This window comes from Accipiter gentilis, chromosome 6, assembly GCF_929443795.1.
Source record: "Accipiter gentilis chromosome 6, bAccGen1.1, whole genome shotgun sequence".
NCBI lineage: Eukaryota > Metazoa > Chordata > Aves > Accipitriformes > Accipitridae > Astur > Astur gentilis.
The window spans coordinates 9,769,854-10,346,569 of NC_064885.1; the positions used below are offsets into that span (position 1 = coordinate 9,769,854).

Consider the following 576,716-nt stretch of genomic DNA (forward strand, 5'->3'; position numbering starts at 1 on the left):
ACTCAGTGAGTGAGGTCATTTGCAGCATCTTGCTACTCTGCAGTCACAAGGAATATTATTTCTGTGTAACAAAATAATCTCCTGTTTATAAAGACATCACACTGATTCTTTAAACCTTTTAATGTCATACTGAAAAATGACAGCTGGGATCAGTGGATCGTTGAATGGGTTGATGGTGGAAACATACTATGGTGGGAAAACTGGAATTCTAACATACTGTAGATAGTTCCTCTGTACCAGAATAGCATGCTTCTGTTGCAGATGGGCATTCCTATGGAAGGAGAACAAAATGCAGTTTAATTATCATCCAGCACTCTCCTGGAGACACAATAGCAGCCCATGCCCCTGCATCAATGCTTAAACAAGATGTGCTTTGAGTTTTGAGCTATATACTTATGCTATGCTCATTACTGTGGTATTTAAGTTAGGCCGGTCAGGGTCTTTGGTTGAAACCTCTCCTTAATTAAAAACATACATATGTTTGCAGAAAGTAGAGGGCTGCTAGCTGTACTGTCAATGGCCTCCTACCTTTTCTGTTCTTCTGCCTTACACGAGAAAATTGCTAATATTCCACACCTCAGTATGGAGCCAGCACAGCTCTAGCAGAGCTCATTAATGTAGGCTTACTTCTCACCCAGTATGCAAAGCTGGCTGGGAACAACTAGCTTATCGGCTACTTTAATGACTGGAAATTAGTGGACTATAGGTGATCCTGCATGGGACCGTAAGTCATGTAAACCTCTTTATGCTTCAATTTTCTCATGTGCGAATTGCTACAAAGATTGTTTCTTGTGTGCTTTGGGATATTCTGGGAAAGAGTGCCCTGTGTTAAATTAGAATGTCGGTGCCTTTTGGGGGATAGCCTTGCTTTTCTGGAGAATTAAAGGCTAAGAAACTGAAGTGGCAGGACTGGATGTTTCAGTGGTCAGTGCCTATGGTCAGGCCAGCTGTCCAAACCACCTACATGCATTGCCTGCTGAAGATGTTTTAAAAGTCTGGCTTTTCTCTAAGTGTCAAAATTGGAATTCGTTTCCCTCCTCTTCCCCAATAAACACAGCTTCAGTTGTAGGTACTGAAATCTTTTTTCAAGGTCTAGGCACAGATAGGAAACTTTTTCATCCTGGCTCCTGCCCCTCATCTTTGATGTTCTAACACAACTCCAGTTCATGCAAAGGAAACAGGACTCTCTTGTGTCTCACAGGTGCTGCTCATTCTGTAGCTCTGGTAGAAAACATCTGGTGCTTCTATTTGGTCTGAAATAGTATTTGTGTCAGGGCCCAGACAACAGGGAAATAAACTGCTTTTTTTTTTTTTTTTTTTTTTTTCCATAAAGTACAGGTTGGCTCCAATTTGTTACAGACCCTATTGGACCAGGTCAGAGAAAATAATAAATCTTCACACTCCTCGCAACAGTGAGAAAGGTCTGGTGGCACATACTTGGAGCAGCAGCAGAAGAGGGGAATAATTTTTCAACATACAATGAAAAATAGTAAGTGAGCCGGAAGGAATTTTGATTTGCAACGCTCAGAGATGGAGCTTGGATGGTTTGCAGACGACTGGTGCTGGTATACATATGATGCTTTGGCAACTGGAAAAATGCAGAGTTGCCCCATTATGAGTGATCTTTGTCTACTGTGTTTTCCTGAGGATACACTGAGCTACACGAAGGTATACAGAGAATTACCAGATGCTTTATAAAATAGACTGCAGCTTTATCTAATGAATAGAGTATCAGACACCAAGCTGGGAACTCTAAGGCTGGCTTTCTACTCTAACTTGAACATATATAAAAAGAAATGCATGAACTGAGTGAAGTACAACATGATAATGCCCAGAGTCTGGCCACCTAGGTTCTGCACCCAGCTGTGTTAGAATGGGCCTTGGGAAGATGATAAACTAATCCCTCCCAGTTTCAGTTCCCAAGTCTACAAAATATAGGTGATGTTTACTCACCTTTGAGGTCAGTAGGCATAAAGGTCCCTTTGTTTGTGCAAGCCTGGCTAAATGCACCTGTCAGTTGTCCTGATCTTTAAAAAAATGGACTAAGCAAAGGACAGCCTGATCTTTAGTCTCAATTCAGACAAGCAACAAGCTTTAGGGCAAAGCAAAGAAAATGAAAATAAATAAGTGGTATTGTGCTGGGATGGGAGGGCTGCCTAGAATGGCTTAGCCACTACTTAACCTCTGTTTTTTTGCTGTGTTGTTCCCTGCCCATGAATAAAATGTTACACTTATTAGTGCCAAATCTCCCTTCAGTCTCTCCATGCTTTGATCCTCCTGTATTACTTTCTTTTGGTCACGCTTAGCTATAGATGTTCAACACTGAAATGTAGATGTCGACCAACATATTTCTGTTTCAGCTGGATGATCACAGATGTTATTTTTTTCTTTCCATGACTCATTTACTTCATCTGTAAAAAGTAGCTTCATATTCAGATGAAAGATTGGCAATAATCTACTGACTTTAAAAAAAGAGCTATTCCAAGTTCTCCACTGCCAGTGTGATCTTGTGTTGGTCACTTGGACAAACATGGTATCAGCAGACAGAATTTCAGAAACCCTCCACTTAATGGATGGTGAATTTCTCTGAAAATCCACTTGCCTTTGGGCTCATGGATAGGAAACAGTCTTTGTGATGAAAATGACACTATTTCTTTGATCATGCAGTGTGGTCCATTTTATTGTTTTGCATTTGTGTGGAGTGCTGTCCCACATTCCTCAGAATAATTGCTACTGCAGCAAGGTAGTTTACTTTAGAAATGTAGAACAACAGGAACCAGACTGTGCTAATGATTAAATTATACTGATGGTTGAAGTTTAAGTAACAGTTAATGCACTAATTTCAATATAGGAAATACACTCAAAAAGCAGTAAGGGTTCCTCTTGATCTTCATAATTAATGAGAACTGCCATGATCTTTCAACATATTTCCACCCACACTTGCTTTTATGTTAGCAACTGTGTAGGAAAGCACAGCAGTCAGCCTAGCAGAAAGCCTTCTTTCAGAGCACTTTCCATCACACTGTACAAGCCATGTGCATTCCCCTAAGGGTCCTGGAGCCTGATCTTGCCCATGTTGAATCCTGGCCAACAGCCTAATTTCTTTCTATGAAACAGAACAAAGTCAGGCCTTCAGACAAGAACGCACCTAACACACGTCTGATCTACATGCACCGAAATAAGCATCATCAGCTGTGCTGAGCATTTCTGGAAAAAAGATGGGTGGAATTCATATCACTTAACTTTAAACATCTCATTTGGGCTAATTCTCGACTACCCCTATAATTCATGAATGGAAGTGAGCATTGTTAGAGAGCAATTAATCCATTTTAGATGTCTGCAATATGATGAGGGGAATTGCACCCAAGCGCCTGTTTCTCTGCACTCGTTACATAGTAAGTCTAGACAGTTGGCTCAGATATAGATGTCTGAAGATAGATCAGAGGTTTCTTTCACCTAACGAGATGATAGAGCAGAATCTGCTGGGTATTAGAGGCTCTGCAGTGGTGCTCAGTTGGATAACAAATGCCTGAAAACATGGCACCACTTGGCTGAATCGTTGCAACTGTGGAAGATCTTAATTTAACAGCTTAATTTAAAACATGAAGTTTCTGAACTTTAGTCTTGGCCTAGAATGGGTAAGGCCTAAAGCAGTCACTGATCCTCAAGATAAGAAGTTCTTTCAGCAGCTCTGTAATCAAAGGGAAAAAACAGCTTGTCTTTAGATCACTGCTTTAATCTTGTTTCTCCCACCACTGCTGGAATTTTGTGCTCTGCCACCAAATGCAGCAGGGTATTTATAGTGTCAGCTTGAATGAATAGTAAGAACTTACGCTCTTGTTGTGGCTGCATCTTTGAGGTGATGGAAGTCACATAACTGCAAGTTGATGGTAATGACGTTGCACAATATTTTCAAATATAGTTGTTTCTGCCACCACTCAGTTCCCACAGTACATTGGCAGGGCAAAGGGATATATTTGGCAGGGATTTCTAGGCATGTGGTAGGGAAAAGACTGAAAGGATTCAACTCTGAAGCTTTTGTTGACTTCTGGGGTCCTGATGTCACCACTTCATGTGGCCTATGGAGGCTCTCTGTGGCCTTCAAATGTAGCTGCCTTTGGGGAACAAGTGCAGGATCAGGGCTTTAGGAAGCGTAACCTATTGGTATGTCACAAATCAAGTGTCTCATCAGCTCTTTGCAGAGAGGTGCTTCATCTCCTGCTGCTGGGTAGTAAAGTAGAAAGATAATTGAACGCTTTGGCCATTTCTTATCTGCTGTTCTTATACAAACGATATAGATAATAGCAAAACACAAGATATTTGTTTTCCTGGATGTGTAAGTATTCCCTTGTTTTTTACATTACTTTGTGTAATGCTTCAGTTTGTCAGGATAATTTAAAAGAAAACAGCTATGAAGCTCTTTAGTGATCCCAACAGCTAATGCAAATACTTACCAAACCAGAATAATAGATCAGTCAAGTGGAGATGGTTTTGACTATCTGTGAGAAGCAACCTTTCACAACAAAATATACATCATATTCATGAAATAGGAGGGTTGTATATAGCAAGAGGTTTATCAGGCAAATGTGATAGTTGAGAAATGTCAGAGATTGCATACCAGCTTTGTACACTTAATGGTTTAATTGAAAGTCATGGCTCTGCTCACCTGTGTAAAATTAACAAGTCCTCATATTATTCATAGGCTGAAACTTAAGTGTCTGCTGTGCTTCTCCGTGCTTGGGATCATCAGTGCAGGGCTGTTTGCCTGCACGCAGGCCCTGTGAGTAAATCAATGGTTACTGGGAAATAGTAGTGCCATTCTGCAGAATGATGGGATTGCAATGCTTATTTTCACCCTGAAGCTTTGCTTGTGAAAAGCAGGTACAATAAAAGCTGAGGGACAGCTTTGTGGAAGAGGACTTGATGCCAAAGACACAAATTCAAGTCTACAGGTACTTCAGCCACATCACCACGAGTGCTCCGGCCCCGGATGATCTTTCCTTCTCTCCCTGGAAATACCCCTGAGAAAGTTTAGTCAGAGAGGCGCATTTGTCAAAATGATTCAAAGAAATTACTTAAGAGCTGTGAAATTTTTCTAGCTTCATCTTACTGAAGCTGGTGGGCTCGATTCTCCTCTTGGTTTTGCATCAGCGTTGCAGAATGCATGAGCATGAGGGACACCTGACTCCATGGCGTGCAGGTCTGCCTCTTCTTCAGGCAGCGTGCAGTGCCTGGCACAATGGCCTCGCATCGCAGGACGCCGTGAGTCACTACTAGAACATAAAATATAACCGTCATTACAACATATGACTATTTGCACACGGAGCCCTTGGGACAACAGAGTTCTAACAAAGAAAACAAAAGCGCTCATAAAATTCAAGGCTTCTGCCACTGAAATGGAGAAGCAACGAGAAACGTGCCAGCTTGCAACGTAGCGCGTCAGTCCTGGGCCTCTGTCCTGCAACAATTTGAGGCTGAAGACAGGAAACTGCACTGAGCTGTTGCGCGTACCACAGACTATTGGCAGGCGAAATATAACCCCAGACTTGCTGACCTTCTTTGTCGTAATGTAGGTATAGGGCTGTAAATGGAACATTTATATGGAAGGATTTTTTAATAAGAACAAATTAGCATATATAAGATACAGCATAAAATTACGCAATTGATCAAAAATGAGAAGGTTTAACTTCTGAGCAATACATAATTTGAAATCCTACCCTGAAGCATCTGAAAACATTAAAGAGGATTTTTTTTTTTTTTTTCCCAAAACTGCTTTAAATATACACTCCTCCTTCTTAAAAAAATGCATGGCTACATGTAACACTTCTCGTTAGTCTCTCTGGAGCTCACAGAGGGAGGTCACCATCATCGCTCCCACTTTGATAAGGAAAGAAACTCGGACCTAAAGATGCAGACTAGCAGAGCTGGCAAGCCAGGGGTGAAGCTGGATGGAGAAATGAGACCTGTTGGAGTCCAGAGCCTGATTCAATAGGCACCTTCTCATGTAGCTCTTCTCCTGGTGACATACTGTCTCCCTAGGCAACTACAGATTAGAGAGGAGACAAAAAATCTTGTATCCAGAACCACAAAGCAACAACTTGAGCTTGGATGTAGGGAAAATATCAGGGAAAGGCAGTGAACTAACAGTTGAAGCAGAGGCGTTGGAGTCAGGTGCTTCAGGTTCTATTTTTGACTCGGACCAGCTATTTCAATTCTCTTCGCTTTGGCTTCCCTTCTGCAAGATGGAAAATGAGGATGCCTGCGGCTGCCTCGTGGGGCTGGATCGTCTTTGCTGAGGCCAGGGCTGTCAGATCTCGTACTCTGGATCATGCTCAGCTGACCTCAGCTTCGTTCCTCTCTGCTTCGCTGCCTGCATCTCCTTCAGTTGCACCCCCGCTGTGCTTTCCCAGGCCCATGCAGGGTGTACGGAGCAGAGTCACAGCACCCAATGTCGGGGCTGTCGCCAGGTGGGACTCCCCTCTGTACCGCGTGGCCTGGGCCTTCCACCGTAGCGTCTGACGTGCAAAATCTCACGCGCTGTGCAAAGTCTCCCCTTGGGATACGCGGGCCATCTGTAGAACTAGTAAAGCGCGATGGCTACAGTTGTGGCCCTCGTACGAAGCACTCCCGCTCCTGTCTGAATTAAAGATGCTATCTCGGGGCACGGGCGCTAGATACGACCCTGCGCCGTTACATCTCCATCTAATGTCGGCCCGGTTACATCTCTGGGAGCTATCAGATCATCAGCTCAGCCTGCCCTTCCTGTCTTTGAATGAACGAGTTTGCAAGGCTGCAGGAGCTTTCTCTTTGCTGCATTCCCCAGAAAATCCCTGGTAATTAGGGCTCTCTCCTTTTTTTCCAGGGAGCACTGCCGACTCCTCCTGCCCTTCTCGCATCGACCCAACTCGCTGCCACGTGAATTCAGGTGTGGTTGGAGAGCTCCTCCTTTCCAGAGACCAGACCCGGAGCTGCGAGGAAGGGAGGCCGCATCTCAGCCGAGCAGAAGGTGAACTTCACGATTATTTCTTTTTTTTTTTTTTTTTGACGGAACGAGCGCTAAGGGCTGCGGGCAACCAGGAGGAGCGTCGGCGCTGCCTTTCCACCCTCCCACCCGGCTTCCGGCGGCGGCGGGGTCCGCCAACCAGGAGGATTTCGGCGCGGGGCGGCCCCGGGCCGCCCCCTTTGTTCGCGCGGGCCGCAGGGCCCGGCCGTGCCCCCGCAGCACCCGCAGGCGGCGGCGGCGGCCGGGAGGAGGGAGGGGGCCGCGCTGCCGGCCCCATCCTCCTCCTCCTCCTCCTCCTCCAGCATCCTCCTCCGCCAACCCGGGCCGCCCGCCCAGCTCCCTCCTTCCCGGCTGGGCTCCGCCGCGGCCGCCCAGGGAGTGGCACGGCGGCCGCCTGCCAGGGGCTGCAGCCTGCGGCGGCTCCGGTTCCGCTCCCCGGCGGGCTGCGAGGGGGTAAGGGGGGACGGCGGGGAGGGCGGCGGGGGGAAGCGCCTCCGCCAGCCCGCGCCGCGCCGCGCCGGCAACAAAGGAGGGGATGAGGGGAGCGGGCTCCGCGGAGCTGTCAGCGCTCCTCGGCGGCGGCTCGGCCGCGGTAAAGCGTCGCCCTTGGTCGGGGGAGGGAAGGCAGCGTCCTTGTCGCGGGCCGCGTTTCGTGTGAGGAGGGGTGCCGCTCCCGCCGCCCCCCCCCCCCCGTTGCCTTCGCGGGCAGGAGCGGGGCACCCACCGGCCGGTGGGGAGGGGGCTCGGGTGGGAGTGCGCGGCCGTGGGGTCCGCCCGGCCCGGTGCACACCCACCTGCACGCTCACACCCACCCGGGCGCCCAGACAGGGCTACAGCCCGGCCCCGCACCTCCGCGGGTGGGGGTGGGTTTGGTGGGAGACGCAGCCGGTGGGTCACAGACCAACGGCTCTGGGTGGGAGCAGCCGGCGAAGCGGGGGTCTGATGCTGGGAAGATGGAGATGCGAGCGGGTGTTGGCATCGGTGGCTCAGTGCGGAGCGAGTTTCTGTTTTGAAGCGGGAGGAAAATTTTCTTTTGTCTCCGGGAAGCTGGACCGCTCGCTGGGCTCGGTCTCCTCTCTGGATTTTTGTTCTTTAATGATCCACGTATCGACGTTAACTACATACTGCGGGATTTGATGGTTTTTTTTTTTTTTTGTCTGTAGCGAGGAGGTGCGTTTCGGAGGCAGGCCCGACTGGGTCGGGCTGCTGGCATTCAGGTTGCGGGTGGCAGGACAGACCGAGCAGGTCTCTGCCCCTTGCATCTCCCGATAGAAAACAGCAAATGGTCTCCATCCAGGGATGGAGGCAGAGGCACGCGTTGTTATCTCCAGGGCATCCAGGCAGGCTGCAACGGCGTTTGGGAAGTGCTGGGAGACAAAGCACTGTGTCAGCACCGACTGTTATTTGCTGCTCTGTTGAGCGTCAGTCTCATAGGCCTGCAAACCTTGCCTCAGGAACTCATCCTGCTGGAATGGATGTCGAGTTTCACCAGCCCATCGGTTACTGTTGGCTAGAAGTGTTTCCTAAAGGGTGACTTGCAATTTGAGTAGAATTGGTCTGTGTGTGGACAGAGATACATTTGGAATGCTGTGTTCTCACGAAAAGGTGTCACTGTGCCTGCCAGAAATCACTGAGGCTACAGGACTTCAAAGGCTCAGCTCTGAGACAAGCCACAAGTTAAAATATTAGCACCAGCCATTACGGGCATGTCAGGGAGAAGCTGTGCTGGAACCAGTCTATCATCTCAGGAGCGCTCATGTGTGGGGCCTGACTTCAATTAAGGGAAAACCTGTGTGTTTCAGGAGATGCTTTTAGGATAAGTATGGACTGGATTATCTACTGAGGCCAAGGGTTGGTATGTGCTCCTCTTCTGCTTGGCTTCCTGCCACCTCCAGCCTTGGAGGCTGCCATAATTTACTCCAGCATGTAGCAGTTACTGGTGCGTTTCCTCTTTCTCCCTCCTTGTGCTTTTGCTCTGGCAGAAGAAACGATGAAGAACCCAAAGGGGGATTTTCCAGTGTCAAGGGATGCAGTTATGCAAGAGTATGCATGGTAGTTCTTCTTCTCTTGTGTTACTGGGTGGTTAAAATGGGTAAGGGCACGGATTCCACCTCCTGACTAAGGTTGCTGTTTTTATTTATCAAAATGCCTCCTCTATCCATGAAACTCAGGGAAATGAATAATTTTTTTTTTTTTTGGGGGGGGGGGGAAGGTGTCATAATTTTGGTGACGACGAGAATAATATATAAAGTAAGTTGCATCCCCCAGATACATGGTATTGGTACCACTTTGCAGAGTGTATACAATGCATGGCAAGGTTTATATACTGACTTTTAAAGCTCTGGGAAAGCCCGGGTACAGGTAGCTAGACCTGAACATGAGTTCTTGCTAACCTATGTTAAGACACTGCTATGGTCTTATTTATAGAGGGATCTATAGGTATTTATAGAGATACTTACAGAAGATGTTTATGAAAAATAGGTATCTTGTGACCTGTTTCTCCCTCCATCTCCCAAGGGGTCTGAGCACAAGAATGACCAAGGCAATTGCTGACATGGGGCGAGAAAGCATTTGTTTTAATGCTGCTCTATTGCTGAGTTAAAGACAGCCAACAATCTCTGCCTGTTGTTCTTTTATCACTGTTCTCATGATATTTACGGTAGAATTTCAGGTCCTGTTTGCTTGGCAGGGCACCTTGGCTGATAGTACTGGTGATGTCAGATGGCAGCAAGACTGGGGCTTTGTTTTACTGGTCAGTTTTCTAAAACAACCAAATTAGGTAAGTTGCTGAATAAAGATAACGTACTGTCCAAGGTCACTCCAGAAGCCTAGGTTGGAGAGAGGAATTGGACTTAGTCTTCCTGAGTCCTGTTTTAGTCCTGCCTTTTCCATGCGGCCATCCTTCTGTCCTGCGTGAAATCTCTCATCTCTCTGGCAGATGCTGACAGAGAATCACAGAAGTCTGTTAGGGCATTGATGCACAAAGTCTCTTTCTGCAGTACCACCGTACTCTAAGAGCATTTCCCCCTGCTCTGCTCAGAGGACCCTGTGTGCTGTGTTTGTCTTTTGTACTTTGTCCTGTTAGGCACTGCAGTTCAACAAATCAAATTCACTTTTCTTGTAGCTGGATTTAATTTCTTGCTCTTACATTATTGTGCAGTAGCTCTTGCTGTAGCTACCAGTGGAAAAATGACTTCATTGCATGTGACTGAGTCTGGCACCTTAAACTGATACTTACTGCTATTCCTGAAAAAGAAAAAAAACAAAACCCACCCTCCAAAAAACCAAAACCACAAAAACCCAACCCCCCCCTCCTCCCCCCCCCAATCCAAAGAAACCCCATTAAAAAAACCTCAAACCCACAATATTTCTGCATCAGACTTTTTGGAAATCATTCCCATGCAGTGGCAATGGTTTTGTTATCTCCTTCTAAGTGAGTGAAACTGCGTCTATCAAATAGCCATGGTTGTTTCAGATGCAGCATAAGCAAAGAAAGATGTGTGAAGAAATAAACCCAAGCATTGTCATATTTCGTTGTCACAGTTTAAATTTTTTTCCTTCAGTATGATAGAATAAAATACGATGCTGACTTGAATTGGCATGAAAATTAGGTGCTACTTTTCTTTCAGTGATTTATTTTTATTATCTAGTGTTTACCCACCTGGATAGTTGTAGAGAAATGTGGCACAGACTAGTGAAACGCCCTGCTGTGGGTTCTGAGTCAGCAATGAAGTCCCCATCTCTTCATCCCTGTCTGTGCTGAAGCACAAAGGGAATCTGAATTTTGTTTGGTTTATTTTAAGAGTTAATGCTCTGAAGTCTGATGTTGACTCCCTTGATAACTCCATTTGTGCCTGGGAAAGCTAAATGATTATTTTTGAAAAGTATTTATACTCTGTATCTATAACAAACACTTCCGAAAGACTTCCAAGTCCTTTGATGTGTTGGATATTCAGAGAGATAGTGATGCCTAATAGTAAGGCAACTATTCTCTAGCACTGTTTTTTGAGTAGTCTTGGAAAAAATCTTTTGCTTCTGTTTCTCTCGGGTACAAAATGGGTGATGCAGTTCTGACCTCCTTTGAGGTCTGTGAATGAAATGCTATGTGGATGTTGGATATTTGGATCTCGGAACTCTAATTACTTTTTGGTGCTTTTTAATCCCTCTCCTGTGTTCCCTCACGCTGTTCCTTTAAAAAAAAAAAAAGCAAATAAAATTGTATTGCTTGTGCCAGAGCTCTTGGTCAAAATTAATCCTGTTTTATTTTGGTGAATAACTTGCGTTGTGTAGTAAAGGCTACATGGATGCTGATTACATGGAAAGGACTTCCTGAAACTTTGGGGTGGCAGAAACTTCAAGAGGTCATCTGATCCATCTGTCTGCTCCAGATTAGGTCTGTCTTCATCTGCGTTGTTCAAGGCAGAGGTTTGAAGATTGATATTTTTATTTTAGTTTAGTTTTTTAAAGAATAGCGTGGGCAATGAGGGAGTTTCTGCAGCCTCTCTGGACAGTCTAGCTCAGTTTGAATTGATGTTGTAGTTAGAACTGCATAGTATGTCTTCCCCTTTGTATTTGTTGTCATTGTCACTTTGTGTGTCTGCCTGTTACTGTAGAAAGGACAAGTACAAAGGTGTTTCATTGACAAAACCAGCACAATTTCTTTTGCAGTATGAACTTCTTATGGAGGGGCAGAGGAAGGCTTCCAAACCAAGGCACCAACTTCTGGCATAGTCACTAACAAAGGCTTTCTCAGGCTGGTCTGTTCTTTTTCCTCCTTTGACATATTCCTCCCCCCTTTATTTGTTGCATCATGCTCTGAAAAATTCTGTGTCCACCAATTAGTGCTGGAAACTTTTCAGTAATCCTGACAGGCGCAAAAAGCAGCTGCCTGTTGAAACAAACAGCACTTTCCCATCTCTTGCAAATACTCCCATTCATGACCTGCAAGTACATCCCCTGGATGCAGAGGCTATCCTGGCTGGGGAACAAACCTCCCTGGAAAATGAGGCCTCTCCTGGAAGATGTGGAGATGCACTTATGTCATGAGATGTATTTAATAGACTTTTTAGCCTCATATTTAGCTGTCATAGATTGTGTGCTATACTGCCTCAGTGGCTTCTGTCAGCCCTCCATGTGAAGCCTGTCCTGGTGATTAAAGTCTGCTCCTTAGCTATATTTGGCATATAGTTACTTGTTTTATAACTGAGATTCTTACCATGCAAACTAGAGTAGGTCGGTCTGCATCCTTGAATGAGTGCTTTTTTTTCCTCTGGACTTCTGTTTCCCAGCTGGTAAGTTTAGGACGTTCTAGCCGATGACCAATCTGCCAGCCATTCCTAATGGCTATTTAATGATGGGCAATATGGCACAAAAAGGCAGGCTTGTGAGGAATATGCTGCTGAGGCAGAGGAAGCTGTTTTGCCTTACCCAGTTCATATTTTACGTGTCAATTTATGTAGGCTTTTACTGGGATCTATGAAATAGCTTTTTGAACTTGCTGAATCTCTTCCACAGGAAAAATTTAAGTTTATATGTGTATTTATACATATTTCTAGTAAATGATACTGGCAATAAGCAATGCCTCCTGTGAGCTTAATCTTGGTGTCTCCAAAGCATCTACAGGCACTTTTTTTGTTTTTATCTCTGAATTCCCCCTTGAAGCATATTGGCTAGATGGTAGGAAGGTGCGGGAGCACTTCCAGCACACTAACATGGAAATGTCAAAGTCAAATGGTGCTTTTGGGTCATCATATGGGTCAGGTTTGTGGAGTGCTTTATATACTCTGCCTTAGGGTGCTGGAAACATTGATTGCCTTTGTTAGGAGAGTGACAATTTGGTTTTTGCTCTTTCTTTTTGGTTGAAATGGGACCAGTCTGTGTTAGAGATGTCATGCCAGCGCTCTGCGTTATAATGTACTCGGGCTGCTGCTTGTAACTGCTTTATACTTGCTTGGCTAGATGAGATTATGTCTTGATGTCTGTACAAAATCACGATTGTGGTCTTGCCTGCATTGGAGGAGATATTAATGACACTTGCAGTATAGACACAACCTGTTTCTGTAAGGAGTGAAGGAGCAGCTAGGGACATGTGGTGGCTCTAAAGCTCTGACTAGAACATGTAGTGCTGCGGTACTCCAGGAGTGTGGTGGGATGATCCATCTGTCCTGCCTACCTGCATGCAGGCTGGGTTCATCCCATCAGCATCACTCTTTATCTCCAGAGATCTGAAACGTTAAATCCCATTTTTTTGCACTGATCCATCTAGCCAGACCTGTTCCTTTTGGCTGCTGGGATCTACACCTCAAGCAGCGCTGTATGAGTGCTTCCCAATGGCACGGTTGCGTATAGGTGGAGGTGCTGGTTAGAGCTAGGCTGTGGAGCAGCACAGCTCTTGTAAGGTCTCTGTTGCTGCTGGAGGAGGCTGGGATTGACAGCCTTTCCCAGATGCGCACAGCCTGTGTTGTGACAGGCTCTCTTGTCCTAGCCAGCTCGACAGGTCCTGCTGGAGCATGGGCAGCACACCGAGCATGTTCAGTCTCCACGCCTGCTTTGCAATTTGACTGTGTAGGATGGTGTTTTCTTTTTTTACCCTCTAGAAACTGTGTTCTCTAACTTCCTCTGATATGACATACAAGGTAGCCATCCTATGGTGCTGTTGTGGCTTAGTGTGTTGCTTAGTGTCTAGAGGCTTTGAGCTGGCATCTGCTTCTCTACACGTGGTGCAACCCAAAGTAAATGACGGCCTCTGCAAGGCAGATGGTAAGGTGTGGGTGAACGGAACCATGAGGCAGGAAGGGATAATGTAATGATGTTGACATATAAGATCCAGTTTGATATAACTTGCCAAAATTTTTATGGTTTGGTCATTGATAGGGATGTAATTTGAATAAGAGACGTATTCCTTCTTGTACTGGCTTTTCTGAGCATCTTTGTATTGGGGTTACAGGTGATAAAGTAGGAAACTCCATGATTAATGCGTACTGGCTGAAAGCAAACTTTCTAGATTACTGGCCTCCCCATCTCCCCCACTGGTTATGGTGGGAGCTATGTAGATGTGTTGGTGTCAGCTGAGGTCTGGCAAAATCACAGTATTTGTAGAGAGGCTCAGGAGAAAGCAGCAATTAACGTACGTAGCCCAGAGGTCAGCTTCTTAAGTGGGAGGCTGAGTGCAGGCTGGTGAATCGGCAGGGAGAAGGGTGCTCCAGGGAACAACTGTGGCCAACATTGCTCTGCTGCTGCCAGCACAGCGATGGGAAGGAGGATGAGCGTGGGTAGAGGGGATGGGGGTTACACAGTGCCTTGGTGCTCCAGAGAGAGTGGGTTTGCTCTTCCCTGCCTTCTTTAGTTTGGTGATCTTGGATCATTCAATAGGTACCAGTGGTGTAACTCTCCAGGTCTTCCACCCCTCTGCTTGCAAGCTTGGTACCATTATCATCCCTCTTCATGTGGCAAGGAGATTACCGACCACTGTGGAAGAAGAAAGCAGGAGTCCTGACTGTCGGTGCTGCATTTCAACTGTGAGATAGTGGTCTGGATTTCCTTTTCAGCTTACCTCCTGTTGTATCTCAGCTTACTCTTAACAGTCAGAGTGCGAAGGTAGGTTGGTTATTCTTTCAGCTTTTGGGAACAGTGCTTTGTTTCAAGGAATGAGATGATGTTAGCTCATAGTATTTGGCATAGAGTTTGTCCAAGGCCTGGTGAGACATTGCCTGGGAGGCAGCATGTGTTTTGGGTTGCCTGTGTCCAAAACAGACTGAATTCAAGTGGTGGAGGTTTAGAGAAGGTCTCCTAAGATGAACCAGGAAATGGTGAGTCTCTATCTCGGGACCTCTCAAAGGAGAGCATTGCTTGTTCAAAATGATATAGTGAAGGCAGAGAAAGGGCAAAGCTGTCTTGTGGGGGTTGGACACAATGGGAGAGTGTCAGACTTGTGCAAAGGGCAGAGTAGGTATGTGGGCAGAAGGGTGGCTTGAATAAATCTGGACTGGCAACTGGTGGGGGTGGTTTCCAGCCAGCAGAGGCTGAAACTAGCACTGCTGAAAGTGTAGGAATGAAAAATCTTGCAAGGTGGTTTTGCAGCTAAATGAAAGGGGTTGCATCAGGTGCAGGGTAGGCCCTTCCTATCCTGCATCCCTGCCTGAAGTTTCAGCAGCTTGTGAAGAGGCAGGATCAATTTTCCCTTCATGTGACATTGTTTGCATCAGGGTTCTTTGGAGTGGGTTTCTGTACTAGATGTTACACCTACGGTACCAATGGCCCGGAGCAAGGGTTTGCTCTTGTTCCTGCTATAATGATCAGGTCTCCACTGCATACCAGATTGCATTAAATGTCTGATTGTATTAACATGGTGTCTTTTCCTAGTGCACTTGAGGGTGTGTGTAGATACTGGGCAGCATTAGTGGGGCTTCAGTGGCAAGCCCAATGTGTCCCAAGGTATTTTCTATTACACCAGAAACATGTTGCATTCCACTCTTGTTTTCTCTGCTTTTAACCAAATCATTTGCAAGTTTAAACTGGTACAGCTGAACTACAATCAGACAGGCTGTCATAACACTGCACTGCAAATGAAAACAAAATTCCTAGTTTCAAAAAACTTAAATGTGTGAAGAGGGAGAGAAGAAACTTGCAAGAGCAGTTGTTTCCAATTTGCAGCTCTTTGTTGCTCCAGCCTTTCAGTTACAGTCTACAAACCAAGGCTGGCCTGTGAAGAAGCCTTCATTGCAGGTGCAGGTTGTTAAAAAAAAAAAGGTGGTGGGGGGGAAGAAATCAGGGCAGGAGGGACCTGGGTCCTGTTTTTGTTTCATAATCAAAGTCCAGGGCAGAGGTTAGATTACAGAAGTGCACAAATCAAGATCTATATGTTAGCCTGAGCTCCAGTGAATAACAGATTAAGTGCCAGGGTGAACATTAATGCTACACTAAATCAAGCAGTCAAAAGCCAGGAAATTCCAAAACTTCAGATCCTTCTGCAGCTCTGCACAGGGTGCGTAGCACGGCTGAGTTATTGTATAGCTCATATTTAATTGAAGAATTTGTTTCTCCAATAGTAAAATATCAAGCCATTATAACGGAATATGTTTATCATGTATCATTGTCTTTCCTGCACTCTGCCTGCCCTCCTCATGTTTCTTTTCCAGATAGTGCTTGTGACAAATAACACTTTCTGTGAATAGGAAACTTGGATTGTATCAAAGCCCCTTGAATTGTAGAGAAACCTTCCATGGAACTGAGTAGTCATTGGATCAAGCCTGAATTTCCTGGAGGACAGCAATTCTGAAATCTCTGCATATTCTGTTCCCTTCCCATGTGAGCTGTGCAATTTTGGTGTCCTGCCCCTATATATTTCTGTAGGGGCACTATCCCCTGCCCCAGGGCTTAACTCCAGGGAGCAGAAACTCATGTAGATCGAAGACCATCCCCAGGATGTTTCCCACAAATTAGAGCTAGTTTTGCTCTGCAATTAGTGCAGAATTGTTGCTATCTACTGTGTCAGTCTTCAGTAGGCGTTTTGCCAGCATGGGGAGTGTGAGCTCATCAGCAAGCCCATAATTACTCCCCAGTTTGTATATGATGACTTCCTTGAATGTCCTTTGTTTTTTTTTCTCCCCCACTTTGCCTCAGGTTTTGCATTGTGGTTTTTAGTTAGAGTGCAATGGGATGTTTTTGCACATTCTTCCTTTAGTAAGCATTGTTTATAACTAAATCACAAGGTGATTAGTCTGTCATAGTGGTTAGCATTAGCTTAAAAAAAAAAAAAATCTAAGTTTTTAAATAAAAGGCCTCTAGGCTTTCCCTTTGCATTCTGCGCTAATTATTACAAAATTTGAGTGAGAAGACTAAACACAGGCTTTTTTAGAGATTAACATTTCAGACACATAAGGGTCACTACATGGTAACAACAGAGCTTTATGGTTGAAGAAGAACCTGTGTGAATTCTTCAACTGCAAGGGAGAAAAAGCCTTATGGCTGACAGAGGATACTGGGATCCCCTGGTTTTCGCTGTGTGTAACTGAAGGCAATACGCTCCTTTCTTTCATTCCTGTAGTACTTTACCTCCTCCATTCCCTCTATGGGAGAAGGAAAGGTTTTCTTGGGAGAGGAGTCTGACCTTAATTAAGAATGAGCGCCTCTTATTTCCCCTATACTTCAATTAAGTGAAAGGATTTAGTCCTAATACGCCTTGTGCTTCAGAAATGGGTTTCTGATTGCTTGTTGGAAAGAGTAACTAATCGGAGAAGTGAGAAGGCGATGGTATGATTACCTTGGATTGGATGGAACATCTTAAGGAATTAAAAGATAAAATTGCCCTTTCTTGTCAGCATAATCTCTGTCTCTATTAGCAAAGCTGCAGTTTGGCTTTATCAGATCCTGTCTCTATGTTGATCGGATTCATTTCCTGTCCCTTTCGCAGAAGACTGAGTGGTTTGAATATGGCCTTCGCATTTGATTTCAAGGCAAAATTCTGTTCATAAAATCCCTGGCCTGTCTTTGCAGTATGGCTGATGTTGTGGGGTTGTGTGCCCGGGACACCAAATCTTTACCTGTCCTTGCCTCTGGCATGCGGTCAGTTGGGCAGTAATGTATCCTAGAGTAGCTACTCTAGGAGATGGAGCTTTATTGTGTGAAGATATCATTTTCCTGGGCATTGGAAAGGTGCAGAAAAGCTTGGAAATCTGAAGTGGATGCAACCAAATGCTCAGAAATAAGAAATGAAATAATTTTACATAACTTAAAAAAAAATAATCAGTATCTTTAGGCCAGTAAAGGTTTTGTATAAGGCCTAATAAATGAATACCAGACACTGAACGCTTTTTGCCTTTATTCTGTATGCTTATTGTGGAAGTGAGTGAAGAGCTCCTCCAGCGTTCGGTGGATGAAGTTCTTCAGTAGCAATTTGTTTTCAGGGAGATGTTGGGCTTCAGGTATTATTTTCAACATTTACGGTGCCTGATGCTGGAGTCTTCTGCAAGCAGTAATGCTGTTTTCTGTGGGAGATTTTGCATGGGGAGTGTGACACGTGCAAGAATGAATTGCTGCAACAGGCAGTTGTAGGTCTCGTGGGGAGCAGGGGTTGTTCTTGGGCTGTGCTAAGTTCAATCTGTGCCTGGAGTCCCAGAGGTTCTTGAATGACAGAGGCTAGGGGACCAAACCCAGAAACCTCTTCGAGGCCCTGTACTCTTTCTGAAATACAAACCCAGAACTTGGGTAGAAAATTAAGTTCCTGCTTTTATGTTAACTCTCCTGAATGTGCATGCAAAGGATGTGTCGAAACCAAGGTGCTGTTGGACCATCCCCAGCTATACATTGTGTGGCAGCACGTGGGATTGTTTCTCTTTCCTGTAGAGGATGGGGCTTTACCTTGCAGGCGTAAAAGGCACTTTCTATTACTCCATATGAAGTCACTGTTATTACATTGTCAGAGCAGCTGCAGACAGAATTCCTGGTCTTTCTAGGCTGTGTCTTTATTACTAATGCAAGAGTCTTTGTGCAGATTCAGGCACACCACCGCATCTTATGATGCTCTGAAAATGGCTGAAACTCTGCTTGCAGATGTGCTGCCGTAGGGCTGCATCCCAAGCCCTGGTGTTCCTCATCCTTAGTATGAACATGAGGGAAGCTGGCATAGTGTTTTAAATAGTGGCACAAACAATTGCTTCTCAAAAGATTATCTTAGATGGGAGTAGAGAAAAACAGACTTTATTGTGCAAACTATCCAAATAGTTGTCTTTGAAGTAAAGGATTATTTGCATGAGTCAAATTTGTTAAAAAAAAAAAAAAAAAAAAGTGTTTTACTGCTGCTCTGCATTGTCTTTGTTTATCATTAACCTTCCGTATAACATGATAACCTTGATTTCCTTCAGTCTGATAACTACATACTGTTCTTTACCTTTTTTATGGGCCCCTTGCCCTGAAAAGGTGTGCACACAACTGACTGCAAACTTCAAATTTAATTTCTTATGTGTGGATTTCCAAATTCAAAAAAATTAGAAACCTAAATTTTGGTACTCACTTTTTTAGCTATATATTTAATTTTAAGAAATAAGGAGATGTTTCCCCACAAAGTATTGTATATACCTAGCTGTTACAGCAGCGTTCAGATACAGCTGATCTAAATTCCACTTGGGTCTGTATTCAGAACGAAATCCCTGTGCCTTGCCTAGGGTTTCATGTTGGGTAAACTCTTCTTGCATCTAGATCCATCCAGAAGGAAGCACCAGGCACAGGATGGGATTCAGGCCAACTCAGTCTGGTATCTGGAAACCTGTTCCAGTGTCTTGCAGTTGTTTCACTCAATATGTCGAGGTGAACAGAGCCGTAGATTGGTGTCTGCCCCATGAGAGCTTTCTTCTGGGGAGTGTGCTGAATCTGGGAGTCTGCTTTGTTGCTTATGTCCGTCTTGAATGGGATGGTATTTCATGTGGCAAGCAAGTACTAATGTGCCTTATTGAGGGTAGGAGGGATGGATGAAGCAGAGAAACTTACAGATAAGCTGTATTGCCAAGACTGACAAAGGCTTTTGCTACCAACCCTTGTTTTGTGTTGTTCCTCTACCACATTTGAGAAATAACTGAAGTCTAATCACCTCCAATTGTTTCTCTGTTTTTAACGTGTGCTGTTCTGATGCCTGGCCAACTTTGTGGATACTTGCATATCCAGATATGTTGCTCCTGGTGAAAGGTATTTTTTGGATGTACATCTGTACTCGGTTTAGAACTGTTCCCCTTTTTGAATCTAAGCCTAGGTGACTCAGATCCAGCTGTCCCCTTTTCTGATGGAAGAATGGAGAACAGAATATTTTGGTCATTTGCAGCAGGCTTTCATATTGTGCATTCCTGGGATGCTTTCCTTGATTGTGGGAACAGACAGAACCATTCATCCCAGTGTGAAAAAACTGCAGGAAGAATCTAGCGGAGATCTAGAAAATCCTTGTAATCTGTGTCATCTTGGAAAAGGAAGAAAAACAAAATAAGCAGAGCTGGTGGCCCTGGAGTATCCACAGGGGCAGATGGGGGTTTTTTTACAGTGTGTCTGGAAAAAAATCACATTTCCATAAAGTTATACAGGAAGGCAAAGCTTTCAGCTTGAGCAGGTAATATAGGGAGTAGGAAAGAGAAAATGGCTCATGTGTTTCTTACACCACATATAGCATCATATTTGCCTGTGTTCAGCATTTACTGCTGGAAACAGACTTTTCAGAAGGTTTCTGTTAATAGAGCCTGTTGGGATGCTGAGGGTACAATTTCTTAGCAGGGCAAGTTGTTATCTCTAATGGAGAAGGGCAGTGCCCTGTGGAGATACTGGCCTATGTCCCAGGCCAAGGATATTTCTGCAGCACAGAAGCTGCATCACTTGGGAGCTAATGTGGGACTTGGATGGCTTAGGGCAGCATTGCTCTGGGTGGTGAAGATGACCTAATAGTGTAATTCAGATGAGCTCCATGCTTGGCTTTCAGAGCTTCCTAAAAATCTGCTCATATATTTTTATGTAGAAGTAGGGGAGAAACTAGTGACAGAGAAGGAGTGTCTGTCCCTAGCAGCAGGCATAGGCTTCTTTAAAAATGTCCCAGGCACCTATTTTTATCTATGTATTTCTAACAAGCTGCATTTACAGTAAAATTTAGATCAAGTTCATCCTCATTTCCCTGTGTGATAATGAGTGTGTGGGTGCACGCTAAGGCAGTCACCCCTGTTTCCTGGCTTTGGTCAGTCTGCAGCTCATGGAGATGAGAATGACACTTCAGATATGTGAGTTAGCCCCCATCAGACTTCCCTGTGAACTGACATGTGGTGAGCATAGCTGGGCAAGGGGTGTCTGGCTGTGATGCAGGGTGATGTTTTGGAAGTTTTTGATGTGGCATGTGGCATGGAGACCCCAGTGAGTGTGGCTGTGAACTAATTGTGGTGATTGTATTTCAGGGTAAAAGAAGCTATCTGTTCGGAGGGTGGCTTAATTAGCAGCCTGTGGAGTTCATTTGTTTTTCAGCATTAGTATGTTGAAAGCAAATGTGTTTGCATAAAGGTTTCTGGCAGAAATCTTCATGCAGTGGGAATGCACTTCCTCTTATTTCTCTCCCCCTGCATAAAAATAAAATCCAGTCATCCTGGGAAGGAGCAGAATATCACAATATCCTGTGACTTGTGTGGCCAGCTATCTTCACGGATAATGAGTAGTGGAGGGAGAACGAACTGAAGTTCCCTGTATCCTCATAGATAAGCAGCAAAATAGAGGAACGGACTAAATTCACTGTCTCCCTAAAGCTTATGTGGTTCTCACTGCAAAGTTAGGGATCTAGAGAATCCCTCTAACAGAGGCCTAAAAAACTGTAAAATATTTTTATTCTTCTGGCGTCCTTTCCTGCTTAAATTCTTTTATCCTTCCCCCATCTATATTCCTGATTGTGGACTCAACCAGCCATCATGTTTTATCTGGAAGAAATAGCATCCCCAGCTTGTTTAATCTCAAGTACAGCATCAAACCTTGTAACCAAATGGTAGGACTGGGCGATGAGATGTGTAAATCTAGGAGTAAGGGTATATTGTAGAGAGCAAACCTTCAGGTTGAAGGTGATAGAGATGGGGTGACATCTCTTTGTAGAGCACATCACCTGCCAGCAGAAGTGCTAGAAATCCAGTTGCTCTGTAAAATCAAAGCTAGCCTGGGGCGAAATATGTCGTATGAGATGGAGTGGGTGGAAGGGAGATGTCTGATGGCTTGACAGATAGGAGGAACCAGGCTGATCAATGTTTCTCACTTCCAGATTCTGTTACTTGTCTCCTTGTTTTATGCTAAACAGAGCTGGAAACCGCAGCCTCCTGTCCAGCTCTGTGACAGCATCTGGTCCTCGCTGGCTCTGTCGCAGGAAGGCTGTTTTCTCTCTTGCTTAACAAGAACTGCTTGCTCTTGTCCATTGTTCCTGCTACTGGTGATGTGATCCGAGCATCCTGCTTCTCATAAATAGCCCTGACTTCTGTGTAAGCTAAATAGTCCCAGTTGGTGCTGTCTGCAGGTATCTGAAGCCACCCCAGGTGTTGAACATCCTTTGTGTGGGGGACGTGGGGAAGAGACAGGGCTTGATCCCTTGGGTTTTCACTCAGGCTCCCTCCCCAGGCTCTCTCTGCTGATCCCTCCTTTCTTTGTCTCTCTAAGCCAGTGTGGGATGACTGACTCTTACTGCTGAAACGCTCTTTGGTGTCTCAGATATTTGTGAGCCCTCAGGAATACAGTTTTGGAATTCTCCTTGCGGTTTTTCCTCCTCCTGTGTCTGCTTGCAGCTTTCCCTGGAGCCCTGCCAACCCTCCCCTCGCTCTGACCCAGCCTGTGTTGAAATCCTTACTCATGCCTTAATCACTTCCCGTCCCAGCTATTGCAATTCCCCCCTTGCAGCATCTGTAAATCTTTGCTACATTAATTCTCCAGAGCGCTGCCTGCAGCAGGCTACCTCCTTCCTTGGCTCAGGAAGGAGGTCTGGCTGTCCCCTGGCTTCTGGCTGGTCCTTGGTTTGCTCTCCTTGCAATTCCCTTTGCTGTTATGTTGGCGTTGTCCCTGGCTCGCTCTGCCACCACCTTCTTCCCTCTGCATCCCAGCCTGCTCAGTCAGCCTGCCTTAGCTTCCTTTTAGCTGATAGTCTCAATTTTTTAATTGTTTTTCTTTATCCATTAGGAATGTTTTTGCATTTTTTTTAAAGCAACTTAGTCATTTCCTTTATTTTTCTTTTCTTGTCATAAAACTTTTTGCTTGAGGAGTTGTGTGCTTGTTAATGCAACATCCTTGCAAGGACTTTGGAGGTTTTATTCCGTTTGCCTACTGGGAAGGGAATGACACAGGGAAGGATTATGTGACTTCACTAATGAGTAGTTGGTACAGTCATGCTTAGGTTTCAGAAAGGTTTGGGGTTGGTTTGTTGGGGTTTTTTTCAGTCTTACTGCAAATCTATGGGGTCAGATGCCCTTTTTCTGTAACAAAGTTTTGGATTTGTCCTTAAGGAAAAGAGCCGAAAGCCCCATCTCAGACACTGGCCTCTTCCTTCCTCCTTCTGTCAATTTGGAGATGCTGCCCTGAAGTCTGGTGAGAGTGGGGCCATGCACCAAAGGTCTAGTGCTGAGGTTTGGTAGTGTGCCTTTCGTAAGGGCTCTGACAGCAGAACCAGGTCTTGGCTGATGCATGAACTGAGACTTTAGAAGTTCAAACCAGTCAGCAATTTCAGTTGCTCAAATCCCAAACTGAATTTAAATTCTTGTTTGGTGGTTCTAGGAGGTTTCAGCTTTGGCCCAGGACTCCAGGGTTAAGGTGAGACTGTGAGATTGGGGGAAAGAACATTAAGATGGGAGATGAAGAAAATGATCAGCCTTGTTTTACATGAGAAGAAATGAAAGATCCTGACTCTCCTAGGACTGTGAGGAGGGAGCTGGGCACTGCTTTCTGACAGCCTGTTTGGTGCTCTCTGTCTGATTTCTTTGTGTTCTGTTCTCCCAGGTCTGTGACAATGGAAGAAGAGGTCCATCATCGAGAAGCCTGAATGGTGATACCAGGACAGCTCTTTGAGACATTTGCAATACAAGCCTGAGATACATGAGACAGCAAACATGCTGAAGCCAAGTGGACTTAAAATCCCTGGCAGGGCTGGGAAGCACTCCAGCCCGGTGGGACGGGCATCGGGGACCACCGCAGCTGCCGTCACCACTGGTTCAAAAGAAGGTAAGGACTTGATTTGGCAGGGGCATAAGCTGACCCAGGTGATTACCTGGCTTAAAGGCAAAGGCCTTATGGTGCCAATGTTCAGTAAGACCTAAAATTCCCTTGTCTGTACATGTTTTGATGCATGCTCACAATCTAACTGTAATGGGGTGAGTAAACGGCCTATCTCTCCCAGCTAATGCATAAACTAGGCAGGTTGTGGAGTGGGTGGGAGACAGATGGATCCTTTCGTGTTTAGGGCTGACAGAGAGAGGTGCTGCCTCCTGTCTTGCTTGTTTGCGTATGCATACCTGTACAGACACTGACATTTGAAGAGCTGGTAATAATTAGGCAGATAGGAACCTCGCCCATGACCTTCTTAAACACTGTCCTATAGCCATTGCTTCTGGCCTGTGATAATGCAAGAGTAGGAATCAGGCACTTAAGGTGATTTGTTCTCTGCTGATTACCTCAAATTAGCACCTTTGTTTGCACAGAATCATTTGAAGCACTGGGTTTTGAATAACGATTTACCTAGACATACGTACACATGCTTTACTGTCTGTTGGTCTATAGCCAGTGTATACATAAGCTATACAGACTGCCATTAGGCAGTATAATTAACACTTCAAAAACATTTGAGATGTGTTTTGCTTAGGACTCATTTTTCTGGCTGCTTTGACTGCTGGGTTGTTTTTCTTTTTTTATTAGATATTTTATTGCTGGCTGGGGTTAAACCATGACAGATATAATTTAGCAAATATTCAAGGTGCAAGTTTTTTATGTAATGTTTTTTGTTTCACTTTGTTAAAAAAGGCTTTCTTTTTGGTTCTGGGGAAAAGCATCAGGATGATCTATATCCTATCAATCACTTGTATGTTCAGTATATTACACTTTCATTTGAGAATGTTGCTCGTTGCTTGTTGAGGTCTGTCAGCCTCTTGTCCCATAATAATTCAGGCCACTGCCCATGTGCCTGGCTACCTTTCTGTATGTTTCAGTCCAAAAATACGTAGTGTTTGGGAGAAGCAGGAAAGCCTTGTACCTGTCAGACAACATTTTTAGTATAGGGGATAATATTGGACAAAATTTGCTTTAGCATACTATGACAAATTAGCCTGTGATAATGATACTGCAAAAATGAGGGTCACCACAGAATGTTATCTCTTGTCAGAGTAATGCAGAAGTGTCAGTTATTTAAACAAAACAAACAAAAAGCCCCATCTCTGAGTTTCTCTTGTGCTGGGGCATGTGTCATTGTCCCATGAACACCCTCCACTGAGAGGGTGCTTCAGGCACAACCTCTGCACAGGACTTCCATGCGAAGACCCTGCTTGCTGCTGAGAGACCCTGGCTCTGCTCCATTGTTACACATCAGGAGCTCTGCTTTGCTCATGTATTTCTTCAGCTGAGCTTTCTCTTCTTTCAGTGATTGATGGTGTATGTATCATCTCTCCCACTCTGTAAATTCTTTCCTTGAACAGTATTGTAAAAGCCATAGTTTTAACTTGGCTTTTTGCACATGTGCAAGGTCTTGTTTGAGGGGCCCGTCGCTGCATGAGATCATGGGCTGAGTTCCAGATCCTTTGGTGTAATACAGCATTGTAGGGAATGGAGCAACACTGCTCTTCTTTGGCTGAGGACTTGGCCCTAGATGTACAGATAAACCTTTGAATTGCACTTTTCTGTGTTTGAGTGGGTTTTGATATTAGAAAGACTTAATTTCTTAATTTAGTATCCAAATCAAAGATACTGCAGTCTCCTTTATATTTATTTGCTAGAGGCAAGCACAAATTGACAAAGGGAATTCTTAGTATAAGGTTTATAGGTTAGGCTGTTTATTTTGAAGTTATCCCCCAGAGCTGTTTCTGTATTTCCCCCTAGTTTCTCCTAGCACAGAGAAATGAGCTTGAAGGACTCTAGTGAAGTGACTGTTTAGCTACCAGCTGTGAATCTCTCAAGGTGCTTCATGCTGGATTTATAATTGCAGTGCAGTGTAGAGTTATTTTCAGTTGATTTTTATCACTTAAATAAATCAAAACCCAAAACGAGGGAGAAGATCCGAGGCCTGTCTTCCCCTTGGAGGCTTTGCACAGAGGCGTCTCAGCAAACACAGTCGTTGCGTGTGTTGCAGTATGAAAGAGTTAGTCAGCACTGATAGTAAGCACGGGGGTCCGATGCAGCCTTTCGGCTGAATGCAGCACTTGTTTGCTGGAGCTTCTTTGTGCCTTGTTGAGCTATAGCCATCTGTCACTGTGATAGATGTGCAGCAAAGCCAGCTGAGCGTGGGCAGAATCTGCACCAAACTGAGTTTTACCTTTGCCTGAGAAATTCTAAAATGAGTTTTGTTCCTGGAAAAATGTGTGTATGGAGATGGGGACAAGTCTTGGGATGGTGGGTTGGTACCGTGCAATCACTGTGCTATGAGCTGTGCTGCTGCTCCTCTGCCTCTCAGGATGGCGCAGGGGGCTTTCAGGATTTGCAAAGCTGCTGGAGCAATGACAGCACTGAGCTATTCCTACCTGGAAGGTGAGAACAGAGCACAACGGGGCTGTTTACCCAGTGTGTGCTAGGTGGATAGCTGCGATAGGGCTTGTAGCATCATCTTTGACATCATTCCTAGCATCATGATCTTGCTTCGTATCCTGCACAAGAGCTACTGCTGTGTCTGTGTGTGGCCTGACCTGCTCTTCTTCCTGCAAAGGCCTGGCCAGCCCCTCGCTGCCTCCAGCTCCTCTCCTTTCCAATGATAATCTGAATTGGTGAGCAAAGCGTGCATCCCAAAATCCTGTTGACTTGCCTATGTGCCCCTTTCTGAGAGTGGCAGCATCTGTGCTGGCTGTGGGGCCCAGCCACAGCACAGACAAGCATGGGATTCAGCCTTTGGCAAGGAAAAACTCCAAGAGAAAATATTCTTTTTATTGTCAAAGTGGTTTAATTCTATTTCAGAGCCAAGTGTCCACATCATTAAAATCCTAACCACAGCAGGCACTGATGTAAACTTTGAGGATGCCTGCTGCCAGAGGATCTGGTGGTAGATGGCCATGGAGATTGGATTTCATTACCTTTCCTGGGATTAATCAGGTCTGGGCTACTGGAGGGTGATGGAGCTTTGCCCCATCCTCACCGTTCTGTCTTGCTAACCTGCATCACTCAACCTCTGGTGTCTAAGTGCATCACTGCTGTTAATTCACAGCAGTACTGATAACCCAACTTTATCAAGAGGAGGTAACTATATGCCAGCCTGAGGGCTGTTAGATCTGGTAGTGTGCAGTCGGCACTGAGTGCTTTCCCCAGTGTCATGGCATTGGAGCCTTTCTAATGTACAGAGGGACAATGGGAGAGATGAAGGGGCTGAAAACAATTTTCTTTTGTGTATTTAATGTCAATACTGCAAAGGGCTTTTTCTGCTTTTCTTTCTTTCCTCTTCTGTCACTGTCCAGGAAAGTGCTTTCATGTGATGTATCGGGTGTCTGCTGGGATGGAAAGCTCCTCTAAAGATACCAAGCTTTACATCAGGTCTTAAAAACTCACATGAAGGAGGCTGCATGCGAGGCATTAGAGAAGCCCTGCAGAAACCATGAGCTCTGCTCTGTGCTGTCGTTAAATGTTTCCATGAGCTCTGTGAACCATGTCTGTGCAATGAGAGTCTTTCCTGGGAGACTGTCAGGGTTTGCCTGACTCCAGGGGGATCTGAGTGCACTGGATTTTTTCTGAACTCATGTGTTGCCTCCACACTTAACCTGTCTCTTGCCAGAAATGCCAAAAGAGATTTCTCCATTTTCTTAGGCGTTTGGTGAACCACCTGAGCCCTGCAGCTTGATGGAAGAAAACCAGTGTGGTTTGGATGACAAAATACAGAGCTGCAACATTGATCTCTATGAATTTGCTACTTTGGGGGAAGACAGAAATCTCAAAAGCTTGAAATATAGTTGCAGAAGAAAACCATAATCTAATGAAGCACAGAATTAAACTGCAACAATGTACAGTCTGTTGGCTCTGAGCTGTCTCTTGGCTCTGGTAGCCTGGGGCTGGCTCAGAAAGACCCCACATTGAGGTTATATCTTCCAGACTGGGTGTCAAAAGAAGGTTCTCATTCTCCAGTTGTACCTGAGAGTTGTCAGAGAGCCATTAGATACAAATGAATTTTGAAAAGCTTCACACTTTCTTCCTCCTACCTTCCCATAAGCTCATCAGTCTTGTCTGCAAAAGTGTAAGTAGATGTACTTTCCTTTATTCTTAGTCTGGAATACACAAAGGTGCTTTGATTTCTACTTTCTCTTTTCCCCAGCGCTCTGTTCATATTCTTTTGTAGAAAGTCAAGTGTCTCTCATCCATCTCTCATCTCTCTTCCTTTCCTAGGCAGTGGAGTTGTACCCTGTTAAACATTTCCATGTAATCTTGACAGCTCACATCTTATGTAACAGGACAGAGGCTTGATGCAGATGTAAGATGCTGTGTGTGCCTGTATATATAATTTCACAATTCATGGCTGTAGGTTTCTATAGAGACCAAATATGATGTAGTCATAGCATGTGTGTCAAGCTGGCTCAGAATATCAGAGTTATTTTCCCTGAAAACTTATTCAGAGCCCCTGTTTCCTACCAGCTCTTGGAGTGTCCTCTTTGAACTTTCCTAGAGTGGAGAGTTATTGTGTCTCCTACCCGAGCTGATGCAAAGACCCATGAGGTATAAGGGCTTTTTGTGGTGATATTCTGGGTTAGGTGCATTGGCTTCTTGTGGGTGGGGTTTGTTTTGTTTGTTGGTTTTTGGTTTGGGGGTTGGTTTTTTTTGAGAGCTGAAGTGGTCACTTCCACTGAAAGTCGGTGGGGGACTGGTGAATTCTTGGAAAACATTAGCTTTGAGTGATGACCATGATGACCATCCCTCTCCCTTCTCTCCCATAAAGCTGCAACAATGGAAAAAATAAGTTTTGCTGCTTTGTGGTAACTATTTTCCTTAAAACCAGACTGAAAATTCATCTCTAGCTGTCTCAGGAGAGAATTTCCCACAAATGCGTTGGCTTATTTCCCATGCTTCAAGTAAAGAAAGTTACTGCTCTCAACCCCAGAGGGTTCTGTGCAAAAGGTGTGGGTCACTGGTAAAGGGCTCAATGTAATGTTTGGATTTCTTGTTACTTGCAAAGCTAATATGTCTTAGTTTCTCTCCCACCCTCCTCCTGGAAAAGCCTGCTTTTGCCTGGAGTTGCAAGATGGAGAGAATGGAAGCTATGATGAATGGGTCCACACAGCCCTCCCAGCTGGTGGAACAGGTGAAAGCCTCTGGGAGGGGAAATGTTCACATTTCAGAGTGGTTTTTGTCTGCTCAGAGCAGCATTAGAGTAACTTGGTTAGAGGAGAAAGTCTTGCCTTTCATACTGCATTTTGCTGTCAGCTGGCTCTGGCGTTCATTTACAGTGCTTTTTATGGTTCTTAAATCTCTTCTTCAATTAAAGATTTCTGGCAAAAGGGGGAGGAAAAAAAGGAAAATTAGTATTTGCAGATGGAGCTGGGCAATGCTGGGACTTCAGCTCTGGAGGCAAAAAAGCCCAGACCTGTTATATTTTCTGAGACTTAAATGCATCCAGTCTGAATACAGCCTAGATCTTGAATTTTACAGATGGATCCTCTCTTTCTGAATGGGCAGGTGCAAGCATCTGACCTGAGTATCATATTTAGGCACGGCTATGAGTATCAAAACTGTTTTTCAGCAGGTGCCCAGTTTTGTTGCCAAAAAGTATACTTTGATAGCTAAGCTATACAGCATTGCCAGGAGCCTGGGAATGCCTTCTCATTTTCATATAAGTGTATGTACATTATTTTTGATGAAAAATAAGGGCACAGAACTATTAATATTTGCTGGCGTAATATCTGCCTTTGCAAACACTGTATGACACTTTTGTTCACTAAAAATAAAAGCAAAGTAGACTGGAGTGCTCACAGGGCCATTAAAGAGCACTAGATGACTGGCTCCACAGGATAATTAAACTAAGTATGTTGTAATGAGGGTTTTATAAGCCTGAGCTGTGGTAGTTATTGGGGTAGGTAGTTGTGCTTGGTTTCTGGTTGCTAATCGGCTGAGGCTGGTTACGTCCTGGGGGATAGTTATTGCTGTGCTGAGGGGGTGAGCTTCATGTTGTTCAGGCAGCAGCTGGGACGGGGTTTGCTGGGTGCAGTCACTGAGTTTGTGTTAGGGGGCATGCGTGATCAGAGCTGTCACTCCAGCCTGGATGTGATCAATCACTCCTAGCATAGGAGAATAAGAAGAGGCCAACAGAGGGTTGGGCAGACTGGACTCCATGGGTTACATCCCAGGTTCCTCTTCAAAATTAAAGGAGGTTTCCTTTGAAAATTGTGTGGCATAATGTTTTTATCAGGTTGAATTTGGGTTTGAGTCTCCTGGGAGGGAGTCAAATTTATTTTCTGATTTGTATTGTAGAAATGCAGTTATCTTCTGAGGACTGCTTCTAGTTTCAGAGACTCAGCAATTCTATATGGATAAGTCTCTTTGTACATCTAGGCCCCATCATTAATGAGCTATACCTGTATGAATTCTTCTGGAGGGGTCTAAATCTCACCACTGCCTTTGCTCCTCTGTAGGATTAGTGCCTTGCTCTTACCTTCCTCCATGGGAAATCTTTGTTCCTTTTTATTTATCCGCAACAGGGTTAACAGCAACATCTTGGTAAATTAACTTGGAAATCAGTTGTTCACCCCTCAATTTTCTCAGGATTTTGTTAGAATAAATTGGCTGGATGTATAGCAAGGAGAAGTAATTTCTGTTGCCTCCAGGATTATTTTGCAGTAAAACAGAGGGAGGGAGGGTGTCCTTGATGAGGAATTCATGCCTCGGTAATAAGAGAGAGCTTGGGTTACTCTCAGGTAATCATTGATGGTTTGGCAGTTTCTTAACACAGGCTTTTTTATAAAGCTGCAGGAAAGAGTGTTGAGGCTGCCTGGTTTTGTATCAATCTATTAATTCTCATTCCCAAATAAATATGAAAGACACTAAACTACTGTTTTGTCTGAAACAAAAGAAATGGGATTGTAGTGTCCTGAGCAGCTGATTGACTGGCACAGACATAGGGAGCTAATTCTTGTCTATTCAAAGGCTTTGTGGCTCTTGATTAATATTAACTTGGGGTGTTGTGCACTGGCGAATTGAGAGAAAAGACCCCACGTTGTGGGGCCAGAGGCTGCTATTATTTCTAGCAAACGTCTGGTTTTGCTGTTTTGCTTCAGCCCTCACGGAGCGATAGGTATTGTCAGCTGCCATCTGAGTGCTGTCCTCAATTAAATCCATGCTGCAAGTGTGAATGGATATTCCTTGAGTCAGATTAGTTGCTGGAAATGCGTCATCAGTGTCTGTGAAGTTTGATTAGGTCTTGCTTTATCTTAATGGGTCTGTGTACACAGCATGTTCTGTTCCTAGGGGAATTGGGAGGACAAGGTGCCAACGAGTGTGTGTTAATCAAATGCCTCTGACTACTACAGTATCAGCAGATTATCTATCAATTAGTGGTAAGAGCTACAGTATCCACGTACACACAGACAGTCATCTGTTCAAGAAGTTATCAGATATCTGGAAGAAAACAAGAGTATGTTTTCAAGGGCTGTACAGGAAAAAACTGCAAATGAGAGTTGCTGGTTTGCTGATTTAGAATTGATGTACAGCTCAAGAGAAGAAGGGAGGCTGGGAGCAGAACCATGGTGGCTGACGGTCAGTGCAGCTGAGGCGCAGGAACTGTGACAACCACTTGAGCAGCTTTGCTGAGTGATTGTTAGAGCTTGAGTTCATCGCTGCTGTGGGGTGACTGAAGTGCCCTGCATGTAGGTCACATCACTGTACAAATCCACTTGCTTGTGGATGCTGATGTTCTTGTGAGACCCTGCAGATTTGCTTCTAATCCCCACTGCATATCCAGAAGCCAAATGTTTTCTGGCGTGGTTGTGGACCAACCGTTTGACTATTTGCATAGGGCTTGTATTCAGCTCACACATCCCTTTCATGAGCCACTCTGTCTGCCATCCTGCAGTTTGAAATACATTTTGTACTGAGGTTTCTAGGCAGGGGTGTTGGAGGTGGTGGTTCTCCCCTTGAAGAGGGAAAGGACCTTTGGCAGCATTCATCTCCCAAGGAGAAGTGGTTTGATGCATTCTAAGCAATATAAAAGGGCATTGAATCAATCTTGATTTAATCAGCTTTACAGGTGACATCTAGAGACAACTGGGAGTCTGATTTTAATTGTCTTAATCATTAGATGCTCTTAGAAGGATTTGATATAGTTAATCCTTAATATTCAGTGCACTCATTGTAGAATGAGATGCAAGCACACACTGAAGGCATATGGAGGTCAGACGCCCTCCTGCTCGCTCTGTCTGTAGCTCCTCACAGAACAGCAGGGAAAGAAAATCTGCTTCCCACAGATGTTCAGTTTATGGTGGTTTGACTATAATGAACCAAATCCTATTCAGCTGGGCTGGTGTAAGTCTGCAGTAATATCAGAATGCTTGTGGTTACACCCATCAGAGTAAGGGTGCAGCTTTGGGGCAGAATCTGCTCCCACGTGTTCTGCCTCGAACAATTCATCTGATCCTGCAAAAGCAGATTAATCATTAGCAGCCTGAGCCAATATTCATTGAAATCAAAGGAGAGATTCCCTTTGGCATAGATGGATTTAGGTTGAGAATCCGTAGGATTACAGTGACATCAGACTGTTGCTACATAGTATTGGCTATTGATTGGATCTGACCATTGCACACTGACCCTACATGTGAGCATCCTCCTTGCAAGCAGTTAAATAGGTGAATTGGTCTCCACAAAAGCCTTAAAATATTTAGAATACAGATATTTTTCTCTATATATTTACTTTTTTTTATACAGATGCTAGAAAGTAATATCCCCTTAAAAGAGAGAAATTGTTTTTTATGTGGTAGTGAGGTCTGCAAGATAAACGGCATGTATCACAATGCTCACTATAAAATAATAAAAGTTGTCAAAATTGGGCTGAGACTTCAGCAACTCCATTTAGAACACAGTTGATGGTCTCTACTGCAAAATGTGACTGTTTCGGCAATGCTGTTTCCAGCACAGTAAATGTGTGTCCTGTGTGCTGTGTTCGGGTCATGGATGGCCCGGAGGATGCAGCAGAGCACTTTACTCGCATGGTCTTCCCTACAGAATTCTTTGTGAGAAAGGAAATATTTGTGCATGGAGATTTTAAATGGTTGCAGATTAAGGCAGTGATGAACTTTGCCACGAGTACCTCTTAAAAACTGAACATGCACTGAAAATTCAGGAATTAATTTGTGTAATCTAGCATACTAGTGCTTTAATTTGCAGGGCAGTGTTATGCAGGAGTTAACTGCTGCTACAAGAGTGTTCCCAAGCTGCTTTATGAATTCCTACCAAGCGCAAGCTGTAAGTCATTCTCGCTTTCTGTAATTATAAACCTTCTATGCACATATGAAACCTCTCTGTTTAGACACTCCAAATGCTTCACCACCACCTGTGAAGCCTGGGGCTGTGAGGTAGGTCAGTATTATCTGTGTTTTACACACCAGACAATTTAAGAGAACTAGGTCTTGCTGCATGTCATCCTGTGAGTCAGAGGTGAAAGCGGAACAGTTATCCTGGCCAGCAGGTTTTTCTGGCCTTTTGCCCTCCCGGTCCTGGCACCAGAAGCAGCAGTTTCCCTCTCTGACGCTGCTTCCCGTAGTCCTTTTCATTGACTAAAGTCCTGTGTCTGTAAACATTAGTGCATTTGTAATTCGGCTGAGGGCACACGCTCATTGAGCATATAGGGTGTCTCAGTCCTGCACTTGGGGCATGCTTGTCTTATTTCAGACTTAAACCTGTACATTTTTTTAGGATTCACATCCCTGAAGATGATGGGAGCCTTATGTATTGTTTGTCGCAGAAAGAATATTATATTTGGCAGTATTTGCTCAAAAAAACCTGCCAGAAATTAAAGGGCTTGATGCAGACTTTGAACAACAAATTCCAGATAAGGATGGCATGATGTTGAGAAAATCCTAACCCCTAAAAAGGGCTTGGGGACATCATCCTCACTTGATTGACTGTTATCCTGGCCAGGTGTGTTTGGAGGATAAAAGCACAAAACTGATTATCTGATAAACTTTTGAAGAAGTGGCATAAGAGAGAGGGATAGTTCATATCTGAGTCTTTCAAACCAGTAAGATGTGCTGGGATTGGGAGTATACTGTGTGCTCAAGAGTAGTCAGGGTGCCTGGTGGGACCGTGTGCTGAGATTTTTGTACAGCTCAACTAGTCAGCTCCCACAGCTTTGTCCATGATCTCTCACTTCACATTATGGATTTCACTACCACCACCGCTTCTCACTTCACCCACCATCCTTCCTGGAAGGGTGTAATGTATCATTGCTGGTGATCGCTGAGAAATAGCTGTTGGGTTTGAGATACCTGCTGTGAGTTTCTATGTTCATATCATAGCTCAGATATCTTTTAGGGTCAGATCTGGATCATGGTCATGTTTTTTTCTCAAAAAAAATAATGAGACATCCACTGCAAATAGGTGATTTGGATTTTCTGCAAACAGTGCCTCTTCGTGTACAGCTCATTGCCTTTTGAATTGGATACTTAGCTGTTTAAGCCAGATATTTGGAATAAAGTAGATGACTCAGTGTTAATCTGCTCTTAAATATCCTTTTTATTAGATTAGGCAAAACAAAAACAGCCCAACAAACTGTGCATTCTGCATAGCGTGGATCTGTGTACAATCAGTCTATTGTGTGACTTTCATGGGAGATGTATAGTCTGCGCAATCTGCACATGGATGTATGGCTGCAAAAATAAATGGCCAATGAAGTAATGAATCAAAGCTGCGTTTCAGCACAGTGCAGCCCTAGGGTTGGGCACAAGTTCTTTGGCAGTTAAGAGATGTTGGTCTTTACCTGTCCTACAGTTCCCCTGGGATCCTGGGGATGCTGCAGATGGCCCCTAAAGTGTCCCTCTTTCAGGCAAGTTGGATGGATGATTCAAAGGGATGATATAAGTGTATTGCTGTTGTGCTTCTACTGAGAAGGGAAAAAAACCTATGTACAAGACAGAAAGCATGGTGCATGCCTTTCTGCTGATACCATCCCAGTGGTTCGATTAACAGTGGCTTAACTCTCTGCTGTCTTCCACGGTAACTGGTTACACTGAAAATAAGCTTCTCCTAGCATGCTGATAAGGAGCTAACCAAGCATCCTCCCTTGTTATTGCATGTCAGGTGTTAAATCTTTGTACTTTTCCCCTCAAGATTAGCTGCAGACAGGGCATGAGAAAGTAACTTTCACGGCTGCAGGCTGTGAGCTCTTGCAAAGAGCAATCACTGTGAAGATTAGCCCAACTCCTGCCAGAGGGAAGCAGAGCAAAGTAATATCCAAAACTCAGAGAAAAGCTTGTGCTTGTACCTAGGAAATGTTTCTGAGGGTCAGCAGGTGGAAATAAGAAGGTGGTATCAGTGAAGAGAGAAAGAGTAGGGAAGATCTTACTGATGTGGTCTATTGCTACATGTCTAGCCCTTCACATGGGAAAGACCTTCCAGGTGCCATCAGATCACTTGCCTGAGCTTGTAACTTCCAGCTGCTCAAATACACCCCTGGCTTGAATTAAAGGATGCTTTAAGCTTGAGCTGGAGGCATGTAGGCCTCTGAAGTGCTGCTGGTCCTGAGCTGATAGTGCAGCAGGAGCATTGGTATGAGCGGCGTGGCTCATTAGCTGTCATGCCAGGCAAAATGCTGTGCTACAGTAGAGCTGACCTGACTTGAACAGAGTAACCAGATCATCTGAGCGCTGTAAGGATGTAAGAGAGTTATGATGCTTGTTACACAGCTGGAGTAAGTACTATGCCCAAAGGTAGTCTATGCCAAAGTCAGAGTCAAACTAGGCTCCCTCCTGGTCATCTAACCTTCCTTTCCCCGGGTTGTTAGAGGTACGGCCAGTCTGCTTGTGCATGGCTGCACAGGTTGTGTCCTGTGAGTAGATACCGAGTTATGCACACACAGCAACTTTTCCTGCATCACATTCCCTGTACAGACTGTTGTTCTTGGAGCTGCTGATCCCCTGGTCTGGCTCCAGTCTGATCATAAAGTAATAATTACTCTCTTGAATGGACCAAGCCAGGCTATTTTTTGGTATCTTCTACATTTTATTGGTAGTGAGCTACTTCCATCATTTCTGAGTGAATAAGTCAATGGCCTTTCTGTGTGCACCTGCTTGAGCAATGCACTGCTTGGCTGGTCATCTCTTTCAGTTAGTGCTGTAGCTGGCACCAGAGTCCATCTGAGTGCGTTTCATGTGGGAATGATGCCTGAGCAAAAATCCTACACTTAAAAAGGCTGTGAATTGATTGCTTTTCTGGTGGAGAGAAAGCACTATGCTTTGCTTGGCTGCTCTTTACAATGTTTGGTACTCAAGATAAATTTCTCCAGTTCAGAAGGTGTCCTGAGACTGCTCTTCTCTCTGTGCTAGTGCCAGTGCTTTGCCTGGGAAATCGTTTATAAATGTCTCATTAAAGACCTGTGTCTGCCTCCTTTTCTTTCTTTTTGTCATCGGATCAGCTCACTGAGAGCAGCTGTCTTCACTTCCGTAAGAGCAGCCCTGAAACCACGCTTGTGCGTTACAAATTCCCACAGCCTAAGAAACCGCGGACAACTGTGCACGTATGTATGTGCTGGGGTTTGCAGACATGGCGGGTTTAGACTGAGCTCGTTCCCAAGCTTTTCCATGCTTCTTTGAAAAGAAAAGACTCTAAGAAGTTAGCTTTGTGCTAGATTTATAAAGCAGCTGAACATATGGTGTGACTTCAGCTATGCAACCGGAGAGCTGGAGATGCATGTGAGGGTGTACTGGTGATTCGAGGGAGGTTGTGTTACGCAGTGCATCGCTTGGGCTGCTGGAAAGAAGCTCACCGTGTGGGGTAGGAGCCATCCCTGTAAGTGTATCTTCCCCAGTTGGTGTTCTCGCTCTCGGGGCTGTCTCATGAGTTACCACCATACTGGGCTATCCCGGGCTGCTTTCTAATGCTCCTTTCTGTCCTTAAGTCTTTTAGTAGTTGCAATGGTCTGGGCAAGGTAACAGTTTGGATATGGGGCTGGGGGGACAGGACTTATTGAATCTTTACAGCGAAGGGCTTGTTTAAACAGAAAACTATATCCTCTAGTTAGAATAAGCTATGGTGAATAAAGTGAATAATGCTTCCAAGTGGAATATTCTCTAGTTGCAGTGATTTTATTATTTCTTTATGGAAGAATGAAGCCTGTATTACTCCATAATACACCAAGGGTTACTTTAAATACATCAGGGGTTACTTTAGCATCAACTTGGTTTTTCAAATGTGTCTGTGACTTATTTTTAGAGGCAGGGGGTGGCACAAGCTGGGGAGGAAAGCATGCGTGCTCTGTTCTTTTTGTCAAGCCTAAAACACCCTTAAAATTGTGCTATTTTTGTTTTCATTATTTTCTGGGAAATCAGGGTGCTGCGCCAGAGGTGTGGTAGATGGACCCTGTTTTCGAACCGGAAAATGTTGAATAGTGTATTGAAACATGAATGTTGAAAGAATATACTTGCGGTTTTAAAAATAATAATTATGTAAAAATTAAGACTGTAATCTTGACATTAATAGATCCATCCATATGCTGCAAGTTAATTACCCCTTGGTGAAAGAAACCTTGTGCATTTTCTACTAGTCACTTGCCTCCCTAGTGCCCTGTGCTGCTGAAACATATCTGCTCTGCATGTTTTGTTGAATACCATTGTTTATTTGAAAAACTTCAAATCCTCACACATGGCAAATGCATATCTTTGCTGTTAATTTTTTTTTTAAGAATTACACTGGATCCGCTATAGCATAACGGGTAAACCCCAGGGTCCTCTATCCCTCCTGTCTCCAGCGGGCACCAAGAATGCACGTTTTGCCTGTGGCAGAGCAGATTTCGTACCAGTCAGCCTCTTGAATGAGACCTTTATAAGAAAGCCTTTGTTCAGTATGTCTGAGGTTCAGTGCCCTTCCCAGCTGCCCTTGTGAAGACAAATATCTGCCTCAATGGGCATCTCCTTGCATTCGGTACAAAGCAACTTTGCAGTGGTTCTCATTCGATTTTGCTTCCTCATTCATAATTCTCGTTCACTTTTTTTATTGCCCTCTTTTCCTTTCTCCTCATCGCAGGTTTCTTTCTAGGTATGTCTCCTCTCTTCAAAGGAGCTAGAGCCAGTGATGCTGAAGTTGTATCAGATCTTGATATCTATGCCGTGGGTGTTATTCCATGGGGACAGCAGGGGCAATAGATTTCCAGGGTGCCAGATGCAGAGCTCGTCTATGTGCCAGATTACAGCCCCAACTTTTCAGCTTTGAACTTGCAGAGCTTTCAGTTGTTGTTTCCAAGTCAGCCATAAATCCCTAGGGCTGCCTCCTCCCACAGTGTGCTGCCAGGCATTTGGCTATTGCCTGAAAAGCATTGCTTTCTCTCGCAGTCACCTCTTCCCTCTATTTCTGCCTTACTCTGCAGTTTGAAAGGGCTGTGATAAATCTTGCAGAAAACAGCTGCTTCGTTGTTGTGCTCAATAATTTGAATTTGGGTATGGCGGAGTGGGCTGGCTTTCACTTGATTGCCAACAACGTCATGTTTATGTAATCCAAGCCGCTTTGAGAAGCTCCAATCCCTGTGTGGGAACCTAGAAATTACATGTGGTGAAGCCTCACCATTGCTGAGCGCTGCGAAGGCAGCAGGCAGCCAGCCCTTCTCCCGTGGGAGACCCCGTCAGCCTGCGTGGCTGCTGCTGCTGAGGCTGCCAAGTGAAGCCCCGTCTCCCTGCCTGCGCAGGTGGCAGCTTCCAGAGCTGCAGCAGGCTGTGCCTCCTTGGCTCTTGCCTGGTAGACCAGCTACTGTAGTCAATAGGGACGAAGGCTTGAGTCTTTGACAACGGATGCTCTGGACTGTCCTTCTTCGTTCCCTTCTCTGTAAGGGAAGCTCTAATCAGCTCTGCTCTCCATTGGTTAGTGAATTTCTGTAGTGTTATGCTTGGAGACGAAATGGCATTGCAGAGCCGGAGAGGCTTAGAGTAGTTGTGATATAAAAGCAATGAGTAAAAAACACAGAGCCAGGAGCTGATAGGTACTTGGTTGTGAAGACAACGCGCTGCTATTCTACACCTCCGGCTTGTAGTGGAGGGTGGTGGTCTGTTGAATGGGAAGGAATCATCCACCACAAATGTTTGGTGCCCCGAGTACAGGCTGCAGCTTGAACGGGGGCAGTGTCTGGTGTCCCAGCTGAGACCACATCCCCATGTCATCACCTGAGCATTGAGCCAGGCTGCTCTAATGCCTCTTAGGCTCTTACCTAATCCTTGTGTCAGTAAAAACATACATTATTCCTTTTAGCTGGCACCCCTGTGGCCAGCAGTGGGATTTTCCAGCTGACAAAATCTGTCTTGGCTTCCACTGGGCTTTATGTTCCCATGGTCGTGGGACTGTCCTGAAGCCCTGCCCAGGCTTGGTGGGAGCAGAGCTGGTACCAAAGTTTTTCTGACTAGTAATTTTGGTTGCAAGGCTGCACATTGAGAGATGCTCATGAGCTGCAAGGCATGCTGCCCTCTCACAGGTTAGTGACATCTATAGCATGGGCCAGTGAGATGGGGATGTAGTGTCTTCAGGTTTTGTGACAGTGACGCTTCTGTTGGGCTGGTACAGCTTTTCTTGCTGGGTAGCGGATGAGAAGCTTATTGATTGCCATGGAGAGGGAACACAGCCCAGGAGTGGACAGGCAATTCTGTGCTGCATGTCAGGCTGTCTTGTGATGTGGTGGAATCTGAGGGTAACAACCCCTGAAAATTAAAATGGAGAAGGAAAAAGATCTCTCCTAGGGGCATTTTAAAGCTCTTTTGTAAATATCATGTGTTTTCTCACTTCTCAGTCCCTTTCTGGCATGAGATAACACTCTGGTACCTCTCCCCACCCCACCCCCCCCCCCCCTTTTAAATCTAATGCCTCCATTTTATCAATTAACTGCCTGTCTCCTTATTTCCATGGCAACACAACAGGCTGTTGCATTTCTGATTCCTTTGGCAGTTGGGGTGCCTGGCATGTGTCTCGGGAGCAGTAAGATTACAAAAGGGTTCTGCAGGGAATAGGAAATACGTGGGCAACACTCATTATGCACCACTTCTCATGCTAAACTATTTTTCTCTTCCTCTCCCCCCTCCCCTTTAGAAACAAGTTTCCTTTCCCTTTTGTTTCAATTGCCTGGTGTTAAGAAATGAGCAACTGAAGTACTGTGGGAGGTCGAAAGACGTGGAGGGAGCAAGGGAATGCATGGGTTTGCTGGATGTGGATGGCACTTAAACATATCACGAGGCTGAGCATCTCACTGGGGATCCGACAAAGGAGGTTATTCCTGCTGATGCTGCAGAGCAAGTGCTCTGTTCCTCCTGCTTCAGCTTTCAGAGCTTACTTGAAGGGGTGTTTTTTGATCCTGTACTGCACGAAGCTGTCTCTTCACACCTTCCCACAGCAGATGTTTCCAAGAGCTGGAAGAGTCCATCCGCTGTTTGCAGAAGTCCTTGCGCTTCCGGGGATTTTGGACACATGGCTTTCATTGGCATGGTAACAAGAGCCATGTGAACAGGCTGAAGCTTCAGTTAAAACCTTTAACCTCTCCAGCTCTTGGCTGACAGGAATTTATTTGGCTCCTGAAGTATCGGTGCCCTGTCAGCGTGGGGTACCCTGTCACCATGGACCCCTAAAACTGATGCGATGAGTTTGCAAAAAGGGCCCCAAGCACTAGGTCTGCTGTGGTTATTGTGTAATGTGTGGGCTATATGAAAGCTAAAGGGAAAACAGAGATTTAGTGTTGGATAAGATGTGCATTTAGCGGATGCTGTGTATGACTTTGATTTATAAGTTGTTGTTCAGCCCTGAAACCTACAGGAAGGCCATTTAAGCCAAAAAGAATGAGCCTGCTAATGAACACAATAGGGTTGTAAAAGTTGGAAAGCCCCAGTGGAAGAGATCCTGCTTACTGCTTGTTGTGTCTTGGAGTCTGGTCCCAGTGAGAGGGAGGGAGGGAGGAGCTGCTGTTGCAGTCCCATCTAGCAAGCGAGGTTTGTGTTGCACAGAGCAGCAAAGGGGGATTCTCCTGGACCAAGGAGGAAAGAGCTTTCCCCATCACTGGCTTCCAGGTGAGCTGCTTAGATGCCTAATAGTGACATTGAAAGAGTTCCTGTGGCTTCTTGATTGGCATCACCAGGTAACAGCAGGGTTGGAGTAGAAAATACTCGGTCTACATTTTGTTGGGTCTGTTTATCTTGTGTAACTCTGTTCTCAACTTTGTACTTGAGATCTGTACCCTCACTTTGCTGTTGGCTTATTTCTTGGAACTTGGTGTTTAACTGGGGGGTCTGACTAGAACAAGAAGATTTTTCTTCTCCAGGAACAGCAAATCCAAGCGTTACAGCCATAGACCAGCTCTTTAGGTGCCTGTAGGCTGGAGAAAGCTCAGGAATCCTGGGCTTTGGGGTTGCTTTTGCCTATGCTGTTAAGACCTGCTTGGAGAACGGGTAACTCTAGGTGTCAGAAGAGCAGTGCTGTCAGCTGATGTCTGTTTTGGGCTATCCTAAGGTACTCATGGGCTTGAAGACAAGTTGCTCATCACGACCTTTTGCCTTCTGAAGGGCTGGTGATGAAATACCTACCTGGGAGGATTAGAACTTAGTCTATTCAGACTACTCTGGATGTTGTCTGGCCATCTAGTTAATGGGTCCATCAGACCTGAAGCCAAGAAGAATGAGTTTAGCTTGATCATAGTGACTCTTCGCTTCTCTGAAAACCTGGTGCACAGAAAGCCTGTTAGCTGCATGATAAGAAAATTGGTGGCTTAGTTATTATTTTATATGTGGGTAAATGAAGGTCATGTAAAATACCAAGTTTCTACAACATGGCCATAATGAGGATGATGAACCTTCTGGCAGTTCCTCACTGAAATCCTATCTTTTTTAATAACTAATCTTATGCTAAAGCATAATAATGCTTCTGACTATACTGCTCTGCTGGGAGCCTGTAATTAGATTGTTTCCCTAAGATGTTATAATTACTGGAGTTTGGCAGCCCTACCTGTCAGACAGGCACCTAAAACAGACAGGGTGTATAAAGTCCCACTAAAATATTGGCTTTTTGGGGAACACAATGTTGCACCAAGAGTCCAATGAACTGTTCTCTTCCCCCCGCCCCAGTCCAAGTAAGTTTTTGAAGGTGTTTGCTCTTGCAGTGGAATATGGTGAGTCTAGATGTGGTTTTAAATCCTGCTGCGTTGTTTGTTCAGCTTTGGGCAGCCTTCCTGCCTTTCTTTGCTTGAGCTTTGCTGCTGAAAAATTTGCTTATCCCAGCCATGTTGCAGAGGTGTTTGTGAGAGCTAATCTAACCTATATCTTGATCATTAACTAACAGCCATAATAAAGACTGCTAGTGTACTGAAACCCAGGCTCCAGTAGGACTAGAAAAACAGCTTTGATATTCTGTGAATACAGATGCAGAGCCCCCCCCAAATTTCTGTGCTTATAGTTCCCATACAGTAGAGTTGAATTCGGCTGTTCTGCTCGGCACGTTGCATATGTGTGTTGCAAACATGTCAGAGGCATGAGATCTGTGTGTTAACGGCACTCTGCTGAGCATGAAACCACGATGTAAGTTGTGTTTCTAATTTAATTTATTTTCATACCCATGAAAGGAGAGAGATGCATATCTCAGACGTTGTTGGTGATAAACCCCTGTAGCCATCTCTGGTTATTAAACTAAGTCTTTTTTTAAAATCTAACTTGCTGGTTCCTAATCTGGCTGCTTTACTATCTTGTGCTATTAAGAATTGAAATGAAAACGGTGGCCTTATTTTCTGCTTATGATTGTTTTTATGGTTCACATGGATGGAGCCCTGTTTCCTTCCTACCTCTTTTTATTTAAAGTCTTTCATAAAGATCAAAAGCTCTAAGCATCCTTATAGTGTTTGTTTTTCAGTTTTTAAGGTGAAACTGGTTCTTGGATGTAATGCTATCCCTCTAATGGAGCTCATTTTGACATACTGTCTTTTACAAGATTAAGAGTAACACAAGCTTGAATGTCAGACATTTGCCCAAAAAAAAAAAAAAAAAAGTTAATGAACATGTGAGGTTGAGGAAACTTTCAGAGCAGGGTCCAAAGGCCAAGAGAAGGTTTCTTCCAGGGAGCTGGCTGAGCTCTTCCAGGAGCACTATAGTCTTGGTTGCCACTAACCTTTTCAGTTGGGAACAGTATTTATGCTACTGCTCTTTCTGTGCCAGTCACGGGAAGGGCCTCTTGAGCATGCCCCATTTGGCTAATTTTCTCAAGAGTTGTTCCAGCTCCAGCCCACCAAGCCTAGTGAGCAGGTTGGAGGTGATTCTGTTTGTAAGAGGAGTTTGTGTGATCATGCCTTAACTGCTGCTCTCTCCTGGGTCAGTTCAGCCAGAGGTACTGCTGACTTCCAGAAGCCACAAACTGGCGAGGTTGCCATAGATTTGTCAAGAGTGTTGACTCTGGAGTCTAATGAGAACCAAAGTGTCAATATTAGTCCCTCTTAATGCAGCTGGTTTAGCAGAAACTGTAAGTTATTTATGCTAGCGCTGAAGCACTGCTGCTCTTTTCTTTCCCCTGATGTTAGACCTTTAGTAAAGCTTTGAAGTTATCTTGGTTTGAGAGCTTTTATGTTTTTCAAGCTTTCTAGGAGCTGAGTCTGATCTGTCAGGCCCATTACTTCTGAAAGAGCTGTAGAAATGGTGCAGGCTGAGCCATAGTGATGGCTGAGGCTGAACAAGTTTCACGGTTCGTTTCAGATAAGCACTCAAGTTTGGTTTGTCTCTGCAGCTACTTAAGCTTACTGTCAGCCTTCTCTGGTAGCAAATAAAAATTTCTTCCTGTGCTTTAGGCTTTTCTGGTTGGTGACACCCAGCAATTTCGGCTTAAAGTTTGGCTGAAGAGTCCAGTTAGCTTTCATTGAGCACAGGATGTGTGGGACCAAGTCTCATGCGCACCCTCCCTACACCAGCTGTGGGGGAGAAGCACACTTGGGACCTCAGTGCTACCAAGAACTGAGGATGACTGAAGGTCCATGGTCTAAGAATTTCTGGATCTTATTTTGCAGCTTACTTCCTCAATCTCTTGTGTGGTTTCTTTTAGGGCTTTACTTAACTTTCCCCTTTAACCTTTGGAGGGTTTTAATGAAGTCCATGTGTCCTTGTCTTTCGTTCCCCTGGGGCCTAGGCTGAAAGCCCAAAGTTTGTGATAGGAGAGTTTGACACTGGGGTCAGCAAGAGTGGGGTCACTGCTAACTTATTTGCTTGGGTTGTCTTTGTTCCCCTTCAGATGCCAGTCACGTATTTAAGGACCTCCTTGTGTGTTACGAGAGTTTGGATGGTGAAGGGTGTGCTGGAGAGTGTGAGCAGGACAGTGAATTTCCAGTTTTCCTTCTCCCAGTGCAGTGAAGCATTGCTGGAGGTCTGGCTTTGGCTTGACAGGCTGATGCTGGAATAACAGTGTTCTTTATTGCAGGTTTTATTGAGTTCAGTACACGGCGTTTGAGCCCTGGGAAGGCTGTGCATGCAGGGGTTTGTAGATGCTTCCTGTTTATAGATATGCTGTTTATATTGAATGTACCCCAGGTGTCTGCTCACTGCTGGGTTCTGCTCCAGCAAAGGGCATAGCAGCAGCTGGGAAAACTGAGTAATTTGCAAAGGCAGCTGCGTGGTCCCACAGGAGCTATTGGTGCCCTTGGTGGGACTCTCAATGCTTGGACTAACTGCCTGTATCCAAACACATGGCGTTCTCATGGTGCCAGGTACTAAACCATCAGTGCCTCACTCTTTCATTTTCTTCCCCCCCCCTTTTTTTTTTCTTTTTTTTTTTAATTTTTGGATGAAAGGATGACTTTGGCATCTTTCTTCAAAGCAGCACTTTTGATCCTTAAGCACTTACCACCGCTCCTGTCCTTTTGAGCTTATTCACACTAGTGCTGCAACGCAAAGTACCTTTGGTGCTGTGACGGGACTGGGGGTAAGTGGGCATTGTAAAGGAGGATGAAGACATGGGGTCGGTTCTTTGTTGTGTGTGAGACCTGCAGAAACTGAGCAGCAGATGGAGATTTCTGTGCAGATTGCTTTCCTGCTAAGGAAGATGTCTAAGTAATGGGGTCGCTCAGGTTTTAACCTTCACCTGGTATAAACCTGCAACCTAAGTTTTTGTCCCAGATGTTTCCTTTTTGTAAATGCCCTTTCCTGGTGTTTTGGCTGCCTTTTAGGATTTGTCCTCATACCAAAACCTCTTTTCCCTTGATTCACAGGCTCACCTTTACACAAGCAGGGTACCACCTCCACCGCCAGCGCTGAGAAGTCAGGTTCAAAGGTTGCCGAGGTGGGCGATGATTTCCTGGGAGACTTTGTGGTGGGCGAACGTGTCTGGGTAAATGGAGTGAAGCCAGGTGTGATCCAGTATCTTGGGGAGACGCAATTTGCTCCAGGCCAGTGGGCAGGGGTCGTTCTGGATGACCCGGTGGGTAAGAATGACGGCTCTGTCGGTGGAGTACGTTACTTTGAATGCCAGCCGCTGCAGGGGATTTTTACACGACCCTCCAAGCTGACGCGGCAGCCGGTGGCCGAGGGCTCGGGGAGCGACGCCCCCTCCGTGGACTCCTTGACGGCTCAGAACTTGTCACTGCACTCGGGGACGGCCACACCACCTCTGTCCACTCGTGTCATCCCCCTGCGGGAGAGCGTCCTGAACAGCGCCATGAAGACGGGCAACGAGTCTGGATCTAACCTCTCGGACAGTGGGTCTGTGAAAAAAGGGGAGAAGGACTTACGGCTTGGAGATCGTGTGCTGGTGAGTTGAATTGTGGGGTCCCCCGAGAAAGGCAAAGGACAAGGGTCCTCTCCCTAAGTGTTCCCGGTCAGGCTCAGGACAAGACAAAAGGAGGATGGAGTTGGTGGTGAGGTGTGGGACAGAACGTGGTCTTGGAAGGGGATGCCTGGACCATGCAGGCATTGAATGTCTGCATTTACTGTTATTTGGAACGCTGTGTCTTCTGGACATGTCTCTCTCTTTTTCACATTGATGCAAGAGAATATATTCCGGAGGGTTTCTTGTGTTCGACAAATCCTAAGCAGTAGAATGAGGTCAGAGAGCAACTCAAACATGAGAGGGAAATAGAAGAAAAATCACTGATTATTATTTTCTAATCCAGTGATACTCCCCGTTATGGGGAGTATCGGGGCTTTTGAGGCATTGGCAAGAGTGTCTTGTTGCATGTAGTTGTACATACTCCGCAAGTATTTGCAAGAATCAATCCTAGCTGGTCACTCCCCTTTTGGTGCTTCAGTTTTTACATGTTGGATATGACACTAACTCCTTTCCTGTACAGAAAGGAACTTGCAATTATTTTTATAAAAGGGCAGGACTTTGGGAGAGATCACTGTACTGATGGGTGGTTTCTCCACATTTGAATTCTGTTGTTGTTTTCATTATCTAGAATAGAGTACCTGATGACTTTAAGCCAAAATGCCACACTTGTGCTAAGAATGGCTTGCTGGAAGTTTGCCATCAAGCTTGTCACCATTTGTGTCCTAGCAAAGGAATAGTGCTTTCAGTGGAGGTTTAGAAGGAAAAAAACCATCGAAACATGGAAAAACTGAGTTTAGTTTTGCAGTTTGGTAAAATAGAGTTTAGTTTAGTGTATATGATACATACTGTGATATCAGATATTGGAAGAGCTAAGCATTTGAGTACAGATCTTTTGTGACTGTATCCTCAGTAATATCCTTGGATCTAAAAGATAAAGGTGACTCTGACTAACAGCAGTGACAGGTTGCAGAGGGTTAGTCTTTGCGCATCCTGTGCAGTCTGGCTCCCGTTTAAAGTTAGCTATGTAGTGTTCCCTTTTGGGGGCACCTGGTTTCAATACCAATAGTGGTAGTAGGGAAGTGTAGACAGACTTGCCATCTTGTTAATAATAGGGGTTTGTTAGAACTTGGCTCCACAGCTGATGTGAATCAGGAGGAGTGTGTGCCTGCAAGTGTCAGAGGCAGTCTCAAATGTCCTTTGTGGTCTTGGAGAGCAGGTTTTTCTGTTGGCGATAGCAGCAACCCTGGGCAGGCTGTGGCTCAAGCTGATGGAGTTCATTCCTTTGCTTTTTGAAGCCCCATGGGGACCGTGAGTGGCTGGACCATGTTAGAGCAGCCCTAGGTGGCTGAAGAGCACCGAGTGGCTGTGACAGACCACACGTGTCTTCTGAGTCAAAACTTCACGTGGCACAATCTGAGGATTTCAGGATCTGTTGTGTCCAAATGTCAGGCATCTCTGGCATTACAAATACACTTTTGAAGCTAGCAATGCACTTGCATGCCAAAACACTGTTGGATTGTCCAATAGCTTTCATTTTATTTAAATGAAATTTAAAACAATTTAAAGTTTGTTCATTTTCAGAGGAAAAAACCTGAAGATGGGTTCTGCTCGTGCCCACTGGATGTGACACTTAAATCTAGTGTGAACATGTGGGCTTGTAGACCCAGCTGTAGAGGTGAGACAGTTCTATATTCTCAGATTTTCCCCAAAATGTGCATTGCATTCTGTATCACAGCAGGAGCTGACAGCTGCTCAAGGGTTTGTCGCTTGTCTGTCTGCTTCCTGACTTCACCAGAGTCTGCTTCTTTTCCCTCCCCCATCCTTACTGTCAGCAAAGCTGCTGCTGTCCCTGCTAGTCCCAGGGGCAGGAGCGGGCAGGGAAAGGTGGCAGAGACGTTCTCTGTTTACGCATGCACTGATGCTTCATGTTGGTGTGTTAAAGCAGCCACACATGGGCAAAAATGAACCTGGGGGATCTGTCCTCCTTTGGCTGGTTTAGATTTTTTGCTCCCATTTTCTCCTTTACCTGTTACAGGGAGCGGGGAGAGTGCTCAGGTGAGAACTTCCCATTTTAGGAGCAGCAGTCATAGAAGGTAAACTGGAAAATATAAAATCTACAGTAAACTTGGCTCTGTTCTTTCTGAAGGCAATGAAATAGTGTTCTCCATACTTCATTGTTTGACCCTTCTCTTCTGACTGTAAGCTCACTGGGGCAGGGTCTGTCTGCTTAGTACTCCGCTTACCTCAGCAGGGCCCATGCAGACTGAGATTTCAGCATACCCATGCAATACAAACTGTTAGCATCTCTCCACTTGGCTTCTGTTGAGTTGTTTTTTGGGGTTTTGGGGGTAGTTTTGATTGGTTAGTTGTTTTTAATGAAGGTGCATCCTTAAAAGCCCTTCTTCCCTGCCTGCTAATTTATCCATCCCAGATGTTGTAAGATAAAATTTGTCCATGATTTGTTAGTGTAATAAACAGCTCCAAAAGAGAGGATCTGGAATGAGCTCAGCATCTCACTGGCTCTAGCAGGAATGCTTAACTTACAGAAACATCAGAAATTGTTTGCATGCTGTAGTAGAGGTCCAGGAAAAGAACAGATAATGACAAGAAGAAGAAATAATTTGTTGTTACAGTTCAGTAACACGTGCTTGGTTTGGCAGATGGCTTTTTTTAGTAATGGAGATGTCAGGTAATCATGTTTGGTGTTTGAATACAGAAACAATAATTCTGGGTTAACCTGAGTTGCCTCAAATTCCCTGAGTAAATCTTTGCTCTTGTCCTTTATGGATTGGTACAGTTTTACTTGTCTTTATTACTCTTAGACCATGCTTTTCTGAAAGATTATCTTTTTAGTCAAGAATGACTTCTAGGCAGATGGGATCCACCAAAGGCTTTTCAAGTGAGGGAGGACATGTGTCTTCTGTAATTGCTCAGCGGATGGAGCACAAGGTTGCAGGGGTTCCTTCCAGGTCTGTAAGACTGACCCCTGGACAATCTGCATTCTGGCCATTTCCTGCTAGTGGTTTTCTTGAACTTCATTAAAGTCCACTATAGCTTGAAGACATTTTTGCTTTTCAATGACTTTGTTCTTAGACCCTTTCTGACTCTCTAGCAGTTGCGAAAAGTGACTTTTAGCTTTCCATTAGAAGCTTTGCATTAGAAGAATTAGATAATATTTGCCTTTGGCACTTTCTAACTCTGACTTTTTCCCAGAGAAGCAAAAATTGCATTAAAAAGATGAAAACCCCAACCTAATATTGTAGAACTCCTCTCTTGAAGTCTGGCAAATGAATGTGGAGCAATTAACCTTTGCTTTAGTAAGAATGGAGCTTCCCGAAGTATGCTAATTGCTGGAATGCTGCTGTTAATATGAGGCTGGCTTGTTGCCTTTCTCCAGGGAGAGAAGGGATGGAAAAAGAGCAATGGAGCATTTGAGCATTTTCTGCTTGGGAGGAATCTCTGCTGTGGTTTTCACACAAGAAAATGTATTTTACATGCTCTGGGGGGAGGCTTTCTCAGCAGCTGAACTCATTCCACCCTAGATGTGCTTGCTTTCTTAGGAAGGATGGGAAGGAGGTGGCTGTTTTCTATATGTCAGTTAAATAAAAAAAAACTAAGAAAAAATAGAGAGTTCCTCTTAATAGAGGTATTCTGCTCTTCAGCAATCCTTCTGTCTCCTAACTGGGATTGCACTCTTCAGTACTGAAATGTAATAAAGACTGTTTAAGGGCCAGGTGCTATCCCAGTGGCTGATTGACTCTATAGCTGTGGGGTGTTGCCCCAGATACCCTTTGGATGGATTCTGGGTTTGTGATTTTGCTAGAACTTCTGGGTGGCCAAAACCAGAATAGATGCCGGAATAGCAGAAGCAGCACAAGCAAGGAGATTCTGATGGAGCGGCACCTTGGCTGACGGATGGGCAGGACTGCCACGGCAGGCTGGCTAGGCTGGTGGAAATAGATTCTGGGCTCCCCCCTGAGCATGTGATTTTAATAATTTTCTTCTCTCTATGCTGCAAAGTGTTTTTGCCTGCAGTGTGCTGCAACCTCTGGCTCCTGGCAAATGACAGAAAATTCTCATGAATAAACTACTCCTGTCCTTTTCTTTAGCATCCCCCCTGCCTGTCCCCCACCCCAACCCTGCTCTGCCAGCCTGAAGCTGCAGGAATCCTTTAACCACTAGAGTGAAAAATAATTTCCAGTAGAAGCTTCCCGGCAAGAATTGCAGCCTAAGCCCTTCTCCTTGGGCAGAGACAACTACTTGCTCTGCTGCTGCCAGCTTGCTTTGAGCTATTTCAGTGCCTGAGACTGAAGCCTTGCTGCTGTGAAGACACGTGAGGTGTTACGAAGGAAGGATTTGTGCTCTTTATTTTTCTGGTTAACTGTCAGACCTCTGCCAGCTTGCTGGGGTCTTAGAGGTGCAGCAGTGCTCCTGTATGGGCTTTACAGACAAACAATCACAAAACTTATTTCCTTATTGCAAACCAGGCAGTAAAAAAAAAAAGCAGGATTCTATTCTGTAGTTCTACCAAGGCAGTGTTTTCAGGGAAGATGTTTTTAGTATTTAATGTTTTTAGCCTGCTTTCAGCTCAGTCCATAAGGAGACGAGCAATTGCTGTGTCATGACTGGAGAGCATAGCAGTACAGCAGAGCCCAAGACCTTGTACGGGGGCGTGGGAACGATGGATCTCTATCCCTGTGGAGGTTCTATGATGGGCAGTGGGAAGTGCAGTCTTCCAGTTGTTTGCAGAATTCAAGAGACAGGAAAACATCTAGGTCTCCTAGTCCAAGCTCTTTTCTCACCATGTAAGATTTTTTCCCTTGTGTGATGTGGAGTACAGTGTGACTGCTGTTGTCACAGGAGCAAGTGTTCCCTGTCACTGCAATGAAACTAAGAGGAAATAGATAGCCCAAAGCAACCGCCCTGCCCTGCTGCCACATGAACCCTTTCAGGCTTTTTGTGCATGCACACACACTCCTAACCATTCATTTAGGCTGATGCATTGGCCAGTGCTTGTCTTCTGTTTGCAATATCTGTCATTAAACAGGAGTTGTAAGTGGCCTGTGGTGGAGCAAACTGTATTATTAACGTGGGCGGACTTTGTATCAGAGACAGCCTCAGGAGGGGATGCTGTAATTCTAGGCTTACCTCTTACACCACATCCCTAGGACATTATTTTCTCACTGGTGCCCGAAAGATAAATGTGCACAAATGTCTTGCATCAGCAGTGCTGTCAGACTCATCCCTGTGCATTGCTGACTTGTGCTGTGGGGCTGGGAAGGTACAAAGATAAGTGGTTGGATTAAAAGAAAATATAAAAATTCTTGTAACTTCACATAGGGAGGACTAACCTGTAATTCCTGGCTGTCTATTTCTCCCCTTACCCTAAAAGCCGGGTCTGGCATTCACAGATGACATAGTATCTGGTCAGATGCCACCTGGAGTAAGTTGTTATTTACAGACAAACCGGACCACAAGCCAGATCTCCACTTTACTACCATCAGCTTGCTGAACGCTGTCCCTGGCTGCCAGCTGGGACACAGCCCCGGTAAGTGATGGCATGCATTTCCCATAGGTATGTATGTTTACCCTCTTGTACTTACAGATCATTATTTCATGTGATCTGTAATGGCTGGACCCACACCCCCATGCTGCTGCAAAAAACACCCTCTGTAAATCAAGTCTTGTACAATGATCTTCTGCCATCAGTGCTTGGAAGAGCTAAATTATGTGTCATGGGAAAACACAGCTTCTACCTCTCTCAGCTTGGCTGGAAATAGGTTCCTTGTCTGGGTGGATGAGTGTAGGGGGCAAAAGAACCCTTTTTTCCCCAAGGGAAAGGATGGCTGTTTCAGTTTATGCACTGGATACAGCCTGCAGCTACAGCTCAAACCGGAGCAAGCAGCACTTGTCCAATAAAGGTGAGCTCCAAATTCTTGTTAGTATCATCCAATAACAGTGTAGACTAAGCTTATGTGCTGCACATTAAAAGTAGTTGAAGGTCCTCAGAGTAAAGAAAGTGTCCTATGTCTGCCCTTTCCCCACTGTGCCCTTCCTTTCTCTTCCCACAGGCGAGCAGTAGGAGAGTTTCACAGCTCTGCCAGGAACCAGCATGAGACACAGGACCCTGCAGAGGAGGCATGTCAGTGTGCTGTACTTGGGCATTTACTGTTCCCACCTTGATCCTCTGGTCAGCAGCACTGTCTTGTGGAAATGCTTTGGAAAGCAGCTGAGAAAATAAATTTAGATGGGTAAATCAGAATTTTAAGCAGAGAGCACAGCATCATCTCTGTGGCTTCTGCCTGGGGATATGCTGAAGCAGGTGTCTACAGCCATTACTGACCCCTGAACCATGCATGACATGGTGGCGAACAGTCCCTGTTGGCCCGAATGACACAATTTTAGTTTTCTTTTCTCTCTGAGCAGTTGTGGTGGGTTGACCCTGGATGGATGCCAGATGCCCACCTGTCCTGGTTTTGGCTGGGATAGAGTTAATTTTCTTTCTGGTAGCTGGTATAGTGTTATGTTTTGGATTTAGTGTGAGAAGAATGTTGATAATACACTGATGTTTTCAGTTGTTGCTAAGTGGTGTTTTTACTAAGTCAAGGATTTTTCAGCTTCTCATGTCCAGCCAAAAAGAAGGCTGGAGGGGCACAAGAGGTTGGGAGGGGACACAGCCAGGACAGCTGACCCGAACTGTCCAAAGGGGTATTCCATACCATGGAACATCATGCCCAGTATAGATATAAACTGGGGGCAGTTGGCCAGGGGGGCGGGTTGCTACTTGAGAACTAACTGAGCATTGGTCAGCGAGTGGTGAGCAATTGCATCGTGCATCACTTGCTTTGTATATTCCAATCCTTTTTTTATTATTATTGTTATCACTATTATTATTATTATCATTATTATATTTTCTTCTTTTCTATCCTATTAAATTGTCCTTATCTCAACCCATGAGTCTTAATTTTTTTTTAATTCTCTTCCCCATCCCCCTGGGTGGGGGGGAGTGAGCAAGCAGCTGTGTGGTGCTTAGTTGCTGACTGGGGTTAAACCATGACACCACACAGCCACTCTGTCACTCCCCTCCTCAGCTGGACAGGGGAGAGAAGATATAACAAAAGGCTCGTGGGTTGAGATAAGGACAGGGAGAGATCATTCACCAATTACCATCACAGGCAAAACAGACTTGATTTGGGGAGATTAATTTATTACCAATCAAATCAGAGTAGGATAATGAGAAATAAACCCAAATCTTAAAACACCTTCCTGCCACCCCTCCCTCCTTCCCGGGCTCAACTCCACTCCTGCTTTTCTCTCCCTTTGCCCCCCGAGCAGCACAGGGGCATGGGGAATGGGGTTGGGGTCAGTTCATCGCATGTTGTCTCTGCTGCTTCTTCCTCCTCAGGGGCAGGACTCCTCACTCTTCCCCTGCTCCAGCGTGGGGTCCCTCCCACGAGAGACAGTTCTCCATGAATTTCTCCAATGTGGGTCCTTCCCACGGGCTGCAGTCCTTCACAAACTGCTCCAGTGTGGGTCCCTTCCACAGGCTGCAGTCCTTCAGGCACAGACTGCTCCAGCATGGGTCCCTTGTGGCACCACAAGTCCTGCCAGAAAACCTGCTCCAGCGTGGGCTCCTCTTTCCATGGGGCCACAGGTCCTGCCAGGAGCCTGCTCCAGCGCAGGCTTCCCACGGGGTCACAGCCTCCTTCAGCTATCTACCTGCTCTGGCGTGGGCTCCTCCCTGGGCTGCAGGTGGAGATCTGCTCCACTGTGGACCTCCCTGGGCTGCAGGGGGACAGCCTGCCTCACCAGGGTCTTCATCACCACGGGCTGCAGGGGAATCTCTGCTCCGGCGCCTGGAGCATCTCCTCCCCGTCCTTCACTGAGCTGGGGGTCTGGAGGGTTGTTGCTTTCACATGTTCTCACTCCTCTCTCCAGCTGCAATTGTGGAGGTTTTTTCCTCCCCTTCTTAAATCTGTTATCCCAGAGGTGCTGCCACCGTCGCTGATGGGCTCAGCCTTGGCCAGTGGTGGGTCTGTCTTGGAGCCGGCTGGCATTGGGCCTGTCGGACATGGGAGAAGCTTCTAGCATCTTCTTACAGAAGCCTGTGGCTCCCCTGCTACCAAAACCTTGCCATGCAAACCCAATACATCAGTATTGGAGTGTATTGCAAGCAATGTGTTGCCTACAGGCCCTGGGTTGTGGATGGCTGTTAAGAGGTTCTTGCTGAGAGCAAGAAACTGCTGGGGGGCGAGCAGGGAGTATATAAGGGGAAAAGAGCAAATGCAGGCTGGAAGGGAGCCTGGCTTGCAGCAGCCAGATTGAGATATGGCCTGGTGCTAATTTGGTAAATTGTTTAAATGATATATTAGAAGCTCTGATGAAGACAGCGTCTGGAAGGATTAGCATCATTGTCTTTTCAGCCCTGGGATACTGGTCTGGATCCAATTTTGTCATTTTGATGAGAAAACCATAGTAAAACATGATGTCAGTGATACTACACTTAGCAGGGAAGGTGTGTGGATGTCCTTCTGTGAGTGCATGTTGCTTTTCTGACTTACCAGTTAGGACACAGACCTGTTAAATATTCCCAACATCATTTTGTTGTGAAGGTCAAGCCCAAGACTGTCTCTCGAGACTATTGGAGATATTTTGTTGAGAAAGGGCCAGGTCAGGAAGGTGGTCTTTAGTCAAAGGCATGAAAAAGGCATCAGAGCTGAGGCAGAGAACGTTAGTCTGGAGCTGAACTTTCCAAGAGATCAGATGTGTGGCTTTGAGGCTGCTTGAATCCAGCTGGAGAGGGTGGCCCACCATGAGCTTGTTTAAACTGAATCGTAAGTGGTTTTACCTGAAGCAGGGAAACTTAGAATTTTGATGCTGGTCAAAATACACTCCAAAACAAAAAATCCTATATTGCTATGTCAATATTGTTTCTGGTCTTTGGAGCTTCGGGAAAGCTATTTTTAGATGCTGTTTGTTTTTTTGTTTTTCGTTTTGTTTTTTTTTTTTCCAAAACCAACTATAACTAAAACCAATAACACTTTACATTTGGTAAAGTCCTATTCTCTTGGACATGAATAATCTCAGTAATAGCTTTAGTAAGGTAACTATTAAAGGCTTCTCAGAAAAGCCTTGGGAGTTTTGTTCATTTTTGAATGAAACTTGTCAACTATAAAAGCCATGGCATGTCTGAACTGCTGGGGTGTAGCTGAGCCTGCTGGCAGCCTTGTGAATTCTGTGCTCTATCATGCTTTAGCAAAGAGATGTGTTGCCCTGTCCAGTTTGTCTTTGCTTAACTCTGGACGCTTGGCAAGTTGAAGGTGTGATTGTGGCTCTGATTAATGTGCCAGGCTGAGAGGCGCAGATGAGATTTCCATAGAGAAACTCATGACTCGGGGTGGCACTGATGCTAATGGCAGGCTGAGATGTTCATGGGATGGAAATTCTCTGGTCTCCAATGTGATGATGGTAGTCGTGTTAGTGCAGTAGGAGCCATCCATGCTAGGCTGTCTTTCATGCCTGGGCTGTGAAGCATAGTATCAAAGGTAGGCATGGGCAGAAGGGGCAGCTATGAGCTACCATGAATTTTGCTGTGCAGTTGCTACCTTCCCTGACTTTCAGAAGCTGCCTTTTATTCTCTTTCCAAGGTGATACCTTTCATTTATTGAAGGGTCTGATAGAAACCAACACTTCCATTTGGTGAGGCTGTTCCGTGTGCCGATACGACCTGCCAACTGGCTTTTTCCAAACCACATTATTTATTTTAGCATCATTAGCAGATTATCAGGTGAATACATCTACATGTCTGAGTTGGATGAATTTTCTAGGCACTACATGCATAAGAGTTTCCGTGTGCCTGCCAAAAGATGGGAAGTTCAAAAAGTGGGTTGAGTGCTGGCATGTGAGTGTGACAGCCTGATACTGGCTTCTGACTGTATTGTCAGCCCCGTTGGGATGTGGGGAGCCCAGGCTGTCAGAGGACAGACGTGTCCATTCTGGCTTGGGGAAGAAGATAATGCTGTATGGTGAGGGTATATTTTGTAGAAAAGATGGCAGAATAATTAATGCTTGAAAGAGAAAATAAAATACATCGCTTTGGAAGCAGAGAATCACTTTTGAGGGGAGTGTTAGACCTGATCTGTGCTTTCTGTCTTCATCAATGTATGGCTTTCAGGCAGGAATGTGATCTGCTCTCTTACTGTGCAGTTTTGGTATTGGCATAATTAGATAATGTATGAACTAAGTCAATAGGGCTAGTTACTTTCTCTCCTGTTTGGAAACAGCTTTCTCAAAATAAGTAATATATATATTGAGAAGTAATTGAGTGGCCCTATTGTTCATGTGGACAGAGGAGTATAGCCCTCTAGTAGATGCCCTGGAATAGTGTGGCAAGAGTCACGCTGATGGAGGGAAGCTCATCAGGTTTTTAAGGTGTTTACATGAGGGTCTGTGGGGTTGGGATCATGTGGCTTGGTAAAGGAAATGTGTCTCAATATCTGTAATTAAAACTCAATTAAAATAAAATTGAGGGAGCCTACCAACGATGGTAAGTTGCTATAAATGACACTAAGATGAATTACACCTATATTGAGTTCAAGTTGCAGCTAAAGAAATGTATTAGAATGGCATTAAATCATTGCATTAATATTAAGAGGCTCAATCTGTATAAACTCAAATAAATCAAAAAGGGGGCTGCTGTTTGACTATGAGTGATAGGTAAAGAATTTTTCTGCAGCTGTTCAAATCTGTAACTTGCCAAGTACCTAAGACTGAAATTGAATCATCTTTTTACTCCTGGATGCAGCGTACAGAAGGCTTTCTTGTGATACTTTTCCTGCTGGCAAATATTTTCTTCCTTCCTATAGCAAAGAGAACAACATCAACAAAGGTTTTTCCATAAGCAGCACTTTGAATTCCTAGTGAGAGAAATTACAGAAGACTAACTCAAGCTGCGTGCTGCAGCGCAGCTTCCCAGGACTTGAGGTAGGACCCAGACTTCAGAGCTGTGTTCTCCAGTCCATTCAGGTGCAGTTATTTTTAGGCTGGGAAAACTCTTTCTCCTTTGCATAAGCAATTTTCAGAATTTTTAGGGATTCAGAATTGGTAAATCTGTAACATCCCTACCCTGGAATACAGAATCTGGAGATTTCTTTATTTGACTATCACTGTTTCCTGTAGGAGAATATTACTCTGTTGATACTTGTTTATGTACAATTTAATATTAATCAAATTAATAACCACTAGTCATTCAAGATAAAGCTGCAAATTTAATTTTAAACATTTTTAAGCTTTCTTCCTTGAACCTAGGCTTTAGCAGAGATAGGCTAAAAAAGGCTTAAATCATATGCTGATTCCTTGAAGTACAAATCTTTAGAAGAACCCTCTCACTTTTCTGTCTGTCTTTTCTCAGCACAAGTATCTCAGCAAACCTATAGGGGCTTCCAGTGCAAAGGCAGAGGCAGCTGCTGCTCAGTGTTCTCATAGCAGTGATCAAACAGCTTCATACATTCCTGACTTATGTTCTCCTAGACTCTACTCAGCACACTGAAAGCTTTAAGTGTATACATGGGAGCAAATGGTGTGATTTATTCTTATTTCTCTGTGGAGGGAAAAAATCTGTGCTAGTGGAAGCCTAGCAGTAAGATGAGACCCTTTCCCATGCAGCACGCTAGTGCTGTGAATTGATATAGAATGTGTAGATAAAAGCAGAGGGTTTTTTCCTGTACAAAACACCTCTATTTTGAGAGGTTTGCTGGGAGGGCTGTTTACTATGTCCAAGCAAACCCGGCATGGGGACAAGCTGAAGAGTGATGAGTGCCTTCCTGGCTCAGCTTGTCCCTTTGATGTCCTGTCCCAATATTGCTGAGAACTGCCAGCTAAAACTGCACAGTGTTAAAACCTTGTTAGTGCAGATCTTGATTCTTTACAGAAGGTAGGTGTAAGTGTGCTTAGAGGGCTTAAACTCTTTCATGGCCTCACAAGTAACTCTGTGCAATTAGTCAACACCTTGAAATACGTTTTCATTATATTTGTTCTGACATTTTCCAGGCAGCCAGGTCCAAAAGTCAACTCACTTGTAGTTATTGGAGAGACACCTTTAGTGCTAGGAAAACTTGGTATGAAAACTATCTGTTCTGGTTTCGTTAGATCTGAAACAGAAAATACTCATATCTTCCCCCTGCCTGCCCCCATAACTGTTCCAGCTTCAGTCCTCTGGTTGCAGCGCCAGTGCTGCTGTCTCTAACCCTCAGCATCTTATCTCCAACAGGTTGGTGGGACAAAGACAGGAGTCGTGCGCTACGTGGGAGAGACGGATTTTGCCAAAGGAGAATGGTGTGGTGTGGAGCTGGATGAACCCCTGGGGAAGAACGATGGGGCGGTTGCTGGTACAAGGTACTGTGTGTTCTCAAACCCATCCCTGGGGCGTGTAGGGTCCTACACACCTCCTAAGGTGGCTGGGGGCCAAATGCCATTTGGACCTGGGAGGAAGAGTTAGGGCTGTGTTTGTTTGGACATTGTGGGTTGGAAGGAAGAGTCCAGTTTTGAGTCTTTTAGACTTTGGGATAGCTTTGTAGGGAAATCAATAGAAACCTCATCACTGGAGCATTTTAAAGCAGGATCAGATAACATCTGTGAAGAAGCAACCTGAGGGGCTTCAAGAAACAAGAGAGAGTAGGGAGAGAAGATAACTTATAGCAGGATTTAGTTTTTGCAAGAAATTGATTCTGTGATTTTATTAGCTCTGCTTTCTACCGCACGTTCCCTTCATAAACTTTCTTCCTGTGCTATATCTATAATTCACCCTGTCAGAACTATAGAAGATAAAGATTTGACTCAATTTTTTCCTCGGCTTAATGTTATTTGTTCTGTTCTTTCTGGGGACAAATTTCCAGAGATCTAAAAGAACAATTGGTGGTCGTTGTCTGTCCTTGTACTAATTCTGTAGTGTGACGGTTTGCTGATTGATCTTACTACCTCTGACTCCGTAGTCACCTCCACTATTTTTTTCTTCTTCAAAAAAAGCCCTCATTAGTATCTATAAAACTAGGCAAGGACATCTTGCAGGCAAGCTGTTTCTGTTCATGTGGAAGTTAGGTAAGGGAAGGACCCCCAGCCTCAGATCTTGAGCTTGGGGATGTTCAAATTTGAGTAATACAGCAGCACTTTGACCCTGCTTCAAATACAGGTGGAACTGACTCCTTGTCCTTCACAAGTTCTTTTAGTGGGAAATACTGTTGATTTCTTGGAGGTTCTTAAGGGAATCTTGTGTCAGAGGTGAGATTTAACTTTGAAACTGAGGAGCTGAGAGTTCCTCCCTTGTTAGATCTCAGATTCTGTAATAAAGGTTTCTTTTGTTGGGTCAGCCTAATTTTGTCTAGCAGCCTTATGTTTTCAGTTAAAATAAGAGAAACGCTGCCTTGTTCAATGTCAGGACAAGAAAGCAGTAAATGATTGGCAGCAGGTAGCTGTGTTCCAGCCTATTCTCAAAAGAAAGGAACTGGGATGGTAGAGAATAAGTCACAGAGTGAATCCAAGTCTCTGCTTTCTTTATCATACACCGCAAATTCTCTCTAAGCTTTATCTTCAGGATGCTCAGAAATTATTTGTTGTCTCTGTGCACGTGGAAGGTGCGGAAGGCAGATGTAAGGGTGCCCTCTCTGTCTCTCGTCCTCACACCTCTGTTGCTGTGTTTTGAAAATGCAACTTTTGAAAGTCATCTGTCTTCTGAAACTGCTACATCTTAGCTGAGGTTGTTACGGTATGTGCCCTGTCTGCAAGGCTTCTCCTTTGTTTCACGCTTTATCAAAAGCAGGAACAAATGAGCTCCATAGCCGGGGTCGAGGAGCAAGAGTGAATTAAGAGGTTTGGATTAAACAGGGGAGATTGAGGGAAGTCTGAAAGGCATCCCTGCCTCTTGCGTCCAGGCTGATTTTGCAGATCTTCTAGCAATAACGGATACTAGCCTATAAAGCGGTGGTACACTCCAGCTGGACCCTCTAGCTGAAGGGTGCTCTGTCCACCAAGGATCTGGCTGCAGGTTTGCAGCATTGTGCCTGTTTGTCCTTTGAGCCTTCATCCAACCTTCTGATTTTCTTATAGCATGTGCTGATTTCAACAGCAGTGTTTTGGAGGAGGAGCCAACATAGTAAAAATTACTCCCTTGGTGCATGGAGGCACCCCTCAGACAGTCTTCCCCATGTTTGCCATGGCCACATGGGATTCCTGATACTGCCCTGAGCTTGTCCTGGCAGAATCGGTCCTGTCCAGGACTCTGGAGTTTCTCTGCTTTGGTAGTTATTGCCATCTAGTGAGCATCCGTGGCCTGGCTGCCCAAGACCAGCACTTGCTGCCGCAGTAGCACTCTGCCACAAAAGGAGAGTTGAGTCCAAAGAGCTGACTCTGAGACAGTGGAGGCTGGTGGGAGTAGGAGAGGCAACATGTGGGCAAAGGAGCAAGCAAAGGAGCAACCATCTTTGCTGCCATGGGCAACTCCAGTTGAGTCGGTGGTGAGTTGGCTGAAATTTGGGGAGGGTCACTCAGATTTTCCTGCAGGTTCAGGAAGGGGCTCCAGGTCTGGATGTGCATCAAGGGAAGGTTGAAAGGCCAGGGTTTCCCGAGCAGCTTTTGGCTCTCTGGTGGAGGCTGCCTGCAGGTTGTTGTTCAGTAGCAGTGCCCGAGAGGATAGGATATCACTGTGGTGAGCCCCACTCCGTACATCAGATGGGTGCTGCTGAGACACTGAGGTTTGCTGCATCTGCTTTCCTGTCTGCACAGGAGGCTCAAGAAGTGCTGATGTGGTTTTTTTAGTTTCTTATCCACAAAGCCAAGTAAGTTCTACGTATTCGTCTCTAGTATATTAACCTTTACCTGCTTATTTTACTGTTCTTCCTTCTCTGCCTCTATGCCCACTAAACTGCTCATGCTTTTGCATAGTCTGAAACATGTCAGCCTTGGACACTGAAGTGTTTTTTTTATCTGTTTCAAAATTTCCTGTGCTGTTTCCCACCTGCAGTTTGCATTGCCATCACAACACCATTTTTCTTCCCTGTTTCTTTTCTGTAATGTGAGTATAGAGCTCCTTAGCACTCAGTGAGAGCAGCTCTTGGATTGCAAGCAGATTTTTTTTTTTTCTGCCAAGTGTTCTGGACCCAGTTGCTGCTTCTGAACTATAAAAGTTAATTGCAACCACTTCCAGTCTGGACTAAAAGAAAATGAGCAGACATAGTGATGCAAGTTTGGACTTGCTAAGAGCTGTCAGGGGGGCTTTGGAGTGACTTAGCCTTTGGCATTGTTGCAGACCCACAAGTACCAGTCTACGCTTAGACCAGTGGAAGGGGCTGTGCCATGCTGTTGGTGCGCCTGTGCCTATGGCAGTTTGAGAATATGATGCTGGGCAGGGCTTTGGCGGGTTTGCAAGAGGTCAGACTGATTTTCTTCCTTGAGTCCCTGCTCTGCAGCAAGGTCAGCCTGCGGTATGGCTGGTTTTCCAAACCCAAGGGCCTGTGTTGGCAGCAAGTAGAGGGGGCTAAGTGATTTTGGGTTTTAGAAGGTTTATTTTAAAGATTGTTACAAAAAAAAATTAGGCTTGAGCAGATGTTTGAAAATGAATGACTTTCTCAGCTGGCTGGAGATCAGGCTGTTCTCTGGCCTCCCAAGCACACAGAGGTCTGCCTGTGACACAGCCGTGTGGCTGCCAGCATGTAAAAATAAAAGGAAATTGGGGAAGCAGCTGTTCACATCTGGAGAGAGGGGACTTGTGCTAGCAAAGTTGGATTTCTGTTATTTATTCATTAGGACCTGTTTTTTATGTTAACATAGGACAGACTATTGTATGGCCCAGTAGTTAGTCCTAGCCTTGCTACAAAGCCTGTGAGAAAGAACTCTTAAAGGAGACAGTTTTCTGTGTTGGCTACTCCCTTGAAACAAGGGGATGCAACGCCTGGAGGTGATTTGGTTTTACTTGCTGCAGTGCAGCTGGCCAGCAACAGATAAACCCTGGCTTGAGCTGGTCAGCCCAAGTTCTGAAGGGGTTTCCAATGTTTGACACTGGGTTTTGACTCATTTGTATTCTGAAAGAGGGCTCCAGAGAGACATAATCATCGGCCTCACTGCAATTGTGGAAGAGAGCTTGCACTGTAATTATCTGATCCTCCCTTTTTTATGCTTGTTTCTAAGTTTGTTTGCATGGGAACCAGGTTCTCTTTCTCTGCCACCCAGAGGAGATGGCACACACTGGAGTTTGCTGTGATGGTATTTTTAGCATCAAAGTTAGAAGCTGCCGTTTCCCCTTTTGTTTTGGGAGGAAAGATTTTTACCCTATAGAACACTTATACAGAACTGTGTGATTCAGATCTTTTTATTTGACATGCTTTGCTACATGACTTTCTTGCAAAGCAGGGTAGAGAACACATGCAGGTTTTGGGAAGGTTGGTTTATATAAGGAAGGAGTGCGTGTGCTTTCTCTGTGTTTATGAACTGGGATCTTTGTGCTATCCAGGCTACCAGATGGGTCTTTCCTGGCTTCTCATTGGAGTGCAATAATGTGGCAATTATCTCGGGTTTCCCTGTGTAAGCACTGCAAGTGAAAACATGAAGATTGCTACTACTCTAAGTGGCAGGAAAGGAGCATAATCCAACTGCTTGCATACAGGAAACAACGTCACAGCAAAGCACCAAGAGATGAGCTGAGGGCCAGGGTTGCATATTGCTTAGCAGTGCCATTCTAAGAGGCTTGGGTGAGATGGATGCTCTACTGCTTCTGACTTGGTGCATCTCCTGTATTACAGGTATTTTCAGTGTCCTCCCAAATTTGGCCTCTTTGCTCCCATCCACAAGGTGATCCGGATTGGGTTCCCATCAACCAGCCCCGCCAAGGCAAAGAAGAGCAAACGAATGGCCATGGGAGTGTCTGCCTTAACCCACAGCCCCAGCAGCTCCTCCATCAGCTCCGTCAGCTCGGTGGCATCGTCTGTTGGGGGCAGGCCAAGCCGCAGTGGGCTGGTAAGTGGCTCTTTCTACAGACCATGCAGCCTTGATCTACTTCTTCTGTGACCCAGCTCTACAAAGTGGGAGGGTTGGGGTTTTGTTTCAGCAGATGCACTGCGGCAGCTGCTCCTTCACCATCAATGAGATGAGGGGAGTGGAGTGTGGGATACTGTTAACCAGCTTACAAATAGGATTCCCTCCATGGACACGAGAGTCATAACAGACACAGAGCAATTGTGACCATTAAAGAGCCTGAACTGCTATTTGCAATGGGATGAATCTCAGCTCCGCTGTCAAGAGCAGGTTTTATATGGGATCCCTGCAGAAAAATGCCATTGCTTCTTGTCCCGTGTGGTCATGTAGCAGTGCGCTGCTGTATTGAACAGCTTTGCAAAGGCTTCTACAATGACTGCGTTCTGCTGTGGAGGGCTGACACTGTCCTGGATTACATGCCTTATGCTTTGGCAGGTACTCAAGAAGGCAGACACCAGAGCAGGCAGCAATATTGTTAAAAGCTCTGACTCTGCCGTAGTGTGTGCTGCATCCTGGCTGGGGACGAGAGTGCAGTATCCGTTACTGGGAGTGGATCCAAGTAGCCCATACCAGTCTTCAGTTGAGATCAGTCCTCCCAGCTGAGTTCACTGTTTGGGACTGCACCAGTGCAGGTCATCAATAAAATACATTTAAGGCGGCAGATTATACAACACATGATAATCTTTCCTGACCCAGTTCCCACCCTGTGTCCTGTCCTTTGGGAAATGGTCCTTTCATTGCAGTGTAGAAGAGCTATTGAGCTTGTGAGCAGTGTTCAGATGTCTTGCAGACTTGTTAACTCCACTGTAGGGTCCAGAACTGGAACTGCAGCTCTGTACAGCCTAATAAATGATCAGTAGGTGAGCTGCATTCCAGATTTAACAGGAGACTTCAAGCTATTCTAGACTGAGAAGGACATAGCTTTAACCCTTTCTCTTTTTAACTCTTCTTCCAGCTGACAGAGACCTCTTCTCGATATGCCCGAAAAATCTCTGGCACCACAGCTCTCCAGGAGGCACTGAAGGAGAAGCAGCAGCACATCGAGCAGCTACTGGCAGAGCGTGACCTGGAGCGGGCTGAGGTTGCCAAAGCCACCAGCCACATCTGTGAGGTGGAGAAAGAAATTGCCATCATGAAGGCCCAGCATGAGCAGGTAGGAGTTGATGTGGCTTTATCACCAGCACTCAAATATCTGGCATCCTCTGAAAGTTTCAGATCATAACATTACCCCTCTGTAGCTTCCTGATGTGAAACCTGGGCTCTGAATTTCTGCTTCTTATGTGGATACAGCTTCCTGCATGGTGGGTTAAACTGAGGCTCTTTCTCCAATCCTGCCAGTGTCACGTATGCTCTCTCTGCCTCAAGCCAGGAGCAGAAAAAGGGCTGTGTCAGAAAAAAGACAGTAGATAGTGTGTGTGTGTGTGTGTGTGTGTGATCAATACATTTGAATGCTGAAATGCAAGTGGAGGGCAAACTTGTTCCCCTTAGTCACCCAATCTGGCTTTGGCTGAGACTGCATTGCAGTGGTTTTTTGATGCTATCAGACACTGCTGAGAACATCAGCTCAGTTCATATGTCACTGCTTTCCTGCCAGAGGATGTTTTTATCACATTAAGTCAAGAGATCTGTAAGGAAAACGGGGTGATCATAGTAGCTTTTTTTTTTTTTTGCACAAGCATTTGTACAAATGATATTTTATGCACTTGAATGCTTAAAGAGAGGAGTTGTGTTTGTGCTGCTCGTCAATGTGTGGTTCTTCATGACTGCTGTTGTCCCAAATTCTTTGCTCATATTGAGAAACCCCAGTCAGCTACTAGGGAGCAGGGTTGGCACTGCATACCTTTGTGTGGTGGGCCACACCTGCCTATCAGAAATGCAGGAGAAATTGGCAAATCAACTGGAAGCTGCCCTCTTCCTTGTGTATAGTATTTTCCAGTCATTACCAGTAACAAATAAATTAACACAAGCCTGAACTGTCTCATGCTTCTTGACCAGGGCTGGATTGGGCCTGGTAACCTCAGACCAGGTTTTCAAAACTGTTCAGGCTTCAAGTTCTTAACTCTTAATCAGAGCTGGGTTGTCCAAAGGGTTCAAGTCAGAGAGGCAGTGAAGCATGGATCAAATTTACAGCTGCTGGAGATTGAGCATTTTTTTTTTTCTTTTTGATGCCTACATACTGGGGTCTTTAGAAAATCTACCTTCTCACCATAGCATCCTCTGAAACAGATCATCAAAGACTTCTGTTCCGTTTTTCTGATCCTTTTTTAAACTCTGTACTGCAAACTTTGTTAACTTTCATGGCTCGGGCTCTTTTTTTGCTGCAGTACGTCACGGAGGCAGAAGGAAACCTCCAGCGAGCACGAGCTCTGGTAGATGGGATGCAGAAGGAGAAGATTGAGCTGTTGAACCAGCTGGAAGAGGAGAAGAGGTAAAGCAGGAGTGGTTGGGTGTGGAGGAGGTGAAGTCATGGGGGAGATGAGGATCTTACCAAAGAACATTGTTCATTGGACCTGAGAAGAAAGTGACCGGGAAAGTAATCTTTGGATGTCTTCCAGTACCTCAAATATGCTGTATTTCACTCTCCTGGCCACAGTGGTGTGCCTGCATGTAGGGAAGAGGCGTGCTGCTTCAGGTAATGGGAAGTTTAGAACAATTTTGCTGCAGTTGCACATCTGATGTGACTCTTGTCTAGGGTTGGGCATCCAGCACTGTGACTGGCCCCGTTTGCTGACAAACTGCTGCTAATCACAACTGAAAGTGAAGTATTTCCAATTAGTCTTGTACGTTCCTGTCTTATGGCTCTTAGAGGAGACTCGATGCTATATTGTTCGGTGCGGTTGCAATGAGCTAGTTGATGTGACGTGAGCAATCTCAGGTTTTTTTGAATATGCTCAGCTGAACCTGCCCTGCTGTTGCAATGCAATTGAGAGGCAGAAGACAAACAGCCAGCCAGGGCACCTCGTACTTGGGATAGGGGCAGCTCTGTTTTGTTGCCAAAAGGAGTTTCATGATTTGACACTGTTTCTTGCCAAATGCGTGTAGCACTTCATAAGAAAAAAAGACACCATCAGCGTTCATTCCTGCTGGCATTTCTGTCATGACCCTGATAAGTATTTGGCAGGCTGCTTGCATGTCCAAGAGCACTTGACCATGGCAAATGTTGCACTGACGATACAATGGTGGCCAACAGTTGATCTACCACTGCCAGTAGAAGGCCAAATAGTCTTGGTGTTCTTCTGAGCAGGAAAGTTATTGAGGGTTTTCAGCCCTCTTCCTTGTTGTTCTATTCCTGACACAAAGCACAGACAAGCAGCATTATTTTCCTGAAGGAATGAAAGGCACCGGTAATATCAGTTGCTCTGAGATTTGATACTGTGACCAAACTCAGCCGTGTCACTGTGTAAAATGGAGTTACTCAGTAAAGGTGGGATTAACTGATGGCAAGGGTGTGGATAGTGACAAAGCCTTGCCTTCAGATGTTCTTGGCTAAGGATACAGTATATCCTTATATAGGATACAGTACAGTCTGGATAATAAACAGAACTGTGAAGGTTGGGCCATCCCAGACCCCTAACCTTTCTGTACAACCTGGCTTTGCTAAAGACCACTTTCTTCCCCTCTATTTGTGATGTGCCGATCTTCAGGTCATTCCTTCTGAGGAAGGGAAGTCAAACTGGAGTACAGCCTTACTGTAGTGAGATTCATCATCTCCCCACATCCCAGAGGCCCCATCCATGTATATATGGTGATACATACATTTCCTCTCTGGGTAAGAGTGAAGATCTGCTTGTCATTCTTGGAGTCCAGTTGCTCCATATATATAATTAAACTCTTCAGTGGGAATAGAAAGACATTTCTATGTATTAAGTAACTGAAAACAGCGTTGATTTCAACTGAGTTATGCCCCTCCTGAGGACAAATTGTTCTTTCGTGCACAAGTCTCCCCGTTGTCCTGGTAGGCAGCTCACTTTCCCAGCTCCAGGAGGCCCTTTAACCCAAGACAGCCGAGTTCTTTCCTAAATATCAACAGATGCCTCCTCTAATTAGAGGACGTTTAGGCAAGGAAGCTTGTTTATGAAGTTAGATACGTACACTCATGGCTATTTTTATCTGTAACAGAATCAGAGGCCTTACATCTGGCTACCAGCTCAACATCCTCATTATTGTCTTTTTTTTTTTTTTTAAAAATCAGTAAAGAGAACAAAGAGGACTGAGTTTAGCAGAAAATTGAATTATTTTGTATTGTTACTGGATTTTCTCTTCAGACTTTGTAAAAGAGTCCTAGGCATGTCTCTGTGTGTGCATGTGGTTTTATGTGCATCTATGCATGACTGGCCTATACAATCTCTGGTAAAGGCTTTTCTGCCAGAGCAGCGCACCGTTTCCATGTTGTGGAAACATCAAGCATTGCCCACCGTCTGCCAAGGAGGCAGATGCTCTGGTTCCCTTGGAATATTTTGTATGGAACCTACGTGTTTGGTACAGGAATTGCCCCGTGCTTGGCTGCAGGATAACAAGGTCTAAGTAAACCAGTGAAACCTGGTTGTGGTTTTCATGTTTTCAGGATCCCAGTGTCAGTGAACAGTAGTTGTGCTTGCTGAGCGGTGGTACAGTAGAAACAGCATGTCTGTGAGTGTATCTTGCAAGGAGGTAAACGTTTGCTGTGTGGAAAGCTTGCTTATTAACTGTCTTGTTCCATGGGTCTTGCTGTTTAGCTTCCGCTGACCTGTTTGTATACAAAGATTGTCTGTATCTGTCTCCTCTCAGACTTTGGTTGTGCAGACGAGGCCCATGTGCAATGGCTGCTTAGAAATGGGATGCTGATCTGGGTGTTACCGATTGCTCTTTGTGTCTTTTCCCCTCCCCAGGAAAGTGGAAGATTTGCAGTTCCGTGTGGAGGAAGAATCGATTACGAAGGGGGATCTGGAGGTAATTCCTAACACCCTTAACAACTGCATGTGGGGCCTCACTTGAGTAATTTCTGCCACCTTTTGCTCAACTCTAAACAATACTTAATCTTTATTGATGGCTTTGGACCTGCTGCGAACACTGTGGTATAAACTGTGAATGTTGTTCTTTGGTATGTTGCCCAATGACTAATAATGCTAGGAGCTGCCTAGAATTAATCACATGCAGCCAGCCTGGCTTTAAATGTCACCATGAGTTGCCAAGCCATGTTAAAATCTGACTGTATCTGAATGCATTTCAACATATGTTTTTCCACTGTAGAAATGAATTGACTGTTCAGTCACTGTCCCTGCAGTGTCCTGCTATTAGCAGCTAATGGGCATGCACAATCTCCCAGTCAGATGCTACTCTATTCCAGCCAAAATGCCGTGTATTGTTTGACCTGCAGTGTCCTCGTGTGGAGTCCTCTGCCTACAAGTGTGGGGTTTGACACTAGGATAGCCTTTCATTTGGAAGGGCTGTTGCTCAGAGCAGTGCTGTTGCAGTGAGCGTTGTGCAAACTGGAAGTAGTGTTAGGAGCTTGCCCTTGAGTAGGAGGCTTTTCTGTGGGGGGAAAAAAAGGAAATGAAAATATTTCTGTGAAAGCAAGGCTCTGTTCTACACGTGGAAATCAAGGGACTTTCCCTTATCTTTAGCTAGGGTGCTAGGTTAGTAACAGCCAGAAGTGTCAAGGGACCTGCTCCTGTGCTTCACTGTCAGTAATATCAATAAAAGCCCTGGAGAACGAGAAAACTAGGTGATGAGTATGTTGCTATGGCTTTGACCCTCTTGGCATAAACCTCTCCTCTTTATCCAGAAGCTGAAGCAGAGTAATGCATTTGACAGGGTATAAATCAGCAATGCGCTGATAGCAGACCTTTGCTAAAGGACAGCAAGTGCAGTTTCTGCATAGTGTGTGGGTGCAAAATCAGGTTTCTATTGATTCCTGAGCTTATGTGACATGTTTCCCCCAGTGCTTTAGAGAAGGGTGATTGATCCATCCATCATTCCTTTTGAGAGCAGCAAATTGCCCCTTTGTAAGCTTTAAGTGTTTAAACCTGGCTGTGTAATAATGGTAATGGGCTAGCTAGCAGGTATCTTTAGATATATTTAAAAAAAAAAGCCACCACATTTTAGCAAGATGGTAAGCTGCTGTGACGTAAGTGCTCCTATGACTGCAGGTCCCAAACTGAGGATAGATCTGATTTTCATTTGGGCTGGGAAGGAGTTGCTTTGCAATGGGGATGTGGCCAAGCTTCTTGCAGGCTGCCAGAGTCCTGTCCTCACTTCCATGTTTGTACTGAAGAACAAATAACTTCTTAGGAAAGAGTCATGGAGCAGCTTGGTTTCCTGCGATCCAGAGAACTGGGATGTCCCCTGTGAGTCCAACACCAGTGACAGCACAGGCATTGACAGAGGGCTTGGCTGTGGTCAGTTTTTACATCCTCTCCTGTCTAATTTGGATGCTCAGACTGAATGATTGACACACTGGAGTTAATTCTCACCTTCCTGCTTTGTTGTGGAGACAGTTAATTTCCAGCAGCAAGTAATTAACTTACATTTCATATTGGAAATCAAGGGGGGGATAAGTGCTCCTTCATGTTGTGTGTGTTTCCTGGGAAGTGATAGTTCCTGATATTCTTCATGTAAAATCACAACAAAGTCAACCAGTGGCTGCTAGCACAGCCCCTTGCATCCCTAGCTAGAGCTGAACTAACCCCCCAAATACCACAAGCAAAACCCAGTGACAGTTGTCTCCTCTCCTTTGGTCTTGTAGTCCTCTTACGCCAGCAGCCCTCTTCCGAGTACTCAGAGGAGAATGTTTATCTTGTACTTAAGAGCCGGTAACAGACACAATGGTAAGAAGAGATTATCTCCTCTGTGGTCCCTGGATCTAGGGTTTCTGCTGAAGGCTAGGTTAAATCCCGTGGTATTTTTCACAATACCATGTAGGTTTTGAACAATCCAGGACTCTTAGGTGTTGAGCACAGCAGGCAACATCCCTAGAAGCTCTTTGAGCAAAGAAATCAATGTGTCTGAAGCCTGGAGATATATATCAAGTTTTTGTACCTCTGATAAAGAAGGACCTGCAGATTTAGCCTTTAAATGTAGTTATGCATTCAACCCATTTTTGATCCTGGTTGGCAATGCCAATGCTACAGTACTTTAGAAGGTGAAAAGCAATTGCAGGAAAACAAAACCTTTTAAGAAAAGCTTTTTATGGTGGCAAGACCATGTTTTATAGGAAATATTAACCTCTTCGAGGAACTATCTCATGCTTATCTCCTGGAACCTGCGTCATGCCTTGAACACCAATGGGAAGTCAGTTTGTAATTTGTGAATAGTAATTTAAGGCTAATAGCTAGAAGTCAGTCTAAAATTCAGATCTGAACTTCCTCAAGGAAGTGCAGGAAAACTTTGGATTTGAGGCTCTGAGTCATACTGGCTAGCCAAACCAATTTGCATAAAGTGAGAAATAACACAGGACTGGATGCAAATCTAAAATTTAAGGACTGTAAAACAGTTGATCTAACTTTCTTCCCTGATTATTTTTCTCCTCTATTTTCATATGTTTTTCCAGACTTGGAAAGTAGCAGGATTGGTGGATACTGAGCAAGAGTATCAGGTGGAACTGAGATAGCTTGGCTGGGAACTTGAGTGTCAACCTCAGGAGTCTTGAGAGAGTCTCTTTGGGAGATTCAGAGATTAGTTTTGTAATAGGTCAGCATCTTCAGGTAGCCAATATCTGACGTGCTGCCACCAGTTAAGGTAATTTCAAAAGTTTGTGTTGCTGAAGTTTCACTTGGGGATTTTGAGCTAGTGTAAATTGAGGAAAATTCTTTGGTATCAATGGAATAATTATCCCTGTAAATAAAATCAAACCTGGAGCTCCATCTTGAGATGTAGATCTTTGAGCTTTGCAGAGAGCGGGAGAAGTCACTCAGTAAAAAATTAAGTTTTTCTTATTAAGATGCATTCAGCCAACTTTTGCACTTAAGTGATTTTATTTGGGGGTTTTGATAATGTTTGGGTTCTTGAGACCCAAATCTTTTTTTTTTTTTTTTTTTTTTTTCCTCATTCAGGGGTCAAATAGACCACATAAAATATGGAGTAGTCTGAATATATCTGGCAGTTGTGATCTTGACCATCTGTGAATACATGTACAATGATACCTTTCAAGCCATAAGAGAAAACATGGATTTTTACAAATTTCAGTTTTCATTGTTTGTACGCAACTAACCAAAACTTGCTTTATTGTAGGAAAGGGCAGAAAATCCTTAAAACTGCTTCCAATAGAAAGAGGGGGAAGCAAATAATTATATGGAAAATGAAGGGCAGAAAATGGCAGTAAAAAAAAAAAAAAAGGTTCTGATCAGGTTTGTTTGCTTTTTGGTAGGTCCAGTTTAATTCAAAAGAAAATGTTGGTTTCATAAGCTAAAAAAATGTGAAGGCCAGAGTCTGCATGCATTTTCCCATGTCTCCTCTCGTCTTTTATTTATGGGAGATTTTACATGTTATTACAGTGGTTGTTGCGGAGTCCTGAGGTTTGCCACCAAGTGCAGCTGTATGGTACTTCTGCTTTAAAAGTAAAGGGCACTGAAGCAATGCCCTGAGTCAATGCTCCTGGATTTGGGCAGGTTACATAAACTTCTTGTGCTTAGTTTAATCATCTGTCTAAAAAACCAAAAACAAAACAAAACAATAGTTCTGTTTTCTTGTGTACAAGGCTATTAGAGTTTTAGCGTGCAAAAATTACTTTGAAATTCGTAGCAGCCCTATTCAAACCTAAAGCACTGATTTATATAACAGTTTGGTATCTAAATTTCTCTGATTTCCTTTCAGTGCAGTGTATTTTTGATTTTAGCAATGTGCTATGTAGAGTATGACCTGCTTTTTTTTCCACTTAGTGCAGGGTTCAAGCTGTCTTCGGAGCAAAAAGAGGATGGGAACTTCCAACTCTTTTCAGTCTACCTTGTGATTCTTCTTGAGGAGAGATGCAGAGAATCATTACAAGGTCTTTGCATTCTCTTATGTGGTGCAAGGGTCTTGTACTGGCGGTCTGCAGTGGTGGGAGCTTTGCTTTTTAGGAAGTGTGTTCAGTATAGTCTTGATGCAGGAAAATGCTGAAGCAGCTCTCTAATGCAGAGGGATGTTTTTCCCATCACAGATTCCATTTTCTTTTGAATAGCCACTACGAGTACCATGTAAAATCCCGTAGTGACCATCTTCTGTTTGGTTGGAATTTTTCCTGCTTGTTTGGATCTTTATTCTCCTCCTGTTGTGAACTGCCTTTCCTTGTCTTGTACACTGAAGATGATGTTGCAGCCTTCTCTTTCCCTCTCTTTCTCTCTCTCTCTCTCTCTCCCTTCCCCTTTTCCCATCTCCACTGTTCTTTTTTCCCTATGTGTGACCAGACTCAGACGCAGTTGGAGCATGCCCGAATACGGGAGCTCGAGCAGAGCCTGCTGTTTGAGAAGGCACAGGCTGAAAAACTCCTCAGAGAATTAGAGGACACCAGGGTAATCGACCCCCACTTGCCCTGCCTGCAGAACAGCGCGCTTGCCCCCTGCGTTGATGCTCATGATGCCTTGCTTTGGGTTTCTTTCTTTTGGTTTTTGTGGGGTTGATTGGTTTTGGCTTGAATTTAGACTTCCCTGATTTTTTGTTTGGTTTTTATTTGCTCTCTCTCCTGGAAATAGTAGTATGGTATAATTTCTAGCTTTGCTTCTTGTGTGGGGACTTGTTTCTCAAATTGAGTTTGCTTCTCTGCCCCATGCCACCATTTGACACGAGCTCTTCACGATTCATCTTTCAGTTAACATGCCCAAATAATATCCGCACCCTGCACAATTCATTCTGCCTTGAGGGTCCCCCAGGCTGTAATAGGAAAGAACATTGCAGTCAGCATTCCCTTTGTCCACCCTCCAGTTGTGGGAGCTGCCATGTGAAATGGAAGATACTGGTGAGTGCAGGTGGACTAGCTCTGATCCTTGGCCATGCCTGCAACAGGACAGGCTGCCCAGATGAACAGTGCACACGATCCTAAAAGCAGCCAGATGTGGAAAGGGCTTTTTCATGCTGGTGTGGTGTGAGAAGTGGCAAACTTGCTACAGTGAGCTTGCTTCTCACCAATGGGTTTTAGAGCTGTAGAAAACACAAACATGAGGTTCTCCAAAAGGGTTTAACTGGTTTGAAAACCCCTCTGCCCATCTAAAATAAAACCACCCAGCCTCCTGGGCTTATGGTTAGTGGGGAAAATGGCAATTGAAATGAAATGGAATTGATCACTTGTGTTTTGGCTTGGTTTCCTTGTTTCTTCTGCCTTTTTCTAATATTTCATCTAGTCAAATCTCTTCTCCATCCATAGCTGCAGCACCCTGAACTCCCTGTGACTAGCAGGTAGTTCAGCCCTGTTAGGTTACATTCAGATCGTAATACATTGATCCATAGCCCTTATGCTCAATGTTAACCATAGTCAGATTTATTGCCTTGCATCCTCTAGCCTTCTATGTTATTTTTACTTTGCTAATAAACTCTAACAAGTACTCGTGTAAAAATCCCTTTTCCTTTTTACACCAGGGTAAACAAATTACAATGCAGAAGAGAGGTCTGTAGGCTGAGGATTGCTGAGCAATAAAGGAAACATGATATGCTTGACGCTGGTTTCAATGCTTGTGATATTCCTGCACGTGCAGTCACATTTCCTCTGTGCATCGTCTGGCAAGATGCCTAGTCTGGAAATATAATGCCCTTTCAGGACATTATTTTTCATAAATCACTGTTGATCTCTAGCGAATTTCAAGGGTTGTTTCAAAGATGCATGTTTTTCTGTGGAAAACGAAAGGTTCATATTAGGAAAAAACAAATTGCAATTGGCATAAAGACATAACTGTTAGAGTTATCGGTGATGGTTACCCTGGTGCAAAACTGTACTCAGATTGGAGGGTGCTGGGTATTCTTTTCTTGTTTATTTGAACTTTGACTAATGTACTTTGAATTTACTTCCACTGGAGCACACTTACTAAAAGGAAGGATGCAGCGATGAGAGGTGGGGACTGACTTTGTCTTCTGTTGTGTTGCAGTTAACCACGGTAGCAGAGAAGTCCAGAATCCTGCAGCTGGAGGAGGAGTTGAGCCTGAGGCGCAGCGAGGTGGATGAGCTTCGGCAGTGCCTCAGGAGCTCTCACCAAGCAGAGACCCCTGAGCATAACCTTGGCTTGCAGTCAGAGGCTCTTCGTCTACGAGATCAGCTGCTGTCTGCCAACAAGGAGCATCAGAAGGAGAGCAGCCAGCTAAAGGAGAAGTATGAGAAGACATTAAAGAAGTACCAGCAGGAGATGGAGAAGCTGAAAGCTGTCAATGAGAAGTACTCACAGGAAATCGTTGACCTAAAGCATAAAGTTCAGCAAGCCACTAATGAGAACATGGGGCTCATGGACAACTGGAAGTCCAAGTTGGACACGTTAGCTTCTGACCACCAGAAGTCTCTGGAGGACCTGAAAGCCACACTGAGCACAGGCCCCGACACCCAGCATAAGGAGATTGTGGAACTGAAGGCAGTGGTGGAGAGTATAAAGATGGAGCACCAGCTTGAGCTGGAGAACCTGAAAGCAAAGCATGACATTGAGACGGCTGTTCATATAAAGGAGAAAGAGAGTCTCAAACTGAAGTTGCAGGAGGCTGTGGATGAAGTGGAAAAAAGCAACAGCAACTGGAAAATGCAACTGGAAACCAAAAGCAATCAGCACCTTCTTGAGCTCCAAGATGTGAAGGACAAGTGTCGAGATGCTGAGCTGCGGGTGCATGAACTGGAGAAACTTCATGATGAGTATAAAGATCAGACACAAGCGATAGCTTTCTTGAAAGAGCAGATTTCTTTGGCTGAGAAGAAGATGTTGGACTATGAAACATTACAGAAAACAGAAGCCCAGAGCAAACAGGAGATCCACAGATTGCAGGAAAAAGTGCTTGTCTTAGAGAACAAGCTGCAGTCCATGGAGGCCCTGCATCCTTCTCAGCATGCAAATGTATGACTTCTGGGTCATTGTGCTTGTTTATCATCACTGCTAGTAACCCTTCCTAGGAGTAGCCCTCAGCTGCTGCCTTGTGCAGTTTTCTGAGGCTTTTATGCCTCAAAGTATCTGGATGTTGTTACCTTCTATTGATTAGTGCTTTTTCTGCACTACATCTCCATGCTGAAGGTGTCTTCCCGCTCTTGAAAGCCAGTACAGTGGCACAATTAGAAGAAATAAGAGTCAAAGAGAAGTGTGCCACATCTGGGCTTGAAGACACGAGTCCTGTGGCAGCAGTATAGGGCTATCGTGGTTTGTCAGGGTGGGCTCTTACCCTGAGCAAGCAGCATTATTAGCTGGAAAAGCGTCATTTCTACAATACAGCTGTTGTCCTCCAAGGAGCTGCAGCGGTCTTAGTGTATTATTGAGCAAGGCCCTTTAGGGGTAGGTGGAGGACAGGGTGGAAGAAGAGTCATTGCCCATGCTGAGATAGCGCACGTAGCTTGTCCAGCATGTGGATCATGGTTCGAGAGCCTCTGTTGGGGGCTGAGCTGATGGGGTTGGGTGGGAGGTGTGTGCCAGCAATGCAGCAGAGGCAGTGGGAAGGCTTCGCAGCATGTACAGGAGACACAGGAAAACGTTGACTTTGAGGATTATAGTGGAAGAGCTGCTAGCAAGAGTCAGGATGGCACCAGGGTGGGGAAGTAAAATGCCTGATTGAATACAAGTCCTGAGCCTCCCAGGGAATAAAAGCAGTAATAATATGAAGAGGTCAATTTTCTGCGGCCTTTGTGTCTTTTTAAGTCATCCTCATTTTTTTTACTATTTGCCAAAGGATGCCATCCTGCCTTTGTGCATGGCACAGGTACACGTGGCTGGCTTTGCACTAGAGTGGGGGAGATTGCTACTTATGGTTCTAGGCTGGACCCCTATTTGTGTTTGGATTTTGCATGAGAAGTGAGCAAAAACCCAACTTACAACTTCTCCCTGTGGGGATGCAGTAAATTAAAATAAGCCATGAAATGTGCACGTTTTGAGAATAATCATTTGAAATCTACTGCTGGTGATGTAGTCACTGTTCCAGACTGAGGTGCCAATGAAGTGAATACAATGCCAATGTTTAATTTGCCAACGTGAACAGCCCCATTGAAATCCGTTGCACCTCTGGGCAGCGAAGTGAAGCCCATGAATTACTGTTGACCAAGTCAGAGCTTCATGCCTGCAAAAAGGCACACTGGACTAGACAGGAAAGGCAAAAGCCCAAGGAGGAATCTACAGCATTAATGGTGTTTCAAGGGTTGCTCAACATGCTTCATCTAGTAAAGATAGTTGTGAACAATAAGTACAGCCAGGGCCCTGTGAGAAGTGGATGTTATTACAACATGTCACATATTACAGCCAATATTCAAACAGGAATGAATGTAAAAGAAGAAGCTGGAGGCTTGTTCCAGAGCCCTTTAGATAAATGTGGAGGGCTCTGGGGGATATTGATATTGGATTAGAACCAGGGAGTCTCAAAATAATTATTTTAACTATGTATTGATTAAAATCAGGAAAATGTGGTAAGAAATGCATGGGTGAAAGCCTTTGAGTATCACAGGGCAAATTCTATTTTTAAATGTCTTGGCTAATTTAATGTGACTGCAGTATTAACTACCCAAATATTTTAAACAAACAAATGTGTTCTGTGACCGTCTTTCCTAGACCTTCAAGCGAGACCCACAACTGCACTTCCAAAGAGCAGTTAAAATAGTTTTTCCATACCAAAAGTACATCAGGTATTTCCCCTTTTAGTGTATTCCTGCTTCTGCTAGATGTATCCCGCAGCCCACTCAGGCTCTCGGGGACTGACCTTGGGCCTTTCAGTGGTGGTGGCCACAGCAACTGCTTGATCTGGGGTATGTGCTGAGGTCCCACTGAAGGCTGCTGGATGTGAAAAGGCTTGAAGGGCGGCATTGTGGACTCTGCAATGGAAAGACCAGCTGTGAGCTCTGCTGTTTCTGGCTTTTCATTCCAGTATAGACAAAAGAGGGTGGGGAAAAGGCAGAATCCCCTAAATGGACTAGCATTTGCTTTTTATTATTTTTATTAATGTATTCATTCTCTAATAATTATTGTTTTAATCAATGTTTTATTACTGTTTTTATAACTTTGGGCACAGTTAGATTCTTCAGAAGTTGAGGAACTTGTTGTCTGATAGGTCTCAAGCTGAATGCTAATGAGCATTTGCACCTGAATATTTGCCATAATAAACCACAGGAGACTGGTCCAACGGAGAGCAGCTCTTCCATTGCTCTGCACAAACTCTGAGCTTGTGAAAGCTGGGACCAGAGCTTGTGGGGAAAGCCTGATCACTTTTTCCCTCCCTGGTGAATCTCACTGTTGTGCTCAGCTGCCTGATGTGTGTGGGCACTCTCAGATGGTACCAGTTAGCCTTCAGTAGTACCCAGCTGTAGAAGTGACTCCTCAAAAGCTTTTTTTTTTTTTTTCCCCCCTCTCAGAAAGGGTGTAAAAAATTGTAACTTGGGTACTAGATACACTTCTGCTTTGGATGGGGCTTTCTGGTTGTTAACTTTGCTTTGAATCTTTGGGTAAGGGGCTGTTATACATCTCATATTTTACATTTATTTCAGATGATTGAAACTAACGATATTTCAGAAGAAAAGATAAATATGAAGCAGACTATGGAAGGTATGAAATTTTATTGGTTTTTTTGGAACACCCTGTTCTAGCAAATCGTGTGCCTTCCCTTCCTCCAACTTTCTGCTCTTGCAGGGACGGCTGTGTGGAAGGGGCTTAGGAAGCCATTTCATCTCTCAGATTTTGCTGGATGGCATTTGTTGTCTGCCTTTTTTTTTTTTTCCTTCTAATCCGGCTAAGCATATGCAGGGGTGGATGTTTTTTATTTGCATTAGACATTCACCATGCAGATGGTGGAGGCTGGAGACAGGTCTGGGGAAATGGGCGCACTTCCATCCCATCACTGATTTTTACAGTGGGTAAAATCCAGACATTAAATGTAATTTGTTCATAGGAGAGGACTGCTAATGGTAGATATTAATGTGACAGGCTTAAAATAACGGGGGTTACTTTTTTTTATGAAGCTTACTATGAATCAAATCTATCCTTTTAACAAAACATAGAATGGATGCACTCAGAAAATTTGTGTAAAGTAGCTTTGAAACTGAATTGCGCTCAGCCTCCCTCACAAAGAGGGTAAGCTGTAACCCTTAGTCTGAGCAACAGCAGACCTGGCAAGACCTGGCTGGATGGCCCAGATGGTCCCTGTTAGGAGCGATGTCCTACCACATTGCTGTAGATGACATACATTTTTTGGGTGTCTGAATGATTCAGGGCTGTTCCAAGACACGTAAGGTGCTTCCAGATCATGTCTTTCCTTGCTCATTCCCAGCAGACTCGTATTTCTTCATTCTTCCTTAGGGTTGGTTTTTATGTAGCAGAAAACTTTATCAGTCTAGATCACAAAGGTGATCTGTAAAGGACTAACTTGTCATTTTTCTTTTCACATGGCATTTGGCTTACGGTAGCATAGCTTTTTCTCCATTACTCACCTCTAAGGTGTCTGTTCTCTGCAAAGCCCTTGTTAAAGTCCTGCTCAGGATGGAGCAACCTAAATGGAGGTTACTGGGGACTTTTACTGGCTTAAACTTCACCTAACAGAAACTTTGTTTAGTTTGAGTGTCCCTCCAGCTGTTTCTGGATTCAGACAGAGGTGTTCTGCCCTATTTCCATCTGCCCTTAATGCTAGCTAAGCATTGACAGTTGGCTCATGACTGTCTTTGCAGGTACAAGATTACATATATGCTGTACCAAATTATATGATTGACAGGTAATTCCTGCCTAGTGAAGGCAAAGCATAACTAGGTCCAGCAGCCACTGCTCTTAAAATGGCCACTCAGTCTGTGTGCATGTTGTTTCCACACTGAATAAGCCATATATAGATGTACTAAGAACAACCAGTTCAGACTTGAGCCACAAAAGCATCATACTTCAAATCTACAGTTCTGTTTGAGTATGGAAATGCATCGGTTCCAGAAAACATGTCTTTGCCTTCTGGTGTAGGAGGTAACACAAAGAAATGTGCAGAAAGTTCCTTTCTGTGATTTTGATTAATGTTTTATTCCCTTTTTCTTTTCCCACCTTGTGGTTGCTTTCTTAAACCTGTCTTATATGGCTTCCCAGCTGTGTATCCTACCTCCTAATGCCTGGATGGTGGTGAGTGCAGTGAGAAACACTCATTATTTGTCTCCTGCTGCTTCTCTGCCGATGAAGGGTACCACCACCACGCCCCTGTCACATCCCAACCCATGCCTTACACTTCATACCTTCCTGATTTGCACAAAGCATTTTCCAAGCTTCTAATCTTTGTCTTTTCTTTTCATCCTCCCACAGACCTCCAAGACAAGCTGAGTAAAAGAGACAAAGAGGTGTCATCACTGGTGTCCCAAACTGAAACTCTAAGGGCCCAAGTAAGTGGTAAGTTTCCCTAATCCAGTGCTGGTGGGAACTAGGTGTTTCCTTGCTCGTCCTCTGTACTGGTGTTGAACAAGGGCCCACGTGCTGAAATGGCTGGTGTTAAAACTGCCTGTCTTCTAATGGATGTTGTTGGTAAAAATTTGTTCAGGAGTTTCAGTCTCTTTTCAGGAGTTGAACACAAATACTGCAGAAGATATTTGTTTCCTGTGAGGGAGGGTTTGGGCTCATTGAATGTCAGAAGCTGAAAGAGGCAGAAGTAAATGGAGCCGGGTGTGTTGTTTCTGAGATCTGCCCTTAAATAGGGCTAGATCCAGAGTTAACCAGGTCTATGCTGCTAGGAGTGGGAGTTGGGAAAAGGCAAAAAGCAGGAATGTAAGTAAAGAGCTAAGTGACCTTTCTTTCCCCTGTATCCTGTGCTTCTTGTAGCTTTGGAAAATAAATGGAAAACAGCAGAAAAGAAGGCTGATTCGTTGTTAAAAGAAAAGAAGAGGCTGGAAGGTGAACTGGAAGCCTTGACCAAGAAAACACATGATGCTTCAGGGCAACTGGTCCTGATTAGCCAGGAGCTACTCAAGAAGGAAAGGTCAGTCTGCAGGTCTGAAGGATGGAGCTGGAGGCGGAGCTCTCTGTGTTCAGGGTGCTTTAATTTACTACCAAAAGAAATCTAGAGGTTGAACTGTTGAAGTTCAGCCCCCAGCTTTCCTGTTCTTTGGACATGCTCATGTGCAAATTTGGTTAAAATCAGGGGCTGTGAATTATCAAATGGACTGCCCTTTCACTGCTTGCCAGGAGCTGCAAGACAGCTCAATACCCATGTAGATGCCGAATGAAGTCATCTACAAGCCAGCTAAGCTGGCTGCTGCCCCACTCTGAAATGTGGTGCCTTGTGCAGGTCCCAGTCTCTTTAAAGCTGACATAGTGGGGAGGAGAGGAAATCTGAAGCCCCCGAAGCGGTAGAAGTTGGGTCAGGTTTGCTCACTGGCCTTCCTTTGGGTCCGTAGCAAAGGTAGGAGGGAGCGCAGCAGGACTCCAGTGGTGTGTGGGCTCTGGAACGTCTTCACCTTTTCATGCTGCTTCTTCCAGGAGTCTGAATGAGCTGAGAGTGTTGTTACTGGAGGCGAACAGGCACTCGCCTGGGCCAGAGCGGGACCTAAGCCGGGAAGTGCACAAAGCAGAGTGGCGGCTGAAGGAACAGAAGCTCAAAGATGACATCAAGGGTCTGCGAGAGAAACTGGTTGTGCTGGTGAGGGCACCAAAACCCCTCCTGGCCTTGGCCTGGGGCTGGAGGGCTCTGCTGCTCAGGGAGGGTCCTAGCCCTTCATCCTTGCTCCAAGTCGTCTTCATGCGTTCTTTTGTGCTACTGAGCATCTGATGGGAACTTTCTTGACGGCACCCGTGAGCTGTGGCCTGGCTTAGTGGCACCTCATTAAGCAGCAAAAATGTCCATATGGCCTTCTCCAGTGTTTTGCTGTTCCCACGGGTTTTTTAGATCCATGGCTAAATAGGGCTAAAATTTGTGGGAGAAACTGAAGGTCGGTCGGCTACCCCACATTGTTTTATACATTCTCTGATCTAGGAATAAGCAATGTCCTCCGATTCCTGTGTACTTCAGTGTCCTCCAGTGGTTGAAATGTGAATAATTTATTTGAACTCTGCTGGAAACAAACTGGAGCTGCTGCTGGTCGCACTTGATAAAATTGCCTTCAGGGTTGTGCTTTGACCCCATCTACTGTTGAAATCAAAACACAGTTGTATGAGTTACTGTGGATTTCGACTTTGCTTAGTCTCTGTAGTTACTGGTTTTAATCTAACATGCTCCTATTTTCCCTTTGCTCTATAAGGACAAGGAAAAATCAGTAACGGATCAGCGGCGATACTCCCTGATTGACCCCTCGTCAGAGTCAGAAGTGATCCGGCTGCAGCACCGGCTTGTCAGCACCGAGGATGTGCTGCGCAATGCGCTGGAGCAGGGCCACCAGATGGAGAAGCTCATGGAAGCGATGAGGCTCTCTTCCGAGAAAACACAGGTAGAGCATTGGCAATCGTTTCTCAGGTCTCTCAGCCCTCACCAGTCATCAGTCTTGAGCAATCTTCTGGGATCTTGCCCTGTGCTGTGGGGGGTAATGCAGTCAGCTGGGTCCCTTTCTCTCTGCTGGAAACAGCCTGTCAAGACTTTGTTCTGTCAGAGGTAGCTTAAAACTAAGAAAAGCCTTGCTAGTTGGTAATTACAGATCCTTTTGTGCTCTGCAAGAATGGTTGCTAAATGTGGTATTTTGGGGAATGTTGCGGTGTGAGTAACTGTTCTTTATATGTACAATGACGTGTGGCTGCACATCCTTGCGGTACAGGCACTTTATGATATGGAAGTTGAGGGTTTCTGCCATCCCTGTTCTTTGAGAGGCTTATTTCCATGCAGTCCATAAGCAGAAACTTTGGAGGTGACTCTGGGAAAATATTTTCCATTTCTCTTACCAGCTCCTGGAGGCACCTCTGATTCTGATCTGGGTTTGCTGATGGACCAGGAATGTTCTCATTCCAGTTACTGTCTTCTCTTCCCAACTTCCTCTGGTCTCCCTTTGTTTCTTCTGACAAAAGCAAAACTGCTTCTGTTTGTCTTGCATCCTTCTTTATGAAATTGAAGGCTGCAAATAACTTGACTCTCCACATTTGGCTTTTTCCGTCTCGTACCTGTGGTGTTCAAGCCCTGACTGATTCCTCCTGCGAAGTGATGTGCCCCTTGTGCCAAGCTTTGTGCTTCATGTCCTTTATTGCTCTTCTAGCTGTATTGTCTCTTGTGTCTGCAACCAGGTCATGGCTTTCAGAGCCCAGATGCACCAGTGCTCCTCTTGTACTTGCTTATTTAAATTCTTAGCTGAAAAATGTCTTTCTCTTGCAGTAATGAGCTACAATTCGCATTCAAGCAGGCACCTTAGGATAGTACAGGACAAGTCTCTAGACACAAAAAATGGGCAGAGAGCTTGTTTTCCCAGATGCAAGTGCAGATATGTTGTGGTAGGTAATCTGAGGGGTATCAAGTCTTCTCCTCCCATGACACTGTCTTCTGCGCAGTTTGCAGATACACCAAATGGCTGTTTGCATTGCAGTAGTACTTGCAGGGAGTCAGTCAGGAGGAGGGTGCACGGTAAAAATTGCAGCCCTGAAAGCTCTGCTGGCTCAGCTGAGCATCTGTGTGTTGCAGACAAGTCTCTATATCCCGCAGTGCAGCGGCAGCAGCCGTCTGCCAGCACCAGACAGGACAGCTGTAGTTGTGATGACAAGTTTGTGGCAGTCCAAGACGTACTGTAATCCTGTCGGTACCTCCAGAGTGACTTTAGCTTCTGCTGTAATTGCTATGTGTCAGATGAAAATGCATCATGACAACCTCATCTGTTGGAAGCTATGGGAGGGGTGGGGAAAGTTATTCTCTGTTTGCTCTAATACTAAGTCCCTTGAAAAAAGTAAATCCTCCCTTTTGCATTCCTGTCTCCAAAGGTGGTGCAGGTGGTAATTATTTCTTCCCCAACTGTAGAAAATAACTAATCTTACATAAAGGGAGTCGGAATGGACCTTATGAGGTCAGCTAATCTATCCCTGGTATTACTTTGATACTTTCATGCTTAAGAAATCTTAGAGATACAACAAGATAGTATTATGCCTTCAGCTACAAACCATGGTACTAAGAGACAGACAGAGGATTATTGCGGGAAGCTAGGCTTCAAACTTCTGTTGATGTCAGGTTTTTAAAGCGCCTAGTTACAAGGAAGTCTGGATCAAAGCTCCTAGTTTCGGTATGATATCTGTTCATCCTTCCCCTTATGAAGGGGAGTTGTTAACCAGGGGCTTTCAGGCTGAGCCTGAGGATGTTGCTGGCCTAAAGAGATCCTGGTGCAATAGTTAGGGGATTCGTGGTTCTTCCCCAGAAGCCACGTTTCCGCTGTAACCCATCCTGCACTAACTTCTGACCTCCCATCTCCTCTCTGACAGCAGCAGCTGTTGCCCAGGCTCTGCCTTGGCATTGCTCTCCCTTTGTCTGTAAAGCCTTCACTTCGTAGCGCGCTCAAGAAGGAAATCTCTAATTACCACAAGCTGCTGCTGCTCTCCCTTTGCAGGCTTCGTCAGCCGCCGCACTCTGCCGTCCTTGATGCGCATGGCTGGCCTTGCTGTTAGACAAGGAGGTGCAGGAGCTGGGGGAGCATAATGGCACTGTGTCTTCGTCTCATTGTCAAGTAATTGCTGCCTTGCTGTTTCCACGCCTGCAGCTGCAAAGTATTTGTCCTGTAATAGAGGAAGAGGATCTTTGCCTTCTCTGTGTCTTGGGAGACCCTCAGCTTGGGAGACCCTTGGGACCTCACAGCTTTGCAGGAAATGACAAGGATTTGGCATTCAGGCCTTTTGTTGGAGGTTTTGCAGTGATTGCTGTGGGAGCTTTTTTATTTAATTTCAAGTGAATTGCACCACTTTGTTCATTATCGTGACCATGTATTGAGACCAAATTTCAAACCTAATTCCTGGTATCTGATATATGCTTAGTGCAGAGATGGGGTGTGCTGGCAGCCAGGATAGCATATGTTGCCTTGTGCAAGGCCTGAATCCCCTGTGGCAGTGGGTGCAGACCCCAAGGCTGAGTGACTACAGCAGCACTGTTCTTGCCATCCATCCAGGTAGGATTCACTGCCCAGCAAACAGTTCAGGCTCTCAAAGCAGAGCTCGGTTTGAATCTCTGCCAGTTTTTCCTGCCCAAACTAAACCTCTTGTCCTGTAGGGTTGGTTGTGCACCTTCATGATCACAGTAAGAATGGAAGCTGGGTAGCTGGGGCTCCTCTAATGATGGGTTTTAAACCTTGCAGTCTTGTCTGCCCATAATGTCTGGTCTTGCTGCCGTCAGCAGTTCACCGACAACTGTGAATCTGATTACCAAGACCCAAGACCTGACATCTGGCATGCTGTGACTTCAGGCTGCAGCTTTCTTCTCATTTGTGCCAGTTGTACTGTCATTCTGAAGCTGAAGGGCTCCATACTATCCCTGCTAAAGAAACATTATAAATGTTTAAAAGTTCTTGTGCTTTCTAAAGATAGAACAGCCTGCCCTGGCTGCAGACTCGTCCCCAGAGATGGGAAATGGGGAATGGCAAATGTCCTTTTCACTGCTGGGATGTTCACTGTGCTGTGTTTTGCAGCTAATGCTGCCCCTGGCTGAGGGTTTTTTTATTGGGATTTAAGAGTCAGAAGTGAAGAGCAGGTCTGTGTCCATAAGGAACTTGGGGGATGTTTTGTAGCTGGGAAGGATGCAATCTGGCATGTGGGGATTGGGCCAGGGTGCAGAGGGCAGGAAGCTTCTTGCCAAAAGTGGGGTGGGATTTTTGCATTCTCCTTTCCTTGTGTGGAGCAGGCTGCTAATGAAGGAGATGGCAGTCTTGCCAGATTTCAGCGCTTGTAGGCAACACCACTAGGCTCTGTGTCCCTCTTCAGTAAGTATTGTACATTTTCCCTTGCAGACTGTTGGAAATTCTGGGTCTGCTAACGGAATTCACCAGCAGGATAAATCCCACAAGCAAGAGGTAAGTTATAAGCAGAATGTTGTTTAAAACAGTGACTGCTTAATGTGACTTCTTGCCTGCTGTGCTGGGGACAGCTCTTGGATGGAGGCAGTTCTGCCAGCAAAGCTTGACTGTGTCATTCCCACAGTGAAAGCAAGGGGCTTTGCACAACTCCAGTTCCCAAGCATGGTGGGAACATCACCTTACCATTAAAACCACTTGAAGCCATCAGGAAGGTGCTAGTGAGATGCACACTGAGGTGCCGTGGGTGCTTGCTCTGGGAGGAGCAGTGAGAAGGGAGTTTCACCTCAGTCTCCTGGGTCAGTGTCTGTATGAATCTTTTCCTGGCAGCCGCAGCTAGAACCTGCTCGGTCCCAGATCTCTGCCGTCCCCTTTACATGGGTGGCATTTGTGGGACCCATGTCCTAGTCTCCCATGGTTTTCATGATGTAGGGCAAGACCTGTAGCCTCAGACTTCATCTCCTCACAGGCAGGTTGGCCAGCCTGAGGAACAGACAATGTGACTTACTGGGCAGAGCCGCTGGTCAGGACATGGCAGGCCTAGTGGCATTCCACTCCATGCCTCAGTTTCCTCTTCTGTAAAAAGACCTCTGCTTGCTCTCCTTTTGCCTAACAAGGTCTCTTTTCTTCCAGGAGAAGCTCTGATAGAGAAGAGGTGAAAGAGGATCATTGCACACCAGTATCGGCTCCTGTGCACAGTCAGGAAAAACAATACGACATCTGGCTTTAGCACCTCCAAAAGACGAGACACAGTATTTTCACTTTAAAGCAGGACAATGTTTATAATATACTAACTGATGTAATCAGGACAATCCTGGAGCCCAGTTTTCCAAGGCAGCCATTGTTCCAGGAGGGAGCAGAAAGATCTCTCTGGGTTTGGTTTCTTTCTTGTATTGGTTTTGACTGTGGAATTTGTATTGCTTGAGTTGCCCTTGTCCCACCAGCTGACCTGGTCTGGATGACAGCTGTCCCGAACGGTGGTTGAAGTGTCAGCAAGTCCCAGTAAGCCCACAGGAGCTGCAAAGGTATTTGCTTGTGGTGTTCAACTCTAAAGCGTGTGCCCAGAGGCTGCACACTTCCCATATCGCCTGTCCCTTCCCTTCTACCCCCGTCGGTGTCTTGAAGACCTGCACAAGCAAGTGAAACCTGCTGGGCTGACTGTTCATGCTGGCACGTGTAGGCTGAGGAAGACGGGGTGTGGGGATGCGTTTCCCTTCTTGCCTTCTAGAAGGCATCGCTGTTCTAGAGCACGGAGGCTGCACCTAGTACTTGTATCATAGCATGTTGTGGGAGATAATCTGATTTCAGAGGGTTATTTATTTTGTTTCTCACCCACTGCTGTTTGGGGAAGGAGCTGTGGTGGCTCTGAGTTTGGGGACAGGCACACCTCACTCAGGTGTGGTTGGCCTTTCTTCCTGCAGAGAGATTGCTGGGCTGGCCTGCCAATGCCCTGAGCCACAGCCAGGCTGCGCAGCCTGGTCCCCCTCAGTCATATGTGCTTTATTGGGTCTTTTTTGAGCACAGGACTCCACAGACAACTGGATCTCTGCATCGCCAGCCTGAGAGCTCCATGCTGGCTATAGTCAGTGTGGGACCGATGCCCTGAGAAATGGTTCCTCCTTGCCTATTTAATTTAACAGCTAATGGGGGATTGCCTGGCAATTCTCCAGAGCTATCCTTGGCTCTTCAGTATGATGCCCATCCCTTAATACCAGGAATGGAGGAGGCTAAAGTGCTGCTGTGAGCATTCATGCAGTAGTGGCTGTCTGTATTTGACGGGTACAGCAATCCTCTGTGCATGACCTGAGTATGAGTATTTGGAGCAGAAAGAATCCAAGACAAGCCCACACAGCTCTTGTGTCTGTACACAGCAGTGGAGGCCCAGGCAAGGGTCTTATTGCTTCTTCTGAAGGCTTTACTCTTCTCTTTAACTTTGCACCACAGCTCCCAAGGGACATTAGGGTGGAGGAAGGGGATAATATGCTCTTAAATCTGTGAGAGAGTCCAGTTCAGATTCATTGTTCAGTGCCACAAGAAAGAGTCACAGCAATATTTTACCAGGCTTCTCCTAGTTAGTGCCTGACTCTTCCAGTGTTCAGAAGCTCTTGTGTTATGATGGGGCATCTGTGAAAGAGGCCAGAACAGAAGAGACCACTGAGAGAGGAGATCTGAGCCAGATGACAGGCAGATGAACATCACAGCATGTCAGCTTCATTGCTTTTTGCCCTGATTTTCTACGAAGTTGTGTTACTTCTTCCATAGTGGGTTGCCAGACGCCTACTCCCTTGAAGGATGGCCGGGCAGAAGCAACCTGGGAAAGACTTGGGCTTCATGGCTGCAATTCTGCCATGAGGAGGACGTTGCTGAATCTGGGCTACGACACAATACTGGACCCTGCTCACTCGGTGCAGCATTGGTGATGTCACTTCATTCAAAGGGAGGATGAAAGAGGAAGGTGACTTGAGGGGAGTAAAGCAGGTCAGAAAACAGTTTACATCTGGCGCACAGCAGGGGGAGGCAGAGCTTGGGATCTAATTGGCTGGAAGTAATTCAAGTGGGATCCCATCCTGCCTTGTAGAAGGGTTTCATCAGCTCTTCCTAGTCACCAGGAAGACTGCCACATCCCTGCCTAGCTCTGGGAGTTTCCCAAGGGATCATAGGTGTGGTCTCCAAAATCCTCCTGGTTGGTGTATTCATCTCCTGAGTGGTTTAGGCAAATCCCAGGGGGAGTGTTCATTGTTACAGCCCACAACAGTGTGTACCTCACTGGGAGCTTCTGTTTTTAAGAATTTAGGGCTGGTGTTTCCCAGAGTGCTCCTGTTGGCTGGATGGTCTCTGAAGTCACGTCTGCAGCTTCCACTGGGTTGAGTGGAGCTAACGGAGTGCTTCTTGCAGTGCCGCTTGTCTCCAAGGCAGGGCTTCCCGGGCACCTGCAGGTGGGAGAGCCTATTCTGGTTTATAACTTAATTTCCCTGATAGGTCTTCTAGTGACTTGTGATCAGCTGCCTTCATCTACAGAGGAAGGATACGTGCATTTTCCACCTCCCTTGATGCACCTTTGGCTCTGCGCAGGGCAGGATCCCCCAGGAGTGGTTATGGAGACCATGTATTTGGTTCCATTAATCGGATCCAGAGTTGTCAGGGTGGCAGTCGTTCTGGCTGGAGGAGTCTCTGGCTCCTACCTCCTCGCAGGGACCATCCCCTGTGAGCAGCTCAGACCCGTGGCTCTTCGTCACCCGAGCTGACTGGGCAGAACAGCAGCAGATGGGTCAGAGAAGGCTTAGAGTTAGTGCTGATGGTCTCTGGCTGTAAATAGCTGTGCTGGTCCCTAAAGATCAGCCAGGAGCTGATGGCACTTCTTGGCTTTCTGTGGAGGCTGTGTGGTCTTTGTGTTGCAGGGCTGTACCAAAATGTGTCCCCACCCGCCTTGGGGTGCAGGTCCATGGGAGTTACTCCCCAAACAGGACCAACTACAGCGTCAACAGGACGTGCTATCACACGCGTCATCTGGGTTTCAGCTCAACCCTGTATAAAGTGGCCAGGAGGGGGTTTGGACACCAGCCATGTCCTCCCTCCAAAATTGGCACAGGTTTCCCAAGGGCACCTGCCTCTGGCTGCCCTTCTGAGGTTGTAAGAGACCAAACTAGGGACAAACTTGGAAAGGACAAGGAGGAGATTCCCCAGCCCCTCTATTTATTTGTAAGTTTAAGTGCTATTTTTGCCTATGTGATGGTGTATAAAGTACTTCACGATATTTGGTCTTACTGGCTTGGTTCTTTGGGGGAGATTTTCAAAGGCATTGGAGCACTGTTGCACCCATCTCCTGTTGTTGGTCAGGGGCTGATTCCTGTTTGTGCCTTCACTCCCCCTTTGGCTTCAGCCTTGCTCTTATCTCGATCCCCAAGAGCTGGAACAGGGGGGCTGTGTTCTCCCCAGCCCCTCTCCCAGCTTGTGTGTGCCATGCTGGTTTTGCATCTGGAGCTGAGTCCTGAGCATCATGCCTCAGAGCACCAGTGCAGGGCGGGGAGCAGGAGGTAGCGCGCTGCTGGAGCCCTCAGCACCGAGGGAAGGACCAGCACCCCGGTTGTGAGACCAGCCCTCATGGCCAGCTGTGTTACCCCAACGGTTAGTGATGCTTTTCTGCTGAAAGCTAAGACATTACCCAGTGAAAAAAGTCTTTGAAACGGAGACTGCTCCATGTTTAGTGATTTATTCTCTAACCCTCTAGACCAAAGGGAAAAGAATCAGTCTTGGTTGGTGATTTCAGCTTTATTCCTCCTTACAGCATCTAGAGAGCTGGAGGAAGGGGCAGCACCGTGCCAGTGCCGTACTGAATGACGGGTGCAAAGTTGCCAGCCAAGGCTTTACAGTTCTTGCCTACCCCTATCCACCAGTGGTTCCTCTGGCTTACAGTAGAGATGCATGAGGGTTTCATTAAAACAAAATGATGCAAATGACACTGTAAAAGTCTTAACAAAAATTCCAGTACTCTGTTGTTCGGCAGCTTTAGCAGCTCAACACTATCTTGTAGGGAGTTATTAATACACTAAGATCCTATAGGCCTCATGTAAGTTACCAGAATAAAGATGATACTAGATGTATAAATGGATGATAACCTTTTACCCATACAGTATGTATTACAATTTTGTAGCTTAGTCATTTTTTGGCTATCAGATTTTGTTAGTATGATATAAAAAAAAGAAAAAAAGAAAAAAAAAAGGTTTGACTGCTAATGTCTATTTTGTTATTTGATTCATTTTATTTCTTCCTCTGTACAAAAGCTGTACAAATCTTAGTTTGTGTAACTACTACAGATATGTATTCATGTACCATCCACCCCCTGTCCTGGCTTGCTGGTGTGGTGAGCTCGTTAACAATAAAATCTGTGGCTGAAGTCAGGCACCCCGGGGCTGCTGGGGGTGTGTTAAGGGTGTTTTGCAGTGCACAAGCCATGGGGAGATGGAAATGGTTGGGGAGCAAGGGGGGGCTTTCCCTTTGCAGCTCAAATGTGGGGCTTTGGCAAGCCCCTCTTGCCCTGAGACCAAGTGGTGACCTGGAGCCATCAGCGTTGGGGCTCTGCTGAGAGCAGGGTTTGCAAGCGGCCGAGAGGTTGCAGACCTGCCCTGGGGGATGAGATGCACCAGGAGCCGGCACGCGGCGTTTGCTCTTCTGCACCCTGTGCTGGAGGTGAGGACAACCAGACCAAACATCGGCTCCTTCCCAGAGCGGCTCTCCTGGCCCGCTGCTGTCGGGTATCTCCCGAGCCGCAGGGTGATGGTGCTATTTATTAATCCATGATTATTTCTCTGTTAATCTCCCCAGTCCCTCTCTGACGCACCCACAACACCCCAAGGTGAGGAGTGTCACAGTGTGCTGCGCTAGACCTACCTCCCCTCACCTTGAGGCTGGTACCTATTCCTTTGAGCGGTACCACCTTGATTTTGCAGGGGCAGAGATGGTGGTTGGGTTGTCCTTATCCCTTCCAGCTCGCTTACTGCAGACCTTTAGAGCACAGGGAAACAGATTGCCGTGGATCGGTCCGGGGAGGGGGGGGGGGGGGGGGGGGGGGCTGCGGTTGCTGCCAGGGTGAGTGTCAGCCTGCAGCCCCATGTGTGGGTCCAGGTAAGCCACGCTGCTCCCCAGCCCAGCCTCCTGCCCCTCTTCCCCTGTGTTCCCACCGCATGCCCGTAGTGATGCTCTGAGCATCATGGGGTTATGCTGTCCCCCATGGGGCACGACTCGGGGAATTTACTCCAGGGCTTGGTGCTTTTTTCATGGTACGGCATCTCTTAGTTGGGAAGTTCCCTGACTTCCCATGGCCTGTGCCCCAGCTCAGCAGCACCCCATACAGCAATGAAACAGCTATCTCTCCTTCTGCCGTGTTTTCCTGCACCCATGAGCTGTAGATTCTCTGCAGAAAGGCAGGGGTTTCCCAGTATTGCCAGCTGTCTTAAGATACAGGAAAAAAATTGGGATGCTTTTTTCCTTGCTTCCTAGCTTCTTTTCTTGGACTTAAAACAAATTTCTCCACTACCAGGATTATCTGAAAGTTTTAAACTCTTTTGGAATAGCTGGTGAGGTTTGCAGGTGATGGATTGATTCCAGAGTGAGGCCCCAAGAAAATCACAGCTGACTGACAATAACACCGTGAAAACTGGCCATGTAGCCTTATTCCAGAGCTGTAACATGGTCCGCACAGTAGGCTGTGATATCCTGCTGTTGTATTTTTTCTAGGTGTGTAAGAGTTGCTGTCAAAAACAAATAACTTGAGACTTTCTGTTTCTTCCCCAGCTACTGGCCCTGTGCATGGCAGGGTCTCAGGATCTCCTAAAATAGCTGGGCAAGAACAGCGGGTCCCTGGGTCACAGCGTTGCTTATTTCTAGAGCGGGTGCTGATGGCATCCGCTGCTGCCGTGTGCTTCGCTGTCCTCCAGCGGCTGGAAGGAGAATAATTTATATGAACTTTGCTTGGAAGAAATTTCCCAACACAGGAAGGTCCATCTACTCTCAGCCCAGCATCGGTGCTGGGCAGGGAGCTGATGAAGTTGTTATTTTCCCTGGCCTTTGCTTGCAAAGGCTGCTGCTGCTCACTCACATCAGGTCCTAAGATGCTGCAGCTGGGCAGCGCTGGTGGATGGGATCCTCTCCCAGCCCAGCAGCTCCGGTGTAGGGAGCCGGGCGGTGGCTCCCATGTGTGATCCCACTGTCACGGCTCAGCCCTGGCCCCCAGTAGCTGCTTCAAGGAGGTTTGCGACCCGCTGCTCCTTCAGTCCCGTCTTCGCTGCCGAGGCTGCCAGCGAGGGGGAGGACCGCTCTAGCGGCGGCTGTCGAGCTGTCCCCATGCTGGCTGCGAGGTCACCAAGCACGTTCCCGTTTTGCAGCCATCGCTCCTGGGAGGAGATGTACCTGGGAAAAGACAGGTTTTGGGGACAGGAGGCTTTATCCAGTACAGAAGCTGGCAGAAAACAGAGAGTTTTCCATCAAACCAGCCCTTCCCTGGGCTCTGGGCAGGGTCTGGGCTGCCCAGCACAGGAGGAAAAGGCCATGAGCACCATGTCCCTGGTCAGGGCAGGTGACTCCAGCTCCATCTTTTATGTAGTTCCACTATATAATTCATTAACATGCATATTTACAATCAAGTGCCCAAGCCCCTGTATCTCATAGAGATAACACTGTAGCGCATGCCTTTGTTTGCAGACATCACATTTCAGTGCTGTTAATCGTATGGTGAGGATTAATAAAACATGAAGTTTAAAGATGCCTAAATCACAGTGGGGGAGCTGGTAATCTCTGCCAACAATAATATTTGCACTTTATTTTCATCCTAGCATCCAGCCAAGGAGCAGAACCTGGGCTGGGGAGCAGTAATGCAAATGAAGGGGTGAGGATGGCACGGGGATCCTGACCTGCTTCTTGGGCATCACGGGTGTCTCAGAAGAGGCAATGAGTGGGATGGTCTTCCTCATCCATGTTAGGGACTCATCCCCCTGGGATGCTGTGCTCATGCCTGGAGCTGGACGGGTGCTTCAGGGGTGGGTTTAATCCTGGGGTAAGGTAGGGATGAGACACGAAGTGGCCTCTCTGCATGGGGACACATGCAGAGGAGAAATCTCTGCGTGGATGCGGCCGCCCTGCTCTAACCGCGCACCCTGCGGGCACCCGTGGTCCGAGCTCCCCCAGGAACTGGCAGCCAAGGGCATGTCTCTGGACCGTCCCCTCTGGAGGGGGCAGAGGTACCAGATGTCACAACCCGGACTGGACAGAGCAGGGAGTCCTGTTGAATTCGGAATTCCCTTGGGCTAAATGAAGGTGAAACGACACCAAACAATCAGTTAAACATTTTATTCGTGGCAGAAACAAACTGAACTTGGGAGGCATAACAATAGGTGGCGGGGTTTCTCACACCAGGAATTGGCATGGAACTACGTCAGTAAACCAGGTAACCTGTGGTAACCATGTACATTCAAGGAATAAGGAGATCCCTCCCGTTGGGTCAGGAGGTTCAGAGTGGACCCCCTTGCTTTCTAGACTCCTCAGAGAAAGGCCCCAGGGTGGCTGGATCCACTCTTAGTCCCAGACTTGGGCAGTGGTTTTATGTCTTAAAGGGATGAGGCGTAGGGATTATGGAAAAGGAAAGAAAGAAAAAGGAAAAGAGAGAGATTTCACCGGTCCTGGGTCCAGCATTGGTCCAGTCAGCTGAGGGGTCCCCGTTCCGGTGGGCTTGCGCCCCTGGGGCTTCAGTTTGTGCCCTTTTATCATCCTTGCCCCTCCTTCAGGTGGGCACTCGGACTCATTAAGTTAATTAGGTGTCATGAGTGGTTTGTGAGCCTTTGGGACTTAGGAGTTGGTTGGGGAGTAACTTCCCCTTCTCTGCAGACTTGATCTTTGGCCATGCACGGTGAGCTGTCCTGCTCAGCACATCAGAACAGGTTCCTGCCCACCCTCCGACACGCCCTCCCTGTCCCGTTGCTGATGGGTGCCCATCAGCTGCTTTTCAGCTGGGGTTCCTTGCTATGCGGGGTTCCTTGTTACGTAGAGTTTGTCATTAAGCAGAACTTGCCCCACCACAATGTTTGAGACATTGGCGTCGCCATCCCTGGAGGTGTTCAAAAAACATGTAGACGTGGCACTTCAGGACATGGTTTAGTGGGCATGGTGGTGTTGGGTTGACATTAGACTTGATGATCTTAGAGGTCTTTTCCAAACTTAATGATTCTATTCTATTAACTCTTTCAGTCTCTCACACCAGGTCTCTGCTTGGTGCTGGGAGACCTGTGGGCCACCGACGGTGCAATTCTGCTTTTGCAGGGGCTGCCCGTGTCCCCTCCCTGCTGCAGCCCCAAAACCAGTGAGCCCGGCTTGAAGGGGCACGGCAGCCTGGCAGCCCCAGTGCCAAAATGGGCACCAAGAACATGCTGCTTCCCTGGCGAGGCTGCTTCCTCCCCATCTCTTTGCCGCCTAACAAGCATCCTTGTCAAAATAGCTAATTTCCTTTCAGAACAAAAAGTCACCTGAATACATTTGGAAGCTGTATTGCACTATCAGGGTAATCAGAATTTAATTTGATGCAGTCAAGGCTCTAAAAAGATGTTATCAAGGGGAACATCAAAGCTGGATTCCTGCGCTTGGAAATGCAACTGGAATGCTTAGTCCAGATTTCTCATTTTATCGGAGACTTTCAAAATATCAGTCTAAATAACAAAAAATGAATATTAAGAGTATTTGCAAATTAATGTCTTTTGTAGCTGAACAAAGGCCTACTTCTTTTGCATGTCTGGGACAGTCTCTTATTAAATCCTACTAATTATACAATTTGGTTGTGTCTAATCATTTCTGCACTTGCAGGAATTAAAACTGAAGCTCGTTTCCTCATTTGTTGCATGACACTGCCCTTCAGGGTCCCGATCCTGCAAAGTGAGGCAGCTCCCACTCGAGCCAGGGAGACCCCGTGGGTACCGAGACGGGGAAGGTGGGATGGGGACCTGGGCTTGTTCTTTCTCTCCTGTGTCTGTGTTATATCCTTGGGGCTTTGCATCGTTCCTGGCTCTTGGGATAGCTGAGCAAAACCTCCAGCTCTTACTAGTGAATGTAATTGCGTGACAATTTCAGTTATTTTTAAAGCACAATGTCAGAAGGAAGAAAGGTGTCTCTGGGCCTTTTGGGTGCCGTGAATGTTGAAAATGTGACCAAAATGTGACCCTGGAGACAAGGTGCTCCTTTTTTGGGGAGGTTTTGTTCAACCCGCGGGGCCACAACTGTGGTGTAGCAGTGGCTGATGCTGGGGCAGGGGACAGCAGAGCAGTGGCCTTGTCCATATTCGCTTCAAATGCCACGACTTCTGTGCCAAGCTCCGGCTTTTTTGCTGCCTTGTGTGTGCCAAGCTGGCTGGGGTGGTGGGTGATGGCACGGCAGCCCCTGCCCAGCGCTGCAGGCATCGACCCCCTCTCTTCCCTTAGCTCCCATTTCTACAGAGCCCGATGCCAAACGCCATCATCCCCCAGTGCAGGGGACACGGGGGATGGACCCGTCCCTGGCTTTAGCCCTCAGAAACGTGGCGGGGGAGCTTTGGGGGAAAGGAGGTTCAGTCAACTTCGTTAGGGAAATAGCATGGATCTTGTGTTCAAACCTTTGAAGTGTTAATTAAAAAGAATTATGCAAAGGAGCGAGGATTTGAAACATTCATTTGAATCTCAATAAGGCATCTGTATTAAAAATAGCAGCGGGATCAACGAAAGATACAGCAGTTTTGGAGCGAAATGGTCCCGGTGTCCCCAGTGCTGTCGGGCAGTGGGTTTCTGTCCGCTCCCTGCCCTGAACGGGTGCTGCGGAGCATGGCACAGCAAGAGCCTGGGAAAACACTTCTTCTTGCCTAATATTTAAAGATCTTAAAAGCACCTTGTTTAAAAAAAAGACCCTGTGGGGTCTGACGTGGCACTTAGCTGCAGTGCATGGGGACAGAGAGCGGGGTGCATGGGCTGGTGAGGTGGGTGCAGGGCTGCGACCACCCCAGGGGCACCCAACATGGGCCACAAGGCACCCCACACAGACTGCAGCCCCCTGGACCCCAAACCACCCCCCAGCCTCGCCCCCTGCCCAGCCCCTTCCAGGAGAAACTGGGGGGATGCGTGTCTCCGGCATGGCCCTTCATTAAAACCCCCGGCATGTCCCGGCCCTCGCTCATTCCAATAAAAAGCATCCAGGGTATTAATTACCAGATCGGTGGATAACGTCGTTAAGTTTACTTTTGCACTGCGCGGATCCAACGGGAATGTCAATGCCTCCTGCCCTTGGCGTTGGCGCTGCAAGGGCGCGAGCGAGTGGGGACCCTGACCGGCACCGGGTGGGCTGTGCCGGGCCGGCAGCACCGTGGGGGCACCGGCACCGAGACCCCATGCCTGCAGAGAACCGATGCTTTCGGTTCATTCCCGGTGCGGGAGTGGGTGGGCTGCAAGGGCGTGGGTCCTCCGGTGAGGATGGCTTTGCTGGGCACCAAGTCGGGGGGTTGCAATTGGGGGCCAAAAGCAGCCTGGGCAGGGAATGGCGGGTGAGGAGCTTTGTTGGGGCCACAGCCCCGCAGGGAAGGTGCTGATGGGCAAAGCCAGAGCCTCGCCACGAAATTAGGCGGTGATTTCAAAGGCTGGGGCTGTAACTTCAGCTGCACGTTTGATTAAAAATGTATGAATATCAGCCCGACCTTGGGCAGGGGTCGGGGCTGACGCTCCCCCGGCAGCCCCTCATCCCTCGCCGGCAGGAGGAGGTGATGCTCTCGGCCAAAAGGCGGCACGGGGATAACCCCAATGCCTGCCTTCCTGCGCCAGGGAGTGGGATTTCCACGGATGGGGCCTCTCCGGTCCCGTTTGGATGCCTGAAGTCTGCAGAGGGGACCCCGGGACCAAGGGTTGGGCTGTCAGATCCCCCCTCTGCCCAGGGATGCTGGCAGTACCCGCGGCAGCCCTCCCGCCTGCGCCGAGGTGTGAAGTATTCCCCATCCCTTGCACCGATGAGCCAAAACCAACCCTGGTGACAACATCAGCTTAGGAAAGGACCTTTCCTCCTGCCAGGTGATGTGGAGCTGGGAAGGATGGGGGGGGTGTGTGTGTCAGAAAATGGAAATCTCCCTGCTCTGCTCCCCAGGAGGCTGTGCAGAGGCTCCAGTTTTGGAGCACCTTGCCGGGCTCTCATTAACATGGAAATAATTCAAGGGACACGAGCAAGACAGCTAGAAAAGCATTTTATCTGTTGCGCCGGAGCAAACTCTTTTTGCAGCGCAGCGTTCAAAGGACGGCACGACTGCAGGCAGCTGGCACCGCAGATAGATATGTTAAATGCAGATAGGCAGAGTAAATATTCACTAGAAGCCATTGCTATGCCCCAGCAGGCAGGGAATGGGAGGGGGGGGGGGGGGGTTTTTTGATCTTTCTACAAATGTGTTTGGGACCAATAGATACCAGCTCTGGTTTTGCAGGGAATCCTTGCCAATTTTACTCAATAGCATATATCTTGCAAAATAATTAATAATATTTTTGGCCGCCTCGGTGCACAGCTCTCCCTGTAGGAGCTGTTTTCGGCGCAGGACGGACTCGCTGCAAATACAGTCCAAAACCCAGCGGTTAATTTGCTGCATGCAAAGTCTTGTTCCCCCAAGTGTGAGCGATGGCTTGAAAAGCTCTTTTTTCCTTGCTAACCCTCAGAGCTTCCCACCCAGAGCCGCAGACCCCAGTACGTTCCCCTCTAGGCTTTTCCTCACGGGGTTTTTGTGTCTCCCAGCCCTGCTGCGGGTGATGCCAGCTCCCCGCATCCGCACCGCTCACGCGAGACATGCCTGGCGGGAATGGGTGGCGGGGGGCTTCCAGAAATGTCCCGCTCTTTGATCTATAATTTAAAAACCATTTTGTTTTGCCTTGGTCGTTTTAACCAGCAATTTGCTATAGCAAAAGAACACAATACCCCTTTAGGAAAGAAGAAATAAACTCATTCTTTCAATTAAATTTCTCCTGACCTTACTAAAACTTTTTCCCCGTTCCCTCTTCTAAAGAAGCAGCTTTTCTTTTTTTATTTTTGTGATCTCCAATTCCACCGAGAGACAGAAGAAATCAGCATATCAGAGAAAACAACGATTCTTGTGATGCCCAGCAGTCACTAATTAACAAATTAAAAAAAAAAAAAAAAAAAGAAATCTTTCTGCAGATAGGATTGTTTTCTGGCAATGTTGCCTTTTCTTTTGTCAGCGCTGTGACAAGGAACTTCTTTATTGCTGCAGATAGAGCAGATTAAACCATCCCTCTCACGCCGTTCGCCTAGTTGGATGGGTTTGTGTGGCTCATTATTTTGGCCCCCAAAGAAAATGCCTCACCCCCACTTTTATCCTATCGTGGGGGATCCTGCAGAGATGTGCCTAGCTGTGAAAATTGCAAGAGAGTGTTCAAGCCATGGCATCTGTCCCCCGGCTGGACCAGGCGTCCTTTTAATAAGCACGAGCATCCCTAGAGGATGGGGGCTCAGGGGCGCCGAGTTCACCTGTGGACTCGGTTCCAGTGGAACATCTGGAGAACACCTGGGGTCCCACCAGACGGGCCACCTCCCCCCTCAAGTCCACAGCCCCCAGCTGGCAGCAGCCCCAGGAGACCTCCCCAAGGGGCCGAGCTGCAGCTCAGCCCGTCCCTCCCAACGCTAGTGCGGTGCAGCCGGCAGCCTGCCCTCCTCCACACCGTCTTCCCAGGCTCCTTCTCCAAATTTCAGGATCATTTTGGCCTCTCCCCTTTTCCAGCGCTCATAGCCCTTGGGCACCCAAAGCAGAGGCTCTGTTGGGACCTGCTGCCGGCCGTGGGGGGCTGAGCTCTCTGTTCACACACCGGTGCCCGAAGGTGGCACCCGTGGGGTCTCCAACCTTACTTTGGGTCACGATCTCCAACGGCGAGGAGCAAGACAGGCCCCCAAAGCCAGCTGGCACAGAGCCGTGCCCCAGGGCTCGGCGCTGGAGTCCCTCACGACCAGCTCTCGGGGTCTCTGCTGGAGGGGGGCAGAAGGGCAGGACAGTTTCCTGCGTTTTTGGAGCGAGCCAGCTGCTGGGCTTCGGCTAAAGGACCTCGGAAACCCTCTTTGCCGAGGTCCCCTCCGAGGGCCGGCATCCTTCGGAGGGCTCCAACGAGTGTCACCCTGCAGCAGCGATGAGTCGAACGCGTGCGGGAGAGACGCTTGATTCCCCAAACGCCAACACCATCGTGTTTCTCTGACCGCTCCTCAATGTTCCCTTGGGGCTGCTGGCACCCCCCGGGTGCCCCGTGGGGCCGGGAGCGCGGGGCCGGCCCCAGGGAGGGCAGATTTTGGGAGCAACAACAAGCGCAAGCCTGACCCGAGCGCGGTCGCAGGCAGGACCCCGGCGCTGCCCAAAACCTGCGCCCGCTGCGACGGGCACCGTGGGGCCACAGCCCTCGCGGGGTGCGGAGCAGGGGGACGTGCGCAGCCCCGGACGGTGCGTCAAAAGACACTTTTTTTCTCCCCTTTTTTTGAGTGGCATAAGCTTCCCTGGTCAGGGGCCGTGGGTTTTGGCGGGCAGCGTGCTGGGGAGGTGATGGAGAGCCACGGGGAGAGCGGGGCAGCGGAGCCCTGCACAGAAACCTGCCCATCCTTTGCAGGCAGCTCCCCCTTGTTCAGCTCCTGCGCTCAGATGACCTAATTAAATTAATTTTGGTGGATTTTTTTTTTTTTTCTTGAGTCTGGCTTAAAGATAATTAGCCAAAAGATGCCCTGATTTCTTTCTTTGGAGTAAGATCTTCCATTTAATTATTCAGCGAGTGTGTTTTCACTCACCATTTACGCTCCCAGGGCCAGCCGATGTCGGGTGCCAATCGAGGACCAGCTCTGGCCGCCCCGGTGGGACGCATCCTGCCCAGAGGAGACCCGTCCCATCAAACCCTTCATCCCTATTGGGGTTTCGCTGGGAACCCCACACAGCCCCCAGCCTGCCGCTACCAGCGCGATGAGTTTGCCAGGCCTGAGGACACGGGGAGGGACGCGGCGGGTGCCGGGTGCCTGTGTGGGGCTCGGCAGAGCCAAGAAGTCCCTTCTCCGCTCCTCCAGAAACTGGAAAAAGTGTTTTCTCTTAAAATGTTTTCTTCTCCCCGTGGCCCTGGAGCGGTAATAAATCATCACTTATTTAAAACAAAATCCAGCTAATGGAGCAGCTGCATAATGTGTGCTTCAAAGGGAAAAAAAATGTCAGCAGTTTCCAAACTTTCGAGGTTAAAATGCTGTCAAGTTATTTTTAATAGTTTTTCATTTGTTTTAATTTGCCATTCCTTAATATGCAGCGAGGAACTTGGAAAATAATCATTTCCTCCTCGCGAGTCGTCTGCCCTGCTGGCAAACACAGCCTCGGCCTCTGTGCCAGCGGGCAGCGGTGGCCGGGTACAGCGGCAGCGCCGATGGGGCGGCCGGGACCTCCCGGCACCGCGGCGCCTGGCTCTGCTGAATGGGGTGCTCCAACGGGCATGCCGGGCTGTGCCGGGCTGTGCCGGGCCAAGCTGGGCTGTGCCAAGCTGTGCCACGCTGTGCCGGGCTGTGCCGTGTCAAGCCGTGCCCTAATGGGCCACGTCAAGGCAGGCCACGCTGCGCCGAGCAGGGCTCTGCGGTGCCAGGCTGTGCCAAACCGTGCTGTGCTGTGCGGTGCCAGGCCATGCTAAGTTGTGCCATGCTGAGCTGAACTATGTGGGGCAAGACTGTGCCAAGCCATGCTGTGCCGTGCCAAGCTGTGCAAGGCTAGGCCATGCCAAGCCAAGGTGTGCCGACCTGAGCTGTGTAGGGCCAGGCTGTACCAAGCTGTGCTATGCCATGCCGAGCCATGCAGTGCCAGGCCATGCCGTGCTGAGCCAAGCCAAGCCGTGTGGGGCAAGGCTGTGCTGAGCCGTGCTATGCCACGCTGAGCCGTTCCATGGCAAGCCACGCCATGCCAAGCCAAGCTGTGCAGAGCCAGGCCATGCCAAGCCATGCCGTGCTGAGCCAAGCTGAGCCACGCGGGGCAAGGCTGTGCTGAGCTGAGCTGTGCTATGCCCTGCTGAGCCGTGCAGTGCCGTGGCACGCTGGGCCAAGCCAAGCTGCAATGGGGTCAGGCTATGCCGACCCATGTTGCGCCACGCCGAGCCGTGCAGAGCCAGGCCATGCCAAGCCGTGCCACGCTGAGCCGAGCCGAGCCACGTGGCACAAGGCTGTGCCGAACCGTGCTCTGCCGTGCCGAGCCGTGCACCACCCCGCCGAGCCGAACCTATACGACCTATACAGGCCAAGGCTGTGCCACGCCAATCCATACCGTACCACGCCAAACCGAGCCAAACCACCCAAGGCCCACACTATACCAAGCCATACCATGCCAAACCGTGCCAAGCCCAGCCACGCCAACACCAACAGATGGCGACAGGTCCCCATTGCACCCCCATAACCCACCTCCCCCCCTCTTCCAGCAGCCGCCGGGGCCACCGCGCCGGGGCCGTGCCGAGCCGCGCCGAGCCGCGCCGAGCCGGAACGGCTCGGCGCGGCTCGGCGCGGCTCGGCACGGCCCCGGCGCGGCATAAAAGGATTTAACACAGCTCGTCTCGGCTCTCCCCCCTCCCCGTCCGGTTATCGGGCTGGTTAATCCCGTATGTAAATGGCAGCCAATGGATGGTGCCGTTGAGCGGGGTTGGGATTAGCGGCGGGGCGAATGGCTGGCACTTTTACTGGGATTACAGAACAAAGAGCTGCTCTCCTTTCCCAGCCTGGGGGGGGGGGGGGGGGGGGGGGTTGGTTTGTTTTTTTTTTTTTTTTCTCCCCCCCCCGTCTTTCCTCCCCCCCCCCCCCCCCCCCTTTCCCTCCCTCCCTCCCCCTCCCACCTCCTCCTTCTTCCTCCTCCTCCTCCTCCTTCTTCTTTCCTTTAAGCCCCCACCGGGTAGTACCGGCTCCGCCCGGGGAGGAGGGAAGCGGCGGGAGGCGGCGGGAGGCGGCTCCATCCCGGCCCCCGCCCGCCCGCCCCCGCCGCTCCCGCGCAGCCTCGCCGGGGGAGGCAGGAGCGCCGCGCCCGAGACGCCCGCGGTAAGGAAAAGTTTTGCCCCCCCCCTTACTCCCCCCCCACTCCTCATGGGTCTCCCCTCCTTCCCCCCCACCCCCCCACCCCTTCTCCGTCTCGGTCCCAGCCCTGGGGGTGACGGTGGGGAGAGCCCGGGGGGGGGGGGGGGGGGATGCTAGGTGCGATGGGGCTGGGGGGTGCGGAGGGGTGGTAGGGGGGCGTTAGGGCTGCGGGGGTGCAGAGGGGGTATCAAGGTTTGGGGGGCAATAGGGCTAGGGGAGATGCTGGGCTCGTTGGGGTTGGGGGGGTGCAGGGGGGTATTAGGGCTTGAAGGATGCCGGGGGGGGGGGCGGTGGTAGGACTGGGGGGATGCTGGGGGGGGCAGTAGGGCTGGCGGGGGGAATGCTGGGCTTATCAGGGCTGGGAGAGGGCAGGGGGGGCAATAGGGATACTGGGAGGGATGGCGCTGGGGGGATGCAGGGGGGGGGCGTTAGGGCTGGGGGATGCTGGGGAGCGATAGGGCTGAGAGGTGTGGGGGGGGCAATAGGGCTGGGAGATGCTGCAGGGCAATAGGGCTGCAGGGGTGTTGGGGGGCTATAGGGGTGGGAGGGATGTTGGGGGGCTATAGGGCTTGAGGGAGATGCTGGGGGATATTAGGGCTGGGGGGGGATGTTGAGCTCATTGGGGCTGGGGGGGGGGGGGAATGCTGGGGGTGATGCTGGGGCTTGGGATCCATCAGGGCTGGGGGGGGAATGCCAGGAGGCAATGAGGCTGGGGGAGGGGGCATAGGGGTTGGGGGTGATAGTGCTGCAGGGGTGCTCGGGGTGGTGAGGCAGGGGGGCGCAGGGAGCAGTAGGGCTGAGGGGGGGGCGACAGCGCTGAGGGAGTGCTGGGGCAGCTGGGCAGGGGATGTCCGGCTGGCCCTTGGTGCCCACCACCGCAACGGTGTTCCCTATCCCTAAGGCAGCTCCAGGGCCGCCACCTGCCCCGGCTGCGTCTCGTGGTGCCGGGCAGGAGGGGAAGCTGCAAGCCGGGCTCTGCCGGGGCTCGTCTCCCTCTCCGCCGGCGCAGGGAAAGGCGGCAGCGCAGCTGAAAATAGAAACGCAGGGTTGAGCTGACGAAGCGCTCCGGGGTTCGGCTGGGCTGGTGACCCGGCCTCGGCACCGCGGCCCGTGGGGTGCAGGGACGGACGGATGGACATCCTCTGCGGTTTCCCCAGTGCAGGCGGGGGCGAGCGGAGGTTTCTCGGTGCGTGGGGATGACCGTGACGGGGAGAAAGTTGCTCCCCGGGGAGCCGGTGCCCTTGTCCTTCCAGCGCGTGGGGCTGGCGGTGGGTTTATCTGGGATAAGCTGTAAATCAGAGAGATCCTATTAATGCATCTTGTGCCGGCGTGAGCCTCGGACCCGTCGGCGCTGTGCAGGTAATCCCGGGTGTTCGCGGCAGGCGCCAGGCACGCCTGGGCGAGAGCGCTTCGGGAGGCTTTGGTGCCGCCGAGCATCACTGCAGAGCCATGGGGCTGGGTGTTGTGGGCACTTTGGGGTCGGTCGCTCGGCCTCCTGCTGCATCCGTCGCCCGTTGATGTGCGGGCTCCGGACATTGGAACTGCCTGGGGATGTCAGCACGGACCCTCACATGACGGGAGCCCCTGGCTTTGGGGGGGTCTGTTCCCCACGCTGCTCCCACTTGCAGGAGCTGCTGGAAGTGCTGCAGCTGGGGAATAATCCCACAGATGCGAGCGTCTTTGATTCCACAGGGTCCCGGGTCCCTGGTCCCCGCCGGCACAGCCAGACCCGCTACGTCGGCTGTTGCCCATCCGAGCCCGTGGAATTTTCTACTCCGGTGGAAAGTGCTTGCTCAGAAATAAGAAAGCAGTGCGGCAGCTGCCAGCATCAGACCCGACGCCGCTGGCGGCTGAGGGGCTGGGATGCTAAAGGCCACGGCTCGCCGCCTCTGCCGCTGCCCGTGGGCCCCTGCCGCCGGAGCAGCGAGCCCTGGCACAGCGGTGTGTGCCGCCGTCGGGGCGATAGCAAGCAGCCCGTCGGGTCTCAGGGTCGCCTTTGAGCTGCAGCAGCGCGGCGCGGCTCTGTGGCCGCCCGCGGGTTCCCCGCTCCTCTCCCTTGGCTCCCAGTGACCGCCGGGGGACGGGGTGCCCCAGTTCGGGGCTGTGCCACTGGTTTTGCCACGCGCCGCTGCTCTGCGAGTTGGTGTTGGCTCTCAAGGCCGCGTTTTTGGGGTGAACCCTGCCCAGCATGTGTCACCGCTGGGTGCGGGGAGGGGAAGGGGTTGGGCAGCTGCCCTCGTGGGGGGTGCTCACGGGAGCCGGTGGGTGACGAAGGGGACACGTGCTGGCGGTGGCCACCGCCGCCTCCCTCCGCTGTCCCTCCCGGGAGCGCTTTCACGTCTGGGCGAAGGAGCTGCTGGTGCTGCTGCTGCGGGTCGCTGCTCTTTCAGGTTTGCTAATGAGAAGCTGGGAGAGGAGGGAAAGAACCTGCTCAGGGACGTATTTAGCAACCTGCCCTACCAGCCGGGGCGAGAGATGCGGTGCCCTCGCTGGCAGGCCAGCGCTGTCCCAGCAGCCTGGTGCAGTGCCGGCAGGCATCTGGTGGGACCTTGTTTGGGGCAGGAGCTGACAAGGAGGGTGGGCTTTGGGGCCAGCACGGAGGGGACAGGTCTGGCTGTCCCGCGTGACGTGCGTCACATGTGACTTGAGCGATGCTCTGCTAAAAGAAAGGAGAAAATCCCCAAAACCCCCAAATCCCAGGCCCAAAACAAGTGACCTCTCAGTGTTGGAGCTAATGGGGGAATTCCCATCTGCTGTTCCCGCAGGAAATAGCTCAGATTTTTTTGGGCAATTATCGATGCCCTGTGCTTCCTTTGGGAATTTTTCGGCTGCACCCCGGCAGCCAGGCTGGAGGAATGCAGAGGGACTCCAGTCGCCAGCCAGTCCCATCCCCGTCCCATCGCCCGCTGCGGGGCTGACCCCTGGGGTGGGCACAGGGCTCGGCGCCGGCCGTCCCCGGCTTGGTGCCCTGCCCTGCCCATTGGGCGACGGGCACGGTTATTCCTTGTGCCACCAGCGTCCGTTTGCAGATGCCTGTGGCAGGTGGACGTGGTGGTGGTTCATCCTGGAAGAAGAGGTGTGGATGGGGACTGCTTCTCCTGGGATGGCTGGGCTTGGGTGTCGGTGGTGGGTGATGGTTTGGGGAAGGGGATGAGCGGGCGAGGGGCTGTGTTGGTGTCGACGCTCTGCTCCTGGCCTTCTGGCCACGTCTGCCTGTGTCGCAGCTTGTCGGCAATGACAAACCTCCTCCGGGGCTTTGGGGGGAGCAGAGGCAGGTGGCAAACCCACCCCAGGTGCCTTCAGCACCACCAGAAGCCTTGCCCTGAGGGCAGGGAGGAGGAGAGGAAAGGACCTACTGGGAGCTCCTTCTGATTACGGAGGTATCCTTCCAGGAGCTAAAAATGTATTTATTGATTCATTTATTGGGAAGAGCCCAGCTGGAAGCTGTAAGGAAGGGCCTCTGGTGTCCATCTGGATGCTGGCCTGAGCAGCGGGGCTGGGGGCAGAGAGCAGCCCCGGCCGGAGGTTTGCCATGGAGGTGGCAGGTCTTTTGCAGACTGCAGCAAGGTTTCCCAGGACCTTGCTCTGCCCCGTTGCAGCCTGTCCCTTCACGGGACATGTTTTATTTACATCTCTTGAAGCATTGTCTTTAAAAAGAGGTCAGGAGCCCTCAGGCTGGTCAGAAGCTGCAGAAGGCTCGGGGCTGTGCGGTGGCCAGGGCCTGGGTGGACTTTATGGATTGAGGGTTTGGGGTTTTTTTGCTCACGGGTTCAATGCTTTGTTTCTTAGTGCACCCCCGTTCGTTGAATTTGCTTCAAGTCCAAGAGAAAAATGTCAAGTGAGTCCAGGTGGGCTCTCAGCCCTGCTGCGTGGTGCCCCCGCGGTGGTGGAGCAATGGGCTGGGATGGGGAGCTGCTGCTGGAGAAATCCCCTAAAGCCGCTGGGGTGTTGCTGTTGTGGGAATACTCCCCTGTCTGGTCCTGGTTCGGGAGCTGCTGCCGAACGCCACCTTACAAACACTTTAGTGGTGATTTCCGAGGGACTTGCCTATGGCAGCAGCGAGGCTTTCCCATAGGTAGGATGTTATGAAGAAAAGCACTTGGTACACGAATCCCCTCCTCGAGAGCAGGCTGTACGAGGTGGGATTTACATTCCTGCACTCAAGCAGCTTCTGTTTGAGTTTTCTGGCTTCCCATTGCCTTGTCTCTGCTCTGTGCTGGTCTGCCTGGTTTAAGAAGAGAATTAACCTCAGCAGGACGAGCAGGGGACCAGTGAGGAGCATCGCTCTGCTGTTGCATGTCCGCACGGATGTCATCGTCCTTTCTTTACCAGGGTTTCCCCGCTCAGAGCTGATCTCCACTTCTCACGTGAGGGATGAGGTGTCTGTCTTCATTTTCTTTTAAGTCTGCAACATCAAAAGGAGCAAACGCTGGTGGAGTGGTCAGTGTGGACGCGGGAGGGGTCCTGGAAATGTGTCACCCAGTGCCTGCCTGCGTGCCTGGGACCTCTGTCCCAAAAGATTAAAGGGGACAGACCCAGATGTCCCCTGCCCGTGGGTGACATCCCCTGTGGGGTGTGCCAGGGTCTGGCTGCACCCCTGAGCCATCCAAGTAGGTGCGAGCAGGTGGGTGCAAAGGCTCGTGGTGGGCACCATAGACCCACTGCTGATCCGCTCCTGGAGCCCCATGGGCAGAGTAAAACCTGGGAGCTTGGAGGGTGCTTTGGGGCTTAGATCCCTCTGGAGATGGCTGGGAGGAAAACTGGTGGGCAGGATGTTTTGTAACCTTTTTTGGGTTTTGGAGCATTTCTTGCACTTTTTGGTGATGTGTGTGAGTGCTGGTCGCTGCCAGGGGTTGTGTGTCCTGCTTAGCTGGGATGTTCCTGAAGGAGAGACCTCCCCCTGTAAGGGGTGGATGGAGGTTGGAGGGATGTGCGTGCTTCTGAGAGAAACGTGTGATGCCCAGGCTCTGACAAGCAGCAGCTTTATGGGGTAGTTTGAAGTGGGGCTGAAAAATCCGTTTATATGAGAAGGGGCATTTGGTAGAGAGGTTGGAGCCTGTCCCTGGCTGAGGCAGGGGAGGGACGCGTGGGATACCAGCCACAGGTTGTGCTAGTGGCGAGGCCATCAAGGAGCCCCGGGCTTCCTTCTCCCTTGCTTAAAAAAAACAAACAAACAAACAAAAAAAAAAACCAAAAAAACGCAAAAAACTCTCAAAGCTTTCCCTCTGGTAACTGCTGGTTAGAAGAACATAGAGGTGGTCAGTCTGGCTTAGGGAAAAACTCATGGTGAGTGGGGAAGGAGTCCTCCAGAGCAAGGTAACACTGGAGAAATGAAACCATTGCAGTGGGTGAAGATGACCTCCTTGGTTTTATCCGGTCACTGTGTGAGAAGATGCTTTGCCCGTCTTTAAAGTGTGGCGTGAGGGGATGAGTGCATCTCCACGCCCAGGTTTTGGCAGAGCTCGAGTCTTCCCTTTACCTCCAGCTGCGTTTGTGTGGACGTGTCTCCTACCTGGGAAACCACCCACTCCTTTGTGCCTGTGTGAGGTGACCTTGCCTTGGGACTCTGGCCACCGGGTTGCTCATCTGCTGCTGGAGCTCCAGCCTGGTGGCACTAAAGGGTTGGCCCTGGGCGGTGGGGATGGCTCTGGCCATCACGCCGGGGACGGAGGTGGCTCCCTGGGGGTGGACAGGGCCCCTCTGCAGCAACATGCACAGATGAAAGAGGCAAACCCAGCCCTGCTTCTAATTAGCAGCAATCCTCGCGCCTGAAATTAAGCCCGGCCGCTTTATGAGGGCTCGGCACCGGGGAGCACGTGTGGCATGTTGGATCGGTGACGGCACCGGGGAACAGTGCCGGTAAGGCAGGCGCTGCCCTTCCTTGCCAGCCATTGAGGAGAGCCTCCGGGATGCCGAAAGGTTTAGGACGAGGCTTGAGATGAGCTGCTGGGCTGTACCCTGCTGCAGGGCAGAGACCCCAGAGGGACGTGTGTGGCAAGGGTAGGGTTTTCCCTGGATGGATGCTGCTGCTCAGACCTTCCCAAAAGGGACCCTAAAGGATGGTTTGAATTTGGGGCTGGACTGACGCCGAGCCCCGCGGGATGGGTATTGTGGCATATCTCCCCCGGCACCGGTAGGATGGGGCTGTGCCCACTGCAGTCGGGCTTTGCGACCTATTTGAGGCTCCCATCAAAGTCACGCTCTTCCCCGTCAGGTCAGTTTTCTGCTTGTTTCATTGCAGGGTAGGAGACAGGGATGGAGAAACCTGTAGGAAAGACAGGATTATGTCTCCCTAATTAGCAGGGGCCTGATTATCATTTCTACCCAGAGCTCTGGTAATGATTAAATATGTGGGAATTGTCTTTATTATTTGTATTGCATTAGTATTTAGGAGGCTAGGACCCCATTTGCTGTGCAAACAGTGAATGATAGTCCTTGCCCAGAGGAACGCCGTCTCTGGCACGCTGGTCGCGTGTCCTGGGCCGGGTAGATTGGGGTTTGAGCCCTGCGTGCCTGTGGCATCGCCCAAATTGCTACTGCAGCTCCGCTCCCCGGCATTTAGAAGGATTTACAGCATTGAATTGTTTGTCTTTTTTGTTGCATACGAGTCACATGTGTTTTAGTGTGTGTGTGTGTGTGGGGGGGAAATCAGTGCATTAACATGACCTCTGAAATCGTGATTTATATATAGATTTAAAATACATGTATATTTTTGGCACCTGGGTTGTCAAAGCCCAGGAGTTGCCCGCCGCCTTTAGATGCTCTTGCTTTATTGTTGGAAGGCTACAATAAAGCAATCTTGTTAGGTAAATATAACGATGTTATGATCCTCCATCTGCTAAAGTGCTGCTGCGCGGCGCTGGCAGAACGGTGGGAGCTGCCTGCCGTGCTGCCTCTCCCCTGCTCCTTCTTGCCGGTGTCTGCCGTGGGTCTTGCATGTCCTAGGAGAAACAGGAGTGCTTGGTATGGATGGAGAAACCCTTCTTATGGTTTCCTCCCTTTTAACCAGCCGGGGGGATGAGCTGTTAAACCCTTCCAGCTGGTGAGGACCGATTCCCGTTGGAGTGCAGTGGGGCTGGTGGGATGGTGCTGGGGTCATCGGCAAGTCCCCCAAAAACTGGGTCATCACATTGCCAACCTGTGGAGACCCCGATGTGTGGGGATGCTCTGGTCTGTAGGGACGCCCTGCAATGCCGCCAGGTCCCACAGCATCATCCTTGCTCCCATCCGAGCGGTGGGATAACGCGGTCCCGGTGGCAGCAGGGAACCCCCGCACACCCCCCGGGTGCTGGAAGCCCTTTTGCAATCGCCGGCAGGAAGGATCGTGCTCAGTCGGCAAAATATGTGAGGAACTCTGCTTGTTTAAAGTGCCTTTGGGGTTTTGGGCCTTAAATAAACATCCTGGTTGGGGTTTGGGTTGGAGGTTTTCATCCTGGGAAAGGCAGGCGGGGGGAAGGGAGCCGCGCCGGTGCCCCAAGTCTGCATGCGCCTTCTGACAAGGTTATAAATTAGCTTCATTAGAGGAGGATCACTGAAAATAAATTGCTCTGCACCCTTTAGGGGCATCGCCGGGCTGTAATTTCATCTCGTCTTTCTGGGGACGAATGCCTAGAAACCCCCGAAGTGAAATTACAGCATTTTACCCTACGTTAGAGCTCGATGCTTTTGCCCTCAAAAATACAAATACCCCCGTGCCCTCCGATGAAGCTCGGCCGGGGGCTTGCATCCAAAGCAGGGGGGTCAGTTGGGGTTTGCTGCAGGTTTCTGGCATGCGCCGGCCCCCCGCCACCACTGCCCCATGGTGTCCTTGGGGGACGCGTGGCTGGGGAGAGGAGCGTGCCGGGCATCGGAACCCCGATGAAACAGCGCGGTTCAAACCGAGTGGCCCGTGTGCCGCTAATACAGATCTGCGGCGGGAGCGGGCAGCAGGCGACCTTTAACAGGACATTAAACATTTATTAAAACCGTTAGAATTAGTGTCAGGTTGTATTTATTTTATTTAAAAAGAGAGGGGAGAAAAAAAGACCTCTAAGAGAGGCGAGCGTGACCTGAGAGTCCCGTGAGCGGATTGACCCAGTGTGGTGCAACCCCAGCCCTCCCCGTGCAAGCTCCCGGAGCAAAGAGCCGGCTCCAGGATGGATCCAGCATCCACCCGTGCCCTTCCCACAGCTTCTTGCCGGATCTCGCTGCAGGGAAGAGCAGGCAGCAGCGGTACATTCCAGCATCCAATCCCACCTTCATCCTGGGCCCTTCAAACACTTATTGTTTAGGTGGGTTAATTTTTTTTCTTTTCCCTCACCTGCCCAAAGGTTTATTCCTTTACAGGGGACGGGAGAGCACGAGATTAGCCCCGCATCTCCACCACATCATCTTCCCGCAGCCGCCCGCTGGCTTTCCCCGAGCCGCCCCTCCGAGGATTACGCGCTCTCTTGAAAACCTCTTTGTTTCCCCATGTTTGCTGTTGTAATTTATGTACGATGCTGCCGCTTGTTGAAAAACAAGGTCTTTATCTCCGTGGGAATTACACCTGCAGAAATCCAGCCCTATCGCTGCCTGTGTGCGAGGCTCTCCATGATAAAAGCCGGCTCCAGTGCTGCCACAGAGATGCAAAAGTTTCCTCTACTTTAGCTGCTGGCGAGAGCGATGCTTGCCTCCCCTCTGCACCTTGTAGTGCACAAATCTCCTCATCTTTAAATGCTCTCTGAAAGCAGGCTGCTTGGGTTGTGGCTTCATCCCCAATAAATTCTCTTCCTCTTGATTTATTTCTTTCTCCCCTAGCAGCATAGGTATCATTGAATATATTTTATTTTTTTTTTAGCTTCTGGTTGATTTATTTTATTTTTTTTCTACATGTAAGATGCATATTTCCACACTCGCTGACCTTCTGGTGTGCTGTGGACCCGACACAGTGATGCCAACGGACAGAGCGGAGAGCACCCATCCCATGGGGCCAAGGGTGCCTGTGGGTGGCTGGCAGCCGTGCTCCTGGAAAGGGCTATTTTTAACATCTGGGCTTGTGCTGGGTTGCCATCGATGCACTGGAGCACGTAGGCATCCTTTATTATTTTAAACCCAATAATTAAAAATAACGCAGAGTTGTCTCTGCTGTGGGTAGCTGCTGCTGAGGATGCTCCGGGATGCCAGATTTCCCATGGTGCGGGGGTCCCATCCCCAGACTGGTGGGTGGGCTTTGCCACGGCACGTGTCCGGCTCCCCGCTGGTTGCTATCCCCACTGGGGCAGGGACGCCAATGCCTGTCGGCAGCTGGAGCCGGCCCTTGGGAGGTGCAAGACCAGAAGAGCAGGAAGGGAAATGGTTCCCGTCGGGGCCGTGGGCGAGGAGAGCGGTGGGAGGGTGGCTCTCCTCCCGGCACCGGCTGTCCTCGTGTGCCCCTTCCCCGTGGCTCCGCACCCCCTAAAAGCAAAATGGCAGCAGCTGGGGTGCATGCCAGCATCACCCGCGTGGGAGCCAGGACGCAGTGCCAGGGTCTCCCTCCTCTTCCTCCTCCTTTTCCTCCTCCCCGTAACTCTTCGGATCAGGCTCAGGGGATGCTGGGCTGGGTCTGCACCACCCCCCCCCCCGCCCCACCGTGTGCTTCCCGCCTAGAAACCATCAGTGATGCCTAGGAAAAACCTTGGAGCAAATGCCATTTCTCTTAAACCTATGTGCCGTGGGGTGTGCCGAGGGTTTTTCTCTCCTTTCCCCCCCCTCCCCCTTCACTAACCTGCTTTTCACCAGCGATGCTACGAAAGGCGTTTAAGCCCAGAACCTTCCTTCTTGGTATTGATTTTGCTTTCTGCTTGAGTCTCGTTTTATTGCCCTTGGTATTTTGAGTAGCTGGAAGGATGCTGGGGAGAGCCAGGCTGCCTCTCTGGAGGGGCTTTGTGTCCCCAGCAGCGAGGTGATGGGCACAGGGGCTGTGGGACGTGTTTGTGGGGATGGAGCGGTACCCCTCCTTGGAGGTACTGATATCCCAGGGATTCGGGTTTCAGGCTGCAAGAAGCGCTCCTTGAAGATGCTGGAGAGATGCAGGATCACGCTCGGCACCTGGGGAAAGCCTCTTGTAGGGCAGCTGGGGTGGTTTCTCTTCCCAGTCCTAGATCACTGGCCTCAGGGAGAGGTTAAGGTGCTTCCTCCCACCTTGGGGGAAAACAGCATTTTACTTTTAATCAGGTTTTGGGCTCCACTCGGATCAGCACCTTTGTAGAGGATGAGGCACGGCGGCTGAGCGGCCAAAATAAACCCACCTATTTAAATACTTACTTGCCCATTATAAAGTAGCTCTGCGTTTACCTGCTCTGGCTGCGTGCAAGTGCGAAGAGCCGTGCTGAGAGCTCACCGGCTCCCCTGGGCTTGGCACCCGGGCAGCGGGCACCCCTTGCCTAATTGCTTGCCACCCATTTAAGGGGAACTGATCAAGAAATAAATTCACAATCTCAAGCTCCGTGGGCCCACATGTGAATGCTTTGATCACTGTGGAGCAGGGACGGATGCGGGCGAGCGCACTGCTTCCCATCTGCCTGGCTGAAGGAAGAGGTAATTAAGGAGCTTTTGGTGTTGGGGTGATTTGGTATTTGAAAATTCTCTTTTTTTTTTTTTTAATCAGTTTCTACAAGTTTTGTGCTGTATGAGGCTGTGTCGGTCTTAGTGGGGTTTGGGGTACAGGTCTGTGCTTGGCGGCATCCTGACTTGGGGTGGTGGAGAGCCTGAGCTGGTCCTCAGCGGTGCAGCCCCTTGTTTCCCATCTCATGGATGAAGACATCAGAGGGTTTCCATTTTTCAACCTGACAAGCGCATGTGAAAAAAATAAGCTGCGAGCCAAAAAAAAGCTGCCTGCCCTCTGCCTTCCCTGTGACAAGGTGCTCTCCCTTTGCACAGCTCCAGAAATCTCTTTTTTTTTTGGAGGGGCTGGTCCCAACCCCTGTTATCACCTCTCCTGGAAGCATCAGGAGCTAAATGAGCATCCAGCCACCTCCCAAGCCCAAACCACAATGCACATGTATTTATTTTCTGCTATTTATGGGGCGTCTGAGCTGGGCTCTTGCTTTCCCCAGTGGCGAGGAACTGGGGTATCTCACAGCTGCCTTGGCACCCCCCGAAGCTGCCCCAGGCACCCCAAGAGGTGGCGGGTGCTGGACGTCGGGTGCCTATTCCCTGCCCTCGCACCTAAAGCAGGCTGTGAATTTGCGACGCCGCTTCTCTTGGCGCTTCGTTGGGCGCCGGAGCTGCCGATTAAGGGAAATGTGCCACGAGGCAGGTTTGCTTTGCAGGATTAAAAGCAAATAAATATTTATGCACTATGCAAAGCAGGCCCGATAAGATATGCGTATCATTGGGAATTTGAAGCGGTTTCGGTTTGGGCCCAAGATGAAGGGGTGTGCGTGTTGGTGCGTTATGTGGGTTTAAAGGGATGTTTTTTCTCCTGCTGCACAAAAATAAAAATAGAGAGGGAAAAACAAGGGTTTTTTGCTTCTTGGGCTGCTCTGGTCTTGGGTTTCACCATCTCCCTCCATCCCCGTGTCTTTAACTGCAGGGATGGAGAAGAGCCAGGGAGAGAGGGCAGTGCAGGCAGCATTTCCTATGCAAATATAATGCTGGCCCCGTTCCTAATATTCGCTGTGTTTACACGTAAATGCAAACAACTGTTGACTTAGTTTCAACAGATAATGTGTTTCATAACACAATGGAAATGAGAATTAAGCTGGAATTTAGCAGGGGGGAACATGTGTTTCTGCGAGACCTCAGGCTCCGCCAGCCCCGTGCCCATGCGCCGTGTTGTGGTCGTGGTAGTGCCGGCACCGTGGGGGCTCGGGGCTGGGGCTCGGTGTCCTTGGGGGGCCCCTTCTTGCTGGGGACACCTCTGCTGACTGATTTTTCCTTGCTAAACCGCCCTGAAATGGGGCGAGCGAGACAAGAGGGCAGGGCGGGTTGGCCGCAGGATCAATGGAGTCGAGGTTGCCCACCGGCGAGGCTCAGAGGGGGCCGGCATCCCCCGGAGGTTTTAGGGACTGGGGCTGATCCCAGGCCAGTTTTCCCCTGGGAAAGAAGGGGCTCATGTGCTTTGGGGGGGTCAAGGTATCAGAGGAGGGGAAACGCTGGCCCAGGCCATCGTGTTGGAGCCGGATCGCCGGCGCGTCCCCAGAGGGAGGAGGTGGCAGCGGCCAGGTTACCTTGTCCCGGAGTGACTCTGAGCAGAAGCATGTGGGAGGGGCCCTGGCTGTATTTTAGGGCCGGATCCTGTCCAGCCTGGGGCTGTCCTCTCGGGGCTCCCCGGGGCCAGCCCCGATGCCAGCCCGGGCGGCCTTTGAGTCACGGCTCAGATCGCCGACTTATCAGGGCCGCTCCCGTCGCCTCCGCCCCACGCCTGCCGCCCTCCCCACCCCACCGCACCCCAAATCCCGCTGGGGGGAAGAGGCGGGACCCCGGCACCACCGGGGACACCCCCGGCACACGGCGTTGTCCTTCCCAGGCGAAGGCAATGATGCGCATGGGCCGCTCCCCACAGCCCCGAGGAGCGGAGGCATCGCCGGGGAATCGGCAATTTGGGACCCATGGGGGTGTAATCACCATCTCCGGGCGTGGGGTTGTTCCCGTCCGTCTGTCTGCCTGTCCCTTGCCTGCTGGCTGGCTGCCACCCAGCACGGGAGGGCTCATGGGGCTCAGGGCACGGCGTTAAAAAAAGCCGAGCCCCTGTGAATACGGTGGGGGGAAATTTAAGTGATGTGCCCCCAGGCTCTATTAGACGCTGGTGGATTTCCCCACGAGAGCTGTAGGGACAGTCACACCGGTGGGGACACCTCAGCTGCAGGTGCGTGGCTCTACCAGCCGCTGGGGAGCCCGACCACGGGCTGGGGTCCCCCAGGGACCCCCTCAGCCGCAGAGCTGCTGCTCCTGGGATGCAGGAGCAGCATGGCAGGAGCCGGCGTCGCAGCCCCAGCCATGATGCCAGGGCTCGGGGAAGGCAGAGCCATCCTCGGCCAGACCCGGTGGCTCCTGGCGTGTCTTCTCACCGTGGAGGGTGATGTCTCTGCCTGGGGTGGGTGGGGGCCGTGTGGCACCCGCGGCTGTTTGTGTCTGGCAGCCGGCGGTGATGCCGAGCCCTGATAGCGCTGCGGTAATGGCGGGGTTTGCATGAGAAACAGCAGGTTTCGGAGCTGGTGCCACCACCAGAGGCTGCCTGGGAAGGAAATGGGGATCCCGGCTGGCCAAGGTGGGCAGCCGCCGGCAGCCTCCCTCCTCCCCGGCGGCACTGCTGCTCTGCCTGTCTCCCTTGAAGGGTCACACCGGGGTGGGCGACGCTCGGCTTCACCGAAGACTCAGTGGAGCGTCATCTGCCCGCACGGGAGACCCGATTCTGGGCAGGCATCGAGGCCGCAGGTGACAAGGTGCAGCCGGCACCGGCTCTTGGCACGCGTGCTCCCCGCCGTGGGACCGGAGTAGAGGGCAAACACCGGGGTGACCCTGGCCCTGCTCTCGCCTCTCTGACTTGTCCTGTAAAGTAAAATAAGGGAGAAGGCAGCGGGGAGTTTGGGAGGTGGGATGCTCCTGTCTCTGAGCCTCCTTTCATCCCCGTAGAAGCCATTTTATTTTTTTATTGAGCTTATTTATGTGGCAGAGAGCCAGGCCTGGGATTAGCAAATAGCCCATCCTGTAACACAGGGAATACGCGATACTGAGACACCAGTAACCAGAGAGAAATATTAGAGATAAAATTAAACCATAATGAGATTAGGTAACGGCTCTCTAGGAGAGACCTCCTTACACAGAGGTAATTACCTGGGCAGAGCAGAAAGTGGGTGATGAGCACTGGTGGCTGGGAGCTGGAGTCGGTGGCGGGGGACAGGGCCACCCCAGCCCTGCCTGGGAGCTGGGGGGTTGGTGCCATCAACAGCAGCTTTGCAAAAGAAAAAAGCATCCGGGCTGAGTGCTGAGGAGCAAGACGAGGTGCCCGCCAGCATCTACACCCACAGCGAGGACGGGGGTGGACCATACTCCGCTGAGCCCTTGCAAACTTGTTGCCCCTAGCCTGGGCACAGTGTCTTTGTATATTTGCAGTTTGGAGATTTTTTTGCTAGCTAGTTCAGAATATCATCGTCATCATCATCTGGAGCAGCACCCAGTTAGATGGATGCAAGGTGGGCATGCAAACTGGGGTGACAGCCAGGACGGGGCATCGGATGCCGTTCAGAGAAAGCAAACCTTGTACCTGGATATGGGGCCAGTGCTGCAGCACCTGTGGGCGTCGTGCACATGGGATTTTTCTTTAATTTAGAGGGGGAAAAAATGGCAGGAGGCGGGGGGGAAGCAAAAAACCATGTGCCTGTGTAATATAAAATTCAAGTTAGGCTCTCAGTGACTGAACGGAAAACAACAGGCTTTTTATGTTGGCTCTTGGGGTAGGAGGAGAGCAGGCTAGAATAAAGATTTACAGTGTTTGGGAGATTAAAGGCCCTTGGTACATTGTTCAAATACCACGAGATTAGTTTCCAAGGAGACGGATACCAGTTGCCATAGGCACCGGGGGGCCAGGAATTAGGATTGCGATTTTTTATCCTGATCACGCAACCAGTAGCTGAACGCTGCTAAAACTCGGGCTTTAAATAACCCCAGCGTTAGCTTACACACCGCTGAACCAGAGGCTGGAAACTGTATCTCCCTTCCTTTCCCCTGCCCCAGCACCCATTGCGGTGTGCAGAGTTGGACCTCAGTATCAATAGAGGGGTGCGAGGGGATACAGGGCTGCGGACCGAGGTCGGCGCACCCCCAGGATCTACCTTGCAGGTCATCCTGCAGCTTCTGGGCTTGTTTCATCTCATTTTTTCTCTAGGCAAGGGATTGCAGGCATCTTCCTGCGATAGTCAGGACACGCAGTTCCCCATCGGCGGCAGTGCAGGGGCAGGGGATGTACTGAGGGGCAGAATTAGTCGCCTGCTAATTTTGGCTTCCCCCGCTCACCCGCTTCTGGGAAGTGCAACCTGAGCCCTGGCGCGTGGGATGCCGGATCCGTACCCTTGCTGCCCGCCTCTCCTTCTAGGAACTGCAAAGTGCCGGGTTTTGTCCAGGCTGCCCCAGTGCCGGCACGGGAAAGGGTGCTGAGCTGCCTGCCGTGGTTCTGTGGGATGGGTTTTGGGGCTGGATGTCCCCCTGGGGAGGGAGGCTCAACCCTGGGAGCCACGCAGATCCTCATGGCTGAGCATCTTTGCTCACCCATCGGGCACCATGAAGCCCATCTGCAGCTTCGTCACCCCCAGCCACCCACGCAGGGCCGCCGGGGCAGGATCCAGCTCAGCCGCGGCCAGTTTCCACGCACGATGCTCACAGCATCCCTCCCCTGCAAGAGTGGGAACGCTCCGATTAACACTTCCTTTTTTTTCCCCCTCCCTCTTTTTCCCTCTTTTCTTTAATAAATGAAGAGGCAGTAGCTTGAAGCGAGAGCTTCTGCGCCTGCCTGCCGTGCGATTGCAGCGTGTAAACTTGTCTAGAGCTGAAAGCTGTGCTGCTCGAGCTTCACGGGCAGAGCGATTCCCCCCAGCAGCCACCGTGACATGAAAGTGTTTATCCTGGGGGAGATGAGACGCAGCTTCTGAAGGGCACTTGATCCTGATCCGTCTCTCTTTGCGCTATACAGAAGCCTACTATAATTTTACTATATTATGTCTGTGTGGGCACCTAGGCCAGGCTTAAGAAAAACAAGGCAGCAGCAGAAGGCAATGCCCTGGTTGGGGGGGGGGAGCTAAATTCCTGCAGCGGACATGTCCCCCCACGGGAGCCCCCAGTTGGCTCTTTGCATCTTTTATAAGTGGGACTAAACCGTGGCAGGCGACGGGTTATCCGGGAAAGCAGAGCTGTGGTGGCGATGCTGGTGGATGTTGTGGTGCTGGCGAGTATGTGAGGAGCTTTTCTAGCAGGCGCCCTGGGTTTTGTCGGTAAAATAAAACAGGGCATGAGGTGTCTGGTGGTGGAAGCTTGTTCTGCCCGGTACTACCCAGCTGGAAGGAGTGGAGGAAAAATAGAGGGTTTGGGGGAGCCGGCAGAGCTGGCGAGGTAAGGGCTGCTGGCACAGTGGGGATGCGGGCACAAGCGGTCGGGTGCCCCAGACTGTGCCAGAGGCTGTTTGTCCCCCCCTCTGCTGCTTTCAGACTTTTGCAAAAAGGTACCAGCTTGAAACGTAGAAAAAAAAAGGGGGAAATTTATGGATGTGCGGAGAGATGTGGCAGCAGTTATGGGGCAGCAGTTGGACCAGGTTATGGGGCTGAGGGTGCACCAGCACCCACCTCTGGGGGATGCAGATGTGTCTTCAGCAGATGCTTTTTCACAGCGGGTGCATCAGCAGGGCAGCACCTGGGGTGCAGGGCCCCCGCCTGCCCCGGGAGGGCTGTGCCACAGGGACACCCATGCATGGGGCAGAGATTAGAAATTTGGGGGCTCTTTGGGGTGTTTAGACACTTGAGGGTATTGCTGGGCGTTTTGTGAGTGCCCTGGACCCCACTTATCTGCTATACCACTGGCATCAGTGCCGACCGTGCAGCTCACCGACCGCCTGCTAACGAAGCATCATTAGTGAAGCAATAAACCGCCCCGGCATGAGTTGCACGGCTTCGCCCCATGCCAGCTCGGGATGGAGAGGATGCGGCCATGGGGGCCGGAGGCTGGCGCTGAATTAGGCGTAAGGGATTAGGGCTTAGCCAGGCGGCACGGGTGGGTTAAAGCCATCGTGCCGTGAGCAAGTTGCCCGCCCGGAGCAGAAATCTCCACCGCTGCGGCAAAAACCCCAAGGCCGGTCATTCGGCAAGTGCAGGGCAGTGCCATGGTGCTCCTGTACCGGAGATGGCTTTGGCCGCATCCACCAGCTCCGCTGATACCGGTGTTTGCTTAAGTGATTAGAAAAAAACCGCAAGATGAAATTCAAGCCTGGTCCCTACCCCTAGCTTTTGCCTTGCTGCGGTTTATGTGGTTTCCAGGGCTTTTTGCTCAAGCGGCTCCAGCTCACCGGGCACCTCGCTGCTAACAACTGCCTGCCAAAAAGGGAACCTCAAAAGTCCCTGAGATGGAGGGGAACAGCGAAATACCTTCCGGGTCAGTGCCCCTTCCTCGCTGGTGAGATAACCCTTAGTGTGGGTCCTGTCCCAAAAACAAAGCGATGTCCCCAGCAGGGACAAGGGGACGGGCCCCTTGCTTGGAGGGGGGACGCTGTCCCAGCACTAGCAAAGGACATTATTTGTCCCTCTGGACAGCTCCTGATGGATTTTAAAGTGTGTTTGATGATAGCCAGGGCTAATTGCTTAAACGTCCTCCAGGGCCGGTGCAATTTTTAAAAATCCCCTTTAAATGTGCCCTCCCAGAGTAGAAGGCAATTGCAAATAAAATCACGGTCATCTTATCGTTTCGTGCAGGTCATCATTACATCCACGTGCTGGGTGCAGTGTCACATCCTCCCTCCTGCCAGACGGGCTGCGGGTACCGGTCCTGCTCCCTCGGTCCTGGGGGGGGATGGAGGTGGCCGAATGCGGCACCTGATGTCCCGTGGCTCATCGAGCATTTTGGGTGGCCAAGAAGCCCAAATGCCACTTTCAAAAGTCGTTTTTGTGCCTGGTAGCTTAACTGCCTCCCACCCAGCAGTGCCTTCCCCTGCTCTAGTGCACCCCCAGGCTGCCTCTCTTCTCCCTGGGAGGGGAAATGGCCTGTATGCCCATTTTAAGACCTACCTCTAATATATATATATACAAAATAGATATATCAGAATACATATATTTGAATATCTATATTCAATATATATTGATATTTTTTAAACTTTTTTAATATCTTGCTGGAATTGGGGCTGGCTCACTTGGGCTTCCTGTGGTCTCACCAGCACCACTGAAGCAAGAGGCAGAATCTTCCTAGAAAAATGAGTAAGCAGATAATTTCCAGCCACTCTTGTGTGGAGATGCAGGCAGGACTGGTGTGATGGTAATTTTTTTTCCCCTCTTTTTTTTCCTCTTTTTTCCCCTTTTTTCCCCCTCTTTTTTCTCTTCTTTTTTCTCTTCTTTTTTCTCTTCTTTTTTCTCTTCTTTTTTCCTTCTTTTTTTCTTCTTTTTTCCTTCTTTTTTCTTTTTCTTCCTTTTTTCTTCCTTTCTTCTTCCTTTTTCTTTTTCCTTTTTCTTCTTCCTTTTTCTTCTTCCTTTTTCTTCTTCCTTTTTCTTCTTCCTTTTTCTTCTTCCTTTTTCTTCTTCCTTTTTCTTCTTCCTTTTTCTTTTTTCTCCTTTTTTCTCCTTTTTTCTTCCTTTTTTCTTCTTTTTTCTTCTTCTTTTTTCTTCATTTTTCTTCTCTTTTTTCTTCTTTTTTCTTCTTTTTTTCTTCTTTTTTTTCTTCTTTTTTCCTCTTTTTTCTTCTTTTTTTTCTTCTTTTTTCTTCTTTTTTTTCTTCTTTTTTCTTCTTTTTTCTTCTTTTTTCTCTTTTTTTCTTTTTTTTCTTCTTTTTTTCCTTCTTTTTTTCTCTTCTCCCCCTGCCCCCCAAAGTGCTGAACAGTCAAAGCTGTCATTAATTTAAATTCCCATTTGGCTCCTTGAACTGGGAGCCAGCCCACGCGGTCGGAGGCTTTATAAACATCCCGGGCGGGGGGATTTCCGTGGTGATGCTGCAGACTAGTAGCGTCTGTTTGGGGTTCGCCATGTTGCTCCCCTGCTTTTCGCGTCTCCCTTCCTGCCATCAGACCCTGACACGCTCCATGCTGGTGGTTTCCTTGGTCCTGCGGCTGAGCCGGTGTCCTCTGGCTTGTCGCCCTTGGATGCAGTTGGTGGTTTAAGGGCTGAACTGGAAGATATGGCCATTGCACCCACCCAGCGCTCATGGGTTTGGGTCGAGGCACTGGCCATCGGATGCTTTGCCCTGCAATGGTTTTGAGTGGTCTGATGTCCTCATTAAAGGAGATGTTTCATGCATTGAAAATCACCAGGGTTACATTTTTAAGATACAGTAGAGCTGCAGGAAAAAAAGAAATAAATCACTCAATTCAGTTTAAAACCAGTATTGGTAGAAAGCAATATAAGAAGCAGCAGATACAGGATGTCCTCGGTCCCTCCTGGGCATTTGGTTGTTCCCATCTCACGGTGTCTCCCACTCTGCACTGGGTTTGGCCTCGGGTAATTCCCCAAAAAGGGGGGTTTGCCTTTTTTTTTTTTTTTTTCTGATGGCAAGGGTGGCCCGAAGGAGCGGCAGGCATGGGGAATGCCAGCAACAAGTTCAGCCTAGTTTTGTAAGTCCCAGGCGAGTGCATGGCTCCCTTTGGGAAACTGGATTTGGGGGTTTATGCTAAATAAGTGTTTCGTACCCGGCAAGGTGAAAGCAGTGGGGAGGATGGCTGTGGACCTCCTTCTTCAAGCTCCGCCATGGCAATGTGGAAATACCAGCTCAACTTAATAAATAATATACTGTTGCTTCTGGTTGTGGCACGGGGCTGGCAATTGCTGTAAGACTGGAAAAGATGAGCAAGAAGGGGGACAAAAGTCAACATGAGGAGCTTACAGCACCCATCTTTGCCATGAACTGAGCCCCAGCCCAGCAGGCAATGCTGGGGCTGCACCATGTGAACTGCTGGCTCGCATAAAGTCCCCTCGGTTTCTCCTAATTGAACCTGTTTATAATTTAAGGGATGTAATAAGTTTTCTGCTTGGAAATTTCCTTTGGGGGTTGTTGTTGGCTTGGGGTTTTTTGGTTGTTTTTTTTTTCTGTTTTGATTGCTCCAAACACTTTGGAAATGGTGACGCAGTGTGCAAGACTGGAGGATGTTTATTCTGGGGAGAAATGCTGCCCCGCAGCAGCGGTCAGCGGTGGGGGGGGGATGCAGAGGGGATGCTCCTGCTGCGGGTGCTGGCTTGGGGAGACCACTGCCATTTCTGCAGGGGTTCAGGAACCTCCCCATGCACCTGGTTTTTCCTTTGCTGCAGCTCAGGTGATTCACGAGTGAAACTCCCCTGGGGCCAAATTTATAATCTTTCCCAGGATTATAAAGGGAGGTGAGGAAGGAGGTGTCGTAAGAGCTGAGCAGGTGATGGCCCACGCGGGCTGTCTGCCCGCATCCGATGCCGGCTGTAGCACGGCACCCTCATCCCCGTGCTGCTCGTCCCGTCCCTGGAAGACTCATGCAGGGGAGAAATAATTAAATAATAATAAAATTAAATAATAAATTTTTTTAATAATTAAAAAACCCCCTGATCCGCAAATGTTTGCTTTGGCCCCGTGACAGCGGCGTGACGGTCCCTGAGTCACCCTGCACCCCTGGGGACAGGACTCGGCATGCAGAGACGGAATGGGGCTGGAGCTGAGCCCCTGCTGTGGGCCAGGAGGGGGGAAACCAACCCCTTGGTGGGGGCCCTGGGGTGGGATTTCAGCAGGACAGGTGTGTGGAGCCCTGGGAAAGGGGGTAGGATGCTCTGCACCCATCCTACCCACCTCGCTCCCTGCCACCGGCCCGAACTGCCATAAGAATGGTTTACCCCAGTTTTCCTAAAGATTACTTTCCCTTTGATTAGACAAACAACTTCAAGCCCTATGTCTTAATTTGATTTGAATAAGCCTAGCGCTTGCCGTGAAGTTCTTTTCCTCCCTTTTATTCCCCCCTTTTCTAAATCCGCTGTCACTGCTCTTCGTGACCACAAATGATTAAAAGCTCTACAGCAATATTGTTCCCCCCATCCCTTAAAGTCCTGTTGTATTACTTGGGTCATATTTTTATTATGATTTTTTTTCTTGTTGAGTGATGTTCCCTTTTCTTTATTAAATGATCAGCCAGGTGAAGGGGATTATTTTTGTCCCGGTCTCCTGCAGAGCAGGTAGTGGGTGTGGAGGGGGTGCAGGGACCCTGCCCCACTTCCCACTGACGCTATTCCAGGCTTTCTCTTCGGTTCTCCCTCTGGGACGGGATCCAGCTTGTGATTTTGCTTTTTGCAGCTGAGGGAGGAGCATTTCTTCCCCGTAAGTGCCGCTTCCCATGGGAGGCCGTGGCCGAGCTGGTTGGTGCAGCTTGAGCTCTCTGAGGGGCCGCGACCAGCCCCACCAAGGCAGGGACCGGCTCTCCAAAACACTGCCAGAAGGCAACAAGAACATCCATGTCATAGCCATAATATTTAATAATAGTTAGGACACTCAGAAATATGTACGGGCAACAAAATAAGGCTGTTTTCCAAGTGAGTGCTTTTGGGGGGGTTAAGAAGGGAGTGATGCTCCCTGGACCGAGTCCTTTCCCCACGGCAGCCCCCAGGCGATGCCTGGGCCCTAGCCCAGCATTTCAGCTGCCCAGTGTCCTGCGGGCTGGGAGAGCGGCTCAGGGCTGGCATCAGTATCAGGCCAGCATCGGCACCGCCGTCGCCTCACTGCTCCCTGCCAGTTGCAACAAGGCATGTCTTAATAACACAGCATCAATTAAAAGAAGGAATCTTGAGTTCCCTGCATCCGCACGGCTGTGTGCAGGGAGCTGCTCGGGAGCTGGCATGTGAAATGGTCCCTCGTCCGTCTGTCCGTCCTTCCATCCATCCATGCACAAACCACAGGGCTGGAGCAAGGCGGACCATTTCGTGGCATTGCTGCAATCCTTCGTGATGGTAAAGCTGGAGGTGCCTGGCAGAGCCCTGTCCCCAGGGTGGGATGTCCAGGGGGCTGTGCCAGAGGGTGGTAGTGCCCAGGCTGCAGGACCATGTCTTTGGTTTCCTGCTTTATTTTCCAAGCTGATGCCTAGTTTTGGGTTCCACCGCCCCCCCCCCCAAGATCGTCCTGGGGGAGAAGAGTAGTCCGTCAGCTTTGTTAAGAAGTGTCAGCTGGGCGTAAGAGGATTTTCCTGGGTGGCTCTCAGCATGGTGCAGCAGAAGTCCTGGCGCGGCTGCGGCTATGGCTCTGCCCTCCAAAAGCACCGATGAGACCTCGGCACTGCTTGCCTGCTCTCACCGGCTGACGACACAGGGGAAGCCAGCCTGGAGGACTCCTCAAGAGCAATTTCTGAAATTCAGTCATTATTGTTTAATGGAGAATTGTCTCTACCCTCGTTAGCTTGTTGCATGGCCACATAACGGTGAGGTTTTGCAGGGCTGAGGGCATGTTTGTCAGCCCCCTGCCCTCTGCGTGCTGAGGCACCTGCAGAGATGCCAGCATGGGGGGACTTTTTATTTTGGGCCAAAATCCACCATTTCCCTGGTTGCGTGGGGCAGCACGGCCCTGCTTTGCATGCAGATTCCTTCTGCTTGGACATGGGTGTGAACCGGGGCAGGAAGGTGAATTTGGGTTTTTGCTGTTGACTTTTAACCCTTGTTTTCAGCAGGGCCAAGCGGCCGTGGTTATCGGCTGAGCCGCAAATCGAGTTACACGCAGGCAGCTTCATTCATATTCCCCGGCTCCTGCCCGTCTCGCCTTGTTAGAAATTCTCTGGCCTCTTTTATCCGCTTGCGGCTTCAAGCGCATGATTTACGATCCAGTTCGAGTGGCTCCTGAGCGTTGCCGGCTAATTTGCCACCCTTTATCCGCAGGATTAAAGCCGGGCGGTGCGACGCTGCCCTGCGGATGGAGGGGTGATAGCTGGGAGGGACTGTGTTGGGTGCTGGGGGGTGATGCTGTTTCAGGTGTGGGAGCCCCAGTGTCGGGGTGGGGTGATTTATGTAGGGCAAGCCCCTGCCTCAGTTTCCCCTGCAGCATCGGCATCGCCATGGGTCATGGTGAGACATGTGCACCGGGGCACAGAGACCTGGCGCAGTTGCTGCACGTGTGGCTGGGCCCCGGCATTTTTCCCCCTTTTTTCCCCCATTTTGCAGTGAGGGACGGAGCTTCCAGGGCTAAGCCCCTTCTCGGATGCAGGGTCCCTGCATGCCGTCCGGTCCCGCTCCCACCGGCACGGTCCCCCAGGAGCTACAGGGTGGGATGATTCAATGACAGAGCCCCTCGCCATGAGCTGCCTCTCTCCCTTGGGATGAAGGCAGAGCACCCTGTGGCTGTGGCCCGTTTCAGGGACACCTTTGGGTTCCAGGCTCTCCTCTTGCCCAGGGTATAGGAAGCGAGGCGCGGGGACAGCTGGCACGGTGTCCTCGCAGGGACACGTGTCGCCCCTTGCTCACTGCTGCCTGCAGAGCTCGGTCACGGGAGCGTTCCACATCGGCTTCGGCACTGCGTCCTTCGGCTTGGCACGGCCGCAGCCTGCTCATCCGGGGTGTCCCACCACACGGTCGGTCTGGTGCGCCCTGCACCGTGGTGGCATCAACCTGGGGGTGAGTCCCAAGGGCAGAGGTGACCTGGCCACTGCTGGGACACGCAGCATTGGCCCCAGGGTTTTGTTATGGCTCAGCAGCATCCGCAATTATCTGCCTTTAGCAGAGGAGACGTGGGGAATATGGGGCTCAGGCTGGCCCTGGCTTCAATCTGTGCCTCAGTTTCCCCCATGTATCCATGCCGGTGTTGCGCCATAGCCCATGGTATATGCTGGCGTTGGGCTGCACTGGCGATGCTCAGCGCCAGCTCTGTCAGTAGCAACAATGGCTATACCTTTTTTTTTTTCTGTTTCTAGGTGAATATGGCCCTGGCAGGGAAGCCTTTGGACGTGACTCTCAACACCTCCAGAGCTGACCAGTGGAATATGGTTTTTCCCCAGAAAGACGAAATCATCACCAGCTTAGTGTCTGCCTTAGACTCCATGGTAAGAAGCTGGTGGCATCCCTGTCCCCCCTCCCTCCTTTCACCTCCCTTTAATGGGGCTGGCTGGGAGCAGGGCTGAAGCAGGAGGGCTGTCGAGCTCGTCCTGCTCCCCTCCGCTGCCGGAAAGCCCAGGGAGCTGCTGGAGCTGGGAAATAAAAATCCTCTACCGCCCTGACAGCCATAAGGATCATAAAGTCAGCCCAAGTTAATCTCAGATGTGTATTGTTTTCCCATTAATATTTATGTTGGTATCAACTGAATGTAGGGTGGTTGGTTTTTTTTTTTTCTTGATGTTTTACCAATGTTACCGTGAGCTTTTACACAACAGGAGAACAATGGCTTTTATCTCCGAGAACAAAGAAAATAACTTTCATATCTTTTGACGTAGAATTCCCGATGGAAACCTTGCCTAAGTCAGCCGTGCTTACATAAACAAGATAACTGTCTGGATTAAGTCTCGTGGACCAGAGCTAATCTTATTTTTAACTGCGAATGTGATCAAGAAGGGAAAGCGGATGTGTAGTAACAAATATCTAATGCAATGCAATGTGCTAAATAGCCCTCCCTTTTTACAGCCAAGTCATATTTAATGTATTTATCTTGGATGCGTCTTCTCTACGCAGGTAGGGGGTTTTTTTCACTAATACTAATTTCCTTCTTTTTAACCATCACCTCTCCACTAAGGAGCAGGTTCTCTGCAGCTGACGCACCCCAAGTGGCTTTGATGATTTATATACGTGCCATCCCGTACAGCAAATCGTGTTATCATAGTTTGGCTTCTTAATGAATATACATTATTCTGCAGTCCTCGTTACGTGCTGACACCAGGGCCAGGAGGCCAGGCTGCTCCTGAAATTCAGTCTTTATCCCAGCGCTTCACCAGGGCTGGGCTCCGCACCCACTGAAGCCTGGCTGCCTGCGTGCGTGCTAAATAAACCACAGGGCCGCGTGCACGTCGTCAAGCAGGCTTAGGGTTTGGATTTGGTCTGCCTCCAAATCTCACATCCCCAAGATTTTGTATTTATTTTTTGAGCATTGGGCTTTTTGAGCAAAATACTTCCATTGGCTGCTGGGTTTTTGAAAGGAGGTTTCTTAAAAATATCTATTTTTGGGGATATGATTCAATACCTCCTTCTCAAAGAAGGTGAGCAGGAGGTAAAGTGACCCAGTATAAAGACTGGTTTAAGCCCACGCAAATCAAACTTGCTGTAAATGCATGTGGGGAGCTGAAGATAGTTCGGGGGGGGTGGTCCATGGGTAGCTGTTGTCCTGCTCTCTCCCTGGCTGGCAGCATCCTCTGGCCCCTCCGCAGTGCCAGGGGCAGGTGATGTGTCTACCTGGGTCTGCCGATGGGAAAATCCCCCTGTTTTACCCATTTAAATCGTCACCTGGGGATAGTGTCTTCATAGTGTCGGTGCTGTAGCTATGGGAATATGACTCAGGCTTCCAGCACTGCGTAACTATTATAATATAAAAAATAATAATAAAACCACATATACATGTGTATTATGTAGAGCAGGAAGCGCACGTTACATAAAATGGATTAATGGAGGAAGTCTTTTCCATCTCTTTAATGTTTTGCATAACTGTACAAGAAGAATCATTCGACTAATCCAGACTTTGACCATATTAGCGTTCTGCAGCTGAAATAAGATTCCCGTGCTCCTTATTTCATTAGAGCTGGTGGAAAAATACGAATTGTTGTTGTTGTTTTGGGTTTTTTTTTACAGGCATGTTTTCTTTTAAAGAAATACTATAAATGTTTACTTTTAGGATAGGAAAAAGTGAAGCGAAATGATGGGTAAATAGTTCTTGTTTTCCAGCAAAGCATAGTCCAGCTGGATACCTTTCTGGAGCTGTAAAGTCACTAAAGTGTTCAGGGGATGTCATAAAACCCATGAAATTCTGACCCAAATCAGAGCATTGCTTTTGATGGGAGAATCTTTTGATGGGAAGAAAAAAATCCCACTGGAAAATGGCAGGGGTGCCAAGCGGGGATGCTCCTGCAGCTGCTCTGACCTGGTGCCTCCCTGCAGTGCTCGGCGCTCTCCAAGCTGAACGCAGAGGTGGCCTGCATCGCCGTCCACGAGGAGAGTGCCTTCGTGGTGGGCACCGAGAAGGGACGGGTCTTCCTCAGCGCCCGCAAGGAGCTGCAAGCTGATTTCCAGAAGTTTTGCAGTGAGTATCCCTGCCGGCGCGGTCTTCCCCTGCGCCGAGCTTGCTTGTGCCAGCTGGGACTCTCACCGTCCACAGAGGGGCTGTGATTTGGAGGGCGCCGCAGCGTGGTTCGTCCGTGGAGCTGAGCGGTGTTTAGAGCGATGGAGAAAGCGGGTAGGAACTGCAGCTGGGTGCAGGCAGAGCCTCTCCTCTTCCATGGAGGGCACTGCATGTCCCAGCTCTCCTCTCCGAAAGCATCCCTGGGGTGGCTTGGGGCTGGACTGCTGCTTTGCTCCCCCAGCGCTGTCGGCCTGCAGCAATGCTGCCAGTGTGCTGGAGTGGCTTTTGAGGACTTAGCAGAAATAGTTTGTCCTAGTGATCCCCCAGGAGCAGAGGGGCTTTCTTGGGCCAAGGCTTTTTTCCTGGTTTTGGAAAAACAAGGATGAATTGGGGAGCTGGGGGTGTTGGTTGTGGAGTTGCTTGGTTTTTTAAGGGGCTAACAGTGGTGAAAGGATGCCTTGAGCAAGAGCTGTGGTCCCCTCCATCTCAGATCAGAGTCACTAGGTATTGCAGGGACATGCGTGACTAGCGGCAGCCCTGCATGTGGTGAGGCCGGCACCCAACCTTCCATGCCAGCTCTGTGCCTCTGCTGGCTCCCCAAAAACAGCCTGGGAGCTGAGGGGAAGGTGGGAGCCATGCTGTGAATGGCGACCTGCATTTCTTGGATGGCATCATTCCTGGAGTGGCAATTGCTGCTTTCCCCACTCCGTGCAGAAGCTGGAATGGGATCTGGCTTTGGTGGTGCGGGGGACCCCGGAACTGGAGGGACCCCAGACCCGATCTGCTTCCACACGCTGCCCATGGTGGGGTGTCGGTGGAGAGAAATGACCCGGCTATGTGTGCACACGCATGGTGCTGATGGAAACCATATCGGTGCTTAATCCGTTGGAGAGATGGCTCAGGAAGGGTTCACTCTAGTGAAAATATTAGCGCTGTAAAGCTGCCAGGGTCGCTGTCTGCTCGGGTTATTTGCTGCACATGTGCGGGGTGAGCCGGCACGGCTTTGCAGGAGCGGCTGTCTGCCAAGGCTCCGCTCTGCCCCTCCGTCCTGCCCGCCGTGGGCAGCTGCCTGCCACCTCCACCACACCACTCGCACCCGGGAGAGCTGTCGTTAGTTATCCTCTGCTTTGGTGCATTGTGTTTTGCAGGACAGGTGGCATTCAGGGACATTTTAGGCGACTGCCTCCCCTTCCCACCACTCACAAGAGGCAGGGAGGTACCCGAGTGGTGAATGGCAGCAGGGTGGCCAACAGGAGGGAGCACCCTCTTATATATTAAATGCCAACAATGTGGCTCCCTAGAGCTCACAGCATTGATGACCATCTGCAAATCTCACTTTTAGAAATATATATACATATATCCTGGCTGGTGACCTACCGCTGTGCTGGGGCAAGGCACCCGACATTAGATCCTGATTCCCCTCTCCTTTGGTTTCATTTACACCTTTATCAAAATGAAATGGTCACGTCTGGTTGAAAGCACAAAATCTTGATGATGGGGTTCAGGCAAAGCGGCTGATGCTGGAGACAGGGTGAAATGTGATAACTCTGTCTTGAATTATAAATGGCCCAGGCTCAACTCCGCTCCATAAAGCTCTTACAACTGGCACGCAGTGGAAAGCATCCCTGGAAGTGCCTCTGATTTATGGTCTAGCTGCCCCCTTAGAAAGGATCTGAAATAATCTAAAGCAGACATCGCTGGGAGATGTAAGAAGCCTCTTATCTCTCTGGGCGCGCAGACCCTGCTTGAACGCCCTCCTTTATCTGAACCTCTGGCTTAGCCTTTCCCAGTGTACGGGGGGACTTGACAGTGATCAGGATTAATGTCAACAGAGGAGAGTTAGCACCCAGCCGGGAGGGACAGTCAGTTGTAGGAGGGTGTGGATGCAGATGCATTTCACCACCTTGGTAAAACACACCAAAAAAGTTTTCCAGGGCCCGTTTCCCTGTGCCATGGGAGACAAGTGGAGCTTGCCAGGGGTTGTGTGGTGTTGGGTGGCTGTCCCCTTTCTTATGTGTAGTTCTGTGGGTACCCTGGGCTGCTCTTGCCCCCACTCCACTGATGTCCCAGCCATCAGCTCTTTCCATGGGAGGGATCCACAAGCTCCTCCTTGAGCACCCAGGCAGCATCCAGGGCTGATCACCGGCAAGAGCCTGTCGAGGAAGATGAAGGAATTAGTCCTTCGCCAAGGAAAATCCCTTGCGAATCGCTTTGGATAGAACGGCAATAATGCACTTGTAGTGTTTAATTTTTTGTGCATTTAGAGATGCAAGGAAGTCATTGCCGAAGATATGCTTTATTTGAGGTTTAATGGGGGAAATTAGCAGGAAATAGCTGGTATTACTGAGCTACGTGACGCTGAAGGGTAAAAAAGCCTCCAAGAAAGGCGGATTTTCTTTTCCTGAGAGATTGAAGGCTAAGCAGATTGAAACCAGAGAAAAGAAATGCGCTGCCCAATTAATCACAACAGTTTCAGTGCAGCTGAGTGGGTAAAACCAGGGAAGGGAGGGCACAAACAGGATGACCAACCCCACTCCCAGCTGTGCCGCTGGCACTGCTGCCCATGCCAGCACGTTCCCCTGCATGTTGGGGGCATCCGAGCTGGGGGGAGCTTGGGTGGGTGGGAGACCTGGGGCACCCTCCTGCCCAGCCAGAGGACTTTGCTGATGCTGTTGGGGCGGCAAAGGGCCCGCTGCCCACGGGACCCCGTCTTGCCTGGGGTTTGGTGGCCAGGGATGCATTCAGCCCTGGCTGAAGTTGGTGTAACCTGGCCTGCGGGTTCAATCACTCCGTAGCCACTCAAAATCGCCTGCGAACCCTCTTCTCACCGCAGCGTCTCCTGTTTTCTCCTCTCCCCCCCTGCAGGAGTCCAGCAGAGGAAGGAGCAGGACGCGGAGGCGCAGAAGAAGGCCAAGGAGTGTGGGCGAAGCGTGCTCAGGGTCTCCCCGGACCAGGGATCAGACGTGTACCTCCTCAGGAAGATGGTAGAGGAAGTGTTTGATGTGCTTTATAGTAAGAACCTTCACGCTTCCATTTGGGGATTTGGATTGCCCCCGGGGCTCGCTGAGCTGCCCGGCGCCACCGCCGGATGCGGCTTTCGGCCCCAGCCCAGCTCCCCAGCGAGGGAGTAGGCGCCTGGCAGGGCAGCGTGGTGGGACGCGCTCCTGCGTAGGGTTAGCGTTGCCTCGAGATGGGATCTGGCCACTGTTTCACCACTTCCCAGTGCCCCAAACTGGGCAAAAAAAAAATTCCCCATGCTGGGGGGAGCATCCTCCGTCCCCTCAGCCAGGGAAGTCTGCCATGCCCTGAGTGCGATTTTCAAGCACACCTTTATCCTTGACACCGTGTCTATAGCACCTCTTTCACAAGTACTGTGTCGGAGCTCTGCAGAGACTCACCCCTTTCCCTGGCAAGTCTATTTAAAAGGAAAAAAGATGATTTTTCTAGCAGGCGGCCCCGCAGCCCCAGCTCCAAGAGACGAGCTGGTGCTGTTCCAGCACATGCATCATCCCCGGCAATAAAGCTTCTGCAATTAAAATGTAGATGACCATATGGCTGTTGATATGTAACCCAGTGGGTTGCAGAACTCCCTCCGGGCCCAAGCTGCGGAGACTCGAGCAGTGGCAGTGCCTGCTTCTCACTCAGGAGATGCCCGCTGGAGCCCCCGTGGAGTGGCTGGAAGTAGCAGCCGTGATCCCGGCTCGTCCCCTGGCAGCACCTCTAGGGCCGTGCTGGCCCAGGTAGGAACAGCGAGGTTGGGTTAGGAAAATGGGGCAGTGAGCCCCAATATTCCCCTGTGCTGCTCAGCGGGTTGCATTAACCCAGTGTGATGCTTTTAGGGGAGTTCAGACTGTGTGGCTGGACCAGCTGCAGAACCAGGTGTTTTGTTTTCATGGGCGCAGCTCCCCGTCACCATTTGGGATTTGGGGTGTGCTACTGAGCCCTGCCGGAGCTGTGCAGGTCTCCCTGAGGCCTGAAGCGCAGGCATTGCCCCCGTTTGTGTGCTGGGTTTGGGAATGGGCACTCCTGCATGATGGGAGGGGGATAATGGGTGCTCCCCCCCAGCCACCCTGGGCTCACGCTCAGGATTTGCTGCTGCTGGCTGTTGTTCAGTGCTTGCCTCCCCAGCACCTGCCACGGGCTTCACAGACAGAAAAGGGAGATGGCATCCCTTCCCCCCAGGGTTGGACAGTCTCTGAGGTTTTCTGAAACCACTTAAAGGACTTGAAGGCAATATTCCCATGAATGGGGGTAATCATTCTCTCGCTGGCTTCAAAAGGTTGGGCCCAAGTGGGAAGGAGGGGGCAATGCAGAAGAGCCAAGGGAACGGGGTGTGGAGGGCGTTTCAGCGCTGGCTTGGTCCCCACTCTGAGCTGCAGCTCTCATTGTCCTGCTGCTGGGAGAGCGCCAGGCTTTGCAGGCATCCTGGGAATATGGGAATTATTCATATATGACATACCATAAATATGTAATTGCATAAAAAAGCTCGATCAGGGTGCATCTGCGTGGGCTGTATGAACGAGGCAACCCATCCGTTGGGATGAGTTCACGATGCTCTTTACCTTGTCGAGGTGTGCGGATGTGCGCGGGGACAAGCTGGCTGGGTCCCCAACCCAGGGCGGCTGGCATTGCCGTGGCAGGAGGAGGTTGGGCATCCCTGGGCCAATGGTTTTGGCCCTGGCATTGGGTGTAGTTCTGGCTTTGGGTGTAGTTCTGCCTTTGCTGCTGTTTCAGTAGGCTCAGCTGTTTCCATCCTTGAGCCGCTCTATGGCAAAACCCGCCGGGCAGATGCTCCCCTCTCGGCATGCCCACAGGGAAGAACCTCTCCTGGCTGAGTGGGGAGAAATACTGCAGGAGATAGTAGGTGCCCCGGGGGTGATTCTGTTTCCAACACAGAGAGGACTGTCAGAAATTAACAGTTATCTTTCATATGTGGGGTTTTTTTCTCCATCCTTTCAGTCGCCTCCCATCAACAGGGATTGGAAACAAAAAATCTTAGAAAAAGCTCAGTCAAAAAGATCGCGTATTCCCTCTAGAGCCTGGTAATCTCCGCACCAACAGGATGACTGATTACCGCCGGCTTCTATTAAACAGGCATTAATGATGATTATTGTCTCTCTTTAGCTAAACCGTGAGCCTCTGCACCGCAGCGCGAGGCTTGGTGAAGGTCACTTTGACAGTAACGCATTCCCCATAAAAATATGTTCGGTGAGTTGTTGAGTGTCGGGTTGATAAGGAGCCGCTGTGGGCATCAGGAGCTTCTCCCCGTCACAAAGAGAGGTGGTGGAGGGAGGTGGAAAGCCGCTAGAGCTGATGCATTGGGGCAGGGAAACCGTCAGCTTGCAGAAAGTGTACTCATGGTGTTGTGGTTCAAAGGTTCATTTTGAAACTTCTGTTATTGGCTTAATTAAAACATTATCCATCCCGCCTATAAGGAACCTTGATGGCTCATGCAAGCCGCACGTTGTTAGTTATCACGCATTCCTTCAAAGAACATGTTGAAGAAATCACTTTTAATAAGGACTTGCTGACAGTGTCACAAGATTTCCAGGGTTTCTGTAAGATCTTTTGGTAGTGGGGGTTTTTTTAAAGAAGAGATTAAAAGAAAAGATTTTAAAGAAAATCAACAATATAAAATCCCACAGCTATTTAAAGATCCCATAATCTTCTCTGGCTGCCCCTCAGCCTGGAGACAAAGGCGCAGACACCTTGCCATGCAGCCAGATGTTCTGCATCTGGACGTTGCTTTGCCAGACAGGTCGCATTCCTGCATGGCTGTTTCTTCTGCTTCATGCTTTCAGCACCACGTTTATTGGTCGCAGTGACTTGGGTTGGTTTCCAAAGTAATTTTTCCACAGACAGCAGCTCAAGGATTTTGGCCATTCCTTGAAACCCTTCAGAGAGGTCTGGTTTTCTAATGGTGTCTTGCCTGGAGAGCACCATAAGCATCCCTGGTTTGGGCATGTGGGCTCTTTAGCTGAGTTAGAAAATCTCTGTATAGCTGTGATGCTTGCTGGTTGTCTTCTGCTGCTGAGGAAGGGAAAGCAGTTTGCTCCCGACTCTTTGGGGCGATATTGGTGTCAGAGGTACAACGGAGCCAGCTCTGTGTGGTGGGGACACAGGGGGACTCTGTGGCCATTGTCAAGGGGAGTGGGTGAGATTTCTCGTCTGCTGGAGGTGATCATGCAGTCAAATGTATTGACGTTCATGCTGCCTGCAAATGGTGGGATGGAGGGAGACTGTTGGGGTTTTTTTCTTGTCTTTCAAAGTGCATCGAGGCTGCCTGACAGCACTAGCAATCACAGTACTTTCCATTCTTCCAGGAGGTAAAATAAGAAAACTGACTGAAAATAAGGTTCCCAGAATATCTCAGTAAACATGAGATAAAAATCAGCGTGAGCCCTTCAGCCTCCTTTGTCAGCTCTTGGCTCCCTCCCGGCTTGCCGGCGGCCACATCCCTCGCTGGCACACGTCTGGGCACTCCCGGGGGGGGTGAGCTTGTGCCAAGTGACCCCAACCAAGGATTTTACTGTGCAACCCAAAAGATGAGACATCTGCTTATTGGCTTTTTGTGAGCTTTTTATTAATTAGCGCTTAGAAAGAGCTTGCTGGTCCTTGTGTGCTAAGTGCAGAGGTAGGAAGCGGTTTTCTTCTCATAACGTTTCCATTGGGATCTCTTGCTCTTGCTTTTGCTCCTCCAGCCTGGCTCAGCCACAGTCGGGGGTGCGGGGTGTCCCTCGGTGTGTAACTCTGCCCCCTCCCCAGGTGAAGCTGTGGGGAAGAGCAGCGTGGTCCCTTTGCCCTACGAGAGGTTCCTGAAAGAGCCAGGCTCGCTGGCGGTGGCCGGCTTGCCTGAGGGGATCAGCTTTAAGAAGCCCATGGAGTACGACGTGAAATCCCTGATGGCCATCCTAGAGCACAGCCACAGCATCCGCTTCAGGCTAAAACGGTAATTTGGGGGATTCCCAAGGGGCGGGATGGCAGTGAGCCCTCGGGATGTCGGCTTTTATAACACCAGCGGACGGCAGAGAATTTGTGTGGAGAAGGTGGGAGCGAGGGTCCCTTCCATGTCCCATCTCCTTCACCAGACCCAGAAACCTGGGTCCAGTTGTGCCAAACCCCAGCCTGGCACAGAAGTTCATCAGTGTTGGGTGACTCGGGACCATTCTGGACTCGTTCCTATAAGTGCGTGTAAACGTGCACATTGACCGCATTGCTTTACATATCTCCGCCAAAATTTCCGCTGCGGTAAGATAAGTGCTTTTCTGTCTCCAGAGGGATTTCCAGAATAAATGCTGCAAGCTTCTTTCCAGGCTGAAATGGGGTTTTTAATGCCAGACGAGGAGGGAGGTGGGGGACTGTGACGGGGTGAACTCCCCATTTTGGCCATGTTTTCACAAGGAGCTCGGTGGTTTTGGGTGCGTTTCCTCTGCGTTTGCCTGGCTGGCGGCACCTCGGATCCATTCAGAGAAATGCTGAGTGCTACCAAATACCTCCTCTGAAGGCTCGGCACTTCTGGAAAATCAGGCTGAGACAGCTAAAAGTAGGACACGCAGAATTCGAGCCGTCTGTGAGCTTGCGGCCGCCTGTCTCATGTGAAGCACGTGGGTTTCCTCGGTCTGAAGCTCATCCCTGAGGTGCCCATTGAATGTGTCATGGGTCCTGGGGGCTGGGGCAGGCAATGGAGTCAAGTGGTTATGGTCACACAAATTGTTTTACTCCTGAAACGCACTGGGCCGTGGAGCTAGGCAGCTTTGCCCTAGCTATTATAAATGCTTTGAACCACCGTAAGACCAACCTGCTCCACTTAAAGAAGACAAAAACGGTCCGGGTGCCTGAAGAAGCTGGAAGAGGTTGGGTGATGGCTGTAATTTCTGAAACAAAGAGCCCGGCAGCCGGCAGTGCAGCATGTCCCGCCCTCCTGGGCACGGCTCTCCTTCCCTCTCCACATCCTTGCTTGTCCCAGCTTAGCAGTGCCACAGACCCAAAGGAACCTGTTTTTTCCTCCTCTTCTCCCTTCCCTTCCCCTCAGGCCGGCGGACGAGCCCAGCCGAGAGCCGAACCCCAGCGTCGAGTTGACTTGTACCTCCCTCGCCTCCAAGGGTGGCCGAGACTCTAGTGCCAACGGCCCCATGGCCAAACCCGCCGGCCAGGACACCCCCTCCGCCGTCGCCGTCACCAATTTCTTATATGGCGTCTCGCTGCCGACCCAGATCGCCGTCGACCTAAAGCAAGAGGTGTCCTCCGGCCTGCCCGGGCCGAACGCGGCCGGCGAGGTGCTGCTGCCCAGGCCCGCGGGAGAGCTGAAGGTGCCTTCCTCACAGGAGTACAGCGACTGCTGTGGTAATAGCCTGGAGTTTGCTCTCAGACGAGGGCCTGGTGTGAAGCCCACCCCCCCCCGGCGCTGACAGGGGACAGGCCCGGGTGTTTTGGTGGTCCTCGGATGAAAATCGGTGCAAAGCTTGGCCCGCGTGGAGATGAGCGGACGCCCCCGCCGTGCCGCGCCACCCCGGCCCTTCTCTGGGTGCCTCCGAGGTGCCGACGGGGCGCACCTCCGTTTCTGCCCTGAAACGCGGGGTGCTGCGCCGCAAGGCTGGAGGGGCAGCCGGGGCAGGGGGACGGTGGGGGCTTGGTCTGGCCAGGACCCCGCCGGGTCGTCACGGGCCAGGGTGCATGGAGGAGAGCCGGCAGGGTTGGGTCCGCATCACCGGTGGGGGACAGCACCCGGGGGCTTGTTCGGCTGCCCGGAGCGCCGGTCAGGCTCTCATCAGACCTTTCTCCTTGTCTGCCCTCTTGTCCAGGACAGAAATCGTCGGTCTCCGGAGGTCCCCTCATCCAGAACGTGCACTCGTCCAAGCGCATCCTCTTCTCCATTGTCCACGACAAGACAGGTCTGTGTCCTGCTCCGGCATTTAGGGCAGCCAGCAGCTAGCTCTTAGGGAAAGGTTTTCCCCTGGCCTCGTCTCCCCAGCGGTCTCCCAGCCGTCCCCATGCTCTGTGGGGACCTGGCAGTGCTGGAGATGCTGCAGTGAGGGATTTTGTCCCTTTACTTGCTGCAACGTCTCAGCACAGCAGTCAAGACCTTCATCCCTGCTCGGGTCCATCCCTGCCATCCTCACAATGCTTGGTCCTCAAGCGCTGCCGTCCAGCTGGAAAATCCCATCTCTGCTTCATGCACAGGGAACCGAGGCATGGCTTTGGGTGAGGCCGTTTGCCCGAGCTGCAAACAGCAAATACCTGACAAAAGTTTGGCGTTATTTCAAAATAACTGAAACCCACTAACCCCGGCGTGATTCTGCAGTGGTGCCCGGGGGGATCAGCAGTGGGGAGGAGACTCTTCCATTTCCCCACCTTCACCCCACCCAAGGAAATGCAACCTAAAAATGCTGATGTGTTTACATCAAAACCCTCTCCTGCCTGCATTAAAAAGAAGAAAAATAGGTGGGAAAGTTGGGAAAGAGAAGGAGATTAAAAAGCTCCTCTGTGAAATGGCCGTGCCTTTCAAAGGTTCGTTTTAGGTTGAGTTTGTTCTGTCCCGGAGGGTCTTTCATTTCAGGGTTGAGAAGTTTTATGGGGTCATTTCTTAGGAATCTGCTTTGCACATGCATGGCTGCAGAGGAGGTTGCTTGGGGCTGGGGCTGGGGAAGCCCGGACCTTATCTGCCAGCCTGGCAAAATCCGCTCAGGAAGAGGGAAATCATTATTTTTAAAGCAGCAAAGTCTTGTTCCTGCTTCCCAGCGCTTTGTGCGAGAAAAGTGCATCTGCTGTGTACGAACCATATGGAAGTTCCTTATTTCTTATATTTTGTTTTGATAGATAAGTGGGACAGTTTTATAAAAGAAACTGAAGATATCAACACCCTTAGGGAGTGCGTGCAAATTCTGTTTAACAGCAGATATGGTGAGTAGGAGTTAATATCCCATTATGCATCTGCAGCGCTTGTGGTTTGCATATCATTATATAGCAATCATTTTTGTTCCCTAACACAGCAGCAGAAGCCATATGCTAGAGCTCCCTTCTCTTCCTAACACATTTAGCCCAGCAGTTCCCAGTCTCTGGGTGTCTGCTGAAGGTTATGTCAATATTTCCATTTGGAGCTCCCCCCACTGTCGAGGAATTTATAACTGGGCTGTAAAACAGCCCTAGTTTGAAGCGTGGCACACCGGGTCACAGCGCCCGGGCACTGCCGGCGTTTGCAGGCGACGGGGAGCAGTGGCATGCTGCTGTTTTAAATTAACGTGGTAGGGGAAAAAAGAATATTGTCCTTATGGCAGCTGTGTTTTTCCACCTGCATGGCTTATGGTGTCGTTGGCACTTCCCTTGCCATGGGCAGTGCTTTTGGGTTAGTTTCTGGGCGTTTGGGCAGCTGTAAGCTCAGGAAATTGCTTGGGAATGGGTTGATGGGCTGGAGGTTGTCACCTGTACCATCCTCATCAGGCTGTGTAATTCATGAGTTATAGACGGGCTATAAATATGTGCTGTGTAACTCAAGAGTTATTTATGGCCTATAGATGAACTCTGTAACTTATAAACTGTGTATGTGCTATGCAACTCATGAGTTGTATAGCTCAGCGACCTGCTGTGGTCACGCGGAAGTTGGGGATGGCACATGGGCCAGCTCGCCCCTGGTTTGAGCAACACTGGGTACGTTTGGGGGTTTTGGAGGACACCGTTACCTGTGTTTGCTGCTGCATTTTCTCGCTGTTGTCCCATCTCCCATGGGTGAGCTGCTCCCGGGGCTCACCTTCTGGGACAAGCAAAGGAGAAGAGGGCAGGAGGCACTTGCTGCGCTTGAGTTCAAGCTATTACACCTTCATTTTATCATCTGTAAAAGGAATAGCCCGTATTTAAGTGAAAACCATGCATTCACCTTTCAGCTGAAGCCTTGGGGTTAGACCACATGGTCCCCGTCCCATACCGGAAGATTGCCTGCGACCCCGAGGCGGTGGAAATCATTGGCATCCCAGACAAAATACCCTTCAAAAGACCTTGCACCTATGGCGTCCCCAAACTCAAGCGGATACTGGAGGAGAGGCACAACATCCATTTTGTCATCAAAAGGTGGGTGGCAAGGAAGGCAAGGGAGAGTGCATGGCCTCGAGCGGGCTCAGGGATTTAAGCCGTGTTCCCTCCGTGCTCACAGGGTTTGTTTGGACACCCAAACCCCATTTTACCCTTTTTTATGGAAAATAGCTAAACAGCTCTTTTTTCCCCCAAACCTCTGTTTTCCATCGCTCTCTCCCTTTTTGCGAGGATGTGGCAGGGCTGGCTGTATCACTGTCACCTCTGAGCCCCACTACCCTGTTGTAAGTCCATGCAGACGTTGCCAGTGCCACCCTAAGCATTTTGGGTAGTAACGGGACCCTCCAATTGTGGCATGACTCTCTCCAATGGCGTTTGGCAGATGGGAGTGGCGCCTCCAGGCGGGAGGAGGAACATCCGTATTCATGACACACCTCCACCTTGTTTTGTGGTGATGACTTATGGACATCCTAGATATACAATGATGAGGACGTATCACCTACAGGCAGGGCGTTGTGTCTTGGTGTCTGCATTTGCACTGGAGTAGGAGGAGTGGACGCTTTCCCAGTTATCTCTGCACCGCGCAACCCCTCTTTGCTTCTCTGTCAGGAAAATCTGCTTTATAATATATTTATTTATTAAGTCCCTGCCTGTGCAGCACTGATGTTGTTCCCCTGCTAGAGGTGTGAAACTACGGCACAGAAACCCCCCAGCAAAGGCTCCCAAGGGAGCTAAAATCACCGACATCGACAGGACTTAGGCATCCTGGAATGAATTAGCTTTCCAGATGTCAGCCAGTGGAGGAGCCACTTTGTCCCACACAGCTTGGGCTGCGTCAGGCTCGATCAGGCCCTGGCACGTGGCCCTGAACACACTTTGCTTCTATGAGCAAAGTTGTGGGTGGCACCAAAATACAATATTCAGGAGACAGGTGACATCTGGTCAATGGTCTACACGGTGAAGTGAAGGTTCAGCAATAGCTACTTCGGTCCCACTGTTTCTGTTGGTAAAGCCAGCCTATAGCAGCTTCATTTAATAAGTTAATTAAATTAAGAGAATGACTTGTAAGCAGATTTAAAGGTGCTTTACTTAAAAAGCATATGCTGTAATATTGCTTGGTTGCACAACAGGCTAAAAGGCTTTTTTTAATTTTTTTTTTTTTTTTTGCTGAAAAATTTATTCCTTTTTTTAGAGAATGAATAAAATGACTTTTGATTTGGCTTAATGCTGTTCATTAATAAAACCTAAAATTCAGTCATTAGAAGCACCTATTTCTAATCCCTTTTTTTTCCCTTTCCTCCTAGGATGTTTGACGAGAGAATTTTTACAGGTACGTTCTCCACATCCTTTGATTTATTGCCCACAAAACTGAAAGATTATCCAGAGAAGCAGAGTTGAAATAATGTCACCTGTAACCAGCAAAAGTGCAGGACACGTGCAGTTATGATCAGTGAGGAGAAGCATACCCGGGCATGCTGAGATTGCCTTTGCCTGGGATCGGTGCAAGCACTGTGCGCCCTTAAATAGTGTTTTGAAGATTTAAGCGAGAAATCCCTGGTGCGTGACGCTGGGATGGCTCCCTGCTTGGCAGTGTTAGGTTTACAGTTGGACTCAATGATCTTCAGGGTCTTTTCCAACCTAAATGATTCTATGATTCTACAGGCAGCACATTGCATGCTTCTGTGCTTTCAGGAGGAAGAAAAATCACTGCTGGGTTCCTCACTGGTAAATTATTCTCTTTTTGGCTGGGAAGTGCTAGCATCATCCAGCCACTGACTGTTTTTAAAAAAACCAAAAATCCATTTTTGCAGTGACAAAACCCTGGACAGGGGTTTTCTTCAGCTTTTTTTGCCCCATGTTTTTACTCCTTTTGCCTTGAGAAGGAGAAGCCAGGCTAAGTGCTTCTTGTCAAATAAAAGGAGACAGGCACTGGTGCAGTCCAACCTGACCCTCACTCCAGCGGCTGCCCCCATTCCATCGCCCTTATACCCACCTGAAATATGGCACTGCACCCAAATTTATCACCACCCAGCCCCACTCCCGGATTGCCTGGGCTTGGCTCGCAAGTAAAGACATGTTTTGGGGTTGTTGGGTTGTTTTTTTGTCCCCAAGCTGCCAACCCCAGGTGCTGGCTTTCCAGACACCACCTTCTCCTTGGATATCTCCGCCAGCCAAATTAACCCTTGTGGCCGTGGGACAGCCCCAGCCCCAAGGGTGCTCCCCGGGGATGATGACACCAGAGCCACCTAAAGGGGACCTCCAGCAGAGCCTGGAGAGGGTCCCACCTCCGTGGGGGGTTTTCTTTGTCTCCAGCCCCATTAATGACTTTGTTTCTCAAGAAAAGGATTTTTTAAGCTTTAACCCACCCCCAAGGGATGGAGCACTGAACTGTGTCTTGGGATGCTTGGCTTTTCCTTGCAAATCCATCATGGTTGTGCAATATCTGTGGGAGGCATTGCATACATCTGTACCTCAGCTCAAGAGCTGCTGGTGGAAAGCACCGTGCTATGAGCTCAGGGGTTACATGGCAGGGAGGTGCAAGTGGAAATTAGGAGATGAGGAAGCAAACCCAGCAGGGCTGGGGCGGATGGCAGTTCCCCCTCCCCTGCCTGGTCCCTGCAGGGCTACCAGAAGCAAAACACATTAAACCTGGCTTTTTGTGATTCGCGTCAGCACATCTGACTGTGCAAAAAAAAAAAAAGCATCTGCTGAGTCAGGAGGTGCCATTTTTGCAAAGACACTATTTTCCGAGCGGAGCTGTATTTTAAATTGCCAATTGCAAAGTATCCCAAAGCTTCCCCGTACAGTTTTGCTCACCCTTTAATTAAAATACCCACCACTGCTAGGAAACCTATTTTTGCTACTCCCCTGGGTAGCAGCTTCAGGCAGGCTTTGCTGCTGCAAGAACAAGATTTGGTCCATAGAAAGCACAAATTAAAAGGAGCCTTTTGGACTGTCAGTAGATAAATAGTGTCTTTAAGGCTCTATATTGCTGCTGGTCCCATTGCCAGAGCCCTGCCCTTCCTTGCAGGCTGGAGCCAAAAGGAAAAAGGCTTCATGTTCCCACGGACGGGATATGATTTGGAAGGGTGGGGATGTCGCGATGGCACTTTGAGACCAGCGAAGGGCCTTTGGCAGCAGCTATTTAACAAGACACCTACGTGGTTTCTGCAGCCTCATGGTGTAATTTCATTCCCTCCTTCCCCCAGCACTAATCCTTCAGCTCTTTGCTCACCGTCCCTGCCCGATTTTCATTTCCTACCCTGCCTTCAGATCACTCTTTTCATCTCCAAGGTCACTGCTGAGGCTTCGTTTCAGCTCCTTTCAGGTTGCTGAGGAACAGGGAAGGGAGAGAGGAGGTTTTTCATGGTGACAGGATGCTTTTGTCCCCCTCCGCATTGCTGCAGCAGAGATTTCTCCCGCTGCGTGCAGGGCTCGGAGCTGTGGGATGGGGCTCGCTGTGGCACTGCTGCTCTGGGCTTTGCCAACCTCCCATCCCCTCCCTTGGGACAGGGCTCTCTCCACTTTGGGGCTTGCTCCTGCAGCACTGGTCCATGGCCCTGGCCACGCCTGGGTTTCCCGACCCCAGTCCCCACCTCTTGGCACCCTGTCGTGGCATCCAGCCCTTTCCGGAGATGCTCCATCCCTGGCAGGACTTCCCAGCGCACACTTAGTTATGCAGAGGTTTAAGCAAAGTTTTGCTATTATTTTATTGTGTAAACCTGATTAAATCTGTACCCTTCTCTTTGCAAGCAAGTGACGCTTGATAACCTGTCCCCCACCCTGACCTCAGCTCTGGGACTGGAGGGGGGAAAAATGGAGGTGGAAAAGCTGCATCATTGGTATCTCTGGTTGCTAATTCTGGTTTTGCTTTTCCTTCCAAACCTGCCCTGCGCACCCGGCACCAGGAAGCAAATTTACCAAAGATCCAACCAAGCTGGAGCCCTCCAGCCCCCCCGGGGAGATCTCCCCCGAGCCACACCGCGGGGCCGTGCTGGACCTGGCAGGGACCTCTCAGGCCAACAGCAGGTAAGTGCAACTCCTGTCCCCTGGCTGCTGCAGTGACATCCCTCAGAGAGTTATTTTGGAGGTGTTAACGTGCACAGCACGTCATCGCTGTGCTGTGGGCTCGCACATTGGCTGGGAAGGACGGGCACAGGAGGGTGCAACGGGTGCAATTCAGTAAGATGCAGCATCGGGGAGATGTTGTAGGTAACATGGTGGGAAGGCGAGCAGCTCTAAAGGCGTTGCTTTCCTGTCTCCCTAAAAACCCACTGAGATGGTACAACTAGCTGGTACAGGAGGAGTCAGAGCAGCCTCATCCTTTTGCGAGCCAAAATAGCAAAGTTTGGAATCATTGATTTTGTACAAAACTGATGAAATCGGGGCTGTGCCCGGGCAGGCTGGGATTATCTGCAGGAGCACTCTCCAGTCTTAAAGCATGGCCTAAGGATTCACCCTCAGTCGGCACCATAACACAACATCCTGCTAATTAAGCATTACTTGTTTATAAAGCTCACAGGGAGACTAATAGCAGATTAGCAGATGTTTTAATAAAGGTGGGGTTATAGAGTTCAGCAGGGCAGGAGGCTTTTTATGAGAGTACCTGCTTCTGGTATAACCATGCCACAAGCTAGACTGGTCTGTAACGTGCTGGCAGGGCCTATGGAGTGTATAGTGCTTCTTTCCAACCTGTGCTGGGAGATCCAGAAGGTATTTTCCTCTGCGTAACCTCAGTGTCCTTCACTTTTGTTTCAGCTGGTCAGAAGCAAGGTAATATTTAGCCCCAACATTTCTCTTTAAAATCACTTTAAATAAGAGAAGCAGGGCAGCAGTTCATAGCAGTATAACTGGTGCTCACGGGCAAGGCTGCGCTGCAGGGAAAGGAGCCTTTTCCCAGCCTTGCCCCGCACAGACGGCTCGGTCATGGATGGATTTACAAGCAGCAAAATGAACTTTGCTGGGATGTCTGTTTGCACACCCGTGCTGGAGGCCACCGCCTGTAGGGAGGCTCAGGACCACGGGTGTAGGAGCGAGTGCTCCTCAGCCTCTCTGGCACAAAGTCTTGCTGCCCGGTGCTGACACCTCCGCCAGCTGCAGCTGCAGACCGTGCTATGGGGTTGGTAACTTCTGCAAGCCAGGATGGGGAGATGGGGTAACTTGCGCCTGTCTCCTCCATGGCATGTGTGGGGTTCCCCTCTCTCCTTGGCTCCTTGTTGACATGAAACCGCAACAGGTTAGAGACTCCTTCTGGTTCTCCCCAGTGCTGTTTCAGGTTTGTCACCTTGGATGTGGCTGCTGTGTGCCTCTAAAGACCTGCTCGCACTGGGTGGGGGAATGTGCCACATCGGCAGCGTTAGAGCAGGCAGTGAGCGAGCCTGGAGGTACACCAAGCACTGAAATCTCACAGCTTCAGAGGGCAGAGACCTCTTGAGCTGCCCAGTCTGTGGGGCTGGCAGTCATCACCCAGCCCTCTAGGTATCTTCAGCTTCAAAGGAGGGTTTGCGGGTGGTTTTACCCCATGGGGTTGGGATGGCTCTTGCACAACGTTGCTGCCCCACTGCTGCGGGACACCACCGCGTCCCCTCCCAGACTTTGTTTGAGCCAAATTCTTCTCATCCTCTCCTCCACCAGGGATGGAGTGCTGGGAGCACCCATGGGTGTCACTCATGCCCCATGCTATGCCACGGTGATGTTTCCTGCACTTTGCAGAGGCTGGCCCCACTTCCTTATGCCGTTGGCTGCGAGTGCGATATAAGCCGTGCCACACTGGAGCTCCGATGCAAGGCAGAGTCAACCATGGGCATGGGAAGGGGGTTAAGATGAGCGCATGGTTGGGTTGGCTTGCTTGGACCAGGTCCCTGTGGGTGATGTTGGTTTGCTCTGTGCATTAATATTGTATGCGGGTTGAAATGGTCGGTGCTCAGCGTGCAGGTGCCACCCCTAAAGGACAGCACCCTCAAATGCTGTGCTGGTGAAGCAGAGTCGTGGCAGCACGGCCACTCACCCGCTCTGCTGGAGAGAGGCTGGCGGCAGCTGCCTTTGGGTGTCCATGCCGGAGCGGGGCTGGCTGTGCCACTCCAGAACCTTTCAGCAGCAGCGAGCTCAGTGCACTGGGTGAGTCAGCCCTTTCCAACCATTTAAAATGCGTTGGAGGAATCACACCCCACAAGTGCCTGTTTCTCTTCCTGATGATGAAGGGAGTCCGGATGAGAGCCTCAGCCAGAGAGGTCTGCAATGGGAACTTGTCTGTGCTGGGTCCCGGCCTAAGGCGCTTCACTGGTGTTACAGGGAATTAAACTCAAATCTCCAGGATCCTCAGCTAGGGCTTAGCTGCAAAACCATTCTTCAGCCATTTTTTGCTTTCTGCACCTTGCTGAATTGCTCCATGTCTGAAGGCATTTAGACTCAGGGACCAGCAGAGCATCTGCTGCGCACTGGATGTCCGGGAAATGGTGATGCTTCCAATACCGCTGGCCTCTAAGCACGCTGCAGGGCTGAAACCTGGCCTGATGCTTCTCGTTTTCCCATTCATTTGTTAACATTTGCAATTAGGACCCTTTTAATTTTTGTAACAGAAGATCCCACTGTGAAGTTAAATTGGTGTGACTGGAAACAAGAATGTGGAAGGACAGAATATTAGGGATGTCAAGCTGGTTTCTGCAAAGCAGTGGCTAGATAACCAGCCACCATGTGTCTGTGGGAGCGTGCCAGTGGGGTGGGAGCTGAGGTTTGCCACTGCAGAGCTCCGAGGGCGGCTGGAGGCTCATGGTCCCTGTATAGCCCTCACTGACGCTGCACCATCCCCATCTCGCCTGCTGCACTCCAGCTGTGGGCCAGGTAGGGGTTGCACAGAGCAGTAAAACTACTTTAGAACACCCTATGGGGGAAAAGTAGGGGTTTTAGGGGTGGTTTGTACCCAGCCAGATTCAGATCACCCTCCCCATGGTGGTGCTGTGATGTGGACTGCACTGGGCTGGGCTGACCACCTTCCGCTGGTGTAAATCTGGCACAACCTTAAGATCACGCTGGGGTCCCTTTCGAATTTTTCCTAGCTGTGTCTATACATGCCTTCTTCCTGATTTACACTGTGTGTGTGCACATTGAATCGAGCCACGGACCCCGAGGTTCATATGTACCTCTGGTTAAAAAGGGTATAATGAATTGCAGTGATGGTGCGCAGCTTGCTTTGCCTGCCACAGGGGTAAACTTAAATCTCCCCATAATCTCCCAATGCATTGATAACACCTATCTGCAGGAAAATATAGGTGGATATTCAAATCCCACTTTGTTCTTCCTGCAAATGAGGAACCTCTGTTCCCTGGTAGGAGCAAAGCATCTCCATAGCAGTGGTCCACCCAGGTCAAAGTCGAGTTCCAGGGAAGGGGCAGTGCCATATCCAGGGAGAAGGGCCAGATACTGCAAGGGCCAACGCTTTCCCTGGGGAAGCTCTCCTCCCAAATTTCCCTAGTGAAAGGTTGACTTTGGCCCAAAGTGGGAGAGTTTAAAACCCTTCCCAAGGCTCCTCGGTAATATATACAGTACTTTCTAGACCAGAGATCCTTTTTGCCCATTCCACATTTAGGAAGAACATTTCAAGAGCGCTCCTGGCTTCCTTTGCATTGCCTGTAGTTTGTTCTGCTGACGCTGCTGAGTGGATTCAGGCAAGCGAGCAAGTGCTTTTGAATATCCCCCTGAGCCAACAGGGATGTGGTGCTGGCTCAGAAGGGCTTTCCTTCCCCCTGAAGGACCAGCGTCATGGAGGAGCGTGTTTTCCAGTGCCGTTCCTTGGCTCCCTTACTGCCAAAGAGCCGTGGTTGTTCTTGTTTAAGAAAGAGAGAGGCAGAAAGCAAATGCGTCCTGAGAATGCAAAGTAATCTCATTTGGATGCTGAACACCTTGTGTAAATTCCTGAGCATGCAAAGTTAACTGTAGACACGGGTTTGGGATACTGCCCAGTTTTCGGGGGAGAAAAGCTTTGAGCAGAATAAATATTTACCAAATCAGTTGACTTTTTTCCTTTCTCCCTATTTGCTTAACTCCATGAGTAACCACATTGTAATGATGCTTTATGCACTGCTCTCTGCCACAAAGGGATGAAGTCAACCAGGTTTCAGGCTTAAAACCCTCTTGCTTTCAGGAGCTCTCTGCTGCGGTTACATCCATTGGTGTCTAGAGGCAGGGCTGCGATCAGCGGTGGTGCAGGACCGGGGTGGGGTTGGGAGCAGGGCCTATTTGCAGAGAAACCTGCAGCCCCTGGCTTTCCCTGGCAGCCATGGATGCCGTGCCGCTGCTGGGACCGTGGGTGCAGTGTCCCCGGGGACCCATCTGCAGCCCTTGTCTGCCATCACAGGAGGCTGCAGTGTTTCTCCCTCCTGCCAGGATCAGTCCTATGCACACCACTGGGTTTTAAGCTCTCTCTTTGCTTGCTTCATGACCACCTCTTTTGTCTGCCTTTCCCTTTCAGGTCTGAGAAGTGTAGTGCTTCTGAAAGCTGTGAACCAGGTGAGGAATAATTGATTTTCTCTTGCAAAATAGTGATATTGGGGGGGCACTAGAGGAAGCTGCCTGCAGAGTAACGTGGACGTGTGGTACCAGTTACCTGGTTGCTCCACGGTGCAGTTCTCTAAGGGCTTTATCCCCATTCGATAGATGCAGAGATGAAGGGTCTTATCCTGTGACCCTCCAGCTGGGTCCAAAAAGTGTGTAAATTGAAATAATGAGACTTAAGCATGTGCTTAAATGTGAAGCTAAGGGAACTCTTCAGTCTGAGTTCCCTTCTTAAAAGCCACCACAGCTGGGTCACAGAGCAGTCAGCGGTGTCAGTGTTCTGAGCCCTGAAAACGAGAAGGAAATGCTTTTTCCCACATGTAGGGGCTTGGACCCATTGAAATGCCACACGGAGCCTCGCTGTCCTACCCACCCAAGCTGCAAGCTGTGACTCAGCCCCTTGCAATGAATCAGTCCCACCCTAAGGGAGGAAATTTACCTGGAGATAAGAGGCAGCTGGGCTGACTGAGCACCATGGGCAGCATCCTCCCAGGGCAGTTTCTGTGAGCCGGCTGGTCCAGCACAGGCTCCCATCTGTCAGGGTTCAAATCACTCTGTATTTTGCTGGGGTTCAGCTGGTTGCATCCTGGCATGATGTGCCTGCGGTCGGCCCCCCGGAGCATGGGTATGCAGCAGGGCATGTCCCAGTCATGAGTTTGGGAGCATTAAAAATGCCAGGAGCACCCACTGGAGACAGCTCCTCCTGTGTCCCCACCAATGCTTGTTGGCGACCCGGTTAGTTTTAAGTGAGGAAGGCCAGGAAATGAGCACCTAATGAGAGCCAGCAGCCAGTTTGAGGGCACCAACAGCTCCTACCAGCTGAGGTGTTTGCAGAGGCCATGCCCACAGGTGCCCTTCGGGTACCTCCGTGCCATGGGCTTGATGCTGCTGGACCACTTGGCTGAAGCCTTGTTGCTGTGGGATGCTCAGCTGGCACTGAAGTCATGGCCAGGCATGGTTTCCCTGCCTGTGTTGGGGGGCAGACATGGCATTGCTGGTTCCTGTTGGCGGTTGCCTTTTGTTGCCTTTCCCTGGTAGGTACCTCAGGAGAACTGGGTGGGATCAGGCAGATCAAAATCGAGCCGGATGAGCTGGACATCATCCAGATCACTGTGCCAGGTAAGCAATGGGGTACTGGTTGTGTGCAGTGGCCTCTGTGCGAGCAGGGCTGCTGCATCGTGTCTCGGCATTTTGCTTTGAGAAGAGATGTTTGCAGGGTATCTCCCAGCATGGGAGGTCCCCCTGTGCCCATGCACTGGTCTTTCTTCCCTGAAAGTCATTTTAAGGGGCATATTGGGAATGAGCTGGTTGCCTGGGGGCAGTGGAGGGTCTCTCTGTTGTTTCTCCCTCTCCTTTATTTTTTTTCTGTCTCGCCTTTCCCCTGGAGCAAGCGAGCCCGGTTTGCTGCTTTCCTTCATGTGTGGGCTTGAAGGATCCCAGGTATCAGGTGCGGGATGCTTTGTATGAGGTCCTTAATTTAGAAAAACAGCCTGGTTATGAAGAGTTTGTAAGAACAGGTTTAATATTAAGCACATGCTGAAAATGTGTTGGAATTGGTGGCACTGATGCGTTTCCCCACGTTTCTGCCTGGAGAGGTCGGTGGTGATGGGTAGTGATGGAGGTGAGCATCTGGGTGCTTGAGAGACAGCTGGGAGAGTTGTTTTCCACTTAGCTGACCTGGACAGTGGAGCAAATGGTAGGATGATCCTCAGAGTTTAATGAGTGGATAGTTAGCACTTTGCATTTTCAGTGTGCTTTACAAACATTAATTAATAATCTCACCAGAATGAGGGCAGCAACAGGACTCGCAGCATGCCTGAGGGCGAGCGATGCTGGGGACAGCAGCGACACCCGGCCCTGCTGCACCTGTGTGATCTCTGTTGCACTCGAATTGTAGCAGTCCCCTTCATAAAGTGATACTCGGGGAGTCACTCCAGATTATCACAGAAGGGACTTAACATACAGTTAATATAGGGGAAGGAGAAGGAACGAGGTATAGCGGTAGATCAAACATTTTCATTTTCAACTTGGCAGCTAATGGCAGAGAAGAAAGCTAATACGTGGCGAGCTGGCAGCGTGTGTGAGGAGGAGGAGGTGTTATCACTCCCCCAGTGCTGGGTAGATCATACTTCAAGTCCAGAGTCCACCTTTTCTTACCTTATTTGAAGATCAAGTTCAATCAGAGGGAGTACAGCTGAGGGCAGGGAGGAGGATTAATAGAAAAGAGGTGTTCACCTACAGGGAGAAATCGGTGAAATTTGGATTATTTATCCTGCAAGGTGATGATTAAGAACTGACCTTAGTGAAGTATTTAAACTAGCTGAAGGTTTATTTAAAGCTAAATTTGGATAGCTCTTTGAGGATGTTGGAGAGCACAGCATTAGGGGAGACAGGTTAAAATGAAGAGGGCGTACAGATTACGTAAGGGAAACAAAAGAAGGTGTGATTTTGGGGAGGAAGGCAGCATGAGTGGAATGGTTTTCCCACAGAGGAGTGGCTAAGTCAAGCAGCATTAACTTTTTAAGCCAAAATTGAGTGTCTAGATGGAATTAAGCCAAGTAAATAATTTTCAATTATTTTTGCTCTTCACCTTCTACGGAGGTTAGGAAGAAACTTTTGCTCCTTTCCCTTGGGCTGAAAGGGCAGGTGTGTTTCAGGGATGAAGTCCGGGTGGTCCCGGGAAGGAAGAAGGCAGATGCACCCCTGGAGCAGCTCCTGGTGTGGGGCTGTGGTGTGGGGGACCCTTTGCTCAGCCCTTGCTGATGGGCCAGGACCCTCTGAACCCTGTTTTGGGGATGATGCCCCTCAGCATTGAAACAAAAGCTGCCCGTGGGGTTTTGTCCACAGACCAATCACCCGGTTCAGATGAGATGCACGACCCGGTGCCCACACACATGGCCTCGGAGGAGACGAACTACATCCTAGAAACGGTAGCAGGTACCAGAAATGAAGCATGCAAGAGACTGCGTGGGGCACAGGAGTTTGTGCGTGTGTCAGAAATCAGTAAATACCATTTATGAGCCAAAGTGATGGAGTCGGGACCTACTTTCAGAGTTGTGGCCTCAATCAGGCCAGCTGGGAGCTGGTAGACAAACAGGTGGCTTTTCTGGCACCACTGCTCCTTCCCAGCCCCTTTCCAGTCCCAGCGTGCTGCAAACCCCGTTCCTCAGCCTGGCTTATTACTGGGATTTACCTGGGGGATTTGTGCTGGCACTGCGGCCAAAGGGTGGACAGACCTCTTGGATGTAGGCGATGGGTTTATTCTGCTTATGCAGCTCCTGGCATGATGCTGCCAGTCCGAGCCTGTGCTGGGATGCGTGCTTAGAGCTTAGTGAGGGGAAGGGGCAGCTGGGTGATTGTGGGGGACCCAGAGAACTCCTGCTCGTGTCTGGTCTGGTTTTGCTGGTGCCAGCCGCCGCTAACCCTCCTCTTCCTCAGCAGGGACGGAGAAGGGGCCCAGCGAGGAGTCACGACATGAAGAAAAGCAGATGGAGGGATCAGGTGAGTGTACGCTGAACTCTGAGCATCACCCATCATTGCAAGTTTTTGGAAGGATGGATGAACACAGATGTATTTTGGGTTGGGTTTCGTGGGCTTCCTACATTATCAGCAAAGCATTCAGCCTCCATAAAGCTCAGCACAGAAGGGCACTACCATGTTCCTGGGCTCTGTCTTCCCCTCTCTTGCCCGGATCTACTTTTTCCCCTATTTTTTTTCCTCCTTGCTGCTAGCAGAGTTCTGTGGCAGGTACATCGCTGCCCTTCCTCGCTCAGGGATGAGCTTGGAGGCAGCTGCCGGAGGACTGGCACTGCTCTGGGGAGGCATGAAGAGCACGTGTCTGGCCCTGCCAGGGGTCAGGGGCTGCTCGCCTGGGCTGTGTGTTGCTTGCCCCAGAGACAGCTGGTTTCTCAAAGCATTTCTCTCTCTTTCTTTTTTTTTTTTTTGCAGATGGTATAGGGGATGTTTTAAGTCATTTGAGGAAACAAGTTGAAATTTTGTTCAACACGAGATATGGTAAGATGGTCATTAACACATGTTCATCATGCCGAGTGCCGGCCTCTGCTGCAGGGAGCTCCTAATTGCTCAGAAATGTCACCTACCATTTCCAAAACAGCAGCTGAGTAAAGGTGCAATCTAATTTGTTCATTTGCTGTCTGCTGGGCTTACAAATGCATTTGAAATCTCCCTGGGCCTTGTTATTGCAGCTTTTCCCCTTGGTTTCCTCGATGCCTTTTCACTGGCTGCAGCCCAGGAATTGCTGCCGTGACCTTCAGCCTTCCTCCTGCGGAGGGAAGGACCAAAGTGGTTCCCTCATCACTTGTTTGAAATATCCAAGAGGGTTTTCCATCCGAGGTGGTCACGGCATGGCTCTGGAAGGCTGGTGGGACCCCAGCGCTGGGGGCTGGCACTCAGCATGCTCTGCTCACCCCTTTTTAGAAAGGTTATTTAACCCAGAAAAAATACAAGTGAGGTCATATGTGCATTTTGAGAGCTGGCAGAAAGTTTTTGCCACTGGCAGGACCAGGAGATATGGGGGTCTGCCTGGTGGTCCCCAAAAGCTGGGGAGAGCTGAGCTGCAGCCCCTGGGCTGGGAGAGCCCGTTGTGACCAGGCAAAAGGAGAGGGGCCGGGATGCTCTCAGGCAGGGTTGGGCACTGGGGATGAAGCTGGAATGGCCAGCAGAGCAATGGCCCTTGATGTACCCCACGTTTTAGTAACAGACTAGGAATCCTCACCCACGCTTGTGGGATTTTGTTGGGTTTTCACCTCTGGCCAAACTGCACTGCTTGGCGCTGGCTGTTCAGTTGGTTTTTGGCAATGTTTAGCAGAGCAAGGGGAGCCTTTGCCATGCCGGGCTGCACAGGCTGGCAGGGCACCCTTGGGCACATTGCCTGTCCCCTCGTCTAGCAGAGGGACATCCACGGAGATCTGGATGTGGGGTCCCATTGCCTTGTGGAGAGATGCTTGCAACCTTTATAGGAAGCTCCTTTGATGTGTGCCACCAAAAGGTAGGCTGTGTTAACACAGCAAATGCAAAAGCCAGCTCTGGGTGTCTGCCTGGCTCTATCCCTGACCTTGTGTCCACCAGTATCAGGGACATCCCCACCAGGCACAGAGTGACAACAAACTCCAAACCTACCCCCCACTCCCTGCCAACATATCGTGTTGCTGCTGCTTTGACCCGACGTGGAGGTCCAGCAAACTAATGAGATTTGGTCCCTGTGCAGCGAAAGCCATAGGAATATCAGAGCCGGTTAAAGTTCCCTACTCCAAGTTCCTGATGTACCCTGAGGATCTGTTCGTTGTGGGCTTGCCAGAGGGCATCCTCCTGCGGCGCCCCAACTGCTTTGGGATTGCGAAGCTGAAGAAGATCCTGCAAGCGAGCAACAACATCCAGTTTGTCATTAAAAGGTAAGGCAGGTGGTGGACTGGCCGTCCCTTGGGGAGGATGTTCCTGCTTGGAGCTCCTGCTGCTGTGCTGTATCCTGGGGGACATCCATCACTTGGTCACCTTCAATAAATTTGCTTGATTAGAAGCAGCCAAGGCTTGTTGCCTTGTTGGAATCATCCCTTAGAGGCAGCGGTGGTGGTGTCACCTCTCCTTTGATGTCTTTTGGGGTTTTAACGCACTTTTGCAAAGGTTTGGCCACAGGAGGAGGGAGCACCCAAGGGTGGGTGAAGGAGCCAGAGTCTTTAACCTTCAGGGTCCACATCTGTGCCTCAGGAGGATGCTGCAGGCATTAAGGAAGATGCTGTCCTTGCGCTGGGGAACAGGGGCTGTCACAGGAGATGGGGATACTGTGAGAAGCCACGACCAACATACAACAACTTTGCCCTGAAAGAGGGAACGGATCCAGCAGAGATGGATTTAAAAATGTCTTGAAGTATTTTGGGAGGTTTCTCACCCGAATGCTGACTCAACCTCCCTTGCAGAGGAAAGAGCTGATGCGAACAATGCGTTGGGTGGCTGAAACAGAAAATAAATGTTGGAAGCACAGGGATTTTGTGGTGTCAGACCAGCAGCTCCCAGGGCAGCCCAGCCACACTTTGAGGTTTCTCCCACCCCCATCCCAGACCCATTTCTCTGTGAGGCAGCTTCAGCGCGGCTCGTAACAAGCCCTGCTATCGCCTCGCTGTGTGGTTTTAGCATTAGATACCCAAGTGACAATTTTGGGGGCCAATTGAATGTTGAAAGGAGCCATGCACGGCTTCTCCCACCTCTGAGAAACATGCAGGACCATGTCTCCTAAAAGTCTGTAACCACTGATTTAAGCTGCTCAGCCATCGCCAGCTTAATCTTATCCCAGGGAGCGTTGCATCGGCTCAGTAAAGAGTCTGTCAGCATGAAAATTACTTCCAAAGTTCCTCGGCTGCATTGCAGGAGCTTTAAAATTGTTAACCAGAGATAGTTAGTGGTTAGTGGCTGTAGGAGCGTTGTCTGAGGGGATGCTGGAGCAGCGGGCTGTTGCTGGCCGGGGAGCTCACTTGCGTGCCCTCTGCTTCTTGCTGTTTTCCAGACCGGAGCTGCTGGCGGAGGGCATAAAGGAGCCGGCGTCGGACAGCCCGGCAGCCAAAGGTAGGCTGCGAGACGCCCGGCAGCCGGGCCTTTAAGGACTAGGTAGGAGAGGAGTGAGAGCGTTTTCCTACAGTGCGTCTCTTGCCTTCCCTCCCCACCTCGTTTCTTGGCTAGAAACCCCCTCCTCTGCGTCCCCCTTGGTAGCACCACGAATCCTAATTCCTTTTATGTCCCCTGTCCCAGCTGCTGGCGAGAGGGACTCGAATGAGGTGCTGCTGGAGGACACTGTGAAGAGACAGGGCTTTCAAGGTGAGGGCCTGGAGGCATCTGGGGGGGGGGGGCGGTGAGGCAGAGCCCCCGGCCCATCATAGGGGCTGCGTAGAGCAAACAGATATGGGAAAGGAGCAGCCGCAGGGCATCAGGGCTCAGTGGGTTGGCAGAGGAGCAAGGCGAGGCAAGGATGGGAAGGAGGACAGGGAGAAGAGGAGGAGGTGGGGTGAGAGGATGGGAAGGACAGGCAACCAGAAGACATGATGCACAGCTGGGGTGGGCAGTCCCGTAGGTCCAAGGAAGAGGCTCGAAGTGCTGTGGATAGTGCCCTAATTAACCAGCTTTGCTTATCTCGCCATCTGACCTTGTGAGATGCATAATTAAGTCTTCCAAGCCTCGGGGTTTGCCTTTTCTAGGGCTTTTTCCACCTGGGTGATGTTTGTCTAAACACAGCTCCTATCCCGCAGCCGGCATGGTGGCTCTGTTGGGGAAAGGAGTGACAGTGAGAAGCCCGTGGGCTGTGGGGGCAAGTGCTGCCCTGCTCGAGCATCCCTTTTCGTTGGGCCATGGGGGCCTGCGAGGGTTTGCAGAGAGGGACGGGAGGCTTCAAAGGCTTTGGCTTTTCAGAGAAGCTTTGGAGTGCATTTTATTTTTAACGCCGGTAATTATCGCAACTGAATCTTCGATTTCATGCAGCTTTTATTCTTGGCAAACAGGCGGGGGGAAAAAAAAATCATATTTCTGTTTAGATTATTTTTAAGGACTTTGAATAGCCCACTCCAGAGATTAGCTAATTGCAAGATAAGGACTTTCCTATAATTAGAAAATGGCATTACTTAAAAGTCACAGAGTGCCTTTTAATTTACCAGCAGAAGTCCATAATTGTTTCTTTATTTTACAGAAAATTATGATGCCAGGCTTTCTAGAATAGACGTTGCTAACACGCTGCGGGAACAAGTCCAGGACCTGTTCAATAAGAAATACGGTGAGAAACCAAGGGGGCAGTTGGTTTTGTTCCCCCCTTATCCCCTCCTAATTTTTTGCTCCCTATCCCTCCCCTCTCTTCCTGATTCCTCCTCGCCAAGTGCTTTCTCTCACCTCCCCCTGGAGCGGCTGGCACCTCAGAGGGCCAGGGAGGGAACGGTGGGTCTGGGAATTGGTGCTCTTTGCTGTAGGTGCTTGCTGCCTAGGCAGCTCCCACACAGCATGGGGGAGCCCGTGATGGAGAGCATGCCGCTACCCTTCCCACTGCCTGCCCTTCCTGCTGCCTGCCCTTCCCAGCCACATTTTGGTGGGTTTTTTCTTTTAACCTCCGCCTCCATGAAGAGCAGTGATGGTAAATTCATTAGCAGAGAATTGCGGAGCTGTGGGAGTGCAGGGTGCGGCAGGAGGTTGGGAAGGGAATAAGGAGGGGCCGTAGCGAGCACTCGCAGGAGTGTTGAGGAATAAGTAGATGCCGCTCCTCCTGTCCCCAGGGCACCTACCCAGGCTCTGCAGGGTACTCCCGTGGCCTGCCTGCCCCAGCATCTGTTCTTTATCAAGCAAGGCAGGGAAATGCTGTTATCCCCATTTTCTAGGCAGGGGTAAGACTTGTGCAGGTTCCCAGGTACCCGCAAGAGCAATTACTTGCAAGGAAATGCGTAGCCTCGGTCCTGCAGCCAGACCTCAGAGAGGGAACATGCCTATGGAGTTATCTCCAAATAATGTTCCAAAGCAAAAAGCAGCGGATTTCCATCCCTCCCACTGCACTGCGTGGGCATCATCGTACAGGACGGTGCCTCTCCTTGGCCCCACCAGCTCTGCTGCGCGCACGCGGCTGCCTCGGGACCCCTCCGCTCCCATCGTGGAGGCGGCCTGAAAATGTTGGTCCTTGATCTAACGCTTGACATGGTGCCTCAAGCAGCCTGCTCATGCCACGCCGTGCTTTGGCAGGGTGGAGTCAGAGCCGCGGCAGAAATGGCATTCCTGGCATCCCACGTGCTTACTGCTCGCTTACCGCTCGCTTCTCTCCCAGGTGAGGCCTTGGGGATTAAATACCCCGTGCAAGTGCCATACAAGCGGATCAAGAGCAATCCGGGGTCAGTGATTATAGAGGGGCTGCCCCCCGGGATCCCCTTCAGGAAGCCATGCACCTTCGGCTCGCAGAACCTGGAGAGGATATTGGCTGTTGCTGATAAAATCAAGTTCACCGTGACGAGGTATGTGGCAAGAGGTGTCAGCCAGCCTGCCGAGCTTGAGGGAGAGAGGAGGGAGCTGACCTAAATGCACCCCCTGCTCTGCCAGCCCCATTGGGGCAGGGTTGTAAATACTGTACATGCTTCCAGCCCCCAAGACAGCAATTAAGTCAGCAGCTAACAGTTCGACGGAAAGGAGGGGACCATAAAAGAGAGATTCCTGCTCTTTCCTCCTGTCCACTGCCTGGGGAGTTGGTGGGGAAGGCACTGGCAGGAGAAAATGGTGCTCACTGTGATGGATGCACAGGCAGAGAAATCCCAGCCCGTTTTCCAGGAGGCTTGAGATAGGTAAAACGTTGCTTGGTTTTTTGCTGGTGCAAGGCAGTGCTTAGGGTCCCGCAGTGCTTGGAGAGGCACCGGGCACTGGCCGTTTGTGGCAGGGTCCTGTGGGTTTTGCAGCCAAAGGGGATGGACACAAGTGGGAGGGGAAAAGCACTTTATGAATGTATCACTGTAAGGTGAGACAGGGGAAAAAATGATTTTTTTAAGAGTGGCTCCATCACTTTCTTGCTGGGCCATGTCTGTCCTCTTACCGACAGGGCACATGCTGCCCTGAGCAGGACTACAAGGACCCCATCCCTGCAGAGCTCCTGCCGGTCCCGCAGGAGTCGTCGTGCAGCATGTGAAAGACAGGCTGATCCCTAACCTTCCCTGGGCCATGGGATGATGCTTGGTCCAGACGTGTTGACTTCCCAGTGGTATTTAATTTTAAATCTCCTTTTTTCCTTATTTTTCACAGGCCTTTTCAAGGACTCATCCCCAAACCCGGTAAGAGATGACACATTTTTGCCTAAGCAATGCGTTGGCCCAGTGTTCAGCGGTGGTCAGGGAGTTGTAAGCTGTGGATGGCAAGCAATAATTTTATCAGCTGGAGGAAGGTTGCCCCTGACCTCACTTTCCTGGGCTTCCCACTTTGATTTTGTTGTTTGGTACATTTGCTGAAGTTTCCCTGAGCGAGACAGCTGGTCTCAGCATCACCCATTGGTACTGCTGCTGTTGCCTTGAAATGATGGCATTTTTAAGAGCTAAGCTAAGGCAGGGATCTGTGTTCTGTATTTAAGAAAGCACATGCTTTCTTAAGGTTTTTTTGGTTTGTTTTTTTTTTTTGATAAATAAGTGTTGCAATGAGCTGGCAGGTTTGGTAGCGAGGGAGGGTCGTGGGAAGGGGATGATCAACCACAGGGTCTGCATCAGGCTGCAGCAGCGTGGTAGTGAAATCCCTCTCCGGCTCGTGGGTATCCCGTGTGTGGATACACTGGGGGAGATGTGGGAGAGGGGAGGATGGAGTGTTGGGAGTGTGCTCTGTACCCACCTGCAGAAATCACCGTCCCAGAGCTGTGTCCTTCCCCATGCATCCGCTGTGGTAGCTCTGCCTCTCGCTTCTAGGCTGCCCAGAAAAGATTGCTGCCAGCAGAAACATGGGTAAAAACCTGTCTTGGTTTTAAATGTCTGTAATTACAACTGTTCGAAGAGCACAGATGGGTGCAAAAAACGTTATCATCTTTATTGATGGCTTCCCATTTCCTTGGCCAGCCTCCATGGGGATGGCACACTTTAGGGAAGACAAATATGACAGAGGAAAACATTTATATGCCCTTATTGGGAACAGCAAAAAGGTGTTAGATGCCTGAGAGGCCTCTAACAAAAGGTGAGCTGTCTGAGAAATTCAGTCCAGTCCATGTGTCGACCCTCTGCATCCCTGTGTATGGCCCAGCCCAGACGATGGGGATGTCCCCGAGACCTCGAGGGACCTTGGCCTTAGACTTCCTATCTTTTTTGGTGCTAAGCAGCAGGTGCTGGCTCGCATCGGCTGGACCTTGAACGAGCCCTCGGTGAAATGCAAGTTTTGCAGAACTCTGGTTTTCCACAGAATTGCATGGCTATAATGCTGGAGTAAGCCGAGGATGTATCCACTCCTCCAGCCACATCTTGTCTTCCCCTTCCTCTGCCGTAATCGGTATAATTACGTTAAGAGACGCTGATCTGACACAAATCACATTAACAAAGGAGCACATCAGAAGGCAAATACTTCAACCTGCCAGCTGGCTGGGAAACGCAGCCTGATAAATAGAGATGTAGAGGAAATTGATTTTCTTTTCGATGCACAACATTTTTTTTTCCCCTCCTTCTCCAGCTGAATGCTCCCACCATGGGCTGGCCCATGCTAGCACAAACCCAAAGACATATTTTATTCTGTGTATTGTGGTACCCGAGTGGGCTTGGGAGGAGGTCACAGCATCCCTGCCAGGCTTGGGGCTTTGCTCCCTCTCCTCCCACAGGAATTTTAAATAAGAGCAGTCGCAGGCGAGGGGGTTTTCTTACTTGACATCTCAATTTGTTGTAGACTATTTTATATATTTGCTAAATCTTCGGAGACAATTCCAGGACTTATAATTATTTTCCAGTAGTTAGACTACCACCAGAATGTCTCCTCGAGAAAAAAGCTGTTTGTATTTTGCCCCCAAAAAATCCCCGTTGACAGCAATTAACCTCTCGTCTGCTTTTCCACCCCATTACACTGAAGTGGATGGTGGCAACACAGTGGTACATTCACTGTCTTGGCTTTGATCACTTTTCATCTGCCTTAACAAAATTAATGATTTCCAACTAGCCATAGATCATTAAAAATTTAAATTTAAGAGTGTTCTTTTTACCTCAATCTTGTGTAGTAAAGTTCTGCCATGTAAAATGAAGAGCAGCAGCAGAAGTGTGTGCTTGGCGTTAAAACAAAATCAATGAAAATCACTTTTATTTCGCAGAGGAGCATTAAAATGACAGCAATAGTTACTCCCAAGCAGGATGGCATTGCAAAGGTCTCTAAAAGCTGGAAAGCCCAGGAGATGACTCTATAAATATAAGGGAAGTCATGGGTTTTGTGGATCATTTTGACCAAAAATTACATGAAAAGTACGCATTTTAAGGGATATTTAATTTTTTTAAAAATCATTTTGGGGTGATTTTCGTTGCTTTTAGGTTAAATTACAGGGTTTACTTTGCTTTAAACAAGTCGTGCACCTCCTGCATTGCAAAGAACATCCCACATAACTGCAGGACTGTGGACAACCAGCCTCCTTATCTCTCTCTTTTGGGGACACCCATTTTTTAAGTGAGACTGAAACAGATAAAAGGATTTCAATATAGTCTGAGCGCCTCGTGCGCTTTTTTCTCAAGATAATCTGTAATTTCTCTGCTGAGATGATATCTCCCCTCTAATGGGTCGCAGTGTGTGTGTGGGGGGGTGAGGCTGCCGGCGTAGAGGCGGCTGGGGGTGTGTGCCTGCAGGGATGCTGTTTGCAGAAGGTGTTTATTTGGGGGGAATGAGGCTGGTTTTTTGGAAAAATAAAGCCAGTGGTGCTCCCCAGCGCCTTGAGGAGGTCAGTGGCTGCAGCCCTCTTCTGCAGTGCGGATTTGCAGCCTTTCAAAGGTGGGACGATGGCCCCAAGGTCGCCCGTGCCTCTGCCAGCACTTTACCCATATGGCTTCCTGGGGGCTTTAACCTGGGAGCACAACCCTCCTGGCAGCCAGAGATTTTCCTTTTGATTTCCTGTTTCTTTTCTCCCCACTGCTGGTCTCTGCTCTGTGGAAAAAGACCTTCAAAACCCCTTTTTGAAAGCAGAGTGATCTTTTGGCATTAGAACAGAAGTGAGCGAGCAGGGGTGAAGCTCCAGCACTAGAAACACAGCGCTTCTCCTTTCTTTTCTTCTTTCCTGAGGCACAGAGATACAAAACAGGCTTAATTTGAGCCTTTGAAAAAAAAATATCAAGCATAAGTAATCTAGCACACAAAAAAAAATCTTTCTGTATGTTAATTTTTATGTGCTTTGATTGAAAATGTACACCAGCTCCATCTGTCCTATTCCCCAAACTCCCTACCACCCTGATAGATTATTTCCCATACTCCAATTAATAAAGTAGGGCAGGCAGTGTTCTTTAATTAAAAAACCCACACATGCAGGCATCCTTTTTATATATTTTTTTTTTTTTTTTTAATCACAAGAGCACAATCCTCCTCAAGACTTTGATGAGATGTGCCTCGTGTTGGAAACTCCTAGCAAGAAAAAAAAAGAAAAGAGGAAAGTGCTTGATGGGGCGGTGATGGGAGCTGAATGCATCTTGCTCCATCACCAGGTTGCTTTTCGAGATCCATGCCCCTCTCCCTTCACCCTGCAGCCCCGATGTTTAACCCCCGCGGGAGCAGCCGGGTTATTTTTCCTTCTGACCTGCCTTCCTGTTATCTGGGGTAAATTATTTTTTTTAGTGTTGAGCTGGTCAGTGTTTCTAGTCTGATGGTGAAAATTCAAGCAGGTAGCGTGAATAGCTGTGGAGCTTCAAAGTCTCTTCATAAGCATCTCCATGATTCCAGTCACCTTTTTCTTTGCCTATTCTTTGTCTCCTTTCCCCTGTGCATGTGGCATCCTCGCACCAACGAGAAGGCAGCACCATCATCCAGCTCATCCCAGCCCTCGCGTTTGCTCTTGCCTTCCCCCTGCTCCCCACCAGCCTCATACCCTGCCATGTCCTTCAGAGACCCCAGACCCTCTGTTTTTCACTGTGCTCATTGCATGGCGAGATGGGTGCTGCTCCATCCCGACTGTGGTCTGGCACTTTGGAATGCACTCCATACCTCCTAGCACAGAGGCTGTGAGCCTGGTGGGATGCCTCCTCTGGTTAAGGTTGAGCAGCGCATGTGGGTTACCAGGACAAGAAGTTTAATTATCTTTCTCAATCAGCATGATTTCATAACGGCACCTTGAAATCTTCATCTGAAACACTGCAAATGCCTTTGAGATGCCGCCAACCAAATGAAATGCTATGCTGCCCTTCCAAGCCTGTTTCTGATTCATATTGGAAAGATGCTGCTGTATGCTTCTCTTCCTCGCTGCCTGCCCGCACTCCTGCCTGCAGTCTGCCTGCGCTCCTCCCCGTGCTCCTGCTTGCATTCCTCCTTGACAGCAGCTATGCCAGGACTGCGTTCCCTCCTAGCTTGGACTCTAGCTTGGCTTTCCGAGCACCTGCATGACCCATCTACATCTCTTCCCCTTTGCATTGCGTTATTTGCCTAAACATTTTGCGCGGTGGGTGCTGCCCACAGGGTGTCCACACAGGCAGGGTGTCACCCAGGGGACCAGGCGATGGGCAGCATCACTCATTTTCCAGCTGGGTCCTGCTGAATGGCAGCAAGCAGTGGTGCTCCAGTTGCTTATGGCAGGATTTGGCCGCCTGCAGCCCCAGGCAGTGCAGGGTCCGGCTCAGTGCCCTAGCTCACTGTGGTCTGCACTGAAACACCGGCACCTCCAGCTGCCCTGCGCAAAACCCACGATTTCTGTTCTTTTGGTGTCGCTGAACCGAAGCATTCTCCCCATGCAACCAGTCAGACTGGAGGCATCGGCAGAGCTCTTGTGCCCTGTGTGCTGCAATACCTGCTCTCCTGAGCCTGCTTGAAATGTTTGATGCATATTTTGAGCTACTTCAGATTGCTTGTATCTCTGCTCAGCAAATTTGGACGCGCACCCCTGTTCTCTTCCTCCCCATCCCCTCCAGTTTGTCAGTGCCCACGTGCTGCAATTTGGCAGCAAGGGCCTCCCTGGTGCCGTGACCCACAGCCCCTGTCCCCTTCACCGGCTCTCCCCACGGCCGCTGGCTTTGGCATGATGAGCCGCTTCATTTCCACCTTTTGCCCATCATGCAAATCCTAGCCCTAGCCCTGTCACTGCTGCTTTTCCCCAGGAAATTAATTTCTTTTTGATATCACTCGTCACTTAAGTGTTGGTGGCGAGCACCAGCCTCTCCTTAGGGATCCCTTTTTCTCCCCTGTTACTGCAGAACTGACACAGTTTCCCTGTTCGCTTTTCATCTGCTTTAACCTCAGATATATTTTTTTCTCCTCCGGCACAGCCACGCAGCACAACCGCTGCTGCTTTGGCACGTGCTGCAAACGCTGCAATTCGGCCACACGTCCCTGGGCACATGTGGACCTTGAGCTGCTCAGGAGTGCGGCTTAGCTCAAGGGATGCTCACAGGCTCAAGCACATCCCAAAACAGGTCCCTGGTACACTGTGGAGAGCCCAGCCTGCCCGCCCAGTTCACCAGGCAGTTATTTAGCTATCAAAAGAATCTCTGTGCCAAGGGGCCTCAGAACCAGAGGACCAGAGGAATTTTAAGCTGCTAGGGACAGTGTCATCCTGGGTTTTGCTTTTATTTGTGACCAAGAAACCAAGCTGCAGCACTCATGGCTCTCTTTTTCTTTCTCTCTCTTTTTTTTTTGTCTTCTTTTAACTTGCACTGTAGCCCCTAGACGGATAACATCATTGGAAAAAGCCTATGCTGCCTTGAATGGTATGTAGCTCAGTTGATGCATCGTAGATGGTAGCAGACAAGAAATGCACTTGCATTTTAATATGGGAATGAAAATGTCTTAAACCCCCAAATTTCAGGTATTTTTTTTTTCCTCTCTGCTCTGTTTCCCTGTGATACCAAGAACTGAATGATGCAGGATGTGTTTAACGGTGTTTTATTGTTGTTGTTATTAATCCTCTCTGCATTTCTAAGCACTGTTGCTGCAGTCCCTGGGCATCGGTGCCAGTTCTGCTCCAGACAAAGCAACCTGCCACGTTATCCTCAGCTCATCCATGTGTCCAAGCAATTAATTTGTTAAAAAATCCACTTGCCGTTCACAAGGAGAGCTTGCACAGATTTGGATTGGGTTTTTTTTTTTGCTTTGCTTTAACACATACTCTGGGCCAGGGTTGGTGTGTAGCCATGTAGGCTCTGGGGATTTAATATCTATACTGATTTACAGGAGTAAAGTGCCTGTATCTGTGGCAGGACACAGCGTATCTCTGGCAGATCTAGCCTTAGTCCCATCAGCTGGGATTCTGGCTGCATGTCTAGATGTTAATTGCTTGCTCCCTCAAGTTTATAGCTCCGCTTTGAAAACATGCATATGTTGAGCTAATTCTAATTGTATTTAAACCTGAGTTACTGTGGAATAGCCTCAGTAAAGTCAGCGGGTTTATTCTGCATTTACACAGGGGTGTAATTGAATTGCACCCATTCAAGCTGGAAGGGGGGAAGAGGCATGTGTTTACCCTCTTAAGATTCAGGGCCAGATCCCGACTGCTGTAAGCAGCCTACCCTGGCTGGCTGTTTCTTTGACACATCTGGGATTGCCTGAAGAAGGGACCTGAGCCGCTTTCCTGGTGGGATGTGTTGGGCAGTGGCTGTTTCCCTGATGAAATGGGCTTCGCACCAGGTGTTTGGGTAACGGGACATTGTCACTCTGAGCGTGGTGGCCACGTGGAGGACGTGCATCGCCTGGAGCAGCACCCTGGGATGCTGGCGGTGGCATGGGGAGGAGAAAGGCTCTGCTGGGTACCCTACCTGGCTGTGCCGCGGCTTCACCGCCGAGATCAGGGCTCTGCACGTGGCATCGCAAACCCAGACAGAACCATTTTTTATCTGTGGGATACCTCGCATTTGTTTTTTTGTGGTTTTCTAAAGTCACCAGAGGAATAGGCAGTGTTTCGGATCCTGTTGTCCAACAGCAGACACCTAAACCCCATTTTCGCTAACTACTAAATATGACTTGGTGTTTCTAAAAGAAACGTCGAGCTCTGACAAGTCCTATTGGAAGAGAGCAAATGATGCTTTAAAAATGTGACCACTTTTATGTAAGTGCCTATGGAGTGCAGGGGTCCTTGCTTCAGGCAAGCAGGATTGGGAAAAAAATAATCAACTAGCTACTTTTTTTAATTAAAAAAAAAAAAAAAGAGATAACATAGAACTGAAGCCAGCAGCATGCATAAACCTGCTTTATGGGAAGGACTCAGCACATCCCAGGGATGCCAGTGGCTTCCCTGAGTTGATTATTTCCCAAACCCAAATGGATAAAGCCAAAGGTAGATGGAGACCCCTCTTGCCCGGAGCTGCCTGGGGATGGAGGGGCAGGTCCCTGGGAAGTGGTGCCACTGGCCGGAGCCTCCTCTCTGGCTTCTCTGTTCTGCATGCTCAGTTCCAGGTTTTTCATGGCATATCTTTGTGTCCTTGGATGGGAATTTGGGAGTCCTGCCCACTGCAAGGCAGAAACACCCCCCCTTGGGATCTTGTTTCTTGCACTCCGGTTGCTCAGGGCACGAGCGGAAAGGAAAGAGCTGCTGCGTTTTTCAGTCCCAGAAAATTAAACAAGTGAGAACACTTAATTTTGGTGTTTCTTTGTCTGCTACCATCTACACATCCATACGGGTGTGTGTATACAGCCCAGAAACTGAGCATCAATGACAAGGAAGTCACAGAGGGAGCCCACAGGGTTTGCCCCTGCTGGCCGGCCGCAGCCTCGGGAGCGGCACCACAAGGCAAGGTTCTTTAAAATCAGAGCTCCTTGGCAAGAGTTATTTGATTTTCTTCTATTTTATTTGGTTTTTTGCTCCATCCCTTTCAAGCTGCCTTGCTGCCATTTCTGGATTTGAAGCACTACTTGGCTCTGAGGTTCCTTCGCGGAAACGTCTCCCCCCTTTTTTTTTTTTCTAGTTATATCCAGGCAAAACTATTGTTTTCCAGGTGGAAAAGAGGCTTTTTTTTGTGCCGTACCCTGCAGTAGCAGGGTGCAGAGATTTAAGGGTGCCAGCTTCTCTCCAGGACCCGCAGTAGCAGGGTGGAGAGATTTAAGGGTGCCAGCTTCTCTCCAGGACCCGCAGTAGCAGGGTGCAGAGATTTAAGGGTGCCAGCTTCTCTCCAGGACCCTCAGCAGCAGGGTGGCTGAGGCGTGTGGTTTCTGCACTGAGCTCTGGGCTCTGGGGCCCTGTGCAGGGAGGCAGGGACTGACGTCAGGTTTTCAGCTTGCGTTTAAAACCTGCAATCCATGTGGTTGCTTAAAACCAAAATCTAAATCATGTGATTGCTCAAAATCAGAATCAAAACCATGTGATTGCTCAAAACCAAATTAAATAGCTGTAGACCCAGAGCAGAGCATGCTCAGGTCCCTGATACTGGGGTTTGCAGTGCTCACCTTGATGTTTTAAATAACCATCTGGATTTCCATGCCGTGGTGTGCCAGCCCGGGTGAAAATATCTGCCTTGGGTGCGGTGAGGCTCATGGTGGTGATGCCTCCTCTCACCGAGCTGGCCCCGCTCTGCGCACCCTGGCTGGCTCAGGGCTGGAGGGGTGGCCCTGCGAGAGGCCGATAAGGTTCATTCAGGTGCTTTATACTTGCAGGGTGAAAAAGCATCAAAGGGGGCCGGTACTCACCCCAGTTGTTTTTCCTCGAGCCCCCTGAGGATGCCGAATAGCTGGGGGAAAAATCTACTGACATAGGCACGTCGTCTGAAATGAGAGAACGGAGGAGAAACTGTTCGGCATGATGAGGATAATTAAAAAAGCTAGTAAAGCCAAGCTGATTATATGGCATATTATAAAACAATACTGTACTTAGGAGCCCAGCTATAAAAGTGCTATCTCATTCCTTGATATCACTTGTGGGAGCATTCATGGCACTGAGGGCCTGAGTCTCCGTTGCTTTGCATATTTTGCAGTCATTTACAGCACCGCAAAGTGGATGTAAAATGCTCTCAGCCGTGGCAGTGCGTGGCAAATGCAGATTTGGCAGCATTTTATAGCTACTTTGCACGGCTCTAAAAGGCGACGAGAGGTGCAAGAGTGGAGCAGCTGCCTCTGAGGTGTTCCCACACAGCGCCGGGGCAGAGGGACAGAGACACGGTTGTGCGTTGTGACAGTGGGATGGCTTTTCCAGGGGCTCAGAAAGAAATGGGGTATGTTATTCCCTGTCCTTTTTTGCTTTGCAGATGAGGACGATGCCAACAGGCTCGGGGAGAAGGTGATTCTCCGAGAGCAAGTGAAAGAGCTTTTCAATGAAAAATACGGTGAGTCTCCCATCTGCACGCATCGCCAAGCGAGTTTGTTTTTGCTGACAGCAGCCATAGTTGAAATTAATTCGACTGAAGGCCTCTATTTATAGGCCAAGTGCGCGGCAGCCTGCTGCAGCACAGGTTTCATCCCACTGCTTCACGTTACAGCCTGTCCCTGGGGATGTTCCCGTGTCTCGCTCCCGGCAGGTGGGACCGTGACCTTCTTGTTGACAGCTCATCCTTGGCGAGGGGAGGGAGGATGGAAAAACGCAGCCAAAGAGCAGGATTTGTTCAGTCTGGTGTCAGCCTTTGATGCGTTTTTAACGTGTCCTGAGCCGGCGTGAGCCACGGTGTGTGTGCTGAGCGTGCCTGCCCTGCCCCAGCCTGCTGGCAGGCAGCCCCTGCCTGCTCTGCCTGCCAGGCAGGGAGCAAGGCTGCGGCCGCAGACCGACGTGGGGCACAGCTGGGGAGAAGCTTGCTGGAGCCGCAGTGAACAAGGAGGTCAGGAGATTGAAGAAGATTTGAGAATGCTGTTTGCAGGCTCCTTGTGCTGCCTCGCAAACCCCTCCTCTCACCTGTCGTATGGAAAAGGTGCAGTAGGAATAGCAGCAGGGCAGGGGGAGTGTAGGAGCCAGCCGCAGGATGCACGGCCCCGAGCAGCGTCACCGTCCCAGCCCCACAGGTACGGGCTGCCACTGCTTGTGGCTGTCCCCTCGCCGCCGTTGGGGCACAGCCTGTGTAAGTGCTGAGCTGTTATTTCTCAACCTGTGACTCCCCAGGGCTGTGCAGCTGGGCCGTGGCAGCTTGGTGGCACCCCACCACTTCAGTGTGGTGTCTTGCCTCGTTCCCCAAAATAATTGCCTGAAGAAGGAAAATACCAAAATAATAGCAAAGCGGTGGGGAATGTCATTCCCCTCTTTTCTCGAGTTTCCCATTGTCAAGGCTGCTCGCTCTTCCCGCAAACCCTGTTTATTTTGGGGTGCTGCTTGCAGCATGGGCTGTGTGCTGCTTTGGGGGTGGATTTGCCGCACTGGAGGTGCCAGTGTATGGGTGCAGCTCCCCAGGGAGGCTGGTGCCCAGGCTCTGAGCATCCCCATCCACCGCAGCTCAGCAGCACTCACCCCGTGTGGGGGCTGAGCCCACAGCAGGTCCCTGCATTCCCATGGTCCTGGCACCATTCATGGAGCACAAGATGCCAGGTAGGCTCCAGGGACAAACTCCGTGCAAGGAAAGCCAGAAATATGGCTGAGGGGCATCTCACACCTTCAGGTTTGAGGGCTGCAGAGATGTGAGGCAAGAGCAGGCTTTTACAATCAGGACCAGCACAGGAGGGAGGGGTGTTCGCTGCTCCTCACCGTACGGGAAATAAAGGGGTACCCAGAGAGGTGGGCAGCAGATTTAAATCACACAGAAGGAAGTACTTTTAAGGCAGCAAGGAATTAAACTGTGGTATTTCACTTCTATAGGATATTGTGGTGGTTCAAAAAATGTGCAGGAGTGATATGATGTGATGTGATGTGATGATGAGCGATGGATGTGATCTCCACCCCAGTGACGCCCAAACCTGCTGACAGCCAGAGGCAAGAGGAGATGGGCAGATCTCTCCCATTTACCCTCTCTCTTGGGCTGTCTCCCATGCTGCTGCTGCTGGCCCAGCTGTGGGCTGGTGCAAGCATGGTGATGGGTGTGCTCTGCAAGGAGAGGTGGGTGTGCAAGTGCTGGTGCTGTAAAACAGCCCTCACCTGAGCCTCCTGGCAGCATCCTAAATGGAGACTAAGTAGGCAATAAACTGGGCAGGCAGATATGAAATGGCTGATTGGGATGTGGCTGCAGCATAGGTTGGGCATCATGGCAGCTGTGGCTTCTCAAAGTCCTCCCAGGGTTCTTGGTCCTTCAGCTGGTTGGATCCGGAGCCCTGTGGGGTAAAGCAGGTGCAATGACCTCTGCTCTGCCATTACAGGAGAGGCTCTGGGCTTGAACCGGCCCGTCATGGTGCCCTATAAACTCATCAGGGACAGTCCTGATGCTGTGGAGGTTACTGGGTTGCCGGACGATATCCCTTTCAGAAACCCCAATACCTACGACATCCATCGGCTGGAGAAGATCCTGAAGGCACGGGAGAGCATCCGGATGGTGATTATAAACCAGCTTCAGTAAGTTCCCCCAGCTCTGCGACTGGGGAATGTTTCTATTTGTTAAGCATTACCCTTGCTTCTCCAGTTGCGAGTGGGGTAAGTCACCATGGGGCTACTGGAGTGGGGCCACACCACCACGTACCCGTGGAGGACCCGCTCCATCCCCAGCATCCGCTGTCCTGCACCGCAGGGATATGCTCGGCCACGGGTGGGCACAGCGAAACGTTAGCAGGGAAGGTTCATCCCCTCTTTTTGCACATTTTGAGATGACGATGCTGGGAAGGACCATGGCGCAGGGGCAGATAACGGGACAGCTCAGAGCCCCAGCTGAGTTATTTCGGGTTGATTCCTCCAGGGAGTGGTGGGGAGGCTCTATGTCCCATGCCCGCACAGGGCAGTGTCGGAGGAGCAAGCTCAGGGTTGGGGTCGGGCTGTGGGCTGCATCCCAGCGCGGGCAGGTGCGCAGCGGAGAAACCACGGCGTCCACCTGCTCTCACCCTCTTGTCTCTTATACAGGCCATTTGCCGAAATCTGCACTGAGGCCAAACAAACAGGTAAGCAGAAGGAATATACAGGCAAAATGGATGGGGGTTGTGGGCAGGTGTGTGAACCTTCCGCATCCCCAAGGGAGGCTGAGGAGAAGATCCTACCCAGAAAAAGTAGTCAGGCTCAGCATCTGTTCAGGAGCAAACCATCCTCTTAGATGACTGCACTTCTGTGAGCTGGGGACAGACTGGGCTGTTGGACTCAAACTTTCAGCGTATTCTGGAGGATTTGATTATCCCTTTCCCATTAGCAATTTACTCACCATGAGAAATTTATTCACTGGTTAAAGCCCTTAATTTGAGCCATCGTTTAGCAGCTGAGCATCTAAGGAAACAAGGTTTCTGTGATAACTGCGAATGCGGTGCTCTCTCTGTCCCATCCTCCCCAATAAATCTCAGCCAGTTTTAATCGAATGTGACAGAATTAGCAACCCCAGAGATAATTAGGATCCTATTAGTTTTACGAAAATAGATGGCTAGGTAGAAAAGGGAGATCTGGCAAGGAAGAGCATGCCCGCAACCTGATGTAAAAAGAGGTGCAAGAGAAACTTTATATATGCAGATATATATGGGTATATCATATATGCAGAGATATATATATATATATATGGGCATATTGTCATCACAGCTGGCACCTTCACAGCCCCAAAGCATCCAGCATGGACAGAAGTCTGTGGGATATCAAGCTCTGTAAGTGCTGGAGTTTGGGATTCACTAATTTGGGGAATTTTCTTTGCCGGTGCCTGAGGAAAGCTGGCAGCTCCGTGCCGGGTTGTTGAGGCCAAGCCCATGTCACCAGTGGTGGCACAGCAGATCACCGTGGGGGGATGCTCAGCAGGAGGCGAGGTCGGAGCAGCGGGATGGATCCCCGCATTTAGGGACCACTCGCAGGGCTTGGACACCTCATGCCTTCCCTCTTTCCCTGCAGAGAAAGACAGCAGCGTTCCCAAACGGAAGCGGAAGAGGATCTCCGAAGGGAACTCGGTATCTTCCTCTTCCTCATCTTCCTCTTCCTCCTCTTCCAATATGGAGTCTACATCATCAACAAATCAGATCTCACTTGTGGTAAAGCCTTCCAAATATTAGGGGGGTTACTGCCTACCTATCTTTCTGCTTCAGGATGCTGCTCTCTGCTCTCCTCGAACCGTCACCACCTCCCTCCGCCTCACAAACACTATGCAGTGTGACATAAAATGGCACAAGCAGGTTTGGCAAAGGAGAGGACGCAGCTTTGGGGCTGCCTTTTCCTGCCAGGTTTCGGAGGGGGAGGGGGGTCAGCGGAGCAAAGCACCCACCGCCCATCGGGGCTCTCCTGCATCAATCCTGCCAAGTTCTTCAGGGGGATGCGCAGCATTAGCGGGAGCCGCACATGAGACAGGCTCAAGCAAATCCCCCAACCCCACCAAGCTAAAACACAGGCGCTGGCGGCAGTGCCTCGGCCCCGTGGCACCTCTTGGCAGGACCCGGCGGTTCCCCCGTGGTCTGAGCTGCACCGGGCGCGCTGCTCCGGCTCAGTCCTGGGAGCAATGCAGAGCTCCGGCGTGTAGTGAAACTGCAAAAATAGGAAACGAAATCAGGGAGGTGCATCCAACTGCTCTCCCTCAGGGCTTTGCTTCCGTTGTGGATAATACCAAATGCTTTTAAAAAATAATTTTAAAAAAAGGCACAAGAGAAATATAAACTTAGAATGTTTTTTTTTGTCAGGTTTGCCAGTGGTGTTTTGGTTTGGGGTTGGTTCTTTTCTCTTATTTGGAAAGTGGGAGCAACAGCCCATGTCAGAACATGTCAGAGATTTGATGTGTGCATGGTTTTGTGTTGTGTCCTAACAGAGACTTTTGCCTTCTTTTTCTCTCCTTCTCTTTCAGCAATGGCCCATGAACATGTACATGTTAGACTATGGTGGTCTAAACGTCCAGATCCCAGGACCTATTAACTATTAGACCTCAATACCGAATAAGAACCTCAAATGAAAGAATAAATAAATAAATGTAATTTATGTAAAAAGTGTATATTCCAATATGTATCAATGCCTTTTAGTTTTTCCAATGATTTTTACACTATATTCCTGCCATCAAGGCCTTTTTAAATAAAAATAAAAAGTGTTGCCTTGCTCTTAAAAGTACTTATTTTATTACATATATTATTGATAAACAGCATTTACAGGTAAGAGTAAGTGCAGGAGGGCACCCCCAGACAGACCTTGTCATGCTTTGGCTGCTCAGTAAAATCCTTAGTGTCACCAGTGCTTGAAACCAAGAGGTTTGACACGTTTTAATGCTTCATTTAATTTAGATCAAAGGTGTGAAAATTTGCGTACAGAGCTGCAGGAGGAGCAGTACCAAACGGCAGCGGTGACAGACGAGGGAACCAGCCCTTAAGAGCATCAGAGACCTGCACCCACGAGTCCTGTTGGCTCTGGAGCGGAAGCGGGTTTGGATTAAGCAGGAAGGTTTCAGGCTCCCCAAGGAGCAAGATGCCCCCCCTCAAGCCCTCTCGTGTCTGGCCTCCTGCCGCGCCAGACATGGAAAGGCACAGAAGCAATTTCGGTTGTATGTATTTAACCAGCTTCTGAACCAGGAAAAGGTTTTCATTTGGCAAAGTTTGTCACTGTTTATGATTTTCTAAGAGGCTTCGATGCCTTATGGGGGGGGAAGCTCCCGCAGTAAGTACAGGCTGATCCCGCTGATCCTCCATGGGTTCCATAAAACAGGACCAAGAGCTGCAAGTGGCATTGCTGAGAGCATCCAGGGATGCTCCTGGGTATCTCCGTGTGCCCTGAGCCACTTCGCTCCATATAAGAAGCAGTCTGGTAAATTGAGGGCTATTATTTGAAATTCCTGCAATTTTACTTCCATTCCACTCCTGGAGTTTGGCAGCAGAAGCTAATGGCGCCGACCACTGTTACTAACCACTGCACATATTTAACTTGTGTTTTGTGTCTGCTGAGAGCTGTGCACGGGCGAGACACAGCAGGAGCTAATGCTGGCGTGAGGGTGGCGTCAGAAGCAACATCCCAGCTTGTGTGTAGGTAAATGCAGCCCAGCAGGAACCACCAGTGAAGCGAGTTGCCCTGGGGCTTATAGCTTTGGTGTGGTCCCAAGCAGCAACACCTGTGTCACTGTGGGGTGACCATTGCTGAGCGTCCCTCCAGGCTGCAGGATGGGTCCCAGCCTTTTCATGGAGCAAACCTGCCCTGAAAGTGGCGGCTGTGGTCTGCTGGAGGGTGGATGGATCAGTCACTCCTGACAGCTTTTCTGAGTGCAATGCACTGCTTTATTTGTTTTACATGTTTTTGGTCTGCTCGAGTCCCCGTCTTTTCAGGCCACAGGAGGGTTTTGATGGTGGGTAGAAGTGTTTCAAGGCAGCTGCAGTTTTATTTCCTGGCTCTGGACTTGAATTTGCTGTGGAGTTAGATGCAAATGATCACATGAGATAATAAAAGCCCAAACAAATGTAGAGGACAGCACAAAGGCAACAGCAGAAAGAAGGGCAAAGATCTGTATCAGTGACCCCAATTAGAAATACAGTTTGACATCTGAGCGGTTGGCATCAAAATCTGAAGTCTTTCATGTTTCTGCCTGATGCTCAAACCTGTGGCATCTCCAATTAGGAAACAAAGAAACATGATTCAGAGGTAAAAATACGATTTTCTCTTCCCAAATGTCTGAAAGGACCTTATTCACAGATCAAACCCCAGCGAGTAGCTGTCTGCTAAGAGGGCACACTGATTATATTTTGACTTTTCTTTTTTTTTTGCCATTAAAAAATTAAAGGTCTGATGCCATAGCACCGAAGGCAGCGGCGCGGTTTGGTAATGAGTGGAGATGTTTGAGGCTGCCCCAGGTCTGCTGCCGGTCCCGACGTCCCACAAACGGACCAGTGGCGGGGGGAGGCTGCTCGCAGGGCATGGGTCTGGAGCACTGCGCCCTGCACGGGTCCTAATTACTGCTGCTGAAAAGGCAGGGGTGAGTGCAGGCAGTGGAGTTAAATTAGGGCATGGGAGCTATGCTGGGGACTAATGATTTAGTTCAGAAAGCCGAACGCAAGCGTAAAGGCCGTAAATGGGAAGGGGATGTGTGTGGAAGCCGAGCAAGGAGGCAGCGTAGGGCTGTTTCCCTGCTCTGCCTCTTCCCTCTCCCCCCGCCAGCATCCCCGGCTCAGAGCCTGGTTAGCAAGATGGGGCAGGGGAAGGCTGGCTGTGCCGCTACGGCACGGGCTGAGCCCAAGCTCCAGGCTCAGGTTTTCTTCCCTAAGTTTCTTGATCCATTAACTGGAGCTCTGCGTGCCTCCAACCCCGCTCACCGGAGGGCAGCTCCTGCCCTGCCCCGTCTGCTCGGTCGGGTAGCTCTGCGACTGCCTGGCGCCTCCAGCAACCCCAGGTTGGGTTTTGAGGGTGCTGAGTTCTGGTAACAGATATATTTTTGGGAGTGAATAGCAGTAATTCCCGCTGTAATTTCGGGGAGTTTCATGGCCACAGCACCCACTTTTCATTTCCCATGGCTGGGGTGGGAAGCTCCTGCCCTCAGTGCATGGGTTTGCTTGTGACCCAGGAGCACTGACCTTTCCCACTTCAGAAAAATGACAGATAGTGCTTTATTACTGTTTTCCCTCAGCTGTAATTCTCGCAGCTTCCCTAATCTTGATCCCTCAGTTGCAGGGTATTTTTATACCCAGTTTTTGTGTATAACGTGATTATCTGCTGAATGGGATCTGCTCCATTACAGTTAGACAAGTGAAGATGCAGATCTTAACACTTGAGCCACGTTTCTCATTTATTACTTTTCAAAGACTTCGGTGGGTTGTGGGTTTTTTTGTTTATGTGTTTACAAATCCAATAACAATCCTCATTAAGAGTTGCAAAACATGAAGCCATTTTGATCCCAGGCAGATGGCAGCTAAATGAAGTTTAATTAAAGAATGAGAGCTTTGATTCAAATCATTTTTAAAAAACATAGTGCACCGAGATGCTAGAGAACAGCATAAACAGCATCTGTGCTTTTATTCAGAAGCCCGAATGCATTTGCAAGGAAACACTTTGCAAACCCTTTTGGAGCAATCAGGGGTTGTGGGCTGCAGCTCGATGGGCCGGCACAGCCAGCTGGGTGCCTGCAGAAACCTCCCTCCCCTGATGCCACGGCAAGGCCAGGAAACTAATAATGCAGCCAAGCGCAAGGTCTCACTTCCTTCTTTGGGTGTTTAGTTTAAGTTTTACTTTTGAAGAGTTCAGCTGATGGCAAAATAAGACTTGATTTGAGATACAATCAAGTTTCAGGCTATTTTCCAGCAGTCGTTACACCCCCACACACACCCCTCCCCACAGTAACTAGCCCCTTCCAGCAGCACGCGAAGCAGTATGGCTAGCATATACCTTACGTGTAGTCCTTTGTAGCCTATACAGCTTAAAGCGTGTTGCTTATCAAAGGCTAAAGCTAAATGAAATGGAGGCTGAGGTGGCGTGGGAGGCTCTGTCCCAGTGGTGCCAAGGCTTGACTGCCCCAGGAACCCCCCCCCAGGCGGCTCCAGCCGGGGCTCAGAGTCATAGAACCATTTAGGTTGGAAAAGACCTTCAAGATCACCGAGTCCAACCATCAACCATGCCCGCTAAGCCATGTCCTGGAGTACCCTGTCCACTCGCTTTTTGAATACCTCCAGGGATGGCGACTCAACCACTTCCCTGGGCAGCCTGTTCCAATGTCTGACAACCCTCTCAGTAGTGAAATTTTTCCTAATATCCACTCTAAACCTCCCTTGACGCAACTTGAGGCCATTTCCTCTCGTCCTATCACCAGTCACCTGACAGAAGAGACCAGCACCCACCTCACTACAACTACCTGAAGGGTAGTTGTAGAGAGTGATAAGGTCTCCCCTCAGCCTCCTTTTCTCCAGACTGAACAGCCCCAGTTCCTTCAGCCGCTCCTCGTAAGACCTGTGCTCTAGACACTTCACCAGCTTTGTTGCCCTTCTCTGGACATGTTCCAGCACCTCAATGTCTTTCTTGTAGTGAGGGGCCCAAAACTGAACACAGGACTCATGGTGCAGCCTCACCAGTGCCGAGTACAGGGGAACAACCACCTCCCTGCTCCTGCTGGCCACACTATTTCTGATACAGGCCAGGATGCCGTTGGCCTTCTTGGCGACCTGGGCACACTGCTGGCTCATATTCTGCCGGCTGTCAACCAGCACCCCCAGGTCCTTTTCTGCCAGGCAGCTTTCCAGCTACTCTTCCCCAAGCTTGTAGCTGCACGGGGTTGCCATGACCAAAGTGCAGGACCCAGCACTTGGCCTTGTTGAAACTCGTACAATTGGCCTCGGCCCATTGATCCAGCCTGTCCAGATCTCTCTGTAGAGCCTTCCTGCCCTCGAGCAGATCGACCCTGCCTCCCAGTTTGGTGTCATCTGCAAACTTGCTGAGGGTGCACTCGATCCCCTCATCCAAATCATTGATAAAGATATTAAACAGAACAGGGCCCAACACCGAGCCCTGGGGAACACCACTTGTGACCTGCTACCAACTGGATTTCACCCCATTCACCACAACCCTCTGGGCTCGTCCATCCAGCCAGTTTTCCACCCAGCGAAGAGTACACTTGTATTCTCAGCACTTTCCCCATGTGCCCACCCAGCTATAGCAGAGTTTAAGGCCCACTGTGTGCCCCTGTGCAGGAGGGTGCAAGGGGGAGGACAGCCCAGCAGATGCTTTTCCATACCAAAATTTTCTGTGGTCCCAGTGAGAAGCAGGCACAGGTTGCTGTGCAGGCTCTTTCTCCGGCAGAGCGGACACCTGAAGTCTTTCCAGGAGTGGCAGCTACTCAACAGAACAATGGCTTTTATTTAGTTCATGTGTCTGCAAGTTGTATGACCTTCGGCCACAGCTTTCCTTCCCCTGGCACTGGCGGAAGACCACGCCGTGCTCAAACCACACAGGGTGTTCGGTGCTTTCCATCCCCCACATAACTTATATGTAACATACAACTTGTGTTTTGCCACCTCTTGGATTATTTTCTCTGGTTAATGGCTCAAACACTGTTCAGGTTAAGTGGGTAGTCCTATTGATTAGGATTACCTAATCCAGAGAAAGACCCCCCACTGATGTGCTGGTGCTGCTGGATGGGAGAGCTGGTGGGCAGCAGTGACGCTGGAGGCTCCGGGGTCAATCGGGGGGATGGAGCTGTGGTGCTGTAATTCACGAGGACGCTGCCAGCGGAGTATCTAAGTCTTTTGTTAAATGAATGTATTAAACAGCTGTCTCAGACTCAGATTAACAGGTCCATGGGGTATAAAGGCAGATTGATGTAGCTGAACTGAACTGGCGTGCTCTCATGCGGAGATTAACGTCTTTTCATGAGTGGGGTTTTTTGAGGGGTGATGTTTAAGTGGAATGAATCTCTGTGAGCCATCATTAAAGTTATTTATTAATTTTTTCCCCAGTAAGATTATGAAATGGGCACTTCTGGAAGGGACAGGCCGAATCCCCAGCAAGACCATTTGTCTTACTAAAATGGCTTCACAATCCTCATGGCAGGGGCTGGGATTTCATCACTGCCTGCGGGATTTGGAGACGCAGGGCTGCGGCACATCCGCTGCCATCGGCAGGCTCAGGGAGGAGGGAGCTCTGCTTTGCCCTGTTCTGCTAATGGCAAATGGTGGCAGAGAAGACTGCTGGAGGTCTCCCCCGGTAGCAGCTGTGTGGTCACAGGAGGGTAACGAGGCTCCTCGTTAACCTGCACATTAATAACTCTCTGAGAAGGGCCTGGGCAGCAGGTTTTTAAGGGAAAAGGGAGAAAAAGAAGGGTGCTGGGAATGGTTCATCAAGAATCAGGGAGGCATCTGTGCAACTCTCTGCCAAAGGATGCCATGGAAAGTTTGTGTGGGCTTAAGGGGAGGCTGGAGAAGTAACTTGGAAGCAAGACCTGTTGAAGGCTACCAAGCTGGCAAACCACATTGGGTGTGGGAACTTCCCCAAAATACCTGGGATCTGGGTAAGTACTTGGGGAAAGCATTGCCTGTGCTTGTCCTGTTCCTTTCTAGGGCCACCTCTGCACAACCACAGTAGTGTCCACCTGCGCCGTGACCCAGCCCCGCAGCCTGAGCTGTGTAACAGGCCCTGCCTGTGTAACCCAGGGCTCGCTCTGGGGAAGTGCTTGGGGTAGGCAGGCATGTTTCTTGGAGACTTCCTGCTCTTCTTCTTGGTCCTCTGGACACACAGCTGTAAAGGTTTGTGCAGACCTGCCCTGCAGTTCTCTTCCTGGGGTTTGGAAGAGCTGGGAGGGTCACAGGTGACCTGTGCTGGGGAAAGCAATGAGGACTCCTTCGGTTATGTCCCAGCTCTGCTTTGGCGTTGGTCCCGCTGAACCCAAGCTGAGATGTCCGAGCTGGTTTGGACCCACTGGGCTTGTTCTCTTGGGTCTTATGTTGTGTGAACACCAAGGAATTGCTTCTGGCACCTGCATGGGGGTGTGCCCGGGTGCAATCCAGCATCACCCACCAGCGAGGTGCTGCTGCGCCCAGGGCATGGACCACCCTGGGAAAGCCCCGAGAAGCAGCTGCTGTTGAGTGGCCTGTGATGATGGTCTCTCCTCCCATCCCACTTCAGAGCTTTCTCTGAACCACTTTCCCCATTTCTCTGACTAAATCAACACAACTGATTTCCAAACAGATGAGGCGAACTAAGAAAACAACCACCACTGCCTCATGTAGCATCATCACTGCTTTGCTATGTGGTGGCACAGGATTTCTTCTCTGTTATACAGATACCACATTGGCTTGCCAGCTTGGAAACCTCCAGCTTTAGGGTAGACCCTGGCAGTGCTGGTGTCAGTCTACGGAGAGCTGGCTGCAGGCTCAGGGTCTTATAAAGGATTATAAAATCCTCAGGAAAGAGGTGCATCTGACTTGTCTACAGCAGCAAGCTTCCTCGCAGTTGCTCTACTGATATGAATGGCTCATTTTAAGCTGCTGGTTATGTTGCTGATGCCTGCATGAGTAAATCTGTCTTCTGTTGCAACCAGGACAAAAAACAGACCCTCTTCTTCACACCCAAATGTCGATAGACCTGAGCGCAGAATAATTGGAGATAAGGATGCAATAGGCTGAATGCGTTTAGAAGCACTAATAGATCTGCAGGCATATAAGTGATAGTGACAGCTGACTGTGTTCAGCCAAAAACAAATAAGATGGCCCTGTGTTTGCCTCAGGAAGCCTCTGCAGAGGATGGCATTGATGTGCAAGAAAGCTCCTCCATGGAGTGCTGACGTGCTGCTCATGCTGGCGCTGCCAGGCACCTCTCTGGGAAGGACAGTGATGGATGCGGGCAAACACGCTCTCCCTCGGTGAGGAATGCTGAATGGCTAGTTTGCACAAAAAAATACCCAGCTTTACATCTGAGGAAAACTGCATCTGGCTTTGACTTCTCGCCACCGAGATGATCAGGGCAGAGTGCTCCCATGTGCCGGGCTCCCTGCTGGGAACACTGGGCTGCTCCTTGCTGCTCAGTTTTAAACTCCTTCACCATCACTTTCAGGTGGCTTTTGGCCCCTTGGGAGAAGTTGTTGCTGTGCCCGGGGGAGGTGAGTGGATCCAGGTGCCAGTCATGGTTAGAACAGACCTGCTGAAGAGCTCCTAACCCTAGCAGGTGATCCCCATCACAGCCAGCCTGCTGCCACCTCCTCCCTGCCATGGTCCCTGGCCACCCCCCGCACAGCTTGTGCAGGCAGGAGTACGTAAGGGGAAGGGATGGACAGTGTCAAGGAAGATCAGACTGGAACCATAACCTGAATACAGGCAATCCCCTAAAATGTTTATTGGGTTTGTTGAAATTTTTTTACTTTCATATAAACACATTTTTTTACAGTTTAGCTGCCAATGAAATTGTTCTATAATGTAAAGCAAAAACGCTCCCGAACTCCTTTCTTTTAGAAACATGGGTCAAGTAGAAATGTCTGTCGTCTTTTATTGCAAACAAGTACAAGAATCCCTTTTCAGCCTTCGGTAGTGTGGGTATTCATATCAAAAACATAGGTGCCCAAACTGCTGGTCTATTTGTCAACGGCTTCATCTAGGCTCCATAATTACACTGGCAAGGATTTCTTAGTGAGGACCATGAAGGGGGAAGAAAAACCCAACCCAAACCAAACAAAACTGAAAACCGTCTCTTGGATGACAAAGCATCGCTGGCAAACTCCCGATCTAATTGCTTCCCAATAGCAAAAAAATAATTTAAGTTTATTTGAGGGATTGGCTGAACATACGAGGCACAAGCACTGCTGGCTTCTGTGTCGCTTGAAGATCTTTGTTATACAGCTGAAATAATTTGCAGTGCGCCTGCAGTAGATGTGAACGATTGCGTTTCGTGTTTGCTCACTTTGTCCTTTCTGCTGCCCGGGACTCTTTGCAGTGCCGGCCCAAGCCTGGCGCTGGGCTGGAGCCGGCCCAGGAGCGCATGGCGGGATGCTGGCACATCTCCCACTCTGCCATCTTGTGCACAACCGTCTCGGCTTTCATTTTAGAAACACTCGGTCCCTGGCTGGTATGGCTGGGAGGAAAATTTGGGAAGCACAAGCTGATGCAGCAATGTCTGTACGAGCTTGCAAGTGCAGCGACCATTTTGAGACGTGAATAATTACTCAGCAGCCGCAGATACTTTTAATGTCCCCATTAACTACTGTGCTCATCGGAGCATCTTACTGCACAGATTTGCCGGGTATTTTCAAAGTGGCAACTTCTTTTGTGCTATAAGTAGATGCATATAGGGCTCCCCATGACCTATTGCTAGCATCTGCAATTTTGGGTAGCGTGTCAAGTTGTTGGTTGTTTTTTTTATTCCTGATCTTTGGAAAAATGCATACTTACAGTCACTGTAACCCTCTGTCACAGAAGGTGAATTATTCTTAAATGCTTCCTTCTTCTTTTGAAGAGTTACAGTACAGAATTCTGCCTGCTCTATAGACGTTATATTGTCATTAAAAATGATGGTAATAGAAGGAACTTGATTTAAGATCATCACTCTGGGAGGACGTGGAGGAGAGAGCCAAGGCATTCTAGTACCTCCTCCCTTGCTAAACTTCCCAGGACATCCTTAACTGAGGGCAGAGGAGTAAATGATAGGAGAAAATGGTGCCTGTGCTTTTACTAGCCAAATATTTGTACTGCCCATGTGTTCACCAGCCTTATCACGTGCACCATGTTCAAAGGAAAAATACAGGATGTCCTTATTTACTATCTCATGGAGAAAAAGCTTAGTGAAAGAAAACTGCAGAGGAATCTAGGCAACTGGAGCAAAGAAAAATTGGTAAAGGAGCATGAAATAAGCTTATCTGGAGCCGTGTGCTGGAAAAATGTGGATCACTATAGTCTTGTTCTGGTCTGTCATCACTACTGTTCTCTGATACAAAGAGCACGTTGCTGCTCCTGGGCTGTAGTGGAGCTATAGTGGTTTGGGAGTTGCAATTAAAAAAATAAATTGGGAGAAGGAAAGGGATTCTATTTACATATAAAAGAAACTGTCACAGTGAGGAACTACGAACCCCGTGCTCTGAGGGTCTGACAGATTTGCACATAGCTTCCAGACACTGCAGTCTGACTTCTGCACAGAATACAATATAATTCCGCGCTGTTTTTTTCTGAAAGGTTAGGGCTTCCTCCTTCCTTTCCCTCTGCACTTGCCCTCTGTTCAGAGGTTATACGTGTGAATCCTGGAACTAAGGCACTTTGGGAAAGAGATGGCAAGACACCAAGTAAAGGCTGGTAAACTGAGGCACATATCCTGTGCTGGACAAAGATAAGGCAGTACTGGGCGGAAGAACTGAGATTGGATCTGAACCCTCCGCGCGTGAAGTTTTTGCAGGGGTTTCGAAGTTTTCCTGCCTGGAAAAGCAGGTCTGTGGTGATTAGTGTAAGACTGGTTTCTCCTTGCCCTCACCCTTTCACAAATTTTTGAGGACTCCAATAGTTTCAACAGGCATACATCAAGGTTTTCAGACTCTCAGATGTTAGATGGAAGTTGTCAAGGATATTTAGATTTACCCATAGAAACTTCAAGGGCGAGTTGACTGAAATCCCCTATGCTACACTTAGCTTGAGGTTAAATTTGTAACTTCTTGCATGTAGTGAAACAAAGCCTTCTGATAAAGACAGCCTCGCTCTTGTGAGTGCTAAAGAGAATAGTACAAGTTTCTGGGGATGAAACGGAATAATTCCCCAAACTAATGAGTAGGTAAAAAAGATAAACTGTATGTATTGGTCTCAATTTCTTTTCAGAAGGCAGCTATGAGCTTGAAATAGAATTTCTCTTTTTTTAAAAAATGGTGATAAAAATAACTGAATTCAGCTCTTCCAGCGTTTTTGGTTTCACAGTCTGGCTCCCTTGTTTACAAAAAATGTTTTGCTTGCCTTGTACTCGTGTGAAAATCTTTTTCAATCTGTAGCTGAAGCCCAGCTGGTTAACTAGTAGAGGGAAATGCAAAGCGATACAAAATACTTTAAACCAAGGAATTTAGATCAAAGTATTTTCTGCCGGAAGACCTGACCTTGAATTTTAAACTTAGAAAGAGTATCAAGATTAACTGGTCAGATGTTATATATAACAGCCAGTTCAGGAATCTGCTGGTAAAAATCCATGGAGACTGTGTGTTAAGCTGGATGTCTTTTCTAGAAGGAAGCTGCTTGAATTTCCAGGCTCTGCACTGATGGAGAAATTCCCGTGGTCTATGATAATATGTTACAGTTGTTAATTACTCTAGCTACGAAAAACATACAAGTTATTTCTAGTCTGAGCATTGATTTACAACACCCAGTGAATGTCTCTGATGGATTTAGAAGCCTTAAGGAACTAATTTTTCAGTTAGTCATCTCGTAACCGCAATGGGTAAACATTATTCCACATAAAGCGTGACTTAAGTTAACTCTCTGACTTCCATTAACTCCTAAACTTTATTCAGGTCCATAGCTCATGTGGCTGGATCAGGTGGTAGACAGGGATAAAGAAGAGTGGGAAGAATCTTCTCCCGGAGAAATACCGAACTTCCACTCTTCTGAGGACCCACATGGTAGCAAACGAGCCACGGCAACAATGGTCTTACCAGCGGGAAGCAGCTGCCACGTACAACTCTCAAAATAAATCATGACATGATGCTGTGTAACCAAAAGGGCATCTTCTCTGCGACCAGGAGCAGTCCATACCTGCAGGACAAGGGTCCAGATGCAGCCCCTGAACGATGTCCTGGCAATGAGCTTCCATTTCTTAGGCAGGTAAAACTCCTCCTGTCTTCCGGGAGGATTTGCTTGAGTAAATTTTGAACAGGGCTTACTTAGAACATCTAAATGTGTATGAAATGGCCAGTATGGGCTCTGTGTGCAGTAAGGTACAGCTGGAAGGTGACAGCATGCTGCTACCGTGGAGCGATGCCTTCCACTAAAAATGCCATCTAAACCCCAGAGAGCTGACATACTGATTTAGAAAACAGTTGTGGCTGCTTAGAAAGATTTGGCGTCCCTCGTGCTAAAGTCCTTCACCAGAGGTTATGCCTTTCCCTCCACAGGATCCACAAAAAGGAACCACCCAAATGCCACAGGGTGAAATCTTTTGGTTCAGGTTAAGCTGCTGATGAAAGTGGGTGGTGGCTTTTTTTTGTCTGTTGGGTGTTTTGGGGAATTTTGCAGGGGGAGGGGTTGCTGGGTTTTTGGGGGTTTTTTTTTGCTAGGCCACTGCAGGATGCTTGCTTCTGTCTCCTTTCCCACAATGTAAATGATGAGAACAGTTACGTCCAGCTCAACATTGGCAAGGAACCACTGAGAGCCACAACATCTTGAATCACTCGGACCGTTTGGTCAGGGGATGCTGGTCAGCGTTTGCAGACGGATGTTTTTTGCACAAAGTCCATAGCCTCAACGGTGATGGTGTGGGGACGTCCAAAGCGTCTCCTGCAGGGTCCTTTCCCAGCAGGCAGCTTCTGAGCTTTATTCCCCCGTTTGATTTATAGCTATTTATTGCACCTAGGAGGAAGCTGGATGCTTTCAACTAAGCACACTTCCGTTTCCTTTAGAAATTAGATTTACTTGCGCTCGTAGTGTTCGGTGGTTACTCTTGACCAACCTTAAACACGCCGTTAAGGTTTCAGAAATACCATTAAGAGTTTTATAGGCATCGTAACAGCCCTATACACCCTACAAACAAAATCTCGGTATTTACAAAAACGAAAGTTTGATTTAAAAACTAGCTCGTTTTAACAGCAGTTCTTTTGATTTGGAACCAATTTTGAAGCGCAATGTTTGCCTTTGAATGGAAAGCTTCCTATCCCCATCTCCCACACGGAACCTAGATTCAAAGGAAAAGAGTAGCGACGCCGGCTGAAAGGTTTGCCCGGTTATGCCCAGGCGAACAGGTCTCATAGACAGCATCAATTCCGCTGAGCACCTTTCTAAAAGTAATAACCTCACCGGCAGCAACAGGGGCAATAATTGTTTTGCTATGAAGTTCTCAATTAAACCGAAAGCGGGCTTTCTGCTTGCGGGAGGCTGTTGCCCCCGGTGTTGGTTCTGCGGCACCCGGGAGCGGCTCCGGGGTGTTAAACCCGGCCGGTTTTTGCGGGAAGGGAGGGAACGCCGCGGGGCTGCCGAGCCGAGGCCTCTGCCAGGGCCGGCCGGGCAGCACCGCGCACCGGAGCCGCCGGCTCCGACATGTGGGAGGCGTTTTCGGGGCTCGCCGCCGCTCACCCGAGCAGCGCCACGGCCCCTCGGTCACGAAAGGGGCGACCTGACACGGTGAGGCCCCGCGGGGCAGCCGGCGGCTCCCCTCGCTCCCCCGGGCCAGGCCGCGGGGAAGGAGGACGGGGGACGGCCCGCCGGCGGCGGAGCCCTCCCGGGGGGGGAGGAGGGCGGCGACTGCCTGAGGGCGCGGGGCGAAGGGAGGCGGCCTCCCCGCCCCGCGCTCGGCCATCTTCCGCCCGAGCCCCCTCGCCCGCACCCGCCCGAGCGGCCAGCGCCGCGCCGGCCCCGCTCCCCCTCTGGGCGCGGGGCTCCGTCCGCCCGCCTCCCCGCGCGGGGCACGGCGGGAGCCGCAGTCCGCCGCCCTCCCCTCGGCCCGGCCCGGCCGCCGGCAGTGGACTACAGCTCCCGGCGGCCCCCGCGAGGGGCGCGCCTGCGCGGCCGGGGCTCCGGGAACAAAAAGACCTGCCCCCCTCCCCTTATCCCCTCCCCTGCCCTCCCCTCCCCCGGAGCGGCGCTGGGCTCAGCCCGTAAGACCGTGAGGGGAAAAGCGGGGCCGCGCGGCGGCCGGGCCCATCGCCGCGCCCGCTGGGCCCGCCAGCCGCCGAGAGGTCGCGGGGGGTAAACCGGCCCCTGCCAGCGGGGCTGCGCCGCCGCTCCTCTCACCCCCCTCGCCCCCGGGCCTCCTCCCGCAGCCCGGCGGCGCCTCCTCGCCTCCAGATAGCGGGACCGGGCTGCCCGCGCCCGGCGGCGGGTGAGTGGGAGGGCGGGATCGGGCCTCCTCGGTACGAGGCGGGGCGGGGGACGGGACTGTCACCCCGCGGGGGTCTGAGGGCAGACACCCCACCCCACCCCCTCCCCCGCCCCGGCCCGGAGCGCGGGGGAGGGAGGGAGGGGGGGGCGGGCGCCGCATCCCCCGGGGGGGCGGGGGCAGCTCGTGCCGCCGCTCGGCGGGCTGCGGGAGGGACCGGGGGCCCGGCGGGGCGGCTGTCCGCGCGCTGTCCGCGCGGTCCTGCCGGGGGCGGGGGGGGAGGGACTGCCTGCCCCCCTCCTCAGCGACCCGCGCGCGGTGGGGGGTGGGGGGGCGGGGCTCCGCGCCCTTCACCGCCCCCCCCCCCCCCTTCCCTCCCCTCCCTCGGGACCCCCGGCCGCTGGGAGGAGGGGGCGCTGCCGCCGTGCCGCCGCCTCCCATTGGCTGGCGGGGCGGTGCGCACGTGCCGGAGGCCTGCGCGGGGCGGCGGCGATTGGGCGCGGGCGGGAAGGGGCGGGGCGGGGTAGGCGAAGGAGCTGCGGTGGGACCCGCCGCCCCCGAAGGGCCGTGGCGGGACCCTGCCCGGGGGGGCGGCGGAGGCTCCTTCCGCCATGGCGGGGATGGGGGGGAGGGTGCGCGTTTGGGGTTGTGGGCGCGGGGTGAGGGCCGAGCCCCTGCCCTGGGACAGCGCAGACCGGTGTAGGCCGGTGCCCGGGCGCCGGGGAGGAAGTGCACAGGCAGCTCAGGTGAGGCGTGCGTGGAGTTAACGTCTAGTAAGCAGAATGACACTTTTTTTAAATTTTATTTTCGTAAAATCTAGAGGCGTTTAGTCCTCCCCCTTTTTTTTTTCCTTCTTCCATTTACCAGGCGACTTAACTGTGAATTCAGTCTAGCGCTTCGGTGTCTCCCTGTGCTCTACTCCGCTGTCAAGGGGAGCAGATTGCCTGGGGGAGAGCGTTAGGGCAGGAGGGCTCGGCAGAGAGACCCGCTTCTGCAGAGGGGGTGCTGGGGGCCGGCTTCCAGCAAAGGTGGGGTGATGTGCAGCAGCATGGCCGGCAGCAGAGGACTTCCCTACCCGGCGGGAAAGAATTGTTACAGAAGTCCGTCGACCTGATGTTTAAGTGAGGTCGACGTAAAATCGTACACCTGTGTGGATGTGTAACATTACCAGCCTCTCTTGGATTCGTGGCAATGTTTTTAATCGTCACAGTGTTTTGGGTATCACCTCTCGTGTTTCCAACTCTTTATTTGAAGGCTTCTTTTGCGAACAGTTTGGTGTGTAAGTTGCTTGAGAGAAACATCCGTGTGGTGACTGTTTAATGAGTGCAGCCATCCTCTTGTAAGCTAATGATGTAGCTGAGTTGTTGTCAGCATGTACAAATCTTTTGGTTAATATCTCACAACAAGGAGGAACTTTTAGACTATGTTTTTAAGTATACCTAATATTTGTTTCTGCTTGTCTAACTTTAACTCTGCAATTAAAATAACAAAACCTTATGAAACGTATTTAACCCCCACCCCCACCCCCCCCCCCCCCCCCCCAAAAAAAAAAAAACCAAACCAAAACCCAACAAAAAAAACCCAAAAGAAAGGCTTGTATATCCATTAGGTAAATTAGATGGCGTAAAAGTTTGTCCCCTGTACGGCCTGGTAAGAGGCTACTGATAGCCCTTTGTCTTATCTATCAGGATATGAAACCTTTTCATAGAAGTTTGATTGAAACTCACGTTCCTCTGGAAAGACTGTGGATTTGTAATTTTCTGACAAAAAGTTACTGACGCATTCCCAAACTCTTGCTTATTGACTTCTACTTCTGGTCTCGGATCCTGGGCGGAGAGAGACTTCTCATAGGATTGACCTAAATGCTTTAATTCAAGGAAGAACACGTGTAATTGATTCCATGGAAATTGGTGTTCTGGTTTGTTTGGTTAAATACAGCAATAGAGCAAGGGAGAGAGATGCAGAGGGAATTAAGTGACCAAACGGAGGGGACCGATTACTGCTGAAGAGTGACGGGGGCGATTAGTTTCACAGGCTTCCCAGAGTGCCCCGATGCATGCCGTGATGGGCAGCAGCACACTGGTGCGGACACAGGGCAGTTCACTGCATGAAGCTACTGTGCCAGGGTGTGCACTTCAGGTACTGGCTATATACTGATAGGATGATTTTTTTTTTTCAAGGTGTTAGAACACAAATGCATGTTTAGTGTTGGTGTACCTCTTTGTGGGAACCCCAGAGGAATTAAAGGTATTTTGTTTGCCCTTAAATCACTTTGAGCCTTTTGTTTCCTGTGGCTGTTGCAGTATGACATAGCTATCCAAAGGACCAGCTCACGCTAGCGAGGACAATTTCTCACCCTGGAAAAAGTGCCAGCACCAATTCTGTTATAATTAAATAAATACTAATAGAGTTTAGACTAATTCACTTCTCAAATATTATGTGTAAGTGTTGATGGACACATAGAACTAAAGTAATTGTTATTCAACATGGTTATCATGTTGACTAAGTAAATATAATTATACTGGTAAAGACAGAAATTGTCAGATGGTCAGGACTGCTGTGATTAATATTTCATTTTGTTTACATGGTTTCACTGTAATTCACAAATGCCTAGGTGCTGCAGTAGGACACTGTGTACTTAAAAACTAAAAAAAACCTAAGTGAATTGTTCCCTGAGTCTGTCCGGCTTTAATGTAGAAATGGAGTTTCATGCTAATGGTTTCTTAACTACTCCAAACTGGGCAGTAAGTTCACTTTTATATGGCTGCCTTGTGATGTATTTAGTTACACACTGCATTTTCATTTTATCTAAAATTTCAAGATTATATGCTGGTCTGGATTGGAATCTTTAGAAATAGTGAAAAGCAAATTTAAATATCTCTTTGCAAACATGCAGGCTTATGAATGAGAGAAATCAGAGTTGCTTTTAGAATAACAGTTGCTGGAATCGTGTTTTACTTTTTTAACGGTTCTTAGAGTAGCAGAGGTAGTTGCGTCTAGGCTAACTAAAAAGTCATCATGTGGTGCTGAGAATCATAAAAGTACCTAGAAAAATGGGAATTAATTATTACTGTTTTTTTTTTTTGGGGGGGGGGGGATGTCTCACAGCTGCGTAATGAACTGTGCCCCCCTACCCCCAGCGAAATGCTGCTGGTTTCGTGTGACTTTGTACTGTCTTGGTGCTATCGGTGTGCTGAGCACCAGGTGTTTCCCCTCAGAGCTTTGTTTGCTAGGGGCCCTTGTTCTCTTTCCTGACTGCCTTTGGTTGCTGACCTTCTGTTCGGCTGCCCTCGGAGGGAAAAAACGAAAGCTTAAATCAGTGAGCACTACAGTAGGGATTTGGGGCAGTGTGTTGGTTTCCAGTGAGATTTTATTTAAGTGGCACGATTCTGCGAATCTTTTCATTAATTAGAGTGGGATGTGGTGCTGTAAGTAGCACTGCTGGTGTGTACGCTCAGTGCTCCGTCTTGTTGATTCTGCCGCTGCGAGTTAAATCCCTGCAGTGGGAGTTGGATGAAATGGCGACAGCAAACGTCCCAGCTGCCGTGTTTAATGGGTCACTCACTATTGCTGCGCTTGTAATGGTGTCGGGTGTGAATGGCAAAAGGGTGCTTACCAGGGAACCTGCTCCTCGGGTGAAACCGGTGAGTGCCATGTCTGTATTCGTTGTGTCTCGGACTAGAAAGCGATATAGCTTACGGTTAGGGAGATAAACACACTTAATTTTTAGTGAGCAAAGGAGGAAGAAGGTTGACTTTAACCATGATGTGCACTTTTCCTAAATCAGCTGCTCTGCTGCTCCAGATAAGAGGCTGGAAAAAAAGGCAACAGAGATACTTCAGGGAGTATGCGTGGAAGGGAGATGGGCAGAGCCTCCCTGGCATGTTAAGGCCTCTTCAGGGCTACTTTGCTGTCCTTGAGGGTTGTTTTTATTCATTTGGGGGGGGTGGTTAGCAGCCTGGGCTCAGTCTTAGCTAAGAGCTGACCATGCATATGTACATGATGCTGCTCCGTAGCCAATGAGTCCAGGTTTGTACCTCCAAGGGAGCCAACTTCTGCCTGGAAGAGCTGGCAGTAAGCCAAAAGAGAGAAACCCAGATGGGTTTGAGTTGACTAAATGCCCTCTGGTATCTCCATATTGTCTCTCCTTCCTGTTCCTGATGTCAGGAAGCTTCACCCTTTTTTTTTGGTGTAGGCTGTAAGCAGAGCTAAACTCTGCCAGACCTGCCTCTGCCTCTTTGCTTTGGGTTGAGCTGGCTCTGAACATCTGGAGCTGTTTTTGCTTGGTGTGGTCCAGCAGTGTTTGTGTTTCAGAACAGGCTGGGCCTCCACAGAGGTAACATGGATGTTGCTCATCTGAATTGATTCATAGTCCACATGCACCAGATGCAGATGGTGAAGAACTGGCAATGTTTTTGTGAAGGAACTCCCAGATCCTTTGCTTCTATTTCTCTTAGGCTGTGGCTGGTGAAAATATTTCCTTTCAAAAAATAATTGTGTGTATCTGAAGGTAGGAGTGTCACACAGTCTTGAGCACCCTTGCTTTTAAGCTTGTTGTATTTCTGCTACATGTGAGCAGTCTAGTGGTTGAAAGGAGCTGAAAATTGTTGCTTATAGAGTATATGTATGATTTTAAAATGATCAATGACATCATAACAAGGAAAATAGATCATCCTAATGGGATTGCGTAGGTCAGCTATGAACAGATGCTGGAGGGTGAAGGTGAGAATCTCCTAACCCTGTGTGCACTGCAGCTACGGTGGATATGTTACAGAAAATCAGAAAAAATGGTGGTGATAGGTTTGGATCCCAACAGTTTCTATGCTAGGTTAACTAAGAACTGTCAGACTTAACTTCATCTGAAACACAGGATCTGAACCAAATTGTAGGAAAAATAACAGAGATTTTTAGCCAAGATCTGTTTAAAAAGATGCATTTGCTCTTAACAGATTGTGAGTATTAATCTGTACACTTTGGAAAGAATCAATTCTGTCCTTTGTCAGAAGGCCAATATTTGGGCAGAGCTAAATATGCTGAAATTGTGCCTTGGCCCAGAAGGCAAAGAAGCCAAGGGGTGAAAGCTGCAACAGCCAAGAAGCAGTCTAGCTTTGTTAGATTTTTTGTTATGTTTCTTCTTGTTCTAGCTTTGTAATGAAATGTGTGCTTTTGTACTCTGCTAGAATAACTCCCCCTCCCCAAGTATCAGAAGTGGCCCATGGGAGTCTAACAGGAGCTGGACTTCTTTCCCCTAGGGAGCAGCAAATCTTCAGTGGTGTGTAAGGATGAGCTCACACAAACTCGCATCCAGCTGTATTTTGGGGTTCATGGGAGTTATGCTCTTTTCCACCAGTGTGGCAGGATTTGTTTTAGTGTTTGTAATGCTAGGTGAGGGGTTAATGGAGAGATGTATGCTTTGGCACTCACAGCTGCTTTTCTGGAGAGCAGCAGACAATGGATAGATGTATCATTTTGGGAATACCTGCTTGCATTGCATCTAGTGAAGGGTAAAACCATGTTGCTATTGCTTATTAAGACTTTTCTCTAAGAAACACATATTCCATCTCCCCCACCCCCCCCCTTTTTCCATATGTATTCTTTATATGCTTAAATAACAGTTTTTCTTCATAAAGCTTAATTATTTTTTTGGTTTTGCTTTTTGTGTGTCTGACAAGCAACTACTAGAGAGAGTATCCTTTACTAGTGGGTTTATCAAGATTAGCATGTCTGCCCCTGCATGAGTACAGGGAAGATGGAAAGTAACTGTGTCTTGTGGTTTTGTTCTCTCTTACCTTGACTATTTCTATTTTTTGGTTCTTAAGAGTAGAAGCTAGCAAGAAACGTGTTGAGTGAGATACACATTGGTTTCATTTGGCTTCCTGAAAAGCTTTGGTCTTTGTTTTTCTTCTTATAAAAGGAAAACCGAGAGTGTTTTTTAGCTCTATATCATGTGACCTTCTCATCAGGCAGCACAGCATGCTGGTTTTGGCTGGGATAGAGTTGATTTTCTTCATAGTAGCTAGTACGTGGCTATGTTGGGTTTGTGCTGAAAACAGTGCTGATAACACAGGGATGTTTTTGTTATTGCTGAGCAGTGCTTACACAAAGTCAAGGTCTTTTCTGCTCCTCACCCTACCCGCCCACTGAGTACGCTGGGAGGGGCACAAGAATTTGGAAGGGGACACAGCTGGGACAGCTGACCCCAACTAACCAAAGGGATATCCCAGACCATATGGTGTCATGCTCAGCATATAAAGCTGGGGGAAGAAGGAGGAAGGGGGGGACGTTTGGACTGATGGTGTTTTGTCTTCCTGAGTCACCATTACACGTGATGGAGCCCTGCTTTCCTGGAGATGGCTGAACACCTGCCTGCTGATGGGAAGTGGTGAATGAATTCCTTGTTTGCTTTGCCTGAGCGTGCAGCTTTTGCTTTACCTGTTAAACTGTCTTTATCTTAACCCACGAGTTTTCTCACTTTTGCCCTTCTGATTCTCGCCTCCATCCTGATGGGGAGGAGAGAGTGAGTGGCTGTGTGGTCCTTAGTTGCCGACTGGGGTTAAACCACAGGCAGGAATGGCTAAATGCTACAATCTCGGTACTCGACCAGTATATTTTGCAAGGCTTTGTTCACTGTTACAAGTCTTTACTTGGGCAAAGGCTCATCTTGGCACAGTTAAACTGAAGGATTTATAGGTAATTATAACTAATATTAACTGATCTGGAAGTTCTTTTTTAGCAATATGTGATTAAGATTAATAGATATATCATAAGTGGTACTCTGGCAGCCAGCTTATAATTGTTCAAAGGATGGTTTTTAAATTGGCCTTTTTGTGTAGCACAGTGGTAATGGGTAAGGTGTTACACTTTTTTCAAGGCTTTGCACTGGGGATTTATGTTGGGCAATGATGTTGTCACACTCTTTCTAAGGGCTGGATCTTGGAAAGGCAGCCAGGTTCATTAGATGTACTGAACCATAGCCTACTCTTTCTAATAATAAACACTGTCCCAGTGGTATAACTAAGGATAGTGGAAAAAACTGTTGTTTGAAGGGGAGAAACTAATGAAATGTTGGGGGGGGGGGGGAGGATCTTTCACATGTGACTTGCTGTCAAGTGGGTAGGAAGAAATATTCTTGTGCTGTCATGGTGCAACAGGATGTCTTTTGAATCTACATTAAACACTGATCTGGCACTGTCGTGGTTTAACCCCAGCCAGCAACTAAACACCATGCAGCTGCTCACTCACTTCCTGCCCCCCCCCCCAGTGGGATGGAGGGAGGTAAAACTCATGGGTTTAGATAAAAACAGTTTAATAGGACAGAAAGGAAGAAAATAATAATAATGATAATAACGATAATAATAATAAAAGGATTGGAATATACAAAACAAGTGATGTGTGATGTAATTGCTCACCACTTGCTGACTGATGCCCAGTTAGTTCTTGAGCAGCAATCCCTACCCCCCCAGCCAACACCCCCTGGTTTATATATATACCAGGCATGACATCCCATGGTATGGAATACTCCTTTGGACAGTTTGGGTCAGCTGTCCTGGCTGTGTCCCCTCTCAACTTCTTGTGCTCCTCCAGCCTTCTTGCTGGCTGGGTGTGAGAAGCTGAAAAATCCTTGACTTAGTCTAAACACTAATTAGCAACAACTGGAAACATCAGTGTGTTATCAACATTATTCTCACACTAAATCCAAAACATAACACTATACCAGCTACTAGAAAGAAAATTAACTCTATCCCAGCCAAAACCAGGACAGGCACCATGCAAACTGGTTAAAGAATGGGTATCCTAAAAAGACAAGGCACTATGACTTTATACTTTGGAAAGACTCTTCCAAATGTTATTAGCAGAGTAGTCCAATGATAACCTAACCCAACTCCTGATCCAATTGCGATTCTGAGATACTGAGGCTGTGGCCTCACATGCAGCAGCAAGGTAGCTTAGGATATGCTGTCCTCTCTGTTGAGCCAGGATGGCTGTTTGTGGGGCTGTGCAGTAAATCAAACTGGGAGCCAGTCCAGTGGAGTGCTTCTCCCATTCCCTGGCAAGCTCCCCAACTTGATTCACTGTGTGCCTATGGATCAGAAACCACCTTCCAGGGATGGGAGCAATTCTGCATGGGGGAGGAAGCCTGAGCTGGCACTTCTCTGATGTGCTTGTGCATTAACAGCCTTCAAATGATCGCTAGAATTTCCTTGGTCTATTTTCTGGAAAAGGTACCTCCGCAAAATAGTGTCACGACCCAGGCTGGACAGACCAGGGAGTTCTGTTGAATTTGGAATTCCCTTGGGCTAAATGAAGGTGAAACAACACCAAATGATCAGTTAAACATTTTATTCATGGCAGAAACAAACTGAACTTGGGAGACATAACAATAGGTGGCGGGGTTTCTCACAACAGGAATTGGCATGAAACTAGCTCAGTGACCTGTGTAACCTGTGGTAACCATGTACATCAATTCAGGGAATAAGGAGATCCCTCCTGTTGGGTCTTGAGGTTCAGAGTGGACCCCCTTGCTTTCTAGACTCCTCAGAGAAGAGCCTAAGGGTGGCTAGATCCACTCTTAGTCCCAGACTTGGTCAGCAGTTTTATGTCTTAAAGGGATGAGGTGTAGGGATTATAGAAAAGGAAGGACAAAGAGAGAAAAAGGGAGGGAAAAAGGAAAAGAGAGAGATTTTACAGGTCCTGTGTCCAGTGTTGGTCTAAAGGTCCAGTTCCTGTGGCTGTGTGTGTGTGAGGCTTCAGTTTGTGTCCTTTTATCATCCTTGCCCCTCCTTTGGGTGGGCACTTGAACTCATTGGGCTAATTAAGTGCCAGGTGTGGTTTGTGCTTTCAGAACCTTTGGGAAATGGGTCGGTGGGCTTGGGGGTCATTTGGGGAGTAACTTCTTCCCTGCAGACATGACCGTTGTTTGACCTTTGGCCATGCACAGTGAGCTGCCCTGTTAGCACATCAGAACAGGTTGCTGCTCACCCTTGGGCATGTCCTCCCTGTCCCGTTGCTGATGCGTGCTGATCGGTAGCTTCTCAGCTGGGGTTCCTTGCTATGCAGATTTTGTTGTTATGCAGAACTTGCCCTACCACAATGTTTGAGACATTCACTCTTTCAGTCTGTCACAAATGGAAAATAAGTTTACTCTTGTTTTTACAGTGTGATTTTTCACCTAGACTGGAGCAGGTACGTATGTTAGTGCCACTGCTAGTTTGGGAGGTGTTGAACTGATGCAGAACAACTGTGTAGTTATGTTCTGTTTAATCTTTAATATTGGATTGTTAAGATATAATTTTGAAAAGTCTAAAAGCTATCATGTTTAAAATCACTGTCAGCATCCTAACCTTAGATGAGTTCCAAAGATGAGCTTGAGAACTCTATTAGGTACCAAAAAATCATAGCTCAGTGAAGACTGATTTGTCTATGTTGCATCATAATCTCCCTTTTCCCTCTGATATTCCGCAAGCAGTAAGAAAGATGCCTCTCTTCCTCTGGAAGAGAACCCCATCAGCTTCTGTCTCCCCATCCCCAGCTGACCCATTCTTAGGTCACTGAAGCAACCAACATCATTCAACAGTTTATTCCTTTATATTCACTCTTGAGGTTTTGTTCCTTTTCCAGACCTGGACCTGTTTGCCTACTCCTCAGTGTAGCTGGTGCCGGCGTTCAGACCTCTCATTACCTGCATCCTCAAACAGCTGCTGACTCTGCCACTGCTAGTTTATCTGTAGCGCAGTTTTAAAGCTGTTTAAACCTTGCCGGCCTGTGTCTGGAGAGCCAGAAGGCTGCTGGATGGCTGTTGTGAGCTTGCAGTGTTGCTAGCCTTGCATGCTCTGCCCCCCCCCCCGCCCCAATTTGTGCCATTTTTTTCCAATGTAAGCATGTATTATTGTTGTCCCCAAAATGGGGTTGTTTACCCAGTGGTATCACCACTGAATCGCCAATATACGCACAGAGCAGAGGTGTTTTATTCCAATTCATGTTTGTGCAAAGATGGGGGCTAGGTGGTAATTCGCAAAGCTAGCACACCTCATGCCTAAACGGGCAAGCAATTTATACAGTTTAGTTTTACGTATTTAGTGTCCAGTGTTCTTCCCCAAAGCTAATCGGTAGTTGCTTATCCACCACAGTTTCTATTGGGCTGAAGTTTTCCCCAATTCGAATTAAAGGTAGTGTTCTCTTATTCTACAGCGCATGTTCAAGGAGGGTGGGGAGGTAAGTCTTTTTGGTCTTGAATTAAGTCGGTGGTCGTGATGTCCCCCTGTCACCTTTACTTTTCCTCCAGTTATTGAAGATCTTTGCTGACTTCATGCCTATTAGCAATTATTCAACTTTGGGCGCCTCCTGCGGTAGGATGTTCCCTTCTTATCAGTCTTTTAGTTCTTCAGGGGCACACAGTTGTTAGCAAGGCATGCATTGTTTGTACAAAGGGCATCCTGTTTCACTAGACCTTTGTGGCCTTTTTAAGGTGGCTTAAGTACATCATTATCACATGCAATGGTTATTTGTGCTGCCCTGACTTGTCTGCACATCTAATAGGATACAGGTCACCTTTGAAAACTTGAGCCATGTCCTGTGTCCAGGTTCTGCAGGAGCAGCAAGCTGTCTCACCAAACTGTTGTGAAATGTCTCATTTATCTGAGCTATGTTGACTTTTGAGGTGATTTTTTTCAAGACTTGTGCATGGAGTTGTAACAGCTAAATCTCTACCAATTCTCTCCTCCTCCAGGCATGTCAAATTATTGTTTTAGATACGCATAAACACAACAGGTTGCACCACTCCAATAGAAAAATGTGCTCTTAACAGCTGCTGAAACTTCGTTCTCAATATATTCATTCTTGTATAGACAGTTCTGCCAGCAGAAGCAAAACAAGTTCTGATTATTACTTATTTCTTAAATAAGTTTAAAGTCTCCTGAATGACATACAGAGAATAGGTTTAAATCTCTTTTTTTGTGTCACTGCTGAAATTAAGTTTTTAATTTTAACACCTTAATTGGGACTACTTAGCTTTGGTGTTAACCCTACAACTGAAGAATATGCAAATAAAAATGTCATGTTCTGTTTACTGATACTGTTTTCTGAGGCCGTGATTTTGGGGCAGGGTGGTGGTGGTTTGTTTTGAGCTAGGCCATGATAATTACAGGAAGGATTGTTCTAATACTTCTGTCGTAACTATGATTTGCCATTTCTTTTCTGTACATTAATGCCAGTGGTTTTTGCTGTGTTTATCTAGACTGCTGGAGTTGCAAACACTCTTAGAAAGAAAAATCAATGTAAATTCAGCTAATCAATTAATATGTATCTTTCTAGGCACAAAGGGTTTGTGGTCTAGTCATGGCACAACGTTTTAACTTTTGAATGTTTAGCTCCAGCAGTAAGCATGAAAGAATAGAAGAGTGAGCACTTCTTCCTGTTAATTTACCTGTATATTTGCTTGTTTGTGTGTGGTGGGGTGTATTCTGGGGGTTTGAGTTTTGGTTTTTTGTTTTCTTTGCTTGCGTAAGAGAGATTTTAGTTTTCTTGCACTGTTGTGTGTATCTGAACAGGGTTTTTTTTATTATTTCATCTTATAGGAGGAAAATGGCCCAAGCTACTGCACCAGCAACATCCATCCATGATGAAGACTCCTCTGAAAGCAGAATGGTGGTTACATTCCTCATGTCAGCACTTGAGTCAATGGTTAGTAGAGAAGCAGCTGTGTCATAACTGTCTTGGCATGTGCAGGATTACACCAATATATTGCCTCCTGCTGAGGAGCAGGAAAGGTGTAATGTTATATCTTTACCTTATTGCATGCTGTTCAGCCAGCTGTAACTGTTATCTCCTTGGTTGTGGAAAATCATGCTAATGGTCATCTTAACAGTCATCTTGTTTCTTGTTGTGGTGTGGTTGTTTCAAAAATTATTTTGTCAAATAAATAAATGGGAAATATTTCTTGATTGCTCAGGTAGAGTGTGGTTGAAAGGCAAGAGTATGTTCTAGTCTTTGTTATCTGTAATATAGAGTGAATAAATGGTCTTGAGGTTAATGCCTTGTCCTCAGCTGCTGTACCAATTCAACAAAACTTGTTCAGAAAATACTGCTGGTTTTTTTTTTTAAATTGGCATATAACCTGTTTTGTAGAAGTTATTTTATCATTGTGTGGTGGGGTTTAAGGTTGGCCAGGGCTGTGAGTGGAAATGTCTGACCTGTTTCCTTGAAGTTGAGGCACTGTCAAAGATTTGGTTCTTTAAAATTGTTGTCTTAAATTATAAGCAAGAACAAAAATTTTCTTTTGAGCAATGAAACTTTGAATGGGATGGTTATAGATAATGGATTGCAAGCCTCTTTTCCCAATGGGTATATTCAGTTCCTAAAAGCTTTGTGTTGCTTTTTCCTCTCATGCTGCAGTAGTTGGTGTCTTTATAGGTTGCAGCAAACTTTGATCTGAGTTCCTAGGAGAAATTGACTTTTTGTGATCACTTCTTGACGGTCTTACTAATTTTCTTAGGATCTTTGCTCTTTCCTTGCTCCGCAGGCTTCCTGCCTTACTACTTTGCCAGAAATTTCTCCTAGCAGAACACATGTAGGTGTTCACAGGGAAGGTGCAATCCTTCTCAGGAGGAATTCACCTGAGCCTGAGCACAGCAGGCAGGCCAAGGCAGACTGCAGGCAGCCTTCCTGCTTGCAACCACACCTTTCTGAATGAACATGATGAGTGATAAGTGTGCTGTGAATGAACAAAGCTCCTGTACGTTCTGTTGAAAGTTGGAGTTGGAGTAAGACACTCAATATGATTATCTAACAGGGAAGTGATAATTTCACATGGATTGATGTCATAAATCATTTTAATTAAAAACAGTGCAATCTCTGAGTCTAGACAAGGCCTTAATTTCACTAATGCATCAACAATACTTTTAAGATTCCTGATGAAAAGCACTCCAGATGTATAAATTGTCCTTTGCTAATGGCTGATGTTGTTACTTGCAGTACCTTCTGAAGGGTGGATGCTGGCAGCAGAACTAATAACTGTTTTACATGATACCACATACATTTCTATTAACTGTACTCTTAACTATGGTAATAAAAGCTTTTTGTTTTTCTTTTCGTAGTGTAAAGAACTTGCCAAGTCCAAGGCAGAAGTTGCCTGTGTTGCTGTATATGAAACAGATGTGTTTGTAGTTGGAACTGAGAGAGGAAGAGCCTTTGTCAATTCTAGGAAAGATTTTCAGAAGGATTTTGTTAAATACTGTAAGTTTCAATGTTGTGTTTTTTGTATTTCACAAGCTGCTTAATGTGTATTGCATAATACTAAGAACTTTGGGGAGCAAAGTTCTGTATATCATGGCTACATGCTATAATTATGCTGGCTATGGCAAAATCATCTGTTTAAGAACGTAAAAATGATCAATAACAGTGGTCTTGTTCGGAGTGTTACTTCAACTGTGGCTGGAAGTGTTAATTTTTTCTTGGATAATGTGACAAACTAGTACAATAAGAAGTATTAGACTGTCCACCCTCACAACACATTCTGCATTTCCACATGTATGTTAATTTTTCTTTGTATCCTTTCCTCCAAGTCTTTTTTCCACTCATGAAGGCCTAGGCAGGACATTGAACAGGTAGTGGACTACTTCTGTCAGCTCAGATGGTCCTGGTTCTTCAGATCACTCTATGCCTTGTTGAAGCAGATACACATTTTTGACAAGATACTATATTTTATGTAGCTTTATTTATATCACTTTTATTTAGTAGACAGAAATACACACCTATACCATAATGACTTAAAATTACATCTGCATTACTTTTGTACTCCTTTACATCTAGGGTGTGATTTTTTTAAATTTCATTTTTTTAGTAAAACAGTGGAACTTTTGTGTTCATAAAACACAGTCCATTGGTACAGGACAGTATTTTGAGGAGCTGGGTTTGGAAGATTCAGTGGCTCTTTGAGGAAGCATTGATATGCTCATTTAGGACAGTGTTGTAGATGGATACTGCTTTATCAATAAAGAAATGTATGTTTACCTGCCTAGGGAAAGGGAGAGATGCAGGTCAAGAGCAGGCTGTGAGAGAAGAATCAGTCGGGGGGCTGTGGGGGGTGGGAGGCGGGAGGGGTGGGATGGGGTGGGGAGTTCAAAAGCAACAGCTGTAAAATGTTCTGGCTTGACTAATTAAATGCTGCTTGGAAAGCGACTGTGTTTGATCTGTAACAGAAACATTTGCTCCTAAAAATGCTTTTGCTGCTAGCTAAAATTCTCCTGGAGGTTCTGTCTTGAGGTCATTAGTTTGTGGTGGGGCTCTGGATTTTTTCCACTGTCCTACTTGCTTGGACAGTGACTTTCCCTGCGCATAAGTATATTTACTATAAGGAAAGTCAAGACAATGTTGCATTGTACGAGATAACTGATACCAAAATGCAGAATTATGACCTCACTGAAGAATCAAGTATAGGATGAATCAATTCCTTTTTTATTTTTTACAGGGGCAGTCTTCTGATACTGGTATTTATGGAAACTCTTAGCTGAATAATGGAGGAGAGTTCAGTTTTTCACCTGATTTCTTTTTGTTGTTGTTGTTGTTCCTCAAAGGGCTTCCCAGAGGTCCTGGATACTTTGTTTTATTGCCAGTACATTGGTATCATGGGCCTTGATGTCCAGGAGACTTTGTATACTGGGCACATCTATTGGTAGGGAGTCTGAAATAACCGGGATTTGGTGTTTGATCTCCCTGGCTAGATCTGTATTTCTGCTTCTGTACCATGGGAAGAACTGGCTTCTCATCCATGCTTGTGTTTGACTGTATCAGGTGTGGTTTCTATAGATACGTGCATGTGTTGAAATCTTACATTAGTTGTGATAATTCTGATCCTTTGCTTTATTCCAGTTACAAGATGCTCGTTCTTGGGCAATGTTTTGTACTGTCAGGCCAACGAGATTAAATAATATCCACTTTGAAAACAGTGTTTTCATTATGCTTCTTGCAGAACATTGTGGTGTAGATCTGTGTGAATAAAGCCAACTAATCTCAGTCATTGCTTTCATGGTTTCACCAAGTGCATATCCCCCATGCTTTCTGGAGTTTTGATGCTGCAGGTAGTTTTCTCCTGTTGCTGAGAAAGATGTTGCAAATTCCAGAAAACTTGACTTCAGAACACCAATTATTAGGAATAATAGCATTATGTATTCCTGGCGACACTGATTCCATCACTGCCTTTGACAACTTTGAAGTCTTGATGAAGTTTATAGTGTAATATATTTTGATCTAAAACTTATAACTGTGGAGGCCACAGTTCCTTTCCCATTGCACCTTGTTTCTTCAGTTAAATATGAAAGCTAGCAATAGACAATGTTAGCTGCAATTTTAGTAGGTGTTTTGGAAAAGTCCAGGAAGGCCACACTTCTGTGCATTTTTAGTAAGTTAGAGTTGGGCCCTTCTTGTTCCCTTTATGATTAATAAAGGCTTCCATGAGATTCTTACATTGCTGTTAGAATTAAATCTTTAAAAATTCAGCTGTGATGTCAGTCCCTGGAACACATGGTGCTGACAGTATTGAGAATTAGCTCTCCACTTGTATAGGTCTCTTCCTTTTTCTTTAAGTATGGAAACAGAAGTGTAGTTACTAAGCATTCCTCTGGTTATGTCTGACTGCTGTGACAAGCCAGCATGTGTCTCCCATCTTTACCTCCACTTTTCCCACAGCTCCTTTGTATAGTTTGAGTAAATATGAAGAGTTTTCAGAATTTGGAGGCCTCAGGCTTCAAACCCACTGCTTACTTTTAGTAATGAGTATAATTTAGTGGGCTAAATTGATGAAGTGTATATATGAGTTTTATGAAGGAAGTAGCATGTACACTTTCTAGCAGTATAGGACTGATAAAAATAACAGCGGTTCAGTGAAAGCAGCATTGGAGTTTGGTTTCCTGTGGCTTTCATTCATAACAACTTTCACCCACGTGGGTTCCCTAACGCCTAGCTGCAGGGGAAGGAGGAGTCCTGTGCATACCTCCTGTACTTTGTTACCTTAAGAAAATCCATTAGAAACAAATTATAGCAACGCTTTTTTTAACATTAGTATGGGTTGTGTAGTGAGTGTTGAAGAACCAGTCAACAGGCATTAGTTATTTAAAGTTGGGTCAGGTGATATATTCTTCTGAACTGTTCTTAATTAAGATGGCTAAGCCCTATGTTACAGTGAAATGGTATGTTTCAATCAAGTAGAACTTCATGTGCTTGTACACGTAACATGTAACTTAGGTAACCTGCGGTGTCAGTTATTCTAAGCCTTTGTAAGTTTGTATTGTACATAAATGAGTATATTCTTTGAGTACCTGCTCATATTCAGAATGTGAACAAGCATGGATACTTGTGTACTGTAAGCAGTCAAGATCATACACGTCTTGCCCTACCAGTACCTCTTTGTTTTAGTTGCTGTTCCCTGCTGAAGTGTATTGTGTGGTCCTCAGTTCCTCTTGGATGGCCTCAGCAAGATGAATGCCTCCTTGCTCTCTGGATTGTTGTGGAGTTCTGGGTTATCAGCCATCCTGAATGGGAGACTTATTCCTGGGGTGCTTCAAGAATGTTGTTCCCTTCATGTATTCATCTTTGTCATCTTGGCAGTTTCCCTTGAGGTTTTGTCAAGGTTTGGTATCAGCTCTGTGGAATTCATTCTCATTTGAATGGAGCTCCAGATGGTTTATAAAACAAACAAAAAAACCAGAAGAGGTCTCATCATCCGCAGGCTGTATTTGCCTGTCAGAAGTGACCTTTCAGAAGAGCTTCGTGACTCAGAAACACCTTTTTGGTCATCTGCTCTGGACTTTGAAAGAGATTTACCCAGCACTGTGTGTTTCATCCTATCTGCCAAGGAGCTGATTGTTATCCAAGAATCTTGGTTGCCTCTGCTAGCATTTCCACTGGTACTGGCTGTTGCATCATCGGTATGTAGGTCGCACGGAAGCATAATCCTGCTAGTTCTCTAGCTTTCTGTCAGCTCTCCCAGTCATGCTGCTTTTTTTCCTTCTTTGGTGCCAGGGCTCTGGGCTCGCTTGCCTGAGGTGGGGCCATCTTGCATCTGTAGATGGTTCATCTTGGATGATGTGTCCTTTATTTTTAGGAGCCTTTGTTTTCCTTCTGGTGGCCTCAGGTTTCCACACTGATTTTAACAGTGCATCTGGTATGGGCCAGAATTTGGCTTCAAGTACTGCTAGAGACTTTTGCCCAGCACCTTTCACTCTTCTTACCTGTACCTCCATGTCCATCCAGCCACAGGTTGCAAGAACTCCTTGTAGCTACAAGAATGCTCAGAATCCCAGTGGTTTTAGTGGGCACAGCTGTTCCTCCTGCTCATGATGAATGAATGGCACACGATGCTCCAAAGACCTTTTGGGAAAGATTGCTCAGCTTTGGCTCCTCAATATCTTGTGTATGTGGATTACTGTTCCCTTTTGGATATCCTCCATTATCTGCAGGCAAGTAAAATGACTCTTCCTATAAACTAGGCTACTGCGGGCCTGCTTGAAGATCTGCGGCTAGGCTTCTGTCTCGTTGAATCCTGGCCTTTGAGAAAATAGAAGTATCAGGTTTTCTGGGGAATTCTTCCTCTGACATTGTGCTCCCTTATCTCTTTGACTCTGTAACTAATGTAATGCTTCAGCAGTTTAGAGGGGGGCAGAAAAAGCAAATAAAAATGGAAACCTGAAAGGCTAGATCTTACTGGTTTAAAAAACAAACTCAAAACTGGCAAGTCTCTGACTGGATTGGCAATTGTTGGACTGCTTTGGCGTACTGTAATTTCCATCGGAATACCTGAAATTGGCATTTCTGGGCTTGTAGTAGCTTGTCCCTACAGTCTAGAGAGAATTAAGCATCTCTGGCTGAAGTTATACCGTGTCTAGAGTCTTGCTGTGGTAGATGCAGGCTTCCTACTCCATAGCTGTAATTGTAGGTATGTAGTGACTGTCCTCATTTCAGGTTTTGACTTCCACAGAAGCTGCTGTACACTGTGCAGGATGTCTGTGGGGAATGAGCTTTTTAGCTTAATCTCTAAGAAAGTTTCAAATGCATAAAAAGACTAGAGTGATCCTTTGGTCTTTAAGGATGTGCAAATGGGATTCTGAGTAGTCAGTCTGTGCATCACAACTACACTAGAGAGTGTCAGTCTACTTCATGTCTAGCTGTTCATCCCCATAGTCTGGAGGATGCCTGTGTGGGATTAAAGCAAATCTGTTACTGCCTAGGCCTTGTTTTCTAGGCAGCATCTTCCCAGCTATGGCAAGGAGGTATAACTCGCTTCTGTCTTTGCTTTCTGTGTTTCCTTCAGTGGCAGAATTTTGATCTGTTTCTAGGGATTCTCCTCATGAAATCTTACTCTTGCTGTTCTCTGAATGACAGAAATAGTTTCTCCTTACGTTAAATGTTAATGTTTGAACTATGACTGCACAGGACAAACCTACTCACATGTTCTAAGAGGCTGTTTTGCAGCTCTGGCTGTGATACTGCAGCACAGCAAAAGTGCTGTTGGTGAACATAGTGCGCTCCATCTGGGATTGGGGCTGTTTGATGGTATCACATACACCATACTGAGATCCTGGGCACCTGGAAGGCAACCTGAACGCTCTGGATGTGCTTTGATCAGAATTGATGGCTTTGCTCACTTCAAGAGATCTCATGAGCAGTGAATATGAGCTCTATGGTTGCTGCCTGCATGAGGACTTTCCTACAGAGGAATTTGGGGTGGTGGCTGGAGTCATCTCCTATGGAAAAGTGCATATGGACACTACAGCCCTAAAGTCCAACTGTTTGAAGGCAGCAGATTCCTTTGCCTGTCATTATCTGTCTTACGCTGTTTCTTACTGACAAGAGGTACATGCACTCCAAATTGCCTAACAGGTTTTTCAAACTAGAAATATTTTGTGAAGTAAAATAGTTAATACTTCTTTTGCGATTAAGGTTTAAAAAATGTTAGTATTCTCCATTGCACCACCACAGGTGCAATTAGTTCTAATACTGGCAATAATTAAAGCAACGCTAGCAACAAGGCCAGATCTACAAAGCAACTTAGGTACCTAAAAAGCTAGAGGAAAATTTCTGAAAGTCTTCTTGTCATTTAAATAGCTCATAAATCAGTATTTTTGTCTTGAACTATGTTCCTATTGTAGGTGACAATATCCAAAAAGCATGGTGTAAAAATACATTACTTCAATATTTTTTAACTAAAGCTCAGTAAAGCGGATAGCATATTGATGTAAATATAAATTTTAACATGCTGAAGCTCTGACTGGCATGTCTTGCTGCTTTCTTTCATTTTTCTAATGCATGAAGCTATTTATGTGTTTCATCTCATCTGTGTATTGTCTATGCACTTTTACTATAAGCAATGCTGAACAGACTGTGATATTGCAGGCCTGAGAGCATCATGCACAGATCTTGTGTTTAGAAGATGATAGGTGGGAGTCAAGCTATAGTAGTGTGAATATTTTTATTAACTCGGTAGCTCTGGGTTAATTTTAGACTTGTGCTTAAAAATGTCTTTGACTAAATCTGCTGAGATCGCCCCTGACACTGCAGCTTGCTAGTTAGTGTGTGTGTGTACTGTACTGCTAGTCTGGATGTAGTCCTTTTATGGTACTTTATCTGGATGCTCTGGTAATGATGTAAGTAAAGTATTAATACAGTTGGTTTGCTTCTTCCTTACTGTTGTGATTACCTCTGATTATATTCTGTATATCTTGCTTGTCATGCCTGTAGTAATTCAGAAGCAGTATCTAAATGGGGTGTTTAGCTTTTCAGCTCTAAAGCGGAATGTCTCAGACGTGAGTACAGACTGAATCCCCTGACCTGTATGGAAGCAGCCTAATACCTTTTCAGTATTACTCTAATAACAGAGGTTATTAGTGGGTCTAACTGCTATTGATTGTGTGTGTTTGTCCTTGTTATAGCATCTAAAGGACAATCTTCATCATCACCATCTTTGTCTCTGATTATATGCTGTGGTATTATAGTGAAAATACCATTCTGTAACTAGCTGACACCTTTTTATGTTGTTCAGAGGCTAATCCCTTGACACTAATGGAGCTAGTTTAAAAATACCAGTTCTTTTTGATGATTATGTGCCAGTGTGGAAAACTGGTTTCCCACAGTCGTTTTCTTTGGCCTTAAACTGTTCTGTGGCCAGCTGAGATTTCTGTGGCTTTTGCTGCTCCTGAAACTACAAAATATTTTGGAAGAGGAAGGAGTCATTAAATTGTAGACATAAATAGTAAATTAAAGAAAAATAGTAAGAGCCAGGTGGAGGATTAATCCTGACAAAACACTCATGGAGTTGTGCGTATGACATCACTAATCTGTTACCTACTTTAATTGCAAATGGGGGGCTGTATCTGTGATCCTTGCTTTAGCTTTGGTCTTCCAGTGCACTTCAAAATGGGTACATTTTACAGAATGCGTAGCAGGAAAAAAGGATGTTGGAATAGTTGCTTTTTAAAGCTGTGACTGCCAGGATGCTTTCCTATTGCCATGCCAGAGCTGTTTTACACTTCTGTAACTCTCTACCTCTTTTTTCATGCCAGATTTCCTTCTAGCTATTTGGGAGCGGCCTCTTTAAAACAACCTTTGCTGAATGCTTATTCTGTTTGCGTATCTGCTGAAACAGGCTCTTCCCAGTCACTTTTAATAGGAACTTACTCAGCTGTGGCTCTCAGTTGTGTTCATGAGTTTTCAACTCCCTTTTTGCAGGAGATGACTTGGAATTACTTGCACTTCTCCAAATTGCAAGACCAGAAGAGATAGATGGCTGCTCCTGGCAACACTGACTGTAGCCCATCACTATTTCCCAGCCTAATTGTGCTGGCAAACATGATATATATACTCCTATGGTGTCTGCCACTTGGGAGTTAAGACCTTGCATCTCTGCTAGTGGAAGGGATCACGTGAGCGTTCCCTTGTCCGTTTTACATTACGTGAGCCAGGTTGCATCATGCCTGCTCAGTGATGTGAATGCTAACCTGGCTGGCTCTGCCTGGGGTTAACTAGGGAACAGTTTCATAATCCTTTTTGCTTGGGAGAGTTGTGGGCATGGTAGCTGCTGGCTTCCTCTTGTGTGTCTGCAGCTCTCTGTGCAAGATGGTCTTCTGCATTTGTGCCCAGACCTCTGTGTGACTGTAAAACCTTCGCACTGTGATTTAGTTCTGGGGGTCCCCATCTTCCTAGGGTGCTACAAAGATGTCTGGAGTGCCCTGATTGCTAAAACTTATGGGACATCTTTATTTAATAAAAAGCATGAAGCTTCAGATATTCCTGCTGGAAAGCTAAGACACCTTGCTATATACATTGTGACTGCCTCTAGCCCTCTGGGCTTCTGCTTTCCCAGTCTCTTAAAGTATTTACACTGTACTCTTTATTGGAAGCATTAGCTCATATTTTGCATCTGTTTCTGCCCCACCCCTAGTTTTTGGGGGAGTTTTTCTGTTGTGGTTGTAAGTGCTTGATAAATTAACTGAACTGTGTTCATTCTTGGAGAGCTTTTTTGATTTAAGATTTAAGTTTCAAATCACTTTCTGTTTTGTATTTGCAGAATGTAGCTATGAGTTAAAGCATCTACCCTTAAAGACTTGATCAGTATATTCCTAATAAATCACATACTTAGGAATTAGTTTAAAGACAACATTCCTAGCGCTCATCACACAGTTGCAAGTAATAAAAATAAAATCCAAAGCAATCATCCCCATCTTTCTTAGAGTAAGAGCTGCTCTTTTTTGCCATTTCTGTCTCCATTTGAGCTCACTTAAACGGTTCAGCTTACAGTCCCCTTCTGCCTAACCTTTTGAAATGCAAATAATGTAGTTTTTGAGCTGTCCTGTGCTCCATATTTCTCATATTAATATGTGTTCATTAGCTGAACTCTGTGTTAATAGCCTAGATCTTAATGAAAGACATGGAAATAATTCTCCTATCTTTTAGCTTTACTTTGTGGCCTGCCATACTCTTTCTACTACTGTTCTCCTTCTCTTCTTTTTTCCCCCAACTTCCCAGACTAGTAGAAGGGCTTTACCTGAAGTGGGTGATGGCCAGCCCTGGCTAGCCATGCATTTTCGATGGTCTCCTTTGCAAGCCCTCTCTTATGGTATTAGGGGTGAATTAATCTGTTGTTCTTAAGTTTTACATTACTGGCAGTTTCCCTTGTTTTACAAGTCTGTTTACCCCTTTTCACAAGTTCTCAAAATTAAAAGAAAAATGCATTTTCAAAACTTGTTTCATACTTAGACACAAGTTATTTTTGAAGAGTTTTATAAGATCACTTTCTGCCTCCCTTCCTCAGGGGTGCTTCCTTTGCTTTCATCATCTGCCTCTCTGGCTCCATGTGTCAGGAACAGAGACTCTTGCAGGTTGAGTGCCAGTCCAGATGCCTTTTCTTTCCAGCACCTTTAGTTTTAGCCATGCCCTGCCAAGCTCAGAGCTCTGTGCTATTTTTCTGTGTTTATTTCAGATTTGGGTAAGTGGCTTCTTTTACAGTCCTATTAGAGCTCAGTTGCTTGGCTTGATTATCAGAAACCTTTCACGTTCTGTCTCTGCCTAGCTAGTTAAGGGGTATGAAGCTAACAGCTAGTTTAAAAAACTTGCTAAGAAAGTTCAGTCACAATTCAGTGGAGACCACACATCTCATTCTCTTGAGTTGCAAACAAACAGAAAATTACTGTAGATGGGTGAACTTTTTGAAATTTCCTGGCTCCTAAATTCTGCCTCAGGTGATCTGCTTTTCTTGTGGTTTAAGTGATCCTTTGATAATCATAAAATTATTTTTCTTTAATTTGAGGTTATTGCCCAATTTCCTGAAGTGTAGAACTGGATGGCCTTAAAAAGCTCACAGATTAACTGGGTGGATGCTTTATAAAACAAAGCAAAATGCTTTTAGCCACACACACGTTTACTTTCCCTCTTTCATTGCTTATAGTTATTTTCAGAGAGTAATTTTCCTTAAGCACAAATGATAAAATATACGTACCTGAATGTTGGCACAAAATAGTTGTTGCCCTTAAGTTGCCTCTCAGAGTGTCTACACAGGGGTGACATTCATACCCGTATAATCACTTCTTTACTTTCTCTACCTGGGGGATTAAAAAAATCACCTGATTAAAAACCTTCCGATGTTGTAAGATGCCTTATGTACCATGGGACTGACAGCCCTTTTGCTAGAGGAGTGTTGAGCTCCATCAGCTTCAGATACTGAATCCTACCAGCTTTTCTCTGTTGTTTGTGTAGCATGTCATCTTCAGGTCACATTTTTGAGGAAATTTCAGTTACGTAAATTGTTTCTCTGCTAAAGCTTGATTTTTGTTTCTTATTCTTTGGTGAGATGCAGACCGTGCTGGTTTTGTCACTTGTCTGCAGCACGACCCAGTGGGGCGTGCTCTGCTCTGCAGGAGAAATGCAGCCTGCCTTCTCCAAACAGCAGCTTTCCCCTTAGCCCTGAGTCAGGTGCTTTGAAGACAGACGTGGTTTATGGCCTATTTTAGTCTGCTGCACTCAAACTATGCTTTAGTGGACCTTCAGAATAAGTGTAGTATAACACTGCTGAGCTGTAACTCTCTTCATCAATTTATAAGCATGACAGCATCTATTTAAGGCAGGAGGCTATAGCATCTGTCCATACAGAGGTCAGGGTGTAGCTATCTAATTGCTGCCATGCAACAAGAAAAAATTGCCAAATTAAAACTTGATCGTTTCAAGTATTCCATTATTTGTTCTGTCATAAGATTTTTTTGTAAGAGGGCTTTTTTTACTTTAAAGCAGCCTATTCATTTTATAAGAATGGTGACATCTGGGAGATTCCTTTTCCAGCCAAGTGGTAGGCTAGGCTGTCAAACCCAGTCTGCCGCTGATCAGGACAGGTAAGAGGGAAGGGTGTCCTGAATAACCGAAACATCTGGATAGTACAAGAAGATAAGAGACACTCCACCATATGTGGGCTCTCAGTGCAAAATGAGGATTGTTAGGAGTAGGGTCATTGCCATCCTTCTGAATCCAGAATAGCTTTTGCAGAGTAACTGGACTAATCCTGCAGTATACTCCCAACTGTGCAGAATGCAATTTTTTTACCATATAACCATTCCTCACCCTTCCTGAGCCATTTACCCTGTAAATACAGCCCCCTATCCCTCTTCCCTGCCAGGTCGTGTTGCACATATCCCAGGCATCCCCTCCCAAATGTAGCCTGAATCCTGCTGGGTGCTCTAGTAATTGTAGTGAGGACTTCGACAGAGCCTGTAAGGTGTGTAACCTCCTCCATCAAGTGGAGATGTGTCCATCAGTACTGCCAGAAGGAGATGAATGGCTGCTAGGTTTGATCAGTTGTGCAAATGTCTTATAAATCTTACTGTGTTTGAGACTTGATCTTGTTTGTCAGACTTAATTGAAATTGGCCAACAAATGTGGGAGAGATCAGGGAGACAGATGCATAATGTGAGCTTCAGCAAATGGATAAAAATCCTGTAATAAAAAACTATATGGGTTTCTCTTCTAGTTAAGAAGGAAAATGTCTATCTTTTTGTCTGCTTTTCATTTTAATGGGAAGTAAGCAGTGTTGGCATCTTATTTTTTGTTTTGCTTATTATTTTTAGAAAGTGTGGGTACACTTTTGAGAAGCTACTGGTAATAAAGGCATTTTCAGTGAATCAGTCTCTTATGTGGAAAAAAACCCACCCAAAAAGCGACATTGCAGGTAGCTATAAATGAAACTGATGTCTCTTATCCCTGAGTCAGCAGGCAAACTTTATAAGCTGTCATTAGTTAAGCACCTGTGTTGTGGAATATTACTATATACCTATATTCGCATTATTTTTTTATTATGTGTCATATTGCAGAGAAAGCAAAAGTTCCAGGCCTGAAGAGCTGGAGAGCTATATGTTGCATGGAGGTGGGTTTCCAGGGCACAAAGCAGATGTGTGATCTGTAGAGGAGGAGATTCTCTTTTAAATGAAGATACAAGTTTTTAAGATTATAAATGTGTTTTTACTAAAAGCATTGCTGCTTCACCTCATTTCACAACCCATTTGTAATCAGTTGTTCAGACTGATGTTTGTTTTCTTGTATTAGCGTAGAATTATGATGCCAGCAGTACTGGTAATGTAAATCACAGTGTTTTCAGGCTTACCACTGTGCTTGCTCATGGTGAAATCATGGCACAACTTCAGCGCTTCTCTTGCACACAGGAACACAGATCTCCCTTGCTTTTTCTTTCATGTGCAGAATATGTCTGATGTTTTCCCCTATTTTTTGCTGGGTGATTCTGAGTAAATCTTTGCAAGGACTGAACAATAAGAAAGGAAGGCTGCCACCTGAAACAGTCACTTCCGTTTGCTTTTTAATATTGGAGTGTTGTTATTACCTCACTCCTTTTGCAATGACTTTTGCTCAGAGACTAGGACAAGGTGTAGGGCTGAAATCTTCTGTTCTGCATGATGATGCCTTGTTTGCAACTCCTCCTATTCGTCAACAAGAGATGTGTACTTAAAATGTCTTTTGAAAGATACAGGAGCTGTTGTGGCAAAAATCAGATCCCTTCCATAAAAAGTGTCCTGAGATTAATAGTGTTAAAAGAAGCCTGCTTGGATGTGTCTCTTAATTCATCATTCTTACACCTCAGAGGGTGATATTTGCAAAGGTTGTAAGGAAGATATAATATTTTTGGTGTAAATTTAAATTTACTCATTGCTTATGTACATAGATAAGTGCATTTGCTTCTACGGCAAATAAGTTCTTACGATTTTCCGGCAGGAATCCTTCCTTCCTGAGTGTCTGTAGCCTAACTGGAGGGACTAGGTACTGGGAGTTTTAATAACTTACTATTTTATTTTTGTCTTATTTTTATAACTATTTGCCAGGTGTTACAGAAGAGGAGAGGGCTGCAGAACTGCAGAAAACAAAAAGTATACCACCTGTAAACAGACTGACAGTGGATATTGTGGAACTGGAAGCTCTCAGAAAGTCTGTGGAGGACTTCTTCTGCTTTTGCTATGGTGGGTGATTTGAAGTCTTCTAAATAGGTGTTCTGGATTTCTATATTTTTATTCCAGTTGGGAGGAAAGTACTGCATGATCTTAGCCTTCCAACTATACCGCTGTTAAGGTGGTGAGTTTAACTTTTAGTAGCTGATTCTAAAACATACACATATATTGGATAGTTTTCTTCTTGATGTGTTTTGTGGGATATGGTTTGACATTATTGCACAGCACAGCCAATTTAGTTTTCTTTCAAGAAAGCTGCTGTATCTTAGTGGGTTCCAGTGCACATTAATGCAAGCACTACTTGGTTTCCTGTAGAGATTTGCATCTGCACCTTACTTTCGCTCCAGTCCTCTCCAAAGTAAAAAGTTTTATAAGGGGCTCGTCCTCAAAGCGATCTCTTTTTTATTTTTATTTTCCTAGGTAAAGCTTTAGGAAAGTCAACAGTGGTGCCTGTGCCATATGAGAAGATTCAGAGGGACCAGTCTGCTGTGGTAGTGCAGGGCCTGCCCGAAGGACTTGCATTTAAACATCCAGCAAATTACGATGTTTCAACCCTGAAGTGGATTTTGGAAAACAAGTCAGGGATCTCATTTACCATCAAAAGGTTATTTGCTCTGTCTTGTGCTGGTCTGTCCACTTTGGTTTTGTACTTAAATTAAGTCCAATTAATTTTAATTTTTAATTAAATACATTGCAGCCTGTTTTTCTTAAACAGGACTGCTCTCTCTTTAGTGTTACACTACCAAGTAGGTCATGATGTCTTTGCTAAAGCTATGGGTTTTTCTTTCCGTATTTCCACACAGGCCTTTCCTAGAGCCAAAGAAACACCTAGGTAAGTTACTACTTACTCAGACTAAACAGAAACAGATAAGAATTTTAGTTTAGATGGCAATATAGATACAAGATTTGGTCATGTGGATAAAGTGGCAAACTGCAGAAATTCCTAGACTGCGAGTTGCCTTACTTATGGAACTATAACCTTTTCCTTTACGTGTTCTGCCTTGAGCAACTAATTAGAGATAAAATTTGTTCTATTGCATCCTCCTCCTTTTACTGAATTTAAATTTAATGTGAATTGGATAGTATCCTAGGGAAAGGAGAAGTGAACTGATGAAGGACTGCATTGCATTTTTAGAAGATGCTAAGACTTTCCAGTGCTCTGTGTTCCAATACGTAGCTGATTTGGGCATTTATATCTCATTTTAAAAATTGATTTAATCTTCTGAAGTGGCTAGGTGTTCCTATGAAAGCTTCTATGTATTAAAAAATTCTGAGCTAGAGTGAGTTTTAAAAAATTCCACAAAGATTCACTTCTAGCTTAGAAAAAATCCTTTCTCCTGTTCCTTTCTTCGGATCATGTTGCTTTACTTGAAAATTCATATATGTGAGGATTTGTTTTATGAAGAGGATGAAGCAATCTCTATAGGAATGTAGACAAAAAAGAAAAGTTTCACTTTCTCAGGTCAAACAGCCAGAAGTCGATGCTGGATTGATAAAATTAGAAATGTGTTGCCTGTGCCTAGTAAGAAGACTAGAGAGTGGGAAATTACAGAGATTCTGGTAATAATATATTTGTATTGAAAATGCAAGGCAGGTTTTCAGTGTGGTAAATGACATTCTAGAAACATAATTTATTTATTTCTAGCTGTAATTTAGGACTAAGCTGAATCTCTGTAAAACTATCCATTTTCTTTTAGCAGAGTTTAGGCGAAAGACTTGTTTACCTTTGTTTTCCAAGATTTTCACTTAACATCATGGAAGAGACCAGTGAAAAGCATGGTGAAATGCACATTTGAAGTAATTTTATATTCATGTTGCTTTATAGATTAATGAAGCAGTTTAATAAGATCTGTCCCTCATATCTGTGAATATAGAAATTATGCACATATGCTTGTGAAATGTGAACAGGTTTTTGCTTCATGAAATCAATGTTACATTTTCAATTTGTATTTAAGGTAAAAGGAGTACGGGAAATTCAAAGATTGTCTTTTAACTTTCAGGAGCTCATATGACAGATCCTTCACATTCAATTATACCTCCAGGTGGAAGGTGAATTTAAAATAATGTCATTTTTTGTATCAACTATGTATTTTCATATAGTTTATCTTTCTCTTAATGTGCTTTTTCTGTCCAGCTGACCTTTGGATAACTTTTGCTTGCCTGGGATTATAAAAAGCATGAAGCTGAATTTTCTCTTTCTTTTGACTATTATTTGTGGGGAAGCTGTTATGAATTAAACAGATGGCAAAGTTTCCCCTCAGTTTAATTAGCCCAATGAGTGTTCTTAATTCATAGTCTGTCAGTCAGGGATAAGTTTGTCATGTTTTATGATACGGCAGCAATGGGGAACAGATGTAATGTTGCTTCCTTCCCCCTCCTCGATTAAAAAAAACTAAAATAAATTGTTTTGTTAGTAAATGAAGAGATTATATCTGGAATAAATTAAAAAATTGGTTAATGTGAAAACAGGGATCAGTTTTCTGTGCTTCTGAGTTTGCTTCTCATTAAATGGTAAAAAAGCTTTGAATATTGTATATGTCCTGAAAATGTAGGGATAGGAGATTCCTGGCAATTCCCTTGAGATAAATCAGATAAGCCAAGATGCGGGGCTTTTTACTTTTATGTTCCTAGTTGGAAAAAAGTACTGGGAGATTGATTTTACTTGACAGCCTGTAAAGCTTGAGGAACTTTCAAAAAATGTGATGATTGTTTTTTATAATGTCAATGTGCTTGATTTGTTTCTTTTTGTAGTTGTCCTCCTATTCAAGTGAAAACGGAACCAAACGAGGATTCTGGTATGTTCAAAATTTTGCCCTTATTTGCAAAAAAATGGTCCGTTTCTGTTCAGAAGGCTGAGTTTAAAAGAAGATAGGAAGCTCCACGAAAAAAAGCAGCAAAAAGCCATCTTTTTTGAGAAGAAAATCTTTTTCTTTCCTTAAAATTGTCCACTTTTCAATTGGATTTTTTATCAAGTATTGAATCTTAGCCAAATGTTTCCATTTCTAGAAGGAGGAGATTTGTAAAATTTTGTACACTGAAGTAATTTATGTTTGTAAATATTTTAGTTTTAAGTGCAGAAGATCCTTCTTTGGTTTTTATTTTGTTCCAATTAAAGATCACTTTGTCACTAATGGGGAACGAAAACCACTTTTTTTGTTAATATTACTAAAATATTAAAATGACAGAATGTCAATTTTCTAGCTAAAATGGAAATAAATAAATAATAAATAGCAAAAGGCATTATTTGTTGTTTAAAAAAAAACGCCCAAGCATTCCTAAGTTCCCCTGCAGGTAGGACATGATCCTGCAAGGCACTGTGATCTGCAGCAGAGCAATGCTTAAGTGTATGCTTTGAGGTAAAGGCATGAATAATCCCATTAAAGCCAATGAGATGACAGGTGTGCTTAGAGATAAGCTGGTGATTTTCCCTTTTGTTGGGTTGGGCTACACTGCTCAGCATTTTGTATAAGAATTAAGTTTTTATATTTAGTCCTGTTTTTTGCTCTAGTTCTTTGTGCTTCGCAACTTTAAACTTGTGGCTTGGGAACCTTGCATAGTTAACATTTAGCTTAATGTGTGTGAAGAGTTGAGCTTTGCATCAAGTCAGTCCCAGACTCTTTCCAGTGCTGCTTTCTAGGCATTTTAAGTAAGTCTCCTTTTGTCGACATGGTTTGAAAACATTTTAGGGAATGCTGTGAAGGCTTATGGAGGGGATATTTCACTTGAAGGAAGCCAAGAGCAGTTGAGGACCTGTGGTGTTGCTCCATCAGCAGCACAGTTTGATGTAGACTGTATCTGAATTTGGCTGTACAGAGGAGTGAGTAGGAGTAGGTCTAGAAGTACTTTCAGCACAATGAGTGATAAAATAATTTTCTTCTTTCCTTTTTTTTTTTTTTTTTTTTTTTTTTTGGCTGTGGTAATGGGCAAAAAGGAAGGAGACCATTTTTTTTAAGTTCTTAGGATCCAAGGTATCATTTTCAAGGATGTCTAGTTTGTAGGGAAGCATTTAATCCTGAATCCCTTCTGGTGGTGACCAAATTGAAACATAAGAAATGAGCAGGTTGTTTTAATTCAACAGTTGCTTAGTGTCTCAGCACCTGAAAATCCTTCTTTTTTTCTTTTTTTGAATAGAGTCCAGTTAGGATCTTGGTGGGTGTTTTGTTTGGGTTTGGGTTTTTTTTGTTGTTGTTTGTTTTGGTTTTTTAAGAATCTGGTTATTGGTTTCTATTTTTGATTCCTTTGTTGCTTCTACAGGAGTTGCTTTGGAAATGGCAACAGTAACAGTGAAGGAGGAATCAGATGATCCTGACTATTATCAATACAACATTCCAGGTAATGATACTAACTTTCATATGTGTTTACCTCATGAAAGGGTTGATTGCTTAAGTGTTGCTCTCTCTGTGCCTCTCCTTTTACTTATTCTTGGTCATTAAATGTGCAATTATTTAGCTCTGATACAGTATCTCCATGGTGGCTATCATTTATTCTGAAGAACACCAAAAGAGCAAAAGTATAACTTCAGCATACCCATATGTGTGTGTTTGGGCTGAAGGAGAAATTCCAGGAGTCTTGAACTGCTTGGGTTTTATTCTGAGGGTCTGTTATTCCACTCTAATTCCAGTGACCTCTTTAAACAGGAAATAAACCATAATAACAATGCTGTCTAGAGCACATCTTTTCTTTAGTTTAAAGTTTCAGTAACTTTTATAGTGTATCAATCACTTTTCCTGTGTGGAATGACCAATATGTGTCAAAACTGTATTGAAAGTTTATTTATATAGACAAAGCGTAACAAGATTACTGAGGTCCATGACTCCGGCTCTGTGTATGTTTTAAGGTATCTCTCAGTTGGTTCGCCTCATCTCTACGTATCCAGTTAATACTGCAAGTTAACCTCAACTTGGAGTGGAAGAAAATAAATCATTATTTCTGTAGGTTGAAATGTACAGTAATTAAGAAGTTATGTTTATAAATGGCAATATAAAATAACTAGAACCCTAAATTTATTATTTCAGCCTGTTTGCATTTGTTGTTAGGTTAATTGAGCAATACAGAGGAGCACAGGCAAGCTGCCACATATCTCTGAAGGATAGCTGCATGTTCAACAATGAAGTGCAGAACAGCACATCCTTTCATTTTGTAATATTATATATTATTGAGATAACATTTTTGTGCATGTTTAGACACAAAGATTCTTGAGATTATTTTCTAATGTGCTTTAATAACTAACTACAGGATTGTAGAATCAATATTCTCGTACTGGCATGTCTCAAGTAGTGTACAAGCACTGTTCAGAGAGATCTTAACTGTGCAGCATAGCAAAATGTCACTACTCAAGTTCAGAATTGGAAAGGTGAATTCTCTGGTATTAGGATTATCTTTTCTTCATATTTGTACATTGCCTAGCCTCAGGGGATGGGGGTGGTTACAGGCATGATATAGTGTAGTAAAAATAGATACGTTTTTAGAGACAACCTAATCATTGTTCCTTCCAAAGCCAGGTCCTGTCATCTTTTTGCTTTTCAGCCTCTTGTGGCTTTCCATTTCATGCATAAAAACAATGTCAGAATTTGGCCAATAGCCCAAAGTGTAATCCAATGCCGTTTGAAGAGAGTCTGTACTGAAATCACTTCCTTACAAAATAGTAACCCATTGTACTGCAGCATGTTTGTCTGAGCTAAAAAATCCCATTTATACAATATGTTTCCATAGTGAAGTCTAAGCAGTGTGGGTTTGGGGGAAGGAATTTCTGCTGTCTTTTACAGAACCCTAAATTTAAATCTTCTGATTGGTGAAGAGCACTATATATCTCTTTCAGATAAAATGGTGCTCAATTAATAACTCCCCGTTTCTCCCCTCCCAGTGCAGTCCTCCAAACTTGCATTTGAAACCAGACAAAACCGAGTGTGTTGGTAGAAGCGATGGGGTGCTGTGAGCTGAAAGGGATGTTACCACGTCTGGTCGTGCTGCTTTCCCCAGAGTAAAGCAGCTTCCCCTTCATTTCTTCGAGTTGCTACCACTCAGATTCAAGCCAAAGGTTGTACAAAGTGCAGAGAGCTATAAATTCAAGAGGAATATAGGGGGTTGTGTGTGCATGATGTTGCTGTGCAGAGAAGTGAACCTTAAAAAAGTGCAGTTATCCTGAGGTGTGTTCCTGAGGAATGACGCAAGTCTGCCCAAGCATTGCCTTTGTTAGAGACGTGCTACAAAATAAAGAAAATGGCTAGGGTCATAGTTCTTACTAAAAATACCCTACAGCAAAAGCTGGGCTTATCGATTTATGAGAAGAAACAACTTAACTGTTAGAGAACAGCAATGTGCCTGGGGCTTCCTGGAGAAAATGATTTACTGGTGAAATTTCATGGTTATTGTTTTTCTCTGAGTGTTTGCTTCCTCTCACAAATCTGTAATGCTGACCAAAGTGCTGTGTGCAAAATTCTCCTGTTAATCAAACAGGGGAAAAATTATACCTGTAGGTGGACGTTCTTTTCATCTCTTGTTATCGCATAGAATGTTGCAGTGTTTGGATGTTGCCATGAGTTAATACTGTATTACTAAATGTAGAAATGTTTTGAGAGTACACAGTGAGAAGACTGGGAAATAGGGACTTTAGCCATCAAAAACTTCATGTGGGTGTTTTGACAGAGTATTAGAGGCAATTTTCCATCAGTGGGCACTAGCAGTATGGCAGTGTGGGGTTTTTTTTCCAGTATCCTGGACAAACGTGAAGGTCACTGCAGTGTTAAATGCTTTGGGTGATATCAAAGACAACCTTTTTCTGGAAGAAAGGTCCAGATTTTGACTATTGACTAAATGAGGAAGAGGACTGAGCAGAGACCTGCAGGACTAAATAATGCATACTGGAGCATTCCAGCTATCATAGTTGATATTCCTGCATATACCTTACCTATAAGTACCAGTTATTAAGGCTCTTATGAAAAGAAATGTTAGTTAAAATGCTGTTTCTTAGTTTAGTAGTTGAAATGTGGTTTAGTCCTTGAACTGTGGTTTGTACTTTTAGATTAAGCATATTAATATGCTGTGGGAGTCTTTCCATGGCTGTTGCAGAGAGTCCGGCATTCATTTCTGCCAGACCTCCAGACCAGCTGAGTATGTGCAAGGCCTGATCCTAAAGCCAAGTAGCAGGGCATGTGTTCTGTACTGTGTTGATGCAAATACATCTTTGTGCCTGTAAATCCTCCTAGCTTCTATACCAGTTTCCTTGCAGGTGAGGGACTGTTAAGCTGATGCATAAACGTATTGGACAGTAACACATAGGTATCTTGGCTTCTTAATAGAAGGCTGTCCACAAGACCCAGGCTATCTTGATGGCTTTTGATGGAAAAAATGAGATCAAAATATCAGGGCCAGAGTGAGAACAGCTCTGAATGAATTAACAGAATAGAATTAAGAGTTATGCTTTTTTTTTTTTTTTTTAATTTACAAAGAAGCAGGAGTACATGGAGAAAATTTATTGAGGGTATGTACCACCTCCAATCCTCTTCATCAGCACACAGTAAAGCCAGCTTTTTTGAGACATAGCTCGTGCAGAACCGAGTAATTTGCTGACTAAGGATCAAACATTTCCTGAAAGAGGCATGTTATCTTGTCAATTTTGTGGATGCAAGTCTTCAGTTACCACTGATGCCTTGAAGTTAAAACCAAGAGAACGGAAAGCAGAAGGAAAAAGCTGTAAGCAGTGCATCCTGTGAATTGGCTGGTTCAGCTTACAAACTGTTGTCTAATGAACTGACTGGTTTAGCTTATAAACCACTCAGAAGTGAGTAAAAACTGCCTAACGTCTTTTCTCTGTAAAACACCATGTGGTTGAACAGTGCTATCAGTTTTGGAATTTCTGGAAATGTTAGCGAGGCAGTTAAAATACAGGACATTTATCCAAAACCAAATGAGATTGAAAATATTTTCTGCTGGAAAAAAAGCCCCAAATGGGAATGTAAACTGTGTTTTTATTCTCACTCTGGAACACTGAAAATCATTAATGTCTTTTAGTATGTCTCTAACAACAAAATATTTGTCCTTTGGCGATCTCCCAGAATACTAGAAGTAATGTCCATTTTAATGGGGCTAAAACTGTAAAGCTAGGCTGGCAGAACTCTAACCGCCATAATGTAAGAGTCAGTGTGTAGATACTATCTCAAACCAAGAAATTGCAGAGAATATATTGAGAAAAAAAGAAAGCACAATGTTGTGCTTCCTAAAGGCATTCTGATATTACCCTGGTAATTACATATTGTTCACGTTGCTACCATCTGTGTAGAGAAAAAAAAGACCAGAAAAGTGAGCATTGCTGACGATGCTCATCCATGACATGATAAATCCGTTGCTTCTGCCAAGTGGCACAGGTTTGTCTGTGTAGTGTTAGGACATAATCCATTAGAAACTGAGGCTGAGAAATTTGATCTCAGTGTAAATAAATGGTTTGCTGGTGGGTAAGCAGAAGGAATAGCTGTGACTGTTGAGGGAATGACGTCTACTCTTGTTTTTAAAGGAATTGTTAGAATGTGAAAAATTACATATTTGTAACGGGCATTACAGAATTTTATGATTTATGGCAACAGCCATCTTTAACAAAGGTTTCACTTCAATGCAGAACCCCAGCCCAAGTACACGATTTAGGTGCAGTGGTCTGTTAGGTATTTATCTGCTCATGAAAGACCAAATTTTAGTCTGAGTGTTACATAATTTCTAAGTGTCTTTGTTGCATAGCAGAGTTGGCTCTTAGCTGAAGAGCATACTTGGTCCTTTTTCTGATACAAGGTGATATTGCTTAGCTCTGCCTACAAATCTCAAGTTCAGACTCCAAGACTTAATCATACTGCAAGATTTTACTTCTAATGTGTCCTGTGGTTTTAGTAATTAAATCTCCCACCTTTGTGTCCATCCTTCCTCCTGTATCCTACCTGCTGCAGTGGAATTAAGTTCTTCTATCTTCAGTTTTCTTCTTTTTTTCTTTTTTGTGATTTCCTCATACTTTTATTCCTAGATGAAACTTCTTTTGATCTGGTTACTACTGTACTTGTTTTTTGCTCTTAGTTATGTGATGTGTGTGTATCTGCCTGTTTTGTGCATGAATGCAGTAAAGTGGAATTGTGTGTGCTTTTGTTAATATCTCCTGGTGGCAGAACTTTCAGATTTCTTTGAAATTTAATTTTCTAGTCTTTACTAAATTAAGCTAGCAGAGTATATTGTTTTACACTTTTTAATTCCTGAAACAATTTTTTCATCCTGTTTTTTCTTCTGTCAACACTTCATAATATGAAAAAAAAAAAGCTTCAGGTTTCATAAAATAATCTGTGTGGGTCACTTTTAAAAAGTCTGATGGATTTACTACATGTATATGTAGTTTTTTATTGACATTAACAATGAAGGAATTGAATTCTCTGTGCTTAATCCCAAGGGCTATAAGCCTAGTAGGTGTATCTTTTTAACTAGAGAAATCTTTCTTCAAGTTTGAATGTGTCAAAGACTCCTATTTTTCCTTTTTTATTGTGTGACAGCATGTATTTGGCATGAAGATAATGCAATATAGAGACTGCTGCAGAGTATGTAGGTAAAACAATCCTGTCAGGATTTCTGAATTAAGGAGTAAACACAAAAATATGTGCTTATAATGGGATGCATGATTCTGTGTGTCGGTGCGTTATGAATTATAATAATTGCATGTTCTGAAGAGTTCTTAGGAAATGACACTCCCGTTTGGTTGCGTACACTGAATATGCTGGTTTAAATAAAAGCAAATTTAGTCCACAGAGTTGTTTCCCAGCACAGCCAGGGAGGCTGCGTTCTATTCCCACTTGCCCATAACAGTTGCAAATCACACTATTTGGATGAGAAATTCTTCTCGTGTGGCCTAGAGCTCCACTGATGTCTCGGGCTTCTGCCTTGCTTCTTTGCCTCCCCTTGCTTTTTCCCATCTTTGGAATATGGTCTTGACTGTGCCAGTACCACTTTCTAGAGCCGTGTTTTGAACCAAGTCAGGGAGCTCCTCTGAGTTAGAGACAAATAGAAAAAAAAACCAAACACACTCCGGGAAAGAAAAAGTGGCAGGAGCAGGTTAAAACAGCACTTATTGAAAGAAATGCATGTAAAACAAAGAACCTTGTATAGGTTCCTCACTTGAAATCCTGTTAATTTAAAATCCCTTTGAAAATCTGAGCAATCAAACTAGGCAGAACTGTCTAAACCAAACATTGTAACCACCTAATAGTTATGTTTTTCTTTTTAAAATTTAATCCCTAAATAGTAATTTTCTTTAATAACTCACAGTATTTGATGCTGTACATGTATTTTCAGTTGACTGAAATACTCAAAAGTCTGATTGTGACAACATTCTTTTCTATCTTTTCTTACCGTGCGTATGAAATAATGAGTTTGAAATATTTCACTTGCCTTATTAGTTAACAGTAGATTTTTCTGTTGTGAAGCTATTAGTATATGTTGTTGATACACTTTTAAACATACCCCTAAACGGTAATAATTTATTTTGGGGTGGGGGTAGGGGGGTGGTATATGATCTTCTGCAGATTACTTTTGCAAATGAACACAGCAATGATTTGATTTACACAGAACAATTAGTCCAAATCCTTCAGTTCCACTGAGTCCTATACATTCCTGTATGCCACAAATAGACTAGTTTTATATACCTATCTCTGTGGTGTAGAACGATCTCTTGGTCAGCGTGAAGCCATTTGTGCTGCAAGCAGTTCACTCCTTTCAGTATAACTGCAGGAGTGCCAAAGTGTTAAGCAGTAGGATTTTAGGGGTGTTAATTTAATCTTTTAAGTGTCATTTGTGTGCTGCTTTCTGCAGCAGCCTTTTTAAAGCAGTCCATATACAGCCATCAAAAGAGCTGTTGTGATGAAAAGCAAACAACCTTGAAGTGTTGTAAATTATTTTAATCTTTCTGAATTTGTCTATTTAATGTAGGTAGAAATTTTGAAGTCAAAAAGGACTCCCTAGGAATACAAATTTTAACAAACAGGAAGATTTAGCTGATTAAAAATTCATTGGAAAAAGGCAGAACCATCAACATTTCATGTTTTAAAATTAGTTTATTAACACCAAAAAAATTGAAAACCTGCTGTTCTGCATGAGTCTCTGACTGTTCAGTAGTCCAAGAAATGCACACCCCTGCCATTAGCCCCTCAACTTTTTTATTCTGTTGAACTGGATGAGTAAGGATTTATGTATTCTTAATAGTTCACATGGTCTTTCCTAAGTTCAACATTACAGAAAGTATGAAATTCTATATGATATATGAAGTTAAGAGTTATTTGGCAGATTCCTCCGTGGACTGGGAAAATGTGTTTGTTGTGAGACACAATTTAAAAGCCATTCTCTTTGTTTCCAAGCAGGCCCTTCTGAAACATCAGAGATGGATGAAAAAATTGCTCTTGCAAAAAGTTACACAGGTAAATCTTTTAGTTGTATTTTTCTCACATCTGCTTTGGGAATTGAATGTGTGAGTTGTACTTCTCAAGGCTCTGCTTCCTTGATTTGAAGTAAGAGTTAGGGTATTGGAATTTAAACTTCAACAGAAGCAAAAATTTCAGTTGCCTTGATTTTCAGGTGTCCAAGTAGAGAGACATACAGAAGGGAATCTCATTTCTTTCTTTCCTAAATTCAAAAAGGAACATCAGGTTGATCACTAAAGGAACATCAGGTTGATCATGAAATTCAGTCTGTTTCATAACTGATTATAAAGTTTAGTAAACTTCTGCTTATGTATTATGAGTACAACTTGATCATTTTCTTTCAGCTGTGTGTGAGGTAAATGGCTACATACAGAACAAAATATATGGTAAGTGTGTTTAGTGGAAGGAGTTCCTTACTCCTCATATACTTACTATATATGAACAATATCTGAAATAAATTTACTCAAAAATTGTACATTTCTTTTCAGCTTCTTACAGTCTGTATTAAAAATACTGGTTTGTCCATTTGCAAACACTGGATAATACTGATCTGCATTTCAACCTGTGAATTTCTTTATAATGTCAAGAGTGCTCACACTGTCATGAATTTAAGATTTAGAAATTGAGCCTTCTGTATGTTGTTCATGTGAACGTTATAGTTCTGGAATTTTCCCTTACAAAAAATCTTTGCTTTGAATAGTCGATGTTAAAAGTTCCTTTTGTGTTTTTATTACGGTATGTTTTTTACTTTATATTTGTCTAAAGGAAGCCACCAGGGTTCCGACTGCAGTGAAGGAACAGATGTGGAAATACCAGTACAAAGTCAGAGATATGAAATGTTTTTCATGAGAATAATTTAACATGATTGGAAATTATTTTACAGAAATATTTGAAAAGATGGCACCTTAATTAACGTTGCACATCTTCTCCAACCATTCTCTTTCCACATTTCCACAAGGTTGGCTTCTGGGGTTTTTGTTTTGTTTTGCTTTTAATCTCCCAAATCATGCCATTCTGTGGCTTACTACAAGCAAGTTGTGATGGGAGTCATCATTCTTTTAAATCATAAATTGCATTTGTAAGGTGCTTGTCACCCAAAATTTAATGCTTTGACATGATGTTAAAAGTACTGCAGCTAGTTCATTCTAGGCACCTGACTCACAAACCTGAGTTATGAGTATTTTTTGGATTTTAAGGCCAAGTTAAGCTAGCAGCAATACTCATTCTTGCAAATCTCATTACTTTTGCTTTGAAGGTAAATATCACCATAGTTAAGGGTACCATTATATGAAATTTAAAAGCATTTCTCTTGATAAAGGTGAATATAGTTCTTTGCTCTTGCTGACTGTACTGTTAACTCTACTTATTTGAGAAGAAATAATCTAGGTACTCTATTTTCCTAAGCATAATGCCTTACCATGAAGAGAGAGCCTGAGGAAAGGGATGTGTGATATGAAACGACCAAGACTCTGACTCTGCGTTGTTTTTGACTATGTAGAATTTTATAGCTACAGATGCTGAGTGTGGCCCTTTGTGTCAGAATATGGTGTTGTTACACACCCTTTTATTAAAGCTGATCTCCTTTACAAGTTTCTGTAAGAGATAAGCTGAAAGTTGCACCCTGATTTTGCTGAATAGAATAAACCTGTTGTTCATGAAGGTTAGTATTTATGAAAAGGTCTATAGGTAGTGATTTCATTTGTTGTTTAAATAGGCATACAGCATAGGCAGTCTTGTCTGGATTCTGTAAAATAAAATTATTTCTTGCTAATCCTCACAAAAATGAGTAAGAAAGAAAAATTGATGGTAGTGTTTGGATTTTATGAAGCCTTTGGAGTTTATCCTAACTATTATTAAAGAAATACATATAATAGGCATCTAAAGTTCTTCCAAAAGTTTGTCTGAAAGCTACAGCCTGTGATGCAGATTTGCAGAAATGATTGTTTTCTGCAAAGAAAAAACATTAGAGGGATGTACAAACTTATCTGTTGGTGTATATCACTGGGGGTTTTCACTGTTTTTCCCCTCCAGTAACCTTGACAAGATGGTGAAAAAGGAAGTGGCAAAATTAACGTGTGCCTGGAATCTCCAAGATTAGCTGTAGCTGATAAAGGTGTCTGAGGTCTTAGTGATATTGGATGAGTAGGGAGCATGGTGTGATTGAAATTCAGCAATCAGAAAGTTAAGGTTATGTGCATCAAAATAAATTGTTTTAAACTGAATGAAATCACATTTGAGAAACTGGAGACAGTGCCAGTGAATGACAACATTTAGAACTGAAGAAGGCTGCTGCTTAGGAGCTGAGATCAAAAAATACCTAGTGATGATAATACTTTGTTTAAAAAAACTTACTTTAGAGTTTAAACCAGTTGGTTTAATATGACTTAGGAAGAAACGTCCTATCTGGGAGTTTTCTTCCAGAACTTTGTTACCATCTGCTTTGACATTTTTGCATGTTTCTCTTAATTATGACAATTTCTCAGGAATTTGGTACTGGACTAGATGGACCATTTGCCAGTCTTTGTGGCTGTTCTTAAATTTCCAAAAATTGTTTTGTTTTGTTTTGTTTTTTTAAACTTCTCCGATGCTCTCAAAAAAGGCTCTAAGAGATCAGTTGATGTGGTAGTTATTTTTATGACCATACTTTATGTTCACATCTACTGAATGACCATTACCTCCTAATTCTTTCCTTTTGTTGTGCTTTCCATTTGCTAGTTACCTACCCAGCACTCACTCTGAATTAGATCAAAACTTCTTACTATGCTTTCCATGAACTAGATGATATATTTGACATAGTTTGAATAGACTCCAGTTAAGGTGTCTCAGTAGATACTGCTGAATCTCTACTCCACATGACATCATGTGAAGAGCCTTTGAAACAGAGATTCCTTCAGACTTGCTCCCAAAGTGATATCATGCTTCCAGCTTACAGAGATCTGAAAGAAGATACTCTTCAAAATGCACAAGCGCAGCATTACTGTGCCAGAATAATTAAAATATATTCCTTCATACATTGCTACTTAGTTTTGAAATAGTTTCCAATACAATTAGCTTCACTTTTTTAAACTTTACTGCAGTTAAATGCAAATTGCTCTTTCTCCCACTGAGTATTGATAAGCCTAATCCTATTTATTATGTTGGTGTGAACTGCCTCAACAAAAGCATTGTGTTTATGAATTTCCTTCTCGTTTTTCACTGCTGGCCTTGCAGCCTGTTATGGAAATCATTATAGTGCAACAACTGTGAGTCTGTATAAATGGTAAAGACATATATCTTCTGTAGGGGCACACAGCCTTTGTTTATATTTTCAGTAATCCTTGATAACAAAGGGAAAATATTTATGATTGTATTAATCCTATTAAGCCAAGAATAAGGAATTTCCCACTGTCATTAACACCAACTCTTCACTGCTGTACACACAATTTAGCAAGTATAATCCCCACCTCCTTACCCTTGTCTAGAATTCCTTAAAGGCTTATGGTAAAATATCTTTGGTTCTGTTTTTGTTGCACACTGTGCAAAACATTTCAGTAAGCCAGGGGGCTTCTTTGACAAGTGTTAGTTTAAATACAGAATCACAGAGTGTTTGCTTAAAAATCTTTTCTGTGACCATCATTCAGCAGTCCTGTTTTTTCCACTTCAGATTCTTCTCAGCATGCCCCTTCAGAAGCAAGTGAGGATCCCGAGGTCGAGGTCACCATCGAAGGTTAGTTCTCCAGTGCATTGCTTTCAGTCCGTTGGGCATTTTTATGTCCAAACAATGTTTTACAATGCCTGCATTACTTGGTACTAAATAAATAGAATTATGTACCAGTGTTGACTGCTGTTTGGATCGTGCACTACTTGGTAAACATAACTAGTCCAGAAGTTTTATAAAACCACAATATACGGAAACATATTTGACTGACTGGGCTGGCTTTGAAATGATGCGTGACAGAGATTTGCATCTTTCACATATTTTTCAAGCATTGGTAATGAAAGATACTCATTATTTAGCAGCCATTAATTTAGATTTTAAAAAGATTTTACAACATTCATTCTGAAGAACACGTTTTATAAGCACACTGTAGTTATATAAAATATCTATTTAACAGTAGGTTCTGGGAAGAATTGTACCAAACAGAAATGATGTGTTACAGGTGTTGTAAGTGAAGCTTCAATTTATTTGTCTAATATCAATAAATATGAGATGGAAACCTTTATACTTACTTCCTCCCTTTCTCATCTGAATGGCACTAAAGCCACTAACCAGTGTCCCTGTTGTTTTCATGCTAGGATGCTGGTTGGAAGTCAGCTGTATTTCTTGTATTTTTGAATTACATGTCCTATAACTGCTTTAAAAAAGTTCTGAGATTGGCTTTTGTAATGCTTGCTTCTGGAATGGGTAACATTAAGACCACCAAATTAGCTATTTAGAAATTAGGTAGTACATTTTAGGACAAAGTTGACACTTCTAGCGTTACATTCACCTTTTTATAACCCAGCAGTAAAATAATTCTTACGTTACCTCAATAGAAAAGGTAATAAGAGAATTGTCATTAAGTTCTGTGTATATGTAAAGGCCTTTACCACAAAAGTAAAAATGCTCTGAAAAGGTTTTCTCTAACAGAATATAATACAACTGCATAGGTGCAAGAGATGTCAATGTATAATACTATTCTTCCTACATAAACTGGGTAGATGCTATTCTGTATGTGAAATTAATTTTCTTTGTCTACTTTAACCATTTCTTTTCTCTAAGGTTGCAGATATTGGTAATTGGACAATCTTAAAAACTCATTAACTGATAGGGAAGATAGTGTTTTGGATTGGGAAGTGACTTGCTAAGTAGCAGCTCACTGAAAAATTACCTAGGGTTTGCAGTTTTCCCCCTCTGTTTGTGTGTGTTTGAGGTAGGACTGACCTGTTCAATGAATTTCAGTTACGTCCATCAGTTTTTCATAGGTTTGAAACCAGTTTTAGCACCTTTGAGCTCTTCAAGATAAAACTTAGGTACTGTTTCAAGACTTATTAGTGGAAGGATACTTCCAATTAGATAAAAAGTGTAGTCTGTGTCTGCACAATTTATTTCCTGAATTCTTTTGCTGTTGTGTGGTCATTTTGTGATCATGATATGTACAGTCATGTTTCAGAGCACAATATTGCTTTCCTTAGGAGGTACATAAGAAGCTTTGGTTTTTGCCATCTTACGCCTTGTGCTGGCTCTCTTATGCAAATTGTTCCTACACAGGTCAGTAGCTTTCTAAAGTTACTCAGATAAGTAATTCGTTGCAAAATGTGATGCTCTGATAAAGCACAGTTCATTACTTGCATTAGAGCTTTGAAATTCAAAGCAGTTCCAATGTTGCACATGAGTTCTCTGGATTTTAAAATAGTGATATATTTATGTTTCTTTAAGATGATGATGACTACTTGCCCCCTAACAAGAGACCGAAGAATACTGAGTCAGCTAATGAAGCTGCCAATACTGGGAGAAGAAAAGTGAGAGAGTTCAATTTTGGTAAGATAAAAATTAGAGATTGTTTTGTCTCTCTGTTTTGTTTTATAAAAAGGTATTAGGCAATTTCACACTGCAGGAGTGAGACACACCAGTGTGCATATTCATTTAAGAGTGTAGGGCTCTTTGTAGATGTATTGCAGCAGTGTATTCATCATCATAGGCTACCTCTGTTGTTTCTCATTATTCAAGTGACCATCTGAACAGACACTGCAAGTAATTTAATAAAATAAAAAATAAGTCTAGATTTTTGTCAGCTGATTTCTTGGACAAGAAAATAGACTGAATTTACTAGTGTACTGAATTATGGCAAACTAGAGGTCAGGAGCCGGTCAAGCTGGTCTTTATTGATATGTGCTGTGAGCAACGAAGATGTGCTGAGGGCAGCCACATTTGGGAAGGTAACCAAATGACTGTTATGCCGAGTAGCCTGCCTTGATCCCTGTGGACACGCAAAAAGTTGGGGTCTTTTTGGTAGTGTTCTTTCATGATGCCTTATGTAGAGTTCTCGCTGCAGAAACGCATCCACACACTGTAGTTATTGTGGTTAAAAATACTTCCCATGTGATTTGTTTCAGCCCCATACCTCTCCTTTATTTCTTGTTTTGGTTTGGTGTCTGGGCAGATATCCTGTGAATCTGTGTACTTCTGTAAGGTTCTGAGCCATCAGGAATATGTCCTTTGGCACAATGTTTGAGATGTTTATTAGGAACACTGGGATTTGAGGTCAATTGAAAAATCCCCATGGAACCTCTTCAGAAATCTGTTTTGCATGAAACATGTTATTTCATGCTAATTTCATCAAAAATGAATAAAACATTGTTGAGAGCTCTATTCTCAAAAGATCATTAATACTAATAGGCAGTTCCACATGTAGCATTAGTTATGTTTTGCTTGGGTCAGGAGAACATAATGGCAACATTAGTAGAGGAGAAGATTGAGCAGTTAATACTACAGAAGTGTTTCCTAGAATATAGTCCCTTAGTCGAAAATGGCACCTAAGCTTGGCAGGCCAGCAGTGTTTCAAGGGAATAAACAGTGAGGTTGATTAGACATGGAGAGCAAAGGTAATAAAATATTAGCACGATAAAAGTTTGAGTTGAGCTTGATATGTTGAAACACCAGTCAAAGAACATCTCACAGCTTACCTGCTCACTGTTGCTTCTGAAATGACTTGGTAGATTAACCCTCTGGGCTGTTCTCAAGAAAACTTTGCTCTTAACCACATGCCATGCAGTTAGATTACAGTGTTTTGCAGCTCATGGGTTCAGTATTCAGAGATCTTTATTCCTGGGCTTCCTAAATTGTATTGGGGTTATTGCCCCTCATACTCGCTTTTGGGGTTCACCTACAGAAAGTGCTATTTCTCTACAATGTTACAAGATCTGGTTAAAACACAAAATGAGTGTGAGAGGTTTTGGAGAAATAGACTTCATTTGCTGTAATGAAAAAAAAAAGAGCAACTGTTGGTAGTTGCAGTGCTGCTGTTTGGACATTTCAGAAGACTTTGCACCTTTGACTAATGAAGTCTAATATTAGATAATTGGACAGGAGAAAGGAGGTATTTAATTCTATCATGAGTAGCTGCAGAGTGACAAAGGCACATACACTCAGAAGACTGGAAAGGAGGTATAGATGCTTGAGAGAGAAATCTGTCTCATCTGATAAGGACTTTCAGTATTTTACATAACATTGATGAGATCCAGATGTTTGATAGCTGTGAGTTGGAGAGACTTCCTGTATGTCTTGATTGAGTCGGAGATCAGGTACCCCAAGTGGCCTGAGAAGCAGGGTCAGTAATGTGCTGTGCTCTTAGTTTCATGAAAACAGGAAAACAAAGTGGAAAACAAAATAATTGTAACCAGGGGGAGTAATGAAGAGTGTCTGGTAAAATGCTTGATAGAAATTGATAAACTTTGGGAAGAGAGGTTGCATTTCAAAAATATTTCTGAAGCAACTATTTCAGGTTAAAAATATCTTTGCTGAAAGGAACTGACATTGTCAGTAAAAATCTCTTCTCACAACATTTTTTTGCTTTCTTAGAGATTTTATCAGACTCTCAGAAGCTTCAAGTTGTGTCTTGCAGTTGTGTCATACCATTTTAGGGGGGAAAAAACAGTCCCCTTAGTTGTGGTCTTACTATGACAGTGATGGAAAGTATGATACTTTTTTCCCCATTTTGACATGCTGTTGAACACAGGTTTTGCCAGCCTGTAGCATGCTTAGAGTTGCTGTGTGTTTTCCATTTTATTTCCCCACAGAGTACTGTGTGGCATGTTGATGGGAATAGGGATGTGCTTAGTACCTGAACATCTGTATTGGGTTTGTGTAGCAAGGTTTTGGTAGCAGGGGGGCTACAGGGGTGGCTTCTGTGAGAAGCTGCTACAAGCTTCTGCCATGTTGACAGAGCCAATGCCAGCCAGCTCCAAGACAGACCCGCCGCTGGCCAACGCTGAGCCCATCAGCAATGGTGGTAGCGCCTCTGGGATAACAGATTTAAGAGGGAAAAAATCCCTCTGCAATTGCAGCTGGAGAGAGGAGTGAGAATATGTGAGAGAAACCACTCTGCAGACCCCAAGGTTAGTGAAGAAGGAAAGGGAGGAGGTGCTCCAGGTGCTGGAGCAGAGATTCCCCTGCAGCCCGTGGTGAAGACCATGGTGAGGCAGGTTGTCACCCTGCAGCCCAGGGAGGTCCACAGTGGAGCAGATCTCCACCTGCAGCCTGGGGAGGAGCCCGTGCTAGAGCAGGTGGATGTCCAAAGGAGGCTGTGACCCCATGGGAAGCCCACGCTAGAGCAGGTTTTCTGGCAGGACTTGTGACCCCGTGGGGGACCCACCCTGGAGCAGTGTGCTCCTGAAGCACTGCAGCCCATGGAAGGGACCCACGCTGGAGCAGTTTGTGAAGAACTGCATCCCATGGGAAGGACCCACCTTGGAGAAGTTCATGGAGAACTGTCTCCCATGGGAGGGACCCCATGCTGGATTTGGGGAAGAGTGAGGAGTCCTGCCCCTGAGGAGGAAGGAGCGGCAGAGACAACATGTGATGAACTGACCCCAACCGCCATTCCCTGTCCCCCTGTGCTGCTGGGGAGGAGGGTGGGTAGGCAGAGAATTCGGGAGTGAAGCTGTGCCTGGGAAGAAGGGAGGGGTGGCGGGAAGGTGTTTTAAGATGTGGTTTTACTTCTCATTACCCTACTCTGGTTTGATTGGTAATAAGTTAATTTTCCCCAAGTCAAGTCTGTTTTGCCTGTGATGGTAGTTGGTTGTTGAGTGATCTCTCCCTGTCCTTATCTCGACCCACGAGTCTTTTGTTATATTTTCTCTCCCCTGCCCAGCTGAGGAGAGGGGAGTGATAGAGCGGCTGCGTGGTGCTTAGTAGCTGGCTGCGGTTAAACCACAACAGCATCATTTTGTGTGCACTGTGCAGATCGCCTCTACTATAGTGGATGTTATTTGGAGCATGTCCCGAAGGAGCAGAGAATGGGGTAAACTGAAGACACTGTGGACAGACTGGAGAAGTTTTCAGAATTGTTATTTAATTGGGATGGTGTTTCCCATGTGTCAGAAGGTGTATATATAGGAATAGAAGGTAACCACCACTTATCTTTGTGCTTACAGGAAAACTAAACTGCTTTGCAGAGAGTGATTACCAAAACCAGAGTATCAGCTTAGCTTTGTGGTAGTTCTTCAACATTGCTACGTAGGCATGAAATGTGTGACAAAAGAATGTTTTTACAGTAATTGAATCCAAGGAGTAATAATGCTGACAATCTGATTAAAAATCATGCCGGTTACCTGATAACCCCTCTGAATTTTGAAATATCTCTGTAGCCTGACATGACAATTTGCTCATAAAATACAAAAGTAGCTAAAAAAACCAGTGTGCTGATCAAAATGTGAGCCAGTTCATGATATTTTTTTTTAATTGCCTATTCTCTGTGTATCCACCATTCCAAATAAACATTCCTGTATTGTGGTGTATTTGATTATTAATCCTGTAGTGTTTCCATTGGAGGAAGAGGGGCACAGAAGTAGTTGCTTGAAAAGATCTGCATGGAGTTTTTGGCCAGCAGTTGTGGGGTTTGGTAACTGAGAAACATGAAGCCTTGACAACTTAATGGCTCATATAGAAACACTCTTGTGAGCATGCTAACAAGCACAGGGAGACCAGGCTGGGTGGGAGCAGCTTCTCCTAAAATTGTAGCAACAACCAATATCAGAACAGTATTACTTATATACTTCTATATGGTTGCTTTGTAATATGGTATGACATTCTTTCCGGCTGTTCTCTCTCTGACATAAACCAGCCTGAGTTGTAGAGGAGATCTTTGCTGAGTCTGCTTCAAAGCTTGATGAACTGAAGGGATCTCAACTCTGTTACAGTTTCCTCTGGGTTACAATCTGGAGTCACACAGGTGCCTTTCAAAACCCTTGTCCCAGGACTGTCCATGTGTGTTCACCAGCTCTGTTGAGTAAAGCAGGGTTTCCCCTTTAGGCCAGTAAATTCTAACGTGTATTTTCCTGACTTATTGGTAACGCTGCTGTTAATCCGTTGCTCTGTATGTACATCAACAAAAAATGCAGTCGCTGTTCGTGCTGGAATTCAAAAGAGCTTCATCTGGCTATACACCTGAAGTTAAAGGGAGAAATATTACAAGGTTGAAGTGACACAGGAGTAGAAAATGTTGAGTTCAAGACATGTTTATCAGCTAAGAAGCTGTGTACTACGGGATAGCAGTAAAACGGTGGCAGAAACAACAATATAGATTATCCACAACGATGTTATTTCAAAATAGAAACAGGTTAATTGATGTAGGTGATATGCCAGGTAACTTGAATGAAGAGTTTATGTGTAGATGCAAGGCAGCATGCCAAAACGCCCTTTCCCCTCTAAACAAGGTCTTATTCTTGCCCACATCTGAAGCATGTTGTCCTACTGATATCCATGAAATTACATTAAAAAAATATAAGCTTAAACATGGCCACCAAAGTTGTGTACATTGGTCTGAGAATGCATATTTAAAGCCCTTTCGATACAGACTCAAAATTCAATCCTCTGTCTTGTCTGATAAAAGAATTTTTTGACAACTGAAAATGTAATAGCTTGAATGGCCTCATTTTTCGACCTCCATAGTTACTAGATTCAAGTCTTTGGTGTAAGAAATAAGCTGCAAGTATACTTGCTTATTAACTTGTTCTTAAAAGGCCAGCTAGCATCTGGTACCATCTACAAAAGAGTTGTGGCATTTTCCTAGAAGTATTGAGATAGTACAAAAAGCTGTGAAAACATGTGCTCTCTGTCACAGACAGAAAATTAGATGTTAAAATTCTGCCGTTTAATCCAGCTCTCCATGGAACACGATTGGATTTGGATAACTTCAGTCTTGCAGCCTGTATCTTCCTTCAGAAATAGGATTTATGGGGATGTTTTGCAGCATCAGGACTTGGGAGAAGTACTGGATGAAGGTAGAGGATGGCATGATGCCTCCTGACCCAGATATTTGTACAGATTTGTGCCAAAACAACTTCATGTACTTGCTGTAAGCTTGATCAAGCTTCACTAATTAAGCTTCTCAGTGCCCAGATTTAGGTAACTATCAACAGCAGTTGCAAACTGGCTTTACCCCTGATGGTAGCGAGAGCTGCCGACTGAGCTGTCAAAGAGAAACCATTTTTTTGAAGTTACATTAGCCTGGTTTATGGTGTGTTGTTGTTTTTTTGGTTTTTTTTAAACGATTTAACATCTGCACAAATTTTGGAGGTAATCTTAAACATTTTATTCTACCTTTTTTCTTTCTGTATGTATCGATATATTTTTAAGGTATAGCCTGTACTGTACTCCACAGGCACCTGTATGCAAGTGAGCAGTAAAAGCCCACTGCATATTTCATTTAGTGGTAACATAGATTTTAGAAGAGATTCTCTGTTTCATTTGTAGTCTGACATGTCCTCCTCTTTTCTTTGCAGAGAAATGGAATGCACGAATTACAGACTTGAGAAAGCAAGTTGAAGAGCTGTTTGAAAAAAAATACGGTATGTTACACTCCTTTCCAAACAATTGCCTCTACTCCTTTGACACTGTAAATCACAGCTCTTTGCCATGCATCTTGTTGTTGGCTCAGGAGCACACCAGTACTGACAGCACCAAAGGGCTAAATATTATTAGAAGACCTAAAACTGGGGAAAGTAGCTTTTTTGATGAGCAGAGTAATTTCAATATGGGGTGCCTGTGTTTGGCACCTAAGTGCAAAACTTGATTTTATTTTTCAGTTGTGCTCAGTTTCCTGGGGCTCCAGTGTGCTCATGTCTGGAGCCACCCACATTTGAGAGAGCTGGCCTTTTTTCCTGTAATTACACTGAGTCCTTCAGTGAGATGATCTTTTAAAATGGCTCTGGGGAGAGGCTACCACTGACTGATTGTTGCTTTCTGATTATGATTGACTTGCAGTGAAGCAACAATTATATGTTAATGGTTCTTGGAGAGAAAAAGAAGCACATGTGTTAGACTTTGGAATTTGTCTCCAGATGTTGCACCTAGACATATTTTGTGTCCACATATCGCAGACTAAAACAGCATCAGCAAAATTTCACAATAAATGGTAGTGCTCCTCTGCCATGAAAAGTGGAAGTGCTTTCAGAATGGACCTTGTGATGTTGGAGTTACTACGTGTTTCGGGTGTAACTATCATCTGACATTTAAACAGCCCACTGAAAGGAACTCACACCAAGTAAAAAAACAGTTTAGACTCTGATTCACAGTGTTTTAATTGCTCTAGAAAGGAGCATCATTCTTAGTGAATTGCTTTAATTTTCGTTTTGGTGTTTGCACATAGCCAGCCTAAAAATCTCCTGTTGAGTCTGTTGAATACAGAACTATTCAACTTTCCATAGCAAGCCAGATGGTATTAATTATCCCCTTTTTCCCTGTGGATGACAACATTTCATTGATTCACAAACCTATTCTCCATTTCAGATTCCATTTTTTTCTATCAGTATGGGCACACAATTTCCCATTTACTGATGTGAGTTATAGAGGTCCAGAATTCCCAGAATGCACCTCAGATTTGTTGGCTTCTGGAGCTCCAAAGTGTTTTAGCAATGTCTGTCATTGTCATCCGTGACAACTGACATGTCTGAAAATATATTTATTTTTGTGTCTAGATGTAAACTAAATGGAATTACTTTTTATAGTGGTAAATACAGGGTAGTGGCTCACAAATACAGACTCATTTATAAAAATGAAACCTATATTCAATAGGATTTCTATGCAAAACCATATAAGCTTCCAAATCTGAGAAGCCTCACTGCAGACTGTGATGCTGATTGTGTTCTTTGGCTGTCTGAAGAGTATTTGCTAAAACATTTGCTGATTTAAGAGAAATACTCTCACTTGTAAAAACTTACCTGTTGTTAGTTACTTGCTTAAAGAAACGGGATTTTTGTTATTCTGAAGCTGTTCTTACTTGATGCTGTGTAGTGATCTAGATTTTAGTGATGTTCCTGATCTTTTTTCTGGCGGCTAACTGTGGTTCACAAACGCTCATTTCCATCTGAGGCTCATCTGCTGGATTTGTTAACGCTTTTCACCACTTGCCACAACAGCCTCCAGGGCTGAGAATAACTTTTTTAATTTCTTGGAAGAGGTATATGACTGCAATAAAAATCTACTTTAATGAAGGACTGCTGTGATACACAACAGCTCTTTTGGTGATTGTCCTGCAGCTCCTTTGACACAGGTTTGAATAGGGTTTCTTTAGTCTATTTGCTAAGAGTCATCTTCAGGTTCATGTCTCTCTGTATGTATCTATTCTCTGTCTCTAGTTTTGGCTATCTTTTATTTGGCAGTTGAAACCAAGTCTAGTTGAAACACAGTTCTCACAGTTTTCTAAAATTTTGATATTCGGTTCTCATCAGAATATAAGACTAAGATACATACAGTATTTTTAAAGCTTCTCTGTTTTGTGATAAACATACCTAGAACTGTTCTACTTCCAAGTGGTTGAAAGAGTATGTTACCCAAATCCCTTTAAAACCTAAATTGTTTTATTGCTTTTAAGAATTTGTGAGTTAATGTAAGCATTTGGTATACACTGATGTCTGAACCACTGGCTGCTTTCACGTTAGGTTAAGTTGCTTGAAAAGGTGCCCTTGAGTAGTTTTGCTTTCAGAAACCCTGCCACAAAATCACTGTACTCTAATTTGGCCTTAGCTTGGCCTTTCTCTCCTCAAGTAATTTTTTTGCATCTAATTTCCATAGCAAAACAACAGAATATACCAAAGTATTTGCAGGCCAGTCAGATGGTAATAGAGAATTCTTGTTGCATGGCCTACAAAATTAACATACCCTTGTGAGTATAAAGCAATTAGCCCCCTTGGCATTTGCAAACCATCATGCCATTCTCCAGTATTTGCCAGCCTGATAGGTGTATTGACATGATTATGGTCCTCATAGCTTAAAGAAATACATTGAGGTTATTTTCCAGCAGTGAGTGAATCTGTTATTTGCTTTTCATTTGCTTCAAAGATTTCATTAGTAGGGCCGTGGTTTTTTCGGCGGTGTTAGAAGTGTATTATTTATTTCATTAGTGATTCCTTGGATTTTTAAAATACAATGAAGATTTAGGAATTCACTCAAAAGAAGGGATGTGTGCCCCTTCTCCAAGGCATTAATGACTCTTGTAACCCAATAATAGTAACAAATAATAATCAGAGCTAATGAACTGAGACATGCTTGGTTTATAATTAAGTCTAGATAATTTCATCTTTCAAAATGTGCTATTAAACAAACCCAAAATACTGTGAAACTTCACCGTAACAGGTGCAGTCTCTGTTATTAAAAGTTTACAGAGTAAAGGGAAAAGAGGAGAATCTGCATATGTATGCATTTCTGCAGCTTGTTTACTGTGAATTAGAGTGATTTTGCTATAAAACAAAAACAACCCCCCACAAATATGAATGCTTGCATGTTTAAATGTGCTGAGGGGGTTACTGCCTGTCTGCTAATTTTAATGTTTTTCAGAGTGATATCAAACAGATAATTTGTGTAGAGCCACAAGCTAGTCTCATTTTTTTATTCTCCTTTTTTCTTAAAGCTCAAGCTATAAAAGCAAAAGGTCCAGTGTCTATCCCATACCCACTCTTCCAGTCACATGTGGAAGACTTATATGTGGAAGGGCTGCCAGAAGGAATTCCCTTCAGGCGGCCATCCACATATGGCATTCCCCGTCTTGAGAGGATACTTCTAGCAAAGGAGCGGATCCGGTTTGTGATTAAAAAGTAAGGAATTTTGCGGTTTTGTTCCTTTATTACTCATTGTTTTCTGCTGGCTCCACTCTGCTTTATTTTATCTTCAAGAACTTCCAAACTGATTTCTACCAATGTATTCTTTTGCAGTACAGATGAGTAATATTTAGTTGATGTTCACTCTCATAAATTCAGCTTATCAGATCACCAGAGCACCATACTGGGTGGCTGAGATCTGGACAGATCTCTTCGATATTATGGACTTCTTGTCATGGGCAGATCTCTTTGTACTATTTTAAACTCTGCGGTTATAATACATGTTGAAAGCCATTGACTTGGGGGTATTTTATGCTATCTGAGGATCTCAGCCTAAATTTCTGCTTGTGCTTTTATATTTTTCTTGCTGGAATGCTGTATCAAGGTGTCTACAGCTGTATCTGTGTATAGCATCTCCCAGGGCAGGCTTGAGGCCAAAATAGCTACTAGTTCCTCTGATATAGTTGGATGTGTGTCCTTGGTGTGTCTGGAGGTAGATCAGATAGTATACATGACAGGAAACCTTAGATGTACATAGAAAACTTGAGGGCTCAGTTGCCTGCTGTAGCTAGCCTGACAGGGTATCATCTGCCTTTAAAGTGAGGACATGAGACTCATGAGATGTTCTGGAGTCCTTTCTTTCTCTTTTTCTCCTTTCTTGTCTTGGTGTCTTTCCTAGAACCCTGACATTATTTTCTGCAAAGACAGGTAGGATTGGAAGGGAGCCTGAATTCAGGATATGCAGGGAGAGATGCCAGCATCTGTGGATGCCGAGTGCTGGATCTCAGAGCTGCAGAGCATTTCGAGATCCAGTACTGTGGGTATGACTGTGACAGGCTGATATGCAACTTTGGTAGTGGGTGGATATTTACCTTTTATAATTTGGTGCTTCACTTTAGACAGATGTGATGTGATGTTTCACACCACAGATGGGCATTTACAGTTTAAATGAAGCTTCTGTGAGTAACTGCTAATGTTTCACTATTGTTCGGCGGTGTAGGACCTAATCCAAGAGTTTCTGAAGTGAATAGGAATCTGCTGATTGCAGTGGTTAGGCTCAGAATTGGTGGTAGTGACAGCACATGCCTCTGTGCGTGCTGCCTTTAGTACAGATGCTAGTTTCTCAAATCTGAGAGGTAGATATTCAGTTTCTGACATCTGAACACTTGCAGATAACCAGAAAAGAGGAAGAAGTGTACATCTACCTTTTGCCTCACTTAAAATCAGGCACTGTGCATAGATTTTAATATTTATGCAATGCTGGCACCTGCTCTTGCCAAATTTGTCTTAGTTGTTAACAGTAATTAATTTATGCTGTTCATCGGGTTTGGAACATGTGGTAAGTAGAGCAGCTCAAAAACCAGTTCTGCTCCGTGAGAAATGTCAGAATTTTAAATTTTTTTATTGTTCTAATATGGATAAAACTAGATGTGTTTGAGAAACAGAAATGTCTGCTTTGAGGTTTTAATTTTTAAAGGTTAAATTTTTGATTTGGATCTTTGTTTCTGATGGAGTGTGTCTTAGACCTCAGCGATAATTTTAATGTAATCTGTATGTTACCATGAAATGTTATGACTCAGGTGGGTACGGGTATCAGGCATGGAAAATGTTTTTGTCAGTAGGGTTCCAACCAGCTCTCATAATACTTCGGTGTTAATTGGAATTTAATGTTGGGGATTGTGATGTCTCCTGTTATTTTTTTTTTCCTGATCCTTCAGTGGTAATTTGAGGCTGTAACTGTCGGCTGTAACTTCTGGTTTATCAAAGTGTATGTCACACATGTATCTTAAATCTTTTAGGCATGAGCTTTTGAATTCAACACGAGAAGATGTGCCACTGGACAAACCAGTTGCAGGAGGTGGGTCTTCGAATGAGTGGGTTGTAGAAGTACAGTATGATTTCCTATTTGTCAGTCTTAGTGGTGGCTACCATTTGGTTTTACTAATAACACATTGCAAATAATTCCTCTTGGCTTGAATTTTCTTTAGCTACAAAGTGACAGCAATTTTCCACTGGCTATCCAAGCCACTGCTACTAATACACTTACCAACTGATATGATTCAGCTGGCCAGAAGGAAAAATAACGAGCTAAGTGTTAGTCTGTTGAGATACAGAGAAGAGGCAGTAGTTTCCATAGTTGATAGAGTTTACTGGGTAGGGAACTGTCTGTATCATGGAATAATTTCTTATATATGGAGTTTGCCAAAATTAGATTAACTGAAATGCAGTAATGAATATACTGTTTATAGTGGCAATTATTGTTGTAGAATCTGACTTGCTCAGATGATGGGACTCCATTTTCACATAGTAGTACAAAGAGAATGCATTCTAACCACTTTTGCCATGAGGAATACTTTTCAGCAGATGCATGTTCTTACATGTTTTGTCTCCATTGAGCAGTCATCTAAAGGTAAAAAAATGACCACGTAAAAACAAGACTACAAGAACAGACCTTCTTTACAATTGCACCCGTGAACTCATTTCCCCTCAGGTTGGGAGAAAAACATTTAGTGTGGAAAAAAATCAAGTTTTGAAAGAATTGAGCCTTTGCATGGGCACTAGTTGGTAAATTACTTTCCTGGACTTGTTTTTCTTTTCAGTTGCATTCTACTGTCTTTTGGGCTTCAGGGCAATTTTTTTTAATTGTCCAGTTAAGGCAAGCATTGAAAGCTTGTATGCCTGAACCAATGGTAGCAAACAAATTGCTCCCAACCCCAAAATGCTAACTGGCAAACTCGGCCTGGTTGAACTGTGAAGTTTAAGTAATGCCAGAGAAATTCTTAGTTCAGGCAGTGACACAAGCATATAAATGGTAGTATCTGCACTACTGCAGCACCATTATGTTGTATTATATACTCATAGTCTTCTGTTGTAAAAAGTATATCAAAGACTGTACTTACGTGAACATTAAGGATCTAAATTAAGCGAAGAAATTATGTCATAAGGATGTCACTTTAACATGTGTGTAGGAATTAAACTTTTCCTGCGGTATAAGTTAACCTAGTGTCTTGAGTCTTAATAACCTACTGTTCCTTCGAGCACCAAATTTGCCTACAAAAATAGTAGGTAGGCTAATGACTGAGTCTTAAACTTAACTGTACTCTTATGTGGGTTTTTAAATTAGTCCTTTTCTCTGTTGTTTTTGTCATATTTAATATGGTTATACTGATTATGAAGACAAAGCAGGTACATTGCATATCCCATAAAACCCCCGTAGCTAAAAAAACTAGTGGTAATCCATTTTTATGGCACAGTGTTAGGAACAGTCACTTGTCTTCACTAACTCGTAATGATGGTATATTCATGTGTGACCTCAGCATTATTTCTGAGAGAAGAGAAGGTCTGTGAAAGCTGTTGATAACTTCTCAGGGAACACAGATCAGAAGACAGCAGCTGTCTGAGCCTCCTTTCCCTCAGTTTTCTTTCTCCCTGTTTGGATTCCCTCTTTCCCAGTAGCTAATCATCTCCTCTGCTGCTCCATGTCTGCTGCTGTCTCAGGAGAGAGAGCTATGTAGTGCCAGCCTCTGCTCTCAGCTCCTTGTGGCTCCATGTCCAACGTCCTGCTCTGTCCATAGCCCCTGCTAGCTTGTGTCTGCAGCAGGAGAGGAATGGGATGAGTACAGAAGTTGTATTTTGACTGGCGGAAGAAAGACCGTTTGCATTTGCATTCTTGTAGGAGATAGGCTGGTCAGGAAGGTTTTATGAAATGGCCTCAGCCCTGAAGCCCTGAAAAGGCTGGTATTTTCAGCAAGACAAACCAGTCAGGCAGTGATGGTTTGGCTCAGGAAATGGCTGGAGAAGTGCGATCAGGTTCCTATGAAGATAGCCCAACCTGGTGCGATGCAGTTATGGAGCAGAAGTTGTTGCTTGCACATGTTGACTAAACAGCATGGCAGCTGTCTGGTATCTTGTTCAAGACTGATGAGCTTCCACTTATTGGTCACACAGACATATTCAGAAGAAAAAAAGTGATTTGTATGATATGTGCTTTGATCCCTGCCACCCGACGCTGAGGGGACAGACAGGTTCTTTTGGGGATCCTTGGCAGAATGATGACAGCACTAAATCATAGTTACAATTAAAGCTTTATTTTTTTAACAGGATATTATAATTTATATTATAGTGTAGCATAGAATTTATTATTAGAATGGCACAGGATTTCTAGAAGCAGAATCAATGTGGCACAATTTATAAGTAGTATAATATAGAATTTATAATACAACTTAATCTGTGCTTTCTAATCACCTAGACCCCCTGCAGGTCAGGTCAGATCTTAATACATGGCTTGCTGTATCAATACAATAATCATAATCTAGACTCAAAAATGATAATATATGTTCTCACTCAATCCTCAGAGGAAGCTGAGGATGGTGGAGGAGTCCCTGGCCACTGGAGGGTCACAGGTCTCTCTGTCCAGCAGCAGCTCCTGTCCAAGTTCCCCCCTTAGGACTTGTAACTGTGTGATTTTATGGACAGTGCTCCGTGTGCTGTTGTTACATTCCCTTGTTCCATGCTGGGGGCATCACCACCACTGGGCTGGCCAGGCACCTGGGACCTTCAAGGCTGTTGAGGAAGGGAGTCATCAGCCTGGCACCCAGGAGTCTTGAGGCTAGTAGGGAGAGGAAGAAGGTATCTGTTTGTCTCCTTGGTTCACAGGACCTTCAGGGCCTGAGAATGAAGGGAAAGGGAAAGAATGCATGACTTGGTCACAGAGAATGGCTGCTTACCTTACAAAATGACATTAGTTATGCTAACCACATTACCAGGGGTTGGGAGCAGGGGGTACCGGTCACAATCCCAAATAACGAGCACACATGACAAAACGGAAACAAAAGCTCTTACCATTCCAGCTACCAAATAGGACAGCACTAATGTCATCGTTGTGCTGTTGTTCTGCTGGAGGAACAGAACTCGCACTTATGACTATCTTCAGGTACAAAACTTTGTCTCACAAACACCAAAGTTGTCTGTATATCAGCCAATAAGCAAAGATGTTCAAGTGATAAAATGATGGAAAAATTGTATTTAATCTTGTCCTATTGACCAGGAAATGCTAGTCTACATAGCTGCCATATGTTGGGTTCTGTGTCTCAGTTATAACTTAAATCATATCTTTGGTAGTGTCAAGGAGACATTTTGGGGAGTTGGAACTAAACTGCTTGTCATCTCAAGAAGAATGACAAAATCCCTATAGTCATTTGATGTAGCTATTAATCACCATTTTAAAAGTATTGTCCATGAACAGTGGGAGAAATGGGTACTGCAAGTTCAACATCAGTATACTGCTGTGTGCACCCATTGTAAAGGCTTGCTTTGGGGTTGTTAGTGCTTAGTGAAAATTCCTTGAAAGCAAGTTTTCATCCCATATGCACACCAAATTCTGCACTGAATATCAAGATAATTTTTTAGAAAACAAAACTGGCAAAAAACTAATCCCATCTCCAAATGGGATCTACAGATTGGAGGCTGATGATGAAAGCATTGCAGTTCTTCATGCCAATACAGGTGTGGGGTTTTTGTAGCAAGTGCAGTGTCACTGGTTCAGTGGTTTTTTTGTACAGTTTTTAATATTCTGTCATTTTTTATAATTAATTTTCCTAGTTCCAAGTTGAATCCATAGTTCTGCATGGTATTTTCTGGGTTACCTGAAAATGCAGGATGGTTATACATGCTATAAACTGAATGACTGAAAATATAACCAAAATAATTAGGGAATGTTGGTTTTGTTCTGTGTCATTCTCAAACACAGTGAAAGAGGAGTGGTATGCCAGAATCACCAAACTGAGGAAGATGGTAGATCAACTCTTCTGTAAAAAGTTTGGTGAGTACAGGTTTGGTTTTTTTTTTTTTTTCTTTTATGGCTTTGTATTTCTTGAAGGTTGCTTTCATTATTTCCTTTGAACATCCACATGAATGAGACCTTTGATCGTTTTTTTCAAATATTTAAAATCCTGGCAGTTGAGCAAGAAAGAACGTATTACTCTACTGCTTATATGACAAGGAAAATTCATAGTTAAAAAAAAAGTGTAAGTCTTGTATGTATAGCTCATCTAATTTCTCTCAGTTCCTTCCTATTTGGATTTTTTTTCCTTTGGTGAATAAAACAACCATTTACTTATTTATATCCATTGCAGTATCATTAAAATTAGTAGTAGAACGTTTCTGGGTGAATTGTTACGTTCTCTCCAATATAAAAAACAGTCAACTTCATAAGAGCTAGAATAAAATGTTTCATGATGCTCTATAATAGGTTAAAAACTTTGGATGAAACCACTGTATTATGCCCCAGTGAGGAACCCAGTAATCTTCAGTCTAGCATTGTGACTGCCCAAAAGCAACATGATACAATATGGTAAATTTTTATGGTTTTGATGTACTGAGACTTGGACTCTGTTGAGTTTAGATATCCTGCATTGTCCCAGGTTCAAAGATCATGATTGCAACAGCCTGAGGAATTGGTAGCTTAGCTAGCTTTTAGTAAAGGTTGATGGCCCAAGAGTCCAGTTACTGGATGTATTTTGTTCTAACAGCTGAGGCCTTGGGGAGCACTGAACCAAAAGCTGTTCCATACCAGAAATTTGAGGCCCATCCTACTGACCTCTATGTTGAAGGGCTGCCAGAGAACATCCCTTTTAGGAGTCCTTCCTGGTACGGAATCCCGCGCCTTGAAAAAATAATTCAAGTGGGCAACAGAATAAAATTTGTGATCAGAAGGTAAGAGTTTGTTTTAATGCCTAAACATGTGGGTTTTTTTAAAGAAAGAGGCTAAACAAACACCCTTTGTGTAATCAAGCACTTGGTTTCATTAAGTCATGAAACACTCGGTCTCTAGTTACCAAATAGGTAGATTAAATATTCTGCATTATAAAGTGGGTATTTGCAATCCAGACAAGACTTCCAAAATATCTTTGTAGCATGTTCACAAGTTTGAAATACATAATAGAAAAATTCAAACTTTCCAATTCATGTCACTACTACTAAGTATTAGTATTTAATGTATATCAAGAATGGGCACATTATTTGTTTTCTGGTTGCAGGCCAGAGCTGCTAACTCTCACTTCAACTGAAGTTATTCAGCCCAGGTCGAACACCCCAGGTAAGACAGCTGCTGTCTCCAAGTGGGAATGGAAGGGTTTGGTGGGGAAACACATTTGGATCAATGCAACATTTTTCAAGAAGTAACCCTTTTGTGATGAGTGTGCTGACATGCTCTTCATGAGGTCTGAAAAGAATAAATTGATAATTATGAATATGGGTGGCTTTCTGGATTGTGGTGCAGTCCAGCTGTCTTTGAATAACTAGAATGGGTGACCTTCACAGCCCGGGAGAACTGGAGTTACTATCCTGGCCTGAATCAAAGCTCTGGAGCCTGTTAGCATTTCACAGCTGACTCTGTTGGCCTTTTTTCAGGCCTCTGTTGGTAAGGAATTGTAATGACTTCTTGAAAGCATGAAGTGCCTTTAGCACAGGCAAGAATCAGACTGGGTTTTATTTCTGAATGCTCTGAAGTGGAGTGTGTTGGCACTTCCTTGCTACAGAAGTGCATGTTCCAGACCTTGTTAGGTTTTTTTAGGTGCATGAATCTGCTTGCAGGAATAACACAAACCGCAGCTTTAGGAATTGTAGAGCTCACTGCAGGGGGGGGGGGAAAAAGGGAAAGAATATGATTTAATAATCATGTAATCAGTAGTTGTCTTATGTCATCACAATGTATTGTGGATTTTGTTTGGATTTTAGGAAAAGGCTCATATACAGCAAGAGAGTAGCTCATTAGAAAAGACTGTGTTAAATGTGAAGCAGAAGGAAAAGGCAGCATCGTGTTTATTTTTTTTCTTTGTTTTTTCTTTTATTGCCAAAACTCTGATTGTCATCAGATTTGACAATACAACTGGCAATTTGACAATGAAGTAATAAGAGGAGCTGCCAATGATAGCAGTAAAAAACCTGCTAATAAAATCCTCTTTCTGAAAGAACTAACATGCAGCGGTCATGATTCTTAAAACTTAGACTGTTTGAGTGTTCAGAATAACATTTCTTTTTTTACTAGTTATTTTGCTGTATTTTTCACTAACTTGTAGGTGAGTCTGGTATTACGAGTGCCTACAAAGCTTACCAGGGTCCAGGATTTGATGTCAGACAGGCAAACACAGCAAATGTTCTCTTGGGGTTAGAGCGTATTGAAAAGCATTTTCCCAGGCAAAGGCCGAGGATCTTCTTACTGTAGATGCAAACTTTATGTTGCTAAGAATATTAGACCTTTTTTAAAGCAAAATACTATTCTGTTGCAAAGTAGTAATCCTGTGCCCTCAACAGTCTGCATTTTAATTTTTTAAAGTAAATTAGTCACTCTAATTCCTTCGCCAGTAACACTACAACACGTGATTAAGTATAAACACAGGTGCAGGTGTTAAATATCTGCGAAATCTATCAAATAAGTAGCCCAGACTGCAAAAAATATTAATGCATCTTGCCTTGAAAATATAAGAAGCTAGAAATAAACAAGGTCAGGTAATTTGTTAGTCAAAAATATGTTTCGGAAACAAAAAAATTCTGTATAGCTTCTTTCATGTATGCTTTCCACAACTCTGAATGGGTTTAGCTTAGTAGCAGTTAATTGTTATTTGTGGGTTGTGATGAAAAGTGATGAATTAGGATGCTGTTTGTCAGAAAAGAAGTGCTTTTTATTGCTGCTAGTGTCCTTTGCTTTCTTCTCTACCTAAGCTACAAATTGTCTGCTCTGGCTAGCACTCCTGTAATTGGCTTTTATTTACAATAGAGAACAGGACTGAAGATTATTTTTTTTTTTTTTATGCTAATCAAAATGTTTAGCAAAGCACTCTTTAAATCCTCATCTTCTGTTCTAAAGAGTGTTATTCTTATGCACTCTGATTAATTAATTCCAACTTTGTAAGAGCCACTAGAATAATTGCTTCCTGCATCTAAAGGCTCTGAAGAACAAGTTCTCCTACTTGGGCCAATGTTTGAAATTTGTAACTACATTTAAACAGATTTTCCGTTATGTAGATGGAATTATGTGTATCATTTAAGCTGCCATTAATAATCATTACTCATTGTGTGTCCTTGTCTACTCAGATGTGATTGTGTTGAAAGAAATCTGTTCAATGTACCTCTTTATCTAGGACTGGGTGATACTCTGACATATATCCATTTCTGGTTTTCAGTGAAAGAAGATTGGAACGTCAGGATCACAAAGCTAAGAAAGCAAGTAGAAGAGATATTTAATATGAAGTTTGGTAAGTTAAATGTTAAATGAACTGTTTTATAATGCTGCTGCATTTTAAAACTCATCTGTAAAAAGAGTTTTAAATTTTACTGTACTTATTTAAACATCAGAAATGTACTAGGACAGATATGGAAATCTTGTCTCCTCTTACCTACTTTTTACTGACTCTTCCTGATAACTGACATAAATGACTTTATAAAAACATCCTAGGCCATAGTTTTTCCAGTTGTGTGACAACTGGAGATGTTGATGTGTGCACAAAAAGCTTTTGGATGAAAACAGTTCTCAGAAGAACATAGTAGGGCACTGCAGGCTTAGATGTTATCTGTAACAAGATGGACCAAGTCCCCATTTGCAGTTATTCTACAGAAAATAATAGAAAATCTATTTAAATATTTCTCTTGGGTTTTTTAATTATCTCTTGAGTAGCAGAGCTTCTGTAGCCAAGCTTCTTAAAATCACTTGAGATAAAATACCACCCATTTGAGTATGTAAGTTATCATTAAATCTTTATTTTCAGCCCAAGCTCTGGGGCTTTCAGAGGCAGTGAAAGTTCCATATCCTGTATTTGAATCAAACCCTGAGTACCTGTACGTCGAAGGCTTGCCAGAAGGAATCCCCTTCCGGAGTCCCACGTGGTTTGGAATTCCACGCCTTGAAAGAATTGTCCGTGGGAGTGGCAAAATCAAATTTGTTGTTAAAAAGTATGTTTGTAATTCCGTTACTTTTACTCCTGATTTTGAAGTTATTTGATTTTCTTCCCAGCAACTCTAGGCTTTAAATGCTACCTAATTCTGTTTGCATGAAATGGAAAGAACATTTTACATGTATGTTTTATCTCATAAAAGGATATACCTTCCTTATTAAATTTATATAGATGTATAAATTGTGTGTTTCATGCATCAAGGATCTAGGGGAAAAAAGTGGCCTTGTACTTGGAAGCTTTTTTCCTTCTTTTTTTTTTTTCCCTTCTTTTTCTTCTTTTTTTTTTGCTTGAAATAAACCCAGAAGAAAATTGCAGAGTAGAAAATGCAGCTTATGTTTTCTAACTTGTTGTGGTTATAGTAGATGGAGAGTCATCTATGCTTCTCGAAGAATTTTATTATAGAGAGCTGATGATATGTAAATTGGAACTCAAATGAATTCCAAGAAATTTGTAACATTTTGCTGTATTATTTTTCTTGCTTGTGTAATTGATTGGATTGTGTTCTGTTCAACTTCTAGGCCTGAGCTTGTTACTTCCTATTTGCCTCCAGCACTGGCTAGTAAAATAAACACTAAAGGTAAACAATTAAGTATTAATTGCTTCCATCAATTCATAAATACTTACTGCTCCCTAGAGCAGACAGACATCTTTGTGGTTGAAAAATATGGGTGTTGCAAACAAAAGGTATTATTTAAGATGGTCTAGCATAGTAGCCTCTAAATCTGCTATTATTTGAAAAAGTTACTCAAAACAAATTTATCAACTTTTATTTTACTTAAGACTATTCTGATACAGAAAATGGAATTTACCCAATTTTGACAACTTTTATTTTGCTATTAATGGCCTAAACCATATTTAACTTATAGCTGTGAACTGAAGTAAATAACAATGAAGTTTTGTAAGAAAAGAATAAAAAAGCAAGTCTTTTAAGTTTGTCTATAAAAAAATCAGATGTTAATATTTTTTGCTGTTTAGATAATAAAAAGCACCAAAGCTGTCCCTCACACTTAGAAACAATGAAGTCTTCTGTTCTGAATTAGTGGAGTGAAAATTTAGGTGTGATACCTGCCTTTTTCAAGAGTACCAAATCTACTTTTTAAGGGTGTGAGTGTCACTGTATTGTTCAGATTTTACAATGCAGTCTGTACTTAGTACAGACACAAGTGATTCTTCAGTCTGTTGGAATTTTCAGAATACAGCTGTTTTTTCATTAACTGTGCAGGATATACATTATAGAGGTTTTGTGCATTATACCTTGTATTATATTGACTTCCAGCAATGAGTCCAAAGAGTTCAAAAAGGTCACGAAGTCCTGCAGGCAATTCAAAGGTCCCAGAAATTGAAGTTACTGTTGAAGAAGGTATGGAAGAAATATCATTGAATGTTCTTCTAATGTTCTTCTATTCTTCTGAAGTCTTCTGTTCTTCTCAGTTTTCATAGCCCATAATTAACTTACACATGCACCTCATATAGCAATCTCAGTTTCATTTCAGGGCTTCAAATACACTTTGATATAGAAATGGGTTTATTTTTTGTTTCTGAATAGTACTGGATTCTGTGCAGATGATGGTTATGTAAAATGCTGGAGTTTCACAACTTGCTTGGGCCTTTTATTCCAAGCAGAGATCTGGGAACCGATGTAGTCCTGAGCAGAAGAATGACAGATGTGATCAGTAGTATCAAATGCTTAAATATAACCCTAGAACTTCTTATCAGTTTTTTTTATTCTACTTTTGATTCAGTAGTTAAGTTTTCTCTAGTCATCAAGTTTGATGTGTTGTTCTCTTCATATGATGGCTTGCTTCTGCTCTCTGTATGTATATATGTAATGTCTTTTTACAGGTCCTAATAAACCACAAACAACAGATGTTCGAACTAATTCTCAAACCAATGGGTCCAATATGAGTTTCAAGCCACGAGGAAGAGAGTTTTCTTTTGGTAAATGTTGTGGGAATTAGCACACATGCATTCTATTAACGTTGGTATTGAAAATTCTGGTGATTACATATCAGAGATATTTTGAATTTGTGTTTTATTCTACAGTCGGTGAATGACTGAAGTTCTTGTTTTCGTGTACATTCAGTTCATCATGTAGAATAATCTGCATCGGATGAATCCTGGGTGGTGTATGGAGAATGCTTTACAAATGCAGCACAGGTCCATTAGATCTTATTAACTTGGGTTCAGCATCAGTCCCTTTAGACTTTTGCTGCTCTGTTATTTCACAGTGCTGCAGACCCTTGAAGGACTTGTCCGGTGCACAGTACCACCAGAGTGCATAAACCCAGCTGAGATGTGATATTGTGCATAAGCTTAATAAGCGTTCCACAAACTTAGAATATTGAGCATCACTGTGCAGAGATAGCCAAGTGGTATGTAGGAGCTAGGAAGTATTTGAACTAACATTAGTAAGCCATGATCTATCAGAGCTGATTTTGCAAGATAGCCATTATAGACCTCTCCAGTTCTGGAAAATCAGTAAAGGAAAAGGCAGACAGGACTGGAAGACATGTAGTTGTGTTCATGAGCATTGGGCCGGAGCTTCTTAGCCATGGAGGACCAGGCCTGTCTGTGCAGTCCTCTAGCACAGAAATCTTTGCATTGAAAGCAGGGTCAATTTGCAACCCAGATAAATTCCTCGTAGTCAAGTGAGATGAATTACTGTATTCAGAGTAACTATAAGCAGTTCCCAAGTCTCATGAAACCTTTGTTTAGCATCCTTATGTTCTGAGTTTATTTGGTTTATTGTATTTGTCACCCATGCTTTCTTTTTAGCCATATGGTCATAAAACATGAAACAAAGTAATCCTCTACTCCTACTGAGCCAGTTTTGAATGAATATAAGATACTGATTTGGTATGACTGCTCCTTTTGGCATGGGCAGTATTCGTATTCAGAGTTGTGTACAGTCTTCTTGGCCTTGCTTGTTATTGTTAGACCTAGGCTTTTTTAAAAAAAAAGTCTGCAACTTTTTTAAACTTTCAGTAGAGTTTTTAATTTTGTAGACCAGCTTCGGACCACTTAACTGCAGCCACAAGTAAACCAGTTTAGGAATTGCTGCTGATTGCTGTCAGAAACAAAATGCCTAGCTAGATGGACATTTAATCTTACTCACTGAAGTTGAAACTGTGGTAGAGTTTATAGTTCTCAAGAGAGAGACATGTGTTCTGGGGCTATGTCACTAAACATGTTAAGAACTTTCTGTCACTGTTTTGGGTGCTGGTTCAGATGAGTAAATTTTATGCTGCCTGATACTGTAAATTTGGATCACTCAGGTTAATTTCAATTTTAATCACCTCTGCTTTATCTAGTAGCAGTATTTTTCAAAGCTTTAGGGAAATGAGGGTTGATGTGGATATAGGTTTAGACTGTGGCAGAATGTTTCAGTGGCATTTGCAGAATGAAAACCATTTTGCACAATTTACTGTCATAGTAAATCGGTTATCAAGCATAATAATTATTAAGCATTTATTAAAATATTCTTCAAGGACTGATTCATTCTGTGAGTGTTGATTTAATTCTTCCAATTTCCTCCTGGCAGAGGCATGGAATGCCAAAATTACTGACTTAAAGCAGAAAGTCGAAAATCTTTTTAATGAAAAATGTGGTAAGTTTATTGATCCTTTTTTGCTGAGCTGTCTTTCTTACAAACATGCAGTTAGATGTATGAGAGATACATTCACATGTTTATTCCAAAGGTTCTGCAGTCCTTATGTACTCCAGGCAACTTCTCATTTGAGTTCATTCTCATGTAGGTTGCTTGCAATTCTGTGTTGCATTTCCACTAGTTATTTTATTTGGGTTTGGAAATGGAGAAGTTGTGGTTGGATTACTACTTCTCTAATGACCCAGAGACATAGTGACTCCACATCCTGGCACATCTTTTTAAGCTTTCTATGCTGCTTATGAATGGGACTTTGTAAGACTTAAGCCTCCACATGATTCAATACGTTATGGATGGTATCTGGAAAGATGTGCTCCATCATGTCCCAGCACTTCTTCTAGTGCTGTTTGGAAGCTAATGACTTTTGGAAGTAATAACTTCTCATTAGTCTTCTGAGTGCAGTTTTTGGAACAAGAGCACTAATCTCACCTGCCCTTAGTGCTATTCTATAGCAGAGACAGAGACAGAATGCATTGCCTGTAACAAAGTGGAGTACAAACGGGATAGTCTTGCATGCAGACCAAACCAGTGGCCTGAGCTGACTGCAAATTATTAAATTTCAACTGCAAATTATGATCAGATTTGTTGCAACAGAATGACTGATCTTTGAGACTGTTAATTTTCTTCCTGCCTACTCATAGCTGTCACCAAAAAAGGCAAAGCCTGCTGGTTTCACCTAATCTAGTATGTATTTGCCAACTATTATATACCGATTATACCTGAGGGTTTCTGTTTTATATACACGTCAGTTATCTAGCTGGTAGCTTATTTGCTCTGTTGCATTTCAGGGGAAGCGCTGGGGCTGACTGAACCAGTGAAGGTGCCGTTTGCATTGTTTGAATCCTTCCCGGAGGTTTTCTATGTGGAAGGACTACCTGAGGGAGTGCCATTCCGCCGACCTTCTACTTTTGGAATTCCAAGACTAGAGAAGATCCTGAGAAACAAATCTAAGATAAAATTCATTATTAAAAAGTAAGGCTCCCGTATGTCTTTGATAATCTATTCTATGAAAATTGAAATGTAGCCCAAAAAAATGAAATTGTGTTGCTGAGTTGCTAAATTAGTCTGTAAAATACACAGTGGAATATTTTTAGTACATGAGGAAATGGTCAGAAAGCTATTCTAGAGGTGGAGCAAGACAGAGTAATCTCTTTGTTCTGAAAGACACTCACAACCTGGTTTAGGAGGAACAGAAAGTCCAGATTTCTTAGCCCTTTTCAGTTACCACATCACTGGTTTAGTTCCTACTGTATGGAGTGCTTACGGGTTACTCTTAGAACTTGCTGACAGTGTACTAAGAGCTGAGAAGTGGAGATTCATATATTGGGGGTTGTAAGAATTTATTTTTCTTGTCTAGAATAGGTTTAGATACCCATGTGCCAGTGTAGAAACAGTGGCAAGAGAAGTTGCGGAGCCTCTCGGCCATTGCATTCTTGACTGTCTGTCTGGCTGAGAGGATATCGCTTAATTTCTGTCTTTAATATATTAATACTAGAAAATTGCATTTTCTTTAATGTTGATAAATGTAGTTTTATTATTGTACATGAAATGTTCAATCTGTTTGCAGGCCCGAGATGTTTGAAGCAGCTGTTAAGGAAAATTCTGCTAGAAGCCCCCAAAGTGAGTTTTGCAACTGCTTAACGTTCTAGATAACAGTCTCTTTCAAGGATTAAATACAATTCAGGAGAGCTGCATGATGTTAATGAATTCCTGTAAGATACATTTTGCATTGTGGTTGGTTGGTTTGTTTGCTTGTATGTTTTTAAGATGGGAAAAGCACTTACCAGTTACAGTTTAAATATAGTGTTAGCAAGGGAGTATTAAATTTTTTAAGTTATTGGCAATAATCATGCCTCTAATATATTCTTTACTACCTTTTATCAAAATGTGACAAGTAATGTGTGATTCACAGAAGTAATTCAGGTCTAGAGATAAATTATTTGCTCCTAATATGTACATCATCTAAATCACAAGTGCTTCACAGATAGGAGTGCAGATAGCCAGTAGAAAATTGTGTCAGGCAGGTCACGGATTAAATGTTTTGAGTCGTATTATTATCTGTAACTGTGGGTTGGCAAAACTCTGCTGACTTACTTGAACTATGCTATTTTGTGCCACTGGACAGTGTGACTCACAAATATAGCTGTAAGGGATTCTTTTGTGAATGCACACAGTGAACCCATGGATCAGTAGGTGTTACTGAATTAACTCCAAGGGCTATGGTTTTTCTGCTAATAAAAATACCAAGATACATGCTCCATATACTTTTTTTCTTAATAATCTTTTTAGAAAACGAACTAGTAAAGATTAACCTTATCTTTATTCTAGCTCTTTCTCCTCTTGGGTTGGAAAGACAGTGGTGTGTACCTTCAATAAGTATGTCTCGTTGGCAGCTGCTCCCATTTTGAAAATGGAACTGGATCTGCTTTGAAAACTTTGCATATATCTGTTATTTTGCAATATTTTCTCTATATATGACATTCAAGATGTTGAGCTTTCTACAAAAGTTTTTAAAATTAATTCTCTTACTTTTAGGAAAAAATAATTCATCTAATATAGCCAATACAGCAAGCACCACAACAAACACGCTGGTGAACACAGCTGCAGGTGTTGAAGATCTTAACATCATTCAAGTAACTATACCAGGTGTGTATACTGTCTGGTTTCACATCATACTTTTTGTGCTTATATTCTTCATGACATTTGTTTAGTCTGATGAAGTTTTTTCCTACAGTCCAGCTGGTTCACTGAAATACAAGTACAGTCAACAAAGAGCATAATTTAGCATTCTCTTTTTGCTGAGACGTTAAATATTTTCTAACACTCATGAATATCTATTCAGTGAAATCTCTAGAATATTCTTGGTCCAGTTCCTAGTTAAGGAGTATCCACATTTCTCCCTTTTTTCTCATGTAATAAATTAAATATTGATTTGCAATTTTCTTGGCAACTTCAAGAGGTCAGTACTCAGACTGAATTGAATAACCATATACACTGAACTGCTTTGTATTAACACTGATTACTATTTTCTCAGGCATGTATTACATTCATTAGAAACCGTGAGGAACATTGCATGCTGTGGCCATCTATTGAATGGTCACTTTGCTTTTACTTTTCCCCACCATTGTATGTACTGTAAGAAAATAAAATATAATTTGTGGTTTTAGATTAAGTTTACAAATTCATCTCTAGACAGTAGATCTAATGTTGGTTATATAAATATTCTGAAGCTACTCACAGGGGTTTTTTTAACAATCATCTATTTTTGTGTATTTCTACAATTCTGTGTTACTGCTAAAACTAGGAACAATGACAGTGCCTGTTTTGAAGCGCTTAGGTATACCTGCTTTGAGTAAACGTGCAATGGCAAACAAGCTTCAGGGGGGAAAAAAAAATATCTGTGTAATTCTAATGCTATTCTAACAATTTCTTCCAGATGATGAAAGTGAGCGCCTGTCAAAAGTAGAGAAGGCCAGACAATTGAGAGAGCAAGTAAATGATCTTTTTAGCCGGAAATTTGGTAATTGCTTCTTACTGCCCATTTTTACATAGGTGTGAATGCAATTAATGTTGTTGAAGGGTCATTGTTTTAACCCCAGCCCGAGCTGCTCACTCACTCCTCCCACACCCAGTGGGATGGGAGAGAGAATCAAAAAAAAGTAACACTCATGGGTTGAGATAAAGACAGTTTAGTACGACAGAAAAGAAATATAATAATAATAATGGTAATAATAATAATAGAATGACAATAATAATAATAAAAGGATTGGAATATACAAAACAAGTAATGCATGATGCAATTGCTCACCACCTTCTAACCAGTGCCCAATGAGTTCCTGAGCCACCTCTGGCCCCTCCAGGCCAACTCCCCCCAGTTTATATACTGGGCAGGACATCATATGGTATGGAATACCCCTTTGGCCAGTTTGGGTCAGCTGTCCTGGCTGTGTCCCCTCCCATCTTCTTGTGCCCCTCCAGCCTTCTTGCTGGCTGGGCATGAGAAGCTGAAAAATCCTTGACTTAGTCTAAACACTACTTGGCAACAACTGAAAACATCAGTGTGTTATCAACATTCTTCTCATATTGAACCCAAAACATAACACTATACCAGCTACTAGAAAGAAAATTAAATCTATCCCAGCTGAAACCAGGACATGAAGTTACTGAATCATCACAGTGGATGATATATATGATCATTAAAATAATCAAATTTGAGAATTGTATATGAATGCTGTGCTTTGACTTCAAAAAGAATCTTTTATAAGTGATGTAGGTTGTTTGGCATTTTAAATAAAAAATCCTAAGAGTATAAATTGCTTTATGTTCCCCCGTCCTTCCTGTTTCTCTCTGTGTAAACATGGATGAAATATTTATTTTGCTGGCAATCCATGATTCTTCTTAGGGCTTCATAATCCTGACTTCTTAATACCTGGGACTACAGTAATTTTAAAAATGCAACTTAACCTTTTTGCTGTGTGTGGTTTCTTTTTTTTTTACTTTGTATTTGCATTGCACAGCAAAAATGACCCGAGTTTCTTTATCTAAAATTCCTTCTCTAGTGCTGTGTTGAATTGCTTTTTGTGCTATTGCAGGAAACACTTTGTTTTCTTTCATGTAGCTATTTCCTTGGATATCCTGCTCTATACCTTTTTTTAGTAAAAACAGAATCTGTGTTCTTTATATGGTGAGCTGTCAGGGTTGGAGTTGTAACTAACCCTCTCATAGTAACGTTCATGAGTGTAATCCAAAACATCTATTTCTAACACTGTAATGGTTTCATTGTCAAGTGAATTTTCATAGTTTCAGGTCTGATAGAAAGCTTGGGTTTACATTTACCTTCTTAATCGTCTGAGGACTTTTTTCTTCAATGTAATCATAAACATGTAGACTTGAAAATAAACATGATCTCTCTCACCTAGGTGAAGCCATTGGTATGAATTTTCCAGTGAAAGTCCCATACAGAAAAATCACTATCAACCCTGGCTGTGTGGTGGTGGATGGGATGCCTCCTGGTGTGGCATTTAAAGCTCCCAGTTATCTGGAAATCAGCTCAATGAGGAAGATTTTGGAATCAGCAGAGTTTATCAAATTTACTGTCATTCGGTATGTAGTTACCATTGATTAGATTGTACAGATGTTGCAAGGACAGCCCTGTAACTTGTATAAATTGAGATTTGAAAGAATAGAAGTTGCGGTACACCTTTAAGTAGTGGAAGATGTTGGCTCTTTTGGATACAATGTATCAGGTCAAATGAAGGCCAGATGTTCATAGCATGAATGAAGATGGTAACTCTGGGGGACACGACCAATTTAGTATGACAAAGGGCATATTATCAATACTGCATATTACAGCAAGCTGTCTTTTGAGTTGAAATCTGTTCATATTATATAAGAGTCTTAATGTCTTGTGAGCCTTGCTCTCCCATTTATAAGATGAAGTTTTGAGACCAGTCCAGAGCTTGTTGGCTCTTAACAGTAAATAGTATGTTTGTAGTAGTATTACTATTAATATTTTTTAAATATTTGACTTGTGTTAAGAACACTGAGTTAAGGTAAGCTCTTTGATAAAAAAATTTTTCCCTAAAAATGAGTTTATCTACAATATTTGAAAATATAATATTGTCTAATTACAATATAAGTGAATTTAATTTGTATGTGTATATTTCCATAGACATATATATACACACATGTATATACAAAGTATATTTGTATGCATGAAGCAGGATAGATGAAACTTAGGACTCATACTAAGGAGTTCAGGAATTGAAAATGTATAAGTTTATGTAACTTCTCAAATCGTAGACTGCTCCACAGGAGTCTAAAAGCTTCAGTTTATCTTTAGAGAGAGAGAAGTTTCTTAAATGTATTTTACTAAGGGGTCAGAATTCTCAACCCTTAATGACTGAAAGGACTCCTGCTTGATACATTTTGTTAACTGAGCTCTGAAGAAGAGGTGACTGTGTTGTTAATTAGTGGTGACTGAGGGAAGGATTTAGATCTTTCTGTGTATGTTACTTTTCAAAATGCTAGTGAACAAAATGCGGTGCCAAAGAGCTGCTATGATGGTTGCTTCAGTTTTGTTCGACTTTCTGTTCATTTTTTAGCATGACCTCTTTTACAAAAGGTTAGGTGAGGTTGCCTTGGGAGGGAGACCCTGTGCAGTATATTTTAGAATCGGTAATTTTTTTTTTTTCCAGACCATTTCCAGGACTTGTGATTAACAATCGTAAGTATTTTTGAGATACTGATGGCAAATGTATTTTTGTAACTTACCAAGATCTGTTTTCTATGTATTGGCTTAGTGGCAGAGGCTCCACAGTGGTTAAGTTCCATGTATAACTCTTGTATGTGTCTGTCTTACGAAGATTTCCTGACTAAACATGCATGTGCAATTAACTTGAGAGCAGTGTGATAAATTTACAGTACAGTATAAGATTAGCATTAACTTTGATATGAAAATGCAAGATACTGATTTTGTATTTTTCAGCTGCAGAGTCCCAAAGAGATTTAGGACCCTGACTGAGCAACAGACTTACATGGGAGTGCCTACATTTTAGGTTCGGATCTATCGCAGTAGCAGTTAATAAGCAAGAACTTTTTCCAGTAGCTGCACAATCATATTCCAGTGAAAAATTCTGCATTCTGCTGAAACTATAACAGTTTAGAGAGGCAGAGTGTAATTACCTGTAGTTCCATGACCAATTTGGCCGTGTTAATGAAATCGTTTGGGGAGGGGAAAAAAAAAGTCTCTTAGTATTTTCAGCTGCCTAAAATAATTGTGACCTGCTTTTTAGATCTTATTTAAGAAAAACCAAACTGCAAAACTCTGTCGTTACAGTGTCCCTTGTGGCATGGTCTTTCTGAGCCAATGTCAGATTAGAAATTCAGAGGCCAAATAACCTACTGTCATTAATTTGGCCTTACCGAGTCTGAGCCTGAGTGACCCAGTGTTTGTTCATTTGCATCCAGCCACCAGTATGTTCCAGTTAACATGCCGAGGTCTATGAACTGCAAGTATGAAGTGTTCTCAGGAATATATTATAGCTAGTAACTCACACTGACCCGCTCACCAGGCCTAGGCACACCTTCTTAGGTGGGAAAGAGATCCCTTTGTAAGAGGGAACCTTCCAGGCAGATAAGTGTGTAATAGCATTTCCAGAGAACTGAATTAGAAATTAAAGATTCTATTAAACTGTTATCTATTCAGCATAGCGGTCAGCATGTGTTGGGACTGAGGCTAGCTAACATGCCGAGTAAGAACAACACAGATATCCGATCATCTTCCATCACTGGAGGAGCAGATTGCTCATTGAACATGTGGGGTTTGTGCATTATCCATGTCCATTAATTATGATCAAAATTATCTGATATTGATAGATATCAGGGTGAATGACTGAAAGGCTCTGAGCCTACTGCTTATACGTATGATGCTTTATTCTTCTTATGAAGAATATGTGGGAACTTAAAAGGAAATTTTTGGTGCTTGCAGGCAAGATAAGGAATGGTTTTTCTGTAACAAAAAATATTGAACTACAGCTCAATCACAAGTGTTAGTAACCTGTTTATGCGACAAGTTTCAGGATTTGCAGATTCAAGAAGTAAGATTGCCCTTGTGTTACATGTGGACCATTTTCATTGTGAAGTTAAACAGTGTTCATGTCTAATCTTAGAGCTGATGGAAAAAGCTGAAGCAGAAGCACCACCAACAGCACCAGCAGCAGCACCAGTACTACCAGGTGATGCAGAGCGTGATGCATGTCCTTGCAGGAGGGGTAGGGTATGGAGTTCCTAATCTTATTGGCAGATGATATTAGTAGTCATGTCCTGGGTACATGCTGCTCATGATGAGCCATTTTATTTTGACAGATGGTGTGCAACAGTGACTTTTATAGCTATTAAATATTAATAAATTAATAGAAAGAGCCATTGCTTCCTTCAAGCTGTGTCATTGGCGTGTTCCTTGATTTGATTTTTGCAGATGATGAGTGAGCTGAAAAGAAGGATTAGTAGGGGCAATATATAAAGCTAATTCAGTATCCATTTACTGATGCCTGCTTAACTCAAAGTACGTGGGTGTCTGTACCAGATGAATGTTCAGCCAAGTGAAATTTTCCTGTGTAACATGTAAGAACCTAGAATGGGGTCTTGATGGAATTTTGCCCACTGCACAGTTCTGTAAGCCCTGCTAGACTGTGTCTAGACTGCACACACATCATCACCTATCTTAGTCTGAATGGAGAACTTAGCTTTATGCTATACATAAGTAAAGTAAATGTAGTTGAGCAACTTCCTTTTGACCCAGTGTAGTTTCTAAATGTTTGCAGACCTTTAAAAATGTGTATCCCAAGTTGATGTAGTGCGGGAAAGACTTTTGCAATTGACTGAATAAACTGTTACTCAAAGAAACTGGGAAATTAAGAGAAGACATTCAATAAACTTTTTAAGAGTAAGGGACACTTGTATGGTGGAAGTAATTATAAAGGAAACTACTGGCTCCTTTGTTTACATTTTGAGGTGGTGGGAGGGAGGAAGGAAAACAGGTGCTGATGGGCAGTGAACTTGCTGTAGTCTATCTGTCCTTAACTCACCCGCAGTGTTAAAAAGGTTAAATGGCTTTCCTAGCACCTGTCCATCTATAATCCATCAACACAGATAATAGAAAAATCATCATGGAATTAAAACATACTTTTTGCCCTCTATTCTGCACCTTCGCACTCTCCCCCAAAATACACATATTTTCCACTGAAGACAATACTATCCAGAAGTGATGGCTTTTTTTTTTAATAAAGTTTTATATTTAACCAGTTTGAGTAAAGCTGTTCCAAACTTGGTATGTTCTGTGCAAGTCCATATTATGTTCTGTTACGACTTGGTGATATATCTGCCGCAGTGAACCATACTTGGAAGAGAAAGTGTTAGGTAGTGTAATGTAATAAATGTTTGGGTATTTTTTATATTTTGCTGCAGACTCTATAGAAAGTTACACACGTTTATCTCAAAGATATTTGAGTGTGATCGTAAGAGAAAAAATTGAGGTGCTTTTTTTCAGGGAAAACTTAATTTCCTTAATTTTTCTAAGATACTCACCTGATTCATATTGTTGAAACTATATTCATATTCATTTGACTATATTTTTTTCATTTAAGAGTCAGCTGAACCAAGCAAAATAGAAGTATCTGTAGGAGGTAAGCATTTGTCTTCAGTTATTACCAACAAGTATTTTTAAATAATTTTGAACAAAGTTGCATCTTTTTTTTTAAAGGAGACAGGTTAATAAAAAAAAGGACTTTTATTGGTTCCCAGGACATTTTTTCATCTGTACTAATATAATGCTGCATCATGTGAAAAATACTCTGCAGCAAAAGCTATTATTCAAATAACTCTACAAAGGAGTTCTATGAATTGTTGTTCTTGGTTGGTGAGTCATGACTATATATAGGCTTTGAGTGATTGCTCATATCCTGAGCAATGCATCTAGTTATTCAGCGCAGTAGTTTCCACAATTTATGCAAGTGAATGATTGCCGTCATCAGGAAATTTGAATGCCATATTGGCCTGAATGTACTGTGTTGGGGAGGGGGAGTGTTGTTGTTCTTCCAGAACTTAAGCCCTGAAAAACATCCAACTTTCCTATTGTCCAAGAGTATACCTGAATTGTATCTTTTTCAGATGTTGATATATGTGAGACCAAGGAGGCTGTAGGTCTTCTACACTCCCTGTGCTTTTGCATATGGTCTTGGAGCATTAGGAATAATGAATTGACCTGTGAATCGGGATGCTGGTGTCTGCTGTGTGCTCTGATGCTGTAAATGCTGCCTCTGCTATAGCCCCAGCTTGTCAGCATGGCCCTGGACGGCTGTGGCTGCCTCTGGCGTGGCTGGCATAGGGGATCCAAGGTGCTGTGACAGTTTGATGGGGCTCTGTCTTCGTGCCAGGTAGTCCTCAAAGGGGCTCTCCGGTGTGTCAGTAGCAGCTTGACAGCAACGGAGCCAACAGCGCTGGCATGGAGGCTGCTGTGCATCAGCACTTGTCATCTTAAAACTCTCGAGTTCATTCCTTAATCCTGCTTAGGTTCCCCCAAAAGAGAAAGCGGCAAATCTCAGCATTCCCGTTCTTCTGTATCCTTTGCCATGGAAATGCCCTTTGCAGTCAGTCTCCATTGCTTCAGGTTCCCTGTCATGTCACTGAACTCTGAGACAAGCCAACGTGCTCAACCAGAACTACTGTTACAAGCTCAGTGACAGGTTCACTCCCAGTGTTATGAGTAGGTTTTTCTCGGAGCGTAGATCAATCCTGTTGCAGCAATCAAGACAAAAAAAAGGCAAGTGTTAGAGTCACAGAAGAGCTGAGATGCAGATTTTAAGCTCACAGTTATTGAAAGCTGGACCATCAGATGTCTTTATAATGCCAAACCTATGTGGGATCACTGGAATTGTTAAATGGTGAAGGGGAGAGACAGTTGTTCCTGAATACCTTCATGTGGAGGAAATCTAGCTATGAGCCTTCAAAGTGATGGTTTTGAAGAAATAGACAAGTGTGTTTTTGAATTTGATGTCCAAAACTGGATTCAGACCCAGTAACCAGAGGAATGATCTTGAGGAAAGGCATGCAATTGCTAAAGAACTCAAAATCGCTTCAGAACTACGCTGGAAGGTACAAAAATGATCATGTGGTGAAATGGCTTGGCTTTATAGTGATGAATTACCCTAGCCGCAAACCTTCCAAACAACTTCAGTGAAAAAACAGTTTCCTTCCAACATCATATTCTCTGTTTACAAAAAGAACAAAATCAGGCTCTGGGTCATATAGGCAGTGCTATACAGGCACGAGATTTCTTTGATTTACCTCCAAGCATCCCTGCGAACAAGAAAAAGCAAAGATTTTGTAATGAAGTTTCCTGGAAATGAAAAAAGTTGTATCAAAAGATGATGAATGCTTTAGCCAACAAGATAAGATTTCTTTCTCTCTTTATTTTAAGCATATCATAGTGCCTTCTTATGTGATACTGTGCATTGAAGAAGAAGAATTAGCTAGATTGAAATACAATAATGCAGAAGTCTGTATCTAGTTGAAAAGAGATGGGGAAAAAATCTGAAAAATTGTCAGTGCTGTGAAAACAAGAGTTTGTGCAGTGAATATTAATTTAATAACTAACCCAGAAGGCATGACTTGAGCACAAGTAGGTTCAGATGTTGTTAGCTAGCTTTGGAAAACAGCATCTTAAAAATTGTGGTCATGCCTGATGTATTTGAAGTCATGAGCTACAGACTTAGCTATGAGTGAAAAGCTTCACCCAGCATCGCGTATCCAATGAGATAGATGGTTGAAGGAAGGAATGGTGCTGAGGATTAACAAAGAGGAGGGAGGAGGACTGAAGAGCAGGATGCAGACCAAAACAGTAATATATCGTGACATTTTTTCACTGATTATGTGTTGTTTCCTTTTTGGATTAAGTACCTTTCCGGCCCAGTGAGTATTTCAGCCACATAGAAAGCATTTTTCAGTTTCATACACTTCTAATACCAATTTTTATTTCTGTTCTTTAAAACACAGAGTTCTCTAAGATCCCAGGCTGCTTTACATTGAAGTGAATATGGTAATTTCCACAGAATCAGATTGTGAATATGTTTTTATTTGCCATTAATAGTTTAAAAGGATAAATTAATGCTTTTCATATTTTTGTAATTCTTTTCTTATTAAATACAACAATAACAACAAAATTGTTTGGGAAGTTCCCTTTTCTCTTAATTCATTACTGCTTTTTTCAACAGATATTACAGAAAAAGAAGAAAATTCTCAAATAAAGCAAGAACCAGACCCAACGTGGTAGACCTCTTCAATACTGGGTAAAAGAATTTAGCGTTTCCTGAAGTCAACACCTGTCAAGGAATAATATTTTTATATTTTTGGGTGGCGAGAAGAGGGTTGAGATATAAGACTGAATGCCAGAAGGTGCCAGTCCTTGTGAATTATTTTGTCTCATTTCTCACCTATAAAATGTAGGATGTTTTCAATACCTTATCCAAATACAATGTAAAGCACATTGTGTTCAAATATGTGAGGCAGTCAGTCCTAGGAAAATGTGGCCTATAAATAAAAATGGGTGATGATAATTACATACCTCAGAGACAGAGTAACTGAAAGCTTAGGGAATTAGTGTTTATGAAGAGCTCTGACATGGTTGTGTGAAAGAGCATTATTATTCTTGGTAAAGCCTATAGAGTTCCAAATTGTAATTGAGCAGGAAAGCACTTCAATATGATTGCAATATTGTCTAAGCTTGGGACACTTGGTAAAGCTGTTAGCTGTGATGACAAACGAACTTTCTTTAAAAGTTTTTTTTATTTTCTGTTAAGTTTTATGAAAAGCTTAGTTTAGTTTACAATGCAAAACATTTTAGTGCAGGTAGAGAACAGTGCTAACGTTGCTATCACGTCTCTAAATGTAAAAGGCTGACCCATACAGTTGTGAGTCTTTATGCTTCATTCAGAGAAAATGGCAATTTTAAGCTATCGCAGCTCTGTAGTACTTTTTCCTGTTTCATTTTTTTTTTATAATACTCTAAACCAAATATTTTCTTCATTGTGTAGTGTTTGCTACTTTAGAGATTTGATTGATGTAATGTTGGATGCATTTATTTAGTATACTTGAGCTGTAACCTGTCTAGCTTTAGTAAGAAAATGACATGGTATTCAGCTCAGAGAAGAAGTCTGTGTACTATTCCCGTTCTGAGGGCACAGACAGGCAATCGGCAAAACCAAGCTCTGGTTCTTCATTTCTGCTGGCCTGAGCGGCTGAGAGGGATAATACCATTTGACCCTCACATGAAGCAGCGGCTGGAGGAGCCTGGAGCCTGCGGGTTTCACTCCTGGCACCATCCAGCTTTTTGGAGAGAAGGACAGGCTTGGCCATAGCCCTCCATCCGTGCCGCATAAACGCAGCCTGGTACATGTCAGGCTGCTGTTGGCATTGGGATGAGGGACTGAAGGGCCAAATGCAGAAATGATTTGGTAGAAACTGGCAGAGACTGACATACCAGCATACCAACTGTCTGTGCCCTAAGAATTTTAAGTACAGCAGTAGTCTTCCTAATAAATTGGTGAAGGCTGCTTTGGAAATATTTGTCGTAAAACTGAACATGGCAGGAGAAAATATAGTAAATAAAACATTTTGATTTGTTGTGGGAAGCACTTTGCCCAGTGGAGATATAAAAAGCCATCTCACTTGTCCATTAAAGGTCACGGAAATTTTGCCTGAGCAATGGAGCAATGGCCACACAACTTGGTGCTGCAGTGGTTCAGATTTTTGGATGCTATAGGCCATCCACTGAATTTATACTAAAGCAAATACTTGATCTAAATTCTTACAGAGACCACTCAAGCACAGGTTTAATGTAATATTTATTGAGAGCAATATTCGGCTTCTGCATGCTCTCTGAATCTAGGCCTAAAGAACATGAAAAGGCAACGCAAACTACTCATATTTGTAATAAAATACAGAGGTGCAATGAAACTAACTCACTTTTGTAATTTTTATTCTCTAGTCAGAAGCATCCAGTTCTGAGAAGAGCCTGCTGGGACTGTCTTGAGCTGTGTAATATAACTGTATAAGAGAAGTACCTTCTATACAAACCCTTTTTGTACTTTTAGATAGAAATGTCTACTTTTTCAGCAGTTCTGTGAATTGACTTAAAGCAAAGAATGACTGTAGATTTGGAATGGCTGGTTTTACTTTGGAATATATTATAAGGACTAAAATTTGATGCAGCAGTGCTGGGGAGATGACAGGGATTAAAATCAACAGGGACTTAACAGAGGCTGTCTACGTTTCCCAATGAAGCTGAATTTCACCGTACCTGAATGCATCTCAGCTTTTGTAATGAAGAACAATTCCTGCAAGTAGTTCAGTTTGTTAGTTTTACTTTGGGGGAGAAAAAAAAAACACAAAAAACCATTGCTTTTTGGTTCTTACTCCTTTAATGGCTGATTGGACAATAGTATCTGTATATTTGAACTAATTTTTCCTATGATATCTATCACAATTCATATGTTTTTCATAAATAAAAGATAAACTGTTTCACTTGACCGTTAGTACGCATTAATGAGATGGACTGTGAAATGGTCAGTATTTCAGTGTGTGGATTAGGAACCAATTTAAATTAAACCCTGTTAAAGATTGTTCCATTAATTCAAAGTAGTAAGTGCATGCTTTATCAGAATATCACATGTTTTATGTATGATGGGTCTGGCCTTGCAGTCCTAACGTAGGCAAAACTCGCATGGACCTGAGTGAGAGCTTTTCTCCTGAAGGCTGTGGGAGATGCCCTTCTGTTCATCTAGAACTAGTTATGGAAACATATGCTACAAGCTGCTGTAAGTCCTACTATGTCAAAAGTTAAGTCCCCTATAGTCCTGGTTATGCCCCACATTGTGTAAGAGACTCATGTGCACATTTTTTTTTTTAAGTTTCACAAACCATAAGAGATGTAAAGTTCTGGGTATATGATAATCTCTATAGAGAAGATGCAGATTATTGTAAAGGTTTCTCTTTTATTGGCATGGGTTTGGGATGACTGCATTATGCACAAATGGTAAACCTCCTTATTCCCTGATTAAGAAATAAAGACCTTCTGATGGTTTTCATGACTGTCCATGCAGTATACGTTTACATATTTTACAACAAATCAAGTTACAGCAGTAATTCTGTAGGCAGGTTGAACATGCTGTAGCTTAGTTACTCATTCCAGCAAAGGAAGTAAGCTCCAGTCATGCCTTTCAGACAGAAATCCAGCTCTGGGTGGGTGAGGTTGTTGTATCTTCAAGGAAAATTTTGAAGCCTTAAATTCAGTTAGGTACAGTGTCCGTTCCCTGGGACCAACCTGAAATTCAGCAGATTAATTCAGAGCAGCACACGCTCTGTCATTCTGGAGGCAAGGGAGAGCTGTAGGATGTGTGCTTAACGTTTTCACAATTGCTCCGTGCAGATCTAGGTGCTCCCACTTAAATACTCAGACCTTGTGCTGTTGATGTCAGTAGGAGCAGGGCTAGGCCCATGCTGAGTCATTTTGAAAATGCTCGTCCCCATTGTACTTTCCAGCTCTCCAGATGGGAACTGGTGGTGACCAATGCAGTGCTGCCTTCCTGTCTCGGCAAACAGCCGCTATCTCACTCCCATGGGAGTGAGCCCCTTGACTTAATTTACCTGTTGACTCTCAGCCGTATGGGTGCTATCCCAAATCATAACCACTGATGTATTTCACTGCTGATTGCTTTAATAGACATGCTCAGTTAATGTACCTCCATAAACAGGTTGTTATCAGGGCAACGGCCAGTTCCGCGATTGCTGCTACAAATGTTTAGAATGAGGAAATGAGTTAATGCAGCTTTCCCTGGGTTTTCAGCTGGCTCTCAACTTCCCCTTTTGAAAAAGCGGAAGGACGGTCCATCCCTTCTTCTCTCGAAGCTATCTTTAGGAGGCACTTACTGCACAGCTGCCTGCCCAGCAAGGCTATATATTGCTGATGGAATTGTTAGTGCTCCCTCCAAATGAGGGCAAGGCATCATAGCAAAGGAACTGTGAAAATAAGTAATTCCAGCTTACTGCCTTGTCAAGTATATAACAGCAGAGTGTGGACATCCTGCAACTTGATGTGCAGGAGCTGGAAAAAAAAAAAAAAGTGAAAACTGATGCAGTGGTTCTTACTGGAAGGACTGGAGTCCTTACGTGATGCTGGGAGTCAGGGGGGTGGTGTGCCTTGGTTCCATCCCACTGCTGGGCTTGCGGTAATGCTGCTGCGTGCATCGGCATTCAACACTGAAGTGTCTTTTTGGTCCCAGACATTTTGAGTTATATCCAGTAGAGAGATATTAGACTGACAAAATACTGCACCAATATTTATACCTTCCCAATATCCATTTTATATTAAAGAAGTATCTATCTCTCTATATACGACAGTCCTAACAGGTAGCAGACTTTTAAGGTGTTGACCATGTGTGAAAATCTCACTCGTTTCCAAGCTAATACTACATGAGGTGTGTCACTCTTTGGTTATTGAGTGATAATGCCCTAAAAAACCTTGGCTGTACTAATAAACAAGTAAATAAATAAAATTGCAACAACTTACCAGAGCTCTGAATATTTTTTGTTCCAGCAGAGAAGTTTTGTGGTGATGAAGTAGCAGACAAGTATTTATTCCCCATGTTTTACTGAGACAAGTATTTATTCCCCATGTTTTACTGAACTTTAAAAGCCCATCCTGTGCCTTGGGCTGGCTCCTGTCTCTAAAATAGGGATTTTTGGATCCAGGTAGTGTAGGATCCAGGGTGTCCGTCGTGGAGCCTGGTGTTCCTCGGGTGCAGCACCCCAGCTTTTCCTGCAGCTGTAACCACTAGATGTCAGATGAGGTCCAGCACCTGCATGGTGCAGCTGCTGGCCGGTGGTTTTCCCTTGGGATTTGAAGTTTTCCACATACAAAACTTGAAGCCTTTCTCTTTTGTTTCTTTTCGTATCTGTCCTATCAGCAACAGACTGCAAAGAAAGATGCCAGACTTTCATTTTTGTGACTTTGCAACAGTTGTTAGAGCACATGGTACTGTTCACACACAGCAGTTTGCCATCAGTGACACAAGCAGGGCCTCCCTTGGCTCTGGATTGAATTAAATTTAAACTAAAAAAAAATTTTTAAAAATCAAAGATTACATTTTGAACAGAATTAGGGTGGCATTCCTTTCTTCAGCTTTTAATTTCTAGGAGGCTTTGGTACTAGTTTTGGCTGGAGCGCTACAGAAAAGAGAATAGTCCATTTGCCTAGGAAACTCAACCTCCAGTGCTTTCTCGTCAATAACCCTGATTGGAATCTGTCACCTTAAGTCCCGTGTCTGCTGTTCCTACTCCAAAGCAGTGGTGCCTTGCTGCAAAGCACTGCTACCAACTTGGTCTGGAGGCCAGTGGGAGTTCTCCATCTCTCTCAAAGATCAGGTCCTGCATTCAGATGCCAGCCTTGTTTCCCAAAGCATGAATCAGCTCATGAACTCCATAAATGCAGCTTGTTTGTCAGGTGGGTCATTACTTCTCCAAGAATTTTATTCTAAAATTATGCTTGTTGACACCTAGTAACTATGGGGCAGTTGGTAGAAACACTAAGCTGTGTATATACTGAGTTACAGGTTGCATCTCTCTCTGAACTAACCTATCGCCAGCAGTGAGATCTACAAGGTCCATTTCATTTCTCACATCACAAGATGTGAAGTGAGGAAACAGGAAGAAAGTGGGTTCCAGTAATGTACTGTCTGTAAAGCAGTTTTAAACTTGGTACAAACAATTGTAATTATGAAATCAGCTTTCATGACGAATTTTGTGGTGATTCTGCACAAGAAGCAGCAATCTGGCTATTAACAGAGCAGAATCCAGACAGTCCTGGAGGTATCATTTTTAGTATTAGTGGTTGTATAATTTTGCTTTGCGTACAGGGAAGTCCCCATGTTAAAATAGTATGAAACCAAATTTAAATGACCGTGTTTCTGATCTCAACATCTGCAAAGTACCATACTTGAGATTCAGGGGAAAGCTAAGCTTAGTATTTGATTTTTTTAATGCAGCCAGAGCAAGCTTTTGTCTTTACAGCTAATAAAGGCATCAGGGGCTTTCCCTGTGCCACGGTTTGCTGATGATGATCAGTGGGGAGAGCCCGTGTTAGCTCCACTCATGGTTTGGGGCTACTGCCTGCCAGCAACAGGGACACGGGTGCTGCCTCGTTGACCAAGACATCTCCACTCCCGGTTGAGCGTGGGTCTGGGCTTGCTTTGACGACCAGCTTGCGGTAAGGGGTTGGCCTGCCGGGGACACGAGCTGCATCCGAGCACGGGCTGCCAGAGGAGAGGTAGCGGAGGGAGTCAGGGATGGGGCCGAGGGCTCGCGTCCGGGCGGCCGGCTGGAGCTGGGGTCCTGCCGAGCATCCCGTGGAGAGCGGTCCCGGCTCCGTCGGGACAGCCCAGCACTGGCACCCGTTGTAATCAAGGGTGCCCTTGCTGGGGACAAAAGTACTCTGGGGTGCACCTTTGCCTGCGAGCAGTGAGGTTGATAACCTGCAGCCTTTGTGTCCCTCCAGGCCTTTCTGCTCGGAGCTGGGGGCGGAGGAGGAGGAGGATGCTGGTGCGCTGCCATTTCAGAGGGGCTTTGCAAGGGACCCTCGCGCTCTCCCAGTGGGAGGCAGAGGTCCATCTCCAGCCCACCCTGGGGTTTCCCCATGCCTGAGGTCCCCCGTGGCTGATGCTTCCACACAGCCCTGTGCCTGGGTAAGGCAGCGAGCGGAGCTGTGGTGCTGGGGCTGGCTCAGGTCCTCGGGGGCTGCTCAAGGGAGCCTTTTGGTGGCAGATTTTGGGGAAGCCACAGGTGACTGTCAGGAAATGACGATGCAAGGGCAGGACCTCTTGTGTGCGCAGCCTGTGGCTGCCCCATCCTGCCTGTGCTGTGCCCCCAGCTTCCCTGCCTGCCCTGGGAGCACAGGACAGTCTCCCAGCCATACAGACGACGGTGCTGCTGCCCCCGGGCTCAGGGAGCACATTACATACTTCATTCAGCCCATCCAGCTCTGCTCAAGAGGGCGAAGACTCCTCTGGTTGCCATTGCCAAGGCACTTGTCCGTCCTCGACCCTCTGCGAAACGGGTGCTGCAGCACCCTGTGCCATCACAGGGCTGTGCCAGCAGTCAGAGGGGCCACTTGGCTAACGGGGCAGCTGCCCTGGCCCTGGCCCTTCACTGTCCTCTGATTTGAGAGGTGCCTCCAGGGCACCCCCCGGGGCCTCCCTGCTGCCCTCCTCCTTCCCAGCCCTGGAGCCGCTGGAGGGGCTGGGCTGGAGACTCCCCACGGGAAACACCGACTCAATACAAACCACAGCGGGTGAACGATTACGGGTGTGATTGCAGCAGGACTTCTGCTTTCCCGGCGACTTTAACAGCGGAGCAGAGCTGTGCGAAGGCAGAGGAGGGGGGAGGACGCCGAGACGCCTGGAGAGGCAGGAGCAGGGGCTGGAGTGGGACACCGTGGCTAGGAGCAGCTATGGGGGATGTCTTCATCCGGCACATCGAGCTGCTGGGCTACGAGAAAAGGTTTTTCCCCAGCCAGCACTATGTGAGTATGCAGCGACCTTCCAACAAGCTGAGTAGCGAAGACTGGCCAGGGTAAAAACCTGGCCAGCAAATTTTTTTAGACAAATGTGACCGAGGGACTAAGAGCATCCTTTTTTGGGGGGGGGGGGGGGTGGGGTGGTGGCTGATGGCATGAGCTGGAGGCAGCCAGAGGCTAAAATGTCCTGAACGCACAATATTTTGGGCACCTCCTTTGCAAGCCATCAGTTACTTTGCAGGCTTGGAAAGGGCTTTTCCCTCTTTGATTCCCACCTGTCTGCATGTTTCTGTCCCCACTCCATCCCTGCCAAGCTGCCCTAGCGCCCAGCTCGCTCGCTGCCTGGGCAGAGCTACTCGCTTTGGGGTGGTGGAAGGAAAACACGCAGTGTATCTAAAACTGAAACACCTGCGGGGCTCCCTGGGGCCTTCGGTCACAGCAGGGTGCGGGTTCCCGCTCACCCACAGAGCTGCAGTGCCTTTGCTTTGTCCCTCAGGTCTACATGTTCCTGGTAAAATGGAACGACCTCTCCGAAAAGGTCGTCTACCGCCGGTTTACCGAGATATACGAGTTCCACGTGAGTCACCCTGGGGCAAGAACTGGCCTCCAGCCCAGCAGAACAGGGGGCTGGGTGGGGAAAAATAAGAGGGCAAATACCAGGTGAAATTGCCCCAAAACAAACCTGGCTCAAAAGAGGCTCCTGGGTCCCAATGCTTCAATCTCCTTCACCCCTTGAAACGGGGAGCCATCGGCTCTGTGCTCCCCTGGCAGATTTCTCCCAGTGCCGAGGCACAGGGTCCAGCCAGCACATGCCAGTGGCAGTGGGGCGAGTGCTGGGAAGTGGGGCAGGCTGCAGGCAGGGGTGCGGGTGCTACAGGGGCATATCCCGGTGCCATCCTCACGGCTTGTGCCTGGCTCTGCTCCGCAGAAAGCGCTGAAGGAGATGTTTCCCATTGAATCTGGGGACATCAACGTGGAGAACCGGATCATCCCACACTTGCCAGGTGAGCAGCAGGTGCTGGGCCTGGGGAGTGAAATAGAAATTGCAGCTTGTTGGGAAATTCCCCAGCGGGCCGAGCTCTGCAGGCTGCCTCCTGCGCAGGTGCTTGGTGCGTTTCTGTTCCCCACTGGGTTTGAAATCAAAACCCCAGAATGTTCTGAGCAGCGGTGGTGGTTTCTCCCAATACTCACCAGCCCCACAGACCCCGTCCTTCCTCCCTGAAGTCTGGGCACCCCGGAGACATGTCCTGCAGCATTGGCTGCAACCCTCAGCTGGTGCAAAGGGTCTGGCTTTGGGGAGGCTGAGCCCTCCTTTGGTGACACCATCACTGGGATTGGTTTTAGTGACATTATGGCAACACAGATATTTTGTAAGAGGAAGTGATGCAATGTGTATTCAATGACAGGGAATGAATTCCTGATCCAAAGAGCTGATGGTTTGTCCCCAAGCAAGGTGCAGGTCAGCAATATTCCCCCTTTTATTTAATTTCCTGCTTTAGAGGAAGCAGGAAGGAGTATGAGAAATAGCTGCGGGTTGTGGTCGACACCTCTTGAGGAGGAATAAACCTGCACCACAGAGCATTGTGGGTGCCATGTCTTGGGGGGGCTCCCCTTGGGGGCTAACACAGCTGTGCTGGGACCCTTCCCACATGCTGCCGCTGCCATGCTGGGACTCTTCAGAGTGTCCTTGTCCCGTTTGGGGAACTGAAAGCACTGGAGGATGAGGCAGGCGTCAGACTGCTGGGGGGGGGTGTATGTCATGGGCTGCACACATGCAGCCTGACATGGGGTTCAACACTGCTGTGGGTCAGGGCTGCCAGCAGCATTTTGGAGCCCTGGGGTCAAGACCGGCTGCTGCAGGACATGCACCATGGCCAGTGGGACAGAGGGATGTGTGCGTCTCCCCCAGCCGCAGGCTGGTCCTGAGCCCCTCCTTGGGCCCCAGTGTAGCTGCTGTATTTGTAGCCCAGTGGCTGGGCTTAGTCTGAGCACGGATGTGGGAGTTGTCCTGTAAGTGAAATGGGGTCAAACGGGGTCTTTTCTGGGCTTGCACGAGCTGTGTAAGGGTGCATGGGCTGCAGGGGATGAGTCCAGCTGCACAGAGCTGTGCTCTGTGGCACCTGGGCTGCACGCTGCACTGTGCTCACCTCTCAAGCTGCACTGCCAAAATGAGGAACCCACAGCTGTAGCTCTTCTGCAAAGCAGCCGTGGCCCTGCAGTGAGCTTCTCCCCAGTTTTTTCAGCACCGTGCATCGCCCTCCGTGTGCATGCCAGGGCCAAAGCAGCACAGGAGACGGGGCCATGCTCTCGCAGAACTTCACCTTATGGGCACCATGCAGCCATGCAGCGCCCTGGGGCCAAATCCACTTGTTTTCAGGGCAAAATTAATGATTCAGAGCAGCCTGCTTGGGAAAGTTGTAAAAACAGGGCACTCTGCTTTTTCTGAGTGCTTTCCCCTCTCCCCCAGCACCGAAGTGGTTTGACGGGCAGCGCTCAACGCAGAACAGGCAGGGCACGCTGACTGAGTACTGCTACATGCTGGTCAACCTGCCCCACAAGATCTCCCGATGCCTGCATGTGATCAACTTCTTCAAGGTCCGTCACGACGACATGAACCCTGTCACAGACAGCCAGTGAGTCCAGCTGCCTGCCATTTTGGGGGAAATCCTGCATCCCCAGCCCCGGGTGCTGGCAGCAGCCCGCAGGGAGGGCACCACTGCCAGCGGTGAGGGGTGGCTGGTATTGAGCTGCCTTTGCTCTGACCTGCCTAGAACCAAGAAGCCCGAGGTCTTCCTCCTGCCAAAGGATGCCAAGAAAAACCCCACCGGTAAGAGGCCTCAGAGGAGTGCAAGCAGCTGCCTTGGCAGCAGCAAAGCCTGGCAGGGAGAGGGGCAGCCATCCCATGGCAGATGCCGTGACTGAGAGCACGGTCTGTGTGCCAGAGCTGCAGCTGGGAGGAAACCACAGCCTTTGGAGGAATGAGTCCTTGTCCTGGGATCTAGCTGGTTTGGGACCAGAAGAGGCTGGGAGAGTACTTTGGGCTGTCCTGGGGCTGCTTTCGGCTTGCCTGAAATAGGGTATTTCTGTGCTGGGGACTGGGAGAGGGAACGTTTCTCACTTTTCCCACGCAGACATCACGGGCCCCATTGTCCTGCAAACATACCGAGCCATCGCCGACTATGAGAAGAGCTCCACATCTGAGATGGCTCTAAAAGCTGGGGACATGGTAGATGTTGTGGAGAAGAGCGAAAGCGGTATGTGTCCATCTCTCCGAAGAGCCCCTGAGGGCCAGCCCCCTCCTAGCTACCATTTCAGCAGGGACAGGGACTGTCCTTGCATCTCATGTCCAAACGCAGCATGCGAGTTAGTTACGCCAGTGCATGGGTTAAAGGGTAGGCGGTTATTTCAGGGTCTCCTGATGGAGAGGAGAGGCTCAGAGCACATGCAACTGGCAGGACCGAACCTCTTGGTGCTTCCTGCCCTCTTGGGACATGTTTCACATTCACATGGAGCCACATGACAGTTGGTTTTGTCTGGGGAGGTTGTGGGGCAATCCTAGAAAACCGTGCAACTTCTTTGCGTGCCTCAGCCTATGAGGTTTCCTGCCCAGGAGGAAACAGGATGAACTGGCCAAGCTCCCTGGTTCCACCATGTAAACAGAGACTGGTCCCGGTGCCATCCCCTCCATCCAGGCCATGTGGATGCCCGCGCCTGCCCTGGCCAGGGACAGACCCGGTGCTGGTGCCCCCACAGTGTCCCCGCAAGACCCTCTGCTCTTGCCCACGGCTGCTTTCCTTGCAGGATGGTGGTTTTGCCAGGTGAAGAATAAACGGGGCTGGGTGCCAGCTGCCTATCTGGAACCAATGGATGGTCCTGATGAGTCTGAAGAGCAGGAGCCCAACTACGCAGGTAAAATGTTGGGGTAACTGGGGTGTGCACCAGAGCACCAGTGTGCCGCACCTCCCTGCTGGGATGGTTCATTGCAAGGCCCCAGTCGTGCAGTCCGCACTGAGCAGGACCGCTGGGCAGGAAGATGTTGCTGTAGGAGCTGCCAGGAGGGATAAATCTCATGGTTAGGTACCTCAGTGTCAACCTCAGGAGCTTCCCATGACTTGCAGCTCAGCAGTACATGCTTGTTTTGGCTGATCACACAGGCACATCTTCATCCAGTGGCCATCCTGAGCTAGCTGGGTGAACGCCAAGTTGCTGGGTTAGCAAAGGAGTGTGGTGCAGCATCCGAACCGAGACACAGGCTTTCCCTAGCGCTTGGCTTCCGTGCTGTCCTTATCAGCCCTCCGCATCGCCCCACTGTGACAGTGGGGCCTTATCGCACAGGAGCAGAGGGAGGATCCTGCAGACTCATGCTGATTGCTCTCCAGGCTTCATCTGTGTGGTTTTTGAAACACTGCAACAGACTATTAGCACAACACTTCTTCCTCATTTAATCGTCTGAATTATAAACATGGTCTTCAGCAGAGATAGGTGTGCTTCCACTGCTTGCATTCGCCAGCTTTCTCCTGGAGAGGTGCTGGAGGGGCTGGGATGAGCCACAGGCACTAACAAGGCTGAGGAAAGTCTGAATTCAAACTTGGAGACCTGAAGCACCCTGAGATTTGCCTAAAATGTAGGGAAGATGCCCTGGTGCCTCCTCTCCTCAGTGGCTGGAGAGGCTGAGCCCCATCCCTGGGGTGGTAGCACACAAACCACTGTCCTGATTTTGTGCACAGGTGAGCAGTACATTGTCCAGAAAAGCTATACAGCCGTGGAGGAGGACGAGCTGACCCTCAAGGAGGGTGATACCATTGAAGTCATCCACAAGCTGCTTGATGGCTGGTGGGTCATCAGGTGAGAGATGCCAAGAACAAATCAGGCAAGCGGGATTTGGGCGGAGGGAAGGGATGACCCGGCCGTTCTGCACGTTGGGGCTGTGAAAGCCACTGACCGTTTTGTGCTGCTGCCCAGCACTTCCTTTTTGCAGGGCTGGTTCTTGTAGCCTGTGGCTTTGCCAAATGTTAAATGTTGCAGCTGGGGCTTCCTCTGCTGGGGGCTTCAGAAACATCCAAGAAGGAGGCAGATGAAAAAAAAAAAAGTATCTGATATTTTGCCTTTAAGTATTCTGACACATTGTGCTTCGCGAAACCTCAGCTTTCATCCCAGCCCTGGCCTGCCCTGCAAACTTGGGCTTTCCCAAGGGGAACCCCAGCTGCATCTGTGTTCTGGAGAGTCACAGATTGCGCATTCACAGCAGGACACGGCATGGCTGCAAACCATGGGGAACCTCCTGCCGCAGCCTGTGCCCAGGCGAGTGGCACCAGGAGGATCTCCTGGTGTTTGCAGGTGTGCTGGGCTGGAGGGGGGAGACGGGCCAGGGACCAGGGAGTGTTCTTGAGCACACAGCGGCAGGGTGTCTGGCAGGAGGCTCTGAGCAATGCTTCAGGAGCCCAGTGAAACCCCGAGGGGAGATAATATGAGCTGGTAAGACCCTGAAAGCTGTGAGCCATTGCTCTCTCTGCTACTTACTTGCTTTTGGGACTCAAGCCACACTTTCAGTGAGAGCCACAGGCACACAGGGTGGGAGGACAGTCAAAGCCCCCCTCACTGCAAAGGACATGAGAAATAACCCAGCCAGCACCAGCTGGGGTCAGGCATGAGGAGCTGGTGGTTCCAGAGCCACGGCTGCAAGCGATGTTGCTTTGTGTTGCACTGCAGGAAGGATGAAACCACAGGTTATTACCCCTCCATGTACCTGCAGAAAGCTGGGGAGGCGAACACCTCCGTGAAGAGTGAGCTGAGGAACCGGATTGCTCCTCCACGGAGGTAGGAGAAGCCCTGGGTGGGGGCGAGGAGGACTAAAGCTCTTCTTCGAGGGGGTGAAATGAAACCAGACAGTGATTTGTGGTGTCCCTTGCTCACCCTGGCAATGAGGAACTTCCCAGGAGAGACGTGAGCAGGGCAAAGACAGAACAGGAGGCAGATCCTGCAGGGCTGCAGCAAAAATAGCTCAGTGCTCCCCGACTTCCAAGGGTGGAGAGGCACCCCAGCATTTCTGATGCAGGGCTGCATGATCCTTGCTCTAGCAGGTCCTTTAGCCAGGCGTATTTCTCCTTGTCCTTCTGCAAAGTTTCTTTTCTGGGCTAATCTTGTTTAATTTTCAAATTGGCCTTTTTTTCTTATTTCCTAAGTGCACCCACTGAATCTTTGAGAAGCGAGGAGAGATTTGACTAATCAGAGTTGCCAAATGGCCTAATCTGATGGGAGGATTTGAGCTAATGGAAAGGATTTTATTTTGATTAAAAAGATAAAAAGCAATAATAACTCCTTAATTCCGATGCAAAGAAAACTGCTAGGAAGGGCAGAGCTTGCCTCTATCTTTTCTTCCCTACAAGAAAACACGGCAGCCTTGCTATAAAATCTCTCAAAATCCAGCTCTGCTGGAGCACGTATTGAGCGTGAGACAGTGTAAAATGGCCCAAATCCACCTATTTGAGCACAGGGATGCTAACTGATACCCTTGGAGGAGGTGAGGTGGCCTGTTTCAAGGACAGTGACTTGCCCCCCATGGTGAATGCTGTCCCTGTGGTGCTGGCTGGTGATGGCAGCCAGGTTGAGCCTTGTTGCAAAGGTGGAGACCTGCCTTTGTGGGCAAGAGCTTTGCTATGAAATGGGGTGCTCAGAGCAGGGAGGGGCTGAAGGTAGATGGGCATGTTGCCTTGAGCAGAGCAATAGGACGATGCCATGGGGTGGACATCAGGAGCCACTTTGCTTATGCCCTGGTAGTGAATACAAAGCGGTGGCTTCCATCTGCTTGCCTGGGGACAGTCCCCAACGCTGGGGGTTCCCCTATGGCAACATGCTGCCGCACAACCCCAGGCTGCTCAGCCTTTCACTTCTCTCAGTAGTTTCTCTGCTGTGGGTTCAACACTGCACATACAGGTGCACGCTGACACGTACCCCACACTCTGTTCCCCTGGCCCAAGGACTGAGCCTTGGGCGTTGGGGAGCCATGCCAAACCCCACACTAGCATCTTAGTGTTGCAGCCAGTATAGATGCCATATGTGTATGTCCATCCATCCAAAAGCAAAGCTATAGATCATTTCCAGGGCTTTCTCGAGCTCTGGGGAAAACCTCACGCCCATCTCATCTGATCTACCTTGCCATCCCCATCATTACTTTCCAGGCTTGTGCTCGGGCTTTACCATTCAGTATTTGCTTCCAAAGCACCACTCCAGCTGCCTCCTAACATGCTGTACATCATGTCTCACCTATGCTTTCCCTCGAGGGCTGCTTTCCACCAGGTGAAACCAAAAAGCAGATATTGGGGTTTGGGTGAGGCAGAAGAGGAAGCACGGGGGGGAAATCCTCAGTGAGAAAGTGCATGATGTGAGAGCTGCCGGCATGGAAACTGAAAGTTTTGTTTCCCACTCACTGCAGATCCACCATCCGAAATGCGAAGAGCATCCACAAGCAGAGCCGGAAGCTGATCAGCCAGGAGACCTACAGAAGGAACAGCAAGAAGTACATCCAGAGCCAGAGGAACATGAAGGAAAACTTGCAGAACAAGGCCAAAGTCCTCAGTAAGTCTCAATAGGGCTTTTGCCCTGGATGTGGGCTGAAGTCCTGCAGGCACAGCTCATGCCCTCCAATGCCTGTTGCTGGAGCTGTGGGCACGAGCAAACAAGCCTGGGAATCCCTGTGCCACGCTGAAAGATCTGGGTGGGGAGGAGGAAATGAGTCTTCTTTTCTCCAAACCCTCTGCACTTCATGCCCTAATGTTGGGCTGTCCCTACAGGGCAGCACGGCCTCTGGCTCTGCCCCATCACAGGTGGGAGGTGATGCAGTAGGACAACACATGTAAGTCACACGTTGCCTGTCCACCCTTCTCATGTGGGGGAAGCATGTGCAGGGAGGTGTTTCTTTTCAGTGAGGTTTCTTACCTCTGGTCTGACAGAGAAGGAGCAGCTCATGGTGACATTTCTGCCCTCAGTAGGTCCTGGTAAAAGTAAGCCCACATTTAGGACCTGTGCTTTCCTCTGTGCACCTAACCTCACCTGTGCTGCTCTTACCATTACCATTATCATGTATGTTAGCTGTCAGCAAAGCACATAGAGGGAGGTGGTGCATAAAGAAGGAGGCTGCTGTTGAGGTAGACGCTTTAGATCTGGTAATCCCTGTGCAGGGTCCATGACCTTCCCAAGGGAGAGCAGCTCGTTGCACAGACCTAGAGCTGGGCTCCTGCCCAAGCACAGCTCCCAACCAGGAACCGATGGGCTCATCCCACCACCCTGACCTCCAGGGAAGACCATCACACACAGCTGAGACAGGAGGAGAGGCAGGAACTTTGGTGACCATTACATGAACGTTCACATGAAGGTGCGGGATGGTGGAGAGCTCTGACCCATCTGTATGTCCACTTTACCTGCAGTTGAGAAAAATGAGCAAGAGGAGAACAAGCCCAAGGCTCAGCCTGCTGTTCCTCCCCGTCCCAGCAAAGACCTCATACTGAACCGCTGTACCGAGAGCACCCGGAGAAAGATCCTGTGAGCCCTCAAGCCCCCCACACCAGCCAGCCGATGCTTTATCTCTGCTAGCTCCTGTGCAGCCGGGGCTTAGAGCCAGAGTGGGGGCTCCAGGTGGCTCTGGCAGCTGCCGCAGGCCCCAGGTTGCTGCCGGCCAGATCGGCGCAGCCCAGTGCCCATTTTCATCCACTGGTACAGCAAGCCCAAAATGTCCTAATGACACTGTGAGGAGAGCTCCAGCCCCACTCCACTGGCTCCTGGAGAGCTGAGGCCATTGGGGACCCCTTGCCACTAGACCCCCTTTTTTTGTCTATTTGTATTTTGAATGATTTTGCATCTTTCACCAATAAAGGAGAGACACTTTATAGATGTATTTCAATGTCTGGGGAGCAGCCTGGTGGCCGGCAGCAGGAAAGGCATTTCTCCCTGGCATGTCCGGTGGGGTATTGGGCAAGGGAATCTTGCGAAAGATGCTGGCAGGAAGGAAATTTGGTGGAGGGGGCAAAAGGACAGCAGCTTCCTCCTGGAAGGCAGCTGCTTCACTCCCTCTAATAGAAAGCGAAGGCTGGGGTGTGGGTATATGGTGTTCGCTGGGGTGGGGTAGGAGCCATGAGGCAAGGTGGCCACGTCGAATGGCAGCAAGGTGTGAGGGCTGTGCAGGGCAGGTGGCCCAGGGCCCGTGGGGCTGCCAGGGCGTGAGGGGCGAGCGACTTCCCAAGGCTGTGGACCCTGGTCCCTCCTGCCACCTCATGGAGGGCCGCCATGTTGGGAGGCCAGCAGCCATCACAGCATGGCCAGCGCCTCGGGGACAGGGCTGTTTTGCAACAGGGAGAGTGGTGCGAGATGCCACCACAGCCAGCCCTGCCACCGCCACAACGGGCGGGTTTGGGTTTTGACTGGGTCTGGGTTTGGGTCTAGGAGTAGGCTGGGTCTGTGTCTGAGCCCAGGTTAGGGTCATCTGGGTTTGGATTTGGGTTTGGGTCTGGGTCTGGGTTTGGGATGGAGTCTGGGTCTGGGTCTAGGCGTAGGCTTGGGTCTGGGTTTGGGTGTGGGTTCCAGTCTGGGTCTGAGTCCGGGTCCACGTTAGGGTCTGGGTTTGGTGCTGGGACTAGGTTTGAGATGGGTGCGGCGTAGGGTCTGGGTTTGGGTCTAGTTCCGGGTCTGGGACGAGGTTTGGGTCTGGGTTTGGACTTTGGTGTGGGTGTAGGTCTGGGTCTAGGTTTAGATTTAGATCTAGATCTAGGTCTGGGTCACTGTCAGGGTCTGCGTAGGGTTGGGGCCACCCGCTGCAAAGGGCGGCATAGCCCCTTTAAGACAAGACCTTCGCGCGCCTCAGCCCCCTCTCCCCCCGTCCCCCCCTCCGCCTCCCGGGCCGCACGTGACCGCGGCGGCGCGGCCGGGCGCATGCGCGCAGGGGGTGTTGAGCCGGCGCGCACCGCCCGCCTGCGCGGAGGTCGCGGGTGAGAGGTCGGCAAGATGGCGGCGGCGGCCTGAGGGGCGCGGGGAGGCGGCGGCGATGTGGTGGGCGCTGAGGGGAGTGCGGCGGCCGCCCCCGGCCCTCCGCAGGGGCCTGGCCAAACCGGCGGGCCCGCGGAGCGTCCGCCAGCTGAGGGAGGCCGAGGAGGCCGCCCCGATCTTCCAGTACGCGGGGAAGGCGGCCAAGCGGAAGGACCGCGTCTTCGTGTGGGGCTTCTGCTACTCGGGCGCCCTGGGCGTCCCCAGCTTCGTGAAGCCGGACGTGGGCTGGAAGAAGCCGCGGCGGATCCAACCCACGCCCTACCGGCTGGAGACAGAGGAGAAGGTGGGCTCGGGTCGCGGGTGGCGGCTCTGTTAGGTCGCGACAGGGCGGCGTTAGCATTGCTTCTTGGAACAGCGGTGCACCGTCTCTGTCCGTGCCAGTTAATCTGGGCAGGTTTCTTTTCTCGGCTTTGAAAAGCATTAAGTAATTTGAGTTAAAGACTTCGGCGTAATTCTTTTGTTGTTGGTTGTTTGTTTTTTGTTGGTTTTGGTTTTTTTTTTACTGACGTAGTGGTATTAGGGTGGGGTTTGGTATAAGTAGAGTAGCATGCGGTTTGGGAAATATATATTCGTTTGTCAGAGGCGTAAGAGAGCAAGAGTGTGAACAACATCTGTCAAAGAAAATGGGGCTCGTTTTCAGCGGCTTTAGTGGCTACTCTCACCTTTACGAAATTGGAACCTTGTGTTGAAAATCATATTATTCTTTTGTCTGTGTGTTTCAGGCATCATTCTCTGCTGTCCAGTTCAAAGAAGGTCCGAGCTTTTATACTGGTTTTTTTTGGCAAAAGGAGTAGAACAGGGGAATGTTATTCTCTTAATGTCTCCTTGTGTTTGTTTTTTTATTGTCTATTGCTGATACAGGTCAGCAAATAGGTCTTCCTGTTGTGTTTGAATGGGTCCAAAATAATGCAAAAATAAAGATGTATGCACGCAATAACACAACTCTAGGGCAGTCGCGTTGGACTTGAGTTCATATCATTGTGCTTATCGGTGAAGAGTATTTCTGATCATTTTTGCAAAGACCATACATACTGTAAATTTGGGCTGTATTTGGATATAGTTGTCATGGTTTAACCCCAGCCAGCAACTAAGCACCATGCAGCCGATCGCTCACTTTGCCCCCACCCAGTGTGATGGGGGAGAGAATCAAAAAAATGTAAGATTTATGGGTTGACATAAAGACAGGTTAATAGGATAGAAAAGAAAGAAAATAATAATAATGGTAATAATAATAATAAAAGGATTGGGATGTACAAAACAAGTGATGCACAATGCAATTGCTCACCACTCGGTGACCCATGCCCAGTTAGTTCTTGAGCAGCAATCCCCACTCCCCCCAGCCAACTCTGCCCCAGTTTATATATACATACTGGGCATGACGTCCCATGGTATGGAATACCTCTTTGGCCAGTTTGGGTCAGCTGTCCTGGCTGTGTCTCCTCCCAACTTCTTGTGTCCCTCCAACCTTCTTGCTGGCTGGGCATGAGAAGCTGAAAAATTCTCGATTTAGTATATAAACACTACTTAACAACAACTGAAAACATCAGTGTGTTGTCAACATTTGTCTCATATTAAATCGAAAACATAACACTATACCAACTACTAGAAAGAAAATTAACTCTATCCCAGCCAAAACTGGGACAATAGCTTAATGAAGGATGAATGCTGGTGAACAAATAACATGAGGTGAAACTTGTTTTTCTAAGCCATAGTTTATAACTGAGTGTTGTGGTTTTGTTTGTCTTCAAAGATATCCTCTGCTGCCTGCGGTTATGGATTCACACTGCTGTCATCTAAGACTGCAGACATCACCAAAGTGTGGGGCATGGGGCTGAACAAGGATTCCCAGCTTGGATTCCAGAGAAGCATAAGAGATCGAAGTGAGGATTGAAGTGTGTTAAAGACTTGTAGGGTGGCACTACAGGATACATGTGATGTGGGAAACTCCGTGTTAGAAGGCATGAAGAATATCCAGGAGGCTTTGATACAGAGTGTTAGGCTATACTTTTTTTTTTTTCTCTTTAAAGGGGTCTTTTTTTGGAACTTAGCTGTGTGTTTGTGTGGTTTGTAATTGGTCACGGTATGGATCTGTTCTGTGCACGGCACTTGCATTCTTACCTGGATGTAACTAAAGCCTAAGTAACTACTTATTCTGCAGAAGGGTGTGTGTGTGTTAAGGTGTTGCTTTGAATCTCTATAGTTTGATGGTAGACAATGTAGTGGACTAGTTAATAAAGCGATTTTGGCAAGGTGGTTCTCTCACTTCTGTTGCCTTTGCACCTATAAACTAACCTCCTTTCCCACAGAGATTTTTTTTTTATCCAGTCAGTTAAGTTTTTTGTGAAGCTGTAAGGGTTTTTTATTTTAATACCGAATTGCATTTTGAAAGAAAAACATGTTATTCCGTAATTCTGCCTTATACCGGGCTCTCAAACACGTTTAAGATGATGATTTCTGTGCAGAACATTGCCACCTTCCACCGAAGAGAGATATGAAAACACAAACTTAATTCCTTTATAGCATGGCTGTCTCTAACTGTTTGAAAACATTCCTTCATAAACAATTGGGGAAAACAATGTTAAAAGCAATTTTTCTCTTTGTAGTGTATAGAGCATAATCCATTGAGGTATCGTGCATCTGATATGGGCAAAAGATTAAACTTGGTGGAGAAGCAGAACAAAATTGCAGCTACTGTGCAGAATGCTGAAGTTTACAGTGGTGCTGCTGTTGTGCATTGCTGCTAGCACACTTTGCATGCAGCAAGTGTGCTTAAACAGCAGCTGCAAAATGAAGGGTCCACAGAAACCCAGTTCACTCACTTCTGCTTTTAAAGGTTTCAGCTCTTACGCTGTCTTGGTTCAGTACATGCTGATGGCTCAGGAGTGTCTTGTCATTTTCTTGTTTTTCATCTGACCTGCAGATTATTTTGGCCAGAGAACCCAGAAATAGGTTAAATAGTTTTGCAGTTAGAGCCCCCTCCTAAGTGAGAGAGTGTTCAGTGTTTGGTAGGATCTGTTGAAGGTGACATGCAGATCAGTGGGGTTGCTACTGCTCTATGTTTAACTTCCTACAATGACAAGCTTCCTGTTGGATGTGCTGCTCGTTACTCGGTTTTACAAACTTATTTTGGTACCTGCTAGTCCCAACACTGTGTCCCTGTAGATGCTTCATTTCCAGGGGAATTTTCAGCCTTCTGACTTTTAGATGGTTGTATTTCATGCTCTTAACTTCAGCTGTTTCTAAGCTAAACTACTAATACTTCACTCTCCCCCTCCTCTTCCTTAGCCACCTCATTGCCTCTTTTCTCCAAAATCTCTCAGATATCAGTGATGATTACCACAGATCCCAGTAGCTTGTGTCACTCTGCTGGAAGGAACAGAGAGAAGAAAAGGTTTTTTGCTTTGTGACTTCCACATCCCTTTAGGCAGATACAAACTTTGCTGCCTTTCAGTTCGTGCTGTATTGCATGGCAGGCTCCCACCATTTGCAAACAGCCAGTTGTGATGCCTGTCCTCTCATCAAGTAGTGCCTTACTGTTAAAAGCGTATGTGTAGTTTTTCTGGGTTTTTTGATCTGAAGTCAGTGAGAACTAGTTAAAGCACTGTTACATGTGAGCAGAATACTGCTTTGGGTCCTCTGGGATTTGATTTCACTTGTTACAGTGGCTTTCTTTGATATCAAAGCTTTTTATCTCCCCTTAACCTTTTCCCTAGTACCGATTTATGTTTTTCTGTTCTTTCCCCCCCCCCCCCCCTTTTTTTTTTCCCCAGTTGGCTGTAACTGATTACATATTCTTCAAATTACTAAATCTTCTTTTTCTAGTACAGCCTGTCATTTTCTTTCATAAACATTAGATCTCTTATCCCCTATGGAGCCAGGCCAGCTAATGTTTCTTGCATTCCTTTTTTCTGAAGGGGCCTTTAATCTACTGTTCTTTAAATATGAAGCCCTAAGATATTTTTTTTTATTCACCTTTCAGGCTGTCTTTTTGTGACTGCTGCTGTTGTACCTTGTTTGCAATATCTCCAGTTGCACAGAGTACTTAGTTTGTGCTTGGTGTTAAGCTCTCTGGTAAACCAGCCTTATTCACCAAAGTGGTTGAGCATATGGCCGAAAGCCTCAGTTTCTCAATTCTGGCCACCTGAAGCCTTAATAACATTCAGCCTCTGGATATGGTGGATTTTTGATTAGGCAGTGATTATTGGCTTCAACCATCCCTATGGCTTTTAACTTCTTCCCTCCCTCAATGAATCCCAGTCAGCTTTTTACTTTGGTTAGTATCTTGGCTTTCTAAAATACATCTGCTTTTGTAACAAAATACAAGTAAGTGTGTGTATGTACAATAGGATCGGCAAATATATGATGAATTTGCTTTGTGGAAGCTACTGACTTTAAATTTCTCTCTCTTCCTTAAGCTAAGGGCTATGAATATGTCTTGGAACCATCGCCAATTCCATTACCACTGGAGAAGCCACAAGAGACTCGAGTCTTGCAGGTGTCCTGTGGGAGAGCCCATTCCCTGATCCTGACAGACAGCGAAGGAGGTACAGTATCACTTTTGCTGGTGACAAGGGATGCCTGACTATGCTTTTATTAAAAGCTCCAAAAAAGATTGTCTTCTGTCCTTTAGCACTAGACCCCAGATGGGCTGTCTGCACTCTAAATGTGATGCAGGTAGCTGTTGGCCTTTTTGGGATTGCTCCCAGGAGGGAGAGCCCTGGGCTGATAACCATGCATTGAGCTCTGCTTGGCTCAAGCTGTAAATGTGTTAGAAGCTTTTTCACAAATGTTGCAAAATATGGTTTGTTTATCTAGCCCCAGGCCTCGTTTAAGCGTAGCCTATTTGTCTTGTTCCGTCAGACATGTTTTTGAATTCAGTTTTGGATGGCTATGCCAATACTACTGTGTTACTTTCCCATTGAAGCCCCAGAGTGCTACATTAATAAAAGTGATTAATTAATAGGCCTTTATACAGAAGATCCTGTTCATGAATTGACTTTCTAGGTCTCTGGGAATTCTCTGGTGCAGTGGCTTCAGTGCTGCGCTGAACGATCCAGTGCTACTTATCAGTGGGTGAGCTGGTTGGTTGGTTGATTTAACGCTCCTGTGGGAGCACTGATCTATTTCTGAGTCTCCTTGGCAACGGCAGGATGAACTAGGCAATTACTGAAAAACAGCCAATGGGCTCCAGGTACTGCTACTGTGCTTGCAACAGTATCGCTGGGTTATTGTTGACGAAAATGGATTCAGTCACTTGAATTTAAGTGGACTTGGTTTGAAGAAAGCTTATGCCAATTTTTACAGTACTGTGTTCCACCTTTCATACTGAGGACTACATGAAAATATTTTGTGTACCTGAAAAGAGGCTTTCAGGGGATTGGACAGTAATAAAACTAGTGTATTTTATCATTGTTTTTCAGTTTTCACAATGGGGAACAATTCTTATGGGCAGTGTGGCCGGAAGGTTGTTGAAGATGAAACTTACAGGTGAGAATCCAAAGATTCTGAACTTCCTTAATGTTAAAAACATAATTGCATGAAAACAGCACTACAGAAAAGCCTGGAGGTGGGAAAAATCTGGTAGTGTAAGGATGCCATTTAAGATTAAGGAGTTGGAGAACAGGCTTTTATGCTGCAGGCGTCTTATAAATGGCCTGGCTTTAAACCCAGGCTGGGCGCTAGCACTGTTCTGACCACATTCACAAAAGACAGAGAGATGTCAGCATTTGACAGTTTTCACAGTGCATAGTGAGAAAACCCAACCTTCATAAATTGCTTGAGGTAATTGGTGTTAGTAGTCAGTCTTTCTCCCTTTAGCCTCTCAGAGTGCAGGTGCCATTTCTGAGGGTGTTAGAAATGGATTTAATGATGAAAGAGGCATCCTTTTGTTGAATCTCTTTGCTGTAACTGCCTTTGAATCTGCAGTGCTTTTCCTTTACATGGTTTTTGTGGGCCACACCAAAGCATATTCTCAAAATGCTCTGTAAGATAGTAGTGATATAAGTGGATAGTGGGAATATGTTGAAAGTTACTGATTCCCTGGCAGGCCCTAGAAGAGATCTTGCTCATTGCTCTCTATGATCCAGAAGACTTGGCCTGTAGAGTTTAAGAAAATAGCTGTAACTTAGCTAGCTTTTTTTTGCCTTGATACTGGAAGTTAGTCATTAGATTGTTCAGAATTCCTGGTTTTGTGAAAGAATGACATGGATGTTAACATTACGCTGTGCTCTGCGGTATCTGGTTAATCTCTAGTTAAGTGAAGTGTTTATATAGGTGCTGCAATATTATCTAGTGTCTGTGCTCATTCTAGACTAGGGAACGTGTTTGAGGATTGCTCCCACACCTGATTCCCATGAGAGGTTATATTTAAAAAGTGACAATTCTTGACTTCTTAAATAAGAGTATGCAAAATTACTTTCCTTCTTTGTGCAGTAATTTTACAGTGGAATCATGCTCTTTGAACATACAAGAGAACATGTGAAAGACGCTCTCTTCTTCTAATTAGCCAAGTGGCTTTCAGTAAAGGCAGGTCTACCTTCACGTTTTTCAGTTGCAGTCCTCTGAAATTCTGTGTGTTGCCTTTTCTATTCTCGGTGGTTGGTTGGTGGTGTCCAGTGAAAGCCATCTAATTCATCAGCTGAAGGAGTTTGACAGCAGAGTTGTCCAGGTAAGAGGATCATCTGAACTGAATTCTGAAGGTGGACTGCAAACTGGCTGAACAGCTGAGCTCAGAGGGTGGTAATCATTGGCACGGAGACTAGATGAATGCCAGTAACTAGTGCTGTATGCCAGGGGTCAATACTGAGTCTGATCCTGTTTAACATTTTCATTAATGATCTGGATGATGGGACAGTGTACCCTCAGCAAGTTTGCAGATGACATAAAACTGGGAGGAGTGGCTGATCCACCAGAGGGTGGTGCTGCCATCCAGAGGCTGGAGAAATGGGCTGACCTGAACTTCATGAAGTTGAGCAAGGGGTAGGGCAAAGTCCTGCACCTGGGGAGGAACAGCTCCAGACACCACTATATGCTGGGGACTGATGGGCTGGCAAGCAGCTCTGCAGAAAAAGCGCTGGGGGTCCTGGTGGACCCCAAGGTGACCATGAGCCAGCAGCATGCCCTTGCTGTAGAGGAAGCAAATGGAATCCTGGGCTGCATTAGGAGGAGAGTTGCCCGCACGTCAAGGGAGATGGTCCTTCCCTTCTATTCAGCACTAGTGAGGCTGCGCTCAGAGTACTGTGTCCATTTCTAGGCTCCCCAGTACAAGAGAGACATGGACATACTAGAGAGAGTCCAACGAAGGGCCATTAAGGTGATGAAGGGACTGGAGCATCTCTCCTGTGAGGAAATGCTGAGTGAGCTGGGACTGTTTAGCCTGGAAAAGAGAAGACTGGGGGGGTGCGACTTGGCAATGTGTATAAATACCTGAAGGGAGGGTGCAAAGAGGACGGAGCCAGGCTCTTTTCAGTAGTATCCAATGACAGGACAAGAGGCAGTAGGCACAAACTGAGACACAGGATGTTCCCTCTGAACATCAGGAAACACTTTTTTACTGTGGCTGAGCACTGACACAAGTTGCCCAGAGAGGTTGTGAAGCCTCCCTCCTTGGAGATAGTCAGAAGCCATCTGGACATGGTCCTGGACAACCAGCTGCAGGTGGCCCTACTTGAGCAGGGGGGTTGGACCAGATGACTTTCAGAGTAATTTTCCAAACTCAGCCAGTCTGTAATAATTCTGTAATGACAAAAAACCCCCAAAACCCAGTATGCAAATCATTCAGTTGAAGCTCTTTGAAATGATGAGGTGATCTACTATATGGTTGCTTATAAAAAGCACAAGGTGGCATTTTGTTCCATGCCTCTGCGAAGCAGTTCGAACTGGCAATGCAGGGTCTGAACTTACTGAGGAATTTGATGGGAATACCAATGCAGCATTTGTTTGCTCAACTTGTAGATAACACCTGCATGGCAGGGAGGTTGTTCTGATGCCTCATCTCTTCCTGTCCTGATTTCTTGCTCTTGTTCCCCTTTGTCACTTTTATATCACTTGGGAACTGTTTTATTTTGAGTTTTGTCTTCCCCATTTCAAAAGCGAGCTGTGAGACTGTCCACCTAGACTAGCCAGCATTTCCGTAGGGCAAGTTTCTAGGAGAGCAAGGGACTGCAGAGCAGCATAAATGCCACTGAGTCTGTACATGGCTGCAATATTTCCAGGCACAAGAGCCATTTGCTAGTATGTCTATGCCGCTGTAGCAGTACTCGGCGAGCAAACATTGCTCATTTCCGTGCAGCATCCTAGAAAGCAAGGGTCATTCATTTAGATCCACGTGATGAGAGTGTGCCATGGTACATCCTAATGATGTTTTGAACTAGGCTTGTAAAGTTCTGTTTGGATTTTTCATTATTTTATTTTTTTCAAGGTGGTTGAATAATTGGTACCTCTTTGTACTTTGATGACAGCAGTTATGTGCTTAATATTCTTGGTAGTCACTCTCTTAACTTGTGTATTAAATCCCTTTAATCTTTGGCTAATTTTTAATGTCTGCTTTTGAAGATCTTGGCTTTAATTCATTGCAAGCCTGTGGCAGACATGATTGCTAGTTCAACATAAATGTTATTTTGAGAACAGATGTGTTCCTAGAGCGCTTACATGGCAAAGAATCAATAGCAGTTTGTAGCTGCCGTTGAGAGCCATGTGGTAGCGCTCTGGGAAGGGAGATCTCTTATCTACTCTTTGCTGTTTTATTATGTTGTACTGCTGAATTGAGTTTTCTGTTAACTAGGCCTTGTTTTGGATCTCAGAACAAACCAACTGCAGCATCACTTTCCACAAAGAAACTTCTGCTGTTTTCTTGTGCTGTATCATGCTATTCTTAGCCTTGCCTGTCTGTAGAGCTGTTTGATCAGGAGAAAAAGGTCAAAATCTGAGCTGATGGGCATTGTAGAGGTTCATTGCTCAGTTTGTCTGCCAGTAATGCTTTGTTAAATCGATTCTGAACACATGACTTTTCCTGACCAGCTCTGACTTTTTGTTTGTGTGCAGGTTGTCTGTGGGCAGGACCACAGTCTGTTTAGAACCAAGAAAGGTGGGGTCTATGCATGTGGATGGGGAGCTGATGGACAAACAGGTAGGAGCTCAGCTCAGCTTTCATTTCAGTTGTTAATGGATGCACGCATAACCAAATCCAACAGGTGTTAAAACTCAGATTTATTCTTCAGTAAAAAGTTAGTTAGAAGTCCAGTAACAGTTTATAAAACCACAGGCTCAATGATGTAAAGAGACTTAATACTACACGGCCAATTTAAGAATCCCCAAGATTTAAAGTGATGGCTCCAAAACGAGTGTATCACTCACCTAAAAGCTGAGGGCTCTCTCCCTCGAGGAGTTACCTCAGGCGGTGCCCCAACCCGAGGGGGAGTCCCTGACTGCAGACCTGCTGCTCCCAGGAGGACTGATTCCAACATCCTCTGGTGGGACCCCGTTTATACCCCTGTCGAATCTGACCTGTGGTCATTTAATCCTGTTGGCCAGGAGGGTCACCTCAGTGTACCTGGTGCATCTTGATTGGCCAGTTCAAATTTCAACCTGCAGCCTCCAGGGTGTCCTTCTGCTTCTCCCTGCCTGGAGAAGTTTTGTTGCCTGCTGACGGAATGCGGGGCAGGGGGAATGTACTGCCACATCAGTGAATCGATGAATATAGCAAGCTGTCCTAATCCAGAGCTTGTGATGTATATTTGTCGTGCATGTGTGGACAGAAAGGGGGTAGTATGTTTCCAGCTGTGTGCAGATGTTCTCAATACTCCTGTGTAACCAAACTGAGACAAGCGAGTTCATTTTTAGAGGAGCTTTAGGATGCCACGCTGGCAATCCAAGCTTGCAGTCTGAGGAGAACATGTCTATTGTTTAAAGCTTGTGAGGGGATGTGGAAATGGCATGGGAAGGTTAGCTCCCTGGTTCTGTGCAGGCTTTGCCTTCCCGATTCTCATTTCAAGGTCTGTTTTGCTTCTTGTTCCTTTTGAACTGGCAGAGACCTTTGGCAGCTACTGCTGTCTTAGCATGAGATCTTTGGCCAGGCCCTTCTTCTGGTGGCTTCTGCTGTCAAAGAACTTCCTCACAATCCTTCCTACTGTTTAGTCCTTCTGCTCCTGAAGCTGGGTTCTTCCCGTGGTTCTTTTGTGCGGACCTACTTAGCCCATCTTGTTTCTCTCATCTACATTCTGGCCTCTTTTCCAGGCAGCTCTTTGTCATGTAAAGTCTTTACTTCCCAGCCTCTTTTGTCACTTCACCTGCTGTTGGCTAAACTGATTGCAGTGTGCTGTCACTCATGGCTCTCCTTGCAGAAGACAGGATGCAGCCTGTTTGTGAAACTTCACCTCTGTTGGGATATCTGCCTGGCTTGCTTACTGATCTCTCAAACACTTTGGTCCATGCAGACAAGAGGGATGAGTGTTTTCCAGGTGTGATTGTATAAAGTTGTTTTGTACTCTAGAGAGGTAGCTTTGGCTAGTAGAACTGGTGTTTGTGGCTGCTTGTCCATTGAAGCTGGTAGTTAAGAGATATGGACAGAAAGATTTCTTTTGGAAGAAGGGCGACTGGGTTAGAACATGACAAAATGGTCCTATGTAGGTGTTAAAAGTATGTCTGGAAAAAAATTCTTTATCATCTCTTTACTTTTTTCCTTTCAGGTCTTGGACATTACAACATCACCAGTGTTCCTACTAAGCTACATGGTGACATTGCTGGAGTAAACATTATCCAGGTCTCTTCCTATGGGGACTGTTGTCTGGCTGTTTCAGATGAAGGAGACATCTTTGGTTGGGGGAATTCAGAATACTTGCAGTTGGCGTCTGTCACAGAAACCACACAGGTCAGTTGGCCTGGGGGTGTGTTTTTACATGTTTCAGTTCAGCTGCTGTGCACAGAGTTAAAAATTACACAATTCTCCCTGCTCTGGGTTCTTTTGACAGCAGTATAAATCAATATAAACTAACACCACTAGCAGGCCTGTTTTACCTATGCTTACAAAAACAATCTGTCTGAAATGTTTGTATAGCTTTAGGGCACTGTGTTTCCCAGCTATTGATAGGCAAAGGCTTGTGTCATCTCACCCCAGTTTGTTAGTCTGTTATAAAGGAAGAGTTCACCCCATGTTCTTCTTTCCCCATTCCATGGACTTTGCACCAAATTGAGATCCAGCTCAAGTGCTTCTGCTGGTTTCAGGACAGAAATTAGTCTTTTGGCTGGCTAATCTAGAATTTTGAGCGGTCCTGCTTTGAGCATGGTGCTGGTGCAGATGACCCTCGGAAGTCCCTTCCAATCAATGTGTGCGTTGGTGAATTTTTCATGAACAACCTTAGTAGGTTTATAGCTGAGTCCTAAACAAATCCCAGTGTCTCACAGATAAAAGTTTTTTTGAACAAACTTATGTGGGGCAAAATTATAGTGCTGACTTGACACTAAGCATTGTAGTACTGAGGTAATTAGGCAGATGGTCTCCTCTTACACTTAGTGTAGGAAGTGGAGTCAGGGAATTAATTAATGCTGAAGCTATTCTTGGCAGAAGGCTAAGAGCAGACAGTTTCATTAGAGTGGCTTCAGTAAAATATGTACCTTTGTTTCCCATGCCTCTCCTGATGTATCCTTAATGTATGTAGTTCTAATTACTGAGACCTGTAAGGCCTGAATACAATGACCAGGCTAAGTAACGTAGTAGTTTCCTGGCTGGGTGCTTGATGGAGGTCAGAGGGGTTTGAAATGGATGAATGGCATGTTTGCCAAAGCAGGAGTTTTAGGTACAATGTAGATAGAGTCCAAACTGCGGAATAGCAGAGCTGGATATTATTTGTGAAATCAGAGGCCACTGTTTACATGTTTACATGTTTACGTGTGTCAAGCTGTGCAGGTTACTGTTGTGTTGAACTGTACCAAATAAGAGTGATTTTTCCCTAGTATGTTGAAAAATGCCACTGCAGACCAAATTTTAATGATCTTGTCCATTGTGAAAACTTGCAAATGTGCTTACCTATTGACTTTTCCATTGTGTCTGACTTGGGGGGGCAAGGGGTATAAGCAGACATTAAGCATTCCCAGGTTTATTGCCATGCACGTAAGCTTTCCAGTGGGTAACTTCTTCCACTATGTCCATATTCTCAGCCTTAATGAATTTTGTGTTGTTTTTTTAATCTTGGGAACTGCATTCATTCTGTTATTCAGGCAATAAAGGTTGTCTATATTAGGAATTCAGTGTGTGTAAGCTATAACCAGAGCTAGAGAACAAGTTAAAAATGTGTGTCTAGTTTGCAGTTTACTGTCTCTAACAGCTAATTCTCTTGCAACCTCACACAGGTGAACGTTCCCAGACATTTGCCATTCAAGATTGGAAAGATAAAGGAGGCTGCATGTGGAGGGACTGGCAATATTGTGCTAACGGGTGAGTTTGCTTTTATAATCATCCTCTTCAGTGCAAGGCCATGCAGTAGGTGGATTGTAACATCGTGGAGCAAGCATCTTGTTTACTGGAAACAGGAAAGTACTGTCTGTTACGAGGAAAGCTGGGAGTCTGAGAAACCTGTGATTTAAGAATGTACTAGGGAAGTTGTTTTCACTAGCTGCAGAGCATTGCTTCCAGTATGTGCTGTTGTGAGCACTTACGCAAACTAGAACAAGGGCATGGTTGCTGCTTGCGGTTCTGATCTCGTTTGCTGATCACACAGGCCATGTGTGGCCTATAATGAAGATGGATATAGGGAGGAAGTAAGGCAACACTTGAGAGAAAGAAGAGCCCTTCAGACTCAATATAAATCTGACATGTAAATAAATCTTGATAAACTAGGCCGGAAAGTAGAGAGTTCTGAGAGCAGTGAAACTCCGCAGCAGGCTTCTTCGCAAATGCTGCTTTGGATTGCCAGTGGCCAGGGGAGCACAGTTTGAAAGTCACTGAGTAAAGGGATGAGGGAGGGGATTGTACTACTTTTTATGAAGGATCATCTCAGGGAAGACGTTCATATATATGTGATGTGGTTGTTGTGATGACAAGACCTTTGAGCTTCTAGTGTGAAGGGAGCGGAGCTAGCAGACGCAGCAACTTACTCTGTCTTATGCTGTTCAACTGCTGCCTTTCCCAGGCACCTAGTTTAAGGCAGAATGCCAGGCCGAGTGACTAGCCTACTGCGGGTTTGGCCATGCCTCAAAGGAAAAAGCGGTGATAATAAAACACTCAAGCTCTGTCCCATCAGTCAGTAAGCTGAGGTATTTTATCCAGCCCACACTGTGTTGGCGTTATTTCCCCATGAAAGTTTTGCCTGTGAAGCTTGATCTGCTTCCACAGCTTAGGAAAAAATTAAGGCATTTGGATGGGAACGCATTGTTTGCAAATTTTAAATAATCAAAAGGTGCTAGACTGCTCTGGGAGAAAGGAAAATATCCCTTTGGATCTGATTAACTCTTGGACATGGCATGAATTTCACAAGCGCAGACTTTCTTACAGAATGTATTCTTATTGTAATACAGAAGAAGGAAATGTTTTCGTCTGGGGATATGGGATTCTTGGGAAAGGACCAAACCTAATAGAGACAGCAGTGCCAGAGATGATCCCACCCAGTCTTTTTGGCTGGTCAGACTTCAATCCGGACATCCGTGTTGCTCACGTTCGCTGTGGACTCAGCCAGTTTGCGGCACTTACAAGTAAGTTTCTAGTCCTACTGTTGTGGAGAGGTCACATTGCTGTATTATTGGCAAGCAGAATCAAAAAAAAGTCCCCATCTCTCTTTAAACTTAGAGCACACTGGAAAGCAACAGGAGGGCTGGGCAGCACGTTTACAAGTGTCAGCATGTCTAACATAGGTACTGCGCTAACTTATGCTTTAATTAAGAAAGTGTTATTCTTCTAAAAAAACCAAAAAATTTCTCTCAAACAGGAAACCTGGGTAGGTTTCTTCATTTCCTTGTACAGAATAAGTCAGGCAGTTGCACTTTAGAAGCAGCAGGAATTTGTGTGATAAATGAACAAACTAAAACTGAGTCTAAATTGGAGCTCGATGTCAGGGCTCCTTGGCTCTTCTGACCAACTGAGTTAGCAATCTGAGGTGGGAAGACCTACACATTTACACTGGTATGTAGACCCTGTGCTTGATACCAGCCTTTAAAGGAAGTTTTGAATTTCAAAGTCATTTAAAAATGGGCAGCAGAGGGCAGCAGCACAGAAAACCCGTGTACTTGAATAGCTAAAATAATAGTTTACTAATGAAAAGTGCCAGGTGTCAACATGCTTGGCCCTTCTTGGGGAAGTGGTATGCGTGACGCTACTGGCCTGGTTACAGGGTGCTTGTAACTGGTTTCCCCCTGGCATTCAGGAAGTGTTAGAAGCTGCATTCTGATTAGTTGTACTTACGTTATAGATTGTGTTTTGATTGTCTCTGCTGTGGGGCTGATCTGAACACTTCTGAAATCTACATGTTTTGCTGAGGAGTTTAAAACTCTCCAATTCTGTTGAACACAAGTTTTTTCTTTTCCCCAGTTGTCATTAGAAGGTCACTTCTGTCAGGCAGCTGAATAACCAGTCCCCAGGTGATGGCCTGGGACAGATTTTAACTGCATTGCTTACCCGATTTGCTGTGGTGATAGCTGATTGGGTCAGCTGTAATTGTCTAACTTCCAGCAGAAGTGATTCACTTCACCACAAATGATTCCCTGGAATCTCTTCTGCTGCACTCTTTCTTCAAATAAAATTCCAAAGCAAGAGCTGCAAGAGGGGGAAGCAAAGACTTGTGCCCAGAACTTGCTGCTTGTCCTGCTCATTAGGCATCATTTTCCCCAAGCACAAGTACATTTATTGTACTTGGAACTAAACTCGATGGCTTTCATACTGCATGTATAACCCTTTATACTCCCAGAAGCACTGTAGCCACACTTGCCAGCATGATAAATAGAATTCTTCCTTTTTAATGACTCTGCCCTCTTTTATTCCTTTTATTCTTTTTTTTCCCTGTACAGACAGAGGAGAACTGTTTGTATGGGGCAAGAATCTAAGAGGGTGCCTGGGAACTGGAAGAATGGAAGACCAGTATTTCCCATGGAGGGTAAGGATGGTAGTATTAAGGCCAAGACTATATTCTTTAGCTAGGCTTTGTTATCCTGAGGGCAAGAAACATCATTTGCTCTGTAGTTTTGTTGAGTAATTTTGAAAGAAGTGGAAGCCTAATAGCACTGTGGAACTGCTTTGTTTTCCAGAGGTCCTTGCGTAGCCTGCTTAGCGATGGAGGTATTCAGTAAAACTTTTAGTCTGCTATTTCAGTATCGATTTCAGATCCCAAAGCAACATCTGGTGCTGTGCCATCACATCTGAACAGTTCTTACCTCGCTCCTGTCCACAGTCTTCTACCTGCTACCCCTTGCTGCCTCTTCCCTCACCTTCTAACCTGCACTTGCTTTTGCACGTGCTGCAAAGAAAACCACCGGTACTGGTCATCTGAGCCGGAAGACTTGTGTTACACATCTAAATTAGGTGAACATTTTGGTCATGGTGGTCAGACTATAGTGGCAGCAGGTCTACATAGGAGTGGGCTTCCTGCCCCTGCTCCTCTTCCAAGTCAAGCAGCTATGGTGGTGGGTCACTGGACTGACTGTGTAGTTACAGTAGGAGATCCTTAGCCACTGAACTGTTTTCATAGCTGTTTCGCAATGCTTACAGTTCCACTCCCTTCTCTCACACGGCTCTGAGAGCCAGACTCTGTGGGTGTAGAAGAGTCTTTGGCTCTGGAGTTCAGCACTCAGCCTAACAGATGTTCCCAGTCTCCATGAAGGCCAAGTAGGAGAGGAGGGAGGCAGTCAGTTGGACCACCCTGGAGTCCCTTTCCAAGTGTCTGAACTTGCAGTTAATGTGTTTGCCTAAAATCACACTGCTGCGGCTGAGTGGAATTTCTGATTTCACCAAGCATGGCACGTCCTGGTTTCCCTAAGTGTGGTCATTGAGGGTTGTGCTCTCTCAGATAGCCAGCTCCTGCCTGACACTACTATGGCAATGTACCAAAGCAAGGGCACTTACCAGGATACTTGTCTGTGACCTCCTGCCCTAGAACTAGCCATCTCTCCTCTCCTGTAGCTCTAAGGAAAAACTTGCGTTTGTAGACTCTGCTTTCCTTGAGTTTCAAGTCAGCTTTAAGTGAAAGAGCTATAACTACACTAGTCAGTGAGCTGGGTCTGCTTAGCATCAAAGCAAAAACTGCCTTAGGCTGAGTTGAGCTTTTGCCTCATTCCAGTCCTTGCTGATGAGAGAAGAGGCAAATCCTTGTGGTGCTTGGGCAGATCCTCTTCCCGCTGTCTGGATTATGCACTGTTTGGTCATGCTGTTTCTGCTGCTGAACAGATGGGCTGAGGCTACAGTCTCCTCACTGTCTGCTAGTGAGCCCTTTCTTTCTGTCCTTCCAAAGGTTTATGTGCTTCTGTGAAGGGAGAAGGGGAATATTTCACAGCTCAATGCACAAGCATGTCTGGTGCTGAATCTTGCTTTCTCTGCATTTTCAAGATGGTACTTTCATTGGTACAAGTCCCCGTGAAGCCAAGTGGCGTGTTAAAGCAGAAGGAGGATGAGAAATAGGAAGTATCAGCTGCAAAGTACCAGCTTGAGAAATAATCCACTCTTGTGTGTCTGATCCAGGTGACTGTACCCGGCGAGGTGGTGGATGTTGCGTGTGGAGTTGATCATATGGTAAGCATGGTTAAGTCTTTTACCTAGTAATATTGCTGGGCCTCAGCGCTGTGCTAAGAAGATGGGGGACTTGGTGATGAGCTTCTTGGAAAGGAAGACTCATTCCATGGAGCTAAGCAAGAAGTGACTGCGAGCAGAGCCAGCCACAGCAGTGCCTAGGTGCGTTGTCATCTCTGCATCATTGAAACGGTCCAGCCTGGCTGCAGGAAGGAAGTACGTTCCCCGAGGAGAGTGGAAGTGCAAGGAGTGCTCTGGCTACTTCATGATGAGCTCCCAAAGAGTCTGAGGCCCAGCCCACAGCTGGTGAGTCCCTCTGTGCCTAAGGATGAAGAGCATCTCCGTCAAGGAAGACTGTCATGACATGAAATCTGTAGCACAGGACAGTCATTTATGGACACTTTCCCTGTCACCAGCTCTGGGGTGTCAGCGTTAGGCTGAGCCAAACTATTTCTCAAGGGAAAGGGGTTCTTTTTATAACTTTTTCATGTGGGAGAGAAGTCATGCTGGCTGTTGGAGTCCAGCACAGCTGTCCTCAGTGTTCACCACCAGCTGCACTCTGCCCAGGCTGCTGTTCCGTGCAGAAGCTGGATGCACAGCCAGTGGCCTGGAGGCAGCGGTGTGCTCCTAAACCCCGGCTGTTGCAGGCTTTCCGCGTGGACTCTAAAGACTGAACACCCAAGGAACACCTTCGTTAAACCGGAAGAGTGAGAACTTGTTTGCAGGGGGAAAGTACTGTTAAATAAGACAGCATGGAAAGATGAATCATAGGCTGTCTATGCTGCTGTTGCTGTGGAAGGACAGATTTATAGTGCCAGTAGCAACCTAGCCTATTTATGGAGGTAGGCTGGAAACAAAGCTCCCTCTTGGCTACGTGCAGGGTTGGTGCTTAGGCAGTGGACATGAGCAGTGCTCCCTGCTTATCGAGTACTTTTGTCTTCATGTGCTGATCACGAACCACTGCCTTTGATTTTGTGGGGAGTCCCTGCACTCTTTCTGTCTTCAGGGGTATGGTGGCTCTCAGTTGCAAAGAGCCCTTTTAAATTAGGCAGGCTTTTCTGTAGTGCCTGGCAGGGGAAGGAGTCTTAATGGGCAAGAAGCAGAGCCTTGTTTCTTGGTACCTTAGCAGAGTAGTTGTGGTGAGTGTGTTTAGGACCCAGTAAGCTGATGGAGAGGGGGTGCAACAGCTGTATGTACCCATAGCAGGCGCTTATCAAATCTCACACTGAAGTGTGGGAAACTGTCTCCTGTGAAATACTCTAAACATGAGGCAGAGTTGTATCATTTCTCTCTGTGTGGGATACTTATACTGTGTAAATTATTTTGGCAAAATCTAACCTGATATGTTTTTAATAAAGTGATTATAAAGTCTTTATCAGTAGTAATGGGAATATTCTTGAGCTTGACTTCACACGTGAGCTGCTCTGTCTTGCACTCTGCATTTAAACTTAAGCATTTTGGTTCACACTGATCTGACGGGAAACCTCTTCTGCCAGCTGAGACACCTCTGCACCTGCAGGGATGATACTGTTGTGAGCTAGGCACTGTATCCACGGACCCAGGGGACACGGCATACTCACATTTTGGCTCCATTAGCTGAAATTCTGTATCAAATCTGTTTTGTAATTACCAAAACTCGGGGGGTAAACTCTACCTTTGATGAAATAAGGCTTGAAGGGCTTTGCTTAAAATATAGGAAAGGTGAAACAAAGTACACAGAAATAGAGACAGGTATATGAGTTGTTATTAATGTTGCTGTGTAACTGGTATTGCTGTGATGGGTTAAGGCAGAACAAGCAGAAGGCTACCATTAAATTGTGGCAGACCACTGCTGTGAATTCCCATTAAGTTAGCTTTAATTTATACCTTATTCTACATGTGACTTGGGCAACTTGAGCTGCCTAAACACATCTTGTTGGCTTCGTGAGTAGCTATGCCCTTTTAACATGAGGAAGCTTATTAAAGCATTGAAAACAAATATAAAATCTATGGTAGGAAAGGTGTTACAAACAATTCCCTTCGTGGATGTTGCTGTTTGAGGAGGGCTGCACGGGATGGCTGGTTAGTGCTGGGGAGCGCTGCAGGCTTTTAGCTGCTTGTGTTCAGAACTGTTTCCTGATGCCACTTGGGGCTGGGCCTTTTGGAGAGCTGGGATGAGAATTAATGCTGTGTTGTACGCAGTTGTGTTGCAGTCTTGCTGTGCAATAAATTGCAAAATCTGTGTGTTAATTAGATGCCAGCAAGGTCTTTAGCTGTAAATAGAAGTATTGTATGGCTTAATGCAGTGGGAGTGTTTGCACTTTGATTACAGTGGCTGTGGGCATTCTCGAGCACGCTGCTTGATGGGAGCAAGGTTAGTGGCAGAGAGCCTATGGTCCGGCAAACACCAGCACTGACCCATGTTTTGGTTAAGGTGGTGTGGGGGGCTTGACCTTGGCCAGGTGCCCACCAAGCTGCTCTGTCACTCCCCCTCTGTTGACAGGACAGGGGGAGAAAATATGATGGAAAGCTTGTGGGTTGAGATAAGGACAGGGAGATCACTTACTGGTTACCATTATGGGCAAAACAGACTCAACTTGGGGAAATTAATTTATTTCCAATGAAACAGCGGGATAATGAGGAATAAGAACAAATCTAAAAACACCTTCCCCCCCCTTCCCTTCTTCCCTGTTTCAACCTTTCAACTTGGTGTTTGCATGGTTGTTTCTTTCTTCCAGCTGCTGTTGCACAGTAACTTTTCCCCCTTCTTAAATACATTATCCCAGAGAAGCTACCTCCATCGCTTATGGGCTCGGCCTTGGCCAGTGGAGGGTCTGTTGTGGAGCCGGCTGGCATTGGCTCTGTTGGACGCAGGGGAAGCTTCTCACAGAAGTCACCTCTGTAGCCCCCCCGCTAACCAAAACCTTGCCACCCAATACAAGCAGGCATTGCTGAAATGATTTGATCCACAAGATCAGACTAGAGCGCGTCCAGAGCCATTAGCGAGGCCATGGCAGCAGTCATTTCATTATTCAGTGTCTTGCCCTACTTACTTAAAAAGTTAGGTATGGCCTGAGACCCCCAGGCCCAACACCAACTCCCAGTGTATTTGCGTTTGCTCAACAGTTATGTACAGAGGGGTCAGCGTGTGAAGTGGACAGCAAGAGCTTCCAGGGTGGTGACAAATGTAGTAGGACACTGTGCTGCCTGTCCTTGGGTGGGCAGAGACCTGCCTCCGGCAGGCTGCTGGGTGGGTGGCACAGATTGTCCTACCTGTGGGGTGGCTGTGTGGGTAGGATGGGCCAGCAAAAGCCTGAACAGGCAGCAGAGGCCAGAGTTGGATGTCAAATATATTATCTTTAACTTTTTTTTTTTAATCAGCCTAAACATAGGGCCTGATGAGGAAAACTTCTGGGACTGGATGTTTTTGTCCCCTCCATCCCTTCTGGGGCAGAGCTGAGGCCAGACTGTGCAGAAACCCAATGCAGCAGACCCTGTCTAATGAAAAGTGCTCTCCATAACCCTTATTCCCAACCATTGCTACCTCCTTTACTGTCAAAACCCAACCCTATGTTCCCCATCTATCAGCTGTTTGTAGTCTCCTTGGGTAAGAAACAGGCTCTACTTTTTCTTCCTACATAGCCCAAACCAACCCCATTTGTCCTGGACCACAAGCAGGGACTACCCGTGCACTTGTCGTGGAGCTATAGTCTGTGGCCGAAGTAGCAATGATGCGACCTGTGGGTGGGTTTGCTGCTCTCCTGCCCTGCCTCCGGCAAGTCTTGTGTTGCAGCTGAAGCACTGGTGGGATGCGCTGAGCTTGTGGTTACCTGGGCTGGAGCTGTAGTTCCCAGCTCTGCTTTTGCACCGGCAGGATCCTGGAAGCTGTGCTGGCTAAAGTTGAGCCCACTTTCCTCTGGTTGCTGGGGAAGAAGTCTGAGTGGCAGAAGGTTCCTCGGAGTGCTAACAGAGGGAAGAATGTCTGTAACGCCATGTTTTCTAATTGCCAGCATCATGCTGCAAATGTTGACATGCAGGTGGAAAAAGGTGGACATTCGTAGGCCCAGCTGCCCTCTGCATGATTGAGAAGTTGTGTGCGGGCTGTGCAACATCAGTGACAACGAACGGGAGATAGAGAGGAGCACCTCTGAGATGCAGCATCTTGGAGAGTCCCCAGCTGCGGTAGAGAAGCAGGCAGTGTTTTCCAGGTGAGTGCAACCTCTGAAGCAGGTGAAGGCTGGACACTGGTGACTTCTGGCACTCAGAGGAAGGCTCCTACCCTGCCTAAAGTCTTACAATTACAAAATAGGTTCACTGGCCTCAAAGTTGAAGAGGAGCCAGATGTGCCTTCAACCAAAGGCTCTGGTCCACATGACCACCAGGAGGAAAACACACTGAAAAAAGAGCAGAGTTTATTTTTAATTTCCTATCCTAGATCCCTTGGCCTTGTCAGCTGTCCTTGGGGGCTGTGCTACTCTGGTTTGTGTGCTGAGAGCAGCTCAGCCTATTTTATCCCCATGTTTTGAAGGGAGTCGCCCCCCCACCCCCACCACTGCAGACCCTTCCAACCCCACTGAGCAGCCCCTGGTGCTCCCTCTGGGTCCATCCCAGGTCCAGATGGTCTCCAACAGCAGGTTGCAAATTCGGGAACACAGAGACAGAGATGAGCTGGATCCAAATGTATTTGGAGATTGGTGGTGGGGCTTTTGGCTGTAAGAAAATCTGAGACTGTGGATGAAAATGTCCATGCCAGATCCTAATGAACAGCATTCCTGTAGCAGTGCCCTCCCCTGTACTGCTAGGAAATAACTAAGGCAAATGTTTTATTTAAGAAAAAAAAAAAAGGCTCAGTAAAATAGAAACATAAATACACTCTTCCCCCTCTGCCCTGCCACCCCTTAACGTATCAAAGGCAACCAAAACCTGAGCTTTTTATGCTGCCACCCCCATGACCACTGGGCCAAGACTATGCTGTGGTGTAATGACCTCAGGTCATTACAGGTATGCACTGTAAGGCAACTTTGTATTATTTTGTCCTTCAAAGTATGGCAAATTAGCCAGCCCAAAATATACCTGCATCCGTAAATATACCTGCAGCGAGGGGGATGGGTACAGGCCAGGGATGCACACAGGGAGCAGCTTAAATTAGAACTAAAATAACCTACTTGATTTCGCATTGATTAGCAAGCGTAATTTGCCCTCCAAACATCACTGCGGTGTCAGGTTTGGCTTAAAATAGCCTGAAAGCACTTCGGGACAAGACAATTGCATAGAGCTGTGTACATGTGCAGCTCCAAGCATGTTGGTGGTGGAGCAGGGCTGCCACACGTATTAGCGGCTTGGGGGGGGGGGTGGGTGCAGGAGGGAAAGGGTGAAAGATTCCTGCCCAAATGCTGGCAAGGGGCTGCTGGCAATTCCCTGTAGGAGAGCTGGCCCTGACATGGCTCCCGCAGTCCCTCGGCTGCCCCATGAGCCCCCCCATGGCAAGGCTGGGCTTCTCTATCAGCAAACTGCTTAACTGGGAATAAAACACATGAAAGCCCATAAGACAAAGATTATTTTAGGCACCTGCTACATTACAGCAAACTTTTTCTCTACAGCATCCTTCAAAAACAAGTGACTCAGAGAACTAATAATTAGCCTGAACCATTCAAAATACGCCTGAAATAATATTACTTTGTCATGACTCATCAGAATCTATTTTTGTAGCACTTTTTTGCAAGGGGCTGGACCCCCCCCCGATCCCCCCTGCTGAGCCTGGCCAGGTAAAGAAAAAATACTAAAAAACTTAGTGTGTGCAGTGTCTTAGGGGGGGGGTCTAGGTGCCAGTTAGCCTAAATCCTGCATATTAACCCCAAGACGCTAGTTGCTTTTGCAGGTAGCTGCAGGCAGTGCTGAGTTTGTATGGCAGTGCACGTGTTGATTTTAATTTTTTTAACCTCTTGAGGGAACACTCTGCATTAAGGCTGCATTCCAGATTAGCAATCCTACACTAAATTCTTACGTGCATGCTCTTACAGTTGACCAGAAGAGTAAAAAATGGCTTATGCTAAAAAGAAGATACTTTTCTTGACCACAGTTTATGTAGCTGAGCTGCGTCCCTTTAAACATCCAGTATAAATTGTTATAACTGTGACAGGTTGATGATACATCTAATTTCACTGGGGATTTTTTCTTGCACATTTCAGCCAGGTTCTTCAGCTCCTCCTTGCCGAGAAGTGTGTGGCAATGGCATTGCGCAGCTGTGTTGCTTAACAAGGCTCAGACAGCACCCAGCAGCACCTGCCCTAGAACAGTCTGCGAGGGGACGACGTTTCTCCCCTGCCCCTGTTGGGGTGCAGGGCTTGGGTGATGCCCCACCAGGGTCTCTGCTGGGGCCCTCCAGGCTCCCAGGCGTCTCATACTCTTCCCGTGAGCAGGTAAAAATTAAGTCTTGCAAACACACCAGCAGTATCCCACTGACTTCTTATTTTAAGGGAAGAGGATGGGGCAGGTTGGGCGGCTCCCAGAGCACAGCTGCAGGAAGAAAAAGATAGTGGCAGGTACCATCCCCGGGGGTAAAATACACCCGGTGGCAGGTCCAGGACACCAGAGAACCCTGGGGACATCTGCTGACCTTCTGAAATGGGTGTATGTAGGCAAAGGGCACTGGTGGGAGTAAGGCCCAGCATTGCCATAGGTTGACAAAAAAAAGCAAGCTACATCTTATAGACAATGCCAAGCTCTGCTTTATTTTCATCAGTTTGATCAGTACAAAAGCAGACAGCGTATGTTTCACTTTTTATTCTTTTTCATTTTAATTAACACTTTACAAAGTACAAAATATACTGTCATTTATTTTGGAACATTAGGATTTTTTTCTTTTTTTCTGTTTTGTTTTTTTTTTTTTTTTTTTTTTTTTTCCCATACAGTACATAAATCTCAGCTTTTCAGCGTAAGACCAGCAAAGAAAAGAAGCGTGTGCACTCGCTGGGAAAGCAAAGCGTCCACTTCTCAGCTCCACACTTCGTGCCCAGAGCACGAGCCTCAGCTGCCGCCACCACTCCCTCTGCCCCATGGCACAATATTCCCCCTTGCGCAGAGGCCGGCACGAGGGCAGCTGATGTTTTCGGTCTCCTTTATGCCTTGGGCTCCTGAGCTCTCAGGAGCCGCTGCCTGGCCCCACCGAGCGTAGCCAGCATTGCCCGCACGGCCAGCCGGCACGAGCAGCCTTCCCACGACAGCAGCTCGGAGCAGGGGGTACAGCACAGGCCCCTGCACAGGGTGAACCCCCCTCCCCCCGTCAGTTTGCATTAGTTTGGTAATTAAGGGGAAAAAATACACTTTTTTTTTGCATCCCCCCAAGGAAAGGCTCCTGTGGGGTTTCTGAGAGAGGTGAGCAGGGAGGAGGGGCTGCAGGAGGTTGGGGTGCCCAGGGCTGCCCGTGTCCCCAGCCCGACTTCAGCCAGTTTGGTGGGTGTCTGAGGCCAGAAGTGGTATTTTACTTACAGAGAAAATGATACATAAATAACTTTTTTTAAGAAGGTCCTAAAGATTTGTGTTTCCTCCCCGGGCTGCCCAGCATGGCCATTCCAGGCAACCAGGGAGCAGAGGGGCAGACCCTGCTCTGAGCTGGGCAGCCGCTGCACCAGGAGCCTTTCTGCTCTCTTGGCAGTTCTAGAAATTCGGTTAATGCTTGGCCATCCTGGGCATCTGGGGAAAGGCTGGGCTCCTTCTTAAGTCCAAGAAAAGGGGAGAAAGAGAGAAATGCTTAGTCTTGTTCAAGCCAGTTTGAGACACTAATAAAATGGCGATGCACTTACAGTCATGGAAGGGCTGACCCCCACACCCCCAGCTCTGAGCGTGCCCAACGCAATGGAATTACACAGTAAACCTGCACCGTGACCCCACAGGGCAAGAGCTCGCTACATTTTAGCCCAGAGGAACCAAACTAAAAATCTGTCCCTAAGCACTGATGAGGACAACGAGGCTCCCTCCAAATGAACCCTCCCAGGTGCCTTACGGTGCCCAAAGAACAGGAGACAAGGGCCGTGAGCCAGCGCCGTGCCATGGGGCTGCAGCTGGACACATTTGTGAGGGAGAGCTGCAGATCCAGAGTGAGTTCCCTGGGCACTGTGGCATTGAGGAGACCCCCAAATCCCAGCACCACCAGGACTTGCTGGCATGGCTCAGTGGTGGGAGCAGGTGAGTGTGTTCACCAAACTGAGGTCATCATCCCCCCCTAATTTTAGTGAAAACAAGGGGACAGCAGGCTACCTGAGGAGTTCATGGAGAGGGAGGGAGACAGGCTCTTCCAAAGGCTGAATCGGAGCATCCAAAGCCGGATCCTGCCGTGAGTCACTGCCCGGCAGCCTCCTTCTCCCCTGCCTGTCCCAAGAGCCATGGCCTTCCAACTGCTTGGGTGGGCAGGATGAACGTCCCCTTGCCGTCACTGCTGTCCCCGGCTGCCGCAGAAGCAGCGCAGAGGAGGAGGAGGATGGCTGCCAAGGTGCTCAAACAAATGGCCCACACCTCAACTTTGTGTCTCACAAACCCCAAATTCAAGCCTGCAGCCCACGCACAGGGGAGGGACAGGAGGAGTGACCCAGCCACAGGCAGCGGGGACAGGGGACGGGACCACGCTGGCTGTGACACTGAGCACAGCCCCGGGCTGGCGAGGGGCTGGCGAGTGCCACCACCCTCTGCATTGCCAGGCCCCTCATCCCGGCACTAACGGCACTCACAGTTCCCGCACCCCTACTATCAACGGCCATCGGATTAGCATGATTATTTTTAGCAGCAGTAGAAGCGACGTTGTCGGGTGAGAGGCAAGTGCAGCCCTGGCTCCAGCACAACTAGAAACACTGGGAAAAGACTTTTCCAGTGCCTCTGAGGAGCTGCAAAAGAACCCCTGCCCCAGGAACATGATGCGCTCCTCCGTTTCCCCAGGCTATCGGAGCAGTTCACAAATACAGAGCAAATAAAAACCTGGAGGAAGGAAGAACTGAGACAGTGTGGCTTGGGCCACGCGGGGCTGGGAGAGGGGACCCTGGCAGGCAGGGTTTGGAAGAGAGTGAGGGCACGATTCATGTTTTATTTCTACCATAAAACTAAAACAAGGCCAAGGTCACTGAGCTGGAGCAGACAGCGCCTGTTCCCAACGGTTAAAGGAAAAAACTGTGTGCTCCTATTGCAGCGCCGTCCTTTTCGTACACTGATCCTCCCAGCCCCAGCACTGACCCCCGCTAAACAGCACCAACCCACAACACACCGCGAGGGAAAACAGACGTGTGCTCCCAGAAAGGAGGCGTTCAAAATTCAGTGATTTCTTCAAGAACAGGACTAGTTAAATAGCCCGCCTACGCGAATGGCATGGCTGGCTGGGAGAACCCTGAACACCCGTGCCTCGGGGCTGAGCTGCGGTGGGAAGGGTCCCTGCACCCCCCCCCTGGAGGCAATGCCACCCTAGGAAGGTTTGCAGTTCCCACAGTTGTAGCAGCAGAGCCAGCTCTTTAGGTAATTTCAGTGACCTCAAAAATTCAAAAGAAATCACAAGGCTGGCCTTAAAAATAATTATAAGAAACAAATGCAACAAAAGGTTGAGTTTTTGTTTTTGTTTTTTTTTTCTCCTTTGCCCTGTGCGTACAACCCCCTTGCCCCTTACTTCAGCTTCCCACATAGCAAATGCTCCTTCGCTCTTCCCACCGACCACAAACCCAAACAGGAGACCACTGGTTTTCTTCAGCAAAAGGGAAATTCCCTTCACATCTCCTTCCAGCCGATGGGAACGACTCTGTGCGGGCAGTGAGGACACAGGGCGAAGCGGCTCCGTTTGCCAGGGCTGTATCTCCCGTGGGACCTGTTCCCCAGAGCAGCCTCCCGCCAGCCTGAGCCTGGTGGCTGCTTCCAGCGTGTTTTAGCAGGCAAAGGGGGCTGAACTCCTCTTTTAGAGCCTGAAGGAGCATTAATGCTCACAGCAGCCATCCCGGCAAGTGGGATGCTTCCAGCGGCATTCCCACAAGGGAATCAGGTACCTGGAAAACTAGGTTTTTCAAGTTACAAATGAGCTGGTAGGAATCCTTTGGAAAAAAGAAAAAGCTTACTACTATAATTGCAGAAAGCTGGTTTCAAATCCTCAAGATGCTGAGATAGCAGCAGAAAGGTGGGCAGAGCAGGGGGACCCCAAACTACAGCCAGCTTCTGACAGCATCTTCCCAAATGCGCCATGCAAGAGAGACACTGCCTCTGACACATCCACACAGGGAGAAAAAAGCAACCAGCCCCCCCAAAACAAAGGATGAAAGGAGCCCTTTTTCTGGCATCATCTTCTAGGGATGGGATGAGATTGGTAAAACCACTGGGTCTGCCTAGAGAGGGATACTCGGGAGCTGATGAGCTCTCCCATGCTACAGGCAGAGGACAGAGCCAAGACATAGGGCAGCAAAGTGCTCCCGCTCTGTGCTCGCAGACTTCTCAAAACTTCAATCCTGCCAGATTCCTGCTGGGCAACTCTGTTCGTCTCCGATCCAAAATCCACCCACAATTCATTTACAAAATTCTGCAGAAAGCTAAAAAAGGATGAAAACAAAAAACCCAAGGGAGCCCAGGGATTTAAGCAGCTGGTTTGCAACCACACCACCACTCGCGCAGCCCGTGGCGGTGCTGAGCTGGCCACGGCCACGCTTGAGCCACGCAGCCGGGGCAGGAGATGTGCGGCTGCCATCCCTCCGCTGCTGCCTGCGCCTCGGCTGCAAAACCTGGGGGCTTTCAGCTGGGATGAGCTGTCTGGGGTTTGTGTTTCCTCGTGGTCGGGCCCTCACCAAACCCGGGGCAGACAGCGGCGCAGGTAAGCTCCGCAGGGGAATTACAGAGCAGGGAGAAGCTATTACATGTAATCTGCAATTACAAGGTAACATTCAGTCTTAGGCTTCGGTATACAAATTATCTTCCCAACCTGACGGAGAAATGGCTGGTGCTGTCTAGAGAGACCAAGAAAGGGACATCTTGGCTAGATATGTTCCAAAGAGGTATGTTTCTTGCACGCTCACACCCTAAAATTAGAATATACTTTGATACATACTTCATTTATTTCCCCTGCTTAAAACAGGGCTTGTGCATTGCTCCACGCTTACCAGAGCTTCTGCAGGGGCTGTTGCTGCTGCAGCCAGGCTTTGCCGATCAGCCTCCAGTACACATCCCCTGTTCTTCCCCTGCGCTAACTGGAGCTCGTATTTCAACCGAGCTGTGCTTCATGAAGATTAAATAAAGAAGGCGGCTGAGGGATGGAAAACAGGGACTGAAGACAGCAGAATAACTCAAGATTCACAGTCAAGCATTTCCCTCCCAGGTGCCCTTGGAAGATCCCACAGCCCTCGCTGGGGATGTGCATGGAGCATTTCTGTACCGTCTCAGTGCTGCCAGGATGCCTGAGGGATATTGCTGGCCCCTGACACATACGGCCCACGCAGGGTACAGACAGACAGACAGACAGACAGATGCACTCCTGGGGAGAAGGTATCTAAATCTGGAGGCAGATCTGCAGATCTCGGCCAATGTAAACACACCCCAGCACATGCTATAAAATGTAAATACTATTTGGCAAAGGATTACTGGGTTTTACTCTCTAGCAGGTAATAAAAGTTTAATCCAATCCAGCGTTTGCAGGCAGGACTGGAACAGGTAAGCGAGATGCCTTAAGCTGCTTACTGGAGATGTCCACAATAGTCATAGTAACAGAGAGAAAAGAAATCCTCATCAGAGAATGATTTCTTGTCCATCACCAAATACTGCTGTGAGACACCTTCACTTGGGAGCTAGCAGCCGACGCTCAGGCTTGGGCTGAACGAAGAATTTCTCCCTTGTCATTGTCAGAAAATACCAATTATCCAGTGCCAAGACAGGAACATTTGCTCTTATTGAGCACTGACTGCGCCAACGCAGGACCCAGCACCTTCTACTCAAGTCACTGACCTCTATACTAGGGAGTTTGAATGCCCTGGTGCTCTCAAACAGTCCGTGTGGGTACATGGATGGGAAAAACCACAAGGACGTGACTAAGCCCTCTGGCCACAGTGCCCGACACCACCGCTACCTCAAAACACATAGTGATGCTTGGAGGCTTTCCCCCAAGGCGAGGCTGAGCATCGGAAGATCTTCTGACTGCTGGGGTTTTGGGAGGGCTCGTGCCACCCTTGCTGGGATGGTGCTACTGCGACAAATGCATCCCCAGGGGGTCACTGGGCGGAGTGGGGAAGCTGGGCAGGGAGAGGAGGCCTCTTTGATTCAAAGAGGAAAAAGAAGAATGAAAATGCTTTTTTTTTGTGTTCACAACAACAACAACGAGCAAAATCACGTACATTCATATTTGCACAACTACAAAAGAAAAAAATCATTCCTTTGCATCACTTGGTACTCCAGCTATCCCCGCCTTTCCACGCCTGTCCACTAACAGGGGCCTCCGCAGACCCCTTACTGCCATACCACGGGAAACAGCCGAGACAGAAAGAGGGATGCTCACAGGAATAGAGAAGCTGGGGCCGACACCACAGCTGCTGCAAGTCAGCACGGACTGAAGCCACGGCCCTTCTGCAGCCGGGGCCGTAACGGCTGCATTAGCTTCCACCAGGGAGGTTGCCCCCTTTGTAACAGAAGCAAATTCAAGCATTGTACAGCAAAGCTAAGAAAGACGGGAAAGGGCTTCTTTCGGAGCCAGACTCTGATCAAGCATACGTGCTTTAGGCTTTAACGTCCCAAACAGCTTCCCTACCTTCACGGGATGTCAGAGTCACGCTCTTAAACCCTCGTCCCAGGGATACACTGTGAGAGAACAGGTCCCCACGCAGGGCAGCTGGTGGGGGAATGTGTTGGGAGCTCACGCCTGGGGATGGCAACTCCAGCCCCTGCAAGTGCATCGCACACATCACTGTAGTCTCTGAGCAGAGCTGCTTTCTGCCTTGCGTCTCTCAGGTGTTTGCACGCTGCTGAGAGCATCAAGAGCATCAGGAAAACAACTGAGTGCTCACCGAGCAACCTCCTCTGCTACATGGCCCCTGCATTGCACTGCCTTGTTTCCCTCCCAGCACCTGCAGGACAAAACGTCATGCTTCAGAAAAATTAAACCTGATAAACTTCTGTCGGATGCTTTTCTTGGCTAAAGCAATCATGACCTTCCAGTAACATTTTCCTTCAAGTGTCAGTCCTGAAAATCCCCACGCCTGCTCTGCATGGCATGGCTTAAAAGAGTAGATCGCTGCTCGGTGCCATTTGCAACCCCACAAGCAGGGTCTGACACCACCAAGCTTTTTCTTAAGAGACGAGGGTTGACTCATCTCTGACCAACAGCATTCCCTACCTGTGCCCCTGGGAATGGTAACACTGAGCTTGGAGTTAAAAATCCATTTCGAAGCAGCATGCATGATGTTTATATGATGAATGCTCTTTATAAATGGCACTGCCATTAAGTAAGTCTTAACACGAATGTCACCCACTGCAGGTGCCACGATCTCTGTGCTCCAGCAAACCCAAATACTTCCATTAAGGCCTCCCTACGCAAGACAGATTAATACATGTCACTTAAAGCACAGTATTTCAGAAACTCCATCAACTGCAAATCAAACTGACTTCAGCATCTGAAAAGAAACGGAAAGCTGCACAAACCTGTGCCAGGAGGCATTTATGGGCCAGACTGAAAATCAGCAACCTGAAAGTGCTGAAAGGTCAGCTGCAAGGCAGCACCCCCGCTGCATTTGGTGAAGCGTAACCAAACTATCAAAACAGAGGATGATTTGGGTAAGAGCCTTTCCCCACCTGGACCCTAACAGCATTGCTGGTCAGCAGGAAACTGATGACGAGATGCAAAGACCACACACTTCCAATGACCGGGTTCAAACAGCCTCTCCTACTTTTAACAGGAAAAGACACTCCAACACGTCCGTCTCTTTAAAAATAACCCCCCAATTTAAGCTCCTCACAGACCAACAGATGCGAGTTTCCCAATAAATACCAGAGCTCTGCGTTAGCCGTGGGTTGCCTTCTGGCCGCTGAGCCCCCAGCAGACGCATCTACTGTGAAATCAGGCAGCCGCAGCAAGCGCCCACAGCCTCGTGCGGAGATGCTGGGCAAGACCACCACGAACCGGCTCTGGAAGAAATGCAGTGACATGCCCAGGCCACCTCGAAGACCTCAGAGGCAGGAGGTTCAGGAGATGCTCCCCGCGGCCGGTGCCCAGAGCCAGCCTCGGGCTGGGGAAAGGCGGGTGGCACGGGCACCGGCTCGGTGCTTGCGGCAACTGGAAGCCCCATTGCAAACCCCCCAGGCAGGCTCTGGGCAGGCACTTTGCAAATGAACCCTCACTACTTACAGGCTGAAGCAATTCAGAGCAGCAACTAAAATATATATAAAGAAAAAGAAACAACTTCCCTACAGTCTCTGTGCTGGAGGCACCAAACTGAAGAGGAATAGGGTGTTCCTGAAGCAGGCAGGAAAACCCGATGCTGTGAATCAGCGTGGGTCTCTGCCTACTCGCAGCAAGCAGAGGAGCCACAGCTTTGCTCCAGGTCAGCTTCACTGCCGCTCTTCGCTAAAAATGGGTAGAGAAATCCCAAGAGCGTAACTAAGTATTCATATTGCCTATATACTTGAATTAAAAATATATGGTGAATAAATGTGTGTATATAGCACTTACTACATATAGATACACACACAGAGTGTGTGCCTAGAGTATACACACATGTACTCACACAGTATATATTAACCTATATTGCTCAAGTATATATGCTATGTACAGTATATAGCCATACAAACGTAAAACACAGGTATTTATATCTGTGTACAATAGAGACATACTAAGTCTTTCTATGTAAACACTATACAATTATATGAACATATGCACACACTTGCACAGTAGAAGGGAATTTGTAGCCAAAATCTAATTGGGATGGGGGAAAAAAGACAAAAACCTACGTAGTAACGCACACAACATGAGAAAGGTTGAAATTCCTAAGAAAACAAAGGCCTCAGAGAAACAAGGCGGGGGTGGGAGGGCTATGTTCTCCTTCCCTGCCCACCCCTCCTTGCAGGGCTGGAAACGCTTTTTGCATTTCGCCGTTTGGTGAATTTTTGTGCAACGAGAGGAACCGAGAGGGCACGGGGAGGGTCCCGCAGCGTTAAGGTGATCCCTGATCGGCAGCAGCCACGACCAGGTGAAACTCTCCAGCCCGCCGAGCAGGGATGGATGCTCGGGGCAGCGCAGGTGGCTGACAGGTAACCCGGGCTTTCAGTGATGCAGATGCCCAGCTGAAGGGCATCCCACTAAGACATGCTCCTCCTTTTATACACACAGTGTTAAACAGCACAATGCCAGGGATGCTCAGAGACATTATTATCATAAGGCATTTAAAAAAAATAATAAAAGACCCTTCAATTTTTCCCCACCGCAAAGGCCAGGTGCCAGAAGAGTGGGGGCTGTTTAGCAGCTTTAAGAGCCACTGCTTTGGGCTCATTAAGCGCTGTGGTGTTATATCATTATTATTACTATTAATTTTTTTTAACAAAGCCCCTACAGACCCCTTCCTGCCTTATCCAGTGAATGTCTCACAAGCAACACCACTGTGCAAGTTTGCACTGATCCCGACCGCATGCTGGAGTGCCCTTCCCCACGGCTTGGGTTCAAGGTTCAACCAATTCTGGCTAAATTCAGAGTATCTCAGTTCCCACCAGCAAAGCGATGCAGGGAACACTAAAGGGAAAGCATCAAACTACCCCAAGTTGTCTGAAACAATGTTCTTGGTTCTCAGGGCAAAATGAGAGAGGAAATAGAAAGGTGAAGCTGAGGATGACGGCAGAGACAGAGAGTCCCTCAATGGCATTTTACACCTCGTGAATTTTTCAGGCTAACTTTCTCATGCCAGGACATCAACCTGCTTTGTGAAGTTTTGAAACACCCTAAAGACTTCTACAGATTTCAGAAATTTAAGGCTGACTCCCTTGGGGAAAAAACTGAAAAATTTAAATTAAAAAATCAGCCTCTAAAATAGCCTGAGTGCAAAGTTAAAAAAAAAAATATAATTAAAACCTGTTTTTTTCACTTTCTCTTAAGGCTCAGTAAAGTTGCTGCTTGTTTCAAGTAATTCCTCACTGTACATATCGCGGTCCTTAGAAAGCAGCACTAGCACACATGGAGAGCAATGCACGTTGCTCTCTGATGCGGAAAGTGGCTAAATAATAAATTTCCAATGGCTGACAAAACCCAGGAGCACAAAGAAGACCCTGTCCACGCACACAGGGAAAGCTCAGGCTCAACTCAGCCGACCAGAAAGCCTGGCTGGCAACTCGGTAGCTGTACACCAACAAATGTGCTGGTATCCCTCTCCAAAACAATCCTGCACAGTCCTACAAACACCCCAATCTGCCATCCCAAGGAGAAACCCTTCAACAATTTACGTGGTAAAACGCTACTGACCACCCTGCTGCCTCCCTCAGCTCAGCTCACTGCCAATGACGTTGTGCAGATTCACATAGAACATCTCCGAGTGCTTTTAAATACTGCACCACACAGCCTGTGCTTGCATCCTTACGGCATGTGGCAGGAGACCAAAGCATCTTTCCAAACAAACATCCAGAGACGCATGGTGCCGCACCTGGAATAAACCTTCACTCCAGAAATCTGGAGCAAATATAACATATCATGGGGCAATTCTGAAAACCCATGTAAAGGAACAGCAAAACATACTGTTTGGTAAAGTATTCAACATGTGCCTAAGTGTTTCTCAGCAGGGATGCTTTAACTCAAGTTAGGTCCTGCAAAGGAAAGTTACCCATGTTTTTTCCTGTGGATGGTCTGATTCCCTGTCTAGCTGCCATACAACATCCCACTGATGAAAAATCAGAAAGATTTGAATCTCAGTGTCTGGGTCCAGCAGCACCAGAAACCACAAATGTTAAGCTCAGCCATCTAGCACCGTAAATGGAGAACTAAACAGCGAGCTGTAAGTCAGTGCGTGTGTTTGCGTGTCCTACCCACCAGTATAAACCATGCCTGTGGCATGATCCCAGGTGCTTGCTTACTGTCTCCAGATTAATGCAAAACCCTGGCTTAAACCTGCAAGACACAGCCTCAGGAAAATCATGCTAGAGGCCGTCTCTTAAGCAAAGCTGGAAAGCCCTCATGAAAACTGCAAGACCTGTAATTTCTTCATGTCAAAAACGAAATGGGAAGAAGTCTACAAATGCAAGATATACTTGGGCTGCTAACTGTAAAAGCAGAGTCCCCTGCAGACGGCTTCTCCTTTTCACCACCCCTCACTGCACGGTCACAGCACGGTGCAGAACTGCTGGTACCTACATCTTGGGTGATGCCTGCTCTCCCAGCACCAGTCCCCGCCATCCTCCACGGTGCTGGGAGCAGCCGCGGGCGCGATTCGGAGGCAGGTGCCACCACGGGCCCCGACGCAGGGTTCCCGCTGGCCTGCAGCTTTGGTGCAAGCCAGGAGCGAACACCCTCCTGCTGCCCCACGGGAAGAGCCCACATCACCTTCCCGCAACAGGACCAGAAGGAAACACCTCCAGTTTTATGCATTTTCAGCAGCCTTCTGCTTTCAAAAGGGCTGCCCGCTGAACCCAATGGAAAGCCCCTGGGAGTCAAGACCCCAGCCGGCAACGATTTCCACCCTGGTGACGAAGGAGCTGTTGAAAAACTGCAGGAGGGTCCCAGCAGGGCTTGGGCACCTCCTGGCCCTGGTGGGGACAACCCCCAGCGGCTCCTGACCAAGGTGGCCCAGGATGCGCAGGAGCAGCTACCCAGGGACCCCGGGCAATCCTTTGCGTCCCCGTGAATGTGTATGAAGCGGATGGGACAAAGCCCGAGGGGACAGGAGGAAAGATGCCTCCCTCCTCTTGCTGGCCCGGGATGAAAAGGGCTTGGGGATGGCTCTGGAGTGGGGGTGAGGGGACAGCAGCTGCCTGGAGCTGGGGACATGGCAGGAGGACACTGGGGGCAGTGGGAGGCTGACTGGAGAAAACTGAGCTAAACCGGCCAAGTTTCAATGCAGACAGAAGTCTTGGTGACGCCGCCTGCCAGAAGGTGGGCCAGAGCAATGCTCCCTCTGCCCAGGCTTTCTTGGAGCAGCCAGGCTTTGACTGCAGGGAGAAAGGGAAAAGGGGAAAATTCAAACAACTGGATATTTGCCCCTTTTCCAACGCCAAACAGTTTTGTCAGGGGAAACAGAACCCAATTCTCATCCTATCTCAACATAGGCAATGACGGACAGTCCTCAGAAAGTCTGATGTGAGGAGAAAAGCCAGCACTACGCGACGTCTTTTCTGTTTAATTCCACGTTTCATTTTGTTTACGGTTTTCAGGGTTCTCTCTGAGCAAGCGGCCCATCCATCCCAGCCGCGCTGCAAAGATCTCGGCAGAGCGCCCGTGCATGTGGCCATACACGCCGCCGCGCTTTGGGGAGAGACGGGTGTCCCCCGGCAGCTCCTTCCACACTGAGAACGCGGGCAGGTTACACTTCACCTTGGGAGCTGAACGTTAGGAAACCACCTGAATTCCCTTTCCTCCTGCCCCTCATTCATAAATTTAATAAAATAACAATAATAATAATAATTAAAACAAAGGCTTATTGGAGCTGTTTCTGCTCAACTTTCCACAGTCTCTTTTCATGTCACTCTCTGGAATCAGATTTTTCAAGAAATACTGTGAGAAAAAAAGAATAATAATAATAATAATTATAATAATAATAATAATAATTATAATAATAAAAAGCATCTGGAACCAGCTCAGAAGATTTCTAATGCTTTTCAGCTTGACTGACTTGGAGTGCATTGACCACACCGTTAATATTTTCTTCAGGTACCTGCAAAAAAAACCAAAAAGAAAGGTCATGCTCTAGCAAAAGCCAGGCAGGGACGACGAGGAAAGGAGAGGCAGGAGACGAAGCCAGAACAGTCCCAAGCAGCCAGGTACTTTGCTGTTGGACACCCGAACTCCACTGAGAAAGGACTCCATCTACATGAGACACCCTCCGGTTCAAAAGCGTTAACCCACAGCAGAAGCAAACACTGTAAGTGAGATCTGGCTGGTTTGCTGTCTGTATGGTGGGTGCTGCTGGGGAGGCAACTGTTTGGGGTTTTTTCTTTCCTTCTCCTCTTCCTCTCCCTTCCTCTCCCTTCCCTTTGTTGGTGAAGCATTTGTACGCCAGGAGCTCGCTCATGCAAGCTGCCTGTGCTGATGGATTTATGTGGCTGCCTAAGGGCTCCACAAGGCTCTCCAGTTTAGGACCCATAAGTGTGGGTGGGGAGACCACGTCAGCTGACAGGGGAACATGTCCATCAAAAGAAGAAGAGAATTGCCAGTCTGCTTGTGATGGAGGGTCCCAGATGGTGCAGCGTAGCACCTGAGCTTTCTTATCAAGTCTTGTGATGAAACTTAACCATAGAAGTCCATATACAAAATTATTGGTGGGTGTCTTTTCACACTTACTGCAAGAAAAAACCCTTGTAACAGAAGATGCAAAAGATCTCAGAGCGACTGCCATTGGTGGAAAAGAATATCACAAGTCAAGTTACATCAGACAGAAAAGAGGCATCTGACCGTTACATAAACTCAAAGACAACACGCAGGGGACAGGCAGCTAACAGCTCTTGCAAAGTGGAGAGGGGACTGAAGGAAAAATAAATTATCTGTGAGCTGCTGCAAGAAGCCAAGTTAATTCACGTTAAGTAAGTTGAAGAAGGGACTGTCTCCTCTGCGAGGTATTTGAGTCCTTGGCCAGAAGTACAATACCTGGATTCACTGGACACCCTCCAGAGCTCAGACAGTGGAAATACAACTGGACTGTGATTTCCTGCAAGGCTTTTAACAAAACTGAGGAAAAAACCCACGAGTAATAGCAAGAAAAACGTTCAATTTTCCAATGGGAAGATGGAATAGGAGCAGCTAACTCTGATGATGTGTGAACAAAAGTCAGCTGGGAAAGGAAGAAAATAATTTTAAAACAACCACACAGCAAATTCTTCTGGGTTAGGAAGAAAACCCCAGCAAACCTCCACTGCAGGGAATAGGACTTTGAGACAGGACTCTCCACTGCCTCCACTCCATCATTTTTCCCAGAACACTGAACACTGCAGTGGAGGAAGCTATATGACTCTTTACCTCTCCAGAAGATAATGGGAAAAGACATAGGAATCAATTTTGCAAAATACATTTTCTTTCCTGGCCCCAGCGGATGATCAGGGGGTCTCTCCATATGCTCCTTCAGTGCAGTACAGAAGCAGGAGGAAGCAGAACCAGGCGGTTCTGGCCAACTGGCTTTGACCTCCACAGACCCACCTCCTCCTCGCTTCAACACAACGGGCTGATCCTTCATTCTCCGCAAAATGCTTGACCTCCTTCATGTCAGGGAAATGGTATCAATCATACCACAAACGTTTGGGCCAGATTTTCTCCAGGACAGATGTGCGAACAGTTTTGCTTTGTAGGACACATCCTAGTTGACCACCAGTGAAGAAGCCCTAACCTTCTCTGCCCCTTAGAGAAGATCCCTATCCCAGGGCAGCTGGTGCAACATGTTCACTTGCCAGCTAGAGGGTAGATCAAAGCATCTACCATGAAGGGAAAAGTAAAGCTTCCAACTACATCCCAGCCATAGCTTCGGCCTCCCTAGATGCAAAATGCTGGTGAAGAAGAGCAAGATATCTAAGCATGAGGCAGCAAGAGCAAAGCACCTGGAAAAGGGACTCTTCTCACTTGTTTTCTCTAGAGGGAGCTGGAAACCGTAGCTCTCTCCAGCCCGACCTTATGTCACCCAGGGGACACAGCAGAGACCTGGAGGTTCCCATCTCAGCATTGCCTCCCAAAGGGATTTCTTCTCAAGCACGGGTCCTGATTTCTAGGCAAAACTTCTACAGCTACAGCGTTGCAGGAAGACCTGACTATTAACACCCAGGTCAAACAAAAATTTAAGCAACAAAAAGATGCAGAGGAGAAAAAAGATCAGGTCAAAGGGAACAACAAGCTTTTATAAAGCACTCTAATTTGTTCACAACAAGTACTGAACAACCTTAAAAAAAGGGAGGCTGTAGAGAATGGATTCAAGATGCACTTAGACCTTGAGAAATGTCACTAGAAGTGAAGGTGTCTGGGTAGCCCAGTTAGGGAAAACATAACAAAATCTAGGTCAGGGTCTTGACCAAAAAAACCAACCTAGAGCCACCAAGCACACAGCCCAGCCTCCACAGCCAGAGCAAAGGAGGGCTTGAAATGCACCTTCCACACGGTGGAAGGATTTGACAGCTAGAATAGCGTGGTCCAGATGAAAAGGCTTTTAAAACCATACAAAAAGAGAACAACAAGTAGCAAGGAAAATGCTAAAATACTGATTTGAGTAAGGAGGATCTGCAGACCTTAGCGCATGGCCCAAATAATACCGTGCCAGCTGCGTGGAGGCAGGGATCTGCTGGGCTCAGATGCAGCAGGATGAGACACTTTTAAAAGGCGGAGCTGCCTGCAGAGTCATCACAATTGTATGGCGCAATTTTTAAGTGAAATATCTATTTTACCTGTCAGGGCTTAGCTGTCCAGAAATTGCTTGACAACTAGAAGCACTCTGCACCTCGTGCTCTGCACAGAAAGCATGCACCTGGGGCTACAACAACAGGTAGGATTGTGAGGCAAAGCTAACAGTATTGATTTTAAAATGGTGTTTTATTAGCTTATCTTATCAGCACAGTTAATATTCAAGAAAATAAGACAAACATATATAACACTTTGACCTTTGCTATCTGGAATAATATTTACTTTTACTCTTTACACACATGACCTATAGGCTGCAAATGGTTCATACCAACTGTGAAAAACCAAAGTAATTAGCTGAAAAAAGCCTGCCTTGAACTCACTGGAGCTTTTACAGGTTAAAAGTAGGGCCTGTGCAGTGAATTTACAGTGATGAAAGGAGAAGTATAATGCAGTAAAGGGCACATTTAAGAAAAAAAACCCCAAAGCACAAAGCAGCTGAGTTTTATTAGCACATGGGCTACTGACTCCCTCCCTGAGGACTTGGGGAATGGGCTCCGAGTCAAATGCCATCCTGTGTGTGGCTACAGGCATAGCAATTTTCCCTTTTCAGGGAAATTCCTCATTTTTGAGGGTGTCCTATAAAGCCAAAGGAAGAGCAGAGGTAGGCCTAGAAAGTAAAATACCTGCCGGTATAAAAGAGAAGAGAACGCTGCAAGAATGGCAAGACCCTCATGCTGATGACTGTGCTGCATCTGCGTATGGGCACTCACAGGAACGAACATGGCAACAGCCTTCTCTGCTTCAAAATCACCTTCCCTTGCTGTGCTGCCAATTCATGCTATTTTATCAAAGGCCTACACCATGAGAAGGATGACGCAGGGACAGCAGAGCCGATCAGGACTCACAGATGGGTCTCAAAACGCAAAGGTTAGGGCCCTGCAGGTACCAAGAGATGAAGGCAGGGGTCTGCTATTGGGAGACTCTCCAAAAAGTTCTCCCCACACAAAGGCACCCTCATGTAAGTCTGGAGCCTCCGACTATGTCTGCAGGATAACAGAGAGGGTTTGTGGCCATTTCTAATAAAAGGTAGTGACGCGGTGGAAGAGACTGCCCGGGGAGGTCATGCAGCCTCCATCGCTGCAGGTCGGTAAGGACTGAGACCAGCCTTTTGCAAGAATGACGCTCCCTAACATGGCTTTGCCGTGGCGTAGGCTTGGGCTTGGTTCAGGAGCCGCTGACCCAGGGCAGTGACAGCCAGGAGGCTGGCGAGAGGTATCTGCTGGGCTATGTCAGAGCAAAGGCACTCCAACAAGCTCTCCAGATGGGAAATGATGCTCTCATCATGAGTTTTGTCCCAGGGAAAGATCTCCCCTATTCCAAAGAAGCTGTCTTGATACTCACCAATGCGTGATCAAACTTAAAAGTACTGATGTAGTAGGCTGGGATGTCGGCTGCAGCCAAAGGCTCAGAAATCTGAGCGACAATTCCACATTCATCTGTGGGGAAGATAAAAATTCAGTTATTGTCTGAACGGCATCTCTCAGTCTCACAAAACTCCTGAGTCTTGCCAGCTCCATGCCTCACAGAATCGGGCTCCTTGGGCCACCACAATGGACTGCACATTTGATTGTACTGCATTCTGTTTGTAACAGAGAATATAAATCCCCCAAAGGCATAAAACATCAGAACTGGAATGATTTTCAGAGGTCTAAAGAAAGGCAATTAATGACCTTCAGGAAGGAAGCACCAAAAAAGGTCTCATGTACCCTTAACCTCCATTTTCTCTTTAGTTTTTGCTGTTAAACACTTTGCCCTGCATCTCTGAGAGAGGAGATGCTGACTCGCTGGTTGGCCTGGACACACGGTTCCTAGACCACAGACCACCACAGCCCCTGAGACAGGATTTCACACCAATTTAAATGGTTCATCTGTCCTGTTCATCGCAGATCAATGGTACATTGTTTCCAGGTGAAATCTGAGTTTCACTGATCCAAATTGAACATTTCAAATTGATTATAAGCTAACATATTCAAACATCACATATTCAGGGGACTCGCAGGTATCCTGATGTCCGATCAATAACATATACCAGGCCATTTCTACATATTTTGTGTCTAAGATGCATCAAGAGAAGGTGTGTGAAAATTTCCTTCTTGCTACTTTTGGTTGTCCGGTGTAGAAGTTGCAATTAAATATAAAAATTGGCCAAATATTTTTCAGCAATGTTCTTGAAGCCTGTATTTTGTAACCATTCCAGAGACCATGGGAAGGAGCCCCAGTGTCTTCTGAAGATCAGGCCTTTGTTGCAGTATTCAGATCAGATGCCTTAAAATTACAGGGGACATAAAAATAACAAGTACACTTTGGCAGACATGAAGCACTTGCTCCAATATTCTTTTGAGTAGAGAAAACGTTTGCAGGACTGGATGTGAAACAGGTCTATGAACAGGACTCCCACTTGGACTGCTATAAATCCATACTAAATCGACTAAAGCCACAGAGTTGCCCGAGGACTGCACTGGAGTGTGACAATGCCTTCTCACCACTAATTTCGGTAATCTACAACGCACTCCCATGCCATCTTTTTGTCCACTTTCTCTCTTTGAACAGAGACCCAGCTGTAGCTACCTCCAAAGTCCAGCAGATGACTGCAATTTAGATGGAGCTGTCAAGCATGTAGCACTTTCAAAAGTATATTTAGAAGTCTGACTTACTAGGTAGGAGTCAGACTCCTCCTGTTTGAAAATCTCAGCTTGCAAAGTCATGTTAAGCTGCTGGCTCTTAAAAAGCCTCAGCCTCAGATGGATTTTTCCATCATCCTTGAAGGCCCTGAGGCAACTGACTACCTGCGCACCAACTGATCCCCCAAATGTTTACCTACCGAAGCCAAGAGGCTGCCCACCAATCCGCACCATCTTCCAGAGTTCGCCAGATGCACTTGTAAACAACAAATTATTAGGAAATCTGTAAAAGAAAAGGAACACCAAACACGGCAATTAAAACACAGCAGTGTGTCAGATTCTGCCTGCGGGGATGCTGCTGTTCCTGTACCCCTGTGCTGCTTGAAGCCAACAATAGCAGCAGCAGCAGCTCGGTGAAACTGAGAAAACTCAAGGCAAGCGGGACAGCTGCCCCTGCCTGCCTCTCCAGGTGTCCTACGGTAAATCAGCATCTGATGCTGGAAGTGTGCATAGGCACCCAGAGAGGCACAGAAAAAGATTTCTAAGAAACAGGCCATGCCCCAGCTTTATAATGTCGAGACTGTTAATCTGAAGGCTTGATTTGAGCTGCATTTAGAAACACCTAGGGACAGAGTATGTTTTCACACCTACGCTCTTAGAAATGTGAACGGTGACCACCGGTTTTGTGCCTGAGCATCTCCAGTACTTCCTTCCATACCAACCCTGGGAGGTCCCTGGGATTCCTGCAGAGATCCCCATTTCTTAGCAGGGGAAAGAAGACCAGCGGCTGAGAGACTTGCCCAAGGTCAAGCAGGCAATCTGTGACAGAGGAGGAATTGGCTGCCCAGGTTCCCCAAGTACCAGGCTGCCATGCCAACCCTCTAGCCTCTCCTGAAGGCAGACAGAGGTTTACTGCAATTAAGGTCGAAGAAACTTCCAAGAGGGCAATTAATAGTTTGCAAAACAAATCCCTAGCGCAGGCAAGAATCAAAACCAAACACTGCACTGTGTGTCAAAAGCAAATCTATGCACTGCATCTCAGCGCAGCATCCAGCCTACCCTCCAGACCTCAGAGACATCTGTGATGTGAAGCTGCAGAAGTACACATACACACACACAAACAGGCTGATGTTTGCTCCCTAGCTAACTTTCTCCTTGCCAGACAAACGAGTCATGGGCTCCCACTGCACAGGGATGACTCAATACGTTATCATCACCAGGAGACTCCTGCACCAAGCCCAGCCATGTGTAAAAGCAAAGCAGGAGGACAGCATCGCTGGAGTCCCCACCCTACTTTTGGCCTTTAGCAGTAAAACTTCAACCACATACACCAAATCGTACACCAGATTTTTGGGGGGTTTTGCTCTTAAAAGCACAACTAATGAACAATGGAATAAAAATGTCAAAATCACTTTGCTCCGGTGTTCCTCTTTCAAAAGTGAGACAACCTCACATGACATTGGCTTGCGATTTCACTGCGGGCTTGGACAGATGAGCCCAAAATTCAGGAGCTGGAACTAACATGCCAGACTTCACTCAGAAAAGTGACAGGGTGTACAGGCACACGACACCCATGCAATGAGGCTCCCAAGAATTAACATGGAGGAGCTTAAGCTGCTTCCTGCTCCTTTGAGAACATCCCAGGTGCTTTTTGGGGGTTCAGGAGACCCTAAGACCAAAGCTCACCTCTGCTGTGTCTGGACATCCATGACCAAGGAGATGTAACCCTCAATGAGAGAAAAGGAGAAAAAGCGAATATGTCCCGAGTCTTCGTTGCCCACCACCGAGTCTTTTACTCTGAGGAAACAGAAGAGAACAGCGTTGACTGTGGCTAGAAGAGCAAAGGAGGGCTTTTAAAGCAGATACAGCCAGTGAAACCAGAAATGTTCATACACTGACTTAGGGAAGTGACATTGAGTCCTGTCACATTATACTGCTTTTCATTTTTTTTTGATTTTGCAGGGCAAAAAAATGCCAGGCCCCACAATCGAGAAAACTCTCCCATCCCTGCCCCAAAGGTGCTCTCGCAGGAGGCTGTGGGCCAGAAGCCACAGGCACCAAGGGTAGCAGCACAGCCAGCTGTACGTCCTCCGGTCATACGTGGAAACCCAGCACATTGATCACATTGCTACTCTTGGCTTAAATCTGAAAAGGCTCAGCTTTCCACAGCCAGGGAATGTCTTTGGACACCCTCAATCTTCTCTTTGGCTTCCAGCTGTCAGGACGACCCCCTTGAGCCTGTGAAACCTCCCTCCCTGCGTGCAGAGCACCTCAGCAGCATAAGGCCACAGCAGATCCCTGGCATCCTGGAGAAGCAACGTGCACGTGTGCCTCCAGACGCCGGGCACTCCTCCCCCAGGAGCTCGTCTCCCTGCCGGGACCTACCCATTGGAGTAAAACATGACATCCATTAGGAGCGTAGCAACAGTGGGAAGGGTATCTGGATCCAGGCTGGTGACGCAGAACATATTACTCGGACTGGAAAGGGGATGAATGACAGGCCTCTGAACTGAAAGAGACACAGAGACACACACAACTATGAAGCCACGTCTGCAGCAGGTTCACGTCCCACCAGACGTGTTATCCGTGCACCGGCAGCGGCCACAGAGAAAACCGGGAGTGTTTGGGAAGGAAGCTCCTCATTGCTGAAGCCCTGCTGGCTCTCAGACAGGGACCAAGGAGCCTGACGACAACCTGCTCTTGCCGTGTTCTCCCTGGGGTACAGGGTGAGATCACCCCGAGAACCCTGCCCTGCGCGGGGGCACAGGTCAGCTCTCTGCTCGTAGGGGCTCTCAGGCCATTGCATGCATCCACATGAGACAAGGGGCAAGCTAAAGGAGGTGCCAACGCAAACTGAAAAGTAGAAATAAATTCAGGCTTCCACCATTTAAAAGGCAGGGCTACGGAAGGCATTTCTCCAGCTGTGGTTGCTGGCAGTGTACGCTCTTTTCCCTCCTTTCTGGGGGCCTATTTTGCCGTAATATCCACAAAAATTAAAAACCAGCTGCCATGCAGCAGCTTGGCAAACATGGTGCAGCCAGTGGCTGTGAAGCAGCCAGTATTTAGGCATTCAACTATTAAACAGAGCAACGCAGCAAATTGCATACCTGTGCATAAACAACGAGCGTTTCACTGTGCCCTCCTTTATGCTTTTTGTTTAAGGCTCGTTTTCTTAAACGAGATTATATATAGCTATTCAAGTGACGAGGCTGAGTGGCACTTCATAATACTGATCCCTGCTTTGTTTGGTTAAGGGCAGAAAATTTACACACAGGTGTGTAGGTAAACATATGTATTTAAGCAGTTCCTTTTCCTGATTGTGCTCTTTGCTTGACGCTTGTTTCTCTAGACTGGAAACATCCTAAGGTTCTGTACAGCCCTGGGCTCACTGTGGTCTTGATCCTGACTGGTAGTGAAGTGTGAAAGTTGAATAACACTATTCTCTGTGCATCAATCACTGCAATACTTAAACAAGCTTTTATATAAGCCATTTTCCTTTGAAATGTTGAAACATGGAAATACGGGCTGCAGACAATGTTATTTTTGCAACTGAAATGAATTGTACTTTAACCTTCCGTCCTACAAACAGGCATGTCTCCTCTGGAGATGTGAAACTAGCATTAAAAGGCTCAAATTCAGCAAAGCTCATCAGCACTGCTCAGAAAATTAAGCACTTACTCAAATTCTTGCTTGAACTGGGATAGACTCAGGTGTGTGTTAAGATAAGTTTATTATTTTACAACAGGATAACCATTCACCAAAATGTTGAAGGAAGGTGGGAGGCAGACACCCCCATGTGTCATGGAGACCAGCTCCCTGGCAAGCCGAGCCCATGCTGGTCCTTACCTAGTTTTGGTTTGACAAATCCATTTGTTATCCCAAGGTCGTCGGCAGCCACTGTCTCCCCATTCACTACTCTGAGGATGGTGAACTCAGCAGCCAGCGTGTGCATCACAAAGGGCAGGTCTCGTTCACGTACCTGAAGTTGACAACAGGATTAGCTCGTGATGGTATGCACCAGAAGTCAGAATACACTGCAGTGGAGGTTATGTATTCCCAGGGCACAGAAAAGTGGATGCATCACTCCTGCTTGAGCCAGCAGGTGTGTAAGGATAATTACCATCTGCATGTGCATCTAGAGAAGCATATTTGGTGATACAACTGCAAATATCAGTAGGATTAAGCACCACAGTGCTTTTAAGACTGTGGAAAGAGTGTGGAGACTTCTAAAAGGGAGACATTTCACCTCTTTTCCAGCATCCCTTCAAGAACTCAGCACGGCTTGTTCTTCAGCCTCGTTTCCTAAGGAAATAAAGCTTATGTGGTCGTGCCCTGTGTGCATGCACACGTGTGTGTGTGAGACAGAAAGACAGTCTGTCTGTCTATCCCCAAAACAACTTTGGAGCCTCTTGCTCATCATCAGCCAATCTGACAGCAGACACAATCTTCCTCTAACTCTCAGAAAACCAACGTCTGAGTGATGGTGGGAAATGCTGCCAGTGCCTCCATTAAGGGAGAGATTGCAGTGTGGGCTCAGCACTCGCATTAGACACCAGATAGCCCATACCAACAAATGCCTCATCCCATGGGAAAAGCTCCTGAGATGTCAGAGAGCCTAACTACAAGGCACAGAGCTCTGGGGAAAGCAGACTTTGGCACTTCTGCTGTTCCTCAAACAACTTGTTCCCAGAAATGTCATTAAAACTGTTCAAATGAACTTTCATTTGGTGGCAGGTAACTCTGCCTGGACCTCTCATGTCCTCTTACCAGGATGAAGTCCGTCTGATAGGTGGAGAGCATGAACACTGAGATGTTTTGGTCAGCTAGTGGTGCTATTACTGACTTGGCAATTTTGGTCACTCCGATGGGCTGGGAACCAGAAAAGCCACCTCCACCAGACACCACATTGAGGGCAAGCCATGTTGCATCGGCCACGCTCAAGTGTTCCGAGGAAGGGAGCTCTGCAAAGAGACAGAGAAGGAGGACAGAGGTTTGTTTTAGAGGCAGAGAGAGCCAGGTCCACCATCTGGTCCATATGTGGTTAGCAGAGACCTCAGTGCAAGGAAGGACATGAGCCCACGCATCCAGCAAACCTCCCGGGCTTCCCGTGCTGCTTCACAGGTTGGTACTGTGCCGCTTTTCAGATACACTGATTGCATCAACTTCCACTGCAGGATTCATACAGATTTTCAAGGACAACACAGGGAACTACATGAGCCTCAGCGATTCGCTCGGATGCCAGTGACCAGCACTGCTGACTTCCCCATGTGGAAACAGCCTGAGGTCGTTGACTTAACTCGAATCTCTTCTATCGCACAATTTCTCCAAATACTTTACTCAAGCTTTTCTGGTCTCTTTTGTTTCCATTTTCCTGCTGTAAAACCAAATTTTGTTCTTCTGGACTTGAGATGGAGTTTGACAAAGCAGCCTGGGCACTGGCCCAAGACTTAGGAGATGCAGAGCAGGTACCCTATGCATCTGCAGGCTGCTGCCTCTCTCTCTAAAGCAGAAGACAAGAGCCGCACAGCTCTGTGAGGGATGGATGGTATAACATATACACTAGAGATTACAAGGTGATCACATACTAAGATAATGGAAATACTTTTAAGAATAAGCTGGTTCCATTCCATTTGCTTCTAGTCTATTATCACTCAGTAGTTAAAAATCTACAGCTAAACCATTTAATACAAATTACTGTTTTAAGGAAACCTTAATATATTAACAGCCCAGACGCGGACCCTGCAATGAAGGCATGAACTTCTCTAAGATCCTCTGGACTTTGGACTTTGGTTTGGCAAATTATAGAAACAAACAGTTCAGATCCAGACTTACAAATGCATAATCCCGGTTAAATCTACTTGGCGTAAGGAACCTGAGCTCAGATGCAGATCCAGCCAGCAAAGACACAGCGGAGGTCCCAACGGAAACCTACACACTTTGCTTAGAGGTTAGATGCGGCCCAGCAGTCCGAAAGCATAAATCCCAGTATTGCTGCTCTTGCAGTCAGTGCCCTGGCACCACAGGCAAGCCGCTTCATGTCTCCATACCCACATTTCCTACTCTGTCCACCCACTCCTGGCTCCTCCATACAGTATCCTTTCCTTCTCCTTCAGCGAGACCTTTGGGAGCTGTTTCTGTACAGCTCCAGACACCATGTAATAAATTCATAACCTCACACCCCCCGAATCCCCAGGCACCACTGCTGTGAGACAACGACAGCGCTGAAAACCCAAAATGAACTGAATAACAAATACTGTTCATTTTGCTCTCCTCAATAACCTCAATTGTGTGTGGCATGAAAATAACCCTGAGCAAACACACTGCAAACAGTGGGGACACTGAGGGTTCTGCTTCTGCATTTTGATGTTTAGCTTCATAGGCCAATGTTTCTTTTTTACTGAATAATCAGAGCTTACACAGAATGAAAACTAGACACCGGGGAGAGGGGGTAAGTTTGTGCATTAATCAACAGCATGTTACCTCAGAGAGACCACTGCAAGTTGCTTGCAGAAAATTATTGCAGCAAAATACCATTTTCTGATCAGACGGCCCTTTGCATGAGAAAAGCACCCCCAAAACAAAGCTTACTACATCAATTGGCATGGAGAAGCTAGGGCTCAAAACAACTGCTGCTGATCTAATAAGCAGCTGACGTCTTTTTTTCCTTTATTCCCACCTCTGCTCCTTGCCTGTGAAATAAATAAGAAGGAGGCCCAAAAAAAAAAAAAAAAAAAAAAAAAAAAAAAAAAAGACGTGTTCCTTCTTTGGACATGTATTTGCTCCCTGGCAGCACGGAGCAGGCAGGCGCAGGCGAGGCCACCTGCACGTCATCGGTATTTACACTTCCATTTCCCACATCCCAAAGCCATTAAAGCAGCCAGGCAACTGAATCACAGAAAGGTCAAGTGACACCTTTCCTCTCCGCAAACTCGTCCCCAAAAGCCTCCGGCAGCGCGGCTGCCCCAGTAACGGCGCCAGCTGCACAGGATGCACGGGCAGCTCCGCGGGCTCCGGGGTCCCGTGCTCGTTGGCCTGGCCCACCCGTTTGCCCAAGTCTGCTAATGACTCATTACCAGCAGTGAGAAGAGATCACAACTCATTTCCCTCTCTATAAATGGAGTAGATGATATTCCTGCTTTGTATGGGTGACGTGGGCCTGGCTGCAGGTCGTTAAATAGCAGTTTAAAAACTATTTTGGGTCAGGGATGTGATGGAAGATGAGGTATTTCACAGTGAAGGGAGGCATCATCACATTTCACTCCAGCAACAGCGGTGCTGGAGGAGCTGCCCCAAGAAGACCTCGTCAACCTCTTACTCAGGGGGCAGGAAGGCTGATTTGCCCGTTGCATTTGTAATTACTGGAAAGCGTTAATCGCGTTTGGGTTTTATGTGTTTAACAGGCCCTATGAAGTGTGACAGGGGCCATTGCATTTGCTTAAGTAACCTGCTTCTCATAATTCAATTAACTTTGCGAAAAATATATAGAAAGTGACTGAAATACCAATTTTGGACACTGTTTCCACTAGACAGCCAGATGGAAAAGCACAGCCCAAATTTTAATGAAACAAGCCCAGGCTAGAGGCTCAACAAATTCATCTAAATAGCATCAAATAAGCCACGTGGGAAGGTGCTTTGCCCAGGAAGCTGTCAAATGCAGTAAACCCAAGGAGAGCTGAGAACACCAGACGTAACATTAACGCAGACTCAGTGAGGCAGAATAAGGTAATAAATAAAGAGCAAAAGGAGGAATCGCCCCTGTTTCAGCACCAACCTGCCAAAGCTCCACCACTTCTCCCACAGAGAGCAGAGCTCCTGACACCCCACAGCTTCAGCACCGCAGCGTTCCCTGTCCTCGCACTGCGAGATCAGCGCCGAAATCTCTCGACTGGGCTCTCAAGATCCTCTTGCAACTAGTTTATCGGAGTGCAGGTCACTCCCGCTTCTGATCACAGGGGGCATGTCACCTCTGGCTGAGAAGGATCTCTAAGAAGTCGGAGACTTGGGCATTGTTGATTATAATCAGGGTCTCTGTTTTGAATTTGCATTGGGGTGAAGCCTTTAGACTTTTGTGTTTTTGCTGTGCAACACTTTGCAGACCTGCTGCCAGGAGCTGGCACCCAGGAGCAGTTCAGCTGCCCGCAGGCTCCGTTAACCATCGTTTGGCGCCCATCATCACACAGCACTCGTCTTGCCTATGATTTTGCCTGTCAGCGTAACGCTAGGTACCAATCGCTGGTGGCCTCCAGTAGCCCATGGTATGGCTCTCTCTGTTGGCACAGCAGTCTTCTCTCATCCAAAATTCTCCCCACTGCATGAAATTTGCAGTGCCACCAAGCAGACAGACAGGTGCCATGTGGGACACGGCACGGGACACAGCACCCACCGAAGGAGATATCAAACAAATGCCAATCCCCGCTCAAACCAAACCCAACAACCACATGTCAAATAAGGTTTAGGGCATAAGTTAAACTGCTTATTTGCACCATGGGTGATTTAAAAGGTCAGAGGTCTGTCCAGAGCCTCGCTGGCCCATTTGGCAGGTACAACTGAAGCAAAGCAGCCTCCATGCACATGTCATCCTGGGACACGAGGTGGTGAATATCATATCAACCATAATTGGCTCCTGAACTCAAATAATCAATACCATTTCCAGTGAGGACAACAAACGTTGGCCGAAACCCAAATAAGGATTGGATTGCTGCCGCTGGAGCACTACGAAATACTGTAAGTACTGTGAGCTGGTGCTCCACACGGCAGTCTTAAAATACCTTTGGGAGGATGCCGGCCAGATGATGAGCTTCCAGCTCATGGGCCTTTGCAAGCAGCCAAGGTGGTCACACAAAGCAGGGGAGGAAAATCTCCTGGTTTACAGCTCTGACCAAAGAGTCAGCCCGATGGCGGGGGTGTGTAGAATGGTGGGAAAACAGCAACAATTTTCTGCCTCTGTTTTCCACCCTGGGGACCCCTCAGTCTCATGCACCCTGTACAGCAGGAGGCAAAGCACTGGGAGAGAGTCCTCCCTCTCCGGAAGGGCATTGGAAAACGTGCAAAATGCTCTAACAAAGTGCAACACCACCAGAACTTCTTTTCCCCTTTCTGCACCTAATTTAAATGGGTTAAAATTTCTCATAAAAGGGTTATACTTAAGGGGGGAATAACTGGAAAATGCACAGCTGCATAGCAGAAACGCATCTCACCTACCCACATTGATATCTGGATCAGTGCTGTGGAAAGCACTGCCAACCAGGGACTTATTCCTTTCTTCCAAAAGGATACCCTCTGAGTTGTTTTCTGTGGACCTTGTTCCAACTTAATGGTAATCATATACCCACCAGAGGACACCTATTAGCTTTCAAGTGAAACTGTAGATATATGATGGATTTATTGTAGTGCTTGGAGAGAAATGAAGGTGCCTTCCATTTCTCTTCACCTGGTTTGTTTCTTTGGTGTAGTATGTTGGATTACCTCCTAAGTGCTTATCTTCACTCAGTACACAAATTTTTGCATTATAGCAAAGTACTCTGGGTGATGTGCTACTCCTTGATTTGTTCTGGTACTCTGAATGAACCAATTGCTCATTCTATTCATCATTATATGACTTATGTTTGCAGCCACGGCTAACTCCAAATGTTAAAAAATAATGAAATTAAGAAATACTGTGCATTTTTTGACCAGCCTTCTGGCTTTAGATCCCTTACGCTGTAGTTATTTCACCTTTTATAGCCTTCCTCTGCAAAAATGACAGCTAGACTCTTGCTTGTATTAAAAAGATAGAGAAAAAAGCTCCTGCAATAGCAGGACTCCAATGGTCAGGCATTAAAAATAAAAGCGCTGCCAACTGCAAAATTCATGATAAATTGGGAGAGCTGTTGCCAGTGCCTCTGTGTGGCAGCACAGTTTATGTATATATATTTTTAATAGGATTTTTATGTTTATTCCCACTGCCCAGTGGAAGTTTTTCATTGCTCTGCAGTTTTAAAATCCCCTCTTATAATGAAGTGAGGGATTATCTCAGGTCATAAAGCCTGATCCAAAACTTGGGCGTCTTTCTGACTTCTCTGTCAGCTTTATCACACAGCCACTGAGGAGGGGCTGGAGAGGCCACCGGGTGCTGCAGCTGGGTGCTGCCGAGAAGAGGGTGCGATGGCCCAAGCATCAACGGGCCCATGGGGAGCTGGCATGCCCAAGGCAGGTTTCCAGCACCCACTGGTGTGGTTTCCCTGACATCCACTAAAGCGCATGTGTTTGAACTGGATGTCCCTGCTCAGAAAACGTTTTAGGAACTTTTTATCCTTGAGGGCACTGTGGAAACTGGCCACATGAGCTCAAAATCTTGAGGGGAGAGTGGGAGGAAGATAACCACCTGAGCCTCATTTCTTTTGAGAAATTAGGCTAAGTAAACATTCCTTTAATGGTAGGAAATGGAGTACTCTGCTTCTCTCACTTCCAGAAAGCCATGCAAAAGGGGATAAAGCAGGGTAAAGATGCCATTTATCAGTTTCTGTATGTGCTACAATCCAGAAAGAGCTCTGAAGCTGGTCCAATGCCCAGCTTTGCGTGCCCCAGTCCTCACTATGCACTACGCACGAGGGTTATTCCTGCAGGATGCCCTGTTTCTTGCTTTGCTCTGCCGCAAGGACAAGCCAAAGTGATCCAGTGCTGTGCTTCCCCCACAGGGACCCCACCAGGACAGCAAAAATGTCTTGAGGATGTTACAATGCAAATCATAACCTTTCAGAGGATGCAAATACCCTTTCTTTTCGCCTCAAAACACATACGCTGCCAGCTTCACACTTAATAACTGGGAGCAAAGACTTGCTGCCACACAAATTCTAAACAAGCCCCACAGGCAGTTTGCAGCATGGTGTGAGATGGCTGCCAGGCAGAAAGTCCTTGGTGTCGGTTTGATTCGAGTGCCACAGAGCACTCCCACACCAAGGGACTTATCTAAGCACAATAGCCAGGCAAGATGAAAGCACACGACTTGGCTGTGCATTGGGAAACATGATGATTAGGTCCAAAAAGTTAATGCTTTTATGCACAAGAGAAGGAAGAAAATCCCACAGCTCTGATTCAGCTGAAATCATCTCGCATGCCAACAAGCTTCAGCTCGTCCTGGGAAGAGGGCGGTGCGCTCACAACCAAGCAGCTTTTGCAATTTTTTTCCATTTATGCTAGCGGTTTGGTCAGCTGCCACCCTCTTTAGAGGGCAATACCAGAGGTGATCACAGAATAGTTTGGGTTGGAAGGGACCTTTACAGGTCATCTAGTCCAAACCCCGGCAATGAGCAGGGACATCTTCAACCAGATGAGGTTGCTCAGGGCGCCGTCCAACCTGACTTTGAATGTTTCCAGGGATGGGGCATCTACCACCTCTCTGGGCAACCTGTGCCAGTGATGGGTGCCAGAGGCAGGCACAGAAGACAGCCCTGCGAGCACGAGTCACGACACGAGGAGTGCAATGCCTCCAGCATTGCATCTCTGCCCTGCAGCATGCACTCTGGCTCAGTCTCAGAGGCATGAGCCGGCAGCAAGACATCTCATCCAGGGGCACATCAGGAATTTTTAAAGTGCTGATAGCTCCAAATATTCATTAGATACTAAGCGCTACCAGCAAATAGGATGGCAGGTTTCTCCAGGATCACAGTGGACCATCAAACTTCAGTATTTGTGTCTTTTATTGCTTTTCTTTGTGCATCCCAAATTTGCTCCTGATGGGATGCCCAGGCACCTCTGCAGGGCTGGATCCACAGCCGAGGAACCTCGCCATCTCTAACCATGTGCCTCTGTTTTTGACATTTTCTCCTAACAGAGCATCCAAAACTGAGGTTTTTTTACTCCAAACTCCCTCAACAGGGAAGCTGTGAAACCTGTCATCTCATTTTCCTATTTAGGTATTATCCCACTCACAAAACTGTCAAAAGAACATTGTTAGGTTCATAAACTCAAACACTCTGCAGTGAAGCAATGACAGCTTGACATTTTATATATTTAACGTCAACGTTTCTGTGCCTCAGTTTCCTATCTATAAAGTGGGTACAAACCCCCCTATTTCTTCTAAATCTTGCCCTCAAGAAACAGCTGACCTCAACAAGGGACGCTCCTCAGGGGCTGGTATTGGGACCGGCGCTGTTTCACATCTTTGTTGGCGACATGGGCAGCAGGATTGAGTGCACCCTCAGCAAGTTTGCCAACGACACCAAGCTGTGTGGTGCGGTCGATGTGCTGGAGGGAAGGGATGCCGTCCAGAGGGACCTTGACAGGCTTGAGAGAGGGGCCTGTGCAAACCTCATCAAGTTCAACAGGGCCAAGTGCAAGGTCCTGCACATGGGTCAGGGCAATCCCAAGAACAAATACAGGTTGGGTAAAGAATGGATTGGGAGCAGCCCTGAGGAGAAGGACTTGTGGGTGTTGGTTGACAAGAAGCTCAACATTTAAGAAATAGAAATAGAATAATTACATTTGGAAAAGACCTCTAAGATCATCAAGTCAAACCATCAACCCAACACCACCATGCCCACTAAACCACGTCCTGAAACATGACTCAGCAATGTGCACCAACCGTATCCTCGGCTGCACCACAAGAAGTGTGGCCAGCAGACTGAGGGAGGTGATTCTCCCTCTCTGCTCCACTCTGGTGAGACCCTACCTGGAGTCCTGCGTCCAGCTCTGGTGCCCCCAGCGTAGGACAGACACGGACCCGCTCGAGCGTGTCCAGAGGAGGGCCACCAAGATGATCAGAGGGCTGCAGCATCTCTCCTATGAAGACAGGCTGAGAGAGTTGGGGTGGTTCAGCTTGGAGAAGAGGCAGCTCCAGGGACACCTCAGAACAGCCTTCCAGTACCTAAAGGGTGCCTACAGGAAACTTGGAGGAGGACTTTTTCCAAAGGCATGTAGTGATAGGACAAGGGGTAATGGCTTTAAACTGAAAGAGGGCAGAATTAGGTTAGATATGAGGGTGCTGAGGCATGGAAACAAGTTGCCCAGAGAAGTTGTGGATGCCCCATCCCTGGAAGTGTTCAAGGCCAGGTTGGATGGGGCTTTGAGCAACCTGGTCTAGTGGAAGGTGTCCCTGCCCATGGCGGGGGGGTTGGAACAAGATGGTCTTTAAAGTCCCCTCCAACCCAAACCATTCTACGATTGTATGTCAGGAGAGAAGGCTGAAGAATGGTGAAAATTCTTAAATATCTGTGATTTAGCTGAGGTTTACATACATCTCAAAATTGAAGGATTTCACAGTTAACGCAAAAATCAGCACTAGGCAGACAAGGAGCATGGAAAATTTCTGCCCAAAGAGGGAGTGTGGCAAAGATTTAAGTGTTTGAAAACAGGGTGGGAATGGAAGGAACTGGAAAGTTTTGCTCTGGCCTCTTTGACCATCCTTCCTGCACCATTGAGGGAGGAAGCTGTTGGTGGTAATGCTATTCTAGGGATATTAAGGTAGGTTTGAAAGGCAAAGGTCTCTCACTTTCCACTATCAAGACCATAAAAGACAGACAGATAAGACAGAGGGAAAGAAAGAAAAGGAAAACAAGAAGGAAGCAAACAAGAAAGGACTCTAGGGAAAAACAAGCACCCGGAGCCTGTTAAAGTCTCATTCGTGAGCAGCTGGTGCCTGTAGAACACCCAGCATGGATCAGCTTTCCCCAAATCCACACCTCCTAGGAGCGCTCCCAAAGTGACGTTGAGCGATGCAGCCATCTTCCCTCATTTGTCACGTGAAATTTATCCTATACTGGTCCTCGTCTGCTGTTACAGATTTTCCTTCAATTACAGATTAACTAAATCTAAAGGTTCTTTATGGGTTTACATTAGAATGGGCGAACATACCCGGTGCAATTTTCTCATGTTTTCCCAACAATTCAATTCAAACTCTACCCAGTGTAATAACCAGTTTGAATTTCAAACTACTAATGTGAATAAGACAAATTATATACACAGGGAATTACACACGGTGACCCCAGGTTCCATGTCCATCTGACGGAAACTACTATTATTACTCGCAAGCAAGGGAGTTCTCCAAGCCCTTTACTGAAGGGAAATTATAAACACATTCATCCCACCTTTATTTTAATAAAAATTAGGAGACTCGAAAACCTGCTTCCAAGAGCGCTGAGGTCACCTGGGACATTTCTTCAGGCCCTGTTCTCAAGGAGAGACAAAGAGCTCCTAACCAGAGGCATCAAGTGATTTAATACTGAGTGTATTTCCAGTCACCTCGGGAGATACCAGAGAGACTGTGTCAGCTCAGCCATCTCCACCAAAGCTTCACTGGCCCCATAAACAATTTGCAGGGTCATGTGAGTATTCTGAATTTTTAAAACAGTTGGGAAGTTTTTACATAAAGTATCTACTTTTTCTAACCAGCCCCATCCACTATCCCATGCAACACAACCATTTCTGCAGGCGCTACAATCAAGCAGCTCTCTAGCAAGGCCTTTATAAAACGTTTGTAGTGAAGGGAAGGTACAGTGCTGTGCAGCTTCTCCACTGTCATATGTCTGCCCACGTATCTGCACGAAGTAGGAAAGTCTTTCTGACAGCGCTGGAGATGTCATACTCAAAGATGGAGAAGTCAGTGTATTTTTATCCTTGACGGTACAGTTACACAAAGACATCCCAGGCACAATGTCCATGCCCCGGGACAATAGAGGAGGACAGTTTGTTGCTGCTTCTCTTTGCCTGTCCAGAAACACATGGATCCCTTTCTCAGCAGATGCCAAAGGGATCCTCACCTCTGCTGACACGGACACAGCCTACACGGATTTTGAGGAATGAGGTAGATGCTGAGGAGTGGCCCCTTCCTGGAAAGTTTACTACCTAGTCCATTAAAATCAGCAGAAGTGGCAATGTATTTACACAAGTTCCAGAGCTTGGGAAGGAGTACGTGCTAATTAAAATTATTCTTTCTGCTCAGCACGTCCTCAACTGCATTTGTACAGAGCAGAGATGACGCCATGCGGCTGACTGATCTATTTACACCTCTGGAGTCCCCTGCTCATCCCCATCCCTGTTTCCCAATTAAGGGTGCAGACAGGAATTTGGGCTAGTTCCAGCAATCAAATGCGCCTGGCACACCACTGGGACTGAAGAGACAAACCAGTGACTTTTACCCAACATAAGCTGTTCAGGATCTCTCTGCTGCCTGAAAACAGGCAAGCAGAGGGACCTGAAAACCCCATTCCCAGGGAAGAGCTAAAATAAAGTGAGTATTATTGCTGGAGCCCGTTGTGAGTGCAAAAAGCCAGCAAAAGCTAGGTTAAAACTGTCTGCTGCTTTTTCTAACTCTAAGAAGCAAAGGCAAGAAGCATGCTGCGTTCAGAAATGCAGCCATTCCTGTGTAGTCTCTGGGCCTCTGGCCTGGGCATGTTACGTGTTCCTGGAAGCAACAGGATGGACAGCCCACGACACACGTGCACCTGAGCACACATCAGGTCCAATCCAGCACTGCTGCTTAATTCCGGCTTGGCCAGAACACAACCCGGCAACGCTCACCAGCTCCGCACAGCCCCAGCCAGCTGCGAGCCCATGTCCCCCCACCATAATGATGGTACCATTATATTTGCAAAGATGTCTCCTGTACCTGTTAAAAGAGAAGGCATGGCTGAGAGCCATGAGTGGTCTAACTCAAAGATAATCATGGCACTGCAGACAAGGGAAAGAAAGCTTCTAAAAGATGCGCCTTTGCTGTCACCACCTTGGGGCTTTTGCTGGCTCCCCAGCTGGTCCTGGTCACTGAAACACCAGTGGCTGCAAGAGTGATTTTAACACTTTGCTCTTTTCTTGCAGGGATCGGGCTGCGTCTCTACACCCCAGGCCTCTGCCAGCATGGGCTACATTTCTGCCACGTGCTTGGCATACAGATCTAGAAAAAAGAGCCAGAATTAAAGAGCAGCTGACCTTTGAGGTGGTGAAGAAGCAGCGCAGGGGATGAAGCTCTGCTGCTGCACCCTGCCTTGCTGGTTTTGACCTAAAAGACCTAGATGTTGACAGATGCCCTTCCACGTTGGAGATGTGGGTCCCCTTCCTCCCTGCAGCGCTCCAGGCCTGTGGACGAGGTGTTTGCACTCAGTCACAGCTGGAGCTGCCTACAGCAGGGGTCCCTCCCGCAGAACACAGCTCGCTTGTACAACCGTGCTCCTGGATTTGGTGACTATCCAAATTGCCACTGAACAGCAAGCAAATATTTGCACAAGTTCACGGAAGCTTTTCATGGAAGAAAGGAGCAATGATATTTAAAAGACGAATACAGTATGCTGCAGGTAAGAAGATTTTTGTAATGGAAAATACGTGCTGAGGAGCCCACATAATGCTAGCTTTCATCAATATTCAGAAAAATAAGTGAAATATGTTCCTTCCTATTCCCACTGCTTATTTCTCTTTTAAATATGGGGCAATTAGAGTACATACCAATTACATGTTGGAAAACATGAAACTGTTTGCTGATCTCCCACAGCATTTTAGCACTGGTGTTTCCTGGAGCAGCTAGTTCTCAAGATGAATACTCTTCTGGCTGCAGCAACAGCATCTCTCTTTCTTCCAGACTTTTTTATACTCCTTGCCCAGCTGGCTGCTGGCTTAGGGGTAAGTAGAGCTGCAAGCTCTTTCACAGGTGCCCCGTCCCTGCCAGACAGAGACAGACTGCATGCAGGGATGTTGGGACCGTGGCAAGGGTTGCAGCGTTGCAGATGGATGCTGTGAGTCCATCACAGTGGTCTGGCCCCAGCGGCCATGGCCAACCTGCCTTACCCTGCCACTAGCTTGTGAGGTGACCTTGAGCACATCATGTCCTCTCCCTTACCTGCGTTTCCCTTCCACAGTAAGTATTTGGTTGTTAAGGTCCTCCTCTCTTCCAATACATATGTAAAATATTGCCACAACAGAGCACTGTCGTTCCTGGTGTTACAGGAATAGCACCAAAACTAAGCTCAGGAGAAGGGACTTAGCCACCCATCCTGGTGCACTTACAGGAAGCAGCTCCCCTTTATTTGTCTCCTGATGTTTTCATTTCATGCACTTTTCCCAAAGCCACCTCTGTCTGCAGTGCCGTTGCACTCGGAGCCGTCCCCAGCAGTGCCTGTGCCACTAAGGTGAGGGGTCTCCATGCCTCCTCTTTCCCTCTGAAGTAGGAAAACCAGCAACAGCTGCAGAAATCCAAGCAGCTGCTTTTTTCTCCCTCCATTAGGCTCCAACCTACAACCAAAACAAGTGAATCCTTTGGTCTGCATCTGGAGAGCAGCTGGATCCCCTTGCATTAATGAAAGGCCAGGATCTCCCAGGGGGAAAAGAATGTGTTTGCAATGCAAGTTCCTTTTGCAGGAGAGAGATCTTCAGCCATGTGAAGCACAATATATTTCCTTTAAAATCAGCAAATATCCCTCCCGGTCTCAGTTTCCCCATTTTCAAGCAAAGAATTAGCATCCCTGGGTTGACTTGACAGACAGCTGAACTCAACAACTGCTAAGTGCTGTACTGCTGGCAGAGGCCAGCAGTACTACCTGGAGCCTCTGCTTGTCCCACACTAACCACATAGCCAAGCAGTGACATGTTCTGCTGCACATCTACCAGACCTGCTGCAGCCCAAGCTGCTTCACCAGAGGCACCCAGCACAAATCTCTGAAGCCCCACGTGAGCTCATGTGCCCGTCCTTCTCCCTTCCCTGCCTCAGTCTTTAGTACCTGAGGAGCATACGCCCTGGGCTTTGCAGGGATTTTGCTGCTACAATCATTTTTCCCTGGCCTTGCGGAAGTCCCCGGACTGACTGTGGTCCTCCACCTGAGCCTGAAATAAGGTTGTGGCAAGAAGAAGAGCCTGGTGAAGCTGTGCCCACAGTGGGTACATGAGATCACTGTTTCTGGAAGTGCTGCTGTGGTCCCGTGTTCTGCCACAGCAAGAGTCTTGTGTGCATCCTGGGTCATGTCCAGAGCCACAGACATGGCTAAGGCGGTGGAATGAACAAGAAAAGCCGTTTTTAACATTCAAGTGCATCTCTGATGTACAGCGCTAGAACGGGGCTCTGCAAGGCAAATACCTTTACGTGAAAATGTCAAGCTCTCCAACTTCTGAAGTTGTTTTTCTAAATGCCCCCCTCCCCTTGTTCCAGTTAAAAGATATGGAGGAGAAGACATCTCTCTGGGAGATGTTCTGGATACACACCAATGACCACACTGAGTCAGACCAGAGGCAGTTTCAATAATGCCCAATGACGGATGAACACACAGGTCCGTTTTGGGTGTTCCCATCACACTCTGAGACTACAGAATGGCTCTAAAGCACCACCCCCAAAACTACATCAGTTTAAAAGGACCTTTTTTAGGGCAGTGGAGATGTATCTGCATGTCTGCAGGCAAGCCAGAGAGAAACCTGGGAGCGCTGGCTACCCAACCCATCATCGTGATACCCGTTTGCTGCTTGTCATCTGAGCCCATCATCAAAAAAACCAAAGACCCTTCCTGGCTGCCAGCCACGCAGACCAGCTGAGCTCTGCTCCATCCCCTTCTCCTGCCAGTGCCAGGCAGACAGGTGATACAGGGTGCTGCTGGGAAAAGGATTCACAGCAGCTCAGTTTCCAGTTTGTGAGATGTTTCTTTCTTTCTACCTCCCCTTTCCTACTCTATCTGTGAACTTGTGGATAGGCAGAGGGGATATTTCAGTACTTTGTTTGAACTGGGAAAATCTTTCCTTGGCTGGGAGGTGCTGAATTATTCCAGAGATGTCATCAGTCTTTGCCATTTCTGGAAAGTCAAGCATGCAGGTGCCAGGGCTGCACACACTCACTCAGGCAGATCCTTTTGAATCAGCAGCAGAAGAAATGCTACCTTTTCTATAGATGAAGTCCTTAAAGCTGTGGCTTAGTGCGCACGAGACAGCATCCCTCCAAAGGCACGGTGTGAGGTACCAGTGGGGAGCAAACCTTCCCCTCCTGCCAAAGTGACAGATCTGCCTGGAACAAGGCTGGGACTGTAAATGGTGCGAACGTGTCCCCCCCTCCTACCTGGTTACTGCACACCTTAGGGCTGTCCTCCACCTCTGACCCAGCCAGGCTGCAGCATTTCAAAAACCGAGGTCTGAGCCACGGGCACCTTACCTGACCCTGCAGAGAAGGGGCTGTTTTCTGGAGGGAGATAGGTGTTTATTTCACTTTTCAAAATCTGCTTATGATTCGGGGCTAGACAACTGCTACTCGTTTCCACTTACACGCGCACACACAGCACCCGGAGACAAGACTGCTCCCAGAAATGGGACGCAAAGCTCCTTCTGTGCTTTCTTCACCGGAGGGGTGCAGGTCCCTGCATTCACAGGGCTGTGTGCCCCCTTTTGCCCCCCCCTGCCCCGCGCCACCGCACCGACCTTGCCCTCTTCCCCAGGGAGCAAAACCGCCGCTGATTTTAGCTACAAGGTACGCGAGCGAGTCCTCCAGGTAAACCCAACCTGCGCATGCAAGCCGGGGAGAGAAAAACGAATGCAGATGAGTTTATTTTCGCACAGCCTCCCACTCCCCGAGCGCGGGGAGTTGCTCCCATTACATCACCCGCACACCCCCGCCCCTCGACACATCCAACCCTGCAAAGGCACAACGCTTCTGCTGACGGCTGCGGGAAGCAAGAGCCACAGGAAAATTAACTCGTGGCTGTGCAGGACGCCTGCAGCACTCTCCGGCGAGCGGGAGTTAGCCAGCGCTTGGGGGGGTTTGTGGTTAGCTCTTACAGAAAGGGATGTCTGAATCCTCGGAGATGAGCGACCCCAGCAACCTCTGCCTCCAGGTATTCATCTAAGAGAGCAGGTATTTTTCTAACAGGACAAAGAGGCTGGGTTGCTCCCAGTCTGTCCCAAATGAGGGACTAGAGACGGGCAAGAGAAGCCACCTGATACCTCAAGGAACAGCCCAACGGTTTTGACAGAGGGACGTGACTGAGCAGGACTTTGGATTCCCACCCGCAGACTTCAATTATACAAGAAACGGGTATTGTTAGCGCCGATTTTCCTTGAGACCCACGTGGCCTGACGGAGCAGCCGCCGGCTGAGACAGAGGCACAGGCATCTTGTCGAGAGCAACACAAAAGCTTTTCTTTGCAGGAAATTAAAAACAAGGAAACAAACACCAGCACTTGCGTAAGCCCCAGACTGGCTCAGACAGAAAATTACCTCGAGACTGTTTGTGTTCCAGATCAATGGATCAGCTGCAGTGCCGGGCAATTAGCACCTTGAAATTATTCAGCAAGCTGAGGGGTGGGAATTTTAGGAGAGGGTGGTGAGGGAAGGGTGAGAGCAAGCAGGAATAACAACAGATCTTTCGGGATACAAAAGTCAACGCTTGGCTCTGGCTGAGCCCAAGCTAAGATACGAACGTGGCTGTCGGATGCTTTTGCAACCAGGCAAAAGGGGGACAGGAGGGAGCTGGAGGGGCTGCTGACACTGCATCCTGGGAATGAGTACATGGTATGAACGTGGAAAGCAGAGCAAATTTTTTTCTGGCTGAGACTAAAGGTATCTGCCCAGTTATACCACAAGGCTGGTTTTCACTGTACCTAGCACTCCAAGCAAGGCAAAACTACTCTGTAAACAGATCTTAGCTGTGCTAGATAAGTAGATGGCATGAGGTGCAAGCTGGGCACAAGGCAAATGCTTCAAGTAGGCAGGTGACAGCTCAGTTAGGGCTCTGCCCAGGTCTGCGATGAGGGTCAGGACCAGCCCCTTTGAGAGGAGTGAGCACCCTCAGAGGGGCTGGGTGGCCCTTTCCACCCACACTCCTCAGCAGCACGCACACCAAAACCCTTCATTGTTCTGGATGCTATGAAGACATTGGTCTGATTATCCCTGCCACTATTAGGAACAGGAAAACCTCATGATTTCATATATGCTAATGTAATGCTTACATATATGTAACACGCTTTACTGTTAACATCAGAGAAGGAGGAGGGAGGGAAGACGGGACGACTGTGGCCGGCTCCAGTGTAACCTCCTTCATGGCCTTTGTTTAAACAATCCAATCTCCAAACTCACCCAGGAGAAAAGAGACATTTGCTCAGATGGGCCTTGTTGCCCAGCCCGCTGGAACCAAGAGGAATCATTCCCCTTCCCTCTGACCCCGGGAAGCACACGTGGCCTTGGCTGTGGGCCGTGGGGGCTTTCTCCACCATTCCTCAACACCGACGCACAAAAAAGCCAGATATCAAAGACATAACAAGGATTAAAGCAACTACATGAGAAAGCCTTGCTCCTTTCTAACAGGTCTCCATGTTTCTATTATTAATCTAGTATGAAAAGAAAACCGCCCCTGTCCAAACAGTTTCCTATTATCACGAATGTGTTTGCAGCTAATCTGAACACAGGGAGGCCAAGGCAAGCCGAGTGCAAAACTCTTTCAGGCACTGATGCTCTTAACACTTTGAAATCATGCTAATCTGATAAGGCACTGAGGGAATCGTACAAGTAAACAAAGCTGGGCCCTGACAAGGAGTATTAGAGATAGGGCACACCACATATTTAGCGCTCGGAGGGAGGGAGGCAGCGATGGCTAGCATAGCCCCGCGCGGGGAAGCCATGGCAGGGCCCGCGCAGTGCCAGCCTGCCCCAGCCACTGATTGCTGTAGCCCATGACAAGGAAAGTTAAACAGCAGGATGCGAGCGCTGCTGCTCACAGCTAGATTTTCCTGAGCATTCACATTTGATCACAGCACTTCCTTCGGCAGGATACGGAGAAATGCAGGAGGAGGACAAGCTAGAAACCGCGAATAAAAATGGGACAGGATCTAAGGGTTAGCTGCAAACGAAGCAAATGGGAGACAGCAGGATTTTCTCCTTGCCTCTGCATGGTTGGTTGGTGTTTGGCAAAAGCCGAGTCCTCTCTGCATTCCAGGTTGCTGGTTAACACTTTGGCTTCGTGCTTTGTGAAAATGATGCAGGAAGGCTGCACACTGTTGCCTGCCCTCCTGCCATGCTGGCTTCGCTGGGAACTCGCCTCCTGTCTCCCTGCAGCGTCCTCCACAAAAACAAGCCTCACAGCTGGAGGAAAGCAGTCGAAGTCCTAACTCCTAAATCAACTTTCTAATTGAAAGGGGCAATGCTTCAAAAGCCTCTCCCCACCCTGGGACGCGCAGAGCCTGACTTTGCGCAAGTGCTGCTCTCAGCCCGGTGGCACTGGCACTGCTCTGGGACTCAGCACCTCGGAAATATCAGGCTGCAAACCAAACCCCCAAAACAGACCCACCCCAGAGCAGAAGACACTTCCTATGAAGTTTTGTTACTACCTTCTTTGTCTCACTTTCCTTATTTATATAATGGGGATACGAACCCTGTCGTTTCAGGAATGCTGCTGAGTGATTAATAGCTGCAAAGCATTTGGAAGGTTACATGGTCTGGGTAATTATTATCCTGAGCGACCAAGAACAAGACAGTTCAAGAGTACACGCTGATAGATTACAACATCATGCTACAAGGGAGCACCCAAAATCTCCCAGCAATTCCTGCTCAAGGGACCAGGTCCAATACTGTACATTGTGAGAGATGCTATGGCATTTTCACCTCTTCATCATTTGATTCTATTATTATTATGGTAATTGCCAGTGTGAAAAAAGAGATTAATGGGGTGAGAAGGGGAAGACAGGCTCCAGGAGGTGCTCACACTGACGGGATGAGGCAGGAACAGCCGCTCTCCCACCGTTGGCTCCCCGTTCCTTGGCATCTGCTGTCTGGAGCATGATGCAATGGGAGCAAAGCACGTGAGGAAGCCTGGTCCCCTTGATGCATAATATGGGACCTTTCCCCTGGAGCAGGAAAGGGTGAACAGGGACACAAATACCTTCCCCACTTCCCACTCATCCATTTGCACAATTAATTTCAAGAATCCGAGATCCTTGAGAGCTTTTCCTCTGCCTCCAGCAAATTTGGTTGAAACCAGCCAAGCAGAAAGACTCATTCTCTGCACGTGTGCAAATCTCACTTTCCTATGAAGAACATTGGTGTTCCAGAGACAGCCAGGCTTTCGGGTAATCCAGTGCTAAGTGCCACCAAAACAGCAGCATTAGTGGTAATTAAAAATGAGATGCTTTCCACACCAGGCTGTATACTTTGGAGGCAGCCAGTTCACCCAAACAGGATTACAATAGCTCAGGATTTTACTTCTTTATTTCCACCCCCTTAACCATGAGATCAACGCAGCCAGCCTCAGAAGAAATAGGCACAAAATTCACTTATGCCGAGATGGGTCTGAAGTTAAAATGTATTTTTCCTCTATTTCTCCAGAACATTCAAGACAAATACAAATATGGAACAGGACTGACACTGGAAAGCAAATAGCATTTAGTCACCCACACAGACCTCTAACAAGCACTTTACTGCATAAGTGAAAATCCCCTGCAAAAGCAGTTTAGTTCAGGGGAAGGAAACCTTTAGGAGAGTGGTAGGAGAACTCCCTGACTGCTCATTTGTGGGAAATTAGAGGTAAAAACAAAACATACGAGGGAAACCAGAATGGTTTAAGTGGGAAACCTCCAAACTGAGGAAGCAGTTGGGCTGTGGTGGCCTGCTAGCACATAAACATATAATGTGCTTGTGTGTGTCTATATACATGCTCCTATATATAACACATAAGCACGCCAGCTTCTGTACACACAGCAATGCCCTCCCCTCCCGACCAGCCCCATTTTCAGTGAGTGGCAGGCTTGTAGGACAGGCAATTTGTCTTCACGCCACACATGTGAGCTGGCATCAGGAGCATTTGGCCCCTTTTTGACCCCAGCGTGTTGGTTCATTCTATTTATGTATTTTTGATCCGTAACCCACGACAGAGGTTTTTGGCACTGTTGCTGGAAGGTCAGGGAAGGACCACAGAAGAGCAAGTCCCAGGCACGGAGCCCTTGCAGAGCATGATCCATCAGCTGCCTCCGCCAGGAATTTGCTGTGTTTTGAATTCAAAGAATCTCTTTCAAAAACAAAAAACCCACTCAGGCCTCCACGCCAAGGTGGTAAGCTGGCGGCCCAGAGCTGGTGGAATAGCACAGGGAGCATCCCCTGTTCAGACAGGGTAGCTAACCCCACAGAGATGCTCGGCCACGAGATCTGCAAGAAGGTCCTGGGGAGAGGGAGGGGATGGGGTGAGATGGAAAAGGCAGATTCATGCAGGAATAGAAACACTCTCTCAGAACAGGCTCTACTCCTGCCCAGCACTAAGCATGCTGTTGGGCAGCCGGTTTATCAGCATTGCCTAGGGCAGGAGAAAGTGTCTGCAAAGCCGAATGGGAAGCTAAGAACCACTCCCTGGACTTCCTTCTCCCTCCAAGGCCTACAAAAGACATTTCATAACTTAGACCCTACTTCCATTGGGTGCCACTGAACGTCCCCTGATGATTTCTGGCACTGTCTTGTTAAAGGATTCAGTAAGAAAGTCCAGGACATGTGCCAGGAGGTTCAGCCAGGAGAATGACTTTGGTCCTGAGCCCCTGTGAAACAGTCAGGTGAGGCTGAGGAACAGGAGACAACTACACGAGAGCGAGCCATATATATCAACAGGGTGGGGAAAAACACACCAGCGTGAGGCTACCAAATAGACGTTCTCTTCGTGAGTTCCCAAGCAAACTCATGTGTATACATGTTAGATGTCCTAGGTGAAGACATCGGGGCGGGGGAAGCTATGGGGCTGGGTTTTCAAATGATAGAAGAGCACAAATCTTGAAGGGATGGCACTTCGGAGTTTCCAGCAGTCCTATTTCTAAAGCCCTATTTCCCACACGTCTGAAGAAGGTCTAGAAAAGAAGATGAATACAGGGGCCAGGAACTTCCCCTTGCACAAGGCAGGCATATATTTAAAGAAGCAACAGCAGAGAAGGGTTGGGTTGTATATTCCCTGCTGGAGATAAACCACAGCATCCTGTTTTTCAGTGCTCAGGTTTATAAAAATCCTCCAAACTTGACAGTTCATGCCCATTGATCTTACAAAGACAGGACCAGGGGATTTTATCGTTACAATGGCTTCATCACAGGATCACCCCTCCTGCAGCTTCACATCCCACGGTGGGGAGAGCTCTTCCTGGGAAGGGACAATCCCCACAGGATTAGAGCATTTTGTGGACTAAGCACACGCTCCCACTGCCTCCCTACCTTCTCAAAACACACTATTTATTGAACAGGCGTAAGTGACGATACAAGAAATATATACGATGGTGAATTTCCTTGCACAGATAATAGCATCTGCTCTCCTCCGGAGGCCCACCTCCGGGCTGCGTTGGGTATCAGGAACCAGGCACTTCCCTGGCCACGGCGGGTGCATTGTCGCCATTCACCCACTCACGTTCCGGCACGTGAATTTTCTGTTTAATAAACTTTCCTGCAGTTTGTGTTTCTCGGTAACCCTGCGGTAGTAGTCATGGTGACAAAACTGGGGTCCTTGGCAACACACCAATGATGCTGCAAATCTACGATGACTAATCCTAAAAGCCTAATTTGTAGAACTAATTTAAATGCTTAAAGATACGCAGGTCACCGCAGGGGTCGATTTAATGGCTATGGCATATCTGGTAGTGAAGCAGTTGTTACAGGAGGAGCAGCCAGGGCATCTTCTGGTCATAAAATTAAGTGGATTTTTAATGCAAGAGGTAGACTAAAGAGATTAAAAGGAAAGCACAATTTAAACATAGGCACAATAACAAACCCAGCTGATTTCCAGTCAAAGAGCTGGTCAAAGCTTCCAGATGAAATGCTGTTTTAAATAACAATCCCACACAACAATATCGCTGATACAGTATTGCCTGGTTTATTTGTGCCTATTCAGATCATAATGAATGCTCTTCTCAACACATCTCGCCCATGAGCGTGCAAAACCACAGTGCAGCACAGCCAATTCCCCAAACTGGCCCAATTAAAGGCACACAGAGGATGCAGACTGAGGACCTTCCAGTGCAATGGTTTCCAGCTTCACCAGGATGGCTGATGGGCTGAGCGTCTGCCCCACGCCACCTGCCCCTGTAAATGTCCCACGGGGGAGCTCGCGCAGGACAGCAGCTTTCATTACCTATTCAACGTTTCAGACTTTCAGCTCTTTGCTGGCTCTAAAAAATTCATGGCTACATCTTCAGTTAATATGCTGATGACGTCACTGAGGGAAGAGCGCCAAAGTAAGTATATTGCTATAACTGTGCTTGGCTGGACCAACAAGGCAGCGTTAAAGCCATTGGCTCTTCTTCCCCAAGCTTTTGCATTTCTCCTCTCCAACTGTCTGCCACCTGGCATTTAACATGCATAGGCACAAGGAAACAGAGAGCGGCTTCTGCTAACACACATCAGCAAAACCCCCTTTGCATAGGCTCTCTCTCTCTCCCTCTTTATACAAATAAAGCAATGAGCGCTGTAGACAGTATCTTACCCCACAGAAAGCAAATCACGCTGGCCTGAGGCTGTAGAGTCCTAAATCTTTATCCGATAGTGCTAAACAATTATCGCGCACCTAATTAGTTGTGGTTTTGAGTAAGCATTCAACATCACTTTACTCAGCAACTACCAGCGATAAGCATCAACACACAACCAGGTTAAGCCGTTTGATCACACAGTGATATGATTTCCATGTCCTGATCCACTGCCTTAACCCACTGCCCTTCCTACACAGGCATCTTCCAGGAGAAAGACTTCTTTCATCTGACCAGGAGCTAGGACATGAAGCACATTCATGTGGCAGAAAGTAGGCAGCTTTAGTTAAAAACAAGCAGACAAAAAATACTTGTTTGGTAAAATCCTAGTTCTACTTACTTATCAGGATTTCCCCCTCTTTAAAACTGGATGCAACATAACTACACTTGGCATTGTGGCTGACACAGAACCAACTCGAGTGCAAAGCACCGCTGGTTCCCTTCATTAGTTTGTCAACTGTTCCTGCAGAGGAAATTGAGTTTAACCAGGAATTATCTGCACTCATACTTCATTATATTGCTGTAATAAAGCAATAGCAACAACAATAATTACTATGGGTACTAATGACTTCTACTGCACCTTCAAGAGCAAAATGCGCCACACGATGTATGTAATGTTTGCTTGGATGCAATCAAGATGCTTCTTGGGTAAATTCATGCAAAACAAAGGCTTTGCAACTCTTGAAGATAGACTCAACCTTTGCTTTTTTGAAAAACAAAACCCCTTGGCGATCCCACTGGGGACCGAAGCAGTGATCCTGGAGGGCCTGGACAGTTAGAAACAATCTCTGGTCACCTAACACAGCACCTGAGACTCCTGCAATGGAAGCATTAGTCTTCTTGCCCACAGAGATGTCAAGCTCATTAACAGGATGCATCTACTATAGTAAGAAACCTGAATATAGATTTATACCATTGATGTTGACATTCTGGTCTTAGCGCTTGGGTATAGAACAGCACAATGATTCTTTTCAATGATTAGGAACAGAAATGGCAATGCCATACACCAGTTACAGCAAAAGATGGGAGTCCAAACCCCACTTTCTGAATCTCGACGTGTGAATATGTGATCCAACTGAAGTTTCTTCAACCGTGGCTCAGTTTCACCACTGGTGATAATAGGTCTAGTTACGTGCTCTCGGTACTACTGTGAGGCTTTAATGAAAGCATTCATTTAATTCTGTGATACATAGTGTTATTTACAGTGTTGTAAGTTGCTGTGAGGACTGAAATCCTGGATATGCGGATGTAAGGAAGTTTTTGCTCATGGCTTTTTCAGCCAGAACTATTTGAGCTTTTCGTGTCAAAATAATAAACCTCGCAGGGTCCCCATCAGTGGTGCAGCTCACTCCTGCTGCCTGTGTCACCTCCCTGCAGCTCCTCCGTGGGTCACCTCCAGCAGCCTGTCACGTCCGTCCCCTTGTCCCCCTACCCTGCCCAGGGGACCACAGCTGATGTTCTCTCCCCTGCCCCAGAGAGGCTGTCACTGCCCTCAAGCGCCAGCCAAGGCACTTCGTCTCGCGGCACTGCTCCGCCTGGGCTGCCCGCCCTGCCTCTGGGAACAGTGCTCCAGGCCCCGCACAGCCAACATCAACATTTTGCTACAGAAAATAAGGGCAAAACATGGTCCGCATCGCACCTCTCCAATGCTGCGTAAGAGCGCCTTGGGGGTTTACTCCATTTTTGCAGTTGCAGCTGGGCTGAGCATTTGGGCATGGATGTCAGGTCCTGCTGGCGGTTCAAGGAGGGGCTTAAGGATAGAAAAGGCAACATACTTTTAGCTGCAGCTCAGTTACAGGAGAAGAGCTCCCTATAAAACACTGCCTATGAAGCTGTCGAGTTTTTGATGGCTGGTGCATGAGCAATTGCAAAATCTATGCCCTGCTATGCTTCACACTCATCTCCTCCTGAAAATCCAGTGTCTACCATGGACATTTAAGGCTCAGCTGAACAAAGCAATAGAAAAGGGGCCGCGTGGACCAGGTCAGTGGGGTGTGCAAAGAGGCGACCTAAAGAGGCATTTACCATTTCTAAAACTCCAGGCAGAAAAGAAAAACAACATCGGAGAAAAAGAGGGGTAAGAGACAGAACAGGTTGCTGTGTGGGCTAGGGGACTTGTAAGCTCTTCTCAACATCTGCAGAAAGGTTTAAATCCAGAACCAGAAACCCTGGGACGACGCTAGTTAAATGCTTCAATGAATTGGAAGTTATCTTCCAGTATATTTTTAGTTGGCACCAACAGTCATTACATAATGGCTATTATATAACAGCACTACAGCTACAAATACACTCTTTTGGGCTTTTTGTTTGGTTTTTCTTTCTCTCTCTCTCTCTCTCTTTTCCCCCCCAAAATCTTCTCCTTAGTGGGGGATTGATCAATAATTGCACTTCCCATCAAATGAGGGAGGCAAATCCTTAGGAGAAAAATCAAACGGAGTAAAAATATTGTTACTAAGCCTGTGAGCGCTTCTCTCTTGCCCAACCTCAAACAGAATTAACTATTCCCAGAATAGAAATTCCACTAAGGCTTATCTGTAGTTTAAAGGGACAGGCTGTGATTCTATGCAGACACTGAATTTCTCAATACTGGAGGGGTTTTTATCTCATAGTGATGATAGCTCAGAAGACAAAAAAGAAAGGGGGGGGGGGGGGAGCACTATGTAAGCGATGCTGAGGAAAAACTGAAGGAGATTTTCTTTATCTGCCAGCAAGATCATTGCCCGTTAGTGCTCCTTTAAAATCCTCCCCTGGCATATTTTTTATCTTTTCTTCCTAACAGCCATACTGGCAGAACAACTGAGACTCTTGCTTCCAAACTAGGTGCTACATGAAAAAAAGAAGAAAGTTTCCAAAAGCTAGAAATATTTCCTTTCCTTTATTTCGTATCTCTGAACCTAAAGAGAAGCAAAGCAGGCGCTCTGCCTCTGAATGCAAAAATAAAAATCGGTTCAGTGGCACACCACAAGCTCCCACATCAAGCCGCCCTACGGACTTAGGCAAGGGCTCGCTTTGCTTTTGTTATCCCAGCACAGAGTCTCTCTGACAAACACAGCACTCTCAGTAATTCTGCCTTTTTCGGGCTGGTCCTCTAAAACAAATGAGCCGATTCCAGAAAGAGCAAAAGACCTCATCTGACAAATAATCACTTCTTTGCTAGCAAGCTGCTCCCTACCTCCCCAAACCCAGTAAATGCCACTGATGCTCTACTGACTCGCGCTACTTTTATAAATAAACCAAACCCTGGGCTACCTAGATGGGAAGGCATCGGATTGAGTGCATTGCTGGGTGTCACACACTGGAACGAAAACAACCCTGAGAGAGCAGAGGAGGAAAAAATACAAATGCAGCTGCTTGGAGAGCACTAAGTCAATTCAGAAAGAGGCTTTTCGGCTTTAAAAGTTGTCGTGGCACATGGCAGACCCCACTACTGATAACAGCTCTGAAGGCAGCGATTGCAGCCCAGTGGAGAAGGACAGCCTGGCAGGGCTGGTCATGTGAACATGAGCAAAACACCTAAAAAACCAGGACAAAGCAGGAGCAGAAGGAATAAAAACGAGTTAGCTGGCATGACAGTGCTAGGTTTGGGCTAAAGTAGTGCAGTTGCAGGGAGAAGGAATAGCATACAAAAACTTATCAAATGTACTAAGGTATATTATTACATGGGGAATACTGCCTTGCTCTGTTTTGTGGGCTTCTGACACCTAGCTATTATGATCTTCAATAATTAACTTGAGAAAAAAGTAAGTTGCTGGAAAAGCTGGCTTGAGAAGTTGTTCGAGCTGTGAAGATGCGAACGCATGAGACTCCTGCTCCACTGTGCTCTGCAAGTGGTCCATGCTAACCAGAAAGAATACAGCCATTTGTCATTCAGGACTGAAAATATTAGAGAAACAAGTGTCAAAACAAGCAAAAGCAGTAAGTTTACTTGCATTTGTCATGGTTTTCTCCTCTATACAAGCCATTAAGGGATTTTACAATAACTGATCACTTGCAGCACTGGGAAATAGCAAAAACAAGCTTAACTAAGACAAACGTTCATGGTTCTCAGGAGAAATGCTCCTAATTCATTTCAAAGCTACTCTGCCCTGCTGAGCCTCCAGCCCCAGGTGCTCGGATAAAGGCATTTGATACGGCTTCGGACGCAGTGCTGTTTCTGATGTTGAGTGCCCTTCTCAAGATCAAAGCTCTGCAGGCAAACACAGCACAACTGCTAAATCCCTTGTTAATGAACCCTTCTACATGGCTGTACACATATACTGGTAGCTTGTTCATGCATGTATGCAAATGGGGGTGGGGGGTGGGAAGACATCCTCAGGAATCAACAGCTAAACATACGGTCAGGCACTATTTATCAAACAGACGATTGCAGTTGCTGTTGCAGCACTTCTGTTGGAGTCGGCAGCAAACAGCCTGTCCGCAAACAGCGCGGCCACAATGGGAGCGCGCTTGGGGGTCTTCCTGCCGGGGGGAAAGAAAAGGATGTTTAATTTAAAAGGAAGGGAGCAGCGTACAGACTGTGTGAACTTTTAAAAATCAGGTTTCACTCTGACATACTCCAGGTTTGGCCAAAGAAAACCAGCTGAACTCTATGAGGACAGAACAGCATAGCCCTTCTCCATCAGGAGCTTCCTTTGTCCAGCTCTCCATTAGTCCCAGCCAGCAGGGAGGCAGAAGAGCTGCTAAAAGGGTCTCCGCCGTATGCACCTCCTGTGCTCAAGGACCAGGCTGGGGCGCAAAGCCCAAAGTGGCCCTTCTGTGATGTGCTTGGGACACTGCAAACGGCCTGGCAGGAGGGAGAGTAGCATATGCTGCAGAAGGGACCCCTGGATTTTACCCCTGCTCTGCCACTGGTGTGTGCTCACATCTGAGCCCAAACCACTTACCCTACCCGACCAGTGCCCAGGAGGTGACCCAGGCGAGTAGCTCACTCCTTCTCCTGTCCCACTTCATCTCCACATCTCAGTGGACCCAAACGTGCATTCCCATTCCCACTCCCACCCAGCCTTTCTGCACATGCCTTTGCAACAGCCTGACGTTATCAGACCTCTCTCCTGTGAAAGCAGCACAGTTATCCCTCATAACCCTGAGGCGCAATGCACTGAGGTTCAGTTCGATGGTGTTTCAGAGCTCCTTGGTTTCTCACTTTTACAAGACTTCTGGGGAAGTGCATGCAACAGGACTGCGAAGAATCCTAACCAACCAGCTGCATGTCCAAGGGTGAGCATCTGCAAATATGCTGCTGCTGGGTAAAAAAAAAAGCCACCTTCGCTGTACGGATTCTTCCACTGTATTTAAGATGGAATTAAACCATAATTAACTTGTATAAGTGATATGTAATAAATTTAAGAATAAAATAAAAAGCCTCAGATCTGCAAAATATGAACCATTAATCAAACAGACACTCTGAAAGACTTCACTGTGAAATCTCTAGTGATTAGCTATGGGCACTCAGCCAAAGAGGCCTGCAAGCTCTGTTTCACTGACATGTATTTTTAAACTAGCTCCAGCAAAGAGGAGGCCATTTGGAGCACAGGATACCAACTTTGGGGGCTGGGACCAGTCCCCGCCACAGATTGTCTTGCAGATACAGAGAGTATCTCAGTTCTCCATCTCTAAGACTGGGATAATATGCCCTGCTCCTAATTCCTGCCTAGTTTTTACAACTAAATCTGCAGGACATAGACCACCTCTTCCTACATTAATGTAGTATGCAATGCAACTTCTGTCCCTGTTTGGTGATGACAGCTGTGTACATCTGTGCACAATATACACCATGGAGACAATAAAAAAAAAACAGGGTTGAAACATCTTCGGGCATAACACAGCCAGTCTATGGCAGGGCCAGTTAGCCCTAGATCATTCCCAATTCTATTTAATGCATTATTTGAAACCACCCAGCAATAGAGAGCCTGCTGCCTCTTTAATAGCCTATTGATTAAATGTATTGCCACAGCCGGTTGACACAAACTACTAGAAGCATCTCTCAGACTGCATTAACATCCCCTGCAACTCCAGGTATGCCAAAACTTGCCTGAGCTGGGTCAGGAGAGCTGACGTTTTGTCAAGCTAGTGGCCCCTGCCGACTTGTGCTGAGCAAAATATCTATTAACTTCTCTCAGTTTGCAAATCGCCCAGAATGCTACAGAGGCAAGAGGTTACACTGGTAACAAACACAGAATTAAGCTGACGGTTTAAAAGATTAGTAAAGTGTTGCTTTCCATTCAAATTAGGGGGAAAAAAAAAAAAAGATTACTTACAAAAAAAAGAACTTCACCCACAGAGTGTTTATTCTCCCGAGATGCAGCAAGAGATATTTCAAATCCTCATCAACAGAAAAGCAAATGTTTAAAAAGAGAGAGAAAAACGTAAAGAGTTTGGAAAATAATGCCAGTTAAAAGGTTTTCAGATTGGTCTGCAAGAAAGAAAACGGGTAAGCAGTACTCATCTAAACTCTGCCAAAGCAATAACTATTTAAAGGGTGCGAAAGACCCGCAGAGCGGTGGTCAGCACAGAGGTCCTGGTCAAGCAGGCTGCCCAGCGTTAGTCCCACCGTCGTATCTGACTCCAGCTGTAGCACAGCGAACCACCGCTCGGCTGGAAGCAGTGAGCAGGTTCACCCGTCTGTTCTGGTCAGAGCCACCGCTTCCCTCTCTGAAAGCGATGGTGGGGGTTCAAACTCACAGTCACTTTCGTAGCTTCTGAAGATCCTCAAGCAAAACAAGGTACAGACCCAACGGGTGGCTATGAGGGCAGAGTCCTGAGCAGGCAGCACCACTGCGGCTTGGCTTCTACCTGCTAACCCTGCAGGACACAACAGCTGGGGGAAAGGGAAACCCTGCCTAGGAAGGTGAGGTGCTAATTAAAAAAAGAGAACAGAGCAAGCATAAAAGCAGACATCAGTACCTTCAGTGTGCTTCACCAGCTGGGACTGATTTGATTTAACATGCAGTTTGGTTTTAAATGCTTGTACCACGCAAGTTTTTAATATAAGTTTTTACTGATCACTTCACTTGCAACAAACAGATCAGAGAGAGCAGTACTCCGAAGGGCCCTGCACTTGTTTCAAAAAGATGTTTCTTGCCCCCATGAGTTTACATTTCAACCTAATACAGAGAGACAACAGGCGTAAGCAAAAATGCATTCTGGCTGCTTTCACAGCATGAGAAACTTTAGGAGAGTAAAGAAGGTAAGTAGAGACAAGAATAGTTTAAATTCATTTCTGCCAACATAATCCGAGAGGTGCGAAGTGGAACTTCTCTGTGCATTGCTGGGAATCAAAAGCAAAAGAAAGTCCCATGACAGGGCTTAGCAGAAGCTCAGCACAAGCTCTTGAGCAAAGAAATAAACCAGACATCTTCATATAAACACAAGTTCTGAAAGAACTGATTGAGAGAGATGATGGATGACCCAGAGAAAGAGTCATACAAAGTGATGCAGACTAAAACACTGCTCCACAGCTTTACCGTCTCCTCCTGAGCTGGTCCGTCTGTGGGGAGACGGGCACACAAACCTACCAGCAACCTCACTGCTCAGCATGCTCTTTGGCTTAGCCTCTTGCCTTCAGGTGATCCTCCCCAACTCTATTTCCAAAGTGCTACCCTGACACAGCTAAACTCTAATTTCTAAGAATTAGAATTGGACCTACCCATCTCGGGTCCTAAGAAGATAAATAAAAGGACAGCTAACTTTTTCAGCTCTACTGTACCCTGTTGTTGTTGTGAAACGCCATGGGACAGCATGGTATGAAAGAAAGCATAGAAGCGAAGCATCCTACAGAACAAAGCCGTTGTGTCTGTGTTGGACTCGCATGACCTCTTCCTTAGGGTAAACAAATCTGGACGACTCCTGAACCAGACACAGTCGGAGATGACTCTCCACTCCCAGGACTCACAGCTGATCCTGAAGATGAAAGAGCGCAAGAAAACCCTAAACACTGGGTTGTTGCAGCCCCATCTGTCCCATGTGTAGCATGGATGACCCTTCAAACTGGTAAAAGCAATCTCCTGACCTGCCGGACTCAAGTTAATTGTCGATTAACTACTTATTTATCATTTATCTTTTAAAACTTCCCTGTACACATGCCCTTAATGAAAAGGGTGATCCTTCTTCTCAATATAGCTGGACATTATCTGCAGAGTTTCTTCACAGGAACAATTGACTCCATGACGGCCTGGAATTTGGGGGCTGTTACCTATGCTTGGAAAGCAATAAATTCATCAAAGGTCAGGGATCATGCTCCACAGCACCAGTCAGTCCCCAGTGGGACAGTTCATCCTGCAACAATGCTGCAAATCAAGTAAAGCGCTAATGCACGTGCCCAAGTCCCAGTGATCTCAGTGGAGGTTAAACACCCATTTAGCATATGGAGCTGGAAACAGTGGCTCCTTGCAGACAACTTCTCACAAACCATCATCCTGGACCCTGCTTTACACCAACCCCTCCAGCACAGTTACTGAGTATTTATCTTACCCATAAAAATGTTGTTTAAAGTGGCGCAATACTGAGTGGTCTGAAGGCAGGAGGCTGCCAGACTGAGGTTGTCACAGACAGGGAGACAATCCTATTTACTGTGAAACCAATCTTTCTTTTCCTGCCATTTGCTTTATTTAGTCTCCAGCTTCCAGCAGGGGGAAGGATGCAGCTGTCTGCAGCCCCCAGCTGCATTCACCACCCGAGCCAGATGCTACCCCAGTGCAGGAGCTTTGGGCACTCAGGTAATGATTCTCAAAGCAGTAGCCTGTAATGATGCAACTGAATGCCTGCATCGCGAAGCAGACACAAGAGGAGGTAAATTATCACAGGCAAACTGAGTTTTGGCATCAGCCTTTCTAATAACCCCAAGCACTTTTAGTAATAGTTGAAACAAAATGCTCAGAAACAGAACCAGTACAGCTACCAGGTTGGGCGCTGAAAACTGCTGAAAAACTGCAATTGCGTCAGAGCTTCATCATGTTCTGCACACGCTCCTCTTTTAGAGCCAACCCATTCAGACCTGCTGCTGTATGCACTGCAATTGTAGCTGGCCTTTTCCACTGCCCAGAGCTGGTGTGGAATGCAAGACACCCTTTGCTGGTGAGCAGGACGGGTACCTTCTGCCATGGGTGTCCTGGTGGGCAGTGGGAGGAGAGAGTGCTCTGGGTAGCCAGTTTCTGCTCATCCACAAACCCAACACCCACCAACCTGTTTGTTGTTCGTCTCTTCCCTCCTCCCACCTCCCCACCCCAGTCACTCTCACCAACAGCACTCCGTCCTCATCGGCTCCTCCCATTCTCCTTCTTCATTCATCCAGCTTTACTCTTTTTTGTCTCCTTTTGTCCTCCCCACTGGTCCTGTGCCCTATCTTCCCCACAATGCCTTCCCCTTGACGCTAGGTCCACCCCCACCAGCCTGTCCTCAGCTCCATCACTGCTGCTCTCACTCAAAGACTTCTCCCATCCGACCTCAGACTCATTATTTATACCTTTATTCTGTTTCTTCCTCTGCATTATGTTGGTAACAGCAGGGCCAGAAACCTCCCTTGCTCCTGCACACCCCTGAGGGTCCCTGCTCAGCACCGCAGCACTGAGGCAGTTGTTACAAAGCTGGTTTTCCTCATGCCTTACCTGCAATCTGGGGGAACAGCATGCTCTGCCAGCATGAGCTGTGCTACGGACTGCAAAGAACCACACCAGACTCGATGTCACTTCTGACACTTGGGCAGAAAAACTCCAGGGTGCAACAAACCTACACCTGGGCTGAATGGTTTTAATAAGGCAAAGGTACCTTCTCATGCAAAGACGCCTCTCCTGCCAAAGCATGAGAGGACTAGAGCTCTTCAAAGCTGTCAATGTTTTGCAGTATTTCTTTCCAAGGTGCTCCTGAGAACGGCTTAAATAAAATAAGGAAAAAAAAATTGAAAAAGGCAGGTCCCCAGGCATAGAGAATCTCAGGCTAGGTTACCAGATCTAGGAAAGAATCAGGCAAAGGCCTAGGGCATTTTAATGGGAAACACTGGGCAAAGTTAACAGAAGGCTGTACTATGAGCCCCACCTATAACAAGTTTTAAACTTCTGCTGACACAGTTCATTATCTTACAAAACAAATTGCTCCAAGTGAACTGTGACATTAGTGTGTGTGATTCTCCAGTTGCTCAGGCTATTAATGTTTAAGATGTAATTAGAAGTAAGGGTAGAAAATAGCCTTTGCAGAATATTTTTCAGACCATTAGTTGAAAGAATTTTCCACACAATTTCTCTCTGGCATTTCTGAGTATAAGGGCCTTCTCTTTATCAAGTGCTCCCCACCCTGCTAAGCACCATGCATTTTCGGTAGTCACGCCAGCCACCCACCCAACGTGCATCAGCGACTCCAGCTCTTATTCCACTACTTCACCAAACCGGAGAAGATCAGGTCAAATTAGACTTGTATTGACAGGGGGCTGCCTTGTTTCACTCGTCTCAATGGAAAAAGGCCAAATCAATCTTACTCTCTAATCCATGAGTCCCTCTTGGTAGCCAAATTGTTAAAGAATTGAAGAAAGAAGCTGGGAGAAAAACAAGAATAGATTATTGCACATCTCCACACTGTAGAAATTATATGTATTGTCACCATCCAGCAACAGACACCGTCCATTTACTAATACACAGTTCATTAAGGCAGCCATTTTCTATATGGGAAATTGTTCACATTAAGCCTCTTTGCCTTCTGTTCACCTCGGAAATAAGTACCTTCTGTGCTTTATTTAAAACCTTTCTTGCCACCTAGAACCTTCTAACTGCAATGGAAAAAAGTAGTTGCCAAACACACAAGAGTCTCTGTTTTTTGCTTCCTGGACCACATTACTATTATTATTTATGCTGTAGCAGAGGCTAGGAGATCTGGTCATAAACCAGAGCCCAGCTGCCTCCAGCTCACTGGAGGAGGGTGGGGGGGTTAGGGATCAGAAAAATTCAAAAGCATGAAAAGTAGTAGATGACAAGTAGTACCTAATTCTTTTCCTTTTCCCAATTTTCCACTGAGTGCTTTTCGAGCATCATCTTTTCATTTTCAAACAAGGAAGCAGGCTGCACGCTACGTCAGTAGCCCAACTAATCAAAACCGACAACAAAAGTGTCCCCACCTAGAACAACCCCATCAAAAACATACCAAACTCAACCACAGGAATCTCTGTAGAATAGGCTCTTTTTTGATACTAAATTTCCCTCCAGAAACTCTTCAACTGGAGAGAATTTTTAAAGCAGCTGGGGAAGGACTGACAATCAGCGACAAACACAATCTGAAATATTGCGGTGCCCATTAGAGCTGCCCTGCAGCAAGCACTCCAGCATGCGCCTTGTCTGCTGTACTAAAGAGCCCTGCTCAAAATCCAATGTTTTGCACTGCCAACAGACCATCAACTCCCCTTGTCACATAACCCAAGTCAGTTATATCCACATAACGAGGCTTTTATGCCAGTAAAACCTCTGCTGATGCCCTCCTCCTTCCCACTGTAAAGAGCTGGGCTCCCTCCAACTGCCTTGCCTTCCCCTGCTTCTTCTACGGGGCGGTACGTGAAGGGGTCCTGATCTTTCGGATATTTAAGCCATGTTCAGCACGCGAGTGGCTCTCTAAGCCCCAGCTTAATATGCTTAAAATCAGGCAGGTGCATACACCTTAAAGGTGCAGCCATTGCTCCACAAAGAGCATTGCTATTAAACCTCCTGTTCTCAAGAGTGTTTTTCTTTGGAGTTGGCGAAGTGTACTCTGCAGTCCCTTTGAACTTCATGTTTACGAGACACAGGTTGTACTTTTGAAAGCAAACCGGTTTCAGTTTGTGGTTTCCTTTCATACAACTGGGACGCAATCTGAGAAGCTGGCATGGATTGTCCTTGATTCTTGGACACATAAATACATTTCCTTGTAAAGGTACACAGAAGCCACTAAACCCAGGCACATTGTGTCATGTTGGAGTATTCACCTATGTCAAGAATTTGTTTATACAAATTCTACAAATGAATCTGGGGTGAAAATGATCTCTTCTCTGTTTAGAGCATGAAGAGACATGGTAAACATCCATCAGAGCAGGCACTCCTGTCTGCTGCAAACAGCAGAGAGCTTGTTCAAGACACTTTTATTTTTTGTTCACTGGTTGAATTGCCAAAACAGACATCCACCAGAGGCTCATCCACATGATGACCCACAAAAATCCTCATCCCACATCTCCAAAGGCTCAATTCTAACTGTTTTCTTAAAAAAAACCCAACAAACTAATTCACCAAACCTAAAACCTGGTATCGCTGAGGATTTCAGCTCTATGGCAGCAGTGCTCAAGAGATCAGGACACAACCTGCCATCTAGCTCCTGAGGATACCCTCCTCTGTTAGACCAGCCCTCAGTTATGGATGTTTTGTGTTGGTGCATGAGCTGCCGAGTTAATTCACCAACTAAGGAAAAACTTGGTTTGGTCCTGGACCGCTGAGTCCTGGCAGATGGTCTTGCCAGATATATTAAAGCTTGAAAATCCAATATACTTTTCAGTTTTAAGCTTGAGTTTAAGGACAAGTTTCTGAAAAAGAACAGCTAAATATGCTTTCACTTAATCCCCTTCTACATCTCTGAATAAATACATACACATACAAATATAGGTATATACACATACGTGCACACAGGCATTATATATATATATAAATTGGCAACTCTTAATTACGCAAGTTCAGCTACAAGTGTTTCAGTAAATAAACATCTTACCCAAGCCCAGGGAAGCAGAAGAGAAAAACAACTGTGAAATAAATACCTCACAGACACAGTTACTTCAGCAGGACTCCAGAGATTACCATTTATTTAGTGCTTACAATCTGCTCAGCAATGTGCAAGACACAAAGAAAAAGAAACCAGGCTGTTTGGGACCCTCCAAGGGCATGCCAGCCACAAGTCCAGTGCTACTGACACCTCCAGCCCTTGAGAAGTCGCCTCTCACATTTTATGAAACTCTTCAATTTCATGTACTCCAAAACCAACTGAAACAATAAATGCAGACTGTGACTGCGGAGATAGGGTTTATTCCAACTTCAGAAATTCAATAAATGTGGAAGTAGGGAAGTTGGAACTGAAGAGGGATCAGTAAGTCTTGTAAAATAAACATGAGACTATTTCGGTAGAACATGGTGATGGAAATCCCAGAAAGAGCAAACCTGAAAGAAAAGGGACAAACCTCACACAAAGCAAAACTGGGGAGGTGTTTACCACTTTTTGCCTAGATGGTATGCAGAAAGCTTGGACAGGGATTATGGAAGAAAATAAACTTGAGGTTTTATGATACTCTGAAGGAAGTTAACCACTGTAAATCCTATCTTACGCCTAAACTAGGTTCCTAGAGTCAGGATTTAGGATTAAAAAATTAGGTGATTCAAACTGGTATGTATATTTGGCAGGGGGGAGGGGGAGAGAGGGAGGTATGAACCCAAATATATTGTCATTTTTTCCATTTGTCTTCTGGGGATTAAATGTTCATATTTTAGAATGTTATTCTTCTCTATCATGAGAAAATCAACTGGATTTTTTCTGTTAAAAAAAAAAAAAGTACTATGGCTATAATATAGTTCTCAGAGATAGGATTTTAAGGGACGATATATTGTGAAACAGCTTCTGAAAAGGCAGAATTTGTCTTATAAACTTTCTCAATACTTCCCTAGTAGAATGGAATGAAAGCGAAGATCCTCTGATGGACTTTTAAGAAAAAGAGCAATAAACAGTCAGTTCTCAAAAGAGGGACTTCTGCAGCATAAACCACTCGGGGCCCCTGGCAGGACCTATGTTATTTTACATTTTTATTAAGGCTCTTCCTAAGAGTCTTGGAGACACTGGATAGTTCTTTGAGAAACATCAAGTCAGTGTTCAAAGATCTTTAAGAACTGTCGGGAGGAGAACTGCGAGTAAGACAATAGGCAACGTTAGGCTTAAATGCAAACAAACAATACCTGAAACCCGATGAAATTATCCAGGAGCAGGTTTTGAGGATCTGAAGTACAAATCCATACAGTGCACACACTGCTGTACATGCTGACAGAGGATGTCATGGAGACTGAAAGAATGAAGAAGCTTCAAAAGAATTTGAGACAACTTTGAGGTGGATTGGTATACTGATAGCTATTAAATATGGTCATGTGGATCCAACCTGTAATTTAGGAATCATTTGGTTGTTACCTGGTGGGGAACCGTAGTGGGGAAGGAAGGATACAAACTTTCTTGCTCACCTCCTATCCTTGCAAATCTTACACAGAGGACAAGCCATGGGCATTGCTCATGTAGCCACAAGCCAATCTGAGCTGACATCCCCAGTTTTTTCAAACAGATCAGCATCTCAACAGAACTGGGTAAGTCCAGATTAGTGCAGACAATAAGTTTACACTGTTAACTATACACTGCAATTGATGCAATAATCTCTCCTTCATCGTATTAACCGTCTCTGAGCAGGATATCAGTCACCTAAAAGCAAATGCAGAATCCATACCAGAAACCTTCGAAAGAGCCCTCTGGTCTGTGGTACAGGACGTGCATATAAAGACTGCTCAATTGAAAGGCAGTGGTAAACTCTGACTGCAGACTAGCAAACATCTAATTAAGGTTGCAAGACTTTTAAGTAGGCATCCGATATATCAGAACTGCGACTTTGCATCATGCTTATATAAACAGGAACTTAAAGAAAGAGCTTAAAGCTCTGCAATAATGAGGACTTGGTATAGGAACTGTCAGAATCGTGAACTCTGGGAAGGCATTAAAATAGGGAGTAAAACAGTAAAAGAAGAAAAAATAATCTATTTTCTTTTAGATTTAAGACTTCAAGGGAAGTCTAAGAATTAAAGGAGGGGAAGGACTCCCGAACAACCACTTCCTGCTATCGCAGGAGGGAATTCAGAAATCGTCAGTTTGTACAGCCCGATGCATAAAGCTTCCATAAGCACAAATCATGAGTCAGGATCTAATTAACATAACCTGATGCTAACACTCTTTCCAAATTGAATAAATGATTTGGATGAATAGTTGACTTGCATGTTTATTTCTATCACTGCCTGACTGTGTACTAAATGCATGAGCCATAAAGCCAACATATGGGCAACTCCACAGTGTAATATAAGCCCCAAGAAGCTACAATCCTGAACTACAGGTAAATCTCACGTGCCTTCTTGTTGCCTCTCAAATGCTCTGCAGCCTCAGCTGTGCAAAGCCTGTTAGTCTTGCTGTGGTGATAAAACATATTTCTGGAAGGTGGTTACAGCTGAAAGACAGATTTACTGATGACACAGTCCAAAAAGATGAGAAGCGTTTTAACCACAGGGGCAGAAGAGCGGGCATGCCTTTAGCATTATGCACGAAGTATCACAAGATAGACACATCTCTGCCAAGGGAAGCTGGAAATGCAACTCACTCGACTTTCTCATCTGTAAGCTGCATAGAAAATATTAGTGCCATGGTCAAATAAAACATTCTACCATTTTAGGCACATTGCCTAATTAGAGGCCATTGTTATCTGAGAACACTGTTTTTGCAGCTGTCAGGAAATTAAATAACCCAAGGGTAACTTGGAATTAAATGAAGCTGTACAAACACATAGCCCAGCTCTGAAATCCTGACTCTGACAAGTAGCTCCTCTGCTTTCCAAGGGACTAAACACCTAACTAGGGCACACAACTATCCTTTTCAATCAAGCTATAGGATAACACAATACTGGTCCTTCTGGGGCGGCTGATGTGGTAGTCCTTTAGAGACTGGGAACTTGCAAATCCGTATGTATGCACAGGCACTGGCTTCTCTCCACTTAAATAATCAGCACCTCCTGAGAAAAGACCTTCGGTACACGTGTCCGCTAAGAGAGCAATCAAGGACTGATAAAAGGAAATGCTTATCCAGAAACCCCTGCTTTTGTCTCAGTTTCAATCAATTACTTCTCTTGCTATCCTTGTAACTTTAAACTTTGACAGCCATCTAAAAACTAAGCTGGTTATATTTTTACAGTGACTTTTAAAAAATTAAACAAAAAGGAGGAGTGCATTTCCAATGAGATTGGCGCAGTCATATGAAATGCACAAAAATGTCCATTTAGAAAATATATTTATGGTGGCCTCCTTTCTTAGCTTCCTACTTGTGATTTCTGCTGTGAGAAACAAAACTCAGACTAATAGCAATAGTCTGAGTCTTAAGAGCAAAGAGGCGAGTTCTTGCCAGGCCAGACACTCATATAGCAATAAATGGCATTGCACAAGAAAGTCAAGTCATAATGTAGAGGTTGTTATAATGCGATAGCACACTTCCCACCTGGCTATGAGCACAGGGGGATAAGTGACTCACTACAGACTATTGGAAGGATCACTAGAAAACTGGTTTTACAGTAGTGTCTTATAACAGATATTCAAGTCTTTGGAATACAGTGGTAAATAAGTCTGATTTTGAAGTGCAGACAAGTAGATGGCAATTTGGGATTGTAGTTAAGGCAAAACCTGATCCGTCCCGCAAAGCGTGTATGTGACTTGAAACAAGTCATTCCGTCTCCTTTTTATCAGTTTCCTCATATGTGGGAGAAAAAAATTCTTACCTCACAGGGGTATCATAAAACAGGAAGTATGAATACACTCCAAAAACAAAGCATCATTATTATGTTTGGCTAAAAATGTGGAACATGGTAAGGTGGATTCCAAAAATAATCATTATGTCCACTCTCACTGGAGAACCGTGTTAGGAAGACAAATCCAGGTTAGGCTCCAGTCTGCTCTCAGGAAATCAGGCTGCTCTCTTCCTTCCTCTTCATGGGATAATGCGCCACTAATAACGAGCAAACCTAGAAAATCAAAACCAGATCCAAGCTCCAAAAGCTGGTGTTTGCTCACGAGAAGGAAGAAGGGTGCAGAAATTGGCTTTTTTTTTTTTTTTTTTTTTTTAAGTGATAAGCAATGAAGATTAAAAGTTTGGCTCAAGTTGTGTTCAGAGCATGGATATGGGCGTATCTGCCCTGCACAGGATTGCCTCCTGAGTGCAATGACTTTGATGTCCTCTCTGTGCCATGATCAAGAGCTGAGTCCTTCCCAACTTCTGAACCACAGCTTTTTGCTCCCAGCCAGGAAAGCATTATTGCTCACGGCCAGCCTCTCCTCGCCCACTTGCTGCTTCATGAGCGAATGGGCTCCACAGTCTGAAAGAACTGAGGATTTTGTCTCTGGTAATCAGGGGACAGGAACTGCAGAAATCAGCAGATTTCCCACTTCCTGACAAAACTTTCCCTGTGTTTCAAAAACTCTTGGCAAAGGCTTTGCTCGCAGAATCTGCAAGCCGGGGGGTGGGGAGGACCTAGCCCAGACAGTAGAAGGCAACGCTGACGGCTCAGATTACTGCTGGCAAGGGGACGCAGGCAACATGCTTCACTGAAAAACAAAAAACACCGAAATAAAAGAAGACAAAAAAAAAAAACAAACCCTGATGCAATTGGACTCACATTTCCAATTCCTTTTGTATTTTCAGACAAAATAGCACAAGGAATCCTTCTTTTCTTCTTCCTTTTTTGAAAATCCCATTTCAGACAATATTTCACTGGACCGACAGAGCAGAGCAAATAATTACATTTCAAACAAGACTTGAAGATGGAGCCACTAAATTCCTAACTGTTGTATGACTGTAACCTTGAGGTTATGAGACTTAATCCTGTGCAAGACTGAATACTATGATACAAGATTTTAAAAAGATTATGCAACTTTTTTCACAAAAGGTTATTTTTTCCACCATAATCTCCAATCTGTTCTACTGCAGAGATGATTTATCCAGTAGGTCTGCAAGTATACCCAAGTCTGCAAGAATCCTGTGGGACAGAAGCTATGTCAATTATTATTTATCGTGGCCCTTGCCTGTTACATTATCAAAGCATTTCCACATGTTTACTAATTAATCTCTATAAGGCCTGTTATGAGGTGATTTAATAGGATTATCCCTATTTTTCAGATGAGGAAACTGAGACACAATGAGAGACTTGTCCAAGGTCAACCAGAAAAGCCTGCAGCAGACCTGGGAACTTCTTCACGCCGCTCTGATTCCCTGTCCCTTCACCTTGCAATTGCAGCAGCTCACTTGGGAAAGGCTCGTTTGCCCAACAGGCAGCCCTTCCACAAACCCAAAAGAGACCTTCTGTGACTGTCAGGCCAAAAGCCTGAAGATGATAGTTGGCCAGGGTGTCACCATCAGCTTAACGCTGCATGCAGAGGAAAAAACCATCCTCTCTTTGTTTTAACTACACAAGAATTACCTCAAAGCATCAAGCCTCTCCTCATTCCACTCCAGAGAGAACTGTTAGCTTGGAGTCAAACACATGCATCACTCAGCGTTTCCAGAGTTAGATACAAGGAATTCAACTGATTCTAGTGAAAACCAAACAACTAGACGCGTTGCACTGGGATTATGAGAGCTACCCTTGATCCATCATTACCTCTGGAGACTTTGTACCAAGACTGGCAGAAAGCTGGAAAAGACTGATCTCGCTGCACCAGGAGAAAATGAAGTTGGTGAAATTTTGGGGCAAAAAACTTGCCCCCTCTGCCTGAGAGCCTCTGTCTAGGTACAGACAGGATGTAAGGTTGTTTGGCTTTCCCTCCTCACTTGACCAGGAGGATTCTCCAAGCCTGCCAGGGACAGAAATCTTCTCACCTTCACGAATGACTGCTGATCCCTGGGAAACCTGAGGCATGGAGGCCTCCATCTCCTGCACCAAAGAGGAAATCTGGCAAATCTGCTCGGAGACCAACCCTGGGGAGTGCCGGCGCTGGCATTTTACAAGGGATTACCACGAAAGAAATGTTTTCTCTGACTGCAGGTGATGAAAGACTGTTTTTTTGGAAGGTTGTTGTAGTCTCACCAGTTTTAGACTATAGTCACAGCATTTATGGGATGCCAAGGTGGAGGAAATCCACTTCCTCATCAGGTCACGAACTTGAGAAAAGTATGGCTTGAAACCTAAAAGTAGGTTCACAACTAGCAAAGTTTGGGAACTGAGGGTTGAATGCTTTCAGCCCTGGGAAAGGGGGTTCATGTCTCTGCTCTATCACCGATCTCTCAGGTCTCCCTGTGCTTTAGTTCTCAGCCTTTGATGGGGGTAACAGCACTTCCTCATCTCTCACAGGGTGCTCCATATAAAATTCACTTAAAAAGCAGGGAGAGATCACAAATTACAGTCCTACCAGCACTTACAATATACAAATACTTCAAAAGGTCTCAGAGCGCATATTCAGACTTGTCCCTTCCTTGCCATGGGGTGCACAGAGAGCTACCCTGGCATGCCTCCACCAGCCTGGCAGACTGTGGTTAGCTCCAGATACAGGCAAACAATGAAAGCCACCAACTCCCCTTAAGCCCTGCCTTAAAAAAAACAAACAGAAATGCACCGGTGGAACAGCAGGCAGATGGTCAAATGCTCTCCAGTGAAACAAATAAACAGGGCTGCTACTTCTCTGTAGAGCTGCATCTTGCTTTTAGAGACCAACCTAAAATGTCAGTGAATCGTTCCATCAGCCAGAAAAGCTTTTTTAGGTCCTGCATTTATGAAAGCGGGTTGATACGAGTGAGCCGTGGTATCTATCTGCTCATCTATCTCAGACGTTGGAAAGCGCTAGGAAGCAGCCAAGACGTAATAAATTTAAAGGAGGAAATCATGGCCAGTCAAATGGTTCAGGAAGAAATGTCTGGGCTTTCTCATCACAGGCTGTGAAACAAAAATAGGTTATCGATACACACCCATCTGCTGGAGGAAACAGTGAAAAATATGTACGTTTTATGCAGTATTTCTTTAAATAGGAGCAAACAGAGAAACTGGACCAAAAGACTTTACGTGGCAGGTTACAAACATAAGGACTAATATGTGCTATCAAGATTTGCAAATCCACTTACACATGAGCTCTAAGGAGAAGCTGAAGCGCTCCTTTCCCCAGGTGACACAAACCAGACCTTGGAATCCTTCCCTCCCTTCCCCCAAAAGCTTTAACCGGCAAACCCTACCACCTCTTGGGAGAGGGCATGTAATCACAGCCCCCCAACATGTTTATTGATCTATATCAGCATATATGCATTGCAGCAAAAACCTTCCCAACAAAGCACATATTTCTAATTAGCCAGTAGTCAAATCCCCGTGTTTTTAATTTGAATTTAGGTCATTAATACCACATTACTTAAAAAACCTGAAAACCACAGACACAGTGTAGTCTGGCCAATACACAGATCCAAAAGAGAGCGATTGTGCACGTGTTTAATAGAGAAAAACATCTTCTGCCTAGCAACCAGCAGGCTCTCCTGGCGGTCCCGGGGAAGGAATTCAGCGCTATAAATGTCAGCAAGCAAATTAAGCCACTGTGCCTGAGATACAAAGGCCTAGTCACTGGGCAATAAAAAATTAAAGGAGAAATAGTTATAGAAGAAATATTCAAAAAACCCAGATGCATCTATTAGCTTGCTTCCCTCTGTATCTTTAAATAAAGTTACAGATTGCTCCCAGCTAGATGGGTTCTGTGCTTGCACTTATTTATAAGCTGATTTCTTGCCCATTTTATATACAGGATGAGAGAGAGGACACTGAAAGCAATTTACCATTTTGATGTTATTGAAAAAGGGACTCAATGTGGTACTAAAGCATATGATGGTCCTGAATCCAAGGTCAGATAGGGAACAGGTTGTCTGAGAATGATGGTTATCAAAACAAAGCACTGCCAGCAAGAGGGCTTTTTTTCTTTCTATCCTTTCTTTTTATTAGAATGAGGTCAACATTTTATGAATTCTGACAAAATCTCTCTGCCTAGTTGAGATTTTCCAAATAGTTCCATTATTCTTAATGTACCGGGCAATTTATTGTAAGGTATGAACTAAGATTAGGAGCTGCCTCATTCTGGAAACTGTAAATGCATGGATTTCTGGCCTTAGAGAAGTTACTAGCCATATTAAGCAGCCAAAGAAGGTTAAAAGGAGGACTGTCACCTCCATCTTGCAGATGAACCTCGGTGTGTGGGGAGACAGAGTCTTGCTCTATGTTCACACAGGGGATCTGCACCAGAGAAGGAGATGTTTCCCACCACTGCTTCAGTACTGAAATCAAATTGCCTTTCCACTCTATTTCCAATCCAGAAGAGATCAGTCAGGACCTAAGGTCTGCTGACTGCACGGGCCTACATGAAACAGTCTTGCCAGTTCTAGAAGAAAGACCACCAGAGTACAGGAATGTGATGTATTCCCCTTACCCACCCACAATTTCCCTGAAACTAGAATATGCATGTTTACCAACTTGGAAATCACAAAGATTCACTCCTCACTTGACCCCAGCATTTAATTTCTTTCCCCCTTTTCTGATACCTTTTAAGTTCATTGCCTACAGAGAAAGATTACGTGCAAGGGACACCAACCAAGTGCCAAGGCTGGGAAGGCAGTGATCTCACCTTGAAAATGGTAGCAACATGTTGCTTTACAATCGTCCATCTTCAGGATGGATTCACCTGGGTGACAGACTGTCACAGTCCCTATTTATGCAGATGTTGATGGAGCAACTCAACAGCTGCCAAGGTCACAGAGGCAGCTAGGTTGGGGCAGCAACAGGCTAGGGGTTTTGTCCCCCGTGGAGAAAGAAGCCTTCAAACTCCATTCACTGCCCTGTAAGAGGTCTCAAAAAGGGAGACTCCTCTTTCCATCATAAATGGGGCAGAAACTCAAAAAGTAGAACTTGTTGCCTTCTAGGTGCAAAGAGACTACCTTGCCATAGGAGAGATAGTACAGAGGAGCTCCTCTTCCCCTAGCACATAGCCAGGTCCCAGTGGTGGTGATTCTGGGAAGGTCCTTACCAAACAGTTTGGCATCATTTCAACTGGATGCAGGAGATACTGAAACAAAGAAATACCTGAGGGTAAACTGTAGCCATCTCTCACCTCCATCCAATTGGACCAACTTATATAGATGACACTGGATGGGCTCTTTCCTTCATTAAGCTTGTAGAGAATAAAGGTGGCTGAGGGAGGGCATTAGTTCTCCATTTCACACTGTGCTGTTCAGTTAGAGAAGTGCTATAAAATGGGAGGCTAGAGAGATGGCATTTCATTGAAAGCTACCCAAGCAGAGCTATCACTAAACCTAGTAGTGGACTTCCAAGAGAAAAAAGGATGAATAGGACTGCAGACAAACCAGCCGAAGAAACCAGGAACAGAAAAGGGACAATCAAAACAAGACAAACACCCAAACTGCCCGTTTACCTCCAATAAAAGGCTCTCTGGATATATGGTACAGAAACTGCGATGCGACAGCTGTTGGGAGTGCCACTGGAGGAACGTTGCTACCCCCAAACCCCATTATTTTATTCAGATGGCATCTCCAGGACAGGACTGTAATGTCAGCAACTGCTTCCACGCACAGGCAGCTCCTGCTTTCAGCCAAACCTTGGGAAAAAAGCAAACCAAACTCAAACAAGCATTCCTATATTTCAGGGAGCAGCAGCCACTTGACTTTTCTGCCACGCGCTGGCTGCACAGCAGGTGATAAATGCAAGGGTTTTACATGGCTGTACAAGCACCCCAGTAGCTGAGACACTTGTCTTCAAATAGGAGGGCCCATGGCCAAACCCTTCTGCTAATTCATCTCAGTATCAGCCAGGAAAAGAGCTTTCTGTGCACTGTCCCCCCATGTTATTTGCTGAATAAAATTCTTCCTCATTAACAGGCCAAAGCCCAAGAAACAGCCACTGGAACAAACAAGGTTCTGTGCAGATATAATCCCCACCTCACCACTGGGGAATTAAAGCAAAGAATTAGGCTGTAGCCGTTCCCTTCCAGCATGATGAATGCTTAAGCAGGTTATGGCTTTTCACTGCAGACGTTTTCTGGGGAGAAGAAATAATGACTTCTTTACCAGCCCGACTCACTTGCTACTCTCAGGGAAACAAGCCTGAGGATTATTTTTTGACAAAACAGTTAAGAATGATTACTGCGTGTCAGTATGTTTGAAGTGTTAACCCCCAGAACTGCTGAAAGTATTTCTCCAGCTTGTTCTTTTCCCTTCAGTGCTGTTTGTGATATGCAGGAGAAGGGGCCTTGCTAACATGAGAGATGCCAGCTAACAGGACAATCTTCTCACTGCTGCAGCAGCAAAAATTCATACAGGTGCCTGAGCAAGAAAGGTCTTGATTTTCCACACACAAAAGCCTGCCCTTCAGAGACTTACATCGAGTTTATTAAGCACTGCAAGAACAAAAGTTACCTGGAGAGGGGGGGAGGAGGAAAAAAAAAAAAAAAAAAGTCACTTGCTGCTGCTTGCTGCTGGACTTGCTACCTAAACTGCTCACCAAAGGTAAAGATTTACCCTGTAATTCCTGAGCTGAACCTGACACTTTGCTAGTCAGGTCAAGATGCACTTGAGGGAGACGTGATTGGTGCTATTTTGCAAGAAGGTGGGATGCTGCAGTTCGTATAGATTTTGATCATGTTCAAGCCCCTGGGCTGATTACACGCTATAAAAAGGCCAAGTGAGACTCCTCCTCCCGAGACATTTATAGCCAGACTGTGAGGGGAAGCAAGGAGTGAAGCAGAGCCCTTTTGCTGTTACAAAGCATCCTAGATCCTGAATTTCTCCAGATCGTGAAAACCTCACGGCATATGGAAACGAGGAACAGGGATGGAGCAACAGTGGAGACTGTGGTCAGGGTTAACCCTGAGAAGAAGCTTTGGATGTGGTGGTGACAATTCAGAAAGAGGAGCATGGGCTGGACACAACCCCAAAGGGCATGGGCGTTGTGTTCGGAGAATTAGCAGGATGCAGAGTATACAAGTCTTGCCAGCAGATCATCACTTGCTAGCAAAAAGCAAAGAAAAGGTGATGAAGCTGCCAGCTCTGTGACACTACTACCCATGCTGGGTTATGCGCCTGGCTTCCACACCATACCGTAGTAGAGGATGGCCTTAGCATGCTCCTTCCTTCCCCTGTGCTGTCTGGAAGGTGATCTTTTCTCCTGCAAAGCCCTGCTTTAACACCCCAACTGCACGCGGCGTATTTGAAAAAAAAAGGATGTTATATGCTGCCAATACTATAGCCCAACAGAAGCTACGTGGGTACTGTAACTATCAGCAGTAAATTCATGTGCCTATGAGAGCCAAGGTAACAAAGTCAAAAGGGTCCAAGCAGAGAGGTCTGCCGCTTTGAAGTGCGGCAGCACTGTCTGGTTCACAGAGATAACCTGGGGCAGCAGTGGGACATGCAGCTCCTCGAGGACGCTGGTCTGGATAGACATGGGATTTGCTCCAAGTACAACCGGTGGCGCACACAGTGCAACACAATCTCCCGCTACTGATGAGCAAAACCACTGCTTGAGCTTATCTTTGTTTCAAGCTGGAATAATTTCCAGAGAGACAAATAGCGTGGCTGCTAGAGGCTGTACAGGGGTGGTTGCAGTCCAAACTTGCCACCAGTGATTGAATTGAAGAATATGCCTTGTGCCAACTGGGCAGAGAAATGAGTGCCATGGATGTCACAGACACAGATGTGATGCTGGAGATGAGCATGCCCCTAGCATGGCAAATCTGCAGGGACAGCACGGTTCAGTGATGCAGACTCCCTCCTGAGAATGGGACTCTCCAGGTTTCTTGCTCTGCCACGTGCTGTGGCCCTTGGGAAAAAAAACCCAACCCCTTTCTCCTCCTTTGGTGACTTCTCTCTTAAAATGAAACTCTTAGAGGGAGGCTTTGCATCCTACTATTACGACGAAACCGAATTTGAATCAATTTCCCCCAGCTGCCACCAATAATAAAAAAGCTGATACTACCGATAGTAGTAATGAAATTTTTGTGCATACTCCCCCTGAACAAATGCAACAAGGGACATTCTGGCAGGAGAACTGTTATGTCACCTCCTCTTTTAGGAGCCAAAGCAGAACACGTGACATACACTTTCAATCAAACCATACAACTCCCAGATTACAAACAGCAATAGCTGTAAAGATTCATTCACCTATTCTCAACCTAGTGATTATTTTATGAAAATGTTCAGCCACCATTGTAGTGTTCTAAAATGTAATCATTTGTTCTGTTATAGGTTTATGAGTACTCCTGAAACAGAAAGGGGAATAATTCAGCAATGCTACTGAACTTTGACTCTGTACTAAATAAAGATGGTATAGTTTCTAATTTTCTCCGTAGGATTTGGATATTACAAACCCATTTAATATTACAGTGTCACAAGTAGTTACTTGACAGTTAATTCCTATTCAGGAATGAAATCCTTTTTTTTCATATTTTAATGAATTTTCTCCAAATCAGTAAAATGTGTAGACTTTTAATTCCAACCACAGAAAGCAGTGACTGAACAAAAATAATAATAGCTGCACGACACTTCCTCATTCTACTACCTCAATAACACTGCTACAAACAAAACCTCCCCACATGATAAATGTTATTACAAACTATTTCCATCAGCAAAGCCAAACCATTCTCTCCATCACCACTCGCCCAACACCAAGCGTCTGCAGCTCCCAAGCACATGCCAACCACCTTCTTTGACACGCAGCCGACTCCACCTTTGACACAGGCTGAGAGAGACCTTCAGCCACCACGTGCAAAGATGGCACATTCAGTACGGAGAGAGCTGGGTGTAATAAAGGGGGATAAATCACAGCTTTCAGTGATGAGCCAAAGGAGCTGATTCACAACTCCACAGAATTGTGATGGTTGTGGGGATGATACGAACTACTCATCTTCAAGTGCTCCTTTTAAAGAGAGAGGTTGGATGAACCAGCTGGAGACGCAAGATGTGGTGTGCTTGTGGAGGCTTGGGGACAAAGGCCAGCTCATTTTAATACAACGATATGCAGATGGTTTTGCTTTTTCAAATACACTTAAGCTGCTCTTTAAGACTTGTGTGTGCTCTTTTCCCGGCATTAAAATATATTCATATTCCATGTGTGAAACGCCTTGTACAGCTCAGCAGCAGAGACAGCGTCCTTAAGTGATCAAAGCACCTTTCATAGCTGTACTACTAGCACTGACAAACACACCCGTTTTACAAACACTTTGGTTTGTAATCTCAGCGAGAGGTGACACATTTTCCTCCTCCACCCCCCGGCTGGATACTGAAGTGGCACACGTTGACACTTACCTAGGAAGCCCTCTTCATCCACAATGATGGTGTAGTCCTCTGGGGTTTCAGTGAGGCTGAAGAACTTGCACCTGGGAAAGGCAAACAGCAGGAGAACATGATGAGCCAAGGGACTGAGCAAAGCCTGGTCTTCCACCTAAAACGGAGGTCCTTTCCCACCCAAGCTGTGTTGGAGGAGAGGCACGGTCTGGTGTTTATGGAAAGGCCTGAGGCATTAACAGACCTGGATTTTATCCCTGGCTCAGCCACTCGCACTACGTGACCCACATTCCCTGCTGCCTGCCTGTGCACAACGGAGCTGGTAAAACACTTATTATTTTTATGACTTAGTTACTTTTCTTAATTACCATATCCCTTAAGGCTTCCCGACACAGCCCAGGACCTGTTGTATTGCACTGACACAGAGCAAAAGGCTTTGCTCACCAACTGGTCACTGCAATGCCCTGCAAAAGCCTCCCATGGTTCACACACGCACCCATCTTCCCTACTTGGCCACTGAAGTTTCTTCCCTTGTCAAGGTTTGACACCTAATCTCTCAACCAAGCCCCAGTATCTCTTCTTGCTGCTTCAGACCCTTTTCCCACCAGCAGACAGCATCCCAGTTCCCTTTGCTGGTCCTTGCCCCTTCCCTCAGTAGCTGCCTCCCTTCCCTGGGGAGCTCCAGGTGAAGAGACAAGTGGTAGTGGCCATCGAGCACGTGAACACAAGGTCGAGCCTCCCTCCTCCTCAATCTCCTATTGCCTCTGTTCTGCTCTGTGCTCATCTTTTGACACCGCAGGCCACAGGCGGCACAGCCTCGCCATCTCACTGAGCACTGAGCACAATGTCACCTCTAGCATGAGATACAAACCAAATGTGACACGGGATTCTACCACTTTAGACACACAAACAAAAAAAAGCCTCAGCCTTAAGGTTTAACACCGCATACAGCTAGAAATTTTTTTCCCCTGACACACCAATGTATGCTCTACTAAAAAACCCCCACAAACAGCCCCATAAACTTTCTCCAGCTTCTATCCAGTTGGTCCCCCAGCAATGGCAGAAAGGTTTGCACAACATTTTGCAAGCTCATGTTCATCTTCAGCAGAGCAGGCACTTGTCGAACATCAGCACAGTGCTGGCTGGCATCCCTGACCCACAAGGGCTCCGAGCCTTTCCAGGAGCATGCCAGAGCACATGGACTGTGTTTGCTGCCCAAGCCACAAGAGAAATTTTTCCCTCTGGGAAACTAAAGTGGGTGCAACAGGAAGAGCCTGTGTCTATAAGGACCAAAGAGCAGGATTTCACAGTTACACTGTAATACTATCAGATTTGTCTGAGGCAACCTACAGAAAATAATTTAAATACTGGAAAAAGAAAGATTGTTCTTAAGGCCCCCAAATTTCACAGCGTGTTCACAGTATAGTGCCCGCATGGAGCACAGTTCAGCAGGACTTGGCAACCAGGGACTACCAGGGCTTCTCAGCACTGCTGCGCATCTGTGTCCCAAAGTCTCCAGGGCTTCTGAAAGCCAGGAACCCCACGCTGGTGACTCAAGACATCAAAAAATGGAAGCATTCTCTTGATTAGAGAATTATACTAAAAACTGGCTTGAGCATTCTTTTGACTGACTGAGAAGAACAAAGATTGCAGCTATCCCCTGCAAAAACAACAGGGAGAAAAATGAGATGGCTGCTGCCCTCCCCCTCACCTCATCAGAAAAACTAGAAGAAACAACACGCAGCTCTGTTAGCGATCTGCCATGTAACCAACAGGATTCCATGTAAATGGAAAGTATTAGACAACCTGCCTTTAGAGGCTTGTCCTGTTTTCCTGGAAGCATCCGTCACGACAATCAAGCATGACACTCTCCCTCCTAGCACAGACATATCACTATAAAATACGGAAGTGGCCCCACCACAATAGAAACCACAACTTAATTATTTTGTGTCATTGGTAATAGTAAATGTGGCTGTCACAGTAGCTAACTTGACTCTTTCCAGGAATAGTGCCAAAGAAGCAGAAAACAGTAGCAGCCCAAATTTTTCACTCACTTCTTAACCGCACAGGGATGCTACCTGTGCGAGGGATGATCCAAACTGGGTAAAAAGGACTGCTGGGATGCTGCTCCAGGTAGGTCCCAGGAGGTACAAGTACTTATTTTTTAGTGGATGAATTCCCTGGAGAAGTTACTGAAATAAAATTCTTTGCTACTACTACCCGACTGAGCCACATGCATGCTGACTAGGGAGAAGCTAGTGGTCTTAAAAGAGGATATGTTAATATTAAAAAAAAAAAAAAAAAAAAAAAAAAATCTTTTCTGATCTGCAATGGCATTTATGGAGGAATTTTGTTCCAGAACAGTAATACACGTCTGTGCGCACACACTGACCCCAGCAGAAAAAGTGATTGTGACAGATGCCATTTTCTTAGCACGCATCTAAAAGTGATGATATTTAAGGGATATGTACAGATGAAATCCCGTAATTGCTGGCTCAGAATGCATGTCAAAACCTCACATCTTCATATACCATCTCAAAGCCTAATTCCCACCTCACTGCAATTCTGTAAAAGGTCAGCAGCATAGAGCTGTCTGAATTTAAAAGCAAAGTCTTTTTACCAGCACAGAGACGACCAGTGGTTCTTGTGGTATACATTCACTTTGTTTAGGCCAGTGATGCATTCTTTTTCCCAAGGAAAATCTAAAAGTGAAAAATTGGAATTGCAAACATTTTGTGATAAAATACGGCATGGAAAATTTTCGTACCATCGCATGCTGCCAAAACTCAAGTCCTCACACTAAAACCTGTGCCTCAGCACAGATACTTTAAGATCTACTTCCACTGTGACTGCAACTCAAAAATTGTGTCTTGAATCATCAATGACAGAAGGAACCCAATGTCATATTTCTCTCCTGCACTATACTACACATGCCTCTTCCATTCAAGTTATTCCAGTAATTTCTTTCCTCTTACACCAGTTCTCGATAAGCTGAAAGCCAACAGCGTCTTCTATTATCACACCAAAGCCAAGAAAGGAAAAGAATTACCCTTTAATCACTTTGAGACATCAGGCAAACAGTATTTCTCTAAGTACATGTGGAAAGCATATACGTAAGAAGACAATATTTTTAGTTTTTCTAATAGCCAAGCCTTGGACAGATTCTTCTGGATTTCTGCCTTCTTCATGTTTCAGCACATTTCCACTTCAGCACTGTTGCTGACTTCGACTGCCTGACAACATATGTCTTTTTCTGGCAACGCAGCAAATGTAGACCAATCTATTATTAGATTAGATCTTTGAAACTGCAAAGCTTACACTGTGTATGGAAGTAATACCCAAGCTTGCAGAGAGCAGGAAAGCGTCTGTAGGATGCAGCAACAGCATCACTTCAGTTTGCAAACAGCACTCAAGTCTCCACGGGAGAAGCAAGCGGGCAGGAAAGCGTACTGGCTGGCCTCACTTACAGGTCCGCACCAGAAGTGTCTCCTTAAGACACGCAGTCCCCAGGCCTGCCTAGATCACAAGGGCGATAATACTGGAATGAATGCCGCTTCCATTGGTTCTGGGTCACACACAAAGCACACATTTGTGGGAATACTGCTATGGGTCATTTGAAAGTTCAGCACAGACGATGGTCTTTAAGGAAGCCACAAGTCCTATCTTCTCCTTTATAAGGAAACTACTTAGTTAATTGTTGCCTCGGCAGGGTAGTGTTGCAGAGCTGTTTGTTCTATGGAAAAGATCTTTCCCAGAAGCAGGTGGGCAGCTGGCCTCCCCACATGTCAGAAACCATGGCCAAATGCCATTCAAAAGCAACATAATGCCTAAAAGGCATTCAAATGCAAAGTCTGGAGGTAACCCAAAAGTTTGCAAAGAAGCAGTTGAACTGAATGGGAATTAAGCAGCAGCAGCAAGTTGATCTGAGTGAATATGAAAAACATAATTTGTTGGGTTTTATTCCAGGCTGTCTTCTCATTTTGGATGAGAAGAGATTTGTATGCTTCACTCTGTACATTATCATGATAATCTATATTCTTAGTACAGAAAGACAGTCTCATGCTAATCATCTAATTCTTGGTGATCTTAACTTCTTTGCCGTTTATAAATAATGACAAGAGGAGGATTCTAGTACGACATATTGTGAAATGTATTTAGGAAAGCAGTAAAGAACACTTGTGCTGTTAATGCGTTTTGACATATTTGTGTAGCATGTTATGTACTTTACACCATCTAATTACAAGACTATACAGTCAAATGATGCTGAAAATTACAAACAGTGAAATGGTTGGTGTTTTCTAAACAGCATATTTGTTTGTTAGCCAAAACACTTTGCCATCTTTTTGGTGAGACTGATAAAACAGAGCTTCGCTGAACTCCAAAGACAAAAAGAAGCCCCTTGCAATAGGTGTCAGTTGACTTTCCACTCAACGCTCAGATCAGAAAGCAGGGTGTTTAACTTTCTTACAGGAACTTAGTTCTGCAGCCTGATACTAGAAGACTGCTACCCTATTAAAAGGAGCATTATTGTTCGTATGAGATGTTTAAACAAACTCCGCACTACTGCCCCTACCAAGGGAAACACTAAAGATGTCGCAGCACTCTTAGAAACGGTCAAAGGACAACAGCAACATTCCTTCCAGTCATTAGCTGTGCTCAGATCTGGGATGGAGACATTAGCAAATACAATCAGGGACTGCCTACAGAGTAACTGTGATAGCAGAGTTCGGTTCATTACAGAAAGTTAATCATTTTCAAAAACAACACAGAACAAAACTAACAGATTTGTGGCCAAGGAAAGCAAGTACTCACGAACAGACATAAATTCAGGGAAGTTCTACAGCCTGTGCTATGCCAAAACTTCTAACATGATAACCATGATGGTCTTGTCTAATCCATAATAATAATGCCAGTTCAAGCAACAGATTACATTGTGTAAAGTTAAAAGGGGGGACCTTCAGTCAACCCCTCTCCTTGCTACTTTTGCGTAGCTGGGGAAGTTATCTAAGCCTTTATTTAGACTTTGAGACAACTGGGAACAGAATAATAGAAAAATGATTGGCACCCGGAAGGAACCGAAATCAAGACAAAACACAAAAAGCATGACCTGCAATACAGAAAACAAACAAACAAATAAATAAATGTGGATGTGCTGAAGAAGATACTGATCTTAAATACAGCTTACTGGATAAAGCCAGGACACATGGCAAAAATAAACAAGGATTATAAAAAAAAAGGTCAACTGGGTGTCTACCATATTGGCCTTCATTAAACCGATATCAAACTGTGGTTCATGTCTTTATCGGAACAGTTCCATGTGGTCTGGACTACAAGAGCTCATGCAAATCAAATTACTGCTGCAAATTAAAGATTAGCAGTAGCTTGAAACAATACCAACCAGTAATTCTGATACGATTTCTATTTTTCTGGAGTCAGACTTCGTCAGTCCAGACTTCCCAAACTGCAGATGAAACAAATCTACAATATTCAAGAGTTATCCTGCAACATAACCAAAAGAGATATTTTTTTGGTTCTATAAACACACACTTGGGAGTTTATTTTTTATGACTAGCAAAGCCCAAGTCACGATGCTTTCACTAGTCAAAGCACAGCAGCTGCAATATTCTTTCTAAAACTGTTACTTGGGATACTAAAACATATCTTTCCTTCATTTGTCATGACAACATTTCTTTAATACTTCCTAAAAAAACAATTAGAAAGCAACATGCAACTTGGCTGGTTTATTTTTCCCCCTTCAACAGACTTCCACCAGCGTATTTAGGAAGATGCTGTAAGAAAATCTGTTTTATCTTGACTTATGTGTAGAAATAAATTCTTGCCAAATGTGAAGAGAGAAGCCAAAACTACACTGAAGTAGTAGTAAGAAAATACACCACATGAAGAAACTAAGGCATGCTACATGCTGGAATGGAGTGGAAAGCTCAGCTTACTGAAGGAAACTACATAAGGGAGATGAAAAGGTCTGAGTCCACCCAAGTACAGCCCCCTCCTTAAGCCGCTCCATCTGATCAATGCGAACGACGGCGGTTTCCCAATCCTAGCAGAACTGCCAACCAACAAAGAGTCTGTGGTGCTTAGTAGAGATGTACTGCAGGAACCATAAATGCAGCTTAAGACCACGCAAGTGTTACTGCGCTCATCTGTTATTTGTCCATTGAAGGAGCTAAATACAGAGATATTTTTTTTTGTGAACTCAGTGAGAACAATACACAAACCAACAACTTAAGGTGTGGATATACTGAAGTTAACGTATCTTCTATACCCAAGACTTGTCCCGAGCATGAATCTGTAGAATAATTTACTGACCTGATGTAATTAAAAAGTTATTCTTAGCACAGATTTTTCTTCCCGGGTCATAAATTATTTCAAGTGAGCCCTGCTGTGCAATTTTTACTTGGAACGTCACGACTCACCACCTATATTAGTGAATGGGGCTGAACCAAAAACCTGGATCTGAACTTTACTGCTCTGGCTGGTGCCCAGATGATGCAAGTGCCAAGTGCTTGGCAGGAGTCCTTCCATCCACACACTGAGAAAAGTCACCCAGTTACCTCCAAATGGCTGACTTGCACTTTGGGACTCCAGTATGCAAGGCACCATGTAAGCATCCTCAATGATAAGGGTGCTCAAGGGTGCAAAGCACAAGGACTGGAGCCTGCAGCAGATCTGCACCCACGCTGCACCTCACTTCGCACAACCACAGGGTGTCATTCTTCAGGTTTTAGCATTCGTACTGCATATTTAGTGGTACTAGATGCTGGTGCTCATAAGGGTTTGGTGGATACAATGCATCTGAAAGCCTATCTGGTGCTCAGAGAAACAGCAGTCTAAAAAAAACATCAGTTATAGCAACATAATTTCAATTTTCCTCAAGTAACCTAAAAAATATAATTTTTTTTTATGTAAAAGGAATTACCTCACCTCTACATCTCATTCATCATTTTCTTTTCTCTTCTCTGCCATCTTACTTCCCAAAAAGGCGCAACAGAAGTTGAGGGAACAAGTTCTTGATAAATCAAAACTAGGAAATCACTTCTTGTAGTTTCAAGTTGAAACACTTCCTTTTAGTTTTAATAAAAAATTTCAGGCCAGCAACAAACATTTCATGGAAGACACTATTCCATTTTGACATAACTGAGCCCCTCAAATCTTAATTCCATAAAGAATCTTCACTGGTTAATACCTTCTGCTTGGGAAATTTTTGTTTATCTTGGTGCAGCAAACGACAAGGGGGATGGAAGAATCCAGCAGTCATGATTCAAAGTTGCAGACAGGAACAAGATCCTCCACTAATCTTAAAGGTAAAAAAATATTAGAACAAAACAGCATTTAGATAGGTATATGCTCATGCTTCCACTCCTACACTCTCCTCGGGCCTTTGAAAGTGTACTGTGTTTCACAGCACATATGACTGCCACATACACCTCACTTAGGCTTACCCTGGAACCACAGGGTTTTATGTCTCTGGCTTGCACATGTTGGATGCACTACAAATGCTGCCATTGGAGCAGGTTTAACAATCCCATCGCATGAAGTGAGCCACAACAGACCCCACCTTCCTCTTCTGCAGCCACAGATGAGTTGCACAGCACAGTGCTGGCCTTTTTCCATCTTGGAAAACTCATTTTTATCATGTGCTCAAGTAGGCAACACAGTAAGGCAGGAGAGGAGGCTGGAGGAGGGGAGAAATAAGAGGAAAGAAATACATTTGGTTAGGTTTTACCTTCCGAAATACTATTTGAATTTCCAGATTCATTATGGGCAAAAAATTCAGGTGTCAGACTGCTGATGGAACTAGCTGCTCTTCTGCTTGAAGGCAGACATGTCTCCATGCTCTAACCTTTGGAGACAGAAAACAGGAGAATAACAGAAGATGAACGACCGAGTAACTCTCACAAACTTTGAGAGCTGTTGCTTAATCCTGCCCGAGAGGTACTAGTTTTCTTTCCTGTCATCACACAGTAATTCTGAACCCAAATTCATCAATATATGGATGAGGATGAACAGAGTGGCCTATGTATCTTTGTCCCTTGCCTGTATGGAAAATATAAGCATGCTTGTTTGTAGGGAAACACAGCCATAAAGTCAGTAACAGGCGCTCCTTCTCACTCAAAATGATTTCCTATTTTTCTTATAACACAAATTTGGCAACTTCAGGTTCTGCAAGAATAATAATTATTAGCTGATTTTGTCTACGTGTCTAGAAGTCAAAAATCACTAGGCTGCTCTGATAAGGGCAGGCAGCTGGCAAAATTAAAGCCACAGCTTCCCTTGCACCTTGGGATTTCTCAGTGCACAGCACAAGGCAGTGGCAACTGGGTGCGCAGCTACAACTGTAGTCAGTGACTTTGCAGGGTCTTCGGTGGGATGCCTGCTATTCACCCCAGGAACATCCCGGTGTGCGTTCAGAGCTGTTGGGCATCTGGGTGATGAGCACTGGACACCTGCCTGTGGTCAGTATGGGGTATTATGGCAAAAGCCCTTTTGCAGATCCGGTTCTACGGAGCTCAAGGCAAACTGAGCACAGCTCTATTTCTTGACATTAAAACCAGCTTTAAGGGGCTTGCCATCAAGCCTCTGAGGAGTATTTAAGAAACAGGCCTTGCAGAGTCATTGGAGCCGACATGCCCAGAAAGCCGCCCTGGCTGAGGAGCCCCACGACGCGGGCCAGGCATGGAGCAATGCCTTGCATACCAAGCACCCACTGCAAGAGTCACAAGGTGTGAGACAAGCTCAGATACTCAACTCTTCCCAAGTCAGCATTCATCCTGTGCTGTCCCTTTTTACCAAATGGTGCATAAATTTCTACTGATTTAGGTGGTCTTGCATAGCTCTGAGTAAACACTGCTAGGGTGACAATCTGTTTGCATTACAGGAGAAGCACTGAAGCATGTTTGCAATGGAGGCAGGTACAGCGCGTCAGTGCTATCCATGATCTAGCAAGCCATCTTGCCAGCTCAGAAGTGCTCCCAGGATCTGCTTTCCTCCCCCCAGCTGTTAAAATGCAAGTCAGCGCTGATGCTAAGCTTTCACTAGGAGCCTCCCTTGGATTGACTACAGCCCTGCTTGCAACTTAAGGAGTTCTACTTCCAATATAAGAGGAAATTAAGTGAATTTAAGCCAAGAAGTTTAGCGAATCCTGTCTTCATGAGTTTGTGGCTTTCTGGCTATTGGGATATACAAGCAAAACCCAGTTGTAGGAATGGATCTTGCATAGAGTTGGTTTTGGGTTACTAAAGACTCTACATTTCCCAAAAGGCAAAGTGCGTCAAGAAAAGAGATTTTGGTTCTGAACACTGAAAACATGGATGAGTAAATCTTCTTCCTGCAGCCGTCACTGTTGATTGACCTGTATCATATTATAGAACCTCAGCCTGAAAAAGTGCACTTTCAGGGAGCGCCATCTAATACAAATTTGAATTTGGGAAGAAAACAAAACAAAACAAAAACCCAAAAACAAATGTGCAATGTTCACAGAAATATAACCAAAAAGAGCCCAGGATTTATTAGCATGGTTTTCTGAATTAAAAAGAAGCTATAGAAACATCTTTTTTGTCCATGCAATTCACTGAACTTAAACCAGTTAGTGGTTTGCACCGACTCTCTTCCCAACTCTTCTGACTTTCATCAAACCCAACACTAGCTTCACTCAATACAGAACGGGCAAAGGGCAAAAGCAGAGGATATTTTTCTTTATAGAAATCTGCCTTTAACACTAGTACCTGAAAGAACAGCAGTAGTGCGTCTCTATATCATACAAGACTCCAATTAGGATTGTCTCACTCTGCCTTTATTCAGCTTTTCGCTGTGGGCTCTGGGCATGTTTCTGTAGCTCCTACCAGGGTGGTGCATAGCCGCAGAGGACTACCAGGGAGTTGTGCGGTCCCACAAAGCCAGGAGACTCATAAAAAAAATTACTTGCCACTCTTCACATCAAAGTGAAATACTTGGAGGCTTGGCACTAAATGAAATGAACGCAAGCCAAGCTAAGGCAGAAGGTGAGCCATAGCACAAGTGAAAATGCCAGACCTACACCTCTGTCCGCAGCAGGAAGCAGGTCTCTCCAGGAGCCAAAGTAGCACAGCACTGCCGGCATCAGTGATATCGAAAGCCTTGAATATGGACCAGCCATGGCCGTACTAAGCACCCTTGAGGTGCTGTCTGTGCTATGCTGACCTCCTATAACCATTAGCAGGAATCAGAATAACATGCAGAAGAGCAAGGACGCCTCCTCTCAGCCCAGAGCACTTTAGGGAGAACAGGAAACTGCCTGCAGGGCCTCTTGCACATTCTCCTCTGTTAACCTAAAACCTGTATTTAAACAGATTTTCCCCCCTTCTGTCCCTCCCAAAAAATTTGATCAGGAACAACTGCAAGAAGGGACTGAGACCCTAGCAGCGTGAATGGTGTCACAGTCCTCAGAGCCAAGAGACATGACAGCAGCCAATAACAGAAATGTTCAAAAGATAACGTAGCCTTAGATAACACGTCCCTCTAGTCATTACAGCCAACTACGTGAGGACAGTCACAAAACAGGCTGTAATCACTAAGCCGGATTCTGTTTTAGAAGTGAAAGCACCCCGAGACTGGTTACATTTCCAGCTTCTGTGCCTGGTGGGACAGGAGAAGCTCTTTCCCACTGTTAAGGCAGGTAGTAACACACCTCCTGGGTGACAGGATCCAGTCCCAAAGGCTGCAGGCGCATTTCCATCAGTGAGGAGGTGAGCAGGGGAGGTTGTGGCCATTGCTACTGACCTAAGCCTACACAGCAGCAAAGGAAAGCTCTCTTCCCTTTAGGCAAACCCATGAATTGCATCAGGAATTATTTTAATCTGCTAATTTAGATTGCAATGTCTTTAGATTTACAAATAGGAAAATGAGACAAGACTCTTATCCACTTAAAAAAAACCAACAAAAACCAACCCACACCAAAACTGCCATAGTTATGTTACTAGCTCCAGAGAATCTAATCTAACACCTTGCTCCATACTGGTCCTATGGGCCTATGACTCGGCTTCCATTTGTGATACAGGTCTAAAACCACCCCTGTTGAGAAGTATGGGGATATAAAATCAAACCAAACCTCATCATCTTCGCATTTATTGTGCTAATGGGAACTAACTGAGCATCTTGGGCATTGCTTTGCTCATGTTTTATTGCTGTTCTTACTCCAGTTGGGGTTTTTTTGAACCAACATATCAGAAACAAAGCAGTAGAGCAATAGCAAAAACATTTGAATCCCCCAACTTGCAAAAATCATAAAATTATTTGCAAAGATGAAAATACTGATGCATAGTGCAGTGCTCCCTGTACTAATTTCCTTCTCCAAGGACTACAGTAAAAGTGCACGTCACTTCTTATTCAAATCTTTTAATTTGTTCCTTTTGGTTTGATGCTACACCCCCCCCCCCCCCAGCATTTTTACCAATATTGTTTACAGTTTTATCATTGTTAATGACAGGAAAGTAATTTTTCAAATCTCCATAGAGGGTCAATGAATGTTTACATCAAAATGGCAAGAGCTCTTTGCTTTGGGAGAGAATGCTGTAATCAAATCTCTGAAGGGGAAGTTGGAGCAGTAAATGAAAAGGAAGCTTAGTTTGTGTGCATTGGAAAAGGATTTATTTATTATCTAACAATTAACTAATTGATCCAGACACACCTTTTCCTCTTCTCTCTTTGCTATCCCAGCCTGCCAGCACTCTTAAAAGCCCATCTATTGCAAGCCAACTTATCCACACAAGAGATGCAAAAGCAATTCTTTCCATTTGAAATAGCTCATCATTTATTTAAGCAGAAGGTAACTATGCTTTAAAAACTTTTCCTTTACGGCAGTAACAGTATCCCCTGATCACTGTCAGATCTGAACTTACTTTCAGCACAAGAAAGAGAGGTGGAGTACAACACAGAATTTTCCTTAACCACAGAATTATCTTCTACAAATCAGAAACTGAACTGAGAAACACGTTACAGATGTGGGTGTGGGACCTAAGGCTTACAGTTGAAAACAAAGCATGATTTAATGTACAACAAAGGCTTGTGAATACATTTTACCAACTGGACCCAGAAGGATTATCCTATGAGGACAATGCAAATGCTGAGAAAGAGAGTAAGCCCTGTTTCCGTCCCCCTTCCACATCAGGCACTAAACATCAGTACTGGCAAGTCTGATTCTCTATTACTCCTTTAATGCCCTCTGCTGCAGAATATTGACTTTGAAATCCTACCAACAATAAAATACAATTGAGTTTTCGTAAGTGCAGTGCTGCTGCACATCCAAACCCAAATATTTGGGGTACGTAGTAGCTATGACTGTGTTCAGCCAAAACCCAATGATTATTTTGCGGACAGCAATGAAAAACACAGACTGCAGAGCATATGCTTTTTATTTCAAAGATGGGAGAAACCCAGGCTCAGCCGAATGGGGGCAAGAGGTTCTTACGATATTGCTCCAAGATAGAAAAGGAGGAGGAAGAAACAGCAAAACTGTTGTGGACTGGAACTGATGAACTTGTTTCCCTGCAGGAACCATAAACACAATTTTCCCAGCATGGGACATAATAGTTCTCCCACAAATTACTAAAATATTTCCAGCGCTCAATATAGAAAGCTAGATGCACAAGAAATGTTTGCAGCTTCAATGCAGGCAGTAATTGAGAACATGTGTGGCAGGGGGATTGAGGGGGAGGAGGAGAGAGAGCAAGCCATACTCCATCGAAACTGAGCAGCAGGAGAAAGACATTTCAGTCCTCATCATTTTCAAAGACCTTCCATTTGCAAGTGGGTCCAAAACCCCGTGTTATAACTCCATCCGAGGGGGAATGCTGTCTGTGAGTCTGCACATCAAACCCGAATTTGATGTACATTAACAGTTTAAGAGCCATTGTTGAGCCTGAATAAAAAATACAATAGTTTCATCAACTTTCCCTTAAGCACAGAGAGTGGGTTTAGTTTCTTGTATGAATTAAGGACACATTTACAGGAAAAGCTACCCTTGACTCCTCTCATTCCCCCAGGCTCTGCTTTTGGGTCCTACCCAACGTAGGTATTAACTAGCCCAGCGATGAACAAGAAAAGCAGTATTTCTGCATATTCTAGCTGACATTATGTGCAAATTAGCATTGTAGATGTGCCTGTAGCCAGCTTTCCGTAAACCTGTAGTTAAGGTGTTTACCAAATCTACCGGACTTGGACTGAAAGGAAGCTTCATTTGCTTCCTTTGCTAATGAAGCAAAAGGAAGCTGCTCTCGTGCCAATTCTGTCTAGTTTTTTGGATAAAGTTCCCTATACACACAAGCGAAGGGGAAAATGCATTTCAAGAATTTAATTTTTTTTAAAGTAAGTCAACACTGACAACCCACAAAGTTTCAGCCTTGAAAATGCCAGCCAGTATTATTTTTAACAACGCTCTTCCAAAATGTTCTTTCTAAATCAGGCTCTTCAGGCTGCAAAGGAAGAGCCCACAGTAAAGGTAGAAGCATCAAACTTCTTCCCAGGCCTACCAGACCCAAGAAAAACATGGGAAATTTATCAGCAAGTGAGCATTACATAGCTCAGATTGAATTCTGTAGTTTCTGAATATTGCTCCTGAAATCCAGCTGCCAGATCAACACCCAAAACAAAAGCCAGAGCTCCTGGAGAAGTCAAGTCCACTGATAATGCAGAGTGGGTCACTGTTTGGGTCAAAACCAGCATCATGGTCAGCACCACGCCACAGACATTTCTTGATGCTCCATCACTCTGAAGAAACATTACAGCCACTCCATAGGGCTTAGCCTCGCTAGGTCTGTCTCGGATCCCTGCAGGGCCACCAGTGTGAAAGGTGTCAAACAAGCTCAAACCCAGCTCAATTCAGGGCCCCAAATCAATGCTCCAAAAGTCTCCAGAAATTAATGGGGTTACTTATTCCCTCGCTGTGTTCTGGGGCTTCAGATATGTTTGCTGGCTACTTTAACTGGCTGCACTGTACCTGCAGTGCCTTCCTATTTGGCTTTTGATCCTTTCAAAGTTTCAGTACAAGAACTCTCTTGTGCTCTCTGTACAGCACCTAGCACAATGACAATGAGGCTCAGACATTTCTAGAGAGTGACACAAAACTGTGCATTATGAATACTGTTTTGTAAGGCTGTTCAGTTTTCTGGGTGATGAGAAGACAGCTGCTTAGAGCCAAGGATTCATAAACTCAATTTCCACCTGAACATCTTATAATGCCTGGTGACCTAGTAATAAGATGGCAGGTGAAATACAAAGTCAATAAATGGAAATTAATGCATACTGGGGGAAAAACATTTAAATACTGAATGAAGAATGACAGGCTCTAAATGAGCTATTACCACTCAGGAAAGAGATTCTGGAGTCACCACAGGCTGTTCTCTGAAAGGGTCAAGGCTTTCAACGAAGCTGAGAGACCAGGAGTAACCAGGCAGAGAGGCGAGAACATCCCATTACCCCAAAGCACAAATCCAGCACATACCCAGCTGCCAAGTACTTCATGATCAAACCATCCCAAGGCTACCAAATGGGTTGGAATTCAGTTGGAAGAAACACAGAGAAGGGGCCAAAGGTCATCCAAGGTTTGGAAAACTGAACAGATGAGAACCGTCCAACTGCAAGAAGCAATGGCTCAGTGTGGGATTATGGAAGAAGTTATTATTCCCAAGGTAATTAAAGAAGAATAATTCACTGTCTCACAATGTGTGAAAGTGGGGCATGCGATGAATTGATCTGATAGCACAAAGTTTTCCGTTAAAAACCTGCATGACTGTGTACATATATGAATGAGAAAGGGATAGCCAGATAATAACACAAAAGCCAATATGAGCAGGGAAGAGATGGGTTAAAGGAAGAAGAGTTCACTGGTGAACATGGTGCCCCTGATGAAATCTTCCTTTTAAGACATGTCTTACACTTCTGGCTCTGGGAGGATGCGGCAGGGTACACACATAGGCCCCATTTCACTTCCCTGAGCAGCACAATCAGTGCTATGGAAGACACAGCACTGGGTGAGATGGCTCTTTGCTTTGACCAACTTTGTATTCCAAAGGATAGCACGGCTCAACGCAAGGGTAAGACAGGAAGATATAGCATGAAATAAAAAACTGTGGGTCTCAATCCCCACCTCCCACCCTCCCCGTTTTTTTTTTTTTACTTTAGGAAGTACTTATGCAATTCTGGAAATCTCTGACACCTACCACCCTTCAGGTAATTGGCCTGAGGGTCAAACAGCCCCAAACACACATAGAGGCAGAGGAACGCCCTCTCTGTGTCATTGCACCCTCTTGGTCCTTCTCAGTGTGTATCCTGGAGGGACTCTTCATGCTGAGTTGCCACTTTGGGAGAAATTTATCAGCCCTTTCCCAGAGTGAGGAAGAGAGAATTACCAGCACTAAGCTGAGTTGGTTGTCTGGCTATGGTAAATCAGAGCCCACTGCCTCATATACAATCACAGAGAACTCCTTGTTTCAAATCCTGATTCTCAAATTCATACTTCCGAGCCCCTGTGTCAGGCTGGGTGAAAGGGGAGTGTGAGCCAAAAGGCAGGTAAAGCCTGTTATCAGGACGTGTCCTCTTCTGGCATAGCTCTCATGGTTACTAAATTTGTAAAGTTTTTTTTAGACAAGATGAACTGTGCTGGGGAAGGGGGATAGGACAGAACCTTGTCAGGAAAAATTCAGCGTTTCAGTAATTGTTTAGTTTCAGCTACCAGAGATCAATGTTAGCTGTCATCTTGGTCAAATTAAAAAGTATCCTAATGGCAGGGGTCTGTCTGTGTTTTAAAGAGGCATTTAAAGTCTATGGGAACAAATACAATGCATTTAACATGTTGGGAAAACCTTTCCACAAGCAGAGGTAGCAAGAAGTTAAGGTAGTTCTAAGTGAGAGCCTAAGGGCACAGACAACATTTTTCCATTTCCAATTGTCTCGGACTGGATAGGCACTTTGGAAGTGAAAGGAAATGCTGTGCCCCCAGCAGGTTTAATACTTCAGCTAACAGAGTTTCCCGTGCCCTACCCTCTTTGCTTTAAAATGTAGATGAATCAAGTGCAGAACCATTTAAAATACCACTTTGCATGAAATTCTAATCACTATTTCAGTTTATGTTTTACTGCATTGTTCATTCCCTGCTTCCCCACAGAGGAGAGGAAGAGAAAAGGGAGAAGGAGATGTTTCAGTAACGATAGAGTCCATAAACATGTTCTCTGGAAACAGCCAAAGACTTCAAAATGGCCAGGCATTATGAAGACCCAACAGGCTGGAATCATCTATTTGTGTCTGTCCTCACCAAGTGCTATGCAGGATTAAGTGTTAAAATAGATTGAAAAAATTAAAGCAACAAAATAACAGCTGTCAAAGATTTACGGAAAATTAAAATTGTGAAATCACTAGCTGGGATTAAAAAAAAAGTAATAACAGAACTACACAATCTTCCCCTTGTAAGGGTTTGGGGAAGAACAAATACTCTCAGAACAATACAAGGCTGCATCATCAAAAGACACCTCCAAAGTCTGAGAACTTAATGAGTAATAGTCTTGGATCTTCCTCTGTGTGCGGCTGTGTTGAGGCCCACCAAAAATGAACAAGGGTAAGGCTGGGCAATATCAATATCCCCTCCATCCCAGGCAGCTGCCTGGGAGTACTCCTGACTTCATCCTTCCTTCCAACCAGTAAGCGATCAAGTGGACACAACAGAAAATACGCTGTCAGATGTTGCTTTTAATTTTCATCAGTAAGGAAGTTTAAACCATCAGATGACTCAAAGAGGGAAGATGAGACACCTCCAGAGAGGTCCTGAGACACCTCAAGCACCTGTGACACCTGTGTGCTCACACCACGCTGGTTGGGCTGAAAAGCTCCAAAGGGAAAGTTCCCCTGCTGTGGAAAAATGCGACCAGCTCAGGTGCCCAAGAGCTCACATCTGCAACATCAACAGTGTCCAACTCGGAAAGGAAACAAGTCAAAATGTCAGTAAGCTGAGCCTTTAATATAAAAGGCTCTTCTGTCACCTCAGTTCTGTACTTACTTTTTAACTTAAGTGCTTCAGCAATATAAGATTCCAGGATAACAGACCTGTGTAGAACGTACGTATCTATAGATCTAAGGGAAAGCACAGCCATGTGAACTGAGGGATGTACTTGAGGTATGTTAACAATCTGTTTCCACTCGAATCAGGATTTAAAAACACACTTTACAGATAAAGATGAGGATTCTCATTCACTGCCTGCACGAGTCCTTCCTGCCACTGGTATTTCAAAACGCTTCCAAGCATGATCATAAGACAGAAGCTTATTGGTTCATCTGAGTGAATAACCTAAATTTTGCTTAATGCTTCCTGAAGAGTCCAGTGAAAAGTTCATTCTACTGAGGAATCACAATCAGGATAAATGACAAAAACTTCAGGCAAGATGCAGCCTTGGACTTTGGGTCGTATAACGCAAGATGCAAAGATATCAATGAAAGCTTATAGCCTGACTCACATAATACAGTTCTCCCTTCTCCAGAGCCAGCAAATACCTGTGATTAGCATCATCAGAAAGCTCTCTCTCAAAAATATATTTAGGTCACGGAAAACACTTGAATATCCTTGAAGAAGATACAAAACTAAGTACAATGTTGAACTAAGACAATCACAACTGGAATAAGAACTAGAAAACAAAAGTTGCTGCTAGGCTGTGAGTGGATGTGATAGGGAATTGCTGAATTACTGTTGTCGAGGAACAAAAGAAGAGACTCTTCGAAAGGCACAATTCCACCTGGCTCCTATTTGTTGCTTTTCACAAGTAGACCACAAAGCACTTTCTAAAGAAAGTCAGTATCAATATCAGGTTTTATTGCATCTCAGCTTCACAGGACAAAGCACAAAAGCAGTAATTCTCTCTGGCCTCACACAGCCCAGACAGGTCTGAATATTTAGTGCTCTTCCAGCAAGTCCTCTAGTAGAATAAACAGTTCGTAACAGTTAAAGAATATTTTTAACCCATCCTGAGGATAAAGGGAGCACAGCCTTTGGCAATATACAAGACTTTGCTTTCAAGCCAAGACTTTGCTTTTTGCACAGCAGAAAGTAACAGGAACAAAACCACCAGGTATTGGTGCCTGCACGCTCTACGCAGTAAGCAAGCAGTGAGGAGATGAGAAAACAGCATGGTCCCACAGGACAGCATGGTCTGACCCAAACCACCAGCACCCTGACATCCTCATCCACAGATCAATCCAAGCAATAGCATAAAAGCTGGAAAAGGAAGTAATAACCTGAAAAATAAAATTCAGTCCCGTACAAAGGATGAATATGAATAAGATTTGTTAAGCATGGCTAGGGGTCTACACTTAATTTGGTCTGACATGGAGCACAGGTCTCCAGCAGCATCTGGCCTCAAGCAACCAGATGTCTCCAGCAGCAGTTTCAGGAGGTTTCTGAGAAGACACACTGCCTGTGCTCCCATCCCACAGAGCACTTGGAGGATTTATAAGAAAGCTGTCTGGAACCAGGACTTCACTGCTGGGGGGAACAGAGGGTGCAGGACAGTCTGGAAAAGGTAGATCTCTCTTTCGATATGGACAACTTCTGTTTTGCTGAGCCCAAGGCTTTACTGTCAAGCTCACATGTTGAGATACAGTCTGCAGGCTTTGTTCTGGCAGCAATTAATTGGCTTAGTCACCATTTTTTTTCTGCTGTCGTTGACCTATGTCAGTAAGTAAACAACATGGGGTTTTTGATCAGACAAAGAGTGAGGGGGTGGAAGCCGCTCAAAGAACAGAAAACAATCATAAATGAACCTCTGATCCTAGAGACTGTTGTAAATCAAGAGGGGGAGCAACAGAGAAGGTGCTAGGAAACCCACTGGTTATTGCACAAGCTTTTCTTCACTCAGTGCCAAGATTCAAATCCCACTGGAAGGTTAGGAACAAAACAGCCTTTTCCGCAGCTATGACAGCGTGCCCAGTTGCAAAACCGAGAGTCGTCTTTGTTATTCCAGTTCAAGACAGTTCAAGATACTGCAGTAATGTACCTACTTTATCATAGACAAGACCTTGGACTCCACTATGTCCATCTGAGTCCAAATCTAGAGCATTTGCTATTATTCTCAATCCAGAATATCTCAATACACAATTCTGGTCTATTCTGCCCCACCTGGACATACCTTCTCCCACTGCTTAAGCTCTGCCAAGCAGCCCTTCCTTCCCCACCACCTTCACTGTGGGGATGGGAAGTTGCACAGACTACGGAGGCTCCTAAGGAAGATGAGCAACCACACGCTTCAGATGCAACGTCCTTGGGGCAAGCACTATCTGGAAACCTCAGCAGGATCCTGTTCCATAATTAAACGCATCTGATCTTGTCACAGTAAGAGAGAGAGCAACTTGAAACATAACAATACAATGATTAAAAGTCGCATGTGGTGCAAATCACAGTAGTCTGGGGGTAATGAATGTCACACAAGGGGTGTTTTGGAGGGATGAAGTAACTTATTTTCATATACCTGTACAATTAAGATTTCCTTAAGTAGCAACAAAAGCAAAACAAAAACATAATTGAGTACTTGTGTATTAAATAAATTAGACCACATTGTATTTTTCCCTATAGGTTATTTCCAGATCCACTTACACAGCCCTTCATAAAGGCCTGCTGAAGACATAAATCAAGCTTCCTAATGCAGAATGACTGATTTCTCTGGCCATCAAGAATACATTTATATCTCAAAGAACTGGATAAATCCAACAGAGAGAAGTTACCATTCATTTGCCAGTAAGTTCTTTGCCATTTTGCCTTTTGCTCCTCTGCTAAAATGAGTACTTGAATTGCAGAATGATCCTCTGACATACAAAGCAGTCAATTCCTATCATGTTTGTACCATAAACAGCAATTTCACCCATGGATTTAGGTGCTATTCACTGAGTGTGGATCAAGAGTTTGCTCCGTGATGGAACTGCGAGAATTCCTACAATGTCTATGCACTGCCTCCTGCAGATCTGGCACAGCAACATGAATGTTTTGGGAATGCGAATTTTTAATTGCTGTCTTCCCTGTAACTACATTTCACTGTTTAACCTCAATAGAGGGTTGAGATGCCCAGGAGGCGTTTGGAGAAATTGTGCATGCGTTCTAGCTGATGAAGCATGATCCAGGGTCACACACCTAGATGTTCCTCCAGTTACGTGGTAGCTGCCGAGAGCAGTGAACTGGCCGTGAGCCAGGGAGCTGCCTTGCAGGTAGATGGGGCCAAGCCATGAGTCACTGAAGCTGCCTGGCATGGAAAAGGAGCTGTGACCTACTGAAGGAACTAAGATCTTATTAAGATGAGGAGTTCTGCTTTTTTTTCTTGCTGCTCAGTTGCTCAGCAACAAGTGGAGCAGAGAAGAGATGATCACTCTCTTCCCAAAGACAGGGCAGAGAAGATCCGGGAAAGAAGTACTGATAGATCCCCTATTTTGGGCCTAATTTTAAAGAGAAAAGCAGTTTTAATGCAAGCACACTATGCCACTTTCCCTTCCATATAAGTTTTTGACCTATTGGCTAATTTCTGGTAAATGTCAGAGTTGGAGATTTCAAAGGTACTAAGTTCATACAAGATTCATTCAAATGGGTGCTAGGTAGAAGAGGAAAGCCTGCCTGCAGCAGCGCTGAGGGCAAGGCTATAATGCAAGCACAAACCTTATTAGACAGCAAAGAATCCACAAGGGGCATGTTCCCACCACAGGAAACCTCAGAGCTCACACCATGCTAGACTCCAGAGAGTCTCGCTGCAAGAGAAAGTGAGAGGAAACCAGCTTTACTAGTTTAGCTGCTCGTTTTCATCAGAAGTGCAGCCCAGGCGTGCTTTGCGAGGCAGGGTCCTAGCTGTTTTAGAAAGCCCACAGAAAGCTGTGGTGTTTCTTTATATCAAATGCCTGAAGGGCCTGGAAAATCCAGTAGTGACTGTCTCCAGCCGAGGGAGGACCACAAGGACTGCTGTGCTCGTGGGAGAGAGCTGTTCCAGTGCCTGAGCTGGGGACAGAAATACATTAATGCCACCACCCCAGATGGGAACCAGACCTGACCCACACCCAGAAGCCTATACACAGGCACCCAGATGTCCACATAAGAAATAGGGTCTGTCCCTGTGCTTGCTCTGCGAAGACTGGGGCATCTGAGGAGCCCCTCTGGCAAAGCACAGGGCTCAGCCAACCTTCCTGACCTGCCAGGTCACAGCAGGCCTTGCTTCCCTCCTGGAGCTCTTTGTTCATTCTGGAAGAAGGTCTCCTCTGCTAAGAAGCAAGGGCACCCAAAGCCAGCTCTGTGATTTTGGAGGAGAGAAGGCAAGTCTGAGTATGAGTTTGAAGGTTGAGGACTGGCAAACTTTCATTAAAGCAGTCCTAAAGTTTTCAGTTACCTCAACATCTGCCTGTATAAATATAACATTTCTCTCAAAGTCAACAGTGGTCTGTTTTTATCTTCGCTATCCTTTGATGTCATTGCCCAGAGGGCTGGAAATGCTACTTAGCAGCATCACCACAAAAGCGTAGGTAGCAGGATCTTCTGCATCAATAGCTGATGACTCAGGAATCCAATATAATTCTGCCTTTACTGTTGGCTGTTTCCGTTACCTGGATTTTCACCACGCTGCAAAACCTGTACAGAGTGCTTAGTATCTTCTCCTTGGAAATGGCCATCTGTTTACCCTGACATGGTTGAGTTAATTTCAGATTTCAGCATTGCGTGTTAGCTATAAGCCACCAAGCAAACAAGGCTTTGAGGAGAACCTCCCAGAAATTAGACTGGGGAAAGGTAGGTTTTAGTCATTGATATAAGGGGAAAATCAACTTAGAGCTGCTTCTGCCTCAGTGACAGCAGCACTTTTCCAGAGTTACTTGCCAGCCAGCCAACCTCCAAACTAAAACCCAGCAGCCAGACTTTCAAAGGTAGGCAGGATTGCTAACAGTGCAGACTGTGAGGTTTCCAAAGCATCTGCCCCTTCAAGAGAAATGGAAAAGGAGTCAGGCACTTCAATACCTCTGAAAAGCCACGAGTAAGCACATCTCAAAATGAACTAGATCCCTTTGCACATGCTGTGCCTAGTGTCACCCTGTAAATGTGGGGAACTTCTGCTTCCCACCCAAGGTGCTGCTGTACCATAGGGTCTCTTTCCCAGTCAGATGAGAAGGGACTTCACTAGGAGCTCTTATCATTTCTAGACCCAGTGAATCACTGAGCACTGGCAGTAGGCTGGGGGAAACCCCATCTAAGCAATCCTTGCTGTCACAAAAGTTAAGTAAGTTAGATAAACTCTCAGTAAACCAGAGATCATTCATGTTGAGTTAATCTGGCTAAGGCACAGCTCCAGCTCTCTTCCAGGCTGGTAGGAGGCAGAAGACACAACAAGTGAGATCAAAATGAGCTCATGGTGCCAAACGCTTTCATGCTACACATGGAACAGAATGTCATCCTGCACTAATTTGTCCTATGGTTTCTTATTCATTCCTCTGCATTGGTTTCAGATATACTCAAGCTGCAGATCTTTAAATGGACATGCTAAATATAAGCTATGGAGCTGAATGACAGTTTTATTTTTGTCTTTTATTTAAAGACATGACTGAATCTAGTATTGCTAGTTTTCTCTCAGCACTCATGTTCGTCATGAGAAATTCCAGTCCATAGCAGGTAAGAGAGGTAATGGAAATTTCACTCATCTTCCTACGAAAAGGAAGTTACTTCTATCTTAGATAAACACCGTTTATGTCGTCCTATACACATTCACTCTCCATCACTACACATAAATATACCAGTCGTACTAATGCATATAGAAACAATTTATAATCATCCTTTGTTTTTACTAGTCTAACGATCTTTGTATCCAATCAGCCCTTTAGTAAAACCCAGAAAACCCCATTCCCAAGAAAGTGCACTCTCCTCTGAACCACTCACGGGCAGTACTGCAAATTCGAGCCTATAGGAATTACTTGTGCAATTGGTAATGAGAAATCAGCCAAATCAGTCTTGCTAGTTTATCTTGTCACTCCACTGGATTCAAGGAAGACAGAACTAACTCAGCTAATGGCATACAAAGACGCCTTTCTAAGCCATTTTAACAGAAAAACACCACAATAAAAGGAGTGCTGACCAGAGACAAGGAAACTCAAAGGAACAACAGAAAATATTTTCGCTTAGTAAAGGACATGCTTCACCCCATGTATCACACAGGTGCTACAAGACTAATCTGCTTTGTCAACACAGTCCAGCATCTACTTCTGCTACCTGATACAACGAAGCAGATTTGTTTTGGGTTTCACTCAGAGTGGCTTTATCTTTCAAGCTATGTACCTCAAAGACAAAAACAGTCTCACAACACAGTTTCATGAATGGCAGCTCTCCAAAGATGGGGTTTGAGGGCCAAAAGGAGACATTGTCCTGACTCATCTTGGTCCTAGCACACATCACAGATATTGACATCAAGTCCAAAACTTGCATATAAAGCAGAACATAAGTGTGGGAAAACAACTGCACATACAGGTGCTGAGTTCTCTGGAACAAAGTCCTGTGGTTTTAGTGAAGAAAAGAAAGTCAGAAAAGATACTTTTCCATTTTAAGATGCTTTAGTGTGTGTGAAAGCTCTTGTTCTCAAGAGGCGAATGCGAATGGCAGCCCCATTCCCTTGGGAAAAGGCCAGCTCCTCTACTCTAAGAAAACGTCCCTGCAAAATAAGAATGCAGCGCTCACTCCTGCATTCTTCCCCGGCTTTATGTCTATGATTGAAAAGGCTTTTTTTCTCTCAAGCAGGAGCGGGCAAATTACTACCTTCAATTTCTGCCTAGATAAAAAGAACATGTCCAAGAAAGCTAGAATGAAAACTGAAACAGCCACGTGTAGAAATGCGTATGGGAGTGCAGATGGTTGTTGGAACTGCCAGGACGAGCCTGGATCTTTACCTGCAAGTAACAGGGAAAAAGTCTAATGGAAGCGGCAGCACTGGGACTCGGGGCTCTTAGGTGCAGCTCATGGCTTCAACATGAATTCACTGCAGTATTTCGGGCTGGCTGCTGAAAATCCTCTTCCACGTATTTTTTCCAGTGAAAATCAGAGTAGAAAAAGAGCACATCAACCTCTCAGGTATCCTCTGAACTTACCAGCTGTGGTGAAGCACTATAGCTCATAGGCAAATCTTGTCACCCAGCATCAGTAAAGGAGCCAATTTATTTTATTTTTCATGTGATAGTTGAGTAGATGTGGTAAAACACTAAAATAATGGAGAAAAGCCAGAGAATATAAAATGTATGCAATTGGGGGGTAACACATTATGGCTTCTGCAACTACTGCTACAACTTGGGTAGTGGTTTATGACAACCTATCTATTCAGGACTTTAATTCAGCTCTCATGAAGTCTGCAATCATCCTTAAAATTCATTAAAATGAAGTGCACTGAAGTGCCAAGACATGGAGAAGAGATAAGGAGAGAAGTATTCAACAGTGGGCATATACAAACTTATGTACATGCTCTAAGCGGTCATATACCTGTCCCTCAAGATGCAACTTCTTTACATTCATCTGTCACTTTATTGGGAATTGTAGAACACTTCATTTCAAAAGACAAGCAGGTGCCAATGTGTATTAATGAATATTAGCGCTGACAGCATGCTACCATACTGTCAAAATGGGTAGCTGTGCAACTTGCTGATTTTCATGATTTTGAAGCACAGAGGTAGGTGGGTTTGTGCACATATTATTCAGCTGCCCAAGGAAAAAGAACAAACAACCCATTGTGTCCATCTGAGAAAGAAAAAACCCAACCTGCTGTGGCGAAGACAAATCGGTTTTTAGTAATGCTGCTGGAGACACTGTTGATGACAAATGCTGAATTCTGGCTTGAATGTGTGGGGTGGGAAGATTAAACGTGCTCTGCCATTTAATAAACTTTACACTAAGCTCTGTTTTTCTCTGCCTCGCTCCCTTATCAAAAGAATGAAGCAACTTATCAGATATTTCCAGGCATGCTTCAGATATTATTACCAACTTAAATAATATCAGCTGCCTTTGCTGCTAGAAAAAGAAATAAAAGGTGAGACACAGGTCAGAAGCCCAGAGTTTGAACCAAGTACTGTCACCAAGTTAACTCCTTTTGTTACAAAACCAAAGGCAAGATTACACATAAAGGGTCATATTTTAGGCATCAGACAATTTCAGCAAGCATGGAGGCAAGAGAAGCAAAGCCTTGGTGTATTATTAAACGAGAACCAAGCACAAAGAAATCCAGTTAATCACAGAGACTGCTGGCACCTTATTGTCCCTGTGTGTCCAGACAGTCTCCATCTTGTACCAACAAGTCAGAAATTGCTGACATGCTGGCATAAGAATGAGGTAGTATCAGAGAAAGCAATGCTCCTCACAACACTTTTACCAAACTGCAGCAATTTGTTGTTGCACCATGCTACCAAATTTGCATGGTATATTGATTGTCAAATCTTATGACTGCCTTGTTGATGATATATCTAGAAACAGACGAAGTTTTCATATAATCACATGACATTTTAAAAAAAACCCCTTTTTAAATGAAGCAACAACTATGCTAGACTTCACAGGTATGGATAAAGGTCCTGAAGCATTAACCCACAACTCAAAAACAGGATGCCAAATTATGTGCGCATGTGGAGATTTGATGTACCTTGAGTGCTGCAGGTTGACATTAGCATAAATTCACAGATTCCCACGTAGAAATCGAGTATCAGCCAGCAAAACAAAATAAAAACCACCCAAAACCCCCACAATTTTATTTTAATTTTTTTTTTTTTTATTAGTTAGAGGTCAGATACAGAGGAACAATCATTGGTATCCCTGAAATGCTCGTCTTCCGTCAGAAATTGCTTCTTGTTTATCTTCCAGCAAGAATCAAGTCTGTAGCTGAACAGTCCTAATTGTCATCTCACACTGAAGAGCAAGGAGGGGAGAAAGCAAACACTAACATGACCCCACAGAACAACTAACCCATTCCCTGCACCTGACCACCCATGAACACTGCCATGTCCACAGCGCTGCTTTTATCGTTTACCAAATAATTCCTTGAGTGAGTATTCAATTAGCAGTGGAGATTTGGAAAAGTGCTTGAAGATATCTTTTCCTTTTGAATGATCTAAAGATCTTTGAAGAGGGAGACTATATTGATGGAAGCAACAGATCTACATGAGACAAAGTATTTCTCTAGGTAAGAGAAGTTTGATGTCCAGACTGACACACAGCTGCATCGGCTGAAAAAATGCCTGCAGAGAGAATTAAGCACTTGGTGTGCATAAAGGAGAGCAACTGAGAAAAAACAAACAAGAAGGGGAGAAGAGAAAGAGGCAATAGACGGAATAAGGGTTTCCAAGTACATTCAGTTATGGCTTTAAAATATCACTATTGCATACTTTTGCATAGAAAAAATAATGCTCTATTACACTTCAGTGTCATGCCAGACTTACCCTCCACACTACGCATCAATAACCTGAGCTCCCAATACATCCAACTGTTCACCTCTTCGCTTACAAAGGAGGAGAAAAATAATTAAGGCATATACTAGGGCATTTCCGAGGATACTGCTGGTTCAGTACAAAGCCTATTATACTATCAAGTGCTCACCTACACGCTTTCTCTCTCAGAGCTCCCTCCTGCTATCAGATAAGACAGACATGCTACGTGCAGACAGCAGCTCTGAAACTCAAGGTTTCCTGGTAGCCCCATCTTGCTAGTATTTGATATTGTGCTGGCACACATGACAGTTCCAGTAGGGCAATATCAAGGCAGTCTTAGTATATGGAGCTTTGCTCCTTTTTATGCATACATTTTGTTTGATGCAACAGTGAAGAAAGGTTCACTCTCCTGCAAGACCATAACTGCTCCATTCCTGGTTAACAACAGTTTTCCTGCAGATTTGTGCTCCAGGTGAATTCAACAGGGACAGTCCTGTCTGACACAAGGGACCAAAAGTTGGAGTCTCTCCCTGTCCTCTTTCGCGAACAACTCAATCAGAACAGTTCTGACAGGATAACACAATGGTAGGAAAGGCTACATTTTTAGTAACTTTATTGTGCACATGGAGAACCAAGAATTTTGTCACCAACTTTAACGAGAGGAAGATTAGGCCATTGTGGAAGTGGGGGTAAATCGGAAGCAAAAGCTTGTGATTCACTGGGCTAGAACAATTCTATCAAATAAGATCAATGCAATACCCAGCTATGAGCCAGCTACACTCTTAACTCCCAAGCACCAAATGACCATGACTGGTTTAATGCCATTGAAGTTCACACCTGCTGACTTGCTACCCTAAGAACAGCGATGGAGAAAGAGTTAATTTCCCATAATATTTATGTCTATCAGGAAGCTATCAGGAACTTCTTCCTCTCTGTGCCCTGCTTGATTTCTTGCTATTTATTCACGTTCCTCTGCCACGCAAACTCAGGCCAGCGTTTTCAGCTTCACTGCCTAGAGGCAGGCACCTACACCTGCTTGGAAGTCCTTCAGCAGCTTCCGAAGTGCTGAGCTACTGGTAATTCCTGTTGCCATCAGTCGGAGCTGCAGTGGCTCAGCACGTCTGTAGGGAACAACCTACTCAGTGTTTCAGTGCAGATGTGGTGATTTGAACACTTCCACATGAAAATTTTGTTCCTGATTTTAAACATTCCAGTAAGTAAAGGTCAACAGCACATGGCCATTGTAAAATGAGCCATGGGTGGCCAGGGATCCCCTTGGTTATCAATGTTCCCAAATAAACCTGTACATAGAACAGAACAGATCAACAATTTCACTGTGTTCATGCTCCTGGCCCCCCAAGGCTCATTATAAGCATGATTTAGTTGTAGCACTGTTCTAAACAGTGCAATAGGTGCCCCATAACTGATGCTCTTACTTTACAGAGAAAAAGGCTGCATAACAAGCCCTCCCCTTGACCCCCAATTACCCCCGAGTATTTCATTAAGTCTTTTTCAACATCTCAGATATGGAAATCAAGCTAAACTTACAAATTAAGCAGAAACTTCAAGGTATAGCATAATTCCCCCCAAATTTTCTCTCTGCTCTGCACAGACTCAGAAGACAGTTTTGTTAGTGAGCTTACAGCAGTATCCTCAAACAAAATGCATTCATAAAACCCAATTTTATTCTCTGTAACTGCAGCTACAGTCGACACACAACATTTGGATCTTTTGAGGTGACAAGAATCCAGGGAGTCTGTCAGTATTACAGTAGCAACCCCAAGCCTGAAATACAATGTATTTATATGGTCATCAGAACTGTGATATCTTATTTTCTGAACAGTTCTTGATGCACTTAGAAGACTGAAGGAAGGCAATTTCCCCCCCCCCCCCCCATGTTTTACAGATCAAATTTGAGAATTCAAAGCTGCCTGCACTATCATTCTAGGTTTCTTGTGTAATCTTAGGCCGGTTTCTGATCTGTGAACTGCTTTTCACATCTACCTCAGAAAAAAAGTTTGAGAAGGACTGGCATTACGACACTTTGCCAAAGAGCCCAGAAGCCCTGGTGCAAACTGAGTAGGCTGAGCCCTTTCAAGCAGGGAGTCAGAGTAGAGCACAATCATTAGAAAGCAATTAGAAGACAATGAAGTTTGATTAAAAGAAAAGGCAGGAAAACCATACTACAGAGAAGCACATACGCACTGCTGGGCTCAGCCCATGTTAACAGCCCCTATCAGCCTGTTTTTTTAAAGTGAAGAATTGCAGGAATGCCAGACAAACAAGGACAGCAGCAAGAACCAATTCAGTCAGACCAGAGGAAAATCTTTATAATCGCTCAAAAGTCCAACTTAAGCAAAAACCTAGCATGGCAATACAGCAGCCCTTCCCCCAGCCTGCGACTCAGACTGTGGAGCAGAACTGAACCCCATCCCCAGTAATCATCCTTCTGCCCTCCCCACTTGCAAGGGAACAGAGTGAAAACTGAATACCTGAACCCCATTAGCAAAAGAACCCAAAGCGAGAGCTACTGCCCAGATCTCTGTAACAAGGCACTTGCAGACATGCTCACCTTTCACAGCTAAAGTCACTGGTTTAAGGAATAACACTGCCAAGGCATCAAAATCCAGACCAGGCACTAACATGCACAGAAAAAAAAAAAGTTCATGCGTTTCCATGGGGATAGCAGTGATTACATATTTAGCAGCAGTAAGATAAGGTGGCATGCATGATCCGCACACCAATTTCCTGGACAGCAGAACAGCCACAACACCTAAAAGCCAGGACAGCCACAAAATGACAGACGGCAGATTTCCATTCAGGCTTTAATGTCGAGGCAGTATTTTCCGCAAAGCAGGAGCTAGTGAAGAAGGTTCCTGCTATTTCATGTCTTGAGATCAGACAAGTGATGCCTTAACTCCTCCCCGGATTTGCTTGTTATAGAAATCCCAGCGGAGGAGGCCTGCCACATCTAAAGAAGTGCAAGTCCCGCAACTCCTCCCTCCCAATTTTGGAGTGCCGGAAAGCATCATCAGACCTCACAACTTACATGGGGGAAGAACAAGCAAAACACAGGGGCTGACCGGGGACACACAGCGCAGGGTCTTGTGGCCGACACAGACAAACACACAGGATGGTGCAGGAAAGTGGGACATAGCAGGGGACGAAGCACTGCTTGCAGAGGACTCCCTGCAGCACAAAGCACTGTTTTTCCGCTAAGCCCCATACACCAAGAGCTGTGGGCAGACCCCAGATCAACCTGACACCTGCGTGGCCAGCAGAAAAGCTCCCCTTTGGGAACTGTGCAACACAGAGCTCAAAAGCCCTAAAGGGAGACAAAGCAAGGGAGCTTCTTGTTGACCGTGAGGCCTGACAGGGCTGTAGCACAGCGCTGCAGGGCAGCAGACACCTCCCAGCAGCAGCCAGTGCTGCAGGAGCATCCTCAGAGTGGCCATTAAAACCTTCTTGACTGTATTAGACGTGTGGTGTCTTTCTATGCTCAAAAATAGAGTAAGGCAAAGGACTCCAGCAAAATTAATAAAAATATAAAACTCTTCTACCAACTGAAATACTTAGAAGCCACTTCTGCACATGTTTATGTCAATACTTTTGCACCCTAACCAGCATGGGCCAGGGATCAGCGGTTGGCTCCTTACACAGCTGCACTTTTGTGCTAAATCCTTTATGAAAGCAAACAAGCCATTTATAGGCAACCCGAATGGACACAGACACACAGCAAAAGCATGCAGTTGTAGAGGGCTTGATAAAATTAAACTCCCCAATGAATTTCAATTATATTCCTTCAACAGCTTAATAACTGGCAAGCTTAAACTACTGGCAAAACCAAAGTTGTTTGGTCACTGAAGTACATTTCTATGGCTTATGTAATTATACCACTGTGACAAAGCTGTAGCATTTGAAGTCCTGCTTAAAGAAAGGGAAGAAATTAAAAGCCAACCAATTACTGTATGCCGGCCCAAAGATTTCGGTACAAAGCTCTATGCTGGCAAATGGCCTGCAATCACCAGAGCAGGGAATAATTTGTGTCTAATGCTGCCAGGGAAAAATGAGGCTCTGAAGGCCAACACCTCAAACACCCATCCAGGAGCAATGCAGCATCCAGCATCACTCACCAGGCTTTTCAACAGCCTATTTCACATTACTGCCCGATACTTAGCAATTCAGGACATGTATCGTCTGCAAACGTATTTTACAAATAGATCTTCACATCTCCCTGAAGCAAACAGGTGTATATTGTCATTAACTTCATCACTTTCATCTTCACACATGGAGGCAGGGGTAAAACCAACTTCCAGAGCCCGGATCAGAGCCAAGTTTAACATTAATCTAGATGCCACATCTGAGCTCAGCTTGGACATCCCACCCCTCCACTCTCATATCTGCTCCACAGAGACTGTAATGCTCCTGTCATGTCTCTGCTCTCCCACTACTGGAAATGGAAATCGGAATCAGCTATCAAGCAAGTTTAAGAGCTCCTGAATTAGGACAGTGACCCCTGAAAACAGAATCCTGAGAGCATGAATCTGCTTTAAAAGATAAAACAGGCTTTACTGCAGAATCAGAAGAGTGGCAAATCATTAAACAAACTCTGAAATTTATAGTTTAAGGCCCCAAAGACCATTTCATCACTGAATCCAGGCCCCTGTTAGTGGATTCACACTGGAGCTGGGCTTCAGGGGACAGAGGATGAAGGACTCCAGACAAGAAGAGCTTCCAGGACCATTTTCTGATGCTCTCCCAGACTGGGCACATAGCAGGAAGGGTGCTGTGAAACCAGCACATCCAGAAATCCTCAGAAACAGATGTGGGAAAACAATGAAACACACAAGACTGACACACAACAGGCAATCCAGGACCAGGAGTCAGGATACTATCACCTACCCCCAAACTGCCCAAGCATTCATTTTGGGGGAGCTTTTCACTACGGCAGATCCCATTCCTCAGATAAGCCCTTCTCACAAATTCCCAGTCATTTGCCAAGTAGTTCCTGCCACAGAAACCAGGATTTTTTTTTTTTTTTTTTTTTTTTTTCCAGGAGTACTTTTAGGGGGCTACCTAGTAGGTAACTCCAAACAACCTTTTGGCCAACTGAAGGCAATGGCTATACAGCTCTACCCCAGTCGGCAACAGCCCTTTGCTGACAAGCAGCCAAGGCACAAGGCGGTTGTCAGCTGCAGAGCCGTTGCTCACCACTTTCCTTCCCAGACTACAGCTGTTGAGTAGTAAATATCAGCATAATTACAAAGAAGGGGAAAACACACAAACAAATCTAACCAACCAGGCGACAACAGCAGCACTGCGAGAACCCCGTCCTGAAGTCAGCTGCATTCTTGGCTCGCTGTCGATGCCCTAAGGCTGCGCTGGAGGATGACAACCTGGCAAAATGGGAGATGTGTCCCACATGTTCCCTATACAAAGCTATAACTGTACCACTAGCAATCTCATCTAGACAGACACAGCAAGAAAAGTTGAAGGTAGAAAGACATTTATACTGCTTTGCAGATACAAAAAGGCGACCGAGAAATTAAGGCCAGAATTGCCAATACTTGGCTTCACGAAGGTCTTTGCTGCCCAAAGACAGGGTGTTGCTCTTGAAACCTGTGAAGCAGCTGCAGTGGCAGTACCAAAACTGAACTGCAGAGCCCAAGCCCCAGCTCAAAGTCTAACCAAGCCCTCCTTTACAGCCTACAGAAGTACTTGAAGTCCCTGTTTGTAGCCCAAGGACAAAGCCCAGCTCCTGCAGCACCAACTATGTCTCCATTCAGGTCTGACACGCTCCTTGGGCCAAGAAGGCTGCTCCCTCCAGGAAGGCTGCAGAGATACCTCCAATCCCTGATAGATCTGTTTCCACTAAGGACATCTACTATTGTGGAAAGAAAAATGAAGAAAACATGGAGATAGCAGGAGACAAAGTTCCCATCCCAGGGAAAACCAGAAGTTTCTCACTTTCTGCTGGTGGACAGGTCTTGGAGAGCAGCCATGCAGGCTGCCACCACCCCCTGGGCTGCAGCTGGGAGCAGAGGGGATGCAGCACTCCAGACTATGCTGGGGACTCTGCCTGCTCTGCTGGAAGGAAACTCAGGCAAGACACAGCCGCAGGGATCTCAGGGCTGCCTTTCCACCTCTAAATCAGTATTTAAAGTTACAATGGGAGAAAATGGCTATTTGTTGGTACAAAATTATTTAGTTATGACAATAAATCCCAGCTGAGCCATAGAGGAGACACACAAGGAGAGCAATTTTTCCTACCTGTGTAGTGAATGAACTGTGTAATTCTACAATCCCCCCCATAGATGTGTTGTTACACATTTAAGCAGTGTTGCTACAGTGCAGTGATTATGGCTCAAATACAGTGTTTGTATTTATTGGTGCACTTCCAAAAGCTGCACTCTAATATACCCTGATAGGGACACCATGAACTATTGTGTGATCCTTTGGACACAGACAGCTTTCCTCCCAGAACAACCCGCAGGTCTTGCATTGTAGCAGATCAGATGGCACATGCTGTTTCGAAGGTTTGCGCATTAAGCATTACTAGAAGTAAGCGCCTGCTGCCGTAGACTGCTTGGGCTGGAAGATGAAGAACATAGTACCGTAGCAAAGGGAAGGGAAGCGATCCTTTCTTAAAATGATCTAGCTGCCACTCATTCATTTATTCCACATACTAAAAGAGACTTCCAGCTATCATCTGCGATGCATCTGGCTGCTTACACTTAACACCACCCCACTGCCCCTCGGTAATAAATACAACTGCACAGTAACCCAAGTTTTCTTGCAACCTGATCTATAAAAAGCAGCTGGCTTCCATTCCCTCTCCCAACACTACCTTGGGTTTCCTGACACTCTTGGAAACCTAACAGGGTTTTTATTGAGCAAGTTGGCACTGAGTAGCTATAAACATGAATTCTAACCCTACCTCTCTAAATATTACTTACAAGGTCAACATCTCTCACCTACCCTTCACCCTGCCCTCCAAAACAAACAACAAACACAAACTTTCTTTAGCCCCTTTTGAGTTTTTGGAAGCTATCAAGCATAAAATTAAGATACCACCTAGTTGTGTACTCTGCTTAAATACCTTTGGCTGACATGGAGGGAGAGGAGTCATATTCAGGCATACCTGCAGCTTAAGTAAATAAGGATAAGCTTCCTACTTGCAACCAAAATGGGAGCAGATCAACATAGCAAATTCTTGTTCACAGACAGATCCCTACCCCTTTTCTCCCTACCCTGAAATGTTGCTTGTCAACTAGACAATTGAGGGCATCCATTTTAGAAACCCCATCATCCCACACTGCCTCCATTTTAGCAATTCTCAGTTGGTCTGTAGTGACGCATGGGATGCAAGAATGGTAGGCACATCTCAGCCCTATACCTTACTGCTGTCAGACAGGGGCACAGATTAAAAGCCAACAGGAACAAGGACAGAAGAAAAGGAAAACCCTGCAGCAAGCAGGAGAGAGGGGGCTAGGATTAGCCTAAAGCCAACTCTGATTTTGGGGAGTAATGAAGGAGTAAAGTCTCAGTACCAAAGTGCCTTGCTATGGCTCAGCTCTGCCCCAGACCTTCATGCTCTCTGCAAATCTTAACACTCACTGTAAAGGGGAAGGAAATCCCATTGCAACAGCACAGATTAGGTTAACCTGTCCAGTTGCAGATTCCCGGATTTTGTCACACTTCTGCCCATTGCTGTGTAGCCTCTTTTTTCCAGCACCTTCAAACCTCCTTGGATTAAGCCTCTCTGCATACAGTTTTACCCTGTCTTCTAGACTCAGGCCAAGACCATGTGAAGAGCCATGGATCCTCTCTTGAAGTTCGCTAAAGCTGCATTTTGCTAAGAAAACTTATGACTCCTCACTGCACTATGGGGTCACATGCATTCTTCATAAAATGACTGGTAATGAAAGGGCCAACTACTGTTTCTCTGGTCCGATATCCTCACATTGGAACATCACCCCATTTAGGGTACTCAGTCACCGTATGGCCCATGCTAGTCTTCCATGCCATGCCAGACCTTACAAGCGTGGCAGAAAGAGCCAGGTACAGGTTGTTCTGCAGTGGGTTTGACCCCTGGCAAGTTCATCCGTTGCCTTGTTTCAAGAAGTACAGAACTTCTTGTGCAATGTTGTTTTGGTGAAGAAATAGTTTATTATTTATGGCATGTTTTATCAGGGAAATACATATTCAGGCTTGAGTATAACCTTAAAAGTAGGCTGAGAGTACATCAGGGAGTAAGAATGAGTTGAGCTAATGACTTGCTCAGATTCAGCCTCTGCTTTCTGCACTGTTTATTGAGGGAATAAGCTGCTCCTACAGCACAACTCAGTATCAGAGCATTTAACCTGTACACGTCGTCTCCTCCCTGCAGTCCACACACAAGTATTCTGGGATCTGTACATGGCTATAATAGCAGGTAATTCATCAATAACCTCTCCTTCCTAGGTCCTCAAGGAGTATTTACCCAACTCTCAGGTAAATGAGGCAAGACAGAGCACGTTTTATTCCCAGAACCAGCCCCTCTCTATCAAGTGTTAGACACATTTGCTGAAAAACAAATTAGAGCATGTTAAAACACTTCACTTAATTAAAAATAATCCTAACAGTATCACAAAGGTAAAAGTAATTCAATGTTTTGGTTAAACACTGAAAACACAACCGAAGTCTGTGAAATGACTCTGTGCATACCAAATAGTGTTTTATTTTTAAAGCATACAAATGGAGCAAAATGAAAAGTGATTTGAATTGGCTTTTTAATCACACAGTTTATCCTGTAAATATCAAAAAGCATCTGGACACAGGTAAAGGCCAGTATAGAAAGATTATTTTTTTTTTTCCAGTGTTAAAAACTGGTAAGACACATCATCAAGATTTTGAATTTCAATGAAAAAAAAACAAAACCAGAAAAATTCAAACTTTTTCCATCCTTTAGGGCCTGTCCTTTCTCCAGCTTTACAAATAATACCCTAAGTAGATACCTGGCTCCTTGCACAAGCATGAAAGAACAAATTCTCTGCCTTTTACAAAACCTGGATGAACACAGAGCTCCCCTAAACTCTAACTTGCAACCTCCCCCAGTGTCACAGAAGTGGTGGGCCACGTTTTCCCTCCAGCGAGCAGTAACAGCCTTCAGTTTCCCCCTGAAGTCTGACCGCAGATTGTCAGTGATTTCTGTGGTTCTCCATCAGGCAGTTCATAAGAAATGGATCTCTGTCTGGCACACCAACTTTTGGCTATGAAAAGCTGGAGGAAAAAAAACAAAACCAAATAAAAGAGAGAATGGAAGAAAAATACAGAAGGAAATTTGCAGAAAGCCTCGTTCATTTAAAATTAAGTGTGGTAGAATAGCTGGCACCATGACTTTAACTTAATTGCTTTTTTCTTTCAGTCTCCTTCACGGTGCCTTCAAAGAGAAAGCAACATACATCTTAACTTTTCCAGCACTATGCTTTACTTCAGACTTCCTTAGGAAAATACATCAAAAATTATTTTTAAGAACAAAAAAGAAAAAAAACCCCAATTACTCATTTCTTGGCATTCAGATAATAGGAATGCTCTAAGGAGATAAAAGCAAAACTTCAGGTTTTGCACTAATATATGCCTGTTTAAGAAGGTAAAGTCCGTTGCTCTGGACAGCTTTTATTAATTTCATTTTTACTGTTACCATTTGATACCAAAATACATTTTTGCTGAAGAATTATGCAGTTGGATCACTAAAGCCAACATCATTTTCACCGCTGAATGCAACGAAAGCAAGATCGAGGCCGCAGCGGCGAGCACATCTATGTCCAGTTATTTTGAGAACATAAATTAACACTGAAGCATCCATCTGGCATAACAGATTGTTTGGTGCACTTCATCCCCTGCTAATTAATCGATTAGCTCTACTGGGTAATCGAGAGTTTCCCGCCTGGTTCTCCAGTTTCAGAGGACAGGGAAGACAGGCTGCCTGACTGCAGACTAAACAAGTGAGGGCTCGCACTGACATCAGGCCTTTTAAAGCCCTTTCAATGAAACTACAGTAGGCAGGAAACTCCTTGGCCAAGAAGAATTTTGGAGAGGAGAGATGGTTAAGTTTATTGATTAAAAACTGTCCTTTTGTGAAAGCTTTGCAGGTGTCAAAGCTCTTCTTTTCTTTTTTCCCACATTGTCAAATCAGAACTGACAAATTTCCCACCCCACCCCCCAAAAACCAGCATAGGCATCGCAGTAAAGGCTGAACACGCAGATTCCCAGACCCAGCGGTGGAGCCTCAGGCCAGATCACCTGGCAGCAGAGACCAGACCCACTCACGGCAGGGACGGGGGCCAGCCACCCTTCCCCAGCCCTCTTCTGCTGCAGTGATGCTTGAGGGAACTTCTCAGGGCCTTCTGCTTGTAAAGTCCATCCTCGTCCCCAAGTATAATCTCATGAGAGTAACACCCCAACTTGGGATGGAGCCAGGCAGCAGAGGAGCACGCTGCAAGTACAGAGCGATCACCACAGGGCCGCAGGCTGGGGAAGGACGTTCCTGTGTTAACCTCACTCCTCATCCAAGCCACTATCCTGCTGTAAGAAAGCTTGCTGAAAGCTGAAAACAGACTTCCATGACTCTGAAAATGCAGAAAACTTAGGGGATTTGCTCGATGCATCCGCATATGCAACATGCCCTGGGAAGTGCTTTGGTAGGAAACTGTACAGCTTTTGCAGCAAGAACGAAACAGAAGGTAGGCTCTGTTTAAGCTCACTTGCCAGTGTATTTCCTGCAGTTTTGCTGGATTTAACCACTGCTAGCTGTTTATCTGCATTTTTTTTTTTTCTCCAACTGCAAATTTGTGCTGCTGAAGGAGCAGACACAGCCCCTGGGAAGCCACCAAAGAGCAGAATGCAGCTCTCCTGCCCTGACTCACTGGGTGCATGTACCTGCCTGCACCCACAGCAGTGCCTGGGCCCAAAGCGAAGTCTTTCAAACAAACCCAGGAAGTCAAAAGTGCCTGTGTCAGGAACTGAGGGTTTAATGTACCCAAGACATTAACAGCAAGAAAATTATTGCACATCAAAATGCTCTTTAAGCTCCTTTTTGTAGCTCAGTTCAGCAGGGTAAAGGGCAATGATGATTTTATTCCTCTGTCCGAACTGGCCTGTTTGCATAAGCTAACAAGTGAAAAAAGTGAAAACTCAGAACAAGCTTGAGGAGTAACAATTTTTCCTCAAAATCTGCCCACATGCCATGGTTCAACCCCCCGCCGGCAACTAAGCCCCACACGGCCACTCACTTAACTCCCCACCTGGGTGAGATGGGGGAGAGAATAAGAAGAGTAAAAGAAAACTCATGGCTTGAGATAAAGACAGTTTAATAGGTAAAGCAAAAGCCACATGCAAGCAAAGCAAAACAAGGCATTCATTCAGCACTTCCCATGGGCAGGCAGATGTTCAGCCATCTCCAGGAAAGCAGGGCTCCACCACGCATAATGGTGACTTGGGAAGACAAACACCATCACTCTAAGCGTCCCCCCTGTTCCTCCTCCTTCTTTCCCCAGCTTTGAAGCATATGAGCATGACACCATATGGTCTGGAATATCCCTTTGGTCAGTTGGGGTCAGCTGTCCCAGCTGTGTCCCCTCCCAAATTCTTGTGGCCCTCCCCCCCCCGCTGGTAGTGTGGGGTTAGGAGAAGAAAAGGCCTTGACTCTGTGTAAGCACTGCTCAGCAATAATGAAAACATCCCTGTGCTATCAGCACTGTTTTCAGCACAAATCCAAAACATAGCTCCGTACTAGCTACTATGAAAAAAATTGACTCTATCCCAGTCAAAACCAGCACACCATGTCACAGAAGTATTCCAAATACACTTTCTGGGCAATATGACTTTCTTGGAAACTGCCTTTCCAAATTACATTTATCTCCTTGTCAAAGTTGCATGGTAAGACAGGTCTCTGTGATCTGTGTAAGCATGTTAGGGCTGGGACCATCTCTCCCAATGCAGGTCTGTGAAGTTCCTTATCACATTTGAGGGCAGAACAACAAAAAAAACCACAAGTGCAAGTGTCTGGAAAGAAGATATCTTACGAGCCAATGAGATAATCATCAGAATAGAAAGCTGATTAAACACTGTAACAATTCAGTAAACAGCCTTGTTCTTTGCTACAGGGCTACCGTTTCACCGCATAGGGTTTGACTGCTAAGAGGGCATATATACTACAGTCCATTTTTGAGAAAAGGGAGCTGCTCTCTGTACCTATGTAGAATTTTTTAAATATCTGATGTCAGAAAACAAGGACTTTCAGTCCCTGGCATCACCACAAAGCTGCCTCAGACAGGCCAACACGAAGTTTGTATACTGCAGGATGTGGGAAAGAAGAAATATTTGGCTTGTATGCTCACAAATAACATAATAAAAATTCAAATGCATTTTAAACCTCTCCTACAGGTTATGAAATTGTGGCAGGGAGCCATACTGATATCTGGACTGTGTTTCTGCTAGGTGCCTCACAAGGAAAGCGTGGGACCTATACTCATACTGGGTCAGGGTCTTGAGCTTCCCACCTGCAGCAGGAACCAAGCAAGCCCGAGGTACAAGGGAAAGGACTCCAGTCCTATGCTCTGGCCACCCAACAAGTCTGCGATGTGACACAGAAGCTGCCAGAAGGATCGAGTGTAACTTTAAAATAAATGCCTGTCACAAGGAAAACAACTGCAAAACAAAATGCCTTCAAGAACCAACCATCCTGCCTGCCCTGGCCACGCAGCCATCTATCAGCTGCCTTCATGCTGAGATACACTCTGTGCTTTAGCTGGCCACAGGGGGTCCGTTCAAGTAATACTTGGCCATGAAGTAAAGCCTCATGAATGATCAAACACTACGGGCACGCAACTATGGCCCACATTCCCCGCTTGGCAACCCCCCCAAGTATTAAGTTAGATAACATGGCTTATTTTATCCCAGTACTACCCTGACTCCTGCAGCTCTTCTATTTTTTCCCCGTTCACTATTTCCTCACACCCCCCCCGGAAAACAGTGAGTGAACACAAGCGTCGTCGCACTGTAACACAGCAGCACCACAGCTCAGAGGAAGACATGGTGAAAAGATCAGTCACTCTGCTACAAAGAGATGCAAATTATGACTCTCCCTATGCTGAAGCAGGACAAACCTCCTGTGACTGCAGTACAAAACCTCCTGGAAGAAAGAAATGTGAAGATCAAGGTCAGGAAGAAGAAAGTAAGCGTAACAGAAGGCAGAAGGTTCCCCCAGCAGCTCCAAAGGCCCCCTGAAAAAAAACACACATTTATCACACATGCATGTGCCCAGTGGCTGGCCAAGATCCTGGTGCTGGTCAAAAGAGCAGAGGAGCCAACCCAGCACATGGCACTTACAGAAGCTGAGCACTGGGCAGCCCTGTCCACTGCGCTTACAAGTTTATTTGCAAGGCTCAGTTGGGAGCTCTTCAAACAGCGATTTCACGGAAGTTACTTGCTGAGAGCACTGTTGATCTTTCATAATCCAAAGGTGCACAGGCATTTACCCATTCAAGCACCAGCCAATACAACAGGAGCAGTTATTATCCTTCAACTGCACAGGCTCAAAACTTGCAAAGATGGCTACTTCAAAGGCAAAAGAGGAAAAAGGAACCTCCTTTCTCCGTCATTTCCTTCATTGTTTTAGTTCCTTCTGCTCATCAACAAGGGTCTGGTACTGGCTGATGCCCTTCATTACTGAATCTAATTATTGCTCGACATGTTGATCCCATACCAAGAAGCCACATCCCTGCTGTCTCCCATGCAGGAAATTCTAGGCTTTATCAAAACTTGGCTTGAGACAAGAAATAAAAGCTCTTCATGTTCAGATGTCACATAAGTCTTCCTAACACTATCATTTATAGAGCCATGAGTATTTAGTTTAAACCTCTATCACGTGAGAGCCACAGGTTCATTATTCTTATCTCAAAGTCAATTAATCAATCCTCATCTGGCAACCAAAGCCTCCATATCAATTTTCTTTAAAAACATATTCACACGCAGAGTTTACATCACGGTCTTCAGGGCAGTGGGGAAGGTGGCAGGATGCAGCTTGAGACAAGGGAAAACTGTCTTCTGCAAAGGCATGGGATTACATTCTGATGAATGATCTCCATAAACCTAGAGAGGTCAGGAACTGCTGAGGTACTGCAGCTTTGGAGCAAACCACTTCCCTCTTTTAGCCTCCTGCATAATACTGGGCCATCATTCACTGCAACATTTTTAAAAAAGCAGGTATCTTTTCTCCAAAACTCTACCTAGAATAACGTGATTATGCAAGACCAAATATAAAAAAGATAAATAAATAGGTTCAGGTTCGTTTGCAGACAAATCTAAACTGAAAGCCTGGATACTAATCAGAGAAAGAAACACACATTGAATACTTTTAAATAAAACTCACCTTTTAAAGCCGGTCTTCCTACTTCTTGGGGCCCGACCTCCTGGGGTTTTTGGGTATCTGGGTATGTGGATGCTGAAAATGGAATGTCCGGCCCACACCTACCTCATGCTGGTGTTCTGCAGCTTAACCACTCTTAATGAAATGCTGCTGGTCCTTTGACAGCTATTTCTATTCAGAGTTTGTGGTAACACCACTCCTAAAATAGCTGGCCAGCTACGAGACATCTCCAAGCAGTGTTTTCTCTGATTCTGTCTGGCTACTGTGCAGCACTCACCTTGCACCCCCAAGCTAGAAGTGACCAAGCAGAAGCCAGCAGAGCCAGCTTTCTGCACATCTTTTATGCTCATATTCCACATAGCAATAATCAAAAAAAGATCCTTTAACGTAGCAACCTGGAGAATCAACTCCAACAAGCCCACTACATCGCATTCTTTCCATTTGGCCTCTGGCAAATCTCTGCCTGTTTGAACAGATGCCATCAGTACTTGTCCACGTTGTGCTGTGCTGGTTTTTTCTACTTACTCCACCCTTCTGCTTAAAAGAACAAACCGGCTTTTACAACCTGAATGTTCACCTGATGGCAAAAGATGGCTAAACGTTAAACCAGAACAGTTTCCCATCCAGATCCCTAAGCACAAGTCTACATTTAAACGTTGTCTCCAACACAACTGACACTGTACAATTATATTTGTGAAGTCAGTATCAGCTATTAGAACAGTGCTAGGAGGTGATGTTGAACAAAGTTACCCTTTACTGGTAATGTGTGTACAGACTTGCTCTTCAGAAGTACAACCCAAACCCAAAACCTTGGCTGAGAGTCATCTGAGAAGCCCTATACAGGCTCAAAACAGGCTCAATCACTAAGTCATATCTGAGCCTATTCTTCAGGTGAAGATACAGTTAGACACTCATCAAGCTTTAACAAAAGAAAAGTATTTTCTGTACCTTTTCTTTAGCTTTTCAACTTTCAACTATCAAGCATATATGACACTGTTTGGGATTCCACTTGGAATAAAATTCAGCATTGCACATCTGTTTTAATGGCACTGATTCCATGATACAAGCTTTTCTTAAAACTCCACCTTATAAAAATAAATCATATGAAGCTCAAGGATATATATTTTAGGCACCTGAACAGAAAAAGAAAGGTAAACATGATGCATGTGTAACTAAAGAGACTCAGAATGGAACATAAATAAGAATAGCTCTATTTTTATTAAAAAAAATAAATCAAGATTTTAAAACTAATTCCATTGTTTTGATGATGCATGTATACTTGATCTGAGTGAAAAATGTTTAAAACTATCTATCTTGCATTTTTTTAAGCTCTAGAATCCAACAATGAAAATAGCCACAGGCACGAGCAGGTTGTAAAAACTCCCCTGCTACAAAGCTTGTGGGCAGACAGCATTACTGATTTTATTATTTTTTAATATATCCTTTATGTATCTTGTTGAAAATATCTTGAGGAATATCATAAGCACTTACAGACAGTTAATATCTCCATAAAGCATTTAAGCAATTGTAATCCCTCTGTATCAAATGCTTAAAATGGTTCAGACAGCCATGGACAAAAAGTTATTCTTAAGGATACTCTACAGAACTTAGTTGCTTTTAAAATAAGTTTTCTGGTTGTATCACCCTGGAATCCCACAAGCCTGTCTTCAAAAGAATCACTTAACTTTTCTTCTGCCAAACTTTGAAAAAGTTCATTAGTAAATCTTGGAAGCAAACAAGTCTTGCAATTACACCACCACAGAAGGCATTACGGCCAGACGAGAGAGTTGGGGAACAGTCCCCCAAACCCTACTTAAAACTTGCATTCCCAATCTATCAAGTTACTTAATCACATACCTAGCTAATAAATTTTAAAAGGAGTGACTCATGCACTTGAAGTTAGACATGCCCTAAGAAAGCCTGATGAACCAGGGATATTGGGAATCATGCATACTGACCCTGGAGAAAAAACAACCCATCTAATAAAAACCAAGTTTTTATAAAAGCACACCTTCCTATTAAAAGTCATCGCTCTCAGAGAGACATCCCCAAACTATCTGGTATTTACACTGTACTGTGGAGTACTGCATTTTCTAATCATGCCTTCAGTCATTACCGACTAGCCCATTAACAGAAATTTTAGATAAAAGTTTAACAACAACTACTTTGATCAGAAGTTAAATACAATTCCTTTCAGCTTTGTCTGTCTCGTGTTACATGAGCAATCCCAAGGGTTGATGTTTTCTTGGTTGTATTAAAGTAACACTTGATGAGGAAGTAATAACCTTATTTCTTCCCAAACTGCCCAGACAGCAGGCTGTACTTACGTTGGCATCTCTGTAAAACAGTCACACTTTCCCACTGAAACAATTTACTAATGCTCCCAAGTTTCCTGATGTAGTTTCTCCCTCTCTTATCAAATTAAGGCAAGAGAGAATATGAAGAAAGAGACAGGGAAAAAATATACAGCTTAATTACCTAGAAGACTGGATAATCAAAGTAAGTCACAGGGCTAAAACAGGACAAATATATACTGACTTCTATATAAACAACTAATATCCACAGCATACCCCTAATTACTAAAAAGTACTCAGCCACAGGCTGAATTATAACTGCATAATTAGACTCAGTAAGGACAAACAACCAAAGAGAAAACTGGGTCCACATAGAGCTATGGATTTTGGAGCTTAGCTCCTGATGTTTTGTTTTCATTACATTACGAAAAACCAATTCAAATCTAGGGACTTACCAAAGACTTCCATGCACTTAAAATTTTTTCCTCGCTTTTCTCTTTTGTGAAAGATTAAGTCCCATGTTTTCTTACTGAGAGGATGCAAGAAGGAAGTAATTAGCCTTCATATCAAGCTTGAAAACAAAGCCCTAAATCATATGATGCTCTAGTGTCAGCAAAAGGAAATGAACACAAAATGAAAAAATAAAAAAAGCTTTATGGCTGAAAACACAGTAAAAATCATGGGAAAAAAATACCAGTGTACAAAGGAGCCCAAGAGCCTCTGTTAGTTTTGGGGCAGGCTTTAGTTAAAGTACTAAAAGCATCAAGTGCACAACTTAGTCAACACTGGGCTACATTTAAGTGCATCTTAAGGTGCTTGTCTAGTGCAGCACTCGGAGAAGCAGAGCAAAGGCTTTTTTTCCTGGCCCTTTTTCTGATGCCCATCTTGTTGGGGACGAGCCCTCCTGCTCTTCTGGGGTAAGAAGCACTCAGGGCTGCCACCCTCTGTACAAAGGAGGGGGGAAGAAAACTGGAAGTTCACCTCTATTTCCAAGTCCTCGAGACAAGCAAACCAACCAACTTACCCCCAAACGTGCCATGCTTTACCTGCAAGGGCTACTGGTGCCCTCAGGCAGAACAGCAGCCAACAGGCTCCTTCTGAGAGCCTTCCCCTTCAAGGCAGGAGGGATCTAGCAACTGATAGAGGGAGAGAGAGCAGACAGGAAAGCAAGAGACTCCTATACCTTGAGGATGAGAAAATACGTTTGGATAAGCATTAGAACAAAATGAGGGGAAGGGGAACCTCATTAAAGAACAGGAGCCTGCTGCACACACACAAGGGCTCCAAAGCACAAACGCAAGGTGACTGCCAGGAGCAGAATGACATGTCTTATTATGATGATGATGGTGGGACAGACCCAGCCCTAGTGCATCAATCGCAGAGGCTCTCTGTGGATATGGACTGTTTTCCCAGCACTGAAATGGGACATGGCAGTAGCAAGAGCTCCACTCAGGTATGCACCATGAGGACCAGGAGTCACCAGCACTGGTGGCAGCTCCAGTCTGTTGTTTTATATGCAGTCAGACACAATTAGATAAACTATAAAGCTGGAGAGACACCAATATATTTATATGTGTATTTAAAGGTACAGTCATGTAGCTCCCAACAAACTAAAAGTCATCTTCAAGCTTCTGACTATGGGCTACCAGTGCTCTTTGCATCATTGCCCCCCTGCCAGGCTCCCAGAAATGGCTTGCTTTACAAGTCAGGACGATGTTTTCATTCACTGGGGAGAGAGGAAGGGAGGGTGCTGTCCCAGCCTGAGGGGCACAGCACGTAATAATTCTACTCCTCTGCCTCTTACTTTACCGAAATAATTTACTCAGCAAGGCCTGCCCACTTTAAAGCCCTGTTAGTCAAATATCTGTAAGCACTGGGACAGACTTGCCCCTTCAAAGGCGAGAGCATGAAGTGCCACTACACTCACAAACATTTCATAAAAGAAAAAAAAAAAAAACACCAGACACTACCAGGCTCTGTGTTTTCAGAACTAAGTTTACAAAGAGACCATACTTTCTCTAATACTCATCAAAAACTCAACTGACACAAAAATCAAGCTGTGTTTTTTTCAAGCTGATCTCCCACTGAAAAGGCTGCTAACAGATTTTTGCCAACAGCTCTGTAGATTAATCCACCTCTGTCCCTGCACCAGGAAAATAAAGCCTCACACAAACCAGGAGAGGAAGATGCTGCACTTGGCAGATACCAGAACTGCACATGCCACAAAATACAGCACAGCCATATGTAAAGGTAAGGGGTTTGCACATTATAGTATCCTTTTTGTTGTGCTCTTTTATTTTACAAGATACTCCAGAAATTAACGCCGAGCCCAGAATGTTTTTAACTCCATTTCATTTTAAGATTGCAGTTCAGATTATCTTAAAGCAAAAGCACCATACAAAACCAAGCATCCCCATTCACCTTTGCAAAAGGGTGGGAAATTAATAGAAGGCCAATTAAAGCAGAGTTCACTGTAGGTATTAATTTCCAACTCTCTGAATTTATTGACAGCCACAGAACTCCTCAATTTCTAGCTGAGTCAGTAGCACAAAGAGAGAAAGAAGCACCAGCACTTACCCTGGCATACAGAGCAATTGAGCAAGGTCCACGCTACATTGACCTTGCCATCTGGACACGTGGCAAGCCCAGTGCAGAGGCATTTCCAGCATTATCCTCTATAATCATGTAAAATTGTATTCTGATGAGAGAGTCCAAAAATCCCATGCTCCAAAGATCCAGCTGATAGCAGCAATCCATCAATCCCCCTTTATGGATGCCAGGTCACACATGTCACAGAGCGATGCCCACATTACTGTTTCAAAAACATTAATAAATTATCACACTTTCTGCATAAAGATGTTGATTTTCATTCCCCCAGCCCCACTGTGTGAGAGAAAAAACAGCAGTTAAGAAGCTGATCCTAGTCTCCAATGAAAAACTGAAAGGACCTTATTTGGGCTTGCTATAAGTGCAGGATTAGGCGTGAATGATTTGCAAAAGGCTTTGCAATGAATTGGTTACTGAGCTAAGAATAGGACCCCGGAATCCTGGTTCCTAGTTCTGTACTCACCACACAAGTGCTGCCTGCTCAGCCTCAATAACCGCTGCCTTCTCCCATACTGGGCACTCAGGCACACAGTCGGACTTTCGTGTAGCAAGAGGACACACTGCCCTTGCAAGGCTTCACTCGGGAATCTTCCATCAGCTATATCGCAAGAGCCCTGTGCTGGAAACTATGAAACAGCTGTAGCTTCAACTCCTACCTCAGTATTACAAGCCAGTATTATCAGTCTCCATCTTTACGCCAGGAATTCTGCAGGAATTTGCCTTCTGCAGACTAAAGAGAAAGAAGAATGAAAAAGATAGAAGGGAAGAGATGATTTTGTGTGTGTGTGTGCGTGCGCGTGTGTGTGTATGAGAGATGGAGAAAGAAAGAGAGAAGATGAAAGGCTTTGCAATTATATAGTTTAACCTTCTGCAAAACATAGGCTGAAGAAAATGATTTAGTAATTCCTGCATCAAGCCTGTAACTTCTGTCCAAGTCTTCTGTATGGCATTCATCCTGCCCACTATTCTACCATCTGTATTGCAACAGCTTCCAGCCTGCATTCAGGCCTCTCGCACATACAGTCTCTGCCCCAAGAAGCTTGCTTAGCTGCATCAGACAAATCCACTGCTTCAGCAGCAAAGGCTTTAGCCAGCTGAGCACAAGTGGCATTTCTTTGAAACAGCACATTTTGGGAAGAACCAAATACCTCCAAGTTCTGAGATGTAAAAGATAAAGGACTCAAAAGGAGATCCTCCAACAATGAAAATACATACAACCCTCTCCCATACACCCTGACATAACAAGACTTTACAGGGCTTGAGGGAGCAAGCATAACAGTTATGATATGTTGAAACAAGTATTGTCACTCATTCTTTGTCTTGTACAACAGATTGACGGATTGTCAGTGCAGAACTTGCAGACGATTTCAAAAGGCAGCAAGCTGAAGACAAACTGTCAGTGAAGGGACCAAAATCTTTTTCTGAAAATGAATAAATACAATCCCTGAATCCCCAAGCACTCTGGACTCTTATTAAGACACAAGCACAATCCAAGAGAACAAATCCTGATACGAGCCCACAGAGAAGAAGAGTCTGTGCATCTTTTCTAAGCTAAAGAAACTGTTTTCATGAAGGATGTCATTATTTAAGGACCAACAATCCAAACCAAGAAAAACAGGTGAATTCTGGAAGAAAACGACCAGGGGGCATAATGGGGTTTTGAGAAAGCCAGCAATGAATCAGCTAACCAGAACAAGAGATCATACCACTGAAGCCAGTCCCCCACAATGATACCTCCCAATTCTGGATGCAGCCATGACATTCACTAGTTTGGTGATGCGTTAACTATACGACACTGATTTTCTACATGGCATCAAGAAGGAAACATGCTCACAGCCTGTCATCTGCAGAATGGGAAGGCTGCTCCACAGATGCAAACATTTCAGAAGGAGGCTCCATGTGGCCATATAAATGCATGGGTAAAAAAACCTAAAAATGGCTTTAGAGAGCTTGTTGCTTCAAATCTGTCAGTATGGTGGCCTGTACTGAAGTCTGCTACTAGTTTAATAGCAATGTTACATGTAGTGAAGGTACACAGGCCAAGGTGAAGCAGTTTTGATAGATTTCCTGGGAAGCTACATGCCAGGCCACTCTCTCTGCAGGGAAGGGAGCTATCTTCATGGAAATCAGCTCACACAATGTCAAAGTAGTAATTTTGTGCTCAGATGAATAAATTGTGGGGGGAATCTTTTGGATTAAATCACAGACAAGCTTTCTCCACAACAGAAATCCAACAGCATAGCAAGGTTTTTAAGCTAGCCACCACTGACCTGTCCAAAGAAAAGCTGAAGTGTAAATTTACTGGATTTCTGTGAAATAAGCTTCAGTTTCATCTGAGGCTGCAAAGCTACAACTGCTGTGGAGTTTTAGTTGGTACATAAGGCTTCATCCTAGAGCTGTGTGAGCAGCAGGCAGCATCTCCTACTTAAAGAACCATAAAGAACTGAATGTAAGTGTGCTGGAAAAAGAAACACTTAAATCTATCAACAGATAGGGACAAAGTCTGTCCCAATCACATGAATGTCAATACAGCCACTGCTTTCGACTGAATAAAGATTTCTCCTGTTACGCAGGCTCAGCTTGCTCACTGTCTACCAAAACCCATTCAATGTTGAGCTATGCTCCTGCTAACTTCTTCCTCGAATGAGAGTATTGCCCTGATCGAAATGAGCATGTATCACTGCCAGCTGTAACACAACCATACAAGGTACCTGAAAAAAGGACAAAATGAGGCTCCAAAATTATAAAGACAAAGACTTGGTGAAGATAAAATGGATGTTTTTACTGCCATTATTTGAGCACTAGCAAACTTCAATCTTTCCTGCTCTAAACAAAGGTGGTGTAAAGAGGCTAGCACTACTGTGACCTGTACCCAGCAGATTAATGTCTCTGCCTAAGCTTACACAACAGATGTGTAGAGAAGATGTTGCCCTCAATTTCAAAAACAAAGCTCAACACAAAACCCCAAAATTTACATGCACATTTTCCTAGACCCCTGATTAAGTTTAACTCCCTCTCCCAGCATGGCAGCCCAATATTGCCTAGCAGTTTGAGAGATGTTCTGAGGCATCAAATCTTGCTTCTGAGCAGCACTGACAGCAGTAAACAAAATATCTATGAAAGACCACTGAGGGTGCAGACCCACATCTTAAATGGAAATAAAAAAATTTCTATCTGGCCAGACTCCCAGGCAAAGGTAGTCCTGCTCCAGTTACACTCTTCACCAGCATTTTCATGCCCAAGGAGCAAAATAATTTCTTCTTAAACCTCTCCATCAAGAGCCTGGTAAATAGCCATTCTTCGAAATGATGGCACAGAGCCACCATGGGTTTTTCTCATTCAACGAACTAGCATTGAACAGAATCTCACAGCCAAAAAGGCAGCAGTAAAAGGGAAGAGGTAAAAGAGCAAGGCTTAGGCAACCATCACACATAGTATCGGCGTCCTCACACTCACCACAACACACAATGGCTTCAAACCGCGGTGGAGCAGCTGAGCAACCGGATGGGAGCACTGTAAACATCAGTTATCCAGGAGAACAAAGGGATGGGAGAGCCTTGGCAAAATAAAACTTTAAGTAGCAGAAATCATACAAATGAGTCTGGAATGGGATGTTGGGGAAAGAACCGTCAGGAATCCTGTCACCTACTGAGTTTCCCGAGCTGGAAAATCAACAACAAAATGCCACGCTGCTTTCAGTCTGCTCATCTAGATTCAGACGGGATGTTTTGTCCCCTTTGTACAGAAGGTTCACCGTTTACACAATTCATCCAGAGATAATCAAGAGCGGGCTTTAATACAACATTGATTAATCCAAGGATCCTAATGCATGCTACATCCAGCAAAAAGGGTCATTTTCGCAGAAACCTCAAGCATAGTGATTTCCAATTTGCACGAACAGGATTTTGCAGAAACATTCCTTCTCACATGAATTTTTCAGCCTGGGCTCCAACTTGCTGACATCAACGGAGAAAAACTTGTTGACTTTGCCAGGCGTAGAACTGGGTTATCAGGGCATCCCAAGCAGATTTGTAACAAAATCATTGGCTTGAATATTGACATTTCCACTCTTCTATCTGTAGGCATGGTAAAGAAAGAAATACTTCTTGCAAGAAAAAGCTCTGGTCAAGCATAACTACCAAGTCAGCTATATTTCAATACAAACAGTAAGGTAAATCATTATGCAGTGGTTATATTGTATTAAAGTACACATTGGCATTATTTCATACCAGGTTTTAGGCTTTCCAATTCTATTAAATTCTATTTTTTTTTTACCTGGCAATGCTTTTCAACTTAGAACAATGCAAAATATAGTGAACTGGTACAACCTTGGGGTTTGGGCTGAATGCCATTTGTTGGCCCTACAGCAACTGGAGCCAATAAAATAGGGCTTATTTGCAGCAGGAAACTACCTGAACAATTGTTCTCAAAGGAAGATGGTAAACTCCTGGAGAAGTGGGAAACAATCCCACAGGAAAGAGAAAACCACACCTGTAAGCTTCAGGTATTTCCTTATTATGAAACTTGATCCTGGGGACACAAGACATACTTACTCAGCATTTTTCTTACTTCTTGCTGCCAGAAATAGGTAATGTATTTGAAGCATACGCAAAGTTAAGTCTCTGTTGAGACCACCATTTCGCAACAACCTGATCTTTTCTGTTTATTAGCGGAGGCTGGACCTAAATTTTTCAATACTATATACACAGACCTATATAATTTGAGCTAGAAGAATATTGCCATAATTGACAAGAATAGGTGCGGCCAAATGTCTTCTCATGCGGTTCAGAGATATCACAGTCAGGCAGCATCTTCTCAAAACATAACGAAAGATGACACTTCATCAGACAACGTAGATGTGCCAGGCAATAAATCCTGCAGCAGAAGGCTCCTTCCTATTTTAATTCTAGTCGTCACCGATCGAGAGATACAATTGTCTTTCTCAAGACAGACACAGGAGAGGTGAAACCAAAGCAAACACCTCAACTGAAAAAAACACAGAAATGCTCAGGGTTTCATTTAAAACCTGGTGTACTTCTCCTGGTCTAACAAAAATAGCCCACCCCACTGTTTGCACAATCCCTGAGATCAGTAGATCCTATCCTGCAGCTGCCTGCACTATTCAGAACAGCAAGGAGGCTTGTTTCAGTTGGGCATATCCATCTGTCTCCCCCTCCTCTTTTAATAGATGCATCATTTCAGCCCCAAGTATGGAACAGGTTGGAGATCTCCCCACTGTGACTCTCATATCTGTGCACTACTGACCATGAAAAGGTGTCCCCACAGCTTTGGTACTCTGCTCTATTCTAGGATTTTTCATCTAAATGTTAGCAAACAAAGCTGCTCTGCAGCACTCCACAATAATGGTTTTTATCTGGCATCTGACCATTGCTGCTGTCAGGGCATGAAGAAAGGGCTTTCACGTATGTAGCAGCACAGACCAGCATGAACTACAAAAAAAAAAATCTATCTAAACCCAGAGTAAACACTTGGTCACTTAGTCCATGCCAAGTTCTGTGTTTTACTGGTTACAGCACCAGATTTACCAAAGCTACCTAGTTTAAAGCTATAGATACGTTACTGCTGTGTGGATTGGTCTTGAGGTAAGAAGTTTTAGCTTTCCATCCACAGCCACAGGATTAGGCACTTACAGAGTGCAAAATAAGATCCCAATGCCTGGTCCCCAGGTTCTCCAGCTAGTAAGAAAAAAATCAAGCAGTGGCAGCAGTAAGAGTCAGAAGAGTTCTCTTAAAGAACCGATTCAGACATATTATCTAGTAAAATCTATTTGTGTATCAGTGGCCACTTTTCCTTTAGAAGAAGTGCTCCAAGGCTCCTTCAGTTCTAGCATCTCAGAGCTCACAAATAACCCTTTGACCAGAAGCCAGTGTGCATTCAGCAAGGATATACGGCCTACCAGGATCAGGACTCAAACCAGCTTGCATCTCCTTCTTGTTCTTCCACAGCTCCCTGCATGCCTGTGGGTAAATCACTCAATCTTCCTGTGCCTAAATTCCACATCTGTATAGGAGGGATAATAACTCTTCACTACTACAGAGGGCCATTGTCAGGCTACATTTACTAGTGATTGACAGAAGCCTAGGTACTACAGACAAGCACCACAAAAAAATCACCCCTCTGCCCCAAATGCTTTATGAAAAACAAATGTTCTTTAGAAAACAGGTTTCAGATTCAGTTCCCTAGTAGTTATCACAAAGACCAACAATTTAACAAAAACTCTACCAATGTAAAAAAAATCCCAACACAATTTGACAATGTCCTTTCAACTTGACATTTAAAAAAACTACATGCACATGTACACATGATAATGACAAGAGAACAAAAAAGGTGGGCAATAGTGTTCCTTCTAGCTTAAAAAAAAAAAAAAAAAATTACAGTGCACTCAGTTTGCCAGTTTAATAGGTGATGTGACAGGTCCTTAGTTCATCTTGGGACAATTTGAGAACAGAATGATTAGCAGTGTATGATGACAGTGATCACTAGCTGGTTCCTGGAGAGCTGATAAGTTATTAAGCTAAACAATGCATCACTATTATGAGCGAGTCAGCACACTAACTGTAATTTCCTTGAAAGCTGAGCAGTGCATGATTATACTTGTCCACTCAGACTCCCTGCTGGCAGCTCCGAACTCTGCTATTGTTCTGAGCTCTAGAGTCTTCCCAGTGCCCAGGATACAGCCGCGTGAAAACGTATTCTTCATATTCAGCCTTCGTTGTGGCAGCTGTCATCTGAAGGATACTGGGAAGAGACACATTGTCTGTCCTGAAGCACAGCTATTAGAGCCCCTAAAAACATGTGGTTTTGTTTGTCAGCACAAGCTACCTCTCATTTCTAGCAGAGGCAACTTCCATTTCAACAGTGCTCTAACTTTGGAATGACACATATACACCTACATGTATATTATACACATATATACATATGTGCGTTTATGTGTATTAAAAAGCCACACATACATACAAGTACATTCCTGGTTGTTTTCTTTATGAGTCTCAGGAAGGCTGCTATTATTACTGGAAGCTCAAATGGACATCCTTCAACTCACATTTCTCTCTCAAGGTGTAAGAAAAGATGACAGAGCACACCTCCATGAATGAACCTACAAAAACTGCAAACAGAAAAAGCAAAAGAAAAAAAAAGGCAGCAGCTGGATGACAAGGATTTCAAGTGGCTAATACAAACATGGACTGAAAACATGCCCTTCATCTGTCCTACTAAAAAGAGGCAATTCTAGTGGTGGAGGCGATGCAGGACCTGGAAAAAACACAGTCAGGTCCTACTGCGGACCTGCTTTGTGAGCTGGATAAGCCACTTGCCCTCCCGTGTGCCTCAGTTTCTTCCTCTGCTGGGAAGATGACTGCAGGGATTACTGCTGCACAGTGGGACAGTGCAGGGGCCTGATGCTGCACTGCTGGAGAAACGGAGTAAAGCAAGTCCCTAACCCACGTTGTTACGTGGAGAGAGAAGAACAGAGACCCCCATTTTGATTCCCTAAAATAATTCTCAGAAATATATCTTCACTCTTGCCTGCATGAAGAGTCACACTAAGCCTCCTTTCCTTTTGGTGCATTTTTGCCACAGTCTTGTCCTGAATGTTGTCAGCTAGTCTGTCCAGGAGGCAAAATTTTTAAAAGCCCTAAGTGTCTTCCACTCCAACAGCAACAGACATTTCAGAGTGTAAGCCCCATTGGCTTCCAATGAGCCTTGGGGTGCCAAGTGCTTAAGTCGTTTTTTTTTTAAATGGGACTTAGGTGATTCTGAAAATATTATCATGTACCTCACATTAGATTTGATATAAAGTGAACATTAAGTGGGAAGAAAACCTGACACTGAGAACATTTGACAAGTGCTTAAAAGGTAGGTCCTAATTCATTTTAAACTTTGTTTTATGTAAGACTCATTTAAGGAGCACCATGAAATTCTTTCATTGTCCTTTTCTTTGTGCTGATCCTGCAAGGAATATATAATCAGTAATATGTTTAAACAAGCCAAGGAAGAAGTACCACTACTTTGAATCCAGGAACTGTTCTATTCCTGTCACTGAGTTTTTTCAAACCCAAGTAAAAGGGAAAAAACCGTTTCTGTTGGCATTAAAAACACAAAATAAGCAAAGGTAATATTCAAAACGTGATACTAGTAATACATATAGGATAAGCGTGCCCTATAGTTTTGAAAAAAGCTTAAGACCATTGCTATTCACACACCTCGTACTTTTACAAATAAATTATTTCTAACCCTACAACAAGATCTAATCATCTGACCATTCTCCTGGGCAGTAAATAAAGGTTAAGAAGTCAATCATCTCTACTCCAGCTCTGAAATTAACCATCCCATAGCTGCAATACTGCAACTGTCTGTGAGCCTGTGCCATAAACATAACCAAAATGATTTGGCTTCAGAGGTCTGGGGTTTGGGGGGTTTTGGTTGGTTGGTTTTGTTTTGTTGTTTGGGGGTTTTTTCCCCCTGAACTTGGATCACACTCAGCAAGTTACCAGCAACTTCCACAACACTGGAGGTAGGAACTATTGTCTGGGGGCCAGGAATTTCATCAACTGCTTTGCTATGATCCTCCAACTACACCCTCAGTTATCCAGCCAACAGAGACTGCACCTAAAGATAGGGCCATTAACTGCTCTAAGTACTGTGGCCATCTACAAATCCATAAGAAAAATGCATGGTTACGTTCCAGTCAGTGGAACTCAAAAGGAGATAAACAGCAATAACATGCCATGGAAGGCTATCAAACATGGATTAACAGCCAAGGATGCATCAGTTTAAAGCCTCAGTGATATACTATAAACATACAAGAAAATGAATTTAAAGCATATGCTCATGTACATTTCAAAAGGACACAAATCTCACACGAACCATTTTACACATACGCGCACATACTATTTATAATTGCTGACTTTTTTCCTGGGTTTTTTTCCACCAATAATTAGGGCATTATCACCTTTACAATGAAATATCCATTCAAAATACACTGCTTCACAAGATCATTAAAAGCTAATAGATAGCCACATTGTTTTGGGACTGTTTCATATTTAAATCATTGCCTAAGATTACAATCCAACCACCATCTGAATGAACAAAGCCATTCAAACGGGTACAGGACACACAAAGTCCTTTTACATTAGTCATTCCAGGCTGATTTCACACTCCTGTGCAAACGAAAAGTATTTCTGGCCTGTCACAGCATAAGAGCTACCAGGGGATAGCTCAGTGATTCGGCGCAAACCCTTCCCTTAGAGACTTTTATCCTTCCTTCGAGACAAGGCTTTCCCTACATACAAACACAGAGCGCTTGTCCTGGGGTCAGGCCTCAGCAGCCCCCGGATTACAGCGCCGCAATAATGTGACAAGGCATGAAGCCAACAAAATGACTGTACATACAGGAATTATGAGGACCACTCAGAAATGCAGGGCCTTGGAGTAACTTGATACCAATATGAGGACTACAGAGAAAACTCTTTCATATAGTGTGGTTTCATCGCATGACCACTATTACACTAGGATTTCAGAAATTGTACAATAACCAAAGCACAACTTTTACCGCAGGGCATCCACCGCACAATAGTGTACATTAAAGTCAAACCAAGTTAACATTTGGACTTCATGCCATTCTAATACTTTCCCTTACTTACGTCAGGGACATAAATAAAACTCCTGCGTAGAGGACTTGGGTAGAAGCAGCTTCATTAGCCTTGTACATCCATCTAAGACCATTACAAATTGTAATTCAGCTCTCTGCACTGGTACAGAAGTGAGTACATGCCCTTTCCCAAGGCAAGCTTTGCTCTTACCCAGCTATTGAATTTTTTGGCTTCTAGTTTGTTTAAGTGAGAGCAGCCTCGAGGCTGCTCTAACTTCAGCTAGTTTTTCACAGTTTACAGCCAATAAGCAGTTTCACATGAAACGCTCACAAAGAAACATAAAGGGCCAATAAATTACTGCAGTAGACAGTTTCTCCTCCAGAGCAACAGTTTTCTCCATCCAACACTGAGAGGTTGTACAATCTCACTCAAGTTCAAAAAACACTTTGTCCTGTTTAAATGAGATATTAAATTATACATTATAATGCTATGCAGAAAGTAACACCAAATGGAGCAAAGCGTTACAATGTCAACAAGGTCAACAACAAGTTAACACAGAAAAGAGCAAACCTGCATGCAGGGCTTTAAGTACAAGATCCAACTGGACAAAATCCTGAGCAACCTGCTCTAGTTGACTCTGCCTTGAGCTGGGGGGTTGGGCTAGATGATCTTCAGAGCTCCTCCTCAACCTCAACCATTCTGTGAAAATTTGCTATTTTCTAATTTTGTGACAACAGCATGGTACCAGGCTTAGACTGAAAACAACACAAAAAGGTTAAGGCTCCACTATGGCATTAACTGTCCAAGTCCTGTGTGATGTTTCCAGGTCATTAGGAGACATCCATGCTCATTCACCAAGCCAACTCTGTGCTTTGTCATCTTCTGATCCTCTTCCCCCCCCATCGCTCCCCTCCAGAAAACCATAAACCCTGCTTTGGTCAAGCTGAATTCTTGCTAACTTCTTCTGTGCTTAGCCAAAATTATACTCGTCTAGCAAAGTGGTTCCTGGCAGTCATCAAAATACTGTTACACCTGTACACCAGAAATACTGAAAAGAAAGTAACCATTTTAAAAACAATTCTGGATCAAAAATGATGCTCTGTTCTTTAGGATTCCAGTTGTTCTGTACATTTGTACCTACCATTACCTTGCCTGCAATGCAGGTAACTCAAATCCATTTAATTTTCAGAATAATGTATTAATTTCATTTCCACAGAAATTGCTATAGACTGTCTACACTGCTGAGTTTTGCCTGAAAAAAAGACCTCTTAACAAAAACAATAATCTACCCAATTCATGTTTCCTTAGTCTATAAAACGGAAATATTGCAAAACACACAGTCCCACCACTCACCGCAGAAAACCATTCACTAACTAGTCTAAAACCTGAGGTAAGCTCAGGGGAGAACAAGCCACGCGCGTATGGTTTCACACCTTGCTAGCTCAGCAGATGCAAACAAGCCACGCAGATTAAAGCTCTGCTTGGCTTATGAAAATGCCAAATAGGTAATAACGTGTAACTCAAAACACATCATCTCAGTATATCATAAACTGTCCTAAATTTATCCCCAGAGTGGTGAAACACAGGTTAATTCTAACATTTCCCTTTTGCAACCATGTAGTTCGAACGTGAAAACAATTAAAAGCATAATTTTATTTTAACGTTAGCTAATCTGATTTAAAGATACCCAAAATCATTTTTGGAGTGATGGCATCTTAAGTGTAAATAAGATAATTTAAACAACAATTATCAAAAGAAGTATGTTTGCTGCTGAAATTCCAAAGCAAATTAAATAAGTCAACTGAGGAGAAATTGGTGGCAAAGCAACTGGAACCAGTCCATTTACGCAATAAGCCAGATTTTGACAGCAACAGCATCTTCTGCAAGAAGGGAGAATATTTTCCTCATTTCAAATTACTCGGTTTAGTTCAGAACAATCACTAGTTCATACTAGGTTGAGAAACAAATTAGGAACTGAAAAAGCAAGTAAACTTGTTTTTTTTCTGCCAGTATGCAAACAAGAAGTAGGTGTGGGAGGCTGACATCTACTAGCTCTAATGCCTTGACAAGCATAGTCTCAAGTCACCATCACTTTCGTTTGTTTAGCACAGGTCACATTACACTGCTTAGTTATAAACACAAAATAGGCTGGGATTTTTTTTTTCCTAAATACTCAGCACATTTAATATTGCTTATTAGTTTAAAAACAGCAACTGAAAATGTTTGTTTTCCATGTTACAATCAAACTCCAATTTCCACCCAAAAGCAGCTTGAAAAAGATCACAACTGAAAGATTAATCATGTAATAAGCCATCCATCATTTTCAAAAAAGCATGAAAATAAAGAATAAGTAAATCTATGTAAATGTATACAGTTGCTTAGATGCATACAGAGTATATCCTTCTCATTATTAAGAACAACCTTTTTTACTTTTTGCCAAGACTACATTTATTTGCGAGAGAGTGCCTTGGAGGTTATCAAAAGAGAAGAGTCAATCTTTCTTTAGGAGAAGAAATAAAAGCTACAAATGTTAAACAAGATTAACACGGGCCATTTCAATCAAGGTCTCTGACTTGTCTACTACAACCAACTCACCCTGTAAAACAGGATACATGTGTGGCATAATAAAGAGTTGAATACTGATCTTTTAACACAGAACTAGGATAAATATTCAGGTATCACTAAAACCAGTGCATATCATTACCCAGATTCTCTGACAAATGCCATTTCCAAAAAGTGTGAACAGAAGAAGACAGGGAGAATCACACTTAGGTTTCACCTGTTCTATCCATGTCAAAACTTGTAAATTTTCCCCTCCCAGCTTTAGAGATTCCCCCACTATCACAATTTTTTAAATTCACCTATTTGAATACTTTATATAAGACTTAAAGGTTGTATTTTACCCTAAACTCAAGTGGTATAGTTTGCAACACCTTATGACACCCCTGGTATCCTTTGTAATGAGGACACTAAAACTTTGCAGACAAAGAAAATAAACTTTTCCTTTAAATTTACATCTGGATCAAGCACACATTCACAATTACAGGAGGGTTGGGTTCCTACTTTATAAACAATTTGTATTGAAAGAATTTGGGTCAAGGACAGCCTACCACCAATAACGGCCTACATCTCCCTACAATTACTTGCCAATACGTAGCACAAGTATCTTAAAAACATGTACTCCACCACATTAACAAAACTTAATTGGACTGCAAAGGTCTGAAAAAAATCATTTTGCCTAGTGAGATGTCCCCACAAAAGCGTACCTCAGAAGCATCCAAAAAGATTAACAAATGGTTTGCTGCCACCAAGCAAACTCACCACTTCTCTTTTCCATGTGCCAACTTTGTGCTAAATAGCAACTCCGATATCTCAGCATTACTGCTGTGAGCCTTCTAAAGCAGGTTGCAGTTCAGAAAGAGGCTTTTTATTTTAATCTCTAGTAAAGCACATTTAACAGACCAAAGTAAGGAAGTCAGTTCTGGTTGGTGAGGAAGCTTAGGCATTCACTGCTTTTCTTTGGATGTGAAAATAAAACTTTATCAACCAGTACAAAATGTTTATTATACACCAGACCACAAAAATGAGATCAGATTCTCTGTTTCCATGGTCAGCACAGTAAAACTTTGTGCAGTATGTCTGAAACTAACAAGGGATTGTGTAGTCATGAAACAGCCTTAATCAATCTTTATTTCTTTTGTGCCATAATAAAACATTTTTGTCTCTTGTTTTCTCTCTTAACAAATATATCTTACAGTTGGCTACACAAAACCAAGCTGAGCTTGGGGGGAGGAGAGATCTTTTTTACTTTGAAATTATAACTGCAACTTACAGGCTTTGCTCTGTTGATTCTGAACTGCAATGAATGGAGTTATTTCCTCACATTCCTGTTGTATAATTCTTCCTTTACCAGCCTTCAGCTATCAGCAGATCAGAGCTGGAGTTTACTCTGGAGTTGGCAGTAAACAAAAGAACAAATCTGCACTGTTTCCTCTGAAAAAAGAAATTGTAGCCCTTGTCCAAATACATTAAAACATTGAAACATGCAGGACGATTAAGGAGTTGTGCATTAGATAAATGAGGTAGTGTGCTCAACAGATTAAAAAAAAAAAGAGAAGAATTAAGTGGAAAGATTTACATATTTATAAAGCACAAACAAGGCGTTGTCAAATAGTTCCAGCCATCAAATGGAGCCTAATTTAAGTTATAACCCAGTGGAAGGAGCAGCCTGTGGACTCAGACTATTGTGTTAGCGAACAACTCAGCTGTTACTTCTTGATGACGAATGCACAATAGTCATACTTTTCCTTAACAGACCTGCGATACATTCGCTCTACTGCTGAAGCATAAGAGCACCCAGCTTGCAGGAGAAGCCATCTAGGAACTACGAAAAGCCACGGTTTTCATTTAAATATTGACTTATATCTGAAAGTAATAAATATCCAGCTGAAGGGATCTTTAATGAGTTACATGGAAAAAGATAAATACCTTTTCCTCTTTTTTATTTCTCAGCTCAACATCAGTGGGCAGCAGTGTTATTTCCTTTACATCACTGATACTGTATGTTATCCCCAGATGATGTATTACATCTACGTAACAGCTCTGCCAATGGATAGAAACAGTTTAGCATGGGAAACAAGGAAAAACAACCAGCCCACTACAAACTACAGCCAGGTATTTATTTATTTAAAAGGCAAATGTCCAATTTCAGATAAGCAGAAAAAAGGAAAAAAAAAAATCTTAAAAAATGAACAGCACTGTTAAAACATCCAATATCTAAACCATTTCTCCAGCACATAGTGCTCCCCAGCATAACACTGTGGGTTTGATCCAGTACTTCCATTCCACCTTTTGAATCTCGTTTACTTTCTAAGCACTCCTGTCAGCTTCTGACTTGGCATCAGCCTTAGCCTGATGGGACCACATGGTAGGTTGAGGACTGCATGACAAGACTGCCAGGCAAAGAAAGACATAAAATAAGGCAGTGCCCCACTGGTCAGCCCATGTGCCAGAAGCAGAAAAGAAAGGGAAATAATAACAACATTTGTAGATAAACAATAAGAGGCCATCAGGAAGGAAACCTGCTCTTTCCAAGGTTTAATGTATTAAAACACTGCAGAATGTTCTCACAGCCCAGCGTCAGCTGAAACATGCAGCAGCCCTGAACACAAATTGATGACATTCACAATTAAAGAGCTTATGTACTTCGTTACCCAAACAAGTAACTTCTATTCTCTCTCCTTCTCATTTTTCTGATTCTCACTAGCTCTCACTCATCCTGAATATCCACCCGCAAGTTCAGCACCATACATGCACACGGTGATGCAAACAAGGCGGCAAAGTGCTCTGGGGAAGGGCAGGCAGGCGGCTTTAGCCATGAGGCTTCCCATCACTCCAGCCTCCTGTGGTGTCTGGACATCAGGGCTCAGTCCTTCTGTAACAGATGGTCACCAAGTCAGACTAAAAAAGAAGTCCCCAAACCGTAGATATCACACACAAATACAACCTCGGGGGGGGGGGGGGGGGGGGGGAGGGAGAAGAGAGAGAAATCAAGACATTTGGGAGTCTTTGCCACACCAAAAGAAAACACAAGCAGCCTGTTATACGTGAGTGAACACTGTCTTATAACTTGCAAAAGCCTTTTTTCAGTGGTCTTCCTAGGACATACAGGATGGCAGAAGCTCGGGGCGGGGGGGGAGGTTTTAACAACAGGAGTAACTTGCCTTTGCCAGATGATCACCCAATGTTGCAGACCAATCTGTATTTCATACAAGGGCATAAATGACATTTGTTTGTCTGAGTTCATACTAAAGTAAACAGACTACTGATCTCTTGAATGTCCTCAAATGATGCACAGGTACATTTTAAGCACTTGTTTCTCCTATTATGCTCTGAAATCTAAAATAGACTTTTTATTACAGTATCTCCAATTTCAGGACACCTAGGCAGTAAACAAGTGATCAGGGAATGAGAAACACTTATATTAATAGCAACAACACACTGTTCATAAGTAGAGGTGTCAATTATTACTAAGCAAAATGGATAGATTACCAAAAATACCACCACAAACTTAGCAAAGATAACTAACCTAGCTTCATTTTCTGTTCAAAGACCAAAGAAAATACAGCTTATTTTGTACAGTTTATCATTGTTTACTTCTTGCTACATTTTTGTTAGAATGAGTATTTTTAAGCACCTCTCCACTCTAAGAATACCTCCTGCCTCTGAGCATCCCATGGTAGAGGCTGCATGACAAGCAGCGTTGAACATGGGGCAGAGCCCAGCCTGGCTCTTCCACCCTATCCAGCTTATCTGGGAAGCACCTCACACGCAGGGCCGGCCTTCTGGATTTAGTGCCACATCTGCAAGCTTGTAAGCTTGCAAAGTGCCTGTAATTCTGCTTCAAGTCACCAATATACACAAACTGCACCTCTAGAAGAAGACCTGAGCATCTTGGAAAACAAACCAGACTGACAGATGCTTTTGAAATGGCTGCCTTAAACACTTCCGTGACCAAGGTTTCATCCTTTACACATGCAGAACTTGTAGGTCATTATTTCAGTGTGCTGAAGAGAAGGAACATCTCAAACTAAACAGTATCAGAAAACTCTCCGAGATCTTAAAATTTGTGATGCTAGACACGTGACCTACAATTATTTTAACCGCCCAGCCCTGTGAACAAACTCATCTCCCGACTTCATCCTGGTTACAACTTAATACCATTATAATTTAAATAATACCTTTTCCCCTCAGCTACTTTTTTTTTTTTTTCACTGTTTACCACCAAATCTCTGTATTCGGTACCACAACAGAGAGAGGAAAGGCTACTTGTTAACTCATTGACTCCAGATGTTCAAGGGTCTACCAAAGCATTACCCAGAAATCAGGCTAATTACATTATGCAGATACAGTGCTTGGAAGAACCCTGAACCCACTTTATTCTCCAGGATTTAAACTCTCCACATATTTTTATATACACTCAAAAGACAAGGTCAGGCTCACCTTCTTCTCCCTACTGCATGCACTGGTGGCTCAGTGCAAGCATTATCCAAGACTGTCCTTCCTCCCCCCTCCATTCAGATTTAATTCCTATGCAGTAAAAGGAGATGCAGTTAAAAATATTTTGCAATTAGGAAAAAAAAACCCCAAGACAGGAATGTAGCAGCACATTAATATGTCTATCAAGTCCTCAAGCAGGTTACTTGTGGCACATCACCCAATAGCATGTGATGGTTTAACTGACCAAGGAAGCAGAGACACTTAATTTTGGTGGGAGGAAAGCTGTTCTTTTTGCAGCACACAGGGAGCTGATGGTGGGAGTTTACAGATAAGCACAGTTCTCTGCCCCAGAGAACTAACATTTACAGAGGCACGTACAAAAGAAAAAGGACGCAATGTTAAAACCAGGCACAGTTGTTATATTTACATATATAAACATGCGGCACACCTTCTGAATAGGTGAAGATCCTTGGCACCAAGGAACTCTCAAGCCAAACACAGGCGCAACACAAGCAGTAAAACACTAGGATGATGATGACAGCAACAGCAAAAAGATTAGACACATGCAAATCTTCCGCATGCAACTGAAAATTACACAGATCTGATTCTCCACTAGGGTGCCTGGCAGAGCTCAGCTGAAATCAATAGGTCTGCACTTAACCTACACAAGCAGAGCATCAAGAGCACATTGCTCAGTGTAACTGCTTTGGAGTTTCACTATTATTTATTTCTGGACTACCGGTCTTAATGCAACTTTGCATAAAATACCTGATGCCTAACTTAAAGTTATGATTAATAGTGTTTTTCTTTCAGCTCAGTTCAGCCCACCATTTTATTCACTCCTGGTCTCACCTCTTCACCTCGTTAACTGCTTTCTTGCTTCTGGCCATCGGAACAGTTCCAAAATTGCTGTTCTTTGTTCAAAAAAATACTGCTATTGTAACAGAAGCTAAATTAAAAGACTTATGTCATGAACAAGGGCAGACTGAAAGTGGCAAAAGGCCAAATAAAAAGAGGGGGATTTGTTACTTTTCCTTCCCAAGACGATTAAGAAAAATGTATAAGATTTTAAAAATTGTTCCAGCCCTTTTCCCTGGTGTATGAGAACATGAAAGAGACTCCAATACTCCCTCCAGATCACTTCTCAGAAGAGCCTATGTAAAAATTGTAGTTTCTTGCATGACTATCATAAAGATACTGATGATGTCATTGCCACTTCTTTGGATCACATCTGTCCCACAAATCATTGTATTTCTTACTGGCAGCCTTGCAGCACAGGTAAAAACTCTGTTTAAAGTCTCTGGGAAAAACGTAGGTGGTATAAGTAACTGGCATCTTTGCTATCTTATCAGAAAAGATTAGCAGGGATGTAGGCCACCTTCACCTTTCATCCCTCAAGTGGTGCTTTTCAGATGGGGTGGTTGGGAAGGGAGATTGGTCTTGCACCCACATAAAAAGTTGTTGTCTCCTGGACACATTCACTTCTTAAAGGAGAAGGAAAAAGAAACAGTGGGATCATAAATGTATGGAGTTACATCTCCCAGAGACCCTCACCTTCTTCATATACAGTGTTCATCAGTGCAGAAGGTCTGTGGGGCTGGGACCTTGTTTGCCTCAGGGCATGTAAAAAGCACACAGGAGAAAGCAGTATTTCAGTACTGTCAGTTGACTTAAGAATGACACAAACAAGCTTCCCCTTCTCTCCCCTGCATCTCTACTGTCTGCAAAAAACAACAAAACAAACAAAAGGGAAATAAATAGAAGTTTCCCATGTCAACAAACCTTTCCACAAACAGTCTTTTGTTCCTGACCAGTGAGATTCCATGAAAGCTAGGGAAAGATTACTGATGCTCCCTGTGCATGGGAAGGGGCCAGACACCACAGCAACCAGAGGCAATACCAAACTGTCAAGTGCTGCACCCAAATGCAGGACAAGGTATCACACCCCAAAGCACTTATCTTACTGTCCTAACCCTTTCACAGCTCTCTAATGTTGAAGATGTGAAATAAAAAGATGACAGGACCATCTCTGAACTTAAAATAATAAAAAGAACCACACCCCCACCCCCCCCACCCCCAAAACCCAGTCTACGCATTAGGAGTGACAGATTTAAAGGTTTCACTGTTCACATTGACAGTGACATTTTAAGCACGGGAAAGGGAGCAACAACCCCTCCAAAAAAACAGTAACCACTTACAATTATGATGAAACAACACATTAAAAATAGAAATTTAAGACTGAAGAGCCTCTAATGCCCTGTTGAGTATTCCGGAACAGCAGTAAACAAGGTGCTGATATACTTTACACTGCAAACAATGTTAGCGGTGAGCCAAATGGGATGAGCCCCAAATCAGAGTGAAATTTCAATGCATGAAGTTTAACTGTGAGATAAGGGACTGTAATCAAATTACACCACAAATAGATCTATTCATCTGTAAGCATTATCGCAGAGAGAGGATTGAATTACAGCTTGGAATAAAACAATTTAAGAAATAAAAAGCAAATTTATTATCTATTTGTTATTTTCCTACTGCCAAAGAAAATGTCCCACCTTCATACAAGAATGCTATCCAAGATGAACCTGGGGAGAAAACTGAAATACTAATTATCAGGCTGGAAAAACAAGAAGAGTTTGAGTTGTGTTATTTACATTCCCATTTCTCTTTCTGAATAAAGTCAACAAGCTAAGAGAAGACACAAAAATATGCATTTGCAATTCAAGTTGTTTTGCTGTGAAAGGCCTAGGCAGCTTATATGCATTCAATAAACCGGCCAGAGTATTTTTTTTTCTCCCCTAAAAAAAATAATAAAAATTCTCACAGTGCCTTCCACTACGTTTTTCTTTTTTTTTTTTCCCCCCGAAAGCTATGACAATCCGTATTACTCAATACCACAATTTTTAAAGAGAACCAAGAGCAAGGCAGGCATTGCCCATCGTCCTCCTCCAATCTGGCAGCACAGAAAAAGCACCTTTTAAAACAAACACGCGTGTGGACGATTCGCTCTTTCAGTAAGTGCTGCAAAGAACAACAACCAGGAAAAAAAAAAAAAAAAAAAAAAGAGCGAGAGCAAAAAAAACCCCAACTCCTCCTCCTCCTCCTCCTCCTCCTCCTCCTCCTCTCATTGCTGTTGTTGCCTTTGTTGTCCGGCGGTCGCCCCGTGCCTGCAGCCTGCCCCGGCCGGCCCCCCCGGCCCCCACCTGTTTTCATTCATCGCAGAGCGGGGCTCCCGGGCGAGGTGGCCCGGGAAGGGCAGCAGGAGGCGGGAGCCTCACTGGGGGCTGCCCTGAAACGTTACGGGGGGACCCCAAACTCCAGCGCGGACCCCCATCATCATCTCCCAGGCTTGGGGTGGGGGTGTGTAGGGAAGACCCAGGTGTCCCCCCTCGCCCCCCAAAAGCCCTGCCCTCTGGCGAGGAGGGGGTCCCCCCTCACCTCAGCACCCTGACTTCTTGCAAGCAGGGTGCCCTCACCCACCCCGGCACCCTGCCGTTCTACCAGGAGGGTATGCCCCCCCCCCCCTCCAGGACCCTGCCCCCTTGCAGGAACGAGGGCACCCTACCCCCTTGCAAGGAGGGTGCCCCCCACCCCAACGCCCTGCCCCCTTGCAAGAAGGGTCCCCCTCACCCCAGGACTCTGCCCCCTGGCAAGGAGGGGTGTCCTCCATAGCAGGACCCTGCTTTTTTTGAAGGAGGGCAGCCCCCACCCCATCAACCCACCGCCTCGCAAGAAGGAGGCTACCCTGCCCCCTTGCAAGGAAGGTACCCCCCGCCCCAGCCCCTTCGCAGGGACGGAGGGTACCCCCCACTCCAGCACCCTGCCCCTCTGCAGGAAGGAGGGTGCCCTCCCAGCCCCCGGCCCCCTTGCAGCAAGGGGGATACCCCCCCAACACCCTGCCCCCTCGCAAGGAGGACCCCCCCAACACCCCGTTCCCTCGCAAGGAGGGCGCCCGCCCCCCTCACAAGGAAAGTGCCCCCAGCCCCGCGCTGCCCCAGCCCCAGCACCTACCTCGTCTTGGAGGACAGGAAAGCAAGTTTGATTAATCCATAGGTAAACAACTGGATGCTCTCCTTGGCTATGCTGGCCACTCTGAGCCTGTGCTCTAGGATGTGCAGTTCCATCTTTTCCTCTTTCTCATTTGTAGTTCATCTATCCCTGGGGTTTATTTTGTGTTTTTGAATGGGGAGGGGGAGGGGGGCTGTTATTGTCGGTGCCTTTTTTTTTTTTTTTTTTTTCCCCTTTTTTTTTCCTCCCCCCCCCCGGCTCCTTCTCCCCCTTCCCGGCTCCGGGGGCGGGGGGGTGGGGGATGAGAGAGCAGAGGGTGCAAAAGTTGGACCGGCGGGGGAGGCCGGCGGGGCGCGGAGCGGAGCCGGGCAGGGAGGCAGCGGAGCCCGGAGTGCCGAGCAGCTGGTGCTCGCTGGAACAAACAACTTGCCACTCAACCCCGGCCCAGCGCGCCTGCGCGCTGCCCCGCCGCATGCCGGGGCTTGGAGTCCGCGCCGCCGCCGCCGCCGCCGGACGGGACGGGACGGGACGGGACGGGACGGGACGGTCCGCCCTGCCCTGCCCTGCCTTGGGGAGCGGGCTCGAATAGCCCCCCCACCCGCACCGCACCCCCTCTGCCTTCCCGGGCGATTTTGACCGGTCGTTTAAAAAAAAAAAAAAAATAAAAGGAAATTTATTAGAAATACTTGTGAGCGGCCCGTCTTTTTTTTTTGCTTGTTTTGTTTAATTTTCATCGCACCTATCGTGCGACTCGGGCAGCGGAGGCACACAGGGCATCTGGAAAAATCTTTCACAGCCCAAAACCCAGCAGAAATGAGAACTTAAGAAGTTTTCAGTAACAATAGGGAAATACTCAAATCTTACCCTGTTTATTCTTTGATGTGGCAGAAAGGGAGTCCTTGTCTATTTCCCTGTGCAGCAAAAATAAAGTGGAAAAAACCCTCAATTTGCATCAAAGTATTATAGAGGTAAAATCGCAGTTGTTAAGAACGTAAAAACAACCGTGTGCGTGTGACAGTTGGTAACGTTGGAAGGGCAAATGGCCTGTTTGTCTCAGTCCTCACCCCGCTCACTCCTCAACAAGGATGCTGAAGGAAGGTAGGAATGGACGGACCTCCAAACCAGCACCCCGGAAACGGGGGCTGCTCTTCTCCCCGGGAGTGCCACAGGGCTGGCACCAAAACAGCGACCCCAGCCATGCTGTTTGTGAGCACCAGCTCCTCTGCACAGAGCCCCACTGATGCCACGCAGACTGAAACAGGAATTAAATCCAGGCTTGGGGTACGCTTAAAACAGGACTTGGGCCATAAACATGATTTTAGCTTCTGTGCAGGGCTCCCTCTGACTTCAGATCACACTGATTCTGCCATGAACACAACAACAACAGTAATACCACCTAGATTGCTATGGCACTTTTCATTAGTAGATCTCAAATAGGCTTTATAAAGACCACCAGCAGCAGCCCTTCTGCTCTATACATGGGAAAACTGAGGCACAGGATGCGTCCAAGGGCGCAAGATCAGAGCTCAGTTAGCCAAGCCCCGCTCCAGGCCATTCCTCTTCCCTATACAGAAGGAAGAGCTTCTGCAGTTGTAAATTAAGCTTTTAGGGCCTGTGTTCTTCCGGCAGAAATCCCTTGAATCCAGCTCTGGAGACAAGCTTCTGAAACTAGGGTTTCCAAACTCTATTCTGTTAGTTCCCACTGGATGGCTGTATTTCTCCCCTGGACATGTCTGTTCTTCCTCTGCCTGTGGCCATACTCCTGAAAGGCTGTCTTAATTTTGTTATATCCCAAAAGGAAAAACTTGAAATTAGAGGCTTTCATATCAATAGTTAGTTGAAATAATTCAGAGGAAAGGCAACAAAGATAAAATGTAAAATCTCTACTTCATTTTTTAAAAGCCTTTAAAAACTGAGGAGTTGTTTTCCTTCATTGCCTCACACAGAAGTTGAAATGACTGTAGGCGTTGCATTTTAGGAAGCTGAAGAGGGTTTTTAATCTGCTTCCACTGCCAGTTCAAGGTCTTGGTCTTCAGAGCTCTGAATGTACCTGTGCCCAGCTACAAAAAGTGCCTGCACCTGCATCTACAAATCACAGAGATATCTGTGTTCCTCTGGGACAATGCAGACCACAGACTCCAGGAGGAGGCAGCCAGGGACAAAACACGCACCATCAAGGTTGCTGTGAACTTCCAGAGGAAATCAGACAAATGTAGCCTGAATCACTTCTAGGAAATGCTACAAAACTTTCCTCTTTTAAAAGATTTTCCGTCATAATAAGGACAACATTCACAACATCAACTCTTCCCCTTCCCACTTAGAGAAAAAATATGCTGCCCCCAAGCAGAGCTTTCTCAACCCAGAGAGGCCAGACACTCCAGGAAGGCCACCAGGGATTATGCTATTACCAGTCTAATTACCACAGAAAACGCTTACATGAAACAATGAGAGATGGTAGAACAGACCCAAAGGTAAAATCAGTGGGGACCTTTTGAAGCAAGCAAATCATCAGAGACTTTGTTCTGCCTGCAGGGAAGGAGAAAAGAAGCCCTGAGTTAGTCATCTGGATTTACTAAAAAAAGAAGAATCAAGCAAACAAGCAAAAAAAAATCCCCCCAAACCCACAAAACACAAAATACTTCTTCATTTTGTAAGTTTACATCTGGTGCTCTCCAAAATTGCAATTTCTTTCCTGGGTCTGCAGAGCTGCTATGGTTTTCCAAGTCTTTCAAAGAAGGCCTGAAGGCCTCTTTGAGCTGGAAACACAGACCTCATGGCTACATGAACCTTCACATAATTGACTATAGGAAGCATTAGGAAAATATAAAGCCCTACCAACACCCAACCTAATTTTCTACACATGAAAAATATGCCTACCTCAGCCCAGGCAAATTTTTCAAGAGCAGGCAACCTGGCAATTAGCCAAAATACTATTAAATGCCCCCCTCCTCCAGCTGTCATTAGTATTCAGATCTCTCCCTCCCTTGTTGCCAGGTATACCTGGGAGATTCCATGCAGGGAGCAGCCTAGAATATGTTGGTATTATATATAACATGCTATAATATCTTTTGATTATTGCAATTCCAAGTTCTCCATATTTTTGCAGCTCAAAAGGACTCACTTGGCGCAGCCACAGAGCAGGGACCTGTTGTGCAAGATGATGTAACCACACTTTTTTATTAAAACCAAAACCCATTCCCTGCCCACACAGCTTCCAATGTCAGTTACCGCAGCACATGCTGGGAAGACAGAACAAAGAAACGGGGAGAATGGACAAGAAAACAGGAAGATGAGATAGCAGCAAAACAAATCTCAGTATGAGGACTAGGCACCATGAGTCATCCCCTGCCTGGATGGAGAGCCGAGCACTTAGAAACCATCATAAGTAGATGAGATTTTTAAGTGCTCTAGGTCAGATACCCCTCATAACCCTAAGCAAAACTTGGGTTTTGAAGCCTTGAGTCTAGAGGTGGTGGGGGTTTCCTGGTAGAAGAATGAAGACTGTACTTGGACTGATGGGAACTTTTCAGATATCTCAGCTCCTGCTCATGAACACAAGGACCTTCTTACTGGTGAGCAGGGCAAAAGCCATCTCCTGTTTACCCTGGGGCACTGTTTGTCTGGAAGTGAGGTCCTCAGAAGGAATGCAGCATTTTTTGAAAAACTTGAGTTCAAGAAGATGGTATGTATTTTTGCCTTGAACATCTATTTCGGCCGCAACCAAGGTACAGCCAGGTACAGATCATTGGCAGTCCTTTGGGAGACTCTAGCTCTTGCGAATCTTCAGTTTTGTCTGAATGCGAGATATCTCATAAAGCACACTGCTGCAGACTAACACCCAAGTCTCTGCATGCAGATTGCTTCCAAACCAAACACTCAACAACAATCAGTGTTTTAGGAAATAGAAATTTTAAAAGATGTAGAAACAGTTTAGGTGAAAGGAATGTAATTATCCATTGTGACGAACAGTTCATGAAGATCAGCACTGTACACAGAGGAAAAATAAAGGAGAATTTCTAATCACGTGAGTCATCATGTTTTATGCAGTTACTCCAAACTACAGCAGGATATTTCAGTATTATTTTATTTAGATGGTGAAAGGAAGTTCTTAAATCATTTGTGGTCTCTTCTGATACCGTAAAAAAGCCCCAAATTACCCTATTTAGTTCTCAAAGATGAAGCTGTGGTAGCCTTTTAAGATGGATTTGAACATGCAGTATCTAAATTTTTGGCAATAAAACCTCATTTAAAAAAAAAATTAGTTTAAATTATCTCACGTGATTTGTATGACATTGCAGTATTGCAAATCTAACATTGCTCTGCTTTTGGCAGAATTATGCTCTTTCAGAACCATCTGAAGTTCAACAGCATCTTGACCTTTGACTACAGCTTGTAGCAGCTTCCAAGATCTAAAATAGCAGATAATACAAGTCCTAATATGAATGATGTAATGGCAATACCCTGGATAAATATGCCCAAGGCAAGATGAATCCAGTGTCACTGTTGTTTGTACTAGCATTTTCTTTTCTGCAGTAGACAGAGCATATGAAGTTCTTAGCACGTCTATAGCTCTGGTGTGAAACCAGGGTCAGTGTGCATTTCTGGGGTCCCTTTCAGACTCAGTACATAAGGGATACAGCAATCTGTTCCAGCTTCTAAGCTCAGAGAGTACTTTTTGAATGCAGACTGTGTTGAAAGTTTTGAGGACTGGAGGTATCTTTAGGTCAGTCCCTGGTTTTGACCAAAAGGGAAGCCATCACATTTCTTAACAGTGTTAACCAGTTTACTCTGAGATGAAAGTTACTAAGTAACTATAATTATCCTGGAACTCTTTGCTTAAGTTAAACAGGCCTTTTTGACTCAGAGAGGGTAATGCTTCTTTAGACAAACACATAAACAAAGGCACAGAAAGGCAGGCAATGAACCAAGGTCACACCATTAGTTATTATCATTCTGGAAGTACAGTTCATAGGCCACTGCTTGATCATGAGACCTCTACGAGGTTGTATGAGGCAGACAGACAGGATGGGTTTACAAGCTGCTATCTTACACTTCAGTGACAATTAGTGTCTCCTAAAAAAATAAATAATCAGTTCTTTAAGAACAATCATGTGTAAAATAAAAAAAAAAAAAAGGAAAAAAAAGCTTCCCAAGTGATAGCTTCTGGGCTTGCTCGTGAAAAATTAGCCATTTGTTTAATTGAAGAGAGCGATTTATCAGGCTAATTTCCTTCTAGCAACCAGAGACCTTTCAAAACTTGATTGCAGTTAATGTGCCAGTGTTTCAAAGCATTTTATTCAACTATCAAATAAGCTAATGAAGACCTTTAATTTACTGTTGAAGTGCAAAGTGGGCTGAGCAGGTCAGACATTTCATACTCCCAGGGCAGCAGAGGTGCAGATGAGACTCTGCTGTTGCCTCAGCTCCTCAGATGGGCCCAGAAGTCCTGCAAGAGAACTGTGGGAGACCAAACCAGTAAAAGGAGGTGCAGAGGCAGCTCCCACTCTGTGTACAAGCCACATTACCCCTAACCTGAATGACAGCAAAGAACTCCAATTAAACATTCACAAGCCAGCTTGCAAATAGAGATTGTACAATTAAATACCTTGGTCAGGAAGGACAAAACCTCACATCTCGGTTCCCCCACCTATGTATGTTCTATGCTTTGGTGACACCTAACAGCTACTGTTCTAGAAGAACAGAAACCAATGGGACTGCCAGTAATGGGCTGGGGAAAGGGAGCTCTGGCACTTGTAATCAGTGTTACATAGCTTCTGGATAGAAGGGATGAAATTGCACGTACCTGTCATGTGTACCTGGACACAGCAATTACCAACTGCAGTACTAACCAACTGCAAGTAACTTGCCAAAACTCTACACCACAAAGAGGCAGGCTAGTACTGTCCCCGTCTAAGGCAAGCAAAATTTGCTCAACTTTGGCCTGTGAGGAGCCAGGCATAAATATTTGGTCTTGGTATTTTGCTCCAATTTCCTGTTCTCATAGCTAGTGGCTGGCAAAGCTTGGCCACATCCTTGGAGATTCAATGGCTGTAGCCACTCCTATGAATTCCTCATTCTCAGGAACACTTGGATGCATTAAGTTGCACCTGTGACTTTACTGGAAACTTTTAAAGTCTGGGAGGTAAAATGATTATTAACAAAAAAAGAAGGAAAAGTAGTGCACATGTTGCTGAACCAAAACATCACATGAGAGAGAAGCTCAAAGTTTCCTACCCAAGATGCTGATCACACTGGTTTACTGATCAGGTGAGCTACTTAAACCTGTTTGCTACAATAAGCATTATTGAAACAGACCCAGTTCAGCCCATTAGCTCTACACAAAACCAGGTGAAATGGCTGACGTCATGTCCACTTCATGAAGGCTGAAAAACATTGTTGACGCAAAACTGAGACAGCATGGCTCAGGATGTGGGAAGGATGTCTTCACAGCTACTAGGAGGTGTTAAAGATAACCTCATCTTCTCTTTTACTTCTGATACTGAAATAGGCAATTGAAGAAAATACCATACCCCCCACCCCCCTGTCTCCTAAAGATCAACACATCTGCAAACACATTCTGCAAACCTAAGGGAAGAAAGCCAGATTGTAGCCTGCCTTATCTCTTCTGACTTGCTAAATGTATTTCAGGCCTCAAGTATCACATGACTGTACATAACGTGGGGATACAATAACTGATGTGGCTTTCATAACGCATCAGCAGGGATCAGCAATGTTGAACAAACACCCTTATTTGCAAAAGCACCTTCCCAGCCCATGAAGCAGGTGACCTTGTCTCCCAAGGGTTACAGTGCAAAGTTAATGATCTGCAAATTAAGGATTAAAATTTGTGTGAAATCTATCCACAGCTCCCCCTTAACCTCACCGTTTTGCACCGAATTGAACAAATGCTGTCATTGCTCTATAGAAACCTAGTTCAATTAAAGAGGCCGGTTCCTGGCAGTGCAAGAGGCAGTGGACAGTGCATTTTCTGCAAGAAAGCACCTGTTGGTGGGGACAATAAATTACATCCCATATATCTCAACGGTGAGAAGGCCTTATTTGCCCACGTACTTATAGAGTATGCACCCTATGTGCACAGAAGGCAGTACACTTCTGACCATACTATGCTTCTCTTGTAACTGGTGTAGCTAAGTTGGGCTCACATGGTTTTGCCATTTCTACTTGAGGACCCCTTGAATCTCTTGGTCAGTATAACCTCTGGATAAGTTCTGGATTTTTTTTGACTTTGTGGGCCTGTGAACACCATGCTTTTTCCTCGCTAGGGAGTTTTGGTTGTGGCAATGCATTTACTGCTGTTGAAGCTGGCTTTAGAAGTTGCAACCTGCCCTAAGGGACTAATTCCTATACATTTGCTGTGCTAGTCAAAGGTTTTGTCTGGCTACAAGACCGACAGGGAGCTCCTGTGTCAGAGATTCAAAGAAGAGGAAACAGTGAATATTTTAAATCCACTCTAATGCCTGCCCTCTTAAAGAGAAGCTGAGGCAAGCTGGCAGGAATCTCAGTTAGGTAAGGCAGCTTTGCTGAGACAAAGCAGGGCCTGTTGGTCATTTGTTTGTAAGAGGTGGAGGGCCTGAGCCGGCATGTCCAGGTCTCTCTTGGCAGGAGTTCCAACAGGGAAGCAGCCTGATCTCTCTAACAGCCTCTGTTTCCTCCAGGACATTATCAGCATCCATTCCCTCCTGTTCATTTTCTTCAGAAGGGTCTTTTTTTACATGATTACTTTGATACAAATGAACCCTCCTGGAGTGATTTAGAAGATAAAGCCCAGTTGTTCCCATAGTCTCTAACATGGGACCTTCCTTCAAATATTCAACCCTTTTGATTCTGGACAGCACATTCCAGCAAATACTTGAAAATACTCTCCTCATCTTGCCTCTCACACCAGGGTAAGAGTTTTAATCCATTGTTACCCCTTGAAAACAGGATACAGCAGCATGCACAACTACTCTCATGCACTCCATGGAGTTTAATACTAGAGATAGACAAAAACCAAAATGAAGGATGCACTAAAGAGACATAAAAATAACTGCACAATTAGGAAATGTACATACATTTGCCTACACAAGGCCTGCTTCTAGAACGCTCGGGAGTCACACATAATTGCTTCAGTCTCCATTTTCCAAGTGCAAAAATCATGGAAATGTCGTATCTATCAATGAGGTACCTCTGCAGAGAACTAGAAGTATGTTTTCATGTCTTCAGATTGTGTGTTCCACCATGGTGACCAGGGAATACTTTTTACTTGGTTTATACACCATATTTGTAGATTCATAGATGTTGCAAGCGAGGAGTTGCTGAAACAAATTCAGCAATGAACGTAATGAGCTGCAGAACTGGACCATCTTGCCTCGAATCCTGTTTCTAGAGTAGCAAATGCTGATGGCAGAATGCAAGAGTAAGACATTTTTGTAGCCTCTTCTACTGCACCCTGTCTACTGTCTAACAGGTACAAAACCTCACATTCTTCTAAACCACTCTGTAAACCTTGAGCCTTTATTTTAAAAGCAAAATTTTAGTAGTAATGATCCAAGTGCCCTGAGGAACTGAAGCTGAATTGAGGAACAAAGAGTCTTTAAGACAGCAGGGGAAAAAACACTGAGATATTTTAAAATGGAACATTACAAACACTGAAAACAAGCAGACTAAAGAAATGGGACAGCAAGACACACAGGGGAGCAAGTGGAAGGAGGCAGAGTCAACTGCATTTAACTGCATAGAAAGTTTGCTTTATATAAAACATTTCCACTTCTAGGCTTAAATCATGGCTTTCCTCTGCCACTGGCCCCAATAAAAAACAACAGCAACAACATGAATAACGTTGCAGCTTTGGGGATCAAGGGAGAAATTCAGGCATGAGATTCTATAATATGGTCACACATATCCCCCTCCTAACTGCTTTCTCTCTTCCTGCTATAACCACCTATGTCTTTGTCTGGAGAGCTGACAGGTTTAAATAGAGCATATAAAACTGGCTGTTTTCAAGACCCCATTTCTGCCTGTATCAGACAGCATGTAACAGACTTCTTTACACTCAGAGTCACTTTTTCAAATTTCAGTTTTGATTACTTCAGGGCTGTGTTTCATGCTATGCTGTTATTTATTTTAATGAACTCTGCCTACTCTGTCATTTGGTTCAGACTAGGAGATCTTTGGAGCTGTTATGCTATGCACAAATTCAGGATGATACAGCAAAGTAACCTAAATGGAATGAGGCCAAACAACATGTAATCATGTCTAACAAGGAGGGAGGGTAGAGAGTGCAGAGGGGGATGGGTTGGGAGAAGTGGAGATGCAATAAATACCACACACAGAAAACCAGTGCTTCTTGCTATACACAAGGCCTGACAAACAAACAGGAGGACAGCTCTGGCTGAGAGGGGAAAGCAAGATCGGGCAATCAGGTGGATGGACAGTGAAAGCTATTTTCTGAACTGGCAGCTGATTTTTTTGTAGTGGCCTGTATTCACAAGGGGGGAAATGTAGCCCTAGAGAAAGAACCCTGCAATAAATTGCTCTTAGGGTTTTTTTTGCATTGCTGTTCATGACTAGCAGAAAGCAGAAAAGGAAAAAAAAAGAAAGTTGCACCAAGAACAGAGACTCCAGACAGTTACCTCCTTCCTCAACTGCTCGTTACCTGAAGACTAAGCCTTCTCGGTTCTTGGCATTAACTAGAGTCTTCCTTACCTCTCTTCCCATGTAACTCAAATTCATTTCTTACTCTTTAAGTGGAGTAAGTAGGCAGTGCTTTTGTGATTTTGTTCTTGGGCAGAACTACAAACGGGATGAACTTCTGAGGTAGACATAACACTAAATGGGTCCTCATGTTTGCAGAACAAATAGATGAGTTGAAGGCAAGGCAATATATTCACCAGAATATTTCACTGCTTTTGCTCCAGTAGGTATCCACACTGGAATAATTTGTCCCAAGGGGAAATGATAATGAAATAAACTAGTACACAGTATCTGTTTAACTTAGGAACATGTGAAAAGAAAGAAGAGCAGGAGATAATGAAGCCTAAGGAAGAGCAGAAGTCCTAGAGGCTTTTTTTCCTTCCTCGTATACCAGCCACACTCATGGAAGCACTTTATGTTGTTCTCCAAATTCTTGGACATGAACCTATAACTAAGCATACCAGAACTCCCCCTACTGAGGAGCTACCACAACCACAACTAAATATTTGGGGAATTTCTTTGGCGAAAGACTTCTCTGTTGGAAAGTGCTGATTTGTTGAAAACAAAGCTTTCTGTGGAAAAATGTCAGCTTCAATGAAATATTAGCTGGGAAGAGGTTCTTGTGCTCACAGTGCAAGAGCAGGCAGACACAGCATTCCTTCTGTTTTTTTTCTGCACTGTCCATATACTGCAGGGTCGGACAGATGAGCACAGACATACAAACACAAACCAGAAAGGGCAACCTCTTCATTGTGGAAGGCCAGATTTAGAAGAGGTGTTTGAACCTGGCCTTTCCCACTGGGCTACTACCATATCGGAAGGGGACTGGTTCCTATCTCAGTATCTTTATTCAAAGGATAGGCTTAGGTGCTTAGGTTTTCTTTTTCAAGAAGAGAACAAACAGAAAGACAAAAGCATTAAACTTTTCATGAAACAGCACTCCATTCCCACTCTCTAGTTTTAACACAAATTATATCCTTGCACTCACACTAGGGACTTGATAATTATTTTGGCTAAAGAAAACTAAACAAGAACAAAACCTTGTAACTCTGTGTGATAGCGCTACATTTAGAAAGATTAAGCATAAGACTTAAAATGAAAGAAATCCTGCCTTGCTCTCTACCCTTCAGCCTGAGGCTGACTCTCCTTGTGTGCACACTTCCATACTTGCTGCCAGCACCTTTTCACTAAATCAGTGGAACAAGGTGCAAGCTGGGCGCCCTGACTAGAGGAACAGCATTTTCTGATGATGCTTAAGAGTCCTAAAAATCTGCCTAAAAATGCCAGATCCTCTGTTTAAATGATGTGGCTGCAGTAAGATTTTGTTTGAAAGAATCTAACTGCAGGAAGTTGGGGTTTTTTTTAGCCTAGATGGAAAACAGGCTTTTTCTGCTTCTTGAATCTCATTCTATGCTACCGTGAGCAACTGCATTGTTTAAACCCCTTCCTAAACACCTCAGGCCCCGTATATGCCAAGGGCTTTTAAAACATCCCAGCCACTTGGCAAATTCTTAGTTAGCTCAACCTGAGTGTGCGTTTGTCCATGCTAATAGTTGTATGGGGGGCTGTTGCTGCACGTGCTCAGGGTTGAGGAGCTTGGTGTGCTGCTCTGTGGTGTCTCTGCTAAAAGCAGGTGATGCATGTTTCACTGTAGTTGTCCTGAGTCCAAAGAGAACTCTAACTCCTCCTGATTCTGTTTCCAAGGCAGCATCATCAACTAGCTTCAACTCACTATCAAACTTGGACAAAAACAAATGAAAGAATTACCTTCTGGATGTATTATATGTCTAGCTATAAAATACGCCATTTAAAAATATTTTTCATTGATTTTTGTTTTTTGGAAGCCACAAGCTAGGAAAACAGGATGAAGACAAGGTCTTGCAGACATTGCTTGCTGGAATACAGTTGAGTGTAAATTAATTGAAGTTCCAAGCAACAATGAAGACCAGTCCACAAACAAGCTGTGACCCCACAGCCACCTTGTCACAAGTCTGCAGTTAGGATTAAAAGCTGAACCACAGCCATTTAAAAAAAAAAAAAAAAAAAGGCATTATCTCATCTTAAGTCCTTTTGTTGGTCAAAAATAAGATTTATTTGTGGATCAATATCACACGACTGACATTTTTATGTCCCTCATTTGCTATATGCAGTCACTGTTGTGGCAACAAGTGATACTGCTTTGCACTTTAGGGTTGCTGATCTATAAGCCACTCCAAAGGGAACTGCCCAGGGAGAAAGCAACAATGACCCTTAGCCATATACAGAGGATCGAGAAGAGTTAAAGCATGCTGGTGTACCATCAAACTTTCCCAAGCAATTACCAGAAGAAAGGTTAGCAGAGACACTTTGGTCCCAGACTGCATTTGCCCATCAGGTTTTTGAGCTGTAAAACTCAAAGGTTAGAAAAGGCCAAGAAAATTCAAGAGCTGCTTGGTGAGAGGGAAGGGCTATTTGCCAAAGCATGGGTCAACGGAAATCTGTTGTGACCAAAAATTGCCCCCATGTCACAGCTATTAGGATATTGACTTCCAGCATCCACATGGCTGCATCTGACCGGCAAGGTGGCCATGATTCAATTAGCAATCTGTACACACCCACCCTTAATACTATTGTGGACATAAAAATGTACATCTAGAAAAGGAATAACGAATCTATCACTCAAATACCATAAAAAGATTATGTTCCTAAAATGCAGATGTTGAATGTCTGTTTGATGCCAATCACTGATTTATATTTTTTTCCTTTTGCTTCACAAGATTTTTCCTGCAAAGGTAAGTGTCCCGCTTACTTAAATAATCCAGTCTAAATACTTACAAGCTTTGTAGGAAGTTATGGCTTGGCCATAGCTTTTTGACTAATGTTAGGAGAAAGATGCATAATATAATCCTGGTAAGGCTTGATTCAGTCACACTTCAAAATCAGATTTTGGCACACTTGTCATCTCTTTATTTAGAATCATTGACACATATTTACAGCCTTTTAAGTCTGTTTCTTCCCAACTTACAGTCTAAACATTTCCTTGAAAACACAGAAATATCCATGACAAATTAGAAGATATGCATCAACCAGCTGATCACAGAAGGCCTTATCTGATAGGCAAGAAGAATATTACTATTACTATATTAATTTTATTAATATTATTATCTGTTGTCTAACACAGAGAAAAGATTCTTTATCAGAAAGGTATCTTGCTAGTAATGCGGGCTTGCCAGAGACTCAAATTGTCTGAACACAAATAGCTTGATAATGAAGAGAAACACCATGTTTAGACCACTACTGCAAAGCCACAGTGGTTTTATTTTTTCTTTCTGTCACTCAAAAAAGAGAAAAGGAACTTCTGGTCAAGTGCCTTTGCTGTAAATTATAAGAAATTATTAAAAGTTTGTCATGCCCCCCCCCCCCTTTCCCCCCCCCTTTACTTCTTTAAAGGGAATATTTTGTGAGAGAATGACATTGCTAAAGTGTTGAAAAAACAAAATGCAGGCTGCCTCCCAGACATAGCATAGTCAATATATTACATCCGATTTATCTGCTCCAGCAGCAGGTGGAACAAATTTAGGTAGTCAGGATAACATTGTTGTTACTTCCATATTACGGTCATTTTTGTGCAAGTCCCTCTTTGGAAGCTAGTATGAAATAGTACAACTCCACCAGACTTTCCTGGGATAGCACTAGTTTACACCAGCTCTGATTTTCAGGCTTGTTGTCTAACTACCAGTATGATATGTGGAAACTATCATAAGAGATATAAGAAAAAGAATTATGTCTTTCTGTTGTTATCCCATGGTTTCTCGTACCATGTTTTACCAATTTACAGATGACTTGCTTATTAACCCAGTTTGCCCTCATGGTATCATAACTAATCTAGGGGCTGGTTCCTGCTATGCCAATCTATCACTTTGTGCACCAGCTGTATCTGAAATTGGATGAGAAATACAGATTTATTGCAGAGCAGCAGCAAGCAATCCTTAGTACTGAACCTGCAATCTTTACAAAGTTGGAATTCCCATGGGATTTTGATTGAGGTGTGCAGAATTCACTTTTAAAGGTTGTACATGAACAGAAACACAGTGAAGGCAAACAGTATTATGGACACTCGTGGTCCTCAGAATGGTAAACTATAACATCATACACTAACGTAAGGATAACAGGAGTTAAAAGTCCTTCTACAAAGAGCAGAAATTAACTGTTATTTTGCTCTTTTTACTTATTTTCAACTACATATTTTCCCATCCCTTTATTTTTTAGAATAGAATGAGAAACATTCTTCCAGCCAATATGAATGTGATATTTTAAAAATATTTTCCTCATTTAAATTAGAATGAAATATTCAACTTCACCTTTTTCATTGCAACTATTCATTTTGTCTTATCTTTTTCAATTTAAGCTTCTATTTATGTGTTTCAAATAATACAGTTTATAAAAGAAATTCTTCAAAGCAGATGTTTCAACAAGTCAAAACCTTTCCTATAAAAATGATTTTAAAAGACAAAATTTGATAGGATAGTTTCAGAACAAGCCCTTTCTTGAAAAAAGGTTTGATTTTAATGAATTATCATTTTACAACACAGACAATTCAGTAAGAAATTCTTGATTAATTCCTTCAATAACGTCTCAGGAAGGAACATCCTTTTACTATCTGTAAGCCTGGAATTACTGTGCAAGTGTGCTGAAGAGTGCTAGAGACAGGTATGTGCTCAAAGCCACCTGGGTACTTCTCCTTCATGACTCATTCTGGTAACCTCAAAGGAAGCACAGAGAAAGTGTTCCTCTCAAAATGACAACAGAACAATGCAGTCCCCATGCCCTTGATGAATCAGGCCAGAACAAAGTAGGTTGCTTTATTTTCACTTGTCACTCCAATATCCTTTTGCATGCTCTTCAACAAGGAAGACAAGAAGAGTGCATTAAGTGGCTTTACCCATTCTACATTATCCTGTTCTGCATCTGTATTGATGATATGTGCTGAGCAAGTTAAATTCATTCTTCAGAGCATGGCTGTATCTGAAGTTATGTTCTCTTCCCAAGGATGTGAGCATGGAGCATGTTCTGAATCTTGAGATTCCACTCATCAGTGGAGTATGCTGCCATTATAACACTAAGCTGCCATGAAAACGATAGCTTCAATTACATTTTCATGATGAGAAGTTTCCACTAAAGCTGATTTAACAATACATTATACTGTCTATTTTCCATGCTTATGCCAATGACTTGGAAAATTGTAAAATTTTGTACAAGAGAATAAGCTAGACCTAATTGCAACCTCCAAGTGTTAGCACTGCAGTTAGTTTCTTCCCTTCCCACTCCTGCAAGTTTCAAATCCACAAGAACTAATGCTGCAACCAGCACCCAAATGTAGGACTTATTACTTAGCCCCGCACACATACGTTCCGTCTCCAAGCAGGTGGATAGAAGTCTTTCTACATGACTTAAACTCTCTCTCTCAATACAGGCTGCTGACTTTTATAATTTCTTATTATGCAGCAGCAAATAATGTTGAAAAATATTCACAGAGTACAGATGACATTAATAGATGAGTAGACGGGAAAGAAAAACATGTTAGTAACAACTACATGATTATGAAATTCCAGAACTTTGCCAGATAAACATTAATATAGGTTCCAAAGGGTCAATTCTGCAGTTCATTGTTGAACAGAAGTTTGTACAGTCAGATGACAATGAGTTGAACATATTTAGAAGATGCACCTATATATTTAACATAAAAAGTAACATCAAGGGTACCTTTCATACCTTGTGTTTATAACCTTCATTAATCTCTGGAGAGACATCTTTCTCCTCTTTTCCACAGCTAGCATACCTTGCAAACAAGACTCTTTTCAGCTCCATACCTGAGAGCAGACAAGGGGCCACATGTTGTATTCTGCTGTGTTACTGTTCATTAAAAACATAAGGGACAAAAAGGAAGTATGCACAAGTGCATGAAATGGACAGATTAGACACCTAAGGCCACAGACAACAAAAGGAATACATTTGCTTCCACGATCTGCTTTTGTCTTAGAAAACACATTAGGAATACACTATTAAGAAAATGTCACATACCTACTCATATATATATGTTTAGTATTTCTTAGGGTCAGGTCTTGAAGACAATATGATTTCTATAAAGAAGCAATGGAAAATGCATTACTTAATTTCTTCAACCACAGTAAAAGAAATTACTGTTTCCAACGCCACTCAAATTGGACCAGGTCAGATTTATTTTTTTCCTTAAAAAATTTTGTTGGGCAAAAGACAACAAAAAACCCAAACAAAACGCAATTTTGTGGTGATTACTGCTACAAACTCACATTACAACATACTGATAAAAATGAAAAGCATGTGTTTTCCTGCATAACTGTGCAGGTTTTTTTCTGCTAATGCTAATGCAAATCACTATTGTGGGTCCAAATATAACACTGCATAAAGTAGATCCATTTTGAAAAGATGTGAGTAGAACATAGAAGGGTCAGCAGAAGTGCTGTGCAAGGCAAACACTCAGCCTTGTTCTAACAGATGTTAGCAACATTGGAGGACTTTGGTGAGACTACGAACCACAGTTTTTGTGTCTTTTTGGTATTAACAGTTATGCATAAACACCTCCAAGGCATCTTCCAAGGCAGATGACAGCATTTGCCTGCAGAAGGTCACTGCAGTTTTCTCCAAGCCCGGCAGGAGCTGCTGAATACTTGCAAGCAGTCCACAGAAAGATAAGGCAGGATTGGAGCCCAATAAATGCAAGACCATTTCCTAATCACTCATTCCATTGCTTCCAGTCTTGCCTCTCCTCTCATTTGCCTGGGGCCTGAGGCTCCTTTCATCAAACACTGAAGGGCAATAATCTAGATCAAGACAAACGGAGTGAATTCTACTGTTAAAAAGACCATGGGGGTAACACACCTCCTCCCCCCCCCAAAAAAAACCACCCCAAAACAAAAAAAACCCAAAGAAATACAATTAATTGGAAAGCTGAAGGGCAAATACCCTTCCTTTTCCTTGCTGCAGAAAGCATATACCCACCACCCCACCCCCCCACCCCCCCACATAGTCCTATCAACAGAAAACCAATGTTGACCACAGCCAATGTTCACAGGAAAATACTCTGCTCAGTGAACAGCCAGCCCGGTCATATCCCTATCTCTGCATTCCACTTCAGCTGGCTGCAAAGGGTCATACTATCTTTACAAGTGATGTACACAAGACCTCTGTAAATGCAATCTCTGTCAAGATTACATAATCTAACAAACATAAAGCCAAATGTATGTCCCACCAAGTAATCCTCAGGAGAGCCACGTTTAGAAGGAAATACAGAGCTCTGGCATTATAATGTTGCTGGCTAAATCTACTGGGTACTATCAAGGCGAAGCTGTAATCTTCCTCAGAGAGGTTACCCCTCCTTTGCAGGGCAGAACTCACTTAATTTCACTGGGACCAATATTTGGCTCTCGGAACATAAACTAGGAAGTAGCAGCCAGGCCACACTGCTGCAGTTCACACAGCCAACAGCAGAAAAAGGAAATGAAGAAGCTAGTACTGCCAGTACTTTGTAGGGGGAATGAAAAGGTCAGCATTTCACAGATATGTTCTGCATATAGACACGTGTGTATACATTTGCAAGAAATTTGTTTTCTCCTCCTGCTGTGCTACATGTTGTTTTGCACATGCAGCCCTCTGTTTTCCGATTGCAAGCCTTGAGGAAGTACTGGTGGAACAACAGTCCTGGACATGCATGTAGTTGTTTGACTTGTTCATATTCTACTTTATCAAGCTTTGGCACGCAAGTTTCATATCCAGGAAAAAAAAGGGGGCTCAAACATAGGGAGCTTATTGGGACCCCTGTTTTAGTGTCAGCATGCTGTTAGTGCCTAAGCCTTATGCTGTGCAGACTTGTTTCTGTCACTTTCTACAAGAAGAGCAATAGTTAAATTGGCATGAGGTTCCCTACTGTATGTCATTGACATTTTTATAGTACTGGAATCAGGTGGACTTTTGCTGTTTCATCTCTATTCACTTGTTTGTTTTGTAACCAGTCTATTTTTAAAACCAGAATCATCTGTCCTGGATATTTGGCTGTGTCTGAGTGCAGTACATAAATTAACCTTCAAATGTGCAAATTTAACAGCCTGCAATTATTGCAGTTGTCTTTCATTACAGACCCTTTTAAACAAATAGGTTTTCTTCCACGTATGATGAGCTTCCCCAAAACTAGCAAAACCAACACCACAAGCATCAAACTTAATCACGTGCTCTCTTGCTGGCAACAGAAAGGACGCACCAGAGGCACAAGCCAAGAAGTGCAAAGAACTGTGGAAGGTGAGCACTGCCCCTTAGCCCAAGGCCAGGGAAGTTATGACTGTCCCTGTTGCCCTCCCTGGAGCTTTGCCAGGGGTATTACCCCTGTGCTGGCTCCGGAACAGCTGCACAGCACCACTTAGCATCTTAGCTTGAACTGGTATTACAAACTGCTTAGTTCCTAGCTATGGCTCAGCACTTGGCATATAAGTGGTTCTCCTGCTGTTCCAATGGATTAACAGAAGAATCTGGCCAAGAAGTGGTACATACAACTAAGAGAGGTGATGTCCAAAACTGTGAGAGTAACAGTCATCTGTACTCATCTACCAGAGTGCTTGAGCATATGCTCACCATTAACCCCTTCTTAAAGTCTTCCTGTTATTAAAGGGACTTAGCACGTGCTTGAAGGCTCTATTGAACACATGAACTGAAGCATGTGCTTAAAAGTGGTCAGATGAACTGCAGTCTCAAAAGATTGAAAAGTTATTTTTGAAGGCAGCAATGAAAGACAACAAATATCTTCCAGAAGGCTTAACATAAAACCCTCAAAAATGGGATGCGTGGGGTCACTCTCAACGCACCATAAACCCAGGATTTACTGGGATCATATTTCAATAGAAATCAGTGTACATATGCTGGGAAGGAAAGGTGGCAAAGGAGTTTGTAGAACTTAAAGAATATTTTCTGGTATCTAGTACAAAATATTTCTAGATTGTATGCTTTATCACAGTTCTTGCTTTTTATTTTTGTTTAAATTGGGCTTATAAATAATTTCCCCTACTTTAATGTTTTTTTAACATGCCTTTTTCCTAATTTAATATAAGTTTCTTAAAGATGGAAAATACATCTTACATACATAACCCAGCTGGAGTTTAAAATTCAGTTTTGCAGAATTTCAAGAATGAAATATGTTGATTTATTTAAAGAGCTGCTTGGATGCTGAAGGCACTAAGGCTTTTACGTAGGCAGAGGAAACTGAGCTACATAGTTACTACAGAATAACTCTTTCACAACATTCCTTTCAATGCTGTTCAGTTATTCACAGCAGCTCCAGACACACTTCTGCAAAATAAAAGTCACTTTAATTTTAGATTCAGGAGTGAAAATGGGATACCTATGCTAGAACAGTTAATTCTGCAACACCTAAGCCACAAAGAGTTTTCCCTGGCATAAAAGTATGCCTATTTCAGTAGCTCTACTTTTTAAAGGAACAGTTGTGAAATGGCCACAAAAATCAATGTTAGGGAAGAGCAAGAATGTATTTTACACTCTTTCTCTTCCACAGATTTCACTGCATGAACCTTCAGATGTATATTGGGACTGAAGAATCAGGCTTCAGCAAAACAGTAACCATAGTATTTTCCACAATGCCCAGAAAATTTGGGATTGTCAGTTTCATTTGAGTGTATTAGTAATCCTTAGAAATTAGACTTTGTAAGATAGTGAGCATTTCTTTTTTAAATTATTTTTTTCATCCTTTTCATCCTTTGATCTCATTGGTTTCTGTTACTTGGAAATCCCAAATTTCTTTATAGCAGATGTTCAAGATAAAACATTCTAAAAATGGAATAAATTAAAAGTTAAAGATAGCAGTAATTACAAGTATGCACAGAAACTACCCTAATTGTTCGTTTCCCATTGCACAGAAGGTAAGTTAGTAGTTGTATTATTTCTGGAGGCGTTGGCTTGATTTTCAAAATTTATCAGATACATTTAGCATGTGTCAGCTTCAATGGAACTTGTCATTTCCAAGTCTGGCTAGCTAAGAAAATGTAGCATGTTAATAAGGCATACACAGCCAATGTAACAGAAGACTTGCACCTAATCTGATGCAGTTGATTTAGTTGGAAAGACTTTTTTCCCTTTTTTGTGCCTTGTACCATTCAGCATTGAAAGTACCTTTGCTTTGAAAGGACATTGCTAAACTTCCTATTGAGAAAAGCTCACCTGACCCTTCCCTCTCATCTTCCTGCTCCCAAACAGTGTCTATTAATTGTCTTATTCAGCAATTCCCGGCCGTTTACTATGGAGAAAACATCTATTGTCCAAGCAGTTTTCAGTGACCTTGGCCTCACTATTGTTGTTCAGGAGGCCTCCAAAAGACAGATGACTACAACTAAGTGGTCTGAACTTGGGCACTGCAGCAAACATCCTCTCTCAACTGACTGAGTTACTCATCTTCTAGCTAGCACTCATGCCTGACCTCAAATTTGCCAAACTACTCTTGGCTTTGGAGACAAAACAGTGATAACTTCTTTCCTTTATTGCTTTCTATATGTTTTAATAGATATAACTATAATAGACATAAGTGTTGCCCCTTCTTCCCCAAGTAAACTCAGAGAGCATAAGGCACTTATAGAGCAGGGCCATGAAGCAAAATGGCAGACTTACTTTTAAAAATAATGCGATTACAGCATTCTCATCACTCTGCAAAGCTGATTCATGGCACCTCTTAACTGGTACTCATGTATACTTTTTGTCTTTGATTTTTTCCCCAACATGCAATAGAAATGCATATTAAAGATTCAAAATAGGTGAAGAAATCTCCTTCATGGGAGTTAACTACCTTAGAGACAGTTTTCATCAACATTCTCCAACAAACTGGTCAACATATTGTTAAAGAGGCAGAAACTGTGTTTCCTCTCTGAAATCAGGGAAAGGAGAAGTCCTGTTCTCACACCTAAATGTATTAAAGAAATGGAACACTACTATCTCAGCTTCTAGACACAAATAGGATAGCCATATCCTCTGATGGGCCTGTCCCCAATTTTTTTCCCATTTGTTTAATTTAAAAACAGAGAATGGGCATTTGTTCTGTTTTAAGCAAGCTGCAGTGGAACCTCAGATAGATGTTCTCGTCATGACATGAGTAAAGAAATCAGTGTATTGATGAAAGTTTATTCAGCTCAGGGACTATCCCAGAAGTATCAGCCAGACACATCACTGTCTGTCCACCCCTATCAGAGCTCAGGCATAGTTCCAGAAGCCTGAGACTATTTTTGCCATCTGCAATGCTTGTCTTTTACACTGGCAATGCTTGGCCCAGGCTGAGAAATGCCTGCACTTCTACTTTCTCCACTGGAGGTTTGGAGACAATATAGAGGAAACAGAAGGAAGAACTAAGAATATTCAGCATCCTTGTGTTTGTGCTATGCAGTATAACAGGCTGTTTGGTGGTCTGTCTCAGGCACGTGGAAAACAATTACCCCTGAGCTAGTACAGGTTCTCACGACTGAGTAGATCATATCTATATTGATAGACTGATAGTAACTGCTGGCAGTAAGAAAACCAGGCTATTTAACCAAGGTCTGCTGACCTAACAATTTTTTTTGAAGCTTACAAATAACAACATCAGCAGACATTTCTGAAAAGTTTCATAGGCCTCACTGATACTTTTTGTTACACTGAACTTGGGCCATGTAGCCTCCACCAAGTTTAACTGGATATCCCTTAATAGACTGAATTTAAAAGGAAAACAAACAGTTAGTTTCTTCTGTTACATGCCAAACAGTGAGTGAGAGGACAGATTGCTTAGACTTTCCTTTGCTCTTTGTCTTTCAAAACACAGGAGCATAGCATGTGTGTCCCATTGCACTGTACCTTGTTTAACCAGGAACTGCCCTGACACCCTCCCTCTGGTGATCAGGAAATGCTAACAGCAAAGCAGACACTGGGGCTTCATAGCCCAAATCTGCTCTTTCTGGTGGTATACAGCAAAACTTTACTGGGAAACTGCCCATTTGTTCTCCACTTGGCCACTCTCCTAGTCTAAAAAAATAATTTTGACAAGCTGAATACTCAACCTCACCTCTCAGTAAATTATATGACACTGTATTGTTTTCAGTCCATAAACTGGGTCATAAGAGGCCTAAGCATAATATAATAAGGCTCAGGATTCTAACTTTAGTATTTTGTACTAAAGAGTAAAGAGAGAAGTGTCATGTTCCCAAGGCTCTCCCTCTCCAGTAGGGTATTACAAGAAAATAGCACTCAATTTTCAGTGTAAGACTCAGCCGCCCCTTCAAATGCTCAAGGCTGAAAACCGTGGCAGCTTCCATCTTCTTATCTGCTAGTGCTTCCTCCTCCTTATCAGGTGCTTACAGACAGCAATAGGATGATAGGGAAGCTGCTGCTTGTGCTGCATCAGAAAGCAAAAAGCAGCACAGATGTATACAAAGATGCAGCTCAACCAAGCCAAGCTCCAGTTTCCCACCTGCTTGTACAAGGCCAACAAATCAAGAATCAGTTGAGAATACACTTGCCTAAACTTTCACATTTAAATTGTTCTCCTGCCAGAACACAAACATACAGGAAATTTGATTAACTCCCACTTCAAAAAGGGCAATACAGTCCTTCAATACCTTTTCACTTAATGAAAAGGACAAGCTATAAAAATACTTTGAACAATATTCAACCCCGAGATGGCGCTTCCCTTTCTCCAATTTGTATAACATGCTTGTCATAAAAGAGCTCATACATCATTTGGAAAGTGATAAAGGTTGCCACAGTGGTCATTATTGAAAAAGCACAATCTGCACGTGCAACATTGACCACATTCAATGTGACCACTTAAAATCTCAGAAAACAACATGCACAGAAAGTCAACTGCATTTAAGCTCTAACTCTGGAAGGGAAATAAACTTCTGAGACACATGATGTACAAAACTTCACAAGGATGTCATTGTCCTGGATAGCAAGGGGTTGCAGGAAACCACCCGACCCCCACCCCATTTTCTTTTCCACTTTTTTTCCCCCCCTGAAATCTGTCACACAAAGTATATGATTTTATGGCATGCCAGTGCACTAACAAATATGAACTAAAAATCAGGCTTTTTCTTATAGAAGAGCTGAAGTCATGCTTCCGTCATTCACATTCTTAATTTAATTAGGAACATAAACATCACGTGTCCAAGCACAATGGATCAATAGACGCTATGTCAACACAATTTACAAATACAGACCAGTTACTGAACAGCTGACCACTCAAGTTTTGCACCAAATTTAGATTATTTATTTTTACTTAAAAATATCAGAGATGACTGATTAGGCAAAACAACAATAAAAAAAAGTCATATCTGCAGAAAGATACGCGTGTGCAAACAATAGTTCCATATAAACATGCTTCTTTGTAGAGAAAATGAGTTTTCTGTTGATGAGGTAATGTGGAATCTAGATCAAGATCGACCCACATGCATGATAACAGCAAAAAAAAAAAAAATCTACCTTAGCTATGTGTCTTGAGTGTACAGACACTTGCTATAGATGCAAATATTTTTTGCCAAACTTACATAAAAAAAAAGAGGTAGGCATAGGTTTTCTCCATATAACAGTGTTTCCATTGGAAGCTGATCCCAATCCTTGCACATTTGGCAATCAAGCAAGTATTTTCTTGTATGTCTTTTCTAAGCACTAAAACATGTCTCAAGCCTTGAAATTGAGGATAGATCTTACAAAACAGCACGTGCAGAGAGGAGCCCTACAAAGCATACAGCCACTACCCATAGTGTACCAGACGGTGCACTCACGCCACATCCACATATTAGGAGGGTTTTTGCACTGTCTCAAGCTGTAAGGCTGTGTGGAAGAGATGGGTGGATAGAGACGGTAAGTGCTTCTAAATCAATTATGCAAGAATGTGTAAATTACTGCCCTACTACCATGGCAGGCAGGAAGAAATCCTGGATTGACATCCTAGAGTCCTGACGCTGAGGTTCTGATGATGTGCAAAGATTATGTGTATTATCCACTATTTTACTGCTGACATGCAAAAAATCATGATTCATTAAACACACCTATGCATTTCCTGTGTGTCATGCAAACTAGCCTGAAACTTGAACTTTCTCTAGGAATGTGCTGTTTGGGTGAAAGAACATTTTTCATAGGGATTAAGTGGAATAATCTCTTTGCCTTCAAATCAATGAGATTCTTGACAAAGTAAGGTAGAGTTCAAGGGGTCTGAAAAATATTCAAACCTAGTCCATAATCCTTCTTAACTTAGTGGAAAAAAAGTTGGATATTGTTCCACATCCAATCTGATTTTATATTAAGATTGCTATGGCAGCCTCTGATACCATTTTGATATGGGGTGCATGCATAATCTCATGGGTGAGGGGAAAATTGTTTTCTAATAGCATTGGTTGACTGGGGCAGTTTGCTGCATTGAGGTGCTGTGCATTTGTTAGCACTTCTCCCCTGGACACCTACAGCTGGTTCCTACTACTTTGGTTCTACTTCAGTTAGATCCTCAGGTAAATTCAGATGAAAACACCCATGGCAAATTTGCTTGCCAAAGTTTGTACAGATATTAAGAAATATACAGAGCAGAAGATAAAACCCTATTGCCTCTTTGCCCAGGCACTGCTGATTCTGTAAGTCTCTACAGCTAGCTCTAGAGCTAGGTTTTGGTTGGCACTAACAAAAAAGGAAAGAGGCTGTGTAATCATTAGTGTTTAGCAAGACCCACCTCAGAATCTTAGAAAAACACTGTTGTGGGTTCAGAAAACAACCACTAAGATTAACTATGAGATCACCATCATAATAAAATTATTTTAGGTCAAAAAAATTAACTTTCAGATCTAAGACCCAAATCCTACAAATTCTTGGTGTTCCTGTGAAGACCTTTTCCTATAAATGTAGTTAAGAAATTAAATTCTCCCAGAGGATCTTAAAGCAACTATTAAAAATAATCAGTCACACAGGGCATCCCATTAAGAATTAAATTGACAGAGATTTCAATTAGTCTCATTTCTAACTAACATAACAATAGATCTACCGGGGCAGACAGCAAACTCTGAAGTTTCCTTTTACAGATTCTGAAAGAACTGAAAAAAAAAAAAAAAAAAAAATATTCACCCAGACAAGAAGTTACCCAACTCAGAAAACATACTGGCATGTTCCAATAACAAGGGAAAGACACAAGTTTGCATAGGTTGAGGTAAAGCTAGGCAATATAAGTCAAACAATATTTTGAGTAGAGTTTTTACATCTACCTATCATGCCTCTTCTGAAAACCTGTATGACTAGCCTGGGAAATATAGGAAGAAGGGAAACATAAATTTCCCAGTATCTTTCCAGCCTCCAGGGACCTGCAGCTGAGGGAACTTCCTAAACCAACAATGATTCCTCATATTGAATAACTATTAATTAGTTTTTCTCAGTAAGTTTTTCTTGGTAAGCCATGTAAATGTTCTTCTGTTCACAACATTCTGGCTGCTTGCTTTAAGGTTTATTAAGTTAGACTTAAATTCAGAGTAGAACTTGCCCAATTTCCTGTTGAGGAACAATTCCTGTAAATAATTTGTTTTGTAAAGTTTTTGTTCACTTCTTCCTGGAACCTGGAGAAGATCTTCTCTCTGCCAGAGGATGATGCACTGATGTTTGTCATGAATTCCAGAACCAAACCTGGTCGACTCACTCTGTAGAAGAGGGAGGATGAAGTCCAGTGGTACTAATGAAGCAAAATGTTGGTTCATAAAGGTAGACAAATGGACCTGAAGCTCTCCTATTTAAATTGCCTGTCTCACTCATGAGTCTCTTCCTGCCATAGACCATCCTTTTTTCTCTTCCCTACAACCTTCATATAAGGAGGTCATGCCAATCCCAGCAAATGCTAAAGAACAGCTATATTCCAGCCTCAAACCTCAAATTCACTTCTGTTCCCCAGCCAGGAGACAATTATTTTTATTAGTATGTGAATCATTAAAAACATTTTTAGTATCTTTTAGATGCAAATTACCATAAGACAGCAATGGCCTAAGCATTATCTGTGGCAGATTAATTCTCGGTTTATCTGGAGGGACTTTCTCAGAATAATCAATGTATAGGAGTTTTGTAAGAAAGCTAATAAGCAGATTCATACAAACACAGAATTGCCTAGAAAATTTACAATAAGGCACATAATGCTTTCTTCAGCTTAAATTTCTACTTTCTCAATGCTTTAAAAAGAGGGCAGGGATGTAACCCACTATTCAATATGCACTGCTTCTTTCCTCTGTGCTTGATTCACAGATGATGTGAATGCATGTTAGCTTCTAGCTAGGGAACATGCTATTTCATTTTAAACTATAAAGGTTCTTGTTCTTAATTCTACAGACCTTTCAGTGACAAAGATCATGACCACTGTATCACAGATGAGTGCTGCAGTAGGAAAGATGCCCCGTGCAGTCAGGTAAGGGCCAGAGGATGCAAAAGCAAAGGTTACTATCCTAATTTTTTTAAGGAAGCTTGCTTAATGTTCAGTATGCAATTGACAAGCTTCTGTGATATATCCTTCACAAGAGCTAAATAGTCCTTTAATTTATCAGAATATGTACTTGCCTTTTGGATGAGATACAGAACGAGAGCCTATTAAAAAGGCTATTCATTGTAAGATTATTCACATTAGCAACATTTCCCCTCATAGCATTAGTGATAATGGTCATTGTATTGACCCCAGGTTTGGTAGAAGTTAGTTGACTTAGCAGGCATGTATTTCACAGTAATATGAATCATGAACTGCTAGTGAGCTAAAACACAACGTAACAGGAACGAATGGTTGCAAACAACTGCTTGACCAGAGATCCCAATCCCTCTACAGTGTTCTAGAGCAGCAAGAGGAAGTTCGGCACCTAGACAAAGGTCTAGTGAGTGACAAGTCCTGCAGTTTTGGTGCCTAAAATATCTGGTAGGTCAGTCCAGAATAGGGTCACATGTTTCAAAGGTCTGACTCAAACTCCCTGGGTTGTGCATCAAATGATTTAACAACTGACTTGGAGAAATGCTCAACTCTCATTTATACCTGACAAAGATTTTCCTGAAATCTCTAATGTTTACAGCTAGCTGTGTCAATCTGTATCTGGGATCCAATTAGTCAGGTCAGCTTAGTTAGTGAGGAGAACTTAATCACTTCTCTACCTTTTGCCCTCTTGCCAAATTCCTTGCATACATTAAGTTTGTCTATAAGGCTTCTTACTACTCACCTTAAAATCATACCACTAGCCTTAAAACACATCACTACTACAATCCACAACATGTACTCATTTGTAATGTTTGAGCTGAGCTGTTCCTACATACTTCTATGCTAGGATTAAGTACACTTTTAAAATGTGCATTTATAATGCATCAGATTGTCATATCAGCTGTCGGTGTAGCAAAACATCACTGCAAGTTACCTTAACTGCTTGCTTACCATCGTTTTGATGGCAGCACTATAGCTATATGCTTTGCCAGGTAAACCATTTTAGTAGCTTTAACTCTGGAGGAAGAGAATTGGTGAGTGAAGTCTCAGGACTAGCTTCAGACATGATAAACAGGGAAGAAGGTGTAGACCTATATCTGATACCCCTTGACCATGTGTAATATGTATGCAATGCAAAGGGGAGGATGTTACAGCCAGCAAGGACAGCTGAGAACAGTTAATACCTTCCTCACGTCTTGGTCAAAAAACATCAGCATTTTCTTCCTTTTTTCCATGCCTTCATTTTGTTTATATACATGCACATATATGCACACATACACACACAGAGACACAATTAAATATGTAATTTAACTATTTGCAACTGCCCTGAGTGTCTTGGAGGAGACAAAGCCTCACATGCAAATGCCACTCTGTGCTCTAACAAGTGCTGGTCAGGAAAAATACAGAGATAAATTAATTTTTGGAAAGGGGTTATGTATTTATGTCCACACACTGTGCCCCTCATTAATCTAGGCAATATCACATTATACTTTGAAACTAGAGTTGTTTTGGAGAAGCTCATATAGGACAAGAAAACACTGTAGAACCATGCACAATGAAGATAATACAGCCATACTATTGGGTACCACCAAAAGACAAACAAAACCCTTTACCTTTGTCTATATTCAGTTCCCCAGTGCAAGGGGAAACACAATAAAGGTATCTGACACTATTGACCTGGCAAGGCAAGATCCTACCTATGATATTTTAGGTAAAAGTTAGTGCCCAAAATGCAAAGGAACAGAAAACTGGACTGTGGATTTTAAGTCAAACCATCCATATGCTGCATGGACCCTAAACATGGGACACCAACTAAGTTTCAATTCAGTGATTTTTCAATATCGTTGAAAGCAGAATAACAAATTTAAAGCTAAAGCAGATAGTGGTTTTATTTGCTGCCACCCTTCTCCCCCCCATTTTTTGTTTTTTCATACCTAGCTGGGTTTTATTCAGAAGTCATGTTTTAAAATTCATCTAACATACGAAATAAAGAATACAGAGTTTAAATAAGCTGGTTTAATTTCTTCTCCATATTTCAGAATTTTTAAAACCAGACATGCTGATAAGACTTTTTTCCTTCCGCTTCTTTGCCAAAAACTTCCATACTGAACTATGCCAGTTTTTAAGAGAAAAATATTAGGCAAGCTTAGACACATTTTGATGTATCTTCAAAATTATTGTGTTTATCTTAGATATTGCAGAGCATTCTGTACACAGCACTGTGGAAAAACCTAGACTGAAAAGCATTTGTGCTTTCAGAATGAGCATTTCATTTGTTAAGGCTCATACTCCTTCAGTTTATGCAGGAAACATTCACCTAAAGTAAACATCTCAACCACTGAAAGCCATCTCTGAATTTTAAAATGATTATCATCTCATGGGAAAGGATTTCCAGGGAATAAGAACTTAGAAAGGGTGTCCATAACATCATAAGTAACACACCCCACACTCCTTTCTATTTGTAAATAGCAGGCTGTATATTACTTAACACACATTATCTACACGTTGCTTGCTGACATTGTTACAGCTCAAGCAAGTTAATTCCTTCAGGGTGATTAGGGTGTAATTTTCCATTTAAAACATACAGGATGCATGCACATACAACTTTAACTTCCCATACCCCCCGGCACAGCAAGCTTTGTCTAGAACTGGGAAAACTGCACCGGACTAACACTATTAGATGACCACACTTAGCTGCTGCAGGGCAGCCAAAAGCACAGCAGTGAAACTAAGAGTCATGAACCCCCATTTTGGAAGCCTCCACTTACAGATCCTCTGTACAGACATACATGCAGTGTCAAAGGAATTTGGCCAAAGTGCAATACAGTTAATTGCATTCAGTGAACGCATGTATTAAACACTCTCCTCTGAAAGACGCTTCACAGATATATTTGGTTCTTGTCTCCTCCAATCAAAAAAAAAAAAAAAAAAAAAAGGCATATGACTGTAAATCAGTTCTTTGTTTTACAGAGTTAGGAAAATATTTTTTCTTTCCTTTGAAGGCTTGCTTGAAAAATCAGGTGAGACTTTGCCAGGTAGTTTAGATGACTTCAAGTGCAAAGCAGAGCTTTTCAACTTTGCTTATAGAAGTTTTCTTGTATGCAGGCACCTACTTTAAAAGACACAGTGATTTGGGAAGCAGTAAGTACCATTTGCCTATAATTAAAGACTATCTACATTGCTTAATGTGTATGCATATAGAATACACAAAACAGATCACAGGGAGGAATGAGGAAAAAATGCCTGACCTATTGGCAGAACAAACCACTCACTTTCCCCAATTTCTCTGATGACACACTGTTTGCCTGGAACATACCAGTCATGCACATTGCAATTAAATACAAGTTCTTGTAAGCAACAAAATCATTAACAGAAAAGGCCATCTCCTCCCATGCCCTGGTTTGTGGATGGTAGGACTTTAGTAAATGAAGACAATCTAACCAAGAGGAAGATCCTCATTTTGAGACACATGCTTTTGGACACCTGTGTTATCAGCCAGCTTCTCTTGCCAAATGCAGCTGAAATCAAGGTCAAAAAAAAGCATATCTCTGTCTCTCCCTCTCAGAGAACAGCTTGACCTCTCCCACCTGTAAGTTTTAATTAGTCCAAATGAACTGACCTCCAGTATTCTCCAGTTTGTTTGAACAAGGCTGAACAACTACAAAATAATCACATCCCTTAAAAAGACTGCAACAATGAAGCAGAGAGAGAGGTGAAGCCACTTAAGAAGTTACCCCTCTTCTCCAATATTCTTATGAGTTAAATGATTACATTGAAGTCTGCCCATCAGCTAGCAGCATAGCCAGAAATACAAAGCAGAACTCTAGCTCCCAGTTTTATCCTCCTACTTCCACACTTGGGAGTAATAACTCACACTATCATCACTGCAAGGAGTAACAAGGACCAATGCAGGGGCAACAAGCAGAAGGTTGTACAAAGTGAGTAGAACATGGAACAGTGCAGCATACACTTCAGTGAGATGTGAACAGGGAAGTGTTTAAGCAGGATACACCAAACTCAAGACAGAAAAAAGGGATGAGAAGGCCACAAAGTGAACACTAATGTGTCTCAGAATATTCTTAAGGGTAACTCACATATGTTCAGAAGATAAGACTTACGGACAGACCCAGGCAGGCAAGAGATTCTATGCAACATACTGATGACCTGGATAAGAAAAATACCCTGTTTTCATGGATACAATTCCTCTGAAGTAACAGTGCAGTGAGCCTCAGAGCTGAGTGTGCACAGTCTCTCCTCTTTTGAAGCCTTTGCAAAACTCACATAAGGCTCCTTCTTTCAGGTCTTCATGAAAGGCCTTGGGCTACTTTACCACACACAGACCCCAAAATAAAAGTTATGAAGGTCTTTAGCTCAGCTATTAATTTCTTATCCTTAATGGTATCATTAAATCAGTCAACCCCCTCCACCCTCTTTAGTTTTCAGGCTGAAAAAATTCCAGAGTTACACCAGGTTACAACCTCAAACGTACAGCAAAACTCAGGAATTACTTTTATAGTTCTTTCCTCTACTCTTTCTGGAAAAGAGTCATGGATATGACCTGTAACACTGCACACACAGAGGTATTTCATCTTGAGGCCTTATTTGTATCTCTGATGATCAGCTCTGTAACTCTGACCCCTCATCACAAGCTTCTCTCTCCTGCTTCTTGTTGGAGTATCCTGTGGAGCAAGTGGTGGATGCATTTGCAACTCTAAGTTCTTCTTCCATTAATATCTGCTCACCAAACTACTCCTTCTGCATGAGCAGTAGCCAGAGGTGCTCCCAAGAACATGAATGCTGGCAGGAACACTGACATTCAGCAAGGTTGCTTTTCTGGAGTGTATAGTTACTTTGAGGAGAATCAGTGCTGTTTAATTCTTTAAATAAGAACGGGGCTAGAGCCAGACATTTGCTACATTCCTCCTTAAAAAACAGATGCAAACCCAAAGTATCACAAATGCATCCTGCCACTGACATCCCTTTTCTAAGGCAAGATAACCCATCTGACTGACAGATCCACAGCTACATCATTGCCTTTGATTCAGAAGGCTGTATTCTGAAGGGTGAGCCATTTGCTCAGCTGCTGTTAGGCTACAGCTGATAATTGAAGTGCATTCAGTACAGAACATTTGCTGGGTTCACCTCTGTGCTTTTCGTGACTCTGAGATACAAGGCTTTTCCATTCATCAGGTTTGTCAGCTTATTTGGGCACAGCAGAGGCCAGGAGACTTATCTTTGCTCTATGCAGGGAAGCAAAGATCCATACTGCAGTGCACCCAGCCAATTTTCCTTTCTAGTTATCTGTGCAGAAAATACACTACCTTCTGCACTGCCCTGAGCTGATGAGCCCCTACCAACTGCCTTACTTGAAAGCAACCTGTCACTTTCATTACACAAGACACTTGAAAACATATTATTCCCAGGCAAAAGATGCATTACAGGGAGCATACACTTACTCTAAGTAGAATGGTCTTTTTGTCTATTGAAAATGATAGAAAGTATCCAGCAACCAGAATTTGGCTGCAAGTTTGACCTGCACAAACTAAAGTAGCACAGTTCACTGCTGCCTACAAAGATTAAAATGATCACATCAAAACAGCATCCATGAAAGCTAGCTCATCCTCATTGTAAACACAGAGAAGCCCAAACAATCATTTGTTTGAACAGTATGAGTGCCATCAACCAAATTTTTACAAACCAATTTTTATTAGGTGTATTTGTCTATGTTATTTCAGGAGAATACAATAAGTAATACAAATACAGACATAATCATATGCATATTTAACTGCCATTTTGTAAAAAAGCATATAATATATATTAGCAAGTATTGGGTTGGGCTGCACTTTTGATTAAAATGAACCAAGACATTAGAAATCAAGTATTTAAACTATTTGCCTGATTCACTTTGATTCTCTAAAGGAGTTCTCAAATTTTAAAAAGTATTAACCACTAGCAGGAAACAAACAGGTCAGAGCAGAACAGAAAAGGAACCTCTTTAGTCTATTCTGTCCTTGATGAGATACAGCTGTGGCCTATCACAACAGGTAGCTGTAGGAAACAGACCTATTTCTTAAGGAGATATTAATCTCAAAGGTAAAAGAGGATACATCCTTTCTGGTAACCCTGAGTATATCTACTCTTGTAAAATGCATCATGGCTTATGTCAGAGGACAGATTGTTAAAAAAATTTTGAGTGAAGTGGATGTCTAAGAATTGGATAGGGAACAAAGTATTGGTTAAGAATGTGGAGAAGCAAAGGCAGAACTTGAAATGGTGGCAGCTGAAGGAAGCTCAGCACAGTATGCATGGAAAGAGTTTCAGTTATTAGGACCAGAATTATGACTCTGCAAATAAACAAGGTTGGTTAGATTTCTAATTACCTGCATTAAAATAAGTAGTATTACTCTATATCCAATACACTTATTGGGGAAGCCCACAGTTATCATTTAATTAAGCATCACTTAGACCTCTGCAGAATTTGTGTAGACCAGATTCTCCATTTCATTACAGTACTTCACACACAGTTACCTCCAGTAAGGTCAGGGGAGTTAGAACAACTGAACTCTGAGTAGTGGAAAGGAAATGTAGACCCACCGTCTTTGTAATTTTGAACAGCCATCTGAGCACTCATCTATAGCTCATACCTTTACAACTTACTGAGCTGATGAGAAAGATCTTTGAAGGCATTAGGTTCTCATTTGAATCAAGATCTTTATGCTATGCTTTCTTTAAACATAGAGTTTGCCCGTGTGGCTGAGCAAAAAGCAGATGATCTAAAGTACCACCAATGAATGTCCTTGCATCTTCTGCACAGAACTTTGTGTGCAGGCTCCTTGGTTGGTCAAAGTTGATACAGCATGTGTCAACATCATTTTCCTCCCTACATGACTTCAGAAAGTATGAAGTGTGTATGACAAGATGGTTAAAGAGAGAAAACCAACAAAGGGCAGCAAAGTGCCACTGGAAAAAGTGAGTAGGTAAAAGAACAAGCTCCGAGTCTTCCAATGTGTCCTTATTACTTTTCTTAAGATACCAGGAAACTGTGTTTTATTCAAAGTAGCAAAATATGTATTTTAAACTACATGAGCTTGCTGAGCCTGGTATTTGAAGAATAAGTCTGTTCAACATAGGGAAATTACAGTGGAGAAATTAGTTACAACATACTTGTAATTGCTGACATTTTACACCTCCCCACCCCCCCCCACCCCCTCCCAAACCAACAAACACAAAAAGAAACAGAAAGCAAACATTGCAGGCTCACTGGAATATTCCCCATGAGAAATAAAAAGGTGATTTATCAAATTTGGGATCCCTATGAAATTTTAAAGAAAGCTGCAATTAGAGAATTAGTGATGCAACACCCATATTAGCAGCTGTCATGTTCAATGTAGTAATTAAGTGACTCAAAGCTTTTGTTAGAAAAGTATAAACATAGCCATCCTTGTTTTACAGACAGGAAAGGAGTAAGAAAGTTAACCATTGTCATCACCTAAGTATAAACTCAGAAGTATATGACTCCAAGTTTCATTCTCATTCCTTTGGATTATGCTTACTAGATCAGTTCCATTAAATTTATTCTACATTCATCACACACACACAGAAGGGCAGTGAGCATGCAAGCTACTTAACTCTGTGTACAGTTAGTACACAAAGCATCCTGTGGTTACTAAAGTGAATAGGAATTCTATCAAAATACAATATGAAAGATTAAAAGTACATCAATGAGCATGAAAACCTGAAACTCAATTAACTAAATTCACCAGTTTGTTAAAAATACCTTTCCCATCTGTAAAAAGGACAGCTACACTTCTCTACTTCACCAGAGGGCCAAAAAGGGTGCAAAAGTAGCACTGCCATGGAAAACATATAAGTAGAATACATTTACCAAAATATTTTTCCTAAATTCAGCAGCCACTAGATTTTCTGCACCTAGCTGAAAGCACTCTCACTGTCCTGGAAGAAGTGCATCAGATTTTCACCTGACTTCCTGGCCTAACAGTGGTGGGATAGAAGCTGTGAATTCATACATGAAGAATAAAACATAACAAAAACTTTCTTGAGAATAAATATGCTAAATTGATTAAGAAAGCACAGAGAAATCAGTCATAGTATCGTTAAAAGTAGATATGCAACTTTAATTGTAGCTCCTTTAATATGTGCTAGATACATTTCCTTCTTTACCTTGGACAAGCACCCATAAAAAGAAGAAATAATATAAGTAATCATAAAAAATAAAACTAGAACAAATGATGACACAGATTAATTATATATTTAATTAGAAATTTAGTACAAGAACTGCCCATACTTATGTAAGCCATCTAAGGGTGGAAAAACGGATTTTATGCATGTTTATAAGAGCTCTCACCCCGTGACTTTTTTTTTTTTTAAGTACAGTTTATGCTGCTGCCCTCTATCATATGCATAAGCAAGTCTCAAACGGGTAGCATCACTCCTAAGAACAAGTACAGATACTGGAAAACCTTTCAAAAAGCCCTATCTACAAAAGAGACAAACTTCCAGACTCTGGTTCTGTTCTTGCTGCAACACTGAGCAATCCTGACATTTGACACTGGGGAAAAGAATGAAGTTTTTGGGTGGCCAAAAGGTTATCATTATTATAATTCTTTATATAGACATACACCTATGTACACACACGTACATATATATATATATATTTTTACAGTGCAACTGTTCTATCCTAGAAATCAAACTTTTTAAAGAGAAAAACACTCCTTTAAATAAAGCAAGGGACTTGGAGAACTTTATTCCAATAGTTATGTAGTATGGTCAAGAAGCACTGACATTACAGATCTATGCATACAGCAAGTGCTTACATTCAGCCTACTAAATCCAAATGTATCACTAAAATTAAATTAAAATCTATAGGCACAAGCAGATGACCAAGTTCTGTCTGGACTTAGTCACTGATAAAAGAATTAGGTTTATCAACATGTGGCACATCTGGAAGAATTACAGCCATGAACCGGATGGGGAGTAAATCAGGACAGAATTAGACCTCAGGAGTACACGGCTGTATGGCAGCCAGATGTGCTCTCTGTCAACAAACATAATCCCTTCCGAGTCATTGACTCCATCACCAGCAAAAGTAGCATTATTAGCCAATGCCGTGCATGCAGTTTCACTAATGTACTCCCTCAGTTTCAGGGATAAACATATGCACAATCCTGCACCGCACAACTCCCCCACACTAAATAGGAGTCAGGCAGATTGGTCAGACCACCCAAGCTGAAGGTCAAACAGTGCGACTTGTAAAATGTCCAGACTGCAAACCCTCTACTCATACTAGTAAGCAGTCTCCTTACTTCTAGTTCACTAAGTCAGTGGGTAACTGCTTCCCAGAGGATTCACGGCTTCACCTCAGAACAGCAGGGACAGCTTTATCTTAAGAAACACAAAGTGATTGCCATAGTACTGTGACAGTAAACTGGGGCAAAACAGGCAGAGAATTCATAACTAGAAATACCACAACCATCTCAGAGAATTGTCTCTGATAGACACCCATCTTCAGACTGTAGAAGATATTTGCAGACCCTGGATCATGTTCCATGTTTTGCGATTAGAATAGCAATGATTCTTCTCTGGAAGATTATGACAGACCAGATGACCCTGCAAGCTCTTTCCTAGCCTTTGTATGGCTTGATATATGCTACTTCTAATTTTCAAAAGCTACATAATGCATGGAAAGGAGGGCTAAAATTTTACTACTCAACATGGATGAAGTAGAACACTGAACTCACAAAAGTTCAGATTCCTCTACTGATAATCAAGATAATAAGCATTTCACTTAAGTTAGCAACACTACCAGGACTGTTCGTGGAGAAGAGTATCACCCTAGCCTGTCTAAGGATCACAAAACATGACTCGTGGCAACTTTATACAAGTATCACTTGCACTCTGAAAAACAAAATAATATAATGTAAAATCCTTTTAATAAAGGAGAGCAAGTTTAAAGTTTCTTGACTGGCCCTGCTACGTCTGTGGAGGCAAGGACCTAGAATGCCTTGCTAACTGATGAAGAAAAAAGCAAACATCAAATCAGTGAAATGAATTAATGTTCCCTGGAAATGACATCAAGCAGACATTCAGAAATATTTTTAAAGGTGTATTAAGCTAAAGTGACCAACGCTTTGTACTGGGCCAGCAAAAAAATTTACCATATTCAGTTGTCTGGCTTTAGGGATGGGAGTTTCAGTCTAACAATTTAAAACACGTTAGCTGCTCTTAGACACATGAAGATTACCTAGGTAGCATCAGAGCTATATAATGTTTTAGCTCATAAAATCTTAGCTCAGTAGTTCATACTACATCCATGAGAGAAAGATGAATTATTCTCAAGTAGGTGAATTATGCTGACAGTTTTATTTGGCAGAATTTATTGGAAGAGATGAACAATGTTCTCAACAAGAAGATTTCCTTATGCATTACATTTTTCTAGGTTTAATTGTAAACTAAAGAATTTTTACCATTTTTCTTAATGAGAAAATTGTTCTCATGCTGTGTGTTGAAGTGTGTGTCATATTAATAAAACGTACTATGAAACTTCTTTCTAAAGCATGCCTGAAAATGGAGTTAAACACCCTGCTCCTAGGTTGAGCAAGTAATGCACAAGCCTTTCCCAACACCCTCATGAAACAGCTGCACAGTTTAACTGGTTTACAGACAATTAATTACGGAGGCAAGCACACTGCGAATTGGTCTACTCCTGATAAAGTGTCTTCTCCCAGCTTTAAAAAGACGTTTTCATGGAGCTTCACAAGTACAGTGAAATATTAGTGCTTGGTTTAGAACAAATTAGCAAGTTGCCAACCAATGCAAGCAGCATTGATTTACATTGCTTCCCCACTGAAAGTTATTATTTTAATAGCTGGTATGAAATCCCAAGACTATCTTTTAAATACTGTAAGTTAAATACAGGTGTTTCATAAGCAGACAATAAAAATCTACCCTGCTTTATATCTTCTCTGGGCTATCGAACTCTAGAACATTTTATACTATACAAATGACAACATCCCTCTGCCATACACAGAAGAAATGCAGAGGGATTATTAGTCAGGAAAAGCTTTAGCAATCCAATACATTCCTTGCTGCAGCTGTTTTCAGAATGGAAGTGATCATTACTCAGACTTGCCAGAATCCCTAAAGGGGCGGAAAGTCATTCACAGTTCAGTATTTTCTGCCTAGAGACTGTAGGAGTCATGGTAGGCATGGAAAAAATCAGCACATTAGAGAGATTACGTAGGAGCAGAATTCTCAACTGGAGAAATAAATAATTTTCACAGCACCTCCTTCCCTATTACGTAAGTGGTCTTAAAATAACTGAAATACTAAACAAACAATTTTTTTGGTGGTGTCTACTAGTGTAAACCGACCATGTATTTTAACTTTAATTTTGCATTTTATAACAGAAAAATAAGTTCAATGTCTGGTGATATGACAATAGCTAAGGACCAATGAAAAAATCCCTTCAAGGGCTGTGCAAATGGCAATAAAGGTTATAGAAACAGATGATAGGTAATTTTCTCTATAGAATCAGATCAGGTGATTGGCACAGGAGACAGCAGCACAGGAAGATCAAAAAAATACACTTGAAGAAATCACACCAGAGATCTGGAGTAATTTTGGGGTGCTGTGCTCAGTTTTGCTTCTCCCTAGTACTTACCATGAAAAAACTCCATGGAAATACCATCACTATTTAGAATACTTCCTCTGTGCACAATAGAAGCACTACTGGCCATTGTGAAAGGAACAGCTGTCCTTCAGCTTCTAGCTTCAGGAAAACCAGTCATTGGTGCTGAAGGATTTCTCTGCAAGCTGTAGGCCTCAGACTAGTGCTCACTGTACAGCTTCTGAGTTGCATCAGGGTTAGCAGCAGTCACACATGAAAAAAATTCGTTGCACTAGAAACAACAGTGCTGATTGGTTTCATACACTGCCTGTAATACTGGATATTTTTTTAAAATCCCCAATCTGAGAATTTTACACATAATTGGATTTCAAGTAAACAAAATTAGAGAGGAAAAAAACAGTAATAGTATCAGCCCCAGTTAATTTCTTCCTTATTTGCATCTAAGCAGTATCAAGCAACTGAGCTGTTTATTTTAGAAAATGCCTGTGCTATTTCATTGAATAAGATTACTAAAAGAAAATTAAAAGTCCCTTGGGCTAGAAGAATTTGGCCTGAAACAATCACAAATTAGCTTTATCCACGAACCCTTTAATTTGGGGACAGAACATTTCTGATCACAACCAACGAGCTCAGCATCCTCTACTATCTACAGCTCCCAGGGCCCCACTCCTACAAGCCAGGCCTATGTACAAGCAGAGTAAAGCCAAGAGAATTATTTTGCCTTAGGCTTCTTACTGGAGTGAGGCTTTAATCTCTGAATGTTTGCAAACTCCTGCCTAACAATGGCAGGCTTATACCTTTTCCCTCCCCTGACAGCCATTTTGTTTTATTAGGGTTATTGAGGCAGGATTGCTTAAGAGTTTATTAAGACAAAGCCACCCACAGCATTTAAAAAAAATAATAATCAACACACTTATCTATATAACTAGCATCATGTTGGGCTAATAATGATTTCCGAACTAGGGATTCACATTTCTGTGTAGGTACTAAAAGCTGACTCACCTGCTGAAGCAGACTAGGCCTGCTGTTCCAACATCTACTGCTATGCCTGTACTGGCAAGACACAAGAAGACTAATACAACCCACTTCTTTAAGGGACATAGTGACAGAAACACTCATTTTAAGGATTTGGTGCTTTAATTAGCAGGGAGAGGAAGGGGCAGGCCCCTCAGCTGAGGCCATTCTTCTCCCCCCTCCTTTTCCCCTCAGGGAATGAGGCTGATGGCCCTACCCCAATGCGCCATTTTGTTTTTCCTCCTCACCCTTTCTGCACCCTAAGCAGGGTGGTGTCGCCAGGAATGGCTTATAGTTCCCACCTGCCCGACTGAGATGCTTAATGTGACACAGGGAAGATGGGTTTGCAGTGAGTTCTTGTTAAATTACCTCATAAAGGCCTGGGTACTGGGAGTTACGGGTCACTCCTGTGGCAAGGATGGTGCTAGATGCCATTGCTGGAATGGCTGGTAAAGGAGACCAGTCTCCAGGGTGTTGTGTAGTGGGGGCCTGAGTGCTTTCAGCTCCATTATGTTATACTTGTTGCTGTTTCTTAAGTCAGAAAACCTTTTGGTCAGCCCAGTGTGCTTACAATGGTGTCAGAAGTGCCAATGCCTCCAGATGCGTGCCAGCCTTGGTGCTCTACTCAGGCTGTGAGAAGGTAGGTAGTGAGGGTTGGGGCTTGGGGCCCATTTTATCTAAAGGGATGTTGCCAGCTGCCTCTTCAGAGAATTTGGTTCTGGAGTCTCTCTGTGGGACCCTCTTTACTGACTTCTTGTTGTGTTTTAAGAAATGTCCTTGTAATCTGTTGTGCCAGTCAAAGTAAGAAAGGTTTCAACCTGAGGTAAATGAGAGGGGATGTTTAAAATACACATTGGAAAAAAAAAAAATCTTTGGCAGGAGAGTGGGACTTAAAAAAAAAAGATTTGGAAAATAAATCTCAAATACAGCTATTTCTTTGCCACACAGCATGAGTTAGTAGTGCTGAATTTTGTAGCATGTTATGTTCCTTTTAAGGCCAAGCTCACCTTTATTTCTCTGCCGATCTGACAGATTTCCAGTACTTTATTAGGCTTTCCTGCTTGGAATTGATTTTTTTTCTTCAAAAGTCTTTTCCCTGATCAAGGATTTTTCTGCATTAATGAAGCAGTATGTTCTTGTGTCTATAAATGGAATAGCATACACTATACAGCAAGTGAATAGGGAGCAATAGAGACACCTCTGATTAAAAAAACCCCAGCCTCTTCCACTAGCAAAATCAGCAAATGTATGGAATCAAGAAATATTTTGTAAGATCAGTGTGGTAGGAGCACTGTGTATGGGCAGTACCTTGTTAGCCTTAGGTTACCATAATATTTGTTTTGTGACCTTTGTGCTATAATTCAAAATCAAAGCAGTATCACTTTCTTGCATTTTTTGGTATTAAGTTAGGACAATGTCAATGTAAAAGCACTTTTCAGTTTCTGTATTTTTTTTAATCCATCTCAAGTTTTCTGTTGGCAGTTTTGTAAATGTTAGTAGCACTGTGGTGTTGCTGATCCTGCTAATTGCTGTGTAGAATTCGTGTTGATTTAGCGAGCTCAGTTGTTGTTTTGCTACTAACACAGATAGCCATTCCCCGTTTCTGGCGACCTACCAACCCATGGGGAAAGCTCGCTGAATGTTTGGCTGCCCAAGTTTAACTCTTTGGGGTTATTTTAAAGATAGAATTCATATTGGCGGTGCGTATGGAACATTCTGCTTTAATCCTGCAGAGACATTAAAAAAACCACCAAAACAAAACCAAAAACAAACCTCTTGTGCTAGATAGTTACAGCCTGAGAATCCTGAAGCTGTCCTGGAGGAGCACTGCTTCAGAGAGATGGCAGTACAGGACAATTAGATAAGAATTTGGTTGCTAAATTAAAGGAAATGTGAACTCCTAAACTCCCATGGGAGCAGCACAGATTGATTTACCATGAAGTGCAAATGATCAAAATGAGTAAAATGCAACTATGGAGCAGTTTTGCCTTCCTTTTTCTTGCTTCTCTTTCTTTTGTCCAGAGGCAAAAAGATAACATTGTGCACTTTAGTAATTTGTTTTTTAAATTGAAGATTTACGTATGGTTCTAAGCAGTCTATAGTAGTTACTTCACCCAGAAGTTACCATCAGGATTTCATCCTCAAGGCATTTGTATGTGAAAGCAATTCTCATTAATGGCAAGACCACCTATCTGGTTGACAGAGCCATAGCTTAGCTTGGTGTTTCTATTTGTTGGTAAAGTATACATACAGAATTCCTAGGAAGGTGGTAGTCTGAGGAGAAGGGAGATGTGCAGGTCAGCTCCTGACTTTAATCAATATAGCTTTCCAAGGGTCTGGTTCAGGCAGAGGGGACACCATGATCAGAATGGTGTTTTCCTAGTGTGATGTTAATGCCTTCTGTTTCAAATATGCCTCTGAAAACCTACCTACATCACTTGTGGGGGAAATGATGTTCAGAGGTAACAGCATGCTGCCCAGGCACTAACCTGTTTTGCCTAAAGCTAGTGAGTTTCGCATAATGTGGTAGGTTTAGCAATGCTGTGGCCAGGTGAAGACTATTATGCATTTGAAAGAAGTTGGCTTCTAATTTCTGTGCTGAATGAAGTGTTTGAAACTTTAAGTAATCATTCTGATGCAGGATGAAAACAAATGTGAGACTTAAGTGCAAACATTCCCTGAGAACAGTATAACAGGCCTGCTGTTTTTCAAATAGTAAAATTTTTCCTATTTGTTTCCCTTAGAGACTAGTTAGAAGAGCATAAGCACCTTTGCAGCCTGGTTCACAGCTGTGAGGTGTGGCACAGCTGTGTTGTATTATTTCTAAAGCTAGGACACTGTACCATGGTAGACCTTGCTTAGCAGCTCAGCATGCCAAAAATAATCTAGATGTTTAGGATGAGAGTTGTAGTCTCACTGTTCTAAAAGTTTTTGTTTTTTTTTTTTTTTTTTACTGGTACACTTCCTCTTTCTCCTCCATTGTTCAGTGTTTTGCTAAGGATGCATATTTCTGTCTGAAAGAATCCTTCTGGGTTTGTCTCTGTGTAGAGGTACACCCAGCAAACTTGGGCAGACAGTCTCTGCAAAGTGAGTGATACCTATGAGTTGGGCTCCTCATACCTGAGGCAACTTGTGACCTGTGTCCTGTTTCCTCTGGGAGGCTCAGCTAGAGATTTCCATGTTGAAACCACACATGTTTGAGAGCCTGGGAATGAACTGCTTGCACTGTGGGAAGTAACAGCTGAGGCAATGGGTAGAGGAAGGACATAGTCCTGATCGGTGCTGATAGCCTATCCAGTTTCCTTGATTTCTGTGATGTTAGTAAGGGAGAATGAGGTCAAAGCAGATTTTTACATTTTTATTTTAAAAGCAACAGAAGCTTCCAGGAAGGTAGAACATGAAGAAACATAATACAAGGGATGGAGAGTGGCAGAGGGATTCATTTGCTATACAAATTAGTGCATAACATAATGAAAGTTAGATGACTCATCAGGGAGGTAGAAGGGCTTTTCAAGGCCCAGGCTACCTAATGGGAAGCTCCCACTGATTTTTTAACTGGTTTTGGGTCATGCTTCTACAGAGCAGAACTGAGATGTTTCTGATGACATGCATTTTTAGAAGAGATAAGTGTATACAAAAGCTCTTCCATGGGATTCCTCCAGGAAGTAGTAAGAATACAGGTGAAGCTTTTAAAACAAAACCATGTGAAGGCCAGGTCATGTACCTTGGGAGAATTGCATATGAGATCTCAAACCCATGTATAATTATTAAACCAGTGGTTTTATACTTGCTCGAACAGGGGTCATGTTAACAAATTTGTGTTTGGACAGTAGCTAGCTCAAAGGCTTGTTGGTCCTTACACAAGACCTTATGCATGATTAATAACAAATTAGCAAATTTACCTGAAGAAACAACATCCTTCAAGGTTTGAACTAATGGGGCATCCTTGAAGATGTGTAGGGTTTAAATTGTGACCAAGCTCTGCCTAATAGCTGGGAGCAAGAGAAATCCTTCTGTTAACATGCGAGTTATATGAAATCTTCCCTTTCTGTCCCTATGTTTACTGGGTAGTTCTGCTAGGAGATTTTTGTCTTAATGGTGTTATAATGGTAGCATGGCTTATCCTGCTGCTTTGACCAATGCTTTTGCATTCTGTTCCTGCTCTGTTTTTATGTGACCCTGTTTGCTGGCATTTGTGTGTCAATTGTTTGCAAACATATGACTCCAAATGTGTAACTTGTCACCAACTACATTAATATTTACAGTACACTGTTGTGTTCCCCCCATGTGTAAACACCAAAGCAACTTAACAACCATTATTTATATGTAGTCAAACAGGGTGGTTTATAGATCTGTAGCATCCAGTGCTGAATCCCTGAGTTTGGTTACAGGAGACTCAGGAATTCAAGGTGACTACCTGATGTACTAAGCACAGGTTTATGAAGGTGAACTTAAGAGGCAGAACAGTAGCAACGCAGACTTAAATAACATTTATTCCCAGGTAGGTCTTGGATCTTAAAAAACAGCTGCAGTAACTTCCCCCTTATTTTACAGGTGGAGAAACTGAGGCACAGAACAGTGACAAGTCCTGTCTATCACTACACTGGAGGCACAGAGCTGGTAAAATAAGTTGGATTTTTTGAGTCTTAAATCTGTGATTTCTCTAATGACATCGGAATGTCATGGTGGACAGTAGTTTTCAGTCTTGGCTCTTGGAGCCTCCCCTCCAAATTTCAGGGGACTTGTGTGAAATTTTTTATGGGTTCATATGTAGGCTGCTGTATGGTGTGCACAAACCTGATTTTCTTAGATGCCTTTTGTGGGTCTATCCTGAATAGTTTGTCGTCCCCCTCCCTGCCCCCCAGAGGAGTGTGAACCGCAGGATGAAAATTGCTGGTGTAGGAGTGCTATTAGCCAAGGCTGTAAGGACTGAAGTGTGAAGGAAAATGTGTTTGAAAGCAGGTCTGGACTTGCTAGATCAATGTTCTACTTTGCTCCTCAGATAGCTGCAGCTGGAGGAAAAGTTTAAGTGAAATTCTCTTGCTGTGTTTGTCTGACTTTAGGGTAGGTCAGAAATGAAAGTCTTTGAGCTTTTGTTCGTGGATGCCACCTGTGTGACCACAAGTGATGCAGGTTGGGCAAGGATGGGGGTTTTCATGTGGAGCAGCTGTGCTTGTTGCAGGAGTCAAAACTGGGAGGAACTTATATGGTGACAGGCGGACACCCCCTTAGTGTCCTGGTACTTCAATAGTGGTTTGCAGCTTATATTTAGGAACAGCTTTGGTAAGCTTGGCTCTTTCTAGGGTTATCACCCCAGTGGAAGTGCTGACAGAAAGCTGCCTGGCAAGTACCATGAGTGTGGGGCTTAAAGGAAAACAGGCTGTGGAACAGTGTGTGGGATTGGGAGCAGGGGTTTAAGCCTATGAGTAGAGTTGTTGGGTTGTGGAATGAAGGGCTGGGCAGTGCTATGTAGGCTTTATTAGTGTTGTTTTGGTTTTTTAAATGTATTTTCTGAAAGATGAAAATTGCTTTTGAGATGAGGCTTTTAAGCTCTGGCTGAAGCAAATATATGCTGGTGCTGCAAGGAGCAGCTCCAGAGTGTGTTGTATTTGTTTTTTCTCCTTTTGGAATGTAATTTGTTTTTCTGCAGGTTCTATCCTCTTCTAGCAGATTGTTTGATAGCCTCAGTGTAGGAGTAGGAGACTGCATTGAAACTGTAGCTCTCTTGCTGACTGTTTCTGTGTGTTTAGATGAGGTCAGTGGGACATTAATCCAGTTATGAAATGAAGAGGTTGCCCATGGAAGAATGGCACCTGAGTGCATGATCCTGCTGCGTTTGTGTATTTGCTGTTAACTTAGGCCAAATATAAAATGTGAACAGTAAATCATTCCTTGTTGTTATCTATCTGCAGCTGGTTCTCTTTGCTCTAAATTAAATGGCAGGGGACTTGCAGTGAAGTACAGCACAGATGATGGAAGGCTGGGGTCGAGCAGTGCCTTAAAAAAATTTGCCTAAAAAGCTCTTGCATGATTGCATTATTCTCAACAACTGCACTGTGCCTAGCTGGTGCAGAGCTATTCCTTGGTGGTATCTACGCTGGTCCCAGGGCAGGAAGCAGAGCTCCTCAGTCTGTGTGCTGCATCACATTGTAATGGCTTTAGCAGAGCTGGTATCTGAGTGGGAATACCCTGACCTGAGTACCTGTTCTAGCTCTAGGGTTTCCAGGCAGCATTGCAGTGCATAGTGTAGGCTAACCTCAGCACCTTTAAACAACAAAGCTGAACTAAGCCAGTCCCAGACTGCCAGGAATCGGAGCTTTAAAAATGGTTTATGTTTGAATATGCCTTTGGGGTTCTCCTATATCCCAGAGTTTAGCAGTTTCGTCCTCTGCTGAGGATGGAGCATACCGCAAAACCATCAGATTTTACAGCAGCTGATGAAATAATGTTAGAAGTGTAGCCACCTCAGGTGCCCTGACCAGTTTCATTCTTATGTTTTATTCTGTGTAGAGAGTGGCAGCCTAGCAGGTATAAGTTACTGGGATCTTGGTGGACCCTCTCCCCAAACTACAATATGCAAGACCATGGTCCAGAAAACCATAGTTTCTTCATGGTATTTTCACTTCCAAGTTTGATGGGAGGAAGTAGATTTGCTAGAAAAGCATGGTAGCCTCTTAGTTCAAGGCACTTCTGTTAGAAAATCTGGACTTGGTTCCTGATAGGAGGGTTTTCAGTGCCTAGGGCTAAGACCCGTCCTCAGACTAAACTGCCTTTCCACCTTCAGTACGTGAGGGTGGCTTTAACTCCACATTACTGGGTAAAACTCAAGGTAATCCAGCTTGACAGGAGCAAATGTGACTACCCTGTAATCTCTATGTCAACTGGTATCACTTAAGTAGTTACAGTTTATTCCTATCTCTCTCTGCATGCTCTGGGATGGACAATTTTTCACCATTTCTCTGTGACAGAAATGGTTGAAGTGGTATGTTACAGTTACAAGGATCACAGTAGGACTCATGTCATTTGGGGGCAATTCATATAAAGGAAGGCTGTGCAGACTTGAGCACCTTGCCCAGTTGTACCTAGTAACACCAACTGGTACAGTGTGTGCTCTTGTATCCCATGATACCACTGAGTAGGAGTTAAGGATTGTATTCAAGTAGTTGCTCATGAATTTATGGCAATAACTGAAACTGGAAAGTGTAAGTTGTCTTTCTTGCAATGAAAATCTGTGTCATGTATTTTAGAGCTTACTGTTTTATATCCAGAATTTGATTTCCTTTCTATAGGAAAAAAATCAATTTTTAAACACTGAAGTATTTCAGTGTATTTGTTTCTCTGATTTATTTGTATAAACATGACAAATTCAAATTCTAACCACCTTCAACCCTTCACCCTTTTGATGGTAATTAATTCATAGTATGTTCCAGTACCATTCAGCGCAGGTTTAATCAGATCATCAGTTGTGGATGTTAACTGCAACATCTGGGACATTGGCATAAAACCTGTAGGAGCCTGACGCTGTATGAAATCGCTCTCATTACACAGTTCATTTTGAGATTGTAAGTAGCCATGCTGCTCAGAAAACAGGATTAGGGTGAAGTATTCTATTAACACACTTAATCCATAACTAAAATAATATTCATTACTCCTATCCTCTTTTAGGAGACAAATGGTTTACTTAAGCAGAGAATGACCTTTCTGAATAGGACTTATGTAGTTATATTATTAAATTGAAGTCCATAATGAGAAAGATTAGTTGGAGCTTGTAATACAGCAAATTTATGTGTCAGATAGGAAGAAGCTGTGTCAGAAGTGTCACCACTTTGTCAGAGAGTTGCTCCTCTGCAGCTGGCAAGGATAAAATTGTAATTCCTTTTTTTAAAAGTTGCACTGTGGTGTATGTTGGAGAGGTCCAAGCACTGTGTCGTCCCTGGATATGTCTGAGTTAGGCATTAGTTTTTCAGACCGTTGACTGTCTGCTGGTATTTCCATAATGTCTGTATTGCAGCCACAGTTTTGGCTCACGCTCCAGGACTGAACTGGAGGACTCCAGAGCTAAAACAATGAGTGCCGACAGCTTCAGCTAAAGAGCCAAGCTCCTGTCGTGGGTGGCTGTCAAAACACATATGCTTTGCGTGTTCACTAGAGGATGGACATGAACAGTAATGCTGTGTTTTTCTCCATACACAAAGGCTGTCTGTAGGCTCTGTCAGAATTACTTCTGGATTGGAAACAACCACGGGATCTTTGTCAGCGAGCATGCTGTGGAAGAGTCATGCTGGTCACTGCCTTTAATTGAAGTGAATGCAAAATGGCTGCCTGTCTCCACAGCAGAGCTGTGGCATTGTACAGAGAAAAGAAAGGCATGACAGCTATGCACTTACCTTCCATAACTTGCTTGCCTGAACTCTAACCTTATCCTATTGGTAGTCTCAATTAGGAATAAAAAAAGAATTATATTTGTTAACACAGTATTAAAGGTTTTCTATGACTGGAAACATTTTAACAGCCTTTGGGTACCTTGGTCATTTGAGACAAAGTCTTGCTGGAGCAGAAGGAAGCTTCACATTTTTCATGCTGCTTCGAAGAAGATTTTGTGAAAATGTATTTGCACTGGGGAGAGGCATGCACATGTGTGTCCCTTTGGTTGTAGTTTGTAGCCATGGCATGACTGACTGGGGTGTGCGATGCTTCATGTTTAGTTTCTGTTCTCACTGATTCAGACCGGAGCTTTTTCATCCTGCGTCACGTCAAATGAGGCTGAGCAGGGACTAGAATGAGAATCTCACTGGTCAGTACACCCCAATTCATTTTGCCCAACTTCGCATGCCTAAATGCTGGTTTTTTTCTGAAGTATAGAGATGGCATATGGGGGAGGAAAAGAGAAAAAACAATGTTGATTCGGGGGGGGGGGGGGGGGGGCGAGGGATAAGGATAGAAAAAATAACGGTGAATTAGCAGAACAGGTAAAAAGTTAGAAGTAACAAAACTGAAATATAACTTCTGTTTTGTACACATTTTTGTTATATACATGAAGTCTTGCTGAATGTCAGTGTCTAGCACAAAACAACGAAGGGGAATAGAGGGAAGGAAAACATCAAACAATTAATTCTGTAACAGTTTCTAGGTTTAGGGCTTTTTTCCATAGTGTAATGAAACAAGAAGTGGCAGAGCAGCCCAGGATCTGGTTTGGATAAGGAATAAATCTGGCTAGAGCCAATTCTTTGGTCAGACAAGACAAACAGTATTTTACATGAGGAGATTGCCAATTCTGTGAAGCTTCCTATGGCAATGGGCAGAGGAGCCTTCAGGGTTTCTCTTCTGATAGTAGAAGATTTTCTGATGCAAGAACCCTAGCGGATAGCCATACAGTTAGCTTTTGATGGTGCTTTCCAATACCTGGTTGGAGTCAAGAAAACCTGTAGATCCTTCTGTGGCAGGCCTCTAGGGTGGTTCAGAAATCAAGGCCCATCTCTCTCTGAGAAAGTTTCCTTTATTTTCTGGTTCACCAGTTGCCTTTCTTGCTATCTCTGTGATAGCATTTGTTTAAGATTTAAAATATGTGAAAACATTTTGGCATTTTTGGATGAGGGTATAATTTTTTGTGTTAATGCTAAGCTGCTGTGGGAGAACAATCACACTTATGTATTTTTTTTAAATTAGTTTTTAGCTGAAATTGATCTTAAACAAGGGGTAAAATTAGATAACAAGCGTGATAAAAAACATGTCAAAAATATCAATGAGACAAATGGTTCAGTTAGAATGCATTAATGTGTTCACATATCCTTTCTTCAGGAGTGTGTTCTTGTGAAAAACTGTTCTCTCCTTTAGAATTTTCTAATCTTCCTTTATTAAGCTTTCAGGGATTGTTCAAACATGCTGTAGAATATCTATTATTTTCTATTATCATACTTTAGGCTTTTGTATGTTGTTTATGAAGAAACTATTCAATTTAATCTGTAACAAATTGTATGGGTCTGCTCAGTAAAGGATCTATATGTGACTGCCAAGGATCTGGAGTATCATGCAGTCCCCTTTAAACACCTTTCTGGGAAATTGGTGTAGCAAAAGTCCCTCTATAAGAATATAACTTTATTCAAACTGTGCTTGAGCAAGCACAAACCTTGCCAGACCAGCAGTTCTTGTAAAGTAAGCTCTGGTGTCTAGTCAGTTTAGTTTCAGCCGGAATCAAAACCTCTGATTACTGTCAATGAAAAGCGATTATATAGGCTGCTTGCGTCCCATTAGGCAGGACAATGAAATCCACAACACATTTTAAGTATTTGTGATGAGCTTCATTTCACAAATAGAAGGCATGGGCTATTTACACCACAGAATAGTGATGATAAAGGTGCCAAATTATTGGTGCCTTTTGGTTAAAGGGGAGTGGGGAGAGCTGGTACCTTGAGATGTTGTGTCTGCGGCTGTGCTTGGCTGAAGAGGCCCTGGGAGCATCGGGCCCCTCTGCTGTGGCTGGGAGGCCATGGGGGGGCTGTGCCCCAGGCCTTGGGAGAGAGTTACAGCCAGTTCTGCTCTCTGGCTCGGGCATTCAGCTGAAAGGCAATGGCAGGTGCTTTGCTGGGTGAGACAGGAACGTTTTGCTTACCCTCTGTTCTGGGCATGCTAATACAAGTATTGGTTCTGGTTTTGTGGTTTAAAAAAAAAAAAAAAAAAGGCAAAAAGTAACCCCTTGATTGTAAAGATTTCATGTAGCACAAGGTGGCAGTAATGCTCTATTATTTTGCATTCACCCTGCTGCAGTTGAACAGACATGAAGTTAGAGCTGCAGAATGCAAAGCTGAGATTCCCCCCGCCCCCCCCCCGCTTTGAGATTACTTCCTCTCCCCCTTGGCCCCCCACTCACTCTTTCTACTTTTTCCTGAGGTCTGGGGGTGGGTGGAATGGGACACAATGGGAAATGCCTGTGACCTGAGTCTCTGTCTGAAGCTGCCTACCTCAAAAACACAGAGAACTGAATCCATTTGAGGTTGGTGCTGTAGGAAAATGGCTGGGAGTGAGTTCTGAGGACTAATTAAAATGTACTCACCAACCGTATTGTCACAGCAATATATGTGCTACCTACAGGGCCCATCGAGCTGCATAGGAGGGACACCATAAAGATAGCACAGACTGAGATCTAAGTGTAATGAATACTCAATCACACTACCTTGTAGATCTAATTCTCTCTTATTTACTGCACAAAGGGATGTTTTTCTCTGCTGAGCTTTCTAGATATCTTCTTCAGAACAGATCTGGATATTGACCTCTTGTAGCCTTTGCTCGGGAGTGGCACCATGTTGGCCATAAACACCATTGTTTTCAGCTGTTGTGCAGAAGTTTAGTCCTAGTGCATGAATGCCAGGTCTGTGCCTTTGTGGAGTTGCTCTCCGGCCTCGATGCCTTTTGTTGGCCTTTTCTGCTAACGACTCAATATTTCCATTACGGCTCCCTTCCTGAATTTCAGTACTGTAAAATGTCTGTTCCAAATTATAATTTCACAGAAAATAGGCTTTCATTCATTCAAAGATAGTATTTGCAGTAGATCTGGGAGCACTTACGAGTAGATCTGGGATTACTTACTTCAAAAATATCTGCATATTATGTGCAGAAGGGGAACAAAGTACTAGAGGATGAAACTTGTTCAGTCAGTCATTAGACACTGTGGTACAAGCCCCTGTCGTGGGACAATTTCATATCCTCTTGGCAAATTTGGGCAGGTAGGTGGCATACATCTGATTGCAACAACATTGCCTATTGTTTTCCTTCCAAGCTGCAATCCAATATTGGGTCTAATGCCCAGATATGAGGCACCTTTCTTTGTATTGCTAAGATAGCAATGTTTGAAGGTATTATGGTTTGAGTTTTGGGGGTTTTTTTGGTTTTTTTTTTTTTGGGGGGGGTGGTTTTTTGGGGGGGGGGGGGTTTTGGGGTTTTTTTGGGTTTTTTTTTTTGTGGCCATGTTCTCTGTTCAACTTCTAGGGTGGTATCGCTGACCCTGTGTAAGTCTTGTGGGACAGAGTTGGAAAGGATTACAGTGAATGCTTTTGCCCTTTCACATCCCTGCTTTTTGTCTCCTTCACCGCTCTGAAGTGGACGCAGTTACCCTTTCTTCCTGACACAAGGATAGTTTTGATATAGTGTGTGCCAACAGTTTGTCTAGGAGCCTCCTGAGTGTGTGGGGATCCCTCTGAAGCGTTGGTAGTTTGTGTGTTTGCACAAAGGTGCGCCCATGTCGAAGCCTTTGGTGTTGGCAGTCAGTGCAGTGCGGGCTCTCGGGGCTGGGCCCCTCTCGCTCCATTAGCGGGGGAAGCCCCGGGCGCAGCAGCCCGAGTCCCGGCAGGTGTCACTCTTGGATCGCGGGAGACAGCGCTGGGGCGAGCAATCCCCGGTTCTGGCTGCAGAACTGCTTTGGCCTTGGCACGCTGCTGTGACACTACCTTGGTGTGGTTGTCGTGTGTTCTGCTACAGTGTTTTGCTTCAGCTGCGTGTATCGTGGGAGGAGTACAGGATGGTGTTCCTGTGGCTGAGTGTACGACGTCTAACTGCCCGATGTCACTGGCTTTTGGGAACACAAATTTAGTACAGTTTACAGAGATAGCTATTTCGGATGCATCCACACAGTGTCTGTGCGACAACATGCCGTGACTTAAAAAGCATCTGTGATTTCCCTGTATCTGTCTGATTAACTTTCTGAGTAAGCAATTACATTTCCACAGTTATTTTGGTGCACTGGCAACAACATTTAATTCTTGATGTATTTCAATATGTAGCACCTTCCAAATGTGCAAATGATGTCACCCTCATCCTTCTGGGTAGCACATATTGAGGATTAGATCTTGGGTTTCTTGCCTTGAGTTTTGTCACTAAGGGTTAGCCAAATGTGCCTGGTCTAGTTAGTGAGACTCAGTTTGTAGACTGAAACACAGCTGAAAAATTGCACCTTGTGCTGCTGTGTCCCACAGCCTTTTACAGCTGTGTGAGTATGTGAGAGGTCTGGGTTATAGGATGATGTTTCGGCCCTACTGTGGGAGGAGCAAAGGCTTATTGGACTCAGGCTGATTGTGGAAGAACATATTTCTCCTGATGATTGATTTTTTTATTTTTTTTTTTAATATTTCGCTAGGCTCTGAGGAACTGGGACAGTTTTTACCAGCTTGCTTCTGTGTTGCTTAGTACAGCCTAAAGCACTGTTTGACCATGGACAATATGTGTTGTCGCGTAACATCAAAGCCTGCATGGGTATTTTTGACAAATATAAATGCGTCCATATGTGGTTTTTTGTATACAGTAAGAAAGTCGTATCATTGCTCAAAAAAGCAGACTGTAGCTATTAAACATATGCTAAAGCTCAGAGTTTCCATTAATTTAATATACCGTGCATAGCTGGAGAATATACTGTATGAATAGGAGATTCCCCCTCTAAGCAGAATTGGCATTTGGGATCTCATATGTTTTGTATCACTTCCTTGTCTTGACTCCAGCTTAAAAGTATTGAAGTGCTTTTTGGTAAAGCGTTGTCCACTGTCTCCCCCTCCCCCCCTTTTTTTGCCTCCCCTCCAAATATTTTCACAAATTGTTAGCTTCAAAATTAATAGCATGGTCCTTGTGGTGCCAAAGTGTAATGGGACAATGAGATGTTGGTACTCCAAGCTGTTGGAGTGGTTTTTGCTATCTGTGGGCTTCGTTCTTTGGTATGCAGTCTGACTTGTGCAGGTTTCTGAAAGGAAGGTCATCCACAGAGCTTTGTATTTTGGGCCAGGACCTGTGCAGGCAGTCTGAGTCAATAGTTTGGGACCGTGAACTAGAGAACTGTTAATTGGGATGTACTGACTTTGGCGTGAGCCAAGGCTTCCCTTGTCACAGAGAACTGGCTGGCCCACTTTCTCTGGAAGAAAAGGCATCAAGGTTATGTCTGTGCCTTTCAAGAAGGGTCAGACTGCAGCATGCTCTGGCATGCCTGGAGGGAACTGAATGTGGCTACTAGCCAGCAATGTAGGGAGGATGTAGAGAAGGGTGCTTCCGCTTGCTCTTGGGAATGTATAGCCAGGTTGCTGGCTTGTTATTGTCTAGTTTTGTGCTTTATTGTTTTTTTATGTCACTGTTCAGACCACATGGGTTAAGCTAGTAGATATACCACATGCTAATAGATATACCTGCTTCAGGTTACAACCACACCTTTGTTTCTCTGTGTGGATGTACCCTGGGAAGACACTGTGCTAGGAAGCTTCAGGCATGTGTATGGTCCTTTGTATCTAGCACTGTCATTAAATTGAGACTTTAAAGCCTGAAAGGTATCATGGAATAACTGTTTCTTTGTTGTGCATTTGACAGGCAGGACATTTTCTCTTGTCCCTGCCATGAATTGTGACTATCGCCTCCTAAAATGCTTGCACCACTTATTGAACATGTAATTGTTTAGCATGTTGTTTTAGACTGACACCTTTTGTATACGTATTGTTGGGTGAAGGCAAACAGTGCGTTCATTCATGCATACAGACCTAACCCTGCCTTCTGCCAAAGCAATTAAACTCTAGAAATGTACCACAACTGTGGCATCATTCAGCAATGTCAAAATCTGCTTGCATAGCAGTGGGTAAACTGTTGTTTTCTCTTGTGACTCGTATGTGTGCTCTCTTTCCTTTTTCCTTTTTCTTCATGGAAACTAAGAGCTGGATACTTGTCAAATGCTATAACATGAAGTTAAACATTTGACTTGGGGAGAATGACACATTGACACTTTTCATAATAATTGCTTCCTACACTGGAAACCTCCAGCTGTTTTGGTGGAAATAACATGATGTGACTGTGGCAATAATACAGTCCCAAAGTCTGCAGACTGAAAATAGAAGCTTCTAGGTCCAATTTTAGTTGAAAAGTAGGGTTTTTAACCTTTATGACACTGATCATAAAGATGACTACATGTGGAAATTAAAGGAATCCCAAGGAAGTTCTTCCAGTTGTTTGCACGTATGTGTAGGTATTTGTTGGATGACTTTATAAATAAGGATTATTTTTATGTCTTTGCAGCAGTAAATGTCAGGAATGCCCTTTGAAGAGGGATAGGTTTAGATCTTTTTTTGCTTTGGAGAATTCAAATTGCAAAATCTGTATTGCAAGATCACCCTGTTTAGTCCTGATGCTATGCTAGCGTAGGCAGCAAAAGAATCTTGGAGGCTTTTTCCATCTCAGGAGAGTGTATGGCCAGTCCAAGTTGAATGGAAAGTCATCTGAAGGTTAGTCTGTAGTGAAACAACTCTGGGGTAGGTTTCCATCCTGTAAGCAAAATTATTGATGTAAATAAGTCATTAAAGTTAGAGCTGAACGGGGAATATTTATTTCTAATATTTTTTTGCCCACATGGAACATTAAAGATTGGACAGTAAGTATGCTTTTAATGAGACATAACTATTCTGTGAAAGGATGAATATGGTAACTGTATTTCATTATCTATTTGGAATTAATGTCTTTATGCCCCCCCCAATAAAAACAGGATGAACATACGTCTGCTAAATCTTTAATGTCTCTAATGGCCTCTTGATCATTTGCATTTCAGATCCTTCTTCATACACAGTAGCAAACTGCGATCTTGGAATGTGCTGCTGACTGAAGCTGAAGGTGCTGCTTATTATTATTTTTTCCCCCATTCAGCCCTAGGATGCAACAAATAACTCTGCTGTAATATTTCTGGAGATTCACTGCTGAGATCTCAGCATCGAGAGGGTACAGGCTCTGCTTAATTGTGTTCTAAAGGGAATATGCATTTATGCATCTTTCTTTTTGATGACAGGGATTCAGAGAAATAATTTAAAAAAAAGAAGGGCATTTGTTGAAGGCTGTAGAAAGGCAGGTAGGCAGTAGTGCAGTAGCAGTCATTGCCTGTCGTGTTTAGAAGATGATCCCGCAAGTCCCATCATGTAACTTCATTAAGAGATGAATTAAAATCACTTAAGTTCCTTCTCTTTTGTTAGTGGTGACAGAGCCACTGATGGAGCAGCCACTGAAAAAAAACCCAACTCGTGGGACTGAAATATGTTGTTGTTAAACCACAGTCCACTTTTAGAAAATACAAAGTACAAGGACTTGAGTGTAATTAAGGCTGTGTGAATATGGCCCTCAGAGGAACCTGTTCATAGCACAAGTTACTTTCTCAACCTGCATCATGTTGAGGGTAGTTATGCCAAATGTCGCTATAAAATACCAAATCCAGGAACAGCTCTCTTATATCACAATATCCTAGTCTGGGTTAAATTCTCTTGCGTCTGTCTGAAGACGACCCGGAGGGTAGTTCACTACTGTAATTGATTTATTTTGACTTATGCCAGTCATCAGGGCATATAGTCTACTTCCAGTTTTCAGTAGTAGATACTGCAAAGTTTTGTTTACGTTAGTGAGCTTTGTGTGAGGTACCTTAGAAGGACTCTCTTTGTTAAGGCAGGAAAAACAGGGTTGCAAGCTGTTTGCAAAAGTGTAGTTATTTACATCTTGAAACCTTTATCTTTTTGTAGGGATACCAACAGATGCTGTGGTTGATAATTTTTTTTTTTTCTCCCAAGGCAGCAGTTTTTCTCTTTCTGGGCCATACCAGATTCCTGCCTGACCTTTCTTGGGAGACTTTCTGTGTTACTTCTGCTCTTTCATGCTTCTGTGAGTGTAAAGCCATTGAAGACTGAATCTGGTACATATCCAGAATAAACCCTCTTCTTTTACTGGAAGGTGGAACTAGAAACCAGATAACGACACCAGATTTCAGGATTTGCTAGTTGCAGTTCAAAGAATACACAGATACTATAACTATACCCCCCTATTTTCCAGCTTAAAATGTTAGACTGAAATGAATACTTTCCTGTTACCTAGGATTTTTTTATGGCACAATCATTCAAACGTCTCAATAGCTTTCTGTGTTTAGGTACAGATTTTAAAGTAAGTGCAGTGCAAGCTTTAATCCAAAAGATATCTAGTCCCTCTCATCTTAAGGAAAGATATGTTACTTACTGCACAACTGTCATTGTCACTTCCAGTTATTGTGAATAGCTGTTCAGTGAGCCACTGCAGGTAGATTATTTGAGCTCCTCCCTTCCTGTAGTGGATCCAGGTGGATGCTAAGCTTGCCAGAGAGGTTTGTGGTGCACATACCCTTGTCTGTTGTGGACACAGACCAATCAATGCTGATTCTCAGCCTGCAGGCTTGATCTTGGTGCCGGTGACAAGGAAAGTGATATGTCTGTTGGACCCTGGCAAGGATAGGTTAGATGCCCTTAAGTGTGTCTTTTTTTCATCCTCTGAGAACTTGAAAGTTTCTGTGTGATTGCTTATCTGCCTTGAGGATTAACTCTCCTGTGGTGGGATAGAAACCTGTGTTGGCATCCCCTGTTGTTCAAAGCTATGAAAGGATCTGAACAGCAGTGTATTTGGATGCTGTAAAACTCCACTTGATTTGTTTTGCTTGATCCATGTGTTGTTGACACACATATATGGGTCAAAAGTAGCCAGCTGAAATGTGACCTAGATGATGAGGGATGCATCCAGCAGAAATGGTGATAGTCATGGAGTAACTGGTGAGATGTGTCTGTATTTTCTCACTGTAACTTAAAATCTGGTGGTTCTTTTGTTGACTGAGATGGCTTGATAGTACTCTAGCATGCCTCTTCCACTTTTTTAAAGATATTTGTTCTTGCCTGTAAAGTGAGTGTTTCTGCAAGATATAAACTGTGTTTTGTGATCTGTACAGTATCTGTTTTGCAACTCCCACTGGATTTTTGCAGTGCATTTTCCTTGTGGTTACAATTGCCTGGCTGTTGGGTGTCTTTAAGTATCTATACAGTTCACTATCTGTCCAGTTCAGCAGTAGCTTTGTGGCAGCTTGTGTTCAATGTGATTCCTGTTCATATACAGGTACAACAGTGGTGATCAGCACTTGGCCTTGTGTGTAAGATCAGATACTGATACAGGGACAAGGTATCAGAGGTGATTGTGAGGCTGTTCTGAAGTCAAGAATAGTTAGTACTTTTTGATAATAGGGATTTGTTAAGTAACAGGAGAGCATCTGATAGTCCCCGCATGGTTATGACTTTATTTCATCTGCATTAAAATTTGAAGGATGTTAAACATGCTTTCTCATGCTGTGTATATTAACTCTTAGTAATGTGAAAGTGGACTTGCTTTGTAAGATAACTCTGCTTTTTTCCCTCATAGAAGATTTAAAAAAAAAGAAGTGTGTTTTAAAAGAGTAAATAAATAGAGCCCAATGATCTGCGTGGTAGTGTAGTGCTGGCTAACGTTGCCTGTCTGTTTTTCTTAAATGTATAATCACTTGCCCTTTTAAAATGGCTCTTCACATCTGAACAGCAATACAGATGAAACAGTGACCATTTAGAAACATGAATCTGATAGTTCTTTTAAATTGTACTGCTTGTAGAATCTGTATTTTGTTGACCATAAGACTGATCTGTTTTTCCTGTCTTTTTGTGTGTCTCTCTCTCATAACCTGGTTTTTGATATACTGTATCAGTACTTAAGGCAGATGCTTTATTATTATTGAGCAACTATATTCTACAGGGTTTTTTGACGTACTACATCTTGCTCAGTCTGTTAAACCAAGGCCTTCAGTAATCGCATCATTTTCATCCCTACTTCCAGTTCTTAGTTGGTGACTCATACCACACATCGTCACCATATATTCTCATTTGAACAGTCCAATTTACATATTGCTACAATCACACTGGAAGTGCTAATAAATTTCCCTCAGTGGGAGAAAGCTGTTTGAATAATGGTTGTGTCTAAAACTGTCATCTTAATACCTTTGAGCTTGTCATCTTCCTGGAGCTTATTACTCAAGTTTTAGCTATCCTGTAACTGATGTCCTGCCTGCATGGTTGTCTTTTAACACCCTGTGAACTTTCTGTTGCCTATGGTGACACTGCAAGTACTTGCAGTCCTTTAGGGTTTATGTAAGCAAACTGAAACGGAGTCTTCACATGCGCTGGATGAGGTGCTGATCGCCTTCTTCCATGCTTGTTTAGTTGGTTTTTTTTTCAGAGGGGTGGGTGAGAATATTCATGAACCTTGTCACAGGAGAGAGCTCTTGCTTTTGTCATGCATGTATTTTATTACAAAGACCGCCTTGGAGTGGCACATCATTTACAAATCGTGCATGATGCAAGCACTTGCCAGGTTATATACAGGCCTGTGACTTCTCTATAACAAACTTTTCTTTTCCAATTCAATATTTATCTACACTTTTTTGTGCTAAAGAATATCGAAATACTGGTGGTGAGGGGTGATCATTGGATCTACATGGAAGAGTTGAAGTGCTATTTGGGTTATGGTTTGCATTTGGTAGGGAAGGAGATGCTGGGAGTTTGTAAGCTAATACTGAAAGTTGTTGAAGCTGCGTTGGGAAACAGCATTTATGGGAATATGTATGTGACCGGCAGTTGTTGCAGGTTCCCTTTTTTCTTTAGTCAGATGCACTGTAGGTGCAGTTATTGTACAGGAAGTATTGTAAACAGCTGTTTGTTCTTTATTTTTCTTACAAGTATGCAATCTATCTTAGCCTCCTCTCCTCTTTGGGCATTGTTTGTTGTTACTTGCCGCATTCAGATACGCTTCGCACTCTCTGACTTGACTAGTTAGAAGCAGTATAGAGAAAACGAATGTTGGGGCAATGTATTGTACTAGGACTGTTTTATGAAGACAAACCACTTGCATATAATAGATGATTTGAAGTTTTTTTTGTTAGTGTCCTAGATAGGCTATTTGCTCTTCAGCCAGAGAAGAGAGGCTATTTTCATCTATAAAGGAACTCAGTCTTTGAATGGATCGAGAGACAGATGCATAATGAAAATGGAAGTGACAAAGGACAATGCACTTTTTGCTACAGGGCTGATTAAGATCCCTCATGTGGAAGTGCAGTACTTGGAGGGTTGTAGTGGATATGTTTGCATACAGGGTGTAACTGTTACTTGAACATGGTGGTAATTTTAAAGCTGAATGGTCTCCAGTCTGATGAGAGATTTGGGGGATGGATGTGTGTGAGTTAAGCTTTAGAGTGATGTGTCTTGGTTTTTTGGTGGTGTTTTTTGTGGTGTGGGGTTTTTTCCCCGTTGAAAAAAATTGTCCAACCTAGAGCAATAGCTGCTAGGCCAGTGTTCTTGCTCAAATGCTGGGGAAAGCTGGTTCAAAACCCTACTTCATGTGGGTGAAAGCAGCCAGTGAAATTGGATTTCCCATGTCCCAGGTCAGTGCCTTATCCAGGAGAATTCAGGCTTCTATTCTGCTTTTTCATGTGTTTTTAGCTTTTGTTCTGATGTAGAGTGAAATCAAATGTCCTTTCTTACAGAATTAATCTCTCTAATTTTTTGTAAATGATGCTGTTTAGGACCAGATGTTGCCAACCAGTAGCAATATGCACCCTTCACTGAAGGCGGCTTTTGGTATTAAGGGTATGATCCAATTTCCAATGAAATTGCTGAGTGTTTAGCCTAGGGAGTTAGTAGGAACAAATATGCAACATGCTGGGAAAATGTTAAGTGTCATGTTGGAGACCGGAAATCTGTGAGTTCAGCTCCTGTTTGCTGTCCCCAAATAGAAAATGGATATGTGCTTGCATATATGATGAAAATCCCCAATATGGTTTTTAAAAAAATTGGTTATAAGGGTAACCTGATTATGAAACACTTGCATGGGCTGTCACCTTAGCTCTGTGCAAAATTGTGGAATTGAGGCCAAAGCTTTAATGTTGTTCAGGTGCTCAAATCTTCTTGATTTCTTAGGGATTCACTGATTTCAGTGTGAGTAAGGACATTTCAGCAGTTCTGGCTTTTGCTCCAGATCAGAAAATGTCTAGTTAAGCACACAAGTGGTCTCGCTGATGTTTCAGTAATGCCTGAGTGGACATAATATGCAAGCCCGCTTTCAGGACAGACAATGATTTCTGGGGCTTATTGAATATGCTTATGAGAGGGCCTGGTTCCTCCTCCCCTCCCTGAGTATGCTGAAAATAAGACCCCTCTAATGCTCCTCAAGTTGAGCACTTCCATATCAAGGATCAGTTTGGGAAATTGTATTTGGTTTCACTGTTTGTTATTTATAAAATATGGATGTAAACACCTTCACAGAGTCATGATATGTTCACAGTGTCCACAGACTGAAAAATACACTTTTTTAAAACCGTGTATTGGTTTTGTGTAGCAAGGGTTTGTTTGTTTGTTTGGGGGGGGGGGGGAGGCAGTTACAGAAAGGCTTCCCCTGAGTCCGACAGAGCCAATACCAACCAACTCTAAGACAGGCCCGCCGCTGGCCAAGGCTGAGCCGATCAACGATAGTGGCAGCACCTCTGTGATAACATATTTAAGAAGGGGGAAAAAAAAAAGTTGCTGAGAGCGTATTTAGGCTCTCCTCCAGGACAGGGATGTCCACGTATTTCATGTGGACGCACACACGAAACAACAATCTGAAACACATATAGGAAATGCACAAGCTGATGCTCTCACAAAGATCCAGTCCGTAAAACGAGAGGAACAGAGTAACACTACATTGGCACGGTGGACCCATGAAAAGACCGGTCATGGGGGAAGGGACGCCACCGTGCCATGGGCCAAGACCCGGGGAGTACAACTTTCAGTAAAAGATATCCAAACGCTTATTACTCAATGTGAAACCTGCCAACTGCTAAAAAGACATCCTTATTTAGACCAGCCAGTGGGACGCGTACAGTGAAGCACATATGGGGGTGAAGTATGGCAGATTAACCATGTTGGACCTTTGCGAGAACACAAGTGACACTATATCTGTGTAGCTGTAGACATATATTTGAGACTAGTAATAGCAGTTCCTAAACTGCTATAACAATACACCTACCACGATTAAATGCTTAGAGCTGATAGAGCTCTATTATGGTACCCCTGTAGAGATCCAATCTGACAACAGGATGCATTTCAAAAGCACCAGAGTAACACAGTGGACCGGTGACCAGTGATCAAGGAATCGCATTGACATGGCATCTTCCTTACCGCCCCTAGGGGGCAGGATTAATAGAGCACACTAATGGATTATTGAAAGAGCAGCTGAAACACTTGGAAAGTGATACGTTCACTGGGTGAGTAGACCATCTAACTGAAGCAATATGTATCTTAAATAACCATATCATTAACCAGAGCTCAACCCCTATCCTACGCATGAGGCAAGGGCAGATCAGAACCACAAAGGTTGCAAATCCAGGAATATCCATTCTACAAGGGATGACCTTCACAGCTACACCCCAGGACAGTAAATACGCTGTGCAAAGTACTACAGATATAAACCATGGCTAGCCAAGGGGCACGGTGGTTCCATACTGATGTCACGCTGTGTCCAGCCTCTGGCAACTGTCTATGTTTGTTGTGCTCAACCCCAGAGCTCTTAGCCTGGGGCCTAGTGTTACTGAATCTGACTTAGGAATCTGGAAAAAACCCCACTCATATTTGAAATTAAAAATACTTCCTCGTGGACAGTAATCTTACCTGCTACCCCATGGGTATTGGTATATGATCTTCTAAATACACCACCGATTACAGAGACCACGAGGTGGTTTGCTGAGGCGTGGGTATGGTATCAGCCCCTGTTAGGACAACGAGTCTCAGCTAAATATACAGCAGCTGATGACTCACAAACTGTAATTATCGTGGTGCAGGGAGAATCTGTGTGGCAGTGTGTGCCAACACAATACTTAACGTGGCAGGAGTAGGATATAGACTATGTTTCCCCTCCCCTCTTGTGTTCACAGGTGGACGCAGTCATGGATACTGCTGCAACCCAAGGAAAATGTCTGGGTGACCCTGGCTAATGTAACCAGACAAAATTCCTTGTGACTCAGTACAACATCATCAAATAATGCCTTTCTTGCACGTCTAAAGGGATTCTACTGTCATCAATGGAGTTTGAAGATCTGTCAACAGCTACCATACGATCAGTTATAAATCCAATGAACTGGAATGCTTGGTTTCCACAAATTTGAGATCCACTTCCATTGGCACCCCAGGAACTGCAGACTCTGGAGTCCCTGAATAGAGACTGGTGTACCTATTTTAATTACACTGATAGAGTGTATCATGGTAGGTTAATGCCACATTTCCAAGATATTCCAACACATCACTCTGGTGTAACACCATCTCCAAGGGTGTTACAAAGAGTTTTTCCACACATATGTCTTTACCACCGGGACTGTTTTTGATATGTAATAACTGAGCCTGGCTAGAAGTACCATGAGCAATCAAAGGTGGGCCACGTACCCTGAGCTGACTCATCTTGTTAACCCCAAATGTCATTCTTGCTATCTGGAAACAGAGAAATCATACTCGAAAAACGCAGGAAATACATACATTTGATCCCAACTATAAGAATAATGTGGAGTTTTGGAATGGCCCATGGACTATCACAGCATCTGTGGTTACACCTGGGGTAACAAATGCTGCAACCCTATCTCAGCTAAAGAAACTGGGATGTTAGCTAGCCAAATACAGTAACTCCACTAGTTTAACATTATCTGATTTATTATTAGATGTAAATAATGTTAGACATGCCACATTACAAAATAGAGCTGCAATTAACTTCTTAGTACTTGCTCATGGACATGACTACCAAGACTTTGATAGACTCTGTTACATGAACGTGAGTGACCACTCTACATCTATTCATGCACAAATACAGGAGCTACAAAGACTGAATCACCAACTTGTCAAACAAACAGGTTAGAACCCCTTTGCAGGGTGGACATGGGAGTGGCTGTGACTACAACAACTTATTTTAAGTTTGATTTTAGTATGTCTTGTGTTCTTATGCATTATGTATTTTGCCCCCTGTATTATCCAATTGATTGATATTTTGCTACAACACCATGTCATATGAATGATAGAATACCATTCTGTTCCAACCACGGACCATGTGGTAGCAGGTGTACAGAAGGGTTAAAAGATGGAATTTTGGTCCATGGATGAACACTGAGTAAGAAATAGATAACTAAAAAACACAGCACAGAAAACAGGTAGTTTATTGTCGATTGTTTGAAATGCTGACCATGGGGTTAAGAAAGTAGAGCAATGTTAAGGGAGATGGTATGTACAATAATGGAGGAATACAAGACACCACACATAATTTTACTTACCTTGCAAAAGTCCTACTATTGGTTAGAGCATAGTAGATGTGACTGATGAATTATAGTAATTTACCATGTACACAGAACCCATGAACCAATAGAAGGGATGGCTATGGCACGTGCAGTGTGCCTGGCCAGCGGGTGCATGTGCCATAGGCTCTCTATGTTAAAATTGAGGCGTGTATTGATGCTCATTGACTGTGAGTGTCGACACTCGTTCCTCCACAAATATATGAAGTACCAGGGTTTTCCAAAGAACAGTAGACTAGTATGCAGCAAAGTCACCGTTACCTCCACGGGGACACCCATGTAAAGCTGACACCTGGACTTGCGGTGCAAGACAACACAAGAATATACAGAATATATGGATGATTCTTCATCTTCACAGTCCTTAGGTTGATATGTTAATTGGTTTTTTTTTGCTTTGTAAGATACCCTTAGTGTAATACATGACTATAGTTAATAAAACACTTTTCCCCTTATAGTCAGTGTATGTGTGTTTACCTTCTCAGAAAACCCTGAAACCACCCTAAAACAAACTGTTATAACTTAGGTAAAATAAGGTAGAAAACAAGTCTAGAAAATATCAGGGAAGAAGAACATTGCCTGTCTGTTCATCTCCTTTTGTCTGCCACTAGGTATTGTTTTTTGATTTTCATGTAGAGTTTTATATCCAAGATGTAAGTAAACAGACTTCCTCCCTATAAGATATTTACTGCAGTTTGTCACCCTGTGCAGCATTCCAGTGATTTCTCTACCTCGGTTATACAAACACATGCTGAGTTGTTGGAGGACAGACAGTCTGGCAGGTGGCTGCACAGTGCCTGATTACAAAAGGGTAACATGGGTTTCTGTTGTACATACATGTAAACATAAATCAGGCAGGAGATAATGAAAAAATATTCTTTGTCCAAGTCGGGCAGCAAAACAGGGCAAAGAACTAGGCAGCGATGACTTTGCTGAACTTTTGCACTAACTTTGCTAGGTGTCTCCTCCTTGGGACCTATGGCACATTTGTCTTCCATCAGATGTGGAAAAAGTCAGACCTGCCTCCTGTGACCTGAATCAGGAGGTAGACAGAGATGTGAATTAGACTCTCCTCTCTCCTGTGTCTGTTCAGGTAGTGCTTGTAAGGATCAGTTCTAGCAGAAATTTCTTTTTGGTTACCCTTCCCTTTTAGAGGGGAAAAATGCAGTGGTGATACTAGCTATGTCACTACTAACACGTGGAAGGAGAGGTTGCAGTCATCCAGCTTTGAGAACTATGTGTCAGTTTGGTTTAACTAAGTTCATATGACGTATCTGCTTTGTGGTAGGGGAATATCAGTGAATTGGCTGCAAATTCTTCATGTTTGACTTTTTTTTTAAGAATAAAAGTTGTAGAACACAAAGCTAAATTATTTTGTGTCAGCTAACTTTATTAGGAAAGGCAGTCTCTAAGCTACAAACAGCTATGCAAAATTCATGGTTTATTAGACTGTTTCCAATTTAAACTCTAGTTTGTTATTTATGTGACACTGATACTTTGAGATTCCAGTGAAACTTGGATATTCGTTACTCTGGGCACTGCACAGAATATACCCAGAGAAACCTCTCTGCCATTAAAGAACTACAGTCCAATGTCCAAGATAAGCAAAGGACTTGAGCCTATAGCTGGTCAGATGTCCAGCTGGACACAGACCTCTAAGTCTAACATCTCATGGAGTGGAGTGCATTACCTCCTAATGAAAATATTTAATACAGCTATTGATCCATGAAAAATCTGTCATACAAAAAGAATGCAATAGAAGATAGGTTGCCAGTGCCCTGATGCTATGTATTTGCTAGACTTGAAGGGAAGGTCTGGTTTTGAACAACCTGTGTTCTTGGTGCAAGTACTAAGCCAGCTGGTATTTCCACACTCACTTTGCTCCCAGCTTTATGCAAGACGAACCAGACTGCCTGCACGATAAAGAGGGAAAGAGGAAGAGGTGGGAGTATATATCTTTATCATACTATTGGAGCTGGAAGTATGGAATTTGGTTTGTGCTGGTATGTTGGAGGATAGTATAAATACACGTGCCACCTTTGAAGCTAAGGCTGCTGGCAAAAATGGTGGCATCTGTTAAAATATGTAGCCTCTGAGATGTCTGAGAACTGTTTTATTTCAGGTTGAAATCTGGCATTGGGAGTGCTAAGGAATATTTTTCTTCTGCTTTTCGTCTGTGACTAATTGATGAATAAATTAATGCACTGTTAGCATGAAATGAGAACTGAATTATTCATATTTGTATTTTTTTTGGTAAAGACATGCAAGTCATGAACAAATAGTGATAATAAATTTTGGTTGGTGTAAAGTCAATAACTGACCGAAGTACTGCAGCTAGATGTTTTAATAATGTGCCTAACCAACTAGAGTGTCTGTGTTTTTAGGCAGGAGCTCTATGAATACCTAGAAAATTGCTTTTTAAAAGTACTTGATAAATTGTAATGCCTCATTGAATCTGTTTGACCCAAGGACTTGCGGAAGAATACTTCTTGTCTACAGGAAAGCTGCCTTCATATACAAAGATTGTGAAATCACCATGGAGAAACCCACTTTTTTTTGTTTTTTGACCTAGACCTTTGAATGACAGGTTGTGTGTCTTTTGATTTCCACCACCCTTCCCCATTTGTCATTAAAAGGAGAGCGCTACAATACTAGCAAGCATTGATATCTATGCACTTGTGACGTAAAGAATTACTGTTGGGTTTTTTTTCCTGTGAAGGTCATTTCCCCACAAATATGTTAAGAGATTAAAGTATGAGATGTTTTAATGTATCATGCTAAAAAATTGTCTGTATCTGTGTTGTAGTTCTGAAGAACAATACCAAGTTGTACCAGAAAGCACTGTCCTGTTCAGAGAGAGTTCACGTGGAGAGGAAATACGGTGCTGTGGCCCTGAGTTGCACTTACAGCTGTCACAGGTGCTCTGGTAGACCTTGAGGAAGCCCTCATGGAGGTTCTGTCTCAGCTTCCCTGCTTTAGTTTTGTTGTTATCTGTTTAGGTGGTAAATATTCAGAAAGTGTTCTGTCTTGAGATATGTACAGCGACTAGCAGATAGGGTCTTGCTCTAAGTGCACTGTGGCAATATGAATAATAATCCTTAGCCTAGGAAACAAGGCACGTTTTCCCTTTGCAGCATAATAGCACTTTAAATTCCTTGGCTGTCCTAGGTTAGATGCATGCCGACTCAGCAACATAAGGAGACACTACAGAAATATCTTTACGTATGCTATGGGTTTGTGACTCTGCTTCCATAGCTATGTAAATCAGAAGTAACTCTGCTGAAATCAATGTTTTATGTACTAGTATATAACTGTGGGAGAGAAGAACAGATTTATTTTGAAAAATGGGAACGGCAGCTTGCTTAACGTTTCTTTCCTTGCATTAAAAAAACAAAATGTGTTGATGATGTTTTTCTAATGGGCTCTAAAGACTCAGCCCTTAAAATGAGCAGGTTCATGAATAAAAGAATTGTTCCTGGCAAGGGAGAACTGCCAAAAAATATGCTTAATTTATGGTACTAAGAAAGAAATACTGATGTAATAAATGAGTTACTTTTGCCATTCGATTATGCAGCTAACGTTATGGGTACTATAATCTTAAAGTTGTTTCCAGTTTCTATTTTGTTTCCTTCCCACATCATATAAATACTGCCAAGTAGTTTCTAGTTCAAAATGGGTGAGAACTGTGAAAGGAAAACTTCCCCTTAGTCTCCTCATGTTAACTTGCACAATGCCATGTGAATGCAGTTGCCTATCAAACACGTCGGCTACCAGCATGCTGACCTAGCTGTCCTGGTTGTCTGTTCTCATTACATGATGTGGATAATGTCCATGAGGGTGAAGACTGCATCGTGTTGACAGGCGCCCCTGTAACATGTTTCTCTAAGATACTACCTTCTAATTATAAACCAAGAACATTCTTCTGTGTTGTGTTTTCCCCATCTACCAAGTTGTTTCTTTTGTAAGGTAAAGGACTTTTGGTTTTCATATTTTAACATGAGCAAAAAAAAAAAGTTTTAAGGGCTCAGGGTTGCTTCTGACTTCGTAGTATGTTCTGCTGTGGATCCTGAGTAGTCAGCATCAGCTTTTTGGTGGCATGATGCCCAAGAGAGCGAAGGATTGAAAATTAAGAGAACAGTGAATTTGGACCAACAGATTTCATGACGGTTACATAAAACTGTGACTGAGAAAACAAGATGCTTGGCTGGCAGCTACTCTTTGCGAATTACCTGGTTTGGCTTTGTTTTAAAATTGAAGTGCAGTGGTTCTTTGCCAATGCTTTGAAGGAGTGTCATCTACTATGAGGTGCTGATTACCCCTTAGTACTGACATAATCTTACTATTATGTAGTTCTCAAAGCATGCTGTAACAGAGATTATATTTATCTCTGTTTACCAGCTGGAGAAATGGTCTGAGAAAGAGGAACTGATGGCCTCCCTGAGGTTTAAAAGCATGTTCTAAGGAAGAATTGGGAAAGAAACTCAGTTTGTAGTCAGTGCTTTACCCACAAGGCATCGCTCCTAATTCAGCTGGTTGAACCGCAGTTGAATTCTGATGCCTGATATTATTGTCCAAACTTTGGTGTATTCTTACTGCACAGCAAATAATATCTGATCAGCTAAGACTGACTGCTGCTAAAAGTTGCTGGAAACTGAAGTGATTTATGATAACCCTTTTTTCCTTCAGGAAGTATTAGAGGTGCAGATTTACAGAAGTGGGCTAGTTCTTGACAAGTAGAATAGGATTGAGGTTGGGACTCAGAACACTGGGTTTTGGCCTCTTATATCTGTTAGGAATTGCTTGAGAAGCAGACCCCAAAAGCTTTAAGGTGCTGACACTAGGATGTAGGCAGAATTCAGGTATCTGAGCCTGGAAGCACAGTCCTTATAAACCCACTCTGTTAGGCTGCAGGCATCTGCAGGGAGTTGCCGCAAGGCCCCACGTGGGCGTGTACTCTGGACTGCCTAGGGAATAGCACAGTGCCTTTCGTCTCTGCCTCAGGAGTCCTCTACTAAGATGCTTGCAGCCTTTCTATTTCCAAGGGACATCTTGTGGGATACGTTTTAAACATATTAATGCATACTACAAGATCAATCAAAAGTCAGTTCAAAACTGAAGAAAATGAGGGGTGAAAAGATGGTGATGTTTTTATGTGTGGTTTAGCATTTAGGGCAGTCTCCTGCATATGGAAAACTCAAAATTCATTTCCCCCACCCGCCTGCCTCCAGCTTAAATCTGCATCGTCTTCTGCCCAGGACTGACTGGGAGTTCCAAGGCTTTGGGTTTTCTGGCTGGTAGGGCAGTGAAAGGTGCAATTTTGAACGTCCCCCAAGTAGAGGAGGAAACTGAAATTGGACTTCCTACATCTTGGCCCCATGCTCTGATCACTAGGGCACTGGGTGAAAGACAAATGCCACTACATCCTCTGTCAGCCATGTTTCAGAGTGAAGAATGATAGCTGACTGGTTTTCAGTAGAAAGATCTTCAAGTGGACAACTCGCAAAGATGTTGTCAGGTGTGTGAACTCTAGAAGAGGAAGATGGACTCCTGCAGGAGAACAAGATACACCTCTGTCTGAAAAAGGTGATTTAGATGGCATTTAGCTCAATGTGAAGGTTGCTGCGAACACCACTTGGACGTGCTGACTTTCTCCATGGAGCGCTTGGTTAGCTCAGGATCCTCTTTCACAGTAATGGATGGCACTGGTCAAAATGGGTTAGGTACCTGGTGCTCTTCATTGTAAGAAACAAGTCTCTTTGGAGAGCTGGTCCTTGGCTTCCCTGCAGTTCAGTTGCACACTTATGAAACAAGTAATCAGGGCTGCAAAACTGGAGTGTTTTGCATAGCCAGTATGAAATGGGTAGAGAATTTTGAATCCAGCAGACCTAGAAGTTGCCTTAAGCAGAGGAACTGTCGAGGTCTGTTGTTGGGTTTGTTTGTAAAAGTATGTCTGGAAGATGTCACGAATGTATACATCTGAGTCTGTGGAATGGAAAGCTTAGGCCTTATATTAGGTCTGAAAATCTATTTTCTGTGATCATATAGGGGTCTTGCAAAAATTGCTGGAATTTCACATATGTGACTTCTGGGTTATCTTAAAGTAGAAAAAAGGCAGATGACATCTTATTTGCTCTCCAAAATAACCTTCCTCAATTCATTCCCCTGTCATTCCCCTGTAACCTTGACTGTTACGAGCTTGTCTGAGTAACATGATAATTTACATCAGAGTCCCCGCTCCTGCTAGTCCTCAGGTCTTTGCCTTTGATTTTTGAAGGTTTGATGGTTTATCTCTGACTTGCTTTATTTGTAAAAGGAGGTTGAATGTATGTGCTAAGGACCTGTATTTGCAAAAATGTGCTATTCAAGTGCTAGAGAAATCAGGATCTATAGTTTACTCAAATGTAGCAATTCCTGAATTTCCTAATAAATCAGGATATGGTTAGTCTTTTGAGAGTGGTTCTTGCTTGTAAGGTCCATTATTGTCTGAGTCCGTAGCTTTTAATTTGCCTAAGGAACTCTGAATTCAGAAGGATTTTATCTGGCTTCTGCAAAGGAAGTTTCATTTATGTCTGTTGTTTTCCTCCACTGAAGAAAATTCAAAGCTATTACCTGGTAGTGTGAAGAGGTGAGTGGATAGGGCATTGCTTATATTGGCTGTGCTTGTGGTAAATATTCCTGAGGACAATGCAATGAATAGAAAGCCTGGGCTTTAATTGACAGACTCAGACATGAAAAGAGAGACCTGTTTGATGCATTTCTCATTACTGGGCAAACAGAAGGTCAAGCTAATTAGTTCTCTTGATAACTTGCTTACTCCACTGTGGGAAAACTTGAATGTGTCTGAACAAAACTGGTTTGCAATGCAACAGAGAATTACCTTCCAAAATCATTAAAGAAACATTAAGGAAATCACAAGTGTAATGCACCTGAGCAGATTACAAGGTTCTGTTAAACTGGTGCATATTTAAAATTAGCTCTAATTTCTGCCTTCATTTAATGCACCTTCATCTCTTTAATGAGGACTCTTGTGAATTTTAACAAAGAGGGAGCTGAAAGTGTCCCAAGATGGCACTGGTTTTTCACAAATAATTCAACCAGTTGTTCTCTGGCCAGGTTTAACAGCTGATAGTACTTTACCTAGTTTGATTCCAATGAACGTGTGCGCTGCACTGAAGCTAGTTTTGTCTCTTACGTTTGTCAATGTATATCTCATAATTATGGAAGGTTAATATGGTCTTGGTAAGGGGAAATTAGTCAAGTTAATGTGTTGCGGTGTTTTACCTAAGAGTGAAGGATGTTTACAGCAACCTTGTGACTTGACTCTTCATGGAAGTTTGATGGGGTGTACTCCACAAAATCAGTGAATGTATATTTATTGTTTGGGGTAATCTAGTAGAACAACTTATGATTAAACAATTTTGTAAGCTTTTCGTAAAGGTCTAGCACTCTGCTTTCTTGTTCCATATCCTACAAATTCACAGGAGAGGAAAGCTGTGTCTGCAGTATGGTCTTTTGCTGTAGCTGTAGTATGCTATTTCTCACTAGCCCAAGCTCCCTGGTTTTGCATCTGCATCTAAACAGTGCTGGTACTGTTAGAGGTGTAAACCCAGATGTGTGTCTAACACAGTCTTCTTTTAACTGGTAGGGCTTTTAATACACTTTGTTATTAGCATGTATCAGTGGTATCCTAAAGTGCTGCACAAATGTAGTTTTAAAATCTGCACACCTTGAAATCTAAATCAGCAGGTACAGAGGGGAAGCAAAGAAATACATTTGTCAGATTTTCTAAAATGCAGTCTGATTCCCCAGCAGTGGAACTACTTTGCACATTGATGCATCTAGTCCAAAAATCAGAGAGTGTTTCGGCACCACAGGTTAGCTGCTTTGTACAGTGGAAGAATAAGCCTCTGGGAAAGTACTCAAATGCTTTCTGAGAACGGTTTCAGAGATATCTAGTCTTTTTTTAATGAGTTACTTGTCTCCTTAAAGCTGTTCTGTGGTTCAAATCAAAAGTGGATACAGATTTTGAAAGAAAAAGTAATGTGCAGGTAAGCTAATTTTAAAAAATTAAAAGTATTTAAATGTGTATTTTTTCTGGTGGCTTTCTCTTGCAAAAAGGGCCCATGTTTTAGCAGAGCATAGCAAAATTTGTTTTAAACATGGGGGTTAAGATTTTTTTTTTGTGATTGTAAATATGAATATTGTAGGAAAGTGTGTCTAATTTCAAGTTTCTCTTAAGTGTGTTTAAGGCCTAAATGTCAACTTTTTCATAGAAGGATCATTCCCATTTACAGTAGAATCGAGTTTTGTGTTTAACTTCTCCTTTGGAAGAGAAGAGAAAAAATGGTTTCATTTTTATTGGTATCTATGTAGCTAATCCTTTTCTTACCACTTTCTTTGGTGGTATATTCCCTGCTGACTCCTTCTGTTTTGCCTTGACATCTAGGCTTGGATCATGCATAAACAACACCTGATGGTGTCAGTGGGACCACTGCATACATGAGTGTCCTCACAGTAGTGCCCTGCCAGCAGTAATGACATTCCAGCCCTGAGTTTGACATTGCTACCTGTTCCAAAGGCTTATTATTGCATGCTTGTGTTTAAAAATACATGCTTATGATTTTAAAGGGTTTTCTTTTTTACTTAATGTGTATGAAAGGCAGCCCACCCCACATTGCTGTTTTAATTCTTGACTATGAAAACATATATATATATGAATTGTGTGTGTATATAAGGGAAAATATATATTAGAACTGTGCAAACATCCTACTTTTTCACATTTAATATTTGCATTTGTCATTTGCTAAATGAATCTTTGAATTGTTTCTGATGCATTACTTATTTTGATGCATCTGTGTTATTTTTTGGCTTTTCAGACAAATTAAGTCATTTTACAAACCTTTTTTTTCTTGATACCTTAGACGCTCTTCTGTAGCTGTTGTCAAGATAAATAGAAAACAGCGTTTCCATGTGCCATCAACAGATGTCCAGTGAAAAGATCTTTCTTTTTGCTCTGAAATATACAGTTCACTCCTTTTTTTGCCACAGAGCTACGTAAGAGACGTGAAACTAATACGGATGCAGTTCAAATAATGATGTCACTTTACACAGGTTTACTGTGTGGCTTGTAATAATTAGAAACCATGTGTAATGGTACTTTTTATTTTCCCACATTTTGTTTTGTGTTGATGGATGGCAGCTGCTATTTGTATTACTGAAATAATCACACATTCTTCTGATTCTGGCATTACTATGGATGAAATCATATTACTGGTCATAGTGCTTACTACTGTTACTGTGCCCCATGGCTCTGTGTGACAAAAACTGTCCATGTGCGTAAGTGAAGTCTGCTTGAACTGTATTACTACTCTTTAATGAAACTCTGTTAAAACTGAAGTCCTCATGGAAACCTCCTATTAAAAATTCAGGATTTGAATGTTGTGGTGTATACTGAGAAAGTCAATGACTGATCTGAACAGAATGAGTTTTATTGAGTAAACAGTGAATAAGGCCTAGTGTAGTCATACTGATCTGCATCAGCTAAGACCCTAGACCAGCAATATTTTTACTATTTGACACCTTTGTTCTTCCTTATGAGGGCATTTTAATAAGAGAGGAAGTCCACATTAATATTGGATTTGAGAAATAAGTTTTATTTGTTAGATTTGCAATAAGAGATGACTGGTAACTGTATTGTTGGAAGTGGACCAAAGTAAAAGTCATACTAATGTTCTGTCTTTCATGGCCTCGTTGTGTGCAGGTTATGTGGAACTGAGTCATGTCAGCATAAGTGCAACTATACTAAAATCTAGAAGGATACCAGGTGTAAATGGAAGATAGGTTATTCATTTTCCTTTTGAGTAGAAGGGCTGCTACTGTAATGCAGGGTAGCTCTAAAAAAACATGTTTTGTAGGACTTCTGGAAGGTCCATCTTTTGCAACATGTTGGTGGTTTTTTTTTGGTTTTTTTTTTGTTTGTTTGTTTGTTTGTTTTTTATTGCCTGCTGGCACGGGGGGTGGGAGGGATCTTAGCAGTAACATTTATAACATCTCCCCACTGCTTCATGGTTAAGAGTCACTGTGAAGAGAAGCTGAACAGGTAGGGACTGCAGAACACCAGTTGCAAGCATTGATATCCAGGCCCCCTCACATGCCAAGAAATGAGCCCAGCAGTTACTTAAACGGTTCTTCTCTAAGTCCACATTCAGAAATACAGATATTCTAGTTAGTGATGTGGGACTTACTGCCAGTTGAATCTTGTTTTTCTCCCATAAAATTCTGTAGTTTAACAATTTTGGTGAGGAGGTGCAGTCAAGAGGACAGGAGTAAGGGTAAGAGTAATTCTCTTAACCCTGTGCAGCTTACTTGCAACAGAAACTGGAATGGGAGAGAAAAGGAGAGGTGCGTGCAGGCTGTCTTTGTGTATATAGTGACAGTTCAGTCCCTTGTGGGTATTTTCCGTAAGGATATGGCCTAGTGGAATTTCTGCCCATTCTAGAAGGTTGCACTTTGGGCGAAATGTATGTAGCTCTGTCATAAAATGAACCAAATTTGATGATTGGTGCATTCCTCTGTAACAAGGATTAACTTCACAAAATCTCATTCAAGTGCGGCATGTCTCCTTTCCTTCTCCCTCTCCCAGAAGAGGCTGCTAAATGATTGATATGGAGCATTTGCTCCATGGCATCACTGTCAGGACATAATATTTTGCTAAAGTTTTATAAGGCTTAAAAAAATACAAAGTATTTTGAAATTAATTTCTTGATGTAATGTCTCTCCAAAATAGTGTGGAGGATACTCTTGTTTCCAGCTTTTTTTTTTTCCCCTGTAGGTAGATGAATATATACTGTTTATTTAGAAAGGTGAATAGCTGCTCATAGGGTAAACATGTTTACTTAAAACTGTTGCACCTCTGTAAGATGCTGCTGATGCTTTTTGGACTTTGTTTTCTTGCAGATCTGTTACCAGACGACATCAAGTTTTAAGTTTTTAATAAACGCTATTTGATCACTTAAAATAGGAAAATGAAAGTACTTTTAATGCTCGGGGAGAATCACGCTGGAAATGCATTAAGCAAATTTGCTCACTTCAAAACTGGTTAAGTTTTTGATGTTAGTATTTGTAGGACTACAATTCCCAAGTGGTGAAATGGTAGGTTTTGGTCCTATTTTAGTGCTTTCTCATGTTGGAAATATCTTCTTTTTTAAAAAAAGTAAATACTAAAATTCTTCCTTATCACGTAAGCCCCTGGGTATAGTGCACACAAATAGGATGAGCATCATGATAAAATCACGAGTCTGGCTGCAACGTGTGTTTGTATGTCATCCCTAAATGGATTGTTCTTTAACACTACCAAGTACTTTGAAGTCCTTTTGAAGTAGGCTAGTTTTAAATTAGTACATCTAGCAATGACCTGCTTCCTATTTTACTTTGAATCAAAGTTTTTTGGTCACTGTTCTGCAGCAACAGGCTGTAGAAGTTTCAGTGGATGTATAATGGGGACCCTATGCAACTTCTTTCCATGCATGCTAGGGGCAGCTGGAAATACAAAGCTTGATTAAGAGACCTGAGATCTAACCTTAACATAGCACTGTGTGTCCTAGCAGGCTGCCATTTGCTAAAACTTGAAGTGCACATTTTGCAGTTGTTACTAATTACAGTATCAGTTTTAAACACAAATGAAGGATGTGTTTGTGCAAGAGCAGTGAGGTGTGGGTCTGTGTGAGTGAACAGAAGTAGAGGAGGCAGAGATGGCAGCTCACGTGGAGCAGAACTCAAAATACAAAGTGTTGCGCATATATCTAGGGGAAGAGAGAACTCAAGCTATTAAGTTACAATTGCTTGACTCCCTTTGCCTCTGAACCACAGAAACAGTATGCACATTTTAATAACGTTGTGGTATGAGTAAGGACATCATTGTGCACAATTCTTTTGCTGAGTCTAGTAATAAAGCATTCTGCCCTTTATTTATAGGACTGCCTCAAGGATCTGACAGGAGGAATTGAGTATGCTGCCAAGATATTAAATGAAATTCCCCAGAAAGACATTCAGTGCACTAAAAGAGCCTCAAAGGCAGGAAGGGAAGGAAATGGGCAAGGTAAGTCATACATAATGATCTCGGTTGGCGTCCATTGATCTCATCCAGCATCCTTTGAGAGTGGAATATCCATAAAAGTCTTTTAAAAGTCACTTGGATATTCTGGGTAGTGTTTGTGCTCAGACACGCATTGTGCAGCAGTTAAGGTTAACTGTGACAAGCCATTTTCTTTTGACCCAACTAATTAAAAAAAAAAAAAAAAAAAATTTGTTGCCTCAGTCTGTTGCTGTTAACCTGAAAAGTCAGCAAAGAAATACATATTTTATCCTGAATACCTTTAGCTCTCTGCATTTTCCACTGGTTTTCCCTGAAGGAGAACCATCAGCATGGGACTGTACTAGAAGAGATGAAAGGTCCCTTGAGCTTGTGCTCTGTCTCCAGCACAGGCAAGTAATAGATACCTGGGGTGAATATAGGAAGAGGGCAAGCACATACTGACGTTCTTCAGAATCATCTGTATTAGCTGTCTGTGACTCAGAGCCTTCGTGAGCCACGTGAATTTATCTACTTGGTTTTTGAACTTAAGTAAGCTACGAGCACCCACAGGGCCTTGCAGCAAGAAGTCCCAGAGGTAAATTACACCTGCATAGTGAATTACCATTTCTATGTGGTCTTTAGTGCTTTCCCTGAAGTTTCACTTGATGGTCCCTAGTTTTTACACTGTGCAGTTCACAGGAGCTGACCTTTTCCTTTATGCTTCATGTGATTTCAAATCTCCCCCCCCCCTCCCCTGCTGTCTCCTTTCCCACCAGAGAAGTCCTCATCTACTTAAGTTGTTCCTCATACAGAAGTTGTTCTGTTCATGTATCTAAGCTACCTGCTCATGAAGCTTTTGTGGTAAAAGGAAAATGGATGTTTTTTTGGGGAGAGCTGTCTGGAGTTAAGTTTTGTAACATGCCTGGCCTGAAAATGTAGCTCTTGAAATGAGAAAAGTCTTGCTCTTCCCCATATCCAGCATTAACCAGAAAGGTCTATATTTCAAGTGATTATGTAAAGCAAAACATATTGATATCTACACATCTCTGAGAAACATTTTTAGCTTTTGAAAAACTGTGTTTTGAATGAAGGAACTGCTTGTCATCTGACAAAGACACTAATAAGTTCCATAAAAGCTCAGAGCGTGGGATTTGGTTCTTGGGTTTGGGTCTTCTGTGTGGGAGGGAACATGTTTCAAAGTTGAGTTGGCTCTTTCACTTCAATGCTTGAACAGTTTCTTTGATGAGATCTGATAGTAAGCACAAATATTTTACGAAGGATCAATAAAATGTATATTCCTGTTCCCAAAATGCACTTAACACTTTAGGTCAGCATTTTTTTTAAATACAGAAAGGCAACATAAATATTTCTAAATATTATGAAGTGCTTCTAACCAGTATCCAAAGAAGTTGGAAGACATGGCTGTGTCTGTGGCTCTGTTAGGGACTGATGGAAAACATGCAATCACTGTCAGCTCAGAAATAGTTTCTGTATAGCTAGCTTGCAGTTTGCTTTGATATGCATTATTTTACTTGCTGCTATAGACTCTTAGTAGTCTTTTTGTGCCCAAATGTAGTTTCTTAACCGAGAAGGATGAAAGCACAGGGTTTTTTTTGTTTGGTTGTTTTTTTTGTGTGTGTGTGTGGTTTTTTTGTTTGTTTTGCATGTGTGTGTGTGATCTGATGTGAGGTGATGCAATCAACCATGATATCAAACCCAAGTGTTACCATGAATCAAGAACCAGCTAAACCTTTTGGGTAGCTTGTGGTTCCGAGTACCAATATTATGGTTGTGAGCTACACTTCTAATCATTGCTGTTCTCTCTTCCAGCAGAAGCATAAAGGGCTATTCAAGTTTTACCATGTTCTTCAAAACCAAAACTACCGCATTGTTGTAATTATTTAATTTATGTTGATGAAGTGCTTGGAGCTGCACAAACTGTATGAGAAATATTGAGGTTATAGCATCTGAATGATGACAGTCTCTATAACTTTGCTTTAGTAGTTGATTTGGGTAACTGGCAAAGGGTGTAATATCTCTTATTCTTCTTTTTCTTTGTTAAATCAACCTTTTAACTCCATTTTCCAATTTATATAAGGTAGTTTATCATATGCATTGTATTCACAGGCACTAGATAACATTAGGCAGGCAGATGTAAGCTTCATGTTTGAGTCTTGTATTTTCTTTTTGCTGTTTTTTTCGGTATGCTCAGATTGCTCTGGGGTACAGGAACAAATAGAACTTTCTCATTTTAACAGTCCATGTCCTTTTCAACAGGAATGTTACCTGCCTGGTACAGGTTTAGTGATTGATGCTGTTGCTGAAAAACTGGAATTTGTCTGTCCCTTTCATTTCAAGTAAAAAAGTAAATCAACATCTCGGAGGGACACCACCCCCCTCGCCATGGCTAAGGATTGTAATAGTCTACATCCACACTTCCCTGGCCTGGAATTATGCTAGTGTCATATGGGTTTGTTTTTTACATAAATATCATTCAGGTTTTTCCCTCAATAGGAAACAATGTAGTGATGCCATGTAAGATGCTTTGCACACAAATCTGTATAGAGTTGTTAAAAAGAGCCTGAAGCTGGTAATAGGCTTAGTGTAGAGTCACTTTGTTCACCACTGAAGTGCAGTTACTAAGCAGGAAACACAGCAGACCTCCTGTCTCAAAAATTAAACTGCTTTTGGAGATCTTTATTCTTATAACTAAAACAACTCTGCTTTGGGAAAGCAGCAAGCTATGGCCTGGCTGGAATTCGGCCTGGTTGGACTTCAGCTGAAACACCTGTGTGACACTAAATTAAAGAAACCCTCCCAAGTTTTGATGACCAAAAGATGTCAGTGCTTTAAAACAAAACAAAACAATATCACTTTGAACCTGGGCAAATACTTCACCCTGTTCCATGATATTTTTAACAGAATTTTTATTGATAGCAGAGGGAGCTTTAAATACTGGCTTTTCTAGCGTTGGACCTCTTCACTGAACAGCTGCACCTAAATTTTAGCAGATGTTTCTCTATTTCAGGCTTTTTGAAACCTCTAAGGATTTTTTCCATTTAAGTACATTGGGACCAAATGGTAAATTACTGAAAGTCAAGAAACTTTGTTTTTATCATAAAAGTGCTTTCTAATAACAGAAAAGGCGATATGAAGGCCTTTATTGTTGTCTTCTGGACCAAATTGCTACAAATTATTCTGTATTTAGTCCAATAAAACACTTGTGATTACTTTGTATTGAATATGAACTGTAATGAAGTAATGTGGCAGTTGAATGAGCTGATGAATTAAAAAGGAGAATCTTTTACAGCTGGGAAACTGTCTTTGATGTCTCATTTATTATTTCCATGTTCTGCCATGTGCTAGTGGTAAGTGTGGCTTCTTTATAGTCTGCCTGTATTTGTGTATGTGGACTAGGACTATGTCAGTTCTGATCCTGATGTTAAGAAGATAGGAACCATTGCTTACAGGGAGTGTAACTGTTAGAAACTAGGGTTGAGAAGTGGCTTTTATTCCAATGAGGAAACAAATAACTAAGCATAGATAACAGCTGACTGCAGTTAGGAGAAAGAAGTTTTGACTCGTGTTTCCATATAGCTCAGGAAAGAAATATGTAGCACACTTGTGCTTTCAGTTGTTTGAGTAATGATGTTATGGCAAAAATGACTGCTGTCAGTTATATGAATGGAGTAAGTTTGCAAACCCTGCTGTTTTTTCTTAGGGCTGCAAAATCTGCATTGTGGAAAGAGTTAAGTGTACAGCCTCCCAGCAGGTTTCCTGCTGGGGTCTTTTAGGCACTGCCAGGTTTTCTGCAGGGCACTTTGACGTATCTTTGAATCTGATGTGGTGGTGCCTCCGTTGCCATGTTGTTCTCTTGAAGTCTTGTGCAGTGCACAATGCTTCTCCCCGCCCTCCTCGCCATAGAGCGTTAATAACTTCAGTAGCTGCCGTCTGTAGAGGTAATAGTTTCCCATCCTCATCTGTTGTTGTATGGAAGCCCTACACTACCCATGGCAAGAAGAGTTCAGCCTTTTGGGTTGTTCCATCTGATGTTCTTTTTCTAAATCTGTTGGTCGGCTATCTAGGATTTTTAATCAAAGTGTAGGAGCCTGCCTTTTAAACTACAGTTATGATACACTATTGAACTGGTAGTGTATTGCGTTGTATCCAGGCTTTGAAGACCAGCTGGCCTTCCCTTGCACTGACTTCTATGGTGGTACTGCTTTCCTGATAGCGTGAAGTTTATGGTACAGGAAACTGCTTGCCTTAGTGGCAATGTGGTTACAAAATAATAATATCTTAAACTTAGCAGCCTTTGTGGGTCTTTCAGGTACTTGTTTCTTCCTGAAAAGAAAACTGTATGTGAAAAGAAAAAAGGTGCTAAGAAGGTATCCTAACAGAGTAAAAAAATTAACTGCTAAAAGAGAGCAGCTTTCATTTCTATTCACCCTGTAGGATGTGGGAGACTACCAAAATGCTCCAAGGCCTTACTCTGAAGTGCAGAATGACCTTTCCTGGCACTGCAGCCAGTAGTCTGGAACTGTGCTTTCCTGGAGCTCAAGATTTTATCTTGTTGCATGAGTTGAGATAGAGGGTTCAGATTTAAAGGAGAACAGGAATGAGCATAGAATTAGACCTGTGGCCAGTTCCTAATGCCTTTTACTCTGACTACATGTTTCAGGCATAGTTTTACTGGAGATGCTGAGGAGAGAGTTGCCATTCAGGGGTATCCCTTGTTACAATGCATTTGTGCAGTATTTCTACATTCTGACAGCATCCAACCAGTAGGCACAGGGCACACGCAGCTGGTGAGATGTTTTTTTTGTCCATCACCAATATGTACGTTGGCAGCAAGTTTGGCTCCCGTCAAAGGATTCTGTCCAGGGATTCCTACCCTTCACCTAGATCAGAGCTCTGTCTAGGGGCAGATGAGATTGGGCCAACCATAGGTGGATGATCTCGTGAGATGGAAACTGTCTTACTAAGTTAGCTCACATTGAAACTGAGCTGATAATCCTTGCTCAAAGACAAAGGCTATTAGATTGTGCTCAGTGCTAGGCTTGATATTGTTACGTGCTTTCCAGCTAGTTTTGGAGCATGGCCAGAGCAAATTTGGGGCCTGCTCATGTGAGAGTGTGCAGCTATCCTTACAATATAAGCTATTAAGTACATTTCTTTCCCTAATTGCTTATAGTTAGTGGTTGTTTTTTGTTTTTTTTTTATTCCTTGAAGAATGACTTTTCTCACCTTTGTAATGTTGAAAGTTCTTGTTCTATATTTAAATTTCTATTTTAATGGGAAATGCTAGGTATGAAGAGTCCATGGGGATTGTGGGGTTTGGTGTTTGTTCAGCTGGATTAAAAGCCTTTATTGTTTTACATCATCTGCCCCTTTGCAACTTTTGCAGCCTGAGCACAGAAGCCCTGAAAACTTGGTAGAAGGTAGTTGCAATAGCTGTAGTCTTTGATTTATAACTAAAAGACATTAAAGCCACTTATGTGCTGGCCTGTACCCTAGTATGGGTTAGGCTGAAAGTAGCATGAGAATTTTTGTTGCAAATGCTGAATATCTTCTGGCATTTTGACTTTCTTTTATCTGTACGGAATTATTAAGGAATGTGTTCAGGTACATAGGTATGAAATACGCACTCTGCTTTAAAAGAGCTAAACCGTGTTCTGCTTTGAGGAGCTTAACACCCTTGAAGGAGAAGAATCTGAGATGCAGAAATGAGGAAGATAAAAAATGGAGCTGTGCATGCAGAAAAGGTTATGGCTGTGTGGGACCAGTGACTGATAATTCACTGACCATTTCCTGTGATGAGACACAGACTTTCATTCCCCAGAACAACCAGCGATGTGGCCCTGCAGACCTGTAGATCTAAGTTTTGGGGCCATTCCTGCCAACATCCTGAATATCTACAGTATGCCTCATGGTGTCTCCTGAGCGGAGAATGGCTACGTTTAGCTTATTTAGCGTAAGAAAGGTTAATGATTTATTCTGTTTAGGTTGATTCAAGGATCCCTGAGCTCTAATGATAAATGAGACTGTCATTTGTGGAGGCTGCTGTCATTTAATGGTAGCATATATTAAGTTTACTTATGGTAAACATGGAGGGGGGGGAAACAACTAACTGGACTGGTTAAAAGAAGAAACTAATCAGGTGGGCATTTAGAGAGAGTCCATGGCAGAAACAGTAAGGGATTTTGTTTATTTAAGATACTCAGCTGGTAATTTCTGCTTGGATAGGTTTTTCTACTTCTGTCGTATAAATTAGAACACTTCCTTTAAATTTAGAAAGTCATCATGTGCAACAAATTGGTGCCCTGTCTCTCAGAATAAACAAATTCATTTTCATCATATGTAGGTGTTAATTGCTGGCACACTAATTCAGAATTCTTGATGAGTCCTTGGTCATCATTTGAGGAACAAAGCCAGTTAAAGGTATGTATTTTAAATGGAGGTAATATTAGGAGGGATATTTATGCAGCTATGAAAGTGTAGCAGTGGCAGAACAAAGATTATTTATTTTCCAAAATAGTATATATTTAGACCAAAGTCTGGGAAAATTTGTGCCAACTTCCGTGGATTATTTCAGCTGAAAGAATGAAAGAATTGAAACTTTCTCCTATCTTGAATGTCATCCTGATTTAGATTAGATATGTTTTAAAATGTAAGCTAACACCTGAAATTTATTTTTTCACCTTAACTTTGTGGCTTTTTTTTTTTTTGGCATTGTGTTTCACCAAGAAAACAGTGCTAACAACCCCACAGCCAGCTTTCTTCCCCTCCCCATCTCACCTTGCACTGTTTTGTTAATGATTTTTCCACCTTATGTCCCCTTAGTTTGTTCTGTTAACCAGAGATGTCATTACCTTCTCACAGGATTTTAATTTTGAAAATAGTGACTGCTACAGAAAGAAGAAAAAGTTCTGATTTTTATGGCAGAACTGGCTATCTGTCAGAGTTGACCGACAGACTTGTTATTTTTGTGCTGATTGACATTTCGGTGTTTTGGAAAAGTGGTTTTGAAGTGAGTTGAGAACATGGAAGTGATAAAAATTAAAATACTTACTTTCATAGCTGCTGCTGGACAGGAGTCAACTATCTTGAATGTAGCAGCATTCAGTCTGGGAGTAAATGTGTTCTAGATGTGTATTTTATCATTTGGTTTTGCCCACAAAATAGATTAAACTTTAGCTATGAATTGAAAATATGCTGCCTTTGGTAATTTTCAGAGGTGGTTATAACTGTTACACTTTCACTCTACCTTCAATCCTAAAGGTCATCTACCTTCTTTAATTTCTCTTTAGAAAACAAGCTAGTTTTCATCCTGTGCATTCTGTACATTCATGGTTTTGTTGTGGTGTGTTTCGTCCCGTCCCCCCTCTCCCCCCAGATGCTGTTTTTATATGCAAAATGAGTTTGGGATTTCATTTTTAGGAGATACTTTAGGACAATAAATTGCTCTCAATTCTGGTATTTTTGACCATTGCTAGGTGTTGGGGATAGCTGGACTAATGCCTCCTCAAAGCTTCTTAAAATGGATATGAGATTGTTCCAGGCACATGCATTTGTTTTAACAAAGTTGCTTGTAATTATAGCTGCTAAATTTCAACTTTCTTGCTCAGCTGCTGGGTCAAGCTTGAAGTCATTTAAAACTCTGGGAAATTTGAGTTGATTTTTAAACTGGTTTAAATGCACCAAGGACCTGTACTGTTGCTATTAGAAGGAAGAATAAAAGCTTAATTTTTATTTTTAAAAAGGTAATTTGTCTAGTAATGTGAACGTTTCTTACAGAGGTTATATGCTAACTAATGTGCAATTACTTCTGGCAGCATGGTATTACTGTAGTAATACCAGTTCTTATCGTATATTAATGCTTTTATGATTACTGAAATGGTATTTCCAAGCCCAAATGTATCCAGTGGGGTTGGATATATTTAGTCAAAGTTTTCAGGTTCTCTACAGGAAAGAATGAGGTGTCTAAGTGAAAATGTAGTCCTTGGAGATATTACTTAGAAGGAACATTTTCTCTGTGTGTTATACATTAATCTTTATTTTCACTAGCTTTCCACCCTTCATATTAAGAATTTCCTTGGAGGAAAGACTGCAAAATCCAAATGGTTATAATAAGACATGAACAGAATAAAAGGTAGGAGCTGTGGCAGGTTACCATGCTACGTAATGGAGCTTTCTCCTGGTTGCTTCCATTAATGCTAGGTGGAAACTTTAGATTTTATTGTATTTTTATTATATTTTATGTTGTCAGTTGTATCCAGGAAGGTGCAAATCATTGTTTCTAATTTCAAAATAATACAAATAAAGAACAAAGGTGGTTAAAAGCATAGAGGAGAGAAATCCCATACCTGACTGAAAAGATATTGTTGTTAGCATGACTCTGCTGCAGTCATGGACCTACAGCTATTTCAGGTGGTAATGCTGAAACTGCTGCCCTCTCTGTGTTACGGTGTACCACCACAGTGCAGTCATTTGAGGTGCTGTCTGGTCTTTCAAAATACAGATCTGCAGCAATAATGCCTTAGGTAATGCTGCCTGTTGACAGTCCTACTTGCAACATCGTTGCAAACAGCTCTGAATAGCAACAGAGCTGATCACTTTTACAGTTTTTCCTCTGGTTTTGTGGTTGTTTTTTTTTTTTTTGTTTTTTTTTTTTTTTTTTTTTTTGGGATAGGAAACACACATTTCGGCCTCTACCGGAATCCATTGTTCCATTGTTTAGCTGGGTGTCACGTTGGGAGCTATCTAGTTACAATAATAAGCTTCTTACACACTGCACCTGCTTTGCAGAGCTCTTTAAAATTGCTTGTGTTCAATTAAAAGTGGCTGGCTTGCCTTCTTAATACTTGGTGGGTTTAGTTCCTACTTCTGATAATTGCTTTATTAAACCTTTTGAAGAAAGAGGCTTTATATACCCTTTGGATTGACTGTCTTCCCCTCAGGGTTAATAGATACCCTGGATTAATGTCTGATTTTGTGTAGTTTGGTAGCATCTTCTGTGCTCTGTAACTTTGGTTGCTATTATATCAGGCTAAGATACGGAGCTCTGTGTAACTTAGCTCTGCATACTTTGTAGCACCAACGTGACTTTGTTCTGGTAATTGCTTGTCAAATGTGCTTGCTTTTTTTGTGTGCGTAATATTAATCCTTTTGAAGGACATCACTTGACAGAATGAGTCTGATTTTCATACAAAAAAATGGGTGTCTAGAAATGATCCAGTGTTCTGGAATTTGTTCTCAGTGAGCTTTTTTGTTGATATTCATTTAAATGTCTAGTTTGGGTAATGTGATTACAGGTGCTTTGCAAGGGGTTATGCGACTGTGAATTGAGATGTCTTTCTGTCCTAAGTACATGAATGTAATTTCCTTTTCAGAGGGAGCCTTGAAGCTGCAGTCTTGCCAAGCTCTGCAGCAGAGCATGGCTACGTGAAGGGAGAATGCTAGACAGGGTTTCTGAAGCTTTTGTTTAAAAGTAAGAGGGTCACCTAAAGATCAGTGTGCCCCAGGTGATGGGGAAAGGCATCTCTCTTTATGTGGAAGGAAGACTGTGGAGTCCTTAGCAAGCAGGAAAGTGGAATTCTGACTCGGGAGCGTGCACAGCTCAGTCCCTGCCTGACATGGAACTCTGCCATTGCTTCCCAGAACAGGGATGCTTCCTTCTCATAAGGCCATAAAAGAAGGAAGATGTCATTGAATTATTTTTGGGAGGGGGTGGTGGGGTTAGGGGTGGAGAGAGGAGTTGTCTGAAAACTTAAAAGCTCTCAAAGGAAAATGGTGGAAGGTCATCTTTTGGGGACTTCAGCAACTAAGCTGAGCAGGGTACCAATAAACAGTAGTACTGGAGAATCTTGTGCTTGTAGGGGAATGTATCAGCTGAGATATTCCAACTAAGCCTTATCTTGTCTGTCTCTGCTATAATTATCTGTCTTGGAGGCTCAGTGTACTAAGGCATGATGACTACAGATGTTATCTGCTACATGATGGAAAAACAAGCACTTGAAAAACCAAACAAACATGGTGGTTACAGTAATCCTCTTTCCCCACAACGGTTTGCAAATCACTTAAATATAAACAAATTCTATAGAATTTTGAGCAAGTGTAATCTGCTCCCATTCAAATAGAGCCGATTGTTGCTTTTCACAGCTTTAGTTTATGAAATCTGTAATGTAATTATAGTGTAGAAATAGCAAGAATGGAAGGAATTTAGCTTAATGTGCAGCGAGTTTTCAAATGGGAGATAAATACAGATATTGCAGGAAACTATGCACAAATTGAGCAACACATACGCTGAATGAAAAACATATCCTGGCCTGGAGTGTGTGCTGACCCCTTCCTAAGCAGGCAGCACTGGAAGGAAGGCATCGGGGTTTTGCAGCCTCTTTTGGAGGTGAGTGAAGATCCCAGGACTAACTTCTTGTCAGAGGTGGGTCGAGGTCAACTCTGTCCCATTAAAGAACCGGGAGCAGAGCTGAGAGGAAGGCCTTGGGGAGAAAGCCATGCTTTGCTTTCCTTTTCCTCAAGAGCACAGTTTAGTACTGGCTGCACATTAAATGAGCTTCACTGGTTTTAAGCTACCTGCTAATGGCCCTGGTTAGCTATTGAACTGTCTGGGAAAGTCCCAGAGACTTTCTTCTCCTATCTGCTCTAATGCACTAGTCAGAAGCAAGTGGAGAGCTGCTGCTGTGCCTTGTGGGGACGTTTCCTTCCCCTGCTCTGTTAAAGAACTTTGTTGCCCAGGAAGGGCCCGTGTACATCCCTTTTCTGCCACTTGCAAGGGATGTCGTGGAGGGCCTGCATCGGGCTGCATGAAGGGGAGAGTCTAGGTGATGCTATGGAAGTGTGAGGGTGTTAAAAATGGCGGGCGCAAGTTTACTCAGCCTGCTGCCCAAAAGCATAAACAATTGTGGCAAGACTTTGATGTTTTTTTCATGACTAGAACTACAAATATAAAGGCATTCTTCACAGGTCTTGTATCTTTCACAAAGAATGGCACTTCCTATCACACTTTATATTGAAACATTTGAGTGGTGTTAGTTAATAATGCTCAGTTATATGTAGCAAGGAGCTGAAATGCATCCATAAATAATGGCAACTACTGCATGGAACAAACAAGAGCTGCCTTGTGCATATAGTTTGCTAATGCACCTAATAATGCAAACACTAAGTAGTCTGATATTAATTACCACTAAATCCTCTGAGTTGAAGTGCCAGCCCCTCCTGTCAGATGGTCTCAGCTGGTGGAAACCAGCATTATTCTCTTCTTGTGGTAAATCCTCTTAGAGTTTCTTGGAGTTCAGTGAACTTACGCTAGCTGGTGTTTCTGACTTTGTGGGCTCAAATCAGCATTTCTTCCTGGTGCGGCAGACAGAGGTCTGTGTGGGAGCTTGCTGTAGCTGACTTGACAAATGTAGGTGGCTGTGTTTTGGAATTCTGGCCTTAGATTATATGAGAGTTGGACAGGAGTTTGGGTGGAAAGAGTGGAGGAAAGATCTGGAGAGAGAGAGAAAGAAACAAAGATGAAGTCGTAAAGAAAAGCGCAGAGAAGGTAAGTCACTTTTGGTGTCTGAGAAGAATAAGGATGAGGTATTTGGGGTTTTTAGTTGTTTGTTTGTTTTCCAAAGGGGATAGAACCCCTAATTCAGGGCTGGAAAGCATTTGTTTTGTACTTGGTGTTCAAATGTGCTTCAGTATTGGCACCTTTGTGTGCCATATAACTGGGGAAATCAAATGTATTTGCAAAAATCTCTTCTCTGCCAAAAGGGGTCAGTTGTATTTATATGTGCTGGCTGGATCTCACCTCCTCAGAGGAACCCCGTGTGTGTATTGGAACTCCATCAGCTTTGCTTTTTAATATTGTGTGATTTAATCTGTCCTGTGTTGTTGCCATTAGCCTTGAGGCTAATTTTTAATACGTGCTCTGCCTGTGCCAGCAATATAGAGCCTGTCTGTCAGATGGCTTTGAGGCTAGGCAGGTGCACAATGGATAACATGCTCTACCTGGTTGCTCACTGCTTCAGCTACAGCAGTAGCATGAAACTTTGCCCAAGGGCAAGTCTTCTCACTACAATTCCTACAGTCTGCAACCTCTTCTTCACCGCTCTTTTCCTCACTGATTCCTTAAATATCAGTGGGAAGTGATTTACAGTCCTTTCTGATCCCATGAAAGTTCACCTACCTTGTTACCAAATGGAACTGGTTTCTGTCATGGGCTGGGGGAGTTGTGGGAGTATGTACTAGCCTCACCATGGGCTGCGCGACCTCCCCATTCGAAAGGTTCCCTACCCATGACATACACTAAAGTCTTCAGTCTTGTAGATGGTTTCTCTGTTCAGTGTTTTGTATTAGGATGACGGAGACATGTAAAGACTTACAGGGACAGGCATGAAAATTAAACACTGGTGTTCGTTCTTCAGGATTTTAACCTTCACAGGAATGAAGCTACAGAAGAACTGGCTGTATTTCTATCCTTATTAATCTATTCAGGCAATAAAATAGTTCAGTTTAAAGCTTGTCTCCGTTGTGGTGGTAAGAAGACACAGAGAACAACATAGAAAAGTAATTTCAAATTAATTTCAATTGTGTATTAAATTAAATGTGTTAAACCTTTTTATACAGGCACTGTGTCAGAGCTGGACTGGCTTTAATTTGCTTTACATGTTAAACAGCGTTGAGGAATTTTCATTTTTAAATGAGAGGGTTCACTCCAGGGTTTATAGCACTTTCTACAGAGAAGCCCATATGCGTGTTTTCAGCTGAAATGTTTCCAGGCTTTTGATGAGCTGAATATTTTGTAATTGTTCAGTTCTTGATGCTCTTGTTTCATTTTAAGGCATGTGTTAATGACCTGTGTCAGGAATCAGAGAGGACTCTGGATGGACTTCTGGCCTCTTCTTGTATGGCTGCTCTTGCCTTCATGGAGATGGTGGAGGAAGGGCATTAAGACAAGATGGCAGTGAATTAATGTACTGGCTGTGCATCTAAAACCACCTATTCTTGGCATCTCTGCCCTAGCAAAACTGGCACACCACCTAGTAAGCAGGCACTATGCCATCTGCACAGATGGCTGTGGAAGCAAGCAGCCAAGAGGCTATACATGAGCATCAAATGTATTTGTTGAGGGCAGGATACCAAGCTAGAAATGTCAGAGTGGTTTTCAACCCAGAGCTGCCGTACCTGTATGCAAGAGAATGTCGTTGATACTTCCGCTCAGAGCTGGGTTAGCTGGGTAAAGGTAAAGCTGGAATTCCCAGATCATAGACAATAAACTCCTGGAAAGTCTTAGATCAATTTTTTCCTGCCACAGGGCATAAAACACTGTGACACACACTGACCCTTGCATTTTTCTCTCTTAAAATGAGCATTATAGAAGTGACAGTAGTACATCCTTAATCTGTTTCTGGTTAATTAAATAAAGCTGCTAGGTACCTCATGGGTTACTTTTTGTTTCTTTTAAACCTGAAATATACTTCTGTGGCTAGAATTTTTTGGAAGCCTTGCATATTAATGCTAAAATATTACATGGTAGACATAATGTCCATGTGGTAGTAGACTAGTAAACTGCTGATTGGCTTTCTCAGGACAATTGCATGGGACTTGGATTTCTAAATGCAGCCCTTTGCTGATGTAGAACCATAATGTGTGAAATTATTGTACTTCATCTTCAAAATTGTAAGCTTTTGATGAAATGTTCTGATTGGAAAGGAAAGGGTAGGAAACGTCTTATAATTCTTCTTATATAATTGAATTTGAAAGAATAATTTGAAACCAATGTATTTTTTTTTTAAGAAAACTTTAAAGAAAACCCTAGTTTAGCAAATCTGAAACACAGCTGATACCTAGAGAAGTATTGTCTGTGATGATCTGTGGGTCCACAACATGCACTTTTAAACTGTGTAATTACACTGATTACCTTTATTCATACAATAATCAGATCAGTGTCTGGCAAAATGAGTTTTTTTTTTATTTTGTGACATAAGAAGATTATTTTCATTTGGTAGGTTTCAGAGTTTGTTACTGCCAATATGCTAAAAAAAAATAAAAAAATAAATTGCCTATAGTCATGTGGGACAGTTGGAACAGAGTGAGTAAATCTCTGTTCAGACAGGAATGGATCCCACAGGGAATGCTTTAGCATGGATTTTCATGCTTTGCAAAGGAAATAATGGTCTTTAAAACTGTCAGTTTCTCACCTAAACATTTATTTATACTGCAGTGATACCCAGAGGCCCCTCCCAATAGGGAACCGATTGCACTGAGAAGTGGAGCTGCTGGTGCAGGGACAATTGATAATAATTGCACACCTTGGCTAAGCTTTCCCAGCACCTCCTGTCTGTTACAGCGGTGTTACTGGTAGATTCAGAATTCTAATCCATTATCACTATGCTAATCTGGTTTTCTGCATAGTGAAGTCTGAGAATCCTAATCTTTATTTTCTATATCATGATCTTAATTTTTCCCATTTTATATTGTATTATAGAAAATGAAGACTGGAAAAGACTTGTAACTTGTTGCAGTATCTCAAACTTTCTCTTTAGAGACCAGTTCTGATTCTCTGCTCCCCTTTTACATTAGACCTAGGAAAAGAAAATCTATAATTTACATAAGGAACTTGGAACATGCAACAGCCTCAGTAATATGTATTCAAACCGGAGTTAAATCTACATTTTTTCTGTTTATTTAAATTTTAAAGAAAATGAAAGCTAATTGATACAGAACCAATCTATTTTTACTAAAAGGTATCAAACACTATTTTAGCCTTATTAATAATTCACTAAGGTTCTAGTGTTGACCTGTTTTTTAAATTTTATTGCATATTGTTATGTCTCTGTATTATTATGACTGAAAAGTGTTATTGTGGGTCTTCCAAAATTCAAATAACTCCATCAATCTCCCTCAATGCAGTAATATGTTAATTAAAAAAATTGTATTGTTCATGTCTTTTGAACACAGACATTCATTATTTTGCTTGATGAAGTGACCTTAGCCAGAATTTGCTAATGTCCAAAGGGGTAAGCTTGTAACCTCAGTAATGTGGTTAATTTTAATTAGTCAAAGACACATTCAGGCTCTCTGTAGCTTTGAAACATTTGAATTCAGTTTGGATGGCATTATTCTCAGGGAGCATGAAACAGATGCACATAATTCTTGTTAGCATATTACTTGAAGTTGACTTCAAACATGTGTTCATTGTAAATTATTAGAGTGCGCTCATCTACTGGGAATCCAATCTGTCAATTTGCTGGTGATTTTTTTTTTTTTAATTACTACTACTATTTTTGTCTGTAACTCACACCTAGGAGCTTATGTCATGTGGTGGGCCCTTTTTATGCTGAGACCTCTAAGGAAAAAGCCTCTGCTCCAACGGTTTATAGTTTAAGCCTCAGAACTTCTCACTTGGTTTTGTCTTACACAAGACTAACTTCTTTAAAGGAGATGTTTTATTTCCAATTACAGTTTTTATTTTTCTGTTCTGGTGACAAAATAATGGTGATAGCCATCTGAGTATATTCTTCCAAATTAGAATGGAAGTACTAGGGTCATCTGCTGCACACAGCTGTCAGCTTTGAAGTCCTGTCTTGAGTATGGGAATCTGTTTGAATGAAGGAGCTCAGATTTTGGCACTTTGCAATAGAAAGAGAATGTCTTGCATAAGCAATGTGTTTCTTTTTCCATACTTAAATGTGTAATTTCATATTTGTTGGTCTAAGTGATGATACTATGTAGTATTGTGTTATGTTCAAGTTTGTAGAAAGTTGAAAGGATCTATTGCTAACTCCGTAGTTATTTTTTAAGTTGCTATTAGGCTGGGACAAGGCTTTTTTTAATAGGGAAGGACTGAAGAGAATTTTGTCTGTATAGAAGTCGTCGCCTTTATTTAAAGCTTTAGTGGTTCACTGAGTTTAGTGCACCTAGATGGGCCTAAAATAGGAGGAAGAGGGATCAGAACAAGACTGTCTGTGACCAGGTCAGCTCCCTTTTATAAATTCATGCTCCTGTTTCTCTCATGGCTGCTTGAACATCTCCAAGGCATTTTGTATCACAATACTGATGCAAAGACATCCCTTTTAATATTGTGTTCTCAGAGGTAGTTTCTGTTGCTTAGGTTTTTCTGCCTCTATCCTGTTCAGTCTCCTTTCCCAAGCAGAAGCCTTAGAAACTGCCAAGACATCAGGCATTGAACTGTGACCAGCCTTCCCAGGTAATTGAACAATATATTCTGCTTACTCTTTTCTAGATCTGAAATTGGGAGGAATAATTTGATTATTCTGACTGTGACAGTTTAAATCATGGAATCATAGTATAGCAGGTTGAAGGGACCTCAAGGATGATCTGTTCCAACCTTTCTTGGAAAAAGCATGGTCTAGACAAGATGGCCCAGCACCCTGTCCAGCTGAATCCTAAAAGTGTCCAATGTTGGGGAATTCCCCAGCTCCATGGGGAGATTATTCCAATGGCTGATTGTTCTCATTGTGAAAAATTTTCTTCTTGTATCCAGTCAGAATCTCCCCAGGAGTAACTTGTACCCATTACCCCTTGTCTTTTCCATGTGACTCCTTGTGAAAAGGAAGTCTCAATCTTTTTTTTTTTTTTTTTTTAGCCACCCTTTAAATACTGGAACATGGTGATGAGTCTCCCCTAAGCCTTCTTTTCTCAAGACTGAACAAACCCAGTTCTCTCAGCCTTTCCTCATATGGCAGGTTTACAAATCCTTTCATCATCTTCGTGGCCTTTCTCTGGACCCTCTTCAGCCTGTCCACATCTTTTTTCGCATAGCGGGGTCCAAAACTGAACACAGTATTCCAGGCGTGGACTGACAAGTGCCGAGTAGAGTGGGATAATGACTTCTTTATCTCAGTTGGTGATGCCCTTGTTGATGCAACCCAGCATTGTGTTGGCTTTCTTTGCAGCAGCAGCACGCTGTTTGCTCAGATTGAGTGAACTGTAACAGAAACAAATACGTGAAAATTACTGTGGAAATTTAGGAAAAGAAGTGAACCTGGTGGAGAATCTCTACTTTTTAATGCTTTGAGTATAATTTTTTAAAAATGAGATTAAATATTTTTACTTCAACATCTAAAAATAATGGTGGAAGAAGAATAATTAGAGAGCATGTAGGTATCTCATAATCTATTTTATGTTTCTGTGCACTGGTTTGTTGTCCGAGTATGAATTTGAGCTCCTTTCTTCACCAAAATGTTCCTAACAGAAATGGATTCCAAATCACTCTGGAATTTTTTTATTGCTTCCCATGCTCTAAAGACAAGAAATGCTGTAAATAATCTTGTGCCACATGAGCATGTCTCCTCCTGCGTAGTCCCATTGGTTCACCGGAGTTCCTTGTTTTTGTCTTCAACCAGTATGTTATGATATCCCAGCTGTAGAATAAGGCCTTAATTTTTTGATAGAAGCAGCCTGTTTGCAGAGTAAGAAATATATTTACAGAGTGTGTAAGATTTGATTTTCACCTAGATGAAAATCTTGGGGGGGGGGGGGGGGCTGGTTAATATTTATTTTGGTGAAATAGTAGTTCATTAATTCCCCTGTGTAGTCACTGGTTAGTATATTTTTAATGAATTTTTTTTTTAAGCAACAGAGAAGGTTAAGTTTTCATGGCGGTCTGTGTTGTAACATAGTAAGACATTATTTTCTTGCTGAGATGGTATGGAAAGACTGGCTGAGTGTGGCAATAATGCCGTACCTTGCTAGGCCGGATCTTTAGTTTGCAGTCTTGGCTGTAGTTATCTTCTTCCCAAGTCTGGAAGGAGCTGTAAAGTTAACAGTTTTCTGCAAAATTTACCTTCCTTCTGAAAATGTTGGAAAACATTATTGGGGTGCTAGTGAGTATTAACACCTCTTTAGATGGGTAGAAATAAGGTAGGCAGCCAATGTCTCCTGCTGCTCTGAATTGATTCATGTTTTGTATGGCGCTTAATCTTGAATGCTTTCAGTATGTGTTGTTTCTTATTTCTTGTAATGTTCTCATTAAATGTAAATGAGAGGTTTGAATTTAGTTATTTTTTAAAATGACATAGAAGTTGATTCAAAATACTGTAAGATGTGGCATTTGCAGTAAATAAGCTTGAGGAAAAAAGATGCCAGCTGAGTTTATGTAGTGTTGAGTGACAGAGGCCTTGAAGCTCAGGGAAGTCTTTGGCATCTGGGCTTGCTTACAATGTGCTGCTCTCTCCCCCTGCCGTCCAAATACCTTTCATTTCCTAATGTCTTTAGACCTCTTTGAAGTCCAATCAATAATCCAGTCAAACCACATAGTGATGGGTTTGGAAGTTTTGATCAGGTCATTGGTGTGCGTCAGTGTATTGTTTGTACCTCATGTGCAAGTGAAATTTTACAGAAAATTCAGCTAAAATATGCACGTTTTTAAAAGTGAAGATGTGCCTAATAAATTTTACCAGATAATGAGCTAGATGAAGTGCTAGTTCCTGCAAAATCTTTCTTAAACTGCATTGTTTTACTTAAGGAATGGGTATATAATTATCGCACCTACAATAGTAAAAGCTGTTTTTCTGTAAGGATACAATTTTGAACTCCTTAGTGGAATTTGCATTCCTTGAAGACTTGCACTTGTACTTGAGACAGGGAAATGAACTGTTGTAGGATTGACTCAGTAGCCTAGCACAGGCTGGCTGGTAAATCTCTATGTGTTGTTCACTTAGTGTCTTAAAATCACATCTACTGACTCCTCACCTAAGGATTCAAGTTCTTGGCATGTTTGCTGAGTAGAAGTGACATGTCATGGGCTTCTCTAGCTGTGATTTTTCTGTGTATTGGGAAACCTCACTAAATTTTATTACTAGTCTTTGTCTCAGTGGCAGCTATACTTCGCAAATGATCTACAGAGAATATACTTTAGTCTTCTGTTGTAAGAGAAGACTTGGCACTTGTTTCTCTTAGAGTACCTCATTAAGGCAGAAAAATATGCATACAGTTGTTTTCGAATTGGGGAAATTGAGGCAGGATGTGGAAAAGATAATGGCAGAGATGAGGACATCTCTCTGATGCTGAATCCAATACTTAACGGGTCTCATGATAAGGTGGGAACCTAGAGATTCCCACTTTCCTTAAGGACTTTTTTTCTATGCTTATTGTGGCTGCTAGTGCATCAATGTATGATTTTGTGTCTCATATGGTGTTGAGCTTGTGACTATCTCTGGCAGAGTGTTTCTTCCCTCTGCAAGGCAGGAACTTCTGTGTTTGAGCCTGTTTTTTCTAAGTGGCCATGATACCTCCTGAGACTAGTAACTGACTCTTGGTTTGTCTGCTTCACTTTTGTTACATTTTACTTTGGCCTAAGCTAGCACTCTTACCAGAGGAAACATTCTGGTTCTGACTACTTTGTCTTTTCCCTGCACCAGCTATGTTATGCCCCTGTGAGTCACAGGATAAAGTGGATCAAACCAGCAGACAACTCTGCTCTCCCCTCTTGGTTCATCTGATCAGGGTGGTCCACTCTGTCAGCTCTCTGATCTGCTTCCCAGGGTGATTTCAAGAACATCTATCTTGGTGTAAGAGGGTGGAGAGGCAGAAGGACCAGAGGCACGGATAATGTAAAACTTCCTTTTGGCATCAGGAGCAGGTTACAGTGGGTAACATGCTGAGGGACCTGCAACTCTAGCAGCACTCTCAGTTACTTGCTGAATTAAAGGGAATGTTGTAGATACTGCTAAGATCAAACTGACCAACCCCACAAAGCAGCAACATTGCTGGGGGTGGGAAGGGGAAGGAGAAGGGTGTTGTCCAACACTTCTCTCCATCTTAACTTCATGGATAAACACATGGACACCCAAGCTCTTAGCCGGGTGGAAAGAAAATACGAGACTGTAGAGAAAACATGGGCCTTCCTCTGAGGCTGAAGTCGACCTGTGCGGACATTGCACCAGTCTTTTCACTGTGCTCTCAGTTATGCATATGATTAGAGAGTGTGTTGTGTGATCTATCAGATGACAAAATAGGACTGAAGCTGCTCATGGGATATGCTGACTGGTATCTCCACCCCATATACTTTCTGCAAAAGGCAGAAGTACCAAGTTTAATCTCTGTTTAAACCATTCTATAGCTAGAAGGCAGTTGAGCGACTCTGGTATGTGGTTTGGCTGCTGCACAAGAGAACTACTAAAGACATTGCTTGCTTTATTTATTTTATTTCATAAACAGACTTCTGGGGGCACGTTAGACTTCAAAAGACCTTTCTTCCTCCTTCCTCCCTGAATAAGAAAAAGTTTCCCTTACGCATATTGCTGTAGGCCCATATTTCAAAATGACACATTGGTACCAAAGATTGTAGAGCTGAGCACATCGCTCATGATGCATTGCTCCCTATCCACATAGTTCCTCCACTTTATGATCAAAATAAAACACTTGAAATATATTCTAGTCTGCTGGGTGGGAGAGAGAACAAAATGCTAGAGGGAAACCTTTAAGTAGTATCTCTCCGGACTTATTTATAAGATTGCACTATTTTTCCCCCAACCCCTTCCCTGTTTCTCCTCCTCTTTTCCTTCAAATATTCTGACTGGTGCTGACAGAAATGATTATAGCTTATGAGTGATAATATAATTCAGTTTCCCTCAAGGAGAGACGCTATCAGAGAAGGGTTTTTTTTAAATATACTGGTAGAAAAGAGTCATCTTTCTTCCTAGAAGAACAGTTATTAATCTCTTACTAGTACATTTTCATATCATTTTGGACATTTATTTCCATGCTGTGATATTATAAAACCGGGCATTTGTGTCAGTTTTGATGCAGTGCAACATGCGGGAACATGAAAAGCCGTAATTACCACCGTGGTCATTTGAATTGCTAACCAGATCCTGACATTTTCAAATCGGACCAATTTCTTAGTGATCCAGAAGTAAGCCTGGGTGCTATATGAGCTGCATTTCAATTAGGCAACTCAACATTTAAAAAGAAAATGCGGAGCATTCACATCCCCAAAGCATTGCTAAAATGAAGAAGTGCTTTGCTGGTTTACTATTGCCTCCTCTAGACTGAATGTTTTGTTTGTGAGGATTCTTTTATAAAATTCTAGTTACTGTTTACTTTGATGCATTTTAAATGTGCAAGGAGATCTCTTTAAGGAAGTTTTACTGCAACTGTTAGTTCTTTTTAATGGATATACTCATAGCAACCTGCTCTGAGGTTTGTGTGTGATTGTGCTGCGTACCTTCATAGGTGCAAGCTCTCGATGCTCCTGAGGTTTTGTGTTATGGACTTCGTTGTCTGGGCCGTGTTCATTTGGGTTTGTTGTGATGCAAGCCTCAAACTGGAGTTTCCAAGGTGGCTGGAGAGCTTAATTTTAGCTAGTGGATGCAATGTCCATGCTTTTGCTTGCTGATGGTGCTCTGCTGGTTAGTGTTGCTTGGAGAGGTTATTTTGTCAGAGCCCTCCAGCTGCACCGGCTGGGAGGAGGGAACGTGACAGAGTAGAGTCACAGTGAGAGAAATGTGCCGATGATTAACAACCCTACAAATGAAGGGTGTGACACCCTGTGATGTGAAAAGTTTTATCTTTGAAAGAGTAATTCAGAGGCTCTCAGCATTGCAAAGCAATAGAGTAAAATATACATATGTTGTTTGGTGTTTTTTTTTGTTTTGGTTTGTTTTTTTTAAAAAGAAGATTAATGTGTTTTTAGCCTATTGGACCTGAGGAATGTAGCATTAATAGGTAAATGGTATCTCTTAGACCTGACGCTGGAGAAAACCATACAACAGTCATAAGTGTGAGGAGGGAAAGTGAGAAGAAAGAATATTTACTTTTATTCTGCAGAGCAACAGTAGCAGTAGTAAAAATATCTTCCACTTCAGTAACTATGGAAAAGCAGTACCAATACTAGACTAGACGAGGAAAGAAAGCAGGAAACAAGTTGAAATGTTTGTATTAGCTGGAAATATTTGTATGTCATTACTTTTTTTTTTTTAATTCTACTTTTTGTTTTCCTTATTTATGTGCAAAATTTTGTATCTAAAAACCTGAAGAGTCTGATTTTTACTTCTGCCCTCTCCTTTTTGTCGTTGAGAAGTGCCAGGGTGATTTCCCACAAAGAAAAGGTGAATTCATGGCTCAGTCTGGGGAGGTCTGTTGTTCTTTTCCTTGCGTGGACAAAATAATAATTTTCCTTAAGCTGTGGGTCTGCTTATTGAATCAAAGAGAGAAAGAAAGATGACAGAAACCAGCTGCAGGCTTCCTTTAAAGATCAGACTTCAACCTTTCATATATAGGGATTTCACCTTTCCTGCCTGAAAATATCAGATTTGCATATCTGTCATAATGTTTTTGTGTATTGAACTATGAAAGTGTAGCTGTAGACAAATGAGGCTAAAAACTGGCTTAAATGAACAGTTGTTTTCTTTATGACTGTTTTTTGCTTCTTAGAGGATTGAGGGAAGTGCTTTAATCTGTTTTTTGTGAAAGTCATTGGAATATGTAATTTTTATATTCCTAGCATGTAGTGCAGTAGTTGTTGGAATATTACTTGTCAAAGTTACCATTCTTCATTTAAGTCCATCTCTTCTCAAAGTGGATTTTTAGATCTGTTTGAATTTTGTGTGAGTTTTGAGTGACTGAAGCAGTGTTGGTGATGTTATGATGTGTGGTATTTAATGTAGTCTTTTAGGAGGTAAGGTTGTTCTTGAGAACACAGATAATTTGGCAGTGGATAATTTTCATGCAACAGATGTGTTTGATTACGGCAACCTGGGGCATGAAATTACTCCTAATGCTAAAACTAGTGGATTCAATACAGTGCTAGGCTGTGCAGTTGTTATTTCCACTGCAGAGATGTCTAGACACCTCAGCCAGGGAGCCAGGCCCCCAGGTACTAAGCACTGTATGTCTATGTAACAAAAGGCCTCTTCCAGACTGAAACAGCTTTAAAAATACATTTGAAAGCACGTTGGTCGTTCCAAAAAGAAAAAAAAAGGTCTAGTCTGATTGTGAAACTCCTGTGTGTAGGAAAAATAAGAAAAAATCTCTGTGTGACAAAAAGTGAATGAGTCACAATGTGCACAGCTTCTGATTAACTCATTACCTCTCTGGATTTTTCTCCTTGCATGTCTCGCAGTCTGTTCAGCCCAATGTGGATCACAGCAATCACCCATATGCCTGTTGCGGCAGTGATAGTGTGCTTAGGACAATCAAAATATATATGATGCAAAGAGTTCAGAGGCTGAGATTTTATAATGGGCTGCCCCAGCCTGCTTGCTTGACCTTCCACCAGTATTCTCTGGGTGGCATGGGGTTTGTTTGTTCTAAAGAAAAATGTATATAATTGGCTAACTAATAATATCTATGTTTGGATCTATGAAGTCTGAAGTCCAGACTATGAAGCGGTGAATAAACTTGTTGGTGTTTGTCCTTGTAGCTTCTTCCATAAGGTGCATCATTTTATCTAAGGCAAATCAGCTGCTTCTGCAAATGCTTTCATGGACTACTTGCATATGCACTGCTACTCTCTTGAATCAGCATTGTGCTGTTTTTACTGAAGCACAAATAGCAAGTCTCCTCAGGGCATGACTGCAGATGGGGTTCTTAATACTAAGAAAAACCAGAGTATGTGTTTGTGTGAGTCTATAACATGGCATGTCTGTCTTCTCCAACTATAATTAGTATCATATTATTAAATTGGAGTCCCACTTCCATGGCATTTTAGAAATATGCTAGAGAATATTGCCGTGGATTTGTGTTTTAAGTCAGCCATGGTAGAAAATTGGAGGATTCTGACCCAGCCTGGAGATGAGACAAAGGCTTGCGGACAGAGCAATGGTCACTGCTATCCATCATTTCTTTCTTCCCCTGTCTGACAGCGGACAAGGTGAATCTGTTTCATCCCTGTGGGGGCACTCTGGCCCCTTGTCATCTCTCCATCAAGAAGCAGTGTCACCTGCAATGACAGCACTGACATGAGTAAGTGGCTTGCAGGGATACGAGAAAGCATTGCAGTGAACAAAACTTGTCATCTTTAATTAGCGGTGTTGAATGATGTCTTGAAAGCCTGTAGGTATAAACAGACAAATAAGCTGGTAGAATTAAAAACAGATGTTAGAATTTAACTCCTTTAATAACAACATCCCCCGCCTCCTCCCCATTAAAAAAAAAATAAAAAAAATCTTATGTCAGTTAATGCCCAATTCTATTTATACATTTCTCATTTACATGCAGATTTAGCATAATGTATTCAGGAAGACAACATGTTTTTTATTTGAATGGCAGTGGCTGTTGGTATTCATCAAACCTGTTTGCTCTTACTTTGTTCCTAGCCGCTTGCCCAGACAGTAGGGATTTGACTTAAAAACTGACCAGGCCATATCACAGATTCCATAAATTCCTCATCCTCCAAAAAAGGGTAAAAATATTCTGTACCAAAATCCTAGGAAAATGTCATCTGGACTACTAGTGTACACTGAAAACTCTTAACATGAAACTCATTCAATGCAATATAAAGATGGTTTAATATGAGGAACCCCTTCCAGACGCACTGTTTCCAGGGTCCCTGTGCCTTTCCAAAGCAAGCTGTTAATCGTGACCATATGCAACTGGAAACTGAAGCAGGCACAGTCCTCATCTGAACAGCATGATCACGCAGCCTCCGACCATGGCTGTGGCATGTGGTGTAGCACACACTACGCCAGCTATTAATAATAAGGGGGAGGAAATGGAAAGAAAAGATGTCATGGCTCCCTTAGCCCTCAGGTAAATCTACATCCACTTTCATTTGTCTTTGAATTTTTTTATTGGTGAAATGCTTTATGTTGCTGTAAGTCTACAGAGCATAAGAAAAGTGTAGTCTTTTATTTATCTCCAAAGTCTGGATTTAGGCTTGAGGTGTGCAGTGTCTTAGAATGAGGACCATGGAGATGAAGACAATCTTGGAGCAAAAGGCTTTCGCAGTAAGCCTGATTTGGAGTCATGCAAATGCTTCCTGATTGAGTGAGGAGATGCTTGTGTTTTCTAGCTCATTAATCTAAGGATCAACAGTCTGTGGCAGGGATGCCAAAGATGGCACCCAAGCAAATTTTGAATGGCATTTGGCAAGGCTGCCATGTTGTGACAGGAGAAATAGCTGAGAGAAATAGGGTCTTCTGTTTACAATGTCCTGTTGAGTTGCAAACATGGCCAGAGTGGGATCCCCATCTTACACAAGCAAGAGGTGGTAGGTAAGCAACAGCTTTTCTCTGAAAAGCAGCATCTCCTGGCTTTGGTGTTTGTCTCCATGCTTAACCCTGAAATTGGAAAGAGAAAATACAGTCTGGCATAGGTCCTCTGAAGCAGAATGCAGCATGTCCCAGCAGTGGGAACACAACTCGGAGCACAGCTTTTCCCCATTAGCCTCCTTAAGGGGTTCAAATCTTCGGGAACTTCTTTAAAGATAAGTCTTCCTACTGGTATGTACCAGGAGAGAAAAATCACAGTCTCTGATCTAACTGCTATTGTAATTGAAAGTGATATATTTTTTCTGGATGACATATTTGATGTCAGACTTCCCTATTGGACTTCACTGGCACCTGAGGACCAAGCAGCGAGCATGGGTGTACTTCATGATGACTAATTGGAATGCTTTCTTTCAACTATTAGTCATTGTTTTTCCTGCAGGCTAGACCTGTATTTATGATATGAGCTGCAAATGCTCCAATAAATTATGAATAGGCATGTAAATGTTTAAATACGTGTGTTTGGATGAGAGGCAATACTGGAAAATAAGAGCAATTCTTGATCTACTCTGATTTTCACAATACGACAGACAGTCAAGGTTAAAAGGACCTTCACAGATTTTTATTCACTTTTTTACTACTTGCTTGATGTAAAATGTAGATCGCAAAATAGGAGAGAGTCATGGCAAGGTGTCAAGTTATTAAGACTTAATTGCTTCTAGAGAGTACACAACTGAACATGTACAGTGCTGTGATGTAAAAATAAAGTACATGTTAAATAGAATGACTAAATCTGCAGCTTGAGGACATATCTTCCATTTTTATGTTTTTGGCTTGCTGATGTGCTCACAGCTCGATAATATGTGATTAGTCTCCGAATCATTAATATGATACTGTTATAAAACATTGCTTTTATTTCTATTCATTTTACTGAACTATGCCCTGCTGAAAACAGAATAATGGACAGTTATAACTGAAATCAATAGCTATTGTTTCTTCTGTTCCAAAGCATTAATATGGTAAAACTAAACATAGGCAGTATAGATTTCCACTCAGAATCATGAGAGAAGTAGTCAGTTATAGAAGATGTCTATCTATGAAAGACTCCCACCTTTGTATTAAAATTACCTTTTGACCCATTCTTTCAAGTTCATATGCATGTAAGTCTTTAAAAATGCAGAAAAGGAGAATGTGTAGGAAGACTTCTTGGGGACCTGAGAGAGGTGGTGACCAAGATCTGCATCACCTGGGCTCTGGTGAGTGGGGGTACTCAAGCAGTGCAACCCCACCTCTCTGCAGATGGTTGTGCTCTTCCCTCAGAGGCATTGCTTTGAGCTGTACCAGCGGTTTGATAACTGCTTTTTGAAAATGCTTGTCATGGTTGAAGATTTTGCTGTTTTAAAAAACAACAAACACTACTACAAAAGAAAAACCAAAGAAACCTCCTAGGGAAATATGGGTGCCAGTAATGAATATGGCCACGGTTCTGCTCCTAAAATGGCTTTCACTGTTATCTTGTTATAATCGGACTGTGTTTTTCAGTGACATGGAATCTGAAACTTGCTGTATTGAAACTATGAATTTGACATAAAATTTTATCACTGAAAGTACTTAACCCTTGGAATGACATCCCTCTAGACAAGGGGCAACCCTCGTTGATGAGCTTAAGTTACTTTATTTCTGAAAGAAATAGTCATGCTCAAACAGAAGTTATGCTTCTGTTGCAGGAATAAACTGCTGAAGCTGTGTGTCACACTTGAAACAATAAGACTTTATGTTCTCTCATGTCCTTAAAATCTGATTATTTATTTTTTCTTTTTTTTCCTGTTACAGTAATGCTTTCAGCAAGGAGTAGATTGGAGGGTGGGATCCTGAAGGTAATTTTCTCTGCTTTTTCTTCCTGGGAGGTGTTGTAGCCAGTAGCAGGCTCGTGTCCAAATGAGGTAGTGCAGTGACTGCAACTTGCCTCTTTTTTTATGAGAACTTTCTGTTAAACAATTGTATTGTCCATTGAAAAGACTGATACTTAACTTTTTTCCCCTATGTTATTTAGAATTTGGACAAAGATCACTTGTAATAAAGCTATTATCCCTTGTGTTGGTAGGACCTTAACTAAAATGTAGTCTGAAAATCATGAGCTACCATTCAAGAAGGATGAAGTCACACTGGGATGGGGGGAAAAGGTCTACAGGAGTGATAAGGGGAATGAAGAGCTTGTAACAGGAGACAGAATGAGCTAGCTCGGGTGTCTGCTGTATGGCACTTCTTGTGCTCTGCAAGCATACTCTTAGATAAATTGTTTTCTGTCTTGCTGGTCTAGTCTCTCAGCAGAGTCCATATTTCTCAAAAACAAATATTTGGGTTTAAATGTCTGAAGCATATCTTACAGTGATAAATACACCGCTAACGCTGGGAAAGCAGGAAAGGCTAGAAAAGACTATCTGGATCAGGTTTTCGACACTGCTGCCCCCTCTACACCACGCTTTCTGACCATGCTGGCAAAAAATTATTCTTCCTTGTGAAATGCAAAGCACTAGAAATAATCCTTACTGGATTGTTCTTGGCTGGTGATGTTGAAAGCTTTATTATGTTTCCCTGTAGTTGGTACAATTTTGCTGCCAGCTTGCTATACGGGTTTGTGTGTTTCTCATTCATTTTCAAGGAGTTTAATACCATGGAATGCAGAGAGCAGGATTGGGACATTAGATTCAAAGAAAATAGTTGTGAGTGGAAAAAAAGACTGTGTTCAATAGAATCTGAAATACTGAGAAGTTTTTTGCTGGTTTTGGTTTTTAATAGTTGATGAATTCCTTTGTCTATTCCCCCAACATTGTCTGGGGTTTCTTGTTGTTTAATTTATTTAATAGCAATAGTTTCAAAATCAATACAAAATGAGAAAAAACAAAGCCAAAACCCCAAGCTTGTGTGTCCTTGGCAGAAAGAGCTCTGCTACACATCTGCTAACTGAAACTTGAGCTGGCTCTGTGTTCATACTCTGAGCCTGGAACTTGATCTGGTGTCCATTTATGTGGAAGAGAATCTTGCCATGAGTTCACTGGGCTTTACTTCACACTGTCTCTGTAGCAGTGGTTTATCAGTCAGAAATTTGAACACTTGTGGGATTTTGGTGGGTTTTGGGGGGGGTGGGTGTGAGTGTTTGGGTGGGGGTTTTTGTTGGTGTGTTTGTTTTTTGGTTTTTTTGAGAGTTCAGCTAGCTCATCCATTTGCTTTGCACTTAGAAATGCAACTGTATTAATTCTTTAAACCTTCAGTCCTTATTTGAGCAAATACATCTCTGCAGTTAAATTCACATAGACACAGCTATTTTCCTTCTGTAACAAAGCTGGCTGGAAGGTCTACACTATCAGTAGTGGTAGAAAATATTGGTTAACAAAGAGAAATAAAAATCTGCTTGGGATTTTATTGCCTTAATCTTGGAAAAATTTAGCTTGTCCATGTGGTTTTAAGACTTGCAGCGAATGTAACATCACTAATGATGGAAAACAGTGTGTTTGAATGTTGGTTTTCGTTCAGATAAAGGGTGACTTCTACTCTGTGGGCAAAGTGACAGCCCCACATGTCTTTCAGTGGTACAAACCACATGGTGCTTTCTCTGTAGCCTGATTCTTTGATTCGCTTGTAGATAGACTTCTGCTTTGGAAAAACTAGACATAACACCATCCAGTGGTCTGGTACTTCTGTTGGGAATGCCCAGAAGGCCTTCTCCTAGATAGAAGTGTTTGTAGCATGTTAAAAACTACTAAATAAAAATATCACTTTGATGAAAAAAGTGTGGTGTTTGCATCAAGGAGGGCAAGACCATTACTTTCTCTAGGTTGTGGGAGAACACTAACATATGCCATCCTTACATCCAGTTAGATTGATGAATACCAGATGGAAGTCATGCAGAATGTTTTCTGTAGTATGCATAAGTATTGCTGGCAGCTTTTCAGTTTTTGATATAGCAAAAGACAGTTGTACTTGCTTTAGTGAGTTGAGATAAATGCCTGCAGACTCCAAAATCTGTCGAGGAGAAGCACTGCAACTCTAAGTTTTCAGTGATCCCTCCTTTACTGTTGAAGTATCATGACTTAATACAAGTGCTTGATATGGACAATCTCTTAGTAACCATTAGTGCAGATAAGTAGCTCTTTGCACAACTTTATTTTTTGTGAATTTTTATTTAAATCTTAGATGTATGTTCAGTTTTTCCTTTAATAACCAAAGACGCATGTTGAAATGTTCACTAAATAGCCTTTCATGAATAACATATGACTGCTGAATTTCACATTCTTCTGTTTCTTTTCCGCAGCACTTTGTCCATCTTGTCCATTTGGGTCTTGCAGCTGCATTTAATCTGCATCAGTGAAGTCTTGTCAATTGTGACCTTAAAACAATGAGCTGTGCAGTGCCAGCATAGTTGGCTTGTGTGCTCCTAACTGCATTACTGTGTTCAATTACTGAATGTGTTTTGGTTACTGACTAGCAGTAACAAATTTTTGAGATACTATAGATTGTTCATCTATTGAAATACCTGCGCATGCAGCTGTTATATTTTGGCATTGTATTTTTGTGGTCTTCTCCATCAGTGGGTGTACTCTCAATGGGCTTAACTGACTTTGTTATTTTACGACTTCTAGTTTTTAAGCTAATGGTCTGCAGCAATTTGTCTCTTGTAACCTTAGCCTGTGATCTGGGTCTGGTTTGGGTGTGATTTCCCTCTGGCTATTGTTTGTTTCCATCAGCCCCATTTGTGACTGTTTCACATAATTCAGTTGATACTAGTTTGACATGATTTCAGGTGAGGCCCAGAAATAAATAATGGAAATCCATACTGAAAAACTGCTGCATAGACTGGCCTTTGTGGCCCACTTGTGCAAGGGTTCAAAAGAGAATGAGAACCATGCGGTGGTTGTGGGGGAAAACAGTTCTGTAGCTAATTTCCTTTGGGAAAAGGGAGTGAGATTGTAAATGGCTGCAAAAACTTACTCTGGCTGGGGAATTGCAAACTGTCTTCAGCTTCCAAGAGCAGCCCAGTCTCCCAAGGCAGGGGAGTGTGTGTTACCTCCCACAGTTAGCAAATACAGCTAGTTCTCTCATTCCTTTGCCATGGAAGAACTGAGTAGTTGCTGACTGAGGTGACTGCACAAAAGCAGAGCAGCCGAGTAAAGGAAAGGGTAGAGCAAGTTTGTTTGAACATGTTTGTGAAACACGGTGAAATTACTTTCCCCTGAGGTGCCTGGAGGAATAGGATAATAATTTAGGATAATAATTGGAGCTGGTTGTGAACTTTTCAGTGACTCTTTTTTACATTAGAAAATGCTGGCTTCTCAAAATGAGACAAATGTTTTCCTGAAGCATATTGGTTTTGTTAAAACTTTTAAGGAGGGTTCCTGGTATGAATGTTTGGAATGTGAGAGAGATGCACCCCTGTAGCACTTCAAAAGCCTGGCTGTTGGAGAACTCACCCAGGATGGAAGATGGACATCCTGAAGTCCTTGCTTTGCTTCGTCAAAATGGTCCTTAAATCCAGCTGGAGGCAACAGCTGGATGGACAACAGAGACCACAGTGCTTGCAGTGACTGGCAAGGTTACTGTCCGCGGCACCTTCCTGCTCCCCAGGGACTACGTAGCCGAGCAGCTTCTGAATTTGTCATTTAGGTGCTACATTTCACAGCAAGGAAATCAGTGATGTTTGGTTTAAAAATCACTTGGTAAATGCCCCAGTGCAATTTCATTGGCCACTCAGAGCTATGCTTTCCTTGCTCATTGGTCCAAGTGTTCTGTGATTAAGGTTCATCGAACTCTGATGCCTGGGCTGAGTTCTCCAGTGATTCAGTACTGCAAGGTATACTGCACTGTGCTGTGTCCCCTACTTTGCAGGAGTTCTGGTAGCATGTCAAGTAAGGAAAGCAAAGGAAGTTTGAACAGCTTAAAGTCCTCATCAGGCCTTCAGAAGCAGACGTGAACTAGGATGATCTGATATTTCAGATGTGTCCCAGACAGATACCAAAAGCCTGCTGCATGGTTTGGATTTGTTGTGTTGCTTTCAATTGCTTATGGCCTGGCTACTTCTAACCTGTCTCACGTGTATAAAAATTACTTCCCTTCATGTTGTCTCCAGCTCTGTATAGTGCTGGCTCTGTGTATCCCCCTCTTTCAAGCAGTAGCATGCAAAGCTCAGGTATTGGCTAACCTAACTTTTTTTTTTTTTAGGGTGAGTGGTGGAGGGGGGGCAACAGAAGTCATGAGTACAGAAGACATATAGTTTAGTTCATGTGGTTTATTTAGAGAGTGGAAGCATCCAGGTGGACTTGCAGTTTAAAATGAAGACTATTGCCAAACTCTTGAAAATGTGAATAGTTTGATATTTTTTTTTAAAAAATGTGTTTACAAGGATGTTCTAAAGTCTGAATCCAGCTATTGTTCACCACTGAAATTTTATTTTGCCTTGTTAGAAGTAATACCTGTTTAGTAGCTAGTAAGTTTAACTTAAATGATACTTATGTCTAAGTCCTTTGGATGACTTTAAAACCCCTGTGTTTCAGTTTGTTTGCATGGTTTCAAGGGATTGTGTTAAATGGTTGTCTTCGATGGCAGTGGAGAGGACTTTGTGCTGTTGGTAGTCCCATTTCACATGTGCTTGTTTTGGGCCCTAGTGCTATACGTGAATTGTAAGCGTCCTGCAGGGTAAGTCTATACTGAATACAGCATTGTAAGGAGGTTGTTAAGCTAGAGGTGACCCGGACTACTAAATCCATCTAGCACATCATGTGCTTTGGTGCTGGAAGAAGCTGGTTCAGAGGACCAGAGTTCAGCAACCTGGTAGGTGTTATGAATGGAAGCAGGAGGCAGCCTTTGCACGTGGAAGACCTGGGACATGCTGGCTGCATGGGTATATCTCTTTCCCTGTTTTGTCTATTTGGGTTCTAAACCGTAAAGGGGAGTGACTGATTGTCAGTAACTATGTGCACTGTGCCTGGTGCAATGAGCTGCTGGTCTAGGTTAGCACTTCAGTGCCAGCATAGGAGTACGGTGAACATGGTGTTGTGCATATGTGGTATGCTGAAGCTGAGGACAGGAGGGTGGGTTGTAGTAGTTCCTCTGAGTTCTGTTGGTGCAGAATGAGAAAATTCTCTGACTGATGCTCTGTCCCATGATATGGATGTGAACAGTGTGTGTTTGAATGGGAAAAAGGGGAGGGAGGGCTGAGGAGCTGGGGTGGCAGATCAAGCAGTAGAAGTTTTAAGTAGAGTGCCATTGCCTGTCTCAGGATGCTCAGGTTTTATCATCTGATTTCCCAGCTTCTAGCTAACAACGTCTGCTTTCAGCTCACTCTCTCTTTGGCAAGAGCTCTGTTCTGCTGTTCTTCTGTAGCAGGTTTATAGGATGCCTCAGAGAATGAGCTAGTAGATCAGAGTCATCACATCCTACTTGATCGCAAAGGAAGCAGAGTTAAACCTTCACTGGGCAGGAATGTCTCTCTAATTTAACTGCTAAGAAATATTTTAAAATCATAGTACAGGGTAACATGCAGTAAAGCAACCACAAGTCTGCCTTTCCAAGAGACCTTTTAGGTTGTAAAAAGACTGAATTTGAGCCATAGCTGGATTTATGCTTATCTTTCTCACTGTACTAGCAAAGCTGGTTAGGCATTCATTTGTGTTTTTCTGGATGAAGGATTTTTCCAGAACTCACTTGAAGATCTATTGCTTCTGAAAATCCCCTCCTGTGAGACTTAGGGAAAAGGAAGAATTAATGGAACTGGCACTAGAAAGATGAGGAAAACTGTGGTAAAATGGTAAAAAGAATACTGAGCAAATTACTTTTTTTATTCTAAACATAATTACATGAAATGTCTTATATTATAATGTAAAACCCTCTGAGATGCTGAGATGGGTATTAAAATGTTTATGCTCAAAATAATCTGGCGATGAGGGTAAAAAGCATTGCAGGCATTTCACCAGATGATGGTGCTGTGGTTTCACAAAAATTCTCCCCACTGTAGTAAACAAAATTTTTTGACGTGGCTATTACTGAGCTTTCTTTCTAGCTAGATACATCAGCAATGTTAGCCCTGCAGTGCTGTGTCACTTGGGAGTCCTGGCCATGACTTGCAGTGATGTGGAAAGAAAACCGCTTCCTGCTTCACAGAGCGAGACCCACAGTGAAGAATGGCTGGTGCTGCAGCATCAGTTCTTAGGGGGAATTTGGCATAGTCTTAACCTTTTGAGTGCTCTGTACTACTGTGGTGTACGCATACAATTAGCTCCAATATATGGAAAGGGAAAGTGTCCTGTAAAACAGTTTGGTACTCTTCTTTTAGCTTCTACAAATCTCAGTGTATTGTGTCCAAATCACATGTTGAATACCACAGAAGCAAATAACCATGAGAAAATGGTCAAGGTATGGCAATGGGAAGCAATACATGATGTCAAAGTGTGTGTGTAGAAGCATTAGGAAAATACATGGTACCTTTTCTTTGAAGCATCGCAGAGCAGCACAGTTCCTAGTGATGCTTGGTAATCAAAAGCATCCAAAGCAATTGGGAACACAAGCCTTCTGGATTTTTTTCAGTGGGAGCTCTTAGCATTTATTCCTAAGATCATGAGTGACTATGTTACAGTGGCTTAGCAAGCAACTCATCAGCCAAACTTCAACAATTGACCATCTGTGTGCTCCTAGTTGGTAAATGTGAATGGTTTAACTACCATCATGTGTCATTATATTGTAGTAGATAGTATTTTCTTTAGTGGTTTGTGAGCCCTGTGATGGCATTCAGTAATTGCCAGCATATTGCTTTTAGCAGACCAATGTGAAAAGCTGCACAAGCAGAGAAAGGTCCTAAATAATTGTTTTTACTTGATATATACAGGCAGATGAGGCTCAGTTACACACGTGGCTTTTTCACAGATTTTTTTTTTTGTGTCATTCTTAAGTACAGAGCAATGATACAGGAATGTAGATAATTAAGGATATTGCAATCTCCCTGTATACTGTACGTGGGTGTCTCAGTGGTAACTTGAATTTCCCAGCTAAGATTTTGCATCCCTCCTGAATTCCTTTAACTGTCTTTCGGGGTTTATCTGTGAGCAGTCAGTGCTTGTTTAAAATCTCAACCCAAGTTGACTCTTAAGAATCAAGTAGTACCCAGGGTATTGTTAAGAAGGCTATAGTTTAACTGTTGTAGAATGAAGTTTACTCTCTGACTGAGACATAGAAGCACTGTAACAGTCAGTTAAGTATGCCATCAAATGGTTTTGTCCAGCTGGGTTTCCTTTGATGGCTGGAGGAAAGGCTGGCAAGAGGATGAGTGTTGAATGCTTAGCTTCTTGGTTTATCAGCTCATCAAATAACCTTGCTATTAAGAGTTTGTTATCAGTCTTAATGAGTTCAGGGCTTGGACAAAAGATACTTCCTTCAGGTAGGTTTTCCTCAGTTACAAAGTAGCCGTATGAAATTTTGGGTGTTTTATGGTAACAAAGAATCATCACATGGAGTTTTCTCTGGTTTTCTTTCAAATTGGCGAGGGCTATCATACCTTTGCTTTCTTTCACTTTGATTTAGGATTTTCACTATTTTGGTTGCTTGGCTTATTGAAAGCAGATAGATAGGATGGCACGGAGAGTGCACATGCAAATGAGTGAACACAACCCCAAGGGCAGGCCGTTTGCATAGATTCAGCCAAAAAGTAGCAGGACTGTAAAGAATTGTCGAGTCCAGATTATAATAGTGATCCTAAATAAAGATTAAAAAGATATATTCTATTGCAAGCGTTCTGCAGGTCAAACAATATTTGCTGAGCATGATTTTACAAGTGTCACTGTACCAGCATGTAGAGGGCCTGCTCTGCCACGTTCATATATTGACTGGAATATCTGTGGAAATTGGAGACGTTTCAGAAATATAAGCTGAAACATGCCTCAAAGTTGGAGTTCACTGTGGTTGCTGGAGCCCTAGGAATAACAGGTACAATAATTAGTCTGTTGGCAATCATATGAATAGACCTAAAGGATAAACCAGTAATGCTTAACATCATCTTTAGGGAATGTAATAGTAGTACTTTTGTTATTATTGCCAATGTGTAGATATTTTATGTGATTCCATACTGGAAGTTATAGCAATGATTTCCTGCTGATGGAAATGTGAGAAGAGAATTTGGTTTAAGGTAAAAACCCACAGAAGACTTTTGAACCGATAGCTGATGCCTGCTAAGAGTTGTCTGTGTAGTCATGCTGATTTATAGCTTGGATGTAACAGGCTATGAACACTTCAGTGTCTTGTTCTAGGCAGGCAGAGGGATGCCAGGTTCCTAAACGGTAACGTGACAAACAAAGACCGAACCGTTGTGATAGACTAAACCCTATGATCACACTGTGACTTTTCTACACGTTGCAATTTGAATTAAGTTTGTCACTTACTGGGGAAAAAAAGACTTACCATTTAAATGGCATACTTGAAATCACTGTGTGAAAGAAGTACGCCACCGTTATGGTGTGTAAGAATTGGTAAATAAAGAAAATTGTATATTATATGTTAATAACAATAAATGGGACCAGAAAAATGCCTGGTCTAATATGTGTTTGATTGGAAATGCAATATCCAAGAGTTGCCTATTAAGCTACGGGGCAGGTGGTTTAAATAAAACCAGAATTGTATTGGTAATAATTATCTTACAGTAGCAGGCAATAAGACATGTCAGGACAGATCCAAGAAAAACTGAAGAAACTTTTCATTGGGATGGGAAAAGAGAGGGTGAAGGAGGAGTTCTGTATTGATCCTGTGTACTGAGGTCGCCAATACATTTAGTGATGCACTTAGTGTGCAAATTCTTTGTAAATAATTTTTACTGTGGATGACATAATATGCACATTTTAAGACAAAAAAAAAAAGTTTTAAGGACACTAAAGAAACCTTTAATTCACTTTGTCTGTTATTTCCTCTGTTCAGAGTTTTCTAGCATCATTAAGTATCCAAGCTGTGAAAATATATGAATTATTAGAATAGTCATCTTTAACAGTAATGGTAGAACACAGAGGTTTAGTTCAGCTTGGATAAGCATCTGAAAATGAGGGTGCTTTCTTATTCAGATTTACAGTATTTTAGTTGTTTTGATGCAGAAATTGAAGTACTGCAGAATTGCAACGTTTTGCCAGATGATCCTGTGTTTGCCTCTCCCCACCCTACAGACAAGAAATCATGAGCTATTTTTCTCCCTTCTGCTGCTATAGTCCTAGACACAGTCTGGAAGTGGAAACTGGAAATAAAACAGCAAATGGAGAAACAAGAATTAGATGTTAGTCAAATGTCAGAGATGTTGTAGAAGATTATAAAAGCATAAGTACGACATGCACTTATTAGGCTTTTAAACATTTGAGAGTGATATGCTCTACTTAATTCATCTGGTATGTGCAGTTTTCAGAAAAGTCATCCTTGAATTGCCACAAGAATTCACTTCCATTACTTTATTTTGTAAAATAAGAGAATAAGAAAACAACTGACACACTGAAGCTTGCAGAAAGTCTGTCTTCTCAGCAAATCACATATGCCAAAGCCAGCTTTCAACATAATCCATAGAACTTCACTGGAATGAAGGCAGAGAGATTGGGGGGGGGAAGTTAAAATTCTGTACTGTAGCACTTCAGAGAAAATTGTCCACTTCTAATAGACTGAGGTTTTCTTAGTCATCCCACAGGACTGAACGCAGAATTAGTATGCAGTGTTCTAAGCAGGAGGCACAAAGAGATGGAGGCAGGCAGTAAACCAGCTGTGCTAGAAGTGTTAGCACCAATGTCTGGATGAATGTGAGCTGCTTTTCTTCTGCCTGGGAGGGATTGTGCTCTGATGGAGGCGTGGGGTGCAGGCTTGAGCAGGGGCCCTGCAAGCCCACCTGCTCACCTTGCCAAACTCCGTATTGCCACAGCCATGCTGCTCTGGCATCCAGAAAACTTTTGCTGCCAATCTTTTTTTCTTGATGCTACCATGGCTATCGGTCCATAGGAAATTATTTTATTTCTCTGCAGCTTGGGTTCATCTGCAAAATGTGGATAAATATGCTGTATTTGTAATGTACTTTGAGTACTAAAAAATGCAGGGTGCTGTGTGGCAGCCAGGGAAGTGTTGCAGCTTTCTGTTTAAGGAGTGTTACTGTTCTCTGCCCAAGGCTCATATGCAGGACTTTTCCCATGGGGTTTTGAATCACAGGAAGAAGGGAGGGGAAGGTCTACTTCATGGTGACTTCTACATAAAACATTTTCTCAGAACTAATTAAAACTTTGAGAAATCATCAGAACTTAAATGAATCAGTGCTGTGTAACTAACAGCTTATGTTAAAGGCTTTGAACAAATATCCACAATGCATCAGTAAACATGCAAATTACTTTTTCATGTTAGGATGTGTCTCACTACAATGCTGTGCATTGATAAAAGATTTCTCTGTGTCTGTAGCTTTCCATACTTTTAAGTTTATTGGTTTTCCTAACTTCTCTTTCAGGCCTTTTAATACGTAGAGAAATACACTTTAAAATGATTTACCAAGCAAAATTCACTGTGCTTCAGCAATAACTAGCAGTTAACAAAGTGTCTAAATTAAGGACTGAAACAAAGCTGGGACCAGTTACTGTTCAATCGTGGCTGTTAACTTTGGTAATCTCCTTTAAAGGGGATTATTGCAGCTATAAAGTATTTTCCCATGGTTAAGATGGCAGTTATGGAGAAGATTCATTATTTGCAAAACTTTTGTTGGGCATAGTTCACTCCTGGGTTCTTTAACTGATACCGTAAAGGAAGCCTCAGTTTGAAGAGGGAGAGGAGGGAAGAGGATTGGATCCAGTAATGGATATAATTAACACCACTGGTTTCTTTTTCAGTTAGTTTTTCGTAAGCAATAACCCCCTGTTGCTTGAGCTGTTTCTAACACTGTTAGGCTTTTTGGATCACTTCATACCTTCCATCTGTGTGCATAATATATACTAGCGAGCAATATGTTTCTGTCTTTGTCTTGTTGCAAGATGGTTATAAGCTTGCAACTGCTGTCTGGCAGAACTGGTACATGTGCTTAGTGGGTAAAGGCTAATCTTTCTGGATTCTCAGTTGAGTCAGTACAGCTAGCTCATGCTGGTGGCTTCCTGTTGTGAATTCACTCTAGATGGACTTCATGCTGCAGGATGATATGGACTTTGAAAAACTCTGCTAATACAGTATTCAGTCTAAGTGATGGTGCTTACAACATTGCAGTTCTATCTACTTGTGCTGTTGGCATCTAATTTTTCATTCTCTATGCACCTCTGCAGGTTTTCCAGAATCCATTTGTGGTTGTCGCCACTTGCGGATACTTTAACCTTGGTGCTTTTTGGTAGTTAATGATGTTCTTTCTGTATGTATAAGAGTGCAGGTCAAGAATGAAATGTCTGCCGACTCAGAGACTGTCAAAAGAAAAGTTGTGAACTTTTCACTTGATGTGAACATCAGAGGAGATGACAGCCCATATTTCCTAACCTGGGAGCGTCACTCTAGTAATGGACTAGGGTGAACTTTTGTCTTGGCCATTTCAAAGCCAATGTATTCATATTTGAACTGTAGGAAGATGGTGACTAGTGCAGTGCTGGTTAGGAATAAGTTGCATCATATTGGATTAATTTGTTAGCACCATGTGCCAGCCCGTAATGAACTGGGACAATATTAATGCAATGGTACATTATGGACACTGACCACTGAGTAGTTATGTTTTATGCATATCAAGTCACTTCTGTTTCTAGGTCAGCGTTTGATGCCTTCACAGTGGGATGTTTATGGGACTGTACTGGAGGCAATTAAAAGAATTCCAATACTGTTGCAGGGAAAGTGAATGATATTCCAGATCATTGCAGTGGCGAAATCATATCACAACATTCAGTTATATTGGCACAACTGAAGGGAAGAGCAGAAAACTGCAGCATTTTAATGGGGACAAGAGGGGAGAGGTGGAGTGGAGCAGGAATTTCTCATGCTGGCTTTGCTACCAAGGAATACACATTGTGTAACTATACTCTGCAAATTAAATGTTATGCTTTCATGCCCTTCTTATTCAGCGTGCCTTAATTAAAAGCCCCTTTCCCTTGGTTCATGGGTTCAAAACTGTGTAATGATGTTAAACAAACAAACATGTGACTGAATTTCTACCTACCAGATTAATTTTGTAATAGTTTAGTGAATAATGGCATATCATTAAGAGTGGATAGTGTATTTAAGCCCAAGTAAGACTTTGTCAGTGGAAGTGGGCGTCTTTCTGAGATATTGTGGAATTCAACTTGCTTTTAAAGAAAAAGAAAAGAAGGTGTATTTTTCATCACAAATTATTTAGATTTTGCAGCTATTTCACCACAAAAAATGCATTCATTTCCCAACTACTCTCCACATAAAATATGAAAAATGAGCAGGGAGCAATCATATTTCTGAATAGTGGAGCAGAAGAGCTGAAAAGTATTCATACACTTCAAAAGTTGATTATGAATGAGTTTTTGTCCAGACATAGTTACAAGAATATAAACAATGTCATAGAATTGTAGGGCTGTAAGGATAAAAAGATCAGTGGCTTATATAAACTAAACTTAGCTAATTAACACAAGATGATGGCATTTAGTTTCTTAGTTGTTTTCTGATAGCCTGTTGGCTCTCCACTTGCCTGATTAATGCCAGACATTGTTGCAGCCAGTGTTGAACCAGAGCTTTCAGAGCATGAACAGCCCCTCTTTGTAGTGTATTCCAGGCTTTGCGGGTTATTGTGGCGAATGGGTGGGTCATTTGCTGGAGTGGTTGGGTTATTTGCTTCATGGTCTTCACTCTGCTTAATAGAAGAGTGCTGCTCTGTAGTTCTCATGAATAGGAATCTTCAATGTTAGCCTAATAACAAATGTTTGTTATGTCAAGAAACCGCTTTCTCCCAAAGAGGCCAGAAAGTTGGGAAGAAAACTTTGACACTTACGCAGAACACTGTATTAGACTTTATTTGAATTTGTATTTTGGAAAGAGTCTTTATTTTAGGTTAGGACTTCTGCATGAACATGAGAAACATGCTGTGCTGGACTCTTCATGTGCTGATCATCTTCCTGCATCCCAGATTTTCAGTGTTAAGTAGTTGAAAGCGACTTTGTGTAAAGAAATGGCTATGGTTTTGTTGTACGTACTTGAAAGCCCGATGAGTTTGCATTTGTTCAAGATATGGATGTGGAAATAGAAAAAGTTTTATTTCACAGAGAATTTTCTTAAATGGCATATGTTTTGAAACAAATTCTGTACTTCATTTTAACGAGTTTAGATGGTAAATCTAAGTAAAATGAGGCATAGTAGAGCATCTATGCAGAATAACATCATTGACAGAAGGGTGATTGTGTGCTCTAAGAATATCATCATGTTGGATTTTTTTTTTTTTCCCTCTCAGCTTTTGGAATCAAGCTCTTGGTTGCTCTCTTGGTTTCAAAATCTCTTTCTTGGTAACAAAAGCTGACTTTACTACTTGATTCCAACAACTGAGTCCTGACCAAAAGTGTTGCAGATAGGAAAACTCGTGAATAAGATTGTCAATGCTGATATTGCTGTTTCTGAAACACCTTGATTGCAATTCTGAAAGAACCTCCCTGCACCAGTCTTAAAGACTTCCAGTGTGAGATTTAGCAGAAGGTTGTCCCTTCTTTTCTGCCAGCAATCATTGCACAAAGAACGGTCTACTGGCTATGGCCTCAATTTTCAGGCTCACACCCTAGGTATGTGCATCCTCCTAATGTAACATGATGCAATACACCTACAGGTTTTTCTGCTTACTGGTGTGTGACCACCATTAACCTTTGATATTTTACCCAGTCAGGCTGCTCACACCTGTCATGTACCACATGCAAAGTGCTATTCCAGAAACAGAACTTCTACACTTATATATGTGTGTGTGTGACTGTTCGACTTGTCATGATTGTCAGTTCCCAGCTTCTTTCCCTTGCATTACACTGGTGAACTGGAACTCTGATAAAGGAGTTATGTACAGTGATGACAAGAATTGATTTCCAATTTCCTGTAGAATGACTCTATCATTGCTTGTGACTCAGGCAATTTAGCTTATATTACAGTGCTAGCTAGGGGCTATAGATCACCCTGACAGTCGTCTAGTCACAGAGCATGCTGATTTTGACAAGATATTGAAAGAGAGATTTTACGAGAGTTTCCTTTGTGATACATCTTAAAGTGCTACTTTCTGTTGTTGGATCATGTGTAAAGAGATTTTGTATGAGGCAGAATAAAAGTAATGGGCTCAGTTTGTCTAATTTGCCCTTAATCTTTGCACTTGAGAGCCTATGGAAAAACTGAACAGCCTTTTTGTCTTGGATCTGGTTTTGAACATGCAAGTATCTGTGTTAGGTTAGACAGAAGTCCCAGGATCTTTTTAGGAGTGGTAAGTAGCAGATGCTTGGGGTAGAGTATAAGAAATGAGGTAGTTGTAAGAATAGCCCTTTCCTGGATTCAGCAATCAGAGATCTGGAGCCTTGCTGTGTTGGGTGCATAACACTATACAGAAATAGATGCTATTGCTGCCCTCATTCAAGAGTTTCTGTTGCTAAATGATCTGATTTTCTCTCTCACTACTGGAAGCTATAGCACTCTGCTTTTTTGGTCATCTCATCATCTTTTGATGCTGCTGACCTGTAGGTAGAGTTGGATGGGAGTTCAGTGTCCTGTTGCTAATGCAAACTGCTTCAAGCATGCCCCTGTTCAACTGTGTTGCTGTTAACTTGAGTGCAAGGCTCCTGTGACAGCTGAGGAGGGGACTGAGGGGCAGTGAGTGATTTGGGTTTCTCTGACATTCAGTTATAAAAAGACAGGAGTGGACTTCAGCTGGGAAAGTCTCCCAGCTTCCCAGCTGTCGCTGAAGTGTAGGCCTTGATGGCAGCAAGCTATGTGCTATTTAATTGGAATGGGGCTGAGTGCTGCTGTGCTCTGTGTGTACTCCCAGAGGGCTCAGCAGAGGCAACAGTATTTTAATAATAATGCATCCATTTGGAGGTCAAGAAAGATATTTTCGGGTAGTCTGTGCCTGTTCATATGAAGCAGCCCATTTTGTTTTAGGTGCTCCGCTGAGCAAGTACACTTTTATGATGTCTTGGGCACTCATGTTCCTCATCACTCTAATATCTGCTTTGCATTTCATCCTCGCAGATGCCTCTGGAGTGGGAGATGCTCACATCCTCAAGTTGTTGGCAAACAGAGAATGTAGAGCAAAACTCGTAGATAGTCACCAGAAGATGTAGAGAATTCTCCAGAAGTTGCAAAACCTCTCTCCTTATTTCTTTTTGAATCTTTATTTAAATGTCTCAGAATGTTAAAGGCTTTCTATTTCAGTTAAGCCTTAAGTATTTTTGAGAACTGATCCATGTGATTTCTTTAATTTCGCTAAGAACCTTATGAGTCAAGGAATTCAACCAGGGGTTCCTAACATTGTAATGGCATCATGAGTCTGCCTTTACCTCCTCAGGTTAAAAAGAGCAGAAGTAGCCAGCCCTTGTCAGTTTTGCCAAAGCTTTTTCTTACAAAATGAGCAAAAGGGTTAAAATTAGAATTCAGGATTGGACAGTCCTATACAAAGTAGGGTATTGAAATGCTTAGCACATAGTGGTTGGTTGACCCTGGCTGGATGCCAGGTGCCCACCAAAGCCGTTCTATCACTCCCCCTCCTCAGCTTGATAGGGGAGAGAAAATATAACAAAGAGCTTGAGGGTCGAGATAAGGACAGGAGAGATCACTCACCAATTACCGTCATGGGCAAAACAGACTCAGCTTGGGGAAAATTAACTCAATTTATTACAAATCAACCAGAGTAGGGTAATGAGAAATAAAACCAAATCTCAGAACACCTTCCCTCCACCCCTCCCTTCTTCCTGGGCACAACTTCACTCCTGGATTCTCTACCAACTGCCACAGTGGCACAGGGGGACAGGGATGGGGTTTACCGTCACTTCATTACACGTTATTTTCTGCCGCTTCATCCTCCTCAGGGGGAGGACTCATCACGCTCTTCCCCTGCTCCAGCGTGGGGTCCCTCCCACGGCAGACAGTCCTCCATGAACTTCTCCAACGTGGGTCCTTCCCACGGGCTGCAGTTCTTCACAAACTGCTCCAGCGTGGGTCCCTTCCATGGGCTGCAGTCCTTCAGGAGCACACTGCTCCAGGGTGGGTGCCCCACGGGGTCACATGTCCTGCCCGAAAACCTGCTCCGTGGGCTCCTCTCTCCACAGATCCACAGGTCCTGCCAGGAACCTGCTCCAGCACAGGGTTCCCACGGGGTCACAGCCTCCTTCGGAAACGCACCTTCTCCAGCGTGGGCTCTTCCCCGGGCTGCAGGTGGAGATCTGCTCCACCGTGGACCTCCCTGGACTGCAGGGGGACAGCCTGCCTCACCATGGTCTTCCCCACGGGCTGCAGGGGAATCTTTGCTCCGGTGCCTAGAGCATCTCCTCCCCTCCTTCTTCACTGACCTGGGGGTCTGCAGGGTTGTTTCTCTTACGTGTTCTCACTCATCTCTCTGGCTGCCGTTTCTGTCTGTCCCAACTTTTTTTTTTCTTCTTAAAAATGTTATCACAGAGGCGTTACCACTATCGCTGATGGGCTCGGCCTTGGCCGGCAGCGGGTCCGTCTCAGAGCTGGCTGGCATTGGCTCTGTCAGACACAGTGGAAGCTTCCAGCAGCTTCTTAAAGAAGCCACCCTTGTAACACCCCCCTGCTACCAAAACCTTGCCACACAAAGCCAATACAAACATGAAGTCCTTAAAAATGAGTCAGACACAAATGTCCTCTAAAGTGACTTCCTTAAATTAAATCAGTTCTCTTTCTGTCTTTACATGTGTTGTGTGCTGGCAACTAAGGACCACGCAGCCACTCGCACACTTCCCTTCTGGGTGTGATAGGGGAGAGAATCAGAAGACTAAAAGTGAGAAAACTCGTGAGTTGAGATAAAGACAGTTTAATAGGTAAAACCTATTAAGCCACACATGCAAGCAAAGCAAACAAGGATTTCATTTGCTACTTCCGACTAGCAGGCAGGTGTTCAGCCATCTCCAGGAAAGCAGGGCTCCATCACGCATAATGGTGACTTGGGAAGACAAATGCTGTCACTCCCAACTTCCCCCCTTCCTCCTTCTTCCCCCAGCTTTATATGCTGGGCATGAAGTCATATGGTCTGGAATATCCCTTGGGTCAGTTGGGGTCAGCTGTCCCAGCTGTGTCCCCTCCCAAATTCTAGTGCACCCCCCCAGCCTCTTTGCTGGTGGGGTGGGGTGAGGAGCAGAAAAGACCTTGACTTTGTGTAAGCACTGCTCAGCAATAACGAAAACATCCCTGTGTTATCAGCACTGTTTTCAGCACAAACCCAAAACACAGCCCCATACTAGCTACTATGAAGAAAATTAACTCTATCCCAGCCAAAACCAGTATAAAATGACAGTTTAGGGTTTCATTTTTCTCAGATTTTTAAGTAGGATGAAAACTAATGAGACCAAGCTTGAAGTATTGGATTTTTAATTGGATTTTCAAATTCAGCATCTGTAGTAAAATGACAGTTACGAAAGTAAACCATACCCTGATGGCTTGGAAACAAATTTTTTCCAAGTCAAGGGTAAAGGAGAAGACTTTAGGTGGAAGGGGGATAGCAAGTGTCCCTGGTTCTGTCCTGATGCACCAGGAAAGTGTATTTATAAAGTATCTATCACATTGGAGTTCAGACACCAATAACAAGCAAAATGCTAACTGCATTTTTGTTTCAGAGCTTCCACCTTGTTGAGAAGTTTGAGGTGAGGAACTCTGGGTGGAAACTCCTTTTGCTGTTTTAAGTATCACAGTTTAATTCTATTACGGAAGCTTTTCAAGTGCTACCTGTATTTAGGTGAAGCTCTTTGGGAACCTGAAAGACTAAGTTCTGCAATAGGCTTCAAATTTTTTGTCTAAATTGTGTTATGTGTCTTACTGGGGTTATAACAGTCATAACAGACTTTGCCCAGGAAGATGATTCTGAGAAGATTTAATAGCAGCTTGACAAGGAAATAGGATTCTTTACAAGATGTAAATTGATCTAATCTACACAAAAATGAAAAAGAAAGCTTAGAAAAATGCTGGCATGTGCTTGGAGGAGGTATGAGGCCAAAGTCTTAAAAATATCTTTAATAAAGGTGGGGAATGATAAAAGTTGTCCTCTTCAGGCTGTTTCATTGAGAATGGGTCAGGTTTTTTTGTTTGAAATAGGCAGAGTTCCATGAAATTTTCACTTGGAAGTCCTGTAAGCTGATAACTAAATTTCCTTTTTCTGTTACACTGTCAGAGAACAGTGACAGTTTGATGAAAAGTAGTAGTATTAGTTTCATTATTTCCAATGATTTATAGGATTCTCAGCCTTTCTTCATTTCAAGGCATTTGTTTGGGTAATTAATTTTATTATTTTCCTTAACTCTTAACTATGGGTTTGTGCTTTTGGAAATAGTGATTATGCAGTGCAAATATTGTCTTTTATTTGTGGTATAGCCTTCTGAAGTGGAAAGAGCTATGTGTTGTCTCATTTTGAAAACTTTGTGAAAATTTTTGGCTATTGTGTATGTTACACTGTGGTAAATTTAGAATGAAACTTCCTGGGGCTCTTTATTTGTCAAAGTCTATCTTAAAAACAAGTTTGGCTTTTAGCTCACCGTTCCTATTGTAGAATAATCCATATTTGGCAACTTAGATTAGAAGGAAGTGGACTACAAAAAAAAAAAAAAAAAAAGCTCTCTGCCCTTAGCAGCTGAGAACAATCTTAAACCGCACATAGCACCCTGGCTGTATGTACGGAAAGGCTCAGGTAACAAGACAGTGGTACATAAGCATTAATTAGTATATTACAGCATACTTGTTTTTCTACATAATGCAATGACTTCCTTCCCCCCCCCTTAGTAATTAATTAGTGTTTGGAAAACATTTAAGAAATGTAAAGCTCTCAGTAAGAGGTAAATGCTGTTAATTGTAATTACCAAGTAGGTTATTTCTTAGCTTTCATATGGTTCCGTTCCCTCTGGATAAACACCAAGGGATGTACACCTTCAGGGTAACTTGATAACTCCTGTTCTCACAGCAAAGCCAGAGATAATATGGTTTGTGCTTGTTTTGTCAGCAGGAGGGGGAGCCAACTACAATGCTAGAAATTTTCCAGGGAATGCTCAGGTGTCTTTTAATTATGGCATGGTAAAAATGGCTTCTCTGCAAAACAATCAAGTTTGCTGAAATAAAATCCCAGTTAGGTCTCTAACCAGATTGATTGCTTGACCTGTGTTTTTGAAGATTGCTGTCTGGACCTGTGCAAGCAGTGATTCAGCTCACCTGTCCCCAAAATGTTTGTGGTTTGGTGGGCATATTTTGGTTTGGGGTTTTTTTGTTGTTGTTTCACCTTAACCTTCCTGTGCTTTATCCCCTGTACCTTACTAAGTCTCTGACACATTTGCTCGTGTTGTGCTGCATTACTGGCTTCAGAGGATTGAATGTGACAATATAATGGCTCTGTTCATACCTGTCAGGTACAAGGTGTATTAAGCAGTGCATATGAGGCATTTTTAGCCTGTGATCAAAGTGATTGAGGGAGATATATCCCAGGGGTCTTATTTAATTGCTGTAAAAATGACTTTAACAGACAAATAAAGAATTGCTGAGAGGATAGCATGATGAGGGAGGTGCTCTCACTTCTGGGAATTAGGTCTGTAGCTTCATTGGGATCACGGAGATGTACAAAGATATTCATTCAACTGGACTGCTGCAATGGATTATACAAGCCCTTTAGGAAGGCCAGGCTGGGGTGGCAAGAAAAAGTTGCCCTTTATGTGAGAGAGCAGCAGGAATGCACGGAGCTCTGTCCTGAGGCAGACAACGAGACAGTGGAGAGTTTGCAAGTCAAAATTAGCAGGCAGACAACACAGGCAGTATTGTGGTGGGTGTCTGCCATGGACTGCATGATTAGGAAGAAGAAATAGGTCAAGCCTTCTTCAGACAACTGGAAGAAAGCTCATGTTCGCAGCCGCTGGTCCTCATGGGGAACTTTAACCACCCCAATATCTACTGGAAGGGCAACCCAGCAGGGCACAAGCAATCCAGGTAGTTTCTGAAGTGCATTGTGGAAAAATTCCTGATGAAGATGATCAAGGAGCTGACAAGGGGAAGTGCTTTGCTGGACCTCATAATTACAAACAAATAAGAACTGTTTGGGCTTGTGAGTTTGGGGATGTCCTTGAAGACAGAAAGCTTGAGATGGTGGAGTTCAGGATCCTGAGGGAAAGAAATAAGGCAAATACTAGGATTACGACTGTGGGCTTCAGGAGAGCAGACTTTGGCCTGTTTGTGGACCTGCTTGGCTATTTTTCAAGGATTATCTCTTCCAGGCTCAAGAGTGGGCCAACTGGATGAGCAGGAAATTGAGCACAGGTGACAGGAGGCCTGCATGGATGAACATGGAGGTCCTGACCAAACTCAAACATAAAAAGCATACAAGAGGTGGAAGCAGGGTCAGGTGATACTGGGGCAATATTTTTTCACATCTTCATTCATGATGTAGATGATGGGACAGAGTGCACCCTCAGCAAGTTTGCAGAACATATAAAACTGGGGGGAATGGTTGATCCACCACATGCTTGTGTTGCCAGAGAGATGTTGACAAGTTGGAGAAATGGGCCAATGGGAACCTCATGAAGTTCAGAAGGGAAATGCAAAGTCCTGCAGCTGCAAAGAGACAACCCCATGTATCATATAGCCTGAGGCCTGATGGGCAGGAAAAGGGCTTGGCAGAAAAGGCCTTAGGGGGTCCTTATGGACCAGAAGTTGAGCATGAGCCAGCAAAAAAAGGCCAGTGTCCTGGACTGTGTTAGGAAGAGAGTAGCCAGCAGGTTGAGGGAGATGATCCTTCCATTTGCGTAGCACTGGTGAGAGTGCTGTGTCCAGTTTTGAGCTCCCCAGTGCAACAGAGACAAGGATATGACCGTGGAGATAGTCAAAGCCTGCCTGGACAGGGTCCTGGGCAACTTCCTTGATCAGGGTGGGACTAAATGATCTCTAGAGGTCCCTTCCAACCTTGACTATTCCGTGGTTTTGTGATATCTGTATTCTCTCCAGCAATTATTTGTATGCAGATGATGCTTTCTCTCTTCTTTTTTAAAGCAAACAATTCCTGAGCACTGCATAGCTTATAAATTTTAGTAGGAGATTATAAAATGCAGCTGCTTATTAAATTTGGCTGTTATGTCATGGTGAGCTGCACATGATTAATATGGTTCTTATGGTGAATTAAGGTAGTAACTGGGATCTCTGACAAAGACGGGAGACAGAACTGAAATCTGAAGATGTTCTTGCCTGTGCACTGAATAATTGCAAGGGAATTTGAGCTTTTTGCATTCAGTGCTGGCATGACTAGCCTGTGTAACTGTACATGGTAACAGCACCTACTTTACTTTAATAATAAGGTATTTATTCTTGACCTGCCTACATGCTATGAAAAAGGGTAACCTTTACTGAGATATTAGCTAGGGCGTTCCATGTATGGGAAGAAACCAAAGCAAAGGAAACTAGAGCGTATTGTAAGTCAGAAGGAGCATTAGCAGCTCTAGAGTTGTCCAAATAAGCTAAATAGGACTTTCATTCAAAACATCAAGCTGAAAAGATAATATTTAGAAGAAGGACAAGGGTACTGAGAAATAGAAATAATTCATGTCAAAGTGTTGCTTTATAGGTAGTAGTGTTGGGGAAAAAACGGTCTTGTAGAAGTAAACATTTTAAGAGGGAGCAGGTGTTGAACTGATTTTGTGTCTGGTCTATTTGGCTTATCAGATGTGTTTTACTACATGTTGTAGTTGACTAGCAGGTAAGCAGATGGACACAGTAGCTGCAGATGTGTCTGTTATAACCTCTGATATGTGCTAACATAGTTGCAGATGACTGTACCCAGAAGATGAAGTGAAAGGGGGAACTGGACATGCAGGGAGATGCAGGCATGCATTCTTGGACAGATAACTGCGGGGTCTACGTAAGCTGTCAATGATAGACCTAGAGTACATCCAGATTTGTAAAGAAGTTTTGGTCTCTGTGTCTTATTGGCCTTTTGAGACTGATCTCAGTCTTGGATGGTAGGCAGACCGTTAGGAAGTCCTCTGCCCACAAATGACTGCGTCAAGGCAGATAAAATTCAAGGTATAAAGCTTTGGAAGCATAGTTACTATGAAGCTGGTACACCAAAGCAGCTGTCAGGTGTTCCTCCTTTGGCTATCTCAAGGGCAATCGGGGTAGGAAATCACACCCTTTCAATAAGCTGTGTGGAGTGAGGTCATATGGTCTCCACTATGCAAGTTTTTTCTCCAGTGACATCCACTTAGTTCCTAACAAAAATGTGTTCAAAGGATTAGTGGCAGAACACTTGGAAGCTGGAACCACTCAGAACTGATGATATAATTACTCTATAAAGCCATTTGTAAAGCAATTATGTACTATTGTTCTCTTTTGTTCTATATCTTTATAAAAGTGAGCCATCTTGGCAGGCTGTGATGTGAATACATTGAGCTGGCTGTTATGTAAGAATATGAATAATTTGTGTGCATATTTATAAAAGAAAAATGATGCTTTTACAATGTGACTGAATTGTTTACATGTAAAAATCTGTACAGAAACAGCTTGCTGTTATAATTTCTGATGTGGCCAATGTTTTTTCAATAAGTAGTCTTGTAACTTCTGTGGAAAGTTTTTGTGTTTAATTTTTTTTTTCTCCCTTCTCTAAAGAGACTGTTATTAAATGTGTTGTTCAGGTGCTAGGGGTAATATAATTATTAGAAATAAGAACTCTTATAAATAAAACATGTTTTTTTGCAACTTTTTCATTTAACAAGCTCTTTCCTTCTAATTTTCATCTAATTCTGCAGAAGGTTTATGTGCATAGCTGTAACCTGCCAGTATATGATTGGCTTTTATTTGTTACTGTGTGTGGCCATCAGATTTTTTTTATATGCTTAACCATCAATATCTATTTTGGCTGAACTGAGTGTGTAATAAGCTGTCAAGCCAGGGTGAGGTTTCTAAGTATGGGCTGAGTTAATTCACCACTGAAAGTGGTGGGTCCCACTCATTCTTTCTCCTGCGTGCATGCTCCCGTCAGAACCTCTGTCAGCCAAGTTGGCCCGTTTAAATGGGAGAAAGCTCTGCAGAAATAAACTTGTTTTCTGCTGGGTTAGAGAGCTGAACTGGCTCACTGAGAGATTAGACGGGTGCCAGAGCCAGCACAAAAGGGAGGGAGTGGGACTGCGTGGCTTAAACTGAGTGGGGGAAGAGGAGGGAGATGGGAAATGGCAGGGAGCAGTAGCAGCAAGATGTTAGGTTACTGCAGCCTTTTGCTAGTGTTTAACCCGAGAGTCTAGTGTGAGTGTGGTTGAGCTCTATTTTGTCTTCTTGCTGGTAATGCGAAATACACACAAGGAAAACCATTGTCCACCAAGTAGTTTTTCTGGACAACATGTGGAGCATCAGTGGTGCACATCGCTATTGTGGAGCATCAATTTTTTCAGTGTTTCACAGCTATCGTGATAAGCATCATGCTTCCTAGCCCACAAAAACTGCAATGCGTGAATGTAAAGGAGTGGAATGCTTGTTTTAAATCTCATATGAACATCTATTTATAGTCTAATCTACATTGAATGTGGAATTTTTTTAGTTTAAAACTCTTCAGCAAGGACTGTAATTTGTGTACGGTAACCTGTATATACCCCAATAGTACACATGTGAGACTGGCAGCAAGTTAATTCTATGCCGCCTTTAGCCTGGAGAGAACCTACCTTGTCAGTGGTAATGTTTTAGACAGGATGCACGTGTTTCTGTGACATCAGTGTTGTTTTTGGCTTGATGCAACTGAAGACCTGCTGATAAGGTGCATTTTGTGTGCACTGGAGCTTGTTGAATCACTCTACTCATGACAGAGAACACTTAGCTGCAAAGGAGAGGGCTAATATTAATCTGTAGGTAGTAGGAGGCTCACCTGCAGAAATTGTTGAGTAAATTTGTGCTATAGTGAATGTGGACTGCCTTACTAGGATGAGTAGTTGAAGCACAACATAGGTGTATACTGGTCTCAATTTGTTAGGATGAATTTGTTTATGTTAAAATATTGAATAGATTGTAATCTTAGTTTATAGAACTAAGAGTTTATAAGTTTACAGAACTCACAAATTTCTGAAGGAGCTTTAGAGAAATACTGATATTTACCAATCTTTTATATACAGAGAAACAGAAGGTGGGGTAAGTAATCAGGCAGCGGTGGAGTCGAAGCTTGAAGGGAACTTGGAAGTGTTCATCAAAATCTCAGCTGTAAGCAGAGAGGGGCAAATGTTACAAAATACTTCAAAAAATTTATTTTCTCCATGTTTCTTCTCTAAGCAAAGTGGAGAGCGAGCCATGTAGTACAGAGGCCTAGAGAAGAGAACCAAACACTTCCACTCAAAAGACACTTTCCTGCTGCCTGTGCTGCTAGTTTCATGGCGAAAAGCAGGCCACTTTGTTCTTTTTTGCATTTTGTTAAAACTTGCCTTTTACTGTAAAGGAGTGGGACTCTACCGAAAATAAAAACAGTGCTAAGGGTTAGAAGTCATTGTTGTTTATTGCATTCAGTGTTTCCAAGTGAGGGCAACCTTTTTTTCCTACAGCTTTGAAAGGTGCATCATTAAATTAGGTGCCTAAATTTAAGAGTTCCTCAGAGGAACTCTGCTTTCCTCTCATTATTTTCTGTTGGCAAAATTTTCTTAATAATGTGATATCACAACAATTGAGTACGAAGTGAATGATCTTAGATTACAGAAATGCTGGGGAAGTTGAAGATAATTGTGTTCATCATATGTTAATCTCCAGCTTGGTTTCCTGTAAATCACCGAGTAACTTCTACAAGAGAGTATGCTCTCCAAGCATTTATCCCCTTGAATTTTTCTACATAAGAGTAAAACACAGGATATGAGAAGTGATGATGAATCTGTGTTGAATAATGGATCATCGGAATTCATCCAGCTTTATCATATGTAACTCTTATTTCCCACATTAAAGTCCTATATTCAAACCTTGAAAATCCCTGTTAGGTCATGCACTTGAGTTCCCAGGAAGTACTGAATAGTCTCTAATGCCTTTTTTTTTTTTTTTTTTTTTCTTTCTCCACCCTCCATCCCCTTCTTTTTTCTTCCAGATAGGTTGCATGGTTGTGCTAGAGTTGAATTTTCACTTCTGCTACATGGTGGTCATACTGATAACTTGAGGTTTTGTTGACTGAGATGTTCTTCATGAATAGCTTGTGCTGCTTCTATGAATGCAAAATACAGCACAGGAAGTTCTGTGCTTGTTACCTGGCTGAATTTTAATTTGTTCAAGTTTTTATCTCGAGGTTTTTTCCTGATTTTGCTTCGCATGCTACATTAGAGAATAGGCTTGATGATGGAATCTAACTAGCAATTTTATGTATGGTATGAATTTTGTTTTCTATTGAAATCTGAATGCCAAATGACTGTGACCCAAACATTAGGAAGCACCTTCCAGTTAATATTGCTGAACTATGTATAAACCATCATGAAAGTATTTCAGGTGTATACATGAGACACTGCTCCTTGAAGCACCATAGAATTCTTTCAAGTGGAGGTGTCTGCAGCATTAATAATACAAAAATTTGGCATGATAGCAGGAAAAAGCTGTCATGAGGTATTGTCGGTTCACCTGCTGGAGCCTTTAAAGTGCTAATTTAGATATCTAAAACAAACTTAGACCAGAGATGCTTTGCAAATCTGAACTTAGCCACTTCAGGCAGGGTTAAGGGAGGAAAAGGAGTTTCTCTTGTTTACAACACAATGGAGATAGAGAACAGGAAAAGAACACACAAATGACATACGACATTACTTCTTTGAAGGCTCGTACAGTCATATGGTAAGCAAGTGTCTGCCCTTTTTGCCCCTCTCAGGCTATTTCTTTAACATCTTTTAAGAAGATTTGAAGAAAGGAGCTTAAACATACTGTATTCCTGCATGAAGTTAATTGGTTTAAACAGCCTTTGTGCAAAGGCCTGCAATGTGAGCTGACTTCTTGCATTGGACCCCTTATGGCAGAGTGTTTTTTTGCATGTCTGAACTGTGGAAAAAGTGTTCCCACGTCAGTGAGCAGCAAGAGCAGGGCAAGCTGGTAGCTGAGAGTGGTGACAGCACAGGGTGGGCAGTGGCCACCACACTGGCCTGGCCTGGATGAGCAGAGCTGGAAAGTGAAGGCAACAACTGGGTCTAAGGTTATTCCTGGAAATCCAAACATGAACTCAGGGACAGACTTGGGGACAGGCACAGCTATGACACAGCTTGGGCTGGGCCCGGAGGCCTGGGCTTGAGTTTAGGTGGAACTGCTGGGCAACGGGCAGCAGGTGGGAGGAATCCCAGCCACAGACTGCAAATGCCCAGGCAACCAGTGCTGTTAGCCCTGCTGCCAGCACAGGTGCTTGTTTTCAGTGAGGGTCTGCATCTCTAGGTGTTTCTACAATAAACCCATGAATTTTCTTATATTTATTCCAAAGAACCCTTAAAATAATTTCATGCGGATGCCATTTCTGATCCATGATGTTTCTTAAAAATGCTTGTCTGAGGAAGGGGTGTCTTGCCAAGAATGAACATCGACATTTGTTACAGCAAATGCTGCTTTCTTTCTGCCCAGTCTGCAGCCTTTGAAGAAGTATCAGACACATGGTATTTGCAAAAGAGGTATATTATTTCGACAAAATTTTGCCCACATTTTCATATACGATGATTGAGAGTGACAGTGAATTCACATAGTTGTAAGTGGCTTTTTGGAGCTGATAACATCTAGAGCAGGAGTGGGAGTAATTTATACGCAAATTATTTGCCATGCATGTCTGTCGGTGCCATTTACTAAAAAAATATTAATTGTAATTAAATTAATCTGGTCCTGTGGAAATATAATCTTGACAAAGTGTGTTTCTTGCTGCCACGGAATGCTATTAGCTCACTGAGTTTTATGTGTTGTTAGTAATTTAAGTACTGTACCAGTCAAAATAACTGCAAATTGCTAGTACCAGATGTCATTAATGTAGAAAAGCATTTCTCCGCCCTAACCTTATTTTCAGTAATGTAAAGGAAAAAACTGAAGATATTGTGCAGTTAATTAGGAAATTAACTGTTACCTAGTAATCTTGCATTTTCTTTTCTAAAGAAAATGCATTCTGTATGCAGATCAGAGGATGAAACATAGTGTTATTATTAATTCCTCCACTGGAGGAACTGGTGGGGAAACTTTGCTTAAACATTTTCAGTTGGCAGATGCAGATAACTTCAAGTCAGTCTCTTTATGCACAAGCTTATGTACATGAGTTAAAATATCACTGAGGAGATGGGGAGGGAAACTGAGTGGGCAGGTGAGATTAAAACTGCTTCCCAAATGAGATAAGAGAAACTCTGCTGCAGGTGATGGAGACCCAGACTCAAAGCCTTGCTCCATATGATTGCTCGCTGGACTAGAATTTGGGCTTCCAGCTTTTCCCTGGGGAATGCCCTCAGCACTTGGCTGTTGATGTTCATGGGGATAGCTAGTACTTAGGCTGCACAGATATTCATGTTCTATGTTTTTTGCCTTGCTTCTTTTTTCCTTTTTTGCTCTTGGTCTAAGTCATTCATTAAACATATAGTGTAAAACTAAGTGTGACAGAATTCTTGAGCTTGAAAATATACTTTAGAACTAGGCAAGGTTTTTTCTTCTCCTTTACTGTGACTTGGATCAAATTGAAGTGAAAGAAAGAGATAGTAATGCTGGGAGAAAGGATGTGTCAGCCAGAAGGTATTCACATAACAGCAGTGAAAAAGGAGAGGTAAATGCAAAGATCAGAACAGAGACAGGGTATTAAACAAAGAGAAAGCAGTGGTGGAAAAAGGAAGAAAAAGGAGAGGGGAGAGAGAATAAGGATAAGTGATAAAATGAATTATCAAATATAAAAAGATGAGAAGTGGAGGACAATCAAGGTACAACTGGAGTTGAGTGCTAAGTTGCAAGAGGAGCAAGAGCAGGATGGGCAGTCTCATGCCTCTCTAAGCAGAGCTGGCTGAAAAAGGAGGTGAACAAAGGAGAAAAGTATCAACAGTCTCTTGACTCTCAATCAAGCTCTTGACCTGCTCAGTTGGAAGGACTGTGATTTTGACATTGGAGTTTGGGGCTTGTAGTATGTGAACAAGCTGAGGAATCTTGCACCTATTTATACAAGTGGTGAGAAGTTAGCTGGAGTGCTATGGATGCAGAAGGAGAGCCATAGGAATTTACTGCATCCTCATGAAAGATTCCCTTTGAATGGTAGAAAGGTTACTAAGATGAGTAAAGTATTTTTGTGGGGAGAAAACACTGAGAACTAAAGGGTGTTTTAATTTAGCTGGGAAAGACAGAATGAGAAGCAGTTGCTGGGAAGTGAAACCAGATTTATTGAAATTAGAAATAAGGCAAGTGTCTTTAACAGTGAAACAGATTACCAAGAAAGAGGTGAATTTTCTATTTCGAGATATCTTTATGTCAGTATCCTCCTTTTAAATGTGGAAACTAAAGCTATAGACAGAGGCAGTCTTATCTACTCTTCTTCGAACATTTTCACAAATGGATCAAGTCTTTGCTGCGGAACTGAGCTTGGAGCTCACATTGTCACTTCTTTACCACAAGCCCTACTTTCTTTTTCCACTACTGTTTTCCTGATCATTGTTCCTTAGTCTTGAAAGCAGGACCAGGGAAGAAAAATTGAACAAACTGTTTTTCATGAAAACACAACAGAGGGGAGATGGGCTAACAGATTGTTGCAGGCTGCTGTTGTAAGAGGGTGTTGCAAGAACAAAGCGTGCCTCATTCTTCATGCCCACTGGGGACTGGCTAAGAAGTAAATGTGATCTGAAATTGCAATTGAGGATGTTTTAATCTAGATATGAGGGAAAACTTTTCAAGTTATGAAGGAAAATGGGAGACTAGATTTACTTGCCAGGCCTGTGCAGTCTCAATCATTAGAGATTTTCAAGAAAAAGTTAGACAAATATCTCTTTGGATGGCTTAGATCTCAGTAGGAAGGTGGGCTTGGATGATTCATAGACCTCTCCATTTGGAATTTCTAGGATTTTTGCCAGATGAACATTTTTGTGAGTTTTGATTTAAAACGTATTTTGTTCAAATGGGTCCTGTTTCCCAAGTGGCTCTGATTTCTCTGTCGGTACTCTTATCTTTTACTCATTTATCAGTCTGCAAGTATTTGTCATATCAATTCCCTCTGCTCAGTTTGCTTTAGTTAGTTCTCATTGATGGAAGCATTCCTTTGTAAAGGGATTCATCCCAACCCTTTTGGGAACTTGCTAGTAATGACACCTCAAATGTCAAGTCCCCATTAATGTCTATGTTTTGAAGTTACGTAGATATTTTTAATCCATTTAATGTATATTTAGTCATGCTGTATTCTCAGGTGCTAATTTAGAGGTCTTACATGAATCTAGGAAATTTGCACTATTGACCTAACTTCTAATCAACGGGAAGACAAAATCAGGGTTGTTAAACAAGAGCTAGCCTCCAGCAAATAATTTTTGCTGGCATTCATTATATTCCTGGCTTTGTTTTGTGTTGCTTGAATGCTACATTAATCATTCCATTCACCTGCACCTATTAAATATTGGAATAATGTTACTACTCTTGACATCTTTGGGAATGCCCAAACTTAGCCTTGAGCCAGGGTTTAGTTTCACTTGAAATTAATTTTATCACTTAGAGCAGGAAAAAACCCAACAACCCTGAATTTTGGACAGTGAGGTTTTTCACAAATTTTCATCCCCTTTGGAAAAAGTAGATTTACAAAAGTTCTTTTATATATAAAAAACCACCTATTTTTTCTGTGTAACCAGTACCGGTTTACTATGTTTTTGCTGAAGCTAATAATTTTACCTCCCCTATGGAAAGGAATGCATGGTTATAGTTAAGAAAAACAGGGAAAGTGCAGAGTTTTCGGATGTGCCCTCCTGGAGGACTGAAGTGCACTGCTGGTTCATTGCAATGCAAAGCTGTCAGTAGCATAGGAAATAAATATGTAAACGTCAGAAACCACTGCAGATTTAGTGGGACAACTTTCAGAAGAAATGTATCAGCTTGGAGTGATCAGCTTTGAGAACACATCAAGAGCTGTCAACACAGCCCAGAGCCATAAATATTTAATTTATCTTGACCCTTTTGATGTTGACAATCAATGTTGTTCTCTTCTGCTGCAGATCTGGGACTATTATGCTGACAGTGATACCAGTCAGTTTGTCAAATGGAATGACACTATCTCTCCATATTCTGTTCTTCATGGTCATGGGATTCTGTCAGAAGCCTTTGCACACAGTGCATAGACTGTGTGAAATTTATAGCTGCAATCCCACTCAGAAGTAGAATGGGCCAGCATAATTAGGTAATATATCTTGTTAATGATAGTTTTATGCAACAAGGTATACAAAGTAAAACTGTCTGCCTGCAAAAAACCCCCCACATTAACTAATGATAAAATTCTGAATGCTTATAAAAGTCAAATGTTAACATTGTGGTTTTGCTTTGCCACCATTTTTTTAGTTTATCATTGCATTAAAAACATTAAAAAATATTTGCACTGAGTTAAAGGTATGATTTATCTGTAGCAACTGTTCTTTTTTAACTGACTTTGGCTGTTATAAAGATTGCTGGGGAAACAGGGTATGGCTGTCCAGCAATTACACTGGCACATTGATTCCATAAGTCTGGAGAGTACATCAGTGTTTAAAACCGAGTGTTTTAGTGACACAGGTAAGTCATGTGAAGTGAGGCAGTTAAAACGGTTGTTGGTTTCAGCTATCAAAGAGAGAGAGAATTACACCTAAGGTAAATGGATGATTATTGGTCATCAGAGCGATGATAATTTTTAATGTAGCATGTTTCATACCAGTAGGAGCTCAAAAGCATGAGATTTCCTACACAGCCACTTCAGGTAGCAGATCTGTGGAGTTTGGTTTGACTCAGCAACATTTACACAATGATTTATAGGTTGGACATAGAGAATGGTGCTACCATTTGAAACTTGATAGAGCTCTCTCAAGGTCCACTAATGTTTGTGAAGTCTAAAGAAATGGCATTACCACCCAACTCTTTCTGAGGTGTGCTACAGACATTTTGTGGTTATATAGCTCCTCCAGAAATAGTGGAATTAGTGGAAGTATAGCATGTCCTAGTATCACACAGCAACCTTAAACAAGGTGCCACCTCCTATGTCTGAAGAAATCATTATTTCTCCCGTTTCTTCCAACCTGGGGCAGGCCAGGACTGTATCTGACTGTTACCAATCATATGACTGGAGTCCCATTGGATCTGAATTCCAAACAATATCTCAGCTCTGGTGGTAACAAAAAGTTCTAATTTACTCTGCAGGTAGGAGTACAAATAGGATGAATAAACGTGAATTCCTATCCTGCAGGGTTTCCTCTGTTAGCAAAAGCATGCAACTGATTGACAAGGTGTTAGATCAGGGTATTTTATAACTGAATCACAATGGCTTTTTTCACAGTTACATATGAGAGATGTACCTTTTCACAAATATGTCTTTCTCACAAATGTTTTCATTTATATAATTTGTGAAATATATTCTGTCACATTCTGTTTATCAACATTTGTGGTTTTACTGCTGTGGTTCCCAGCTATCAGTATGCTTCTGTATGGAGCAGCTGAGTTGAGTGGAACCTGCTAGGAGGTGCAGTTTTTCAAAAACATGAAGGTGACAACTCTTCAGGTCTTGCTTTCACCTGCCAAGGAGCCCCATGTGATTAAAACCCAGTGGAATTGGGCATAATGTCATAATTTTCTTCATGATGGACCCTAAGTTCCTTTGTTGGACTGGGAGCACTCTTCCTCCCTGCTTTATCCTAAAGACAAAACACAGCAACAAGACTTCATTTCAGAGAGCAGGTTGATGGAACCATGTTGGCTGCTAGAATATTTCATCCAACTTCTATTTATTTTCTTAGTCAAGAACACATGTTGTTATGTTGGTTTGGTCTTTTTAATCCTGGTTAAATTGACTGCTGTTCTCATAGACTGAATGAAATGCGCCGCAGGTAGGTGACTGAGCGAGGTGTGTCACTGAAGCATGTGTCTTGTCTGAATAAGCACCTATTCAGCACTGGCCTGTTATATGGTGACCGAGAAATGGAGTGACCGTGGGAATTCAAACAATGGTTTTGCACAAATGCTTGTCAGTAAAGATGGTGACCATCTGTAACAGCTAGCTGTAAAATCACACCAGTTTGGGAGTGTTTTCATATGGTTTGTAATCTTCTCTGCTTCAGAGCAGTGCTCTTAAACTAAGAGCTACAGGCTACATCCAACCCACAAGGGATGGGGAAGTGATCTGCCAACAGCCTGTACAAATTGTCTTTTTCACCTTGTGGCTCTGGGCAGGTCGAAGCAAGGGAACCAGTTCTGTCTGTTTTCAGTGCTGGACTGTGGTCTGGCCTATAACGAATTTACCTGTGCCCAGGGAAAAGAAACAGCCCACCACCTACTCAACTTCTTCAAGCTGTGTTCATTTAATTAAAATTTGGAAAAACTTGAGTGAAGGGATCAGTTTGGGGAGATGACTGTGTCTTCAAAAGAAAAAGACAACAATATTTAGTTCTTGGAGAGACAGGTTAAATACCTTGGGGTTTATAATATTTTCCTCTCAATTTGTGATGGATAAAACCAGTGTGAAAAAAATGCAGTACACAAAGAGGGTTTTTTTTAATAAATTGTTTAGCAGTTGACAAAAATGCTGAAATTAGAATGTGATGGGAGTCAGAGCATAAACATTTACAAAGGAGATTAATCAATAGGTCTAAATGTTGCGTCTTGAGAAAATACCCACAGAAAGTTTTGTTCTGAAAGAAATCCTGCCTCAAGGCATAATAAAAAATGTGACTGAAACAAACGGGGAAAAAATAAGTATGTTGAAATAGCCTCATTCTGAAGGAGGGTGAAAATGCTCTGTTGCAACTGTATGATTGCTTTGCTTTTATTTAAATGCATTTTGCAACTGTCTTGCAAATTTTGTGTAACAGAACATGAATGTTTAAGAACATTTCCTGGGAATTTTTTCTCCCCTGCACATGCAGTGTCTTAGAATTGGGGCGAAATTTTGTTTTTGGTAAAACTAATGTTTTCTTTCAAAATCGACTGAAATTTACAGGTCTACAGTAATTTTATTTTTGTGCAGGCTTTAAGATAGGATCTGTGTGTTTTGGCAGTATGGATTAGACGATACTGGCTGGATTTAAACACACTGCTTGCATTAAAATAGGAAAGGTTGTTTGGGTGAAATTATATGAGTTCCTGGAAAGAAGTGTTTTATTTTGCAATTATTTATGTAATATTAACAAGTCTGTTAATACAAGGGAAAGAGCAGTTTGCATTCCATATAATAATATCTTTCCATGTATAACACTTCCCATGTGCAAGACTCAAACCTCCTTGTGCAAAAGAAAATCTCTGACCCATTGGGTACACATAGAAGCCATAGAGTGGCCAGCAAATTGACCATGGTAATTGGCCAAAATGGGAATGAACAGGCAGTCCAGTGCCTGGTTTTGATGGTTTTCCTGTCTCTCTAGATGCATTGTCATCTCTCAGCTGCACTCGGGGACAGTAGTGTTCATCCCAAGACCTGTATTTTATGATCTTGCTTAGTTTTTCAGTTCTTTATCATCAGCTTAGATGGTAGGCTTAGAGCAGTGTGAAGAGTGCATGTGCATTACTTATCTGCTTCAGCTGTCTGGAAGGGAAACAAATTGAGCACTGAAAAGCTAGCTCATATCAACTACCTGGGGCACACTTACACTCTCTGCTACGGTTAGTACCTGGATGCTGTACAATTCTCCACTGTGCTTTTCCTGAAAACACTTTGTGAGATGCTGAAGTGCTTTTAGCTCCACTTTACTAATGGGAAATTGAGCTTCTCTACAACCAGAGGAGACACAGAGTCCCCTTCAGAGGCTCCAAAATTGTTTTAGTGCCCTTCAGAGGCTCCAAAGTGTTTTAGATCCCTTGTTGAAGAGGTGATGAATTTCCCTCTGGACGTACCCACTTCTCTGCATAAGATTAAGAAAAACATAAACAGCTTGCTTAGACTTTTGCAATTAGCTGCTAGTGATTGCCTACCTAGAGGGATTAGACAGGACTTACATACCGATTCAGGCACCAAAAGGTATATCAAGCGAATACCTGAATTATGTTGTTACGGGAGGTTTGTGTGCTTGCTCAGGAGACAGAAAATATCATAGCCAACTCTTAGCCATCTTTCCTATTCCTCACCCAGGTTTGTTTGCTATATGTTCCCCTTTCAGAATTCCCTCTGGTGAACTTTCTGGTGGAGACCTTTGCTTACGGGGAGTGTTGTGTGGGGGTGTTAGTATCTTATTTTATGTCTTTGCTATTTCAGTTGAGGCTCTAATGTTAGAGATGTCTCATCTGGTTGGAAATTGAGTATCAGAAGAATTAAAATATAGTCAAACAAACAAAAAAAGCTATATTTGCATTCTGAAATCTTAGAAACCTCCTCCAACCAGTGTTTATACTGTCCTCAAAACTTGGAAAGTTACAGTTGGGTCATCTTGATTCACCATGTTGTTTTGCATGTCTGTCATTGTGTCTTTATCACTTACTGGAGTGTGTTACATCTGAGAGTGTATTACTCGGTACAAAGTACTTCTACATCACTTAAATTTTGGGCTTTGGACAAACTACTTTTTAAATTGAAAGAGGCTGAGCTGACCTGATGATTCATCAGTTTAGGAAGGTAGCTGCTGAGATTCAACTGCTTGCAACCAATGTTTATTCCAGCTTTGCTTAAAATAAAGGGTTGTAACCTCAATAATTAGCATTGACTTGTAATAGGTTAGTCAGGAAATAGAGGGGATTATTTGTCTGTAGGGTCCTTTTTATTTTGTACATACAAGCCTTATTTTGTACATGAATTAAACTTAAAAAAAAAAAAAGTGTGTATGTGTGTGGCAGATGGACTGGATTTCTTTCCTCTGAGGGTTCCAGTTTGGAAGTGAAATGTGTGTTATGTTTTGTTCCTGTCTTTAAAGTTAGGAAGAAAGCAACTCTACAGGAATTTGGGGAGAGGTGTTCATGAGGCGTTTATATCAACTGTTGTTCACAAGCAGACAGAAGTGGATAATGTTGAACAGGAAACAGGATTTTAAACCCCCCCATGTGTGGCACTGAGAAGGAGACACCCCAGATGGTGAATTCGCAGGCTCATGGAGTGACACATCCAGGGGCTACTTTCAAGCTGCCAACACAACTGGTGCTGAATCTTCCAAATGGGCCAGATGTTACTGCTCACTCTTTGCATGGCTGGGACCCAAAGAGAAAGAGAAGCCTTGCATTTTCTCTATTTTCACACTACCATATGGGTGTGGGATGCAACATGGATTAATTGAATTGCATGTAGTTTTCTATATGCGTCGTTAGGTTTACCTCCATTCCATGTTATAGCAACTGCTGATACTTGAGGGTCTTTTAGGTTCTTGCTTTGGTTTGCTGAGGTAGGCATCAAGAAGGGCACAGATTCAACAGCCTTGAATCTGCAAATTGTTTTAGAAAAATTTTGGAAGGAGAATAGGGTTTTTTATGTGAATGCAGCACTGCCTGTCCTGGCGTGAATAGGATGTACAAGACTTGAAAGGCCATTGAAAAGGAAGGTAGCAGAAAGCTTTGTGTTGCAAGAATAAAGACCAAGAAGCCACAGTCATGAACAGAGCCCTATGGCAATAAGTATTGGATGAGATGGTGAGGGACAGACAGTCTGTCTGACACTTTACAATCTAGATGTTAAAAGCAGGCAGTGCAGTCCGATGTGGAGTATGTTATCCCAGGTGTTTCAGAGGATGCTGCATGTATTTCCAGAACTACTGCTGACCATGGCCAGTTGATGCAGTGCTCTGTGGCTGGCTGCTCTGCCAGTTGTCCTTCTGAACTGTTTTTGGAAGTGGTTTGCATCACATGCAGTCCTTTCTCAGCTCCTACCAACAATGGG

At 44.6% G+C, this 576,716-nt stretch overlaps 6 protein-coding genes across 29 annotated transcripts; 5 read left to right on the top strand and 1 right to left on the bottom strand.

Annotated features, from left to right (window-relative positions):
* Positions 1 to 7,174: 7,174 nt before the first annotated feature.
* On the top strand, positions 7,175 to 87,092 carry CLIP2 (CAP-Gly domain containing linker protein 2). 3 transcript variants are annotated; one of them, XM_049803478.1, is made up of 17 exons: positions 7,175 to 7,456; positions 23,477 to 23,698; positions 45,042 to 45,580; positions 57,867 to 57,991; positions 62,386 to 62,599; positions 63,573 to 63,770; positions 64,942 to 65,045; positions 67,486 to 67,546; positions 71,980 to 72,084; positions 73,648 to 74,592; positions 77,211 to 77,268; positions 78,991 to 79,074; positions 79,501 to 79,657; positions 80,158 to 80,317; positions 80,916 to 81,101; positions 84,570 to 84,632; positions 85,266 to 87,092. In XM_049803478.1, exons 2-17 carry the CDS (start codon positions 23,587 to 23,589, stop codon positions 85,275 to 85,277), a joined length of 3,123 nt encoding a protein of 1,040 aa, XP_049659435.1. In that variant the 5' UTR covers positions 7,175 to 7,456; positions 23,477 to 23,586; the 3' UTR covers positions 85,278 to 87,092. The 3 variants fall into 3 exon arrangements, with proteins under 3 accessions (XP_049659435.1, XP_049659437.1, XP_049659436.1); XM_049803479.1 differs by lacking the exon at positions 7,175 to 7,456 and adding an exon at positions 8,840 to 8,858; XM_049803480.1 differs by lacking the exon at positions 71,980 to 72,084.
* A 13,581-nt stretch (positions 87,093 to 100,673) lies between these two features.
* GTF2IRD1 (GTF2I repeat domain containing 1) lies at positions 100,674 to 170,293 on the top strand. Of its 7 annotated transcripts, none has more exons than XM_049803493.1 (28): positions 100,674 to 100,765; positions 124,753 to 124,881; positions 126,917 to 127,058; positions 129,963 to 130,109; positions 133,863 to 134,046; positions 135,130 to 135,440; positions 135,899 to 135,988; positions 136,914 to 136,997; positions 137,975 to 138,158; positions 139,424 to 139,449; positions 142,028 to 142,148; positions 146,587 to 146,624; positions 147,708 to 147,788; positions 149,517 to 149,606; positions 150,108 to 150,170; positions 150,618 to 150,683; positions 151,897 to 152,080; positions 153,187 to 153,245; positions 153,429 to 153,494; positions 154,357 to 154,440; positions 155,470 to 155,653; positions 156,429 to 156,457; positions 161,978 to 162,025; positions 165,488 to 165,565; positions 167,511 to 167,703; positions 168,202 to 168,239; positions 169,159 to 169,295; positions 170,096 to 170,293. In XM_049803493.1, exons 2-28 carry the CDS (start codon positions 124,759 to 124,761, stop codon positions 170,168 to 170,170), a joined length of 2,925 nt encoding a protein of 974 aa, XP_049659450.1. In that variant the 5' UTR covers positions 100,674 to 100,765; positions 124,753 to 124,758; the 3' UTR covers positions 170,171 to 170,293. The 7 variants fall into 7 exon arrangements, with proteins under 7 accessions (XP_049659450.1, XP_049659453.1, XP_049659451.1 ...); XM_049803496.1 differs by having other exon boundaries at positions 169,159 to 169,214; XM_049803494.1 differs by having other exon boundaries at positions 150,111 to 150,170.
* A 13,131-nt stretch (positions 170,294 to 183,424) lies between these two features.
* GTF2I (general transcription factor IIi) lies at positions 183,425 to 264,137 on the top strand. 11 transcript variants are annotated; one of them, XM_049803481.1, is made up of 35 exons: positions 183,425 to 183,684; positions 195,255 to 195,360; positions 196,773 to 196,911; positions 209,541 to 209,675; positions 210,084 to 210,267; positions 210,467 to 210,495; positions 211,664 to 211,712; positions 212,415 to 212,458; positions 213,918 to 213,995; positions 221,036 to 221,095; positions 221,443 to 221,484; positions 224,742 to 224,804; positions 226,497 to 226,598; positions 232,562 to 232,627; positions 235,687 to 235,870; positions 237,673 to 237,731; positions 241,623 to 241,694; positions 242,404 to 242,587; positions 242,911 to 242,969; positions 245,056 to 245,127; positions 245,638 to 245,821; positions 246,342 to 246,400; positions 247,100 to 247,183; positions 247,666 to 247,761; positions 249,365 to 249,430; positions 250,276 to 250,459; positions 251,055 to 251,107; positions 252,023 to 252,133; positions 252,924 to 253,007; positions 254,407 to 254,590; positions 255,685 to 255,713; positions 257,158 to 257,223; positions 258,634 to 258,672; positions 261,259 to 261,333; positions 263,031 to 264,137. In XM_049803481.1, exons 2-34 carry the CDS (start codon positions 195,262 to 195,264, stop codon positions 261,315 to 261,317), a joined length of 3,018 nt encoding a protein of 1,005 aa, XP_049659438.1. In that variant the 5' UTR covers positions 183,425 to 183,684; positions 195,255 to 195,261; the 3' UTR covers positions 261,318 to 261,333; positions 263,031 to 264,137. The 11 variants fall into 11 exon arrangements, with proteins under 11 accessions (XP_049659438.1, XP_049659440.1, XP_049659439.1 ...); XM_049803483.1 differs by having other exon boundaries at positions 258,640 to 258,672; XM_049803482.1 differs by having other exon boundaries at positions 221,039 to 221,095.
* Positions 264,138 to 267,189: 3,052 nt separating this feature from the next.
* Positions 267,190 to 277,492, top strand: NCF1 (neutrophil cytosolic factor 1). 4 transcript variants are annotated; one of them, XM_049803503.1, is made up of 12 exons: positions 267,190 to 267,305; positions 268,412 to 268,616; positions 269,107 to 269,187; positions 269,539 to 269,614; positions 271,078 to 271,243; positions 271,382 to 271,437; positions 271,742 to 271,864; positions 272,412 to 272,519; positions 273,338 to 273,455; positions 274,320 to 274,427; positions 276,043 to 276,185; positions 277,034 to 277,492. In XM_049803503.1, the coding sequence occupies exons 2-12, from the start codon at positions 268,545 to 268,547 to the stop codon at positions 277,150 to 277,152; spliced, it is 1,170 nt and encodes a 389-aa protein (XP_049659460.1). In that variant the 5' UTR covers positions 267,190 to 267,305; positions 268,412 to 268,544; the 3' UTR covers positions 277,153 to 277,492. The 4 variants fall into 4 exon arrangements, with proteins under 4 accessions (XP_049659460.1, XP_049659461.1, XP_049659463.1 ...); XM_049803504.1 differs by lacking the exons at positions 267,190 to 267,305; positions 277,034 to 277,492 and adding an exon at positions 276,788 to 277,018 and having other exon boundaries at positions 267,945 to 268,616; XM_049803506.1 differs by lacking the exons at positions 267,190 to 267,305; positions 274,320 to 274,427 and having other exon boundaries at positions 267,945 to 268,616.
* Positions 277,493 to 278,585: 1,093 nt separating this feature from the next.
* On the top strand, positions 278,586 to 301,877 carry RCC1L (RCC1 like). Of its 3 annotated transcripts, none has more exons than XM_049803501.1 (13): positions 278,586 to 278,928; positions 280,396 to 280,525; positions 283,061 to 283,189; positions 284,066 to 284,132; positions 285,261 to 285,312; positions 287,688 to 287,772; positions 289,331 to 289,512; positions 290,991 to 291,075; positions 292,155 to 292,328; positions 293,637 to 293,722; positions 295,300 to 295,350; positions 299,337 to 299,534; positions 301,515 to 301,588. In XM_049803501.1, the coding sequence occupies exons 1-12, from the start codon at positions 278,644 to 278,646 to the stop codon at positions 299,385 to 299,387; spliced, it is 1,377 nt and encodes a 458-aa protein (XP_049659458.1). In that variant the 5' UTR covers positions 278,586 to 278,643; the 3' UTR covers positions 299,388 to 299,534; positions 301,515 to 301,588. The 3 variants fall into 3 exon arrangements, with proteins under 3 accessions (XP_049659458.1, XP_049659459.1, XP_049659457.1); XM_049803502.1 differs by having other exon boundaries at positions 299,364 to 299,534; XM_049803500.1 differs by lacking the exon at positions 299,337 to 299,534 and having other exon boundaries at positions 301,515 to 301,877.
* Positions 301,878 to 307,634: 5,757 nt separating this feature from the next.
* CASTOR2 (cytosolic arginine sensor for mTORC1 subunit 2) lies at positions 307,635 to 438,750 on the bottom strand. Its single transcript, XM_049803508.1, has 9 exons — positions 438,341 to 438,750; positions 372,000 to 372,070; positions 324,271 to 324,464; positions 323,350 to 323,482; positions 321,889 to 322,012; positions 321,190 to 321,300; positions 319,704 to 319,786; positions 318,224 to 318,318; positions 307,635 to 314,162 (listed from the first exon to the last, which is right to left on the bottom strand). The coding sequence occupies exons 1-9, from the start codon at positions 438,451 to 438,453 to the stop codon at positions 314,097 to 314,099; spliced, it is 990 nt and encodes a 329-aa protein (XP_049659465.1). The 5' UTR covers positions 438,454 to 438,750; the 3' UTR covers positions 307,635 to 314,096.
* Between the last annotated feature and the right edge of the window lie 137,966 nt (positions 438,751 to 576,716).

Bases quoted from the DNA above. Each gene is read 5' to 3' on its own strand.
- CLIP2 (XM_049803478.1), top strand. From the start codon at position 23,587: ATGCTGAAGCCAAGTGGACTTAAAATCCCTGGCAGGGCTGGGAAGCAC. The intron at 45,581-57,866 runs GTGAGTTGAATT...TATCTCCAACAG, and splicing joins GGCTTGGAGATCGTGTGCTG to GTTGGTGGGACAAAGACAGG. The intron at 57,992-62,385 runs GTACTGTGTGTT...CCTGTATTACAG, and splicing joins GGGGCGGTTGCTGGTACAAG to GTATTTTCAGTGTCCTCCCA.
- GTF2I (XM_049803481.1), top strand. From the start codon at position 195,262: ATGGCCCAAGCTACTGCACCAGCAACATCCATCCATGATGAAGACTCC. The intron at 209,676-210,083 runs GTGGGTGATTTG...TTATTTTCCTAG, and splicing joins CTTCTTCTGCTTTTGCTATG to GTAAAGCTTTAGGAAAGTCA. The intron at 250,460-251,054 runs GTAAGGCTCCCG...ATCTGTTTGCAG, and splicing joins ATAAAATTCATTATTAAAAA to GCCCGAGATGTTTGAAGCAG.
- RCC1L (XM_049803500.1), top strand. From the start codon at position 278,644: ATGTGGTGGGCGCTGAGGGGAGTGCGGCGGCCGCCCCCGGCCCTCCGC. The intron at 291,076-292,154 runs GTGAGTTTGCTT...ATTGTAATACAG, and splicing joins TGGCAATATTGTGCTAACGG to AAGAAGGAAATGTTTTCGTC. The intron at 293,723-295,299 runs GTAAGGATGGTA...TGTCTGATCCAG, and splicing joins ACCAGTATTTCCCATGGAGG to GTGACTGTACCCGGCGAGGT.
- GTF2IRD1 (XM_049803493.1), top strand. From the start codon at position 124,759: ATGGCCCTGGCAGGGAAGCCTTTGGACGTGACTCTCAACACCTCCAGA. The intron at 146,625-147,707 runs GTGAGGAATAAT...TTTCCCTGGTAG, and splicing joins TTCTGAAAGCTGTGAACCAG to GTACCTCAGGAGAACTGGGT. The intron at 167,704-168,201 runs GTAAGTTCCCCC...TCTCTTATACAG, and splicing joins GTGATTATAAACCAGCTTCA to GCCATTTGCCGAAATCTGCA.
- CASTOR2 (XM_049803508.1), bottom strand. From the start codon at position 438,453: ATGGAACTGCACATCCTAGAGCACAGGCTCAGAGTGGCCAGCATAGCC. The intron at 372,071-438,340 runs GTAGGTGCTGGG...TGCCTTTCCCAG, and splicing joins TTCCTGTCCTCCAAGACGAG to GTGCAAGTTCTTCAGCCTCA. The intron at 314,163-318,223 runs GTGAGTATCAAG...TTTTTTTTGCAG, and splicing joins TTAAGTTTGATCACGCATTG to GTACCTGAAGAAAATATTAA.
- NCF1 (XM_049803503.1), top strand. From the start codon at position 268,545: ATGGGGGATGTCTTCATCCGGCACATCGAGCTGCTGGGCTACGAGAAA. The intron at 271,438-271,741 runs GTAAGAGGCCTC...TTTCCCACGCAG, and splicing joins TGCCAAGAAAAACCCCACCG to ACATCACGGGCCCCATTGTC. The intron at 273,456-274,319 runs GTGAGAGATGCC...GTTGCACTGCAG, and splicing joins GATGGCTGGTGGGTCATCAG to GAAGGATGAAACCACAGGTT.